Below are 501,202 nucleotides of genomic sequence, written 5' to 3' on the forward strand. Positions count from 1 at the left end.
CAGAGGTCAAGGGAAGCATGCTGACCCTTGAACATTCAAAGAGAATTAACTTCAAAACCCTCCTGAACCATAAGTTTGGTGAAAGTCCTGAATCCCTCCCATTCACCTGAATGTGGGGTAGAGTACCCGTTGATCTTATATTACCTTATTCCTAGCGAACTGTAACCCCACAAACCTACTTCCACCAACTTATGAATTAACTCACCATTTTGTACATGCGATACATGTACAAAAGGGTGAGTATCCCTGTAAGGACATGGGATAAAGACACGTTGCCTCGAATTCCCCCGCTTAAACAGCCATGACACCAACCATTTGGGAGCAAAGCGGAACTCATTGAAAGTACCAGTGTTGGGGCAGTTCTGCATTGCCGAGGACCCCAAGCCTCTGCTGAGACCTGTCGCTGTCCATCCTGGCTCCCCTTCCACTTTATTATGCAAAGCTTGAAACACGTCCAATAGAAGTGAGAGTGCTATAATGAACCTTCTGTCCCTGTCACTTAGTTTCAACAATCAACTCACACTCTCATCCACTCCCTTGTTGAGGCTGCTTCAAAGCAAACTCTGGCGATCCCTTCATACACAAGTGCTTTAGCCCACACCTCTAAAAGACTGCTTTTATACCATACCAATACCCTCCTAAGTATAATTAGCAATTCCTCAATATCAGCAAATACCAAGTCAGGGTTCATACCTTCCTGGTCCCTCTTCTCTCCCCCCTCCACCCCAGGTTCAATCACACTTGACAGAGATGACTTGCACCTGTTAATCCTCAGTAGACAGGTCCACTCACAGCAACACAGACCCATATATGGACTGCCTACCTGAACAGGGCCATCTGTCTTATTGGGGACAGTAGGCCCAATGCCCGTAGCTCACAGTATTTTCAGGAGCTCACAAAGATGTTGCAGCTTTAAATGAGAATGAAAAAAGAAACTTTTAGTTAAAAAAATATTTTAATATGCAATATTAATATGTCCATCTTTATAAGAACAGTCATAAAATGTAATTTTTCATATTAATATAAGGAAGAACCCAGAAAGGCAAAAGTGCCCAGGAACCAAGCAAGTCTTAAGATAGCCCGGCACCTGGCATCTCCTTTGATCTCAAAGCATCCAAAAAGCGTCTTCTAATCTAAGTGTCCAGAACTGAACACATGCTTCTCTAGTTTCCTCTTCTGGTCCTCTCCCACTGAAGGGATAAATTGTGGAAATCAAGATTACCCAAATGAGGACACACCAGGCTATTTATTTAGAGCTTGTATTATGAGTCAGACATTGCTGCTTGCATCTGGCAGAGACTCAAAGACAGAGTGTTAAAGCTTTACAGGGGACAAGGAGGAGGTTTGGGCATGCTCTGATTAAAGGCTGCTGGTGGGGGGAGCTCAGAGATGAGCTAACCAGAAATAGGGCATCCTGTGTGACTGGCCTGGGGAATATATTTGGCTCTCTCTGGTTGGCCCTGAAACTTGGAGGTGGGGGCAAAAATTGGCAGCAGTAAGGACCACTGACCAAATCCTGACCCTTCTGGGCTAATTGCTACAGGGGTTGTGGTTTAGGTCCCTAACCTGGTGATCCCTGCGAAGGCTGTAAGTCAGAGTCTACTGTCGTAACGGCCCGGCCATTGTCCATTTGTGTATTCAGACGCTTCTAGCTTATTTCATAACTTAGAAATCCAGGAGTTCTTAACTGCTTCCCTCTCTCCCACACCATATTCATATTCAACCCATCACCAAATGCCATAAAAATTCACCTCCTCAAATCTCTTGTCAGTTTGTCATTTCTTTCCATCTTTACTATTGTACCACCAAACTGTTTTCTTCTTTCGTCCAACCTACTAAATAGCCCCCTGGTCTACCTACTTCTACTGTCTCCCTTCTGATTTATTTGTCCAAGGACGTTTTTTCAAATGGCAACCCTGGTTACATTATCCCTGTGTGTACATTACTCCAACAACTCTCATGGGTTTTAGGATAAAAAGCATAGCCTTCAACATGGCCTCCAGGGCCCTGCATGGTCTGGCTTCCCTCCTTCTGCTCCTCTTGCAACGTGCAACCCCGTTTCTACCTCTGTTTGAATGAAACCGGCTTTCCTTCAGTCCTCACTGCATCTGTCTGCCTGCCACAGGGGATTTACTAGAAGGCTGCGGGCACCTGCTGAGTCAAAGGAGTAGGCGAAGGGTCACGGCAGCTCCAGGGACTCAGGGGGTAGGAGCAGAATAAGTCTCATCAGGGCACCGCTACTGGGAAACACCAGCCCTTGCACCACTCTGCATAAGCTTCAAAGCCCCAGGGGCGCCTGGGTGGCTCAGTTGGTTAAATGTCTGCCTTTGGCTCAGGTCATCATCTCAGGGTCCTGGAATTGAACCCTGCTTTGGGCTTCCTGCTCAGTGGGGAGTCTGCTCCTCCCTCTCCCTCTGCCCCTTACCCCCTGCTTGTGTGCTCTCTCTCTCAAATAAATAAAATACTAAAAAAAAGTACCAGTAAAGCTTTAAACAATGAAGACAAAGTAATTCTCCAAAAGCAAACTGGGAGTTCTTATCAGGAGGAGGAGAAATGGATGTAGGATGGCTCCCAAATCAACAAATGTCCACTAAACACATGTTCCCACTACCTGGACTGACTTCCCACCTCCTATGTGGTTAGTTAACCTTACTCAATTTTTAGATTCCAGCCCAATTATCCCTTCATTAAAAAAATATTCCTCTGCCCTCCCAAGGGAGTCAGAGTTCTCTATCCTGTTATTTCCAGGATTATAATCTCTCTGTCATGGCACTTTGCCACCTGTGTAGTTTTACATTAGTGAATGTGTGAATTACCTCCATCTCTCCCAATTGGCTCAACAGCCCATGAGAGCTGTTGGGGTTAGTGGGATGATCTCCAATGCCTGGTACAGTACCTGGCAAAGCAAAGCCACTCAACAAACATTCACTCGATGTATGAATCAAGCCATAAAGGTTTTTATTTTCCCATTGATATGAACTATCCCTTCCCCCTCTTAGAAGATAAAAGGAGCTAAATTTGTAAACAATTTTTTCCCAATTCATACTTTTTTACATGATTTTCTTTTTTTAAAAGATTTATTTATTTGAGAGAGAGTGTGAGAGAGAGGGAGTGCAAATGGGGGGAGGGGTAAGGGAGGGAAAGCAGCAGACTCCCCACTGAGTGCAGAGCAGGATGTGGGGCTCAATCTCACAACCCTGAGATCGTGACCTGAGCTGAAATCACAAGCTGGATGCTCAACTGACTGAGTCACTCAGGAACCCCCATAATTTTCTTATTTAATCTTTACAATAATGCAGCAGGAACCCATTTTACACATAAAGAAACAGGCACGGGGTGGGGGCAGAGGTTAGGAAATGTGTTCAAAATCACATACCTGCCATAAATGATCCATGGGGAGACTAAGCCAGGTCTGCCTGATTCCAAAATGCAAGTTCAAAATTACATGATATTGCCTCTCCATAACACTAGTTATCTCCTTAACACAGAGCATTGGAGACAGAACTCAGCCATCTGTAAAACTGGTTATCAGATAAGATCATTTTCATGTAAATCTAAATATGTCATAAAACTTAGTTTCATTTGTAAAATACTGATCCCTAAAGAGAATAAAACAATTAAATTTTAAAAACTCTGGGCAGATGTAACTTGACAGAGAATCCAATGCTTACCAAATACCTTGCTTTTTCTGTCATTCCTGATAAATGACGCAGCCTGAGTGAAGGAACAGAGATTGGGGCAGGGGTGATTATTTAAGGCAACCTGTTCCCTAAATTTCATCTACGGATCATGAAAAGCATTTCAAGTTATCCCAAAAGGCTTCACCGTTTCGGTCTTACTTCTTGGTTAAGGAGGGGAGGTTGGAAAAACAACACAAAGAATTATTCCCGTTCCCAGGATTTACTAGAGCAGAGACTGAGCAGAGACCAGCTGCTGGGGAATCTGGATCTCTCCAGGCAAAGGAAAACAAAGTCAGCAAACACAAGGAATTGTTTGCTCAGGTCAGCCAGAGCAATGAGATGGCCAAGATGCTTGTGAGGAGATAGAGCAAGGATAAGGCAGGCTCTCAGCTTCTCTTTTATTGTGTGCTCGAGTCTCCAAATCTGCTGAAGACATGACTGCAGGTAACACCAGGAATTGCTATTTGATGGTCACAGTGGTGTTCCCTGGAGATCTCGATGGTTTGGAGAGGATGCGGGAATACGAGGTGATGAGCTCAGAGTAGGGAACTAAGTCACCTCATATGTTTTCTAGACACATAACTAGAGTCTGACTGATGCGGCTTTCTGTATTTAATGCACAACTGGTTCTGCCAGCTCCTGGATCCTTGGAGAACACTGACTTTTCAAAGCAGCTGGCTTGACTTTAAAAACATCTGGATCGTAATATATAATATGCACAGGAGACCTGAAATGGGGGAAAAAGAATGTGACCTGAAAAAAAATGAACAGAAAATGGAACTATGGTATTATTCTGTTTTGATTTTTCATAAGTGCCCCATGAAACAGGTGTCAGGACCCCCATGATACAGATAAGGACATGAAGGCTCAGGGAAGTTATAATAATGACCTGTGGTCAAATCCCGATTCATCTATCTATCAGATTCCAAAGCCCTGGCTCTTTCCACAGAAAGTTAATTCTGGAAATTTTTCAATAATCTGACAATGTTAAAACAAGCCCAGCAGTCCTCTGGTGGCCTAAAAGAAATCAAATTTTTGAAGTTCCCACCCATAGCACCTTCCCACCAAATAATAGCTTTGCCACTGGGGTAGACCCTGACACCGTTATCTTATTCTTCCCTTTCCTTTGTCAATGAACAGAGAAAGAGCTTCATTTCATTGCTGTTGAACTTTATTTCTTTAAAAGGCAAAACACGTTATAAAAATATAAAAAGATTATATAAGAATGAACATAGTCCCAGTTCCCCAAGCTGAAGACTTCTAAGACTCTTTCAGCTTCTCCTAGGTCTTCCTGACGATGCTTAAAAGGGGGATCAGGCATCATCTCATAAAGGAAACAATATGACCTGAGATTCAGGCAAGTTAAGAAATCTTCTAAAAAGTAAACAGGAATTAGAGTCCCTTTCTTCTTTGTGGAACGTATTATTTATTTCAAGTAGGTCATAAACACACACGATGCAAAGATACGGAAAAGCACAAAAGCTCTGTTTAGTAAAAAAGTAAATCTTTCTCCCATCCCCATTCCCTCAGGCTCCCCAAGAGCAAGCGTTGTTACTAGACTCTTGCATACTTTTCTGAGATATTATAGGCACATGCAAGCAAACATATGGCACATACCTGTTTTCTTAGAACATTCTTAGCATTGTGTGCTCTGTTATGTACTTGTATCACCTAACAATATGTTAGATAAATAGTCCCATATCCATCCTTAAGAGTTGTTTCCTAGATTAAGTATCAGTACTCGTCCATTAACCCTTTAACTGCTGTCTTATATTTATGGTAAGACCATAGATTTGTCACAATTAATGTAACAGGTGATATGTTTTTGAACATTTCTTGTATTTCTATGATTATTTTCTTCGGTCTTATTAGGTTAATTTTTCCCCCTCCCTCACACCCCCAGCTTTCCTGTCCCATCTTAGTGATAAATTAACCTACCTTTTATTTGGATTGGCTAGTTCTTGAATTCTGGGAGATAGTTTGCAATGGATAGCAGCATAAGATACTGGCCAGTGGGCATCACGGTCAGGTCGATAATCTCGATGAAGAGGCCTGGCCTTAGCTAGAGCTATTATTCGAGGGGTAGGTTTGTATAGCAAGGCAGCACGGGGTATCTATAGTAGAAGAACAAGACATGAAAATAGATCCCAATTTTCCCATCTCTCTCTCTTTACAATGATTGCCCTAATTGAATCACCATCCAGGATTCTTTCCTGGATCACTGCAGCAGACTTCTCATTAGTCTCCTGTTTCCATTTTTGCTCTGTACGATCTAGCCTTCACATACCAATTACTGAGGGAGAGAATGAGCATTTTAATGAGAGCAGTCCATGAGCCAGACAGTGTTCTAAGTGGGGCACCTACATCATTCCAGCTAATCATCATAATAACCCTATGAGGTATGTACTTTCTGAAGCCCAAGTCAGATTATGTCACTCTCGGGGTCCAGAACCTTTCAACGGTTTCCCATTTTGCTGTGAATAATATTTAGACTCCATATTGAGTCTCCTAGAAGGCCCCACGTGACCTGACTGCTATCCCATTCCTCTGACCTCATCTCCCTCCCCTCCCCACCTTTATCACGATGAGCCTTGCCACACAAGGCCCCGCAGGCCCAGCCCTTTCCACCTTGGGACTTTTGCACCCGCTAGCTCTTCTGCTTGAAATCCTCTTCCCTCGACGGTGTCATGGCTGCCTCTTCCTCATTCAAGCCTCTAGACTCAAACATCACAGTCTCAAGGACATCCTCACTATCCAAAAGACATCAACCTTTCTGAAACCCTCTACAGAACACTTACTCAATCTTCTTTTTTTTTAAGATTCTATTTATTTATTTGATAGAGATCACAAGTAGGCAGAGAGTTAGGCAGAGAGAGAGGAGGAAGCAGGCTCCCCGCTGAGCAGAGAGCCCGATGCGGGGCTCCATCCCAGGACCCTGGGATCATGACCTGAGCCGAAGGCAGAGGCTTTAACCCACTGAGCCACCCAGGCGCCCCTCAATCTTCTTTATAGTACATACCAACACCCTACTTTGTGCACTCATCTCTTTGTTAGTATGTTTATTGTCTGCTTCTCCCCATTAGAATTTAAACTTCTTGAAAGAGGTACATGTTTGCCAAAAGCTAGAGTAAGTGCATAACTGGTGTGGAATATATGTTGATTGACTGACTGATCAACTCCTTCTGCTCTTACTTTGAAAATCACACCTGCCAGGTTGCCTTTCTTTCTTTTTTTTTTTTTTTAAAGATTTTATTTATTTATTTGACAGAGAGAAATCACAAGTAGATGGAGAGGCAGGTAGAGGGAGAGAGAGGGAAGCAGGCTCCCTGCTGAGCAGAGAGCCCAATGCGGAACTCGATCCCAGGACCCTGAGATCATGACCTGAGCCGAAGGCAGCGGCTTAACCCACTGAACCACCCAGGCACCCAGGTTGCCTTTCTGTTACGTTGCTTTATCGGTGAAACTGGAAGGATGACATGGAGCCCCTGGTCTCTCTCTCTTAAATGCTCACTTGAAAGAATCACGATGGATAAAAACACCCCCTCCGCGACCCTGAAAGTACTATTTTGCATGGGTACAGACTTGTTTTGGGTTCTAAGAGTATGATTATCCACAGTGGTATCACTTTTTTAAAAGATTTTTTGCATAAACTCCCAAACAAACCTAGCAATCAAAGAAAAACAACTGTAGCCCCATTTTGTACTCCAAAAAAACTGAAAATAAAGTGATTTGTCCAAGGGCCACAAGGCAGGTCATTTTAGCAAACGCAAATCCTGAGGGGTTTTGAATCCCAGGCTAGTTTTCTTTCCTAACAGAACTGCATATTATATCCTCAGTTCTCAGAGGGTAAAATTTATCCAACCTCCTTGGCAACATGGTCACTAGATATTTACTGAAAATTAAGTGGGGACTGGGCACCAAGTTGGCACTACAATGAATAGAGGGGAGTGTCAAGGAGAAAGAGGGAGGGAAGCCACTGAGTGTGCCAGGCTCTATGCTGAGCACCAACGCCTTCTCAATGATTTCAGATCGCAACAGTCCTCCCAGTGTTACCATTATAATCTGCTCACCTTGCTCCACCCAGCTTCAAGGTCATCCCCACTTCAAGATTTTGTCACGTGCTCTTCCCTTTACTAGAATATTGTTTTCTCAGACCTTCACCTAGCTGACTCCTTCTTGACACTCAGATCTCACACCAGCTAGTCCTTCCTTAGAGAGGCTTTCCCTGACTACCATATATAAAGTAGATTATTCCCCACCCTCACCCATAGTCAACCATTTCCTACTTTATTTTCATCGCACTTATAATACCTGACCCTATCTTATCTGTTTACATATTTTTTGCCTCCCTCCATCTGGTTCACTGGGAATGGTAGCTGGCATACAGTAGGCCCTCAAATATTTGAATGAATAAATAAGGTTCAGGAACACTGTCACAACATCACAGAGCTAGTGGTGAGGCTGGAATCTGAACTCAGCTCTTACAGATTCCAAAGCCCATGCTCTTTGCCCTCTATCCTCAGTCTCTCAACATACTTCCAGCTAGGTCTTCTTCATACCACAGACCACTCTTTCAAGACTATCTTTCCCAACGACTTTGGCCCATGTCCTATAGTAGCAAAATAGCACTGGAGAAACAACCAAAAAATGAACTGAAGGATGTCAAGGCAGTGGAGGCTTACAGGACGGATGGGCAGTTCACTTTGTTCTCTTTCAAAGCACAGACCCTCTATCTTGATCCTTGGATGGGCAAGGTCTATAGTTCTTGGAGTGGCAACAGCAGTCAGGGCAGGCACTGAAATCTCGGTTCCAATCTAGGGGAGAAAAATAAAATAGGGTCTGTAAGTATTAAATCATAAATACCATCTCCATCAAGGTTCCAAAGAATGGTCTGACCTCTGGACCAGACTTCTCAACAAATCCAGCAGAAAAGATGAGAGTCTTGCAGTAACCCATGGTCATGGCTAAGAGGATCAATTTCCATCTTTCTCAAACTAGGTTGTATGAATTTCAACCCAGCTTTTCAGGAACTTACTGTTAAACTAAAGATGGGGAGGAAATGGCAACATTACATATTGACTAAGAGATAAACAGTAATGCTGATTTGTGGAATGAAAACTCAGCCAAGAGGATAGGCTCAGGCCTGCTACATGAGAACACCATAAAAGGGAGAGCTCTGTTTTGTTCTTAACTATTTTTGGCCTTTGGAAACTGGGACTCACGTTATCACAAATCCCCATGTTAAAATGAACTCAAGTGGTTCTCTTCTAATTGGAACAGGTAAGAAAAAGAAACCAAAGCCAAGAGGAAGAAAGGTAGAATCACATTCTCCATAGACAATGCTGTGCTAGTCCCCCAAGTCATTTCTAACTATCTGAATTGTGGAAATGTACTCAACTTATACGGTCTTCTATTTCAATTATGAGTATTTCAAACTCAAAACTCACCACAAGACTTTAAGAGGGAATATAATCAATAACTGGAAATAAAACAGGATTTTAACTGTGGGCAGAAAAACAATATACAAGGTATGTTGCGAATCTCTTTTTGTGTTAAGACAATGATGATACTAATGCTGACAGTGTTTTACATGTACTAATTCATTTATTCTTCACCTAGGGTATCATTTTTCAATTAGCAATAATCGCGCCTCAGATAAACCTCATTGGCTACGATACTGCCACTGCGCAAAGCTAGGGTATCATTTTTATTTGTAGTTCACTCATGGAGAAACTAAGGTACTATATGAAGTTCAAAAATTTATTTAAGTTTTTATTGTGAATAAGTTGCACAGCTGGGATTCAAACCTAAGGTCTTATTTGTCTGCACAATTCTACGATAAGAAAGTCTTTCTTGGATTTTCCCACTCTTCCTTTGATATCTCTCAATACTTTATTTATTCTCTTTTATGAGTACCAAATAATCTTAATTATTTACCTATAGGTCTATGGTTTCTTCTAAATTGAAATTTACTTTAAGGAAAGGAACCATTTTGTCATTCTTATTGTATCCTGTATTATATAATTGATTAAGAACTATGTGTTTAATGAATTGAGTAAATGAGTGATTTATTTCCTTTCTTATTATAAGCCTTAATTGAAAACAGCGGTTGTCATATATTTCTTTGATTTTTCCAGAGCTTGTTGGAGACAAAGCTTTATTCACTGGAAATGATTAATTAGTACTTCTAGTTAGTATAGACACTAAGCCCAGACTGCTTCCGTGGTAAGTTCTATCAAATATTTAAAAGGAAGAAATAATATAAATTTATATTAACCTACAAAGAATAAGAAATACTATTAATCTATGGTGATAGAATTCTGGAAGTGGTTGGCTCTAGGAAGGGATAGAGTGGGATTGACCAGAAACGGAGGAAATTTGGGGGGATAATGTTTTGTATCTTGATTGAGGTTGTTATTGAATGGATATATACATTTGTTAAAAGCTCACTAAACTATACACTTAAGATCTATGCATTTTATATAAATTATAACTCCAGAATTTTAAAATATAAGCTGGGACAAATACATATCTATATGGTGAAGAATATCTCTAATATGTAAAGAACTGTTATGAATCAATAAAAAATATACAGACCACTAGAAAAATAAATACAGCCATGAATAGACAAAAGTTTACAAAAGGAAACTATACAGGTAAATAAATGTTGGGAACTATTGAATTTATTAGCAATCCGAGAAGTTGAAGAGTTTTATTAATGAGATAGCATCTTTAAAATTAATATTTTATAAAATAAATAATATCTAATGTTGCCAAGAATGTAGTGTGAAAGTCAGCCAAATAATCCAAGCGCATATGTAAATCAAAATCACTTTTGTTTGAACATATTTTGGGATAATATATGAATCACCTCAAAAATGTTCATACCCTTAGTCTGGTAACTTTACTTCTCAAATTTTTGTTCTCAGAAAATAACCAGATTGATGTCTTCGCCAAAATAGCTCAGTTGGGAGAGCGTTAGACTGAAGAAAATAACCAGATTGAGAATGATGGGGGAGGGGCACATTGGCAAAATGACCTTATAAATTAAGACAGTAAGTTAGACAAAGGCACGTGAGATATGCAGAGTACAGATGGTCAATACTCAAAGGTATCTGCTAAATATAAAATAAGAGTCTTCAAAGGCAAAATCTCTTGAGTCAAAGATTTTAAAAATCTACACAGGTCAATCAGTCTGAATAGGAGCTGCAGACATCTTTAAGTAGAGAGAGAATGATGGATAACAACTAAGTGAGCTATGAAACCAACCTTTTTTAAAAAAGTGTTGCAGTCTCTGTCCAAGTCACCATAAGAAGAGACAAAGTATGACATTCACAGAGGTTAAAAGACCTTCTACAGGGACACCTGGATGGCTCAGTCAGTTAAACATCTGCCTTCAGCTCAGATCATGATCCTGGGGTTCTGGGATGGAGCCCCAAGTCAAGCTCCCTGCTCAGCTGGAAGCCTGCTTCTCCCTCCCTCCTGCTCATTCTCTCTCTCTTGAACGGTTTCTCAAATAATTAAATCTTTAAAAAAAAAGACTTTCTACAGTTCATCCATCCAAAGTCTCTGGTGACAAGTAACCTAAGGTACTTATGAGAGTAACTTGGCTTCCTTCATGGGCATGTGTATATTAAAACTCTGGAAGATTCAGCATTAACTGTAAAAAAGTTAAGAGAATTTAAATAATAGGATTAATACTTGGTATTAAGAATTGCAGGCGCCGGGGTGGCTCAGGGGGTTAAGCCTCTGCCTTCAGCTCAGGTCATGGTCTCAGGGTCCTGGGATCAAGCCCTGCATTGGGCTCTCTGCTCAGCAGGCAGCCTGCTTCCCCCTCTCTCTCTGCCTGCTTCTCTGCCTACTTGTGATCTCTGTCTGTCAAATAAATAAATAAATAATCTTAAAAAAAAAAATAAGTTTGTGCAATGGATCACCTGGGTGGCTCAGTTGGTCAAGCATCTGACTCTTGATTTTGGCTCAGGTCATGGTCTTGTGAGATGGAGCTCTGTGTCGAGTTCTGTGTTTTGCAAGAAGTCTGCTTAAGATTCTCTCTCTCTCCCTCTTTTTGCCCCTTCCCCCTGCTCTGTCTCTCTCTCAAATAAATAAATAAATCTTAAAAAAAAAAAAAAAGAAGAAGTATGTGCAAGAACTGAGGAAATTTGGACATGGACCATGGAGTAGGTATAGTAGTTCTCAATGAAACTTCCTGATTTTGATAATAATTCTGTGGTTACATACGATGATGATCTTGTTCTTAGGAAATACACACTGAAATATTTAGGAAAATGGGTGTATGATGTCTGTACCTCTCAAAAATTAAAATACACCCACATACACACATACATACACACAACCCATATGGAGGAGATAAGATGATACAACAAATGGAACAAAATGTTAATTCTTGCAATTTTTCAGTAAGTTAGAAATTGTTATTAAAATCAAAAGTATGTTTATATTATTAAAATTAAAAGCATGTGCATGGGGGCACCTGGCTGCCTCAGTCAGTGGAGCACATGACTCTTGATCTTGGGGTCATGAGTCTGAGCCCCACATTACTAAAAATCAAAACAAAACAAAATAAAAGCATGTTGATGTTTAAGAGAATTTGGCTATTAGAGTGATCACCCTACAATGGCAACTTGAAACATATAATTGAGTATGTGACTTAGAATTATAACATTAAGTTGAAATCTTAAGTTTATGTCATTGTAGTAATATTGAGCCCTGGAAGTTACAGAAGAGAAAAGAACTGAGTGAAACAAGTATGAATTCCAGTAACAGTAATTTCTAATGCTGACCACCAACTCCAGGCCTGGGAGGAGGTATGACATTTTACCCCTTTATTGCTGAGCCATTTTCTACATGGAGAGAAATCAGAAATAAGGTCTAATTTTGCACTGTTGTTCTGCTTCTCTGATCAAATCCTAAGTGACACAGTAGCATAGAGGAGGTAGGTAGAAAGTTCATTTGATGAGAGGAGAAAATAGAAAGGGAGAAAAGTAAAATATACCTAGAAATAAGAGGAGAGCATGTTACAGTTATAAATGTGTTGTTACAAAATCAATTAGGAAGTGTTTCACATGGACCCACTTACCGTTTTTGGAGGAACATAGTTTGGATTTGTGGCTTTGGCTATAGAGAGTTGTAATATCCGGGCAGAAGGATAAGAGATTTGAAGAGAATCTCTTGTTAAGTAATCACTGTAGGGCCTATATGCAAATGGAACATGAAATATTAAAATCATTGGAGGAAAAATAACTGCATTTTTTCATTGCTGTACTCAACCTCTGATCAATTATGTATAATTTTTCCTATTTCAGAAAACTTTTTCCCCATAATCATTACCATAATCTGCCATATTGGTATTTTGTAAAAATTTTTTTTTACTATGATCCACAGTAAGACATTATATTGTGATACAGTACATGTAAATCTGTGTGTGTGTGTGTGTGTGTGTGCGCGCGTACCTGTATCTAAAACAAAATTATTATGAAACAATGCTTGCTCTGAGCAAGGTATTCAGATTTTTAAAATTTCATTTGATTTCATTAAAAAAAACTGGAATGAGTTTCATGATACCCTGATGGATTGAGACTTGCAGTTTAAAAACACTTCACTTCCTACCAAAACCTTGTATTAAACTCTGAGATAAAAATTCCAGCTACCACCAAGGACCCCTCTGTGACAGCCCGTCTCCTCTGCAGTGCAGCTTGAGATGGTACTGGTCATAACTCCCAGCAACTTGGCCAATTTTCATAGGCTGTTCCCCACATATTCCTTTCCTGGTACAAAAATCTATCAACCAACAAACCTACAAACCTAATTTGAAAAAAGTTTTTAATAAATAAATATATGTTGCACTCTAGGAGTAGTTTGTTAGTTTTTAAAACTGACACAAAATTAACATACCATAGAACTTACCTTTTTAAAGTGTACAACTCAGTGGTTTCTAGCATATTCACAGAGTTGTGTAAATACTATCACTATCTAAATTCAGAATGTTTTCATCCCCCCAAAGAGAAACCCCATACTGATTAACAGTTCCTCTCCATTATTTCATTCCCTAAACCTGTGTCCCCAGAGCCACCAATCTATTTTCTGTTTCTGTGGATCTGCCTATTCTGGAAATTTCAAATAAATGGAAACATACAAATATGTAGCCTTCTGTGTCTGGCTTCCTTCACTTAGCATGTTTTCAAGAGTCATATATAAGCACAGTATTCTTTTTATGGCGGAATAATAGTCCATCAAATGATTTATCACATTTTGTTTATTCATTCATCCATGGTGAACACTTGAGTTGTTTCCACTTTTTGGCAATTATGAAATGCTGCTATGAATATTCAGTACAAAATTTTGTGTGAGCATATACTTTTAATTCTCTTGGGTACATGCCTAGAAATAGAATGCTGATCATTCTATTTCTAGGCATGTAAGAATAGAGAGAATATTCTATTCTTACTCTATTCTTAACATTTTGAGGAGCTAGAAAGTGGTTTTCCAATTAAACTGCACATTTTGCATTCCAACCAGCAATATATGATGGTTTCAATTTCTCCACATCCACACCAATATGTAGTACTTTCTATTAATTATTATTATTATTATTGCCATTCTAAAAGGTTTGAAGTAGTAGCTTGTCACTTTAATATGTATTTTGAAAATGACTAATGATATTTGGCATCTTCATGTGTGGTTTCTGTTCATCGGTATGTCTTCTTTGGAGAAATATCTATTCAAATCATTTGTCCATTTTCTAAATTATATTGACTTTTTTGGTACAGTTTTAAAAATTACATATATATACATTCTGAATATTAATTCCTTACCAGATATATGATTCTCAAATATTTTCTCCCAATTTGTACGTTGTCTTTTTACTTTCTTGATAGTGTCCTTTGAGACACAAAAGTTTTTACTTTTGAGGGAATCCAATTTGTTATTTTTTGTCACTTATTTCTGTTGTCATATCTAAGAAACCATTGCCTAGGTCGCAGAGATTGAGGTCTATGTTTTTTTTCTAAGGGTTTTATAATTTTTTCTCTTATATTTATAGGTCTGTGATCCATTTTATTTTTTAAGATTTTTAATTTTTTAAATTTTATTATTATTATTTTTTAGGTAGGCTCCACGCTCGGCATGGACCTGAGATCAAGAGTCTGACACTTAACTGACTGAGCCACCCAGGCACCCCCAAGATTTTTTTATTTTTCAGTAATCTCTACACCCAGTGTGGGACTCAAACTCACATCCCTGAGATGAAGAGTCACATGCTCCTCTGACTGAGCCACCGAGGTGCCCTTGTTATCCACTTTAAATTAATTTTGGTTTGGGGGCGCCTGGGTGGCTCAGTGGGTGGCTCAGTGGGTTAAAGCCTCTGCCTTCGGCTCAGGTCATGATCTCAGGGTCCTGAGATCAAGCCCCGCATTGGGCTCTCTGCTCAGTGGGGAGCCTGCTTCTTCCTCTCTGCCTGCCTCTCTGCCTACTTGTGATCTCTGTCTGTCAAATAAATAAATAAATAAAATCTTTTTGAAAAAATCAATTTTGGTGTGAAGTAGGGGTTTTTTTTTTTTTTTTTTTTAAAGATTTTTTATTTATTATTTATTTGACACAGAGAGAGAAATCACAAGTAGGCGGAGAGTCAGGCAGAGAGAGAGAGAAGCAGGCTCCCGCTGAGCAAAGAGCCCGATGCGGGGCTCGATCCCAGGAAACTGAGATCATGACCTGAGCCGAAGGCAGTGGCTTAATCCACTGAGCCACCCAGGCGCCCTGAAGTAGGGGTTTAACTTCATTTGGATGTCCAGTTATCCCAGCACTAATTGTTTAAAAGACCATTCTTCCCCAATTAAATTGTCTTTTTTTGGCATTTTTGTCAAAAATAAATTGACCATAAATATAAGGGTTAACTTCTGGACTCTCAGTTCTATCCCATAGATTTACATGTCTACTGTTACGTCAGTAACAAGCTGTCTTGATAACTGTAACTCTTAAATAAGTTTTCAGGGGCACCGGGATGGCTCAGTTGATCAAGCGTCTGCCTTCAGCTTGGTCATGATCCCTGGGTCCTGGGATAGTGCCCCACACTGGGCTTCCCACTCAGGGGTTGGGGTGAAGGTGGCAGTTGACTTCTCCAGATAAACATTTCCATTACTGGAGAGCTGGTCAGAAAGATCTTCCCACACCTAGCTGACACCTGCTGCTCTGTAACTTCCTTGTTCTAGATCTAATTCTAGCATCAACATGAAGTAATTTTATTTTTCCTCCTTCCCTTGTTCAGACACTGACCCTTTCAATATCTGCACACAGCTACCACTGCTTTCCTTGGTCTGTTCTCTAAGCTAAACATGTCATTTCTCTTAACTATATTTCATGCAACATAGTTTCCAGAGGCCTCAGTATTTCACTCAGCTTCTGAATACTCTCAGATTTATTATCAGTTTCTTAAGGTAGTTTATCAGTTTCTTAAGGTAGAACATCCATAAGTGAACACACACACTTAATGCATCTTAACTAAAGTACTAGACAGTAGTGCTGTTCCATTAATTCAACTTAACATTTTTCTAACAACCATATCACAATCTTAGCTCCCATGTGGAAGTACTACCTAAGCTGTCTTTTAAAGACAAGGAGAAATTCAGCATTCAAAGCAAAAGGAAAAACATCTGAAAAGTCATAGAAACATAAGAGGAACATCAAGTTCTACAAATTGCAAAAATTTATGTTTCATTTGCCTGTTTCCTTTGAATTGGCTGACAATGCTAAGTTCAGAGTGAATTTGAGTTTCACCACAATCTGAGTCAAATGTGATTACTGGTGGGGCGCCTTGTGGCTCATTCAGTCAAGTGTCTTGACTTCTGATTTCAGCTCAGGTCTGAGGGTCGTGAGACCAAGCCCCAAGTCAGGCTCCATTCTGGGCAGGGAGTCTTCCTGAGGTTTTCTCCCTCCCTCTCTGCCTCTGTCCCAACCTGCTCATGCGTGCTGTCTCTCTCTCTCTCTCTAAACAAACAAAACCCGCAAATATAATTACTGGTGAGGATTCTCTGATTACTGACAAGTGCAGCGTACAGTTGAGTTTTTACCCTGATCCTCCGAACCACAAGTTGACTTCTAGTTTATGAAACTACATACGCTAAAATAAGAAAGATATTGTGAGGTTTAATGAAATTTAATTAGAATTTATGGAGATTATCAAGGTACTCTACCTATTTATTAGATATTCTTTCCTGAATCTGTTGGGCTGTGCCAGCTTCTGGATCCTTTTGGAGGGTTGGCTCAACAGGGCAGAAGAAGGGATCTCCCAAATTCCAGACTCTCTACCGCAGCTGTAGTAATATTGAGCCCTGGAAGTTACAGAAGAGAAAAGAACTGAGTGAAACAAGTATGAATTCCAGTAACAGTAATTTCTAATGCTGACCACCAACTCCAGGCCTAGGAGGAGGTATGACATTTTACCCCTTTATTGCTGAGCCATTTTCCACATGGAGAGAAATCAGAAATGGTTGCAGCCCTCAAGCTCCAGCTGGCTTCTAATATCCTATTCCAAAGTGGATTAATTTTCTTTAATAAACTGTGTTCTTTTAAATGACCAAAAAGGGGGTCTAGGTGGCTCAGTCAGTTAAGTGTCTGCCTTTGGCTGGAGTCATGATCCCAGGCTCCTCCGATCAAGTCCTACACTGGGCTACTGCTTAATGGGAGTCTGCCTCTCTTTCTGGGGCACCTGGGTGGCTCAGTGGGTTGGGCCTCTGCCTTTGGCTCAGGTCATGATCTCAGGGTGCTGGGATCGAGCCCCGCATCGGGCTTTCTGTTCAGCAGGGAGCCTGCTTCTCTCTCCCTCTCTCTCTCTCTCTCTCTGCCTGCCTCTCTGCCTACTTGTGATCTCTCTCTGTCAAATAAATAAATAAAATCTTTAAAAGTAAGTAAATAAATAAATAACCAAAACATAACTAATGGAAAGGGAAAATTTGCTCCTTTAAAACCAAATATCTTATTAGTCTCTCAGAGACAATCAATAGAGTTTGCACAGATCTTAAAAGGAAAATTAAAGGCTATATGAACAACTTTATGCCAACTCATTTTAAAGCTTAGGTGAGAGGCGCCTGGGTGGCTCAGTTAGTTGAGCCTCTGCCTTCTGCTCAGGTCATGGTCTCAGGGTCCTGGGATCAAACCCCGCATCGGGTTCTCTGCTCAGCGGGGAGCCTGCTCCTTCCTCTCTCTCTCTGCCTGCCTCTCTGCCTATGATCCAAAATCTTCAAAAAAGAAATTTAAAACATAGGTGAAATAGATAAAACTCTTTGAGAGACACATACTACCAATGCTCATTCAGAAAGATATAATCTGAAGGGCCCTTGTCTCGAGTTTCCTAAGCAATTCCATGGCCTTGCTGCCACAGCACCAGCTTTGTTTGACCAAGCAGCCTCCAGGCACCTTAAACTGACCTTAGCCCCCATCTCACAAGCACATGCCCTAGATATCAGTCCACCAAGTCATAAGTTAATGTACATTCCTGATATGACTTCACCAACAGCCCCGTGACCAAGTCTCCAACTCCCAATGCCTTTCTTTCTTTATGCATCCTTTAGATATGAGTCCCAAGAAGCTTACCAAAGCCCTGCTCTTTTGTTTGAATTGACCAGTCTGGCCTTGGCCTAGGAAGCCCAAAGCACTCCCGCTGCAGATCCTAACGAGGCAGGGGCCCCGGGTCCTGCATCTCTCTACAATCTGCTTTAACTTCACATGTGACTCCTCGAGGCATGCCACGTACTTCTAGGATCTGTGAGGAACAAACTTCTCTATTTTCTCTATTTCAATTTCTGTTATGGTTTGTTCTTGAACTGTGACCCCATATCTCACTTAAAAAGCGTTATTTTAACATATTCATAATAGCTATATATCTATTAAATAAATCAAATTTATAGTTAATGAACTAGAGGGTATTATGCTAAGTGAAATAAGTCAGTCAGAAAGACAAATATCATATCATTTCACCCATATGTGGAATTTAAGAAACAAAACAGATGAACATAGGGGAAGGGAAGGAAAAATAAAATAAGAGGAAAACAGAGAGGGAGGCAAACTGTAAGAGACTCTTAACTCTAGGAAACAAACTGAGGGTTGCTGGAGGGGACGGGGGGGAACAGTTAACTGGGGGATGGGCATTAAGGAGGGCACGTGATGTGATGAGCATTGGGTGTTATATGTAACTGATGAATCACTAAGTTCTACCTCTGAAACTAACAATACAGTATATGTTAATTAAATTGAAGTGAAAACTTTTTAAAAAATCTTTCCACCAAAAAACTCCAGACCTAGATGACTTCATTGTGGATTCTATGAAATACATAAACAACAAATGCAAATTTTATATACTTTCCAATTGATTCTATGAGAACAGAATTACCAAAAACAAGTAAAGACACTACAAGAAACAAAGACATTACCACAAAGACACTACAAGAAAAATCCAGACTAACAACCCTTGCAGGCACAGATACAAAAATTTTAATCTTATTGGAACACAGGCATGCTAGTTTTCATAACATCTGTGACTGCTTCCTGCTACAATAGTGGAGTTGGGGTAGTTGCAACGGAGACTTTGTGGTCAACTTTACTATCTACCCACTTCCTAAAAAAGTCTGCTGACTTTTGACTAAAGTTGTAATCAAAAAGAGGTGAGAAATGGCTGCCTTGATTATCTTAGAAAACAAACTTCAGATAAATAATGGTATCTACACCTTTTTCTATTACTTTTACCTCCCTCACTACTTGTGCTCATTCCCTCCCCCACCCCACAGTCTTTCTTCAAAGAACCAACCAGCAGAAAGCCTAGTTATTCAACAAACATGCACTAAAAGCCAATTGGCAATGGGTATCGATTATTACCTTTACATCTAATGATTAACTAATGGTAATCAAGCCCGTGGCGGTATACAAAATCCACCAGAAGCTGCCTGGATAAATAGTTCATGCACAACAATGTTGTAGATGGTACATATCCCAGCCTAATATTGCCAATTTATTAAAAAATTCAAGGGGCACCTGGGTGCCTGGCTTGAGGAGCCAACTCTCAATTTTGGCTCCAGTCATGATCTCGGGCCATGGGATCAAGCCCCATGTGGGGCTCCATGCTCAGCAGGAGTCTACCGGAGATTCTTTCTTTCCCTCTCTCTTTACACCCCCACCATTTGCTCTCACTCTCTCTTTCTAATAAATAAATAAAATCTCTTTAAAAAATATTTTCATGCAGGGGCACCTGGGTGGCTCAGTGGGTTAAGCTCTGCCTTTGGCTCAGGTCATGATCTCAGGGTCCTGGGATCGAGCCCCGCATCGTGCTATCTGCTCAGTGGGGAGCCTGCTTCCTCCTCCCTCTCTCTCTGCCTGCCTCTCTGCCTACTTGTGATCTCTCTCTGTCGAATAAATTTTAAAAATCTAAAAAAAATTTTTTATGCATTAATTTTTTATTCTTAAAGATTTTAAAAATTTATTTATGACAGAGAAAGAGAGCAAGAAAGGGAACACAAGCACCGGGGAGCTGGAGAGGGAAAAGCAGGCTCCCAGCTGAGCAGGGAGCCTGATATGGGGCTCGATCCCAGAACACTGGGATCATAACCTGAGCAGAAGGCAGACACTTAGCAACTGAGCCACCCAGGCGCCCCTACATAAATAAAATCTAAAAACAAAAACAAAAAACCCTCAAAATCTTGGTAAGCCAAAACATTATAAGATACAATACAAGTTAGCAATAGCTAAATATTAGTCTTGCTCTGGAGAAGGTTTACTGTAGCGTCAGATTAGGAAATGTATAGAATCTTTAATCCTCAATAATTTTTTACTACAGATTGGATTATTAACGGCTTTCAGATAAAGGGGCTAGGTTCTGTGTTCCTTTTCCCTAGGGACTCCTGATAAAGTAACCTGATAACACACAAACACTAACCTGTTAGGTACATATTGGTGGGAGACTTCTTTGGGATGGGCAAGCTCCTCCAGTCTCTTGGTCAGCTGAGTTTTCAAAGCAGTATGGGCGATAGGCCAAATAGGATCTTGATTCCCCCAAAACAGTTTTCTGTTTAAAAGCAGAAAAATCAAATGGTAAGGAATTCACTACTAATGAACATCTTATGATGTTCTCATCTTATGATGGCTTCCACACTGATTTTACTTCACTTCTAGAACTATCTCTATTACAGAATTTAACAATTCCCAGTCATTAGAAACAGGCCAACTACTTATACAGTTAAAATAAAAATAAAAGAAGATTGTTTTACCTACTGTCCTAAAACATGGTGACCAAAAACGAACCTATTTTCTGAAAGAGTTCTGTTTCTTCCATTATATAATTAACACTGTAATTTATAATCAGGTCAACATAAAAGAGGCATTCCATCTACCTAACACTGAGCTCCCATGTGGGTGAAGCCCTATAGCAGGGGGTCAGAAAATCAAACAGGATCAGGGTAACATTAGTAGCTCCCATTTGTGAAATACTGTGGGCCAGGCAGTGGGCTCCGTACTGACATCAGATCTTAGGCATGTTTCCTGAGGAGAGAAAAGGAGAATCAGTGAGGGATTCACCTGAAAAGGCTTCATGGAGGAAAGTGAAAGACACAGATTTCCAGAAATGAGGCATATTCCATGTTAGGGTAACTGAGAAATGGGAATCATCAAGTACGGGTCAAGGCATGTTTGGACAGAGGCATGTTGGGAAATAATTAAGTAACATTGTTACAATGGGTAGGGAAGGCAGAAGGTGTCAGAAGAAGGTACCTTGGTAACCTAACTGAATTAGGCATATAACTGAAATTGCCACTTAATTGAGCTTAACTATTTAAAAGGCCCTGTTTTTTCTAACTTTATCTATATTTTTGTATACAATGTTTATTTCTCTACTTTGCAAGCATCAGCCAGTCACCATTAGAAATATTAATGAATGGGGGCGCCTGGGTGGCTCAGTGGGTTAAGGCCTCTGCTTTTGGCTCCGGTCATGGCCCCAGGGTCCTGGGATCAAGCCCCACATTGGGCTCTCTGCTCAGCAGGGAGCCTGCTTCCTCCTCTCTCTCTGCCTGCCTCTCTGCCTGCTTGTGATCTCTATCTGTCAAATAAATAAATAAAATCTTTTAAAAATTTTTTAAAAATTTTAAAAAAGAAATATTAATGAATGAATTAATATTCCCATCCCCTACATTCTGCTGATTTCGTTTCCTATATATGGCTTAAATCTGTCCATTTCTCCTTATCCCTGTTGCTACTTTCCTTGTCCAGGTCTCATCATCCCCATCATTGCCAGAGTGATCTTTCTAAACCCCAATCCAATCAAGTCACCCCCTTGTTAAAGAGTCTTTAACAAGGACTCCCAACTCCTTACCATGGCTTACAAGGTCCTCCACAATTTTGACAAAGAGCACCTGCTGCTCCAGCCTGTAAGTTCACCCGAAGGGAAGGAGCATGACTTAATCTTTTGGCGATTTCCCCCGGGACAGTTTAGGGCTGTACATGACAGGTGTCCTGTCACAGTCTGATGAATGAAAGAATGGTGAAAACTGGGGACTCACCTGCTGGTTATGTAAAACAAAGGAGAGAGGAGACAATGACCACAGGGAGAAGAGGAGGCTACAGCAGAAGTCAGGGCCTCAGGTGGCAAGGGTCAGAGTGGGAGTGACTTTGGGGAAGATAGTAACTCTGTTTCCAAAAGAGAAGACTGGTAGAAAGAGGTAAGAGCACCATGGAATGGGAGAGGAAGATTTCAAAAGAAGACACATCAAATACATCAGAAAGCATCAAATATAACTTAGACATCAAGAATGGAAATGGGGGGGGGGAGACAATGGGATTTGGCTAGAAATAGAAAAAGTGAAAAGCTTCTTAAGGGTAAATACCAAACCTCTGGTGGAGAAAGGCTAAGGCAGTCAGGGATTAGGAAGCAGAGGTGACATATATACAGTTGACCCTTGAATAATGAGGGGTTAGGGGCACTCACCCCATGCAGTTGGAAATCTGCATAGAACTTCTGACTCCCCCTGAACTTAACTACTAATAACCTAATGTTGATCAGAAGCCTTACTCATAACATAAACAGTCAATGAACACGTATTTTGCTGTATTCTTACAATAAAATAACCTAGAGCAAAGAAAATGCTATTAAGAAAATCATAAGGAAGAGAAAATACTTTTAAGTACTGTACTGTATTTATAAAAAAAAAAAAAAAAAAAAAAACCTGGTATAAGTGGACCCATGCAGTTCAAACCTGTGTTGTTCAATGTTCAACCCTGTATATTGGTTTTGTATTCATTGTTTCAAATTCAAAGCAAAAGCTACTTTAGACACAGCAATTATGTCTGTATAAAATATATGGTCCTGATGATGACTTCTAGGGACTGAACCTTTATAAGATCATTATATGCTTGAAAATTTTGGCAATAGGGCACCTAGGTGGCTCAGTCGGTTAAGTATCTCATGATCATAGGATAGAGCCCTGTGCTGGGCTCCATAGTCAGTGAGAAGTCTACTTGAGATTCTCTCTCTCCCTCTCTCTCTACCCCTCCCTCTCATGCTCTCTTTCTCTCTAAAATAAATTAACAAATCTTAAAAAAAAAAAAAAAGTGTCACTAAGTACTGATGTTTCCAAAATAGTATCTCCAAGAATTTTCATGTATTCTCCTGAAGTGTTTAATTTGTATTTCCAAATGCTTACTAATGTCTCAAAAGCATCCCATATGACAAAATGTACCTTCCTTCCAAATCTGTCCCTCTCTCATATTTCCTTTTGCAGTTATAGTAACATTTCCACTATATTTCTAAAAACAGAAACCTACAAATCATATTTGACTCCCCCTCTCCCTCCAGTCTCTTCATGTGTCACTGAGTCCTATCCATCTCCATCTTGCCTCTAACTTTTCCTATAACCCTTAAAACCACTCTCTTAAAAAAAAAAAAAAAAAAAAAAAACCACTCTCTTAAGACAAAACTTCATTATTTCTCTCCTGCATTATTGTAATAGCCCCAAATCAATCTTCTTTTTTTTTTTTTTTTTTTTATTTTTTATAAACATATATTTTTTATATACATATATTTTTATCCCCAGGTCTGTGAATCACCAGGTTTACACACTTCACAGCACTCACCAAATCACATACCCTCCCCAATGTCCATAATCCCACCCCCTTCTCCCCAACCCCCTCCCCCCGGCAACCCTCAGTTTGTTTTGTGAGATTAAGAGTCACTTATGGTTTGTCTCCCTCCCAATCCCATCTTGTTTCATTTATTCTTCTACCCACTTAAGCCTCCATGTTGCATCACCACTTCCTCATATCAGGGAGATCATATGATAGTTGTCTTTCTCTGCTTGACTTATTTCGCTAAGCATGATACGCTCTAGTTCCATCCATGTTGTTGCAAATGGCAAGATTTCATTTCTTTTGATGGCTGCATAGTATTCCATTGTGTATATATACCACATCTTCTTGATCCATTCATCTGTTGATGGACATCTAGGTTCTTTCCATAGTTTGGCTATTGTGGACATTGCTGCTATAAACATTCGGGTGCATGTGTCCCTTTGGATCACTACATTTGTATCTTTAGGGTAAATACCCAATAGTGCAATTGCTGGGTCATAGGGCAGTTCTATTTTCAACATTTTGAGGAACCTCCATGCTGTTTTCCAGAGTGGCTGCACCAGCTTGCATTCCCACCAACAGTGTAGGAGGGTTCCCCTTTCTCCGCATCCTCGCCAGCATCTGTCATTTCCTGACTTGTTGATTTTAGCCATTCTGACTGGTGTGAGGTGATATCTCATTGTGGTTTTGATTTGTATTTCCCTGATGCCAAGTGATATGGAGCACTTTTTCATGTGTCTGTTGGCCATCTGGATGTCTTCTTTGCAGAAATGTCTGTTCATGTCTTCTGCCCATTTCTTGATTGGATTATTTGTTCTTTGGGTGTTGAGTTTGCTAAGTTCTTTATAGATTCTGGACACTAGTCCTTTATCTGATATGTCGTTTGCAAATATCTTCTCCCATTCTGTCAGTTGTCTTTTGATTTTGTTAACTGTTTCCTTTGCTGTGCAAAAGCTTTTGATCTTGATGAAATCCCAGTAGTTCATTTTTTCCCTTGCTTCCCTTGCCTTTTGCGTTGTTCCTAGGAAGATGTTGCTGCGGCAGAGGTCGAAGAGGTTGCTGCCCGTGTTCTCCTCAAGGATTTTGATGGATTCCTTTCGTACATTGAGGTCCTTCATCCATTTTGAGTCTATTTTTGTGTGTGGTGTAAGGAAATGGTCCAATTTCATTTTTCTGCATGTGGCTGTCCAATTTTCCCAGCACCATTTATTGAAAAGGCTGTCTTTTTTCCATTGGACATTCTTTCCTGCTTTGTCGAAGATTAGTTGACCATAGAGTTGAGGGTCTATTTCTGGGCTCTCTATTCTGTTCCATTGATCTATGTGTCTGTTTTTGTGCCAGTACCATGCTGTCTTGATGATGACAGCTTTGTAATAGAGCTTGAAGTCCGGAATTGTGATGCCACCAACGTTGGCTTTCTTTTTCAATATCCCTTTGGCTATTCAATCTTCTTGATTCTAATTCTCCACGTTATCAAAGGGACCACGCCTTTCTAAAACAGCCATTGTGATATAATATAGGTAAATGGGCTTTGTGTACAATGAACATAGATTGAAATCCCAGTTTTGGTACCTGCATTCTAGATTACTTAACTTTTTTGAGCTCAATTACCTAATAAAATCAAATTTTTTAATGGTTTCAAATAGGAGTAATTTGGAGAGGAGTGTTCTAAGATTACTGACAGTTCTAGCAATATTCATTAACACATCTCTTATCAATGTTTATGTGTATTGTAGCCATCCATGAAAAACAGACAATTTAAAGGATATTATATTCTTTGGCCAAAATTAACAAGACAGTAAACAACATGTGTTGGAGAGGATATGGAGAAAGGGAAACCCTCTTACCCTATTGGTGGGAATGCAAGTTGGTGCAGCCCCTTTGAAAAATAGTGTGCAGGTTCCTTAAGAAATTAAAAATAGAGCTTCCCTATGACCCTGCAATTGCACTACTGGGTATTTACCCCAAAGATACAGATGTAGTGAAAAGAAGAGCCATATGTACCCCAATGTTTATAGCAGCAATGGTCACAGTCGCCAAACTGTGGAAAGAACCAAGATGCCCTTCAATGGACAAATGGGTAAAGAATATGTGGTCCATATACACTATGGAGTATTACGCCTCCATCAGAAAGGATGAATACCCAGCTTTTGCATCAACATGGACAGGACTGGAAGAGATTATGCTAAGTGAAATAAGTCAAGCAGAGAGAGTCAATTATCATATGGTTTCGCTTATTTGCGGAGCATAAGGAATAACACAGAGGACATGGGGAGATGGAGAGAAGTGAGTTGGGGAAATTGGAGGGGGAGATGAACCATGAGAGACCGTGCACTCTGAGAAACAAACTGAGGGTTTTGGGGGGTGGCGATTGCATGAGCCTGGTGGTGGGTATTACAGAGGGCATGTATTGCACGGAGCACTGGGTGTGGTGCATAAACAATGAATTCTAGAACACTGAAAAGAAATTTTAAAAAATAAAAATTTGATAAAAAGAATATTATGTTCTTAATTTTAAAAACAAGCAATTTGAAAATTAAACTTTCAAGTTATAGTAAAGTTTCAGGATGTAACATTAATATTCAAATTCTATTGACTTCATATACACCAGCAATGAACAATGGGAATTTGAAACTAAAAGCAGAAGACTACTTACATTAGCACCAAAAAAATATAAATACATACATGTAAATCTAACAACATAAGTATAAGATCTCTATAAAGAAAACTACAAAACTCTGGTGAGAGAAATCAAAGTAGAACTAAATAAATGGAGAGAGAGTCCATGTTCATGGATACAAAGAGCCAATATTGTCAAAATGTGAGTTCTTTCCAACTTGACCTACAGATCCAGTGCAATCCCAATCATTGTGGGATAGTGAATATCCACAAGTCACATTGTGGATATTCTTTCACAAACTAGTTCTAAAATTTGTGTGGAGAAGCAAAGGATCCAGAATAGACAATGCAATATTGAAAAAGAAGAACAAAATCAGAGGACTGCCAGTACCTGACTTCAAAACTTACTATAACCCTACAGTAATCAGACAGCGGTATTGGTGAAAGAATAGACAAAGAGATCAAGGGAAAAATACAGATCTAGAATCTAGAAACATCTTTCACAAAAATTAACTTGAAATGTATCATAGCTCTTAGTGTACAACCCCAAACTATAAAACTTCTAGAAGGTAATGTAAGAGAAAATCTAGGTGACTTAACTTTAGCAACTCATTTTTAAATATGACCAAAGCATGATCCATGAAAGAGAAAAATGGATAAGTTGAACTTCATTCAAATTAAAAACTTCTGCTCTGCAAAAGACACTGCTAAGAGAATGAAAAGATGAGCCACAGACTAGGAGAAAATACTTGAAAGACACATATCTGACATCTGACAATCTTACAGTACCAATACCACAGATGGGGTAGTTTATAAACAGAAATCTATTTCTCACAATTCTGGGAGTTGGGAAATCCAAGATCAAAGCGTCAGCAGATTTGGTGCCTGTTCTCTGGTTCACAGTCAGGCATCTTATCGCTGTATTCCCACATTGCTGAAGGAGCAAGGGAGTTCTGAGGTCTCTTTCATAAGGACATTAATCCCATTCATGGGTGCTCCATCCTTATGATTTAAATCACCTCCCAAAGGCCTTACCTTCTAATACTATTATGTTGGGGATTAGGTTTTCAATTTATGAATTTTAGGGGAACATAAACATTCAGTCTATAGAATCTGATAAAAGATTGGTATTCAAAATAGACATAGAACACTTACATTTCAACATTAAGAAAAACACCCAATTAAAAAGTGCAAAAGAGCTGAACACATATGAAATATGCTCAGCATCAGGTCATCAAAGAATTACAAATTAAAATAATGAGAGAGATACAACTATACACCTTTAGACTGGCCAAAATACAAAACACCAAAGGCTGGTGGGGATGCAGAACAACAGGAAGTATTTTATTCATTGATGGTGGGATTGGTAGATACTTCAGAAGATGTTTACAATTTCCTACAAAGCTAAAACATTCTTACCATATGATCCAGAAATTGCATTCCTCGGTGTTTACCCAAATGAGTTGAAAACTTTTATATACATGAAAACCTGGGGATGCCTGGGTGGCTCAGTTGGTTAAGCAGCTGCCTTTAGCTCAGGTCATGATCCCAGCGTCCTGGGATCGAGTCCCACATCGGGCTCCTTGCCCAGCAGGGAGCCTGCTTCTCCCTCTGCCTCTGCCTGCCATTCTGTCTGCCTGTGCTCGCTCTCTCCCTCTCTCTCTCTGATAAATAAATAAAATCTTTAAAAAAAAAAAAAAGAAAAGAAAACCTGCACATCAATGTTGATAGCATCTTTATTCATAATTGCCAAAAACTGGAACCAACAATATTTCCTTCAAGAGATGAATGGATAACCAAACTGTGGTACAACGAGATAATGGAATATTCATCACTGCTAAAAAGAAATGAGCTACCAAGCAATGAAATGACACAGAGGAGCCTTAAATATATATTTAAGTTAAGCGAAAGAAGCCAATATGAAAAGGTTATATACTGTATCATTTTAACTATATGACAGCATCGAATAACTGTCAAAACTGTAGATAGAGTAAAAAAAGCAGTGGTTGCCAGGGTTTTGGAGAAGGGAGCACAGAGGGAAAGAGGCGAATAGGTAGAGCACACGTGATTTTTAGGGCAAGGAAAGTATTTTACATAATACTGTAATGGTGAATACATGGCATGCATTTGTCAAAATCCATAGAACTGTACAACACAAAAAGTGAACCCTAATGTAAACTACAGACTTTAGTGAGTAATGTGTCAATATTTCTTCACCAACTGTAATAAATGTACCACACTAACACAAGATGTTAATAATGGGAAAAACAAGAGGAGTGGTAGTAATACAGAAACTCTCTCTGTACTTCTGGCCAGTTTTTCTCTACACCTAAAACTGCTTTAAAAATAAAGTGTATTATTTTTAAAAAACAATAGGAGATCAGGGGGAAAAAAGGAAAAAATTAAAGCTTTCCTCAAGAGACAAGAAAAGTGGGGATCCTGTGATCAAGGCTCGGAGGTCACCAGGTCCTACTGGCCGGAGAGCCAGAGAAGAGGTTTGCTCTAGGCAGAGGCTTAGAGACGGTATGTTAGAAGCAGCAAAGTTGAATCCAAAGGATGGACTCAAGAATTTCAAAGTGGTTTTCAAACCCGTTTGCTTATTAGAATCATCTGGGGGTTTTTAACACTCCCAAAGCCAAGGCTGGACTCCAGACCAAGTAAATCAGATTTCTGGGGAATGGGCCCAGGTATCAGTGTTTTAATAGGTCCCCAGGTGATTCCACATGCAGACTAATTTGAGAACACCGACTTAGGGGTAGCCTTCCATGTGTTGACTTAACTGAAGGGACAATATTGGTTCAGTGGGTCCAGTTGACGACAGAGTAGATAAACCTGGGATGCAAGGTTAGTGGGCAAGTAAAAACAATACTTACCTATTTAATGTAGGGAACACAGTCCTCCCAAACAAGTCTATGGGATGTTGTCTTACCTATCTGGGGTTCCCCATTGTTTTTTGGGCCTAGAAAGATCTTGGATTCTCTTCCTAGAAAATAAACTAACAAATACCAACTGATTAATTCAGAGAGAATGCTTTAAATATGATTATATCAGACAACTCCCACTCAAACAAATCCCATCTTGTGGAGGGGGGGGGGGAGGAAACCCAGAGCCCTATTTGATGTGATCTGAAGAGTAATGAAAGTTCAAAGTATTCAAAAATATTGTGGACCCCAAATTCTCACTCCTGAAGTCATGATAAATATGCAATAAAACTAAGAGTTTATTGTCTCCAGAAGACCTCAGATAAAATGCACATTTCATGGGAAGAATTCTCAATTCCCAAACTAAGTTAATTTGTAAATGGCCTGACGGCACTGGATTCTGAGGAGATTGCATAGATAAGTTTCAGACAGAGTATTTGGCTTTGGGAAAGCTATGAAATAGGCAAAATATGCTTTGAGTACCACTCAACCCCCTTTTCTTCCCTACTCTGCTCCTTTGAACCTTCCCTGTTTGTTCCAGGGGGGAAAAAAAAGAAATACACACACACACACCTATATGTGTTCCTCCACATTTCCAAGCCTCCCTTCAGTTGCTTATTTTCTTTATTATCACATAATGTATTATTTGCTTCAGGGGTACAGCTCTGTGAATCATCAGTCTTACACAACTCACAGCACTCACCATAGCAAGTACCTTCCCCAACGTCCACAACAGTTGTTTAATTTTTTATTTTTATTATTTGTTTGTTTTAGAGAAGGGGGAGGGGCAGATGGAAAGGGAGAGAGAGAATCTAAGCAGACTCCATGCGCAGTGTGGAGCCCTCCATGGGGCTTGGGCTCACGACCCTGGGATCATGACCTGAGCTGAAATCAAGAGTCAGAAGCTTAACCAACTGAGCCACCTAGGCAGCCCTCCCTTGTTTAGAGCCATGTGCATAGTTACATCCAACTTCAGCAGAAGTGTGGAGTATCAATTCCAGGGCAAGCTAAGAGCTTAGGAGCTAGTGTGCCTCCCCTTCTCCCTCTTCCCCTGTTGCAGTGACTCTGGAAGCCATATATTCAAGATGGCATAGCTAATAGAAGAGCCCAGCCATCTGACACTGGACTGCGACATGAGGGAGAAATAAACTTTTACTGCATTAAGTCATTACTGCATTAAGAGCCTAGCATCTTGTTACCTCAGCATTGCTTGCTATTGTGTTTTGTAGAATTGCTGAATTCCCTGTTTGTATTCATGATCTAATAATTTTCCTTCCCTCTTCTTTCTGGCTTCATTACTATCCATGATTTTATCTCCTATATCACCTACTGATACATGAGATACCAGTTTTTCCCATCCAGGTTAGGATTGCATCCAGTCATTTCTGCATCTTAATGAAAGCATTTTTTTATTTCGGCCTGACAAGTTCTTAGGTCTTTTATCTCTGCACACAGGGTCCGGTGTCTTCTATACTTCTTGCAAACCCAGCTAGTATGCTTAAGCTGCTATCCTAAATTCTTGTGTAGGTATATTGCTTCTATCTGTTTGAGCAAATCTCTGGGGGAGAATTCCTCTGCCTTGTCATTTTGCCAAAATTTCTGTCTTTTGCATGTTGTGGAAGATGGCATCTGCCCATTCTCTCATCTGCAGGTAGGGGGAACTCATGGCTGCTCAGGAGGCCCTCACAGAAGAGTGAATAATCTCCCCTCCTGTGTCCCAGGTTTCCGTCAGGTCCTTGTCCTCAACCTGTCTGGTCCCGGGCTGCTGGCATATCCAGCGCCATAGTTCTGTGTTTTATCTCTGGCCTCTGGCAGGGATTCAAAACCCCCAATCTTAAAAGACCCAGAAAGTGCAGACCTGCTCCCCTCCCCCAGAGAATAACCGCGCCATACGGGCACCATTCAGTCCCAGAAAAGCAGTTGCAGGGCCACACAGGTGCGTGAAGCATATGGTGAATGAAACGCAGTGAAGAGTTGTGACCAGGTATCTGCCCTCTGTGCACACCTCTGTGCACGCCTGTTCCCGGACGTGGAACAGCCACTCAGTGGCGCCCAGCGGATATTTTGTCCTTGCAGAGGCAATATGCCCTCTTCCAAATGTACTGTGGGAAGGAGAACATTCTCTCCCAGTGTAACTCAGAGGATCCCCGCACCATGATGCCTTGTGCAAACCCTACGAGCTGCTCTCTCTTCCCCTCTCCGAGAAAAGGGCTCCCTTCCCTCCGCAGCCCTGTGGCTTTTCTCTCCTCCAGTTCATGGCTCCGAACCAAGCAACTGCCACATTCTCTCTCTCTAATTGTGCGGACTGTTTTCTTAATCCTTAGCTCCATTTCCTAGATGTTCAAAATGATATGTTGATCTGGCTGTGTTCAAGGGATGAGGCAAGTTCAGGGTGCCCCTCCTACTCCATCCTCTTACCTCTCCTCCCAAGATTTCATTCTTTTGATGGCTGAGCAATAGTCCATTATTCCACATCTTCTTTATCTACTCATCAGTCAATGGACATTTGGGTTCTCTCCATGACTTGGCTATTGTTAATAATGCTGCAGTAAACAACATCAGGCGACGTGTATCCCTTTGAATCAGCATTTTTGCATCCTTTGGGTAAATACCAAGTAGGGCAATTGCTGGACCATAGGGTAGCTCTATCTTTAACTTTTTGAGGAACTTCCAAACTGTTCTCCAGAGTGGCTGCACAAGTTTGTATTCCCATCAACAGTGTAGAAGGGATTCCCTTTTCCCTGCATCCTTGCCAACATCTGTTTTCTGTGTTGTTGATTTTAATCATTCTGACAGGTGTGAAGTGATATCTCATTGTAGTTTTTGTTTTTAAGATTTCATTTATTTATTTGACAAAGACAGTCAGAGAGGGAACACAAGCAGGGGATGGGGTTAGTGGGAGAGGGCAAAGGAGGCTCCCCATTGAGCAAGAAGCCCAATGCGGGGCTTGATCCCAAGACCCTGGGATCATGACCTGAGTGGAAGGCAGCTGTTTAATGACTGAGCCACCCAGGAGTCCCTCTCATTGTAGTTTTGATTTATATTTCCCCAATGATGAGTGATGTTAAGCATCCTTTCACGTATCTGTTAGCCATCTGGATGTTTTCATTGGCAAAATGTCGGTTTATGTTTTCTGTCCATTTTTTAACTAGGTTATTTGCTTTCAGAGTGTTGAATTTGATAAGTTCTTTTTTTTTTAAGATTTTTATTTATTTATTTGACAGAGAGAGATCACAAGTAGGCAGAGAGGCAGGCAGAGAGAGAGAGAGGAGGAAGCAGGCTCCCTGCTGAGCAGTGCCCTATGCGGGACTCAATCCCAAACCCTGAGATCATGACCTGAGCTGAAGGCAGTGGCTTAACCCACTGAGCCACCCAGGCGCCCTGATAAGTTCTTTATAAATTTTGGATACGAACCCTTCATCAGATATGTCATTTGCAAGTATATCCTCCCATTCCAAAGGTTGCCTTTTAGTTTTGTTGATTGTTTCCTTTGCTGCGCAGAAGCTTTTTCTCTTGACAAAGTCGCAATAGTTCATTTTGCTTTTGTTTTCCTTGACTCAGAAGACATATTTATTTAGTAAGAAATTGCTAAAGCCAGTGTCAAGGAGGTTACTGCTTGTGTTTTCCTCTAGGATTTTGATGGTTTTCTGTCCCACAGTTAAGCCTTTAATCCATTTTGAATTTATTTCTGTGTATGGTGTTAAGGAAGCGGTCCAGTTTCATTCTTCTGCATGTGGCTGTCCAATTTTCCCAAAACTCTTTAGTGAAGAGACTTTTTTCCACTGGACATTCTTTCCTGTTTTGTTGAAGCTTAGTTGACCATATAATTGTGGTTCTCTATTCTGTTCTCTATTCTGTTCCATTGATCTATGTGTCTGCTTTTGTGCCAGCACCATACTGTCTTGATCATTACAGCTTTGCGATAGAGCTTGAAGTCTGGAATTGTGATGCCTCCACCTTGGTTTTTCTTTATCAAGACTGCGTTGGTGATCTGGAGGCTTTTGTGGTTCCACACAAATTTTAGGATTGTTTGTTCTAGCTCTGTGAAAAATGCTGGTAGTATTTTGATAGGGATTGCATTAAATGTATAGATTGTTTTGGGTAGTATAAACATTTTAACAATATTTGTTCTTCCAATCCTTGAGTATGAATTTTTTTTTCATTTCTTTGAGTCATCTTCAATTTCTTTCATAAGTGTTTCATAGTTTTTGGAGTACAGATCTTTCACCTGTTTGGTTACGTTTATTCCTAGGTATCTTATGGTTTTTAATGCAGTTGTAAATGGGATTGATTCCCTGGTTTCTCTTTCTGTTGTTTCATTATTGGTATATAGAAATGCAACAGATTTCTGTACATTGATTTTATATCGTATGACTTTGCTGAATTCATGTATTAATTCTAGCAATTTTTTGGTGGAGTCTTTTGGGTTTTCTCCATAGAGTATCAAATCATCTGCAAATAGTCAAAGTTTTATTTCTTCCTTGAGAAGGATTTGGATGCCTTCTCTTTTTGTTGTCTGCTCGTTAAGGCTAGGACTTCCAGTACCATGTTAAATAGCAGTGGTGAGAATGGACATCCATCCCTGTCTTGCTCCTGACTATAGAGGAAAAGCTCTGTTTTTCCCCATTGAGGAGATATTAGCTGTGGGCTTTCTGTATATGGCCTTTATGATGTTGAGGTATGTTCCCTCTATCCCTACTCTATTGAGGGTTTTTTATCAAGAATGGGTGCTGCATTTCGTCAAATGCTTTTTCTGCATCTACTGAGAGGATTATATGCTTCTTATTCCTTCTTTTATTAATATGGTGTATCACATTGATTGATTTGTGAATACTGAACCCCATATGGTTTTATATATTCCTGCAGCCCAGAAATAAACCCCACTTGATCATGGTGAATGATTCTTTTACTGTACTGTTAGATTTCATTTGCTACTGAAGAAAGTAAGTCATCACATTTTTGTTGAGAATTTTTACATCTACATTCTTCAGGGATATTGGCCCTACTTCTTTTTCAGTGGGGTCTTTGTATTAAAATAAGCACTGGCCATGGTGTCCGGTAGGATTCAGGCCTGACACAGTGTGGGCAGATCCTTATGTGAAAGACATGGTCTCCCTAACTAAATGGTGACTAATGCCTCAAGAAGATCCTTTTAGGGGCACCTGGGTGGCTCAGCAGGTTAAAGCCTTTGCCTTTGGCTCAGGTCAGGATTCCAGGGTCCTGGGATCAAGCCCCACATCAGGTTCTCTGCTTACCAGGGAGTCTGCTTCCTCCTCTCTCTCTGCCTGCCTCTCTGTCTACTTGTGATCTCTGTCAAATAAATAAATAAAATCTTTAAAAAAGAAGCTCCTTTTAGAAGAGTGGGAGGAGGCAAGGCAGATTAAATCTTTAAATCAGATTATCTATTTCCATGTTCCTCTGTCTAATTCATTTGTGCTGCTTCAGCCTTTAAGTTATAAAACAACAGGAGGCCAGAATGGTCAGTCTCATCTATAAATGAAAATAACTATGTCCATCTCAAAGGGTTGCTTGCCTAGCAACTTCTAACCATGAAGTATTTAATAAATGTTAGTTACTTTTTCCTTTCCCTCCCACGACATCTAGTATGACATCTTGTCTAAAGTCAACGCTCAGCAAATGCTAATTGATTTAAATTAAATTGGTACTTAGTGGCTTAAAATACAAACTTAGGGGCACCTGGGTGGCTCAGTCAGACAGCAAGTCAGTATCTGACTCTTGGTTTCAGCTCAGGTCATGATCTCATGGGTCAAGAGACAGAGCCCTGCATCAGGTTCCATGCTTTGGGAAATCTGCTTCAAGATTCTCTCCCTTTGCACCTCCCCACACACGTGCAAGCATTCGCAAAGGCACGCGCTCTCTCTAAAATAAATAAATCTTTAAAAAATAAAGAAAATATAAACTTAGTTTAAGTGCTTATAAGGGAAAATCATGGAACCGTCACTAAACCTTTATCACTTGAATAGGTTTCTAGACAAAAGACAGGTTTAAAGTTAGTAAGAATGGTACCTCACCTCCATGCTCTTTTTTCCCTAATGTCCAATACTCTGGACTCCTCTAATTTTCCCCCTTTGCTATTGAAGTTAACCTATTTGCTTTTTGTCCCTCAGGACTCTGCTGCTTAATTCATGAGTTCCCAGTCCAAAGTTCTCAAATCCTTAAGGGACCTATGAGGATAATAATGGGGGTCCACAACCTTTAGAATAATTCAAAAGGTCAAGTGGCATCCTACACCACCCACAGTCAGGTTGTAGAGGCTACCCCAAATACCCAGTTTGTTTCTGAACTATATCATCTCCATGTTACTTCATGCTATTGGAGGGTCTGATTATATGTACATCCGCCCTTAATTTTTAAAAAAATAATAAATGTGGCTTGTTTTGTAAACAACAACAACAAAATCTTTCAAAACACGAGATTGTGGTTGTTAAGTAGAGAAAAACAAAATATTTTTTGGTGGTAAAACATTTGTGATCAGCTATGTAACTGATATAATGCAACCCCCAAGTCATTCCTGTTAATATCTAGAAACAAGGAAGATACTGTCAATTGGAGGGAAATAAAAATCTACATTCTTATTCAGCAGCAGAAGGGCTTCATCAAGTCAGCCGGGCATGAGCCAACTTTCCAGGGAGGAGGGCTAGGTGGAGGAAAAAGAAAGCCAGAGTTGCAAACGAAACATCTTATGTACCTTAATCTTAGAATACAAGTGAGCTTCTGGCTTCTGTCATCACTTCCAACCCAAGGTTTCTCTCACTACCTTTTTTCACTAGCTAAATAAAGTTTTTTTAAATGTATTGTTTTATAGATCAATGACAGTTGCCTCATTTATTCCTATTGACATGTTAACGGAGTTGTGACTTCAACTGGAAATAATCTCATTAACATTTGCTAATTCCTAGTGGAGGTCTGCCTATCACCTATCCTCTTCTTTCACTTCTTGTGGGTTTTGTCAGCACAAATCCACCCTGTCTCTTCATCTTAACACAGTTTCCCCCTTCTTTCATGCCATCACTACCTCACAATGTGTAGTCAGGGTTGTGGACGGAAACAAAAGAATGTGGTTGAAGGGTTTTCACTATTGAAAGTTGGGGGTTGGTTTTTTTTTTTTTTAATGAGGATTACATTGCTGTCCCATGTCTTCATTGGTTATTAGTCTCCTATAATTTTCCAATAGCTCAGAAAGTTTTTGAAATCCTTACCTTTAGTGCAGAACAATAATATACCTTTATGTAGCAGTAGTTATGGAAATGATTGCAGGTCAAAACTTTTGGGGTAATACAAACAAGTCTCTCAGTCAAATGCTCTTTTACATTTAACTATGTTGTTTATTTGGTTTTTTGTTTTGTTTTTGTTTTTTTTGTTTGTTTGTTTTAAGATTCTATTTATTTATGTGACAGACAGAGATCACAAGTAGGCAGAGAGGCAGGCAGAGAGAGAGGAGGAAGCAGGCTCCCCACTGAGCAGAGAGCCCGATGTGGGGCTCCATCCCAGGACCCTGAGATCATGACCTGAGCTGAAGGCAGAGGCTTTAACCCACTGAGCCACCCAGGTGCCCCTACATTTAACTATGTTTTTTATATTCAGAAAATATTTTCTTCCATAAAAATCAGGCACAGCATATTCCGTTAACAAGATTCTTTTTTTTTTTTTTTAACAAGATTCTTTTTAGACGACAGGAATAAATAATAAAGATAGCATAGTTTTCTCATAGAATCAAGCCAAATTAACCACCCAAATAAAACACTTTCTTCACAGTCTTTTTTTTAAGTATAATACTTATCAGGTATAAACTATTTCATTGTCTAGTTAGGAGAGTTTGCTCACCCAGAATACATTTATTTGCAGTAGTGTGGTATTTTAAGTGGGTACTTGGTAATATTTGGTAAATGTTAGTTCTACCTGCTCTTCTAATTCAGCTACCAAACAACCTTGAGAAAGTGACATAATTTATCTGAATTTCATTTTCCCTCAGTAAAATCTAGCTGGTTATATCTGCCCTATGAACTGAGGATTCTTGTGAGAAAAATGAAAATTTTTTAACTGCAAAGTATTACATAAAGATAAGGTGGTACTATTTACTTCCTGAAAGCGCTGAGGAGGAAAAACAAACTAGAAAGCATAGCAAATAAACCCCCAAAACTCTAGGGGTGTCTGGGTGGCTCAGTAAGCTGATCATCAGATTTTTGGTTTTGGCTCAGGTCATGAGATCAAGACTCAAATAGGGCACTGAGCTCAGCAGGGAGTCTGCTGCTCCCTCTACCATTACCCACCCTTGCCCAAGCTTCCACTCTCTCGCTCTCAAATAAATAAATCTTTAAAAGAAAGAGAGAGAGAGCTCTCCTTATCTCAAGGATGGGGGGGGGATCCAAAAACTCTAAATAATAATTGTAAATGTTAAATAACAACAACAAATATGAATGGTTTAATCCATTTTTTCAAAGAACAGATACAAATGAAATTATCATTATCATCTAGATGAGCCATTGATATTAATCTTTGGTATTTCTCTTTAATGATTCTACTCTGTTACTTCTTCTAACTCCATTCTTAGCCAAACAAAGAGTAAGCACCAGTTTTCAGGAGGCATCTGTTTTGTGTACTATACTTACATGCTTTCTTTTTTCTATAGTGAGCACTTTCTCAAAATTTCATTAGCTACTGTACTTGAAATAGAGACAAGGGGAGATGGAGATACAATGACATGGAGCTTCACACAATCTGTGACATGAGATTGTCAATGCAGCATCTCAAGTCCCTTAAAGGTTTAGACCCAGCATGTGACATACACCTAGGATTTAGCAAACCTGTAAAACACTGAGTGAATCTGAGGAGAGCTCTCCTGCATCTCAATCTTCTTTCCCCATCTCACGTCTTAATCAGTTTATCTCTCATTTCCTTTTTACACAGGAACTGTCATGAAAAAATGGCCTAATGACGAAGAAAAAGTACAGGAACCCCTCAGATAGGCTTTTCCTTCAGATGCCCCAGATGGAGTATGCCCCATCAGCTAGCTAGTTGGGGAGACTACTACTATCCCTACAGTCTTACCGTTTTCTTGCAATGCCACAGACACCAGGTTCTACAAAAAGAAAAGTAAAAGCAAACATTAGATTTGATAAGAACAGAGAGATGATAAAGACAGCATCACAAATCAATAAAAAAGAGACTGTGAAAAGTACCTAGGGGAATGGCTAAGTTAAATATGTCACACCATGTACCAAAATAAATCACAGGTTAATCAAGGAGTTAATTTTTTTTTAATTGAACTGGAGCTAAAATAAGAGAATATCTACTTAATCACTAGATTTTAATCCGAGTTAAAGGTGACAAGAGAATACAGGAATAATATAAATAAAAATATTTAAAACTTAAAACTTTTATGTGCCAAAAAGTAAAACCTGAAGAGGAAATGAAAATATCTGGCAGCACATATGACAAAGGCTTAAACTGAGATTATAAAAGTATAGAGGAATAAGAAAAACACCGAGGTATGTGTCAAAACTTGAATGGACAAAGGACAGAAATTAAATTCATATATGAAGACATAAACACGCATATAAAGACATACAAATAAAAGTTCACTCTTGCTTGTAATTAAAACAATGTAAGTAAAGAATGAGATTTTTTTAAACTATAAAATTAGCAAAAAAAAAAAAGTTTTGCAGAGGATAATGAAACTAGATGGGTAAGATGAGATGAGTACTCTTGTACTGCTGTGGAAACCTAAACTAGTATACTTTATGAAAAATGATTTGGAAGTATAAGTCAGCAAGGCTGACATCCTTAATGTAATTCTACTTGTAGAAATGTACTCTAAAGGGGCACCTGGGGGGCTCAGTCAGTTAAACGTCTGCCTTTGGCTCAGGTTATAATCCCAGGGTCCTGGGATCCAGCCCCACATCGGGTATCCTGCTCAGCAGGGAACATACTTCTCTCCCTCCCTCTGCCTCTCCCCCAGCTTGTACCTCTCTCTTTCTCTCAAACAAATAAAATAAAATCTTTAAAAAAATTATTCCAAGCAAAGCAAAAAATCGATGCACAAAAATGTTCATTGTGGTATCAGTGGAAAATTGGATACATCTTAAGTGTCTAAAACAGAATAAATGGTTAAGAAAATTAAAAATCATGGTTCAGGGGCACCTGGATGACTCAGTTGGTTGAATGTCTGACTTCAGCTCAGGTCATGATCTCAGGTCCCTAGATCCAGCCCTGCATTGGGCTTGCCACTCAGCAGGAAGTCTGCTTCTCCCTCTCCCTCTGCCCCTACCCTTGCTCATACTCTCTCTTTCTCTGTCAAATAAATAAATAAAAATCTTTAAAAGAAATCATGTTCCCTGGTTGGCTCAGTTGGTCAGGTGTCTGACTCTTGATCTTGGCTGGTCTTGATTTCAAGGTCATGAGTTCAGGCCCCACACTGGGGCTCAGCATCGAGCCCACTTAAAAAAAAAAAAATCAGGGGGGGAGGAGTCAAGATGGCGGAGAAGTAGCAAGCTGAGACTGCTTCAGCTAGCCGGAGATCAACTAGATAGCTTATCTAAAGATTGCAAACACCTGAAAATCCATCGGCAGATCGAAGAGAAGAAGAACAGCAATTCTGGAAACAGAAAAACAACCACTTTCTGAAAGGTAGGACCGGCAGAGAAGTGAATCCAAAGCGACGGGAAGATAGACCCCGGGGGGAGGGGCCGGCTCCCGGCAAGCGGCGGAGCAACCGCGCACAAAATCAGGACTTTTAAAAGTCTGTTCCGCGGAGGGACATCGCTCCAGAGGCTAAACCGGAGCGAAGCCCACGCGGGGTCAGCGTGGCCTCAGGTCCCGCAGGGTCACAGAAGGATCGGGGGTGTCTGAGTGTCGCAGAGCTTGCGGGTATTGGAACGGGAAAGCCGGCTACAGAGACAGAGCCGACAGTAAGCTCGCAGCTCCGTGTTACCTTGAACCGGTCGCAGGCTCGGTGAGCTCGGAGCGCGGCCGGAGGTCAGGCAGACGGGAGTAACTGGGCGCTGTTCTCTGAGGGCGCACTGAGGAGTGGGGCCCTGGGCTCTCGGCTCCTCCGGGCCGGAGACCAGGAGGCCGCCATTTGTATTCCCGTCCTCTGGAACTCTACGGAAAGCACTCAGGGAACAAAAGCTCCTGAAAGCAAACCCGAGCGGATTACTCACCCCGGCCCCGGGTAAGGGCGGTGTAATTCCGCCTGGGGCAAAGACACTTGAAAATCACTACAACAGGCCCCTCCCCCAGAAGATCAACAAGAAATCCAGCCGAGACCAAGCTCACCTACCAAGGAGTGCGGTTTCAATACCAAGGAGAGCAGCAGAATTCCAGAGGAGGAGAAAGCCAAGCACGGAACTCATGGCTTTTTTCCTGTGATTTTTTTTAGTCTTGCAGTTAATTTAATTTTTTCTTTTTCATTTTTTTTTTTTTTTTCTCGCCTTCGGGTAAAATTTTTTTTTTTTTTTTAACTGTTACCTTTTTCTTTTTTAACGATTTTTTACTAGTTTATCTAATATATATATATATTTTTTTACATTTTTCTTAGGTGTTTTCTTTTTTAAAAAAAAAAAAATTCTTTTCTTTTTTTTTTTTTTTTTTTTTTTTCTTTTTTCTTTTTTCTTTCTTCCTTTTTGAACCTCTTTTTATCCCCTTTCTCCCCACTCACGATTTTGGATCTCTTCTAATTTGGCTAAAGCATATTTTCCTGGGGTTGTTGCCACCCTTTTAGTATTTTACTTGCCCCTTCATTTACTCTTATCTGGACAAAATGACAAGACGTAAAAATTCACCACAAAAAAAAGAACAAGAGGCAGTACCGAAGGCTAGGGACCTAATCAATACAGACATCGGTAATATGTCAGATCTAGAGTTCAGAATGACAATTCTCAAGGTTCTAGCCGGGCTCGAAAAAGGCATGGAAGATATTAGAGAAACCCTCTCGAGAGATATAAAAGCCCTTTCTGGAGAAATAAAAGAACTAAAATCTAACCAAGTTGAAATCAAAAAAGCTATTAATGAGGTGCAATCAAAAATGGAGGCTCTCACTGCTAGGATAAATGAGGCAGAAGAAAGAATTAGTGATATAGAAGACCAAATGACAGAGAATAAAGAAGCTGATCAAAAGAGGGACAAACAGCTACTGGACCACGAGGGGAGAATTCGAGAAATAAGTGACACCATAAGACGAAACAACATTAGAATAATTGGGATTCCAGAAGAAGAAGAAAGTGAGAGGGGAGCAGAAGGTATACTGGAGAGAATTATTGGGGAGAATTTCCCCAATATGGCAAAGGGAACAAGAATCAAAATTCAGGAGGTTCAGAGAATGCCCCTCAAAATAAATAAGAATAGGCCCACACCCCGTCACCTAATAGTAAAATTTACAAGTCTCAATGACAAAGAGAAAATCCTGAAAGCAGCCCGGGAAAAGAAGTCTGTAACATACAATGGTAAAAATATTAGATTGGCAGCTGACTTATCCACAGAGACCTGGCAGGCCAGAAAGAGCTGGCATGATATTTTCAGAGCACTAAACGAGAAAAACATGCAGCCAAGAATACTATATCCAGCTAGGCTATCATTGAAAATAGAAGGAGAGATTAAAAGCTTCCAGGACAAACAACAACTGAAAGAATTTGCAAATACCAAACCAGCTCTACAGGAAATATTGAAAGGGGTCCTCTAAGCAAAGAGAGAGCCTACAAGTGGTAGATCAGAAAGGAACAGAGACCATATACAGTAACAGTCACCTTACAGGCAATACAATGGCACTAAATTCATATCTCTCAATAGTTACCCTGAATGTGAATGGGCTAAATGCCCCTGTCAAAAGACACAGGGTATCAGAATGGATAAAAAAACAAAACCCATCTATATGTTGCCTCCAAGAAACACATTTTAAGCCCGAAGATACCTCCAGATTTAAAGTGAGGGGGTGGAAAAGAATTTACCATGCTAATGGACATCAGAAGAAAGCAGGAGTGGCAATCCTTATATCAGATCAATTAGATTTTAAGCCAAAGACTGTAATAAGAGATGAGGAAGGACACTATATCATACTCAAAGGGTCTGTCCAACAAGAAGATTTAACAATTTTAAATATCTATGCCCCCAACGTGGGAGCAGCCAACTATATAAACCAATTAATAACAAAATCAAAGAAACACATAAACAACAATACAATAATAGTAGGGGACTTTAATATTCCCCTCACTGAAATGGACAGGTCATCCAAGCAAAAGATCAGCAAGGAAATAAAGGCCTTAAATGACACACTGGACCAGATGGACATCACAGATATATTCAGAATATTTCATCCCAAAGCAACAGAATACACATTCTTCTCTAGTGCACATGGTACATTCTCCAGAATAGATCACATCCTCGGTCCTAAATCAGGACTCAACCGGTATCAAAAGATTGGGATCATTCCCTGCATATTTTCAGACCACAATGCTCTAAAGCTAGAACTCAACCACAAAAGGAAGTTTGGAAAGAACCCAAATACATGGAGACTAAAGAGTATCCTTCTAAAGAATGAATGGGTCAACCGGGAAATTAAAGAAGAATTGAAAAAAATCATGGAAACAAATGATAATGAAAATACAACGGTTCAAAATCTGTGGGACACAACAAAGGCAGTCCTGAGAGGAAAATATATAGCGGTACAAGCCTTTCTCAAGAAACAAGAAAGGTCTCAGGTACACAACCTAACCCTACACCTAAAGGAGCTGGAGAAGGAACAAGAAAGAAACCCTAAGCCCAGCAGGAGAAGAGAAATCATAAAGATCAGAGCAGAAATCAATGAAATAGAAACCAAAAAAACAATAGAACAAATCAACGAAACTAGGAGCTGGTTCTTTGAAAGAATTAATAAAATTGATAAACCCCTGGCCCGACTTATCAAAAAGAAAAGAGAAAGGACCCAAATAAATAAAATCATGAATGAAAGAGGAGAGATCACAACTAACACCAAGGAAATACAAACTATTATAAGAACATACTATGAGCAACTCTACGGCAATAAATTTGACAATCTGGAAGAAATGGATGCATTCCTAGAAACATATAAACTACCACAACTGAACCATGAAGAAATAGAAAGCCTGAACAGACCCATAACCAGTAAGGAGATTGAAACAGTCATTAAAAATCTCCAAACAAACAAAAGCCCAGGGCCAGACGGCTTCCCGGGGGAATTCTACCAAACATTTAAAGAAGAACTAATTCCTATTCTCCTGAAACTGTTCCAAAAAATAGAAATGGAAGGAAAACTTCCAAACTCATTTTATGAGGCCAGCATCACCTTGATCCCAAAACCAGACAAGGATCCCACCAAAAAAGAGAGCTATAGACCGATATCCTTGATGAACACAGATGCGAAAATACTCAACAAAATACTAGCCAATCGGATTCAACAGTACATTAAAAAGATTATTCACCACGACCAAGTGGGATTTATTCCAGGGCTGCAAGGTTGGTTCAACATCCGCAAATCAGTCAATGTGATACAACACATCAATAAAAGTAAGAACAAGAACCATATGATACTCTCAATAGATGCTGAAAAAGCATTTGACAAAGTACAACATCCCTTCCTGATCAAAACTCTTCAAAGTGTAGGGATAGAGGGCACATACCTCAATATCATCAAAGCCATCTATGAAAAACCCACCGCAAATATCATTCTCAATGGAGAAAAACTGAAAGCTTTTCCGCTAAGGTCAGGAACACGGCAGGGATGTCCATTATCACCACTGCTATTCAACATCGTACTAGAGGTCCTAGCCTCAGCAATCAGACAACAAAAGGAAATTAAAGGCATCCAAATCGGCAAAGAAGAAGTCAAATTATCACTCTTCGCAGATGATATGATACTATATGTGGAAAACCCAAAAGACTCCACTCCAAAACTGCTAGAACTTATACAGGAATTCAGTAAAGTGTCAGGATATAAAATCAATGCACAGAAATCAGTTGCATTTCTCTACACCAACAGCAAGACAGAAGAAAGAGATATTAAGGAGTCAATCCCATTTACAATTGCATCCAAAACCATAAGATACCTAGGAATAAACCTAACCAAAGAGACACAGAATCTATACTCAGAAAACTATAAAGTACTCATGAAAGAAATTGAGGAAGACACAAAGAAATGGAAAAATGTTCCATGCTCCTGGATTGGAAGAATAAATATTGTGAAAATGTCTATGCTACCTAAAGCAATCTACACATTTAATGCAATTCCTATCAAAGTACCATCCATCTTTTTCAAAGAAATGGAACAAATAATTCTAAAATTTATATGGAACCAGAAAAGACCTCGAATAGCCAAAGGGATATTGAAAAAGAAAGCCAACGTTGGTGGCATCACAATTCCGGACTTCAAGCTCTATTACAAAGCTGTCATCATCAAGACAGCATGGTACTGGCACAAAAACAGACACATAGATCAATGGAACAGAATAGAGAGCCCAGAAATAGACCCTCAACTCTATGGTCAACTAATCTTCGACAAAGCAGGAAAGAATGTCCAATGGAAAAAAGACAGCCTTTTCAATAAATGGTGCTGGGAAAATTGGACAGCCACATGCAGAAAAATGAAATTGGACCATTTCCTTACACCACACACAAAAATAGACTCAAAATGGATGAAGGACCTCAATGTACGAAAGGAATCCATCAAAATCCTTGAGGAGAACACGGGCAGCAACCTCTTCGACCTCTGCCGCAGCAACATCTTCCTAGGAACAACGCAAAAGGCAAGGGAAGCAAGGGAAAAAATGAACTACTGGGATTTCATCAAGATCAAAAGCTTTTGCACAGCAAAGGAAACAGTTAACAAAATCAAAAGACAACTGACAGAATGGGAGAAGATATTTGCAAACGACATATCAGATAAAGGACTAGTGTCCAGAATCTATAAAGAACTTAGCAAACTCAACACCCAAAGAACAAATAATCCAATCAAGAAATGGGCAGAAGACATGAACAGACATTTCTGCAAAGAAGACATCCAGATGGCCAACAGACACATGAAAAAGTGCTCCATATCACTTGGCATCAGGGAAATACAAATCAAAACCACAATGAGATATCACCTCACACCAGTCAGAATGGCTAAAATCAACAAGTCAGGAAATGACAGATGCTGGCGAGGATGCGGAGAAAGGGGAACCCTCCTACACTGTTGGTGGGAATGCAAGCTGGTGCAGCCACTCTGGAAAACAGCATGGAGGTTCCTCAAAATGTTGAAAATAGAACTGCCCTATGACCCAGCAATTGCACTATTGGGTATTTACCCTAAAGATTCAAATGTAGTGATCCAAAGGGGCACATGCACCCGAATGTTTATAGCAGCAATGTCCACAATAGCCAAACTATGGAAAGAACCTAGATGTCCATCAACAGATGAATGGATCAAGAAGATGTGGTATATATACACAATGGAATACTATGCAGCCATCAAAAGAAATGAAATCTTGCCATTTGCAACAACATGGATGGAACTAGAGCGTATCATGCTTAGCGAAATAAGTCAAGCAGAGAAAGACAACTATCATATGATCTCCCTGATATGAGGAAGTGGTGATGCAACATGGAGGCTTAAGTGGGTAGAAGAATAAATGAAACAAGATGGGATTGGGAGGGAGACAAACCATAAGTGACTCTTAATCTCACAAAACAAACTGAGGGTTGCCGGGGGGAGGGGGTTGGGGAGAAGGGGGTGGGATTATGGACATTGGGGAGGGTATGTGATTTGGTGAGTGCTGTGAAGTGTGTAAACCTGGTGATTCACAGACCTGGGGATAAAAATATATGTATATAAAAAATATATGTTTATAAAAAATAAAAAATAAAAAATAAAAAAAAAAAAAAAAAAAAAAAAATCATGTTTAGTTTTTTGCTAAATGTGGGAGAACATAGATCATACGGGCCAAGTTATGTAAAGGCCTATTATAATAGGCCTCATAAGGACAGCTCGTTCCAGTTTTTTTTTGGGGGGGGAATTTTTAATCACATCTGAGAGTTCTGAAGTACCACTGCCTACCCTCTGAAGTATTTTAGGTAAAGGAAAGTGGGTGTGCTCTGGCATCAGACAGGCACAGCTCAAGCCCCAGTTCTGGTACTGAGCCATACAAACTTTGGCAAACTGCTTAACTTCCCTGAGACCCAGTTTCCCTTTGTAGATAGGAAGATAACGGGTATGTCTGTATAAAGATTAGTGACATATATGTGAAGTACCCTGCATATCGTAGATGAGTGGTGATCCGAATCATTAGTGACAACTTCAGAGTGTCAATGTGGGAGCACTGCAGGAAACACAGCAACCCAGTAGTGACTGGGTTTCTACTATGCGCAGCATGATGCCAGTGTTGAGAGAACAAAAGTGAGTAAGATAAGTTCACCTCTCAAGGAGTTTACAGCATAGTAGTAGATAGGTTACAAACTTTAAAAAGATGGAATTTTTGAATTGGGATGTTTTCTATTACTCTACTTTTTAAAAAAGATCTATCTATTTATTTTAGAGAGGGGAGCACAGACAAGTGGGCGGAGGGCCAAGGGAGAGGGAGACAGACAGAGAGAAGCAGACTCCCCACTGAGCATGGAGCATGATGCAGAGCCCTGTCTAAAGACCCTAAGACCAGCACCTGGACTGGAATCAAGAGTCAGATGCCCAACTGACTGAGCCACCCAGGCGCCCCATCTATTATTCTACCTTTTAAGGCTCAGCTGACTCAGACCTAAGGAAAAGGGGAGAATGGTCTACAAATACTCCCCTAGTGTCCAGTCATAATGTCACCCATCACAGATGCAACACTTGTTCCGTGGATTTTTAGTGTTTCACCAAGCTTGGTTCCCAGCTTCTATACACAGGTCAGAGAGTCACTATAACACTGAATCAATCCTAAAAACACTTCTACAAATACTGATAATATGAATGACTAACATTTCTCCCATAGGCAGAGATTGCACCTTTTTTTTTTTTTTTAATTTGACAGACAGATCACAAGTAGGCAGAGAGGCAGGCAGAGAGAGACAGGAGGAGGAGGCAGGCTCCCTGCTGAGCAGAGAGCCCAATGCGGGACTCGATCCCAGGACCCTGAGATCATGACCTGAGCCGAAGGCAGAGGCTTTAACTACTGAGCCACCGAGGCGCCCTACTTTTTTATTTTTTTTAAACAGAGGAAGAGAGGAGCAGAGCTTAGAGAGGGAGAGAGAGAATCTCAAGAGGCTCACACCCAGTGCAGAGCCTGATGAAGGGCTCAATCTCATGACCCTGAGATCATGACCTGAGCCAAAATCAAGAGTCGGACACTGAACAGACTGTGCCACCCAGGCACCGCTTGCACTCTTTATTTTAGAAATACTTTTGATGTTATTTTACCAATTGGTGGGACAGAATAGTTCTCAGGTGGCTAATGTCCCAAGCAAAACATTGTTACAACGGTTTCCAAATTTGTCTGCAGATTAGAACCACTCTGGGATTTTTTAAAAATTGTGGAGCCCAGGTCACACCCTAGGCCACAATCTTTGGAGATGGAACATAGGCACTGGTATTTTTCAAAGCAGACAATTTTAGGCTCTGCCACAATATTGTTTAATGGGTAAGACTACTGACTTTGGAATCAAACAGGCTGAAACCAAATCCTGCCTCTAATCAGACAGAGGAAAAGCATTTCAGACTGAGGAGATGGCAAGTGTAAAGGTCCTGAGGTGGAATCAAGCAAAAGACACAGGAAGATAGCTGGTCAGGGTGGCTGGAGGGAAGGGAGCAAGCGAGGGTGGCAGGATTTGTGGTTGGGCCAGAGCCCAGTGAGCCTTGCAGGAGTCAGGCTTTTATTTAAATGCTACCAGAAGGAAGTCCCTGAAGGATTTGGAGCAAAATGATGAATACCAGCCTCCTCTAAGAGATAATCAAAACATTATGGCTGCAGTATGCCCTTTAAATGTCGGTATTTTATTCTGTATCACACAAACTACACCACTCACGTTGCCACCTACAGCTAAAAAATGCCATGACCCAAGCCATTTGATGGAAAAGGCTGCCATCTGCTGGGAGAGAACCTCATGAAACCCGCTCTTCCCTGATGGCAATGATGAAGCACTGTCCGCTGTGAGTTCCATTGCAAGCAGAGTAAAGCATTTTGTGATACAGAAGGATGAAATGTCTAAGTATAACTGTTCTCCACTTGGTCCTCCACTCTGCCTCCTAAAGAGCCCATGTTTGAGATGTTCATCCTCGAGCCCTGGGTTGTACTGAATGGGGTACCACTGACCTACAAAGAAATGGCAGGAAGCCTCTCTCAGAAGAGGGGAGAGAGAGGCAAGCAGGAACTTGAGAGAAATAGAAGAGGTATTTTTGGAGATAAGCTGTCATGAGGATTGGGACTTGGGAAAAGTGGTGTCTCAACATTTTTAGTAGGTTTCACTTTATGATCGATGGTACAGTTACTTACCTGTAAGATACTTCAGTAAGATCTACTTTAGTTAGTTTTCAAGGCTTTATGAAGTAAAATCTGTGCTTGCTCTATGTGCACTATTGTTCTAGAGACTGGCCATGAAGCAGTCCACTTCCACACTGGGTATGACAACGTAAACAGACAGTGGGATATTCTTCGATATGATGTAATAAGCCATGTGATCCATCACTACTGTTTATTCTCCTAGGCACCGCTCCCTGGCACTGTGCTCTCCCTACTGTCTTAGCTCAAGGTCACAGGCAAGAGATAGGAGACTGAGGTTGAGAAGGCAGAGGCAGAAAAAGGCCAAGTTCTTCCATCTGGTGAAACGACAAGAGCAACAGAAACCAGGGACTTCTGCGCAAACTAGAGCTCAAACTATTACATTCTCCAGCTAACTATGAAGCTGGGCCTCTTCTCATATGTACACTTTTGTGACCTTTTTCTCATATTTCAAATCTATTTTTCATGTTCTTTTTTACCCGATTTCATCTACGTGAAGACAACACTGGCAACCTGGGTAGTCGCTAAGAAAGCTGGATGTATAAATCACGCCAAACAGCAGGATAAATTCTGAACAGATCAAAGATTTAAATGTTTTTAGGAAAAAAAGATTATAAAAGAAAACACATGGGAAATTCCTTCATAACCTAGAAGGGGAAGAAAGCCTTTCTAATTACGATTCCAAACAGAAGCCATAAAAGAAATGATTGACAAATTTTACCATAAAAACATTTTTGTAGAAGAATAAAATGAAATAAAAGCAAGTGAAAACAAGGAGACCAACAAACAAACAGAAAAACAAAAAACAAAAAACAAAAAACCCAGGTCATACATATCCTAGACAAACAGCTAATCTCCTTGTAAGGAAGAAAAATACCTAGCAAGTCAAAAGGGAATTAGGCAAAGGACATGAAAAAATATGTATCAAAAAGGATGCTTAATGTTATCCACATAGTAAGATAAATGTAAATTAAAACTTAATTGACACACTAGCTTTTTATCAATTAAATTTTTTAAAAGTCAGAAGTTCAACCACACACTACAACGGTGAGTCTATAAGAGAACAGACACTTTCATTGCCACTTTCATTGGACATACAAAATGCATCGACTCCCATGGAAGGCCATTTTGTTAAATCAAGTTCCTAGTGTGGGGCATCTGGGTGGCTCAGATGGTTAACGGTCTGCATTCAGCTCGGGTGATGATCCCAGGGCCCTGGGATTGAGCCCCACATTGGGCCTCCTGCTCAGCGGGGAGCCTGCCCCTCTGCCTCTGCCTCTCTCCCCTGTTCATGCTCTCTCTCTCTCTCAAATGAATAAATAAAATCTTTAAAAAAAAAAATTTCCAGGTGTGTTTACCCTCCAGTAACCCACTTCTGGAAATTTATTCTAAAGGCACACCTGTATGATGTGTACTAAATTACATCATGTACACGTTTATCTATTACAACATTGCTTGTAATAACAGCAACATCCTGGAACAAATGAGGTGTTAAACTCGTAGTGGCACAACTGTGCCATAAAATATGAAGCACTGGATTTTTTTTAAAAAATGAGGAAACTCCCTATGTAGTTATTTGGGAAGTTATACTGTCAAGTGAAGAAGAGGATAGCCTGTGCTACTCTTTGATAAGAAAGGAGGAACACACACATAAGCTTGTACAGTATTTTCTTGTATTTATATAAAGATGCATAGAAATGAATGAAAGTGGCTACTTGTAAAAGGGGACAGAAGGACAGAGTAGGAAAGCAGAATTTCCTTGTAGTCCTTTTTTTTTTTTAGATTTTATTTATTTATTTGACAGAAAGAGACACAGCAAGAGAGGGAACACAAGCAGGGGGAGTGGGTGAGGGAGAAGCAGGCTTCCCATCAAGCAGGGCTTGATCCCAGAACCCTGGGATCGTGATCTGAGCCAAAGGCAGCTGCTTCAGGGACTGAGTCACCCAGGCACCCCTCCTTGTAGTCTTTTAAGATTGTTTTGTTTTTTCCATCATGTAAATGTCTTACAAATTTCAAAAAAGTTTTAAATTAAAAGTTTACTCAATATGATTTCCCTCCATACTCCCACACTTGCCTGAGATTCTTTCTTTTAAATCACTTCCCTAATCCCTTATAAATCCAAATTAAAGGGAGCCTGGGTGGCTCAGTCAACTAAGTACATCTGACTCTTGATCAAAGTTCAGGTCTTCATCTAAGAGTTGTGAGTTCAAGCCCCACACTGGGCTCCAGACTGGGCATGGAGCCTAAATAAATAAATAAATAAATAAAACCCAAATGAAGTACCCTTAGTTCTGTATACTTTGAGAGTAAATATTTAATCTCTATTTCAGCCTATTTTAGGTAAGTACCTTAAATGAATACTTTGGTCCTATTTTTTTCCAAGTCTTTCTTCTCCATTAAAAGTAGAGGTTAGTATTGCCATTCAACTCAGGAAATTAAGTGATTGTGCTGTGGGATACTCCAATCTCCTTTACTTTGTATGCTATGTGGATGTGTCACTGTTACAGATGTGTTCAGCCTCCCCAACCACACTGACAGTCCTTCAAGGATGGGATCCTTGTCTTACTCATCTAAGGCTCAGTGTCTGCACCCTGATAATAGTAAGTACCCTATAAATTTCAAGAGGGACACTGAAGATTAGGTGATGATACACTAGTCAGGTGTTAGATGATGGGCCCTATTCTATAATACACATTTTAAAAATAAATTCACAACCAAACTGCCATGTGTCAGTCATCTTTACAGCCCCACAGGGCACAAAGAGTGCCTTAGCAGATGTGCAACAAATGTTTGTTGGAGGAAGGAATCTTATTGAGCAGAAGCAAGGTGACATGCTGACTAAACATTTCCTAATATTTACATGATTTTATATAAATATTGTATAAATATGCTGGATACTTATTAAGCTTTACTGAGGGAATTAATGTAAAGATAGGATTTTTAACCAACTGAGCCACACAGGCACCCAGTAAAGATGGGATTTTTAACAAGGAAATTCTAAAATCTAAAAAACAAATGGGTAAGATAGGAAATTTTAAAGTAGTATTTTCTAGGGGCACCTGGGTGGCTCAGTCGTGAAGCGTCTGCCTTCGGCCCAGGTCATGACCCCAGCGTCCTGGGATTGAGCCCCACATCCTGCTCCCTGCTCAGCAGGGAGCCTGCTTCTTCCTCTCCCACTCACCCTGCTTGTGTTCCCTCTCTCACTGTGTCTCTCTCTCTGTCAAATAAATAAATAAATAAAATCTTTAAAAAAAAAAAAAAAAACAGTATTTTCTAAAGCAGAGTCTGAAAACTTTTGAGAGTCTCATCATGAAGCTACTTCTGAGAGGGTTTCTACAGACATCATGAACAGGGAAGGCCCTCTAAGACTAGGCTTTCCCACCTTTTTAAAATGTGAACTGGCAGAGAAAGACCAGTAACATATGATTTCACTCATATTTGGAATTTGAGAAACAAAACAAATGAACATGGGGGGTGGGGAGAGAGAAGAAAACCATAAAACAGACTCTTAACTCTAGAGAACAAACTGCTGGTTACCAGAGGGGAGATGGGTCGGGGATGGGTGAAATAGGTGATGGGGATTAATGAGTGCACTTGTGAAGAGCTCCCAGTATTGTATGGAAGTGCTGAGTCACTAAATTCTACACCTGAAACTAATATTACACTGTTTGTTTTGTTAACTAACTGGAATTTATTTTTTTTAAAGATTTACAAAAAAACTTTTTTAAGATTTTATTTATTGAGGCACCTGGGTGGCTCAGTGGGTTAAATCCTCTGCCTTCAGCTCAGGTCATGATCCCAGGGTCCTGGGATTGAGCCCCACATCGGGCTCTCTGCTCAGCAGGGAGCCTGCTTCCCCCTCTCTCTGCCTGCTTCTCTGCCTACTTGTGATCTGTCAAATAAATAAAATCTTTTAAAAATATATTTATTTATTTGAGAGAGAGAGAGAGCATGAGAGGAGAGAGGTCAGTGGGAGAAGCAGACTCCCTGCTGAGCAGGGAGCCCAATGTAGGACTCAATCCCAGGACTCCAGGATCATGACCTGAGCCGAAGGCAGTCGCCCAACCAACTGAGTCACCCAACGTGGGGCTCAAATCCACAACCCAGAGATCAAGAGTCACACACTCCACCAACTGAGCCAGCCAGGCACCCCATAACTAACTGGAGTTTAAATAAAAACTTGGAAGACAGAGAGACAGATAAATAAATAAATAAATAATTTAAAAAGAAGAAAGAAAATAAAAATGTGGACTGGGACCTGAATAGGAAATAATCATGAGACAATTCTGGAAAAATAATAACCATCTAGGGAGAGGAAACCACAAATACAGATTCTGAAGCAGGGACAAATATGGAATTGGCCTTTTATAGAACAGAAAAGAAGCCAGTATGACTGGGGCAGAATAAGCAGGCAGGAATGGAAGGGAGTGAGGTCAGAGGGCCCACGGAATTCTAGATACTCCTGCAAAGGTCTGGTTTATCCTAAGAGCAATGGGAAGCCCACAGGCAGGATTATATAGTAAGGGTGGCATCCTTACTTTTTAAAATAGCATCCAGTTTGATCAAGCCTCCCAAAATCCACTATTGCTCCCTAACTCCCCTTCCTTCACCTTCAAATCAAATGCTTCCAATGCAAGTTGTTACTTTTTCTACTTCTTGAATTCATTCATTTCCATTGGTACACCCTCACCCCAATTATAGCCATTTCTCATCTGGATTTCTAGATGAGCTTCTCAAGTAGTCTCCCTGATTCTGTGCATTTCCCCTGAAATCTATTTGCCATTTTCTGGAAGCATTCAGTTGGAGGAGTGAGGGAGGAACAAGACTGGGAGAAAAATCAAGACTTCTATTTCAAAGTATATTATTTTTGTGATGCCTATGATATATCCATGGAGATGTCCAGTAGGCAGTTTGAATACATGAATGTGGGACTCAGGAAAGAGAGTAGAGCTGGAATGTGTAAATTTAGGAGGCAGCAGTATAGATATGCTATTTAAAGCCGTTAAGTGTACATATGACAGCCAGGGAGGGAAAAGTGGAAAAAAAAAAAAAAAAAGGAAAGGGGTCAGAATGGCGCTCCTTAGAGTTCAGGAAAATAGGGAGGGCTCAGCAAATGAGCCCAAAAAGCAAACAGTCACGTAGGTGATAAACTGAGGGACTGTTGTGTCACAGAGGTCAAGATTAAGAGGTATATGTGTCAAGAAGGGTGTGGTCAATTGTATTAAATGCTGCCCAGAGGTTAAATAAGATAAAAATACTAACACCACTACTAATAATGGCTAACATCTACTAAGCACCTACCAGTACCACAATCGGCCTCTAAATGCTTCACATGTATTAACTCAATTAATTTTCTTAACAACCCTAAGGATAGAGAAGGAACCATTGCACTTGATGACAAAGAGACTGAATGAAGAAATCGTTCATTTAACAATAATTGCTAAGTCCTAACTTGTTCCAGGCACTGCTTGAGGCATTGAGGATGAAACAGTGGAAAAGGTTTTTTGCCCTCTGTGAGCTAAACAGTAAACAAACAGACACATAATATTGTACAGTCAATAAGTACTTTAAAGAAAAGGAGCAGGCTAGAGAGTGTTCTTTTTGACAGAGTGATCTGGTATATCTTCGTAAGGAGACAAATACTTGAGGGATGGGTGTCCTGCCAGAAGAAAAGTCAAATGAAATGACTGTGAGGTGGGAGCAAGGAGGCCCACATGGTTGGAGAGTAGAGATGGTAGCACTTTTGAATGGGGAGGCAGGTGGGGGCCAGATCATGTGGGGCACTGCAGGGTTGCTGAGGACTTTAGCTTACCAACCATGTGAGATGAGAACCCACTCTCGACAGATGAGAGCAGGAGAGTTGCATATAATTAATTTATGTCCTAAGACCCGTGACCACCGTTTGAACAATAAACTGGAGTGGGGCAGGGGAATGGGGCAAGAGTAGAAGCAAGAGCAAGCTGAAAGCTACTGTAGTGGATCAAGCAAGAGATGATAGTGGCTTATAAAGATGATGAAGCTTTAGGGGCGCCTGGAGGGCCCAGTGGGTTAAGCCTCTGCCTTCGGCCCAGGTCATGATCTCAGGGTCCTGGGATTGAGCCCTGCATCGGGCTCTCTGCTCAGCAGCAAATCTGCTTCCCCTCTCTCTCTCTCTGCCTATTTGTGATCTCTCTGTCAAATAAATAAAATCTTTTAAAAAAAAGAAAGATGATGAGGTTTTAGATGTTGATAAGTGTTCAGTTACGATATAGCTCAAAATTAAGGACACATTCAATTTTACATGCCTACTAAGTACTCAAGTAGGGATATTGAATAGATAACTGGTTAGAAAACTCTGGAACTCAAGGGAAAATTTTGAGAAGTTACCAGCATACAATTAAAACCATGGAAGTGAGGACGTTGCCTAGGGAACAAGGAAAGTTCTAAAGAATCTAAGAAAACGAGCCATCTCTCACTTCAACCTAGAGGCTGGGAAGAGGAGTTCCTGACTCAAAGAAAACCGAATCAGATAAAATTGATGAGGTAGGAAGACAATGAAGGCAAGTAAAGAAGGACTTCCAAGAAAGAGGGAGTGAATGTGTCAAATGAGTAAGATGAGGATGAAGAATTAACCATTGATTTTGGCAAGGCAGAGGTCATTATGACCTCAACAAGAGCAACTTCAGTCAAGTTAGAGGAGATGAATGTTAAAGTGGTTCTCAAGAGAATGAGAAGTGAGGATAAGGAGATAATTACAACTGTTTTTGAGGGATTTCCTCTAAGGAGTAGCAGAAGAACAGGAGTGGTACATGAAGGGGCACACGGGATTAAGGGAGGGTGTTTGGTTTTAAGATGGGAATTACTGCTGCATGTTCATGTGCTGAATGACCCAGCAGAGAAAATAAAATGATGCTCATTTTAGGAGCAAAGAGCTTAAAGTTAGATAGGATGGGATCCAACACACAGGTTGAGAGAATGGCATAGCAATAAAGACAGTTCATCCACCATTAACAGGAGAAAAGGCAGACTATATAGGTACAGATGCTTGTAATTTGATAGATTCTATGTTGGAAAATGAGTTGACAGGAGAAACGTAGTATGTTTGCCAAGCAGCATTGAGAGCCCACTTGAATTTCAAAGTCATTAATTTAAAATCAGTCAGCAGGACGCCTGGGTGGCTCAGTTGTTAAAGGTCTGCCTTCCGGTCCTGATCCCCCACCCCCACTCCTGGGATTAACCCCCACACATTAAGCCCTGCATTGGGCTCCCTGCTCTGTGGGAAGTCCGCTTCCTCTCTCACTCCCCCTGCTTGTGTTCCCTCTCTCACTGTGTCTGTCAAATAAATGAATAAAACCTTTAAAACAATTTAAAAATAAAAAAATAAAATCAGCATAATTGTTTTTCTCTTGTCATTGCTTTTCAAGTGCAGGCAAGAACTGGATTAACTGGGCAAGAATGACAGAGGGAAAAGCAAGGGAGGTAAGAATATTTGCAAGGGAGTGATTCCATTAGTGGACCATGGACTATCAAGTGAGTAAAGGGAGACGGTAGACAAAAGGTGGTGATACATAATTGAAGTTTAATAGCATCAGTAGGTTAAAGGTCCTCCTGAACCTGCAGAATTGACAGAAGGGGTACAAGGAGGAGTGAGTGAGTTGGAAAGATAGGGCAGAGTTAGAGATTAGAGCCCTTGAAATAGAAATTTTGGAAATAGCATAGCAATTGACATTACAAAGGCTAGAGAAGTGGATGCCCAAGATGGGGTGAAGGACACCATCATTCAAAGTGAGGAGGTCAAAGAACTGAGAAGCCAAGTGAATCATCCATATGGATACTGAAATCTCCATGCATGGTAACAGGGTTGGTGGTGGAGAAAAAGGCAGTAAATCAGAGCATTTTCAGTGGAGTGGAGGGAAAAAAGAAAGCTAACTAGGCGGGTTGAGGAGAGAATAAGGAGTGGGAAAATGGGAGTGAGTATAGACAACTTTTTGGACAAGTTCTGTGATGAAAGAACAGAAAAATGATGGCTATGGTAGGAGGAGGAGGGGTCTGAAGAAGACATGGGATCAAGGGTTTTTTCAAGATGAAAGGTTCTTGAGAATATGTTTATAGAGTATAAGTAAGCATTCATGGGACTGATGCATTCGAAATGGAGAAATTAAATCTGTAGGAGAGAAGGGGGATGATGGCAAGAACATCATCATGCTTCAGGAGACAAAAAGCAAAATCCAAAGCAGAATGGAGAACTTTGCTTTTCACAGAAAAAGGCACAATTGTTCTTTGAAATATGTAAAAAGAATACATAGATGTAGATTTGGGTAAAGAATACATAGATGTAGATTTGGGTAAAGAAATAGATTAGTGGGTAAGAAAATAAGAGAGCTCGGGGTGCCTGGGTGGCTCAGTTGGTTAAGGGTCTATCTTCAGCTCAGGTCATGGTCCCAGGGTCCTGGGATCGAGCCCTGCATGTGTTTCCCCACTCAGTAGGGTGCCTGCTACTCCCTCTCCCTCTGCTGTTCCCCCTGCTTGTCCTCTCTCTCTGTCATATAAATAAATAATTTTTTTAAAAAAGAAAAGATGAGAGCTCATGACTGTTTCTATTTCCTCAATAAAATAGGAGACAGTCTTTAGCTGTTTTGGGGGGTTGAAAGTGTAACATTTGGAGGAGAGTAAAGAGGACAGTTATCTTCTCAGAGATTAGGAGAATTTACCAGATGAATAAAGTGGGCTAGCTAGGAAGTACCAAGCAACCACTAAGATGTGTGGTCAAGAAATCGAAGTAAAAGAAAAGGTATCATTGTGGGATTTTGTTGCGTAAGAGTCAGCTGCTCAGGTGTAGGCAGAAGGTGGATGGTTAGGTTTAACCAGGGTTGGGGTTTTGCTTGGAGAAATATGGTGGGTAGCCAGAGTCAACAGTCAAACCACAAAATGGAGGCTGATAAAGAGGAGCCAAGGAAAACATGAGATTAAAAGTGGTCAGCTGAGGTACTGGAAGCCCAATGTGGACAAAGAATTGTTTAGGGTGGGATCATCAATAAAAAGTCCTAAGTGAACCAATGTGGTTAGAGCAAGGGATATTTATACCCAAGACTCACTAGCCCCCTAAGGTATCTTGTGAACTTGTTGAGGACCATAAACATTTAGCAAGTACACTTTGAATTCCTGCTCAATGAGTATTTTGTTCCTACAACTTTAATAATGTAATATCCTCCCTTCAAGGATGCCTCCCTTTAACTGGGGAGAAAGAGCATCTTAAGTGCTGTAACAGAGATAATGTTCAAAGTGGCAACCCAGAGTAAATGCAATGACTAACTATACGGAAGAATCAAGAAGAGCTTCAAAAAGAAGTTACAGTGAATAATCAAGGACAGCTAAGAGGTCATCAGGGGGAGAGAGGAGAGAGTGAAGAAATTCAGTTTCTCTCATTTACCAAAGTCCTCAGTTACCCATCAGAGTCCCATAAGGTCCAAAGATAGATGACTGCAAAGCAGTAGGTAAATGACCCCAAAATCATCTTTCTTCAAAGTGAGCTCTTGCACGCAAGCATTCACATTCGGACTCCGGTTCCCGACAGGGCGGGGTGGCGGGGTGCCTCGGGAGGGGCCCCCACACCTACCGCTCAGGGAAGATGGCGGAACCTTCGGCGGGAACCTGGTCACCAGAGAAGGGGAGATCACCATGGCGGCAGCTCTGGGAAGCAACTGGACTTCGTAGGGCCTGTGGAGCTCTCGGGGAGCATGGGACTCCTGGGGTTTATGGGGCTCATGGAGCTTACGGGGCTTGCGGGGTGCTTGAGGCGCGTAGGCTCCGTGGAACTCATAGGGTTCGTGGGGCTCATAGGGCTCGTGGAGCTCATAGGGCGCGTGGGGTTCAGATGTCTCCTCGGGCTCATCAAACTCGTCCCATTGGTCTGGGAGGCTCTGCTTGCTGGCCTCTTCAGGCTCCTCAGGTTCCTCAGACTCCTCTGGCTCCTCAGGCCCCTCATGCTTGTGCGCCTCCAGGAGCCTCAGTACTAAGGGCTTCCGAAGGGCTTCGGAGGGAGCGGATATTTTTCTCGCGCCACGCCCATCCGGAAAGGCAGAGGAGTCTAAAAACTCCTCGTTCTCCATCAGGGCTTAGGAGCTCCAGCTGCGCACCGCGCTGATCGTGGAGGGGCGGCGCAGGCGCGCTCTGTGTCTTCCGCGGGCCGGGAGGAGCCCCGCCCCGCCCCACCCCCGCCCCACCCCAGCGACTCGGTAAGGGGCCCTCCTCGCACTTTCTCCGGTTGCCAAGGGGACGCGTCCCGCTCTAGGCGCGGGTCGGAGCAAAGGACCAGGCAGGCTCCTGACCCAGCTGTTCCCTGGGTTAAGGGCAAGGACTCTGGAGTGCTTCCCGTTACCCAGGCCTTGGGGACAACATAGCAGCTTCCGGTCTAGTTATGGCACCGCAGGTCCCTGTTGGGTTCAGAGGTTCTGTGGCACCGGTTCTCCAGAGGCCTTTGTTTCTTAACCGTGCTGACAGGAGTAATATTCTAAGGCCCTGGATCACTAAGATTGACTGCCATCAGTTTCTAATAAATGCACAACAGTCATAATGTGGGTGTGAGAGATGGGCGATACCAACATATCATCTGGTCCAAACTTAATATTCAGGAAAAATCTCAAATTCAGATTTTTTTTTTTTTTTAAGATTTTATCTGACAGAGATCACAAGGAGGCAGAGAGGCAGGCAGAGAGAGGAGGAGGCCGACTCCCCACTGATCAGAGAGCCGGATGTGGGGCTCAATCCCAGGACGCTGAGATCATGACCTGAGGTGAAGGCAGAGGCTTCGACCCACTGAGCCACCCAGGCGCCCCTCAATTCAGATTTTTTAAGTTTTCTTTTCTTCTCATGAAGTTCTACACACAGTCACAGAGAAATACGGGATTACAAGAATAAGACGTTCATCCACAACTTGTGTTTCGTTACTGGGAACCTGTCTACTAAAGTGCACTATAAATCATTGTTTTTCATAAACCCTGTAATTATCGTTGTATTTAAGTATAAGATTGTGGTATGTGCTATGGTGAGAATACATACATACGTACATACATACAGACAGATGTACAAGATTGTACAATTGTATTTAAATACAATATACCAGAATTTTTATAGCCCTGTACCTGGCAAATTGCCCCTCCTCTTTAAATCATTATTATACTAAGAGATTTTGAAAGGTAAGTCATCTGGCCCTCTCCCAATCTGGAGGAGTGCTTTCAGCTAATTTTCATGTCCATGATGATATACTAGAGGAGAAAAGAAGTGGTAGGGTTTCCCTGATGTGGGGTTTTTTATTTTGGTAGAAGACACTAGAAGTATTCAAGAATAAGTAATCTGTCCAAGTATATGATGAACCCAACTACACTTTTTGCACACTATGGGTATTCCTTGGACATACTCTGTCTCACAGATGCAAAAAGCTAGAAATATTTGGGTTGTGGATGTCATCTAAGGAGAATGAGAAGATAGTGACATATTTGAATCAGGAAATCTGCTCCCTCAGATGTGATATAGACATGTGCAATACTGTATGGAAATTCAAGAATTATATCCCAAATACTTGGAGAAATGAGAAATAAAGCTTTCAGCGTGTTTTAACTCAACATGTGAACAATGAGGTCAGAGTTCTCTAAACTCACCTTAAAGAGTCACTCCTAAGTCTGTACTAGTCCACCACTAAATGGAATGCCTTCAAGTATCATATCCTAGTGGTTATGTCTATTCAAAAATTGCAGAGAGGAGAGAGCACAAAGCCAACAGATTGCAAATGTTACATATGGCCAGTTCTTCAGGCCCTCTCAAGATGGATCTGTGACCTGATGCCACCATTATACATCAACAGATCCATGCTCACCAGGCACCTTTCTGACCGGACCCAGCTTCGCAGGGATTTCAATTACCGGGAGAGATTAGGATCACACAGAATTAATTCTGGTCCACATCACAGTTACCTATTTGCATTCTGATTTCATATACCAATCTCATGAAACTGACTTACATCTTTCCCAGGAGAAATTTAGGAAGCAATCTGGATTCTCTCTTTCCCTCACCCCTCTCCCTATCTCCGGTACACTGACAACTCAAGTTCATCCTTCAAATGTGTTTTTAATGCATTCTTTTCTTTCCATCTCCTTTCAGCAATGCCAGTCCAGACCACAATCAAGTCTCTGGATTCTGAAGTGCCCTCAAACTGGTGGAATGACAATCATGACCCTCCAAACTATTTAGAATAAATCTCAAGCTTTGCACCACAAGATGCCCAAGGATCTTGGTCCTTGCTTCTCTCTCCAGTCTACTGTGGGCTTGCCCCAGCCCTGCTGTCTACATTCCAGCCTCCTCAGTCTTCTCTAACATATCAAACTCTTTCCCATTTCAGCATCTTACTATACCTGTCCCCACTGCCTGGAGCCCACTCCTCCCTTTTTTCACATACTGGCTCTTTTCTATCCTTTAGGGCTTGGCTTAAATATCACCCACTCAAGTCTTTCCAACCCCCAGTAATTTTAAAAATGTTCCTGCCATTACTTTCTATCTCAGATCCTTGCCTCAACACAATTTATAATTACTTCGTCTGCTTTTTTGTTTTTGTGTGTGCCTCCATAGCTAGAATATAAGTTCCTTGATGACAGGGACAGTCTCTGTCCTGGTAGTTGGTGCATGCCCAGTGCTAAGTAGAGTGGACAGCTGTAAACAGCTCTCATTCTCTCTGTTGTTTTCCTGCCTAGAATCCCTTCCTCCTCCTTCTAAAAGTAGAACCCATTCTTTCTGTAGGGAACTCATTCCACACGGTTGAGGGGGTTAATCCTGTCCCCCACCCCCACCCCCCCCCCACCACCAGGTCTGGGTAATTTGGCAACAGGGATTGGTTCAGAAATCAATATGAGTTCAGCAGAACCAATCTCCCCACCATGAGATTTGCTGGATGGCTGTTTTATTTTTTTTTTTAATTTTTATTTATTTATTTTGGATGGCTGTTTTAAAAGAGAGGATCCATTTTACTCTGGGATCATGAGCTATATGGATGTTGTAGGCCTAGTGTTGAGAGCAGTTCCTTGCAGAGGGAATCTGAGAATGAAGCCAAAGAGAAGTTAGCAGGAGCAGGAGGTGGAGAGACAGCCTTATTATCTCCAAACTCCTGAATCTGCCCATCCCTTAGATTTCCCAGTATAATGAGTGCCCCCCAAAATGCCTTTTTTGGGCACACACAAATCTAAGTTGAATTTCCATCATTTTAACTGTAAGAGTTCTGGCATATAGTTGGTGGTCAATAAATGTTGACTAAATCAATAAGTGAAAAGACAGATTCATTCTTAGTGTGCTAACTACACTTAAAGTTTCTGAGCCTGGGAAGCTGGCAATGGTTATTATTTTAAGGTAATAAATGCCACTGATGAGGCCTATTGGAAAACCGGCAGCCAAGCAGCCTCTTTGACAACCTGTCTTGGCTGAGTGTCATTTCAATAGGAACGCCTTTGTCATATACTTCCCTTGCTAGCCAGAGAGCATCTCAGGCTGTTGTTGTTGTTGTTTTAAGATTTTATTTATTTATTTGACAGAGAGAGAAACAGCGAGAGCAAGAACACAAGAGGGGGGTGGGGTGGGAGAGGAGAAGCAGGCTTCCCGCTGAGCCAGGAGCCCAATGTGGGGCTTGATCCCAGGACCCTGGGATCATGACCTGAGCAGAAGGCAGATACTTAACGTCTGAGGCACCCAGGCGCCCCTCAAGTCCCTGCTTTAATCATCCTTAGCATCAAGCAGCCACCATCATGTTGCCATTCAATAGCTCTTCACTGAGGGAAAAAAGTCCGGCCACAACAGTTATTACCAAAATGCAGAAGCTATAATCGGAGTGTGACAAAAACAAGACTGAACAGAGTTCTCATTCCCTATCCAAAAAGCTTTTGGCATCACCTTTGAAATAAGTATCCAGGAACTTATATATACCCCCAACTACCTTGGAAAATCTAAAGAAGAGATAGAATCAGAGTTCGGGGCTGGAAGTAGTCTGCATTTGATTTAATCCTTTTCCGGAGTGAACACCAAGACACAATATAGTTAAAGGATTTGTCCAAAGGGCAGTATTTGGCAATCTTTAGGGCTGAGACTGAAATCCAGGGTTTCTGACAATCCTGAATCACTGGGCGATCCAGCTTCCATAGGACAGATAAAGGAAGGTCTGACTGACCTTAGAAACCCAAGTGGCTGTTGTGATGTAATACTATTCAACATTATTCTGCAACTCTGAAGGTGAGAAAATCAGTAACCTTAAAGTATCACTCTAACGTCTCATCTCTCAGAGGGCAATTAATATTTTACACATATATGCCTAAGTTCAAGTATGTTTTATTTCAATCCAATACTTGATAGTGGAGGTTATGTGCTAATATTCAAAGGGGTAATCATCTTCACTAAATTTGTTTTTTATTTTGCCACAAATCCCAAATTTTAAAAGGAAGCATTTGCAGAACAAATTCTTTTATCAGGGGCACCTGGGTACCTCAGTCAGTTAGGCATCTGAGGTCTGCTCAGGTCGTGATCCAGTAGTCCTGGGATCTATCCCAGTGTCGGGTTCCCTGCTCAGCAGGGAGTCTGCTTCTCTCTCTGCCCCTCCCCATCTCCATGCTCAATATCTTTCTCAAATAAATAAATATTTAAAAATAAAAAAGAAATAGGGGCACTGGATGGCTCAGTCAGTTAAGTGTCTGCCTTCGGCTCAGGTCACGATCCCAGAATCCTGGGATCAAGCCCCACATTGGGATCCCTGCTCAGCAGAGAGCCTGCTTCTGGCTCTCCCTCTGTCTGCCACTCCCCCTGCTTATGCTCTCTCTCTCTATGCCAAATACATAAATAAAATATTTTTAAAAAGAATTAAAAATAGAAGTTTTAATTTTACCTTCACTTATTTCTTTTCCAGTACTCTTCCTTTAATTAAGTAGATGTGAAATTCTGACCTCTATTGTTTTCCTTCTCTCTGAATAACTTCTTTTAAACATTTCTTGCAAGGCAGGTCTATTGGCAACAAATTCCCTTGATTTTTTTTTTTTCATTTGAGAAAGACTTCTTTAATTTTGAGGATAATTTCACAAAGTATAGAATTCTAGGTTGGTGGGCTTTCTCTCTCAACACATTAAATGTTTCACTCACTCTCTTCTTACTTGCATAGTTTCTGAGAAGAAGTACAATGTAATTCTTATCTTTATTTCTCTATAGATGGCTTTTTATCCTCTGACTTCTTTCATGATTATTTTTTCTTATCTTTAATTTTCTGCAGTTTAAAAATGATACGTCTATGTGTAATTTGGGGGCATTTATCCTGACTGGTGTTCTGGACCTTCTGGGATCTGTGGTTTGATGCATAACATTAATTTGGGGGAAATCTGCACACTCATTATTGCTTCAAATGTTTCTTCTATTTCTTTTTTTTCTTTTTGCTCCCTCTGGTATTCCCATTACATGCATTTTACATCTTTCGTAGTTGTCCTACATTTCCTGGTTATTCTGTTCTGAGTTGTTTTTTGTTTTTTTTCCCCCTGATGTTGCATATGGTTCTGTTGTCTCTTCTGTGTGGTTGTTTTTTGCTTTGTTTTGTTTTTTATTAAATAGGCTCCACCTCCAGCACAGAGCCCAATGCAAGGTTTGAGTTCATAACCCTGAGATCAAGACCCAAGCTGAGATCAAGAGTCAGACAGTCAACCAACCAACCCATTGGCTTTATGTGAGTTTTATAATTTTTCCTTGATAGCCAAGAATGATGTCCTAAGTAAAAGAAACTGCTATAAACAGACCTTCAGTAATGTGGTGGTGAGGTGTGGGAGGGAGAAGTGTTCTGCAGTCCTGTGATTGGTCTTAGTCTTTTAGTGAGCCTGTGCCTCTGGACTGTGAACTTCACATATCTGCCTTTGTCGTCTTCTTTGCTTATGTGGGACAAAATGCCTAGAATGGGCTGGAGTTGGGTATTTCTCTTCCTCAGGTTAGGGTTTGATAATACCTCAGGAAGTTAGGTTCTGGTTAACTAGTTTTCAGTGAAGACAGGCCTTGTTGATAAAGAAAGAGTGCTTTGGAATATTTTTCTTCCCTCTTCTGGAAGCACCAGGGGATTTTTCTCTGATATTTGCTGTGGGAACCTCATCAAGCTCCTGGAGCTGAGACTCACAAAATTATAGGGACCCCACTATGCCTGGATCCCCTGGAGTTTTTACTCATAGTCATCCATCTGAACCTCCAGCAATTCGTCAATCACAGTTCTGGTTTTCCCACCCTGGCACCAGCACCGGTTCCCACAGTTGGTTTCCACTCATGAAACTTTGCTTCAGTAAATTGTTACTCTCCGTATTCTCGTATTGGTTTCTTCAGTCTCAGGGGCAGGAGTTTGCCTTGTGTCCTCATCTCTCTTATGGATCTTAGAAGAGTTGTTGATTTTTAGTCTATTTAGCTTTTTACTTGTTAGAATGGAGGGGCAGCTTCCGAGCTTCTTACATACTGACTAGAAACTGAAGTCCTTTTGTTTGTTTTTTAAAGATATTTATTTATTTATTTGACAGAGACACAATGAGAGAGGGAACACAAGCAGGGCAAGTGGGAGAGGGAGAAGCAGGCTCCCCGCTGAGCAGAAAGCCTGATGTGGGACTCCACCCCAGGACACTGGGATCAAGACCGGAGCCAAAGACAGATGCTTAAACACCTGAGCCACCCAGGCGCTCTTTGTTTATTTTTTTAAATCAAAACAAGACACTAAATTTAAAAATTGGATTTATATCATGTTTGTAGATGAACAGAGTTATCATAAAATATTTCTAGTGAAGAAAGCTTATCTATGTATAAGAGCAAAATTCAAGTATTTAAAAATCAAATCCTCAGTGTTCCCTCCTATTCTACTTTATATCAGGCTCTTGAAAGAGAAGCCTTTTCTAAATCTTTCTAAATGCTATTAATTTCTATTTCTATGTATATCTGATAGTGCTTACTTTTCTCATTGCTTTATCCTGATATTTCTTTCCTTACAGTATTAAGTGAATCTACTTAAGGAAAGACACCTGGATTTTTACTTGAAAAGAGGTAGGTAGTTTATTAAAATATTTTACTATAAATCTCATGCCATCGAAAAACTACAAATGGTTTGAATGCTTACTAATGTTCACTTTAATTTTGTTGCTGAAAATCCAAATCCCCCCAAATATATTATTTTACTGATATTTTTAAAGTTTAAAATCTAAACACAGAGAGGCTCTTAATCAATTAACATTATCTTTGTATATATGTCATGCATTAAGAAAATAGGAAATGGCTTATTTTTTTATTTGACAGAGGAAACCTTCGGCTTCAAACCTGTCACTCAACAGTCCCCAGTGAGATTTAGATTGACAGCTGCACAGTGGGTCTGGGCGTGGTCACTGCATATCTGCAGCCAGGTGTGCAATCAAGTCTTTGGCATCTTGCATAACGGAGGGTATTTCTGAGCCGTTCTCAGTCACTTGGGTTCCAAACAAGAACATCTTCCTGTCATTTCCCACCTCAGACAATGCCAAAGCTTCATGGATATCTGTAATACGATAGGCTGCTTCAAGATCCTTCAACCCAGAATAGAAAAAGCATAGGAAAGAGCTGGTTATTTTGCAATCCTTTTGGATAGATACATTTATTATTCTCATTTATTGCTCTCAATGATCTCACCTTCATTTTAATGTAAAGGATATTGTTACCCCATTATTATGATCCCAGTGGTTGTCTGAATATAAATATTTTAATCAGAATTATACCAACAGTGGGGCATCTATCTGGCTTAGTTGGTAGAGCATGCAACTTCTGATCTTGGGGTTTTGAGTGTGAGCCCCCTATTGGGTATAGAGATTACTTACCAAAAAAATGAGAGAGAGAAAAATAAAGGGCAGCAGAATTGTATCAGCAGTTATGAGCTATCATCAAGAAAGAATTTCTGGAATGAAGTTAAACCATTCTAATACTTTAATCAATTTTCCAAACACTGTAGTCAATATGCTCCTATTTTTTTCCATTTCTTTTTTATTTATCCAAATCATTTTCAATAGGATCAATTTTTTTATTGAAGTATAGTTGACACACAGTTACATTAGTTTTCGGTGTACAACATAATAATTTGACAACCCCGTATGTTATTCTACGTTCACCGTAATTGTAGTTACCATCCCTCACCATACAATGCTATTATGATTCCACTGACTATATTCAGCATATGCCATTGTATATGCTGTACCTTTCATCTCAGTGACCTATTTATTCCATAACTGGAAGCCTGTACCTCCCATTCTCTTTCACTCCTTTTTTTTTTTTTTTTAAATTTTTATTTGTTTGACAGAGAGATCACAAGTAGGTAGAGAGACAGGCAGAGAGAGGGAGAACCAGGCTACCTGCTGAGCAGAGAGCTCAATGTGGGGCTCAATCCCAGGACCCCGAGATCATGACCTGAGCCAAGGGCAGAGGCCCAATCCACTGAGCCACCCAGGTGCTCCCCACTTTCACTCCTTTTTGCCCATCCCCCTACCGCTTTTCCCCCGGCACCCACCAATTTGTTCTCTGTACTTATTGGTCTATTTCTCCTTCTTGTTTTGTTTGTTCCTTTGTTGTCTAGATTCCACATATAAGTGAAAGCATATGGTATTTTTCTCATTTCACTTAGCATAATAATCTCTAGGTCCACCCCTATTCTCACAAATGGCAAGATCTCATTCTTTTTATGGTGAGTAATGCTCCAGTATGTGTATATATGCTACATCTTCTTTATCCATTTACCTGTTGATGGACACTTGAGTTACTTCCTTATCTTACCTACTGTAAATGATGCTCCAATAAACACAGAGATGCATATACCTTTTTGAAATGGTATTTAAGTTTTTTGGGGGGTAAATACTCAGTAGTGGAATTATTGGATCATAATGGTATTTCTGTTTTCAATTTTGTGAGGACCCATAATCCTGTTTTCCACAGTGCCTGTACCAATTTACTTTCTTGTCAACAATGGACAGAAGTCCTTTTTTCACATCCTTAACAACACTTGCTATTTCTTGTCTTTTTGATTCTAGCCATTCTGACAGGTATAAAGTGATATCTCATTGTGGTTTCAATTTACATTTTTCTGATGATTAATGGTGTTGGGCATCTTTCTCATGTGTCTGTTGAACATCTGTATATCTTCTTTGGAGAAATGTCTGTTCATTGTATCTCCTACATATTTTTTAATTGGGTTATTTGCTTTTTGAATATTGAGTTGGGTAAGTTCTCTACATATCTTGCATATTAAGTCCTTATCAGATACATCATTTGCAAATATTTATTCCCAGTTAGTATTTGCCTTCTTTATTATTTATTTTTTTTTAAATTTTATTTATTTATTTGACAGAGGGAGAGGGAGGGAGAGAGTGAGAGACAGTGCACATGAGCAGGGGCAGAGGGAGAGGGAGAAGCAGGCTCCCCACTGAGCAAGGAGCCTGATGTGGGACTCAATCCCAGGACCCCAGGATTATGACCTGAGCTGAAGGTAGCCACTTTTAACTGACTGAACCACCCAGGTGTCCCAGTATTTCCCTTTTTAAAAAGATTTTACTTGTTTATTTGAGAGAGAGATAGAGAGACCACGAGCAAGGGGAAGCAGCAGAGGAGAAGAAGTAGGCTCCCCACTGAGCAGGAAGCCAACGTGGGGCTCCATTCCAAAACTGGACCTAGGATCAAGGCCTGAGCCAAAGGCAGCCACTTAACTGCTTAACCCACTGAACCACCCAGGTGCCCCTTGCCTTTTTGTTTTGTTGATGGATTCCTTTGGTGTGCAGAAGCTTTTTATTTTAATGTAGTCCCAACAGTTTATTTTTGCTTTTATTTCCCTTGCCTCAGGAGACATATCTAGAAAAATGTTTCTGGTGGCATCTGGTTGCAGTTGATTACATTTCTAGATATTGGTCATCCCAATATATTGCCTGTCTGAGATCAGAATTTACTTATTCTTAGAGCCTGTAGTGACATTTGAACAGTGTTAAAATAGATCCAGTAAACCTGTGTGCAATGTCTCAAGGTAATAAATTAATGATGGAATTGGAGAGGAAGAAAATATGAGGAAAATGTTGGATTAAAAAGAGGGTTCCTTGTAGTCATAAAAGCACATTATGGATAGGGTGCCTGGGTAGGTCAGTCAGTAAGTAGAGCATGGAGCTCTTCATCACAGGGTCATAAGTTGGAGCCCCACATTGGATGTAAAGTTTACTTTAGAAGAAGAAGGAGAAGGAGGTGGAGGAGGAAGAGGAGAAGGAGAAGGAGAAGGAGGAGGAAGGGGTGCCTGTATGGCTCAGTCAGTTAAACATCAGCCTTTGGCTCAGGTCATGATCCTGGAGTCCCAGGGAGCCAGCCCCAAGCCTGGCTCCCTGCTCAGCAGGAGTCTGTTTCTCCCTCTGCCCCTCCCCCCAACTCACTGAATGCACTCTTTCTCTCTCTTTCACTCACTTACCATGCATTCTTTCCTGATCACAATGTTATGACACTAGTTATCAATCACAAGAAAAATCTGGAAAGAACACAAATAGATGGAGGCTGAATAACATGCTCCTAAACAATGAGTGGGTCAACCAAGAAATCAAAAATTACATGAAGAAAGACGAAAATGGAAATACAAGGTACAAAATCTTTGGGACATAGCAAAGGCAGTTCTAAGAGGGAAGTTTATAGCAAAACAAGCCTACCTCAAAAAGCAAGAAAAATCTCAGATAAACAACCTACCCATACACATTCAGGTGCTACAAAAAGAAGAACAAACAAAACCACAAACTAGCAGAAGGAAGGAAATAATAAAGATTGGCGCAGAAGTAAATGACATGGATACTAAAAAAATAAATAAATAAATTCCTAGAAACATATGACCTGACAAAACTGAATTAGGAGGAAATAAAATTTGAACAGACCAATTACCAGCAACAAAGTTGAATTAGTAATCAAAAAATTCCCAACAAACATAAGTCCACACCACATGGCTTTACAAATGAATTCTACCAAATATTTAAAGAAGAGTTAATACCTATTCTTCTCAAAATATTTCAAAAAAGAGGAAGGAAATCTTCCAGATTCATTCTATGAGACCAGCATTACACTGATACCATAACCAGAGAAAGACACCACAAAAAAAGAGCACTACAAGCCAATACTTCTGATGAACGTAGATGCAAAGATTCTCAACAAAATATTAGCAAACCAAATCCAACAATACATTAAAAAAACATTCATCACGATCAAGTGGGATTTATTCCAGGGATGCTAGAGTGGTTCAATAATTGCAAATCAAGCAACATGATACATCACATCGATAAAAGAAAGGATAAAAACCATATGATCATTTCAACAGTTGCAGAAAAATATTTGACAAGGTAATTAATCCTTTCATGATAAAAACCCTCCACAAAGTAGGTTTAGAGAGAACATACTTCAGCATAATAAAGGCCATATATAAAAAACCCACAGCTAACATCATACTTAATGGGGGAAAACTGAGAGTTCTTCCCTAAGGTAAGGAACAACACAAGGATGTCCACTCTCACCACTTTTATTCAACATAGTACTGGACGTCCTAGCCACAGCAATCAGCCAAGAAAAAGAAATAAAGGCATCCAAATGAGTAAGCAAGAAGTCAAACTTCCAGTATTTGCAGATGTCATGACACTATAGAAAACCCTGAAGACTCCACCAAAAAACTATTACAACTGATAAATGAATTCAGCAAAGTTGCAAGATACAAAATCAATGTACAGAAATCTTTGCATTTCTATACATTAATAATGAAGGAGCAGAAAGAGAAATTAAGGGGGAAAATATCTCATTTATAACTGCACCAAAAATAATAAAATACCCAAGAATAAACCTAACCAAGGAGCCAAAAGACCTGTATTCTGAAAAGTATAAAACTTTGTTGAAAGAAACTGAAGACAATACAAAGAAATGGAAAGACATCACATGCTCATGGATTAGAAGAACAAATATTGTTAAAATATCTATACAACCCAAAGCGGTATACAGATTTAATGCGATAGCTACCAAATACCAACAGCATTTTCCACAGAACTAGAACAATTATAGAATTTGTATTGAACTACAAGACCCCCCAAAAGCCAAAGCAATCTTGAAAAAGATAAAACTGGAGGTAGCACAATTCTAGACTTAAAGTTATACTACAAAGCTGTAGTAATCAAAACAGTATGGTACTGGCACAAAAACAGACACAGATCAACAGAACAGAGTACAAAGCCCAGAAATAAACTCAAGATTACATGATCAATTAATCTAGGATAAAGGAGGCAAGAATATGCAATGGGAAAAACAAATAGTGTTGGGAAAACTAGAGAGCAACATGCAAAAGAATGAAACTGGACCATTTTCTTATACAATACACAAAAGCCAACTAAAAATGGATTAAGGACCTAAATGTGAGACCTGAAACCATAAAAATCCTAGAAGATAGCACAGGCAGCACTTACTCTGAAACTGGCCATAGAAAGATCTTTCTAGATACATCTGCCAAGGTAAGGCAAACAAAAGCAAAAATAAATTATTGGAACTACACAAAAATAGAAAGCTCCTCCACAGCAAAAACAACACACAACAAAATTAAAAGATAACCTACTGAATGGAAGAAGATATTCACAAATGACATATCCCATAAAGAATTAGTATCCAAAATATATAAAGAACTTACACAACTTAAAACACAAAAAAACGAATAATCCAATTAAAAAATGGACAGAAGACATTAACGAATGTTTTCTAAAAAAGACATACAAATGGCCAAGAGACACATGAAAAGATGCTCTCAACACATTCACTCATCATCAGAGAAATGCAAATCAAAACCACAATGAGTTATCACCTCACACCTTTCAGAATGGCTAAAGTCAAAACCACAAGAAATAACAAGTATTGGCAAGAATGGGGAAAGAAAGAAGCCTCATGCACTGTTGGTGGGAATATAAACTGGTGCAGCCATTGTGGAAAATAGTATGGAGTTCCTCAAAAGAGTAAAAATAGGGACACCTGGGTGGCTCAGTGGGTTAAAACCTCTGCCTTTGGCTCGGGTCATGATCCCAGGGTCCTGGGATTGAGCTCCACATCGGACTCTTTGCTCAGCAGGGAGCCTGCTTCCTCCTTCTCTCTGCCTACTTGTGATCTTGTCAAATAAATAATTTAAAAACCTTTAAAAAAAAAAAAGGAGTAAAAATAGAACTATCCTGGGATGCCTGGCTGGCTCAGTCAGTAGAGCAAATGACCCTTGAGCTCAAAGTCATGAGTTTGAGCCCCACACTGGGTATAGAGTTTACTTTAAATAAGAAAATAGAACTACCCTATAATCCAGTAATCACACTACTGGAATACCCAAAGAATAAGGAAACACTAATTCAAAGGGATATACGCACCCCTATGTATACTGAAGCATAATTTACAACTGTCAAAGTATGGAAGCAATCCAAGTATCCATCAATAGATGGCTAAACAAGATGTAACACACACACACACACACACACACGCACACACACACAGAGGAATATTACTCAGCCATAAAAAAGAAGGAGATCTTGCCATTTGCAACAACATGGATGGATCTACAGAGTACAATGCTAAGTGAAATAAGCCAGTGAGAGAAAGAAAAATATATGAAATTTAAGATACAAGAGAAACAAAGGAAAGAAAAAGAGACACCCCAAAAAACATACTCTTAACTATAGAGAACAGTTTCCAGACAGGAGGTGAGTGGGGGGCTGGGTGAAATAGGTGAAGACAATTAAGATTATACCTACCTTGATGCACACTGAGTAATATTTGAAACTACTGAATTACCGCATCATACACCTGAAAGTAATATCTATTGCTCTATGTTCACTGGAATGAAAATACATTTTTTAAAATGTCATTTAAAAAAACAAATGGAAAGCTATGTATAAAGAAGATAACCATAAGCAAAGTAAAATAATAGTCAACAAGTTGCTGAGGAAGACACACAGAATGCCTACAAGTAATAAAGGATTATTTTTCTGAAAGATAGGAAAGATTTCTACAACTCAAATAAGAAAAGATAAACAACCTAATAGAAATTTGGGAAGAGATATTAAAAGAAAATTCACAGGGGTGCCTGGGTAGCTCAGTCAGTAGAGTGACCAACTCTTCACGTCCACTCAGGTCATGATCTTGGGGTCGTGGGATCAAGCCCCATGTTGGGTTCTGCACCGGGCATGGAGCTTGCTTGAGATTCTTTTTCTGCCTCTCCTTCTGCCCCTCCCCTCTCTCTCACTTGCTCTCTGTCTCTAAAAATAAATAAATAAAAGACAATCCACAGATGTGGAAATGAGTTTCAAAGAATGAAACGAATTTGAAACTAATAACCAATGTACAGCTGAAAAGATGTTGAAGCTGAACTAGTAATTAGGGAAATGCAAATTAGAATAATAGGATAAAATTTCAGCTCCATCAGACTGGCAAAAATGAAAAAGGTTGACAATACCAAGTACTGAAATGGATGTGGAGCTGCTAAAATCTGTCATATTCTGCTCTCTAGAGAGTAAATTGGTGCAATATCTTTGGAAAGCAGCTTGGTAAGATCTAGTAAAGCTGATTATGTACAAATCTGAAAACCCAGCAATTTCTCTTTTAGATGTATGCACTAGAGAAATGTTGATACATATCTACAAGGAGACACATACATGAAGATTCACTGTAACACTGTTTATAATAATAAACCATTAGAAATAACCCAAGCACCCAGAATGAAATGTGTAAAAATGTGGTATATTCATGCAATGGAATACTATAGAGCTCACTTGCATGTGCCATGGCCTTTGTAGTTTATGGTATGTAAGATGCTCCCGTTTAAAACAAAACAAAACAAAACAAAACAAAAGCTCCTCTTTTAAATAAAATCTGCAGGACTAGCTTCTGTGCTGGACTGGAACATAGATTCCTTTAGGTGGTCGTTTGTAATTACTTAGTTTACTGCCATTAAGACATTCACCCTCAGAAGTGGCGGGACAGTTAAGTTCCCTAATGACTGGCTATCTTAAAGCAATTGAAAGAGGGGCTTTACAAAAATAATGAATACTGTTATGCTGAAAATAAAACATAAAAAAAAGAAGAAAGAGGGGCTTTACTATTACAATGCTGTCGATGTTTAGTATTTTTAACTTTTTTTATTGTGGTAAAATACACATAACAAAATTTATTGTCTTAACCATGCATGAGAGCACATTCAGTACATTCACTGTGCAACGGTCCACCTCCAGAAGTCTCTTCATCTTGCAAAACTGCAACTCTGTACCCACAAAGCAGTAACTCCCATTTCTCCCTCCCCAAACCCAAGGCAACCATCGTTAATATAAACCCTGTACCCGTTAAACAATGACTCTTCCTTCTCCTCTCCTCCCATTCCCTTGTAACCTCTCATTTATTTTCTGTCTCTGAACTTGACTACTCCAGGTACCTCATGAAAGTGGGATCATATGATATTTGTTGTTTTCTTGCTGGGTTATTTCTCTTAGCATAAGGTCCTCAAGGTTTATCCATATCACAGCATGTGTCAGAATTTCCTTTTCTAAGGCTGAATTGTCTGTATGTATCGTGTTTTATTTATCCATTCACCCACGGAGGGACACTTGGGTTGCTTCTACCTTTTGACTATTGTGAATAATTCTGTTGTGAATATGGATGGATGAGTATCTGTTCATGTTCCTGCTTTCAATTCTTTTGAGTATACACCCAGACGTGGAATTGCTGGATATGCAAATTCTATTTTTAATGTATTTTTTTTAAGGAACTGCCATACTGTTTTCTAAAGTGGCTGCACCATTTTACATTCCCAACGACACTGTAAGGGTTCCAGTTTCTCCAGGGTTGTTTGTTTAATATTTTTTATGTGTGTGTAATAAATTCAGGTCAGGCTAATTGATCTAAAGCAAACTATTCCTTTATGTATTGTAGATGCTCAAATATTTTGTTGAAATCAATTCAACCACCAGTAAATGTTTACTGAATTAAATTCAACGCATATTTGTTGCATTTCTACTATGCTTGTCCAGCATAAGGGAATAATGGTTTTTATTTTCAAGGAGTTTATAATCCAATAGATCTTATAAGTGTAAACTAAACTGCATATATAGCATATTGTTAAATATCTAGCTATTAAAAGTAGACATTTCTATTTCTGTAAGTAATAATAAAACTATTAAGTGAAACTTAGAGCTGCCCAGATTTTTACCTGTTTGTTTGCAAACACAACCAGAGGAAGGATTGGGTTTGTTTCAATTAATTGATGAAGGTGTTTCTTGGCTTCAGGTAATCTGTTGTGATCAGCTGAATCCACCACAAAGATCAGCAGCAATCCTCTGGATAGGTACATTTCCCAATAGGAACGGAAAGGTTCACTGCCACCAACTACAGAGAACAGCAGAGAAAAAAATATGACAAAAACATAGCAGAAGCAGCTGCTGAGAAGGCAGGAAAGACCCTCTTAGATAATTTCCAAACACTGGACAGGTGTTCTGATAAAATGCCACTGTGTCAGAGTGTATCCAATTCTGAGAATGACCAGAGGCATGTTACTAGAGAAGTGGCTGGTGGAAATATTTACCCTCCATAAGTGGTTCAATCATTCTGGGACACAAAGACTCAGCATAAAGACTAGATACTACCATGAATACAGTGGATGCCCCCTGCCCTGTAACACAGAGCGGCCATGGGGGCCACCGCCTAACAGTTGAGCTCAGAAAATGGGAGTACGTCACTAAAATAATTCAGGGTGGTAGGTTAAAACACACCTTTCTCCAAAATAAGTTTCAAATAGACGAATTCCCTGGCCAGACTCACTTGCACAGTCTTTTTCCTTTATCAAAATCCCAGAACTAATTTCTCCTCTTAACACTGCACTAAGATTTAATAGGATCCTGTGGGCATTAAAGAAAGAAAATGCCTTTGGATTATTTCATTCCACTGATTCTTCCCAGAAGAAAGTTTCTGGCAATTATAATAATATATACACAATGGATTTAGTTTTTATTTTTCTCCTAGAGCAGAGGCTGGCAAACTATGGCCCGCAGTCTAAATCTGGCCCACGGCCTATTTTTGGTAGCACAGGAACAGAGAATGGATTTTACATCTTTAAATGCTGCGGGGGGAGAGAAAGAATAACATTTCATGACATGTAAAAGTATCATATTTGGATTTCAGTGTCTACAAATAAAAGTTTATCGGAACACAATCGTGGACTTGCCACGTATTGTCTGTATTGTCTGTGGCTGCTTCCACAGTACAACAGAGTTTAGTGGCTGCCTAGAGACCATGTGGCCCCCAAAGCCTAAATTATTTACTACCTAGCCCTTTACAGAAAAAGTTTGAAGACCCTTGTTTTAGAAACTTAACAAAAACATTTAAAATACTTCTGGGAAAGGGCCTTGATTTGTCTGTTCTTTGTTTGAATTAGCTAGGCTAATTCCCTAAATAAAGCATTTTGTGTTACTAACTTTTAAAAAGAATATTGTGTAATCTTCTAAGTAATTCATATGGTTTCAACATATTTAGTTTAAGCATGAATGAACATTTGGGTTGTTCCTCATTTTTGTGTGTCTGTGTGTGATACCATCACATTTCACCTATATTGGGATTTTCATCTTTTTGTTATTAACTTCTAACTTAATTGCAATGTATTCAAAGAACATGGTTTTTATGATGTCCCTTCTCTGAAAAATTTATTAACACCTGTTGTATGGTCTACCAGGTGGTCAATTTTGATAAATGTTACATGAATCTTTGAGAGGAATATGTATTTTAGCTTTGGGATGTAGCTAAAATTGTCTAATTGAACAATCTTATATTGTCCATTGGATGAAACTTGTTGGTTGTATTCACATTCTCTGGATCCTTGTTGATTTTTTTCCTCCTTGATTTTAATAATTTGACAATACGTTGAAAATCCCTCACTCCAATGGTAGATATGTCCATTTCTTCCCCTAATTAGATTCTCCCTTTCTTTTCATTCCTTTGTTCCTTCCTTCCTTTCTTTTCACTTTTTGTATTTTGAGACTATTTTCCTAGCTATCTATTTGGTTAAAATTATTATCTCTTCTATAGCTTCTGAACGAATTAAAACTTGTATTCCAGATAATGTTGTTAGCTGAAGGATTTGCCTACACGTTGACCAGTTTCTCTGCCCAAACTTTCTTTCTGTGACTGAAAGGAAAAATTAAAAGGTGATTACAGTAATTTAAGGGAGAGACGGTGTAGGTTCCAGCTGACATAAGTGCAGTAGGAAAAGATGTAACTGATGAACTGATGAATTTCAGCTTTGTTTAGAGGTAGAAAACTCATAGTGTTTTATTTGTGGACTAGAGTTGGGGGTACAAAAGGAGACATCAAGGGTGACTCCTATTGTTTCTGGCTGGTAACACGATAGCTAAGGAACCATTTACGGACCAGTAGATTATAGGGAAAGGAACAGTAATGGAGATAAAGCAAGCACTTTGTCTCGACCATTTTAGGCTGGATTGGATTTATGGTTGGGTTGGATAGATAAATCTGGGATAGATAAATCTGGGTGTCATTAACACAGAGATGGTATTTTTTAAGGCCAATAGGATGGATAAATCATCCAAGGAGAAAATGTAAAGAACTGAATATAATGCAACTTTGGGGAACAACACGATTTCGAGAGGGGGTGACCCCAGAATTACTTTAGCATAGAGACTTCTGGGCTGCCCTCTGGTTACAAAAAGAGATTTGGGGCTTTTTCAGAGAAGGAAGTATGTGTATTTGCTGTATTTACTTAGATTGAATGTTTCTTGGGGTAGTGAGGGAATTGAGAGCGTATTATCGGAGGGGGTGCTGTAGCCTTCCTTGCCACTCCCTCTCATACCAGCACTGAAAAAAGGAGGAAACAAGGAAAGGAAGTGATTTCCTCCACAATGAACTATTAAACTACATACGCATTCTAAAACCGTAGGCAAACCTGACCCAGTGTGACTTTTCATAAGGGTACAATGATGCTAACAATAGGTCTGGCTTAAGGTATAACAAGATAAGCCTATCCTGTTACTAATGAGAAAGCAGGCTTACTCTCCAGAAACTCCATCTGGCTATCCTCGGTGTTGATGCATACTGCATTGAAACCTTGGGTGGGTGCCACGCTGTGCTGGACTCTGTTTAAAGCTAGAGAGTGCAGAACGCTGGTCTTTCCTGCTCCATCCAGGCCCAACACAAGGATCTGCTTATTTTTCTCCTGTGAAAACAAAAGACCAATCAATAAACTCATGCAACCAGGGGCTTGTTTCCCTGGCTCCTGGCAGTGTGCCTGCCTGTGGTAGGACCCAATAATAATTGTGGAATTGTAAACCAGAACAAAAATTCATGAAACATTAATATGTCTAGGAGCACCTGGCTGGCTCTGTTGGTAGAGCATGGGACTCTTGGTCTTGGGGTCGTGATTTCAAGCCCCATGTTGGGTATAGAGTTTACTTAAAAAAAAAATTAACAGAACTAGGACAAACCGTACCAGTCTGTATTTTATAATCAGCCATTAGTTATGTGGTATTAATCACACCCCCCACCTAGAATGGTGGTGATCAATCTATTAAATATAGACTGCATAATATAACAGGATTTATAGGCGGTGCCATAGATCACAGGATGCGATCTTCACTTTGCTGCTTGAGTTCATGTCCACTGCGGATTGAAACAGAATTCAGTTTGTTGTTTGGGATCTTGGGATATCTGTGGTTCATGCACTCACTTACATGCCATTCAGCATGTAAGCACCCGAAGTCTCATAGTATTGATCTGTTTTCTTTTCCCAATTGGATCACTAACTAGATAAAAGACTAGGGGAAGTTTCCCCTCTTATACTTTTTAATAGAAGTATCATGATTAAATGAAAAGGCTAAGGTTATAGAAACTGTTAAACAGGTTCCAATCACAAATGAACATTTATTTTACAATCAGATGTTAAAACCTGTTGAACTTGACATAAACTTCAGAAAGAAGCAGACTTAGAAATTTTTATAACAAGTGATTGAGAGACAAGAAGGGCAGGTTGGTATGAAAAGTTCAGAGTGCTCAGAAAAGTGACTTTTAGGGTACAAAATTTAATGTGAACAGTAATAAATGACTAACAATACAAATTGCCCACAGGAACTCAATTCTATTTCCCAAACTGCCTACTGAAGAAGTTTCTCATGCACAAAAACACCAGTAATTGTCTTCAATTACATTGGTTTAGAAGTAACAATAATCTTTTGTATTTATACTTGAACACTAAATGTTGATGTTAGATTTAGACTGGTTTTCTAGTAAAAAGTGAATTTTTTTCACTATCCCACTTTTTCTTCTTTTGAAAATAAGATCTATGTGAAAGTGAGATGTTTGAAGATCTGGTCTAGTAGGGTCTTGTATAGACAGCATAATTTATTAAAACTGTCTTGTGAATAAAAGAATTAGAAAAAGTACATGTTTGTTTTGGAATTCTTTTTTTTTTTTAAGATTTTATCTATTTATTTGACAGATAAAAATCACAAGTAGACAGAGAGGCAGGCAGGGGTGGAGGGAAGCAGGCTCCCCGCCGAGCAGAGAGCCTGACGCGGGGCTCTATCCCAGGACCCTGAGCTGAAGGCAGAGGCTTAACCCCCTGAACCACTCAGGCGCCCTGTTTTTGGAATTCTTGATGGCTCTTAAAGCAAATGGTATTTCCATAGTTATTTTCTATCTTCATCTCCATTTCCCTCTCATCTGCATCTAAGCATGAGAGTATCATTCTGGAAGTGTGGTGGTGAGGAAGAAGGACTTCATGGATAGAGAATATCTCACAGGATGATTTAAACTGCATGCTCTGAAGCAGATTTGGGCCCAAGAAATTGCTGTAGGGTGTGAATTGTGTCCCCCTTACTGTCTCCACCAACTCAAGATGACCCCAACATACTTTATCAATTCCAACAAGCAATCCTCCCTCCATTTTTAACATCTCCAAAACGAGGGTTTTACAATTCATGGTGTGTCTTTTTTTTTTTTTGAGAGAGAGAAATAGAGATGGGGGGGGGGCTTGGGGGAAGGGGCAAAGGAAAAGGGAGAATCTTAAGACTCCTAGCTGAGCACAGAACCCCACGGCGGGCTTGATCTCAAGACACTGAGATCATGACCTGAGCTGACATCAAGAGTTGGATTCTTGGGATGCCTGGGTGGCTCAGTTGGTTAAGCAGCTGCCTTCGGCTCAGGTCATGATCCCAGCGTCCTGGGATCGGGTCCTGGGATCGAGTCCCACATCGGACTCCTTGCTCGGCAGGGAGCCTGCTTCTCCCTCTGTCTCTGCCTGCCGTTCTGTCTGCCTGTGCTCGCTCTCTCTTCCTCTCTCTTTCTCTGACAAATAAAAATAAAATCTTTAAAAAAAAAAAAAAAAAGAGTTGGATTCTTAATCAACTAAGCCACCCAAGTGTCTGGGTATGTCATATTTTGATTGGCAGCATTTTTTTTTTTTCTTTCTCAGTGGTGCCAAAATAATGGTATCTGAGATCCTAGGAAATATTGTGAGTAAAAATGGTTCCCTACTCTCCTTCCAACCACATGGCTGTCCTACTCTATCCTGTCTAGAAATTCTGCAGTCACTGCTCACATTTTACTTTATTTATTTATTTTTTTGGCAAAACACATGCTAAAATACATGCTTTCTCATGTTGATCATCTCTTAAGGAAAGCTAGGATTATTGTTAAACCAAAAGTTCTGACATAATTTGTGATTTTGAGCGCCACTGTTCCCTGTCAATAGTCATTATTTTAACCATATATGGGTCTATAACAGTTTGTGTTTTACCAGAGATCAAATCGCCGTTAATAATTCAAATTGTTTAGAACCAGAAAGCACCTGTGAGCTCAGGAACTCCAGGAGCAAGAAGCTTATTAAGCTGATCCAAACAGTGCCAGTTTTTTCTTTCTTTTTATCCTACACCCCCTCAATTTTTTCACTGTGGTAAAATACACATAAATTTAATATAAATAAAGTATAATATAAAACATACCGTCTTACCCATTATTAAGGATACGATTCGGTAGTATTAAAATACATTCAGAATGCTGAGACAGTCTCCCTCCCCTCAGAACCTCAGGCAACCACCAGTTCTACTCTACGACTTTGACTCCCCTAGGTACCTCATATAAGTAGTCATAGTATTTCTTTCTTTCTTTCTTTTTTTTTTTTTTTTTTTAAGATTTTATTTATTTGACAGAGATCACAAGCGGGCAGAGCGGCAGGCGGATGGGGAGGGGGCGGAGGGGGGAAGCAGGCTCCGCGCTAAGCCGGGAGCCCGATGTGGGGCTCGATCCCAGGAACCTGGCACCATGACCCGAGCCGAAGGCAGAGGCCTCAACCCACTGAGCCACCCAGGCGCCCCCATAGCACTTCTTTTTGCGATTGCAGTGCCTGGGTCCTGGGACCTTTCCGTTAAAACTTTGCGACCACCCCCGTGGGCGCTGGTGGTGCGAAAACAATGGAAGCAGTAACCACGGAGAAGGTCCAGCCCTCGGACGCACGTGCACGAATTCGCGAACCCCGCACCACGGAGAGCAGCCGGACCGAGTCCGAGTCCGAGGGCCGCGAGGGCTCGGGCCTGGTGTCGGTGCGGGAGGCGGCCGGAGATGCGGCGCGAGAAGGGCCGCTTCCGCCCGGGGCGGACCAACCGCGCCCTCCTCTTCCTCACCGCGGCACCACCCGCGGGGGGTGGGCGGGGGGACGCAGGGGCGGGGTTAGGGCTGAGGGTAAGGCAGGTGACCGGGAGAAGGGGCCAGCGACGGGCTTGGGAAGCTTGGCACACCCGCTTCCATCCACAGAGTAAAATGCCCTCAAACCCAGACCCGATTCCCTCCCGCGCGGGTCGGGGCCTCGGACGTAACAGAGCCGGCGGCGCTCGGGCCTGACCGTCCACGATGGCCTTGGAGAGCCGGGCGAGGCCCCGGTCCCTTACCGGCGGCTCCAGCGGGGGCTTTGTCAAGGCGCTGTTGTCCTTCTTCTCTTTCTCTTCTTTTCCCTTGAGCTGTTCCTTCTCTTTCTCGGTCTCGCGCTCTTTCCTCTTCTCCTCCTCCTTACAGTTACTCTTCTCCTCCTTTCCTTTCTCTTTCCCCTTAATTTTCTCCTTCTCCACCTCCGTCTTTTTCTCTTCTTTTCCTTTTTCCCGAATTTTCTCTTTCTCTGGCTCCTTCCCCTTCTTCATCACCTTCCCCTTATCATTCACCTTCGCCTTCTCTATCACCTTCGCCTTCTCTATCACCTTCCCCTTCTCTATCACCTTCCCCTTCTCCACCGCCTTCCCCTTCTCCATCACCTTCCCCTTCTCCATCACCTTTCCCTTCTCCATCCCCACCGCCCTAATTTCCTCTATCCGCGCGCCCGCGCGCTGGATCCTGTGTCCTGGGTCCTGGCAGGTGTGGCCCCCGTGGCGGACGCAAGGTGGAGACGTAGGTCCACGCGGCGTAGACAACACCCGCGGTCACCGCGCGGCGGAGGCCAGTACCCCGGCGCGCTGGCTGCCGCCGCGCATCTGACGCCCACTAGCGGGGGTCTGCGGCGCCGCGGATTCGCCGAACCCGGGGCGGGGGAGAGGATAGAGGGGGAGAGCCAGAGGGAGCGTTGAACATAGGGAGGTGGGGAGGCCCAGCTTCGAGAGTTGGGAGAGGCCCGTGGGACTTATCTTCAGGGTAGGAAAATCGCCCCAGGCGACCCAGGAGGTCGCACAATGCCCCCGATTCCCTAGTACTGAGCGCAGTGTCTCAGAAAGGCCTTCCAAGGGGCGCCTGGGTGGCTCAGTGGGTTAAGCCGCTGCCTTCGGCTCAGGTCATGATCTCAGAGTCCTGGGATCGAGTCCCACATCGGGCTCCCTGCTCAGCAGAGAGCCTGCTTCCCTCTCTCTCTCTTTGCCTGCCTCTCCATCTACTTGTGATTTCTCTCTGTCAAATAAATAAATAAAGTCTTTTAAAAAAAAAAAAAAAAAAAAAAGAAAGGCCTTCCAAGTCGGCCCAGTTCCTGGTGTGTCACCTCCCCCACATCATCCTAGGGCCGCCAGGCCCACGTGTCTCCCATCCGAAGAACGCTTTGGAAGCCAGCGCCCAAGAGCGTCCCGGAGGTTTCCCGGCCAGTTATCACAAGTCTGAAAGTGAAATCCGTTATCTTCCCGCCCTCCGACCCGTGTTAATTCCACAAGGAAGGTCTAGAGGCCGATATCCAGGATGCTTAAGAGAAACATGCACAGTTCCTTTATTTTAAATTCCGGCTACACGTCGCTTAAATAAAATTACCTGGAGATTAAATTAGTAAATCTGCCAGGAAATAGATACTAATAATGATGGGTAATAAAACTACAACTAAACAAAATGGTCATCCCCAGTGATCCTGTATGTGGCAAATTAGGTAACCACGGGACTTTTCAAAGGTGGTGTTAAGATTTCTTAAATTGTTTGAAGGGTGCCTGGGTGGTTCAGTGGGTTAAAGCCTCTGCCTTCAGCTCAGGTCATGATCCCAGGTCCCGAAATGGAGCCTTGCAATCGGGCTCTCTGCTCGACGGGGAGCCTGCTTCCCACGCTCTGTCTGCCTGCCTACTTGTGATCTCTGTCAAATAAATAAAACCTTAAAAAAAAAAGTATAAAAGTATACTTGAAAAGTATACAGATTTTTTTTGTTGTTGTTAAACTGCTCTCCATATACTTCACAATCTAAATTATCTTAACGCAATAAACTGGCTTTCTTTCATCAGGATCTACTGTTCAGATAGGCTTGTAAACAACAGTGAATGACAGGCTGTTTCCAGGTTTGAGTGAGTAATATGTTTTTAAGGTGAACAGTTTACAAGCAGCCTTGAAGATGCTGTGCTTAGTAACTTTAAAAATGTTTACTCCTCAGTTTGTTTATAAACACATATGAACATGAAGTTACATTGTAACACATATGAATCCAAAGTTGTCACTGAAGTTACAACTGGGTTCTCTCAGTTCCAGCAGATTAGTTTTGAAGCTTTTTGGGAAGGGCAAGAAAGAATTCTAGATAGTCAGCTCAAAATATTCTTAGATATACCAATCAGAAAGTCCTTTATAAAATGCCAAAACCCCAAACACCTTAATCTATACACACTGAGAGAATATTTTATTTTAAAATGTACCACAGTGAATCGATGTATCCATACTGGTTTTTATAAATGTACACACACACACACTTACACACAAAGTATATGTCCTTGATTAAAGACCTGTCCAAAAGAAATAATTACTAGAAAATTAACGTAGATGTTTATACTTCATTTGACAATTATGACTTATTTAAATTGAGGTTTCAGTTGCTTAGTAATGACTGGTAATAACAATGGCTAGTAATTCCAATGACTAACGAAATACAAATTTCACTGTTGGTGCCTTACTTGGGTCAAAATTTTTAACAATGGATAACTTTCACCAAAATTCTGGCTCAATTAACCTAAAAATGATTATCCTTCACCACAGAAATTTAATGGAATCCTAAATAACAGCTTACAAACAATTACTCCTGCGATGGGGTATATATTCAGAAGGAATAAGTCATCACTCTTACCAAAATATTCTTTAAGCTCAAAAAGTATTAGGTCATAATAAATCATTCATATATAAGAGGGTCTCTTGTTTAGATGTTACCTCAGATTCTGATTAGGCAGCACCACATTTCTTACTCTTGTAAAGGAGGAACGCCTTTTAAAAAACACCTCTGAAGAAGTTTCAATAGATATGTTCAGAGTCAAACACAGCAGCACTTTATTAACAAGGATGAAGTAATATCACAAGGAAATACTCAAAGTCTAAATTCAATGCTATCTTGGGCAGCACAAAATGAATACTAACAAGGGTGGCATCCCAGTGTGCCTGTCTCACAGCTGTTCAGTGGGAAAGTGGCCTATAAGCAAGGAAGACCAGAGCAACACCGACACCACACTGACTGTACAATACTTCATTACTTTGAGAAGGGTAATGAATACCTTACCCCAAATGACAAAGGCAAATCATTTTAGGATCTATTAACTGGGCCAAAAAGTTCTGTTAAGTTGCCTACTACGGAACTCTGGAAGATTTCCTCTCTACCTAGAAGTCACTGTTCATGCTCCTGACAGGACCATTAAATCTCTCTATCTGAGACACTCCAACCCATCTAACCTCAGAACGCTGGGTCTAGGGTTCAACTTCCTGCAACACTGATATATTTTCCTTGAGTTCTTTAATGGGGCTAATGTCAGCATAATATCATCATAATCTGGAAACAATATGGGGTGCAAAAGAGTCCTAATTTATATGTGTGTGTGTGTATATGTACATACACACACATTTCATTACTATGTATTTAGTATGTATATATAGTTTCCCATACTCCAGGATCACATGACAGAGAATTTACTGTCAAAACTGATCACGACATTTACTTCAGTTTTTCAGTGGTCATTCATGTAATGAAGTGAAAAACACCAGTGTATTAGTAAGGTCCCTTTTTATCACATGATATTTCTAAGCAGATATATGGAATGCTCAGAAGATTCCACTTTCAGTCTCCTAAGGCCTCCTAAGACATAATTTAAAGTGGGATTTGATAGGAAAAAGTATCTTCAGGCTCCAGTTGAAACAGAAATAGGTTCTGTTTAAATCCTAGGAAACTCTGGATAACATGCCTTGTTTGTGAACCTGAAAAAACACCAGATCACAGCGCACAAAGAGAAAGAATGCAACAGAGATCAAGGTAGGAAAATGCCCAATTATTCTGAGTCCTTATCATCTGTGCAAAGCTAGGTGGTACAAGTAGGCCACGTCTGCCTAGGCAGAGTTTGAGCAAGGTATTTTTCTGTGTGATACCCAAGAAAATCATTTCATGAAAATGTGGGGATGGGAGAGGGAGTAGCTCTGTGCTTCTTGCTGTGTTACCTTTATTATGTTCCTAGTGTCAGTGAGACTAAAAATAGCCTGCAAAGAATGTTCTCATCACCAGCCACCTTTTCCACCTTTCTTCTTTTTCTGTTGCTGTTTCTTTTTTGTTGCTGGAGCCCCTGCAGGTTTCTGGTGTCTTGGGGGTATGATATTACTTGTAGATGCTGATGCTGTTGCTGCGCTGCCAGGTCTTGGGGAGGTTGGTGGGCTGCTCACAGTTTTACTGGCGTCCCTGAAATCATCAGATCAGGAGAGTGCTGGTCATTCATATATTCAACGAAGGAAAGGACTACAAAAACATATGTATGGGATTTCACTTTCTACTTCTAACAACCTCCCACACATATTCTATTTATTTTAAAGAGGGCTCCCAACTTCCCATCCATTTTTCTTTGGAATACAATATTTACTGCTTTAGAGTTACAGTAATATAAGGTACATGCCAATTTTTAGAAAGCATAGGAAAAAGAAAAAAAATTTAAATGACTTATAAACTTACAATGTAAGAATAACTTGTTTAGTAACATTTTTAATATTTCTAGTCATCTTATTTATAGTATCTGTTGTTCTTTATACTCAATTAGTTGAAGGATTCAGTGAATTAAGCTTCCTTTTGAAGATACTGGAATCCTAACATTTACGATACAATTCTATAATCCTATATTCACTATATAATCAAACCAGAAACACCACCTTTTCTTTCCTTTACATACGCGTACTGGCAAAACACTTATTAAAGATAATTGATTGTATTCCTTATACTTAAAATATATCTTAAAAATTCTTACTAATGATACTGAGTCCATCTGAGAAAGAATCAACCTATGCTCTGAGTGACTTCAGCTGAGGAGCAATGACTTACAGTTCAGATGAAGCTCCTGCAGTTGCTCCCTGGGTCCCTTTTCCAATCTGATCCTTCTTTTTACCCTTCTTTCTTCCCCGGTAGTAAGAACGTTCTCGCATTGGTAGCCATCTTTCTGGGTCTGGGGTCACCTTTGGGTCATAATTCTTAGGCAATTTTCCTGTGTAATAAGTGATAAAGAAACAAGGTATGTCCACAATGTTTTCAAAATAGTTTGCTTAAAGAATGTGTCCAGGCCTGGGAATAAATAACATTAAAACTGAAATAAGTTCATCTGAGAAAGTTTTATTTGTATAATCTAGCCAGGGAAAAGACCTTATTAAGCATGACACAAAATTTTCCATCAAGGAAAAGACTTTACATATGTATCTATTAAAAAAATTTTTTTTAAGTTTCATTTATTTTTAAATAACTTCTATATCTAATGTGAGGCCCAAACTCACAACCCTAAGATCAAGAGTTCTGACTGAGCCAGACAAGTGCCCCTATATAAAAAATATTTAATTTCATTTGATAAGAGATACATTTTTAACGGAAATAACAAAAAAAATTGCATATTATATAAGATAGTAGTCTGACATTCTTAATACAGAAAGAGGTCTTAATAATTAATAATTAATATTAATAATTAATTAATAGAAAGAGGTCTTAATAATTATTAATAATTAATTAATAATTAATTTCTTTTGCAAAGAAAAACGGGCACTGCTGTAATTTGGGTAAGCCAGGAGAAACTGAAATCCGTAATCATGTGAAAAACTACTACCTCACGGGGCGCCTGGGTGGCTCAGTGGATTAAAAGCCTCTGCCTTCAGTTCAGGTCATTATCTCAGAGTCCTGGAATCGAGCCCCACATCGGGCTCTCTGCTCAGCAGGGAGCCTGCTTCCCCCTCTCTCTCTGCCTGCCTCTCTGCCTACTTGTAATCTCTGTCTGTCAAATAAATAAATAAAATCTTAAAAAAAAATACTACCTCACTAATTATAAATGAAAAAGGTAGCAAAATTCTATCAAACTAACAAATATTAAAAGCAGTAACAATACCCAGTGTTGATGAGACAGTAAAAAATACTCAACACTACGGCAAAAGCGTACAATGGTATAGCCTTTGTAGAGAGCAATTTAATTTGGCAGTACTAGTCAAAATTTATACTTCTAGAAATTTATCCTGCAGCTACCCATTAGACACAAAGTTATGTGCAAGAATATGGGGGCACCTTGGTGACTCAGTCAGTTGAGCATCCAACTCTTGATGTTGGCTCAGGTCATGATCTCAGGATCGTGGGACTGAACCTGTTGGGCTCCACGCAGAGTGGGGAGTCTCCTTTTCTCCTCCACCCCCGCTTGCACTCTCTCTAAAATAAATAAATCAATCTAAAAAAAGGAATATTCTCTATGGTATTCTTTAAAATAATAAACTAACTTGGGGCACCTGGGTGGCTCAGTTGTTAAGTATCTGCCTTTGGCTCAGGTCATTATCTCCAGGTCCTGGGATCGAGTTCCGTCTCTGGATCCTTGCTCAGCAGGGAGCCTGCTTCTCCCTCTCCCACTCCCCCTGCTTGTGTTCCCTCTCTCACTGTGTCTCTCTCTGTCAAATAAATAAATAAAATCTTAAAATAAATTAGTTAATTGTCTATCAATAGGAGAATTATTAAATAAACTGCAGTATGCCCATACTCAAAGCAGCTACAGCTATGGGGACACCTGGGTGGCTCAGATGGTTAAGCATCTGCCTTCGGCTCAGGTCACTATCCCAGGGTCCTAGGACTGAATCCCACATCAGGCTCCTGGCTCTGATGGGGTCTTGCTTCTCCCTTTGCCTGCTGCTCCCACTGCTTGCGCATGCTCTCTCTCACCTTCCCTGTCCCCAACAAATAAAAAAATCTTAAAAAAAAAAAAAATTAGAAGCTATAGCTATGGGTTAAAAAGTACATTTACATTTAATAATTTGGAGAAATGTCTGCACAATACACTCTAAAGTAGAAGATTAAAACAAATTATCCTGATGACATTGTTCATATCAATTTTGTAAAAACTTTTATTGACTGAGCATGTAAATGTATAATAATATATGTTTCTATACACAAAAAAGTTAAATTGTAATTATCTCTGGCAGTATGAATTTTGGGGGAATTTTTCATGCTTTACTGCCATTGTTTGTTTGTTTTTAAGATTTTATTTATTTATTTGACAGAGAAAGAGATCAGAAGTAGTCAAAGAGGCAGGCAGAGAGAGGGGGAAGCAGGCTCCCTGCTGAGCAAACAGCCCGATGTGGGGCTCAGTCCCAGGACCCTGAGATCATGACCCGGGCCAAAGGCAGAGGCTTAACCACTGAGTCACCCAGGTGCCCTGCTTTATTGCCATTGTATAATGATGGAAGTTTTATTTGTTTTTAGAATGAGCATATATCGCTTTTAAGTTTTAAAAAATACCCATCTGGAAACCACAAAAATAGAAAAAACGTAAAATTGCAGGCTATTACTACCTGTAGTTATCAGTTGTTCCCTTGCAATATTACTAATACATAAAACAAATACTTAGCATTCGACTCAATCTCGGGTTTGTTGAGTTTAAGCCCCATATTGGGCATGGAGCCTAATTAAAAATAAGCTAAAGAAAGAAGGAAAGACAGAATGAATCTGATTTAGAGCAGAGATTTCCCAGACTCAGGAACAGGTAGATGGCTCCAGGCATAACTTCTGACTAGTTGAAGCCAAACATGATAATTCTACCTACTCTTGCCAGGAATTAAAAACACGGCCTAAACCAATCAATGCATGCCATTCCCCTGGTTAATGGTTCTGGCTTGGACACTGACCTGTGTTGGCCCATGGCATTAATCAGAAAGACATGACAACTGCAGAAAGGCCCTCTCTGAACTGCTGGATGTAAGTGAAAAGCCCTGGGGGTGCCTGGGTGGTGCAGTCAGTTGAGCATCCAACTTTTGGTTTCGATCTTAGGGTCATGAGACTGAGCCTTGTGTTGCGCTCCACGCTCAGCATGGAGTCTGCCTGGGACTCTCTTTCCCTCGCCCTCTGCCCCTGCCCTCTCCCACCCCCGCATCACTCTCTAAAATAAAAAAAAAAAAAAAAAAAAAAGACAAGCCCCGACTGTTGCTAACAAATATATGACTCTAATGGGATTTGGTTTTGTATACAGACGAATAAAGAGATACAACTTCTAGATCAGTAAAGCTTTCCTATACACAGCAATTTTCATAAATATCCAGTCTGATGAGAGTTCAGTTTGTAGCTGAAAGCAGCCTAAAGAATAAAGGGCTTACTATGTACAAAGCATCATTCTGAGATCTTTACACATGTGGTATCTCATTTAATCCCATGAGGTATAAAATTGTCACATTCCATTTTATAGATGAAAAATTCGGGCAAGTACATTAAGTAATTCGTTTAGTCACAACAAAAGAGCAATGTTAACTACAGCAACAATCTGAATTCAGGCAATCAAACTCTCTAGAGCTGTAGTTTTTTTAAAAAATTAAATATTAGATATAGTCAAGATAAGCACCACTGTTCAAAGACAGTAGAGAGAACGGTATTTTTGTCCAAAGACTTTTATACTGGGCTAAACTCAAGCTTTTATCTTGTAAAAGCTAAAGATAAAAAAAGAAAAAATCCTTACCCTTCTTTTTTTTCTTCTTCTTTTTCAAATCTCCCTGTCTACAAAGAGAAGAAAAATCATTACCATCGTCATGATAAAATATTTACACAGCATTAAACATGTGCAGAAGAGTGAGCTGGGTACTTTATCCTTAGGCATTTAAGATTTGGCTCTGTCTCACCAAAGTTAATGTTAACTAGCTGGGATACTAACACTGGTTAAGTTTATTTTATTTATTTATTTATTTATAAAAAGATTTTATTTATTTGACAGAGACAGAGACAGTAAGAGAGGGAACACAAGCAGGGGGAGTAGGAGAGGCAAAAGCAGGCTTCCCACTGAGTAGGGAGCCCAATACCAGGCTCAATCCCAGGACCCTGAGATTATCACCTGAGTGGAAGGCAGATGCTTAACAACTAAGCCACTCAGACACCCCAATACTGGTTAAGTTTAATCAAGCTTCACACACTGTAGTTTTTGGGAAATGGTTTAGAGGAGTAGCAATGTTTTCAGAAAACAGGTATCATTTATACTGCCATACATTAAGTCTATATAAAAAAAGAAGAAATCTGCATAAGCATGAAAATCTATACTAATTTAAGTTACATGTTTGGCAAAACTAGAGAACAAATAACTAAACTCTTCGGCAAAAGAACATGTATGGTATCATACACGCAGAGACTATCCCTGGGAGGGTATGTAAGACAAGTAACATTGGTTGTGATCTTGGAGAGAGGAGAGCACACAGGGATGGGAAAAAGCTTTTACTTTCTGTTTTTATCTTCCAAATCTTAAACCTGGTGAGTTTGCTGAATCTTTAAAAATCTTTATTAGGGGAGCGCCTGGGTGGCTCAGTGGGTTAAAGCCTCTGCCTTCGGGTCAGGTCAGGATCCCAGAGTCTTTGGATCGAGCAGGAAGCCTGCTTCCCTCCCCTGACTCTCTCTCTGCCTACTTGTGATCTCTGTCTGTCAAATAAATAAAATCTTTAAAAAAAAAACCAAAAAACTTTATTAGGTACACTTAAAAAAGGGGGAGGCGCCTGGGTGGCTCAGTCATTAGGTGTCTGCCTTAGGCTCAGGTCATGATCTCATGGGATGGAGCCCATCAGACTCCCTGCTGGGCGGGAAGCCTGCTTCTCCCTCTCCCGCTCCCACTGCCTGTATTCCCTCTCTCGACGAGCTCTCTCTTTCTCTCTGTCAAATAATAAAATAAATAAAAATCTAAATTAAAAAAAAAAAAAAAAAGGGAAAGCGTGCTGAAAGGAGCATGAGAAATTTAAAAAAAAAAAAACAACCATTTCAGAAAAATTAAGTACTCTGACAGCTATAAGAGGAAGACATAAAAATATCTCTGTACATAATCATACGTGATATGCCTCTATGGTCTATGGGAACTATGAAACAGTGAACTAAAAAGATGAGACAGCAACGATTTCTGCCGAGAATTCATTCTAACAAGCCATTCAATTGTGGAAATTCTTTCAGGGTATCCTGAAGAATAAGAAATCGAACACACAGTGTCGCACTTTAAAAAGACCTTCATCTCTCACCCGGACTATGTAACAGCCTCCTAAACTGTCTCTCTACAAATCACTCTCCAGCCATACCTGCAATTTCCCAAAGGTTCTCTGCCATTTGTTACTTATTTGCCTTTGCTCACACTTGGCCTAATTCATCCTCCTCAAGAGTCAACACAATCATCTCTTCTATGAGATGATTTCCTAACCCCCAACCGTCCCCAGGAAGGACTATACCATCCCCTCCCCCCGCCCCAGGGTACTCCTCTATGCCCTGCACAATCACAGAACATAAACCTTTATTGCAATTACTGCAATATTTTCTTCTGCTAGACTCAGGTTCTTTTAAGGGCAAGGACCATAACTTATTTTTTGTCAACAACATAGTGTATCTTCAAAAGAAACTAAACCTCTGGGGTACCTGGCTGGCTCAATCAGTAGAGCACATAACACGATCTCAGGGTTGTGAGTTCAAGCCCCATGTGGGATATAGAGATTACTTAAAAATAAAATCCTAAAAAGAAAAACAAAACAAAACTAAACTCTTATATCGAAAAGTTAGCATAGAAGCCTTTAATAATACCTAATGAAAATAATGTGAAATAATGTGAAATTAAAAAGCCTTAATAATTATCTAAGGAAAAGGAGAGGATTAAAGGACTAGAAAAGAACTATATTCTAATTATTCAACTCTGAAAGAGGAAAAATAAATACTGAAATTAAATCGGGGCACCGGCTGGCTCAGTCAGTTAGGCAACCACCTGAGCACGGATGGATGGGGGGAGGGAGGGGGAGAGAGAGAGAAAGGATGAAAGAGAGAGAGAGAGATAGAAGGAGGGAAGAGGAGGAGGGAGAAAGAAAACGTTTAAATAGGCATTATTTGAAAATTCCCTTAAGATTTGGCTTGAATTTTTCATTTTGGGGTTCTTTATAAAGTTTGAGATGGGACTCATATGATGAAATGGAATTTGGGAAAAGGTAGTATTTCTGAGCCTCCAGTTCCTAATCTTAGTTTTAAAAATTATGAGTAGGATGCCTGGGTGGCTCAGTAGTTAAGCATCTGCCTTCGCCTTGGGTTGTGATCCCGAGGTCCTGGGACCAAGTCCGGCTCCTTACTCAGCAGGAAGCCTGCTTCTCCCTCTGCCTGCAGCCACCCCTGCTTGTGCCTGCTAGTCCTCTCTCTGATTATAAAAAAAATTTTTTTGTTCTATTATGAGGATGATAATGCTTTTTTACCAGAGTTCATAATGAAGTTACTCATATAGTGTTGCTGACATATTTTTTTTTTTTTTTTAAAGATTTTATTTATTTATTTGACAGAGAGAGATCACAAGCAGGCAGAGAGGCAGGCAGAGAGAGAGGAGGAAGCAGGCTCCCTGCTGAGCAGAGAGCCCGATGCGGGCCTCGATCCCAGGACCCTGAGATCATGACCTGAGCCGAAGGCAGCGGCTTAACCCACTGAGCCACCCAGGCGCCCACTGACATATTTTTAAGTTAGGAAAAAATTTACATTTCAAACGGCAGTCAGAAAAGGAGAAAACAGGGATGACTGAGTGGCTGTCATTAACCATCTGCCTTCAGCTCAGGTTAGGGTTAGATCTCAGTGTCCTGGGATCAAGCCCCACATCAGGCTCCCTGCTCAGCAGGGAGTCTGCTTCTCCCTCACACTCTGAGATCCCCCACCACCATTTGTGCTCTCTCTAGCTCCCTGTCTCTCAATAAATTTAAAAAAAAAAAAAAAAGTTTTTTTAAAACGGAGAAAACTGAAAAACCATGAAAGCCACAAATTTGGGGAAGGGTTAGATCTCTTCCATTCTCTATTCATTCCAAGTCTCTATTCATGGAATCTTAAACATTTCACTATAGGCCTCACTGTGTTTCTGAGATGGCCAGTGGAAGAATAAAAAGATTTGACTTCGTAAAAGTTAATGAAGCTAGCTAATCTTTCCTCCAAATCAGCAAAATAAACCTCATCTGAATTGAGTATAGAATGACTAAATGATGTGCTAAATATACATAAAAAATTTACAGGTAAATAAAGTAGGGGACAACCAGCTAATGGAATACTATGTATAAAAAAACGAAATATGTCTATATTAAGAATACAGAGAAGGGACACCTGTGTGGCTCAGTTAAATGTCTGACCTGGGCTCAGGTCATTATCTCAGGTCCAAGGACTGAGCCCCGCCTTGGGGCTCCCTGCTTCTCCCTCTGCTCCTCACCTCTGCTCATGCTCTCTTTTCTCTCAAGCAAATAAATAAAATCTTAAAAAAAGAAAAAAAGAACATGGAGGAATCTCCACAACTTAGTAAATGAAAGCAAGGTAGAGAACATTATCCCCTTCTGTAAAAAAATGATAAGTAAATCAAAAAACCCAAGGAAAATATTTCTAAATCACCTTTGTGTGTAAACACAAAGAAGATCCTGAAGGATATACACTCAATACAAAAGGTTCATTTGGGGGTGTGATGGGGGGAAGTGGTAAACAGAACGAGGACTAAGAATTGGGTATAGCAAAAAAGAGGGTACAAAGAAACAAGAGGGACTTAACCTTTATTCGGGAGGAATTTCAGAGAATGCATTTTTCATTCCTTATGTAATTTAAAGTCCACATTAGTGAAGGTTACAACGAAAATATTACCCTTGCTCCTTTGGTTGACTATCTCCAGCAACTTTTCCACCCTTTTTCCGAATGTAAGTAGCACCAGGAGAATTTTCAAGAGCCTCCACATCTACTTTTAGAGACATGCTATCTGATGAGGGCAGGTGTTTACTAAGGCTGGAATCGAACAGGAGTTCAGGAACACAATGTATACACATATATATGTCTGCCAAAAGAAAAGTCTTTTTTTAAAATATCCTTTCTCAAAAGTGAAAAAAAAAAAAAAGTTCTCAAATCTTCTATAGAATAACAAATTAGGGGCGCCTGGGCGGCTCAGTCCATTAAGAATCTGCCTTCGGTTCAGGTCATGGTCCCAAAGTTATGAACTGGAACCCTTAATTGGGCTCCCTGTTCAGCAGGGAGTCTGCTTCTCCCTGTCCCTCACCTCCGCTCATGCTGTCTCTCTCTCAAATAAAATTAAAAAAATAAATAACAAATCAGTTGATAAGTTCAATTATATATTACATACCCTGAAAAAATAAATCATAATCTAATCATCTATTCATTAACTCAGTGCTGTACTTCAAGATGGGGTTTAATCTCTATTCCAAAACAACTACCAAACATAGATTTGCTCGCCACAAAGGTCTGACTTGTGGCTACTTCCATGACTCCACCTTGGGTTTGGGAGCACACCCTGATGAGACTATGATCCAAACTCAGCCAATCAGGGCACTGAATCTCTTATCTTCAGTAACTGTTAGGCATGTGATTTAAGGCAGTTCAGTGAGAATGACATTTCAGAATCTTTCACAACTACCCAAATAAAATATGCTTTTTCTTTTTCTTTCTTTCTTTTTTTTTTTTGTGGCTGGACTTGAACCTGAAGAGATATAAACTGCATCTTGACTTCATTTTTGCTTCTGGATCAAACCGTACCCCAAGTTGGATCTATCACTGTATTTTTCAGTCATGTTGATCAATAAATTCTCATTTTTGCTCTTACTAGTTAGAAGAGTGCTCCGTTTGTTTGCTGAAATTTACAACAGAAAAAGCCATGGTCAAAATAGGTATTGGAAGGGATCTAGCATGCTACTTGGGAACTGTCTGGAATAATAAAAAGCTCAAAAGGATACGCTTTTGCCTTCTCAGGATCTACAAGTGAGTAAGCAGAAATAAGTTGCGCCAGGGTGTGAATATCTTTTGGATTTTGTCTAAAAAAAAAAGAAAGAAAGAAAGAAAGAAAGTTAGTGAACAGTTTATGAACCTGGAAAAAATAAACAAGCAAAATAACCTCCTTGTATCAAATAACAGCAAAAAAATTTGCATTTTTACATCTTCAGCTTTCAGAACTTACTTCCATAGCTGTTCTAGGTCACTAATTGCCTCTTTCTTCCGCCCATATTTGAGTTTGAAGTTTGCAGCTTCTCTTATCAAGGACAAATGAGCAGAAGATTTGGGCTAAAGGTTCAATAAAAAAGGGAAAAAATTTTAACTTAGACATCTACCAAGCACATGAAGTTACTATATTCATTAGACCCTTAAGATGGACCTATCTATTAAATTCCTCAAAGTTTGATTGAATGAACTAAACAACAACAACAACAACAAAATCACACAAACATACAGGGAGGGAGGTAGACAAATTATACAAGTGAACAGGGAGGGAGGTAGACAAATTATACAAGTGATGGCCAATTTTTCAGTGTATGAATTTGGATCACAGCCTATCTTGTTTTAGATTGTTCACAATTAGAAATATTTCCTTATAAGGGACGCCTGGGTGGCTCAGTTGGTTAGGCAGCTGCCTTCGGCTCGGGTCATGATCCCAGCGTCCTGGGATCGAGTCCCGCATCAGGCTCCTTGCTCAGCAGGGAGCCTGCCTCTCCCTCAGCCTCTGCCTGCCATTCTGTCTGCCTGTGCTTGCTCTCTCTCCCTCTCTCTCTGAAGAATAAATAAAATCTTAAAAAAAAAAAAAAAGAAATATTATAATCAAATCTTAAAGATATGTCACCACAGTTCTCAAGCATTAATGCAGTATTTCCCAGAACACTGCTATCCCTCTACTGTCAATAGCGCCAACAGTATAAATGCCACCTGTGTGCGTGTGTATTTATAAGCTGGATACTGCCTATGCAGAGACTCATGCTGGAAAAAAATGAAGATGTTCCTGTTCCATGTAAATATGAGATACAATTATTTTTTCTTTTTTAAAAAGATTTTATTTATTTATTTGACAGAGAGATAGAGCACAAGAAGGCAGAATGGCAGGCAGAAGGAGAGGGAGAAGCAGGCTCCCCGCTGAGCATGGAGCCAGATGCGGGGCTCAATCTCAGGGCCCTGGGATCAGGAGCTGAGCCAAAGGGAGACGCTTAATGATTGAGCCACCCAGGCGCCCCATGAGATAGAATAATCGCACATATTGATGTTCCACCACTTACTACCATCCACAAGCTCTCTAGCCACTAAAGATGAGCACTCCCATATGTGCTCATGTATTATCTTTTGAGATTATACACAAATACACATAATGAACCAGAAAGGACTTCAAAACCGTAACTGAGCTTTTTTTTTCATTTTGAAATAATTCTTATTTCTAGTAGCTTTGTTTGGATCTGGTATACTTAAAAAAATTAATTTGACAATCTAACAGTATAGTGACTTGGAATATTTCAATTCTCGTAACTTGAGCTCACTCCTACACCTTTTTAGTTTTAGACAGAAACATGGCCTCAAAACAATTTACTTACCTGATGATTTTGATACCACTGGATAGCTTGCGTGAAGACCTCAATGGCACTATCAATATCCTCCTCGTGGCTGTACATAGTCACTAATGCAGATACCTACCCAGACAAAAGTATAAATTAATGAATAAAATTTCCCTTTCTCTCCCAGAATAAGCTTTTTGAGAATGAAAAAATTAGGAAAAAATAGCAAATAAAAGTTGTTAGGCTCCCTGCCTATACCAAATTCATCATAAAAATTATTATATTTCTGGGCCATAATAACTAGAAATATCATATACAACCATGGTTCCTAAATACAAAGGTAGTTATCTATAAAATATAACTTTCCTCTTAAACCAGTGTCAGTTCACACTTCGTTACTAGTGCATAGCAAGGTAAGTGTAACAGTTGAGAATAAGTGCTTAGAAAATTAGTTTATATAATAAAACACTGCTGGGACATCCAATGTGTGATCAGTGAGCTACACACCAGTGTGGCTAAATTTCCATGGTAAGTTCTATCTGGCCTGAGCTACAAAAGGCCAGTGAAAAGCTTGCCGGTGTGTTGGAGGGACAGCAAGGAGACCCATGTGGCTAGAGCAGAGCGAGAGTAGGAGGAGCAGCATGAGATGAGGACAGAAAGGAAACAGAAACAAGAAGCTGGATTGTTGAGAAAATCATTAAAACTGATGAACCCCCAGCTAAATTGATCAGAAAACAAAAAAGAAGCCCTGAATAGCCAGTACCAGGAATGGGAGAGGGTCTTTAGATATTAAAGGGATAAACAGGAAATACCTGAACAACTTTTATGCCAGTAAGTTCCCCAATGATGAAATGGACAAATTTCTTGAAAGGTAATAGAAGGCCGGATATGAAATTTTAGGAATTTGTATTTGATTCTAATATAGAATAATTATAGTCCAGTCTTGAAAATGTTAATCTTCAAAGGAGAAAACATTATCATAATAGTATTATATATTTAGAGTGCCAACTGTAAACGAGCTGTATTAGAGGATACAGACATGAATAAAAGTGCCTAATCAATAAATGTACATACCACCACCAACAGCGTTAGTCTCTATTTTGAAACAGATGCTTTCACAGCTATATTGGTGATTTCAATCTGTGATGACTGAATCAACAGAACTAAAAACTACATTTATTAGCCACTATCACTAAATTTTTTAACTCAAAATATCACACTGAAGACATGATAAAATAATTTAGGCTAAGAAATTCCCTATACGGGTCTTAGGTTGTTTAAGGTTGGCTTTTAGTGATAATATAAGGCTTAAATAGTGCCTGGCATATTTGCCTGAATAATAAATCAATCCAAAGCAGAACACAAAATGACATTAAATGCAGACCAGATAAGTAACTTATTTTCACCACTACTCCTACGAATAAACTACTACTCCTATGAATAAACAGAAATTAAATACAAAGAAACACCAAACATACCAATAGACTATATAATCCCACTGCTTTTATGGTCTTATTTTAGTTATAAACTCACCATGCCTGGTTTATGCTTTAACTCTTCTATGCTTCTCAATATTAGACATGCTTTGGATATATTACCTTAAGAAATTAAAAACATCATCATCATTATCATACTGAAGTAAGCTTATTATTAAAAACAACAACAAATTTAAGTCCTATTTTGTAGAATCTCAAAAAAAAATTTTTTGCCCAATTTTTAAAACCACATAGTTCACAACTACTTCAGAAACAATTCAACCATGTTTCCATTAAAATATTTTAATCATGATGAAATAATTATTAATACCTTGGGAAATTTTCAGCTGTGCCATGGTCAGCTTAATTTCAGCTGCATTTTCTGGATGCTGATCTGAAAACTCCTAAAACATTTTTAGTTGGAGAAAAAAACAAACAAACCACAATTTACACAACTAACAACACACAGTTCAATTATCACTTCTACACAGAACTTAAAATCCAATGTTTTGTTTTTTTTAAAGATTTTGTTTATTTATTTGATACTGAGAGAGATCACAAGTAGGCAGAGGCAGGCAGAGAGAGAGAGGGGGAAGCAGGCTCCCCATTCAGGAGAGGGCCCGATGTGGGGCTCGATCCCAGGACCCTGAGACAGGACATGAGCCGAAGGCTGAGGCACAACCGACTGAGCCACCCACCTTTAAAATATTAAAGTCTGGTTTCAGGTCAAAATTTTAATTCTGGAAAAATTTAAAATTATGCTCTGAAAGTGTAATAATACCAAGTTCCAGGAAATCACAATTAGAGAAATAATAAGATTACTACATAGTTTTGTTTTGTTTAATAAAGTAAAATACTCAAATAGATGCTGCCTCCTTACTGAGGATACCAGCTAGGTAATTTTGCCCTTCAGGATGGTCCTAATTTTACCCTGTTCAACTTTCCAGGATATTGAACCCTCAGGAATTTCAAACATGTAATCTACTAGCTGATTTAGGATGATGAAAACCAAGTTAGTATCTCTGTATTGTTTGAGGTTTTGGACTGGGACTCATTGGAAAATACATTACTGGAAAAAAGAGGTTAAGCAAATTCTGGCATCATAAACCTAAAACAAACCTTTAACTCATGCTAAATTGATCTTCAAATGAAAACCATTCTTCAGGTTTATGGTAAACATCCACTAATACAAATGTTTTAAAAAATTTTTTTTAAAGTAGGCTCCCGACCCAATGTGGAGCCCAGCACAGGGCCCGAACTTACCCACCCTGAGATCAAGACCTGAGCTGAGATCAAAAGTCCAACACTCAACCAACTGAGGCACCCCGGTGCCCCAAAATGTATATTAATGTACGTAAAATGTACGTAAAACATAAAACATAAAATGTACATAAAACAAAGCTGTAGCTCAAGAATTCACTACAGTGACACTCTGGAATTTGTCTAGTGGTATGTTACCTATTAGTTTTCCCATTACATTTGCAAGTTTGCAGACTACTATAATGAAAATGAAAGAATGATGCAACTACATGACAACTTATTAAAAATTCAAATAATTCCTTTACCTGAAGCAGCTCTATCGCTTTTGCATGTTGCTTTTCACGGCAGAGCTGGGCAGCTTGGATTAATACAGGCAGGAGATGCTCAGGACTTTGGGACTGTAAACTGGCAGATATTTTGCGGCACTGTTCTGCCTAAAAAACAGCATTTCCCCCCCAAAAATAAGCTGGTTAATGAAAAGTGACCAAAGAGAAAAGGAGGGATGGGGATGGAAGGGAAAGGAGCTCAGCTGAAAGACAATAGTGAAGAACTCTCTGGATAAAGAAGTGGTTTATAGTGTCTATTCTCAATTTTTTCTTGTAAGAAGATTTCCATTTATTGAATTTAAGCTATGAGTTGCAAAAGGATTTAGGAAAGGACTAGTTCTTTGGGTGGCGGTGGTGGGCAAAAGGAGAAAGAGAGAATCTTAAACAGGTTCCACGCCCAGCTTAGATCCCAACACCCAACAAGGGCTTGGTCTCACAACCCTGAGATCATGACCTGAACCAAAATCAAGAGCTGGATGTGTAACCCACTGAGGCACCCACGCATCCGAGAAAGGACTAGTTCTAAATATTAATTTGGATGCTTAAGTTCCAGAGTTTTGTTTAAAAAAAAAAAAAAAAAACAAGTATCACCCTTTACTTAAAGCAACAAAATGTATAGGTATTTCTTGCCGAAGTATTCAAGAATAATCTGGCTCAGTTCTACATAATAAAAATGTTACTGCCTCTCACTCTCCCACTGAAAACCTCTGCTATGGAAGAATATGAAATCTTTAGAATTAATTCGGATTAGAATTAAAATTGATCTCCTCAGCATTTGCAACTTGAATAATTATGCACAAACTATAATGAAAGACAGATCTTAAACCTATAATCAAAGTTGACATCTCTGATGATTTCTACTTTAATTCAGAGAAATCAGAAATAAGATGAGAACAGTACCTCACTTACAAGTGTGGAAAGTGCTCTCTTCCTTTTAAAAGGTAGCTATAGACCTTTGCAAATAATTGGGAAAATCACTTGTTTAACAAAATCTATGAAATATAACATTCTGAAACATACACTGGTGTAAGACAAAAAATATACACAGATTGGACTGTTACATCCATTATGCCTCATATGCCATACTCCAAAAGGTTTAGCTAGAGCAATGAGAGATTTGTTACTTACCTGATTTGTGTACATAGCAAGTAAAGCTTTGTTAAATTCTATAGCTTGCAGCTGTTTCTTAGAAAGCTTAAACTCTACTCCTTCTGCATTGGTTAATTTCACCTTCTTCTTGGAGTCAAAGACATTTTGGTCCTGACAAAGAAAAGTTCATCTGCCATTAACAGCAATCTCAGACTTTAATCCTTTAACACTTCAAGATTTTACTCCTCTTCCATTTAGTTATTTTATACACAAGAGAGCTTGGAAGATAATACATCTACCTGGTTAGGTTGTTTAAACCCCTAAAAAATCTGTCTTGGGTTCTTGGTTTTCTTTTGATTTATCCTTCCACTATTAACTGCTTGTTTTGAGCTTCTTGAATTAAAGTGGACAGAACAAATCTGACACTGGAAATCAGGACTACAAAGGTACAAAGAAAGCTACAATCTACAAACTATGAATGAGGAAAGTAATTCTTTCCTCTTTGAAAGTCACTGTGTAAGCAAATCATTAAAATTCACAAATAGATTCACACCCCTTTTGAAACCATTTTTAGCAAAAAAAGCTAATGTAACATAGCTACTATTTTTCTTTTCCTTAAGGCCCTTCTCACCTAGGCAGTAGCTCAAAGAAGCTCAAATTCCCAAACTTCTATGTGCAGCACACACAGTGTTATCTGCCTTTAAAAAATCCTGTTAAGAATTACACAATGTCCGGGCGCCTGGATGGCTCAGTGGGTTAAAGCCTCTGCCTTTGGCTTAGGTCATGATCTCAGGGTTCTGGGATCAAGCCCTGCATCAGGCTCTCTGCTCTGCTCTCTGCTCTGTGGAGAGCCTGCTTCCCCCACACCTGCCTGCCTCTATGCCTACTTGTGATTTCTCTCTCTGTGTGTCAAATAAATAAATATCTTTTAAAAAATATATATTCACAAATAAGTGATAAACTGTTTTTTTCTTTTTTTTAATTTATTTTTTATTTTTTATAAACATATATTTTTATCCCCAGGGGTACAGGTCTGTGAATCACCAGGTTTACACACTTCACAGCGCTCACCAAAGCACACACCCTCCCCAATGTCCATAATCCCACCCCCTTCCCCCAAACCCCCTCCCCCCAGCAACCCTCAGTTTGTTTTGTGAGATTAAGAGTCACTTATGGTTTGTCTCCCTCCCAATTCCATCTTTAAACTATGTTTTTCAAACCAGGTCTTCTACTAGTTTGAAGACTAAAAGGAGACAAAGAAGAAATCTAAAATAAATACCACTTATTCTGAGTTTGAAGCTTCAAACCACTGTAAAATTATTTTAACGTACAGCAAAAAACTTTCATATATATCAATTTTTTTTTTTTAAAGATTTTATTTACTTGAGAGAGAGAGAGAAAGCACAAGCTGGGAAGAAGGACAGAGGGAGAGGGAGAAGCAGACTCCCTGCTGAGCAGGGAGCCCAACGCAGAACTAGATTCCACGACCCCAAGACCATGACCCAAGCCAAAGGCAGACAGTTAACCGACTGGGCCACCCCCCTGCCCCACACATAAATCAATTAAGAAACCAGATTTCTGGGCGCCTGGGTGGCTCAGTGGTTAAGCCACTGCCTTCGGCTCAGGTCATGATCTCAGGGTCCTGGGATCGAGTCCCGCATTGGGCTCTCTGCTCAGCAGGGAGCCTGCTTCCTCCTCTCTCTCTCTCTCTCTGCCTGCCTCTCTGCCTACTTGTGATTTCTCTCTGTCAAATAAATAAATAAAATCTTAAAAAAAAAAAAAGAAAAGAAAAAAGAAACCAGATTTCTAGTTGGTTCTCCTCTGTACTCTTTTAATACTTCAATTCATCATGCATACCACTGCCAGACTTCTCTTAAACTTTGTTATCATGGCACTTACTAAAAAATTTGATTTTCAAGGCCTTCTATACCATACGGTTCAATCTAAACTTTTAAAAATTTTGGGGGCACCTGGGTGGCTCAGTGGGTTAAAAGCCTCTGCCTTCAGCTTGGGTCATGATCCCAGGGTCCTGAGATCAAGCCCCACATCGGGCTCTCTGCTGAGATCAAGCCCCACATCGGGCTCTCTGCTGAGTAGGGAGCCTGCTTCCCCCCCTCTCTCTGCCTGCCTTTGCCTACTTGTGATCTCTGTCAAATAAATAAATAAAATCTTAAAAAAATTTTTTTTTAAATTTTAGCTAGCATGTATGTATCCTCTTAATTTCTGTTTTCTCACTTTCTTCCCCTAACTCATAAGTATTTCTCCGTATTCGTTTGCTTATGCTGTTGTTTAACCTTCAAACCATAACTCTCTTTATCAAGGGTCAGCTACAAATTTGCCAGCTCAGAGATCTTTTCTTTCGCCAATACTGTAGTTAAAAGTAAAAAATTTAAACATGCACAATTTTTTTTCAATATCAGAATGAGACTTTTAAATGATGTAATGATTGAGACTGACTTTCATTATTTCTTTTGCATTATCTATTGAATTCAGCACTATTTTGAATAAAAAGTCTGTTGACTCAAGAAAGTTAGGGTGGTATATCCTTCTCCCTCTGTGATCTCTCTTGCTCTCACTCTCTCTCAAATAAATACATTTCTTAAAATCTTAAAAAAAAAAAAAATAGAGATGGGTGCCTGGGTGGCTCAGTCTTTTTAAGCATCTGCCTTCAGCTCAGGTCACGATCTCAAGGTCCCAGGATCGAGCCTCCCATTGGGCTGCCTGTTCAGCATCAAGTCTGATTCTCCCTCTCTCTGTGATCTCTCTCTCACTCTCTCTCAAATAAAGTTTTAAAAAATATATTTTTAAAAAAGTTTGGTATATACTTAACAACAAGATTAAGATATCTAGTGTTTCACACACTCTCCTTCCCGTAATTATAACAGGTAAAATGAAATCATCCTCACAGCATTTCAAATAATTCACACACACAGGCAAGTATATAATGTTGCTAAGATTCAAATGCCAGAATCAATTTTTGAAAACCTAAACCATGCCAAAGGCCTGCAACACGTTCTCTCTACTAGTCTCTCTAATGCCATCATCTCAGCTCTGGAGCCCTCTGAATTTCTGCTATTGGAGGAGGGAAGTACCATGAAGGACTTTGTGGAGTCGAGACACTAGAATGTGAATCCAAGTTCTACCTCTAACAGGCTGTGACCTTATACAAATTACTTAACTCCTTTTAGCCTCAGATTATATTCCTACAAATTGGAGGCAAGTACTGCCACCTAAAAATATAAGAAGATAGCACTTGAAAAATCACAATTTATCAAAAGAAATCAAATGTTACTTTTCTTTTTTAAGATTTATTTATTTATTTGACACAGAGAGAGGTCACAAGTAGGCAGAGAGGCAGGCATCGAGGCAGGTAGAGAGAGATGGGGAAGCAGGCTCCCTGATGAGCAGAGACACTGATGCAGGGTTTGATCCCAGGACCCTGAGATCATGACCCAAGCCAAAGGCAGAGGCTTAACCCAGTGAGCCACCCAGGTGCCCCAAACGTTACGTATTTTCTACAACTTTAATTTCAACTCTGAAATGTTCTTCCATTAAAACAATGTTCTAGGGGTGCCTGGGTGGATCAGTGGGTTAAAGCCTCTGCCTTCGGCTCAGGTCATGATCCCAGGGTCCTGGGATCGAGCCCCGCATCGGGCTCTCTGCTCAGCGGGGAGCCTGCTTCCTCATCTCTCTCTGCCTGCCTCTCTGCCGACTTGTGTTCTCTGTCAAATAAATAAATAAAATCTTTTAAAAAAATGTTCTAAATGGTGGTTAATTTTACTAGTACAGTACTCTTTAGGATCATTTATATTCATAATTTTTTTTTATAATTTTTATTTTTTTATTTGACAGACAGAGATCACAAGTAGGCAGAGAGGCAGGCAGAGAGGAGGAAGCAGGCTCTCCGCCGAGCAGAGAGCCCGATGCGGGGCTCGATCCACGACCTGAGCTGAAGGCAGAGGCTTTAACCCACTGAGCCACCCAGGCGCCCCCATATTTGTAATATTTTATATGTGGCTTTGGGGTGGGTATGTCTCCCTTTCCCCAAGATAAAAACTACCAGAAAGAAAAAAATTGTATAACGAAAACTTGTCCTCAGACTCACTAGATGAAAATGACACATAAAATACACACATGCTTAGTTTAAAACTCCGAACAATTTATTTTTCAATATATAGATTCTCCACATTATTATAAACTGGGAAAAGGGTAAGACTGTCCAGAGATTGTAACTGCAAAAAAGTTTTATTAGCTGAATATAGCATGCAGAATCCTCATCATAAAAGTTAAGCTGTGATTGTGATTTTGCTACAACCAGACTGTGCTACAGAAAAAAGAAGTTAACCTAGGATGAAGCAGATAATATGTTTTCAATGTAAAATACAAGTTTAAGAAAGCCATGGATAAGCCATACCTTGTTAATAGTAATGATGTTGTTTGCAATCACAGCTAGCAATCCCACATCTGTTGGCCTGTGAACAATAAGCAACAGTCAAAAAGAAACAAACTTTTAAAAGAGGCTTCACCCCTATAAAAGGTACTTCATTTTAATAACTTACTTACTTTAGTTTTATTATCTGATTGTAAAGTTGCAACGCTTCCTCTGTACGACCCTGCAGCTGCAGAATATAGGCCATCTGCCCATGAATGATGGCCAGTTCTGCCTGTGGGTCTTCCTCAGTCCCATCCTAAGGAGAAAAAGAAATCCCCCCCACCCTGTAAATTCTCCAAATCCATCTCCATATTTACGAAGTATTCCAAACACTAAAAAGGTACACAATCTTAAAGAGAACTTATGATTTTCAGAAAACTTTCCTTAGAATCAGTTTGCTTAAATTTAGGAATTTGATAAAGGTGATTTCAAAGGCAAATTACTGTGTAAACAGGTGAGCACCAGAAAACAATAAAAGACTGGTGAAAAGGCTAACAACTGTTAAGGACCCTATAATGAAACTACTTCATGACTGTCTTTAAGACAACTGGAAATCATGACGGTTGGATTATTTGTGGTTCATTTAAGAAATATGCATGGGATCCCTATGAAAAGACCCACATGCAAAGATCTGAGCCTTACCTCTAAAACAAGAGAATGAATTTATATTAATATAAATTTAAAATAAAATGGATATGGCATATGAAAATTCTGGTATTGTAATTTCCCAGCCTAAGACTCCAATCAAATAATTGATCAAGAGGATTTTTTACTATGATTTATATTTAATAAATCACCACCTATTCTAACAAGTCAATAAATACTACAATAAAGCGCCCTACAAATTTATATTAGTCAGAAGTGTAAAATTTGGGTTTAATAACAGTGGAATACTTACAGAATCTTCTGATAATGAGCGGCGGCAAAGATCTATAGGAAAAAATGATTTTAAAATTAATATTGCAGGGTAACTCTCATTCCTTTCACCATTCTGAAGAGTAAGAATTAAATTCTTGGGCAGAAGATTTCAAGATAATTTTAATAACAAGCAAATTCGTAATTTATTATTAGCATCAACATAAATAATAATAAACATTACATAAATACTATCAGTCCTGGACTATTCTAGCTCTCTGGCATTTTTCTTTCATTTGTAATCTCTAGGTTAAAAAAAAAATTAAGGGCATTGAAAAAATATAAATGCAACAAATGTTCATCGCAAAAAAATCAATGACAAAAATGTAGTAAAGACAATAATCCCACTACCAAGAGACAACCACTATTAGCATTTTCATTACTATTTTTAAAATGAGGGCCCCTGGGTGGCTCAATGGGTTAAGCTGCTGCCTTCGGCTCAGGTCATGATCTCAGGGTCCTGGGATCGAGTCCCACATCGGGCTCTCTGCTCAGCAGGGAGCCTGCTTCCTCCTCTCTCTCTCTCTGCCAGCCTCTCTGCCTACTTGTGATCTCTCTCTGTCAAATAAATAAAATCTTTAAAAAAAAAAAATTTTTTTTTAAAAATATTTAAAATGCAAAGGCACAGCTGCTTTTAAAATGAAAGTGTGATATTCCATATACTATTTTGAAACCTCCCTTTCCCATTTATTATATTCTGGACATCTTTATAATAAAGATCTACATTATTACTATTTTTTTAAATCAAGGCTTTTTTAAAAAAAGAGATTTATTTATTTATTTATTTTAGAGAGGGGGGGAGAGGGAGGGATGGAGGGGAGAAGCAGACTCCCCGCTGGGCACGGAGCCTGATGTGGAGCTAGATCCCAGGACCCATGAGATCATGATCTGAGCCAAAAACCAGAGTAGGACCTTTAATGGACTAAGCCACCCAGGTACCCCTAGATTTACATTTTTATTTTAAATGACTGCACGATATGTTTATGTCAGATGTTTATGTTATGTTTATGTTAGATGTTTACCTCAAAAATAAGGTCTGGTATGGATGAAAATGGACAAGTACTCTGGCTTAGGGATTAGACACAAATAGGGAAGATATGCTAAACTGCCAAGAGAAAGGCTAGATGAACTTTGAGAAATTCCCACTGCATCATATAATTTCCAATTATATAGTTTCCAATTATAAATCTCACAAAAATCAAATTCAATTTTTGGAAATAATGTTTTAAGTTATACGCACATTACAATTACACATAATTTTAATAAACTTCCAACCTTCAGCTTTTTGCAGGATTTTCATTGCTTGGCTCAGCTGGCCTTGTCCTATCAGAGCACATGCAGCATTGTAGCATAGTTCGTGTGTGCCTTCTTGGAGGCCCAAGTTCTCCTGTCAAGGAGCAAAATACCAGTCAAACACTAGACAGGAATCTCATTTCATAGCTGTGTGGGTACACGGGGATACTCACTGGAACCACTTTTTCCCAATTGCTTTGAGCTGCAACTACTGCTGAAAGGTTTGTTTTTCTCTCTTCATCATAATCATCTTGGGAGTTTCGGACGAGATCTCTATACACCACTAAGCATTCATCATAGCGTTCTAATCGGTATAACTACGGGGACAAATACCAAGTAAAAGATCAGAGGGGAAGACAGATGTAGTATTATGCCTCAAACATCATATAAACCCTTTTTTGAATCACTAAGTAGGAAAGCTTATTCAGCATGATACAGGCAGTCAACAGTCTTTCCTTTACAATTTTTCAATTAGTTCTGGGTGCTATTAACTCTTCCAAAAACTTGGAATGAATGACTCTCTACTATACTGTAGATCTACAGCCATGACTCAAATAGAAGTCATTGTATTACCTCCTTCCTGACGTTAGGAAAGTGCCTAAGTAGGTTGTGAAACAAAACCTGTCCAAAGAAATCACCCTTATAATAAGTTAGAAATCTAACTTATAATGAAAATATTTTCCCACCCACAAAACAATTGTTAAGCCCCAGTGAACAGGAACAAAATTAGATGTTAACAAAAGGACTTAACATTTCTTAGGAGTTCAGTATATTTAATCTTCATTTCCTTTTCCCAGATGGGGAAAAGCTAGGATAGGGTTAATATCAAGTACATAAAATATTATTCTTGTTTATTTCATTCAAGTTGTTCTCAAAGGGCAATAACAACTGCCACTCTGGGTAAATTAAGTCAACTATAAATGACCAGGACTCATGCCCTTCATCAAACTCAGAATGTTGGCATTTACCCTAAATTTGCCCAGCTTACCTTAAAAGTTCTTTATAAACCTACAATCCATGAACTTGTCCAAATCTTTCTCCAACCTGTATGTATTATTTAACTCTTACTATCTCTTGGAGACAATACATATATTACATCATTTGCCCTGACATTTTAAAAATCTTTAAGAGGCTTTAGTTACTTCTAAAACATTCCTGTCCTCTCATCATTAATAGCTCTTTTTTTACATTAAGCTTAATGAAGTCTCTCAAGCCCTTTCAGAATAAGATAGTTTTGAGGAATTCATAAACTAGTTAAATTCACCCAAATTCTTATCTATCATGATTTACTTTATTTTAACCTTAAAACAAAATGTGTTTAAAGCTAGAAAGAAATACATTTTCAAAACTGTATTAGTATATCCCTGGACTTCATCTTCCCAACTAAAAAAGTCAAAGTTTCATAGGATAGTTTTTAATTCTAATTTTCTAATTACCCTGGAGAAATAATTCATTCACAATTATAGATGCAACTGTTTGTGTGAAGATCAAGAGGAGAGAATATGTTCAAACCTCAAGAATTGGTTTGGTGGCAAGTTTTGTGGAGCATCAGGATGGGCTGATGTTCCTCATCCCTGCTCCTCCCGACAGGTACAGTCATGCCCACTCAGGAAGATTCTCTACATGTACTTTAAAGCAGTAATTACCACTTGTCCATAAAGCTCCTTTAATTTGTCTGTCTGCTGATTGGCACTCTCTATTGTCTTCAAGGCATTCTCAATTCTGTTCAGCCTGTATTCACAATATGCCTTCTCAAAGGAAAGAGAGTTACTGAAAAAGAAAAACAAAACAAAACACAAAAAAGGATCTGATCATTAGTTAACACTGCAGAGCATCCACTATATGCCACACACTGCTGTAAGGACCTGATCTATAGTAAGTCATTTAATCTCCATTAACAATAGATGAGGAAGGGGCACCTGGGTGGCTCTGTCAGTTAAGTGTCTGCCTTCGGCTCAGATCATGATCCCAGGGTCCTGGGATTCAGTATCATATCAGACTCCCTGCCTAGCAGGGAGCCTACTTCTCCCTCTTTCTGCTGCTCCCCCTGCTTGTGCGCTCTCTTTCTCTCTCTGTCAAGTAAATAAAGAAAATCTCAAAAACAAACGAACAAACAAACAATAGATGAGGAAACCAACAAAGTTTAGTTACAGCCTGAAAATCAGTTCCCAAGTGGCAGAAAACATTATATCCATTTCCCTTGCCTCTCTGGCTTTCATGGACAATCTCAGAATTAACGGACCTTTGAAACAAACATTTAAGAATGAAATCATGGGGGCGCCTGGGTGGCTCAGTGGGTTAAGCCTCTGCCTTCGGCTCAGGTCATGATCCCAGGGGCCTGGGATCGAGTCCCGCATAGGGCTCTCTGCTCAGCAGGGAGCCTGCTTCTCCTAATCTCTTTCTCTGTCTGTCTCTCTGCCTATTTGTGTTCTCTCTCTCTGTCAAATAAATAAATAAAATCTTTAAAAAAAAAAAAAAAAAAGAATGAAATCATGAAATCAAGTAACTAAATACAACCTGAACACTATTTTATTTTTTCCAAGATTTTTTTTTCAGTAATCTTCACACCCAACATGGGACTAACTCACAACCCTGAGGTCAAGTGTCATGTGCTCCACCAACTGAGCCACCCAGGTGCCCCTGAACACTATTCTAAATGAGTTATTACAGAAGTATCTTAGCTCTACTTATCAAATAAGCTATATAAATGTGTTCAAAAGGCAAATAAATAGCAAATAAAAGGTAACTAGAATCTTAAAAGAACATAGTACTTGTAACCAAACAACTGATAAACACACAACAATAAAAACATTGCCTATCTACACTGACAACTCATCTACATTAATGTGACACTTGAAACTCATTTTGGAGTTTCATTTACTTATTTTTATTTTTTATTTTTAAAAATATTTTATTTATTTATTTGACAGAGGGAGACACAGCAAGAGAGGGAACACAAGTAGGGGGAGTGGGAAAGTGAGAAGCAGGCTTCCCGCCAAGAAGGGAGCCCAAGCAGGGAGCCTGATACGGGGCTCGATACCAGAACTCTGGAATCATGACCTGAGCTGAAGGCAGACGCTTAATGACTGAGCCACCCAGGCTCCCCTGTTTGCTTATTTTTAAAGATTTTATTCATTTATTTGACAGAGGGAGAGAGAGCACAAGTGCGGGGAGTAGCAGGGAGAGGGAGAAGCAGGCTCCTGGATGTGGTGTTCAATCCCAGGATCTGGGAACATGACCTGAGCTGAAGTCATTAAAAACTGAGGCACCCAGGCACCCCTATAAGTGACTTTTTTTTTTTTAAAGATTATTTATTTATTTATTTGACAGAGAGAGATCACAAGTAGGCATAGAGGCAGGCAGAGAGAGAGAGAGGAGGAAGCAGGCTCCCTGCTGAGCAGAGAGCCTGATGCGGGACTTGATCCCAGGACCCTGAGATCATGACCTGAGCCGAAGGCAGCGGCTTAACCCACTGAGCCACCCAGACGCCCCTATAAGTGACTTTTATTCACGGTTTCTCTATCTAGTGTTTGTTTCTGCAAGTAGAGGAAAATACATATATAAATTCTTATAACCTCCTTTTCTTATACAAAAAGTATACTATATAGTTGTTGCCATTTGAATATGGGTTTGAACTGCCTAAGTCCACTGATTTGTGGATTTTTTCGAATAAATATAGTATAGCACCTTAGATATATTTTCTCTTATGATTTTAATATCATTTTCTTTCCTCTAGCTTACTTTAACCTAAAAATATAGTATGTAATACATATAACATAAAAATACACGTTAATCAACTATTTATGTCATCTGTTAGGCCTCTAGTCAATAGTAGGCTATCAGTACAGTTTTTGGGGAGTCTAAAGTCATACAAAGATTTTCAACTGTGTAGAAGGTTGGTACCCCAATCCCTGAGATGCTCGTGTCAACTTTATAACCCAGTATTTCTTCACTAAAGAGTAAATATGTTGCCAAAAACTTTTTTTTAAGATTTTATTTATTTTTTTCTCCCAAAGATTTTATTTATTCACTTGACAGAGAGAGATCACAAGTAGGCAGAGAGGCATGCAGAGAGAGAGAGGGAGAAGCAGGCTCCACACTGAGGAGAGCCCAACCTGGGACTCGATCCCAGGACCCTGGGATCATGACCTGAGAGGAAGGCAGAGGCCCAACCCACTGAGCCACCCAGGTGCCCAAGATTTTATTTATTTATTTGACAGAAACAGATCACAAGTAGGCAGAGACTCAGGCAGAACAGGGGAAGGGAAGCAGGCACCCCAGCGAGCAGAGAGCCTGATGCGGGGCTCAATCTCAGGACCCTGGGATCATGACCTGAGCTGAAGGTAGAGGCTTTAAACCACTGAGCCACCCAGGCACCCCCCAAAACTTTATTTTATACATATTTCTTTTGGGGAATTAGACATAACTGTAAATAAAAATCAAATTACAGTAAAAATTTAGAATATAAATTCACATTTCATGAAATGAGAAATAAATAAAAAAGATTAACAACAGCAAATCTGAGATATTCTAAAGACTGTTAAAGAACCCTGACACATGGGGCGCCTGGGTGGCTCAGTGGGTTAAGCCGCTGCCTTTGGCTCAGGTCATGATCTCAGGGTCCTGGGATCGAGTCCCGCATCGGGTTCTCTGCTCAGCGGGGAGCCTGCTTCCCTCTCTCTCTGCCTGCCTCTATGCCTACTTGTGATCTCTCTCTGTCAAATAAATAAATAAAATCTTAAAAAAAAAAAAAAAAAAAAAAAGAACTCTGACACCAAACGATTTTGACCTAAAATCATAGTCACCTCAATAATTCTCAAAGGAGGTAAGCACAAAGGTCAGGCTATACCTGACTTATATACTGATAAATGTATGTGTGTATGTATATATACATATATATATTATATACATATATAAGTGTATATGTGTATATGTATATATATAAGTGTATATATATATACACTTATATACTGCCATACCATTCTAAAGGCCTCTACTTACACATCCTACCCTACATGTTCCACCCTGACTTTTTTTTTTTTTTTAAGATTTTATTTATTTATTTGTCAGAGAGAGAGAGGGAGAGAGAGTGAGTGAGCACGGGCAGACAGAGTGGCAGGCAGAGGCAGAGGGAGAAGCAGGCTCCCTGCCGAGCAAGGAGCCCTATGTGGGACTCGATCCCACGCCGCTGGGATCATGACCTGAGCTAAAGGCAGCTGCTTAACCAACTGAGCCATCCAGGCATCCCCCTTTCTGACTTTTTAATTAAACTTCTGAATTGTTCTCCTTATATCCTTCAAAAATTCATTACATTTCTGACCCATATCCTTCAGCAGTTTACTTGCTTCTTAGTGGTTCAAAGGGAAGACAGAGATAAAGAAAAAGGCTCCCTAAAGCAGAAAAGAAGATACTACTGCTCCTTCCAGATTCAGAAATACTTCTACCAAGCAAAAAAGGAATGAAAAATCACTGAATAGTGAGGAAAAAAGAAATAACATGGAAATGGTTATAGCTATGGTAACCATATTTCTAATAACTGCACAAACAACTAACTGAATCACTTACTTGGCTAACACTTTAGTGTGAGTATTGATGACATTCAAGGCTTCCTTGAAACTTCCATTTTGGATAAGGCATACCACTTTACAGTGTAGGGCAGTTACATCATCCTTGTTGATCTGCAGTACTAGAAAAAAATTTTAGGAAAACAATTTTAAAATCCATTTCCTTCTCACAGTTTTACTAAAATTTCCCACCCACTACCTCAAGAAGCTACATTTCTAATTGTATAGCAGCAACAACAATTAGTTGCAGCATTAAAGAAAATGACCCATCTTCATTTTTAACTTAGGAAGTGGCAAAAGGGCAGTTATAATTTAGTAAGATTTCCAATGAGATAGATTCCCAAGATGCATGTAGCAAAAAGAAAATTTTAAATAATGGCATAAAGAACTAAGAACCTATTTTTCTCCAGTTTTTTCACCTTAGGACACATGCTACATCCCATACATTTCACCAATTGAAAGAAGTAAGTTCACCAAGAAAGAAAAAAGTTCATGTAGAATTTGGAAGCAAAAATGACTCAGTTTTGAATACAAGCTTGTTATTAGTGTCTTTAGGTCATGGGCAAATCATTTCACTGCCAAATGTTAGTTTTCTGTTCTACAAAACGAGTATGAAAGTTTATTAACAAGATTAAATGAAAATACTTTAGTAAAAATTTTTAAGTTGTAAAGTATACAAATGCCACTTATTTTGCTGGCAGTACTTCCAAAAACCTTTCAAAATTTCCCTTTTCACATAAGACGACAGACCAAAAGAAGACAAGGAAAGACTCAGGTTGCAAAGTTTCAAAGCTAAACAGCTGTTTAGTGTCAAAATGACCCCAATCACCCTCCTTGCCCCTGGACAATGTTAGAAACCCAATTCTGTGTAAGAATCATAAAAATTTTCACCGATTAAGAGAATTATTGATCAACAAACTGAAAAAACAAAACAAAACCGTGATTAAATAATTTCTGCAAAATACTCACTACACTGCTACTCAATAGTACCGGTTGCAGGTTTAGCCAAAGGCTAAAGCTAATTCAAAACAAGTTTAGGAATCAAATTAACTCTAATCAGTTCCTTAATCAGTTTCCTTACTGTCTGAAATAATCGAAAGTGCACTGTGGCACAATCACTTTTTACATTAATAGGATACTGAAAATTATACAATCATGTATGCTACTGACATACTTTGTATGTTACTGCTTTAAAGAGCCAAACCCTGTCTTTGTAATCACTTTTTCAAATCTACCAAACACAGGCTGCATCTTCAGTAAAGAATTTACCATGGCAGAGAGCATTAAAAAGCATGGCCTTACTGCAATTACACAGTAAAGGATACATGAATATCATAAGTAAACCTCACACCAAAGGCAGCTGACTTAAGATTATTAGTTACAGGGCAAAAACAAACAATCAAAAAACAAAAACCCAAAACGGAAAAACAAACCAGAAAACAGGCCAAACTTTTCTTCCGACGTTACTTCGAATGTTAATGCTTTCACACACACATCCTCTGACCTAATGACACCGGGGAGAGTGGCAGGCCCTCTCCCCTCTCCCCTCAATCTGTACAGCTCCCACCTTGTCAGCTCCAGCTTCAAAACTACGTGTCCCTAGCAGATTCCTCCCTGCGATGCGGCCCTAGAGAACAAGCTCCCTTAGCAATACTGTCTTGATCGCTCTTCTAAAAGGATGGAGAAAAGGTGGTGATGTGACATATTTGCGAATTAAGGAGTAAAAACGGAGGAGTCGAGTAAGAAAACAGTTTCAAAAAAGGCGCATGGAGTTGCGGTCTCTTTAAATTTCACCCTCGCTACCCCGCGATGGGTGAAGAGGGAAGTACACGTGGCTCTAAGCAACCCTGGGTCCAGGGCTGATGAGGTGGAGCAGAGGGGCCGCAACCCGCGCCCGCCAGGTGTTCGGACCCCCGCGCCGCCGCCGGCGGGATCTCCGATCCCCGCGTCTGCTCCGAGGTGGTCGCGTCCGCCGGAAGGAGGCCGCAACCTCCCTGCGGCCTGGGCCCGCCCCAGCACTTACTCTTGTTGACGGTCTTAAGAGCGCGCGTGAAGTCACCGTTCTGGCCATAACGGTTTACTTCACCCCAGAGCGCAGACACCGAAACCCCCCCGCCGCTGCCGCTCGCCATCTTGGAGGAGACGCGGGGAGGGGCGGGGCGGGGCGACTTCTGCCCCGGAAGAGGATCTCGGAGGCGGCCAAGCGGAGGAGGAAGCCGGTGGTTGCTAAGCGTCTTGGATTCGGAAGCGTTGCTATCCCTGAGTCAGTGTTGGAAATCGGAATCTTAGCTGTCTTCGCTAGAAATTTGCGTGGTTAGAAAGAATTGAAACACCTTACCTGAAGCTGGTAGGAAGGAACGAGGTGTCGGACCCCGGGAGGGGTTGAGAGGGGGTTCACCAGACAGTTTTGGCTCAAAGCAGCCTGCGTTTCTGGGGCTACAGCAGCTGGCGAGGCAGCGTCCGGGTCCCACGAGGCGGACGCAGCCGAATGACGATCTAGGGAAGAGAATAAGCGGTCTATAGGGTGGTACAAGTACTAGCTAGAAACCTTAGGGAGTCCTTTGAAGGAGAGTGGGGAGAGAAACGGCTTCTCTTTGCTGCTGGAGAAATTCCTTCAAAGAGGAATTATATTTGAAAAGGATCGTTAAAAGGCGGTTTAGGAAAACCTAGGGTAGGGTCTGAATAAAATTCTAGCAGAGAAGCGAATATGAGGAAAGGCACAGAAGAAAAAAAAGAACGAACAAGTGCAAAGCACCTTTGACGAAACCCCCTTGGCTGCGCTGTGAGCTCCAGTTCAGGAACAGTCGGCAGTAAGGCCAAAGGATGATGTGTAAGGGATGAGAATGCCAGGGCTCAGTTTCTGGCTCTGCGACTCTTGTGAGCAAGTTACTTATCCAAGAGTCCCAGTTTTCCCGACTGTAGAATAGGGAAAATATTATTATTGTTCTGGGCATAACATATACCTCATGCATCCTAGCATGTGCTGGCACTCAAGACAAAGACATAGGAGTTTTAGGGTTTTTGTAAGCGCTTAAATATCAAGATATATTTGAGTGTCGGAACCGAGTTTGTTCCGTTTGAGTTTGTTCTGTTGAGTGCTCTTAAAAACGAGAGGGCATTTTTTTGAATGCCCCTGCGGACCCAAATACTGTCAAAATCCACTAACTCCTGCCACTTGCTCTCTCTTTCCCAGCATCCTATTCTTTTTATCCTTCAGTATTTCTGTACCTGCTTCCAGATTTTAAAAAGTACTTCTTTGATCTTGCAAACTAGGCAACATTCCCCGTCATTCTCTGATACAGCTCTGTACTTCTGAGCACTCATCGTTTGAAGCCTATCTCTTTATATGGATATCATTTTCATGAGGACAGGAACCACATTTACCTTTACCACAGTATCTTTGGGATCTAGTACACTGCCTGGCACATAGTTGGTACTCAACTTTTTTTTTTTTATACTTTATTTATTTATTTGTTAGAGAGAGCGCGCGAGCACAGGTAGACAGTGGTAGGCAGAGGCAGAGGGAGAAGCAGGCTCCCTGCAGGGCAAGGAGCCTGATGTGGGACTCCATCCCAGGACTCTGACATCATGACCTGAGCCGAAGGCAGCCGCTTAACCAGCTGAGCCACCCAGGCGTCTGGGTACTCAACTTTTTAACAGGAGTTTTTGCTTATTTCTTCCCTAATCTGAGTTCCTTCAGGGTAGAAAGTATGTCCAGCTCCTAGTTGTGTCCAGTGGTACCTGGTACGTTTCATGTCTAATCGATATAGTATAATGTAAAGCACTGCTGGTCTAATGAACTCTGTCTCAGGAGAAAATAATCTCTGTGAATTAGTAAAAATCATGGAAAGAGTTGTGAACTTTCATTGTGGAACTGTCAGAGATTTTAAGCTAATTATGCCCAGATTTCAGGAGGGCAAGGAAGTTCAGATGACATCTGATATACTCAAAATGTGTAATTTTTTCTGAGGAACAGTTCTATAGTTTTCACTGGATTCTTCAAAGGTGTTTTTATGCAACAGCCCTACTCCACCCGAGATTAAAAACCACAACCTTAGTGGTTATCCTGTTCTCAGAAGACTGACTTTATAAAAGAATTCAGTTTTAGTTTCTGCTTCAGGCTTGATCCCATACTGTATGTAGCTTCCAAAAATTCCTCAGAATTCTGGTATGGACTCCTATGGTTGTATTGCTTATGTCATTTTCATCAGGTTTTGTTGCAAACAGGATATAAGTATATGGATTTTATCTCTCTCTTTTTTTTTTAATCTGCCATTTTTGAGACGAGTCTTCCTGAGTGGTCTTTTAAAGAATTTATCTGGGGCACCTGGGTGGCTCAGTTGGTTAAGTGGCTGCCTTAGGCTCAGGTTATGATCCCAGGGTCCTGGGATTAAGTCCCACATCGGGCTCCCTGCTTAGTGAAAAGTCTGCTTCTCCCTCTCCCTCTTCCTGCTGCTCTGCCTACTTGTGCTTTATATCTCTGTCAAATAAATAAATAAAATCTTTAAAACAAATAGTTTATCTGATGCCATTCTTCTACCCTCAAGATATCTAAAAGCCTATCATGTAACATCCTTTGTGGCTTGGCCTCTACTTTTTTTTTTTAAGATTTTTATTTATTTATTTGACAGACAGATCACAAATAGGCAGAGAAACAGAGAGAGAGGAGGAAGTGGGCTCCCGGCTGAACAGAGAGCCCAACGCAGAGCTCGATCCCAGAACCCTGGGATCAATGACCTGAGCCGAAGGCTTTAACCCACTGAGCCAGCCTGGTGCCCCTGGCCTCTACTTTCTATCTCCCCAACCCACATAGGTCTTCTGTTACTCCCTAGTCCCCTTGCATGTAATACTCCTTTGACATTTAGTTATGTGTGGTTCCTTGTTGCTATACCTATGGGAATTTGCACATTTATTCACTCAACAAATACTTACTAAATACTTCATATGTGTTGGCATCTGGAATATATTGGTGGCTAGGGATACAATTAAAAAGATAAGACAACTCTGTATACAAAGAGTACATTCATTCACAATATATATTTGTTTTTTAAATTCCTCCCTTCTTTGTGTACTCAGAATCCCTGACCATTACTCCATATTAAGACAATGTAGTGTTTTGAAATTGTCTGCCCCTGAAAGACTCCAAAATTGAGGGCAGAAATTGGATCTCGTTCATTGCTGCATCCCCAGGATCTTGCACATAACTGGTACTCAAATCCTTACTTTTTTGCACCATAGATTTAGCTACTTTTGATTTCTGAGAAGCGTCCGTCTACAGTATCTTGTCATTTTATCCACTCTGTGAAGCAGGCAGAAAACATATTTAGTTGTACCTTACAAATGAAGCTCACAGTAATGTGCCCAGTGGAATCTTTTCATTTCCATTCTACTGCTGTTTTCACTGTACCACAATGCTAAGTGAACAACTCCATGCCAAGTATTTTGAGGTCATGGAGTTGGTGGAAAAAGCACCATTAAGTATTTTCACTCCTGGGGCACCTGGGTGGCTCAGTTGGTTAAGCAACTGCCTTCAGCTCAGGTCATGATCCCAGGGTCCTGGGATTAGGCCCGTGTCAGGCTCCTTACTCAGCAGGGGGCCTTCTTCTTCCTCTCCCTCTGCCTGCTATTCCACCTTTGTGCTCTCTGTCAAAAAAAAAAAAAAAAAAAAAAAATTCACTCTGACTTCCCAAGAACTGCTGGGCTGAAGATGTGTGGATAAGCCATATTATGCTGATTTTGTCCTTTTTTCCAGTTTAGAAATGAAATCAACTGAAGAGAATATTAAATTCAAGGTGATTTTCATGGCAAATCAGTTCCACTCATACCATCTTCTACAGTTTACCGAACGGGATATTACATAACATATTCATGTGTCAGGATATACTTTACATATGTTGACTCATTTAGTTCTCGTAACAGTATGAGGGAGGGAGTATTCTTAGTCTTATTTTACACTTGGAAGTAGAGGCATAAAAAAAAAAAAAGTAATTTACTGAAGGTCACATCATCCTCCACCTGGACTTGTAATAGATCCTTAACCAATCTCCTTGCTTGTCCACACAATAGCCAGGAACTTTAAAAACATGTTAAATAGGGGCACCTGGGTGGCTCAGTGGGTTAAGCCTCTGCCTTCGGCTCAGGTCCTGATCCCAGGGTCCTGGAATCGAGACCCGCATTCGGGCTCTCTGCTCAGCGGGGAGCCTGCTTCCTTCTCTCTCTGCCTACTTGTGATCTCTGTCAGATAAATAAATAAAATCTTAAAAAAAAATAAAAATAAAAAAATAAAAACATGTTAAATAGGTCATGTCATACCCCTACTCAAACTTTCCAGTGGTTTTTCTTTCTTTCACGCTTCAGTGTGGCCTGTAGGTCCTAAGTGATCTAGCCTTTGCTTACATCCTCTTCCATTCTTACCTTTGCTCACCAGAGCTCCAGCAATAGTGGCATGTTGTGAGAACCTCAAAAAGGCAGAGCTGTTTTCCTTCCCGCACCTAGTCTGCGAACTTTGCCACATTTTTGCATGGCTTGCTTTTACATCATTGCTCTATTCTTTGCAAAAACCTTCCTCATCCCCATAACTCTTAATGACAGAGAAAAAACTGAGGGTTGATGGAGGACCTGGGTTAGGGATGGGCTAAATGGGTGATGGGTATTACGGAGGACACTTGTTATCTTGTGCACTGGGTGTCGTATTTAAGTAATGAATGACTGAATTCTGCTCCCAAAACCAATAGCGCACTCCATGTGAACTAACTAGAATTTATTTATTTATTTATTTTTTAAGATTTTATTTATTTATTTGACAGACAGAGATCACAAGTAGACAGAGAGGCAGGCAGAGAGAGAGAGAAAGGGAAGCAGGCTCCCTGTGGAGCAGAGAGCCCGATGCGGGGCTCGATCCCAGGACGCTGAGATCATGACCTGAGCCGAAGGCAGCGGCTTAACCCACTGAGCCACCCAGGCGCCCCCTAACTAGAATTTATAAACTAAAACTAAAAATTAAGGAAAAGGAAAAAAAAAAAAGATTAAAAGTACAGATAAGTGATAGTCCAAAAATTATAAGGAAATCATGTTCGCTTGATGGGTTGCACCAATGGTTCTTTTTAATTTTTTTTTAAAGATTTTATTTATTTTATTTGACAGACACAAGTAGGCAGAGAGAGAGAAGAGAAGCAGGCTTCCCACTAAGCAGAAAGCCCGACACGGAACTCAATCCCAGGAGCCTGGGATCAAGACCTGAGCCGAAGGCAGAGGCTTTAACCCACTGAGCCACCCAGGTGCCCCTGCACCAATGATTCTTAAACTACAAACCATGGATAGGCTTCAAGGGAATGCAGAAACTAATGGAATCTGTTAGTAAATTTTGAGTGCAATTCTCTAGGGAGAGTGTCAAGGGCATTCATATCTCCAAAGCAGTCTGTGTTGCAAAAGAAATGTTAACAGTTTATGTTGTAGGTCCCTGGACAACTTCAAAATGTTGAAAATGCAGACCACCTAGATCGGTCCTATAATGTAGAATTTGACCCCCACTTGAGGCTTTTGTACAGAGGATGGGTAAACTGGATAAATTCAGAACTCTGTAGTAAGTGAGATGTGAGATGTCAGAGAGAAACATTAGGATGAAATAACACTTCTGGTTTGGGACAGAGTATATAGCCAGTTAACAGGCTGGATGGCAGATGAAGTAAGTTTGGAGCATTCAAACAGAGAGAGAAATGTACAGTTCAAAATACCAGTCTACAAACACAGACTCAGGAGTCAGTAATGCTAGTTTTAGCTGAAGGAGTTACTCCAACGATTACTTCCAAGTAATGTAGAGACTCAACAGAAGAAACATCAGTACTTAAAGGGAAAGGATAATATAAGAAAAATACCAGTATTAGGGCTGGAATATCTTGGTGTCTAGTCCAAGAAACAAATGGTTAGAACAAACATACCCAGCCCCATGAGATGAGGTAAAAAAAGTAATAAAAGAGGTAGTAGCTTGTTAACAGTTCAGAGGAAGGTGAAAAGGTGTGGACAGTGTAAGACAGTGGCAAGGATCTTGTCAAAATTTCATCAGCAGAGTTTTTTTTTCACACAACCACAGTGGTTTTTTTTTTTTTTTTTTTTTTAAAGATTTTATTTATTTGTCAGAGAAAAAGAGGCAGAGTGAGCACAAGCAGGGGGAGCAGCAGGCCGAGGGAGAAGCGGTTTCCCTGCTGAGCAAGGAGCCTGATACAGGACTCAATGCCAGGACGCTGGGATCACTGCCTGAGCTGAAGGCAGACACTTAACCAAATTAACCACCCAGGCATCCCTACAGCACAAATTCTTAACATTTTTAATCCCTTGGATAAAGACCATGATTGCCCCCTTTCCACAAAAGCAAACACATACATAAAATTCTACATGGTAGTTTAAGGGGTTCATAGACATTCAGATTAGAGTTTAGTGATCTATAAAAAAAGTCCTCAGTGATTTCCAAACATGATTTATAGATTGATGATGAACTATTAACACCTCTTGGTAACAATCGCTCTTTTAGAGGTGAATCTTACTGGGTACCCTGCCCACACTTACGCTGTTATAAGAAAGAAACTAGTATGGTTATCAACTAGGAGATTCCAATTTTGGAAAATTGTGGTAGGCTGAGGACTGTTAGTTTTGCTAAAACATGTATTATCAGAATTAAAAGAATTTTATGATCCACAGAGGTACCCATTATAGCTAAGTAAGATTTACCAATTCTTTCATCTGGAATGACAAAGATGACTGTACCTTTTTTTTTTCTCCGTGGGAAATTGCCCTGACATCCATCAGAGCAGCTCTCGGAAAAGGCTCCTATTTATGGTTTCCACAGTATCCCTTCATCTTATTTCATGTGTCTTCCCTACTCCCAATACCCATATCAACTCTAAACAAACAAATAAATGCAGAACAAAACAGCATCTTGGTCTATAGGTGGGGATAAATACACATCTATTTTGAGATACTGACTGCAAATAAAACACCACACCCTTAGGATTTTGTAAAGATCATAATGTAAAAGAGGACTATATTGCTCTTATCTAAGATACAAACATTTTAACTTTTTAGAACTTACGGGTTGAGATACAGATGGTCAAATAGTAGTTTAGAGCTCTATAATAGGACATTATTAGCAATTAAGAAATGTATTGGTTAACTACTTGTGACCATACAGTAGCTAAGAGATTTTAAAAGTGTCCTTATAGTAATTTCACTTCCTATAAAGAAATATTAATATGTCCATAGAGTCTACTGATCCATCAATCTAGAGAAGCACTTATTCACTAGTAAATTTTATTGTTTTGATTTAAAAACTTTCACCTTGATCTTTTTCTGAAACTAAACAAGAAATGTAAAGTTTTTCTTAAAAAAAAAAAAAAATAAAAAAAGAAGCAATGTTTTACAAATTGCCCTCTCGGATTTTCTTGTCAGCCTGCTTCAAGGAAATCCATGTGTTCAATATACTTGCTCGCAGCTTAGCCCATACCAAATGGTTGTTTAATCCAAATATCTGAGCAGCAAACTGAGCTGATCCTTCTGGAGAAAGTATGGTTGAACAGCCAAGACCTATTGGTTCAGAAAGGAAAAGACAGAATATTAACCTGTTAATTAATAATGAAAAGAGCACTTAGTAAACTTTTTTAAGTAAACTTAAAAAAAAAAAATCTCTACACCCAACATGGGGCCCTCAGATCAACGGTCCCATACTCTACCACCTGAGCCAGCCAGGGGCCCCAGTAAACCATTTTATGCTCAGAAAAGTCCTGTTGATCAAAAACAATAAAAAGCTACTGTATCATCCTTGTCTAAAGTAGGATCTGCAAAAGGAGTTCCATCTCTACTACTGGAGTGGTAAAGTGATTATTAAGAGCATTAAGTAATATTTCTCTACCAGGAACCCGTATCTTATATACAGCTATCACTATTTTTTTTTAAAAGTTTTTATTTATTTATTTGACAGAGAGCTCACGCGAGCAAGCACGCATAGCAGGGGGAGCAGCATGCAGAGGGAGAGAGAGGAGCAGATTTGCCAAGCAGGGAGCCCTATGTGGGGCCCGATGCCAGGACCCTGGGATCATAACCGGAGCCAAAGGCAGACGCTTAATGACTGAGCCACCCAGGCACCCCATCTATCACTTTTTTGCACTGAATTGATCTGCAAAGTCTACTCAGGCAGACTTTCTATTATAGCCTGGTAGTATTATACCTGTGTCACTTGAGTGAAGTACTCCTAGCTTACAGATCCAAAAGCTCCATTTCCCCAATGTTCTTGGAATTCACCAGGCTCTTTGATTCCCACTACCTCCAGTAAGAATCAAGTATATATCACAAGGCAAATTTACTACTTTATATTAATAAATTTATGTAGCTCCCTCACATACTGTGTGATATTGGTCAAGGTACTTAATGTTAACTTAGTGTCCTTATCTATTAAGATGGGAGTATTCAACAAGTTAATATAGATAAAGAACTTGGAGCAGTGCCTTATGCATAGTAAGTACTTGATGAATGAAACAGCTGATGTCAACTGTTAGCAGTAATATTCTAGGTACACGGTTCTATCTAGTAACTGAAATACCTGTGCCTACACTGCTCAGGATTCCCCTTCTAACATCAGGAAAGCTTAATTAGCAAAAAATTAGGTTATCTAGTGAGCATGCCATTAAAAAAAAGAGTTTTCAGGACTTTATAAAGGCCACTATAAAACTTTTCCTTAAAAGATTATCCCCAATTCTAGTGATTGGAATGTACAAATCTCCCAGGTTCCCTCTCTCTCCTTGGACAGTACTAGATAAAAACTGCCAAATTTTTCCTCATCACATTCTCCCTTTTCTAAACTCCACTGAGAATACCTATACTATTCCTGTGGCATAAATTTATACTTTCGTTTATAGCCATAATAAATTTTTAACTAGAGAAGTTGATATAATCAGATGTCCAGCTAAAGATCCAGTTAAAGATGGATTAATTACAAGGTATATCCCTGAAACTATATAAAGATAGCATTAAGTAGCTGAATGTTACGTTTGTTCAGGACGTATACTGAGTACAAATCAAATATGCTCAGCTGTAAAATATATTTTTATTAATGGTATCCTATTTTTTTCTATACTTGAGTTAAAGATATCTGCCAAAGCTTTAAAAAATAAAAATAAAAACAGGAGTAAAGGGAATAAAGAAAATAGACACAAACACGTAAGAACAAAGAGAGAACAGTGATTACTTTTTGTCAGCTGAAAAGGAAATGGAGTGGTAACTAAGTAGACCAAGAAAACTTTATCCTAAACTAGAAGCAGGAGAAGCAATGTGACCAATGTTAAAAAATCCATGTAAATGGACACCCTGGGTGGCTCAGTTAGTTAAGCAGCTGCCTTCGGCTCAGGTCATGATCCCAGTGACCTGGGATCTAGTCCCACATTGGGCTCCTAGCTTGGGAGGAAGCCTGCCTCTCCCTCTGCCTGCCGCTCTGTCTGCCTGTTGCTCTCTCTCTCTCTCTCCCTCTTTCTCTCTCTCTGACAAATAAATAAATAAAATCTTAAAAAAAAAATCCATGTAAAGGTTTGGGCAATCCGTGGCCCTTATACTTTTTTTTTTAAAGATTTTATTTATTTATTTGAACAGACAGAGATCACAAGTAGGCAGAGGCAGGTAGAGAGAGAGGAGGAAGCAGGCTCCCCGCTGAGCAGAGAGCCCGATGTGGGGCTCGATCCCAGGACCCTGAGATCATGACCTGAGCCAAAGGCAGAGGCTTTAACCCACTGAGCCACCCAGGCACCCCTCCCCTATACTTTTGAAGGGAGACATGGGGGTGAAAATGTAGCTAAAAAAGGAGGAACTGGTTTTAAAGTCAAGAAGCAGTTAGGCTATCAAATCTCCTGCTCCACTCTCTGTACCTGAGGAATTGCCCCTTCTGCACCATAGCAGAGTCATAAATTCTGATGAAGGGAAAAGCAGGTTTTAGTCCAGACTTCTCTGGACTGGAGGGTACAAGGCATAGCTGAGACAAGCAATGCCACAATGAAAACAGGAGGTGAAGTTTACACAAGTATTAAGATTACCAGATTCCAGAATGCTGGCAGTCAGGTTTATTTCTCAGTCAGGAGACTGAGACTAGAAAGATTCTCTGGATAATTCTAGTCACACATGAGAAAAGATCAAATGACATTCATGTAAGGGGTTATTCAAAGATCGACTCTACCAGATCACCCAACAGTGGAGCTTTTTTTATGGGGGGGGGGTAAAGATTCATTTTTTTTTAGAGAGAGAGGGGCATATTAGAGAGGAAGGGGTCAGAGAGAGAGAATCTCAAGCAGACTCCCTGCTGGGCACAGAACCTGACAAGGGACTCAAACCCACCATCCTGAGATCTTGACCCAGGCCAAAACCAAGAGTCTAATACTTAGGCAACTGAGTCACCCAGGCGCCATGGAGCCCCCTTTTGACAAGTCCCATCCCCTTGCACAGACCTTGCAACTGGTTTTTTATAGTGCCTCACTCTTAAGAACAGACAGCCAAGGATTACCAGACACCAGACAGGTGAGAAAAGGAGCTAATATGAAAGAAAAACTATAATAATTTCAGAGAGATAAAAGATATTATTGCGAAGATTAAACAAGAAAAGGATGGGGGGTGGTGGGAAGACCATAGAAGAAAAAAAAGAGCTCTTAAAAGTTCAATATGCCATAACTGGAATGAAAAACTCAATAGAAGGGTTGGAGAGGGCGCCTGGGTGGCTCAGTGGGTTAAGCCGCTGCCTTCGGCTCAGGTCATGATCTCAGAGTTCTGGGATCGAGTCCCGCATCGGGCTCTCTGCTCAGCAGAGAGCCTGCTTCCCTCTCTCTCTCTCTCTGGCTGCCTCTCCATCTACTTGTGATTTCTCTCTGTCAAATTAATAAATAAAATCTTTAAAAAAAAAAAAAGAAGGGTTGGAGAAATGTTCCAGAGTATAGCAATGAGAAAGAGAAAAGAGAAACACAAAGCTCCTATTTTTATTTTTTTAAAGATTTTATTTATTTATTTGACAGAGAGAGATCACAAGTAGGCAGAGAGAGAGGGAAGCAGGCACCCTGCCGAGCAGAGAGCCTGATGTGGGGCTCGATCCCAGGATCCTGAGATCATGATCTGAGCTGAAGGCAGAGGCTTAACCCACTGAGCCACCGAGGTGCCTCAAAGCTCCTATTTTTAATAGTAAATCCAAAAAATGAGAAAAGAAAGTGGAGGAGGAAGGAAAGTATTAAGTAACTGAAGAAAATTTCTCAGGACTAAAGAATCAGAGTTCCAGGTTTAACCAGCCCACCGAAAGCCCAAGGTGAAAATAATCATCAAGACACATTTCTGTGAAATTTAAGAAACACGGGTAGAGAAAGATCCTAGAAGTTTCCAGAAAAAAACAAAATTCACAAATGACCTAGGATCAGAATGGTAAAAAGGCACTGCAGTTTTCAGTAACTCTGGAAGTTGGAAGACAATAGAGTAATGCCTTCAAGATGCATTTCTGAAGGAAAGTAATTTTCAATCTAGAATTCCATTCCCAAATTATTGAGTGTGAGGCTATGATGGAAACGTTTTAGACGTATGAGGTCTCAAAAAGTTTACCATCTGTAGCCCTTCCTCAGGAAGTTCACTAAGAATGCTCTCCAACAAATTAAGGAGTAAACAAGGAAAGGTGAAGACATGGGACCTAGGAAACAGGAGATCTAAGACTAGAGAAGGGCAAAATGGATGTCCAGGATGATGGTTAGGAGAAATTCTGAGATAATGACAGTACAGCAGGCCTAGAGAGAAGCCAGTCCATACTTGAACAGACGGGAAGGCTCAAGTTCTTAACATTTTTGACACATCCCAAGAGCAGATTTACAATAAAATAAAAAAGCTTGGCATTTAAGAAGCAATCAAGTCTAACTGAAACAACATGGATTTTCAGGACTGGATGATCAGATAATTATCTTGGACTACGATGCGCCTACCACAATATTGTTATTCTATGAGATAATGCTCAATTGAGAAGATTTCTTTGTATGTTATTTATTCTGTCCCCTGATTTATAGAAATAAAATTTCATTTCCTTTACAGAAATAACATAATAACATTTATTTTAAAAAACTCAAAACCATGAATGATGTATTCTTAGGAGGGGAGCCCCAAATCTGGACTTGATTTATCTACAGATTTCACCAGCAGTTTATAAAAAATATAGAAGACCATGTTAAACATCATCCAGGAATGTAATTAGCCAAATCCAAAAAGGGGAAAATTCTACAGGACAAATGAAAGTGAAAAAAGGAGGATTAAAAGAGACTTAGGAGAGAGAGCGCAACTAAATGCAATGTAAGGACTGTGTTACATTTTGATTTGAACAAATCAACTGTAAAAACAAATGAGATGATCAGGAAAGCTTGAACACGGACTGAAAATTAGATGATTTAAAAAAAATTACCATTAATTTTTCTTAAGTGTGAGTATGTTATCCTGATTATGATTTCTTTTTACAGAGTTTATTTGAGAGACAATGAACGAGAGCATAAGTGAGAGAACACAAGTCGGAACAGCAGAGTGAGAGGGAGAAGCAGGCGGGGGGGGGGGGGGGGCGCGGGCGCGGCAATCCCAGGACCCAGGGATCATGACCTGAGCCATGAGCCAAAGGCAGCCGCTTAACCGACTGAGCCACCCAGGTGCCCCCATGATTATGATTTAAAAACTAGAGTTATGGCACTCCTGGGTGGTTCAGTCTGTTAAGTGTCTGCCTTGGGCTGAGATCATGATCCAGGGATCCTGGGATCAAGCCCCATATAGGGCTCCTTATTCAGCAGGGAGCCTGCTTCTCCCTCTGCCTGCTCTGCCTGCCGCTCTACCTCCTTGTGTGCTCTCTCTCGAAAAATAAATAAAATCTTTAAAAAATAATATAAAATAATAAAACCTAGAGTTCTTATTGCTTAGAGAAGCATATTTAAGTGTAAAATGCTGTGTGCTTGAAAATAATCCAGCAAAAAGGGCTACAGATATAATAAGATATTAAATGTTGAAGCTGAATAACAGGTACATAAGATTTCATGCTACTCTCTCTACTATTGTATGTTTGAAATTTTTCAGTAAACTTTTTTTTTTTGGAAGAGAGAAAGCCAGCCTGTGTGTGGGTGGGGGGTGCGGGAGGAGAAGCAAGGGAGAAAGAGAATCCCAAGCAGGCTCTACGTTCTTCACGGAGCCCAATATGGAGTCTGATCTCACAACCTTGAGATCATGACTTTAGCCGAAATCAAGAGTTGGATGTTAAACCAACTGAGCCACTCAGGTGCCCCTTTAATAAACAATTTTTAAAAATTCATGTATCCTGGGGCACCTGGGTGGCTCGCTGGTTAAGGGTCTGCGTTTGGCTCAGGTCACGATCTCAGGGTCCTGGGATTGAGCCCTGCATCGGGCTTCCTGCTCAGTAGGGAGTCTGCTTCTCCCTCTCCCTCTGACCCTCCCCGGCCCCAGCTTATATGCTCTCTCTCTCAAATAAATAAAAATCTTTAAAAAAATAGAATAAAATAAAATTCATGTATCTTACCACTGGGTAGTCGAAGAGAAGACCACACATCCTGAGCTCCCCAGTCTGGAGTGAGTGGAGGGCAGCTGATAACTGGGTATGCGGTATTACCGGACATCACTGGTCCTAAACCATTGCTTCTGCCTGCCACTGCCACAAATACAGTAGGAATGCCATCCCCTAGGGAAATAACACATTTATAATAGAATTGAAGGTAGATTTTAAGATAGGTTAAAACAAAATGCCTATGTGTCTTAACTCCTTCAGTTCCTTTATTAGTAGTCTCCAGAAAAAGCATAAATAAGACACAATTATTGCATATATATTCAATATATATTTCACTTCACCACTTATTGTATCTTAAGTAACAAAGTAGCAAAAATAAGTTTGGCCATGTTTGAGACCTATAGTATAAAGAGGACACAAGAGTATTAGTGAGGGAAAGGCTCAAAGGCCCTACTTAAAAGGATATGCTTAGGCTCACTGAAACAAAGAATGACACTACTTGAACCAGTGTCTGTCCTGGGGTCCTTCAACCCACAGGGTATAGGGAGACCTTGTTAATGGAGACTAGAGGTTCAGGGGCACATTATCAATGAAGAAAGGTCAATTCAATAATATAGTACCTAAATATTTAAGACCCTTCAATATGTTTTCTAACACATCTCTTAAACATTTCATTCTTTGGTAAATTTTTAAGTTATTCCTTTGTTTCTTACCATAGAGATTTCTAACCTGGAATCTAGTATTTTATGTATTTGCACTTTTCTGGATATTTTATGTATTTGCACTTTTCAGGCTTTCATAACTTTAACAAACAGGTCTAGGAACTTATCCCAGTTCCCTAGCCCCTCAACACCCCGCCTAAAGCCTTAATAATTATGCTCCTATTAACAATTACCTTTAGAAAGAAAACTCAGATAACATTTTCCCCAGTTGAGAAACATTTGGTTGTTCCCAGGACTCTGTTATTTTATTTTATTTTATTTTATTTATTTTTTTTTTTTAAAGATTTTATTTATTTATTTGTAAGAGAGAGAGAGAGTGAGAGCGAGCACAGGCAGACAGAGTGGAAGGCAGAGTCAGAGGGAGAAGCAGGCTCCCTGCGGAGCAAGTAGCCCGATGTGGGACTCGATCCCAGGACGCCGGGATCATGACCTGAGCCGAAGGCAGCTGCTTAACCAACTGAGCCACCCAGGTGTCCCCAGGACTCTGTTATTTTAGATCAATACTATCCCAGCAAGACATTTCTTTTAAATACCCAATTCTAAAATTATTCCTTAATTTCACATTCAACTACCCACCTCTTAGAAAAGGCTGACCACTAAAAATACTTGAAAGGATCTCTGCTTCAACCTCAGACCTCCCAAATTGATGTGGGGCCTATCTTCTGTTGGAGCATATTAGAAACAATACTCCAGGGGCTTCTTATTAGATAAAAACTCATTCTAGCCTTTATTTCCCTTCCCTGTTTCACTTTCTTTTGGTGGGTGGGGGCCTCTACTCTTTTGTTTATTCATTCTTAACATTTTTTTAAAAAACTTGAATGCCATCAACACACAACACTGCATTATTTTCATGTGTACCCATGCTGCATTTTCAATTCTTTTTCCCTGAGGCATTCTAAGTGCCTAGAGCATCTTACACTCTTTGGAAGCAAGTATAATAAACTTTGGAACTTTGGAACTGTGGCAAATTCTTTTTCAGCATTATTAGTCCAAACATAAAATTTTTTGGCAAATCCTGAAATACTCTAGTTATGTGATATTTACCTTCATATTCTGCTTTAATCCTCAGAGTTTCATCTGGCCCTTTATGGGCAGATGTTACCCGAAGTTCACATGGAATGCCAAAATTTCCACAAGCCTTCTTTATTTTTTCACAGTGACTGAGATCAGAAGTTGAGCCCATCAATACTACAACTCTGCACTGGCTTTCTGATTTCAGAAGCAACTAGAAAAGAAAAACATGGATATGCAAAAGAAAACAGGAAAAATCGTCAAATACAGAATTGAGTACCATAAGAATAATTAGTTTACAGAGCTATAATAGAGTGAAATTATAACTGGACAGAATATTTTCTTTCTTAAAGTCCAAAGTCAAGACAGAGACAAAAAGGACAAAATGATAATTCATTTTTCAAAATAACCTCTTTACGGAAAGGGAAGCAGTTTTCATAATTAAGACCTAAAGAGTAATAAGAATTTTAATCAGGTAAGTTATACTTATTATTATGATATAAAGGAAAGATAAATGCACAACCCTTCTAATTAATACTCATGAAGCTATAATATAAAATATTTCATCCTAAGATTTTAGTCCATTGTGTTTAATGGAGGTTTTAAGGCATAATCCGCCAAAATAAAGAGATCATATTATAAACCTTCTTTAAGTTAGTTGCTTAGAATTGAAAATACATGTTTCCAAGGAAATGAGGTCTTGAAAACTGGCTATGACCCTTGCATAACCATAAATCCCATTCAATTTTCATGGAATTATAGTAATAATACTATAAATCTAAAAGATTTGAGGGGGAGGGAGAACACGCAGGGGAGCAGGCGGAAGGGCAGAGGGAAAGGGAATCTCAAGCATAATCGCCGCTGAGTGCAGAGCCTGAACAGGGCTTGATCCCAGGACCATGACCTCATGACCTGAGCAAAAATCGAGTTGGATGCTTTACGTCATGACTGAGCCACCCGGGCACCCTGACAATACCATACCATAAATCTTAAAAGTGACATTTAAATGGCACATGGAGTTCTAATTCTGAACTCTACTTATGGAGCCCATGCTAGTACAACTCTGAGTAGCGGAGCAGCAGTGGAGAGGTGGGTAGGAAATGTAAGGGGCAGGGAGGAGACAGGACTCTAGGTCTCCCCATAGAATCTGGGAGTGTACTGGCCAGTTTAACAACAGGGGGTTTCAGTATGTCACTGAGGATAGTTCAGGTGGTACATTTCTTAAGGGTGTTCTTTTTTTTTAAACCACTGGGGAAAAGGACACCTGGGTCTCTTCACTGGTTGAGTGGATGACTCCATTTTAGCTCAAGTCATGATCTTACAGTCCCTATGTCAGGCCCTCTGCTCAGGGGGGCGTCTGCTTCATGATTATCTCTCTCCCTCTTGCTCTCCCTCCACGCACATGGACGCATGTGTGCACACACACACTCTCTGAAATAACTGGGGAAAAAAAAACTGCGCCTTCTCATTTTTATTTTTTTTTAAACATTTTATTTATTTATTTAGAGGGCACATGCAAGCAGGGGGAGGGAGAAAGAATCGGAAGCAGACCCTGCGCTGAACAGAGAGCCTGATGTAGGTTTTGACTCCATGACCCTGAGATCATGACTCGGGCTGAAATCAAGAGTCAGATGCTCAACTGACTGAGCCACCCAGATGCCCCTATTGTCCTTTTTAAAGCAGATTTTCTTGGAGAAAAACACAAAACAGCATGGGTTTACTACAAAAGTTTTACCTCCACTCTTTCTGCAACCCACTCAAAGTTTTTCTTCACCATCTGGAGCCCTTCGGGAGTTACTTCCTTTAGGTCACGATATGACTAGAAAATAAGATAGAAAGTTTAGAATACAGATATCCTACTAGTAATACTCTTGCTAAATGAACTTATTTGATTTCTGAGTTTTGGTTAGACTACAAAAAGCCTGCATAGCAAGGAATATGTCTGAAAATGGATCTGAACCTATAAATTCATTTCCTGAATTAGAGTACAGGAAGTTCTGACAGTGAAGTACACCTGCATTTTCATTTAAGGTTAAGTGTTTTCTACACTAGTAACTAGGACTAACTGCCCTGACAATTCTTGTGTATTTAGAGAGCAACTGTCCTAATTGTATTTTTCATAGGACAGAGCAGAAATGGAACCTGGTAATATCCAGAACACCTGGATCCAGATTGGCCCTTATTCTTGTAATTATGAAGACCCATCCTCTAGCACCTTAATTTTCAATTGTCCAAATAAGGATGACACTTGTTCTGTGTGACAGTCATAATAAATGAGTTATCTGTTCTGTAAATGCAAAGTATTATTCCTATTTTTTTTTCAGGATATAGGAAATGTAAGAGATATTTATCTTTAGAAGTAAATAGCAATCAACTTGGTTCTTATCGTATGGAATAACAGTTGCCTTTTCTTTTCCTCCCATCTTCCTAGTCACCCCTTCTTGCCTGATCAGGCAAAGGATAAAAAAAAATCCTGAAGGATTACCTGTTTATCTTTCTGTTGGCTTCGATCTCCTGATGGCCAGAGTCTCCAGGAATCATTATCAATAACATCAGCAAGAACAATCTCTTTGGTGGTTATATCAACACCAAATTCAATCTAGAAATAGTGTATCACCAAAGAAAAGTTTTCAAAACTCTACAACTGAAGACATTTTTCAGTTATAATATTTACTCTCAAATCTGTATTTTATTTGTACCTTCATATCAACCAATGTACAGTTCTGCGGCAACCAGGCTTTCTCCAATATTTCAAAAATAGCCTGTGTAGCATGATTCATGATATCCACTTCAGTCTGGCCTATAACAAGTCCAGCAAAGCAAAATTTTGCAGCAATTAGCTGTTCCTCAGACCACTGTGGATCATTGTTGGCATCATCCTGAAAATAAAGTATAGGAGTACAATTAATTTAAATATAAAAATTTTGAACTTCTTAAAATTTTTTTTAATTTTATTTATTTTATTTTTTTTTTTTAAGATTTTATTTATTTATTTATTTGACAGAGAGAAATCACAAGTAGATGGAGAGGCAGGCAGAGAGAGAGAGAGAGAGAGAGAGGGAAGCAGGCTCCCTGCCGAGCAGAGAGCCCGTTGCGGGACTTGATCCCAGGACCCTGAGATCATGACCCGAGCCGAAGGCAGCGGCTTAACCCACTGAGCCACCCAGGCGCCCCTGAACTTTTTTTAAAAAGATTTTTTTTATTTAACAGAGAGAGACACAGCAAAGAGAGCGAACACACGCAGAGGGAGTGGGAGAGGCAGAAGCAGGCTTTTCATGGAATAGGGAGCCCAATGCGGGGCTCGATCCCAGGACCCCGGGATCATGACCTGAGCCAAAGGCAGACACTTAACAACTGTGCCACCCAGGAGCCCCCCAAATTTTGTATTTTTGAGATAAAATGAAGTTCTTTTTTTCTTTGACCGTGAATTTCTCAGAAATATTTATTTTCTCTAAGGACTTAATTTCTGACATGCCCTTTAATTCACAATTAAATTCATAATTTAATTATTTTTAATTTGTCTAGTTTTTTTTTAAGTTTGTCTAGTTTTAATAGCTACTTTAAAATTTAAGATATTTGGTAACTTATTCCAGCTGATAAAGTATTTGAAAGAATTTGCTCTCTCTCTCTAAACTAATTTAAAGAGAAGTTTGTGATCTTTTTCTTTATCTGAGTCAACAAAGATAGTAAGAAGGCCAATGCACACTTTAGTCCACTAAATCTCTCCAGGATGCAGTTTTCATAATCTCCTGAACTTTCTTTTAAGATTTTATTTGATAGAGTGCGCACACAAGTAGGCAGAGTGGCAGACAGAGCGGCAGGCAGAGGGAGGGAAGCAGGCTCCCCGCTGAGCAGAGAGCCTGATGCACACAGCTCGATCCCAGGACCCTGAGATCACGACCTGAGCTGAAGGCAGAGGCTTAACCCACTGAGCCACCCAGGCGCCACCCCCCCTTTTTAAAAGATTTTAAATAATCTCCACACCCAATGTGGGGTATAGAGGGTAAGATCACAATCCTGAGATCAGGAGTTGCACACTCTGCTGACTGAGCCAGCCAGTCACTGCTCTTCACCTCATTTTTAATAAAAGTTTATGTAAGACTATAAGTTTTGAGGATATTATTTAATAATTTAAGAGACTTTATATAAAGATATTAGTGAAAAAAATAATTCCATTTTATTCTAAGTAGTGTTACAATTTCACATGAAATTTTTCTTTTATGAATTCTGGATTTGTATTATAAGAATAAAATAAACATTTTAAGGTACACAGTTCACTGATTATACTTGATCTGGGCCAGAAGAGGGAGAGGCAATTTTAGTTCCCTTTTTAAAAATGCTACACAAGGAACTTCTGGGTGGCTCAGTTGATTGAGCATCTGACTTTAGCTCAGTCATGGTCCCAGGCTGCTGGCACTGAGCCCTGCATAGGGCTCCCTGCTCAGCAGGAGTCTGCTTCTCCCTCTCCCTCTGCCTGCCACTCCTCCTGTTTGTGCACTCTGTCAAATAAATAAAGTCTTAAAAGAAAAAAGTGCTACACAAGGTGCACCTCAGTGGCTTGGTCATTTGAACATTCAGACTTGACTCCAGCTCAGGTCCTGAACTCAGGGTCGTGTGATAGAGCCCCATGTCAGGCTCTCTGCTCAGTATGGAGTCTGCTTAGGATTCTTTCTCCCTTACTCTCCCTCCTTCTTTGTTCCTCTCACCGTGTGCTTACTCACCATCTCCCTCTTTCTCTCTCAATAAATAAATAAAATCTTAAAAAAAAAAAAAAAAAGAAACAATAAAAATACTATATAGACATTACTCCTGACATTGGAACTATTCTTAACAGCATGAACAAAGAGGGAAAGAAAAAGGCAGTTTTATTTTTTGTTGTTGTTGTTTTTAAAGAGTTTGGTTATTGATTTGTCCAACAGAGAGAGACAGCACAAGTGGGCGCAGCAGGTAGAAGGCAAATCAGGTTCCCCGCCGACCAAGGAGTACTGGATGTGGGATGCGGGACTTGATCCCAGGACTAGGGATCATGACCTGAGCTGAAGGCACACACTTAACCGACTGAGCCACCCAAGCCATCCCGAAAAGCAGTTTCAATAAAGAAAACCAATACAAATTTATAATCACTGATTCCTACAACTTCATTACGTTTTTGCTTGTAAGAGATATGGGTAATAGTTTTTCTGTATCTGAATATAAAAAGATCCCTTGTATTTGCCTTTATTTCAAACTCTTTAAAAATTTAAAAAGTTTCTGAATTGTTACTTTTCTTCCTAATAACTAATATTTTAAAAAAATTATTTATTTCATTTAAATAATTTAAGATAATTTAAAAGATTTTATTTAGTTTTAACAACATTTAAATCTTTTGGCTTTGAAATTATGTTTGTTGCTATATTATAGTAAGACACACAAGCACAGAATAATTACCTTGAAAAACAGCTCCACTTTAGGTGGGTAGAACTTATATCCCTCCTTGACACCAGGATTTCTTTTGAGAAAAGAACCAGTTGCTATTCTTCTACAGACCCATTCAATTGGAATCATTTCACACTTAGGTGCAATGAAAGCTGTCTCCCCACATTTTCTGGTGAAAGCAGTTTTGATACCTACATATTGACAAAAAGTTTTTAAAAAAGCATTAAAGTTGTATTAAAAAAGGTAGATCTGAGGCATAATAAAACAGCTGTTTACAAAAAACAAAATGAAACAAAACCCTATCTAGCCAAATGGGTTATCCCTAAATGGTACTATCAAAAATAAATTAACTTTTATTAAAAGTAGTAGAAAAAAATTATTAGTATGGCTTTCTTACTGCTCTTCAAAATATTAAAGAATATTTCATTTTAATGTTGCATGGGAAAGTATATAGTGGATCAGAAGGTCTGGGTCCCAGTGTCTTTACCATTCATTCATTCATACATTCAAAAATGCTTTTGAGAAATTTCTCTGCCACCCAACTTTGTATAAAGCATGTAACTCACCTAAGTGATACTAAATTACCTTTAAATCAGATTTGGTTATACGATTCTCATAATTGACAGTCCAGTATTAAATGGGCCTTATTTATAAAAAATATATATATTTATATATATTTATATATAATATAATATATATTACATATATATTATATATATATTACATATATATTATATTATATATAAATATTTAAATATATATTATATTATATTATATACTTTTAATATATTATATATTATACATATATATTATATATGTATAAATATATGTATAAATAAATATATATATTTTAAATATATACGTTAAATATATATATATATTTTAAATATATATATAAATATACAATTAAATTATATATTTAAATATTTTATATATATGGCCTTATTTATAAAATATCAATCTACTTGGGGCACCTGGGTGGCTCAGTGAGTTAAAGCCTCTGCCTTTGGCTCAGGTCATGATCCCAGGACCCTGGGATCGAGCCCTGCATTGGGCTCTCTGCTTGGCGGGGAGCCTGCTTCCTCCTCTCTTTCTGCCTGCCTCTCTGCCTACTTGTGATTTCTCTTTGATCTTCACAAATAAATAAATAAAATCTTAAAAAAAAAATCAATCTATTTAATCACAATCTATTTAATCAGTCTATTTAATCACAATCAGGTACAGCCCTGCATTTTGGATCACACTTTTTCTTAATATTTGAAGAAAATAATCCCTGGAAAAAAGTACTCAACAGCTAGCAACGAGAACATAGTGGCCAATTTAGATAAAAAGCTAGCTTGTGATGGGAGCTATTTTACTTGGGGATGTTGGAAAATAACCTCTAAGGATAGCTATATCATGAACCACACAATCCAGCAATCCTACTCCTGGGTATTCCAGGTCCTAACACTGCAGCTTAAGATGAGCATTATTAATGTCAACCCATAACGGTTTCCAAGAGATGCTACAGGATTACTCTGTGCTGCCATATAACAACATACATATGTATTTCCCTACATGAAGGGAATCTACATTTATGTAAGACCTGCACTATTGGGGCACCTGGGTGGCTCAGTGGGTTAAGCCACTGCCTTTGGCTCAGGTCATGATCTCAGGATCCTGGGATCCTGCTCAGCAGGGAGCCTGTTTCCTCCTCTCTCTCTCTCTCTGCCTGCCTCTCTGCCTACTTGTGATCTCTCTCTATCAAATAAATAAATAAAATCTTAAAAAAAAAAAAAAAACCTGCACTATTCTAAGTGTTTTATGTTATCGCATTTAACCATAAAATTTTTCAGATAGCTATCACTACATTTTACAGTGATAGAAACAGGGGCTCAAAGTAGTTAAGTAATCTGACATGTTGCCAATCAGTAATGGTGCCTGGACCAGTTTCAAAACCTGCATTTTCTCTGTACTCTCTCTGGGTTTCATCAGTAAGATTCAATTGAAACAGGGAATTGTAATATGCTGCATGAACAGGAACTCTGGAAAAGAGTAAGAATGTAAGTAAATGGTCATTTTAACTCTTAAAGAACGACTGAGCTCATGTTAATGGATAGGCAAATGATTTATATCAGTCCTCAACTATAGGTGTTAACTACATGCCTGACTTTAAGAGTCCTTCCTTTTAAGATCTGTGAATCTTTAGATATACATGCTCATTTCTCTAGCTTGAAAGACTACTATCCAAATCTACTGTTCAAATAGAAAGAATAGTTACTTTTACTCAGAGGAAAACTCCTCCTCACATCTGAGAGAACCAAAAGCACAGAAGCAATCTACAGTAATGATTTAGTACAGGAAAAAAAAATTGCTACCCCCCCACCAAAAGATTCAGTTTAGATGATACAATGATTGTTTCTAATATACATGCTAATCATCTTAACAAATTTCATGACTGGGTGGGAGGCATGAGCAAAAGAACTCTCCCCCATGTCTCACTGTTTGCAGAATGTAAGACTCTAAGAAAGGGGCGCCTGGGTGGCTCAATCGTTAAGCATCTGCCTTCAGCTCAGGTCATGATCCCAGGGTCCTGGGATCAAGCCCCACATCGGGCACCCTGCTCTGTGGGAAGCCTGCTTCTCTCTCTCCCACTCCCCGGCTTGTGTTCCCTCTCTCGCTGTGTCTCTCTGTGTCAAATAAATAAAATCTTAAAAAAAAAATTATTAAGAAAATGTCACTTCATACTCTGAATTACAATGGCAGTGTCTGACAGGAAATCAGCCCACATATCCTTAGGGCCACCCACCCATGTATTAAGCTTGCCTGGCTACTCAATCTGTGGTTTAACAACTGCAGGACTTACACCCATTATCACTACTAACACCTAAACATAATTATGGTAGGTTTCTGTGGGGGAACTGAGACTTTATAAGGTTAAGTATTGAGACTAAATCCAATCACAAGTAGGCGGAGAGGCAGGCGGGGGTGGGAGGAAGCAGGCTCCCTGCTGACAATGCGGGGGCTTGATCCCAGAACCCTGAGATCATGACCTGAGCTGAAGGCACAGGCTTTAACCCAATGAGCCACCCAGGCGCCCCAAAACCTGAAGAACATCTTTCAACATTTCTGTGAACCAAGAAGTTTTAGTTATGTTAACGGTGCCAATACAGTAGTTTAAAGATAATTGTTGGTAGGGCGCCTGGGTGGCTCAGTGGGTTAAGCCTCTGCCTTCGGCTCAGGTCATGATCTCAGGGTCCTGGGATCGAGTCCCGAATCGGGCTCTCTGCTTAGCAGGGAGCCTGCTTCCTCCTCTCTCTCTGCCTGCCTCTCTGCCTACTATGATCTCTGTCAAATAAATAAATAAAATCTTAAAAAAATAATGATTATAAAGATAATTGTTGGGAGTACTTCATTTAGGATTACAAACTTTCCCAACTTTCTCAGACACAGGATTTTCAGAGTCAAAACTGGGAAAGTCCTGGACAGAGACAATTTGGGTCACCTTAATTCACTTTCTGTTAAGGCCACAAAGTGCAGTGAATACTCCCTTACTGAATAAGCAAATACAAACTTGGGCCTGTACTTATATTCTGTTATTTAGAAATATATATATACCTATATATATATATCTATATATATATCTCTCTCCATAACTATGTATAACCACCATGGAAACACAGGAGCTAATTTATTTTTATTAACAATTATAGTATTAAGCAACTTTTTAAAATTTTAACATGTATAGGGAGAATGAGATAGCTTGGCAAGTTAAAAATGGACCACTTATCCGTACTGCAAAAGGAACCTAAAATTAGTTTGATGCTCTCTGTAGCAATCAACTCAAGACACTGAGAAAACACCTATCAAGGAAGCCTTTAAATAAAAATCCTAAAATCATATTATTTAGGAACTTTGGGAGGTCCTTTAAATTTATACAACATACACACTTTCCATGTATAGAGGGATTTATGATGTAGATGACAAATTAGGCTGGCAAACATTTTTCTCCCCACACTACATTAAAAATGTTCCACAGAAAACAAGGAAAGAAGAAAACTATTCAAGAACCCATTCTGTATGGAAAGAACAGATTTAATCTGAACTACCTTGTTATTTTGCGGAAGGCAGGTACCTCTATGCTTTCTGGAAATAAAGGTATTAAATTCCCCTTTGGATTTAGAAGATTAATTTAAGAGATTATGGACATACATTGAAGATCTTGCACGTTTGGCTCCATGCCACCACAATAAAGCAAATCAAATGAATTTTTTGGTTTCCCAGTGCATATACAAGTTATATTTATACAATACTGTGGCCTATTAAGTGTTTGATAGCATGTTATCTAAAAAACGTATATGTTAGTTAAAAAATACTTCATTGCTAAAAAACGCTATCATCTGAGCTTTTTTAGCAAGTTGTGATCACTGATCACAGTTCACCATAACAAAATACTGAGAAAGTTGGAAATATTGAGAGATTTGCCAAAATGTAGCAGCAACATGAAGAGAACAAATGCTGTTGGAAAAATGGCGCCAACAGACTTGCTCAATGCAGGGGCAGGGTTGCCACAAACCTTCCATTTGTAAAAACAAACAAATAAACAAACCCCAACAATATCCAGGAAACAAAATAAAGCAAAGTGCAATACAACAGGGTTCGCCTGTTAACAGTTACTGGAAGCTCTAAGAATTGAAAGGGATAGTAAAAGACAAAATTATTAAATTATAAAAATTAGAACTGGGAAAGTAAAAAACAAAGCTTTTTTTTATTACATAGATAAGGAATCAGAGGCTTCAAAGGTTGAGCAGTCCAAAGCAATGAGGCCTCTTACACTGGAAGAAAAGAGCTCAAATCTTTTATTAGCGAGATTTCATATACTACAGACAAATCAGCATTGACTGAACCCCTGAAGAAAAGCCCGTTATCTTAATTCCCCTTTCTTTACTCCAAGTGCCCTCCACAGAATGTTTTGATCTAGTCTTTTTGAATAGATGTCTCTATAGGAAATGGTTTTCTTTCAGTTTTAGAGTAGGAGGTAACCCTGGAGATCTTTCATTGAGTTCAAATCCCTCGCTTGGGGCAGAATGAGAAGGTGTGGTAGCAATCTTCAAATACTTTTCAGGGCTTTCAAGTGGAAAAGGGATTTGAAATTCTGTCTTATCTCCAAGGATAAGAGCAAAGAATAACTGTATAGAATTGCAAGTACCAAATTTCAACTCCTCAATTGGAGTTGCCTAATACCAGAACAGGCCTCCTTCATAGATCAGTCTCTCCCAGGATGTCTTCCTAGGAGAGAAAAGTTAAAGAGACGATATGCATGCCAGACAAAGACTGTAGCAAACTGTTAAGATTCCTTAACTAAAGGATACTGCTTACTAATTCCAAATTACATATTGTAGTGAAATTTAAGACTTCCTGGTTTGATTCAAGTAACTTTTTGAGACATTGCCAAACAACATGTTCTTAATCCAAATAATGTCATCTCCCCATGAAAGAGATCGGGGGTGTGTGTGTGGGGGGGCAACATTCAAAAGGGAGGAGATTCTGCGGGGAGCCACTTACTTGTTTTCCTGTAACAACTGAAAAATATAACTGGTAGTCAACATGTTGTTAACCCAAATAATACCATTTCCCCATGAAAGGACCAACATGTGCGTGTGAGAGAGAATGTGAAAGCAGAGGCTATCAGGAGAGCCACTTACCTGCTTCCTTTAACAACTGAAAAATACAACTGGTAGTTTTATTTGAGATTGCAGCTTTTCCTTCCAGATGATTCTTTCTGGCTGCATTTCCTGCTGTTATCTGGTCCTTGGACTGCAGGAGGACTTTTCCTGGACTATCTGGCAATTCATAAACTTCTTTTGTTTTACCCTCATAGAGTTTCTTACCAATATTCAGTACTGTGGAGATAAAATGGAGACATCAGATTCAGAAAAAAATTTCCTAATTGAAGACTAAGTTATCTAGAATGATCAGAGAACACAGAATGGTTAAGGAATAATTTTAACAAAAAATTCATTCATCTGCATAGAACCTTATACCCTACAAAGTATTTTCATAGGTATCATCTTTGATTCACGTAACTGTGTGACAAGCCATAGTTATGCATGTAACTGAATTATGTGGGGCTTCGGGCTGAAAATCTAAACAGAACTTTTACTCCCCCCAAAACTTAAAGCCTACCATTGATCAGAAGCCCTGCTGATAACATTAAATGGCTGATTAACACATATTTTCTAAGTTCTATGTATTTTATGCTATATTCTTACAATAAAGTAAACTAGAGAAAAGAAAAAAATCTTAAAGAAAATGTATTTGCAGTACTGTGTGGTAGTAATCGGAGGAAAAAAGTCCATAGGTAAGTGGACCCGTGCAGTTCAAATCTGTGTTGTTCAAGGGTCAGCTGTATACAGATTAGAAAACTAAGTATCAAAATGCTAGAGGTCATGCCGTTAGGAAATGGCAGAGCCAGACGAAATCCTATGTCTTCTGATAACACATTCTTTGCTCTTCCCACTATCAACCCTGCCTCTCTCATAGCAGAACTGAAGTAGAACTACTTTACATTAACATAACAGTATTTTCACATATGTATTTACAATACAATTAACTAGCTTGCAGTGGGAAAAAAATTGCTTATTTTCTGAGCCTTCCTCTTGGCATGACAGGCAAAATCGTTAAGTTGAGCCAAAAGGGTTTCTTGATTTTTAGTTAAAGTGCAAGGGGAGGCACTCCCATCCACTGAAGTTAGCCCATTTCTAAGCACCTCTATTAATCTTTCTTCCTTACTCCCAGTGTTAATACTTTCTCCACACCAACAAATGTGGGAAATGGTGAGGAAGTAAGGACAAGGGAATCCAATTTATTGCAGGTCACAGACCTAAAAAAGTAGAGTTTGGTCATTAGAAAGAATGATTTAGATGAAGGTCAAAGATAAATGTTAAGTCCTTAAACTTAACATTTCCAAGGGGAGAAATCACTCCTCATGCTCCTAGAACAGACTCAATCTCAGCATTGGCATTTTTTAGTGCCCATGTACCAGGTACACTAGGGCTATACCAATACACAAGACAGAGTTCCTACTCTCAAGCAACCAAGTCTAAAGGAAGCTGAAATTAAACAGGACATCATATTAATTATGATGTGAGAAATACACAGTTTGTGGGATCACAGGCTCACAGCAGGCCCACCTAACCTAGTCTAGACACTAGAGCAGGAAGTCTGGAACAAAGTAAGGTTGAGTTTGAGATCTAAGGCAAGGATAAACATTTAGTCAGAAAAGGGAAAGGGGTTAGTAGTGGTGCTGAAAAAAAGACCATGGGGTAACCATTCATGGCAGGACGTCAGTAGGGTTGGAGCTGTGTGTGTGTGTGTCTGCACACGCACGCTCATAGTGAGGGAGAGCAGCAGCTACAGAGTAGGAAAGAATGGCAGAACTCAGCAGTGGTCAGATCACCAGTTAGTGGAGGTGACCATTAAACAAACCAGTTATAATTCAGTTTAATAGTTACTGCTGCAGGGTACCTAGAGGATGAATTCCCATCCTATTGTAATGTCCTGATTCACTGACAAGGTTTAAAAGGCTCCTCAATTTAGGGCCTCAGCTTAGTGCACCAACTTCAGATTTCTCTATTCCAGAACTCTAATTTCTATAACTGAATTTCTAGATCCCACTCCCAGACTTTTGACATGCTCTCCCTAGACCCAAACAGTGTTTCCTTTCCTTGCATTTCACTATTCATCCCTCAGGCCTCATACATCATGTTGACTGTGTTTCGATTTTATCCTAACAACCACCATGTGGCTTTTAAGCACTTTAGCAAAATGACAGATTTCTATATTAGATTAAGTCGATGATTTTTTCCCCTAAATTCAATTTTTCTGTGTGGAAGACAATGTACTGACCAGCCAGCACAACCAATTTGGTTCACCATAAATTTAGAAACTGGGTGTGTGGGGGGGCAAAAGTTTTATCAGCATAAACGTCACATACAAGAGATCTTTTCTGAGGACCTAATCACTCGTAGATAAAAAGATTATGTAAACAGGATAACTGTAAAGTGAATCAGGGCAAGTTTTGGCCTGGTGCTTTTGGAGCTCTTCTGAATCATCGTGGCATCAACAGACTAAAAAACACACACACAAAATCGGGACCACAAAAAGTAAATTTTTCAGTAGATTCAAATATTAACTTTGGAAAGAGCAGGCTATTGACTTCACAGGAAAAGCAAGATTTTGAATAATCACTACATACGTTCCTGTGGTTGTTTTGCAGCGACTATTGATTACCAGTATGATTTCCAGGCACCTCTCCAACCCCCGTCCATTTCTTTGTAATCCCTCTCTTCCCCTACTTTGTTCTTTTCCCCAACCCGGAGCCAGTTCCGAGTATTTCAGAAAGTTCGGCGAGGTCGGGGAGCGCTGGGTTTCCTACGCCTCGGTTGGCGGGGCCCGGGCCACGTGTTCGCCCGCCCAGCGGCCTAGAGGGGCGGCTGCGCGACCAGGCACAGCTCAGGAGGACAGGAGGGCCGCTGGGCACTCAGGTGGCGGCGAGTGCGCCAACTCCAGCCCGGGGTGGGGGAAGGGGGACGGGAAGCCCGCGGAGGGCAGGGAGTCCCCGGCAGATGCCTGTTACTCACCCTCAGCTGTCGCCATTATTCTGCGTGGGCTGGGGGCAGCGGCCGCGCCGGGAAGAGAGGAAAGACTCTGGAAAAGAGGAGTGGTCACAGAGGCTCACGGGGCGGGGAAGGGAAGGCGGCCCACAGACACACCCCCGGCCAGGCCTAGTACTGCCGGGCGCCCACACGCGCTCTCCGCTCGCAACACAGCCTGCAGCCACCGAACCCCCGAGGTCTCTGCCACGCAAGAGCAACTTCGACTCCCGGCGCTGGCTACACCCCCCGAGACTTCCCGCCGCGCAGGCGCAGAGACACAGGCCGTCCCCCCCCCTCACCCCAGTGCGCGGGCGCTGTTCCAAAAGAGGCGAAAAGTGGCGCGCGTTGGAGGCCCCTCCCGATTCTACAGAGGCTCGCTGACCGGCTCCCTTCTCCGCGGCGAGAGCCGATCATAGGTTGGAGCGTACCAAGTAGTGACGGCCGGGGGAAAGCATGTGAGGAGGGCCATACAAAGTTTACATCCTCTGGGACAGAAGTGACGTTAACCCTACTACTCTCATCACCCCAGTCTTGGGTGTTAGAAAATAACGGAGAATTCCACGTGCAGAGAAAGTACGTCCCCGCAGGGAGCCGGAGGAGGACTAGCTCCACCCCCAGCAGTCTTGGCTCCTCCTCTCCGCCGCGGAGCCTCTCCCTCCCTCCTCACTCATTGGTGCAGCCTGAGGGGGCGGGGCAGGGTGTGCTGGAGGGGAGCGCTAATCACGCTTACTTTGGGAAAGCGCGCGCCGCCGCAGTAGCGAGGGTCGAGCGGCTGGGGAGGAAGCGAGCCTCTGAGGCGTCCGGGCCGAGCGGGCAGCTGGTTGGTGCTCAGGCCCCTGCTGCGGCGGCAGGTCCCTCCACGTGCTTTCGGCGGCGACATGGAGCTGGAGGAGTTGGGAATCCGAGAGGAATGTGGCGTATTCGGGTGCATCGCCTCAGGAGAGTGGCCCACGCAGCTAGATGTGCCGCATGTGATCACTCTGGGACTCGTGGGGCTGCAACACCGGTGAGCAACCGGCTGAGGGGTGGGGGTGGCGGCGCGTCTGCTTCTCCTTCAGCCCAAGCCGTTTCCACGGGTTAGCGACCTCGTGTGCGCCTGAGGGCCTGGAGACCGACCTCTGTTGCCTGGATTGATATCTGCCTGTGGCATCAGCTAGGTTGCCAAGGCGTGCGCGGGCACCACCTTGCATCCCTGGACTCGCTGCTCCCCCCCAAACCCTTAATGCTCTTTAGGGCTTCCCCCCCTTCCCCGGTGTGTGCACCCCTCATGAGTCCGGCCAGTTTGTAAGTGTCCGGTTCTCTAGGGTTGGCGGAATCGGGACTTCCCCCACTACTTGCCGGTTTTAATCTTGCAGAGCCTGGAGCTGCTTTTGTGAAGGTCTGTGAGGGGTGGCTGCTGGTTGAGGTCCTGCAACACGTTGAGGTGTTCTCGCGGAACCTTCGACACTTTTGTTTGCAAGGGCAAACAAAACAAGCCTTCGACAGCTTTTGTTTGCAAGGGCAGAGCTTTTGAACAACTTGTGGATGTGAACGTAGTCATAGCTGTGAGAATTTAGGGATTCTAAGGTTCAGACCCTGGGAAACAGAGCTACCTGCTATTCAGAACGAAGTACCGGTTGCAGATCTCCTATGAACAAACTAAGGGAAAATAAGCCAGTCACAGGAAATAGTGCATCCGCAAAAGAGTCACGGGTTTCAGATAATGAAGGAGAAGTTTGTAGTAAGAGGATGCCAAAGAAACAACTCCCTTCTTTAAAAGAGGGGAAGGAGAGCAGTTCCTGTATGACTAGATACATACTGGTTTTTGAAAAACTGGTAGATCCCTTTGAGTTAAAAAATAACTTAAGTGATCCTTCCGTTTCTTACTACCTGGCATTTGATCTAAACGTAGGTTTGACATTCTCGCCGAAAGTTACAAAGTTTTCTTAAGGTAATACTGCAGCAATAACTCTTAAGGAATTTGGCAGTAACATTTATCAGCAGTATGGAAGCCACAAGTATAAATGCATTCCAAATGATTTGCTTTCCCTAAACAAACTTGGATTGCAAGTAGTCTTTCTGATCTTTGTAGAGTTGCAGATACTTTAGTTTATCTTACGTACTCCCTTTGCTAAGAGCTGTTAGTAATTTAGAGTCAGGGTTGAATCAAAAATATTTTTAACTTGAATGACTCTGATCCTGGATAATTGTGGGTTGACCCTAGTATAGATCTTGTTTTAAAGTACTGTACATTTTTTGAGAAGATTAGATAAATAATCCAAGGATAAACTAAAATCTGCTTATGTGGTAGTTCAGCACAACATTAGTTTAAAACATTCTTAGGATAAGTTATTTTAGATATTCTGTGAAGGGAAGAGGATCTTCAGTCTCTCCTTTAAATATGTGCCAGAAGAAAAAGGGTTTGTTTTATTTGTTTGTTTGCTTAATGAATACAACTTGGTTTCTGGCTACATGCACTTTTCTGTAGTTGCTTTCATATGAAAGAATAGGGATTAGACAGTACAAGATAAAAGCAATAAAAATGTAATTATATGATAATAGCACAGTAATAAATGGATTCTCTGAGGCTGCTCATCTAACCAAATAAGTCTTTGTTAAACTCGTTTTGAAAATTGACCTTGTGATGTTTTCAGTAGCAGCAGCGAGGAACGTAGTAATTTCTGGGGAACAAATGTATTAATGGAAAACTATTTAAAATTCTCCTTGTGTAGACATTGAATCATTAAGGTACACTGAGAAGACTGGTTCTCTCCCATAAATTCATCCAGTTAAAAATTTTGAATTAGCAAAAGTCCTCACCCTTTAGAGAAAGTGATCTGATTGGAAGAATGATGAAATTCCCTAATGTCTTGAAGATAAAAATCTTCTGCTACTCTGAATTAATCTGTAGGATTAAATTAGTCTGTAGAATTAGTCTGTAGAAATTAAAAACTAATGTTTTTCTATGACATTGAATCAAGGAATGTTAAAACTGGACACCTAGATAGGTTGTCATAACTTAATATACAGTAGAATTAGTTAAATACACTGTTCACTGGTAAGTGGTGGTCTGTTGCAGTCTCTACCTCCTCACTTCCTTACACTCAATACTTAGTTGTTTTAAAACAACAGTAACAGGATTCTGTTGGATTTTTTTTTCCTTTTTGTAAAGGAATTTATCTCTTACACATTATCTTCCTAAATCACGGAATCCAGAAGGTGAGATTGCTATCACTTTTGCATTGTATTTGGTTCTGTTTTTGTCTTAAGTATAATCTGATCTAAAAAAATTTAGTCTCAGGGATTACAGAGTACCTGAAAGTTATATTATGCGTTTCATGTAAATGCAACTAGAACACCAATTACTAGATAGTCATGCACTGGATACTTAATTCAGATGGGTTCATTCAGAAGCACTTCTTTCTAGTAGTTCTGGCAATTTGGAGATTTATTCCATAGCTCTATTTTCTTTTGGGGAATTTTCGTTTAACATTTTCAGTGAGCTCTTTAGATACAAACTGTGTGTGTATGTGTGTTCACGACAGGTACATATAATTACCACATGCCTTTTCAGTCCTAAAAACTTTGGTTCAGTGGTTCGCAGAATTCTGAACAAACCACACCTTTTTAGATCAGAAATCTTCACGTTTCTACCACAGGCATGTCTTTTGAAGACTAGAATGATGTGGACATACTTTGAGGATTCCATAAAAGGAATTATTAAAATTTCATAGATTTATCCCATCAATCAGCTGATGAAAATGCCCACCCTCAAAGTGAATTGTCGTTTTCCTGGGTTAGGAATTGAATCTTAACTACTGATAAACATATTTGTACTTCTAAAAATTTAAGATTTACCTGATGAAATTGGATCGCGTATGGGGTTTCCTGTCTGTAGAAACATTCTGTAGAATCTTTCCGTTCTGTTACACATTGAGGAAACCCATTTGCAGTGATCTCAGGAGCGGTTTTCTTAAGAGATACAGACACTGGTCCTGTAAATAGAGTATATGATATTATCAGTAGAAAGGTACTTGGGAGAAAGAAATGCACTCAGACAACTTATATAGAATTAGTTTCCAGTTGTCTTCATTTAGTTTGTTGGAGTATACAGGAATAGCTTGTCAGAGAACTTGCATTGAGTTGCAAAATTTAAGGCTGGGGATAACTTTATTTTGATTTTCTTTTTTTTTTAAGATTTATTTATTTATTTATTTGACAGACAGAGATCACAAGTAGGCAGAGAGAGAGGAGGAGGCAGGCTCCCCAAGAAGTGGAGAGCCTGATGCGGGGCTCGATCCCAGGACTCTGGGATCATGACCTGAGCTGAAGGCAGAGGGTTTAACCCACTGAGCCACCCAGGCGCCCCTTGATTTTCATCTCTTAGTAAAAATGACCAAAATGTCCCATTTCTATAGTGTTTTACATACCCTTGGCTAGGGAAGTGACTTATGTTAAAACTGTCCTTGCTGATTGTTCCAGTCTTTGGCTTTGAAAGACTTTCTAATTCAATTACTTTTGTAATTTAATGATCTCACTTTTAAATCATTAGTATTTTAAATTCTTCCAGTTATAACTATTATTTCCAACTTTGCTTTTTACATCAGTTTGAAGCAGGACTGACCCATCCGCAAAAGAGTTTCAAAGTACTACTGCTTTGTCATTCTGGTCAATATTGGAAATAGTTCTTTAACATAAGACTTGAAATCTACTTTCAGGTTTCCAACATCAGTTTGATCTTGGGCAAGTCTCCTAACTTCTGAGTCTCTTTTCTCATCTGTTGGGCTAGACTTATGTATTAAAAGTTTAATGGGCAAAATCCAGGGGGTTGGGAATGGTACTTTTGTGTGGTTAGCCCCTAGCAATTTTCCTTTTCACTAGCATATACACTGTAGGGCATTAAGAGATGGCAAAGGTCAGGGCAACTCATCTGACATGCACTTTAGTTCCAAAAATGGAGAATAAAATTTTCAGCTCACTTGAGATACAATAAGGGTCGTTGGGGATAGGGATGTTCCTATTGTTATCTAATACTTCATTCAAAAAATATTTGTTTAGGGGGCACCTGGGTGGCTCAGTGAATTAAAGTCTCTGCCTTCAGCTCCCGTCATGATCCCAGGGTCCTGGGATCTAGTCCCCAATCAAATCCGGGCTCTCTGCTCAGCAGGGAGCCTCCTTCCCTCCCCCACCCCCACCGCCTCTGCCTGCCTCTCTGTCTACTTGTGATCTCTGTCAAATAAATAAATAAAATCTTTAAAAAAATATTTGTTTAGCTTCTATTGTATATACATAAGGCACTGTGGTCAGTACTAGGGATACTCTTTTACACAGAGCAGATACCTGGACCTCACAGAGAGGCAGTGTTAGCCAGCAGGCTCAAGAGCACAGACTTCTCTATGCCTCCATTTCCTTCTCTGTAAATTGGGTGTAATGATAGCACCTATATCATAGAGTTGTGCTAGGAAGTAAACGAATTAGTATATGTAAAGTACTTAGAACTGTACCAGGATAGATGCTGATCCCATGACCCTCCACCCCACTCTTGGGTATATACTCTGCTGCAGTGCATACATATATTTAGTAGCAGACATGCCCAAGAATTTTTATAGTATTATTTGTAATAACCTCCATTTGGAAATAATGGAAATGTCCCAACAGTGGAATGGATAAGGAAGGCAGTGGTGTGTATGTGTGTGTGTGTGTGTGTGCACGCGCACATGTGTATTTTTTATATAATAAAATATTCTACACATTGAAAAAGAGCAAGTGCCTACTACAGGTAAAATCATGGTTGAATCTCACAGTGTTGAGTGAAAGAAGCTTGACATTAAAAAACACATACTAAAAAAGTAAGAGCATCTTGTATGATTCCAAATTTATGGTGATAGAAGTCAGAATAGTCATAAGCTTTATAGAAAGATGATTATGACTGGGAGGCCTGCAGGGTGCTGGTGTAATTTTTGTTTTGTTTTTTTAAAGATTTTATTTATTTATTTGACAGAGAGAGAGATCACAACTAGGCAGAGAGACAGGCAGAGAAGGGGGGCGAAGCAGGCTCTCCACTGAGCAAAGAGCCCGATATCATGAGACCCTGAGATCATGACCTGAGCCGAAGGCAGAGGCTTAACCCACTGAGCCACCCAGGTGCCCTGGTGTAATGTTTTATGTTTTGATTTGAGTGGTAGTCTCACAGGTATGTCCACTTGGTAAAAATTAAGCTCTTCAACTATTTGTGTATACTCAAAATAATTTGATAGATTTTAAATCATAAGATGCTTAAATTTAATTATCCTAAAGAGAGATGTAGTGATTTGCTCTGCGTTAAGTTATTGGGATCAGAGAGAGACTGGAACTCAGGTTTTCTGAGTTTCAGTTCACTGCTTTTTCTTCTGTATTTTTATTCTTCTGTTTGCTCCACTATTTTGTATTACCTTTTCTGATACCTATAATGAGTCATTTTGGAACTACAGCTCACATAATTAGGTTGACTTATTTGTAGGATTGCTAAAATGTTATACTCATTACTAACTACCTTTAGAGAAAACTAAAACTGAGAACTTAGTACTTTGTGGGGTTTTTTCCTTTTCCATCCCAGTCTTCTGATAGCAGCCACTGTAAATTGTAATTTAAAGACTCATGATGAATGGGCAGTTGTGCAGAAATTTCTGACTCTGGGAAAGTTTCCATTTATTCTGTTACTTTTAATGAGCTATGACAGAAATCATTGCTCAGCATTTTTCCTCTCACACAGCTTATAAACAATATATTTAGTCTAATTTGTCAAGGACAGGAATAAACATCTCTTATCAGGAAAAAAGCAACAAGTTTTTTTCAGTGCCAAAACTTGGCATTTCTCAGCTCTTACCATCTTCGTGTGCTTTTCTTTTGACGCTCAAAGTTCTTGGGTTTTTGGTATGACCTTCAAATAATTCTTAAAACAAAACAACACAGGAAAACAATCATTGTATAATTGACACCATTTAAAATCTATTCATCTTCAAGCATTCAAGTAAACTAAAGTAAAAACATTAAAGTGCTTGGGGAAATAAAGAGGAATGAGTTTAAAAATTAAGAATGCTTTGGTACAAGGTTTGGAAAGATTGAAATTCTTAAGTTAGGTATGTGCTTCAAAATAATTTTGGGGGTCATTTGAACATTTAGTAGTGTAAGGATTTTATTTTTGAGAAATCTCTTGCACATTACAATGCAAAGAAAAAAGTTAATAGAATTTTTATTTTAAAAACTCAATTTCAAGGTTACCATGTTTCCATTTGGCAGTTCTGAGAGTTGGTCCTTTTAGAATGCAGTCAACTTCTTCATAAAATCTCATTTTTCTTTGAGGGTTGCTATTTTTCTTTTGTAAAACTCTGTATTCATATTTTAAATTTTTGTATTTGGTACGACATTGTTTCCAGTCTCTGTCTATTCCAAACTGCATTAGTCTTCTGGCAATTTCCTCAAATATTTCTTTGTTTCTTGTGGCCCTTTCAAGCATTTGTTTAATTTTTTCATCAGACCATATATGTATAAGCGCCTGACCTCATTGTCACACCAGTGTTTTCCAGCCTCTGTGTCGCTCACTGTTACAATCTGTAAATGATTTTTAGCATCTTCTAAAGGTATATGATTACCTATAAATCAATGTGATTTACAATTATACAAACTTACAGATAAATCTTGTATTTGAATATCATTTACTTAAAACAACTTGGGTTGACATAAAGCACTGATAATAATTTCAATATGAGGGTCAAAATTTCTACATATGTTCATATTCAAATAAAATATTTAAAAAATTAAAGCAGACTTATCTCCAGTATTGGTGAGATAATTTAGCTGCTTTTCATCAATAGGTAATCTTCACTGGATATTTGTAAATGTGGAGAGTCTTGGTATAACTACTTAAACTGGTATATATTAGCCTAAATTATTTTTTTCTTTTTTAAGTAGGCTCCATGCCCAGTGTAGAGCCCTATGTAGGGTTTGAACTCAGCACCCTGAGATCAAGATTCCAATCAGTGCTCAACTGACTGAGCCACCCAGTTGCCCCTAAAAAATTTTTTAAAACAATTAGACCCTGTACCTGACACAGTGATACTTTGTGGTGCTTTGGGGCCGCCCACGTCTTCTGAGACTGTACTTATGGTATCTTCCTCTGTCAGAAAACAAAGAGAATAGCAGTTTAAATTTGCTGTTTACAGAACTCAAATTTACTTTTGCAAGTGAAGGTTATACTGAAAAACTAGTAATACTGGATTCCAGCATCAGAACTAGCCTAGGGGCACCTGAGTGGCACAGTTAGTTAAGCATTTGACTCTTGGTTTCAGCTCAGATCTTGACCTCAGGATGGTAAGATCAAATCCCACATGGGGCTCTGTGCTCAGTATGGAGTAGGCTTGAGACTTTCCTTCCCTTTCCCTCTGCCCTTCCTCCCCCTCTTTCAAGTAAATAAAAAATCTTTAGGGAAAAAAAGAACCAAACTATAACCTCATAGCCAAGAACATTTGTCATCTCTAACCAAATTTTAAAATGCCTTTGTAGGATTCACCACCTTCAAAATCTTGGAAATAGTCTGTCTTACAAGACCCAAAGCACATTCTCTATTTGGGAATATGAATATGATAGCACTTTTATTTATTTTTTTAAAATTTTATTTATTTAACAGAGAGAGAGAGAGAGAGATCACAAGTAGTCAGGCATGCAGAGAGAGAGGGGGAAGCAGGCTCCCCGCAGAGCAGAGAGCCCGATTTGGGGCTCAATCCCAGGACCCAGACCATGACCTGAGCTGAAAGCAGAGGCTTGACCCACTGAGCCATCCCGGTGCCCCTGATAGCACTTTAGACTCAATTTTGTAATGTCTTCATTGTTACATTTTAACACTTGACAAAGAGCTCTTACATCTCTTTTTCATTGGATCCTCATTGTAACTGAGAATGATCCTTATTGCAATACACATAAATAGGTAAAAGACCTTAAGATTAAGTGGTCTTGGGGGTGCTTGAATGGCTTAGTCCTTAAGTGTCTGTGTTTGCCTCGGGTTGTGATCCCAGGGTCCTGGGCATCAAGCCCCACACTGGGCTCCCTGCTGGGCGGAAAGCCTGGTTCCTCCTCTCCCACTCCCCTGCTTGTATTCCCTCTCTTGCTGTCTCTGTCTCTGTGTCAAATAAATAAATAAAACCTTTTAAAAAAAAAAGATTAAGTGGTCTTAGCAGTTCTCATGTTGTGTTGTTAATAGCAGAAAATTAAGAAACTAATAGTGCTTAGTGTGGTAAATATAACATACATTTATCGTAGTGTAGTATTGTGTGTATAGGAAGTTTACAAGTGAGCTGTTTGTAGTTTGGGGAAAGCTCTTCCTCAATCATATGTTGGATTGCCGTGTTGAAGTATCACAATGCTATGATAATATTCCTTTACTCCTACTGTACTTTGCTGTATACACTGGGACTTTTTTTTTTGTTTTTTTAAGATTTATTTATATATTTGAGAGAGAGGTGGAGGGGCAGAGGGAGAGGGAGAAACTCAAGCAGACTCCACACTGAGCATGGAGCTCTGTGTGGGGCATGATCTCACGACCCTGAGATCAGACCCAAGCTGAAACTAACAATCAGATACAACCGACTGTGCCATGGAGTGCCCTGGGACATTATTTTCTTAAAAAACAGTTTGTGTTACTTTTGTCTGTGAAGTTACAGTTGAAATTTTTATTGAGATAAACATGCAGTTTTTAGAAATACCAGAGATCCATTTCATACTTGGTCCAGTTTTCTCCAATGATAACATTTTATTAAAGTAATATACTGTTAAATCAAGGATATTAACATTGTTACAGTTCACTACTCTGATTCAGAGTTCCTGTTCTACTTGTGCTCACTGTGTGTATGTGTGCATATTATGTTCTATAATAATTTTATCACCTTGTAGACTCATGTCTCCACCATCAAAGTCAGGATACTCGACAGTTCCAACACCATAAGAATCCCTCTTATTGCCCTTTTATAACTAAAGTTACCTCCTTCCATGCCCAAGCCCTTTCCCCACCCTCACCCCAGGGGAGAGCACAAGTTGAAGGTAAACTTTGGCAAACCTTATTTCAGCAGAATTGGAATTTATGACATTTTCTAAGTGACTAAAACCATCACTTCTGGGCTCAAGCACATGCCCTACTTCTGGGAAATAGAAACATTTAGAGATTAGGTGTTTGGTGGAAATTTTGAGTAGTTAGTGCTAGAAAATAAGATATGTTGGAGGGTGGCGGTGTGGAAGTCCCTAAATTTAGCATATTTTAAGGAAAGAGAAGCATTTCGTTTCTGTTACATTTCTATCCCAACTGGTATACTGCAGTTCATTTCTGACACTCAGTACCTGGAGTCTAGCATTAGACTCCGAAGCTTTAAGGGATCAGTCTTCCATAACACTGCCCTTACTGCTCTCTGCTCAGTAGGGAGCCTGCTTCCTCCTCTCTCTCTGCCTGCCTCTCTGCCTGCTTATGATCTCTGTCTGTCAAATAAATAAATAAAATCTTTAAAAAAAAAAAAAAAAAAACACTGCCCTTACTTCAGAGGTTAGCCACCCTTCCAGCTGACTGACTGCAATTTAAGGGGATGCTATAACCCCCTCAGGTTTGATCATTTTGATCATCTAGAACAACTCATCGAATTTAGGAAAGCCCTATACTTTAAAAAATAGGGGCACCTGGGTGTCTCATTGGGTTAAGCCTCTGCCTTTGGCTCACGTCATGATCCTCAGGGTCCTGGGATCAAGTCCAGTATTGGGCTCTCTGCTCAGTGGGAGCCTGCTTCCTCTCTCTCTCTGCCTGCCTCTCTGCCTACTTGTGATCTTTCTCTGTCAAATAAATTTTTAAAAATCTTAAAAAAAAAATAGGACTCAGAAACAACCAAGTGAGGATTTACAGTGGGTAAGGTCTGAGGGGGTCCTAGACACAGAACCTCCGCGACACCTCCCTATGGCATCAGGGCCTGTCATTCCTCCAGCACATCACTGTGTTCATTAACTAGGAAGCACTTCTGAGCTAAAGTTTTTTATTGACATGATTGATTATGGCACAATTAAATCACTGGCCATACGACTGAATTCAGTCTCCACACTTACTTTCCTGCTAGAGGTCAGGCTGGCCTAAAATTCCAGGCCTCTTAATCACAAGTTTTGTCTTATTGGTGACCAGTCCTATCTTGAAGCTATCTAGAAACTCACTTTGGAAATTCCAAAGGTTTTTGAACCTTTATTCTTTATTTTTTTTTATTTTAAATTTTTTTTGATTTTTTTTTAAGATTTTATTTATTTATTTGACAGAGAGAGATCACAAGTAGGCAGAGAGGCAGGCAGAGAGAGAGGAAGGGAAGCAGGCCCCCTGCTGAGCAGAGAGCCCGATTCGGGACTCGATCACAGGACCCTAAGATCATGACCTGAGCCAAAGGCAGCGGCTTAACCCACTGAGCCACCCAGGCGCCCCTTGAGATTTTATTTTTAAGCAATCTCTGTACCCAATGTGAGGCTCAAACTTAGAACCCTGAGATCAAGAGCCACATGCTCTACTGACTTAAGTCAGCCAGGCGGGTCTGTATTCTTTATTATGTCACAGCTCCTTAAAGAGTTTGTGAAAATATAAAAAGGAATAATTAGAAAATTCATACCTTTAAAGTTGCCTGTATTTAAATTTATCACCTTACCTAAGTCTCAACTTTTTTTGTACATTTAAAATTTTGGGGTTTTCCGAAATTTTAACAATCAAGTCTTTATTTGGATCTTCTATTGGATTAAAAATTTAAAGTTTCTCAGGGCACCTGGGTGGCTAAGTCATTAGCGTTTGCCTTCAGCTCAAGTCATGATCCAGGGTCCTGGGATTGAGCCCTGCGTCAGGCTCTCTGCTCATCAGCGAGCTTGCTTCTCCTTCTCCCACTCCCCCTGCTTGTGTTCCCTCTCTTGCTGTATCTCTCTCTCTCTGTCAAATAAATAAATAAATAATTTAAAGGGTCTTAATATTATGGTTCATGTGATAAAAATGCATGCATTATAGTTTATAATTTACCGCTAAGATTATCCAAATTGTATTGAAAATGTACATAAGTGTTTTAAATATTTCATTTTAAAGAAATTTATTTCCAATTTTTGTTCTATTATAAATAGTAAATGAACTGGAGAAAACAAAAAAACTTGGCATAGCCTCTGACGTCATCTAACAATATTATCTAACAATAGATAATTTAGTGCCCTCTGCTGGCCATCACATTGTTAATTTTTGTGAAATTGTGGGGATAGTGAGCCGTTTAATTTTGTAAATACATTTTACCACAGCCAAAAAAGAAAATAGATAATTTTAAGATCATTCTTTAAAGAACAGTGTAGTCTTTCACTTGTGATTTTTTAGGCTGATAAGAGTAACCTCCAATAGGATGTGTATATGTCGGTCTGCACCACTCACCCAAAATTGATCTACTTTTGACTGCCTATACTTGAAAGTGGTGACTTACGAGAATACAAAGATATTGAAGAATTCCACCTCATATATAAATAGCAACTGATACTGGAGATGAATTAAGTCAGTTTTAGGTTTACTCAGAAGAGACAAGTAACTGATAAGACTGTCAAACACAGATTTCCTCGGTAGACAGTCCTTTTTCTGCTAACTTTCTGATTCCTTTTATCATCTCTTGCCTATGCCTCAGGCGGGGAGAAAATAAATTTATTTTAGATCCAAAGAAGTAGGTATTCAATTTTCATGGGCCATTTCTTTTTACTTATTGTAATAGGTAGGCATAGCCCAGGAGTTCTGTGATTCTTCCCAGTGATTAACTTCTTTCATATTGCATTACTCATGCATTTTTTAAAGTGATCATTGGAATTGGATAATTTTTCTACCCTAAATGGAATCAAATTGGATTTTATGTTTTACTTTCTTCAGCCCTCTGCTGGCCTTACTCTCTAAATATGACAACCTAGTTATGGTTTTCAACCCAGGCTGTGCTTGACGATCTTCTATAAAAATATAGATGTGTGAACACATCCTATAACACCCTAGGCCAGAATCTCCGTGAGTTCTAAATTGGGAACTAATTAGTTGTCTAGAATCCAGGAGTTCCACAGCTCTAGTTAGATATTTATTTGAAGTAAGAATCTTATAGCATATATTTAAGGTGGTTAACATTAAGTGTCAATGTTAACAATATGGGGCAATAGCAATTCAATTATGAAGTCAAAATGAAGTAACTTCTACTTATTTTTACATGAATGTTCATCACTTTATTGTGTTGTTGCTTTTATGTATATATGTGTGTATTTTTTAAGTAGGCTCCATGCATGGAGCCCAGTGCGGGGCTTGAACTCATCACCCTGAGATCAAGACCTAAGCTGAGATCAAGAATTGGGGGCGCCTGGGTGGCTCAGTGGGTTAAGCCTCTGCCTTCAGCTCAGGTCATGATCTCAGGGTCCTGGGATCGAGCCCCTCATCAGGCTCTCTGCTCGGCAGGGACCCTGCTTCCCCTGCTCTCTCTGCCTGCCTCTCTGCCATCTCTGTCTGTAAAATAAACAAATAAAATCTTAAAAAAAATAAATAAAAAAGAATTAAAAAAAAAAAAGAATTGGACCTACTGAGCTTACCCTGCTGCCCCATGTTTTGTTTTGAGTTTTTTTTTTTTTTTTAAGATTTTATTTATTTATTTGACAGAGAGAGACACAGCGAGAGATGGAACACAAGCAGGGGAGCACCTGAGGGAGAGGGAGAAGTGGGCTTCCCACCAAACAGGGAGCCCAATGTGGGGCTTGATCCCAGTCATGACCTGAGCGGAAGGCAGACGCTTTACGACTGAGCTACCCAGGCACCCCTTTTAAGCATATTCCAAATTAACATATGAACATACCAGAAAATTTTAAAAAATACTTTCAGTTTATATTTGACTTAATGTTTTCCTTTCACATATAAAAAAATTATCTTGAGATTTGTACTTAAGTGAGTCCAGGGGACTAACAAGCTAAAATCTTCTGAATGCTAAAGTTCTTAATTTTTTCCGTGGAAATCTTTGTCTTATTAAACACAGTCTCATTTGAGCTTTTTTACTTTTAGTGACAAGGGTCATTGCTGTGATGCCCTGAGAACCTTAGGAGCCCAGAGTTTTGCTCACCTTTGTTATCATACCCCTAGTCAGCTGTATGTTCCTATCTAATTAGTCTCCTTAATTTCTCCCTTTTTTCACCTTCACCATTCTTCACCATTAAAAGCCCACTGAGCTTTTAATCTATCGTATCTGATAAGTCAGAGAAAGAAGTTTGCCAAGAGTGTGGGGAATTTGATTACCTGGTTTGTTAATCAGTATGATTTTGTCCAAGCCTATATGAAGCTTTGAACTAAAAGACTATGTATGAGGTGTGTGATGGCTAGTTAAGCTTTTGCTTGGGGCATGATGATTCCCCCCATTACTCATTTTGGTTTGTGTAAAAGACAAACCATCATATAGAAAGCACTTACTTTCCTTCACCGCTTTAGTACCCTGTACCGTAGGACAGTGTTTCTCGAACTTGAGCATGCCTGAGCTCCCAGATGATGGTGAGGCTGCTACACTTTGAAAATCAGTTATAGGGAACATTACTAACAGTTTTCACCTTCCATTTCTGTATTTTGTAAATATGAGTATTACTCTTCATATAATGTTAATAAGCTTGTATGTATGTTCTTATGATATCTTAGTTATTATAGAATCTCATTATATATTACACATCAAATGTAATTAAACCATAAAACCCTTCATTAGGTCCCCACCCTCATGATCTCTAAACCTAATTACCTCCCGAAGTCCCCAGGCCCCATCTCCAAATGCTCTTACATATGTTGGTATGACTTTAGGGGTGACATAGTTCAGTCGATAGCAACATCATATCATAACATGTTATATATTTTTTCACACACAAAAACAAAAAATACTGTTTTACCTGTAGCAGGACTTTGTTTTACATCTCCCTCTCTTAGGTCTTCTGACATATGACCAAAAAAGTCATCTTCAGCCGCATCTCCAGCAATGACTGTGGGAATATAGTGGGATATATGGTGGTTTGGTTTTATTTTCTTTCAGGAAGTGTTTTTAAACTCTAATATGTTATTTTTACTTTTAAAGTGAACCTGATGGGGGTGTCTGTGTGGCTCAGGCAGTGAAAAGTCTGCTTTCAGCTCAGGTCATGATCCCAGAGTCCTGGGATCAAGTCCACCTCAGGCTCCCTGCTCAGTAGGGAGTCTGCTTGCTTCTCTGTTGCTTCTGCCCCTCCCCCACTAGTGTTTTCTCTCTCTCAAATAAATAAAATCTTTTTAAAAAACCTGATGCTAGATACTGTGCTTGTTTGCTTTTCTCTAGTTTACATTCCCCACCCATAAGTATCTTTAGTCTTAGGTCCCTATAGATACCTGGTATTCTAAGTCTTTAATGAGGTTTTCTGACATGACTGATGGAATCACCATCAGCTGTATCTCTGGCATTTACTCTCTGAACATAACCATGCTGCTGCTGTTGGGCGACTTTATCACTAGTCATTTTAATTTTAACAGGACAGATGTGTGGTTCTCTAACAGACCAGTTTCTTCTCCACCAGCGAAAGATTTCAGGTCTTCTCGCCACCATTTCTCAATCCTAACTCTGTCATTGCCTCTCTTTCCGCTAGATACGCATTCATACTCTGAGAATTAGGACTGCATTGTTTAAGGCAGATATTAAATGATCTAAGAAACTATATGGTTAGTAGAGGTCTTTAAGAACATCTTGTCAACTCAAGAGGAGACACGTGGTTCAAGATTCCACAAAGACTGAGCTAGAACCTCAATTTCCTGACTCTTGGTCTAGAATTCATCTAGTTTATTTCATGCTGTTATATCTCTGTGTGTATTCTTTCTCAGTCCTTTGGGTTAAACTCATTTTAAAGAACTTTATGATGTGTCCCAGGAAAACTTATACTTCAAAGACATTCTCATGGATTTTGTGGTTTTCTAAGTTCTTTAATGTTCTTTTTCTGCGAACTCAATTTTACAGCAGTTACTATGAAAAACCTGCTTTTTTAAAAAAATATATTTCATTTATTTATTTGACAGAAGTCACAAGCAGGCAGAGAGAGGGGGGAAGCAGGCTCCCTGCTGAGCAGAGAGCTGTGATATAGGGCTCAATCCAGGGACCCTGGGATCATGACCTGAGCCGAAGGCAGAGGCTTAAACCCATTGAGCCACCCAGGCACCGCGGAAAAATTTGCTTTAACTTCTGCCATTTAGAATGGCAGTTTTACCTTAGTAAAATTGGTCTACTTTTTTTTTTAAGGTCTTATTTATTTATTTGACAAAGAAAGATCGCAAGTAAGCAGAGAGACTGGCAGAGAGAGAGGGGGAAGCAGGCACCCTGCTGAGTAGAGAGCCCCGATGTAGGACTTGATCCCAGGACCCTGAGATCATGACCTGAGACGAAGGCAGAGGCTTAGCCCACTGAGCCACCCAGGCACCCCAAAATTGGCCTGTTTTTAAACTTGTGGAAATCAATTTTATTTCATCGATAACTTCATACTACTTTCTGTGTTTTGGAGGAGATTGCATATACATTAAATCTGTTTCATTAAGTGTGTAAGCCTGATGATTCACAGACCTGTACCCCTGGGGCTAATAATACATTATATGTTAATAAAATAAAAAATAAAATGACAAAAATATGTTTCATGATAAATTCAACCTTTAGCTTGTGAAACCTGTTTAACTTAGATTATATTCACGATATTATGCTACTGAAATTTTCATATAATGTGACCTGATGTTTAGATTACTTTTCTTTGCCTTCCTACCTGTCCGATTCTCTTCTGTTTTTACATTGGCACATCCGTTGGCTTGTTTTTCATCTTGGAATTCCTGTTGTTGTGATTTCTCTGTTTTATTGTGTCCCAAAATAGCATCCAACTCCGTAAAAAATTTCATACTCTTAGTTATGCCTTGGTCTTGAGCCATTCTTACAATCTTATATTCATGTTTTAAGTTTTTATACTTTGTTCTGCACTGTTTCCAGTCTCTTTCTATTCCAAATTTCTGAAGCTTGGCAGCAATTTGTTCAAATATCCTTTTATTTCTCACTGTTCCTTCTAGTTGTTGTTGTATACTTATATCAGACCAGATGCCAATTAGAGCCCTGACTTCTGGTACAGTCCAGTGTTTTCCTCCTTCATTTGCTATAGTTGGAATAAAAGGTGAATTAATACAGGGTTCCATAAATGATGTAGAGTTTCCTGTATCAGATGGGGAGGGAAAGAGATATGTACATAGGTTACATACATAATGATAAGTAATCAGACGTAACCTTAGTAAACAAAGAAATTTTCTCCTTAGGCAATCATAGCTTAGCTTTTTTCTGAAACGAATGGGGGAGATGAAATACAGAACCTGAATCTATTTCTTACCATGACAGTGACTGACTTTTAAAAAGTTGTGTTTTTAATTGGTCACATTTTTTTTTAAGATTTATTTATTTATTTGACAGACAGAGATCACAAGTAGGCAGAGAGGCAGGCAGAGAGGGGTGGGGGGAAGCAGGCAGAGAGCTCGATGTGGGGCTTGATCCTAGGACCCCAGGATCACGACCCGAGCTGAAGGCAGAGGTTGTAACACTGAGCCACCCAGGTGCCCCTAATTGGTCACATTTTGATCATCTTTTTTCCCCCTGTCATTTCTTATTCTTCTATCCTGCTCCTTTGGTATGTGGTGTGTATAGCACTATATACGGAATGTTGAATATATAATTTTGTATTATTTACTTGCAGAAAGCAATACATTTAGAAAATGGCTCATTGAGGGCAGCTCTTACTTGTTTTTTGTTCTGTGATAGGATAGGTGGAAGCAATTAATCTCCTCCTTTAATCCAGTGATTAAAGGAGGATGGCTACACCCATTGGCTACTATCAGTATCTCCTGGGGAGCCTTTGTAAATGATTACTTTGCTGTTACTCCTACCCCTAATCCCCATATTGTGATTCTAGTGCGCAGTCAGGACTAAGAACCAAGACCATGCACGAATAAAGGGTTGGAAAGAATCACATTATAACAACTGGTGCTTCTTAACTCCTTATGAAAATAAAAGATGTCCCATTGGCCAAAGACCAAATGTCATTTTATGTAAAGTATTAGATTTTTTTTTTTTAAGATTTTATATTTATTTGACAGACAGAGATCACTAGTAGACAGAGAGGCAGGCAGAGAGAGAGAGGAGGAAGCAGGCTCCCCGCTGAGCAGAGAGCCGGATGCAGGGCTCGATCCTAGCCGAAGGCAGAGGCTTTAACCCACTGAGCCACTCAGGCGCCCCAGTATTAGATTTTTTTAATGCAAGATAGTGTGTCAGAAATTCCATAATGCCTTCGGTAGAATGTCCCCACTTAGAAATCCTAGCATGGTACCTTCTGGTTATATCTCTTGCACAGTTTTGCAACTCATTTTATGGTAATGACATTACTTGAGGTTATACTGGTTATTTAAACAACCACATCTGTGTTTGTCTCAGATTTATGTTTATGTTTAATAAAAAAGGTAGTTCAAACCTCACTATCTATAATGTAAGTCATTAAAAAACACTTTTTAGCATTTTCCTGAAGTATATAGGGAACTGTTTCTATTTTGTGGTGTGTTTAATGTTTTTGTTTTGAAATGCTTTCCAGTATTTTTCCTTGCTTGAATTAACAACCTTCAGTAAGAATTTAGAAGCAGAATGGGGATTTATGTTGACTTGAATTGGGTGAATAAAACTGTCCTTGACCTCATTGATTTGATACTATTTACTTTAAAATGTAGAGTTCTGTTTGTCTTGGACCTCAGAAGTGCAAAAGTGACATGTTCATTAAATATTAAGCACCTACGATGTATAATTTTCAACATTATATTCTTTATTATGCTTAAAGAATAAAGGTTGTGAATTTGAAGGCTAACATTACTAGGCAATTTACATTTTGTTAAAGAAATAATTTATTTTATAAATGTGACTATGGAATTTTAAAAAATCACTTATTTTAGAAATGATTTTTTTTTAAGTATACATAGGGGGAAACACAAGATAATCCTATAAATGTTTCTATCAGGAAAAGTCATGAAGTTTCTCAGAAACCAATCAATTTGGAATTTGATCAGTTTCATTGTATTTTTAACCCACGATACTATACCTAGTTCCATTGGTCTGATATGAGAAACCAAAAGTAAAGGATTTCCTGAGAGGTCTTCTTTATCTTCTAATGTAACTGACATGTTGCCTGGAAAGAGAATAGAATTCCTGTTAGAGTAAGTTCTAAGGAAGGTAAAAATTGAATTAATAATTGCTGGGAATGCTAGTAGCTTGAGCTGAATTTGACCATATTCATGAAGGATTGAAGATTTGTAATGGACACTTTTTTTTTTTTTTTAAGATTTTTTATTTATTTATTTGACAGATCACAAGTAGGCAGAGAGGCGGGCAGAGAGAACGGAAGGGAAGCAGGCTCCCTGCCAAGCAGAGAGCCTGATGCGGGGCTCGATCCCATTACCTTGGGATCATGACCTGAGCCGAAGGCAGAGGCTTTAACCCACTGAGCCACCCAGGCGCCCCATGTAATAGACAGTGGTATAATATGGTTTAAATACTTACCTATATAAAGAAAAATTTAATTTCTTCTGTCCACTGACATGGTTTATTTTGAACTTCCACTAGATTTGTTTGCTAATTTTATGTTTCTAGAGATGATTATGGTTTGTTTTCAAATTAAATTACATTTTTTAAAGTGAGATGTTTTCTTGGGGTGCCTGGATGGCCCAGTCAGTTAAGTATCTGACTTGATTTCGGCTCAAGTTACAATGTCAGGGTGGTGAGATCCTCAAGTCCTGGGTCAGGCACTGCACTGAGCAGTGCAGTGGAGCCTCAGCCGGCTTATAATTCTCTCTCTCTCTTCTCTCTCTACTACCCCCCTCCTTATGCTTGTGCTTTTTCAGGGGGAAAAAAATGAAGTGTTTTCTTTATTTTTGTAATTTAGGTACTTTAACATAATAGACACTTGATAAATGATAGTAGCAATATAAAACAGAGGTCCTATAATGAGATAATCAGAAAACCTTGTTTAATTGGCATATTTGGTCAAATAGCTAAAATTTATTGGTAAATACTAACTTTTCAGAAATTAATCTATGTTTAAGTAGACCAAAGAATATGTCACTTAAAAGAGCCATGCCAACCTTGAAAAATGAAAATGATCCCCTCTTGATCTCCTGGTTTTATGGCTTGGATGTTTTCATAAAATCAGGCAGAGACCACTTTTTAAAGTAATCAAATGAGGAAGGTGAGGGAAAACTAAAATACGTCATTCAAAGGAACCCAACATAGAATTTTGGATTCAGTTGGCACATAAGATAAATCATAATTACAGTGAGGCTGAAGGTTGATCAAGAGGTAGTTAAGTACATTTTGATTGCCCTTTGTAACTTTCTGAATCAAAGATTTATTATTCATCATTTCCTTATTTCTTTTCAGTTTTGTTTTACCAGTAACAAATAGCATTCTAAAGTGTGTAAACCTGGCGATTCACAGACCTGTACCCCTGGGGATAAAAATATATGTTTATAAAAAATTAAAAATAAAAAAAAATAGCATTCTATTTTACTTCATTATTAGGAGAACAAATATTAGGCATGATTTTAATCGCATGAACATTTAAAATCAGTTCATTATTTAGATATATTCCGTTAAAGAATAAAAAAAGGAATGTTTGTCGTCTTGAAGATAATATTCGGGATTCCTATTTTAAAATAGAATAACAAATGAAAAATAAGGGAAGCACTTTTGTTTTCAAATGGTATACAGCTGGTGATACGAAAACTAAAAATCTGTAGTTACATAAGAATTCTCTCTAAGAGAAGTGTGGAAGATGATGTACCTAGTTAATGTAACGTGTGAGGTTTGTTGAGAACAGTAAGGGAAGATAAGGGTTTGATACTCTGATTTAGGGCCTAGTTTTATGTTTGTTGAAAACAGCCTAGAGCTAAACATTGAGTCCAGAGTGCAAAAGAAAAGCTTTCTTCCCAACTTCTTCAGGAGTATTTTTTTCTTAGGTTGATCATTCTTAGCATCAGTCCCAAAATTGTATGCAAGGGTCCCATGCTCTGGAGGTGTTTTTTTGTTTTTTTTTTTTTTGCTCTGGAGGTTTTAAATTGAAACCCTTAAGTCATTACTCCTGATGCATTTGTATCAAGTAAGAGGAGGGAAATAGAATGGAAATTTGGTCACTGAAGGAATGTGATCCAGGAGCAACAGTAGGTCAAAGGTATTCTGAGCTTGAGGATGATTAGAATTTCCAGAACACGAAGCCTTTTAAGAGTTTGTATTTGAGTCCTTTGCCAAGGCTCAGTCAGGCTACCTGCTGGCTAACAAAGGGAACCAGATCCTCTGTCCTTTACCGCTCACATGAGGTTGATCCCAACAGTGGAAAAGGCACATTCATTTTCTTTCCTTCTTAAGTTTTCCATATACCAATAAAAATTCTCCTGGTTCCACCATAGAAAAACCGGAAGACATTATAAATGAATCAGACCTGGAGAAAGGGCTTTCTAAGCCTTAAAAAAGACTGTTTGCATTAGCAATTTTAATTAAAAACTTTTGGAAAAATCCAGCCAAATCTGTAAGGCCAAAGAGATCATGCAATTTCTAAGACCTCAGTTGACATGAACAGTTAATTTGTAAAAATAAACATATAGAAAACTGTTACATATCACTAGCAATTAAACAAATGCAAAATAAGTTATTTATTGCATATACCATCATAGATAGTTATTTGTTATTAAATTAGCATACTTCATTATTTGTTAAATTAGCAAAGTCTCTATGCCACTTCCACCAGATTCTGTGATCTGATATGATCATAGAATGGGTTCTCTATAAAAAGGGACAGTCTTAAAAAAAAAAAAAAAAAGGGACAGTCTAATTGTCACTAAAGTACAATTCTTTTAGAAAGCAGTTCTTTTGAAACACTATTTCAAAGTAATGATACCCTTCCTGACCAACAATTGAACTTCTAATAGTCTCTCCTAAAGTAATAATGTTAATTATGGACAAAAGGTATTAATTATAAAGGGGGCAAATATAAACTCTGCTTTATGCACTCAGATATTATGGAACCATTAAGTAACATTTAATCCTGAATTATAATTAGTTCTGGGTATAATTTAAAGATTATTATTAAAGTAAACAAACTGCTAATGTAATTTTATAATTTAAAAAGTTTAAAGAACAAACCTTGGCATCATTGTGGATATGTGGGAAGGGACTGCAAAGTAGGGAGACCAGTTAAGAGGTTAACTTAATACACCATGTGATAGATGAAGTTCTGCATGGTGGCAAAGAGAATGGAACAGAAAAAATAATGAAACATGTCAGTAGATTTTTTTTTAAGGACTTAGTGATTGACCAAAGGTCAAGGGCACCTCAAATGTTTCTATTTAAGTGATTGGACATACAGTAATATTAAGGTGGAAGCAATTTATAGGGGCACCAGTTCTAAATGAGGGAAAAGAGTGTAGTTTTAGGATTTGGGTTTTGAGATACCTTAAACATAACAAGGTTAAGTTGTTAATTATTGGCCCTCTGCTTGTAAGTGAAAGTGGAGATTTTGGAGCTGTAGGGGCACCTAAATGGGTTAGAAGGAGATCCTGTTCAGTGGAGATTAAACACACACACACACACACACACACACACACACGAGTAAGAGAGAGGGTGGGCAAGGAGACTCAGTGACATAAGAGAGGGGCAAAAAATTGCAGTTATTAGAACCCACATCTTTATTACACCAAGACCGAACTCTGGTTAAATTCAAAGCTTTTCAGAATCTGAGTGGTTTACTTATCATTAATCAATATTTATATAGCATTTAAATTTATATAGCATTTAAATGATGAAGAGTGCAGGATGATTAATTGAATAAAATAATGTTATTGCTGTTTAACTTGACGATGACTGTAAAGCTTTCTCAGAATATGGTATAGTACCAGAAACGTAAAGGAGTATGTTAAGTGGAGTGAATTTTTTTACCAAATGATTATTGAGCTTTAAACACAAAGTTCAGATTAACCTAATTAACCAAATTAACCTAACTTCAGCTTCTGTCATTTTACCCTACCCCCCTTTCTCACCTGGTATTTTTTTCTACTACTTAAACCATTTTCTTTTGGGTGTTGCATTTATTCACCTGTGCCCTGTTTTCTGAGGTGTTACACATCATTGAATGTGTGTGCACGTAGCTCAGTGCTTTGCAGACAGTAGGTATTCGAAATTTTGAATTGAACAACTCTGCTCTTAAAAATAGCATCTGTAAGACTTTGGCTATGGGAGGTATCTCATTACTGCCACTGATTTCCCCACTTTCCCTAGTCCTACATTCAGCTTCCACAGACCGAGCAAATTCTACGTAATTACGATGGGGCTTAACAACACAGCAGGTCAAGAACCTTGTTTTAATATCTAAATCATTTAATATCGTAAATCATTTATCAAATCTGTTTTTGTTTCACTGATGGTTTAAATGGAACTGTTCTTCCAAACGAATAATGAAATTGTTTATTAGTTCCTAGTATTTTAGTGCTTTTATTGATAAATTTAGGAAGTGGGAATATAAATATAGAGCAGAAAGTTCTATCTTGTTTGGAGCTGTGGAGAAACAACAGCGGAGCATATATTAGATTTTTTTTTTCCTTTTGCCACTCTTAAAAAATTAAAACCTGAAATACTCTCAAAACCTAATCTATTTTCAAAAAAACATACCAGGTATTGCTTAAGGAGAGTTGGCATTAGTGGTTAGTGTTGTTAATTATTTTAAGCATTTAATGTTGTTTCAGTGTTTTTTTTTTTAAGTATTTCACAGATTTAAAAAGTGGAGGTATTTAATCTTTAAAATTTTTACCTTGTGCAAAATAGCATAACAGGTCAGTTGTTTTTCTCAACTGATATTCTAGGCTATGTTTATCATATGGACTCGGAAGTCCCTACTCTTATAGTTTGTTAGGTAAAAACAAAAGAATGCTACTTTTTCTTTTTACCTTCAGTGGTCCCTGGAGCTGCACTTTGGCTCAGCGTTGCCAGGCACCTGTCATTTGCATCTTCCTCTCTTAATTGTGTGGCAGGTTCATACTGCAGGATCGCATCCAGATCATGGAAGAACTTCATAGTTTTAGAGCTGTCTCCAGAGTTATGGGCATATTTAACTGTTCTGTATTCATATTTGAGATTTTTGTACTTTGCCCGGCACTGTTTCCAATCTCTGTATACTCCTAGTGCTTGCAGCCTTTTAGCAATGTAAATAAATATTCCTTTATTTCTCAGGGTTCCATAAAGTTGTTTTCGTATATTTTTTTCTGCCCAGACACTTAGCAAAGCTTTAACCTCTTCTTCAGTCCAGTGCTTTCCTGCTCCACTCTCCATGTTGAAAGTGACCTGGAAATGATTCACTATTTCTAGCCAAGGTTTTGTTTCCTAGGAAACCAGACGGCCGGTTGTCAATAAGCTCCAAAGAGCTGAAAAGATCTAGTTTAACTGGTTCAAGCTGCCTGAGGGGAGTAACTTGAGAAACTGCCAAATAAGCAGGCTATGTGATTAAAGAAGCCTGGACCTAAATGATTCCTAACGTTTTTTCCATTTCAGCCTTAAGGGGAAATTACCCTTGAGATGAAAGGGAAGGAAAACCATTTTCTAAATTTCTTTTCTTACATAATGTACTCTGGCTTACTAAAGGATTGTTGATTTTTTTAAAAAATTATAAAAAAGTGGTTGGCAGAGGTTCATTCTGCCCTAAGATTTATGGCTAACATTAATTTTTCCCCCTCTGGTACGAATCATTTAGTCTTCTAGCACAGGTTAATATTAAAGACCACATCATTTCACTAAAGAAATCCTGTGTCACAAATGGACCAGTCTTACAGGGTGTATAGTATTATGCATGTCTATTTGATGTATTGATAATTTAGTAAAATTTCAATTTTAATTATTTTAGATTTTTACTTTGTAGGCATACTTAATGTTGTAGTTTTTCTTGTTATTAAAATGCCAAAATAACTATAGCATGTAGTTTAGAAAAAGATCTATTTTACCAAATAAGTCAATGTATTAATTAATGTGTACATTCATATATTAAAGATTTACTTTTTATTTCCACCCTGATGTATATTCTTTGGGACAAAAATTTGTTAATAAACATCTGATATTTTTATCATTTGTTCAGAACTATTAAAAATTGTGTAGCATTTAGAACCTTTATTTTATCATTTGATACTCCACAGTAGTACAGATCCTCTTAAGTCTTATATGTTATATGCTACCTCTGGCCTAGCCTTTGGCTTTCTTCTCTAATCTATATCATCACCTAAAAATACGAACACAGGAAATGAAATGCAAAGTACCCAATCAGCTTAGGATTTTTAGAAGCAATATTTGCCTTTTTTGTGGTAACTAAAGTGATAGATACTTGTTGGGAAAAAAGTGGAAAGCGCAGCAAAGCAAAGCAAAAACCTCAAAAATAAATGAATTTTGTTCATGATTGTATTACCCACCACTAGGCATTTTACCTGCTAGTTTATTTGGAGATTTCCATTTACATCTACGTACTCAACTTTATTTAGAGGTCACGTAGTACAGAGATTAGAAGCACAAGTTCTGTAGTCAGACTGTATTCTCATCCTGGCTGTGCCACCACTCTCTGTGTGACATTGGGCAAGTTACTTCACTTCTGTTTCTTTAGTGTCCTTATCTGTAAAATGGGAATTATAGTCATAGTATCTATTTCAAAGGAGTGTTGTGAGAGCCTAGTCAATCAGATCATTCATGTAAATGCTTAGGACAGTGCCTGGCATGTTAGAACTCAGACAATATCACTTGCGGCTGGCTGGTCACATCATCACGAGTGGAAGTAGCACTAGCATGCAATGTGTCGTCAGTTCCTGGATGCTCTTGAGAAAAGTATGCTTCATAGAGAAGCTTACCAATGAGGTAAATTTATATTTAACAGTTGATGCCTTTTTATATTCACAGGGGTCAGGAGAGTGCTGGTATTGTGACCAGCGATGGGAATTCAGTACCAACATTCAAAACACACAAGGTATATTTGAACATAATGAAATGTTGATGATAAAAATAACAATAGCCAGGTGATACCTAGTATATTGGTGGGGGAAGGAAATTTGAACAGATGATTTGCATATAGAAGTCATACTCTGGATCAGCCCTTTCCATTTGTCAAATGAGAGTGCATTTCTTTCCGCGTTTCTTTTCCTACATGGTTTGCTAGACTAACTCATTGAAGCAGGTCATTTACTTAAACGTGCTTTGAATTTTTAAAATGCAATTGATTTAGTGTATTGTATTTAACAAATTTTATTGTTTAGTACATTTGTTCTTCAATGTTTTAATGAAAAGTATCTCATAAAACACAAACTTCAACATCGTGACTATATTAAATGCCATTGAATTGTTTACCCTTAAAATGGTTAGTTTTATGTTATGTGAATTTCACCTCAAATTTTTTTCTAAAGAGATGTCTTATTGTTCTTACAATTAGATTAGTCCTTATTTAAAATGAGAATTTGTAGCATAGAGGTATTAAGTGAAGTGAATTGTCTAATTTGGGATTGCCTGAGCAGAAACTTATAAGTCTTTATTGACTAGGGCCACAAGTCTACATTTTTTTTGGCTAAGATGAGCTTTTACTTTGACTTTGCAAGGGAATGGGTCTTGTAAATCATGTCTTTACTGAAGACAATTTGAAGAAATTATATATTTCAAACCTTGGAATTGGACACACAAGATACGCCACTACAGGAAACTGTGAATTAGAAAATTGTCAGCCCTTTGTTGTTGAAACACTTCATGGGAAAATAGCTGTGGCACATAATGGCGAATTGGTAAATGCTGCTCAATTAAGAAAAAAGGTAAGTTTTTTTTTAATGCTTTTTTTCATGATTGGGATAAATGCATGAAATGAAAGTATTGGGGAACCTTGGTGCAGGATATTTTCTAATTGTTGCCACCTGTTACCTAACTGCAAAGGACAACTGTATTTGAATTACCTGGGCTACTTGTTATAATTGCAGATTCTAAGATATCTCCCCAGACTCCGGGGTGGGAGGGTGGTCAGTTTACATTTTAATATGCTTCTAAGGTGATTCTGATGTGCTGCTTTAGAACAGAGATTTGGAAAAGTTAATATATGGTTGTTGTTAGAAACAGAAATTAGGATTTATGGACTCCTGTCCCTTTTAGCTTTGTCTTTATGTCCAAAGCATAAGAAGAAAATGGAATATAAACTTGAAGATAACAAATACAAGAAAAAGTGATTTAGAAACACTTATAGGAAACCGGTTGGGGAAAGGGCAAAGAGTTTCCTTATGTTCTGTTTTTGTTCATAGCATGTTATTTGGAGCATTCTGTGTTAATTTGTGCTTATACCTTTATTCGTCAATTCATTTTACTTTTTTAAAAATTAGTTAGTATGGGGCGCCTGGGTGGCTCAGTTGGTTGAGCGTCTGCCTTCAGGTCAGATCATGATCCTGGGGTCCTGGGATCGAGTCCTGCTTGGTCTCCTTGCTTTTTTTTTTTTTTTTTTTTTTTTTTTTTATTTATTTATGATTTTATTGATTTATTTGACAGAGAGAGAGAGATCACAAGTAGACAGAGACGCAGAGAGAGGGATGCAGACCCCCTGCTGAGCAGAGAGCCTGATGTGGGACTCGATCCCAGGACCCTGGGATCATGACCTGAGCCGAAGGCAGGGGCTTTAACCCACTGAGCCACCCAGGCGCCCTGGTCTCCTTGCTTTAGTGGAGAGCCTGCTTCTCCCTTGGGTGCTCCCTGTGCTTCTGCTTTCTCTCACTCTCTCCAGCATTCTTGTCAAATAAATAGAATCTTTACAGTAATAATAATAAAAAATAAAGTTATTTGGTATATTTATATTCCTGATAGCTTAATTATCCATTTTTGCCATTCATTTATGGATACCAAGTTTTTTTATTAATAATACCAAGATTATTATCCTAATAATCTTGATCTGGTCACATTGCAAATAAAACCTCAGGTGGCATTTATTAACAGGATGGTTCTACACACGCAGTTGTCTCCTTAGCATTCGAGAACCAGGCATTTTTACATGGGTTAAGTAGTGAGAGAAGTCAAACGATGGTGAATTTTGGTGGGTGGAAAATACCTAGACCCATGCTTCCATACCAATCATTGTCCTTTTATTTTTAATTCTAGCTTTAGTTATTTCCCAGAGCTTTCTTCTGCCCTCTTCTTAGGCTCTAGTATTATAGTGATAATAAAATGTTTTTCTGCCCCCAAATGAAAAATCTTTTTAATTCATACCAAAAAAAAAAACCCAATATTGAAGTAAAACTTACTTAAAAAAAAAAAAAGCCCATCGCTTAGAGATAACCACCAAAAGTTCGATACTGAACAGTATCTAGCTCATTCTTTGTAGACATAACCCCTTACCCACATGCTGGATTTCACTTCTACACATTTAGCTGACTACTGAAAATGTTGTAGAGTATGAGTTTAAACTCAGCCTGTACATGTCAATGGTGACGTTCTAGTCCTGGTCAGTCTTGCTCAGAACCTCGCAATCATCATGAAAGCACTCAACCAACTTTTATTACATCTTCTACACTTAATTGTTCAGTATGGTTAATTCCTTTCTTCTCGTCTGTCAGTGATAATCCGTGAGGAGTGGGTAGCCACTGGCACTGCAACCAGCAAACCTGGCTTGAGAGGCCCCACTGTAGTATGCCACTCTTAAGGGAATGTGGCGTATTGGCCAGGATTGTCAAGGGCTGAAAATGTTAGAATCACAATTCCAAATCCTTGTGCCTTCTCTGCTCTCCCCCACCTTTATGGCGGGTCTACGTTCCTTCAAACTCAGTTTTCAAAAGCTATTCTTTATGCCTCCTAGCACACTTTTTTTTTTCTTGCTTAAAAACCTTCAGAGACTTCCTGGGGCACCTGGGTGTATCAGTCGTTAAGCGTCTGCCTTCGGCTCAGGTCATGATCCCAGAGTCCTGGGATCCGGCTCCCTGCTCAATGAAAAGCCCGCTTCTCCCTCTCCTGTTCCCCCTGCTTGTGTTCCCTCCTTGCCTGTCTCTCTCTCTCTGTCAGTCAATCAATTAATCAATACATAGATACATACATACATAAATAAAGCTTCAGAGACTTCCCATTGCCTCCAGCAGTGCTTCCGCATTACTGTATACATGTCATTAGTAGAATGCAGGATTTTCATAACTGAAATTTCACATGATGCCTGATCTCTTGTGTAATTGTGGACTATTGGTTGAAGAAGGGTCGGGTGGAGCTCTCCCTCTAATGATTACACTTTTCTCCATTCTAAATAGCTTCTGCGGCATGGTATTGGTTTGTCAACAAGTTCTGATAGCGAAATGATTACCCAGTTACTGGCGTATACACCTCCTCAGGAACAAGATGGCACCCCAGATTGGGTAGCAAGGTAAAACTAGACTAAGCTCATAGCTCTGGTAATGAGAGCTCTGTCTTACATGTGTTTATAACTGGAATTATTCATTCAATTATTTAATTCCAGGATTAAAAACCTAATGAAGGAAGCACCCACAGCATACTCCCTGCTTATAATGCACAGAGATGTTATTTATGCAGTAAGAGATCCTTACGGAAATCGTCCTCTATGCATTGGACGTCTTATGCCTGTATCTGATATAAATGATAAAGGTAATGCATTTCAGAAGAAATAAAATTTCATAGTGCTTTCCCAGGTCGTCGTCCTACTGTTGGCACACCCTCAAATCTTTAGGCATTGGAAGTCTAAGAGTGAGAAGGAACCAAGTGAAAAGATAGGTTTTAAAATACATTTCCTTGAGGATTTCTGAGGATGAGCCATTTTTAAAGAATTTAATAGACATTTCCTGTTTTGTCTTGTCTGAATTGCCTTGGCTCAGCTTTTTCATTGATTGTGCTATGATTTCAGTGATTTTCTTTTTGACTTGTTAGATGTCTATTTGAGACATTGAAATCGGTTTTTGAAAAAATTTTGGTATCATTAGTTTTATCCTTGGCTCAAGTTGAATGACGATCAATTTTTTTTCTTTTCAAATTTTTATTTAAGTTCTAATTAGATTCGTGTACTCCTAAAGTTGTAGAAATGGACTAAAAAGTTGTGGAAATGGATAGTTTTTAAATTTATCTATTTGGTGTTTAACTGTTCACTTGAAGTAGGTAGCCTCTTGTAAAATTTCTTAAATCTATTAACTAAATTGCCTTGTGATTTACAGAGAAAAAATCTTCAGAAACAGAAGGATGGGTGGTATCTTCAGAATCTTGTAGCTTTTTATCAATTGGTGCAAGGTAAGTTTTGTTTCACTCAGCATATTCACTTTTTCCATATCAATAAAAAATTTTTAAATGAAAGTTTTCTCTCTGATGTCTGTAAGAAGACATATCTATAAATGCAGTTTCTTTTGTACATTGTATTTAGCAGTTACGCTGACTTTAGTGTTCCTCTAATACCTTCTAATTCTGAAATTGCCATCTTGTATTCACAATACCATAAGACCTGTTTTTAGAAAGGAAGACTCAAGAATCTCCTCAAGGAATAGTTACAATCAAAAAATTTAAGCCAGAATAAAATGTTCTCTTTAGCCTCTGTTCTTCCAAAACTCAGTAAAACTTAGGGCTTTTATTTTTCAAAATTCAAAATTAGACTTCAGAGGTAAAAGATAAACATATTAGATTTACTGCTGGAGGAATATTACTTTTTAATTTTTAAACCATCTCTTAAATGGAACCACTTTTCCTTTATAAGGGCAGGGACTTGGTGTATACTTTACAATAGATTTTATTATCAGTCCTAAGGTCTGGTTTATTTAAAGTCTTCTTTCTTTAACATTGTTTCCCAAGATATTACCGTGAAGTCTTGCCTGGAGAAATCGTGGAAATAACCAAACGTAGTGTCCAAACTCTTGCTGTTATACCAAGGTCTGAAGGAAACCCAGTGGCCTTTTGTATCTTTGAATATGTTTATTTTGCAAGACCAGATAGTATATTTGAAGGTAAATAAAATATCTTTAACTTTTTATATAAGTGTCACATTGACCTCATCAAAATTTGGCAGTTCTTGGTTCGAAGGCTTACCTGGCTCTTCAGAGTCACACTGCTCTCTGTTGTGGATATGGGACTGAACCTACAAGTCATATGATGGCTATTTTTCTCTTTCATTTGACTCTTGGTTTTGTTTTTCTTTTTAGAAGGAAGGATTATGATGTTCAGTGTGTATTAAGGCTAGGTTTTTTTGAATAGTGAATTCCCCAGTTTAACTATTTCCACTTTAGTTGTTTTATATGTTTTACTTTACTTCTTATACTCCATGTACAACATTCTAACAAGCTAATTTTCTTAGAAAAATAATACCATGTTAAGAAAAAAATAATCCGTTTCCTTTCCCGAACATTCCAGACCAGATGGTTTACACAGTAAGATATCGTTGTGGTCAGCAGCTGGCAATTGAAGCACCTGTGGATGCAGATTTGGTTAGCACTGTTCCGGAATCTGCTACCCCTGCTGCTCTTGGTTATGCAGCAAAGGTATGTTCTTTGGACATGTAGTGAAATGCTTTTGTAGTTCTGAAATTGGAAATCCTTGTTTATAAAGAGAAACCAATATAGTGTAAAGAAAAAGAAAATGTTGGGGCCTTTATAGAGTTACTTTCCAGCCTTTTCATTCAATGGCCCTGTTTTAGTGGAGTCTGCCCAAAGATTTGCAGAATGATCCCCTTCATTTAAAAAGATAACATCCTGGGGCGCCTGGGTGGCTCAGTGGGTTAAAGCCTCTGCCTTTGGCTAAGGTCATGGTCCCAGGGTCCTGGGATCGAGCCCCACATCGGGCCCTCTGCTCAGCAGGGAGCCTGCTTCCTCCTCTCTCTCTGCCTGCTTCTCTGTGATCTCCGTCTGTCAAATAAATAAATAAAATCTTAAAAAAAAAAAGATATCATCCTGAATATATATAGAATTTAGTGGTAATATTTACTTATTATTAAGACCCATTTCTTGAAGTAGCCTGGTATATTTGTTTCCTGTTTAGTATGGGTGATAATAAAGCCATTTATGTTCATTTTGCTTAAGGTTTTTAAAATTTAATGATTTTAAGTAGGCTCCATGCCAAGTGCGGAGCCCCATGCAGGGCTTAAAGTCATGACCCTGACTGAGATCAAGACCCGAGCTGAAATCAAGGGCTGATCTCTTAACTGACTGAGCCACCCAGGCACTCCTTTTTTCTAAAACTTTTTTTTTTTTTTTCTAAAACTTTTTAAAATTTTATTTTATGTAATGTTTTTAGTACTATGCTTAATTTCATTTTTCATAACTAGGTTGATTATGTAACTATAGCGATCCTGGGGTGTCCTGCTCAACATTCACTACACTGAAAAGTTTAGGTTATTTGTTTTTAAAAGAAATAATATGCATACATTTTAGATTGGTATTACCTTGAAAGAAGGATAAATCCCCATCTGCCTCCTCAGAAAGCATATCCTTTATATACTGGTTTTAATTCATTTCTTGCTGATAATTTTTAATTGCTATGAATTTTTTTGACAGTGATTTATCCTTTGTCATGTCTTCACATACTTAGTGTTCCCTTCCAAAACAGAGAAATATTTGTTTAAAAGCATTGAAACTCTTGGCAAATGAATTGGTTTTCCCACGAATTGGTGGAAAATATAATGAGTATATTACTTTGAATGATTCTTCTTTTTGCCTTTTTTCTGTGTAGTTTAAATAGTGAAGGAAAATTGTAATCTGTTGATGGAGAGTTTAGAATACCAATTTAAAATGTTTGTGTACATGGGGCACCTGGGTGGCTCAGTGGGTTAAAGCCTCTACGTTCAGCTCAGGTCATGGTCCCAGGGTCCTGGGATCGAGCCCCAGATCAGGCTCTCTGCTCAGCAGGGAGCCTGCTTCCCTCTCTCTATGCCTGCTTGTGATCTCTGTCTGTCAAATAAATAAAAAATTTTAAAAAAATGTTTGTATACATATCATAATGGAAGCATGACCTAGAGAAAATAGGAACCTACAGTTCTCTATTGGGTCTCATGTCCTTTTATTTCTTATCAGTGTGGGCTTCCATACGTGGAAGTGCTGTGTAAAAACCGGTATGTAGGAAGAACCTTCATTCAACCAAACATGAGGTTAAGACAACTTGGTGTTGCAAAAAAATTTGGAGTATTGTCGGACAACTTTAAAGGCAAAAGAATTGTTCTTATAGATGATTCAATTGTAAGAGGCAATACCATCTCACCCATAATCAAATTGCTCAAAGAATCTGGCGCAAAAGAGGTAAGTGATATTAAAATTATCCTAAAGTGTCGATAATTAACCATAGGATACTGGCATAAAAATTGCAGTGTAGTACAGTGAATGAAAATGGATAGTTCAATAAAATTAATTGTCATCTTGCAAATAAGTTGTTTTAGTAATAACTATGTGCAACTTGGAAAACATATATGTAGTTTCAAAACTAAAGCCACAAAATAGAATGCTTTTTAAATTTTTAGAGTATTTGTCTTTTTGAAGATGCAGAACAAATCCTGTTGTAATAAATTTGCCACATTGGGTTATATTTTTAAATCTCAGAGCTTATTCTAACTCACTGTCTCAGTAATTCTAATTACAGAAGTGATTTTTAAAAATAAACTACAATTACAGAAATGTCCTTTATAACTAATAGTTGAATGGATTCAAAACTAAAGTCTGTTTTAGGAGGAAGTGGCATGGAAAGCAATGGCAGTCTTTCTACAAAGCTTTTAAAGATAATTGTGATTATGAGGGACGCCTGGGAGGCGCAGTCAGTTGGGAATCCGACTCTTGGTTTCTACTAGGGTTACCATCCGGGGATCGTGAGATCAAGCCCAGCATGAGGCTCTGCGCTCAGTGTAGAGTCCCTTCTCCTTTTGCCCTTCCCGCTCATGCACGCTTTCTCTCTAAAAAGTAAATAAGTTTGATTGGTGTTTTTTTTAAAAGGTAATTGTGGTTGTGAGTTTCTACCTTTTTTATGACTGTTATTATGATTAACTCTTCAGAATTTTTTTCTTTTTTTTTTAAGAATGCAAGAGAGAGCTTGAGAGCATGTGAGGGAGGTAAGGGGCAGAGCGGGAGAGAGAATCTCAAGCAGGCTCCAATCGAAGCTCTGTCTCATGATGCTGAGATCATGACCTGAGCCAAATCAAGAGTCAAATTGCTTACTGACTGGGCCACCCAGGCGCCCCTTGCATGATTATTCTTAAAACGAATGTTAAAATAATGTGTGAAAATGATTTCTTTCCAAGGTACACATTAGAGTAGCTTCACCACCAATTAGATATCCATGCTTTATGGGAATAAACATACCAACAAAAGAAGAGCTTATTGCCAATAAACCTGAATTTGAACATCTTGCAAAATATCTGGGTAGGTAGTAAAATTTCTCTAAGCTTTTTTTCACAGAGAAAATCCAAAGCTTATCAGTTTTTACCCTTGTAGGAAAAAGCAGTGTCCAGTATTTGTTAAAAATACATGTTGTATGACATGTTGAGCAGATATTGAACACTCTTCCGAATAATGAGAGTACCTGGTATGTATAGACCCCATGGTAAGTCTATACTGGAGACCTAGGCCAAGGTGAGATCCAGTGAAAAGGAAGAAAAGCTTTCCAGGTAGAGGGAACAGCAGGCATTTTAGTTAAAGCTTTCCAGAGATCAGATCCCAAGAAAAACAAAAACAATTTTACCACAGATTCTAATGGAATAATTTGGATGTGGGTACAAATCAGAAAGTGAAAAGGTACTATAGGGTTATGTTTGATAATGAAGTCAGCAGACTTGGAGATCTAGGTTATCCTGGAGAAGACATTTGCTTTTCAAATTAGGTGAGATTAACTATTTAAATGTTACACGGATGTTTAGCCGGTGTACCTTGGTACCTCCACACTGCTTGATTACGGCTGGTGTTTCTTTTAACATGGCTGTGCCTTACCAGTTAAAATATTTTGAATATCACGCAGTTGATACCTTATTGTGAACATTTACCCTTTGCCGGGAACATATCTATATTATTATAATAATATCGTGGCTACTCTACAGTTAGGCAATGTTTCCCTAATCTTATAGATTAAAAAATAGACTTAGGAAAAGTAAGTGACCTTGAGCTTAAAATTGAACCCAGATTTTCCTGACTTCAGAGTCCATTTTGTAATCAAGAAAATTACTCCTGAAGCTTTCTGAATGCATTCTAGATTTGAAGCTTCTACTGTTATTTTAAATTATATTCTTCCTTGAATTCCAATTTCATGTTTTAAAAAATAATGAAGGCCCAGAGTTTTATTACTTACTCCTTCCCTCCTCCTCCTCCTTTTAAAGAAGCTAAAGGAGGAATTTTTATCCTGGCTTGAGTTTTTCTGTTTATAACTGTTGTCTTTTGAGGCAGATCATCTTTTCCAAAGGAAGTGTAATGACCTTTTCCTTTTTCTCTCTTTCCCCTATAGGAGCAAACAGTGTTGTATATCTGTCAGTGGGAGGACTGGTTTCATCTGTACAAGAAGGGGTAAAGTTTAAAAAACAGAAAGTGGAAAAGCAGGATATTATGATTCAAGAGAATGGGAATGGTCTGGAATGCTTTGAAAAGAATGGTCATTGTACAGCTTGTCTCACTGGAAAATACCCTGTGGAATTGGAATGGTAGCTGGTAGGGACAGATATGATTTTCTAAGATACAAAGTTGGTCAAGAAGTTTTAGTGGTGGTTAACACCCTATCCATTTACTGTTACTCCCTTGAAATGATGTAAAATGCCACATGCTTATGTTTACCTTTATAAGTTTTGAGATTTCTGAGAAAAGTACCAAAGTGCTTTCTTTCACAATCCTAGATAAATATTTTGGTGTTATCTAGGAATTTGGATGATCCTTTCAGTTTTTATTTCGTAGTTTAGTACTTTGAGGCTACCACTTCTGAGATCATATACATTTAATTTTGCATCAGCAACAATAATGCAAAGAATAGGTAAATTTCTGTTTTAGTGAGTATTGCCAGGCACTATACCTTCCCACAGATTCTTAGAGAATTTTGTGGACTGTTTCTTGAAAGTTATTGAAATTCAGTTGTGGAATATTTTCATAATTGAACCTTGCTAATTGTGTAAAATACTACAACATTGGTGTTTCTTTTGTTTTTTGTTATTTCTTTGAAACGCACAAACATTGGCTAGCCTTTTTTACCTGGTCAGAGAAGGCGGAGGTAAGTGGCATTTGGTAGGTCCATGCTTTAAAGAGTTAGAAGGAGTTTAGACTAAGGTGGTATGATGCAAACAGGACATGAGTTAAATAGAACATTTCATGCAAACCTTGAATCCTTTATATCCCCAAAGTGGCAGGTTCCTGGAGTTCTCAGTGTGGTTCTGACCTTGGCTTCCCTGTCTTACAAATATATGCCTTTTTGTGCCTCGCTTTTCCCGCCTGTGCAACGGGGTACTTATATTGCAAGATTAAAAATTATAGAAATATGAAAAAGTGTCATACTTTTGGAGGTTAGAATCATTTCACGCCTCAATTTTAAGATAGTGCATGATTATTAGGTTTTGAAATGTTGGCTGTTATTCTGAAATTGAGATTTCGTTCTGATAAAGGGAGACATACAGTTTAGCAGTGCTTTGCCATCTGTCTTTGAGATGTCTTAAAAATGATTCTAAAAACAGGTCGATGGAAGGAGTTTTCCTACATTTGACTATAAAGTATGATTCATACTACTTAGTGCCCTTATAGTATAAGCAAGCCCAGCAAGTAACCTAGTACATTTGAAGTAAAAAATAAATTTTTAGATTCTAACAACCTTTTTATCCTTATTAATTATATTCTTTTAATAAAGTGCTTGATCATTTGCAAACATATACACATATATCACACATATATGTATAAATATATATACATAGTTGAAATGATCAAGTAGAACCATGGTAGGGGCCAATTTTGTTTAAGAATCGAGATGACAACTATTTTGGAATTAGCATGCTCATCTAATTCTGAGCATCACCTTATCACTTTTTTCTACTTTTATTTTATTGGGATTTAAGAAACACAGTTTTTTAAAAGTGTTTTCTTATAACATCTGAGATTGAAAATTTTAAGTTGTCCTGCCCCCAACTCCTGTTTATGTGAGATTTTTTAAAACATAAAGGTGTTTGTTTCTGTGTTATTAAGTTACCTTAATTTGATGTATATAGTGTCCAAATCCATTTAGAAATTTAATATTTATTAATAACTGAAATCTTCTGTCTTCATTTGGTATATAGTCTCATATGTTATATTATGTGTGGCAGGCCAAGATAAAATCTTGACAGTTCTTTAAGCCCATATGCAGCGGGCGGTAGCGGGTCACATAACCCTGTGGCAGTGACATAAGCAAATTGGCATTTGAATAAAGCCCTGGGACCATTTGAGTGTATAGCCTCTTGTCTTAAATGTATTCTTCACATCAGCATGGAGGAGACAAGACCTGTGGGTCAATTTTGAATTGGCCTCACTTACATTTGATTTTTAAAAACAAGAGACTCAGGGAAAGTACTAAACCAAAATCTCTGATTTGACTTTTGTGTTTTCCATAGTTTTTTGTCTCCCATTGTTTTTATTTTGTTTTACTGAGATGCTTTTATAAAGGAATATGGTACTGTGAGAGTTTGGTAATTCTACAAATTTCTTAATGTTTCTCCATCATGACCTTTTATTTCCCAAGTTTCAGAAGTCAGTTAAATTACAGTTTTTTACATATACTCTCAAATGTTGTTTAACTGCTTTAAATTAAAATAAGCAGAGTATTGAAAATCACAAAACAGATAAAAAATGTGTTTTCACAGGATCTTTATTGTGAATTAAACTAAGCCTACTTTTTTGTGACTTCATTGTGATGCGTTGGTGATAAATACATGTAATAAGTAATAAGTGTGTTTAAATATGCGTGTGTGCTTTTTTTTTAATAGTGACCTTTATTTACTGCATTATAATGAATAGCACAGTAGTAGTGACATCCACGCTTCATTCTTGACACCAGCTAGTCAGATCTTATTTCTCTGATCCAGACATTTCAATAAATAGGCCATTGCTTATGAACAGGAAAAAACTCCTGGCTGAGTAGAAAGGACACATAAGGTTATTTCAAATGTAATGCTAATAAGTAAGCACTATAATATTAGCAAGCTCTGCAGAAGGACTAGTGGGAATGGGGAGTGTAACAGAAGAGGTATCACAGATTTCCAAAATGTGTGCGTGCATATGTTTGTGTGTTGGGGGAATTTTTTTTTAAATCAAAGTAGGTAAATCAATAAACTGTGGTACATCCAGGCAATAGAATATTATTCAGTCCTAAAAAGAAAAGAGCTAGCAGACCACAGAAAGACACGGAGGGAACTTAAATGCATATTACCAAGGGAAAGAAGCCAGTCTGTGAAAGCTGTATACTGTGCGACTCCCAACTATATGCCATTTTGGAAAAGGCAAAACTGTGGAGACATGAGGGGTTGGTGGGGAGGAACATATGATAGGAAGGGCACAGAGAATTTTTAGGACCATGAAACTGCTCTCTGTGATACTGTGATGGTGGATACATGCCATTATATATTTGTTCCAGCCCATGGTGTGCAAAACCAAGAGTAAACCCTAATGTAAACTATAGACTTTGGATGATAATGACATGTCCATGTAGGCTTATCAGTTGAAAGATCATGGGGGGGGGGTTGTGCATGTTTGGGGTTGGGAGGGTTTGTGAGAACTTCGATTTTGCTGTGAACTAAAAGTACTCTAGAAAATAGTCTTGCTCTCTCTCTCTCTTTTTTTTTTTTTTTTTAGATTTTATTTATTTGACAGAGACACAGTGAGAGAGGGAACATAAGCAGGAGGAGGAGAAGCAGGCTTCTCACCAAACAGTGAGCCTGATGTGGGACTTGATCCCAGGATGCTGGGATCACGACCCAAGCCGAAGGCAGACACTTAATGACTGAGGCACCCAGGCACCCCAATATAGTCTATTTTTATTTTTTTTTTATTTATTTTTTTTTTTAAGATTTTATTTATTCATTCGACAGAGAGAGATCACAAGTAGGCAGAGAGGCAGGCAGAGAGAGAGAGAGGAGGAAGCAGGCTCTCCACTGAGCAGAGAGCCTGATGTGGGACTCGATCCCAGAACCCTGAGATCACGACCTGAGCCGAAGGCAGAGGCTTAACCCACTGAGCCACCCAGGTGCCCCTAGTCTATTTTTAAAATAAACATACCAGGGCACCTGGGTGGCTCAGTGGGTTGAAGCCTCTGCCTTCAGCTCGGGTCATGATCTCAGGGTCCTGGGACTGAGCCCCGAGTCAGGCTCTCTGCTCAGTGGAGAGCCTGCTTCCTCCTCCTCTCTCTCTGCCTGCCTCTCTGCCTACTTGTGATCTCTGTCAAATAAAACAAATAAAATCTTTAAATATATATATATATAATAAACATACCAAGACCCACCTTTAAACAAAAAGTAATATATGCATATATGCTGTTGCCTCTGAAAATCTTGCCCCAGGGCGTCACTTCTCATGCCTTCTTTCTTTGGATTTCAAATAGAGCCTTGTCAACTCCTTGCGCAGGGGCCATGCTAATCTTCTCTGTATCGTTCCAATTTTAGTATATGTGCTGCCGAAGCGAGCACGAGCCTTGTCAACTCCTAAGGAAAATTGCTTTCTTGTTTATAAGTCAAAATGAAAATCCAAGCCTCTCAGGAAAAACTGCATGCCCCTTAGACATTTTAGACTAAGCTATAGTACGCAATGTAAACTCATTTTTGAGTGTGCATAAATTTTTTCTGTAGCTGAGAAGTTGTTAAACGATGGCAGGAACCAATACTTTTTTTTTTTAAAGATTTTATTTATTTATTTGACAGACACAGAGATCACAAGTAGGCAGAGAGGCAGGCAGAGAGAGAGGGAGAAGCAGGCTCCCCTGCTGAGCAGAGATCCTGATGTGGGGCTCGATCCCAGGACCCTGAGATCATGACCTGAGCTGAAGGCAGAGGCTTAACCCACTGAGCCACCCGGGTGCCCCAGAACCAATGCTTTTAACTGTTTTGGAAGTTCTTAGGATCTACCATAATAACTGAACTCCTTGCCCTGTGACAAAATGGAAAATGATTGCACAAAAGGGGCCCACGGCCATTGAATTTGCTTTACTGAAAATTAATTTGTTTGACATACTGATTGAGGAGATAATTTTGTGTTAACTTGGCTAGGCTGTGGTGCCCAGTTTGTTCAAACACCAATCTAGATTGGTGGTTATTTTTTAGATTTGATTAGCATTTAAATCAGTAGACTTAAAAAAAAAAAAAAAAAAAAGATTGATTTTAGAAAGAGCCTGAGTAGAGGGAGGGGCAGAAGGAGAGAGACTCTCAAGTGAACTCCCTGCTGAGCACAGAGCCCCACTCAATGCAGGACTCAATGCATGTCAGTGCTCAATTCCATGACCCGAACCTAAATAAGAGTTGGACACCTAACAGACTAAGCCACCAAGGTGCCCCAGCAGTAGACTGAAGAAAGCAGATTACTGTCCAGAATGTGAATGGGCCTCATCCAGTCAGTTGTAGGTCTTTAAGAATAAAGATGGAGGTTTCTTGAAGGTAGAATTTTCAAAATTGCAACACAGAAACCCTGCCAGAGTTTCCAGCCTACTAGCCTGCTCTTTTTTTTTTTTAAGATTTTATTTTATATTTTTGAAGACTTTATTTATTTACTTGAGAGAGAGAGAGAGCATGAGAGAAGAGAGGGTCCAGAGGGAGAAGCAGACTCCCCGCTGAGCAGGGAGCCCGATGTGGAACTCGATTCTGGGACTCCAGGATCATGACCTGAGCTGAAAGCAGTTGCTCAACCAACTGAGCCACCCAGGCGCCCCCTATGAGCCAGTTTCTTAAAAATACATGTATCTCTGTCTCTCTCTTTCAAACATATATATATATATATATTTTTTATATATATATATATTTTTTTAAAGATGTTATTTATTTGACAGAGTGAGAGATCGCAGAGAGGCAGGTAGAGAGAGGGGGAAGCAGGCTCCCTGCTGAGCAGAGAGCCTGGATGTGGGGCTCAATCCCAGGACCCTGAGACCATGACCTGAGCTGAAGGTAGGGGCTTAACCCACTGAGCCACCCAGGCACCCCTTTTATATATTTTATGTAGTATTTGTATGTATATAAGGTTATTGGGTCCCCTGCAGAACTTTAATAAAATAGACTCCCTCTTGCGAACAATGGGACCTCCCTCATCACTTCGTTCTTTCCTAGCCATCTGACAAAGCAAGCCTGAATGAACCCAACCACTAATTTTCTCCATCTTCAACTGAGCAGCTGAGCACTGTTAAGAGTAAATCAAATAACACCATTATACCAGCTGTGATGCTACAAAGCGCACAACAGGGAGCTAGCCTTGTCTTCAGGGTAGTATGATACTGTGATTTATAATAAATATATATTTGGTCTTTATCCTATTTCTAGCACAGTTATCCTAAAGTCCTTGAGATTTCCTAAGTAGTAGGAGAAATAAAGGTGTGGTTTAAAAAAAAAATTTCCAGTATAGTCAACATACAGTGCTAAATTAGTTCCAGGTGTGCAATACAGTGATTCAACAGGTCCATATATTACTCAGTGTTCATCATGGGAAGTGTACTCTTAACCCCCCATCACCTCTTTCACCCATCCCCCACCCACCCACCTCCTCTATGGTAACCACTTGTTAATTCTCTGTGGTTGAGGGTTTTTTGGTTTGCCTTTAATAAAGATGTCACTATTCATAACAAACTCTTTTCAACCACACCTGAATTTATGTTAATGAGGTGACTTTCTAAAAACACCTACGAATAAGGACTACTTGCCTTGGGAACTAGCCATGTGAACATCAGGTTGAACATCCAGCCCCATCTCCTTGACTTTGACGGAGGGGAGTGGAGCTACAGATTGAATCAACTGGTAACGTCCAATGATCTAATTAATCACGTCCTCAGGGCGTCTGGGTGGCTTCATTGTTGATTGTTGGGCATCTGCCTTCCGCTCAGGTCTTGATCCCCGGGTCCTGGGATCAAGCCCCCGCATCATGCTCCCGGTTCTGTAGGAAATCCCTCTCCCACTCTCCCAATTTCTGTAGGAAATTCTCCCTCTCCCACTCCCCCTTCCTCTCTTGCTATGCCTCTGTCAAATAAATTTTTAAAATCTTTAAAAAATTAATCATGCCTGGGGCACCTGGCCTCTGCCTCTGAAGCCTCTGCCTTCAGCTCAGGTCATGATCTCAGGGTCCTGGAATCGAGCCCCGCATGGTGCTCTCTGCTCAGCAGGGAGCCTGCTTCCCCCCCACCTCTCTGCCTGCCTCTCTGCCTACTTATGATCTCTGTCAAATAAATAAAATCTTTTTAAAAAATTAATCATGCCCTCACAATTAAGCATATAAAAACCCAGAAGGACACAGGGTATGGAGAACTTCCGGTATGGTGACACGGAGACTCGGGTGACTGGTATGCTTGGAGAGCATGTAGCTCCATGCTCCCTTTCCACATACCTTGTCCTCTGCGTTTCTTCCAACTGGCTCTTCCTGAGTTAATTGTGGGTTGGATGGAAAACCCACACATTGGAGGTAAGGTCAAGGATAATCAAAATTGTTTATGAAATTTTTATTCTTAAAAGAAATGACATTGGCAACTGAGATGAATGGAAAATTAGGTTAAAAGAAGTGAAGTTAGAATGCATCGATAGGGGCGCCTGGGTGGCTCAGTGGGTTAAGCCGCTGCCTTCGGCTCAGGTCATGATCTCAGGGTCCCGAGTCCCACATCGGGCTCTCTGCTCAGCAGGGGGCCTGCTTCCCTTCCTCTCTCTGTGATCTCTTCCCTTCCTCTCTCCTACTGTGATCTCTCTCTGTCAAATAAATAAATCTTTTTAAAAAAAATGCATTGATAAATGGACAAAGGATCAGCAAGGTTCTGGGATAGGCATTTGATATTTCCCAGGAATTGATGTAGTGGAGGGAGAAGAATAAAAAGATAGTTGGGGAAACAGGTGCATACGAAATGAAACTGTTTTCAAGGTACTTAACTATTGAGTATAAGAAGTCAAAGAAATAATGCAGCTGTTGCCAGGTTCTGTAAGAAGTGTAAGTCACCGTTTGGGAAGGGTCTAGGCTTGTACCCTACTGAAAAGCTATTACTGTCACTGTTTCATGGCAGTAGACCTGAGATTTCTGGGTCAAAGACAAATGCATTGCGCATGGCAAAAAGTGGCCAGAGCTTCATTTGTCGGTTCCCCGTTTCCCAAGTCCCACTGGGGAGATGGAGTTAGGCAGAGATGGATGTCTGCACTTGCAGTGAGTTGTGTGACAGGAAAGGAATATTAAGTTTGGGGGGATTTGCTTTTATAGTAAATGGAAGCAAACCTGCTCCTTGGGAAAAACATTACCTCAGGTCTGGAGATCCATCACCCCAAACAGCCAGCCCTGACAAATGACCTGAATAAAGAGCAATCAATACCTTGTGTTTCTGGCATATCCAGCAAGAATTTGCAAGGACACCCAGGACCATGGCAGGAGTGTCCCTCCCAGCAGTTTGCTGGGTTCATGGGATGGTGAGGGGAGGATAGATACATTCTAATAAAGCGTTGAAGAAAGGCACCAAGGAGGTGGTTTTATTTTTTATGATTTTATTTATTTGTTAGCACACGAGAGATCTCAGGCAGAGGGAAGCAGGCTCTCTGCTGAGCAGGGAGCCTGATGTGGGACTCAATCCCAGGACCCTGGGATCATGAGCTGAGCCACAGGCAGACGCCTAACCGACTGAACCACCCAGACGTCCCAAGGAGGTGATGTTTAAGCTGTGTTTTCATAAAAGGGGTAAATATTCATCAAGCAAACTTGGGGAGAAGAAAGGGTATTTCAGCCTGAAACCCCGCCAGAACACAGGTGTGGATATTTGGCTCAGAAGATTTACTAGGGTCTTAATCATAGCTGAACTTCCAGGACCATGTATGAGGAATATGGAGGGTAGGAGAGCAGTGGTTAAGTGTTACAGGTAGGGCTAGATAATGAACCATCTTGTTTATCTTGGTAAGGTGTCTGAATGTCTTCCTGCAGCCAATGAGAGACCACTAAAGAAGGTCTTAAGCAGGAGAATGCTATGATTTTTTTTGAAAAAAGACTATATTTATTTCACAGAGAGATCACAAGTAGAAGAGAGTCAGGCAGGGGGAGGGGGAAGCAGGCTTCCTTCTGAGCAGAGAGCCCCATGCAGGGCTCAATCCCAGGACCCTGAGGTCTTGACCTGAGCTGAAGGCAGAGACTTAACCCACTGAGCCACCCAGGCACCGCAGGAGAATGCTATGATTAATCTGATATATATTTTAGAATTATCATTCTAGATTACCAGGTAAAAATGGTGTTTTGAACTTAGTCTTCTGCATTTGCTTTCTCTTAAGACCCCCTGAAAGTGACCGTAAAGGGACTTAAGAGTCCTAAACTCTCAAGGATAGACGAAAAGATTCTGGAGTCCAAAGCAAAGGGCTCAGCTGATTTGGAAAAGCTAAATTCTAAACCAGCAGCGGGAAAGCCAATAAACAATCCTATTTACATCACAGAACCTCTTAAAAACCTGAGAAGTTGGCTTCTGGAAAGGGGTGACGAGGGTAACAGCATTGAAGTTCATTTAGGAATGAGTTACATCTTTGTGCCCCTACCTATCACCGCTGTATGCCTAATTCTGAAGGCCCTTGTGTTCAGGAGAAAGTAAAACAATGTCTTTGGGGTTTTTTGTTGTTGTACTCTCTAATTAAAACGTTAAAAAAAAAAAAAAGATCTGAGAGCGGGCATGAGCTGGAGGGACAGAGAGAGCAAGAATTCTTGAGATTTCTGAGCACGGAACCCTATGGGGGCTCAATCTGATGACCCTGAGATCATGACCTGAGCTAAAACCAGAAGTTGGACCTTAGCCATCTGCGCCACACAGGCACCTTTTTAATAAAAAAAAATTTTTTTTTAAAGATTGTATTTATTTGGGGCGCCTGGGTGGCTCAGTGGGTTAAGCCACTGCCTTCGGCTCAGGTCATGATCTCAGGGTCCTGGGATCGAGTCCCGCATCGGGCTCTCTGCTCAGCAGGGAGCCTGCTTCCCCCTCTCTCTCTCTCTGCCTGCCTCTCTGCCTACTTTTGATCTTTCTCTGTCAAATAAATAAATAAAATCTTAAAAAAAAAAAAAAAGATTGTATTTATTTGAGAGAGTGGGCATGACCGGTGGGAGAGGGACAAGGGAGAAGCAGACTCCCCACTAAGCAGGGAGCCCTCAGGACCCTGAGATCAAGACTTGAGCTGAAGGTGGACTCTTAATTGACTGAGCCACCCAGGTGTCCCTTAGTTTTAAGTGGGCTCCTCACCCAGCATGGAGCCCAATGCAGGGCTTGAACTTACAACCCTGAGATTAAGACCTGAGCTGAGGTTGAGTTGGACATTCAAACGACTGAGCCACCCCGGTGCCCCTAAAACAATGTCTTCATATTGGAGGACGTAAAAAACCTGAAATAGAATTAAGTGATAAATTTTATACTCAATTCTGAGACACACACCTCCAAACATACACCAAGCCCTTTTCTCTCAACTTGATTTTCAACAAACTTGTCCTACAGACTGTTTACAATCAAGTTAAATGTCCCACTTTTATTTTTTTACAATATTTTATTTATTTATCTGTCAGAGAGAGAGAGAGTACACACAAGCAGGCAGAGTGACAGGCAGAGACAGCAAGAGAAGCAGGCTCCCTCCCGAGCAAGGAGTCTGATGCGGGACTCAATCCCAGGACCCTGGGATTATTGAGCTGAAGGCAGCAGCTTAACCAACTGAGCCACCCAGGCGTCCCAAATGTCCCACTTTTAAATATGTGCAGGTAATTCATGACTACCAGATACCCCAGGAAGCCTCTCATGTGAAAGATAGTGTCCAAAACCAACAGAAGAAAAAAAAAAGTAGATTGTACAAGGGGAATAAACAACTTAAAAAAAAAAACTATCATTACTATCCAAGTTGAAATTTTATAATAAAACCAACATCCTTCTAGCAGCAATTTAGATTTAGAGCCAAGCGAGGCTAGATAGGCTTTAGGGAAAAGCTGACCAAGAAGACCTGAACTAAGATAGCAGTAGCGGAAATGATGTGAGCATTTTGAAAACGCAGATTGTAGGCCCCTCAGTAGAAAACTTATTGAGAACCTATGGGGATGGAGGTCCATGAAACTAGAATCTTTGTTTAACATCCCACAGGTGATTCTGATGTAGTCAGCTGACTTTGAGGAGTGGAGACAGGCTCTGATTGGATATAGGAGGATAAAGAAAAAGGCGACGGTGGTATCTAGGTTTCTTTGCTGGCTGGATGATGGTGTTATTCTCAAATACAGAAACGTATGGGGACAACACCGCCCCACCCCCCATAGTTTGAGTAGGCTGTGGTACATCCGTGTGAAAGCATTGTGCAAGGATGGATCTATCTCTTGCTTGGCTTACTGATAGTTTCTTGCCCCTGACCCTAAGGACAAGAGGATGTCCCATGACTTTTCATATATAGTCAATACTGGGCGGTCTTCTCAGTCCTTATGCAAAAATTTTTAAAAACCTGATCACTTCATCTCTGCTGTTGCAGAGTAGCTTAAAAATAACACTTATTGTTTCCTTTGACACCTGTAATAGTTTACATGTCTCCAACTGTAATAACTTGGTAACCAATTATTATTCAGGCATATAGCTTAGGTAACTCCCCCGCCCCCGACCTATTTTATTGCGACTACTGTACGCTGAAAATTTCTTAGTCATCGTTTAAATCTGTCTCTTGCAATTAAAATGTCAGCGTAATTATAACAGGGACCTCCTTTGCAGGGTTCATCACGGCACTGAGTCTTCCAAACTCTACTTCTACTCTCAGGAAATGTCAGATGGATTAAGTCCATTTACTGTTGCATTTCACCGCTATATCCCCTTCCTTCCCATCAAGCCTAGACATTCTCTTTCTCTCCACTGTGGGGACAAGGAGAGAGCGGTTTCAAATTAAAGTATCTCAGCCGAGTTTAAGTATGAAAGGGCATGATTCTAAACTGGTCAGCTCCAAAGTCTTGGCAAACCCTGTCCAAAATCTAGCGTGACAACAACAGGTGTCAGAGTTGAGCGCGGTAGGCAGAAGCAGCGCCAGATCTCCTCCCAGGTTGCCGCAAGATCATCCGGAGGGGGCAGGGCAGCGAGACACTGTCAGCCCTCGGTCGCTTCAGCTGACGTCAATGCAGCGACGCACAAGATCACGCGAGAGCCGGTGCCTCTCAGATCCCGGCGGTCCGTGCGGTGGATAATAAGCTTTACGGCTTGTGGGTAATGGCTGCTTTCACGTGTGTTGGGGGAGATGCTGGGTTCGGTCTTTTGGAAGGTCCGGATGGGCTAAAGCCTCTGCCGCAGTCCTCAGGCCTTCTGAGTGAGTCTCGCAGGAGGCTGCATCCGGCGGGGGCCTGTGTGAGGGAACTGAAGTAGGGGGAGGCTTCAGGCTGGGTGTGCAGCTTCGTTCCGCCTCAGGGCCACCGCCTGGTCCGGGATGTGACAGTGGCGGCTGGCAGGTTGGTGGCGTGCAGAGGCTGAACTCATCTGTGTGATCTCTCCGGGGTTACCCAGCCTCAGACCCTTTGCCGCTTCGTTCTGAAAGAAAGAAATCTGCTCTACTGTTTGCTCGTATGGTTTGGAAGAGCGAACGAAAGTGTTTTGGGAGCTACTGAGTGCATTGTTACTAAATGTCGTTGCATAATGTAAATTAAGAAGCCAATGGATGCAGCACAGTAACGTTTCTAGATTATTTACCTGTCTTTTTAAAATAACTGATAGGAGCACCTGGGTGGCTCAGTGGGTTAAGTTTTTGGCTCGGGTCATGATCTCAGGGGCCTGGGATCGAGCCCCGCATGGGGCTCTCTGCTCAGCGGGGAGCCTGCTTCCCCCTCTCTCTGCCTGCCTCTCTGCCTACTTGTGATCTGTGTCTGTCAAATAAATAAAATTAAAAATCTTCAAAAAAAATAAAGTAACTGATAAGGTAGGAAGAGAACCCTTGAAGCACGAGAATTTGTCGACCCTCCTAAGACCTTTGGTAACTTAATAGCGTCTACTGTTGTAAAGGAAGTAGCGAATATGCATTACATATAAAATCTGTTTACCAGATTTGCTCCCCTCCATGAGGGGAGGTCTCAGAAATGTTTGGGAGTCGAATAAGTATATATTTTTTTATTGGAGAGAATGTATTTGATTGAAAAAAAAAACCTCACACTATAGATCTTGCCTTAAGTTTCTGTAGCAACCACCAGGGAACTGGCAGTTAAAAGTATAAAAACATCTGAATTATATAGATATGTGTGGTGAGTGTTGCAATTTGCTATGAAAATATTTTTTAAAAGTTGAAGCTTTATAATCTTTCCCCTTTGATGTTAAGTATTTTGGAGAATAATAATCAGAATGTCCTCATGTGAAAAATACTTAACTGCTGTAATTGTTTTTGCATTAAAAATGCATTTTGCGGGGGGAGACATACAGTATAACATTTTATACATACAGTATAGCATTTTTATGAAAATGCCTTATAATGTGAGCAATTTGTTACTGATAGCAGGAGAGAGTGATGGCAGATCTGCACTGACTGTACCTCCTGTAATAAATGTATTTGGCATAATTAATGCATGCTATGAACAGTCTTTATCCAATTTGTGTGTATGAGGAAAAATTCAATCTTTTTATCTTGTACATTACAGCAGAAAATATAGAAATGCTTATTAAAAACTACACTACAGTTAGATTTTTACATTTTGTATTTAGATATCCTAGCATTTTAAAAACTTATGGGTCTTAATGGTGGTTGGTTCATTTTGCACTTGTTCGAAACGTTCTGTTTTCTAATTCATATAAAATTTTTTTAAAGATTTTATTTATTTGACAGAGCACAAGGTGGGGGAAGCAGAGGGAGAGAGAGAAGCAGGCTCCCTGCTGAGCAGGGGGCCCCATGCGGGACTCAACTCAACTCCATGCTGGGATCATGACCGAAGCCGAAGGCAGACGCTCAACGGTCTGAGCCACCCAGTCTCCCCTAATTCATATAAATAAAATTATATAGATAAAAGTTTATTTTATTTTGAATCAATGAAATCAGTTCAAATATGTATACGCAAGTAAGAAAAAAACTAGGCTACTTCATAAATCTTGCTTTTGAAATATGGAAAGGAGTTCATAGAAGAGAAGAAAATCACTTTTATCTCAAGGAAATACCAGTTGTTTCTTAACTAATGATACCTAAAATTTTTTTTGGTGAAATACTGTTTAAAATCTTTATATTTTTATTGAAGTCCAGAGAATATTGATAGAATGCTTTGAGTTGTAATGCTGTAATTTAAATGGATTTATTGGGAATTTAAATGTAGAGAATAAAGAGGTTATTCAGCATTTATAAAAGGGACTATTTGTGATCTCTGAAATATTATAATAAATAATATAGTTTATGGATAGTGGACTAAAATTGGGTGTATGTAGGTAGTTCTTTTCTTTTTTTCTGTCAAGGGTTTATTGTGCTGTCACTTAAGTTCAGTTCCTAAAAGCACAGTTACTCCCATTAGTCTTTTCAAAGACAGTGTGCAGGATTTTAACCACTTTGCCTTAATCTGGGATGATAACCAAAAAAAGAAAAAAAATAAGCATGTAGTGCTTTAATTTGAGTTTTATTGGTTAATTTTTTTGTTTTTTCCTATTGTGGGCAGTCGAGAGAGACTACATTTTTACCTGTTTTTTTTCTCCCCTGTGTATACCACACCTCTCCCAAATTTTCTTCCAGCACTGACCCAGTGTTAGGTCAGTGATATCAAATTAATTTTCAACCATCTTGTCTCACCACAGATCATTCCTGGGCTCTGAGATTAATTATGTTTTTGATATATTCATTTTTGTGAGGAATGATTTATATAGAAGTTTCCCTCTCCCTTTCTCATCCTACCAGGTTCCCTAAAATTCTCTGTTCCCATAATATTTCTGTATGTAGGTGGAGTTCTCTGCTACCCATGATGCTTAGAGAAATTCAGTGAAATGACTCTTCAAGAACTGGTGCATCAGGCTGCCTCCATTTATTCAGATAAAATAGCTGTATGTTTTGATGAGTGTAACAGCCAGCCTCCAGTTTATTATACCTATGAAACTGTGGTTACTGTTGCTTCAGAATTATCAAATCTCCTGCAATTACACTGTGACTTTCAAGGAATTCGGGAAGTTGGTCTCTACTGCCATCCTGGGATAAACTTACCCTCTTGGATTTTAGGGTAATTGTTTTAATATTAAAATTTTAGTTTTCTAACCGAATTTATAATTCTTTGATACACAGAATATGTTGTAACTTAATATTCTGTTTACTATTTTATTTTTATGTATTGCTTGTTCGATTGTAAGCTGATGGAATTCATATTTACCCCCAAATTATTGTTTTTTAAAGATTTTGTTTATTTATTTGACAGAGCACCTATGCACAAGCAAGGGAGACAGGGAGGAGTTCTCAGAACCCTGGGATCATGACATGAGCTGAAGGCAGATGCTTAACCGAATGAGCCACCAAGGCACCCATACCCCAAGATTACTTTTAATCATTAAAGTTAATATGAGTTTATTTAGGAGAGACCAGAAGGTTTCGCTAATAGAATACTTATATATCTCCAAAATATAAGGGCTTCTTTTGTCTGCCAAAAGAAAACAGTCATAAAGAAAACAGTCATAAATTCTGTTGTATCAAAGGAAACAAGTGTTTCAGAAATAATGTAACCAGTTCCCCCCCCCCCCCCCCCCGAGACAAAGTTTTAGGTACTCGGGTATTTAGTAAGTGAATGAATGAGTAAATGAGAGTTTTGGATGATGGTTCATAAAAACTGAGCTAGGAACTGAGGAAGACACTGATTTAAATGATCATTTGTGAAATGTTCATTGAGTTGTTCTAGAATATTATTCTTACATAGTGATTTCTGTACTAGGTTCTGCAGTAAATAAGAGCTGCTAAAAAAATTAGAAAAGTTGATCATCCCATGGGGTGTGTGTTAGTAGATTAATTGTATAAATGTAAAGCAAAAAATTAATTTTTAAAAAAATTTTTAAAAAATTTACTTTCATCCAGTCATTGACAAATTTTATTGATAATTTTCTACAAAAATCTATTGTCCCCAAAATAATACCTCTAAGTATATGTACCTACATATACTTTTTAAAAGTTTTATCTTGAAGTAATCTCTACATCAAAGTGAAGCTCAAACCCACAACCCCAAGATCAAGAATCTTCTGCTCTATTGACTGAGCCAGCCAGGTCGCTCTACCTCAAAGTAATTTTATTTAAACAACTAACTGATTTTGGATCTTATTGCCACTTAAAAATCAATTTTAAAGTTGTTCCTCCACCGCCCAGGGTTTCCTGGTTTTAGTGAAATGTCATTTGTAGTATAGATGGTATTAATCTGCATACTAGTAAGTTACATGTGGATATTTACCTTACGTTATTATAGATAAGAAAGAAGACTCTGCTATTATTTGGTATTTTAGTAGTGATGTTAACCAAGTATATCGTACTTAATAAATTATCTTTAAAAAATCTTGGATTGGGGCACCTGGGTGGCTCAGTGGGTTAAGCCTCTGCCTTCAGCTCAGGTCATGATCCCAGGGTCCTGGGATTGAGCCCCGCATCAGGCTCTCTGCTCAGCAGGGAGCCTGCTTCCCCCTCCCTGCCTGCTTTTCTGCATACTTGTGATCTCTGCCTGTCAAATAAATAAAAAATAAAATCTTTAAAATAATAATAATAAAAAAATCTTGGATTTCTGTATATTAAGTGATAAAAATTTAATAGTGGATATTCTCTCTTAAAGACAAAATAAAAATAACTGTAACCAAATATGTGTCAAGAAAAATATTGGGCATTTCTGATATAGTCAATAGTAAAGTACATAGAGAAATTGAAATACGTAAAGATGACTTTCAGCAGATCTTCTGTGCTGACTCTGAACTATCTCTTTAGAATTCTCCAAGTTCCTGCTGCTTATGCTCCAGTTGATCCAGATTCACCACCAGCATTATCAACTCATTTTATGAAAAAATGTAATCTAAGTTATATTCTTGTTGAAAAACAGCAAATTAATGTAAGTGTGTGTATTTAAATTGGTGTTTTTAAAAAAATGTGTTTATCTTTCAGTTGAAGACCTGATGTGTCTGTCTGAAAATCTTTCCATATCCAGCTTTTCTAACTACAGTTTTTCAATCTCAGCACTGTTGACATTTTGGGTTGGGTAATTGTGAGGAGTGTTCTGTATATTACAGGTTGTTTTAGTAACATTCCTAGTTTCCACCCCCTGGATGCCAGTAGTACTGCTCCCCTTTGCCCCCATGAGTTGTGACAACCAAAATTGTCTTTAGAAATTATCAGATGTCTCCTGGAGGCACATTTTATCCCCTACTTCCTGTTGAGAAACATTGCTCTATAGCATGAACATATGTTCTAGATGTGTACTAAGGTACTGCATTGATTCAAATTTCCTTTCCCTTTCCAAAGCTGTTTCTATACTAGGAAAATTTTATAATACTTGCCACAGATATAAAAGATAAATGTTTCAATTTACAGTAGTCAGCAACATTAAAGAATTATAACCAGACTTAAATTTTGAAAAAGAGATTAGCTCTTAAACCAGACTTCTCTGGAAAACTAAATTAATTTTTTAATTTTTTAAATGACTGCCAACCAGATACCTAGCCTAGGAACACTGCTATGGGAAATATTTGGTGTTAGGTGTTCATCAAGATGCATCTCATGTTTCATTATTTATTTTTAAAATATTCTTTTTACCAAGAGAAATAGAACATTATAGAACATAATGTAGCTTGTTTTTACCCTTTTTCTATCTGAACCAGTTTATATTTGAGGGAACTGAAGTGCATTCCACTTGTGTACATCTCCATCTATATATAAAACAGAAATTATCAAGAGCTTGAGATGTAGAAGACTTCCTAGAGAATCATGGGTATTAAAGTCTCTAGAAAGAGACAACTGAGGTATAATGGGCTACATATAATGGGTTAATAAATATTCTCTAAATCTATTCATGTCTAGACAAGAAATTGGTTATTTTTTTTGATGTAAGCAAAACTAAAATGGGGACGTGACGTTCGTTTTTCTTAACCTTGTTGAAAGTTTTTAAAAATAGGTGGTTGGTGTGAGAATTGTCAGTATCAGGTATTCTTTCTAACTGCTTATAAGGAGTTGGGCACATAGAAAATCCCCTAGAGGGGTGCATGGGTGGCTCAGTGGGTTAAGCCTCTGCCTTTGGCTCAGGTCATGATCTCAGGGTCCTGTGATTGAGCCCCGCATCGGGCTCTGCTCAGCAGGGAGTTTGCTTCCCTCTCTCTCTCTGCCAGCCTCTCTGCCTATTTGTGATCTCTGTCAAATAAATAAATAAAATCTTAAAAAAAAAAAAAGATAAGAAAATCCCCTAGAAAGTACCTTGCTTAATGTTCCATGATTTTTTTTTTTTTTAAGAATTTACTTATTTGACAGACAGAGATCACAAGGAGGCAGAGAGGCCGGGGGGGGGGGGCAGGCTCCCTGCTGAGCAGAGAGCCCGACTTGGGGCTCCATCCCAGGGCTCTGAAATCATGACCTAAGCTGAAGGCAGAGGCTTTAACCCACTGAGCCAGGCAGGCGCGCCCCTGTTCCATGACTTTACTGTGAGATTTCCTCCTTAACACATGAGCCGTCAAGAAGTATTTATTGAGGGGCACCTGGTGGCTCAGTGGGTTAAGCCGCTGCCTTCGGCTCAGGTCATGATCTCAGGGTCCTGGGGTCGAGTCCCGCATCGGGCTCTCTGCTCAGCAGGGAGCCTGCTTCCCCTCTCTCTCTCTGTCTGTCTCTCCATCTACTTGTGATTTCTCTCTATCAAATAAATAAAATCTTTAAAAAAAAAAAAAAAAGAAGTATTTATTGAGCATGAACAATATGCTCAGCATCCACTAGAGCAGTGGTTCTCAGCTGGAGATTTGTCCCTCGCAGCAGACATTTGTTGAGTTGTTTTGTTTTGTGTTTTTGTTTTTTTATAATGCTGGCAGTAGGGACACCTGGGTGGCTCAGGTGGTTTGGTGTCTGCCTTTGGCTTGGGTCATGATCTCAGGGTCCTGGGATTGAGCCCCAAGTGGGGCTCCCTGCTCAGTGGGGAGCCTGCTTCTCCCTCTCCTTCTGCCATTCTCCCTGCTTGTGTTCTATTGAGCCATTTCAAATAAATAAAATCTTAAAAAGAAAAATGCTGGCAGTAGGGGTGCCACTGGTATCTGGTGGTTAGAGGCCAAAAGTACTGCTAAAAATCCTACAAAGCACAATATGTGTTGTCCCTTACAAGGATTTGTCTGGTCCAGAATGTCCAGATTGTGCAATTTATCTGGTCCAAAATGTCAAAATGTTGAGATTGAGAAACCGTACAACAAGTTGTTTGGGATGTTATTAGTGTGTGAAAGAAGCCCGAGACCTGATTCTTGCCTTCTAGCTGCTTATAATACACAGTTGACACTAGGACAGCATAAGTTTGAACTCTGCGGGTTCACTTACACTTTTTTAGTAAACACAGTATAGTACAGTATCATACACATATTTTCTTATGTTTTTCTTTTTTAGCATTGATAGGTTTTAATATAGTCATATTTAAATTCCACATTTGCCCCCAAAATATCCTTTTAGCTTTTTGTGGGGAGAGATTCAAAATCTGGTCAAAGATCATAGAATGCATCCACTTCTCATACTTGCTTAATAGCCTTTCTAGAACAGCTCCCCTGCCCTTTAAAATTTTTTTTTTCATGACCTACACATCTTTTAGAAATCAGTTATTGAGGTTTAATATACATATGAAAATCACCAATTTTATGTGTTTATTTTAATGAGTTTTGACAGATGTTTTGTCAAACAGGAAAGCAGGTCACACCACACCTGATCCTTAATATACTTAACAAACGAACAAAACACTATAGGCTCCTGCATTGTGAACTTTTTTTCTCATTTCTTATTTTTCTCTCATTTATCTCTTTTATAGTAGTTCCTTTGATGTGAGAAGTTTCATTAAGCTGCTTTTTGTCAACCTAAAAAGGTGTACTCAAAGGAACCTCACTTTTAGCATGCAAAAATTAAATTTAGCATCTTTTTATCCCAATTCAATAAATCTGTATTAATCTCTCTCCATCTCCCAAATACCTGAGCCAGAAACTCTGCAATCTTCTTATGCTTACTCCTTATCCGGAAAGTTATGCAATCCTTATTGACTCTAGCTCATAGGCTCTCATCTCTCTCTCTCTCTCTCCACTCTTGTTGCAATGGACTAGTTCAGGCCTGTATGTCGTATGTCAGTTGTTGCGAAAGGTTCATTAGAAGACTCTCACTTACTGAAAGTCTTATTAGTCTGTCCTTGATGGAGTAAAGTCTAGCCTATGCAGTTGCCACCTTCAGTTGGATCTCATTGCTTATAGATTATAGTGTAAAACCTTTAGTATGGAGTATACAGAGTTATTAAGGATAGCATCTCTTCTACTCACTTTCTCCCTCTCCCCCAATTCTTCAGCTCACTGGAGTGGTTAACATTCTCCATAACACTAGCTTTCTTGGATCATGTACTCTGCATTAGCTATTCTTGGACCAAAGCTACATATAACCCAGACATTACATATGATGTAGCAATTTCAGACCTTCCAGAGTTAAATTCAGTCTCCTCTGTTCCCATTAACATTTCAAGTATATTCATTTTCACAGTTGCCCTACCGTTGTATGTGTTTTATGTCTTTTTATTTTTTAAATTTTATTTATTTTTATTTTTTAAGATATTTATTTGACAGAGATCACAAGTAGGCAGAGAGGCAGGCAGAGAGAGAGGAGGAAGCAGGCTCCCCACCAAGCAGACAGCCCGATGCGGGACCTGATCCCAGGACGCTGGGACCATGACCCAAGCCGAAGGCAGAGGCTCAACCTACTGAGCCACCCAGGCGCTAATACGTCTTTTTATTTTGAAGGTGACATTGAAAGTAAGGAAAGCACTGTATTCTTACAGGTTTCTAATATTTTTTAATCCCTAGTTATATAGAAGTACTCAAAACCATGTTGAAGGGGGGCGCCTGGGTGGCTCAGTGGGTTAAAGCCTCTGCCTTCGGCTCAGGTCATGATCCCAGGGTCCTGGGATCGAGCCCCAAATTGGGCTCTCTGCTCAGTGGGGAGCCTGCTTTCTCCTCTCTCTCTTTGCCTGCCTCTCTGCCTACTTGTGATCTCTGTCTGTCAAATAAATAAATAAAATCTTTAAAAAAAAAAACATGTTGAAGGAAAGGAGTAAATTAATACTTTGTATTACTTCTATGTAAAAAAGAATGTTTTTTAACATATTAATATTATGAACTTTGTTTCCCGTGTAACAGAAATTCAAATCTTCCTACGAAACATTATTGAATTATGATACACTTAAAGAACATAATGACCTAGTACTCTTCAGGCTTCACTGGAAAAATGTTGAAGTGAGCTTGATGCTAAAGGACAGAAAACAGCAATATGAAAAAGAAAAAGTGACAAACAGCACAAATTCTGAGAACAGCAATGAAGAAAAGTCAGAAGAGCACATGGATGTGAGGTTAAAGCATTGCTTGGCCTATGTTCTCCATACATCTGGCACTACAGGGATACCTAAGATTGTCAGAGTCCCTCATGGATGTATAGTGCCAAACATCCAACATTTTCGGTGAGTTCTGTCCTTCAAATCCTTCTTCAAAACTTGTGTTTTAAAAGAGAAAAAACATTTTTTTAAAGATTTCTTATTTATTTATTTTACAGAGAGTTCACAAGTAGAGAGGCAGGCAGAGAGAGGTGGGGAGGCAGGCTCTCTGCTGAGCAGAGAGCCCAATTTGGAGCTCGATCCCAGGACCCTGGGATCATGACCTGAGCTGAAGGCAGAGGCTTTAACCCAGGCACCCCAGAAAAAAATTTTTTTAAAGATTTTTATGTATTTCCTTGACAGAGAATGGGAGAGCACAAGCAGAGGCAGTAGGACAGGGAGAAACAGGCTTCCGCCTAAGCAGAGAGCCTGATGTGGGGTTCTCATTCCCAGGACTGTTGGATCATGACCCAAGCTGAAGGCAGACACTTAACCAACTGAGCCACCCAGGCATCCCAAAAACATTTTTTTAAGTAAACTCTCCCCCCGATGTGGGACTTGAACTCATCACCCCAAGATCAAGAGTTGCATGTTCTACCAACTGAGCCAAAGGAAAAATTTAATTTTTATTTATTTATTTTTAAAGAATCCAAGAGAGAGCAAGCAAGCACAAGCAGCAGGGAGGAGTAGAGGGAGAGGGAGAAGCAGATTCCCTGGTGAGCAGGGAGCCCAACACTGGGCTAGATCCCAGGACTCTGGGATCATGACCTGAGCTGAAGGCTGACGTTTAAGTGACTTGAGCCACCCAGACGCCCCCTCAAGGGAGAAATTTTAATCTCTGTTCATTATAACTATTTTTTATTTCTTATTTATTTATTTTTAAAGGTTTTATTTATTTATTTGCAGAGAGGGATCACAAGTAGGCAGAGAGGCAGGCAGAGGGGAGAGGGAAGCTGAGCAGAGAGCCCAATCGGGGCTCAATCCCAGGACCCTGGATCATGACCTGAGCTGAAGGCAGAGGCTTCACCCACCAAGCCACCCAGGCGCCCCTATAACTATTTTTTAAAAAATAGATTCATTTATTTGAGAGAGCACGCACGTGAATGGGTAGGAGGAGCAGAGAGAGAGGGAGAGAGACTCTCAAGCTGACTCCCGCTGAGTGCGGGGAGTGATATGGGGCTCAGTCTAATGACCTGAGATCATGATCTGAGCCAAAATTGAGAGTCACACCCTTTAACCGACTGAGCCACCCACATGTTCCTGTTTTTTAGAATTCCTGTTCCTAAATTGATAGTCTTAAGTAATTGGGTCTCTTGCTTTGGCTATATCTGAGCTTTAGTTCTTTGCAGGTTAGGACTTCACCTTTCTGATCCAGACCTGGAGCCAAACAGGGAGCAAACAAATGATGGTTGAAGCTTTGCTTCTAAGTTATCAGTAAGAAGGAAGTGTATTCCTGGCAGAAGTGTGGGAGAAAGGAGGAGTGTGGCTTGGTAGCGTGTGCCAGGGCAGAGCTGAGGAAGGAGTGGGAGGGCAGGAGCCTTGTGACCTGAGGGGCAGGAGCCCGTTATGCTTTGTTGAAGAATCTTGCACTTAAATCCAGTAGACGTGAAAAGATTTGGATTTCATTAAGCTCATTCTTACAGCATTGAAGAATTTGGTTTGCTCATCAGGAAATGAAAACTCTCTATGAAGTCAATTCTCAGTTTAAGAAGAAAGAAGGAAATAGAGGAAGGGAACTAAGGGAGAGTAGTCTTAGGAAATCAAAAGAGGAAATAAACAAATAGTGATACAGAAACTTTGTGACTACAAATATTTGTGATATACAAATATATATTTTTATGTCATTTTAAGTTTTATATAATTAAAAACTTCCTAACAACTGCATTTTAAAAATACAAAGAAATAAGAGGGGTGCTCGGGTGGCTCAGTTAAGCATCCGACTTTTTTTTTTCCTTTTTAAAGATTTTATTTATTCATTTGAGAGAGAATGAGAGCAAGAGAGAGAACATAAAAGGGCAAAGGGTCAGAGGGAGAACCGGACTCCCCGCTGACTAGGCAGCCCGACGCAGGACTCTATTCCAGGACTCCAGGATCATCACCTGAGCTGAAGGCAGTTGCTTAACCAACTTAGCCACCCAAGAGCCCTAACCATCTGACTCTTGATTTTAGCTCAGGTCATGATCTCAGGGTTGTAAGATTGAGCCCCATGTCAGGCTCTGTGCTGGCTGTAAATCCAGCTTTGCTTAAGATTCCTTGTCTCCCTCTGCTTCTCTCTCTTCCCCCTAAAAAATGGTAGAAAGAAATAAGAAAATTCAACAATATCTTATTTAATTCAGAATATCTAAAATACCAATATGTAATCGGTATGAAAATTAGTTGTTTTACACTCTTTATGCTTATCCTAAATCTAGCCAGTATTTTACACTTACACAGCTCAATATGGATTAGCCGCATTTTCAGTGCTCAGTAGGTATACCCTTCTTATGCCTACCATATTGGACAGTGCAGATCTAGAAGAAGGGAGTGGTGAAATGAGGCAGAGAGGAGTCTTGTAATTGATAATGTGGTCTTTAGTGACTTGATTTCCAAGTGCCCAAGACTGAAGACAGACTATTAGGCTGGGGATAAGGGAATGAGAAATAGCAAAATGGAGATAATCAAGTATTCATTTCTTGGAGCTAGTTTGAATGGGAAAGAAAGAATTCTGGGAGGGTATAGGTTTATCTTTGAGATGAGAGACTGGGACACTTGGGTGGTTCAGTCAGTTGAGTGTTTCACTCTTGATTTCCCCTCAGGTCGTGATCTGAGAGTCATGAGGTTGAGCCCCATATTGGGCTCTCCACTCAGTATGGAGTCCGCTTGAGATTTTTTTTCCTTCTCCCTCTGTCCCTTCCCTCACATACGCGTGCACACACTCTCTCTCTCTCTCAAATAAATAAAACCTTTTAAAAAGTTGGGGTGCACCTGGGTGGCTCAGTTGGTTAAGTGGCTGCCTTCGGTCAGGTTATGGTCCCAGGGTTCTGGGATAGAGCCCTGCATCAGGCTCCCTGCTCACTGGGGAGCCTGCTTCTCCCTCTCCTTTGCTTGTTATTCTGCCTTACTTGTGTTTGCGCTCGCTCGCTCGCTCTCTCTCCCTCTCTGTCAAATAAATAAATAAATAAGGTGGGAAACATTAATAGGCTGGTGCTTGAGAATCGGTAGGGAGAATTGTTTTTGAAAAATCAAGAAAATAGTATTGTACAGGAGTAAGCTACTTTGGGATGGAAGGGCGAGGAATGTTAGAGGAAACTGATGGATAGTAACGTCCTAGGCAAAGTCACATGTTGAAGAGTATGAGAGGTGAGGCGGAGTGGAGGCGCAGGCTGCTTGAGGGGAGTGTAGGCTTGTCACTAACTATCTAATACTCTGTAATATCCTAACTACATGTATTCTGCTCTTTGTTCAGCTCCTGAGAGAAAAAGCCGAAAGTGGGAAAAGTGAGTCAGTGGTCTCTGTTAGGCATCATTAAGTACGAAGGATAGAGTAAGTCAAGTTTCTACCGGAAAAGCAGAACCAGGAGATTGTATCAAGGACTTACTATAAGGAATTGGCTTATGTTTGTGGGAGCTAATCAAGACTGAAGTCCGTAGTGTAAATAGAAAGGAATGATCAGGGGGCAGCTGGGTGGCTCAGTGGGTTAAGCCTCTGCCTTTGGCTCAGGTCATGAGCCCAGAGTCCTGGGATTGAGCCCCGCATCAGGCTCTCTGCTTACCAGGGAGCCTGCTTCCTCCTCTCTCTTTCTCTGTCTACTCGTGACCTCTGTCAAATAAATAAATAAAATCCTTTAAAAAAATTTTTAAAATGTTTAAAAAAAAGAAAGGAATGATCAGGTGCGAACTGTAACCCCATAGGCATGTGCTTGTTCATAGGCAAGTCAGGAAGGATCTAGAGGAAAGGGAGAATAATTGTAGATCTAGATGCTGTGTCTTTTTTTCAGAGAGGGCCTAACACTCTTTTTTTTTTTTTTTTTTTAAGATTTTATGTATTTATTTGACAGACATCACAAGTAGGCAGAGAGGTAGGCAGAGAGAGGAGGAAGCAGGCTCCCTGCCAAGTAGAGAGCCCGATGTGGGGCTCGATCCCAGGACCTGAGATCATGACCTGAGCTGACGGCAGAGGCTTAACCCACTGAGCCACCCAGGTGCCCTAGGCCTAATACTCTTTAAAAGGACTTCCAGTTGAGTAAATTGAGTTAACCCAGGATAATCTCCCTTTTGATTAGAGAAGCTAAGTAGGGACTTTGTCTACAAAATCCCTTCACTGCAGGACCCAGTTTAGGGTTTGATGGAGTAACAGAGTGGTGTGTGTTCTGCTGAATGGCAGCTGCCTCCCTTCTGTCCTCCACCTCGTGAGAGAGCTCCCTTGTTTTTCACCCTCACAAAACATACTAGAAAGGAAATTCTGGGGAATGTGGTTTAATCCAGCCACACTTAACACATCAGAAACCCATCACAGATGATAAAATGCCATGTGAAGAAGTGGATACTGCTTTAAATGGCTTTTAATCCTCACATTCGTAAAGACGAGTTCTGGAATTAATAGCACCATTTTGGTTAATTTAAGAGTAAAAGAGTAAAAATCTGGCCAACATCCAGAAACTTCATGGTCATAGTTTCTTAGGATATATGATTACCAAATGTTAGACATTTTGCATAACTGCATTCTGTTTTGCCTTAGGGTACTTTTTGAGGTCACACAGGAAGATGTTTTGTTTCTTGCTTCACCTCTGACCTTTGATCCTTCTGTTGTGGAAATATTTGTGGCTCTATCAAGTGGTGCCTGTCTGCTTATTGTACCAACTTCTGTCAAAGTGCTTCCGTCAAAGTTAGCTGCTGCTCTCTTTTCCCATCACAGAGTAACTATTTTACAGGTAGGTTTCGGGGGGCAAATGAAATGCTTTGGCTTTTATTTAGCATTTTTAAAGTCTTAGAGAATATTTTATATTCCTGTAGTTTTTTACAGTAGGTTAACGATAATCTGTTAGATTATTATGGGTTGTCTCTGATGATATGACGTAATTTGCTTGAGAATGAAAACAATCAGTTAATTCTATTTAGAAAATTATTTTACTATCCATCTGCTACAATAATAGCTAGAGGAAGTTGACCTCCACTCAAATCTTTCACGGTACACTGCTTCTCCTATCTTAAACTTTAGCTTTTAGTGAAAAACACAAAGTTAAAGTATAATTAGTTAGGAATTTAGATTTTCTCACTTTTTATATCAGTATATTTTACAGTAACTAATGGAAATAAATTTTAAAATGTTTATCTGAAAGTATGTGACTGGTATACAAGCCTTAAGATATTACATTGCAAGTGGTTAAAGATAAGATATTACATTGCAAGTGATTAAAGATACCAAAGAGAATGAAAAAAATTATATGCAAATCATGATAAACTAAAAATAGCAGATTTATACCTAGTGTAAGAGACTCGAGGATGTTAAATTTCTGCCATAAAGGCAAAATTTGATACTGCTTTGTTTTCAGGCAGTTTTTCATCCTTAAAAAAAAAAAAAATTATATATATATATATATATGTGTGTGTGTGTGATATATATAAAATATAGTAATATAAAGATATATAAAATATAGTAATGTATAGTATATATATAAAATATAGTAATGTAATACATATAAAATATAGTATATAGCAAATATATATAAAATATAGTAATGGGTATATTAATGCATATAAATTCTCATCTATGATGATCATTCCATCAGGCTTGACAAGACTTTAATATAATTTATTTTCCTACAAACTTCAAGGAGTATAGTTTTCAGGATACATTTGCAAAGTATCTAAGTAGATTTGAGAGATAGTTACTAAAGGAAAGGGGGAATTTCCTTCCGTGTCAAGTCAATGAGTTCTGTCTCCTTAAATCCGATTCCCTTGCTTAATGTTTTAGCACAGTCTCAAATAAATTTACTTTAGCTGTGGGTTTTAACCTTTTTGGGGTCCTAAATCTTTGAGAAATGAATCTACATTTACTAATGATCTCAGACCACAGCAAGTTGTACATACAGTTTCATGGTGATTTTATTTAATTCACAATACTTAACTCTGGAGTATTATCAGCAGATCAAATTTGAGTTATTTTTGTTTTTAAAGATTTATTTATTTGAGAGAGAGCGAGCACAGGCAGGAGAGGGAGAGGGAATCGCAAGCAGACGCCCCACTGAGCTCGGAGCCCAACCTGGGGCTCCAGCACATGACTGTGAGATCATGACATGAGCCAAAACTGAGTTGGACACTTGACGGTGCCACCAGACACCCCCAAATTTTGAGTTTGAGGAAGGAAGAGAAGTGCACAAGCTGATAGACTATCGTTTCCTGTATGTAAGGCATGCCCTGTCTTGTTAGAAGTTTGGGGAGGAAGAGCTGTAAAGTATCCTTCCAACTGCAAAGGGACTTTGAGATGAAAAAACGAAGCCGGCAACTCCTTACGGCTTAAACAGTTTCACGTGCGGTCATGTACTGACAGGGAGGATTGGGGGCACGACGATGTGGAGGGGCACGGCTATTATCTGCAAAGACCGGACCTTAGTGTACAGGTTTTACAAGACCAAAGGGACGTGTTGGGGAAGGCACTGCAGTAAGGCTGAAGGACTCTCTCCTCCGCAGGGAGCCTGCTTCTCTCCCCCTCACCCACTCCCACTTGCCTCTCTGCCTACTTGTGATCTCTCTCTCTCTGTCAAAAAAACAGATACAAATCTTGGGGCGCCTGGGTGGCTCAGTGGTTAAGCCGCTGCCTTCGGCTCAGGTCATGATCTCAGGGTCCTGGGATCGAGTCCCGCATCGGGCTCTCTGCTCGGCAGGGAGCCTGCTTCCTCCTCTCTCTCTCTGCCTGCCTCTCTACCTACTTGTGATTTCTCTCTGTCAAATAAATAAATAAAATCTTTAAAAAAAAAAAAAAAAAAAACAGATACAAATCTTAAAATAAATAAATAAACAAATGTGAAACCATTTAGTTAGAGTGAAATCTCAGGTTGCTAGCTACCAAAATGTCAGCATAGTAGTGTTTTTCAGTTTTATGTGAATTTTTCCTTAGAAATTTTGAAAGGAACCTTAACATTCTGTTTTGTCTATTATTTAGTAAGTCTTATTTTTCTGTGCCTAAGATGATCTGGTAACAAAGTATATTGACTAGTATTCTGCCACTAAATTTTATCATTTCAGTTTATGAGTATCTGAAAGTTGTTACTATTGCTTTATCTTGCTGAATATTCATAGCTGTGCCTTTTTTAGTAGTGTTCAAAGTTGAAATTATCTTCAGCACCAGAAATTAGGCTACAACATCTCTCTCTCTTTTTTTTTAAGAGTTTATTTATGAGAGAGGATGAGAGATCATGTGTACATAGGGGGAGGGACAAGCAGACTCTGTGCTAAGCAGCGAGCTCAAAGCAGAACTCTCAGATCACAGCCTGAGCTGAAACCAAGAGTCATGCCCAACCAACTGAGCCCCCAGGCATGTCCAGAACATTTCATTTTGACAAGAGATTTTCCTTATGATAAAACTTGGTGGAACAGATTACTTGATTTAGGATGCCTTCTAAGTAGGGTGGCCATTATAATTTATTACCAAAATACCCAGAATCTTGAGAGTGAATCAAGGTGCTAAATTCCTAGACAGGAATCTGGAACATAAATTTGTCCTGGGATATAGGGACATCCTGTTACTTAAATATTTTGATAAATATTTAAAATATTAAATAGGGGCACCTGTGTGGCTCAGTGGGTTAAAGCCTCTGCTTTTGGCTCAGGTTATAATCTCAGGGTCCTGGGATGGAGCCCCACATTGGGCTCCTTGCTCAGCAGGGAGCCTGCTTCCTCCTCTCTCTCTGCCTGCCTCTCGGCCTACTTGTGATCTCTGTCTGTCAAATAAATAAATAAAATATAAATAAATAAGTAAATAAATAAATAAATAAATAAAATATTAAATAAAATAAATTTTAAATAAAATATTTAAAATGTTAAATATTTTGATAAACCAAGACTTTAAATCATCTCTTTGAATTAAAATTTAAGTTGTCCATTGGGGCTGCTTCTAGCTTTTATTGAAAGAAACCATTTAAAAATCTTGATTCACATGGAAATTTTCTATGGTCAAGTAAAGAGATTGGCAGATCCTCTCCCTAATAGAAAGTAATTATAAAGCTGGAGAAAATTGACAAAGGCAACTACTCAACACTTCAGAAATCAACCAAAATTCTACAACTATCTAAAAGTGTTTTTAAAAACTGTTATTTTTTGCATAAAAATGGAACTCGTGGCATTCTAGACTAAGCTGCTCTCCCTGCCTCCTCCAGCACAGTCAGTACAGACTTTCCCATCAGGGCCTCCTGCTCAAAAGGGCATTTATTCAGTTTGGAATGGTAGGTTATGTCCATGCCCCCAAAGCACTCTTTGTGGAAATGATATTGATATAGGCCGGCATGGAAGGCTAAAAACTCCACTGGTTTGAGGTTGTGGTCATAGGGAGGGAAAGCACATTCTGGCTAAGGCTGCATTTGTGCATCAGACCAGAGGTTCCAAGTACATTCCTGGCTGGCCTTGAGGGTATGTGCATGTATTTTAGAGATACAAAAAGACCCATGGAAAATAGAAGCTGAATTAGGCTTGAAAATGGCCTAAACTTTGAGTTCACACAAATCCATCTCTCTGGCCAGTCTGGTCCAATCGCTGCTCCACTACTGAGCTATGCAGACACAGCGTGACTCGTAGGAAGTAAGAGCTAAAAATGAAAAAAAGAATATATGTTTAAGGGTCACCTGGGTGGCCTCAGGTGGTTAAGCATCTGCTTTTGGCTCAGGTTATAATCTCAGGGTCCTGGGATGGAGCCCCACATTGGGCTCCTTGCTCAGCAGGGAGTCTGCTCCCCACCCTCCCCACCCTGCTCGTGTTCTCGCTCTCTCAAATGAATTTAGAAAAAAAATACATATTTAAAAGGACAATTGAGTGATGACAGTGGCCACCCATCACCAAGAAGACAGATTTTACAGATTTAAACAAGGCTTGGGGCGCCTGGGTGGCTCAGTGGGTTAAGCCTCTGCCTTCGGCCCAGGTCATGGTCTCAGGGTCCTGGGATGGAGCCCCGCATCGGGCTCCCTGCTCAGCAGGGAGCCTGCTTCCCTTCCTCTCTCTCTCTGCCTGCCTCTCTGCCTACTTGTGATCTCTGTCTGTCAAATAAATGTATAAAATCTTTTAAAAAAATAAAAAATAAAAAATAAACAAGGCTAGTTAGTAACAAGCAAAAAAGCAACAAAAACATAATGATAAAATGGTCAGTATATTGAGAAGTATGTTGTATCAAGAAGATGTAACGATAATAAATGTATATCCACCGAGAAATGAGGTTCCAAATACATGAAGCAAAATGGACAGGGTTGAAATGAGAAGTAGGCAACCCAATAGTTTGAAATTTTAATACCCCACTTTTAACAATTGAATGAAAAACTAGACAGAAATCAGAACATATAATATAGAAGACTTGAACAACATTATCAACCGAATTCCATTTACACAACACGACATCCAATAAATGCAGAATATTCATTCTTTGCGAGCACATTGAACATTTTCTAGGATAGATTCTATTCTCAAACCACAAAACGAATTTTGGTAAATTTAAAATAGAACCAAGTGGTATTCATTCCAGGAATGCATATTTGGTTTAAGTCCAAAAATCACTGATAATTATGCTTTTTGTTCATTATCTATGTGGTATATATTAACAGATGCAGAAGTATTTTGCAAAGTCCAACACTTGTGATAGAGAAAAAATCCTTAAATAGGAATAAGACTTTCCCCAATATGATGAAAGGCATCTGCAGAAAACCACAGCTAACATCCTATTTGGTGAAAGACCACATGCTTTCCCCCTAACATTGGGAACAAGCCAAGGTTGTTTCCTTTTGTCCTCTCTCTCCATCATTACTCTGGTGGTTCCAGGCGGTGTGATAAGGGAAAAACAAAAAGCAAAAAGCCAACACATTACTGATAGAAATTAAAGAGCTCAATAAATGAAGAGACATTAAATGTTTATGGATTGAAACCTCAATATTGTCAAGATCTATACATTAAACATGGTTCCTGTCAAAATCCTAGTGGACTTTTTGGGGTAGAAATTGATAAACTGATCCAGAATTTTCTATGGAAATGCAAACACTAGTCCTAATCTGTTCAGTGGACTACTCAGCAGTAAAAAGTCTCAGAGTCTGAGTGTTTGTGCCTCCCCCAAACATTTGTTAAAATACTGATGAACAATGTATTATACTATGAGGAGGTGTGGCCCTTGGGGGTTCTTTGGTCACGAGGGTGGAACCCTCATGAAAAGAATTAGTACTTTTGGAAAAGAAACCCTACAGAGCTCCCTAGCCCCTTCCACCATGTGAGCCTACAACAACTTGACAGTCTGTAACCTTGAAAGAGGGCTTTTACCAGAACCCAACCATGCTGGCACCCTGATCTTGGACTTAAAGCCTCAGAACTGAGAATTAAGTTTCTGTTGTTTGTCACCTATTTAGTCTGTGGTAATTTTGTTGTATCAGCCTGAACTGAGACAAAAAGGGAGTTCATAAATACATAGGTGCATCACAGAATTTTTTTTTAAATTTTATTTATTTATTTGACAGACAGAAATCACAAGTAGGCAGAGAGGCAGGCAGAGAGAGAAGGGGAAACAGGCTCCCCGCTGAGCAGGGAGCCTGATGTGGGGCTCGATCCCTGGACCCTGAGAGCATGACCTGAGCTGAAGGCAAGAGGCTTTAACCCACTGAGCCACCCAGGCGCCCCATCACAGAGTATATATATGGAGTGAAAGAAGTCCGATCCAAACAGAATACATGATGTTTGATTCCATTTTCATAAAATTCTAGAAAATGCCAGCTGATCATTAGAAGATAGATCAGTGGTTGTCTGGAAAAGGGGTCCAGTCAAAGGGGAGAATTTCAACGGTAAAGTAGGTAATTTTAGGGCTGAAGAATATATTAATTATTTGGATTATGGTGGTAGTTCACTGATGTATCTCTGTATCTGTATCTCAGTTTATAATGGATGCTTTAAATATGCTTATTCTATGTCAGTTACACCTTACTAATGCTGTTTTTAAAGATCTTCATATTGTTTAGGAACATTTTTTTTTAATCCTTTATGTACTTTTTTTCTACATAGAGATAATGGAAAGGAAATATGAACTGATTTTATTTTTTAAAAAAGTCCTTTTTATGTTTAAGACATCTTGTCTAAACTATCCAATGAAGCATAACTAATATTTTTCTTAAGTTTTTTGCTAAAGCAAAACTGATACCCCATTAAGAAGGGAATGCTGCTTCAGTAGATTTCCAAAATGATTTATACACACGGCCTTAATTTCCATGTGGGTGCCTGGTGTTAAGCTTTGAACTAATTATTACGGTATTTACTTTTTTAAAGAAGTAAAGGGAAATAAATTACCTCTAATGTATTCACAGGCAACACCAACTTTGCTTAGAAGATTTGGATCTCAGCTTATCAAGTCAACTGTTTTATCAGCCAGTACTTCTCTTCGAGTATTAGCCCTTGGCGGTGAAGCGTTTCCATTATTGACTGTTCTCAAAAGCTGGAGAGGAGTAGACAATAAAACACAAATATTTAATATTTATGGTATCACAGAGGTATCAAGTTGGGCAACTTTTTACAGGATCCCAGAGAAGTTCCTTAATTCTACTTTAAAGTAAGGGTTTCAATTACTAAATAGATTAGAGAGAAACTGCATTTTTCCAATATCTTAACATTATTATTTTTAATGTTTTTGATAGGCACTGCAGTAATAATTTTGGAAGCATTATTTTATCTAGAATTTTTATTTTAAAAATATTTTTTAGAGAGAGTGAGGATGGAGGATGGGAAGGGAGAGAATTTTTTTTTTTAAGATTTTATTTATTTGGGAGAGCGAGCAAGAGGGAGCGAGCGTAAGGGGTGGGGGCAGAGGCAGAGCAAGAGGGATAAACAGGCTCCCACGGAGCAGGGAGCCCAATGCGGGGCTTAGTCCTAGGACCGTGGGATTATGACCTGAGCTGAAGGCAGATGCTTAAACCACTGAACCACCCAGGTTCCCTGGGAGAGAGAGAATCTTAAGCAGGCTCCATGCCCAGCACAGAGCCCAATCTCACAACCCTAGATCATGACCTGAGCCATAATAAGAGTCAGTTGCTTACCAACTGAGCACCCTGGGTACCTGTTTTATCTAGAATTTTAAGATGGGAATCCAGAGCCTTTCTTATAACTGGTGCTGCAGATCTGTTATAACTTTTTTGTGACTAAACAAATAAATAACCTATAATAACCTTTCCACCTAACCTTTTGCTCTTGGCCATCTTTGAATTATAGCATAACCAAAACTTTTTCTCTTTATTTGGCATGATGTGATTTAAATACATTGGAAAATTTTCTATTCAAATGAGAAATTTAAATGTGATTTGGGTTATTGTGTTTTCGTAGATGTGAATTGCCGGTACCACTGGGATTTCCACTGCTTGGAACAGTAGTTGAAGTCAGAGATACTAATGGTTTCACAATTCAAGAGGGCCATGGCCAAGTATTTTTAGGTGATTTTTACGTTTGTTGATTGGGAATATCTTCTTTTTTTTTTTTCCAAGAAAAATATCTGATATGTTAATTTTATTCTATTCTTTTCAGTGATGATAATTTTTAATTTCATTCTCACAGTCATGAAACAGTTAATGTGTTACCATAGTTATTTCAGGTAACAATATTTGATACCCTTAGAGAAGATGTAAAAGTAATTGAGAAATTGCAAGTTGGACCTTTATATTTATAGCCAAAATTCTCTATAATTGTTTTTTTTAAGGTTTTTATGTATTTATTTGACAGAGAGAGAGAGACACAGTGAGAGAAGGAACAGAAGCAGGGAGAGTGGGAGAGGGAGAAGCAGGCTTCCCACTGAGCAGGGCTTGATCCCAGGACCCAAGGATCATGACCTGAGCCAAAGGCGCCTAACGACTGAGCCACCCAGATATCCCTAAATCAGTATTCCAAGAATTTTTTTTTTTTTTAAGATTATTTATTTGAGAGAAAGAGAGTGAGAGAGAGCATGAGAGGGGAGAGGGCCAGAAGGAGAGGCAGACTCCCTGCCGCTCGAGCGGGGAGCCCAGTGCGGGACTCAATCCCGGAACTCCAGGATCATGACTGCCAAAAGCAGTTGCTTAACCAACGGAGCCACCCAGGCACCCCTCTAAGAATGTTTTTTAATCACTTATATTTTTTAGAAATAAATCTTGTTTTATTCCTTTATTTTACTGAGGTTATTGTATTTACTTTTACCAGGTGACATTTAAAAGTGTGCTGCCCCTTTTTCATACAGATATTCAAAATGTGAAACTTAGTAACTGAACTTTTGAAGATGTTCTTGATTTGATGGTTTCTTTATATATTTTCCATGGGTTTATTATTATTATTTATTATTATTATTATTGGTGTTTATATCTTGTGAAGGTGGCAGAAAGAGAGTATGTTTTCTTGATGATGAAACGACAGTACCTCTTGGCACAATGCGAGCCACAGGAGATTTGGTGATGGTGAAAGATGGAGAGATGTTTTTCTTGGGACGAAAGGACAGTCAGATCAAACGACATGGCAAACGTCTTAACATTGAACTTGTGCAACAGGTAGAATCCTTTAAATATTAAGTCTCTACTAACAGATGTAGGTTTTAGAGGTAGCCACCACCAGTTTTCTGTGCCAGCATTCTCTGTTCATGTTATTTAAACCTAAGATTTTGGTATTAGTAATGAGTTACAGTAATAGGTGTGGATTATTCAGTGTGCCCTTATTCTCAGCATGAAGAGAGAGTTGTTTTTTGTTTTAAAGATTTTATTTATTTATTTGACAGAGATCACAAGTAGGCAGAGAAGCAGGCAGAGAGGGAGGGGGAAGCAGGCTCCCTGCTGAGCCCAATGCGGGGCTCCATCCCAGGACCCTGGGATCATGACCTGAGCCAAAGGCAGAGGCTTTAACCCAACTGAGCCACTCAGGCGCCCCAGAAGAGTTATATTTTAAATAAGTGACAGAATGGATTTTGATGACTGTGAAAATAATGGTTTACTTTGCTGTGAGAGTGATTATTTTAAAAACATGAAGAACCTAGTGTGCTGGTAATAGCAGTAGTAGCAGTCAGTTTTTTTTTTCATTAAGTCTCTAGCTATTTTACAATTTTATTTGACTGTTGATTTCAGACATGAGAAGTTTGAGCATTTAGGAAGTTTGCTTTTAAATGTCTTCTGACAGATTGGGGTAATCTCTCTCATAGGTTGCTGAAGGACTTCAGCAAGTGGAGTCTTGTGCAGTTACCTGGTATAATCAGGAAAAATTAATTCTGTTCGTGGTGTCCAAAAATGATTTCGTAAAGGAATACATCTTTAAAGAACTGCAGAAACATCTTCCAAATCATGCAATCCCGGATGAACTCTTGTTGATTGAATCTCTACCATTTACATCTCATGGTAAAATCATTGGAAGCAGATTTGTTTTGGTGCTAAATAAATACTAATTCATAACTACTTTAAAGGCCTTTAAAATCCTTATTATTCTAAGTAATATTAGCATATATTGTGGTAGACCTCTGTTAAGGACTTTGTAGAAATAACTCATCTTATCTCTAGAAAATCCTGTGAGTGGATAGTGTCATTCCCATTTACAGATATGGAAAATAAGGCTTAAAGAGGTTAAGTAATTTTCACAAAATTACAGTGCTGGTTAATGGTAGAGTTGAAATTCTATCTAAGACTTTTTGATTTCAAACATTTGTTTTTAATGATCATATTCTCTTCCCAGTTTCATCTTTACTTAATATTTACATCAAAATACAGTAGTTGTTCAGTTAGTAGGATCATTTTTTAACTCATATTAGCTCTTCCTTTCTTACCACCCGTTACATTTTTGGTAGTGTGGAGCTACTTTCTTTAGAATTGATTATCTTTTACAAACTGTTGCATAAAATTTCAAAGTTTTTCATTGAAAAATGTGTGGATTCTTAAGACTAATGAAGATAGGGTCTGAACTGAAATTTTTAAACGATTTCTCTTTTTAGGTAAAATTGATGTTTTGGAGTTAAACAAGATATATTTAAACTATTTAAACTTGAAATCTGAGTGCAAACTCAATGGAAAAGAGGAACTCTGGGAAAAATTACAGTATTTTTGGAAGGTACAACTTTTAAGATACAAGTTTGTTATTTTATAAAGAGGTCATGCTTTATCTTTTGGACTATTAACATCCTAATACAGCTGATAAACTTTTCTGAGAATGTTATTAATGCCCAAATGTTAAATAATATAACATTGTTTATTCAATTTGTATTAAAATAGGGATTAGTTTCTCTAAAATTAAGCTCCTCATGAAGAAATTTATTTTTTTAAAGATTTATTTATTTATTTGACAGAGATCACAAGTAGGCAGAGAGGCAGGCAGAGAGGGGTGGGGGGAAGCAGGCTCCCTGCTAAGCAGAGAGCCTGGCACAGGGCTCGATCCCAGGAAACTGGAATCATGACCTGAGCTGCAGGAAGAGGCTTTAACCCACTGAGCCAACCAGGCATCCCCCCCCCCCCCCCCAATAAAGAAATTATTTAGAAGTGAGGTAGGCAGGGACACCTGGGTGGCTTAGTTGGTTAAGCATCTGCCTTCGGCTCAGATCATGTCCTGGGATTGAGTCCCACAACAGGCTTTCTGCTTAGCGGGAAGCTTGCTTCTCCCTCTGCCTGCTTTCTCTCTCTCCGACAAATAAGTAAAAATCTTTAAAACAACAAGACAAAAAAAGAAGGAAGGTAGACATAAAAAGCACGGGTAGACAAGACCCATCTTGATATAACTTTTCTCTGGTGGGGCAGTGGATTGCAGTGCTTGTCAGAATTGAGAAAAATGGCCAAATCTTGCTATACTGCAGTCTGGTATAAGAGCTTAATGTCATTATTCCCGAGGAACTTGCAGTAACAACATGTATGGTTTCTGCTTAATGGAATTTGAATATACAGACCTCCCTCAACTTAGGATGAGGTTACATCTGGATAAACCCATTTTAAGTTGAAAATTTCATAGTCAAAATGCATTTAATACACCTACCGAACATCATAGCTTAGTCTAGCCTGCCTTAAATGTGCTCAGAACACTTATATTAGCTTACAGTTGGGCAAAAACATCTGACACAAAGCCTATTTTATAATAAATTGTTGGATATGTCAGGTAATTTATTGAGTACTGTACTGTAAGTGAAAAACAGAAGGGTTGTGTGGGTACAGATGGTCACAAGTGTATCAGTTGTTTACTCTTGTGGAGTAAACCTGGGAGCTGTGGCTTTGCTGTCCCCCCCCCCCCCCCCCGCCCCAGCATCATGAGCTAATGAGTGTTGCTGGACTGGGAAGAGATCAGAATTTGAAGTACAGTTTCTTTTGGATGCATATTGTTTTCACACCATTGTGAAGTTAAAAAAATCTTAAGGGGTACCTGGGTGGCTTAGTCAGTTAAGCATCTGACTCTTGATTTAGGCTCAGGTCTTGATCTCAGGGTCATCAGTTCAAGCCCTGCATTGAGGTCCACACTGGATGTGGAGCCTACTTAAACAAAAAAGCAAAACAACAGCTTAAGTCAAATCATTGCTAAGCTGGGGACTATTTGTATATATATATAGAAATATGTATAGTAAACATTTTAAAAAGTTTATTTTGAAATATGTGTATATTAAACCATAGGTCAGTACAGTTTTTCTTAGATAAAATGTGGAACTTTCTTGAAGGGTTCTGAAAAGAGGATGTAATTGTATACTCTTGCCTGAAAATAAAGGATATCTTGATAAAAAGTCTCACTTCATTCTTAGATTCTTGAAACACAGTTTTGATTTAGTGAAGCGAATGAATATAAATATTGTTCCCATGTTATAGAAATATCAGATTTTAATATTTTGTGGAGTTTATAATTAGTAAATATTATTTTTATAATTCCACTTGCTATTTTATGAGTAGGAAAAGTGCTCTAAAGGAAAATGTAACTTGTAGATTTAGAGTGAGTTTGTGACAAAATTGGTAGACTAGTGATCGTCTTCTTTACTACTTTAAAATCTAATTATTAAAAATACTATTTTGTGTGTCTTTTGTTCACATCATTAATGTTAAGTCCTATGCACTATATAGTGTCTATAAATTCGTTGAATTGTTTTGGTTTTAGGCCTTTACTTCACTGTATTTCTCCCTTTTCTCATCTGTAGTCGATTCTGAATCTCTCAGAAGATCCTTTGAAGGTTCCCGATGAGTCACTCTTCTTAAACAGTGGTGGAGATTCCTTAAAGTCCGTACGGTTCCTCAATGAGATTGAGAAACTAGTTGGCACATCAGTGCCTGGGCTTCTGGAGATTATTCTAAGCAGTTCCATTTTAGAGATTTACAATCACGTCCTTCAGACAGTGTTTCCAGATGAAGATCTGGAATTCAGCAAGAATCATGCCACGAAAAGAAAATTCAGCGACAGTAACCAAGAAGAAACCAGTGGAAAATCTTTACATCAGAAATCTGTCATGACATTAAGTTGTGACAATGAACTAACTGCTTTTACTGCAGTGAGCAGAGGGAGTCAGATTTTGTCACTGAATACGAAGTCTTTCACTAGGTTAGGGCTTTGCTCTTCAGCCCATTCTTCTGATTTAATTTCACCGACTAATACTCAAAATGTAAAAAGCTTAAATCCTCCCGCTCTTCTTGGGAAGTCACAAGATGCATCCTGTGTTGCAGAAGTTTCTGAAGCAGGAACATGTGTGGCAGCGGCCAAGAAAATGGAGCTGCGCGTGAGATGGAGGTCAGACACCGGCAAATGTGTGGATGCTTCCCCGCTGGTCGTAATCCCTGCTGTCGAGAAGCCCTCCCCAACCGTGTACGTGGGCTCGCATTCTCACAGAATGACGGCCCTTGACCTTCACTCTGGCAAGGTGAAGTGGGAGCAGATTTTGGGAGACCGAATTGAATCCTCAGCGTGTGTATCTAGGTGTGGAAACTTCATTGTAGTGGGTAAGTTTCTGAATCGGAGGTTTATAGAACTGTATTTAATTACCATATGATAATGCTGGTATGAGCTAGGTAAATTTAAAAACTTATGTATGGTGGGTTTGTGGTGGTTAAAGAATAATCGTCACCCACGTGCTAATTCACAGTGCGGGCCTTGGGTCTTAGTCCCCGGATTTGAACCTAGCCCTAAAACTCCTCTCAGCTCTGTGAACTCTGACGAGTTGCTGAACCTCTTGGAACCAAACATGTTCTCCCGAGCATATGGGTATAATAAATAAAGCATGTTGCATCGTAAATTGTCCCAAAACTTAATGGTTTAGAGTAACAAACACCTCCCAGTTTCTGAGGTCAGAAAGGAGCCGCTTAGGGAGCCTGGGTAGCTCCGTGAGTTAAGCCTCTGCCTTCGGCTCAGGTCATAATCTCAGGGTCCTGGGATCAAGTCCCACATTGGGCTCTCTGCTCGGCAGGGCGCCTGCTTCCCTTCCTCTCTCTCTCTCTGCCTGCCTCTCTGCCTACTTGTGATCTCTCTGTCAAATAAATAAATAAAATCTTAAAAAAAAAAAAAAAAAAGAGCCGCTTAGCTGGAAGTCCTGGTTCAGGATTTCCCTTGTAGCTGCGGTCAAATGAAAGCTTGACTTGGGCTGGAAAATCTGCTTCTGGGACAGCTGACTCACGCTGCTGCCAGCAGAAGGCTTCAGTTGAGCTGATGCTTGACAAGAACTTTCTAGTTTCTTGTCACATGGGCCCCTCTAGGCCACCTGAGCACCCTCGAAGCCTGGCAGCTCACTTCCGTCAGAGTGAGTGCTCCCAGAGGTGCGGGCAGGACGGAGGGGAGGGAAGGGGAGGACTTTATGACTTAGTCTCTGAAGTTGCATACCCTCACTTTTTTTCTGTTTGTTAGAAGCACATCGTTAAGCCTGGCCTGTACTCAAGGGGAGGGGAATTTAGGCTCCAGCTCTTGAAGGAAGAGTATCAGAGAATTTGTGGACAGATTTTAAAACCACTACAATCATCATAGAGCTTTTTTTTTTTTTTTTTACGTTTCTTATTTTAATTCCAGTGTGGGTAACAGGGTTACATTAGTTTCAGGTGTGCAATGGAGCGACTCAACAATGCTGTGCATTGTCAGTGCGCGTCATGACAAGTACCCTCTTTAATCCCCACCACCTGTTTCACCTCCCCCCACTCCCATCCCCGCCCCCCCATAACCATCTGTTTGTTCTCTAGAGCTAAGGGTCTGATTCTTGGTTTGTCTCCCTACTCCCCTTGCTCATGTTTCTTAAATTCCACATACAACATAGAGCTTTTGAGAAGATGAAGTGAGATAATTGCTTATGAATCTTTCGGTGCCTTGTTAGGTAGAGACCCGTGAAGTGTGGGCTCCCAGCTGTGGTTCAGCTTCATTAAGGTTATAGGTGGCTTGTACTTGACTAAGAATACGGGGTCCCGGTGGAATGCCTCCCCGTGCGTCTGCCATTCTCTTGACTCCCCGCACTACATTAAGCTTTCCTTTATCTGCTTGTTGAGTCTTGTGGGAAGTGCTTTGGAGTATGTCTCCCTGCTCGTGGTATCCTAGCTGGGATGTTTGATCCTTCCCTCTCGTCCACGTACATTTTGAAACCTCTGCTCCAGGAAACTTGGGGCGGTACCTGTGCGTGAGCACGTGTCATTCCCGTCCTGAAAGCTCAGGGAGGTGACTGTTGGCAGCCCAAGGGTCAAGGCTTGTGGCACATGGTGGTCAGTTAGGACTTCAGACTTTTTTTTTTTTTTTTAGAGTTTGTTTATTTGAGAGGGAGAGAGAGCACGAGCAGGGGGCGGGGCAGAGGGAGATGCAGACTCTGTGCTGAGCAGGGAGCCCAGTGTAGGGCTCGATCCCAGGACCCTGAGCTGAAGTTAGACGCTTAACTGACTGAGCCACCCAGGTGCTCCAACATTTTTAAATTAAGAAAGAATTTACATGCAGTAAAACTTACCCTCGTTATAGCTCTGTTTTGACAGATGTGTAGTGTCATGTAAGCGCTCGCACAATCACAAGTCCATTACTTGGAAGATTCTCTGTCACTTTGTAGTGGTCCCTCCTCCTACTCAACGCTGGGCAGCCACTGATCTGTTTTCTGTCCCTTTAGTTTTGCTTTTTTTGGTTTTTGCTTTGGAGTCTGGCTTCTTTTCCTTACATGTGCTTGGGATTCGTCCATATTGTTGCATATATCAGCAGACTTGTTCTTTTTTTGAGAGAGAGAGAGAGAGCCTGTGTGAGCGGGGGTGGGGATGGGGTAAAGAGGCAGACGCAGGGCTCAGCCTCCCAGCCCTGAGATCATGGCCGGGGCGGAAATCAAGAGTGGGAGCTTCACTGAGCACCCGGCGCCCCAAGAGGTTTATTTTACTGCTGTGCGTATTCTGTTGTGTGAATGTACCGTAGTTTGTCCATTGATGTGGGTTATTTCCAGTTTTTTTCCCCACAGTTTTTGATAATTATGAGTAAGACTGCTGTAAGCATTTGTGAACGGGATCTTGTGTGAATGTAAGTTTTTATTTCACTTGGGTCAATACCTAGGAGGTGAAGATTATACAGTAAGTGTAGCTTTTTGTTTTTTTTTAAAGATTTTATTTATTTATTTGACAGAGATTACAAGTAGGCAGAGAGGCAGGCAGAAAGAGAGGGGGAAACAGACTCCCCACTGAGCAGAGAGCCTGATGTGGGGCTCAATCCCAGGACCCTGAGATCACGACCTGAGCCAAAGGCAGAGGATTTAACTCACTGAGCCACCCAGGCGTCCCCTAGTTTTAACTTTGTAAAAAATGGCCAAAATATTTTCCAAGTTGACTGAACCACTTTGCATTCCTACCATTGATATAAGAGAGATTGTTGTTCCCCGTTGCTAACACCTGGTATGGTGAATTTGAACATTTTTTTATTTTAGCCACTCAAATTGTTATGTTGTGGTCTTTCATTGTGGTTTTAATTTGCATTTCTTTAATGACTAATGATGTTGTGTTTCTTTTTATAAACTTAATTGCCATCTGTGACCTGTCTCTTCAGATCTTTTGCCCAGGTTTTTTTTGCTAATTTTCATACTGGGTTCTGAGAATATTATGTATTCTGGATACAAGTCCCTTATCAGATTCATGTTTTACATATTTTCTCCTAGTCTGTGGCTTGTTTTCCCTTTTACTCGTTCACATTATGTCTTTTGAAGAGAAGTTCTTAATTTTAATGACGTCCAGTTGATCATTTATTTTCTGTTATGGGTCATGCTTTTTGATGTCCTAGCCAAAAAATTTTTGCCTAACCCAAGGTCACAAAGATTTCCTTCTGGAAATGAACTGAACTGAAAGAAATGTTTCATTACCCAGCTGAGTCGTGGGGTACTGCACTGTGTAGGGCGCTTCCCTTCGTGCGAACATCACTGAGCAGGCCACTGCCTTGCTACTAAGTAGTAGCTGCGGGAAAGAAGACGGCACCATCGCTTTTCGGAAACTGGGCCTCAAGTGAGCCCCTAGGGAGTAAGTGATGCGCATAGGCAGAGCCGAGTAGAAAATGGCGGGCCGTTGTCCAAAGGCAACTTCCCCTGAGTTAGATGCACTGTGGGGAACTTGAACGATCTTCTCCTTGTAGGTTTTGAGCACTCCCACGTCCCCCTGGGTTACTCTGGCTGCACCAGGTCAGGACTCCTGCCCTGTCTCCTCATTCGCGCAGTGGGTTGAGAGAAGCAGTTTGCTGGAGTGACGCGCCCGGGCCTGGAGCTCGACTTGTTGGCTTCAAGTCCTGGCTCTGCCACATGTCAGCTCATAGTTTTACCCTAGTAACGTGAGCTCTTGGTGCTTCCTTTTGTCATCTGTAAAATGCGGATATCATAGCACTTGCCTCATTGGGAGGATTCCATGGATTAATAGATGTAAAGTTCCGAGAACACTCGGAACTCAGTAAATGCTGGCTGTTGTGAATGTTCGCATTTCTTAAATAATATGCGCCGGTACCTACCCAGGTTATCCTGATGATCACACTAACCCTGGAGCGGAGGTGTCCATGTACCGCAGAAAATAACTGAGGCTCAGCAGTGCTGGGTCATTTGGCCAGGGATGGCCTTGAAGAGATTTGATCCCGGGTCTGTTGAAGCCTCTCTGCTCTGCAGTGGAGAGTTTCTCAGTTGCGTTCTCTGCAGTGAAGCACTTCAGGGCACTTAAAACATAATAAGGTGTGTCTCCTAAGTCAATATTTTTTATAAGTGGTTACTGCTTTACATTGCTGAAATTTCAGTCTGAGCCGAACACAGATGGACGAAGAGCATCGAATATAAATCGTCAGGATCGAGGCTGGAGAATTATTTTCCAGGGACGTATTTAAATCTCATCTTTCCTATTTTGTCTCCCGACAGGCTGTTATAATGGGTTAGTTTATGTTCTGAAAAGTAATAGTGGAGAAACACACTGGACGTTTCCTACGGAGGATGCTGTCAAGAGCTCGGCAGCCGTGGATCCAACCACAGGGCTCCTCTACATCGGCTCTCACGACCAGCGCGCATATGCTCTGGATATTTATGTGAGAATTCACCCCATCGGTTTCCTCTAAGCTTAGAAGAATGTGAAACTGTCAGGTGCTCTTGACTAAGGGAGCAGGTATTAACTCTTCCCTAAATTTAGCACTTTGGGAAGAATGAGTTAATTAATTAACAGTCTTCATATCTGAAGACATTTTTAACTTCCTTACCAGATTTTCACAAATGAATTTGCTACTCAGAGTTTTTAAATATAAAGAAATTAGAATTACTATCTTGACAATAAAAGGATCACAAAGGAAAATATCAGTAAGACCTGATAAGTTGGGGAAACAATGTGAAGCAAGTGCTATGGTTAAAAATCATTGATAAGAGGGACGCTTGGGTGGCTCAGTGGGTTAAGCCTCTGCCTTCGGCTCAGGTCATGATCCCAGGGTCCTGGGATCGAGCCCCACATCGGGCTCTCTGCTCAGCAGGGAGCCTGCTTCCCCGCCTCTCTCTCTGCCTGCTGCTCTGCATACTTGTGATCTCTGTCAGTCAAATAAATAAATCTTTAAAAAAAAAATCATTGATAAGAATAAACGGAAATAAAGAACAAAGGCAATTTATAAAGACCCATATAGAAAAATGAAGGCTCTAAACATAAAAGACCCCAAAGAAGAAATGCCTTGTAAGTATATTTAAGTGTTTCATACCTTTAATAATCAAAAGAATGAAAATTTTAAACTACATGATGAAGAAACAATATTAGATCAGAACGGTATGGTAAATGCTGGTGGGAGTTGGGGGAGGTCGTAACTAGTGAAGCCTCTGAGGAAAACAGTTTGGCCACAGGTAACTTTCATATCCTTTGATGCAGTAAAATTCTTCTATCCTGGCAAACCAGTCAGAAACATGGACATACGTGTACACCAAGATGTGTATTTCTAAGTTGTTCATAGTACCAGGAAATCAATTCCAGACAACGTTCAGTGATAAGATAAATTATTTTATGTTCAGATGGGATGTTATGCATTAAAGTAGCGTCTAAATAGTTTTACCAAGTAAGTGAACTAAATGACATACGAGGTAGGGGCGCCTACATGGCTGTCAGTTAAGCGCCTGCCTTCAGCTCAGGTCCAGGTCCCGGGATGGAGCAGCACATTGGGCTCCCTGCTCAGTGGGGGGCCTGCTCCTCCTCTCTGCTTGTTCTCTCTCTTCTCTCAAATAAATAAGATCTTTTAAAAACAAAGTAGATATATATTCAGTATATACTCAGGATGATCTCTGTATTAAACCGTACATGTCCCAAAAATATCAAAAGGAAAAAATGCTAAACTATTAACATAGTTATCTCTGGGTGGTCCTTGTCTTTATGCTGACTGGAGTCTATACGAGGAGCCTGTATTCCTTTTATACTAAGAATAAAAAGTTACTTAACTAAATAGACATAATAGTGTGAGGATTAGGGCATGTAGATTTGTTAACCACCAACACAAGCCAATTAATTTGCTTTCTTATTTGCAGGAAAAGAAGTGTGTTTGGAAGTTACACTGTGGAGGAACTGTCTTGTCTTCCCCTTGTTTGAGCCTGCTTCCACACCACTTATACGTGGCTACACTGGGAGGACTTTTACTGGCTATAAATCCTGTAGGCATAAAATATGTATTGACGTTATTACCTATTTTTAAGTGCTTTATTTTTGCAATTCGAAGTAGTTTTTAATTAGATATAGTCGAGTTCTTACTGAACCAGAGCTCATTAAATATAACATGAAGTCTAGAAGGATGAGAAAATAGAAGTTCTATGTGTCTTTTATCTCTTTTTTAAATTGACAGAAGTTTCCCGGTCATACTAGAACTTAGAATGGTTTGAGGATAGATCTTATGTACTAATTATTTCCTGGTTTTATTTTAAGTTGTTATCACAGCTCTCATAAAGAGCACTAATTTCATAGCTGTGTGTACGTGTACTAGCTTCATTTAGGTTGTCAGCATGCCATTATAGCTTACTCTGGTGTTTATAGCTTTGCCTCTGGGAGATTTATGAGTTTGTTTTGTAAAGGGTAATTGATTAGTAGATTAGTAGGATGACTTAAACACTGTCAATCACTTTTTGCCCATGACAGGCCACTGGGAAGAGAGTTTGGCAATATTCCTGTGGAAAACCACTCTTTTCTTCTCCACGGTGTGGCCTGCAGTATGTTTGTATTGGCTGCGTGGATGGGAGTTTACTCTGCTTTACTCACTGTGGAGAACAGGTGAAAAATTTCTGGTCTTATTTTATGTATCTTTTTCCAAGTCATCGTAGTTAAATTTTATAAACATCGTTCAACTCCCTGTGTTGAAAACAAGTTTGATTTTAATTGTCAGGCCATGGGTTTCCTGATTTTGGAATGAGGGGATGGTAGATTGTCTTACTTTTTGAAGGAGGGGATAGCATATTGAAGATTCTACTCAAGCACGGTTCTGCTGCTGTGCCATGCCCGCCTCTAATTTTAAAAACTTTACCAGCTTTTAGCCAATTTTATTATAACTTCTGTTGAGGTTTTGATATTTAAAGAAGCCCCTGCCTTTTCTGTGAATACCGAAATAGGTTGCATAACCCAGATTGCACCGAGTGGACGTCCCGTCTTCAACATCATGACTGGCAGGGAGGCTGCTTCTGGGCGACATGAGCTCTTTTGTTGGGAGCATCATCTCCGCTTCTTTATCCACAGGTCACTGTCACTGAGGGCATAACTGGTGCTGGATGTGTGCTCTGGAGGCTTGGTGGTGGCCTCGAGCGCACAAGTTCCAGCCTGAGTTAGCCTGGTCCTGGCCAGCATGGATTCTGCTGCTTTTCCTTCTACTCTCAGCTCTCATAGCCTGGCAGTTCCTCTTGCCGTGTGACAGTTACTTTGTGATGAAATCTTTTATTATGTTCACTTAGTATTTTAATTTACAAAGTCATTTGAATATGCTATTATTCCGTTTTTTTTTTTTTTTTTTTTTTGGATGACCCGTAGAAAGACGAGAGTGATTTTGTCTAAGTGAGGGACAGAATTAGGATTACAAATCCGATTGCGCGAAGAGGCCCACTGCGTTCATTTCGTTCTTACTGTGCCGCTGTTACTGTGCATTTGCAAACACGACCTTAGACTTAGGCCTAAGAGGTTACTGCCTGTGTTCTCCTCTAGGATTTTGATGGATTCCTGGCTCACACTGAGGTCTTTCATCCATTTTGAGTTTATCTTTATGTATGGTTTAAGAGAATGGTCAAGTTTCATTCTTCTGTACATAACTGTCCAATTTTCCCAGCACAATTTATTGAAGAGACTGTCTTTTTTCCACTCTGTATTTTTTCCTGCTTTGTCGAAGATTAGTCGGCTGTAGAGTTGAGGGTCCATATCTGGGCTCTCTACACTGTTCCACTGGTCTGTGTGTCTGCTTTTGTGTCAGGACCATGCTGTCTTGGTGATCAAAGCTTTGTAGTAAAGCTTGAAATCAGGCAACGTGATGACCCTAGTTTTGTTTTCCTTTTTCAACATTTCCTTAGTGATTCGGGGTCTTTTACTTAATCTGTGGTTTGTTTGTTTTTTTAATCACTTTTGGTGAACCTGATTCTTAGTCCATTCCACATCCTTTGAAGCATTTTTACTCAGAGGGCTCGTACTGACTTCGTTAAGAGGAACTGTGAAGTGCAGCTCCACTTGGCCCTGAAAATTTAAACTGCCGTAAGAAGCGCGGCGGCACGCTCTGCGCGGTTAACGTAGCATCCGTAAACACGGTGCGTTAACAGCCACTACAGATAGAGAAATATTTTTATCTCCCTTGATTTTTTTCCCCTTAAACTGTGTCTGATGAATTTCTCCAGTTTACAAAAATAAAAGACTTTATTATTTTCTAAGAAAAAAAATAAAAAATCAAGCTTCACTCTATAGGAGAATTGAAATTAGATGAATGAATGATTTTTGCCTTCATCACCCTTCAGGTCTGGCAGTTCTCCACCGGGGAGCCCATCTTTTCGTCCCCATGTACCTCAGCATCAGAGCAAGAAATATTTTTTGGTTCCCACGATTGCTTTATCTACTGTTGTAATATGAAAGGTCATCTCCAGTGGAAATTTGAAACAACTTCACGGGTGTATGCAACACCGTTTGCTTTCCATCGCCAAGAAGGCAGCAGTGAAATGTTGCTGGCAGCAGCATCTACTGATGGGAAGCTGTGGATCTTGGACTCTAAGAGTGGACAACTGCAAAGCGTGTATGAACTTCCGGGGGAAGTTTTCTCTTCTCCTGTGGTCTGGGAATCGATGCTTATTATTGGATGTAGAAATAATTATGTTTATTGTCTGGATTTGTTGGGTGGCTATCAAATATAATCAGACTCCGTTCTTACTGGATTATCTGAGCTGTCTGAAAATATTATAAAGCATTTGGATAGTCTTATTTTTTACTAAAGATTATATTTTGCCTAAGAAACTTGCCGATTATACTTTATTGGAGAAGGATTATACTTTACTTCAGTAGGAACAAGTGCTTTTAAAAGGAATTATAGGACAGAACCATCTATTTATTACTTTCTTTTAATTAGGCTACAGATATTCAACTTTGGGTTTTTTTCTTTTTTTTTAAATAGAAGACTTCTGTGAAAAACAAGATCAGAATATACCCAGTGGGTTAAAAACTTAGTCCACGATGTGATGTTCCACTTAACCTATTTACAGTGAGATTCGTAACAAAGGTTTTCAAAGGTGAAGCTTTTTGTCAAATTAGGTTCCTTATTTATTAGTATTTTTAAATGAACAGAATACCAGTATTATATCTATATATCTGTATCTTCCTATAGTAGAGTTTTAAGTTGATTTACCCTCTTTTTTCCAATTTTTGACACACAAACCTTAATATTTTTGTACCTCTGTTTATCAGTTTATTGATTTTGTGGCCGTAGGTCTTTTTGTTGTTGTTCACTGGCTTGGCGAAAGGGCACACAACAAACACTAGGAAGGGAAATACCCTATATCCTTTCAATTATCCTGATTTCTCATAATTTGTATGGTTTGGGGCTGGAGCTGCTTCTCCAGTCCCATAGCACTTCGCTCACAGCCACATTTGCTGGCATGAAGATGCCCCCGTGGACCATCCCTCCTCCTCCTCTTGCACCTGGGCTGAGTCCATGTTCTGCTTTAGCCAGCAGAATGCACTGTGGAGGTGACGTTATTGTCACTTTTGAGCCTCAGCTTTAAGAAGGCCTGGCAGCTTCTGCTTTCACGGAACTCATGAGCTGCCACATAGAAAGTCTGGTGGCCAAATGGAGAGGCTGCGTGGGGAGGGAGAGGCCCTAACACCATGCTCTACAACCCGAGAAAGCCAGATCACGGGGACAGGGGACGTCCCAGGCACCGGGCTCCGGCATTCCAGCCAGCCCCAGCTGGTCAGGCTATCCTGGTGCCAGACGTTTAATTCCTCACCCACAGGATCCCGAGAAATAATAAAATGGCAGTTTTAAGCCACTAAGTTTTAGGGTAGTATGTTAGGGTAGTAAGTTTTGGGTGGTAGTAGCGAAGATCACTAGAACAAAACGTATGTGCTATTCTTTTTCACATCACTTAAATTACTCAAAAGGTGGACAGATGTCTCAATTTTCTTTGGAATTTCATGATCTAGTTCAGGTAATAAATCAGTTTTTTTTTTTTTTTTTTTGCTACGATACTGAGAATTTCGCCCCTCGTGGTAGAAGTCCCTGCTATTTAGGGCCTATCGCCTCCCAGACACTTGCTCCCAAGCACTTAACGTAACAGAAATGGGGGCGCTTGGGTGGCTCAGTGGGTTGAAGCCTCTGCCTTCGGCTCAGGTCATGATCCCAGGGTCCTGGGATCGAGCCCCGCATCGGGCTCTCTGCTCAGCGGGGAGCCTGCTTCCTCCTCTCTCTGCCTCTCTGCCTACTTGTAATCTCTGTCTGTCAAATAAATAAAATTTAAACAAAACAAAACAAAACGTAACAGAAATGTTTCCTATTGTTTAGCTTCCCTTCATCTCCATAGTCAACTGTGGTATCAGTTTCATTTGTCCATTTGTTCTTCAGTAAAGGCCCAAATATCAAACATGCCAGAATTCTTAGCTGCAAGCTACAGAAGTCAACTTGGGCTATTTTAAGCAGAAAATAACCTGGTTTTTTGTTGTTGTTGTTGTTGTTTTTTAAGATTTTAATTTAATTTATTTGAGAGGAGAGAGAGAGAGATCACAAGTAGGCAGAGAGGCAGGCGGGGCGGCGGGGAGGGAAGCAGGCTCCCCGCTGAGCAGAGAGCCCGATGTGGGGCTCGATCCCAGGACCCTGAGATCATGACCTAAGCCGAAGGCAGAGGCTTAACCCACTGAGCCACCCAGGCGCCCCACTTTTTTTTTTTTTTAATAGTTTATTTATTTGAGAGTGTGTGCACGAGAGGGAAAAGCAGACTCCCCACTGAGCAGGAAGACTGGTGCAGGGCTCGATCCTAGGACCCTGGGATCATGACCTGAGCCGAAGGCAGAGGCTTAAATGACTGAGCCACTCAGGCGCCCCTAAGCAGAAAAGAATTATTAAAAAGAATATTGGATAGCTTAGAGAGTTGGGACAAGGACTAGAAGTCTATAGCCAGGAACAGTGAATTCCTGAAATCACCATGACTTTGGCCTGGGGAAGACACAAGCTGCTGTCCTTGAAGCTCAGATGCTCAACCCACTGACGCAGACGCCGTCCCGCCGCGGCCGGCCTGCCGCCCACATGCACAGTCCAGTTACCAGGGCTGAAAGGGTGCTTTGCTAAGCCATGTGGCAAAGCCTGAGGCAAAAAGAAAAATCAGAATACTGACCCCAGTCTTCATTTAATATAGCAATAAAACCCCCTGTCTTTATTGAAAATTTTGATATTTGTTCACAATGGAATTTGTACTAATTTTTAAGTATTCTCTAAGCCCAACATGGGGCTTGAACTCCCAAGACTGAGTCCCATGCTCTACCAACTGAGCTAGCAAGTGCGCCAAGTACTAATTCTTATTTAAAAACAAATATTGTAATAGAGTAGGGTTTATCTTAATCAGCTTTGTGGCCCCCAAGGTGGAAAGCTCGCTCACCTCCCTCAACCATGCCCCGGTGTGTAGGCCTGTGAGTCAGCAGGTCTGGCCTGGGCCGGAAGCCGCCTTTCCACCAGCTTCCAGCTTCCGCCACCGCAGCAGTTCTGCAGCCCACACACGGAGAAGGAGGCTGCGGGGTAGTATTTTCTCTGACATGCAGAGCATTCAATTCCAATTTAGGACTGAAAGAAACATTTTATTTGCCCCTATTCATTACTTTTCTCTGGGTCACCTAGTAAAAAATACAAGGTAGCACATAAAATGCCTTGACATGTTTCTTTCTCAACAAAAGTTACATAAACGTGAGCTTACTTGTAGATGGTCCCTGAAATGAGCAAAAACTTCACCTTGGAAAGGAAATTCCATCAGTGCTGAAGATCTTGTAGGTGTTTTTTATTGAAAGATCATTTTCCTTCAATAATAGACATTTTACATTAAAACTTTATACAACCAAAAATCTCAAAATAATATTCAAATCACACTAAGATATTTTTCATTGTTGTCTCTAATTTTATTATTGGTAAAAATATCGCAAGACACGTGTAACTAATGTTTCTGCTTTAAAATAAGCAAACTAAATGTGACAAGAAGAGACAATGAATACATACTATAATTTGCTGATAACTGGCTAAAATGATAATTTAATAGTAATGTGTAAGAAACAATTGCACTTGAAAAATTAAAAAAGTAAACAAAAAACTCTATAGTTATTTATATATATATATATGTTTATGAGCAGAGGTTAATCTGTTACCTTTGCCAAGAGAAGTACGTTTAAGTTAAAAAAAAACATATTTAACATAGCAATCATTCATTTAAAAAAAAAAAAGTTTTTTCTTTTTACAGAATTTCCCCCATAGTTCGTTGATCAGAAAAGACTGCAACACAACTAAAGCAAAATAACACTTCATTGGTATTTAGTGCAAATTTGGAGCCATTTTACATGAAATATTAAACATGGACCCTTTAGAAGTTGCTGGAAGTAAGTGCTGTGACTACCGTCCTCAGTGTACCCTTTTACTTTTGAAGACTTGAAGAGAAACTGTGTAACTGAGGTATTTTCTCCTACTTTGTGTGTGCTCGGTGCCATGTGCGCCAGCAGCGGTGGCTCACCTAGGACCCTTCGCCAGTGACCTGCTTCCCCGTCCTCCGCCCTCACTGCGGTGTCCCCCGGAGGTGGCAGGATGAGAGGAAAAGTTCAGAAGGATTCTCGCTGCCCTGCAGACCAGGGCTCTAGTGGAAAGACTCCCATTAGAAAGTGTGTTCTGTCTGTAGTGACACCACTGAGAACGAACAAATGCCGCCACGTCTGATTTAGAAATGAACATCGGTGTGGAAAACATGCAGCGGGCTATTAATTGCTTCCCAGAGAAATAAAAGAAAATTAGTTACACTGATTCTTAACAGATGGAAGGTCTGGTCTATAGAACATTAAAGCCAACTTGCAAGGGTACAACTGTCCGCTTGACCACACCTGCCCGCTGCTAACCATGGGGCTGAGCCATCGTTTCCAGAAAGAAAATGCCTTCTACATGGGGAGTGACAGCAACGATACGTTGCCAGTCAAATGAGCTCTGCGTAGAGGCAAATAACGATGGATGATGGTAAGATGTGTTTTTGCAAGAGAGGAAAAAGGAATGCAGCTCCCCATGCACTGGGCGAGAGAGGTGTACTTCTACTGTGGGGCTCGGTTCCGGCCGAGGAGAATGTGCCACCCCCATGCGCTGTAACGTCCGTGTTGGCAACGTGTGGCTTTGCTGGTGGGTCTGTGCCTCATGCTTTTGAACTGCCACGTCCCTTCTCTGGACCACGTGTACGGATAGCAGCAAGGCCACTGAAGACTCGGAGATGGTTTTTAAAGGTACCAAGGTGAATGCTCAAAATTATAAATGCCGTTGAACAGCTGACTGAATATGAATCACTCAACTATGGTGAAGAAACTTCCACAGAAGTCCTCAGTACAAAGGCTCCAAGTCTTGGCTTCCTGTTAAATTCTCCCTAAAGACCTAAGGGATATTCAGAGACATTCAACGTCAGTAGCTTCTCCTATCTTAGAGTAGAAGTCTGGCTTGGGGGATTGTTTTTTTATTTTTCCTCTCACTTATTTGGGTAAAATGAGCCTCCCCTTCAGAGTTTTAAAAGCTCGATTACCTTGGAAGCAGTGTATCCCCCGGTACTCCTTTGGGATGTGTCAGAATTCGTCTGCTAGACCTTCCCGGCCTGGACTCCCAGGCTCTAACTCGGAAGGCAGGAGACGGAGCTGGACGCCTTAACCACCGCACTGGGGGAGATTCTCGGAGCTGGGAAGGCAATCTGTCGCTTCCTTTCTTCATGATCCTAAATAAAAATGTTCCCTCGGAGCCACATGGGCCAAATGTTTAACACGTCTTTACGGAGAGCACTGGTATGACAGGACCTATGGGACATCAGTGCGGCGGAAGGGTGAGGAGATGCGCTGTGTCAGGTGCAGATGAGGGGACGTCAGAAAAGCAGACACGGGCAGAGACGGCAGCCAGGCTGTTAGGATTCCCAGTTACTCAGTGCACTCGGGAGAACCGGCGTCTTGTTTCTGTCTGTATGGCCCTTTCTCTCACCATGATTGTAGAAAAGGAAAGAAACCACCAAACATATGGTAGGGTAAATGTTCCAGATTAAATAAGTTGGAGAACCGAAAAATCATTTAAAAGATTGGCAAAAGTCCTGTTCTAAATGGTGTGTGCATGTGTATGTGTAGAAGGGGCCTAGTAGGCTCTTGTGAAAAATTCTTAGTTTGGAGATTCTGCTTCACGTGGTCCCTCGGATGGAAGTTTCTCTTGAGAACAAGGAGGAGCCCCAGGCACCAGGACCTAGGATTGTGCAAATACACTTGACAAGGAATGCCGCCGATTCAGTTTCTGCACATGATTTTAGAGCCTATTACACATGCTGCTTTTCCCTAGTGTGGTGTCTTCACCTCATATAAAAAATAAATAACAAGGGCAAGAGAGGAGCCAAGAGCTGGCAGAAGTGGATGAAAGTCGCCCTACTTAATGATCTGTGGACAGTCGCTCCAGGCCTTGGCTTTCCTTTTGGCCAAAGCCAGCCAGGCTGGTTCTGTTGACACCGGGGCAGCATCCGGGGTTGAGAACCTCTTGGTGACTTCTTTCACCAGCGGCGCGGGGGGCGCTGAATCTGAGATCTCCACTGGGTTGCGTTTTGAAGGGAAAGGAGAAGCGTAAGTCAGAGCCTCGTTCTGAGGAGTTAGAAGTACAAGATTCAGAAAGGAAACCCCGTGAGACGCTGGGCATCTTTAGTGAGAAGGATTAGGGAAAGCAAGCGATGTGATCACAACTACTGCTTACAGAACTAGAGTGCAGCTGCATTTAATCTCAGAGTTTCTGGAAGCCTAATTTTTATGCACAGAAGCTATGCCTCCATGATAGAAAATAAAAGGTAAATGCTATGATTCTAGTTATCCAGCTGGACAGTTCCATGAAGACAGACATCCAACCAGTAGCCTGAATTTATCTAACTGGTGAGGTCAAAAGCTACCTTCTCCCCCGAGCAGGCCTGGGCTGCCCCCCCGTCCCCCGCCCCCGCCTGCCCACCCGAGGCCCCTACTCCTGCCAGCTCTGACCGCTTCCAGGCTTGTCTCCCAGTTCTTTCTTCACCTGACCTTAAAGGCTTCTTAAGGTGAGGGATCCGGGCTTATCTCGGAGTCCTATTTAGTGCCCGTGGCAATGGCCTACCCACGGAAAGAAGTCGGGAAATACTGATACAAAAGACAAATAGGTCGGAACAAATGTTTGCTTCATTGAGCGGAGCCACTCTGAACTGCATTAAGTCTCTGGCACTTCCACAGAAGTCACACAGAGAAAGGTGTGATCCCTGACTTTGGAATTTTATTTTGAAAGAGTGATCCCTGTGATAACCCATATGGTTAGAACCCTCAGGTCCTGGGTGTAAGATCAAATGAAATTACGTCCGTGAAGTTTCTGAGAAATTACACAGTGCTCCAAAGTGCTCTTCTAATATAGTTGTTTTTTTCTCCTCACCAGAACAGTATATAGAGCTTCAAGGGCAGGACCTCTGTATATCTCCAAACCTGAGCTAGCAGGTGACAGAGGCATAAAACAGTCCGGGTCTCTGGGTGCTTGCCCAGAAGGGAAAACGGGTGCTCTGCTAACCGCCGGGAGAAAGCTGGCGCCAACTCCTCTCCATCCTTCAAGTGATTTGTAACAAGGAAATAGTTTGAAATGTTACAGGATCGCTTTAACAGAATAAAGAATTTTTTTAAAAAATGTCTTTATGTGTCCTGAATATATTAACAGCAGTGTTTCATAAACAACTCAGCTGGAAAACCTTGCCCTCTAAAGTCATGCTGGCCAGAAACTTGCTTTTTGAAATCCCCTCAGTGAGTGGAGACCATCCAGCTTTTGCCTGGAAACAAGACCCGGGTCTACTTTTCAGCCCAGGTTGGAAATCAGCCCCTTTATAGACAACTCTTGCTCTGTCCTGAACCTGTCAAAACCCCACTCCACTGAATCGTACCTAAACTTCACCCTTTCCCCCAAATCCTGTTATAACGTTGCCTCTTCCTTCCTTGAACCGATCTTAGGGTCTCCAGTCTCCCCGGCAGGAGCAGGTTAGTGCAGCTCACGCCCCGGGGACTAGAGGCCGCGGGGGCGCGGCGAGGGCCCGGTCACATTCAGGAACTCGGGGGACCAGCGGATACCACACTGGGAACCGGAAACTGGGTGCAGCTGGAGGGTTTACCCCGTGAAAACTGTCAAATGCTACAAATCCGAGACCTCCCCACTGCCCCAAGGGTGAGGGAACCGTGCACCAGCAGACGCCCGTGGTGGAGGCTCCGGTGGGATTTAGCAGACGCTCCTCCGAGAGGCCGGGGTGGGTGGGGGAGGCAGCCTGCGCCCGGCGGGGCCTCGCGGGCTGCGCTCACGCTCGCTCTCACCGACACAGGGCAGCTCTGAGACAAGCCTGTCACCACACGACACAGGCAGGGACCTGCTCTCCCTACCTGTCACAGATGTAGGAAGCGTGTTGGCCTTTTTCAGCTGCTCCCTGCGCTCAAGCCTGGACGCGGCCGTCTCGGGCTGCTTCTCCTCGGGCGGGGCGCGGGCCTTGTGCGGGGACCCGGCCCTGCCGCCACTGCCGCCTCCGGGCTGCAGGCCACCGCCGACCTGGGGGAGAGTCGGGCACGTGGGTTGTCAACCTGGGGACACGGGAAGTCTGACCGTGCAAGGCCATGGGGCCCTCTGGCCGCTGGCCCGCAACCTCTGCCCGTCGCGGGGCCGCTGCACCGCCCCTGGGAGCAGCGCAGGGCCGAGTCGCCAACCAACCGCGGAGCAGCGCGGCTCCAACGGAAGCCACTTTGCAGAGGCCCAGCGAGCAGCCCGGCAATTCAGGGCCGCAGACAAGACTCCGATCTTCCTCCCAAGTCCCTGCTCAAGCGCGATCCCGCTCCTAGTTCTCGTGGGACCGCGGGCCTGGGTCCCTGCTCGTCCCGGGTCCTCCCGAGTCCAGGTAAGGGAAGAACACGAGGAAACCACAGCAAACCCGGAGCGCACGGCCCCGGTTGAGCGGGGCTCGGCTTCTGCTCTGGCCCAGGCGCTCTCCGCCGCTCAGCCGGGTTGCTTCTGCTCTGGCTTTTGGCTTTCCCGTAGGCCCGGCAACCTGAAAGAGAGCCGAACTCCGGCAGGGCAAAGTGAAAGCTGCGGACGGACACTCACATTCTCTCTGGAGAGCTTTTCTGCCTGCTTGGCCTCCCTGGCCTGCTGCTTCTCCTCCCGCGTCGCCTGCTGCTCCCGAAAGCCCTTCTGCTTCTGCAGCGCCAGCGTTATCCACAGCGGCTGCGCGGTGTCCGCCTTCTCCGCGACTTTGGAGCCGTCCAAAGAGTGCCTGCTCTGAAGAACCGGCTTTTCTGCGGAAAAAAGAGACTGAGATATTGTGATTTATCTTTTAAAGATTTATTCATTTGCGAGAGAGAGAGAGCGAGAGAGCACGAGCAAGGCGAGGGACAGAAGCTGACTCCCTGCTGAGCAAGGAGCCCGATGTGGGGCTTGACTCCAGGACCCTGGGATCATGACCTGAGCTGAAGGCAGAGGCTTCACTGACCCAGCCGCCCAGGTGCCCCAATATTGTGATTTAGAATATGTACTTGGGGGCACCTGGCTGGCTCAGTTGGTACAGCATGTGGCTCTTGATCTCTGAATCATGAGTTCGAGCCCCACACTGGGTGCAGAGATTAAACTTTAAAAACATTTTCTTAAAAAATGTATATTTGGCCTTTGTGCCCATTTCTAGAGCTCAGAGCTCTTAAAACCCTTGAAATTTCCTAAGCAATGAGAGCATAAGTTGTCTCTAACTCTATTAAAGAGATGACTCTGGGACCCAACACTAAGGATGGGGCTGGTTGCCAGAAGAGCCAACCACGTGACTGGAGAGGCTGGATCCTTTCTTCCCACCCCCCACCCCCCCAACCTGGGGAGTGGAGAGGGACTAGAGACAGTTCAGTGGCCAATGGCTGAGGACTTAATCAGTCACGCCCATGTAATGAAGCCTCCATAAAATTCCAAAAGGAGGGGTTTCAGGGAGTTTCTGCTTGGTGAACACGAAGAGATCTGAAAGGAGCGGTGTGCTCTCGGAGCAGAGACGCTCCATACCGTTCCCCATAGCTTGCCCTTCTGTATCATTTCCATCTGGCTGTTCCTGAATTATAGCCTTTTGTAATAAAATGGTCATCTAGAAAGTAAAATGTTTCTCTGAGTTTGTGAGCTACTTGAGAAAATTAACTGAACCCAAGGAGGGGGTCATGAGAATCTCTGATTTCAAAGTGGACCGGAAGCACAGGTGATGACCTGGCCTTGGAAATGGCATCTAGAGTGGGGACAGGCCTGTGGGACTAAACCCTTAACCAGTGGGGCCTGATGCTATCTCTAGGTAGACAGTGTCGGACCTGAGCTGAAACGTGTCCGAGGATCATCTGGTGGTTTGGAGACCTGCCCTCCCAGCACACCGAGCCTCCAGCCCGGCCCTGCCACCCACAGAACTGTGATCAGAACAGGGAAAGGCGGAAAGCAGGTTCGCGGTGAGACTGCTCACTCGGGATCCCGCACCCTCTACAGCTCATGACATGAAATACTCAATGGCCTTTCCTGAAATGAACTCTGTACGGATGCCTCAGAGACTTCTCTGCATGGGGAGGTAACACCTTTGATCGACAGAAACACAAAAGCATTTTCCTTCCCTCAAAATGGAAGTAAAAATAAGATCTCCAGTGTCAGAAAATCTCAGGCCTACACGGGACCCAGGCTGTTATTTGATTTATTGTTCTTATTTATTGCTTTTCAACCCCTCTCCAAACATTCTAGGTGAAACCCCAAAGGATGGGAGAGATACAAGGAGGCTGTTCTACCTGATGCGGCTGCTGGAGGAAACTGATTTTGGTCCAGTGCTTTCCGCTGACAGACGGGAATATAAGCGTCCACAGCAAGCCAGGGTCATGCTCGAGGTCACTCCGCCCAGGCTGGAGTTTGAACTTAGGACTTCTGATTTCCAGTCTGTGCTTTTCTTGTGGCTGAGGGCCTCCCCCGTGTGACCCGGGCACACGCGCTCCGCAGGAGACGGGCAGCAGAGGTTGAGTAATTAGGCTTTTAAACTGAGCAGCCCTGGGTCTGACCGTAGGTCAAACTAAAGTTACTTGAACCTCCCTAAGGTCTTCTAATCCCTAAGCAGCCATGCTAATGGTGCACACCTCCTCAGGCTGGCCAGAAGATGAAGAGATCATGGGTGTCCGAACATTCAGAACAGGGCTTGGCATAGAGTAACCGCTTCACAGGTGACCTGTTCGGTTTTTGAGAAACATCCCCTTCTTTTCCCTCAAGTAAAAATTATGCCTTTTTAGAGATAATCATTCTGTCACTGAATCCTTTACTATCTCAAAGGGAAAGGGCCCACCATAGTCCTGCTCTTCTGAAATCTACTACAAGTTCACAGTTTGATGATCTAGAACCTTACCAAACAGGGCTCTCAGGCAACTCGACTTTATATAGAGAAGAACCAAAGAAAATCAAATTAGGAATTCAAGCAAAAAAAGGGGCAGATTATGCTTTTCTACACCTTTTAGATCTATAACACTATACAAAGAGAATTCCTATTACAGTGAATCTTGGTGGTTACACTATCCCTAATCATCAAATAAAGATTCAGGTATGATCTAACATAGTGAAGAAAACTGGCATACTTTGGAAGTATTTAAAAAACAAAAATCCCTGAAAGGTATTTTTTATTAATCTTTAGTTAACCAAAAAAATTAAATACAGTTGACCTTTGAACAACAGGGGTTTGACCTGTTCAAGTCTACTTCTATGTGGATTTTTAAAATAAATACAGCACAGTACTGTAAATGTATTATCTTTCTTATGTTTTTTAACATTTTCTTTTCTCCAGCTTACTTTATTATATAAATACAGTAATGTACAAAATACGAGTTAATCAACTGATTACATTATTAGTAAAGCTTCCAGTCAGCTGTAGGCTATTAATAGTTAAGTTTTGGGGGAGTCAACTGTTATACACGATTTCAACTGTGCAGGAAGTTGGCGCCCACTAACCCCCATGATGTTCAAGGGTCAAGTGCATTCACTACTTTAAGCATTATGCTTAACTGAGAAGCTCTAGATACATGGGGACTAATTTAATAAATTTTGGGTTTTTTACTCAAGGGCCGTGTAACACCTGTTTGTAAAATGTCTGAAAACCAAACTGCCAAGATCCAAATGGTTTCTATTTAAAGCAATTATGTAAAGGGATTTCTACACTAAACATTCCATCTGAAGGTCATTAAAACCACTGGCCAGTTTCCTGACAACAGTTTGACAGGTGTTTTATCACAGGGGTCAAAATACCTTTAAAGTATAATTGCCTATTTTTTTATTTGAAAAGGTAAATCACTAGCCAAATTTGTATTTCCTTAGAACTGTGGCTTGAATAGCACGTTCTGGAGTTATGACTGGACTTTAAAAAGGCACTAATACAGTATGAGAAAGGGCCTAACAGGTCTGGATTAGAGCCGGGGATCAATAAACAGAAAACATCTGAGGAAGGTAAAATGGGGCTTCTGTCTGAATTTCAGCCAAGGCTGCCCAAAGGCCTTCAACAAACAATGGCACCAACTCTCATACCCTGAAATAAAGTTCTAGATCACCGACTTCGGACTGGTCCAGATAGCTACCACAGGGTCATGGAAAAATCAGAGTTGGGGGAAGAAGCAGCCCGAGTAAAACATTTGTTTAAACCTATTCTTTCTCATTCTGAACTCAGTGGATGAGGGGGGACACAGGCCATTCAGATGCCCTCCTTCGGGTTCTGGGGACACGAGCAAGTCCATCCCGGCCTTACAGGGTTTGAACCACAGCTCCTGAAGGCAGTAAATTCTTAGAGAAAGGGCCACTTGCTATGGGTTCCACACACCATAAGGAGGTGGAAATTTCAGAAGGAGATGACCTCTAGAGGACAAACGGGGGGGATCACCTTTGTTATTTTCATTCCCACCAGGGCGGATTCAGAGTCCAAGCCCTCCCAGTGGCTCAGCCTATGGACTGGTTCTCACTGGCCTCAGCCTTGGGGATGGAAGTCTCTTTTACACCAGTGGCCTACTAAATAAAGGGTGTGTGTGCTCTAGGGAATGTGTCAGGCCATTCACTGGGGCTAAGTTAGGAAGAAAAGGTCAGAATTTCTGAGTATGTTTATATTAAAAAGAAAAATGAAATTAAGCTTTTCTAATATTTGGACTGGCACAGACATCCTCACTCAGACCATATTCCAGAAGGCCACCTAGAACAAACAGTGTATTGACAGCCCCCCCCCCCACCCCCCACCGCCAAAGGTGGAAGCACCAAGTGCAGGGAGCGGGGAGAACTAGTAAAGCTGTCCCTTGTCGGCTCTCCTCACTCCTTTGCTTTTAGCACACTGTGAGGTTACTATTAATACAAACACAAGAACCTAGCAGAGCTGACAAGCTCTTTGCCCGCTGCTTTATGACAAAGCCAGAGCTGTCAAGCAGCTGGCCAAAGAAAATAAAAGGAAGCACCATGATTTGCAACAGATTTATGTCCCCCTTGTTTCAGTGAACTTCACCCTAAATGCATGCGGAGCTCCAGGGGTTTCAGCTAATGACAGCCCTATAGGCACACAATTAACAAAGGAAACTGGAGATCCAGGCTTTAACATTTTTATTCTGATGAGGGTGTTCAGGCCAACACACCGTCAGCATGGCCTAGCCTGGCCTAGCGTGGTGTGGGAAAACCCCAGTGGTCTTTGGACAGTACCCCCCAGGGCATGAGGCCCTTGCTTCTTTTCTAGCAAATAAAGAAAAATTCAGTTAGCAGAGCCTGACAGCCCAGAATCTGGATCCTGGGAAAGAAAACAGGGGCAGTAAGGGTTTTTGGTAGAAAATTACAGTAAAGGGACTTCTCTATGAGAAAGAAGCACAACTGTTATTTCTCTGGGGAGAAGCTAGGAGAGTGATAGAGCCCCCCAGACTGTGAGAGGGAGATCATCAGAGCTAATGACACAAAAGCTAATGTCAAAACTGAAAATGGGGCTTCAGTTAAGATGGCAACAAAGAAGGATCCTGAACTCCTCTCCTGGCATGGACACACCCAATACACAGCTACATATGCAACAGTTTCCTTTAAAAGAAATCCAAAACCTCCTACACCTTGGGTGAACGAGAAAAACCCCCTGTGGAAGGAGGCTGGAGAAGCTGGAACACAGCCTCACCATGAACCCACAACTGGGAGAGAACCCACAACTCCTAGTTTCTCCTTGGGGAGCAAAGGGTTTGGACTCCACATCTGGTACCCCAACTTTTCAGACTTCTAAGAGCCAGGGCCCCCAAAACACCTAGCTCTGAAGGCCAAGGTGGGGACTGCCAGTACGAGTCCCGCGAGACTATGGGGAACTAAGGGACAGCTCTTACCCGCTTGTGGGACTACCATGGTGACCCCCCCAGGGCCCAGCACAGAGGGAAAAACAGAAACACAAAAGAAAAAACTGAGACTGGGCTTCTCATCAGCAAGACAAACAAATGAGGGAGAAATGGTCTGGAGACTGCAGGATCTACCTGCTGTCCAAGGCTTGGTTAAAAAGGACAATGAGGGGCGCCTGGGTGGCTCAGTGGGTTAAGCCGCTGCCTTCGGCTTGGGTCATGATCTCAGGGTCCTGGGATCCAGTCCCGCATCCGGCTCTCTGCTCAGCAGGGAGCCTGCTTCCTTCTCTCTCTCTCTCTGCCTGCCTCTCAGTGTACTTGTGATTTCTCTCTGTCAAATAAATAAATGAAATCTTAAAAAAGAAAAAAAAAGGACAATGAGACCTTCCTTCCGTAAGGCAAGTCACCACACCAGTACTGCTGGGCAAACAGCTCTTTTCTCGGCAAAAATCACTCTCCACCTAAACAGTCCAACAAAAGAGAAGGCCTACGGGTTTCCTAATAAACCTCGGGGGAGAATTTCTCTGAGAAACAGAACTTCTGGACTATCTTTCTGAACGTTACCTCCAACCGTACAAAACAAAAAAGAAAGTATCCTATGACGTTCCCAGGGGCCCAAGACCCCTTGAGCGGCCCCCGCCGCTCTGGAGAAACCGGAGGGACAGCAGCTGCTCTGCAGGTTCTAGCAGGAGGCCCCCAGAGCCAGGCTGCCGGGCCGAGGGGGTCCCCAAACTGCCGGGGAGCGGCCTGTGCACCCAGAAGCGCCTCGGGCGACGCTGCGGCCGCTGCCCAGAGGACACAGCCTCCTCCGGGGAACCTGTGGGGACCAGCCCCGCACCGGGCCCCGCGGAGGATGAAGGACACAAGCTAATCAGGCCGGCATCTCGTGTGCACGGCCGACCCCCAGCGTGTCGGTCCGGGCGGCAGCAGGGGCCGGCCGGACGGTCACGTCGCCGGCCCTGCGCAGCGGAGGAAGCGACGCGCCGGGTCGGGACCGTCGAGCGGCCGCCCCGGCTCCCGCTGGGCCCCACGCGCGGCGATGGAGCGAGGCCGAGATGCCCCCGACCGCCACCTACCTCTCCTCCCGGGCTCGGGCGTCGGGCAGGGCTTCTCGGGCCGGGCGGCCGGCGGAGCCGGGGAAGCGGGTTTGCGCTCGGGCTCCACCGCCTCCTCCTCGTCCCTCGGCGGCGCCTTCCTCGGCTCCGGGGGCGGCGGCGGCGACGGCGGCCGGGGCTCCCTGCTCTGCTGGGGCTCCCTGGCGGGCTCGCCGGGCTCCGGGTCCGGCCTCCCCGCCCGGCGGGCCAGCAGCTCCACCAGGTAGGGCCTGCTCAGCTTGGAGAGCGGCGACGGGGGCGGCGTCTGACCCGCAGGCTTGGGGGCCAGCGCGGGCTTCGGCGCCAGCGGCGATCTGTGGGCCCCGCGGTCGTGCTCCGCGGCCGGTGGGGGCCCCGGGGCGGCGGCGGGAGAAGGGGGGGCCCTTTCGGCCGAGTCCTTCCAGGCGGACAGGCCGGGCTTCCTCTCGGGGGGCAGAGACGGGCCCGGCTTGGCGGCCACGGCTTCAGGCTCCTTCTCTCCCCTGGTGCCCCCGGGGGCCGGGGCGCCGCCGTCCGCGCTGTCCCCCGTGCTGCTGTGCCTCTTCTTCTTCTTCTGTTCCGTCTGCTGGTCGCAGTGGAAGCGCAAGGAGTAGTTGGTCCTTCTCAGTTTTATGCCAAACGGTGAGGCTTTTTCCTCCTGGCTGGGCATCGAGGGGTCTGGCTTCCCTCTCCCGCTGCTGGTCTCAGCGTCCGAAGTGGCCCCGGGCTCCGCATGGGCCACTGCCTTCTGCGGCGGGTAAGCAGGGCTGGGGACAAGGAAAGACGGGAGGTCTTTGGCAAATTTGCACCCCTCCGTGGTGTCTGCTGGCTCTGGTTTCTCTGCACCCTTGGGGAGCTCGTTAGTATCCAGGGGCTGGGGCACCCCGGGTCCCAGTGAGGGTCTTTTTCTTGTGCTCTCTGCTTCTGTGTTCTGTTTGGAGGTCTCGGTGCCACAGTCAGAGAATTTCTGCCAAGCGGGCATAATGGAGAACTTGGCATTTACTGGGGGGGTCCTCCGGAGGTTCCCGCGGGAATCACTGCGGGCCCGGGGAGGGTGCTCGTCACTGGGCCGAGGCTGCTCGCCCTCCGCGTTCTTCAGGATCCTGGACCGAATGGACGCCCATTCGGCGAGGGCGGCCGCACTGCTCGGAGACTCCTGGGCGGCCCTGACCTTCCCGCTGCCTGCCCGGGGGTCGACAGGCGCTCGGGGCGGGTTCTCCAGGGCAGGGACGTCAACGTGCTTCTTTTCTTCCGACAAGCCCAGGAGGGACTTGCATGCCGTGTCCTTGATCTGGCTCAGGTTGACGGCGGGGCCGCAGAGCTGCGCTCCCGTGACCAGAATGGCTGTGTGGGGGACACTCAGGGAGGAGGGCAGGGCGTGGGAGGCCGCGCCGGCTCGCGGGGTCTTTGGCGCGTGGGGAGCAGAGGCAAGTCCCGCACCTCTCGCGGGTGTCACCGGGCTCAGATTGACTTTGGGGAAGAGAATCTGTTTCCCTCCCGATGACACCTGGAAAGTGTAGGGCCTTGGCATGCTCTGCCTCTCGTCCACTTCCTGCCACCGGAGTTCCTCCCCCTTTCTGTCTTTTTCCGGGGCAGTGGCTTCCTTCTTCTCCCCGGGAGTCACTTCCACTTGCGCCTCTTGTTTCTGGGGAGGCTGCGCGCTAGTTTCTGGTCTCTCTTCCCGATGCGCACGACGGTCAGGCTCCGGACCGTCGCCGTGCTGTCCGGGCTGCTCTCCGGCTGGCATGGCCTCCTGACTCCGCTTCTCACAAATCTTAGATTCCTCTGAGCTTTCGCTTTGCTTCTCGGGCTGCAGGTGCTCTCGTTTCCGGGGTTTCTCTGCAAAGTCCATCTTTGGACTCCTCAAGCCCCTTTTGTCGTCCAGCTGCTGCCACTTCTCCTCGTGCCCTCTCGCGGCTTCCCGACGCTCCCCTTCCGGCCTCCTCAGGGCCTCCACTTGCTCCCGCTTTCCCAGCTCTGCCCTCCTCCTGGCAGCTGCCTCTGCCTCCAGCCACGGCTTCTCCACCCGTTCTCGCTGCTCCTCCTCCTCCTCCCGCCGCCGCAGCTCCTCTTCCAGCTGCCGCTGCTCTTCCTCCCGCTGCCGCTGCTCCTCCTCCCGCCGCCGCTGCTCCTCCTCCCGACGCTGCTGCTCCTCTTCCAAACGCCGCTGCTCCTCTTCCAAACGCAGCTGCTCCTCCCGCCGCCGCTGCTGCTCCTCTTCCAGCTGCCGCTGCTCCTCCCGCCGCCGCTCCTCCTCCTGCCGCCGCTGCTCCTCCCTTGCCCGCTGCTCCTTCTCCCACCGCCGCTGCTCCTCTTCCCGAAGCCGCTGCTCCTCCCTTTCCCGCTGCTCCTCCTCCCGCCGTCGCTGCTTCTCAGCTTCAAGCCTCTGCTGCTCCTCCAGCTCCTCCTGCCTCCTGAGCTCCCTCAGCTGCCTCTCCTCCTGCAGCTGCCGCTGCGTCTCAGCCTCTGCGCCGCTCCACACCGCCTGCTCTTCCTGCTGAGCGGGGCGCTGGAGGCGCAGCTGCTCTGGGGCCTGGAGGTGCCTTCCGTCCACCAGCTCCCTCCGCCCTTGGCCACCTTGCTCCTCCAGTCTCTGCCTCTCCTCTTGGCGCTGCCTCTCTTCGGCCTCCAGCTGTAGTTCTGTCCTCTCTCCCTCCTCGTCTTCTCCTTTCTCCTCCAAGAGTTCCTGCCTTCTGTTCTCCTCCCAAAGCCTCCTCTCCAGGGCCTGGAGCCTCTGCTCTTCCAGACGTTTCCTCTCTGCTGCCTCGGCCTTCTGCCGTTTGCACTTGGCCTCAAGTTCTAGCCAGTATTCCTCTTGGCATCTCTTCTCTTCTTCAGAGTCCAGCAGCTCTGGCTCTTCTTCATGCCAGACTGGCTTGTCTTCTCCCGAGTGTCCGTTCTGGTCCGGCGAGAGCTGATACAGAAGGCCACCATGTTCATGTGGTCCATCCTAACATTGGTAAGGAAAGAAAGAATTAGCCTTTTCCTTTCCAACAGGCAACCATTACCCACCCTATTCACATTGCCCGTGGCCCTCTTAATCTCAGAAGAAGGGGCAGTTGTTCCTAAGTATGGAGCTCAGTAAACCCAGGCCAGAACACTGGGAATAAGTTGTGCGGGTGGAGGAAAACACATCCCTTCGTGTTGACTTCTGGCCCCTTTGTTGGTCATTCTCAAGTTCCTTTTGCTGAATACAAATGAATCACAGGAGAACCAAAAGTCCAGCATGAGAAAGATGAGAAAAAATGAGCTTTGCACGTCGTGTGCCCTGAAACCTGTGACCTCAAAGGCCCCCCTAGTCAAACCAAAGACCCTCTGGCTGAGCTGTGGCAGGAAAGCTGGGTCACACGGCAGGGGCAAAGCCAACACAGAGGGCCTGGGGGCCCTCAAAGGACAGCCTCTCTTTCTGGGGCCCACCAGCCCCCAGGCAGGCATGTTAGAAAGGGCGATGGAAAGTAAACGGGCCTGCTTTGCCCTGGTTCACTGCAACTCACCAGGTCCCTGATGAGACAGACCTAGTTCCTTCTACTGGCCCCTCATGGCACCGCCCTACTGGGCAGAATCAGCGCCAGCAAGCACGGGCAGCTGCCTGGTCAGCCGGGATGGGCCCCTCATACCCTGGCAAGTCGCCGGTGCTTCTTGGACACCCTCTGGTTTTTCGGCTTTACGGACAGTTTGTGCTTGGCGGCACTGTTGTCCAGGCGAGCGATGGCTAGGGGGATGGCATCCAGGTTGACACTTTCGATGGTTCCAGCAGAAGACAAGTGCCTTTTTGGCCGAGATGGTTTAACGGGAGCCACCTGTATGGAGAGGAAACCACATGGTCCCCATCAGAGCCACAGCCCTTGCTGGAGCCCGCAACTGGCCCAGCCCGGCCCCCGGGGATGGCTTCGAGCAGGTGGCACTCACTGGGACTGTGAGGGGAGCACGATTTGTTCTGCCAGTGTTATTTGCATCAACTCATAAAGGTCATTTAACCTTTCACAGACTAATTTTCCTACTTTGAATAATATGGGGAGGGGGAAGGCTAGAGTAGATGGGAGGTAACATAGCCAGGGGGCCCAATCCTGCGCATAGCTTAATTTAGCACTTAAAGTTTTGCGGGCACACAGCCATGCCCACTGCCCATTGTCTTCAGCTGCGTTTGGGCTGCAAAGGAAGAGCACAACAAGGGGGAGTGTCCTGGTTGGACCCTATGGCCACGGAGCCTGAAATAAGTCATAGTTTGCTGAGCCCTGAACCAGCTCAACTCTGCTAATGACTCTCTCATTTAAGACATGACCTCAGACACCTGCAAACATCCCTCAGCTTCTACCTTAGTCCCTCTGAGGCAGGGAATGTGTCTTTTTCCTCTTTTCAGTCCCCTTTATGACCACGTGGCAAATCTCATTTGGCAAGTGCTCAGTAAATATTTTTAGGAGGAATAAAGGAAATGCAACAAACTAGACCGTCCGTGCTTAGGGTATGAAATTGGTACCCACAAAAATGTTCTAGCACAATCACTCCAAGGCCACAGAGCACTGAGTTGAGTGCACCAAGCCCATGAGAGGGCGAGGCCCTGGTGCAAAAAGGAAGGGCAGAAATGTACCACCCAGGGGTGAGAGCAGCCCCTCAGGGTGACCAGCAGCACCGGAATGCAGATGGGCGCACTCAGAAACCACCACCCGGACAAACTACGCATCTAGGCAGGTCAGAGAGAACCAGCTCGGCCTGCACCCTGAGGCCACACTGAAAGAGGAGAAGCCACACCTGTTACTCCTGAGAACGCACCGGCCAGACAGGCGCGCGGCAAGGGGAGGGCTCCCAGCTGCACGGCGCCAGCGCGCAGCAGAGGGCGCTCTCGGCCCTCCCTGCGGAGCCGGCCGCTCCCAGGCACGGGCGGGGCAGGAGCGGAGGCCAGGGCCAGTGGGCCGCATTCGTGCTGGCAATGCAGAGCCCCTGGGGCTTAGCGCACAGCTTCGCTTTTTGCGATTACCTTCCATATTTGTGTGCTAAAGATAAAGGACCAAGCCCGCTCCAATAGCAAAATGGATGCTCAGTAAATAATAACTTATGATAAGAAACAGAAGTAAGGAAAAATAATTCCAGCCTTTGGGCTTCTAGCTATTATTTCTTTATGGTTATCTTTAGAATACGTATCAAATTCTGAACTCTTGTCGAAGAGATGAATCAAACATTATTTCCATCCCCTAAGAGATGGATGAATAAAAAGCATTCCAGCCAAATGGGCCAGACTGAAGGCACAGAGAAGTACCAGCAGCTGAGATTTAAATGCAAGGTTGCATTTCTAGATCGTCCGAGATGGGCTGCTTCATTGTCTGGGCGGTGGCAGTCTGCGGCCATCCCCCTTCAGAAGACTCGGACACACTCTGCTCACTGTACCGGCCCCGGGAGGAGGCCTGGAGCCTCTGCAGACGACTGCTCTGGCTAGTGGACTGGCCTCTAAGGGTCCCCGAGACTCCTGCGGGCAGTCCCAGGTTTCAACTGAACACAGAAAAGTTAAAAAACAAAAATACATACAAGTAGAGAAATGCTGAGGTGTTTTGTTTTGTTTTTGCATCTCTAAATAGAAACTCTTCCTTACAGACCTGTGTACCTTCAGGTGTTCTGGAATGCCTTTTCCAATGGCTTCTCAGGGTCTTGAAGGACCTGGCACATTTAGGAAGCCGTGGAAATGGACGCTCTAACATCTACCACTGGGGTAACGTTCTGAAGGAACTGAAGGTAATGGGTGTAGGCGGCATTTATGAATGGAAAAATGATACGGTGGATTGGAAAAAAAGGGTCCAAAAGGGAAGTTGAAGTAAAGAAACTAAAAACTGAAGTTCAAATCACACTACCTTGTCTTCCATCTCACTTCTGGCTCCAGGCAGATTCAGAGGACTCTGAGAACTTGGAGGGTCACTGGGCTGGAACAGTAAAGAGAGCGCTCAAGTCAGACGCCGCAACAGGAAGTTCTGGGCAGATAACCAAACTCGGCTGCGTGGGGAGAAGGCTGTAGCTGCCCGCAGAGAGCCGGTGGAAGTCACACTGGGGACTTTGCTAATGCTCAGATAAGGACTCCAGGTACGGAGCGTACACTTGCTTCTTTTCCTGAGTCCAGCACATCTCTAACTGGGCAGTCTCCAACCTCAGTCTCTGCTGTGGCTGAGACCAGGCGCCCCCCTCCAGCCACCCGACCTGGGAAGCAGGGCTGTGTCACACACCCGGCCTCCGACCTCAGAGCTTCTGGCTGTGCTCGCTGCCTTGGCCCCCTTCACCCGCTGGCCGTCGCCCCTCTACGCCAGACCTCTCCTCGGTGAGAAGGAAAGGCCCTACCAATGCTGCGTGAAAAGGGCTGGGCTGAGGAGATGGATGAGGCAAAAACCCTTAGGACGGAAGGAGAAGAAAAAGGCTGAAGAGCCCCAGCCCAGTTGCTCCCCTGCCCTGGAACGCCCGCACCACATGACCTGCACCTTTCTGATGGCCCCGCTGTACCTTCTGCCTTACATGGCCCATAGTTAAAAACAGGCGTTATCGGTTATTGTCCGCTCCGGAGCAATGATGTCAGCACCACACTTAGAAGCATCTTTAGGAAATACAGATCGGGTGCCTGGGTGGCTCTGTCGGTTGGACGTCCGACTCTCGGTTTCAGCTCAGGTCATGATCTCACAGTCCTGGGATCGAGCCCTGCCTCAGACTCTGCTGAGCAAACCGTGGAGCCTGTTTAGGATTCTCTCCTTCTCCTCCCTCTGCCTCTCCCCCACTGTTCATGCTCTCTTGCTCTCCCTCAAATAAAAATAAAATTTAAAGAAAAAAAGAAGGAAACACAAATCAGACATTACTCCCAGAATGAGAAGCCCCCTTTTCCTGTGGTTTGTACAATCTGGCCTCTATACCTTGCTCTATCCTCTCTTTGCCCCCTCCAAGGTCTGGCGGGCCACAAAGACCTGCTTTCTTTTGGGACACCCCCAGCCCCATCTCTGGGCCTCTCTGCTTGTTCTTCCCTCTGCGGAGAGCATGGCCCCAGCCCCAGGTCTAGTCTGGTTGCTTTGACCTCCTTGCCTAGAGAGCAGCTCCTCACCCACCTTGTTACGTACTTTTCCATCACTCTGTTTTACCTTCTGTGCAGTACTTTTTCTTGATCCAGAGTTATTACATTTATACACGTACCTGTTGACTTGCCATGTGACTCTCCTGTCATCAGAATGTAAGCTACATGGAGGCAGCCCCTGCAGAAGGACTGAGCCCTGTCCTTCCTCGGGCCACAGTCCCCGGCACTTAGATCCTCAGTAACAGTGAGGACATTTGCTTCAGTCCTTGGAAAACTCGGGGCATGAAGGCTGATAGCCATCGCTGCCGCCTAGCGCTGGACAGGTTGGACGTGGTGGGGGCGCTGCGCCCGCCTACTTACCCACGGCAGCCCCCGCTACCCACCTGTCTGGGAAACAGGAGGCAGGAGGGCCAGAGGCAGAAGTGGGCAACAGCGGGGGAATGGCCTGTTCTTTCCTTCCTCACTTTGCCCTACAAATCACTTCTCTTTCTTCCCGCCCTGATGATGTATTAGCTGATAACAGGCATGACTTTGGGGGGACGTCCATTTTAATAAACAGCCACGTAATTTCAGGCGCCTTGGTAGGCACAGAAAGTGCTTTCTGTTGAGACTGAATGACTCGGTGGCTCAGCTCGAGGGCTCCCTGCTCCAGCTGCTGGGCGCCTGCCCTCCTCCCCCAGTGGAGGCCCGAGGATGTCCTTCCCGCTGCTGGAAGGACTCTGATTCTGGGTCATGGTGTTTCTTTCCAAGTGTCAAAAGACCGGATTCAGATTGGACAATGCTAGACCAATATGACTTTCTTCCCTTGTTAAGTAGACTAGACTTCAAGATAGCGTGTTTGATACGTTCTGCCTCGTGAAGGACCTACTTCTTTCTTTTCTCATCTCCCTTTAAATTAGTCCAATCTGACGAGTAATCACTCGGTGCTACTACGTAAGCACTAGCTGAGTCCTGGGGCGACAGAGATATGGAGACTCCAGTCTGTCCTCGAGGAACTCCACATTTAGAGACGGAGAGAGCACAATTACATGGACACGGATGAGTATGGGCGTGTGAGAAGCATGAAGGATGCCCAGCAAAGACACAGGGGAGACAGCCCCGAGCAGGGGGAAGGCTGGCCAAGGCTTCCTGGAAAAGGTGGGCCCCGCGGAGTCTTGAAGAGTAAGTGGAAGATGCTTTGAGGAGCAACCGTGAAGGGCACGTCTCCCTTTCGCCACTCCCAGCTGCCCCCCGAAGTGTGCCTCGCTGCAGACCAGGGGGTGCCCTCCAGCCCCGGGCCACTCAGCAGAAAAGCTTCTGTACACATTCCCTGCTCCGCAGAGCTCAGAGTCTCTGGATGCCCTGGCCACTGCCCAGCGTCCTCCCCTAGCTTATCAGCAACCAGGTCACTCCCTGGAGGAGCCTTACTTTGTTCTCGGTGTCTGAGAGGGGGACGTCCTCGTGAGTCACAATCTCCATGGGACTGGTCAGGAGCAGATCCTCTTCTAAGCCGGCCTCACCACTGTCTGCCTTCTTCATGGGAATGGCACTGGGTGGTGGCCGCCCAAACTTGATGTTTTTGCTCAACTGTCGCTGGAGAAAAACCAAAGAAAGACATTCTGAAGCAGGGAAGTGGGTCACGAGGAGTGCGGGCAGATGCCCCCGCATAGCTAGGGGGCCCTGGGGCGCGTTCTGCGCACGTTTCTAGACTAAATACCATGCCAGTGAGCCACGATGCAGTTCTGGGATAAGTGGATTCGTTTTCCAGTGTCTGTTCCTTTCCCACCTTCAAGCCATGAGCTTTTTCATCCAGCCACCTCTTTCCCAGAGATGCCAACATTATCCAGGGGGCGGAGAGACCGTATTTTGAAACCCAAAGTGGGAATACATGTTATAAAAAATTTTTTTCGTTAGCCCTATAAATGTATTTATTAAAAAGTCTCATAAAAATGATAAGAAGAGTTACATGAAATGCAGGAACCACTGGGGAAAATCTAGACCCTCGTGGTTGCTGTAACCGGGGAGCCCTCCAGCTTCTCTTGGACACATTCTCCCTGAATATGTTTTAACCACCTTCCTCACCAGCCCTCACTCGAACACCATGTTCTGCTCACATGGGCACCGAGGTGAAGGGGGCCCCAATGCTGGCAAGTCCTTCCATAATCAATGCAGACATCACGGAAGACACAGAACGATCCTGTCCTGCCGCGAGGACTTCTCTTTGCCTGGCTGCAGTTTGACAGCGTGAACTGCGGGGCAGAAGGAGCCCAGTGGGGAAGGGACAGAGAAGGAGGCAGAAGGAAAGGGCCGAAGAGGGATGCACGATCCGTGGCAGGTAGGAGGGTGTGGGGGGGAAACGGGAGAGAAATTAGGAAGAGCAATGGTGTTCAGAATTAGAGAAAAGCCAGATCAGAAAAATAAATATATTCTCTGAAGAAAAAAATTATAAATATAATGATAAAGGGCAAAATATTTAATGCGCTGTGGCAGAGAAAATGAGCAACATTCAGGAAGAAAGAAGGGTACGCCGTGGCCACCTAAAGGACTACTGACTTCAATATGCTGTGCAAACCCGTGCCTTCGTCTACAGCAGGTTCGCAAGCTCAGCGCTCCGGACGCGTCCCACCACATCGCTCTCTGCTGTGGGGAGCTGCCCTGGGCGCTCTAACAGCTCAGCAGCCGCACCGGGCCCCTGGGCACCAGATGCCAGCAGCAATTCGTTCCCTGTCCAGACAGTCCGCTGGGGGAGTAAGAGTGCTGTGCCTGAGAGCTACTGCTCTAGACTTAGGGACTCCGGCTTCGTAGTCCTTTTGTGCCTCAAAAAAAAAAAAAAAAAGAAAGAAAAGAAAAGGAAAAAAGAAGAGAAAAAGAATGGGAATGCATTATCTGATATTTACCTTTAATCTGGCTAATACTTAATCCCACAGAGCCACAGGGGGCTTTAGCAATCACACAGTCCAACCCCCTCATTTTATAAAAAATGTCAGAGGTCCAGTGGGGAGAGGGGACTGGCCCAAGCTTATGGAAAGAATGGCCGCGAAGGGATTTGAATCCAGGTCTCCTAAAACCATAGTCAGTGTTATTTGCTCTGCATTCCACAGGTTCTCACGAATTTGACATTGCGCCACTTTCTTCCTCTAGGGGCAGACATAGAGAGATGATGCTGCCTTCGTAACTCTGTGCCCAATTTCCTTGGCAGAGGACTCCCTTCGGGGAGATGCCCCTTCTGAACTCACGGGTATTCCGTCCACCCACTCGTGCCCAGCTCCCCCTCGGCCTTGCATGGTAGACAGTGAGACTGCAGAGACACGGAAGAGATGAGCCCAAGACTCCCCTCCCCGCACCCAGGGCACCCCAGCATGCCAAGTCAGGAGCACAGAAAGACAGAGGACTTGTATTTGATCTGCTGCTATTTCAGCCTGAGCCTGCCTCCCCTGGGAAGGAGCACACATCAAAAGCCCCGAGATCAGCCAGTGAAGTACAGCTTGAGCAGCCTGAAAGGGATTTGGGGAGGGGAAGGCTGAGACAGGGCGCCTTCTCAGAACCATTTAGCGGGAAGCGGCAGTTAGTATCTACCCTAAGCAGATCAAGAAGCAGGCACGGTTAGAGCAGCCGATGGAGTTAGACAAGAGGACATGGTGTAACAAAGTCACGGGCCCGTCCAACTCTGCTGACCTGGGGGAGAGGGGGTCGAACGGTTCCTGTGTCCTAGTGAAAGCCCTAGCAGGAATTCCCTCGGGGACTCCCAGCCCGGCCTTCGGTTTACCAGTTATCCCTGCTCTGGATAGGCATGTTGGCCGAGCCTTGGAAAGTGTGCTAAACCCTCAGACTTAGACATCCTGCTGTCAGGTCTGCCATGTCTCCATGTTCCGGAACGACTAAGATGAGGGGATTTCCTCTAGTTACAGTAGAAAGAATAGTTCTTTAACAAGCTTCCCAGGAGAACTTGGCCTAACAGTCAGTGCCATTCCGTGAGGGGGTTTTGCCACCATCACAAAAAGAGAATGAAAATGCTGAAATTCTTCTTCGTGAGGCACCTTATAAAATACTTATGTCGGTCCACCCTGATGCGTAAGAGACAAACAAGCGTATGACACGATGTAGTCGCAGTCTAGATGGAAACAAGCTCCAAAGATGGGAAGGCTGTCGTGGCGAGCAATGGCAGAGCTGCGCGAGGACGGAAAGAGAAGTCGATGGGATAAGAACAGGAGGAATGAGGCACACGGGACGAAGCTGGAAGTGGAGACGGTGGTTCTAAGAACTGAAATGGAGCATGAAGTCAAAGAGGTGAGCCGAGAGGAGGGTGCAGGGGTGTGGGGTGTGGGCCCGGCGGCAAGTACCTAGCTGGGGGTGGGGAGACGGGGGTGGGGGGGGGGGAGGAAGAGGTAGAGGGCGGGAATGAGACCGTGACTCGCAGGGATGACTGATGTCACAGAGACGTGCACCCTGGCCAAAGAAACACAATGCTGTTGCCTTTGAGAATAACAACGTGCATTTCTGTGAAGCCTCTGATTTAAAATCCCTCTAAGAAAAATAAATTCAGGCTGGTGGTTTCGAGCTTAGGGGGATGAGGAGGGGAGGCCCCCGGTCATCAAAGAAATGCTGGCTGCTTTCAGGGATCGGGCTGCCGCCTCTCTGTCCAGACAAAGGACTGTCTTCCTAGACACACACCAGCAGCTGGCAGGGAGGAGACCTCAGAACCAGGCCAGGGTGGGACTGAGGGTTCAGGGCCATCGTGACCGACCCTTAGGTCTGCAAGGCGAGGCTCCTGCACCTGCACGTTTTCCCTCCCCCGGGCTTCCTGCTCCAAATGCTTCCTGCAGGCGCCTCAAAGCAAATAGTGCTGTCGAGACGCTGTGACTTACTGACAATTAGAATGTGGCTGCTGAAACCTATTTGGCAATCTCGGGTGTCATGTGACTTGAATGTAGGGCTCAGTGGGGCTTTTCTGTGACTTCATTTCTGTCCACTACTCAGGCATTGTCACGAGAAGAGCTTTGATAGAAGCAGCCCCTGACAACCAGACTGTCGGGGTGGAGCCTGCCCTGGTAAACTACTACCACTCCTCCACCTTCTCTACTACCCAGGGGCCCTTCACATACACTGCGAGGACAGCCGGAGAGGGGGGCAGGGCACTGCGCCTACACCGACGGGCCATGCCTCCTGCGGCTGTGAATGGGGTTACTGTGAGGACTGGAATGCGAGCTAAAAGGGACTATATTTTATTCATTCAAACTGGGCCATTTTGTTGTAACATGGAATGCCAGAGAGCGATGTTATAGGAATGCACATGCATATTTATGAGGCTTTCTCCTATGGTGTGGGAATTCCAAGCACATGGTATTCGGCAGCTCTCGCACAGCCAGGATTTAGATTCCCCCAGACTGCTCGCGGCCATCCTTTACACTGTGTCTGCGAGAACAAAGCAGCAGAAGAATAAAGTTTCTGTCTTCTTGAGTGAACTACAGATGCACCCGTAGTGAAAATGAATTCTTAAAGAAGGGCAAAAGAAAAAGCATATAGATTTACAGATATCTGCTCTACGCAGAAGTGGCTAAGAGTGGGTATCTATTCTTTGTGTCCTTGACAGCTGCATGAAGTGTCAAAAACCTCCAACATATGACACTTGGGCATTTTTAAGTGAAATCCAGCTCCGCGGGAGCCAGTAGCTACTGAAGACGGAGGCTCCTCCTCCTGGGCTAAGTAGTCCGTGGTCTAATAGAGCTAGCATCTTCTGACAAAGGTGTGGTATAATTCTAGAAATCACCTGCAGGCTTAGACTCCAATGTTCCTGAGTTTTATCGTCACTTGTTACCCACTCCATAGCCTGGGTCTGATCCGATCTAAGCAGGTACCTCCCTGGTCTGTGATCTGGGCCGCTATAAGGAACATCAAGGTCACTGCAGTCCAAATGCAACCAAGTGTGAAGCTTCCCCCAACGCTCCGTGCTACAGCAGGTGAGCAGTGGTTCTGTACAGATGGCAGACTTTGAGAACTAGAGGGCCCAGATCATCCATCATATTTACCCCCTTATTTTTCAGATGGGGACAGCAAGGGTCAGAGTCAATGACTTCCCTGGAAACTGCACAGCCAGGTGGTGGGGGAGGCCTGGGACAGAATTTTTATTTCACCCACTGGCCGTGGAACAGCTGACTGTTATGTGTAGGATCTTCAAAAAGGCCATCACTATTGGTCTGACCCCTATAACTGTCCTATGTATTAGAATTTGTTCTCCCTACAAACATGTAGTATTTTTATACTCAGGGAAAAAAAGAGTCATTTTTCTTGTAAAGTTTCAATCATTTGTGACGGAAAGTTTGGCAGATGACAGATTCACTTGATTCAGAGAATGCAGGCTTACTGACGACACTGCATTCAGTCACTCTGCCCTCAGAGCGGTTACAGACCACCCCGGCGCCCCGGCCAGCCAGCCGAGCTGGGATGACCACGTGTGGACACTAGAGGGCGACCTTTCCCAACACAGTCAGTACGTGCCCCTTTCTGGGGGGTTCCAAGGACAGGGACATTTCTCAGGCCAGAGAAAAATGGCTCCCCTCCCCCACCCCCAATGGTATCACGATAGAAATCTCATTTCAAAAGAATGTCTTAATAGTGACTAATCAGCCTGCCAGGACATCTACTGTCAAATAGGTATCCGTTACTTTTCTGTTTTTAATAAACATACGTACATACACAAACACGATTTCGGACATAAAAAACATACATGCCTCTGACATAACTAACACCCTCATTCCATGCTGGAGTCTACGAGGGGGCGGTCTTTTATGCTGCTTACTGAGCATCAATATCAGCATAACGTTGTCATGGAAAAATGCAAAGCATTCATGCAAGTATTAATAAAGTTAACTACTGTTTCTATGACTTACCAGGAACATACTGCTTAGTCGACTGAAAAATAAAGCACAGTCTTTTGGGGGTGATACAGTCATAGCTTAATGTCACTCCAAAAAATCACATTTTCTCTGATAATGGTCCCCATTTCCCTCCTCAAAAAGCAAAGTCTCTTTATTTAAAAAAAAAAAAAAAAAAGTAGACTAGAGAGCAGTCAAGAAGCTTGTGAAGCTATACCACAGCAGAGGCAAAGTCAGGCCGACCTTGGGTGAGTAGGTATTGCCCGAAGGAGAGCACTTTCCTCACATTTTCCTTTCCGTTGTTAATAGAACTGCTGCTTCAGGGAAGTTGGTTGTTTTACATTTTATTTATTTATTTTAATTAAAAAAAATTTTTTTTTGGTTGCTTTACATTTTAACTATAAGATCTGATTCTTTAAATTTGTGCCCCACAGTGTGAACTGCAACAGTTACTCACATATTCTTACTGAGTTTCAACAGTGCAGAGTTATATGTTTTTTCCAAGTCCAAATCCACTTCCTGGTGGGGCAGTGGCATGCGGTGTGACGTTAGCACAGACATCATTTAAGACAACACACTATTATCTAATTTTTAAAGAACTCCTCGAAAGCCCTTATGAAATACAGCTGTTTCATGGACTTAACTCTGGAAGTCATTCCTCTTGGAAAGGGCATATTATGAGCCCGGGGTTCAGAACTTCTTAAGAGTAATAGCCCAGGAGTCAAAATACTGCACGAAGGAAAGGTGACGTGGGGAGGGGGTCCAGCGTTTTCTTGGGCAGTCACCACCCTTCCTCTTCTCCAGCCTAGGAGAAGTGACAGCTTGCTTCGGAGTCTGTACACATGTAGCAGCACAGCCAGCAAGAACTGAGAGCAGAACCTGGTCAGGACATGCTAGAACCTGATGGAAGGGCCTGCGTCAGCACTGAGGGCAGGACGGTGGCCCTGGGCCGTGGCTGGCAGCCGGTATAAAGACCCAGGCCAGCTCGGGTGTGGTTCTGGGTGTTAGCTATTTCCCCTTCTGCCATATGCTCTATCAGCTGAGAGTGTGCAGACATGTAACCACAGACCCCAAAATGCATAGCTAATGTTCAGTAGAAACAAGAACATTTCAAGCAAATAGAAAATTTCCTTTGAGTTATTGGCAGCTACTCAAGCCGGCTGTTCCCCCCGCCCTTCATTCATTTATACATTCATTATTGTAGACTTACAGACAGATGGGAATCAGCAAACCAGAGTCCCCCGTTCATAATTTGGATCGCCTCCAAGCCTTCCCATCTCAGAGAAGTGCTTGCTTGGGCACTTCTGTCGGGTGAGTGAATCCTACCAGGCTATCGAGCAAACCTATGTGATCAGATCCCAGGTGTCTCTGCTCCTCTTGCTTTCCCTGGATTTCCCATGATCTCAATCACATTTAGTGAATAATTATTTTGTTAAATTTTCATTATGAGGGAGTTACCACCTGCGTCAGTTTTATAGAGGAAAACTGCCCGACTCTGCAGCATGAGCAGGAGGGAGGTTGAAGAGGTTCCTGGCTTTCCTCCAAGACAGGGTGGCTCAGGGGAAGCCAGATTTACAAATACAGCAAATAATAAAGAGTCTCCCCCATCACTGTCCAAGTAGGGGACGTGCTGTGCATGCCCTCAGCTACAGTCGACCCTGTGCTCAGGGATTATGGGCGACATTCAATGGTTACTTTTCCAACCCTCCCACCCCCACCGCCCAGCCAAGCCCTGAAGCTTCTCTTGGGTACCTGTCCTCATGACATGCAGTTAAAAATGAGGGAACAGCTCAACAGAACAGGAGTGGGGTTGTTAGGTAAGTGGGTACAGTGGTGACGGTGCGCCTCTCACAGGGCACAGAAGGCTTCCAGAGAACAGAGTCAGGGTTGAGAGAGCAGAAATTCTCACCAGGAGCTCCCCTGGCTCTCCTGCTGCCTTACTCAAGGCCACTCTCAGGATCTTCCCGCTTCCCCCCGTCGCCGGACCCCCTCCTATGGATCTGACTTTGCAATCTCAAGCTGTCTTACCTGAAGAGTTTTGACTTTGCCCAGGATGTTGTCCTGTGACATTGCTTGAACTGTCTGCTCACTCTCTGCTCCCCCATCAGGGATAAAAATACTGTCATGGGAAAATGCCCGGGTTCCCATAGAATAGTTGAAGGACCTGGAATGCAAATCATGTGCTTCATTTATTAGGATGATAATATTTCTTTTGGCAATTCAGTTTCCTGTTCCTCCTGATTTAGGGGACTCCCCCCACAGCCCCTGTCTCCCTCAGAAAGCACTTCCAGCGTTGTGTCCTTTTCTGCGAGGGGTCAGCCAAGTTGCTGGTAGGAGAAAGGGTCTCTCAGAAATACGGGAGCTTGTCCCCAACACAGGGTTTTGGAGCCGCTCCAGGACAGAACTCAAAGACAGCTCTTGACTTGTAGAGGCTCCGGAACCCGAGGCCTGGCAGGAACTGGAACTGGAGGAGCCCATGTCCTGACAAGCCTTTCGAGCAGCGGCTGTCCGTTTTCCCCCAGGAAACCTGTCAGCCAGCACTGTTGAAATCACATGCAGATCTACAGGTTAGACGCAAGAGATTTTCTCCTTTAGATGACAATCAGATTGTTAAATCCACGCATCTAAGACAGAGACTTGACGAGGCCGAGAATTGTGGAGAGGACCTACAGGTATCGTCTCTGGGGCTGGACTCTTTAAGAGAAACACGTGTGGGGGCAATCCGGGGGGGCTTTATGCACAGCAAGCGGCTCAGAAGCCGTAGGTACCCAAAAGCACCCCCCCACCCCCCCACCCTCCGGTCTCTTGGACAGAACTGCACTCTGGGAAGGCTGCTCCCAGGGGTGGGCGGAACCACACGCTCTCTGGAAGGCAGGGCAGGTGCATTTCCATGATGCTGGGTGAGCATGCAGACTCCAGGGGTTCTGAGAAGGGGCTTCCCCTGCTTCCCTCCCTAGAAGCGGGTCCCACCTGGAGCTTTTATCAGTGACCCAGTGTCAGTCCTGGGGGAGGGGCGCCTGCAGCTGGGGCTTCTAAACTGAATTACAGACACGCAGCAGGTGGGGTCCTGACCAGATCTAGATGGGGTTGGGAAGGCTGAGTACCAAATCCTGCCCTAGAATCGGCCAAATCTGAGCCAGCAAGGTGACAAAGCATATGAGGTTGAGAAACCAAAGGCTTGGATGCGAGCCTCCGAGCTGTGCCACCTTTGTCAATGACAGAGCCGCCACCAATCCCACCCTGATGAAAAGTTGTGCTGGAGGGTTACGGTTGTCATCTCAACCCGAACCCCTTGTTACAGATGAAACTCGGGGGGTAAATACCCATATCTAAAGTCACCTGAATAGAAGCAGTAGAGTGAGAAAATGAACTCAGAGCTGCGGACTACAATCCCTCTCCCAGTCAGCTCAAGTGTTCTAAAGCAGCAGAATAGGTTGGTCTTCCCTCGAGTGAGGGAAGGGGAACGCCAGTGGGAGAGGAAGTGCCACGTGGGCTGGACCTGGATTAGAGAGACTGAACCGCTGGAACACCAGACCCTCTAGAGCAGCGACCCACTTTAGGAAACAGGAGGCACCGTTTAGGGTATGAATATGAAAAGAATCAAAGATCTCATTATCCCACTGTCTTCAGAGACTCTGGCCAGCCGCATCGCCCTGTGCTCTGCTAAATCCCATTCCAGTTTCTTGGGCAACCTTAACTGGATCGTGAACTTGATCTCCCCGATCCCATTCTTCTTCCAGGCAGGCTAAGAATCCACACTCCCCTATCCTGCTCTTTCTGTGTTGCCCCAAATGTTCCTTGCTGCCAACTGAATGTCCAGCCATTCCCCACTTCCAGAGGATCATACTGAAAAACGAAAAATGAACGGTGACGAGAGCGGTAGCGATAATTACAGCAGTAGTGGCAGTCACAGGGGCAATATCAATGCGGGCTAGATTGCATCAGACACGTGCTGTGTCCCTGTCGTCCGTGCTAACCTCTTCAGGATCATATCTGAATCCTTCTGATATATACTATTTAAACTGTATGTGGTAGGCACTAGTATGAAGCCTACTTACAGAAGAGGAGACGAAGGCTTGAAGACAGTGGGTGACTCGCAATGAATGAAGTGATGTGGATCGGTTTCCGGCCTCGTTTCCACTGGTCTACTTGTCTATTTTTACAGCAATAATCCCACACTGCCTTTTTTTACTACAGCCTTTTTTTTTTTTTTAAGATTTTATTTATTTATTTGACAGAGAGACACAGCGAGAGAGGGAACACAAGTAGCGAGAGTAGGAGAGGGAGAAGCAGGCTTCCCACGAACATGGAACCCGATGCCGGCCTCGATCCCAGGACCCTGAGATCATGACCTGAGCCGAAGGCAGAGGCTTAACCCGCTGAGCCACCCAGGTGCCCCAAGAATTGCCTTTGTGATGGCATTAGACCTACGGATAAATTTTGGGATAACTAACGTCATTACAATTCTTGATTTAGTCCGTGAGCATCAGATATTCTCATCCGTTTAGCTCCCACTTACTTTCTCCCAATGATGTTTTGTAGTGTTGTGCGTAGAGGCTTTGTACATATTTTGATAGACTTATTCCTACTTATTTGAGGTTTCTGAACTCATTGCAAATGGTATAGCCCAAAATTTTTATTTCCTAGTTATTTATAGGTGGAATATTAAATTATAATTGATCTTTGCATATTGTTTTTAAAACTAGGCTTAGCTAAATTTATTAACTATAATAATATGACTTGATTCTTTTGGACTCTCTATGTATACAGACAGGTTGCCTGTGACCAAAGGCAGTTTTGTTTATTTTAAATCCATCCTTCCTTCCTTTCTTTCCTCCCTTTCTCTCTTTTCTTTGTCATCCTGCATTATCTAGGAACTTCACAAAGTTGAACAAAGTCATGATGGTAGATTTGTCATGTTCTGGAACTAAGCAAAAATGCATTCAATATTTTACCATTAAGTTATGCTGTAACTTATAGATTATGTGTAGGTTATATCACTGCTTCTTCAAAAAGACAGGCATCTTTTATTTATAGCTGATATTAAGATTTTTCTCTTTGCCTTGGTTTACAGCAGTTTTACTTTCTCATGGTCATTGTGAATTTCCTCTATTTTATCTGTTTATAATACATACATAATACTTCCTAAAACTGTTACTTGTGGCTTTCATCAATTCTGGAAAATCCTCATCCTTCAAATATTGCTTCTACCCCCTTTTTCTTTTATTCCCCCTCTGATTCTCCAATGTTTGAATGCCTTATGCTGTTTCCCGTACCTGTCAATTATTTTCACTCAATATGATTTAGTATGGATTTTTTCTTTTTTAAAAAGATTTTAAGTATTTATTTATTTGTCAGAGAGCAAGCAAGCGAGCAAGAGTGCACAACAGGAGGAATGGCAAGCAAAGGGAGAAGCAGGCTCCCCACTGAGCAAGGAGCCAGAGGTGGGACTGGACCCTGTGATCAGGACCTGAGCCGAAGGCAGATGCTTACTGACTGAGCCATCCAGGTGTCCCTTAGTATAGATTTTTCTACTGACCTAGATTTCAGCTCATTAATTCTCTCTTTAGTTATATCTAGTCTACTGTTAAAACTATCTATTGAGGGGTGCCTGGGTGGCTCAGTCAGTTAAGTGTCTGCCTTTGGCTCAGGTCATGATCCCGGGGTTTGAGTCCCAATTGGGCTCTCTGCTCAGCAGGAAGCCTGCTTATCCCTGTCCCCCTGCTTGTAGTCCCTCTCTTGCCATCTGTCAAATAAATAAAATTAAAAAACTAAAACAAAAATAAACAGCTATCCATTGAGCACTTAATTTCAGTACTGTTTTTCATATCTAGAATTTCCATTTGATTCTTTTTAATAGATTCCAGCTCTCTGGTGAAATTCTCTATCTTGTCAACTATTTTATTGAATGTATTAATCACAACTTTGAAATACTAAAACTCCAATATCTTTATATCATCTTTGGGTCTACTTCTATTATTCTGTTTTTCTCATAGTTTGTTTCTCAACTGCCTGGTAATTTTTTGATTGAAGTCTAAGTATCAAGAATGAAACACGGAAGAGGCTGAGTTGTCTCCTTCCAGTGAGGACTCACCCAATCCTTTAGCCATCAGTGGCAGAGAGGATCACCTCAATTCAATTAGGGACTGAACTGACCATGGCTGGCTAGCAATCTTGGTAATAAGGCTCAGACTACCTCTGCTTTGTCCTCATACCTAGGCTAAGGCCCCCTGTTGTCTCAATTGTCTCAACTGACAGCCTGGGTTGCTTCCTAAGGTCTCCCTCCTTGGTAGGCCCCAGATCCCAATTTTCATCTTTCTAACATCACACACTGTCAAAAACTATGTTGCCTTTTAGCCTCTATCCTGGTGCAGCTTTATCAAGAAATTTATCGAAAGGAAAACTGATGGGGCCCCTGGGTGGCTCAGTGGGTTAAGCCTCTGCCTTCGGCTTGAGTTGTGATCCCTGAGTCCTGAGATCAGCAAGCCCCACATGGAGCTCTTGGCTCGGTGGGGAGCCTGCTTCTCTCTCTCTCTCTGCCTGCCTCTCTGCCAACTTATGATCTCTGTCTGTCAAATGAATAAATAAAATCTTAAAAAAAAAAAAAAAAAAAAAGGAAACTGTCACCTAGATTAGATTCATTCTTCTGAGTTTCTCTTCTCTTGGGGATTTCAGTCCTTCAAGTCCTGACTATCTCGGCAGCCACAAACTCCAGTTTTTGTATTCCAGGCTCCAGGAGATTGCCTCCAGTTCTTCTGCCTTCTCCTCCTCTTGGCAGCCACTCTCAGGCTTTTTGGTCTCTTGCTCTCCACCAGGAATCACTTAATGCTTGTGTTCTCTCCAGTATCTCATTGTTCAAGTCTTGTTCAAGTCTGGTGCAGGAGCAGCGATCAGATGCCTTCAAACAGATGTCTTAAAATATTCTCTCTGCATTTCTACTTGTTTGTGGTGGGAGTGCTGATTTGCTTCAAGCTACTTCATCACAGCCGGAAGTAGAAGTGATCAAATAACTTTTTGATACTTACGAGGTTTCTACAGCTGTCAGAACCTACTTATTTATATGGCTATTACTCTTAAGAGGATTACTTTTCAAACCAAAAACATTTCTATCTTTTTCTTCTTAGATCTAGTTTTTGTCCTATTTTAAAGCTCTAAGAAGGAACTCTCTTCTAAATATTTCAGTTTACATCATGTAAGTTAACACTAAATCCTTGGCAATTTGAATAATCTTGAATATTTGGTGATCATGGCTACCAGCTCCGGTTCCAAACAACTCTACAACGTAGATTATTTCCTTTTCTCTGAAGGAGAAGCTGCGACAAAGAGTAGGTGAAAACACTGCCCAGAGTTCCGGAATTTGAGACAGGGCTGGAATTCAACTGAATAGGCAGCGTGTGGAGATCTCAGCTTGAAACTCGGTTTTTAGGAACAAAGAGTTTGGTGGAATCATTGTCCTTAACAGCTGGGAACTAGGAATTACATGATTGGGAGGTGGAGGGGCAACCCAACACAAACTGTACCTTAGCAGAGTTCATCTGGACTTCTTTATTCTTGACATTTAAAGATTTTTCACAATTGATTGCGAATCAGGCCAATCCTCCCCCTTCCTTTTATTATGTGTGAACTTAGAGGCAAGGCCTCTGAGCCTCAAAGAGGCAACTTTCCCTCAGGCTTTATGTTCTCAAAAGGAAAAAAAAAGTGCCACTTAGCTGTGTGGGAACCTTCTCTTCCCATGCCAAGAACACAGAGCAGCCTCTTGATCATGAGAAGAGATGTATAAGGACCTCTAAAATCCCCCGGATCTTGAACTTCTAAATGAAGGATTTTTAATACATTTAACAGTCCTTTAAATTTAAACAAGATCATCTAAAGTCAAATGCAAAGCACCTGTAATAAAAACAAACTCCAGAAGGAAAGAAAAAGAGACCCACTTGGGAAATCTGTAACAACACTGGTCTCTGAGGAGAAGTCTTCATTAGTTCAGGGAAGAATCACAACCATGCCTTGCAGAGGTCAGAAAAATGGTCCCTTTGGCCATGGAGGTCCAGGCAGCAGAAGCTCCTGGGGCCCTAGGGGCAGAAAGCATGGCTGAGATGTCATAACTCTCATTTCCCTAACTCTGTCCTGGCTTTGTTGCTGATGTTACTGGTGATTGGTAGAGAGGCTCAGATTTCAGACATCTAATCAGAGGCCTCCAATCCTCTGATTTGGTCTGTCCCTTTCACTCTTTGTTGACTCCTACTGTTATGTTTTCAAAGGCAAGGGTGGTGATTATGAGCTTGAGGCTCCTCCTCTGGTTTCAGCATCGCCTTTTACAAAGGTCTGTGTGTGGCTCCAGTACTCTCCTCCCCTCTCCCCACGCGACACACACTCTCCCCACAGTGGACCCTGCTACTTGGCTGTCCCACTATCTGCAAACTCAACATCAATGAAATCAAGATCATCAGTGTCTCCCACAAAACTCCCATTTTTTCCTGTTTCTTTGTTACTATCACCCCTCAGGCTCTGTGCAGTTATCATTTTATGTGAGGTCTGGTCCAGGTCAAGAAGAAGCCGTAGTACATTAGACCTTAATGAGTAACATCATCTGTCCTTTCCCATTCAGAGATCCTTCGAAAACAGTGCAGAAATCAATGGGTAGGACGAAAAATCCCGAGCTCCCAGACCGACTTCAGCCTGCACTCCATGTGGCCAGCCAAGGCTCCTCCACCCCTGCTGCTTGGAGGCTGGGGCTGCTGCTCTGCGTGGCTCCAGTGGGCCTGTCTCTGCAGGGAACCAGCAGCTGGAGCGGGAGCCGCTAATCCAAGGCCCTGTCCGCAATAACAGATGGCAGGCCTTGCCCAGCCCATGGCCACTGCTCACAGGGCCCTCTGTGGCTACGGAGTCCACGACTGGACTCCTTTTGGACAACAGAAGCTGAGGTCCCAGGAGGTGAGCTTGACCAAGCCAGAACTGAAAACAAGACCTTGGGCTCCTGAGTCACAGCAGACGGAGCTTTCTAGTTTGACTCCATGTTAGTCATTAGAAATCTGTTAGTTTGGATGTCTTTGGGAACAAAGATGCTATGTAAATAACAGCTGCTTGACAATAAAGTAAGATTCCCAGTTCACCCAGGACTGCAAAGCTTATAGAAAAGAAGGTGAACCAATATTATTGCTTAAATACCAAATCTGTGAACCAAATGAGGTTCCAGCACCCGTGAATTTTTTTTTTTTTTAAGAGTTTTTATTTAGGGTGCCTGGGTGGCTCAGTGTCTGTCTTCGGCTCAGGTCCTGATCCCAGGGTCTTGGGATCAAGCCCCACATCAGGCTCCCTGCTCGGCGGGAAGCCTGCTTCTCCATCTCCCACTCCTCTTGCTTGTGTTCCCTCTCTCCCTGTCTCTCTCTCTGTCAAATGAATAAATACAATCTTAAAAAAAAAAAAAGATTTTTTATGTATTCATGTGACACAGAGAGGATAAACAGGAGGAGCGGAAGGCAGATAGGGAGGGAGAAGCCAGCTCTCTGTTGAGGAGGGAGCCTAATACGGGCCTTGATTGCAGGACCCCAGAATCACAACCTGAGCAAAAAGCAGATGCTTAACTGACAGTCACCCAGGCAGCCATCTGCGAATTTTTGCGTATTTGTGTAATATTGACTGAGACTATTTTGTTATAATATATACTTAAAATGTTGTTTTAGCCATTTGTAAATGTACAGTTCGGTGGCATTAAGTGCATTCACAATTATCACTGCATCTGTCTCTAGAACTTTTCATCATCCCAAACTGAAACTATCCCCATTCAACAATAACTATCCACCTCCTCTTCCCCTAGCCCCTGGTAACCACCATCTTTCTTTCTTTCTTTCATTTTTAAAAAAGATTTATTTATTTATTTGAGAGAGAGAGAGAGAGACACGGGGGTGGGGACAGAGAGAGAGAGAGAATCCAAGCAGACTCCACGTCCAGCATGCAGCCCAATGTGGGGCTGGATCTCATGACCCCGAGATCATGACCTGAGTTGAAATCAAGAGCCGGACATGTAACCAACTGAGCCACCCTGGTGCCCTATCATTCTCCTTTCTATGTCTATGAATTTGACTATTCCAGGCACCTCATGCGAGTGGTTTATTGCACTCATCTGGTTTATTTCACTTAGATTAGGGTTCTCAAGTTTCACCCATTAGCGCGTGTCAGGATTTCATCTTTTAAGGATGAATAATGTTCTCCAAGATGTATACTGTCCCGTTTTGTCTGTCCATTCAGCTGTGGCTGAACATTTGTTCCTACCTTTTGGCCAGGGTGAATAAATGTGCTTGGATACTGGTATTAATCAAGATTTTTCAAAATGTATAAATACAGCGTCATGACTTCTAACTATGTGTAGACATGGCTGAGGGTAAGTAGGTGTGCCTGATATTTTCATTTCACACCAAAGATTTGACATCACTTTCGTATCCTCTACCCAAATTAAACAGTCACTCTCTGGAAAGATGAGTGGAGACTTCACAGGACAAAAGATGGGGGAAAAAAAGAGGAGAAGGCGAAGAGGGAGAAAGAAGAGAGAATTTCTTGACATTTGCCTAAAATCATGGGAAATCTGGAGGTGCAATGCTTCAAATGCTGATCGTGCTGAGTCACAGAGCAGCAGCCCCTAGGGTTCCATCCTGACCCCAGACAGCCCAGGAGGCTTAAACACCATAAACGGGACTACTAGCTAGAGACCAGAGGCTTCTAATAGGTTGAATCTATTCTAACAGAATTGACTATTGATTATTAGCACTTAAACAGACTTGGAGTGGCTTAGGGGGTCCTGTCTTACCTACACCTTCTTACATTTAAGCCCTCTGATCGAAGTCATTATGGGTTTGGAAAGAGAGGAAGAAAGACTCATTGCTGTTCCTCCCCAACCCCACCTCCTTCCCTTTTATTTACCCAGAGTCGGCTGGACGGCCTTTATAATTCTACCCAGAAACTCTAAGAGGCTATTTCAGGATAAGTACTATAGTACTCTTGGGTGCGCTTTGGCAGCACACAGACCAATACCGGGCTGTTCTGAAGGGCCCATTTCCGAGCTTCAAGTTGTCAAAGATTCCAGAAAACTCGGCTGAGGCCTGAGTGGGTGGTCCCGCTGTGCGGTAACACACAGAACTGGATGATTATGCTAGCAACCACGCCAAAAACAGTATCAAGTTCACACATTTAACCTTTGCTCAGGAGACGCTTTTATTTTTATGATTTTAAATTCTAAAATGACTTCAGAATTCTACAGTTGCTACAAGCATGATCTGAAGAGCTTTTGCTTTCCTGGGCCACTGGAGGAAAGCTGCTGGCATGGTGCTCCCCCACCCCGACTCCAAGGTGGACAGCGGCCACTCGAGGATCCGTCTTAGCACATAGACAAGAACGTGTGTGGGAGAGCTCCAAGGCAGGTGAAGATCCCTGAGGCAGCTGAAGAGCCAATGAACGTGTGACTGACTGTCACCGTGACCTGGTTTTACCTCCAGCCTATGGGAATATGATTGGCATCTCCAAAGGATCTCCAACTGAAGTTCTCTCCAATCCCACTTCTTTTTTTTAAGATTTTATATATTTATTTGTCAGAGTGAGCAGAAGCACGGAGAGCTGCAGGCTGAACAGGCAGAGCAGGCCGAGGGAGAAGCAGGCTCCCTACTGAACAAGGAGCCGAATGTGGGACTCGATCCCAGGACACTGGGATCATGACATGAGCTGAAGGCAGAGGCTTAACCAACTGAGCCACCCAGGCGTCCCTCCAATCCTACTTTCTCTCAAACTCCACATCAGCCGTACAGCCATTAATTTGCCAGCATAGAAACTTCCAACAGTTCCCTTTTGTTAAAATCTTCCCAGATGAAGCTGCAATGGTTGGTGGCACTTAAAGTCTGCATGGCAGGGCCCCCAACAACTCTGGCTGCGTGTGCCTGCTGCTTAAACCTTGTTCTCCCACTAACCTGCTGTGTGGCTTTGGGCAAGTCACTACATCTCTATGAGTCTCAGTTTCCCCATCTGTAAGTGGGGAGGCTATTAGGGCCTACCTCATGAAACTTCTGTTGGGATTTATCGAGTTAGGATATGTAAAGCACTGAGAATAGTGCAAGCACTCATGTAAGCGTTACCCTACTTCAGGCAGCCTGAAACACACAACTCCACTCCCCAAATACCCTCTCTGGGCTCTTCCTCTCCACGAATTGCCCAGTGCCAACCTCTCAGTTCAGGCCCTACTCATCCTTCCAAGTCCCGCTCAAATATCGCCCCCACCGGCCCCTCCTGCTTCCTGGAAGAAAGGAGTCTTGTCTTCCTCTGAAAGGCCGATGCATGTGTCTCCTGCTGTTTTATGGTATGGCTGCTATAATCATGCCTTAAGTAAGACAGAAAACAAAAGGGCTGTGCATGTTGTAAAGCGCCGCACAGACACTAATTCCAACAATAATGACGTCCTCTTATCTCCACCACAGTCCGGGAGCTGCATGAGCGCAGGAATCACATATCTCCCATAGTGCCTCACACAATAAGATTGTGAGTGAACTTTTTCAGTGCAGGAGTAAATGATTAATACTGTAGAAGAGTCAGTGTCTCAGATGGGTAGGTCACTGAGGGAATGGGAAGCTTGAGACAAACACCCTGAGGGGAGGAAGAGGAGTATTTTCAGACCATGGGTATTTTTCAGGTACAGTGGTCGAATTCATTGTGGTGGGCCTATGCCAGCACGTGGGCAAGTGAGAAGGACAGTCAGCATCTTAAAAAGCTTCTTCTGGGCCTCCGTTTCGATTCAGATCAGGGAAGTGTTCCAGGCTCTGCTTCTTTCTTTCCGGGTCAAACCCTCTCTCTCCCACCTAGCTTTCCTGCTCTGTCAGTTTCATGCTCTGTCAGTTACAGTTCTTACTTGCAAGCAAAAGAAGCTAACTTGGTCCCACTGGACCAAAAGAAAATTTACTGACAGTCTGGTGGGGGCCTGAAGAACCAAGAAAGCTAGAGTCAAAGTTTGAAAAAGATAGGAGTAGAACTGCAGAGGTGCGGGCTGTGGGGGCCTCAGCAGCCACCGCACCACAGGAAAAGCCTCGTTACAGGCACAGCCGCAGCTGTGTTCCTCACATCCTTGAGCACCGACCACATCAAAGTCCAGGAGAGAAAGACCAGCTAGCCAGGCGGGTCCCATGTCATGCCACACTGCACCGGAGGCGGGGGGCGGGGGAGTGGAAGATCTGGCCCTTTGGCTTGTCAAGGGAAGCAAGCACCATGTCTTATGAGAGGTACACACAGAGAGGCAAACTTGATTACCTGGAAAAAAAAAAAAAAAAAAACTGGGGAAAAGAACTGTTGGAAAAGGAAATTGGATGCTGACTGCTAATTACCAAAAACTGCCACCACGCCATGCTTCTGGGGCTGTGTCTTGATTCTCCTTTCCAATTTTGCCCACCCAGATGGACAACGTCCCTGAAAAGCACTCTGGTGTTTTGATTCTGCTTCTCTCGCAAGAGACTTTCTTGGTGGCGTGTGCCGCTGCCTGCGGTTCTCCACGCTACTGGGATGCCCAAGCCCAGGTCCTCCAGACTTTCAGGCACGGCAGATAATGTATTTCTTTATTGTTGAAGATACTCGTTGTGTTTTCTGCTACCAATGAAATCATCCTAGCGGATACAGCCTTCCAGCCACTACTCTACACACAAGGCACACTCTGAGATGCCACTGCCATCATCCAACCTCGGAACGTGAGCCCAGAGGGAAACTCTCCCCACCCAAAAAAGGAGAAGGCTTTCTGCAGCTGCATGGTTCACACATGTCTTAGGCAGCCCCTCTACTCCTTATCCTTTGTCTTTTTTGGATAAGCATCATGTAATTTGGGACCACAGATATTGAGTAATTACCATAGCAATGATTAGGGATTCACTTCAGGAATAAAGAAATATAATTATAGTCCCCAGGCAGTTTGTTTCCATGACAACAGGGGCAATTGCAATTGATCAGCAGTTTTCTAGTTCTAAACAGATCCGTGAGTCTCATTCAAATGAAATGCTAAAGAGCAATTAAGTGCCGGAGGCAGACATCTCTGGAAGGGACTGGAGTCGATCCTGCTCTGCCACATCCTGTGAAAATCTACAGCGCTCCACAGCTCTAGAGCACCAATCCCCTACTAAGCACAAGAAAAATGGGACAGGGCGAAAGAATTCCAGGAAGAGGAGGGAATTTTGGAATCTTGAAACAAACCGTCTTGGAACTGGAAGTCAAAGGATCATTTTCTCCAGCACGTGAACTCTGTCCTGGGTCTCCCTCGCAGAGGACAGCTGTCTAACCTGCCATCAAGTTCTGTAAGGACTCCACGGGCGGTCTGTTCCATGCCTCAGTGGCTCCACCTGAAGAAAGACCTTTTCAGAAACCATTTTGGAATCAATTTAGTCTTGCTCTGGGCTCTGGAAATAGAAAACTAGTAGCTACCCCCCCCCCCTTATCTCGGTAATAATATTACCCCAGCATTTGTAAAGTGCTATTTAATGGCAGATAGTGGAATGTCATGTGTGGTTTTTGTGGTCCTCGTGATAAGCCGGGAAGAGAACATATCTATTTCACAGCTGAAGGAGCCGGCTTGGTCAAGATCACACAGCGCAGGAATGAAAGCAACGCGTGTGCAAGAGACCATGACTCCTGCCCTGCTGCTCTCCCACACGCTGTGTCACCATGACTAGAGATCCTTCACCCTCCATCCCCTCTAGACTTGCTCAGCCCAGCTCCATTCGTTCTCCAGTTTAGCCCCTAGATGTCATTCACTGAGTGGTCTTGTCCCTCTTTTCTAGTCCCTGTTCAAGCAGCACATCACAGGTTCCTAAGTAGAATAGAGTATAACTGCTCAAGTCACTAAGTCTTTTATTTATTTTTTATTAACATATAATGTATTATTTGTTTCAGGGGTACAGGTCTGTGAATCCTCAGTCTTACATAGTTCACAGCGCTCACCATAGCACACACCCTCCCTGATGTCCATCACCCAGCCACCCTCTCCCTCCCACCTCCCTCCCCTCCAGCAACCCTCAGTTTGTTTCCTGAGATTAAAAGTCTCTTTTGGTTTGTCTCCCAGTCTGGTTTCATCTTGTTTCATCCCCTCCCTTCCCCTATGATCTTCTATCTTGCTTCTCAAATTCCTCATATCAGTGAGATCATACAATACTTGTCTTTCTCTGATTGACTTATTTCGCTTAGCATAATACTCTCTAGTTAGATCCATGTCATTGCAAATGGCAAGATTTTGTTTTTTGATGGGTACATAATATTCCATTGTGTATACAGACCACATCTTCTTTATCCATTCATCTGTTGATGAACATCTAGGTTCTTTCCATAGTTTGGCTATTGTGGACATTGCTGCTATAAACATTGGAGTGCACATGCCCCTTCAGATCACTACATTTGTATCTTTAGGGTAAATACCCCGTAGTGCAATTGCTGGGTCATAGGGTAGCTCTATTTTCAACTTTCTGAGGACCCTCCACACTGTTCTTCAGAGTGGCTGTACCAGCTTGCATTCTCACCAAGAGTGTAGGGGGGTTCCCCTTTCTCTGCCTCCTCACCAACACCTGTCACTTCTTGACTTGTTAATGTCAGCCATTCTGTCTCTGTGTGAGGTGGTATCTCACGGAGGTTTGGTTTATATTTCCCTTCTGCCAAGTGACGTTGAGCAGTTTTTCATGTGTCTGTTGGCCATCTGGATGTCTTCTTTGCAGAAATGTCTGTTCATGTCTTCTGCCCGTTTCTTGATTAGATTATTTGTTCTTTGGGTGTTGAGTTTGATAAGTTCTTTATAGATTTTGGATATTAGCCCTTTGTCTGATATGTCATTTGCAAGTATCTTCTCCATTCTGTCCATTGTCTTTTGGTTTTGTTGGTTGTTTCCTTTGCAAAAGCTTTTTATCTTGATGAAGTTTCCATAGTTCTTTTTTGCCCTTGCTTCCTTGCCTTTGGCGATATTTCTAGGAAGTAGGTGCTGTGGCTGAGGTCAAAGAGGTTGCTGCCTCACTAAATCTTTTCTGACTTCACCTTCTGAAAAGCAGCAAGGCTGAATGATCTAAGGTACCACACGGGGACCGGCAATCTGAGCTCCATGGCAATCTCACCGACGACATGCTGTCTTATTACATTGTGTAATTCTCCTTTCCCGGTGAGCCAGGGGACAGTGAAACTCTACCATGGTGGGAAACTGAAGGATGAGGTAGATGAGCACTGAACATACAGTGGAAAGAGTCAGCATGGGAAAAAAGAGCAGTATTGTACATTCGGTACATGAATAATGTGAATGCCTGCTATGTGCCAGGCACAGCTGCAGAGGCCGGAAATACAGTGAACAGCCATGTAGGCCTGCTCTTATGGAAAGGTGAACCACGAGAACAATGGCAAGGAGGCCTGATCCAGGCTGAGGGGGCCAGAGTAAGCTACTCACTGAGTAAGGCACATTTGGGCAGAAAAATAAGGATAGAGGTAATGAGCTGGGAGCAAGTGGAGATGGGGGATGGGTTCTTCCAGACAAAGGGCAGCCACATGCACAATCAGCTGACTTGGATTCTAGTCACACTTCTAAGACTAACAGCACCCCACTGTGATCTCTTCAATAGTCTGTGTCCCCATTTGTAAAGTGAAGGTATTGATCAGGACTAAAAATTACCTTAGACTTTTACTTTTTTTTCCCCCCAAGATTATTTATTTATTTATTTGACAGAGAGAGAGGAAGGGAAGCAGGCTCCCTGCCTAGCAGAGAGCCCGATGTGGGGCTTGATCCCAGGATCATGACCTGAGCCGAAGGCAGAGGCTTTAAACCACTGAGCCACCCAGGTGCCCCTTACCTTAGACTTTTAACATTGGGGTGTGTGTGTGTATGTGTGTGACTACTGAATAAGGGTATCAGTAGAGAGTAAGATTTATATTTCTGTGTGTGCGCGCGCTTGCGCAGAGGGGCTGCATGGGGGTCAATCACAGGCAATTTTTCTTTTTACAGTACAGATGTCTTTTTTTTAAGCATCTATCCTGCCATGAATTCAAAGAAGTGGATTTCAACAACTCAGGTTTCTTTCCATTTGTTCTAGTGATTTTCTGGATGGAGCAGGCTGGCACTTGAACCCAAATTCTTTTCCTGATCATTTTCCCTCACACGTTTCAGGAAGCTATCTTGGCTGTTAGAGGGCTTAACATGCGCAATATATATACATGAATTCTCTTGGCAAGAATCTTGTCCAACAGGACCTACAGCGTTCTGGGCAATGTTGTAGACTAACACTTTTGTCAGGATAACAGGTGTGCGGAAGTCCTTTTTGACAGATCCCATTGATGTCTCTAATATCACCTGCCTATAGATTCACAGGTGTGGGGCCAAAGGAACAAGTCTATGTTTCCTAAAAGGCACAGACAACCATTTCTGATAGGCAGTCTCAAGCATGACCCCAGCTCCTCCCCCTGTCCTCTGTCCCTTCAAGACAACTGCTTCCCTCAGTGGCGGGCCCTCAAGCAAACAGGCACCGCTGTTCCTCCCAACCAGCCTGCCCTACTGGACAACGATGTCCTGACACAAAATTATCATTTTCTGCTCTGTTCCACATTTCTACCTCCTATTTTGGGAATTTAGGAGAAGAGAATAAGCCCTGAATCTCCCCTGCCAATATGAACTTATCACCTCAGCCAGATAGGATCTCATCAATGCCACATTCATTATTTAAGACAAAGTCTTTTTTGAGATATAATTCACATGTCATAAAAATTCGACCTTTTAAAGGATACATTTCAATGATTTTTAGTCTATTCAAAGAACTGGGCAATTATCACCACCACCTAAGTTTAGTTTTTATCATCCCCAAAAGAATCTCCATACCCATTAAGAGTCACCCCCCAAACCACCCCATGCCTGGCAATCACTAATGTTTCTGTCTCCATGAATTTGCCTATTTGAGTCACTCATATAAATGGACTCATACATTAGGTGGTGTTTTCTAACTTCCTTCTTTCACTTAGCATGTTTTCAAAGTTTATCCTTGTCATACCATATCAGTATTTCATTCTTTTTTATTTCCGCATAATATTCCATTGTATAGATATACAACTCATTGTATTTATCCATTCATCTTTTTTTTTTTTTTTTTAAGTTGTCATGGATGCCATCATGGGGCTGAAACTCAAGACCCCAAGATCAAAAGTCACATGCTCTACCCACTGAGCCAGCCAGGCACCTCAATCCATTCATCTTTTGATGGACTTTTGGATTGTTTCAACTCTTTGGCTATTATGAATAATGCTGCTATTAACATTCATGTACAAGTTTTTGTATAGACATGCATTTTCATTTCTCTTGGGTGTATTTCTAGGATTGGAATTGCTGCATCATATGGTAATTCTATGTTTAACTTTCTGAGGAACTGTCAAACAATGGCTGTACCATTTTACATTACCATCAACAATGTATAAGGGTTCCAATTTCTCTACATTTTCAACAACACATGTTACTACCTGTCTTTTTTTATTATAGCCTTCCTAATGGCCATGAAGTGATATCTCATTGTAGATTTGATTTGCATCTTCCAGATAACTAATGATGTTGAACACGTATATTTTCATATGTTAATGGACCTTTTAATATCTTCTTTGGAGACGTGTATTCAAATAGTTTATTCAGGGGTGCCTGGATGGCTCAGTGGGTTAAAGCCTCTGCCTTTGGCTCAGGTCATGATGTCAGGGTCCTGGGATCCAACCCCGCATCAGGCTCTCTGCTCAGCAGGGAGCCTGCTTCCCCCTGCCTCTCTGCCTACTTGTGATTTCTGTCTGTCAAATAAATAAATAAAATCTTTAAAAAAAAAAAGAAAAAGAAACCACTACTTTAAAAAAATAGTTTATTCATTTAAAATTGTTTTGGTCATCTTATTACTGAGTTACAAGAGTTCTTTACCTATTCTGAATATGTCTTTTATCAGATGTATGATTTGCAGGGCACCTCGGTGGCTCAGTTGGTTAAGCGTCTGCCTTTGGCTCAAGTCATGATCCCAAGGTCCTGGGATAGAGCCCCACATCAGGCTCCCTGCTCAGCAGGGGGCCTGCTTCTCCCTCTTCCCTTGCCTGCTGATCCTCCTGCTTACGTTCTCTCTCTCCAATAAATAAATAAAATATTTTTTAAAAAAAGATGTATGATTTGCAAGTGGTTCCTTCCATTCTGCAGATGGTCTTTTCATTTTCTTAAAGGCATTATTTGCAGCAGTGAAGTTAGTTTTTTTTTTTTTTTTTAAGATTTTATTTATTTATTTGACAGAGAGAGATCACAGTAGACAGAGAGGCAGGCAGAGAGAGAGAGAGGGAACGATGCGGCACTCGATCCCAGGACCCCAAGATCACGACCCGAGCCGAAGGCAGCAGCTTAACCCACTGAGCCACCCAGGTGCCCCTGAAGTTAGTTTTAATGAAGTCCAATTTACCAATTTTTTTCTTTTGTCACCTGTGGTTTTAGAACCTAAGCAATCACTATCTAATCATGAAGATTGACTCCTTTGTTTTTGTTTAAGAATTTTATAGTTTTAGCTTTTACATTTAGGTCTGTAATCGGTTTTGGATTCACTTTTGTGAATGGTTTAAGAAAGGAGTCCAACTTCATTCTGTGACATGTGGCTATTCAACTGTCCTAGCACCATTTGTTAAAAGGACTATTCTTTACCCATTGAATCGCTTGGCACATGTGGTGACAACCCGTTGACCACAAATGTGAGAGTTTACATTTGTACTCTCATTTAAATTCCATTGATCTACATATCCTTATGCCAGTCCCACACTATATAGGCTACTATAGCTTTGTAGTAAGTTTTAAACTTGGGAAGTGTGAGCCCTCCAAGATTGTTTTGGTTATTTTGGGTCCCTTGCATTCCTATATGAATTTTAGAACTGCTAGCCAGTTTTTGTAAAAAAGTCAGTTGCGACTGTGATAGGAATTGCACTGAATCTGTACCTCACTGGGGGGTACTGCCATCTCAACAATATTAAGTTTTCCAGTCCATGAATGGGAATGTCTTTCCATCTATTTAGATCTTTTTAAATTCTCTCAATGATATTTTGTTATTTTCAGTGTAAAAATCTTGTGTTTCTTTTATTTTTTTAAGTTTATTTATTTTCTTTTTAGTGCTCTGTACACCCAACATGGGGTTCAAGCTAACACCCCTGAAATCAAGACTTGCCAGCTCTTCTGACTGAGCCAGCGGGCACCCCTTGTGTTTCTTTTATTTAATTTATTACTAAGTATTTTATTCCTTTTGATGCTATTGTAAATGAAACTGTTTTCCTAAGTTCATTTTCAGATTGTTCATTGCTAGTGTACTGAAATACAAGTAATACACAAAAAAAATACAATCTTATATTCTGCAACCTTGTTCAACCTTGTTTTTTAGTCTAGTAGTTTTCTTGTGGATTCTTTAGGATTTTCTAGGTATAAGACCACAGTATCTGCAAATAGTTTTACTTTTTCTTTTCTTTTTTTTCTTTTTAAGATTTTCTCTTTATTTTGAGAGAAAGAGTGTATGTGAACATGGGAAGGGGCCAAGGAAGAGAGAAAATCTCAAGCAGACTCTACAATGAGCACAGAGCCTAATGAGGGTCTTGATCCCATGACACTGAGATCATGACCTGAGCTGAAATTATGAGCTGAATGCTTAACCAACTGAGCAACCAAGGTGTCCCTTGGTCCCTGTCTTTTATTTTCTTTTATTGCCTAATTATCCTAGCTATAATCTACAGTACAATACTGAATGGACATCCTTTTCTTGTTCCTGATCCTTCTTTTACCATTGGGTATGATACCTGCTGTGAACTTTTTGTAGCTGTCCTTTTTTAAGTTAAAGAGGCTCCATGTTAGTTAGTCCATGTTTTGAGAGTTTTGATCATTTGTCAAATGCTTTTTCTGCATCTATTGAGATGATCACGTGGTCTATGCCCTTTATTTTATTAATATGGTCTACTGATTTTGTATGTTAAACTAACCTTGCTCTCTGGGGGTAAATCCTGCTTGATCATGGTATAGAATGCTTTTTATGTGCTACTGGGTTCAGTTTGGTAGGATTTTGTTGAGGTTTTCATGTCTATATTCATAAGGGATATTGGTCTGTAGTTTTCTTTTTCATGTCCTAATACCACATCCAGGTAAAAGGATCATGAAAGGAAAGTCCCCTCCTTTTCTATTTGCCACATTCATCCTTACATGTAAAGTCTGCTCATGCCCATCAGCCATTCCAAGTCCTGTCCATCACTTGGAGCCAATCCGAGGCTTCTTCATTCCCAAACCCTTTCTTGACTGCTGCAGTCCCAGAGTGAACTCAGCCTCCCCGATGCCCCTTCAGTTCTGAATGTACTTACAGGTGGCATTTACTATAAGGAGCTAGAGCTGAAATGACGTAGTAAATGCTGGGTGTAGGAAAGAAACTAGAAGCAGGACAGGTGGAGTCCTAGTGATTAGCAGAGCCTCGGGAAGGCAGCTAAGGCAGGAAGACACCTGAGTCTTGTGACCCAGGACCAGAAGAACAACTAGGGCCATGTGACTAGCTTTCCAATAAGGCCACAGCCTCTTGAAAGGCAGAATAGTGGATGGTTAAGAATGAACTCTTTACTGCTTAAATACTTGATTCAGCAGCTTACCAGCAAGTCATTCTCTAGACTTGGCTTTCTTACCTTTGAAATGGCAATAGTGGCATGAACAAGACAAGAATAGCCACTCTTATCACTTTTATTCAGCATGGTACTGTAATTAGACAGGAAAATTAGACAGGTAATTAGACAGGAAAAAGAAACAGAAGGCATTCAAATTGGAAAGGAAGAAGTAAAACTCTATTTGCGGACATAATTTTATATATGGAAAACCCTAAATAAGCCACCAAAAAACCTGTTAGAACTAATAAATGAATTCAGTAAAGTTTCAGGATACTAATCAATATATAAAAATCTGTTGCACAGGGGTGCCTAGGTGGCTCAGTGGGTTAAGCCTCTTCATGATCTCAGGGTCCTGGGATCGAGCCCCACATAGGGCTCTCTGCTTGGCAGGGAGCCTGTTTCCCCCCTCTCTCTACCTGCCTCTCTGCCTACTTGTGATCTTTCTCTCTCTGTCAAATAAGTAAATAAAATCTTTTTTAAAAAATCTGTTGCATTTTTATACACTAACAATGAACTACTGGAAAGAGAATTAAGAGAACAATCCTATTTACAATTGCATTAAAAAAAAGACACCCAGGAATACATTTTTTTAAAAGATTTATTTATCCATTTGAGATAGAGCACACAGAGGGAGAGGAAGAGGGAAAAGCGGGCTCCCCATTGAGCAGGGAGCCTGATATAGGGTTTGAACCCAGGACCCTGAGATCATGACCTGAGCAGAAGGCAGATGCCCAATGACTGAGCCACCCATGCATGCACCTTTCCCCCAGGAATAAATTTAACCAAGGAGGTAAAAGATCTGTACACTGAAAATAATAAGACATCGAAAAAAGAAATTGAAGAGGACACAAACATAATGATATTCTGTGCTCATGGATTGGAAGAATTGTTAAAATGTCCATACTACCCAAACCTACAGATTCAATGCAATCCCTATCAAAATTCCAATGGCATTTTTCAAAGAAATAGAACAAACATTCCTAAACGTTATATGGAACCACAAAATATCCCAAATAGCCCAAACAATCTTGAGAAACAAGAACAAAGTTGAAAGTATCACAACCCCTGATTTCAAATTACATTATAAAACCTCAGGAATCAAAACAGTATGGTATCAGCATAAAAACAGACATATGGATCAATGGTATAGCCCAGAAAGCCCAGAAATAAATACCTACATAAATGGTCGATTAATTTACAACAAAGGAGGCAAGAATATACAATGGGAGAAGGATGGTCTCTTCAATAAATGGTGTAGGAAAAACTGGACAGCCACATCCAAAAGAATGAAATTAGACTACTCTCTTATACCATGTACAAAATAACTCAGAATGGATTAAAGACTTTAATGTAAGACCTGAAACCATAAAACTAGAAGAAAACACAGGCACTAAGCTCACTGACAGCAGTATTGGTGGTGATTTTTTAGTTCTGACTCCAAAGGTAAGCACAACAAAAGCAAAAATCAAGACGTGGGACTATATCAAACTAAAAAGCTCCTGCACAGCAAAGGTAACCATCAACAATATGAAAGAGCAGCCTACTAGCTGAGAGAACATATTTATAAATCATATATCCGAAAAGGGGTTAATATCCAAAATATATAAAGAACTCATATAACTCAATAACAAAAAAACAATCTGATTAAAAAATGGGCAGAGGATCTGAACATGTTTCTGAAGAAGACATACAGGTGGGCATCAGGCACAGATAAAGATGCTCACCAACACTAATCAGGGAAATGCAAATCAATACTACAATGAAGTATGAATGTTAGAATGGCCATCACCAAAAAGATAAGAAATAACAAGTGTTGGCAACGATGTGGAAAAAAGGGTAAAGCCTCATGCACTGTTGGTCAAAATACAAATTGGTGTAGCGACCACAGAAAACAGTATGGAGGTTCCTCAAAAATTTAAAAATAGAACTAACATGTGGTCCAACAATTCCTCTACTGCTATTTATTTATTTTTTTAATTTCTAAAAAGGATTTTTTTTTATTTATTTGAGAGACAGAGAGAAAGGGAGAGTGAGCATGAGTGGGGGGCAGAGGCAGAGGGAGAGGGAGAAGCAGACTCCCTACTGAGCAGAGAGCCCAATGTGGGGCTCCATTCCAGGACCCTGGGATCAAGACCTGACCCAAAGGCAGATAGATGCTTAACCAACTGAACCACCCAGGCACCCCCGCAACGGGTATTTATCTGAAGAAAACAAAAACACTAATTTGAAAAGATATATGCAACCTTGTTCACTGCAGTATTATCTATATGAGCCAAGATATAGAAACGACCTAAATGTTCATCAATGAATGAATGAAGGTGATGTTACACACACACATACACACACACACACACACGAACACTATTCAGCCATAAGAATGAAATCTTGCCATTTGTGATAATGGACAGAACTTGAGGGTACTGCACTAAGTCAGAGAAAGACAAATACCATACGATCTCACTTATATGTGGCACCTAAAAACTGAAAGAAACAAACATGAAGAACAAAACTAACAAATACAGAAACACACTGATGGTTGCCAGAGGGGAGGGAATGAAGGATGGGTGAACTGGGTGAAGGGATACAAATTTCCAGCTATAAAATAGTCATGGGGATGTAACATACACCATGGAGACTATAATTAATAATACTATTATTTGTATTGTACTGGATATATCGTTCTATGTATTGCACATATTATTTGTATTATATATTTGAAAGATGCTAAGAGGATAAATCTTAAAATTTCTCATCATAAGAGAAAAATTTTTTTGTTAATTTTGTATGGTGACAGATGGTAACAAGACCTATTGTGGTGGTCATCTTACAGTAGATATAAATACTGAATCATTATGTTGTACACCTGAAACTAATATGGCATATGTCCATTATACATCAATTTTCTTAATCTCAATTTTTGAGAGAAATGGGGATGATAATGTCAATCGCAGAGCATGTGAACATTATGAGTCATCTATGCAAAACATGTTGCATTAAGTTCAATAAGTGGGAGCTTTAATATATGCCATTGGATATTCCCTGTGAAAAAAAGGTGTGTGGTTAAAGTAGTCTTGAAAATGTTCCGTACTACATCCCCCTTCTCAAGAGATTCCCAGGACACATCAGCATCGTAAAAGGACTGAAAAGTCTGATGTAAAAGACCCTATTTGTTTTGACTAAGAATTTCCCAAACCTATTTGCCAAGCTGACCCTTTCCCTCTTTTTAAATTAAGCACATTTTGGGAAACATAATTTTCATTGTATTTAATAAATAAAGGAAGTCACATTAAATTGTTAAAAACTGAACATGTTTTACTATTTTGCTTTCCCCTCAGGCAGGTATAATTTAAAAGCAGCAGCCTAGGAGAAATCAAATCTAACCCAGAGAAAGAACAGTATATGCTTTAAGAGCCTGAAGAAAATGAGAAATTTCAGGCAGAAGGAGCAGATCAATAATGAGCTATTTTTGGCCATGGAGACATTTCCAGAATTACAGATTCTTGGAGTTTGACAGCATGTTAAAGTTCAGCTCCTTTGAATTCTCACCCAGTGCAGAATTTCCCCTTCATCAGTCCAAACCCCTGCTGGCACATACCCAGCCTCCCCAGTTTTAGACAGCTCCAGAATTTAGGAAATTCTCCCTCATCCTGGACTGAAATTTGCCTCCTTGGAACCTCTACCCAAGACTATGCTAGCAGAATTTCAAGGTTTGTGTGGTTTTTTTTTTTTTTAAAGATTTTATTTATTTATTTGACAGACAGAGATCACAAGCAGGCAGAGAGGCAGGCAGAGAGAGAGGAGGAAGCAGGCTCCCTGCTGAGCAGAGAGCCGGATGTGGGGCTTGATCCCAGGACTCTGAGATCATGACCTGAGCCGAAGGCAGCGGCTTAACCCACTGAGCCACCCAGGCGCCCCTCAAGGTTTGTGTTTTAGTGAGAGCTGTCCATTTTGGAGAAAGCAAACAAAATGCACAGAAACTTTGTGAATCATTACACAATCTAAAATAACATGATTATTAATTAAGCAGTAAACTGAAATTAAAAATTGTTGGAAACATGTTAATTATACTTCAGTTAAAAAAAAGAAGTGTTGGAAACAATATCTTTCATTTTCTCCATCTGTGAAGGGGACAAATAATCAGAAATTCAGCTATAGAGTAAGCAAGGTAAGCATTTGCAGGTGGAGTTATTTTGCAATTGTCAATTTCTGAGAAGAAAAGGGGAATGTATATTTTAAATGACTCCTGTTTTCATGTCTTTTTTTAAAAAAGATTATATTTATTTATTTGACAGAGAGAAATCACAAGTAGGCAGAGAGACAGGCAGAGAGAGAGAGAGAGAGAGAGAGAGAGAAGCAGGCTCCCTGCTGAGCAGAGAGCCCAATACGGGACTCGATCCCAGGACCCTGAGATCATGACCTGAGCCGAAGGCAGTGGCTTAACCCACTGAGCCACCCAGGCGCCTCTCATTTCTTTTTAATTTAAAAAATATTTAAAGAGACATTTTAAAAAACTCTTCACCCAAAGTTTATCCTTCCAGCTTCCTTTATTATAAAAAACAACTGTTAAATAGTTAAAATATAATGTATGTCTCATAAACAAGTTTATCAGCAAAAGCCAGTAATAAGAACAGGGGACTTTACCTCTGTTTGAACCAATATGGAATTCCAAGGCTTTGTCCAACTTAAAACCTGAGGAAAACTTCAAGGGGGTAGATGGAATAGAACTTAAATGGGAGGAGAACCCCCCCCCCCCCCCCAGGATCCAGGCTCTTCTAAAAGTCCCAAATCATTCAGTAAGAAATCAGGGACTTGGCAAAACCATAAAAAGGGCAGGCTGTGTTTTCATAGAACAGTCCTTCTAAAGGAGAACTTTCTAGACTCAACCTCACTTTGCATTAAACTACTAGTTGGTTACACTTTAGCACTTACACCTCATTCTGACACTGTAAGGCAAAAAAGGTTCACACTCCTGTTTTACAGCTGAAGGAATGGAAGTAAAACCAAAACATTCATACTGAACAACACTCAAGCATAGATCAGCACATACTGCCTTTGTGACGAATGATGAGTTCAGTGCTAGCTGTGTTCTCCTTTCAGTGAAATAATTTCCTTCAGTTAAATGTGATAGTGTTTCTACTAAAGAGAATAGAAAACAAATACAGGCCTGTCGAGGAAGAGTCAGTATTAGTTGGGACCTAAAAATGCTGTCACTGAGCATTGCCCTGCTTGGCTAGGACTTTTCTAAGCTGTGCTCAACTGTAGTGTCTATTAGAATTTACTCACTGACATACAACCCGGAGGATGTTTTTGTTCTGGTCTGTCTTTGAGTCACAGCAGAAATATCACAGCCCACATCATCCATTCCTTCCACGTGTATTAGGGCAATTGGTGTGGTGCCCAGCACTCACGGGAAACATATTTCGAGCACCTAATGCGAGGTTGCATAAAACCTGGTCCCTGACTTCATGGAACGGGCAGTCAAATGAGAGAGACGGACAGGCAAATCAATAATTTCCATAGAAAGTGACAAGTCCTCTGCTGGAGCCAGGCATGGGATGCTCGGGGACTGCCAGCAAGGGTAAACGAAGCAGCCGAGGCAGTGGGAAAAGGCTTCTCAGCAGAGCTGACATCGAAGCTGCCCGGAGCAGAGTTTAACCGTCTCTTACTCCGACTTCAATTCCCAGCACCCAGGTGAGAAAGGACCTGCTGACCCTGCTTTTCTAAGTTCCTGACGCTGTCATGGCCAGATTTCTGTGCCTGGGCCCTACGGAGGGAAGAGAGGGGGGTTAAGGGGAAGATGAAGAAGGGAGGGAGGGGGAGAGGGAAAGAGAAACGGGAGGGGTGAGGAAGAAGGTGGGGGACAGATGGAGAAACAGAGAAATCAAAGAGCAGGGGCGCCTGGGTGGCTCCGTTCACGAAGCATCCAGCTCTTGGTTTCTGCTGGGGGGGGGGGGTGATCCTGGGGTCGCTGGTGGGACGGAGCCCCCAGCGGGTGTCACACCCCGCTGGACACTGCTTGCCATTCTGTCTCTCTCTCTCCCGCTGCCCCTCCCCCTGCTTACGCCCTCCCGCTCATGCTCTCTCTCTCTCAAATAAATCATTCTTTAAAGAAAAGAAATAGAAAACAAAGAGCAGAAGTTAAAACTTCATGGCAGGTTCCAGAAGTTGCTCGAGACTGCCAGAGGTAGGGAGGGCGACCGCCCCGCGCCCGAGCAGTCAGTGCCCCGCGCGCGCGCACAGTCGAATCCCTGACCACCCTCCCGCCGCGCCGAGCGCCAGCCGCGGGGCCGCAGACTCCTTCTACCCACCGGAGCTTCTGAGCCAAAAGCTCCCCCAGCCAGCGGGGTGCTGCCTCTCCCACCACTGAGGGCAGCAAAATGAAGGCGCAGATCCCTGTGCTCCCCCGGAAAAGGGGGCCAGACTCGCGGCCGTTCGCCCACGGGGCCCCCTCCACAGAGAAGGCACCAAGAGCCCCAAGTCTCCCGCCTTCCCAGAGACGCGGCACACCTGGGATTCGTCCCGACCTGGGACTCTGCCAAGGCCCTGGGGCGGGGAAAGCGTCCACGGTTACCTTAGGTTGTCTTCTAGGGTCTCCTCATCTGAAGAGAAGGTCCCATTGCTGACTCTCCGGGGACAGCGACTCTTATCCCCTGCCGACGCCTCCTGGGGCGACGAAGGGTCTTTCTTTTTCCTCCGGCCGAACCACCTCTTCAAAGGCTGGAATCTGCCTCCTTTCTTCCTGTCTGCGGATGACAAGACAAACACACGCTGCCGTTTGCCAGCAAACTACCGCGGAGCCGCCTCCGGCCACGGGAGCTGGGGCAAAGGGCGGCCGGCGGAGGGAAGGAGCGACCAAGCCCGGTGCCAGCAACGTCAGGACCAGCCCCTGGCTGGGCACGGTCAGGCACAGACACGCCAACCGCCCCGTAAGTCTCCTGCCACCGCGCTCCCCAGAAGCACTTGCGGGGGGGACACGGTGGGGTCCCGAGGTTCACGGTGGCCGCACAGCAGCCCCCGCACGTGCCGCGCAAGGGTGGCCTCTGCGTTAGCAAAGCGGATGACCAGCGCCCTTCTCCACAGAAGCGGAGAAAAAAACGTAAGTCAGACACTTTAAAAAAATTTATCTGCCTTTATATATGTCACTTTCTATTTGTGTGTGTGTGTGTGTGTGTGTGTGTGTGTGTGTGTCTTCTCCTGAGGATCACCCTGTTTTAGCTTTTGCAAGATACAGAAGGTAACTGCTGACTCTTGGCATAAGCTTTGCCCTCAATTCCCTCCATCCCTATATATTTCCAGTTTCTTTCTCCTGCCTCCTTTCAAAATCTACTACAAAGAGCCCCCAGAGGGCTGCTATGAACGTCTTTCCATATATCTCTTCACTCGTCGGGACCCGGGCTCAGGGCCAGCGTCTCTGACGGACATCCTCGGTGACACTGTTCGCTGCCCCTTCCTCAGTCACAAACGCATCCATGTCACTCTGCTCCTACCTCAGGGAAGAAAGCGGGTATCATCCTGCACCGGAAGAAGCATCTTTTCAGATCCTTCCTTTTCTTTAGGAAGTCATTTACCCAGTGGTCAATCTTTCTTTCTTAATTAATTATAGATTTATTTACTCACTTATTTATTGGAGAGAGAGATAGCAAGAGAGCGCATGAATGAGGAAGCAGCCTTCCCATGAACAGAGAGCCCGATGTAGGGCTCGATCCCAGGACCCTGGGATCATGACCTGAGCCCAAGGCAGATGTTGAACCTGAGCCACTGGGGCCCCAGCCCCACCTCCACCTCCACTTTTTAAAAATCACTTAACACTTACTATGCACCACTGCTTTAAAAACTTTCCAATTATGAATCCGGTTCACAATGACCCTATGAGGTCGACATTGTTAACATTCCCATATTACAGATGAGGAGCCTGAGGCACAGAGAGAGGGACTGTCTTCTCTATGTTATGGGAAATGTATCTTTGAAGCTGGGGACAGGAGCTCTGAGGGAAAAGAAGAGAAGAAAGCTTGCGAAGTGTATGGAAAAGTACCTGCACAAAACACACACGTATGGGTCCCCAGCTGAGTATCAGAACTCCTGGACCTCTGCCGGCCAGAGTCTACAGAAAATTCTGGGTATAAAAATACAGTTAAAAATGTGCAAGGTAACCATCTCATTCTTTCTTGTGATCTTCAGTTCTGGTCTTTCTGAGTCAGAGTCTGAAGTGCGGAAGAAGTAGTTTAAACTACTTGGCCCTGGGCTGTGATGTAAGACACAAAGAAAGCAGACAGAACAGCGACCAGTCACAAAAAGACAACAGCCTGCTGTGGGATCCTCACTCTAGATGTAAACAGGCCTTCCAACTTCAGTGATCCCTAAAACAACAATGGGCTCTATCACACTTCAGAGGCAGGGGCACTTGGTCTATCAGATGCCTCCCATCCATAAGGCTTTGTGCTAAGGCATGCAGTCCTCAAACCAGACTTAAATTCTTTTCATTGCGTTTATTTTTTAACAGACAGTACCATGCTGTCTTGAGGATCACAGCTTTGTAATATAGCCTGAACTCAGGCATTGTGATGCCCCCAGCTTGGTTTTCTTTTACAACATTCCTCTGGTGATTCGGAGTCATTTCTGGTTCCATCCAAATTTGATTATTTGTTCCAGCTCTGTGAAAAACTTCGGTGGTATTTTGGTAGGGATTGCACTGAATGTATAGAGTGTTCTGGGTAGCACAGATATTTTCACAATATTTATTCTTCCAATCCACGAGCATGGGATTTTTTCCATCCTTGTGATGTCTTTCTCCATTTCTTTCATAAGTGTTCTGAAGTTTCTGGGTATAGGTCCTTCACCTCTTTGGTTGGGCTTATTCCTGGGTATCTTACAATTTTTGGTGCAGTTGTAAATGGGATTGTTTCCTTAATTTCTTTCTTTAGTCACATTGCTAGTGTATAGAAATGCAACTGATTTCTGTACATTGATTTTATATCCTGCCATGTTAGCCAAACTGCAGAAGGAACCGAAATGTCCTTCAGCAGATGGATAAAGAAGATTCGGTTGCTCTATACAATGGAATATTACTCAGCCATCAGAAAGGGTGAATACCTACCATTTACATCGATGTGGACGGAACTGGAGGGGATTATGCTACTGAAAAAGGTCAATCAGAGAAAGACAATTATCATATGGTTTCACTCATATGAGGAAATAAGAAATAGTGCAGAGGATCATAGGGGAAGGGAGAGAAAACTGAATGGGAAGAAATCAGAGAGGGAGACAAACCATGAGAGACCCTTGACCCTGGGAAACAAGCTCAGGATTGCTGGAGGGGTCGTAGGTGGGCGGTGGGGCAGCTGTGTGATGGGCATTAAGGAGGGCACATGATGTGATGAGACTAGCTGTTACATGCAACTGACGAATTACTGAGCACTACATCTGAAACTAATGATGTACTTACTATATGTTCGCAAATTGAATTTAAATAAAAAAATAAAAGACAGGAAATGTGTGCAATACAGCTGAAATCATAATACTTACAAAAGGTGAAAACAAACGAAACAGATTGGAGGGTTTGATTTCAGAATGCTTATATGTTTTCAGTAGTTATAAGCCAGAGATTTCCATGACACCTATTTCTGGTTCCCATCAATGGATAACTTTAAAAAATTATAATCTGTAGTCTTTGAAGACCATCAAAGAACATCAGGGCATTGTTAAAAGAGCTGATCTCATAAAAAGGAATCAATTAAAATTTTTTAATTAAAAAAAATTTCTAAGATACTACAGGTATCATTATATAACTGGTCTTTGGCACTAATGAAATAAATGAATATTTTCTCTATGACTGTCCAAAACTCAAAATATGTAACTGATACCTGGTTTCTAGATTTGGCAGCATTATTATAAATGGTAAAACAGTAATTTGTTTTACATTTCACTTATTTAGGAGGTGAAACTCTTCCTTTTTCCATTTATATTGATTGCTTTTTTCCCACTGCAGAAATATCTAATCCCTAATTCTCTAATCAGAGATATTCTAAAAGGCCATAGCAAAATTCTAAATGTATCAGTTATGACATCATTATCCTTGGTCTGGGTCCACACATCTAGCTTTTAAGCTAAGCAGAGAATTTTAGATTACATCAGAATTTATGGATAGGGAAAAAAAATAATCACTTGCTCTGAAGTCAAGGGGATTTGGTGGTATTCAGTTGAGCTGGAACCAAGGGAGTTAACTGTAATTAAAGATAATTATGGGGTGCTTGGGTGGCTCAGGCGGTTAAGCATCTGCCTTTTTTAAAAAAAATTTTAAAAATAAAGATAAATTACAGTTTTTTACACTAGTGATAAGTTACATGTGTATTTCTGTATGGTCAGGGGGCTGATATGGTTATTTGTATTGCTTCAGTGTCCAGAATGGTGGCAGCCACCATATAACATCGGTCTGCACTGGTCATATTGTTGGGGAAGACAGAAAGTGAACAGAACTTGGAAGGAGCTGAATATGACGTTAAGGAAGAGATAAAGATAGCCTTGGGAGGACCCCAGGATATGCAAGACTTAGCTGAGAGAACTTGACAGGTTTTACATAAGCCCACAATGGCCTCCCTCGGGATCCATCCGTAGAGCTGGCCCCATTCCAGTGCTGCTAGTGAACCAGGCACTCTGGCACTTTGTCCCACACACTTGGTGTGGAGGCAATCACTTGGCACGAGTACACATACATTATCTGGGAAGACGTATCAAAGTCCAAATGTCAATGCACTTTTCAAGAATTACTTGGAAAAGGCCATTTCAGCAATGCCTTATTTATTATGGGAAAGGTAGAAGAACAGTAAAACCTACCTCAACTATCCTCCAAAAAAACCAAACCATCTTGCCACAAGAAAAAGAGATTCTAGGCCTAAGAACACCAGTTTCTCTTTGGATGAGAAGTCAGAATGCAGAAGCTTACAGGTACACTCTAAAGTCTTAGTATTTGGTCATATCAGAGTTATAAAAAATAAATTTCCCCTCCTCATTTCCAAAATACATTTCCTGTCAGAAATATCTTTACATCTGAAATAAAATTTTAAAAAAGTTTGTTTTTATTATTTTATTATTGATTGGGACAATTAATTAATTTTCCAGGATTAATTTTATGAAAAGGCTCAGTAATTACATTTAGGCCCACCTTACATTCTGAGAGCAAACCATAAGGAAACAACGTTAATAGGAAATGAAATTTTATAAATCAGAGAGGGAGTCAGATTTACTTGGTTCCACAGTTTTACTCTCAAAGTTTGGTATAACATCTCTCACATCAAAAAAGCAAGTAGCTAAATTTTGTGAAACATTTCCAATTCTATGGCACAACTATCATATGAAAACCTGAGCATGGGTCTACAAACATCCATTAGATACACTATTTTTTTTTAAAGATTTTATTTATTTATTTGACAGGCAGAGATCACAAGTAGGCAGAGAGGCAGGCAGAGAGAGAGGAAGAAGCAGGCTCCCTGCTGAGCAGAGAGCCCGATGTGGGGCTCCATCCCAGGACCCTGGGATCATGACCTGAGCCGAAGGCAGCGGCTTTAACCCACTGAGCCACCCAGGCGCCCCCTAGATAAACTATTTTATGATCAGTTTTTGACTGGGGCGGGGGGCGTGCTGTGTCTCCACAGAATCAACTGGATTGAGTGCACAGTCATCACTGGCAGCCATCTTCTTCATAGGTGACACCAACCCTTACGGTGAATATTTTTGTGTGGGTGGGGCCTAAAAGATCAAAGCAGTTTGAACAACATGGTAAAGCAGAACACTTCTGCAACACCAATGTGAACTATTCTAAAATATAACTGCCATATATTAGAAGTATATATAGTTTAGCAAAGTCTTCTCCAACATTAGTATATTTCAGATGGCATTTTAGAGTTTTATAACACAAATCTACTTTTATTGGGTGGTTGGGACATTGAGGGTAAAGGCAAGAGAGAAGGAAGAAAGCTTATTCCTACTAAATTTGTTTTTACTGGCTGCAGCTCTAGTTAGGGGTTAAGTGTGTGGGCCCCAGAGGTAGATTACTTTGTCCGAATCTGGATCCCATCTCTTACTAGCCATGAGACATCTGCCTACCAGCCTTTCTGGAAATTTACCATCTTAAGTTTTAAGACTGAATTTATAGCAGAACAGGCAGTGGGGGCTATATCTTCTTAATATTTCAGCAATTTTCTGTTGCAGTTTTTCACATGAAAGAATCCATATACACACACAGACTGCTTCAGAGGTCACAGTGATTTTCATTCTTTAAGTACTGAATTGAATTAATTTATTTTCATCATCTAATAATCACTTCAAGGATTTTTTTTTTTCATTTAAAAGAGTGCACATTATCCATTATTTCATGGATATAATTACATGCCATTTGACGGCTGCATCATCATAATTGCTAGTTTATAGAGAAGATCCCAAAAATTAGAAATCACTGCTTAAGTCAAGCAAATCTGATTCATTTTCCATTTGTCATAAGGATGCAATTCTTACATTTTCATTTCATTTCTAAACCTAACATAATAAATGTGTACAATTTATCTGCATTGGATTCATATGGTATGTTTCCAAATGAGAAACAGAATTTCCCTATTATAGTTCATTTTAAGCATCACAAATGTCTTGGGTCTGGGGTTTCTCAGAACGTGCTCTATGGTTGGTACCAGGTTCTTATTCAAAAAGGCAAGTATGTTTGAGATTCCAAGTAAAATAAATTTCAGTATGTTTCTTTACTATGAGACCTTTCAGAGTCTCAATATGCTGGTATCATCGCTTTCCAAAAGAGCGGAGAATATGCGGTGCTTCCCAGGATTGACTTTCTGGTATCTGTCATGACTAGTGTTCCTCTGAACAGACCCTGGGAAACTCTGGTCTTCATTACTTCTTTCAAAAATCTTTTTTAAATTTAATTTAATTTTAAAGTCACCCCCAACATGGGGGTGTCACCCCCCAACATGGCACTTGAACTTCCAACCTGAGATCAAGAGTTGCCTGCTCTACTGTCTGAGCCAGCCAGGCAACCCCTCTTTCAGAAATCTTTTATTTTCTTTAGGTAACATATATTTCGTATACACACCTCCCCTACAATCCAGAGCACAGTGCTCAGTAAACTCGAGTGAGTTGACTGAAGCATTTTGGTTAAATAAACCTAATGTTTACATCAAGCTCGGATTTCAAGCATGTATGTGAATAGCATTTACTAGGACACGGTATACAGCAACTGTCTGAATCATGTAATTAAATTTCAAGGTAATTTCACAACATTTTTCCTAGGTCTGGAACATCAGAATACTTTTTTCTTTTGTTTTAAAGATTTTATTTATTTATTTATTTGACAGAGATCACAAGTAGGCAGAGAGGCAGGCAGAGAGAGAGGGGGAAGCAGGCTCCCCGCTGAGCAGAAAGCCTGATGCGGAGCTCGATCCCAGGACCCTGAGACCATGACCCAAGCTGAAGGCAGAGGCTTTAACTCAGTGAGCTACCCAGGCACCCCCAGAATACTTTTGAGAAGAAACTGTTTGGTTAAAAATGATTACTAGAGGGGCACCTGGGCAGTTCACTCAGTTAAGCATTTGACTCTTGATTTTGGCCAGGGTCATGATCTTAGGGTTCTAAGATTGTGCCTTGCATTGGGCTCCCGTGCAGGGCGTGGATATTGCTTAAGATTCTCTGTCTCTTCCTCTCTTAGGGGAAAAATAAAGATTACTAGAAGTACGGTGATCCACAGGCACTCGGTGGCTATCATATTTTTACTGCATCCAGTAATCCCAATACATTTTACCGAAGGAGTTGGCAACGCGTCAGGAAGGTCGCACGTCCGGTGCCATGTCATGGAAAGACTAAAGACTGAGATTCCGCTTCCAGAGAGGCGGGAAGGGGTATTACAGTGGCTGTTAAGTTACGTGAGGGAGGAAGGAAGTGTCTCCTTTTCTGGGGAAGCACAGACGGAGGTAGCTATTTGCCTTGTGTTGATTCAGAAAATGAAGAGACAGGATCAATAATACTCTTTTAGAAGAGGGCAGAGGTTTCTGGAACAGACGGTGAGAGGCCCAGGGCTGCTGGTGACTGGCATTCACAAGTCAGAGGCAGGGAGTGTGGTGACCAGCCCAAACCAGGGAACACCAGGGCCTGCACACACTCATGTGGACGGGCTAGGGCATATGTTTGATACCTCTGAGGCAGGCCTGAAGTTTGGATTTGCTGTTTCCTCAGACAGAAATATCATCTTCTTCCTTCTCAACCTGATGAACTTCTATTCATTCTTCAAGACCTGTGCCCTTGAAGATTTTCCCAAGTCACCAAGCCCAACAATAACTGACCACACCTGCCTCTGGCTTGCGTGTGCTTTGCTCACACTTCTGTGCCACACATCTGTTATGAACTGACCTGCTGAACTGTGTCCACTCAAAATTCATATGTTAAAGTCCTAACATCAGGTACCTCAGAATACGACTGTATTTGGAGACAGAGTCTTTAAAGAGGTAATTAAGGTACAATGAGGTCATTACATGGGCTGTGTTCCAATATGACAGGTGTCCTTATAAAAAGAGATTAGATTATAAAAACAGGACCATGGGAGGATACAAGGAGAAGATGGCTATTTACAAGCCAAGGAAAGAAACCTCAACACCAAAAAAACCCTGATCTTAGACTGCTAGCCCCCAGAATCATGAGCCAATAAAGTGTGGAGTTGAAGTCCCCCATTCTGTAGTGCTTTGTTATGCAGTCTTCGCACATTACAGTGTGATAGTAAAGTGGTCACTTTGGATCTTCTGTGTCTCTGTGGTTTCACACCTTTACTCATGTACTCCTACCTGGAATACCTTTCTGCCTTTACCCAGAGAACTCCTAACTGTTCCCCCCAAATACATTCCAGGTGTCAAGATCCCTGGAAAGATGTCCTTTAACACTCTGGCCTGAGAGAATGACTCCATCCTCTGTTCATCTGAGCAGACGTCTACTCCAATACCACAGAGCAGGCTACAGCTCCCAGACTGCAAGGTCCCTGGGTACAGGGGCTGCGCCTTCTTCCTCCTACCTCTACGGCACCCGCCATGATGCCTGCACTCAGTAATACGCATCCACTGGTCCCTATCCCTTCAGGGCATGTGTGTCTTAGAAATCAGAACTTTTCAGATTATGTACATAAAGGTGTATTTAAACCCCAGTGAGGTCTGTGACAGCATTTTATCATCAAATGCAGGATTTCTGAAAAAACATCTATATTCACCTTAAGTTTTGCTAATAAATAAACCTGTACCAAACTTCTAAAGAATTTTTGAGATTTTGAAAATACAGATAAAGGATGGTGATGTCTTTATGGAGTACAGTTGCTCCTGTAATCACACTTGTTTTGACAATGCAAGCGTGTCCCAGAGTGATGGATCTACGCTATCTCATCCATAAGAAACATGTGGTGAATGCAGAATAGTGCACCCAGTTGAAGGGAGGTTATGTAGCAAAATGCACACAGACACAAGTACCTCAAATATCTACCAGTCACCCCAGACCACCACCGCATATGTTCGAAGACACACTCGCTCATTAACACAGGTGGTACCGCAGCCTTCTGTCCAATTTCGGATAACCTGCCTTCCCCTATCTCCCGAGAGCTCACAAGTCACAGCCCTTCCAATGGATGGGTCCGCAAGCAAACTTCGGGTCTTTTTTGAGGCTCTGTCCTATTTACTGTAGTAGTATGTATTTCATTACCACTTAATATGTGGAAACCTGCTACTATTTTTTATTAAGGTCCTATTCTTTTAAAATATGTCATTGATCATGTTCTCATGTGTTAATACACCATTTTCCCCATTAGACTTGGTTTTCATCTTATGATTTTACACAACATGTTGATTTGGGGCAGTGTATAGGTGATATTATAGTCCTGAATGTAAATACCTATACAAAACCTACTGAATTATGTCTGTACTTAACCCAGGTCTAGGCAGGGAGCTATGAATTAAAATCACAATGACCTGGCAGGTTTCTTGAGCCTGCTATTTCTCAAAACCACATCAGTTTTTCAATTTTCTGTTTTTCCCACTGATCTGTCTCAAAACCTCCTTTGACAGGTCTTACAACAATTCACAAGCAACACCAAATAATATTTAGAAATAGTAACAGAGACAGACATAATTGCTAATGTGAAGCCTCAGTGTCTGGCCACATTTCTCCCACATGCTAGAAGATGTGTGGGTGCTGCTTCTTTTGACTGCCAGATTATGCCACTTGAGTTTCAGAGAGTGCTGTGAGTAAAAAAATCAGGCTGACTTTGAGTGGGAAATATTGGCAGGGAGAGCAGCCTGCTACCTTACCCTGCATATTTAGTGCAGTAGGACAAAAGCTTTAGAGACATCAGAGGCTATATTGATCAGGATTTTTTTTTTTTAAGATTTTATTTATTTATTTGACAGAGATCACAAGTAGGCAGAGAGGCAGGCAGAGAGAGAGAGGAGGAAGCAGGCTCCCTGCTGAGGAGTCCCATTGATCAGGATTTAATTAGAGAAACAGAATCAGTAGGAGATAGAGGCAGAAGTGTGTGTGTGTGTGTGTGTGTGTGTGTGTGTGTATGTGTATGTATGTAAGATGTAGTAAAGGATTTACTGCAAGGAATTGGCTTACACCAGGCAGTGGCTGGCTAAGTAAGTCTGAAATGCACAGGGCAAGTCCTCAGGAAGGGCAGGCGAGAATTCATGAGCACAGATTGAAGATGCTGTTCACAGATGGAATTTCTTCTCTCAGGGAAGCCTTAGTCCTATTTTTAAGGGGCCTGTCTTTCTGTCTATCTGTCTGTTGAGAGGGAGAGAAAGAATCCCAAGCAGACTCCACGCCCAGTGCAGAGCCCAATGCAGGGTTCAATTTCATGACCTGAGAATACAACCTGAGCTGAAATCAAGAGTCAGACACGTAACTGACTGAGCCACCCAGGCACCCCAAGTCCTTTTAATTTATTGATTCAGGCCCACTCAGATTATCTTGAATAATCTCCCCTACTTAAAGTCAATGAATTATGGACTTTCATTACATCTACAAAGTACCTTCACAGCAACAGTTCAATTAAGCAGTATTTTTGTTTGATTAAATACCTACGGATTATGGCCTAGCCAAGCCAATCCCACATCAAAATGATCATCACGCCCCGAGCCACAGGGTGGCTCAGCTGGTTAAGTGTCTGATTCTTGATTCCAGCTCAGGTCACGATCTCAGAGTCGTGAGATGGACCCTGCATCGGGCTCGGCACTCTGAGGGAGTCTGCTTGAGATTTCTCTTCCTCTCCCTCTGCCACTCCCCATGCTCATGGATGTACTTTCTAAACAAATAAATAAAATCTTAAAAAAAATTATCATCACACCCCACCCTATGTCAACCTGGCACCCATATACATCTCCTTTAACCATATTTAATCTCCAAATAAAGTCAGTAACGAAGTCATCCTTCCACTACCATGATACAGATAGCTCACATACATTTGAAAACACACAAACCTGCTCCCCAGAAGAGGATGTGAAGTTCTTGAGTAATGGTCACACTTCTCCTATAACTTACATACTGAGGTCTAATGCTATTATTAATACATCTTACGTTAAAGGGTAAGGAGAGGGAAAAAAAATATTTGGTTGGTATATATACAACCATATTCATAACAAAATAAGGAAGAAATACCCATAACTATGAGTCCTTGTTTTAGCAACTGGCCACGTGGTCATAGCTTTCGTTACATGTAGATGTATATTTACATGAACACATTTATGTAATCTTCCTATGTAATCTTTGTAGCCATCTCATGTCACTACCTATTCCACATCCTTTTGTCCTTGGCAAGGAACTCAGCTGGCTACGGTTCTTTGCCTGGGAAGGTGACACAAACCTACATTCCTTCAAACATGGGCCATTAGCTGTCCTGAACTGGACTGCTGAAGTTTTCAATTACTCCACAGGACCCAGAGGTACTAGAAGATGCCATGAAAGACCTCCTATATTCCAGACATACTCTTCCTTACCTCTATTGTACAGTAGCAGCACAATTTTCCCTTGGTAGTCAGGATCAATCACTCACCCCCTTCTTCATCGAGTCACAGAGAGGCATGAGGGAGTCCCAGAGGCTGGGTAACAGTCTCAGTTACTGGTTCAATGGAATCACTGTTGTGTTCTCCTGTGGAAGCACTCCTCCTCCCACTGCAACTAAGAACGCTAGACAAGCAGAACCTAAGGTCAAGGGGATGGCAAGTGAGAATTTTCCGAGTGGGTTACTAGGAGTAATAGTGGAACATTTCTATTTCTAGCCCTTTATTCCTAGACCCATGGAGCCAAGCTGTGAGAGAAACAGTCTCGGCCCGAGTGTTGCCCCTAGCTGTCACCACAGCTGAGACTTCTAAAGCCCATCCCACCGTTCCATCAAGCCAGCCGCTTCAGAATGATGGGAACATGGGGAGACCAGTGAATTCCACGAACATAGGCCTATCAAGTTCCTTGCTCAGAAGGGATGTCTGGGTCAAGTACCATTATTACAGGTAAGTCCACAGATAACAGTTTTGGCAGAAGCACTGTGTGCAAAAACGGAAAATCCAAAGTGCTCCTCCTTCCATGATAGAAGTGGCCCAATGTAATGAATCTGTAGGTAGGTAACTGTTTATCCCAGGGCATGGTGCCGTACTGGGGACTCAGTGCAGGTCTCTGTTGGTCTTGACCGGTGGAAGTCAGTGTTGCTGAGCTCACGTATAACTTCCATCCCTGCCACTACTGCATTTACAGGCTCAGTGACAAGCGGATGGGGAAAGGGGCTGACAGGTACCCACAAAATGTGTCGTCCTATGCACCTGGTTATCAAAATCCTCCTGAGGTCATACTTTAGTTAGCGTTTACATGGGACATGACTATCCTGCAATCTTTTGCCCATTCAGAGAGGTCTACCCACCTCTTTGTCACCGATTTTCCAGTCATAATCCTTCCAAGTCTCTGACCATCTAAACCACTGGCTACTTATTACCTATGGACTGTAATAGACTTGTACCTCTGGCCATTCTTCCTTATAAGCAAAACAAACAATCAGAAGTACTGACTGAAGTTCTGTCCACTGGGAGGAGTCCCCTTCACCACTGTCCTTTGGGGCTATCTCGGAATGGGGCTGCAGTAGGACAGCTTTTGAGTGGAGCCTTAGTATTATGCAAAATATCCATAATCCAGAACTAAGTTTTCTCTTCCTCAGTTAGCTAGTCGTAGGGATCGCCCCATGAGGCCATAGGAAAGGGATGAGAGAGAAGGCAGTTTAGCAGGAATGGGGACCATGGGTCATCAGGCCACTTCTTCCTATAACTTTGTGCTTTATGGGCCTGCTTGAACCTGATCTTGCATATTCTACTTCCTTTTGATAATGGAATACTGTGCACACCCAGCCTTATGGCTTGGTGGGTCAGACAACACCCAGGTCATGAGGGGCAGCTCAGGTCACATGGTAATTTGGTGGTGCATGATGAAGTGTTCAGCGGCTATTAAGCCAAAAGCTGCCTACCCTTAGCAAGCCAAAAGCCGTTTCTCAAAAGACACGGAGTCATCTGCAGAGGATAGTAGGGTTTTATCCCCAGATCCCGAGTGCTTGCTGTGATTCCTAGAGAGCCTGCCAAAGGCTCTACACAGTCTCCCTCTCAGTCAATGACACTCAGGCACTGCCGGACCTACTGGACCTGCTGCACCAAATGGTGGAGCAGCTGGCATGGCAGCCCAGGCCCATTACAGAACCTTCTCTTGTTCTGGGCATTACTCAGAGTTAGCAGAGTTTTGGTCACTCAGTAAATGGCCACACACAGAAGAGAAACATGCTGCCTCCCAAAACCAGAGACCTCCTAGGTGTTGTGCCTCTTTCTGGTGGCAGAACGGGCCAGATGCAATGACTCACCTTTGACCTTAGGAGAGATATCACGACATGCTCCAGACCACTAGACCTCAAGAAACTTTGCTTATGTGAAAGGCCCCTGAACTTCAGTGCAATTTATTCCCCATTCTCCGGCATGAAAGGGGCTTACTTTCATGCCTAGAGTAACCAAACTATTCTAGTACTCCAGTAGCTCCCTCCTGCTCACCAGATCCCAGCACCATGCTTACATGTCTTCAGCCTCTCTGACATTCTTACGTGTCAGTGATTTCTGTGAAAAACAAGCTGATTTTTAAAAGATGCAGTATCTTGGTTTGGTACTTTTGTACTAGTAACGATGTCAAAGTCTGTGTGTCTTTACATCAATACCTTCATTAAATTGAGAGCTGGGTGGCACTCATAAACCAGAAATAAGCCCTAAAGAATGTAATGTTTGTTGAGGACTGTTGAGTAGAGGACATTTAGGAACTTGGGTGGTTGTGACTGGCTTAACTGTGAATGAGTTCAGTGGTTAGATAGCTGGAAATCGTGACAAAAACTATAGTAATTACTGGGAGGGAGACAAACCATAAGTGACTCTTAATCTCACAAAACAAACTGAGGGTTGCTGGGGGGAGGGGGTTTGGGAGAAGGGGGTGGTATTATGGACATTGGGGAGGGTATGTGTTTTGGTGAGTGCTGTGAAGTGTGTAAACCTGGTGATTCACAGACCTGTACCCCTGGGGATAAAAATATATGTTTATAAAAAATGAAAAATTATATTAAAGATTCAAAAAAAAAAAAAACTATAGTAATTACTGATACAACCCAGACTCAATAAAGGTTAATGAAATAGTTATTTAGTTACAGATGACAGAATGATTTGATTCACTAATATATTTTTTTTAAACCTAGGGGCAGGTATAATCTCAGTTCCTGCTAGATAGTGTTTGGGGTTGAATTCTCAAACTATGCCTGAATATGTAAAAGTTCTTAGAAATAAAGGACAGAAGTCACTAGTTCTACTATGTGAGCAGCAGTTCTTAATAACTTAGCCAAAATTCCTGCTGTGGCACCAGTGGAAAGTGGACCAAGGTCAAAGTGACGCTAACCTGTCGTAGACCCACCAGGCAAAGTGCTTATTGCTTGCGTGGATGAACTATGAAAAACAGACCTCAGGGACAGCAGAATGAAACCATGAGTGTTCAGATGGTCTAAGAAACAAATAAGAACCCACCTGGTCCTCTGTGCCTATCTGTAGATAGAGCTGCCTTGTTATCATTTCTGAAAACAGAAAAAAAAAGTTGTTTTAAAAGAAAAAAAAAAAAATCTAATCATCTCAGTGTTCCAGTCTGTGTCAGCAGTCCTGTCGGGCTGTTCTTCCTTGGTCTGAAACCCATTCTCTTGTGCTAATATTAAGTTTATTTTGCTCCTTATTGTTCTCATTGGCAGCACTAGGCAGGGACAACACAGTTCTTTGAGAATCACTGTCCTCCCCCCAGATTTCTCATTCTTAGACTAACTCTTGGACAACAACCCAGACAGGTAACAGACTCACTCTGGCATTGCCCTATTCTAGGGAGGGGGAAAAAACAACAACAACAACAACACAACAAAAAAAAAACCCACTACCAGTTTTGTAGAACCTTCCCATTAATTCATACGCCAGACATTGGTGAAATAAATGGTGATCCAATTTGGAGATGGCAAGGGTCCATGATTTAAATTTTCACTCTTGGATGTGATATCTCTGACTAGTAACCACTGGGTCTGTGTGATGTGGGAGTGGGGGAGAAAACCAAAGCTGTCCTTTGTCCTTTCCTGGTTGGGAATCACTTTTGTGAGGTAATCTACATTCTGTAGTGACGGTGTCCTAGAAATGCTAATGTTTGCCATACAACTCACTGTCCGAAGGGAGACGCTTCAGGGAGTCACAGGAGCTCCACAACTAACATCAGGAAACCTGCAAAGGTCGCTCCCAAACCACAAAGATTGTGGCCTGAATTTTGTTATCTAACTGCGGCCCCTCTGGGCAAATATTGCTGCTTGTCTGCCCATTTTAGCATCACCGAGTCCGACTAGTGGCTAACACTATGACATTTTTGTTCACTGTTTCTTACCAGAGGACAAACGGTCTTCACTTCAAGAGGTTGTGTGAATATGGTGAAGTGAGCCTCAGAGTCTTGAAGATGTGGGCTTATTTAGTCACCTCTGCTATATACTAGCTTCCTGAAACCACAGCTTCCACATCTATGAAATGAGGTGACTAAACCATATGCTATCTAAGGTCCCCTCCCCTACCCACAACCATTCTAAAATTCCACGAACTCTTTCCTTAAAAAGTAAGGCAAGCTCATAAAATTTGTAACTCTTTTCATAAGCTACCTATTAATTATGTTTTTTCTAATTCCGTTTTGTCCCTAAACGATGCTAGTTTTGTTAACACCATGTCTATTTAGCAAAATGAAGGACGTCTTGGGCTTAGGAGAGGCAATGACATAGTTTACAAGTTGGTAAAAGAGGACCAAATCATTCCTTCTGTTTGTGTCAGGATCCAGGTCCTTATTGCTAGGAATGACAATGGTGATGGAGAAGAAACCAAGAACTTGAATTCCCAACCTCCATCACGCCATTGCCATCCTGAGGTCTGACTCAGTCAAGTTTTCTAAGAAAAGTGACCCATGTGTGAGCCTCAGATCAGAACAGAATGCCTTTCTGATTTTCTTGGTATCTTATATATTCAGGAATGTATGCCCTCCCTGGACTCTCACCTCACCTAATATACCCTACAACTTTATATGCTGTCTATTAAACTCCGCCCATCTATGGCAAAGCCATACTATCGTGTCCAGCACAAGTCAGTGCTGTCTCTGAGAGGGCCCTGTTTCCACTGTGTTCAGTGCAGAGCCCAGACCATGACTGATGAACAATTACCATAGACCTCCTATGTACAGAGCACTGAACCAGCCCTGGCACAGCACAGGAACTCTTGGGTTCCTGACACCTGCTAGTACTCAAAATTTAGGAGAGTAAGTTGCTTTTCAAAATTCACAAAGTTTTCAAGATTCTGGCTCCTATGAGAAAAAGCTGGAATCTGACTAGGAGAAAAACCATGGAGCAGCTAATGAGGCTCTCTCTACCCGAAGGTCCAAAGGGTCTAGTCGTAGTGTCGGGGTCGAGAAGGTGGTATGTGTTTTCCCTTGAGGCATGGGAAGCCCAATGAGGTTTGGACTAAGGGGAATCCTCAGGCTAGTGTCTTTCAAATAATGGGTGACAGCCTATTCAGCAGACCCTCCAGTCAATGCAGTGGGCCATGACAAGGGTTCTTTAAGACTAAGCAGAAAAGAAGAGAATAATGTGGAATACAAAATGGGAGTGAGCTTGAGTTTACTAGTTTGTTTCTAGTTTACATGTGTGTGTGTTTATGTGTTTTTAGACACAAATTTATAAACACATATGTTCTGATATAAAATAGTTCTTTGTCCAGGTCAAGTAAAAAATATCTCAGAAATGCTCATCAAGAGAAACTGCCACACTTCCCAGTGAGTTAGACGTTCAGATGCAAGAGTCAGCAATGGTTCATTAACACAAGCCACTGCATACATGGCAGTCACTCTGGCTAAAGGAAGCCGGGAAACCTGTACTGTCACAAGCAAGCAGAGAGCGGCCGGAGCCATCAGTCACTCAGTGTCACCACAGCCAGAGCTGCTGTGCCCTGCTGTCACAATCTCTCCTTGGGCTTGGATCAGTCTGTTTCTCAAGCACTAAAACTATCTCAGAGTTGAACAAAACCTCCCACTTTTTTTTTTTTTTAAAGATTTTATTTATTTATTTGACAGACAGAGATCACAAGTAGACAGAGAGGCAGGCAGAGAGACAGAGGAGGAAGCAAGCTCCCTGCCAAGCAGAGAGCCCAATTCGGGGCTTGATCCCAGGACCCTGGGATCATGACCTGAGCCGAAGGCAGAGGCTTTAACCCACTGAGCCACCCAGGTGCCCCCAAAGCTCCCACTTCTTAATTAAAGAAGGAAGCTTTATTAAACCTGAGATTCTATGCCTGCTGAGCTTGGCATGGGGTATAACTTAAAAATTCATAATGGGGGGCATACCTTTAAAAAAGTACTCTGCTTTACCTTTGACAGACTATTCCTGCAATATAAAACTTCAGGCAGGAAATAGATCTGTGCACTAGATTCATTTCTGCTAAATCATGTTACTTAATGCTTTTCAAGCGCCTTTCATACAACAATTTCAAGGAGTTGGGAATGATGGTGAAGTCGCTACCTGCTTTCCATATTATATTGGAGAAGCTAAGCTAGTTGAACAAGGTCAGATGCCAAGAGTAAAGAAAACAGGTCTCCGTATGTTGAGCCTGATCTCCAGCCATGTAGCTAGACAGGCACTCAGGTCAGAAGGCAGACTGTTGGAGAATATTCTATGCTTCTCCATCAGGTTTTCACGGATTTCTTTCCTAAACCAGTATCCAAAGTCCTGACAAAGCACCAGGGTATTAGGCAGAAGACTGAAGATCATTCTGGAACCACAAATTGGAAGTACTGTATTATGCTCCCTTATACAATGTGTGGGAAATTTTAGAGCTTGTTACTAACCTCCAGAACCTCACGAGATGTTCAAAGGGATTCACACACCCCAGTTAATGGCAGCAGTGTTTATAATAGCCAAATTACGGAGGCAGCCTAAGTGTCCCTTCATTGACAAATGGATAAAGAGTGTGATATGTGCACACACACGCGCACACACACACACACACACACACACACACAGGAATATTATTCAGCCATAAAGAAGAATGTAATCTTGCCATTAGCAACAACGTGGATGGAGCTAGAGTATTATGCTACTATGCTAAGCACAGTCAGAGAAAGACACACCATGTGGTTTCCCTCCGATGTGGAATTTGAGAAACAAAACAAATGAGCAAAGGGGGATAAAAAAGAGAGAGACAGGCAAACCAAGAAACAGACTCTTAACTCCAGAGAACAAACTGGAGGCTGCCAGGGGGAAGCTGGCTGAGGGATGGCTGAAGGAGGTGAGCAGGATTAAGGAGGGCACTTGTGCTGAGCACCAGGTGGTGGATGACGTGTTCAATCACGGTGCTGAACACCTGAGACTCACGTCACACTGTGGTAACTACCTGGGATTAAAATAAAAACTTAAAAAAAAGAACTGCACAGGATGAGGACGTGAACAGATTCAAGAAATACTTAGACACATTCATTCCCTATGGTTACTAAAAACAATGAAAAATATTTCAAATATATTTATAATTAAATGAAGTTGATGGCAGAAGGGGCACATGCTATTTTTCTCCATAAATAAGAATTTTAGCAAATGTTATTAAACTTTGACTACACGCTGGGTTTGAAGTTTTACATGTAAAATTTCCCAACCACTCGGTAAGTTATTATTTTCCACATTTGTAGGTGAGGAAGCCAAGGCTCAAAGAATTATCCAGCCACTGTTAATATGGCTAATATATGGCTATGCTGAGTCAAACCAAGTCTGTCTAATTCCAACCACCATGCTCTTAATTGTTCTGCTGCATTCCAAAAGTGTGTACTGCAAACACTACGTGACTGAAACCTCACTCTACGTGAGGCATGTGACCTCTGAAGAGTTTGAGCCTCAGTTCTTACTTACTTACTTACTAGTTATGAGACTTTGGACAAGTTCCATAATGTCTTAAGTTTCTGTTCTCTTGTCTATAAAATAGAGATAATAATAATAATACGTAATATCAGTAAGCTTACTGATTATATACTGCATATGAAACATTTTGCAGAATATCTGGCACCTAGTAAGGATTCAAAACCATTAGCTAGTACAGTGCTGTTAGTATTAAGAAATTCATTGAATGGGCGCCTGGGTGGCTCAGTGGGTTAAGCCGCTGCCTTTGGCTCAGGTCATGATCTCAGGGTCCTGGGATCGAGTCCCGCATGGGGTTCTCTGCTCAGCAGGGAGCCTGCTTCCTCCTCTCTCTCTCTGCCTACTTGTAATCTCTCTCTGTCAAATAAATAAATAAAATCTTTAAAAAAAAAAAAAAAGAAATTCATTGAATTAATGAATGGGTATGTATTGACCTTTACGTGGCATTTCTTAGATATTATGAAAAAGAGGGGCACCTGGGTGGCTTTGTCAGTTAAGCATCTGCCTTTCACTTAGGTCCTGATTCCAGGGTCCTGGAATCGAGCCCTGCATGGGGCTCCCTACTCAGCGGGGTGTCCGCTTCTTCCTCTCCATCTGCTTGCTTCTCCCTCTACTTGTGTGTGCGCTCTCTCTCTCTGACAAATACATAAAATCTTAAAAAAAAAAAAAAAAAAGAAAATTAAAGAATAAAAGGTGAAGAAGAGAGGGGAGAGAAGAATGGGAAATAAGGAAGCAAAATGGGAGAAAGGAGAATGAAGAAGGAAAAAATGTAAGGAAGTATATAATGAGAAAGAAAGTTTAAGAGCTTTAGATATTTTTCAGAGTAATTCAGGTTCACTCAGAAGATGTAAATAAAATTTCTTTATTCTGTTTTACCACAATCCCAGAACAAGTTAGTCCCTCTGGCACACAGTAGTATTCTAGAGAGCAGGAAAATAATGTTAACCCTCTTTCGAGTTGCCTACAGTTCTAGACAAACACATAAATAAGTACTATTTGTGATATACCAGATACATAGTCAGTAATACACACCTACACAATTTAAAATTAGGGGCGCCTGGGTGGCTCAGTGGGTTTAAGCCTCTGCCTTCAGCTCGGGTCATGATCTCAGGGTCCTGGGATCAAGCCCTGCATTGCGCTCTCTTCTCAACAGGGAGCCTGCTTCCCCCTCTCTCTCTGTCTGCCTGCCTCTCTGCCTACTTGTGATCTCTGGTTGTCAAATAAATAAAATCTTAAAAAAAAAAAAATTAGAGTTCAAAGAACCATGAGGTGAGTCTCCTTTTTACTGGGTGGGCTAGAAACCAACCTATATCCTGATAATATCACTGGACTCTGTAAATATGCTGCAAGGCTCTGGGGTCAAGAAGAGACAGACACGTTTTAGGAGGAATCTTCCTTCCTCTGACATGATCCAAGAGGACCTGTGGAGGGAGAGCAGGCCCTGAAAGACAACTGTGGAGGTAGGGGCCTGGTGTTTTAGTGAAATTCAATGCCTCTCAGTAATGCATTGAGTCCTGCTTACATCTCAATTTGTTTAAATCCATGCTTACAGTATCTTGGCAAGCAGATGGTAAGCTCCAGGAGGGCAGTGTCTTCTGCTTCCTTGCAACCCTTAAGTGACTTTCCTAATTGTGATGGGAGCAAAGTGACCTAATAAATACTTCTGACTGAGCTGTAGTTTCCGCTCAAAGCGAGCACATTAATTGCCAGAAGCTTAAAACACAGAATCTTTCATGTGTGAGCAAAACCACGTCCCTCAAATGTGTATTTTTCCTAGTTAAATGACAGCTCTGACTCAGAAGAAATATCTTCTAGGGCGCCTGGTGACTCAGTGGGTTAAAGCCTCTGCCTTCAGCTCAGGTCATGATCCCAGGGTCCTGGGATCAAGCCCCGCATCGGGCTCTCTGCTCAGTGGGAAGCCTGCTCCCACACCCCGTCTCTGCCTGCCTCTGTCTACTTGCGATCTCTCCCTCTGTCAAATAAATAAATAAGATCTTAAAAAAAAAAAAAAAAAGAAATATTTTCTAATAACTTGAATGGCGGAAGTTCTGAAAACAAATTGCTCAGTGCCCACCTCCCTGGTGTCCCCACATTTTCGGTGGGAAGCAAGTCACGCTCCTGGTCTGCACCAGAGCCTGCTCAAGGACAATGCGCTGAGTATTCTCCAACGGGCCCCCACAGCCCCGCCACTTGAAAGATTAATTCCCCATTTTGGTGCTGCTATGATGGTTTATTCATTTACTTATTTACTGGGGGGAAGGGTATACCATTTTGAATTATTCTCTGCCTTGCAGAATTCACTCTTTCATACAGTTTCTCTTGATAAAACACCGTGGAGTGCTGCAAGTTTGAAGCATCCCATGCAAAATTCTCTCCCGAGTATCACAATACAACTTTCCAGTGAGGGTTCCCTCCCAGTTACTAACTGAAGGCTTCCAGCTATGGGGAAAGAGGAAAGGACCTGAGGCCCCTCACATAACTGTGAAAATGGGCTTTTCTTCAGATTCCCAAGTCACTGTCAGTGGCCACTCAATAATGGCCCGATCACACAGCTGGAAAAGTGGCCGCTCTGTTATTAATCGCTCACAACACAGAAATAAGTCAGCTGAGAAAAGGCTATCAGGGGAAGAAGAGTGCTTCAGTGACTAAGACGGATCTAGCAAGAGAGAATTAGGAGCTTCAAAAGACACTGACTCTATCTGGGCCCCAGCTCTTATGAGGAAGGAGGAGAAGACATAGTTCACAAAGGGGCTCATGCCACAGTGGTTTTTAGCCTCACTTTCCCCACAACCTTCACGACAGATGATGGCTGCAGAGCACAAAGCTTAGCTTATGGGTAACTCCTCTGCCCCAGCTCTAACGCACCCTTTCGTCTCCCATTCAACAGAGCCTGGTAAAATGTAGGTGAGTGGGAATCATCTACAGAGTGCTGATCTGAATGCACTCTTAACATTTCGGAGAACTTAGGTACCTCACTAATAACAGTAATTGGGATATACACCGTTGTATAAAGTTGCTGCCACAGAGGTAAAAAGCTGGAGGTTACACTTCAACGACATTAAAGTTAACGTTGGCAGCCTTTTGCTCCTATTCCCCAATTCAAGACAAGTCCAGAGCCTTTCCTTCACATTCCACACACTTACCTTCTGGGCTGATTACTGAAGTCCAAAGTTTCCCGATCAAACCTATGAGATTCTTCTACCTGGTAAGTTATCCCAGTCAGAGATCCTGCAGTCTGTGGGACACATGGCCCAGTAGGACATTCCCTAAGTCACGAGAGAAACTTCTACAGCAGGACTCAGGTTAGGTATGGGTACTGTTGAGTTGGTATTTGACATGATTCTGCTTCCAGTAAGGAGAAAACGGCCAATGGAGCATTCCCCTCATGATGCTGCCCGTGAAGTTGCTCTGAGAAACCTGGGTGAAACAGTGGAGTGCCCGCCATGCTACTGCACACGCTTTCCCTCCTGACCCTGACGTCATCTCTAGGTCAGCTCATTTCCTCTAGTCACCTCCACGTGTGGCCCCAGGGGAAGGTATGCAGTCTTCTCATTAGAAGATATCAGTGAAAAAATAAGGGATATGAGAGGGATTAGCTGCTTTAGTTCTATTCAGCCTTTTCTAGGTTCAGAGGAGAGGAAAATGGCATCTCAAGGAAGTTCCATTTCCACTATATCTGAAAAAAAAATAAAGATTCGCCAAGGAGTGCACTGCAGATGTGAGACCCGGCTGGGTGCTCTGGCCAGCAGGATGGGACCGCAAGCACAGGTCTTGGCGAGTGCCTCCTGCCCATCCTCCTCTCCATCTATCTACCTAGGGCACACGCAGACACCACTCCTGGAACGAGAGACTGAGGAACCACATGAGAAACATAACACGGCCTGTATCTTGCCTGAATCTTATTTGCTTACTTATTTATTTATTTAAAAATAGATTTCATTTATTTATTTGACAGATAGAGATCACAAGTAGGCAGAGAGAGAGAGAGAGAGAGGAAGAAGCAGGCTCCCTGCTAAGCAGAGAGCCCAATATGGGGCTTGATCCTAGAAACCTGGGATCAGGACCCGAGCCGAACGCAGAGACTTTAACCCACTGAGCCAAACTCAGGCACCCGGCCTGAATCTTATTTAAAAGAAGAAAGAAAGAAATGAATTAGTTGAATACCAGGAAAATATATTTGCCTGTACACAATGATCAGAAGCGCAAATGATCTGCTACCTTAAGTAATCACGGGAAATTTGACTTTTACTTGACTTCTGTGAAGGGCAGAAGGAGAGTGAGCGCTGGAGAGAGATGATAGGTAGCAAGGTACCATTAGCTATTCTGCTGTTGTGTCTGACTTCAGGAAACACTCCGTCCCAGCCAAAGCAATGACTCAGCCTCCGCGACCAGTGTCACAATAGGAACTTGATTTGCTGCAGCAAACGCTGCAACACTCCTTAGAAAAGCTCTGCTCTAGCATTTCTGAAAGATTAATTAAATTAAGTGCAGAAAATGGAAAATTACTGTCACCATTTTACATTAAAAAGAGATGACTGAAACACAACGTGAATGTACTAAACACTTCAGTTCAGAAAACCGGCAAACATTTCTGCATTTGTTTGTTTCTGGTTGTTGATGATTTCATTTCGTTTTTTGACGAGTAACCAAATACTGCATTCTAGCAAACAGACCTCAGATTTAGGGAGGAGTCTGGGACTATTCCACACAGACATTCTAAAGAGATGGTGAAACTGGCCAGCAACTACACACCAGTGACAGCTGGCAGAGCGTTCTTTAGTACAAACTTACACTCTCCTTTACTCAACAATTATCGCTGCCCTGCCATGATAAATAAAGACTTCATAGAAAGTACTAAGATACCTGTAATATAAAAGAGGAAGTGGTATGTTCCATGGGAAAGGGATGGATATTTTAAGAAGAGAATCCTCATTTCTCAATGAGGAAGTCTTGCTGGGAGAAGGGAAAGACGGCCTGGGCGTGAAGGATGAATACAGCAGTGAGCACAAAGAAACAACGGTGAGAAAATGCAGGGAGTCGGGGAGCAATAAGCAGCTCAGACTGCCAGGAGTGAGGAGACTTGGAAGTGCTCCCAGATGTGGAGATCAGATCTGTGGAAGGTCACGACACACACTAAGCACGTCGATATGTGGGAAATGCGTTCAGCCTTCATGAGCTGAGGAGGAGTTAAATTAAAAACTTCCACAATGAGAGCAGACCGGACAGCTGTAGGGCTGGAAAAGGGTCTTGGAGGCCCTTCTTCTGTGGTGGGTTTAACCCTTTAGCTGCTGGACTGTCGAGTAGTAATAGGACTGAATGGGATAGAACAGTCAAGGTGTGGGCAAGAGTGGCATCTGGGGTTTTAGGAGGAGTGACCATTCACCAACGAGTATACAGTATTTCAAATTTTAGCAACCAATATAGCCACACCAATGTATATTAGCTGAATTTCAGCTCTAAACTAATTAAAAAAAAAAGTAAAAGCTAATTAAAAGCTTTCATTTTTCATATCTGTAGAGTAGACCTCTACTTGGATGCCCCAAAGCTACCTCAAACTCAGTATGCCTAAAATGAAAACCATCATATTCTCTCCTAATCATGTAACATCTTATGATTACCTCAGGAAATGCCACCCTAAGCTGATGGTACTCAGGTACTCAAGTCAGAAGTCTGGCAATCACTCTTAGGCCTATAATATCATGGTCAGCAAAGGAAGCCCCTCCTAACTTTGGGAAGACACGACTGGGTGAATTTTGATAGGAACCAGGGCAATCTCTCTCTTTCACACTCTATGTTTTTGCATTCAGAACCTTCTAAAGTTTCCAGAACATATCAAATATAAGGTGATCCTGAATCTCAGGCACTTTCCCAATTTCCTAGTAAGACTGCCTTCTTGTCCCCAGCCAGAAAGTCTTGTAAGACTTCCTGGCCAATTTACATGTATAATATTTTAGGCATACAGTTGAAATATACAGTTGAAATATAGTCAAATGTGTTCTTAAAATATATCAATTGAATTATACATTTACTTAACTATATTAATCTGAAAATACTGTATTACTCAACTTGGACATTTTATAAATCAGTGATATACAAATCTGTTTTCGATAATTTCTTTGAAAGTCCCCTTCACTATTTCATCTTACCAGTCTTTCTGAAATAGTTTAGTAAAATGATGGACTTAATAATCTTCATTTTTCTTATTTTTTCCTCACCATTGCCCATTTTGTTTTGTTTTTTTTAATTTTACTTTCCAGGAAAACTCTGTAATTTCACCTTCCAACAGTTTTATTGAACTCTCTGCTTCTTAAATGATTAATTTCCGAGAGTTCATTCTTATTCTCTGAATGAATAGCATCCTACTCTTTTTTCATGTAGACAGTTTCTTTCTCTTATCTCCCTGAGGATTTAACTATGTTTTCTTTGAAGTTTTCTTCAGCTCCCTGCATTATTTCTGATTCCCTTGAGTTCCCTTTTCCTGTTTCTTCATTCTGGTTTCAGCCTTTAATGCTGGTCATTTTAATCAAATGTTGAGTAATTCTTAGCTGTCCATTCATATTTAATAATGAAGCACTAAGAAGTTGTTTTGAAGCTGGTGCATGATATGAACTGCTTGGCTTCACTGTATTTGGGCAAAAAGGTTGGTCTTTTTTGTTGTTTTTAACACACATAATGTATTAGTTAGGTTATGAGCTAAGTTGCTACAACAAAGAGGTCCCCAAATACAGTGGCTCAAACAAGTCAGAAGTTCATGTCTTTCTCTCTCGTTTTTAAGATTTTATTTATTTATTTGACAGACAGAGATCACAAGTCAGCAGAGAGGCAGGGGGGTGGGGGGGAAGCAGGCTCCCTGATGAGCAGAGATGAGGGAAAGGGGAGGACAAGCAACTTTCTTTTAAGAGAGCTAAAGAAGCTGCTCACACGGCTGATAAGAATTTAGTTAGTGATTGGAACACCTGGGTGGCTCAGTCAGTTAAGCACCTGCCTTCAGCTCAGGTTATGATCCCACATCAGGCTCCCTGCTCAACGGGGAGCCTGCTTCTCCCTCTGCCCCTCCCCCTGCTTGTGTGCTCTCTGTCTCAGTCTCTCTCTCTCTCCAACAAATAAATAAAATCCTCACTTGATCTTAGCCAAAAGGCCGAGAAGCGATCAAATAAACAAAATCTTAAAAAGAAAAAAAATTAAACATGAAAAAATAATTTAGTTTGTGGTCATACCTCCCCACGAGGGAGCCAGGAAATATAGTCTCTAAGCAGCCATGTTCCTTGCCAAAACTTGGGAGGGGTCTGTTAGTAAAAGGGGACTCTCAAATGTCAGTATCTCCGGATTTTTCTCCAGGATGGTCCATTTTCTCTAGGAGTGAATCCATCAACCCCTTACTTAGCATATGCAGGCTACTGGTAATCACTGTCAAGTACACAAATCAGGGCTTCTCACTCCTACCTCCTCTGTGCCTAGTATCTCAGAGTCTGGTGGTCCTCTGGTCCACCCTGGGGGTAGCCTGTATGGAATGGGGTGGGGAACACCTGCTCCTTGGACAGACTTTCTCCCAAAAGCCCTCCTCTTGGTCTCCTACCAGGCCCCTGTATCCTGTGGTCCCTGATGCCTTTATTTCTGAGCTTTTCAGGGTTTCTTTGAATGCCTGCATGGTGAAAACTTAAATTTGAACTTGCTGTTTTCTTGCCATTCTTCTGCCACTTTTCGGTCTTCATAAATTCTAGTTTAGGGTTAACTTTATCTCCTAGCATCATCAAAGATTAAGTCTGAATTTCGGTTTCTTGTTCTCTTTATTATTTAGGGGATTTGAAAAAGGAGAACTGAAGTGAAAATAGCTTTCCTATCTTTAAAGTGGAAATATCTTTTTCATCTGTACATGATATTATCATTGGAAATTTTATCTCAAGCCACAAATGTCCATTTGCTTAAAATAAAAAGTTTTATTTTTCCACCCATCCTGTGGATGTATATTCATGATCTCCACAAAGTAACCACTAATTGCATTTCGTTTTAAAGTGATCTTTAAAAGGCTTATTTGCAATGATACCTAAGACTTGGAATTGTGAAGTCATTTCCCACTGCCCCCCATACTTATATTAAATCTATATTGAATTTCTCTGCTTCTTTTGTCAAATGACTTTGATAAGTATACAAGCCAGCAGTGACGGAGGTAATTCCAGGGTATTGTGTCTTTCTTAAACAACTGTTTGTGGTTCAAAATAATATTAAGTGAGAAGGGTGCTTTATAATATAAAAGGGTTTTAAAGAGCCGGATATAAGGCAACTCACTCTATTCTGAAAGATAATTTTGGGGAACAGTACTTAATATAAAAAACTTTGTAATCTGGCATGGAAGAATTAGACTGTTTTTTTTTTGTTTTTTTTTTAAGATTTCTTATTTGTTTACTTGAGAGCAAGTGAGGGAAGGGAGACAGAGGGAAAGGGTGCAGGGAGCCCAGATATGGGCTCAGTCCTAAGACCCCGAGATTATGACCTGAGCCAAAGGCAGTTGCTTAACCAACAGCCACCCAGGCGCCCCAAAACTGTCTTTTCTTAGCCCATTTGTTCTCATGTTGCACCATGTACACAATAGGCCCTCGTCGGCCTCTTTCTCTAGCTAACTCCCACTGACCCTTCAAGACTCACTTCTGTTGTCTGCTCCTACAAGAAGCTTTCCTTGACTGGCTCCCAGGCTCTCCCCAAAGGCTAATCAGGTGCTGTACCTGTGTGTTTCCACAGTCTCCACTGTTCCCCCTAAACAGCATTTATTATATTATAATCATGGGTTTATTTGTCAGTCTCTCCCACTAAACTGTGAGCTCCTGGAGGACAAAGTTCATGGCTTTTTTATCTTCGCATTCCTAGCATCTATAAACCATGCCCAGAACAGAGCAGTTGCTAGTTACATATTCACTTATTGAATGAATGGGAGAAATGCTAATTTCCAATTGGAAATAAAAGTTCCTCAGTGAAATCAAGGACAGAGGAATCCAGAGAGATCATTTACCTTGGTTACTTTTATTCACTCTTTCCCTTAGTGACTCAAATATTAACCGAGGGAAGCACAGAAAATGTTTTCTATATGCCTCAATTAAATGAAACTTCAGAAATAAAAATTTACCTTGGAGAATTAAGCACTGGATTGCTGGTTAGATAAAAAGATGCATAAATTTGTGCTTTGAGTATTTGTTTTAGTCAAGGCTCTTCAGTTCTACGGACGGAAATAGTCCCCGGTTAAAAATGGGGGTAAAGGGACGAAAAAACCCACAAAACCCCTATGATGAGAGGTCACATTGGAGAGAAGAGCCATAGAGGGTAGGAAAACTTTGTGAGCACTTCAGGCTACAACCCGCCCTTTTCCATGTTAACCAGATCCACCACAGAAAACAGCAACTACCCCAACACTTTGACTTGTAGGCTGAACAGCTGACTGAAGATCTGAGCTCTTTTACCACTTTCATCCACTGTGGCTGCCATGATGCAGGCCCATCCATCATGCTGACGTGTGGCAGGATGTCTCCCTGTCTCCCAAGCCAGGCCAGAGGCACAGATGGACTTCATCACAGCTGCACTAATGGAAGTCTTCAGGGGCAAAATATGACTAAGTTTCCAAGATGTAGAGGAATGGGCTGATGGAGCAGAAGACACAGTGTAAGAGTCTTCTTTTAATTTTTATTTTTTTTTAAGATTTTATTTATTTATTTGACTGAGAGAGAGAGAGCACAAGTAGTCCGAGGGGGGGGGGGAGCAGGCTACCCGCTGAGCAGAGAGTCCGATGCAGGGCTCGATCCCAGGACCCTGAGATCATGACCCGAGCCAAAGGCAGAGGCTTTAACCCATTGAGCCACCCACACATCCCCAAGAGTCTTCTTTTAATTATTTATTTATTTACTTTTAAAGAGTTTATTTATTTATTTGACAGAGATCACAAGTAGACAGAGAGGCAAGCAGAGGCGGGGGTGGGGGGAGCAGGCTCCCCGCTGAACAGAGAGCCCGATGTGGGGCTTGATCCTAGGAACCTGGGATCATGACCTGAGCCGAAGGCAGAGGCTTTAACCCACTGAGCCACCCAGGCACCCCAAGAGTCTTCTTTTTAAAGACCAGGCACACAGCTGGCTAAAAGGAAGAGAACTCCGTGACTGAACCCGCCACCTACACCCTGCTTAAATTAGGGATGGTCTCCAACCATATGTCAATTTAATTATGAGACCAAGCTAGCAAAGGAAAGAGGCAAACAGAGCAAAACATAAAATACACATACTGAACAAAACTGTAGTGATGGTTTTTGTGAAGTTGATTTATTCCTACAGGGAATCTCTCTTTGGGGTGCTCTACTTCCCCAGCCCAGTCTGTGTTAGGCCCTCCCGTCCTCAGCCACCAAGCACTATGGTAGGTCTTTGGCGTATCTCAACCAGGGTATTTACTTCCACAGCCTTGTCAATCTTCTCTGCTTCTTCAGGTTGGGAATGATGACATTCATATACCTTTTGGTATGAAAAAGGGTCAACACATTTAACAAATGAATATAATGCTGTATAGCTCCATATTCTTAGAACTTAGTATGTGCCTGGGTCATGTTACATGGATGAATAATAAAAAATCAATGAAATTAAAATATCTAGGATTTAATTGCTTTAGAAAAGTTCTATAGTAAGAGTTGAAGGGGAGCAAAAGATGCCACTTTGGCATATTGATTATTTTGAGTTAAAGTTACTTAAGAAACAGCCAGTGTAAGAATGATATACCAACCATCTCTTGTCTTCCTGAAAGCAGGAACTAAATCTCCATGTGAAATGTACACTCCCTGTAATGGGTGGGCAGAAGGCATCCTTACCACCGGAGACAGTGTATTCAAGGCTAAGAAGACTATATAAACTTTGTTACTTCCTCACTAATTTATTACCCCTAAGTCCAAACTTCTTTTCTTTTTATTTCTTCACAATATATTGTTTCCTTGTCTAAAAGGTATAAAAGTAGGGCACCTGGGTGGCTCAGTGGGTTAAAGCCTCTGCCTTTGGCTCAGGTCAACTCAAGTCATGATCCCCGAGTCCTGGGATCGAGCCCCACATTGGGCTTTCTGCTCAGCAGGGAGCTTGTTTCCCTTCCTCTCTCTCTGCCTGCCTCTCTGCCTACTTGTGATCTCTGTCTGTCAAATAAATATATACAATCTTTTAAAAAAATGAAAGGTATAAAAGCTGCATGCTTTGGTCACTTCTTTGAATCTCCTACAATTTGTATAGGCTCTCAGAGGTACAAAATTAAATTTGTTTTTCTCTTGTTAATTTGCTCATGTCAAATTATAAGACCAGCTAAAGAGCATAGAAGGGAAGAAGGAAAAACTTCTCCTCCCCTACAAAGTTGTAGATTTAAAAATTTCTCACAACTTTCATCTGATTTATTTCACACATAAACAGTAGCACAGCTGATGTCCATCTGCCCTTTAAAAAGTGTTTGTATTCTAGAAGTCTGTAAGTTTTGAGGTAATTATAACATAAAACCTTTTATTTGGGTCTGGTGTTCTTAACACATTAGCAGTGTGGGGCAGGGAGTGGGGGTGAGGTCCAAGATATCCTGAAGCTGAATGTTAACTGACTCCGATGGTGACTGACTTTTTCTGCAATGGTTTATTTAAACTGACAACATCCATCCTATTGCTAAATTTCTTTATTTTTTAGCTGCTCAGATGACCTGAATTTGTTCCAGAATCAGTTTTGGTTAAATGCACTTAGATGGCATTTGGGCCATTGCTCATTTTGGCTAAACTTGGTGGAAAGGGATGTGTTGATGGCTTTCTCTATCATCCTTTGATGAAAACAGGTAGTAGATACTGACTTTTTACATTAAAGGTCAATTTCCAGGGGCGCGTGGGGGGCTCAGTGGGTTAAGCCTCTGCCTTCGGCTTAGGTCATGATTCTGGGGTCCTGGGATCAAGCCCCGCATCGGGTTGGCAGGGAGCCTGCTTCACCCTCCCCCTCTGCCTGTCTCTCTGCCTACTTTTGATCTGTCTGTCAAATAAATAAATTTTAAAAAATCTTTAAAATAAATAAATGGATAAATAAAGGTCAATTTCCACATCTGTAAATGGAGCATGATGATACCTACCTCACCAGGCCGTTGAGAGGAATAAATGGGATAATGTCAGTTCACCACATTGCCTGATCACAGTAGGTTTTCCATAGATATTTATGGATCTGAATCAATTTAATTAAATAAGGGTGCTAGTCCAAAGATGAATGGAAATCAACTTCTCTGACAAAGAATTTCTTTCTCAGGGGACTACAGCAGATTAAAAAAAGGAAGTTTTGATACACCCATGGGGAATGTAAGTCTGAAAAACAGAGGACTTAGGAATCATCCCCGTTTCCCTCTAAACTGCCCCAACACCACTCAATTCTATTCCACTGAGGAACCCCTAGGTCTTCATCATGTGGTTTCTCCCCTGCTTCAGGAAGTGAAGCCAAAGAGGAGTCAGAAAATATGTTAGAAGGTGTCTTTTCCTTCCTTGCCTACTGGAGCATGAGCTCAGAAAACCACATTTCACTCTGGATAGCTACGTGACGATACTGGAGTCACTTTGACATGGTAGGGATGAAATGAGAAGACGACACTTAGACAAGGGCTGAACACGCCATCAACCTGTGAAACATAACCAAGGACAGTACTGAAATGTGCAATGGAAGTCCAACAAATATATGTCAAATTTCTGCCTATCCACATCAGCACACCTGATCAAGACAGTCTCATTTTTGGCTGGATGACTGTAGTCCATTTACACATTTACCTTCCTCCAGTCCTCTTCCTGCAGAGTAGCTAAGAGATCTTTTGATAAGATAACTCAGATAAGGCCCAGAATCTTTATTATTGGCTTACTTGCTCTGGCCTGGCTGCCTCTCCAAGCTCATCTTTGCTCACTCTCCTGGGGTCACATTCCTTCCCTTTTGGTTCCTCAAACACACATTTCCTCCCTTCTTTGGGTCTTCGCTTCCTCAATGAAAATCCTACCCCTAATCTTCATCTAGATATCTCCTACTCACCTTTCAGGTTTCAGCTGAAATTGCACTTCCTGAAGGGTATTTAAACAGATCCCCTACTTTGTGCTCTCATGCATCCTACACTTATTTACGACACTCATGGCAACTTGCAGTTTTATATTTATTTGACTGTTTTTTAAAGTCCGTCACTACCAGGACAGAAAAGGCTCCATGAAGGCAGAGAACCTATTTTGTGCACCATTGTATATACAGGTTCCAATACAGCGTATGACTCATTGCTGAGCAAGTGGAAGCAAAAAGGTATTTGTTAATCATATACAATTTTGGGGGGGGGGGATATACTCTGGAGTACTCCCTAAAAACTTCTCTAAGGGATATTATATGATTAGGCTTCTCTTTATAGAGACAGGCTTCCTTATTATAAGACTTGTATTAGAATGTTATTTCAATCCACTACAGTTCCCAATGACAAATTTTTATTTTTAAAGATTTTATTTATTTAGTTGAGAGAGAGACAGTGAGAGAGAGCATGAGCGAGGAGAAGGTCAGAGAGCAAAGCAAACTCCCCATGGAGCTGGGAGCCTGATGCAGGACTCGATCCCAGGACTCCGGGATCATGACCTGAGCCGAAGGCAGTCGTCCAACCAACTGAGCCACCCAGGCGTCCCAACAAATTATTTTTAGTCACTGCCACATCTATCTAAAGTGTTTAGTATCTATTCAAAGAGCTGAATTATCTGACATAAGTTTTGTTTGAGTTTACAGAACTTTGAACTTGGGATTCTTTGTGACTCAGTTTCCCTATCAGTAAAAGGAGGGGTATGAACTAATTCCTCTCAAATACTCTAATTTCAGATACTAAACTATATTATTATTTCTGCAAAAGATGTGAACCCAGAGCACACGCGCAACACAAACACACACACACACACACACACAAACGGCCAACAAACTTCAGTAGTAACCAGAAAAATAAATTAGAAACATGAGACACTATCGTTGCAGATCAGCAAAGATGGAAAAAACATATATAACCTTGTTTAGTAGTTGCAAGAAAAAAATATTTTTTCACTGTACATTATTTGGAGTAGCTACTTAGCAATATATATCTAAAGTCTTAAAAAGTATGATCCAGATTATATTTTTCAAAGACAGCCACACCAATATAATCCATAATCCCATCCGCTCTTCCTTGTGATGTTGCTACTCCTCCATTTAGGAGTCTATGTGCCGTCGGCAGGTCTGTACAGATGTGATGGTTCATGGCTTCCAAGGCTAAGCCAGAAAAGGTGACACTGCTTCCACTGGGTGCTCTACTGAGACACCCTAAACTGTGTGAAAGAAGTCTAGCTACCCCAAAATCAACATGCCAGAGAGCTGGAGAATGGCATCTGGGGAGTCCAAGCTATGCCAGCTCTCAGCTAGTAGACTCTTTGAGCCCTAGTACCACCCTAGAATGAGTAAAAGAGATTCCAGCCTCCCATCATCAAGCCAACCCAGCCCATCTCAAATGGAACAGAAATCAGCTATCCTAAGTGAGACAAGCTTAGTCTGAAGACTCATGGGTGAAATACATGTTGTTAGAAATATTAAGTTTTAATCATGATGTTAAACTTCCACTGATGGGCAGGTAGGACATAAGGGTGAATTCTGAATTGTTGAAGAAAAATGAGAAGGAGGAGGAGAAGGGAGAGGGAGAAGGGGACGGGAAGTCCAAAGCAGCCAAAGCACCTGCCTTTGGCTTAGGTCATGATCCAGGGGTCCTGGGATTGAGTCCCATGTCAGGCTCCCTGTTCCCTGCTTCTCCCTCTGTCTCTACCTCTCCTACCCCCACTCCTGCTCTCTCTTGCTTAAATTCTCTAAGTAAATAAAATCTTTTAAAAAAAAAAAGTAGTACTAAATTTTGGGGTAGTTGGTTATGTGGCAATAGATAACTATAACCTTATATATACTGTTGGGTTAAAAGATATCTATATCTATACATATATGTATACATATATGATAGGACATACAAATATGTAGAGATAGGTATAGATGTTTATAGACATAGATTTTTTTTTTTTAAGATTTTATTTATTTATTTGACAGAGAGAAATCACAAGTAGATGGAGAGGCAGGCAGAGAGAGAGAGAGAGAGAGGGAAGCAGGCTCCCTGCTGAGCAGAGAGCCCGACGCGGGACTTGATCTCAGGACTCCGAGATCATGACCTGAGCCGAAGGCAGCGGCTTAACCCACTGAACCACCCAGGCGCCCCCATAGATGTCTTTTAACCTAGCAGTTTCAGTTCTAGAAATCAGTGCTAAGAAAATATTTAGAAAATATACAAAAATAGCTACAGAGCATTATTAATAAAACCAAACATTTTGAAACCATCTAAAATGTTCAGCAACTGGCAACTGATTAAATATTTTATATTCATACAATCAATCACTAGGCAGCCATACAAAAAAGGTGATGCATTTATGACAAGTAAATGAATCATTAAGTCATGAATCAAAAATTATAATTAATCTAATTCTTTGCACTTAAGGTCCATTTTTCTTATCATCTTTTATAGAAACTTATGTGCAAATAAATGGACCTTAGGTGTAAAAACGAGATTAGTATTCATATTCATTAGTTCATGAAGAGTCACCATTGGTTCATACCCAACTCTCCTTATATTATTTATTTACATAAAGATATTAAAGCACATTGGTTGTTTTTAAACAAAAATTATACTCTACAAATTACTCTGCAATTTGTTTTTCATCTCATAGTTGTCACAGATTTATTATGTTATAGCATATCATATGTCTCCCGGTCTCAGATTTGGATTTAACTCATTCTTTCTAATAGCTTACCATAATTTATTCAAACTTTTCTCCTATTGATGGATATTCAGGTTGTTCTAGATTTTTCTTTTCTTTTTTTTTTTTTAAGATTTTATTTATTTATTTGACAGAGAGAAATCACAAGTAGATGGAGAGGCAGGCAGAGAGAGAGAGAGAGGGAAGCAGGCTCCCCGCTGAGCAGAGCCCGATGCGGGACTCGATCCCAGGACCCTAAGATCATGACCCGAGCCGAAGGCAGCGGCTTAACCCACCGAGCCACCCAGGCGCCCCTAGATTTTTCTTTTATACCATTACAAACAATGCTATAATTAAATGTTTCAGTTCATATCTCTTTAGGCACTGATGGTCTTATTTCTGTTACATAAATTCTAAAGAGTGAGTTTGCTGGTTCAGTAAATTTTAATATACATTGTTAGATTATTTTCCAAAAGGAATATAGCAGTTCATATTCTCACCAGCAGCTTCCCTGCAGCCTTACCAGCAACACATTCTTTCTCCCTCTCTCTCTCCTTCCCTCTCAAGGGTGGAAAACTTTCTCTATGTTATATACTTCTCATGTATTTAGGATATAAACCACTTGTCACATGCTACAAGTATTTTTCCATTTCCCAATAAACTTTTCTTGTGGCATATTTTACAGCACAAAAGTCTTAAACTTTTTATGTCAGATCTATCAATCTTTTCCTTTATGGCTGCTGAGACCTTTGTCTTAAAAGCTCCATACACTGTCAATGATTAGCCTTTGTGGGTAAGGGCGGGGTTGAAGAGACTCACCTGGACAGGACTGTCCTTTCTGCACTGAGCACTTGAAGCACAAACATAAACCACTATTCTGCTGCCACTGTCCAGAAAGACTGTGTATCTGTGCGACTGTAAGCTCTAGACAAGTGGTCTGTCTGACACCTTTGTTCAAAAAAAGCAACTGCATTCCTCAAGCCAGCTTTACTGATGGAGATGTGAGCCAGCATATCATCAATCTGTAGCCCTATAAAACAGGCTAATCTATTTCTTGTTCCTTCAAGGAAATAAAAGTAACCTTCAAAATAATCTTTCTATAGCTATCTCACAAAATGCAACTTTCTAAGTTCTATAATATTTCATTGTTACTAAGCAGAAACATGGTTTATGCAAACCTAGGCGGCTCCTGCTTTAGATATCTCATCTGTCTTTGATGAACGCTTTGACTTGACTAATATCCCAAGATTTATTGCTTTATGGCATCTGGTCATCTATGAATTAATAAGAGCTTTTACATTTTCTTCCTCTATTCACACTGTATTTTTTTCCAGGACAGAATCTTGCATGTTTTTCTATCAAGTGAAAGTAGGGTGAGGTATTTTAATTATTTTAAGACCTACAGTATGCAGACACCTTAAAAAGTCAATTTTATCATAAGTCCACAAATGTCAATGAATTGTTGAAGACATGCCTGTAAAAAGAATAGGACTCTACCCTGTGAATAAGATCAGAGGGCAGAGCAGAGGGCATTACATGCTTCCTTCCCTATGTAGTGCTTCGGAGGAAATCAGAGGGCTCCCTTCACTTCAACACTACCTCTATGACAATTTCTACATCTGTATTCTCAGTCATTATCTTCCACCTAATTCTAGTTGTCTACCGATCTTTTTTTACTTCAGTCATATATATTTATGATACATATACTATATATGACATGTCCAATTATGCCATGAAAGCAAATCAATCAACATCCCTACCATTTCCCAATTTCTGCTGATGGCACCATTAGGACTTTAAATCTTATAGTCACCTTTAGCCCAACCTTGTCTTCACCCTATCAAATCCCTTGATTTTTAACAATTTAGTCATTCAGAAAACATTTATTGCACATCTACTATGTATTTTTCATTATGGTAAAATACATGTAACATAAAAATTTACCATTTGAACCATACCTACGTGTAGAGTCTGGTGGCATTAAGCACATTCACACTGTTGTACGACCATTACCACCAATCATCTCCAGAACCTTTTCATCATCTCAAACTGAAATTCTGTACCCATTAAACAGTAATTTCCCATTCCCACCTCCCCTGCAGATCCTGGCATCACCAGTCTATTTTCTATGAATCTGACTACTCAAGATATAATAAATACCACTACTTACTAATTTTTTTGTGTATCCTTAAGTGTTTCTCTATGAGATATGGTGCTTAGTCAATAAATGTTCTTTAGCAAATTAATCACTGAAACATCAATTTTACAGCTGCTTGAATGTAAAGTATGAAAAACTAAATTTCTGGATCAAAGAAAGACTTTGATACTTTTTTACATGCTGGGAAATTTTACTTCAGAAAGATGGCAACTGTTAAAGAGAGATTGTATTTATCTATATGATATCATTATTTATGCATACAAACCAGCTGCTGATTTGTAGGTGAAAATGTTCAGCCTTGTTCCAATTTGCTAATATTTATCTATAAGTGAGTTTGAAAAATATGAGTTTGATTACTATGCTTATTAGCCATTTCATTCCTTCTTCTAGCTCTTTTTATACCAGATTTCCTTAGCACATAATTAGTAATCCATGATACATTTTTATTTGTACTGAACAACTTGGTACTTTATCATCTTAATGTATGATGTGGTTATATATATTGCTGTTTGTGCTATTGTGTAGCTATTTGTGTAGCTTCTGTGGAGGCTTGGCTGGGCCTCTGATGAGATCCTGCTATTGGTTTTATAATCGCTACATATTATTATTATTTACTAATTTTTCCCCAGATATATATGGAAGATATTTTTTTTTCCATTCTCTCCCTTATTCTCCTGTATATTTTTAAGTTGAATTTAAGTTAATTGATATGGGGACTATACTGATTATATATTACCAGTGTAAATGCAGATAATATAATCCAGTAATATATAATTATTAGATGATCTGATTCAAGAAATAAAAGATGATCAAAGGGTAAGGTAGATTGCTGCTCTGATAGGATTCCAACTGTAGTTCTTACACCATTATCTTTAATGTGGTTTAGAGGATATCTCTTTTTTATTTTTTTAAAGATTTTATTTATTTATTTGACAGAGATCACAAGTAGGCAGAGAGGCAGGCAGAGAGAGGGGGAAGCAGGATCCCCACTGAGCAGAGAGCTGGATGTGGGGCTCGATCCCAGGACCCTGAGATCATGATCTGAGCCGAAAGTAGAGGCTTTAACCCACTGAGCCACCCAGGTGCCCCTAGAGGATATTTCTTTAGCTGTACTTATCCCCTGCATAAAATACGTACAAACTCAGAAGGAAGGTATCAGCTTAGCAGAACATAAATAAAACAGCAGAATGTCTACCAGAAGCCCAGGACAGTGACCCTATTCATGGATCTTCCTCTTAAGGACTATTCATTCTATGCATTCAACAAGTACTTGAGTACCCACTAGGTGCTAAGGATATAAGAAAGACAGTGTTCCAGAAATTGGGCCCAAGATGGCAGTATAGGAACATCCTTAACTCCTCTCTTCCCATGGACACACTGAATCTCTGCCTACATATACGGCAATGCCTCATGAAGAAGAACTTTAGGGTTGATTAACCAGTCTCTGCACAACATAGAGGGACCACAAAGAAAGGGCAAAAGAGACAGAGACATGGTAATGGCAGGAATACCACCCCCCACTCTACAACCCACAATAGGGAAAGATATTGCTGAGGGGCCAAGCACAGATTCACCTCACCTGGGACACAGAAAACAAAGCAGAACAATCTCCAAAACCAACAGTGGTTTAAAGGGAAGCTGTAAGTAAAGGAAAATCTAGCTACAAACCTAGAGCATCTACCAAACAGTGGGAAAACTGTGAGAACTCTCACTTTCTCCAGGATCAAAGGAACACCATGTTGATGTACCCACTCGTCCCTTAAAACACAGAGGGGAGCAGAATCAGGCTCTCTAGTCAGCCTGATAGGGCTACCACAATGAGCCCTGGGCCCCTAAGCCCACACCAGTTCCAGCTGTCCCCACCAGGCAGCCCTTTGCCTGTACCTACCCTAGCTGTCCTCTGGGGGCACCTACCCTAGCTGTCTCTCCCTGCACAGATTGCTTCAGCTCATACTGACTCCAGCTCCAGCTCTAGCTGTCTTATTAGGGTGGCCAAGATATGGGGTATGCCAAGATCTCTCAGCCTTGCCTACTCCCACTCTAACTGGCCAACCAAAGTTGCCAGGCACATGCAATTGACACAGAACACATTTCCATACAAGGCTACTGATTTGAGACTGGGAGCAGTAGCTGTTTCACCTAATTCATAGGAAAAAAAACAGAATGTAAAAAATGAAGAGACAGAGGAGTATGTTCCAATGAAAAAAAAAGATAAATTTCGGGGGGGTGCCTAAACAAAACAGAGATAAGCAATCTACCTGATAAAGAGTTCAAAGTCATGGTTAAAAAAGATGCTTATGAAACTTGAGAGAGGAGTAGATGAATTCAGTGAGAACTTTAAAAAAGAGACAGAAAATATTAAAAAGAACCAGTCGGGACACCTGGCTGGCTCAGTCAGAAGAGTATGTGACTCTTGATCCTGGGGTCATGAGTTTGAGCCCCATATTAAATGCAGAGATTAGTTAAATAAAAACTTAAAGAAAAAAAAAGAACTAATCAGAACTCAACAATACAAAAGTTGAAATGAAAAATACACTAGAGTAAATCAATAGCAGATCAGAAGATGCAGAAGAATTAGCAAGCTAGAAGAAAGGGTAGTGGGAAGTACCCAAGCTGAAGAGTAACAAACAAAATTTAATGAGAATGGGTTAATAAATCTCTGGGACAATATCAAATGTATGAACATTCACATTATCAGGGTCCCAGAAGGAGAAGAGAGAAAAAAAGATGCAGAAAACTTACTTGAAGAAATAATAGCTGAAAAATTCCTTCACCTGGGGAAAGAAGCATACATCTGAGTCCAAGCACAGAGAGCACCGAACAAGATGAACCCGAGGAGGTCCACACCAAGACACATAATAATTAAAATATCAAAAATTAAAGATGAAGAAAGAATCTTAAAAGCTGATTTTTTCAGAAGAAACATTCCAGGCTAGAACAGAGTGGCACTATATAGTCAAAATGTTGAAAGGGGAAAAAAAGTATCTACAACCAAAAATACTTCACAAGGTTATCAATAAGCATTGAAGGAAAGGGATGTCTGAGGGGGTGTCAGTTAAGTGTCTGGCTCTTATCTCAGCTCTGCCCTTGATCTCAGGGTTGTGAGTTCAAGCCCTACATTGCACTCCACACTGGGTGCCTACATTAAAAAAAGAAGAAGAAGAAGAAGAAGGAGGAGGAGAGAAGAAGAAGAAGAAGAAGAAGGAGAAAAATTGAAGGAGAAATAGAGTTTCCAGGAGGAAAAAAAGAAAAAGAAAAGCTAAAGGAGTTAATTACCAGTAAACCAGCCTTACAAAAAAATGTTAAAAGGGTTTTTTTTTTTTTTTAAGATTTTATTTATTTATTTGACAAACAGAGAACACAAGTAGGCAGAGAGGCAGGCAGAGAGAGAGAGAGGGGAGGAAGCAGGCTCCCTGCTGAGCAGAGAGCACAATGGGGACTCCATCTCAGGACTCAGGATCATGACCTGAGCCCAAGGCAGGGGCTTTAACCTAATGAGCCACCCAGGCACCTGAAAAGGGCTTCTTTAAGCAAAAAAGTAAAGGCTATAGCTAGAAGTAAGAAAATTATGAATTTATGAAAATTATGAAAGAAAAATTTCACTGCTAAAAGCAAACATACATAGTAAAGGTAGTAGATCAATCATTTATAAAGCTAGTATGAAGGTTAGAAATAGATATAGTAACATCAATTATATCTATAAAAATTAGTTAAGAGATACGCAAAATTTAAAAATATAAAATATTATGTCATACACATAAAACATTACGGGGGGGAGTAAGAATGTGGTGTTTTTAGAATGTGTTCAAATTTCAGTGACCATCAACTTTATACAGACTGCTATCCACAGAGGATGCTAATATATGAACCCCATGGTAACCACAAGCCAAAAACCTGTAATAGGATACAAAAAATGTAAAGAGAAAGGAATTCAGAATAACACTAGAAGTCATCAAAGCACAGGGGGGAGAATAAAGGAACAAAGAATAACTATTAAAAAAAAAAAACAGAAAATAATTAACAAATGGCAATCAGTCAATACTTTAAATGTAATGAACTAAATGACCCAATCAAAAGACACAGAGTGACTGAATGGATAAAAAAGCAAGACTTATCTATATACCGCCTACAAGAGATTCACATCAGACCTAAGACACACAGACATTGAAAAGGAAGGGAGGTAAAAAGATTGTAAATGCAAGTGGAAGCTAAATTTAAAAAGCTAAGGCAGCAATACTTGTTTATCAGACAAAATAGGTAATGAAAAGAAAGACTGTAGCAAGAGACAAAGAACAGCTTTATGGAATGATAAAGAGATCAGTCCAACAAGAGGATTGTAAGAATTTTATGTATCTAAGCACCCAACATGTGAGCACCTAAATATATGAAGCAGTATTAGCAGACATAAAGAAAGACATTGACAGTAACACAATACCAGTAAGGGGACTTTATCACCCCACTTTATCAATGGATCGATTAACCAGACAGAAAATCAACAAAGAAACTGGCTTTGAACAACACATTAGACCAGATGGATTTAACAATGGATATACAGAACATTCTATCCAAAAACAGAATAAAGATTCAAGTACACATGGAATATTCCTCAAGATCACAAGTTATGCCATAAAGCAAGTCTCAATAAATTTAAGAAGATTAAAATCACATCAAGCATCTTTTCCAAAGTTATGAAACTAGAATGATTAAAAAAAAAAAAAACCTGGAAAAATGTAAACATGTGGAGGCTAAATAACATTCTAGTAAACAACCAGGGGTCAATGAAGACATCAAAGAGGACATAAAAAAATACAAGGAGACAAATGAACGTGAAAACATAGCAGCAGTTCAAAATCTTTGGGATGCAGCGAAAGCTGTTCTAAGAGTGAAGTTTATAGTGTTACAGGTCTACCTCAAGAAACAAACAAAAATCTCAAACAATCCAACCTCATGCCTAAAGGAACTAGAAAAAGGCAAACAAAACCCAAAGAGAGTAAAAAGAAAGGAATCATACAGATCACAGAGGAAATAAATGAAATAGAGACTGGAAAAAAACAAACGAACAATAGAATGGATCGATGAAATCAGGAGCTGGTTCCCTGAAAAGATCAACAAAATTTATAAACCTTTAGCCCGACTCTTCACAAAAAAAAAAAAAAAAAAAGAAGAAGAAGAAGAGAGAGGATGCAAATAAATAAAATCACAAATGAAAGAGAAGTTACAACTGACACCACAGAAACAGAAAAAAGTAAAGAGACTACAATAAAAAAATTACATGCCACCGAAACAAATTTAGAAGAAATGGACAAACTCTCAGAAACATAGAGTTTTCCAAAACTGTATCAGAAGAATTACAAAATATAGTAGAGACCAATTACTAGTAATGAAATTCTATCAGTAATCAAAAAACTCCCACCAAAAAAAGTCCAGGACTAGAGGATTTCACAAGTGAATTATATGAAACATTTGAAGAACACTTAATACCCATTCTTCTCAAACTATTTGAAAAAATTGTACAAAAAGAAATAACTTCCACATTCATTCTTTTTTTAAGTGCTAATGTGCAATTTTATTTATTTTATTATTATTTTAATTAATTTATTTATTTTCAGAAAAACAGTATTCATTATTTTTTCACCACACCCAGGGCTCCATGCTCAAACTCAACACACACGAAACAGGCAAACATATTAAAAATGGGAAGAAGATATGAACAGACACTTCTCCAATCAAGATATACAAATGGCTATCAGACACATGAAAAAATGTTCATCATCACTAGCCCTCAGGGAGATTCAAATTAAAACCACATTGAGATATCACCTTACACCAGTTAGAATGGCCAAAATTAACAAAATAGGAAACAACATGTGTTGGAAGGGATGTGGAGAAAGGGGAACCCTCTTACACTGTTGGTGGGAATGCAAGTTGGTGCAGCCTCTTTGGAGAACAGTGTGGAGATTCCTCAAGAAATTAAAAATAGAACTTCCCTATGACCCTGCCATTGCACTCCTGGGTATTTACCCCAAAGATACAGATGTCGTGAAAAGAAGGGCCATCTGTACCCCAATGTTTATAGCAGCAATGGCCACGGTCGCCAAACTATGGAAAGAACCAAGATGCCCTTCAACGGACGAATGGATAAGGAAGATGTGGTCCACATTCATTCTTTGAGGCCTACTCTACCTGACACCAAAACCAAGGGACTACTAAAAAAAAAATCATCGCCTAATTTCCCTGGATAAACATAGATGCTTATGTTCAAGCTATTACCAATACATTACAATGACCATTCATGACAATAAGGTGGTATTTATTCCAAGAATGCAAGGATGACTTACTATCCATAAATCAATCAATGTGATACACCACATTAACAAAATAAAGGATAAAAATTGTATAATTATCTCAATAGATACAGAATAAGCATGCGACAAACTTCAATATCTATTCATAATAAAAAGTCTCAACAAAGTGGGCTTAGAGAGAACATACCTCAACATAAGAAAGGCCTTACATGAAAAATATACAGGTATTCCATGGTAAAAAGCTAAAAGCATTCCCTCCAAGATCAGGAAAAAGACAAAGATATCCATTACTGCCACTATTATTCAACAAGGTACTAGAAATCTTAGCAACAGCAATTAGACAAAAAAAAAAAAAAAAAAAAAAGCATCCAAATGAGAGAAGAAACAAAACTGTCACTATTCACAAAAGACATGATACTATATATAGTACAGATATTCATATATATGATAATGACTCCATCAAAAAACTTAAAATTAATAAATTCAGTAAACATGGCATAAAATCAATATATAGAAATCTATTTCATGCCTATGCAAGAAAATATAATAGAATAAAAAACAGCAGAAAGGGAAGTTAAGAAAACAATCTCATTGGCGCCTGGATGGCTCAGTCGTTAAGTATCTGCCTTGGGCTCACGTCATGATCCCAGGGTCCTGGGACTGAGTACAGCATCGGGCTCCCTGCTCGGCAGGAATCCTGCTTGTTCCTCTCCCACTCCCCCTGCTTGTGTTCCTCTCTTGTTGTGTCTCTCTTTGCCAAATAAATAAATAAAATCCTTTCTGAAAAAAAAAAATCTCATTTATAATTGCATCAAAAAGAATAAAATGCCTAGGGGGCGCCTGGGTGGCTCAGTGGGTTAAAGCCTCTGCCTTCGGCTCTGGTCATGATCTCAGTGTCCTGGGATCGAGCCCCAGTGTCCGGCTCTCTGCTCAGCAGGGAGACTGCTTCCTCCTCTCTCTTTGCTTGCCTCTCTGCCTACTTGTGATCTCTGTCAAATAAATAAATTAATAAATCATTTTTTTTTAAAGATTTTATTTATTTATTTGACAGAGAGAGATCACAAGTAGGCAGAGAGGCAAGCAGAGAGAGAGGAGGAAGCAGGCACCCTGCTGAGCAGAGAGCCCGATGTGGGACTTGATCCCAGGACCCTGAGATCATGACCTGAGCCGAAGGCAGCGGCTTAACCCACTGAGCCACCCAGGCGCCCCATAAATCTTAAAAAAAAAAGAATAAAATGCCTAGTAATACATTTAACCAAGGAAGTGAAAAACCTGACTATACGACACTGATAAAAGAAATTAAAGACAACAAAAATAAATGGAAAGATATACCATGTTCTGAACTGTAAGGATTAATACTGTTAAAATGTCCATATTACCCAAAGCAATCTATAAATTCAGAATAGTCATTATTAAAATTCCAGTGGTATTTTTTATAGAACTAGAACAAATAAGCACAGATTTGTATGGAACCACAAAAGACCCCAAATAGCCAAAGCAATCTTGAGAAAGAAGAACAAACCAGAAGGTATCACAATCCCAGATTTCAAAATATACTACAAAGTTATAGTAATGAAAGCAGTTACTGGCATAACAACAGACACATCAGTGCAGTGAAACAGAAAGCTCAGAAATAAACCCACATTTATACGGTCGATCACTCTATCACAAAGAAGGCAAAAATATACAATGGAGAAAAGACTGTCTCTTCAATAAATGATGTTGGGAAAACTGGAAAGCTACATAGAAAAAATGAAACTTGGGGCGCCTGGGTGGCTCAGTGGGTTAAGCTGCTGCCTTCAGCTCAGGTCATGATCTCGGGGTCCCGGGATAGAGCCCCACATCGGGCTCTCTGCTCAGCAGGGAGCCTGCTTCCTCCTCTCTCTCTCTGCCTCTCTGCCTACTTGTGATCTCTGTCTGTCAAATAAATAAATAAAACCTTAAAAAAAAAAAAATGAAACTGGACCACTCTTACACATTTCACAAAAATAAACCCAAAGTTGATGAAAGAACTAAATGTAAAGCCTGAAACCATAAAATTCCTAAAGGAAAACATAAGTAATAATTTCTTAGAGATCAGCTTTAGCATTATTTGTCTGTGTATGTCTCCTTTGGCGAGGGAAACAAAAATAAAAATAAAACTATTGGGACTACATCAAACTGAAAACTTTCGCACAGCAAAGGAAACCATCAACAAAACGAAAAGGCAACCTACTGAATAGGAGAAGATATATGCAAATGACATATCTGATAAGGGGTTAATATCCAAAATATATAAAGAACTTACACAACTTGACACCAAAACCCACAAATAATCCAATTTAAAATGTGGGCAGATACCCCGACTAGACATACTCCAAAGAGGACATATATATAGAGGACCAAGAAACACAGCAGAAGATACTCAATGTCACGCACCGTCAAGGAAATGCAAATCAAAACCACAATGAGATGTCACTGCCCACTAGTCAGAATGACCAGTATCCAAAAGACAAGAAATAACAGATGTTGGCAAGAATATAGAGGAAAAAAGGAACCCTTGTGCACTGTAAGTGGAGATGTAAATTGTTGCAGCCACTATGGAAAAACAGCATGGAAGTTCCTCAGAACATTAGAAATAAAAATACCATAAATCTAATAATTCCACGGCTAGGTACTTACCTAAAGAAAACAAAGCCAGTAATTCAGAAAGATATATGCACCAAATGCTTACTGAAGCTTTATTTACAATAGTCAAGATATAGAAGCATCAAGAGATGAGTGTCCATCAACATATGAATTAATAAAGAAGATGTGATATATATAAAACAATAATATGCAGCAATAAAAAATAATGAAACCTGGCCATTTGCAACAACATGGATGGACCTAAAGAAAATTATGATAAGTGAATAAGTTATGGGGCGCCTGGGTGGCTCAGTGGGTTAAGCCGCTGCCTTCGGCTCAGGTCATGATCTCAGAGTCCTGGGATCGAGTCCTGCATCGGGCTCTCTGCTCAGCAGAGAGCCTGCTTTCCTCTCTCTCTCTGCCTGCCTCTCCATCTACTTGTGATTTCTCTCTGTCAAATAAATAAATAAAATCTTTAAAAAAAAAAAAGAAAATTATGATAAGTGAATAAGTTAAAAAGAGAAAGACAAATGTATATAATTTCACTTACATGTGGAATCTAAAAAATAAAACAAAACAGAAACAGACTGATAAATACAGAGAACGAACTGGTAGCTGCCAAAGGGGATGGGGGTGGTGGAAAGGATGAAATAGATGAAGGGGATTATATTATATTTTTATATAAAGGAATTAGAGGTACAAAATAAATAATTCACAGGGATGAAAAGTAGAGCATAAGGAATTCAGGAAATAATATTGTTTGGTGACAATAACTTCATATGGTGACAGACAATATACTTATCATGGTAAGCACTGTATAATGTATATAATTGTCAAATCACTCTGTTGTACATCTAAAACTAATATAAAATTGCATGTCAACTATACTTCAATTAAAAATAAAATTAAGGGGTGCTTGGGTGGCTCAGTCCGTTAGACATCCAACTCTTCATTTCAGCTCCAGTCATGATCTTGGGGTTGTGAGACTGAGCCCCGCATGGAGCCTGCTTAAGTTTCTCCCTCTCCCTCTGCCACTGCCCCTCACTGTGCTATAACTAACTAACTAACTAAATAATTTAAAAAAATATTCCCTCCCAGGAAACTTTTGGTCCAGAGAAATAGAAAGTTATAATATAGTGCATTAAGTGCTACCACGGGGAGGTACAGAGTGACACTGGGGTATACCCATGGGCTAGCTTTATAAGTGAGTTCATACGAGATTCAATTCCACTTTTATGAGTAATATATGATCAAATCCTTAAAGTGTTCAGCAGTACTCTACCATTACACTAAATCACATATAATTTAGAAAACTATAGAAGTTTTTTTTTTTTTTTCCTTTTAGATTTTATTTATTTATTTGAGAGGGAGAGAGAAATCTGGAGCAGACTCTGCAGTGATTGCAGAGCTGGACACAGGGCTCGATCCCATGACCCTGAGTTGAAACCAAGTCAGATGCTTGACTGCCTAAGCCAGGTGCCCCCACAGGAGTTCTTTCAAAATTTAAAAATATAATATATATACAGAAAGTGAACGTATCTTAAATGTACAGCTTGATGAGTTTTTACAAGCTGACACAACTGTACAACCAGCACCTAGATCAAGAAATCAAACAGGACCATCATCTAGAAGTCTTTCTCGTGCTCCCTCATCCTGATTTACAACAGCACAGACTGGTTTTCCCTATACTTCTTTTTTTTTTTTTTTTTTTTTAAAGATTTTTATTTATTTTATTTATTTGACAGAGAGAAATCACAAGTAGATGGAGAGGCAGGCAGAGAGAGAGAGAGGGAAGCAGGCTCTCCGCCGAGCAGAGAGCCCGACGCGGGACTCAATCCCAGGACTCCGAGACCACGACCCGAGCCGAAGGCAGCGGCTCAACCCACTGAGCCACCCAGGCGCCCCCTATACTTCTTTTTTAAAGTACGCTCCCCACCCAGAGTGGAGCCCGATGCTGGGCTTAAACTCACGACTCTGAGATCAGGACTGAGCTGACATCAAGAGTTGGATGCTTAAGTGACTGAGTCACCCAGGCGCCCTAGTTTTTCCCGTACTCTTTAATAGAATCATGGAGCATGTACTGTTCTGTGTCTGGCTTTGTGTTTGGTTGTGGATTGTTAATTATTAGTGCTGTTTTGTATTGTTTGTGTGAATCCACATATTTATTTCAACATACAGGCATCTTGGTGGTTTCTGGTTTGAGGCCTCTATTTATATTACTCCTATAACACTTCTGGTCATGTGTTTCAGTGAATATATGCATGCATTTCTGTTAGATACTCAGGTTGGAGTGGAGCTGCTGGATCCTAGAGTGTGTGTATATTCAGTTTTAGAAGTCAAACAACAGGAGTTTTAATATCATACAAGAAAAGCAGAATTAGCACTTGAGAAAACATCTACTACACTCTAAGATTAAATAAAAAGCCAGGATATAAAACTATATATATTCAAATCTATGTGGGTCTTTTGGTTGTTGTTGTTTTTTTAATCTTAATTTTTTAAAAGTAAACTCTATTCCCAATGTGGAGCTCGAACTCATGACCCTGAGATCAAGAGTCAAACGCCTAACTGACTGGGACAGCCAGGAGCTCCCAAACTATGAACTATCACAGCACACGGGAAAATAACCCTGGAAGGAAAATGAATCAGCAATGTAAGACTGACTATCTTTAAGTGGATGATCTGTTAGCAATTTCTTTTCAACCTTTCTATATTTCCAGGACTATCGAGCATATTAAATCCTATATATATTTTGATGTAAATCCACAGAACACCAAAGTGAAGATAGTTACGATGTTTAGAAGCTATGACATTCTCCAATCCGCAAGGAATTTTGTGAAGGTTTGTTGAATGACTCATATAGAATTCTATGTCACACACTTTGCCCATGTTTATGTATGTTCTTTCTTTAAATTTAAATTCAATTAGCCAACACAGAGTACATCATTAGTTTCAATGTAGTGTTCAATGATTCATCAGTTGCGTATCACTCCCAGTGCTCATCATGTCATGTGCCCTCCTTATATTTTGTGGCAAAGTCTTAGACTCACAGAAAATCAGAATTGGGAAAAATGGTAGGGCTCATCTGGTCCTCTAGCTTTCAAATATTTTTAGCTCTGGAAGCCTTTACTTGAAATTTTATATGAAAACCTAATACATACAAGTGAGAGACCAGGAACATTTTGAAGAGGCTTTGGGAGTCAGAGTCCTGCCGGTTTAGCCCTCTAAGGGAAACAGGTCCAAAATGTCAAGAATCCTTTTTTTTTTTAATAGATTTTATTCATTTATTTGAGACAGAGAGAGAGATCACAAGTAGGCAGAGCGGCAGGCATCGAGAGAGGGGGAAGTACGCTCCCTCCTGAACAGAAAGCCCGATGCAGGGCTCTATCCCAGGACCCTAAGATCATAACCTGAGCTGAAGGCAGAGGCTTAACCCACTGAATCACCTGAGCACCTCAAACGTCAAGAATCTTTAAGAGATACTCTTTGAAAACCATTGATCAAATTTAATCCACTCTGGGGTGGTGGGGAAGCTGAAGCAAGGCCATAAAGCAAGTTTGCTATAGAACCAGATTTTCTGACTTGGAATCTAATGTTTTCCAACACATCACTGCTTTTCAATGGGACCTGATGCTCTCCAATCACAGGAATAATGCCTATGCCCTATGTCTCCCACCCAGGCTAGCACAGACAGCAGTGCCAAGAACATCTTTCTTTCTTTCTTTCTTTCTTTTTTTTTTTTTTTTTTTTAAAAGACTGTCTTTTTTTTTTTTTTTTTTTTTAAAGATTTTATTTATTTACTTGAGAGAGAGACAGTGAGAGAGAGTATTAACGAGGAGAAGGTCAGAGAGAGAAGCAGACTCCCCATGGAGCTGGGAGCCCGATGCGGGACTCGATCCCGGGACTCCAGGATCATGACCTGAGCTGAAGGCAGTCGTCCAACCAACTCAGCCAACTGAGCCTGGCTACTCAATTAGAAAAGGCCAGATTACCACCCAGGGTTAATTATATACAGAAAAAGCTATGCTTGCTTTTTATAAAAGGAGGTAAGGATCACCTCAGTCTCTGTACCTAACCTCCCCAGTGGCACCAAGGACATGTGCCAGTACCAGTAAGGGGTAGATTAAGAATGTCAACAATAAAGCAGCTGGGTATGTAATGGACTTAAAACCAAAAGCAGGAAAAAGACCTACCTGGAAGAAATTTCTTCCTGCCCAGAGCAATTAATGTGGTGAACAGATGGGAAGGGAGCGGACTAGTTCAGGCTTTAAAGGGAAGATAAGAGATATGAAGAAACAATAAGCAGTAAACCCCCAGTGCAGGGGCAAACACAAGGGCATGTTTTTCTTTTTCCAAAAGATATTTTTAGTGCTGGTAGCAACTGCTCAGAGTGCTACCCTGTAGTTGTTTTTCCATCATTACAAAGGAACTGAGTACTAGAGAGACAGAATAAAAAATTCAGAATGAAGTCACAGAGAAGAGGCATCAATGGAAGCAAGAGGGATGAAAACGAGCTCCCAGTTCTGGTACACGTCTTACCCCGAGCCCAGTTCATACAAAGGCGAGCTTCTCTTTATCCATACGGTGGCGTGCAATACTTCTAGAATTGGCGGTTATGATGAGGATCATGTGGTGGCATTCGTATCAGCAAGGAAGGATCAGGGTGTATGTTCAATGATGTTTTGATGTGGGTTTTTGATTGTGCTGGAGTTACTGCTCCGTTGGTAATCCACACAGAGCACAGCCCAGGCCCTCCTCTGTTGATTCACCTGCTACCGAACGGGCTTGTCCCTTTTGTAGTGTCTCCCGTGATAATTCATCTTGCTCACACCTGCAAGCGTATTCTTCCCTTGTCACCACTGTCATAATGTCATTGTAATTTCTGATATTTGCAGAAAACTTTATGACTTTTAAAGCATTTTTCACATCTGTTTTCTCACTATACCCTCATGACGTCTCTGTGATGTGTAACTGCTGTTGGACAGATAAAGAAACTTATGCTCCATCCACATTATCAACAGCCAAACTATGGGAACAGCCCAGATGTTCATTGACTGATGAATGGATGAAGATGTGGTATAGATAGAGAATGGAATATTACTCAGCCACCAAAAAGAATGAAATCTTGGGGCACCTGGGTGGCTCAGTGGGTTAAAGCATCTGCCTTTGGGTCAGGTCATGGTCCCAGGGTCCTGGGATTGAGCCCCGCATTGGGCTCTCTGCTCAGCAGGGAGCCTGCTCACCACCACCACCCCGTCTGCCTCCCTGCCTACTTGTGATCTCTGCCTGTCAAATAAATAAATAAAATCTTAAAAAAAAAAAGAATGAAATCTTGCCATTTATAACAACATGGATGGAGCTACAGTGTTTTATGCTAAGTGAAATAAGTCAAAGAAAGACAAATAAATACTGTATGATCTCACTCATATGCAGAATTTAAGAAACAAAACAGATGAACATACAGCAAGGGGGAAAGAAAAAAATGAGAGAGGGAAACAAACCATAAAAGACTAGTTTTTTTTTTTTTTTTTTTAAATGTGGTAGGCTCCGTGCTAAGCATGGAGCCCAGTGCAAGGCCTGAATTCATGAACCTCAGATCAAGACCTCAGCTGAGATCAAGAGTTAGCCACTTAACCAACTGAGTCACCCAGGCACCACCCCACCCCACACCATAAAAGACTCTTAACATACAGAACAAACTGAGGGGGATGGAGGGACGTGAGTGGAGGACAGGTTATATGGATGATGGGTATTAACGACGGCACTTGTGGGGCACCTGGGTGGCTCAGTCAGTTGAGGGTCCGACTCTTGATTTCGGCTCAGATATGATCTCAGGGTCCTGAGATAAAGCCCCTCATTGAGTCCTGCACTCACTGCAGAGTCTGCATGATATTCTCTTCCTCTCTCCTAACTCTTTTGAGCACTCTCTCTTGCATGAGCTCTCTCTCTCAAATAAATAATTCTTAAAAAAATAAATTAAATGATGAGCACTGGGTATTGTATATCAGTGATGAATCACTGAATTCTACTCCAAAACCAGTATTGCACTGTATGTTCACTAAAATTTAAATTAAAAAAAAAAAAAAAAAAGAAAGAAACTAATGCTCTAAGACTGTGAGTGATCACTTCAGGGTCTCATGGTTAATAAGTGGCCAGGTGGAAACAAGAATCTTGATCTTCAAGTTTTTAGTCCATCATTCTTCTATTACAACTTACTTTCTACTAAAACACATATAACACCATTAGATGTTACCTAACGTCCTTTTGAAGAACTTCACCATAGCCTCCGCGTGGCTTTCCAATTCTTCCATACCTGGTGACTTCTCCTGTTCAACCTTCTCTCACACTTCTGTCCGATATGCACTGGCTGCTTGCTCAAAACAATACCCTCACCTGCAACGTCCTCCTTTTTTTCATTTCACCAAACACCATACAACCTTCGAGGCTCGGCACAAGTGTCCGACAGATCAAATCTTCCACCAAAAGCAATTCACATTTTGACATTTCATTATATTCAATATAATTTGTAGTAAACCATAACTGTTAAATTATTTGTTACACCACAACAGTTATATTATACTTGTTCAATATTTTGTTTGTGTTAAACACCAAATCCTTCACCGTAAAAGGTGGTAAAACAGGGGTGCCTGGGTGGCTCAGTGGGTTAAAGCCTCTGCCATCAGCTCAGGTCATGATCCCAGGGTCCTGGGATTGAGCCCCGCATTGGGCTCTCTGCTGGGCTGGGAGCCTGCTCCCCACCCCTTCTCTGCCTGCCTCTCTGCCTGTTTGTGATCTGTCAAATAAATAAATAAAATCTTAAAAAAAAATAAGGTGGTAAAATATACTTCTTTCATGAACAGGTACTAGTGTCCAGCACAGAGGAGACACTCAATAACAAAAGTAGATGCTTTTTGTTTTTGACTCAAAACAGTACCTAGTATTCTATGAGGATATGGTCATCAAAACGACTGGGGTGAGGAAGATAGGGCAGAATTTCAGTCTTGAAGGAACTAGGGTACCAGGAAGGCTCCAAGGTAGGGAGCTACCTCCCGAAACTAGGTACACAATGAAAGCAGAACAAGCAACAATTTGACTTGATGCTGCTTATATACATGTCTTGCTTAAGAAAGAAGACTAGCGGGGCACCTAGGTGGCTCAGTTGGTTAAGTGTCTGCCTTCAGCCTGGGTCATGATCCTAAGGTCCTGGGATCCAGCCCCACACTGGCTTCCTGCTCAGCAGGGGGTCTGCTTCTCCCTCTCCCTCCACCCCTCCACCCCACTTGTACACTTGTGCTCTCTCACTTTCCCTCTCAAATACACAAATAAAGCCTTAAAAAAAGAAAGAAAAAGAAGACTAGCTTCAATAGTGGACTAAAAGAAAGAAAAAGAAGACTAGCTTCAATAGTGGACTCTAGGTATACATTAAGTAGCTCCTAAGAGACAGAGAGAAGGAAAGGGAGAAAGAAAAAGAGAAAATAAGTGTGTAAGTTGTCTCCTAAAAAACAGTTACCTTCTGTAGGACAGCTGGTATATATTATATCTAACGTACCTGTTGCTGATCATGGGAAGCAGCACTCATTTAAAAATGCACGTAATTCCCTAAGACAATGCCTATCCCACACTTGTTTTTGTAAATAAAGTTTGATTGGAATGCAGCCATTAAAATCCTTTTTTTAAAGACCTTCCTATGCTTACTTTTGTACTACAAGGATAGAGTCAAGTAGTTGCTGTAAAGCCTTTATAAAATATGTACTATCTTGCCTTTTAAAAAAGTTTGCTCACCTCTGCTATAAAATCTGGTTCTGCTTTTTATAGAGATCACAAAGCAATCTCTGGTAAGGGAGATTCAGAAGCTGTCTACAGATTTGGAAAGGCCAGAAGGTGTCCACTAATTCCATTGCTTTGGTCCGTCAACCCATCATTAGACCATTCTGTGTTAGTGTATCTACCCGTGAAGCTGAGATTATTTACCTACTCTTGTCTCCTGAGGCTGAAATGTTCTAGCACCTGTGTACCGTGTCCAGCTATGATTATTTCCTAATGCTCATGGGTCAGAAAAAGAGTGAATTGTCGGTGTATAACAGTCAAAGTAGTTACAGCAACAGCTTGTTTATCTGAGCATAGGAAGGAGTAGATTTTCTGAGTTAGCGAAAGTATATCCTTCACATTATGTTTATTGCTTTTAGTGGAATCCTTTCTTGAATGCATCTCATAAATTTTTTTGTAGCAACAGAGTATAATAAACACACTTAAACACTTTTTTGCTGACTCAGAATCACCATAATCAAATTTGTTACATTATAGCCCTCTGGGGCCACTACAGAATGGAGGTTAACTGAGCGAACACGAAAGAGCTAAGAAAACAGATTTGGTAGTTCTTGTATCTGCTTTTCTCCTTCCCTCATTCTCAGCAGCCATCCTGCAGTGGAATGTAAGGACTGGAAGGTGATCTAAATCATCTAACAATCTCATGCTGAAATTCCTAGTTAAAAATAAAAAAGTATCAATCTAATGGGATGGTCTGTCTTAATGCTCTTAGGCTGTTATGACAAAATACCACAGACTGGGTGGCTTATAAACAACAAAAATTTATTTCTCACAGTTCTGGAGGATGAAAGTCAGTGATCAGGCGCCAGTAAGTGCCAGCAAGGGCCTCCTCTGGACTGCAGACTTCTTGTTCTGTCCTCACATGGTGGAGGGGGCCAGGGAGCTCTCTGGAGTCTCTTTCTAAAAGCACTAACCCCATTCAGGGAAGTTCTGCCATCATGACCTTGTCACATCCCAAAGGCCCTACCTCCTAACACCATCACCTTAGGCATTAGGATTTCGACATACAAATTCTGGGGAAACACAAACACTGAAACCACAGCAGTTGGTCTAGTTTAGTTCACCAAATCATCAAATACACAGACATATGTGTCAAATACATAGACACATAGACACAGACACACAGACACACACACACAGACACACACACACACACACACACATTTGGAAAGAGAGAGCGCACGGAAGGAGAGAATCTCTCAAGCAGACTCCCCCTAAGCAAGGAGGAGCCCAACGCAGGGCTTGATCCACACAACCCATGAGATTCTGACCTGAGCCGAAACCAAGAGTTGGACACTTAACCAACTGAGCCACCCAGGTGCCCCAAATCATCAGATATGGGTCAATTTACTGTCTTAAATTCAAAGCTGATTAAGACACAGTTTCTGTTCTTATGAAACATAAGATTTCAGCTTTGGTAGAAAGCCCAATGTTCTCCTCTAAGATTGTGTGTGAATAAGAAAGCTGCACCTAGAATGCAAGCTGGTGCAACCACTCTGGAAAACAGCATGAAGGTTCCTCAAAAAGTTGAAAATAGAGCTACCCTATAACCCAGCAATAGCACTACTGGGTATTTACACTAAAGATAAAAAGGTAGTGATCCAAAGGGGCACATGCACCTGAATGTTTACAGCAGCAATGTCCACAATAGCCAAACTATGGAAATAACCTGGATGTCCATCAGCAGATGAATGGATAAAGAAGATGTGGTATATATACACAATGGAATACTATGCAGCCATCAAAAGAAATGAAATCTTGCCATTTGCAATGACGTGGATGTAACTAGAGGGTACTATGCTGAGTGAAATACATTAATCAGAAAAAGACAATTATCATATGATCTCACTGATATGAGGAAGTTGAGAGGCAGGGTGGGGGGCCATGGGAGTTAGGGAAGGAAAAAATGAAACAAGATGGGATTGGGAGGGAGACAAACTATACGAGACTCTTAATCTCACAAAACAAACTGAGGGTTGCTGGGGATTGGGGGAGCAGGGAGAGGGTGGCTGGGTTATGAACATTGGGGAGGGTATGTGCTATGGTGAGTACTGTGAAATGTGTAAGGCTGATGATTCACAGACCTGTACCCCTGGGGCTAATAATACATTATATGTTAATAGAAATAATTTTTAAAAGAAACCTCAAAATTGAAAGAAAAAAAAAGCCCACTAACAAATTCACATGTATCTATTTTGCTCATTCAGTGTTATCTATTTTGTTTTCAGGGCTCCAATCACACATTCATTTTTCTGATGACAATAAACAATACCTAAATGGATAAGAAAAAAGTTCTTAGCAATCAAAACACATTTGCTTTCCACAGTCATAATCTGGTCTTACAACAATATCTCTTAAGGTGAGGTTGCCAAGCATAAATTCTATCTAAAAACGGAGACTTCTTTGTATTAAAAAGTAATATGTCAAAGAATCATTTTACAGTAACTAATGTTCTGCCCTCAAATTACACTTTAAAGGTCCAAGGGGACATTAGGTATATTTCAATGTTTCTCCCCTTGCAGTGACCTAAACCTCCTGTCTCCATTTAACAGTGATGAACTAAAGGAAAGTCCTAAATATTTCTACCTGATCATGGGTAAATCTAGCGGTAAGATTTTTCCTTTATAAGGAGACTTTAACCACCTCAAGACTTAAAATCAAACATAATACAAAATATAAAGGGTACCTGAGGTAAGAGAAAGACAGAAGAGAGAGAAGAGAGAAAAGGGAAGAAAGAAGGAGAGCGCTGAAGAAGGCAGAGAGAAATGGAAGCAAGAGAAAAGAAGATCAAGAAGAAAATGACAAAGACTAATAATACCCAATCAAGATGTCGCTATTCAAAAAAATCTCATCATTGAGAGAGGATCACAAATGAAGAGCTATTACCTTCCAAGAATAAGAATGGGAAGAGCCTAAGGTGAAGACTAAGGGACACGGCTTAAGGTCTGTGTCCTTTGACACCTAACCCTTTCTAGATCTGATACCAACTGATGACACCTGGCTCCCAGCTCCGGGACAAAGGAAGCGTGTACGTCACCTACTGTTCGGGTAGTGATGGAAAAGCTCGGTTTACGACAAAAGCAAATGTGGTAAAATAATACTAGCAACTGAGGAAAAAAACTAGGTTTGAACCAGGATTAAGTAAGTGGAAGGTTTAGTCAACACAATAGAAAGGAATGATGAATAAAAGACTGGGGTAAAATAGGTTAAACCATCACTATTTACAGATGACATGAGGAAAAACCCAAGAAAGTCACCTAAAAACTACAAAATAGAACAGAATTCAGTAAGCCTGATGGAGTATGAATCAACAGCTTCATAAATAATAAATAAAAGATATAATGGATGAAAAGACCTCAATTATAATAACAGCCAAGACAACAAAATCCCAAGGAATAAACTTACTAAGAATATGAAGGAATATGGGAAGAAAACTTCAAGCCACTTTTAAAGGACAGGCAAGTGACCAAATGGAAAGGCACACCATGCTATTGACAGAAAAATGTGACATTATGAAGATATCATTCTCTTGAACTTTACCTAGAAGTCAAATGCAATTTCAGTAGAAAAGAACAGTGGGAAAAGCTCCGAGATAGGACAGTAATAAGGCAAAACCAGTCCTACCAGATACTAAGATTTTTATAGCCTCTCAATAATTAAAACAGTATGAAACTACTGCATGAATACACAGATCCATAGGAGACTAGAAAAGCCCAGAAAATAGATCCAAATACATTTTGAAATTTAATATACAACAAAAATGGCATCTTAAATCAGTGGGGAAAGACCATTCAATACATGTTGTTTGCAGAGCTGGAGAGCCAACTGGAAAAAAGATAAATTTGGAACCAATATCCACACCATACACCAAGATAAACTCCAAGCTGAGCAAAGATTAAAATGCTGAAAATTTAACCATAAACGTACCAGCAGCCACACACAAAAAATTAGAACCTGACATTATCTGCCCCCTGGTGGAAGGACACCTATGAAATAGACTTCAAGTAAAAAAAAAAAATCCAACTTAAGTCTGATCATGCCTTGATCCAATTACCAGTTTACAGAAACAGAAGAACAAAGAAACTACACTGCAGAGATGCCGTCAGTGAAACCCATGTTATGGGAGACTCGACACTCGGGACACTCAGGGTACAATTCTCCAGTGGAAAATGCAAGAACAGTATGACAGTCATACGCATTTGTCATAAGGAAGGAAGAATACAGATTCATATTTTTTTATGTATACATCAAAAATCTCTAAAGAGACTCACATAAAACTAAACACAGTGGTATCCTGAGGAGGGAAAAGTGGGCATTAGGGATGGGATGGAAAGAAGAGTTTGCTTTATAGCTTCTAAACTTGAATTTTTGACCTTTGGAAATTCATTATTTATTTAAGAATTAAAGAAAGAAAGCAAAATTAAAGTACCAATGAACTTCTTTTAAAAGGACAGTAGCTCTTAACCTTGAAATGACCATGATAAAAGCTCCTGAGTAGAAGCTCCGGAGTAGAAGCTCCTGAAGAAGTTAACAGCAGGATGAGATACTGAGCACCTAGATTCAGGTAATGTGTCTTGCTTTTCTCACTGGAGTATTACAGTAGTTTCCAAATGCATTTTTCTGACTACAGTCTTGCACATTCCAATCCATACTCCACGGGGCTGTTGCGATATCTTCATAATGTTGCAGGATCTTCCTAAAATGCAGATCTAATCATGTTTAAAGACTTTTGGAGGTTTCCTTAAAAATTAAAAATAGAACTACCAAAAAATCAAACAAGCAACAACGGAAAAAAAGTAGAACCACCATATGATTCAGCAATTCATGGGTATTTATCTGAAGATAATGAAAACACTAATTCAAAAAGCTATCTGCACCTCCAAGTTGACTGCAGCATTATTCTAACAGCCAAGACATGAAAACAACCGAGGTGTCCACTGACTGATGAATAGATAAAGAAAACACAGTATATATGTTTACAATGGAATGTTATTCAGCCATTAAAAAGAATGAATTCTTGCCATCGGGGAATGAAATGGATGGACCTTGAGGGCATTTTGTTAAGTGAAATAAAAATAAAAATAAACTGAGGTCTTACGGAGAACAGATGGATGGTTGCCAGAGGTGGGGGTGGGGTGGGAAGGAAGATACGAATGAAGGTGATTAAAAGGTAACTTCCGGTTATAAAATAAATAAGCTATGGGGACATAACGTACAGCACAGTGACTCTAGTTAATAATACTGTGTTGTATATTTGAAAGTTGCTAAGAGGGATCTTCAAAGGTGTACTGTTTTTTTTTTTAAGATGTTATTTGTTTATCTGACAGAGATCACAAGTAGGCAGAGAGGCAGAGAGAGAGAGGAGGAGGAAGCGGGCTGTCCGCTGAGCAGAGAATCCGATGTGGGGCTCGATTCCAGGACCCTGAGATCACGACCTGAGCTGAAGGCAGAGGCTTTAGCTCACTGAGCCACCCAGGTGCCCCAAAGATTTTATCATAAGAAAATAACTAGAACTATATATGGTAACAAATGTTAACTAGACTTTCTGTAATAATCATTTTCCAATATATACAAATATGGGATCATGTTGTACACCTGAAACTAATACAATTGTGTCAATTATACCTCAATTAAACAAAAAACTTTCAGTGTCTCTGAAACCTACAGGATCCTGTTCAACTCCCTAGCATGGCACATTCAACACCTTTCACAGTTTAGCTTTACCTTCTCCCTTTTCCCAGGGTTTGCCTTATCACTTCTTGCTACAAATCCTAAACCCCAAACACACTGGATCACCTGCTGGATTCTGATACATTAAGCACTTTATTCTCTGTCCCTCGTAATCTCCCTGCTTCGAACTTGTGTCTTCTCTTCTCTAGCTAAGACCCACCAAAAATGTTCCAACTTTATGAGATCCGCCCTCACTTCCCCCAAGCAGAACTTACTGGGGCAAGCCTCCCCTAGTAGAACTAATTCGCACCTTCCATCAGGCTCAGAGTCCTCTGTTCAAATGTATAATATAGTGCTTGTCACAGCATGCCATAACTATTATTTGTTCTAGTCAGTATTTAATAAATGAATTATCATACCTTACAGCCAACCCAACTCCTTCTCCAAAGATCCTAAATTCAAAGAATGGGATTCCAAAAAGAGAATCAAAAGCCAGGGTTGTAAACAAAAATTACTGGTTCACTGAAATGAATTTATTGGCTTGTCTTCATTCCAGATGGCCCTTGAAATCAACATCCTGAATTACTCACACAGCACATCGAGAGCAGCAGCGAGGCTTGTGCCCTTCTTCCAACAGGCTCCAGCAGGCTATCAGACTCCTTTGGAACAGTGATAGGAACAACTTCCCCCCAGGCATATACCAACTAAAACCCCACTGTCTAATTTCTTAGGCAGGTGAGCGAAGCTGAAGAGCTTGTTCATGGAGAGCCAAGAATTGGTCATTAAGAGCAGAGACCAGAAATCACACATATTCCTAATTAGATCCTAGTGCTAATCTCCTAGAAAGCAAAGGAAGCCGTCAATCTCACTACTTTTTTTTCTTGCACATACAGGATATTTGAGTTGGTGAGCAAGTGTGGGAGTGTGCACTCAGAAATCCTCCGGAGCCCTGACAAAGCCACGGGGCATGGCTGCTGACCAAAGTGCTGGCGTGGAGGAGGGCCTGGGGACCAGCGGCTGCCTGCCCCACCTGTAGTTAGGTTGCCAAGAGTTTTGGCTTCCTTTTTTTTCTTTTACTTAAATGTAATCTTTAGCATCTTCCTCATACACATCTATCTTGCCAGAGAACACCCAAGGCTACCAGAACGTGGGAGAGAGGAATGAAGCAGAGTCTCTCTCACAGCCCTCAAAAGGATTCAACCCTGCCAACACCTTGATTTGGAGCTCTAGGCTCCAGAACTGTGAGAAAATGAGTTTCTGGTTTTCGTTTCATTTTGTTTTGTTTTTGTTTTCACGTTCTATAGTGTAAGCCGCCCAGGACACGGTCCTCTCCTATGGTAGCCCTCACAAACTAGCACAACAGTTGGAGACCAATGGGATTCTCATAACCCCCAGCCAATACCGGCAGGAATCAAGCTCAGGTGAACAGAGGGACTGCCTCCTAATGTTAGTAGGTGGTACAGAGCTTAGCTCACCACAGAAAACAAATCCAAGCATCTTACTACTTCAGAATAATTTACGTCTCTATGCAAAGGTCAATTTTAAATGATGCTTCTCTCTAAATACCACACTCACTTTTTGTCAAACCCAGGGTACAGAGAGTGGCCGCACGCATACACACATGCATGCGTGCATACACACACACACACGCACACACATGCACACACAGAGTAAATCCCTATATTGGCCTTTGAATAGATCGGAAGTTCCCACAGTTGTTGGGACTCTGATTGCAACAATTCCTGTCAGTTTAGCACATGAGATTGGAACAGCTGCATCTTCAATACACATCATTGTCTTTAAAAGATGTTCAGAGTGAATTGCAATTAAATTACAGAGCTGTCAAAAAGGATTATAATAATAGCATTTATTCACCACATTTACAAGGCCAGACGTATACAAAAGGAAATAAAAGCTGAAGGAAAAAAAAAGCCCTCTCCACATTACTTACCTCAGCAGGAAATTTGGTCAAGGGAAGAAGAAAAGATGAATTAGTTATCAGGCAACAAGCATAGCAACAACAATGCTCTGTGTTTCCGAGGGTCCTCCATTCCAGAAGTCAGAGGCACTTTAAGTCGCTTTAAGGCACTATCATCTGGTAGAACTCATCTCTCTTTTACAGTTGGAAAAAGGAGGGCCAGCAAGGTTGCCATGACTCACCCACAGTTACAGACAAGCAAGGGAGGGGCTAGGATCTGAACCAAGAGCAAGGGTGACTCCCGCCAGTGGCCTGAACAAGGAAAGCAAAATCAGGACAGCCAGATCTGGCCCCTTGTTTTGCTCTCATCCAGAAGAGGATGTTAATTTATCCAGCAATTGTTTGTAATGCAGTTCTTGGAGAAGCCTGAATACTGTTCTTCGCTTCTGCCAAGATGACACAAGTAAAAGAGTGGGAGAAAATCCTCCACTGCCATTTATGCTAGTCAGTTCTGTTACTGATCAATAATGCATTCAGAACCACCGGAAGAATGGTACAGTTCACTTAGTCACCTTCAACTCGGTGTCCGAAAGATAAATTGAGGATAGTAAAGCTTATGCAGTGAGAAAACTCCTTGAATAAAAACAAAAAACAAAAAGCCAACAAAAAAACAACCCAGCTAACTAGATCACCATCCAATCCTGCAATCAACAAATATCGACCATGTTCCCTCTTTAAAAAAAAAAAAAAAAAAGATTTTATTTATTTATTTGACAGACAGAGATCACAAGTAGGCAGAGAGAGGGGGGAGGAAGCAGGCTCCCTGCCGAGCAGAGAGCCCTATGCAGGGCTCGATCCCAGGACCCTGAGATCATGACCAGAGCCGAAGGCAGAGGCTTAACCCACTGAGCCACCCAGGCGCCCCTGTGTTCCCTCTTTGTGTATGATGTGCTAGAAACTGTCAGGGACACAGAGGGGTGTCACGTTTAGACTTGTTTCTCAAGAGCTTATAATCTAGTGAAAGAGAAAAGATACACAGAAAGATAAAGCGAAACAAGGCAGCATATATACTGCATTCTAAACTACTAACTCGGCCATATAAACAAGTTCAGAACAAGAAGAAAACTAATTGATTCTTACCAGTCTCTCTTTCACCCTTTCTTCCCTGCATATGATCACATGATGGCGGCTTTCTTGGCGCCCTCAGGTTTACCTGAGTATTCTAAAAATCTACTTCAATTGGTCCTTCAATTAAACCTTCCTTTCCACTAGTAAGTGGTATTTCCATTATACATAAAGTCCCAGCCCAACCCCCATTTTAGACCCTACTTGGTGGCAGTGGAATGAATCACTGGGGAAAAGTAAGACATCTGTAACTGTGCTACACAGGATAAAATCTAAGACTTAATAGGAGCTGTTCTCTGAATTCAGTCTGAGGATAAATAACACGTGACATTGTTCTTCTATCCTGTGCCAAGGGCAGGTATCACTTATTGATCATGTAATTATTTTTCTTCTCAGTGCAAATTCTTAACACAGTACCACTGAAAGCCACTGGTAAATGGTTAAAATTGACTTGGATAATAGAAGCCACTGGCAATTTAAGTCAGATGTTTGTGTCTAACCTCTTTTAAAAAAAATTTTTTTTAAAGATTTTATTTATTTATTTGACAGAGAGATAGAGAGCACAAACAGGCAGAGCAGCAGGCAGAGGGAGAGGGAGAGGAAGAAGCAGGCTGCCCGCTGAGCAGGCAGCCCGATGTGGGTCTCGATCCCAGGATTCTGGCATCATGACCTGAGCTGAAGGCAGCACTTAACTCACTGAGCCAGCCAGGCGCCCCCGTGTCTAACTTCTTAATAAGCGAAATATGTCATATAACATTTACTGGGCTGGGTTGAGAATGTGATGAGCAGAGCATGATTCAAAGACAAGTGTGACAGGGACGGACAGCTATGCCCCAGTATCCCTTCTCCATTTCCTCAATGAAATGTTAAACTCCAGTTTTAGCCGGCTACCTGGCTCTCTGCTATAAAGTCTGTAGCTAGGGATGCCTGGGTGGCTCAGTTGGTTGGACGACTGCCTTCGGCTCAGGTCATGATCCTGGAGTCCCGAGATCAAGTCCCGCATCCAGCTCCCAGCTCCACGGGGAGTCTGCTTCTCTCTCTGACCTTCTTCTCACTCATGCTCTCTCTCATTGTCTCTCTCAAATAAATAAATAAAATCTTAAAAAAAAAATCCTGTAGCTAAGTTCTAGATATAATCAACTTCCAGGAAGTGTGTTTAAATGGGTGGAAAACACACACTAGGGCTGGCCAAGGAACAAAGAGAAGGAACTTAGGTCCCAAATGTCCTCATGGAGAAAGCCACTATACTGTCCTGAACTTATGCTGTTACAAGACAAATAAATTTCCATTGGATATAAGTTAATGTTATTTTCAGTACTGCTCTTTATGGCCAAGTTTATATCCTGACCGGTTTAAAAAAAATTATTCATACTATTATTTACACTATTATTATTAATTCACACTAACCTAGAGAACCAATTCTTTCATTAGGAACAAAACAATATGGAAGAGTAAAAGGAAGTTTTTCTTTCAAATAAAAATCAAGGAAAATATTCTTCCAATCTGCTTTAAATATTTTCAGGGATGAATATCTCATATGCTTATAAAATCTGCATTTATGTAGGAAAAAGCTGAGCAAGAACAGATCTCATATGCCTTTGCATATACATCTGATCAGAGGGAATATCTCAGATGGAAGTTCCTGGATACAATACTGAGCCACAGGAGTACTGGAATGTTTCAAAATGACAGACCCTGACTTTTTGCCATCAGAGAGGGCAAACAAATCTGAAACAAATCTGAGGATCTACGCTAGAAAATAAAGTATGTTTTTCTATAATAAACACTGGACTTTTAACTTCCAGCCCTTTTCCCAACATGCTCACATCTATGCGCGCGCGCACACACACACACACACACACACTTGCACAGTCAAACACACCCATGCTTATACTCACAAACAGACATGCAGACAAACAAAACATTTACACGGGTTAACACGGGTTACAGAAGAGTTTAGAACAGTACATGGGGGGCTTGGTCATCGGTCCTGGATGATTTTGGCTCTTAGAAAGTACCTCCCCCCAGTCTCTGCCCCACGTCAAACCACTCTGTGGTGCTACCGTAGTCTGGACAGCAAGCGAGACAGGTGTGTGGAGGCTCAGCCCAGCGCTTCTGCGCCCCGGCTAGAACTTCACAGTGGGAACAAATGCAGGGTTTCCAAACCTTCCAAACCAAGCCAATATGAACGGATTCCATCTCCCATAACTCTTGGAGTGTGCATTATTTACTTTTGGTGGGTGTAGGAAAGGAAGGGAATCTAATGTCCTTTTAATTTTTAATGTCAGCACCCTACTTAAAAAAAAATTTTTTTAAAACTCTGAAGACCTGATTACCTCAGTCCTCACCTTTCCCTGGCTTACTCTCAGGCAAAGCTAGCCAATAATCACAAAAAACCAAAGGATTATGATGATTCACTTTTCTCTTTTTATAGTTCATTGAAATTTTTCCTTTTTTAAACATGTATTATCTCACTTAGAAGTGAGACCTAAAAAAAATCACCAAATTAGAACAGAATGAGAGAAGAGTTGAGTGGATCTGTCTGCCTACTACTAAAGCAGCTCATTCAGGGAAGCTGGGGAGAAGGATTGCCAGATCCCAATAACAGACCATTTTAATCATAAGAAGAGGAATTTTAAATATGTATGAGCAAAAACAACCCAAAAAAGTGCAAAGAGCTACAGCCTCGAGTATAAACCAGAGAAGCTGCAGTACTCAAGGAACCCAAATGAAGGGATCTGGATAATCGTATTAAGAAAAAAGGACAAGGGCGCAGGGGTGGAGCAGTCCATTAAGTATCCAGCTCTTGGTTTTATCTCAGGTTGTGATCTCAGGGTCGTGGGATCAAGCCCCGCTCAGGCTCCATGCTCAGCGCAAAGTCTGCTTGAGACGCTCTGTCCCTCTCCTCCTCCACCCTACACACACTCTCTCTCTCTCTCTCTCTCTCTCTCTCTCATATAAATACATCTTTAAAAAAAAAAATAAATAAGAAAGGACATTCTAGCTTACTGATCTTGCCGCTCCGTGTCAAGGAAGGCGCCAGGTTGTTCCGTAGGCCTGGTAAAAGTGTAGGGTTATGGGGCACCTGGGTGGCTCGGTGGGTTAAGCCTCTGCCTTCGGCTCAGGTCATGATATCAGGGTCCTGGATCGAGCCCCGCATCGGGCTTTCTGCTCAGCGGGGAGCCTGCTTCCCCCTCTTCTCTCTGCCTGCCTCTCTGCTTACTTGTGATCTTTCTGTCAAATAAATAAAATCTTAAAAAAAAAAAAAAAAAAAAGTGTAGGGTTATGCAGGCGTTTCCCTCCATAAGGACACCCAGCCAAGTGTGCTGGAGGTGAACGAAGGCACTTGTCATGTCCCAGTCAGGGGCTCCAGCACAGGATGGTGTCTGCCTGAAGGAGGGGCAATTTTTTGGACTATGTACAAGGTTTTGAATCATGGGCCCATGGGGCCGCATCTGCCTGGAGAGGACACTGTAAGATAGCAGATTATGCCAACTCCAGAATATGCCATGTTAGCACAAGGATTATTTTGAGCGGAAGGCCACTGAGAAGGAGATACAAGAAAAGCTCTCGGCCCTTCCCTTCTTTGCCTAGAAGCAAGACAAACATTTACAAAGGCATCCTCCCTCCCTTTCTACCAGGAAGGACAAAAGTAAGGGACTGGAGACAACTTAAACCATTATCAGCCTAGATATGGCACCAAAAGAATCTATGTAACAAACATTACTAACTAGCTTTTATCTTTCATTAGTTTCTCTCTATATTTGCCTTCCCGCAATTTGCCACCCCTAGAATTCAAAGTCCTTTTCCTTTGTCTTGTCGTGTCTCTAAATATTTATTGTCCTGTTCCTAGATGGTATAGAAAATCAAATTCTAACCATCCCTAAAGTTATCGCCTCTGAGTACTCCCATTCTAAATGTGATACCCACATTAAATAACTATTTTTTCAGGGGCACCTGGGTGGCTCAGTCAGTTAAGCATCCGACCCTTGGTTTTGGCTCAGGTCATCATCTCGGGGCTTGTGAGATCGAGCCCCCCGACGGGCTTGTGTTCATGTGGGGTTTGCTTGTCCCCTTCCCTCCCGTCTGCTCTTTCCCTGCCTTGCATGATTGCTCTCCCTCTCATTCAAATACATAAATAAAATCTTAAAAAAATAAACCGTTTTCCCCCATTAATCTGGTTTTTTTCTTTTTTTTTTTTTTGGGGGGGGGGTCAGTCTAATTTAGAGAGTCCCAGGTAGAGAACCAAGGAGGATAGTGAGAAAAACCATTTTTTTCCCCTTACAACACCTGTCCCTCATTCTCAAAGAGTATTCTGTTTCAAGAATTAGAAGATCTATAGCCCCGTACGGAGTTAAGTACTAGGTGATCTGAAAAACTGTGAGGAGGAGGATTGGAGGGACTAAGCATGCACACTCTCTCAGTATCAGGGTACCCCTGGGTTAGGAGGTGAGGCTAAGGTGAGCAGAGCCAGTGTAACCCGGAGAGTCCCAAAGAGCCCCGTGCTTGCTCTAGTGTTTTGCTTGTACTGTTTTAAACTTCTTGGTTTTTGAACAAGGTGCCTCACATTTTCATTTTGCACTGGACCCCACGGATTAGGTGGCTATTCCTTAAGGTAAAGGTGGCACAGTAAAGGGCTGAGGATTTAGAAACCGCTCAATGCTGCAGCCTCTGGGAGCACAGTTCAATATGCAACTCTTGACTTGAGGGAGAAGGGACAACGGAACCTCAAGAAGCTACTGACTAGGCCCGCCTATAATCCGTGGGCTGGTAACAACAGAGCACCCAGGGCCTGCTACCAGGAGTGAGCAGCTTAGGGGGGTTAATTTTGTAACCTAGCTGTTCCTCCTGCAAGTATGAGGATTCGGGGCCCTCAGGGGATTACTCCCAGGTACCAAATAAAACAGTACTCCAGCTCAGTGATGGTCCCCTCCATCTTATGTGGGGATGATTGACTGCTAGCTCAGGACAGCAGGAGGGAGAAACAAAGAGAAATTTCTTCACTGAATAGTTTGATCACAGACACTTCTTTTAAGAATGACAAAATTTGGGACGCCTGGGTGGCTCAGTTGGTTGAGCAGCTGCCTTCAGCTCAGGTGATGATCCTGGCGTCCTGGGATCAAGTCCCGCATCGGGCTCCTTGCTCTGAGGGGAGCCTGCTTCTCCCTCTGACTCTGCCTGCCACTCTGTCTGCCTGTGCTTGCTCTCTCTCTGACAAATAAATAAATAAAATCTTAAAAAAAAAAAAAAAAAAAGAATGACAAAATCTGATTGTCGGACTCACCTGCCCTCCTCTCCTTCTCTATTACCCTTCAGCAGTTTTATCCTTCTCTTTTAACTTTTTAAACTATTTTTTAAAAAGATTTTATTTATTTATTTATTTGAGAGAGAGACAGTGAGAGAGAACATGAGAGGGGAGAAGGTCAGAGGGAGAAGCAGACTCCCCACGGAGCTGGGAGCCTGATGCAGGACTTGAGCCCGGGACTCTGGGATCATGACCTGAGCTGAAGGCAGTTGCTTAACCAACTGAGCCACCCAGGCGCCCAACTTTTTAAACTTTTATTACAATGTGCAATACTACCAAGGCTAATTTTTTTTTTAAAAGATTTTATTTATTTGACAGAGATCACAAGTAGGCAGAGAGGCAGGCAGAGAGAGAGAGAGAGATGCAGGCTCCCCACTGAGCAGAGAGCCCAATGTGGGGCTCGATCCCAGGACCCTGAGATCATGACCTGAGCTGAAGGCAGAGGCTTAACCCACTGAGCCACTCACACATCCCAAGGCTAATTTTTTGATAGGAAATATTCAGGAAACTTCATTAAGATCATAAGTATCCCCCCACTATCAGCAATGAGACAAGTGATTAGAGTGAAAATAAATTCTTTTGAAATTTCAAAATGATAGCACAAGTGAGGTTTTAAGACTTAGCCTACTTTATCTCCAAGTGATAGAATTATAAAGAATTTTAAAAAAGATTTTATTTATTTATTTGAAGCTTAAAAAGGGGGATACACCTGGGTGGTGCAGTTGGTTAAGGGTCTGACTCTTGATTTCGGCTCAGGTCATGATCTCAGGGTTGTGGGATCCAGTCCCCTGGTTGGGCTCTGAGCTCAGCGGGGAGTCTACTTGAGATTCTCTCTCTCCCTCTGCACTCCCTCTGCTTGCAGGGAGAGACAGAGCACGCACACGGGCCCACAAGTGCAAGCAGAAGGAGGGACAGCGGGAGAAGGAGGAGCAGGCTACTCACTGAGCAGGGAGATAGACGCAGGGCTCCATCCCAGGACCCCAGGATCATGACCTGAGCTGAAGGCAGATGTTTAACTGACTGAGCCATCCACGTGCCCAAAATAGAAAGGATTTTTTTTTATCTTCTTTAGATTCTTATTTATCTTCAAAATGTCTCATAATATTTTATGATTAGAAGAAACAAAAATTCAAAAGGTTTAACCTGAGTAAAAACTATTTTCACATATTTTAGAAAGATCTTTTTCCATATAAACTACTGATACACTATGGGTTTTTTTTTAAGATTTTACTTTTTAAGTATTCTCTACATCCAACACGGGGCTTGAACTCATGACCCTGAGATCAGGAGTGACATGTTCTACTGACTGAGCCAGCCAGGGGTCCCTAAACTGCTGGTATACTAATTAAAAATCAAATTTACCTATTCACTAAAGCTGGATCCTTAAGAACTTCTACTTGGCACTACTTCGATAGCTTAGCTCAAATTGCTCCATTTTCTCATCTTTGAAAGCCTGGGAAAGTCACATAATTTTTCAAATGTGGGGATTGAAAAACACAGAAAAAAGAAAAGTAAAAATCATTCATGATCCAGTTGGTAGGAAAAAATAAAATAAAAGCAAAATATCCCTCAACCCCAGTTTTCTTATATATGAACAAACTTATCTACAATACACTTTTTAAAATAAAAGAGAGATATACAATTTTTATCTTTTCACATGAAAGCATATCATGCACATCTACATTGGGCATCACATACACACACAAATACACATGAACCCTGCTCTTCTTAATGGCTATCTGAACCATGATTTATTTCGCCAATTCTCCTATTGCTGAGCAATAGATTTTTCCTTACCATTGCAAATATGGCTTCAATGAATATGTCTATATATGCGTTTTTATATACAGTGCTATTACTTCTGAAAAATTCTTTTTTTAAGTAGGCTCCATGCCCAGTGTGGAGTCCACTGTGGGTCTGGAACCCATGACCCTGAGATCAAGACTTGAGCTGAGATCACGTTGGACCCTTAACCAACTAAGCCACCCAGGCGCCCCTACTTCTGCACAATTCTTAAGAGTGTTATTCTTCAGTTAAAGAGAATTGACATTTTAAATTTTAAATAAATGCCATCAAATTAGCCTCTTACAAGGTTGACCAATTATACTCTCATAACATAGGAGTACCCCATTTCTCGCATCCTTTATTGCATATAACATTATCAGTGTTTTCCAAATGCTCTTAATCTGATTCCAAAAGAAGTTTTTTCATTCACATCCCAGAACATCTTTTCTTACAATTTTTGGTCGCTTGTGAAACTTCTGTAAATGTGCTCATATCCATGCCTACGTTTTCACTGTCTCTCTTACTGTTTGCTTTTATACACTTCATGGCTCAGCACCCCCCACTGATGTCAGCTGAGTCCCTTCTTCATGAAGCCCGGGGCTGAGGCTGCCCTTACACTGAAGGGACAGAAGCATCTAAGAACACAACGGCCTCATTAGTTAATTTAATCTTTCATTGCTCTCACATCCTAGAAAGAAAGAATAAAATATGCCATATTGCATGGAGCAGTGGGTGTGGTGCATAAACAATAAATCTTGGAACACTGGGGGGAAAAAAAAAGATGTCACCTGTTACAAATGACCCAAAGTATAAAGCTTTAACAGGGCTTTGCAATGTTCAAATACCAAGAGACAGCTTAGTGAAAAGCAACACACCACAGCATACACAACCATGAAGTTATTTTCTTCATTTGAAAAATTTCATGTGTACACAGAGCAGTAAGAATCACGGCACTCCGCATCACACTGTGAGCAGCCTTAAAGAGACAGAGCCATCCACTCCCACCAGAAAACTTGTAAATAACTGCACAGAACACTCCTATCATCCTTTGTAAAAATACCTGGATGTGTTATTAAAAAAAAAAAAACAAACAGAATAAAATTTATCAAAAAATGACAAATATTTGCTTAGAATGGTGAGTTTGGGAGATTATTTTTTTCTCTTCTTTAAATTCTCTAAGTGGTATTTTAATTTCATCATTTAGAAGTAAGTTTTAACTCTGAAATTAGAGTGGTCATGGTTGCACAACTCCATGAATATACTAAAAGCACAGAACTGTAAACCTTAAAAAGGTAAATTCAAGGGGCGCCTGGGTGGCTCAGTGGGTTAAGCCGCTGCCTTCGGCTCAGGTCATGATCTCAGGGTCCTGGGATCGAGTCCCACATCGGGCTCTCTGCTCAGCAGGGAGCCTGCTTCCTCCTCTCTCTCTGCCTGCCTCTCTGCCTGCTTGTGATCTCTCTCTGTCAAATAAATAAATAAAATCTTTAAAAAAAAAAAAAAAAAGGTAAATTCATGACATGTGTATTATTTCTCAATAAAGTTGTGATCTTTATAAAAGTAAAATTCTAAAGTTAAAAATACTGCATTGCAGGAGCAGGCAATATATGGGAACTCTGCTTTCTGTTCAATTTTGCTAATAAAACTAAAACTGCTCTAAGAAAATAAAGTATATTTTAAGAAAATACTACGATGCGGTTTTTAATTTCCCACTATTTTATGTTAAGAATTCTGGAAGGCAGTAGAATACATAAAAGTTATAGCACAGACAAACCTCTTTGCAACCCCTTGTTCTTGGCCACAATATCTGATAAGCAGTCAGTGAAATTTGTGTCAGCATATTCAAAAAATTCTGTGTGACTTTGATCCTAAGGCAACTTCTTGAGCCTGTGTAGTAGAGTGATCTATGCTTCCACTACACTTAGTAGAATTAACAATATTAAGATTGAGAGGGACAGTATCTTAGATATTCATTCTTTCTCTTTCTACTCTGGCTCAGGTTCTGGAGTCCCGGCTGAAAATTGCATTGCGTTGAACTATTTCATATAAAAAAATTAAGTTCTAGGTTAATTAAAAAGTCACTAAGAATAAATTGATTCCATTTATCACCAGTGTACTCTAATGGACACTGGGGACTAGCTATTCTTTAGAACTTTCTATTTGAAGGCTAAGCTAAAAAAGGGAGAACTTACAAATATTGCATCTAAAGTGCTAAACAAGAAGGCTTAATAATTAGTAAGATATAAGTGAACTGTTCTACTATAAAAAAAGGATAAAAATAGACTTCTGAATGTTTCTTTAATTTTTCAGTTCTTCAAGAAGATACATAAAAATAAAATCCATTTTTATTCCCAAATGATGAATGGAAACAAAAGAATATTTCTATGTTATGGCAGTCTGGTATATGGGATCGTACAAGTTTAAGTTAACTCCAAGTGTTATAAAATCTGTTGTTGAAAGCTCAGGTAGGAAAATGCCTCATCCTGAAAAGAAACTTGAGAAATCCTCAGAAGAAATCCTTAAATACTGGTTAGATTTCAAACTAAGGGCATAAGGAAATATTAGGTTCTTTTTAGCTAAGCCTATTTCTCACACCTAAATTAAGGTACTGCTAAAAACATGAAACAAGACTGAAACAGTATTTCCCGCAGAATTTCACATTTCTTCTTTTAGTTTGCTACCTTGATACAAGGCTTTTGGGGGGCTATATCTCGTTCAACTGACTGTGTTTTCAGATCATCTTCCCATGACCATGTAACTTAGAAGGGACATCTGTGACTGGAAATCAACTTTCGTTAAGGATTTCTTTTGCCCACTATACGTCAAGCTGTGGGGACTGACCTTCCCAAACTGCCACTCTGTTCTGAAAGAGGTGAGAAGGAGCCCTGAAAAAATGCAAACAAATAATAACCCAGAAGCTGAAAAAATACGAAGGAATCCACCTGAAGAATGAAAAAGGCTGGAGACTTTTGACCGAACTTAGGTGATCTATGGCTGCTTAGGTTTTATTAAATTTGAATCACTACCCATCAAAACAAAAACGAGTCACCTAAGGTTAATACTTTGGTCTCATTTTAAAGTATATTATTTTCTCTATGCCTTTTATTTTCCCTTCAACTTCAAGGGTACCAATCCTCTATTCAGTCTTGTTTTATCGTCTTTTTTTTTTTTAAGTCAGCAGGGGGAAGGGACACATTTTCTTGTTCTATTTTATGGGCACTAAAAGGACATGGCCATGGCTCTAAGAAAAGTGTTACTTGTGAAGTCATATAGAGCACAATGCCTGGCACAATTAGATAATAAACTCGCATTAAGTAGAGAGTGAGAATTCTGCTTAGTGAGGTTCTGTGATCTACTTCATCACAGGTGCAAAGCAGTTCAGTGCATACTGTTTTTTCCTATTTCCATATTAACGACTACCTCCTACCCCATCTAAGGGACATTTAGACAAATATCTTGCTGTATTACAGGAGAGTAGGAATGAGACAGATCATTATGTGTCTGTTTCTTCCCTGATTAAATGCCAGAGTCAACTTCTAATGTCAAAGACCTACAATAACACAAATACGCTCTGGGGAAGGTGCCTTGTCCTACCTTCTGTTCGAGGCTCATGGTCAAATGGACTACATAATTTCTCATGATTTAAAGAAATAACAGCTTATAATGAAGCCTGGTTTATTTGGAGTTTGGATAAGAAATACTTGAGAAATCAACTTTATAATCACAGAATTGCGAAGATGAGCCACACGGCAAAATAAAGCTATGGTTTCTAATGAGGTAAGATAATGCTGTCAAGGGAGCCGCATAATCAAGGAAAAAAGAAAAACATTCTCCCCTGCCCCCCCCCCCAAAAAAACTTACCCTAAACAATAAGGAACTAGGAAGGCCTAATAGATTTCTTTGTGTCCTCCCTTAGGGATACAGTAAAAGCTTTATAACGTGAGTCCCAGAATATTACTCTGGGGCCACACTCTCACACACTGGCAAGCCATACTGGCCAGAGGGCCTGTGTTGTTGAGTGGGGGCAAAAAGAGAAAAAGAGAAGTTCAGCGCAGGCATAATGTAGAATGTCTTCCAAAGCTCTCAGTTCCCCTAATTTTGATTTCTACTTTCCCAAAGAGGAAAGTTTATAAAATCCAAATAAGCTATTTTAAACCTATTTTTCTTAAAGGAGAGAAACTGCTCCAGATAAAACAAAACAAAAAGACATAATACCTAGGAAATCCATCAGCAAGAATGAATTCGTATACACAGATCCTTTATATCTCTGCCAAGAAAGGTGGGGTAAATCCAATCACTGTTGGTTTCCATGTACATCATTGGAAGGAATTTTGGGAGAAAAAAATGAAATGAGAATTTAAAGTCAAAATATTCTGATCACTAGTAGTAAAAACAGATGTATTTTAGGGCTCCTTCAATGCAATATATTATGACAATTCCTATTTATATGGTATTATTGAAGGATGAGGTTAACTAAATGTTATTCCTTTCAATATCACCAAAAATAAAAGCATTTTGAACAGAAATTTTTCTATAATACATTGTATGTACATGAATAGAATATAAACTGTTCCTGGGGTCTCAGGGCCATTGCTATTAGTTTCAAGGCAATAAAGTGATGTCTTAAAGGACGCATTCAAGATGGTCTGTTCCTATCAGTGCCCTGGTGCCTTAAAACATTTCTGTGCCCATTTTATTTTTTTTTTTTTTATTTTTTTTTTTTTAAAGATTTATTTATTTGACAGAGAGAAATCACAAGTAGACAGAGAGGCAGCCAGAGAGAGAGAGAGAGGGAAGCAGGCTCCCCGCTGAGCAGAGAGCCCGATGCGGGACTCGATCCCAGGATCCTGAGATCATGACCTGAGCCGAAGGCAGCGGCTTAATCCACTGAGCCACCCAGGCGCCCCTCTGTGCCCATTTTAAAGTAAGTTTTCGTGTGTTTAACTGTCACTTCTTACTAGTTGGTGAGTCTGATTCTCATAATTCCTTCTCCTTTTAAATCTGTGCTTCGTGTGCCTGTGAAAGAGTAGATTAAATGACCTAGCAGGACAGAATTCTATGTAGAGAGAGAATCACTAGGTGTCAGGCGGAAGTCTAAGAAGCTCCCCCCGGAGTTTGGAGGATGAATGGCATCTGTTTTAGCTGCCTTTGCTTTGCTGTGTTCCAGGAAGTTGAGGTTACTGTACAAGTAATTTATGGTTAAATCCGAGTAGTTCTGTACACTAGAAGCAGTAAGGAGAAGATGGCTTTTGTCTCTTTAATTTGCCGCTCAGAGTAGCCACTCAGTACCGTACCTGAAGCAACAGCACCCAGAGTCTCATTATGGACATTCTGTGTGAGTTTAATTTCCTCCATGGCCATGAGTTTGTTAAACGTTACTGAAATTAAAAGTACAGCATACAATCTGTAAGAGCAAACTTACGAAATTGTAAAAAGCAAACAAAACCACATTCATATCATCAATTCTGTCCTATACCTTCCACTTCAACGAAAGAAAACACATTACCCTTCATCATACGGATGCGTATAATTTGTAATAAAATGGAAGAGATGGGGGGAAACAAACTGATACCTGTAATAAAACACTAAAATTATTATTGCATTTCACAGTCTATAAAAACGGCACATTCACAGAATTACAGTCTCCATTAAACTGCTGACCCCTGCGAAGGGGGAGAAATTTACTGCACTCCTCACACCTGAAAGGGAAAGGTAGGATTAGTTCATGGAGGCTTTCCCATTCAGTATTAATGGAGTCAGTGTTTACACTAGAGGAAACTACAGAACTCCCAAACTATGAAGAAAACTCTACCTTGTCAAATACACACCTTCCCACATCTTATCTCTTCTGTATCAAAATGCTCTCTGATATCCAAAAATTTGTATTGTTATTATAGCGTAATTTCTTATAATGTTTTAAAGCTAAAAGAATAGTAGGCTTATAAAATACAACAATAATCATGATAATGTTTTCTTTTGTTCCCATACTATTTTCCAAGTAGTTCAACAAATTTTGCAAATATTCGTTCTCACAGAGGTTGTTTATTAGGAAAAAAATGATCTTGGATTGACAAACTAAGGCAAAAATGATTTTTGAAACATTTAAATTTATATGAAGGTTGAATGTTACTCTCCTGCTTTGCCAGGTATAACAAGTTTCCATTCTAAGTTCTATTTCTTTACAAAAACCAAATTCTATCTGCTTTTCTAGCTATGCCCATAGCACCCATCTTCCTACCTGGTGAAAGTAATCACCTAAACTATCCTAATACCATAATGTCTTTTTTTCTTTTTTAACTTTCTTCTACTTTTTCAAATACTAACCACATTTTTTATTAAGTATTACTTTCTCTGCATTCCTATAAATTTTAAACTTATATAAATTTAAAATTTTAAACTTAGATAAATTTAGAATTAAAAAAATAATTTTTTTAAATTTTTAAACTTCTGATCTCTATAATTTATACAGCTTTTATCATCTATTTCTTTCTTTCTTTCTTGATCTTATTTATTTGAGAGAGAGAGAAAGTAGAGGGAGCAAGAGAGAGCATGAGCAGGCTTGAGAGACAGAGGGAGAAAGAAAAGTAGACTCCCCACTCAGCAGGGAGCCTGATGTGGGGTTTAATCCCAGGTCCCTGGGATCATGACCTGAGCAGAAAGCAAGTAGTTGACTGATTGAACCACCCCAAGATGGCCACTTTCTAATCCCCAGAACCTGTAAACATGTTACCTTACATAGCAAAGGGGCTTTGCAGACATGATTAAGCCAAGGATGTTGAGATGAGAAGATTATCCTGGATTTCTGAGGTAGGCCCAATGCAATCACAATGACCCTTACAAGAGAGGCAAGAGTGTCAGGAGTCATAGGAAGAGGGATGGTGACAGAAGCAGGGGTCAGAGAAAGACTGGAAGATGCTAGTAAACGGGAGACTATGGCACCTCGAATATGCCATTTTCGCATATTGATTATTTTGAATTAAAGTTACTTGGGGGTAATCAGTGCAAGAAGGACACTCTTAACTCTCCTGTGTGTCCCCCCTGAAAGCAGGAAATAAATCTCTCATGTGAAGGGTACCCTCCAAATGCCAGGAAGGTAGAAGATTCAAAACTTATTACCTCAAGACTTCCACAGGTTAGCCAGGGAGGCAAGTCAGGGCCAAGAAGCTGTATAAACAACCTTGGTTACTTTTTCCCTAATTTGGTACCCCAAACCCAGACCTTTTTGTTCTGTCAATTCTTCACAAATTTATTGTCTGTCTAAGAGGTGCAGAAGCTTCCTGCTCTGGTTACTTCTCTGAGTCTCGTGTTTTCAGGGGGCTCCAGGATGTATGAAACCAAATTTGTTTTCTTTCCTGTTTATCCATCTTATGTCCATTTCATTATTAAACCAGGCAAAGAACCTAGAAGGAAACATTTTTCCACCCCCTACACTACATTGCTGGCCTTGAGGATGGGAGGAAGAAATCAGAGGTCAAGGACGTAGGCAGTCTCTAGAAGCCACTGAAAAGGCAAGACAAGGGATTCTCCGCCTTGAGCATCCAAAAGGAACATTGCCCCACTAGCTCATTTTAGACTTCTGACCTCCAGAACTTGCATTGCTTTCAGCCAGTAACTTCAAGGGAATTTGTTAGAACAGCAAGAGGAAACTAATATACATCTTCAGAAAATTATCAAGGTTTTTCTGGTCAGATAATTTTGGGAAACATCATTCACTCTATCTCCCTCTCAGTGCCTACAATTTAGGAAGTCCTACAGTAAATAATCCTGTTTAACTTTGTTTAACTAAAATTTTCCATAAGTTCTGACCTTAGACATTTGTACGGGCTATTGAACTGGAACTTACTTTGGGAAACAATGGTTTAAGGATGTATGCTATGGACGATGGCATCCAGAAAGATGCCCACATTCACTAATGTAGACTGAAATTCCATCCACTGATGCCATTTCAGTGAATTATTATTGAGTGTCCATTATAGCTCTTCATGTAACAGGTACTGGAAGAGGGAAGAAGGGACGAGATATAAAGACAAAAGAAAATATTACTGATTCCAAGGAAATTATCATTTCATATGGGATATAACATATTTACCCAAAAGTATAAACCGGGTAGAAAATGTTATGTTCTGTGTGCATATACAGGGGCAGAATGAGCTGTTATGGAAGTCTGGAGGCAAGAAAATGAGTAATTTATGGGAAGCAAGGAGTGTCAGAGAACGAATTATGGACGAGCTGGCATCTGATTTTGTCTTTGAAGGCCAGGAAGGCTGAGCGGAAGAGAGAGAAGAGAAGGAGCGCGTTTCGGAGTCGTGGCACCAGGTGATCACTGGCACTGTCTATCCGGGAACTAAGCAGTTCCCTACTGGGAAAGGTAAGACAAACCTTGGTAAGCCATATCTTTGTCTGCGCAATCATCAGAAGTATAAATTGGTGTACCAGTTCCAGAAAATTCTGAAGTCCTTATAAAAACACCAAAATTTATGGCAAATAAACGAACATCAAATGACATGTTTTTAAAATACACAAGTATTGGGGCACCTGGGTTTCAGCTCTTTGGGTAGAAGATCTCAGCTCTGGTCTTAATCTTGGGGTCATGGGTTTGGACCCCATGTTGGGCTCCTTGCTAGACGTGGAACCTCCTAAGAAAAATAAATAAAGTAAAATACAGTAGGGGCGCCTAGGCGGCTCAGTCAGTCATGTCTTTGGCTCTGGTCATGATCTCCAGGTCCTGGGATCAAGTTCGGTGTTGGGCTCCCCATTCGGCAGGGAGTCTGCTTTTCCTTCTCCCTCTGCTCATGCCCTATCTCTGTCTCTCTCTCAATAAATAAATGAAATCTTATAAGACATAAGATATAGAATCTTATCTATAAATAAGACATAGAAGTATATATAACCAAATACTTAATATAAAACTTTATCTTATGTGCTCCTTTTGGGGTATCTTTCTGCATGGAGTGGACTTTCTGAGGTTCCTTAAAATACATACTCAGTAAACTTTAGACTAAAGATGTTTTTTTGCTTTTCCTGGCTAATCTTCTACTGGTAAGGGTGGCTTTCTTGATTGTTCCTTGGACCCCTAAACTTCAGTTCAGAATTGGAGTCACCTACTCCAAAAAGTTTCAATACCAACTCAGCATGAAGACTACACGTTAATAGTAAATGCTAAAGGAAGACCATCCCTGTGCTACTTTAGCTTCCTGTTTGGTGTCAGTTTTAGTCTCCTTGGGAGCAAAAACTAGCTCACTGTTCGTTCTTTGTAAGCCGAGACTCCAGAGCAGGGGAGGCATTCAACACACATTTGTTGAAATGGTGAAAGGATTATCAGAGTGAAATCTTGGCTCCACTCAAACCGATTTAGAAAAAGAACTTTTTTAAACGTTTATTTCAACACGAAGAAGAAAGATTAAAACACATGGCAGTTTAGAGATAAGGAATTCAACAGAATTTTTTGGTGGGGAGTGGCCTTTAGCTCCTAGAAGAAACAGGCTTATCACTTTCTAGAAGAGATGCCTATACTGTCCATGGGCTTGATCCAGAGATAGTGGCCAACCACGGAGTTATTTTCTGAAGTTTCATTAGAGAAAAAAAGGGCAGGATTTAGAGGATCACAGCCTCCTCCCAAGAAACATATTCACATAGGTGTGACCTCTGGAGATTGTGTGCCCCCACCCCGAGCCCCATTTGTCTGGCAAACACCTTCTCATCTTTCAAGAGGGCTCAGATGACACCCCTGGGGAGGCCCTGCGGCTGCCTTTGGCAGTTGTTCACCCTGCCCTTTGTGTTGCCCAGCACTCTGTGCACAACTCTCTCAAATATCACTAATCACATTTTATACGGTTATCTGCTTACATATCTGAATTCAATTCCATAAAGTTCTGCTAGGGCAATGTTGGATTCAGAGGCTCCAGGGCAAGGACTCTGGCCTTTAGAAGCTACCTTCTCCTCCGGAGGACAGACAAGTATACAACTACTTCTAATGCTCGGCGACCGCAGGAGGACATGCGTGGAGGGGAGTTCATACCCTGGGCCCTCCGCACAGTGCCTGGCACAGGACGAGCTCCACACATGTCAGTGGAGGGAGGGAGACAGAAAGAGATGAAAGAAGAGGGAGGAAGAGCGATCAACAGAAGTGCCCCAGCCCATCCCTGTTGCTGCTCTGTGATGTCAACTCATTGGTTACTCTCCAGCTGGTATTCTCAGGTCCCTGGAAGATATTTCGGAGCAGACAGTCGATGCCTCAGCCACACCTGGCGCAGAACACACTCACGATAACCACCATCTGAGGGCAGCGAGCCGTAATTTGTCCTCCATTTAACGGTCCTGCCACTCCCAGGGAATCTGCCCGAGAGAGACTTCCAGAGGTTGCATTTGCTGAAAGCACTAGCTCTATGCCAATTTAATTCTCGAGTTCTGCATCACTAGACCAGCAGGATATTTTGCTCCTGCAAAAAGATTTAACTAGAATTTGGGTCCCCTCAGAACCTTGTTTGCCATCCAGCTGCCCCTTTCTCTGCCAGCTTCATCTCTGCAACCTACCTTGGGTTACTGTGGCAGAGAGAGAGAGAGAGGAATCTCATGTCAGGCCCCTGCTGCCTGCATCCCGAGGCCCTCCCTGAGCAGCCTCTGTTCCAGGGGGGAGAGAAGGGAGGCGGCAGGATGGTCAGCCTCCTCTACAGATGACAGTGTAAAGTATTTCTCAAATTTTCATCTTCAACAGCTGGTATCATTCAACTCCCCGGGGGGAGACTACGCTTTGTTGCTTAGCTAGCAATATAATCTCTAGCTATCCCGATGCCAAAGTATCAGTTACAGGTTCATCTGGATGATGGGATAAATTGGGGTTCAGACCACTAGACGACACAAACTGGAGGTGGGGGGAAGGATGCCAGAGGGGACTGACCGCCATCCTGAAGTAAAGCTGAATTCTTCATATCCTTCCAAATTAAGTAACATTAACTTAAATCTAAACTGCGAGTTATCTCTGAAGAGAAACCCACCCGCAGCAGAAGTGAAGCAGGTATTCCTGAAGAGCGTTTTTTTTTTCCTTCGAGGGCCTAATCAGAGAGACATTAATACTCCAGCAGCACCCCAGCTCTCCCACTGTTATGACAAGAGGAGACTGATATAAAAATGACTTGTGTTTAAAAATAAATGTTTTACCAGACACAAAAAGTCACATCCTGTATGATTCCCTTTATATTAAATAGCTAGAATAGATAAATCCCTAGAGACAGAGAGCAGATGGGTGGTTGTCAGTGGTTGAGGGGAAGGAGAAATGGGGAATAATTGCTTAACATGTATGGGGTTTTTTAATTTGGGGGGCAGTGAAAATGTTCTGGGATAGTTGCTCAACACTGTGAATGTACTAATGGCCACTAAATCATTCACTTTAAAATGGCTAATTTGGGGGTGCCTGGGTGGCTCAGTGGGTTAAAGCCTCTGCTCTGGGCTCAGGTCACGATCAGGGTCCTGGAATCGAGCCCTACATCGGGCTCTCTGCTCAGCAGGGAGCCTGGTTCCTCCTCTCACTCTACCTGCCTCTCTGCCTGCCAACTTGTGATCGCTCACTGTCAAATAAATAAATAAGATCTTTAAAAAATATAAAAAATAAAATGGCTAATTTGGGCTAATTGGCTAATTGCACCTGATTGACGCAGGCAGTTAAGTGTCCTACCCTTGGTTGCGCCTCAGATCATGATCTCAGGGTTGTGGGATCAAGCCCCCTGAGCAGCCCCACGTCAGGCTCTGCACTGAGGAGGCAGAGTCGGCCTCAGATTCTCTCTCCCTTGCCCCTCCTGCCCATAAGCACACATGCTCTCTCTCCCAAATAATAAATAAATAAATCTTTAAAATGGCTATTATTATGCTATGTGAATTTCATCCGAATTTAAAAAAAAATAAATGTTTTATAATTAAATGTTTTCTAACTGAAGGCCTCAGTGTTTCTCATTTCTCAACCATTTACCACTACTGGGAAATAAGGAGGATTTTATTCCCATTCTGCAGTGATAAGAGGGATTAAGTAGGCCACTAAGTTCTAATACTTGTCACCTTTAGGCCTTTCTTGTGAAAAGCCTCGTATTTTCCCAGAATGTCTGCAGCAGGGAAGTAATTCAAACCAGTGACCCCTGACTCGCTCGGCCCTTGACAATTAGCAGCAGCCACCGCAGCAAGAGCAGCAACTGTTTCTCTGCCTTACCGGGTGCCAGCCAGGTCCTCAAAAGTCGGTGGGGCGCACCTGTGTTCACTGACCTCTGAGCCCGCCCCCCATGCCAGACCCAGGGGACCTTGCTGCATTCTGGGCAGTGGCCAGCTGTGGTGGGGACGGCAGACAAAGACTGTGGATCATTTTCATTCAGAAGGAAAATATGAAGACCTAGCTCTTGCCACACTCTCTCAGGATCAAAGAAAATCGATTTTAACAGAGTAGAAGCATCTTTGGAAGAGAGGCAGTTTTCCCTTTTGTGATTCTAAGAAGAATATATGCTTCAACACAAAGATCCAAGCCAGTCAGCTGTTAAGTGAAAAGTGAAGCCCAAGAACTTGGGAGGAATAAATACATACTGAGAAAAGAGGTAAAAAGAAGGGGCCTTGAAAAGAAACTACAAGACTGTCACCACAAATCATGGACAGCAAGTCTCTAAAAGCAGAAAGGGGCCTGCCCTCTCTCACCCCACACCATGCAGTCAGGGCCATGGACAAGGAAGCCTCGCAAGCCCTCAGCCAAGTAACTTTCTGAACCACTGAGTATGTCTCACATTCTACTTCTTGACATAGCTCTAATTTTTCTGTTTTGACCTTCTGATCTTTTTTCCAACCACCCTTTGTCTCACCACCCAGACTTAACACTTAGCTTGAGGATTTGTTTTACCTTGAGCAGGATCTAGAGATTCCTCTGGGAACACTGCCTTTGGTGGTTTTGTGCACATTTAACCTGACCCAGGGATGTCACCCTCATGACGTCATGGAAAAGTGTTCAGTCCTGTTTTGGTGTACCCTTCCTTTTCTCAGGTGCATCCTTCAAGACTAAGACTAAAAATAAAGCTCTAATGCTGGCTCACAAATGGCCAGACAAATTCAGTATTAAAAAAGAATTTTTTTAATATAATGAGAAAGGGAAATATATTAAATGCTCTAAAAATCCCCTAATTCTACTGTAATATGCCAACTGACTCAATCATATATTTTTCTATGTTGTATAAGAAAAACCCATGTATTGTCACAAAATGTTCTACACACCACAGAAATTACGGTATTAATTTTCTGGGAAAATTCTGAAAACAGAGAAATAGCATCTGTTTCCTGTGTCTTGTAATGCTATGGAATGAAATGCAAAATGGGAAGTGGGTTACGGAGGAGGCATCTACCTTTCCTTTGATAGGAATGCTGAGATAGAGCATCAATTTTGAGCTATCTTGAGGTTAAGCAGTACGGACAGGGACTGCAACGCTGCAGTGTGCAGTTCCTGTCCTCAGCCAGAACCGTCCCTGTCACCTCCAACTTCACATCCCTGCCACAGGTGCGCACTGACCTGCTCTTCTGCTTACTGACGGACTCTGGGCAAGTCACTTATGCTTTCTGAACCTGCTTCTCCGCTAGTATGATGGGAAGAATAACACCTACTGTTAATTATTATTACGGGCTATTAATTTTTATTATGAGTTAAAATGTGCCCCCCAAAAGGTATACTTAAGGGCTAACCCTCAGTACCTCAGAATGTGAGCTTATCTGGAAAGAAGGTGAGATCATACTGGAGTAGGATCCTGAATCCAGTATGCCTGTCATCCTTCTAAGAAAAGGAAAGACAGCCCTGGGAAGACACCAACACACAGGGAGAATGACATCGGAAGACAGAGGCAGAGACTGATGTGATGTGGCACCAGACCCAGGAAAGCCAAGGATCGCTGGCCCCCACCACACCTATGAAGGGGCAAGGAAGGATTCTCCCCTTTATGTCTCAGAGGGAGCACTGCCCTCTCTCCTTTTTTTTTTTTTTTTTTTTAAATTACACTCAGTTAGCCAGCGTAGAATACATCATTAGTTTTTAATGTAGTGTTAAACGATTCATTAGCTGCATAGAATACCCAGTGTCTCTCTTGATTTCAGACTCCTAGGCTCCAGATCTGTGAGACAATACATTTCTGCTCTTTCAAGCCACCTACTTTGTGGTACTATGTTACAGTTGCCCTAAGAACTAACACAGTGAGAGAGCCATAACTTATTTGGTGTGTGTGTACGTGTATGTATTTTAAATGCAGAAGAAACACACACAGAAAAAAACCAAGTAGGCAGGAAGAAAACAAGGTAACTTTTCTTAGGCATTTGAAGTAAGGAAGTGACATTTTCTCTGGAGCTGACGCTGCATCTCTAAACTCAGCTTCCCACTACCATCCTGTCCAGTCTCGGCGCCAGCACATCGGCCTCCTGGCTATGACCGAAATAGCCCACCTTGTTCACTCCTTAGGGCTTTTGCTTCACCTGCTTCCTTTGCCTAGAACATGTCCACGGGGAACTGTGACTTCCTATCTTTCCTCAATGAAGCTGACCCTGGATGTTCCATTTAACACTGCAGTGTGTACTCCTGCGTCACCCGGCACCTCCAAGTCCCCTTAGGTTTTCTTTCTCTTGTTTCCATATTCTTACTGGCTTCTAATAGCCTAGTACTTTATTTATTTCTCTATTACATGCATTATTTATTATCTGTTTCCCACGATGCTAGAACATAAGCTCCACGAGGGCCTAGATCTTCATGTTTTGCTCACTGATGTGAACAAACACCTAAAACAGTACCTGGTTCATAATGGGTACTTGACAAAGATTCTTTAAAACCCATTATTTATTTTTAATTAACCACTTTATGAAGCTGTACGTGCGTACTATAAAACATTAGAAAAATTAAAAACTTCAAGTTCCCACCATCCAATAATATCTTGCAAGTTATGATAAATCAGAATGGTTTTCATCTTCTTTTAGGTGACTGCCTAAGGAATTCTGTCTTTTAAGGCAAAATGGAATGAATAACATCCATCTTACATGACTTGGTGCATGGATTACATGAAATAGTGTATCTAAACACTTAATATAGTACTCATACAGGTATTTTCTTTCCTTTGATCTTGTCTTTAACTTTCATCCTTTGCCCCATCTTCTAAAAAGTAGCAGGTACTTGTAGACAAAAGAACAGTACAATGTTGTTCTTATGGGGGAGGGGGTGGGGGGTCTCCTACACCTGACACTCAATATGGAGTCCCCAAATTCACAGTACCAAGTTCTATGGCCCAAATGCACCATGAGACACAAGGTCACTAACTATTCCACAGAATTTTATAACAGCAACAAAAGAATAAACAGTGATAATTACATTTTATATTATATCCTCCCATTTGCAAAAGCTTTTCATATTAATTTTTTTTATACAGATGAAAGAAAGGGGCTCAGAGAATTTAAGTGATGTGGCCAAGTTTATACAGCTGCTAAGAGCTGAGAATTAAATCTAGAATTAGAAGATCCTCAGCAACAAGGATCTTTTAACTTGACAGTGAAATGCATACTATCCATTTCTAGCATGCCATTCACAATAAATAAAATGTTCTTTAGTACTTTATAAGCTACTTCCTTCCCCATCCTCTAAACAAATGACTTACCTATCTTAACAGCCACACGTCCTTTCCTTGCTGGGTAACTCTTCACCAAAATTTTCTTCTTGTAAGAAGGAGATCAGTGGTTAAGTGTGCCAGGAAATGGAGTACATTGCTGAGAAAAACCTGGGAGTCACTGCTCTTGTGAACTGTTGAGAAAAAAACAAAACGTCAAGAGCTTTATATCTTCAGTTCTCTTGGGAAGCCTCAAAATGAATCTCTTTTTCATTCCAGCAGAACTCGGTACAAAGGAGTGTTTTTATTTTTTTTCCTGAGGTTTTAAATTAGGTTTCATAAAATTAAAGTTCCTTAGCCTAAATTTATTCTATTGCCTTAAAAGCATTTATTATAAATTGTTTCTACATTTGAAGGGACTGAAAGCATCCTCTCCATGAATACCAAGGTGCCCAATCCTTCTTACATACAGAATTATCATATTTATCTTTTTAAATTTTATTTTTTTCAGTGTTCCAAAATTCATTGTTTATGCACCACATCCAGTGCTCCATGGTAGTTTACCCAAAATTCAAGGAGCTAGAAGATACTAATTCAACCTAGCAGAGAATTAAAAGCCGTAATCATTAGATTGTTCCCTCCCCCAGAAGTAGCAAAGGCACCTTTTTATTCAAATACCAATCACAGAGTTAATTTAATGGGCTCCCTGTGGGTAGGGCATGCACAATCTCTTAAAAAACATACCGGAATGAAAACCGTCACCCGGTAACCATAGATTTTAACTGAAATGGATGTGGGAAATGTCTAGGAGACACTCCCCCCGCCCCCCCCCCCAAATTCAGATATGCGTTTTGCATAGCTAGGAAAAGAAGACAAAGTTCTGAGGCAATGACTCAGAAAGAAATCTCTTCAAATCTCAGGATGACAACGGCTGTCTGGGCCGGAGGAGGAGGTCTCTGTATGGGCTTAGAGAAGGATTCCCAGCTCTGGCTATAAGGAGCTAGCTTGTATCAGACCAACTTCCCATCAAACACAACTAGAAAACCTGGATATGTATTTAATAACCTGTTTAAAGGCATTAGAGCGCTACCAAGGTAGCCAGGACACGAGACGCCAAGATCTTAGAAGAAAAACAAAACTGACACAAATCATTATATTGCTTTTCCTTTCAAGCCACCTACTGATCTTGGGGCGCCTGGGTGGCTCAGTTGGTTAAGTATCCCTAACTCTTGATTTTGGCTCAGGCCATGATCTCAGGGTTGAGAGATCAAGCTGCACTGGGCTCCATGCACAGCGTGGAGCCTAAGAGTCTCTTCCTTCCTCTGCCCTTTCCTTCTCCTCTCTCACTCAAAAAAAAATAAAAAAGACATCTATTGATGTTTAAGAGGCACAGGGCAAAACTGAGAAGCCAAAGCAGAAAGCAGAAGCTTAGAGGCACATGAAGTGAGGAGACCAAAAAATACCAGAGCTGATTATCAAATCAGTTTGGTACCTCACTGGATTAAGAAGGTCTGACCTACTATAACTGTCTATCAGAAGCATAAGCAAGCTCCATGGAGGAAGATTCATCTACAGTATCTGTGATTCTTTGTACGTAATGTCTTGCATTCAATCAACAATACCAGGCATGCCAGGGCATCTATTTAAGAAACAGACAATGAAAACAGGACCCAGAGGTGACGAGTCATAGAATATGGTCTTTAAAATAATTGCAATGTGTATGTTTGAAATTATAAAGATTATAAAATATTTTAACGCAGATCTCTCAGTAAGTCACAGAACAAGCAAAAAAAAAAAAAAAAAGAAGAAGAAGAAGAAGACAAAGAAAAAGGATACATAAGATTTGAGTAACACAATTAACAACCTCAGTCTTAGTAGCCTATGTGGAAAAGGTTGTAACCAACTACTGTGACTACATATTCTTTTAAGATATACATGAAACATTTACAGAAATTAACCACATGTGGGTCATAAAGTAAGTTTCAAGAAATCTCAACAAATAGAAACCATAGAGTACTTTTTTGAACTTACTATTCTGAAATAATGTAGATTAGCAAGAAATAGCAAAAAGTAACTTTTTTAAAGCAAAATTTAATTTATATACAGTAAAATAAGCTACTTTTAAGTGTACAATTTGATACATTTTGATAAAGGAATCCAATTGTGTAACCACCAACAAAATAAAAATATAGAGCATCTCCATCACTACAGGAAGTTTCCCCATGCCCATTTTTGTGAAGTGCCACAACCCAAAGGCAATCACTGTTCTCATTTCTACATTTCTATTACCACAGATTAGTTCTGAACTTCATACAAATGGGCTTATATAGAATGTAATCTTTTGTATGAAAACACCAAAACTTATAATATATTCTCCTGATGAATGGACATTTGGTTTCTATTTGAGAGCTATTATGAATAACACTGCTATAAACATTCTTGTACAAACCTTTCTATGAACATCTATTTCTATGAACATATTTCTATGAACAATGTATTTCCATTTCTCTTGGATAAGCACCTAGGAGTGGAACTGCTAGGTTAGAGAGTTGATGAATGTTTAACTTTATAAGAAACTGCCAAACATTTTTCCAAAATAGCTGTATCATTCTATACTCCCATCAGTAACACATAGAAGCTCCAGTTTACACAGCCTCATCGACATTTGGTGTTGGCAGACTTTCAATTTGAGCCATTCTAGTGTGAGGTTTTGATTTGCAACTCCCTGGTGATTAATAGTTGTAACTTTTTAAACATCTTCTTTTATGCAGGATCTGTTGTAGGACTTTGGTCTATTTTTTAAATTATAGTTCTTACATTATTGATTTATAGGAGTTCTTTTTATATTCTGATACCAGTCCTTTGTCAGATACACATATTACATATATTTTCTCCCAGTCTGTGGGTTTCCTTTACAATTTCTGTCTTTTTGATGAATAGAAATTTGTAATGTTGATGAACTCCAATTTATCATTTTTTCTTTATGTTTAGTGCTTTCAGTGTCCTTCAACAATCTTTGCTTAAAGTCTACTTAAAAGCCTAAAAAACATTCTCCAGGAGTTCTGCAGTTTTAGCTTTATGATCTACCTCAAACTGATTGTTATTTGTGGCATAAGACAAAGGCAAGAGGTTTATTTTCCTCGCACTTTACTCTAGTAATATTTGTTGAAATGACCTTCCCTCCCTAATTGAATTGTCATAGACCCTCATCAATTAATTGACATACAGTGCAGTATTTTCTCAGTTAAGCTAGAAATCAATATATAAGTGATAACCAGAGTCCTCAAGTTTCTGACAATTAAGCAGCACACATCTAAACAACCAATGGGTCAGAGAAGAAATCACAGTGTTAATTAGAAAAAATTTTTGACCTAAGTAATACTGAAATGATAAATAAAAAATGGTGAAATGTAGCTATAGTTATATTTTAAAAGTTTAAAAAGCAATTGTTTATATATCTATCTCAAGGAATTCAAGAAAGATCATAGAGGGGCGCCTGGGTGGCTCAGTGGGTTAAAACCTCTGCCTTCGGCCAGGGTCATCATCCCACCTTCTTGGGATGGAAACCCACATCGGGCTCTCTGCTCCGCAGGGAGCCTGCTTCCTCCTCTCCCTCTGCCTGCCTCTCTGCCTACTTGTGATTTCTGTCTGTCAAATAAATAAATAAAATCTTAAAAAAAAAAAAAAAGAACATAGATAAATCCAAAGAAAGAGAGAGGAAGTAAATAATAAAAAATAAGAGCAGAAATCAATGAACTTTAGAATAAAAAAAAGTCATCAAAGGCAAAAAGTTGGTTCTTTGAAAAAGATTAGTAATACTAATAAATCCTTCAGCAAGCTCAAGGGCCAAAGCTGCTCCTTCTCAACTCTATTACCTAAGAGTGTTCTTCCCACAACGTTATTTCAGACAGACTAAGTCTCCTCAGTTCCTCTCTTGTTGTTCCCAAAGATAAGCACAGGGTCTATTTTGCTCATGAGAGTTTTGCTTTTATATTTTACAGAGAAGGGACTACAAAATAACAGAAATAAACAGGGGGACACTGCAAAGTTCCCAGAATCTCAAATATGAGCTCTTTGCCAGCATCACTATGACGTCAAAACAATATTGACCCGATATCTAACAAGACAGCTGTCCCCAACATCTGAAACTATCAATAAAACTATTTAAAATACTGATTTACATCCACTATTATCAGGAGTGAACTACATTCTTAGTGCATAGTCTGCCTTAAAATGGCAATTAACAACACAACAAGGCCAGTGTGATTAGCAAGACATTTTTTTAAAAAAGATTTTGGTTTTTTATATATTTGACAGACAGAGATCACAAATAGGTGGAGAGGCAGGCAGAGAGAGAGAGGAAGGGAAGCAGGCTCCCCGCTGAGCAGAGAGCCTGAAGTGGGGCTTGATCCCAGGACCCTGAGATTACGACCTGAGTTGAAGGCAGAGGCCTTAACCTACTGAGCCACCCAGGTGCCCCTAGCAAGACATTTTAAAATTAAGTCTCCAGCCCTATGACCCAACAATTGCATTACTGCGTAATTATCCAAAAGATAACAAAAATACTGATTCAAAGAGGCACATGCACCCCGGTGTTTAAAGAGGCATTATTAACAATAGACAAATTATGGAAAAAGCCCAAATGTCCATCGACTGATGAATGCACAAAGAGATGGTGTGTGTATACACACACACACGCACACACACGAATATTATTCAACCACCAAAAAGAATGAAATCTTGCCATTTGCAATGACATGATTGGAGCTAGAGATAGTATGCTAAGGGAAATGACTCATCAGAGAAAGACACATATTATTTGATTTCACTCATAAGTGCAATTTAAGAAACAAAATAGATGAACAAAAATGAAGGGGAAAAAAAGAGGGAAGCAAACAATAAGAGACTCTTAACTATAGAGAAAAAGATGAGGGTTGTTGGAGGGAGATGGGCAGGGGGCGGGCTAAATGCCTGATGGGGATTAAGGAGGGTACTTGTTGTGACAGCCCTGGGTGATGTACGTAAGTGATAAATCACTAAACTCTATACCTGCAGTCAGTATTACTTTACACATTATCCAACTCAAATTTAAATAAAAACTTGAAATAAGAAAAATAAAAAAATAAATTATATTATTTTTAATCTCCAGAATGTGAATATAAATCTCTACATGTTTTTCACTGATGTTGACCCTGTTCACTGATGTTGACCCTGATGATGTTGATACTCAATACATAGTAATAAGTATTTTCTTTTTCTTTTTTTTTTTAAGATCTTATTTATTTGGCAGAGAGAGACACAGCAAGAGAGGGAACACAAGCAGGGGGAGTAGGAGAGGAAGAAGCAGGCTTCCTGCTGTGCAGGGAGCCCGATGTGGGGCTTGATCCCAGGATCCTGGGATCATGACCTGAGCCTAAGACAGGCACTTAATGATTGAGCCACCCAGGCAACCCCATAATAAGTAGTTTCAAAAAAATATAAAAGCCACACACCATTTGTAAAATACTCTGCCACTGTGAAAAATGATTTAAATAATATACCAACATCAGCCACTTGCATTAGTAATTTATAGGTAATTACATCATGTACAGATGAAATATGTCAACAGTTAACAGTCAACAGTTAAAGAAAATGTTGGTAGAAATCTGAGGAAATAAATATTTAAAAATTACTCACCATGCAAAAATTTCATACTATCAATGAAAGTACACATGTTTCTGTCTAACGAACTACTTTTTTAGTGAGCCGCTAAAGAAAGGAGTACCACGGAAGAAATATATGTTCCAATAATAAATGACTTGCTTAATGAAAACAATGTTTTATGGAGCACATATACACACTGAGTGAAAAAAAGGAGTCCTAGAAAAGTTAATACCACACATGAAACTCACTCACAGGCAAGCTATTACTGAAAAGAAGTTGAATCTAGAAGAGCACCCAGAATGTCACCAATATCGTTAATTTCGTAGAGTCATTATAAAACCTTGTAATAACATGAGGAGTGATCATGACAATTTTTTACAATGGAGGAACAGTGGTTGCTTGGTTATTGTCATACCACTGCACCAAGAAGAGTTGTCAAATTTTAAGTTGCCTCACATTTTTTCTTTTACAAATAGACAAGTGTTCTCAAATACCATGACAGTTTCAGGGATGCCAACTATCAGCTATAAACTTCAGGAGAGAGATATTTGATGTAAAAACAAAAGCAGGGGCGCCTGGGTGGCTCAGTGGGTTAAAGCCTCTGCCTTCAGCTCAGGTCATGATCTCAGGATCCTGGGATTGAGCCCCACATCAGGCTCTCTGCTCAGCAGGGAGCCTGCTTCCTCCTCTCTCTCTCTCTGCCTGCCTCTCTGCCTACTTGTGATCTCTGTCTGTCAAATGAATAAATAAAATCTTAAAAAAAATAAAAATAATAAAAAATAAAAATAAAAACGTAAGCATGTTTAATATTTTTTTCAAAAATAATTTAATAACAGTTCTGCTCACTGCCAGTTGTTATTTACTTTTCTGATCAAGTTGATGCTTTAAAAATAAGTGATAATTACTTGTCAAGGAAATTCATTCTATGGCAACAATATTTTGAAAATGGGTGCTCGGAGAGGTTTTTATCAGGTGATTTTGTTGTTGAAAATGATGAAAGTATCACCTAGAGGAGTCATCCTTGAATTCTCTCTTTTTCACATTTCCCTCAACTAATGTTAGCAAATCTTCCAAATACATCAAGAACACAATCACTTCTCCCTGTCTACAGTGCTACCATGCTAGTCCCAACCAAAATCATCTCATCCCAGATTAACACTACAGCTTCCCAGGTGAGTCCTGGCAAAGACTCTTTGCCCAACTCCTGCCCCACACCATTGCCGTCAGCAGCCAGTCACCTTATTAACAACTAAGTCAAATCACACCACTCATTTGCCCCAAGCCATCTAATGATTTCCTGTATGTCTCAGCATAAAGCCAAATTCCTTACAGTGGCCTATGAGTCATTACGTGATTTCCTCACTACCTCACTGACATCACTTCCTACTACCCTTGTCTTAACTTATTCCACTCAAACCCCAATGGGGCCCCAAAGGCCAGGCACGTTGTCTCAGGGCTTTCCATTGGCTATTCCCTTTGCCGGAAATATGTCCCCAGATATCTTCCCTCACTGCCTTCAAGTCTTAAAGAACACTTTTCCACAGGGTCTGCCCCGGCCTCCCTACCTAAAATAGTAACGACTCCCACCACTCCCCATCCCCCTTCCTTGCTTTGTTTTTCTCTTTAATGCTTCTCACCATCTAACATATTTTAACTCTACTTGTTTATCAGCTTACTGCCTATCTCCCTCTCCCACTGAATGAGAGCAGGAATTTTTGGTCTGTTGTGTGGTTACTGTTCTAGTCTAGTATGATGCCTAGCATTAATACTTGAATATGTGAATGCTGAAAGAACAAGTAGTCAGGGAAAACCCGCATATCCGCACACTTTAAAAAGCTTGGAAACAGGGGCGCCTGGGTGGCTCAGTTGGTTGAGCAACTGCCTTCGGCTCAGGTCATGGTCCTGGAGTCCCGGGATCGAGTCCCGCATCGGGCTCCCAGCTCCATGGGGAGTCTGCTTCTCCCTCTGACCTTCTCGCCTCTCATGTTCTCTCTCACTGTCTCTCTTCCAAATAAATAAATAAAATCTTTAAAAAAAAAAAAAAGTGTTTTAAAAAAAGCTCGGAAACAGAATTTTTCTAAATCTTCCAAATGAATTTTAATGAGTTTTGAATTCTTTGCTAGAAATATAAAAATGCAATACCTTAATAATAATCAGCAAAAATAACTGACTAACATGGGAAAATAAAACTTATCACTGAATTGAAACAAAAATTTTGGCATAGCTGATAGATACGACTGAAAAACATGTATTATGATTTACCAGGTGGAAGCAACAATGTCTTTCTTCTACTTGGTTCAACGTCTCTTTATGAATTATCTTAAATATGAAATTATCTTAAAATATGAAAATAAAATGAACTTATAACCATACCATCAATGTCTGTATCACACAGTGTTAAACCAAGAGAAAACAAAGAAAAAATAATGACATATTCAATGAGTATGTTTTCATGGAACAAAGGGAATTTTTTGTACTACTAATCAATAAAGTAAAATTTTAAACATGTTATCCTTATCTCACCCTTTAAAAATGTCAGTTTTGTAAATGTTTAATGGTACTCAAAATATTCTTATGTTCAACATTTATAAATAAGCGAACAACCATGGAGGGGAGCGGCGAAGTCTTCATTTACAGCGTGGAACCCACTATGCTAAAGACTTGGGAAGAGGAAGAGGCACATCTTGTCCCAGTTGACAGAAACATAAAAAACACCCAGTAATTACCACAGTGTGGTAAGTACTATGATGCCACCCTCTGCAGCTCTGTCTCTCATGACTCCTTAAATGACTCAAACTTTACAAAGTTTATGCTCCAGCAACAGCTAACTTCTGGTAATTTCTCATGCACAATTCTGATTCTGGACACCTTCATTTCAATCTAGGGTTGCCAGGTAAAATACAGGATGCCATTTTCTGGGTAGCTAGGAACAAAAATAATTATCAACATGGATTTCCCTAAGAAAATAGTAAAGGCAGAAAGCAACAAAAGAGCAAGAAAGAGAAAAAAAGACACTCCTCAAAAAAATTTTCTTTCTCTCAACCCTTTATCCTCCTTTTAGTGGCAAGTGAGAGCTAAGTTTAAAGTTTTGAGATTTCTAGAGGACCTCCCACAGCCTACCAACAACTGAAATGAGCTTATCCTTTCTCCTATAGAAGTTCCCTTCTTTTGCAGGGCTCTAGGATCTGGGCATCGACCAGAGATGCCAATACCTGTGCTGCTTAGATTCAGGAGCCCAGCTCAAATCTCACGATATTTATAAGTCTCATTAGTCAACTGGGATGGTGTTTGATATTCACCATTAACCCAAACTATTAGTGAAAATACCTCATTCTAAAGGAAGCATTCGCTTTATGAACAGTCAGTTCTTGTTATGTACAGTGGGCATGCTCTGTTAGATTGCCATGGATACTGAATCAGCGACCGTGGAACCACTGCTCCTAGAAGTATAGGATTAGGTTCCTGGGAACCTCTGGCCACATTTTGATCAAGCAATCAATATATCCACATAACGTCATTTCATGTGGGCTCCTATTGAAAGACATCTTTTAAAATACATATTGTTTATCTGTTAAGACTGGACTCCTGGCCAACAGCTCTATAACTCGTGCCTGAATGAACCTTATCTAACACACATATTTCTCTGTAAAGTCCACCACAGCCTCCTTGCACTTAGAGAACACTAAACAGCAGGCCAGCACTAGGCTGGGGAGGTGGGGGCGTATTTTAAAAAAGAGCACAATCACCACCAACAAAAAAACCTCCACAAAAATGCAAAACTACATGGTACTGAATTGACCATGAAAAGGATACTTATTTATAGTATGAGAGCTAAAACAGGAAGGCAGAACATTGCCTTGTTCGACCTCAGAGGGGAACATGCACACCAGGTAACTAAAATTTTTCGCTGATCTGTGCATGTCCGCAAATGACCACTAAAATGCCCCAAATATTGATTTTAGGGTTACAAATAAGTTTCAGTTAGCAGGCAAATTGGCAAACACAGAATCCATGAATAATGAGTATTGACTGCATTGTATGTATGGTACCAGGTCCAAAATCTGGTTTCTCTCTCTTAAATATCTTCCCACTTAGACAAAAGAAGCCAGTGGAACTCCAGTAAATCTGTGACTCCCAGCTCAAGTACGCTAGCTCCGTGGAAGCCCACTTACTGTTCAGGTAGCAAGCTACAACGTGCCCTATGTTGAACACTCAGGTTTGGAACCCTAGTCCCACCCCTATTCATTTCCTTTCTCGTTTCTTCAGAGGGAACTTCGCGGAAGACTTCAACTGCTAATAGTTTGTGAACCAAGAATAATTATATCTGGGTCTCTTTTTCAGATATGACAACAAAATCCGCACTAATGAGGCAATATAGGCCTGGTATCACACCCTGGGGACTGATGGGGAAGAGGGAGAGGGAAGAAGAATAGGACCCTTCAGTGGGCTCAGAGTAGGTGTATCCAGGTAAATTCCTCAGAACAAGTTGATGAATCGACTTTTTCCTTTTGTCATAGCCATAAATAGGATGTTCCACAGCCCCTGCTGTCTGTGGAGGTCCCCCCTAAAAAACAAGTGCTGAGAGTCAGATGCTTGTAGTTCCAGCTGTCAGTCCAGCAGTGAGGAGTCCAGCAGGGGGGCAGGACAATATCTCCAGGATTCATTTACTTCCGCAAGGCATGATGGCTATGACTGCCACTTGAGAACAGATGGTAACAGAGAAACTACAGCTGAATTACTCAGAAAGTTTCTGCCTAGGAGCAGTAGCTATGCTGCTGGTTTGGGCCAGGTGGAATTGGGTTTCTCCTTGGGAAGCGTCCACTCTGCGCACAGGCACAACCCAGTCACTCTGAGCGGCGTGTTCTCCATCCTTTCTCAACAACAATTGGCAAGAGAAGCTATGACTCCAGTTTGGGTGGCTCAGAGTGGACAGCAGGACCCATCCTGGGATATGGTTCTCCTTTTCCTTCTACAAGGCCTCCAACCTGACAGCACAGTGTGGCAGGAATGTCTGGACTTCGGGTCAAGAACCCCAAATTCCAGTTTGGACTGGATATGAAATTATATGGTAAGGCTGGGGGGGAAGTAATATAAATTAGCTCCTTCCCTTGCTTCTCCTCATGCATGCACAAGCAAGAGGAGAACAGAAACTCTGCTCCTTCACCTCCTGCCTTCGTCTGCCTCTAATGTTCCAACAGAACTTCCGGGAATGTGCAGGTGCAAAAGACCTGCCCAACACTGTGTGGCTGGAGCTACAGGAGAGGGAAATCGAAAGCCATGAGCACATGGCCACATCTGCATAGATGTTTTATCTGCAGAGTCAGGCTGAAGGGTTCAAATCTAGCCCCTCCCACATCTTACCATTTTCTACTATTCCTCTGCGCAGGAAAGACCTCTTAGCCAAACTGCAAGTTTTGATAATCTGAAAGGTTGCCGCTGGTATAAATTTTCATTTCTCATCTTCCTGTCACTATTAAATTTCAGAGGCAAGTGGTCTATGCCTTTTATCTCCATCATCTCAGCACTTTTCTCTCCTTGGCCCCTGAATCATCCCTAATCTGGCCAAAGTAATTGCACTTCTGAAAACCAACAATGACCTGTGACTCCCAAATAAAAGCCTTTGCTTAATATATTTCTTGACACTCAACACTCTCTCAGCTGCAGCCCCATATTGTGTGATGTTAACTGGACACCACCATTTAAAACTTTCTGCTTCTCTGGTTTCCTTTATAACTGTATGTTCCTCATTGCTTCTAACTCTACATATTTTTCTCCTTCTCTTTGATAAATGTTCAAAGCAAAGCAAATATCTATTTCTTACCAGCTGTAATGACAGCACGCTTTTCTAAGACTAACACCAGGCATTTCCTTACTCATTCTCTGTTATTCTCTAGGCCTGGTTAGTTTTTTAAAAAATCTTGTTTCTTTCCTTGAATGTCTCTTTAATCTGCTCTCTCTGTCCCCATCCTAATTCAGGCTCTCATCTAGTCATGCCTGACTTGCTACAACATCGTGCTATTTAGTTAGTCAGCCTCTGCTATGTGCTAAACAGTACTGCCAGATTACTCTGGGAAACTCTTCTCGCATTAAGTTATTCTCTTCCTACAAAACATGCATTAACTCCCTGTTATTCACAAAATAAATTTCTAAACTGAATCTGTCATTCAAGACTTCCCCACTAAACCTGGCCCTACTTAACCCATCTAACCCCTTCCTATTACCTACACCGACCACCGGCTATCACAAATTGGCTACTCTGGGCAAATCAGCGTCCTTGTATCCCACAAGTATCCATGATAACTCTCAAATCTAAGCTTCCTTACTTTCAATGACCAGCATAGAAAAAAAAATGTGATCTTTCCTGAGCCTTCCAGTTAACATTCCCACTAACACTGTGATTCACGATCACCACTCCCAACAGAGCAACAGCATATCCATAAGCCCCACAGAGAGCTTCACTCTTCATGGCTAATTGGATTGCACCAGGAACCACCATTCCACTCAAACCAGAAACCATATGAGAGACGGAGAGTCACAAGCCGAGAAATGAAGGGTCCTCTATGTTTGTAAAGATGGTATCATGGGGGCACCTGGGTGGCTCAGTGGGTTAAGCTGCTGCCTTCGGCTCAGGTCATGATCTCAGGGTCCTGGGATCGAGTCCTGCATCGGCCTCTCTGCTCAGCAGGGAGCCTGCTTCTCTCTCTCTCTTTCTCTCTCTCTCTCTCTCTGCCTGCCTCTCTACTTGTGATCTCTGTCTGTCAAATAAATAAAATCTTTAAAAAAAAAAAAAAAAAGACTGTATCATGTTATTCCATTATGGAGGGGGGAGGAGGAAGAACAGGGGAAAGGGAGGGTTTTTTGTTCTGCTGCTCAGTGAAAGTACAAACAGAACCTGATTATGAGACTGGACACATTCAGTTCTTGGCAGTAAAGTAGCTCACCAGATGTATATTTCTGTTGGTTGTCCTAATTACAGATGAGTAAAATAATCTATTGCTTTCTTTTCAACTCCCCAAAGGTAAATGTTTATAAGCACATCTTAGGAAATAAACTGCAACCTCCAAATAGCTATTAATTTCCTATATTTTTAGAAAATCTAGGGTTCAGGCATGAAAAGATGAGCCTGGTAGGGGGTCATGAACCTGTACATCTGTTCGCCAACTCTGGAAGTTACAGCTTTGAGACAGATGGCCGAGGCGTCTTTCCTTTCGAGAGTACAGGCTTATCCGGTTTCACTGCCCTTTGCTTTACTGAGCTGCACAGAGATGGCAGTTTTTACCAACTGAAGGTTTGTGGCAACCCTGTGTCGAGCAAGACGATCGGTGCCACTTATCCAACATTTCGTGTCAGTCACATTTTGGTCATTCTCGCAATTCAGACTTCTTCATTATCATTATATTTGTTATGGTGATCTGTGATCTTAATACTGTAAATTGTTTTAGGGAGTCATGAACTGTGCCCATAGAAGATGGTGAACATAATAGATAAATGTTGTGTGTGTTCTGACTGCTCCAACTGGTTGTTCCCCCAACTCATTCCTTCTCCGGGGACCTCCCTACTCCGAGACACAATATTGAAATGAGGCCATTTAATAAGCCTACACTGGCCTCTAAGTGTTCAAGTTAAAGGAAGAGTCACAAGTCTCAATTTAAAGCAAACGCCACAAATGATTAAGGTTAGGAGGAGGGCATGTCAAAAGTCAACAGGCTGAAACATAAGGCCTCTGGCACTAAAAAGTTGGCCAAGATGTGAATGCAAAGGAAAGTTCTTGAAGGAAATTAAAAGTGCTACTCCACTGAACATGCAAATGGTAAGAAAGCAAGACAGCCTTCTTGCTGACATGGAGAAAGTTTTAGTGGTCAGGACAGAAGATCAAACCAGCCACAACATTCCCTTAAACCAAAGCCTAATCCAGACCAAGGCCCTGACTCCTGTAGTCTGTGAAGGCCAAGAGAGGTGAGGAAGGGGCAGGGCAGAAGAAAAAGTGTGAAGCCATCAGAGGCTGGTGCATGAGGTCTGAGGAAAGAAGCCATCTCCAGAACACAAGATGCAGGGTGAGGCAGCACGTGCTGATGGAGAAGCTGCAGCAAGTTCCCCAGAACATCCAGCCAAGAGAGAATTCATAGAGGTGGTCACACCAAACAGCAGATTTTCATGGAGACAAAACAGCCTTCTGTTGGAAGGAGATGCCAATTAGGACTCTCCTAGCTGGAGAGGAGAAGTCAGTGTCTGGCTTCAAAGCTACAAAGGACAGGCTGACTCTTGTGAGAGGCTAATGCAGCTGGTGACTTCAGGTTGAAGCCAATGCACATTTACCATTCCGAAAACCCTAAGGCCCTTAAGAATTATGCTAAATCTACTGTCTGTGCTCTAGAAATCATACAACAATGCCTAGATAACAGCACATCTGTTTACAACATGGTTTACTATTTTAACCCCACTGTTAAGACTACTACTCGGGGTGGGGGGGCGGGGAGAAGACTTTTAATATGACTGCCCATTGACAATGTACCCAGTACTCTGATGGAGATGGACAATGAAATTAATACTGTTTTTGTACCTGCTAACACAATATCCACCCGTCCATTCTGCAGTCATTTCTATTTTCAAGTCTTATCATTTAAGAAATACGCTTCATTTAAAAGAAGACAGATACATTTCATAAAGCTACAGTGGTCATAGACAGTGATTCCTCTATGCATCTGGGCAAGTAAATGAAAAACCTTCTGGAAAGGATTCACCATTCTGAATGCTATTAAAAAATTCTGTGATTGGGGCACCTGGGTGGCTCAGTAGGTTAAGCCTCTCTGTCTTTGGCTCAGGTCATGATCTCAGGGTCCTGGATTGAGCCCCACATCGGCTCTCTGCTCAGCAGGGAGCATGCTTCCCCCTGTCTCTCTGCCTGCCTCTCTGGCTACTTGTGATCTTTCTCTGTGTTAAATAAATAAATAAAATGTTAAAAAAAAAAAAAAGAAGAAGAAGAAGAAAAACATCTGTGATTCACAGGTCAAAATATCAACATGAACAGAAGTTTGGAAGAAGTTGATTCCAACTCTCACAGAGGAATTTGAGGGATTCAAGACTTCTGTGGAGGAAGTAACTGCAGATGCAGCGGAAATTAGAATTAGAAGTGGAGCCTGAAGATGTAAGTGAATTCTAGTCATCTCATGATCAAAAATCTTTTTTAAACTACGTGATTTGTTGGACATCTTGGTGGCTCAGTTGGTTAAGCATCTGTCTTTGGCTCAGGTCATGATCCCAGGGTCTGGGACTGAGTCCCACATTGGGCTCCCTGATTGGGAGTCTTCCCCGTTCCTATTTCTCCCTCTATCCCTCCCTCCAACCTTTGCGAGCTCTCTCTCTCTCTCAAATAAAATCTTTTAAAAAAGGATGTGATTTGTCTTATGTGCTGGTTTAGAAGATCAATTGTTGAAATACTGATGGTCTTTTCCTAGAAACTGGTTGACAAATGATCATTAGGTTTTCAGGCTAGCTCTCACATCTAATTATCCACATTTGTGAAGGATCCAAAGTTTTTCTGTGTTCCCAAATCCCCTTGATCTAACAGAATGCTGGGAAGGGATGGTTCCAGTTTCTTCTGTGTCTTTCCAGGGATTCTTTGTATATACAACCATGTATGTACGTGTTCTCACCCTTACTCCTCTCCTTTTTCTTAACATAAAAATTGGATGTACAACACACTGTCCCTCACATTTGTTTTCCCTTAACAAGGCATGTTAGTGATCACTGCATATCAGTGCAGTACATCAGACATGTTTTTTTTAATAGCTATGTGGAGATAACATGCGTTACTTTTATTTAAAAATTAAAATAGTTTATAAATTTATTCATAATTGAATAGTCTAAGGTAAATTTTAAATTTCCTTTTTTCATTATAAAAGCAGTTAGTAACAGCAATCACCACAAAAGGCAAATCAAGAAGTGAAAAAAATTATCCACAGTGTCACTAAAACTATGTTGGGATAGTTCTTTCAAGAGAGTATTCTTAAAAAGTCTGGTGCATGGAGTGTTTACACCACAATCACCAAACATGCTGTCAAATAGGCAGAGTCTAGGGCACCATCACACACTTACTAAATCAGAAATTCTCAGTTGGTCAAGTGTCTGCGTTCCGCTCAGGTCATGATCTCTAGGTCTTGGGACTGAGTTGGGCTCCCTGCTCAGTGGGGAATCTGTTTCTCTCTCTGCCCATCACCCCCCTTGCTCATGGTCTCTCTCTTTCTCAAATAAATAAAAAAATCTTAAAAAAAAAAAAAAAAGAAATTCCAAATATGCAGTCTTAGCCTTACAAGAGTTATAGTTGAAGTTGGATAACCATTACTTGAAGGCCCTTTTCTCTGCCTTAAAAAAAGTTTTACAAAGAAGACAAACAAATAAAAAACCAAATTCTTCGGAACAGAGAACAAATGGCCATCCCAAGAAAGGAGGTGGGTGGGGGGATAGGTGAAGAAGATTACGAGTACATATATCATGAATCAGCACTGATAACGTACAGCATTGCTGAATTAGTGTACTGTACACCTGAAACTAACATAACACTGAATGTTAACTATACTGGAATTAAATTCTTTTAAAATTTAAAAATTAAGAAAATTTGTAATTATATTTTACATGCATTATTGTATTCTCATTTTTTTTTAAGGGTTTTTGAGAGAGAGGGAGAGAAAGTGTGACAGAGTGCACACACATGGGGGAAGGGGCAGAGGGCGATACAGAAAATCTTTTAGCAGACTCTGTGCAGAGTGCAGATCCCCACATGGAACTCAGTCTCATGACCCTGAGATCATGATCTGAGCTGAAACCAAGAGTCAGACATCTAACCAACTGAGCCACCCAGGCACCCCCCTCCACTTTTTCAATCTGTAAAGCTAACGTTTTATAATAAGCATCTTTCCATGTTACTAAATTGTCTTCACTACCGTCATTTTAATGGCCTGCATAAACACTCCCCTGAATGAGCACTTCTTAATTTACTTATCTTTTCCTCTTTTGTTAGACATTTAGGATCATTCAAATTTCACCTTCACAATTCTTCTGTCCTCGGAAACAAGTAAGGAGTTAAGAGCTATGGCTGATACTTAGAGATAAATTTCACTAAGTGCCCATCTAATACAACTTTACTTTCATTTAAGCCATGTTTATCAAAGCCAACCATGTCCAAGTCTTACTAGGGACAACTAAGATGAGGAATTCAAGACTCTAGACCTGTTGAGTTTAAAATCTAGTATAGACAGTTTACAATCTAGAAATAATCCGCCAAAGTTCTATTTAATTTGATGGTCTTCGTAGGAGGTTGAGTTTTAACACCTCGAAAACCGCTACTCTTATTATTTCTATCTTATAGATGAAGAAACTGAAATCTAGAGGAATCAAGAAGCTTGCCCAGCATCACAAAGTGGAAGAATAGAGATTTGTACCTGAACAATGTGATTCTAAGGCAGGGTGATTCTAAGGCAGAGATCAGCAAAGTTTTCCTGCAAAGGGCCAGACGGTAGATATTTTAGGCTATGGGATCAAATGGTCACTGATGCAAGGACTTGACTCTGCTATTGCAAAGTTAAAGTATCCGACAATAGTCTAATGAATGGGCATGGCCATCCTCCAATAAAATATACCTGCAAAAAGACGCCCTTGCTCTAAGGCATATATATATATATTATATATATATATATATATAATATATATATATATATATTCTTTACTTTGTGCTATTAAGCTGTTTCATCCGGCCAGTCTGATATATTGAGACTTCTAGGTAGATATAAGGTTGCAAAAGGAATAAAAGGAGCCTGCCCTCAAGAAGTTTGAGGATGAGAAAAAGACAATGTGACTTTGAGTAAGGCATTTAACCTCTGTTAATGACTCAATTTTTTTTTAAAAGATTTTATTTGACAGACAGAGATCACAAGTAGGCAGAGAGGCAGGCAGAGAGAGAAAGGAGGAAGCAGGCTCCCTGCTGAGCAGAGAGCCTGATGTGGGGCTCGATCCCAGGACCCTGGAATCATGACCTGAGCCGAAGGTAGAGGCTTTAACCCACTGAGCCACCCAGGCACCCCAATGACTCAATTTTAAAGCTACAAATATTGTTAAATAATATTTTTCCTTATACAATATGGATGTTGTGAAAAATAATGAGACAGCTTATATATTATCATTTACTCAGCTGGATGTAATTTCTTTTCTTTTTTTTTTTTTAAAGATTTTATTTATTTATTTGACAGAGAGATCACAAGTGGATCAGAGAGGCAGGCAGAGAGAGAAGGGGAAGCAGGCTCTCTGCTGAGTAGAAAGCCCAATTAGGGGCTGGATCCCAAGACCCTGAGATCATGACCTGAGCCAAAGGCAGACGCTTAACCCACTGAGCCACCCAGGCACCTCTGAATGTCATTTCTTTTTAATGTTAAATTGGTGCTTGGTCTTTATTGGTCCCAAAGGAGATGAGTAAATAAATCAATCTTTTCTTTGCTCACATAGGAAAACCTTTATGTTAATAACTAGAAATTTTTATCGATTTGATTGCCACATACTTTTATTTTTATGAAGCACTATTAAAATTTAGGTGGCTCAGTCGGTTGGGGGTCTGCCTTCAGCTCAGGTCATGGTCTTGCGGGTCCTGGGATCGAGCCCCTCGTCAGGCTCCCTTCTCAGTGGGGAGTCTGCTTCTCCCTCTCCCTCTGCCCTTCCTGCCCCGACTTGTGCTCTCTCTCTCAAATAAATAAATAAAAATAAAATAAAGTTTATATTACATTGTATTTTCCCTCGGGACCAAAGAACTTTTACATTTTCATTTTTTTAACATGATGGGAAATAAAAAAATCCATATAATTCAGAAACATTGTACTATGTCCTCAGCAAGTTACACGTCCAGTATCTTCCTGTTATTTAGATTTTCTGAGTTATAAAAGTTCTTTGAGTGTATCTCATGAGCAGTTTGACACTCATGGAGGTTCTGAGAAAAAACAGGCAGGAAGAGGCAGACATTTACTTTTAGGGAGTAAAGAAGATACTTTTTAAATTGCTCAAACAACTGCACACTCAAAAATAAAAAGGAATGAACTCCTGCTAGATGGAACAACAGAGACAAATCTCAAAAGCATTATGCTGAGGGAAGGAAGTACAAAAGGCTAGGACTGTGTGCTTCCATTTCTATGACGTTTGGGAAAGGGCAAAACTACGGGGCCGTACCTTTGATCGGAGGTTGCCAGGGGTTGGGACCAGGAGGAAGGGATGTGAGGGAACTCTTTGAGCCCTCACACGGAATGATGGAAATGTCCTATACTTCGACTGTGGTATGGTTAACATGACTATACACAGGCCCAAACTGTACCCAAAAGGGTAAGGTTTACTGTATGTAAATTAGACCTCAATAAGCTTATCCAAAACTGCTAATGGCAGTTTCTAGTCATTCTTCACAGACTCCTGAGAGGCTCTTGTTTCACTGTGTGAAGGAAGTTTCGGTAAATTAGATCACTCTGTGCTACGATCTGTCTCACTCATATCTTTGCCTCAAACTGCGTGGGAAAATAGAAATTGCTGACCGCTGACATTTTAACTTAGGTTATGTATTACTGCATTCAGAACTGTTTCTAGAGCCAGTATTTCAAGAACATTCACTGGGAGTCTACCAACTGCTGGGCAGTGACAGAGCAGCAAACATGACCCAGATCCCTGCTCTCTTGGAGCTCACATTCCAAAGGATGGCCAATAGCTCACATTTATTGAGTGCTTACAATATGCCAGATGCTACGTGGACCGACATTTATTTCATTCAGCTACTAAGTGGGCAAACACTATTATTATCATTCTCATTTTCGGGTGAGGAAACTTGAAACCCTGAGAGTTAAGCATACATAGGTCCAAGGACACAGGGCTAGTAAGCAGCAGGAGCTCAGGCCAACTGCTCCCTAGTCCACACTCTTAGCCACTCTCTCTGTGCACTGAAGGGTACCGGTCAGCACAAAGGCTATACTTACATAGTCCCAGAATATCATTACTAGAGGCTTAGGAAACGCCTTTAACATGAAAGAAATCTATCCTATTTACACAGAAACAATGTTACCTCAGCGATATAGGGTTAAGCAACATTAAGAGATCATTTTTCTCAGAAGGAAATGTGAATTAAAATACATAAATGTCTTATACCTTATAGTCAAAGAAATAAAGGAAAATGAGATTTAACATTTTGCTTATGAAATTAGTGAGCAAAGAATTCAGACTGCAAAGATTAATGTGTTATAAATGGAAATGGAAATTACTATAGTTTGAAAGGCAGTTTACATTCTGAGTCATAAAATACTTCTTTTAACTTACTTCTTTTGACCTAGTTTTTCCATTTATAGGACTTTATCTTGGAGCACCTGGGTGGCTCAGTTGGTTAGGCACTGCCCTTAGCTCAGGCCATGGTCAGGGCTCTGGGATTGAGCCCCAGGCTGTCAAGCTCCCTGCTCAGCAGGGAGTCTTCTTTTCTCCCCCTTCATCCCCCAAACACACGCGCTCTCTCTCTCTCACATAAATATATAAAATCTTTTTTTTTAAGGTAGTCTAATTTTCTTTTTTATTTAAGTTTTTATTTATTTATTTGACGGAGAGAGAGCATGTGCACAAGTAGGCAGAGCGGCAGGCAGAGGGAGAAAGAGAAGCAGGCTCCCGAAGAGCAGAGAGCCAATGCGGGGCTGGATCCCAGGACCCTGGGATCATGACCTGAGCTGAAGGCAGATGCTTAGCCGACTGAGCCACCCAGGTGACCCAATAAATAAAATCTTATATATATGTCTTTATCTTTAGGAAATAATCTAACAGATGGAAAAGAGTTATGCATGTAAAAATCTTTGTTGTAGCAAGTGATACAGATTTATAAAAATATTTATTATATAATTTAGTATATAAACAATTTAAAAATCCAAGCTTAAAAATTAAAATTAAAATAAAACCTACACAGCTCTGATTGAAATCTGTCCTTTTCAGCAAAGTAGGCATTTGTAGTCTCACCTGCTCTGGTTTGGCTGTAGGTAACATCAGGTAAAAGAATGATAAGCAGAAGTGTGCCAAACCAAAAAATAGGCATCAAGATTTTAAAAAGGAAGAGAGTTCGTTTGCCAGAAGTACGAAGAGTCTGGTGGACATGTGTGACAGTATCAGGCCCCAAATTACATCAATCTGTGGGACTTTGTTTTTTCTCATCTCCAAATGCCAGAAGAGAATAGAGTTTTTTTCTTTCCACAGTTCCTCCTAATTTTACACATTGCCAAAAACACGTAAATTTATGCAAAAGCAAAGTGCTATTTTAGTCCTTCCTGATGGAATCACTTTTATTATCTTCCTATAAAAACAAACATCTCATGCTGAGCTACCCCTACAAATCCAAAGGCTGAGAACTAATTATTACAATTACCAGGGATAATGAACATTTTTCAGCTAATTATTTTCCTTAGAGACACTAATGGTTTTGGGGTTTTTTTTTTAAACTATAGATCTTACCTAGGATGAAGAGTACCTCTGTGGTTTTCTTACCCTATCCAGACTCAATAAAGCTTTTGTCTGGGGTCCTGTGTGTCTCCCTCCTACTGTAGGGCACATCTTCAGGATAAAAGGTAATGAGGATATATTTACCCATATTCTGGTCTACCTTACAAACTGCAGGAGGGTCAAGTGCAGGAGCTCCCGGGGCAGAGAGTACTGAGAGTGAAAGCAGGACAGGTAGGCAAAGGTGAACATGCTGAAACCATCCTGCATGTATCATTTTATTTTCACAAATCAATTTATGCCTGCTTGGGAAAGGCAGGCATAACTGTCCTCATTTTACTGGTGAAGAAATTGAGGTTTCTGAGGTTTAAGCAGCTTGCCCAAAGTCACTTAGCTGCCAAGGGGCAAAAGGAGTATTCAAACCTGGATTCAGTGCAGTCACTTCAACCGGGTGTCCTTAATTACCTGTCATGCAGCACCTGTCTTCTGCTGAAGAAGGATATGTCATGTGCACAATCTGCTCATATTAACATGAACTTTATAAGTAGCTTGCTTTAAAAATTAGGTAGCAAAATAGTATGAAATCTGACCCTATTTGAAATCTGGGATGGTTAAAATATCAAAATACGGGAGTGACTTTGCTGTGAATTCTCTGGTATGGCTGCTTTTGCTAGGTTTTTTATAATAAACAGGCATCAATTTTTAGAGAAACCCTAATTCCAATTAAAGTTATTTTTAAGATTTTAATATTTTTTTTTTAAATCAAGGATAAGAGGCCAGATACCATGTACCCAGCAGGCTGGAGAAGAGGCTACTGGGACTAGTTAGTCCTGGTGATGACGGATGGCATTTGCACAGTGTGACCATGGCTAGAAAGATTTTACCTGGCTTTCCTAAACGGACCCTCCCTCAAGAAATAGGAGAAAACTGTGATACAGAAGTAAGTGCCAGGACATTTTTTTTTTTTTGCCTCTGTGGATACTAATGATATCTTTTTTTTCCTTTTCATGATAACTTTAAACCAGGGCCTTTTTTTTTTTTTTTTTTTAAGATTTATTTATTTATTTTAGAGAGAGGGAGAATCTCAAGAAGACTTCCCACTGAGTGAGGAGCCGGATGGGCTCCAGTTCACACCCCACGATCACAACTGGAGCTGAAACAGAGTCAGATGCCCACCCAACTGGACTACCCAGGCGCCTCCCCCACCCCCCACCCCCGCCCATGCCAGGACTTTAAGAGTGATCACCGTCTCCAGGGACGTGAGTTACTGCAACCCTATGAATGGTAACTGCTCTGCCATCACATGCAGCATGTATCTACTTCTGCATAAGTAGGTGGGAAACATTCCACCGAGAAAGTGACTTTGGAGTGGATATGAAGAAAGAGATTTTTTGCCAGCTGAAGAAGCAAGAGCAGAGCAAAGGGACTTAAAGCTTCTGAGGAGTGAGAGTGCAAGCCTGTGTTTCTCTGGAGTTCAAATAACAATGCCGAAAAAGTGGTTGTGTGCTAGGATCTGTCCTGGATAAGTTCTCCAGCTTCCATCAATATGCAAAATTAGAATTCAGACAGAATCTTTCAAGAGTTGATTGATTGTGGTGTCAGCTCAGTGACATCACCCTGATGGATGTTTGCTGTCACTCTCCATGTTGACATATCACACAGGTGATAGCCAGCCATAAAGATAAGGTATTATTTTCCCCTAAAACAAATACCAGGTAGACAAGTTGTGGGTCTTAAGCAGGGATTTATCATCTTCTACAAAATACTAATAGAATAGTTGCCAACTGAGCTGAAATGATTACAGCTCCCCAAAATGTCCTTTCCTGAGAGGAACAGGCAGAATACGAACAAGGTCTACCTTTACCCAAGAAGGCAAAAGCTGGATGACCTTTGTTCTTGCCTCAAAGGAGTTATAAAAGACATCAATTTATTCATAGGATTTTCTGTAAGGACCAAGAGACTTTCAGGCAAAAGCGTTATTTTCACAAATTGAAAGAACACAAAAACAGGCCACTCATTTTCAGAAGGCTATACTTGCATATTCCAAATATTTTAAAGAACATATTTATCCCACAGGAACAACAGGGAAACAGCATTTGGTATTTCTAATTCATCTGTGGAAAAGAGAGTATTTGGATGTGCTCAGCTGGGTAAGGTTCTGCCTTCAGCTCAGGTCATAATCACAGGGTCCTGGGATCGAGCCCCACTTTGGGCTTCCTGCTCAGTGGAGAGCCTGCTTCTCCCTCTGCCTGTTGCTCCCTCTACTTGTGCTCTCTCTCTCTGACAAATAAATAAATAAATAAAATCTTTTAAAAAAGAGAGTATCTGTAGTAAATGTCAATAACCACCTTTAGAGGCCTTTCTGGTTGTTGTTTTAGGACTGTAGGAATGCATGTATGCATGTGTATTTGTTTTACAATTGGCCTCATCCCCCTGAGATTCGGGGTGGCTTTTGATAAGTATGTGTTATAACCAAATAACTGTAAAATATTAACAGAAATTTTAAAGTCCAGACAGGGAAAACATAAGTGAGAGTAGAAATTCAAGACACAATGAAATGAAAGACATAAATATGCATGCCATAATTAAACTTCAAGTTAGACTTTGGGGCCGTAAAAAGTCAAAATAAAGAGAGAGGCACAATTAGTCCCGTCATTCTCATTAGTAGAAAGGAAAAGGCGAAGAACTCCTCAGGAAAGCAAAGTTTTCTCGGTCTTGAATTTTAAAAGGAAATTCTCAGATGAAGCATTCTTTGGAGGGCACTGAATCGAGACAGCAGACACTGCCCTCAAAACTTCTTGTTAAATGCAATAAGTGATTTCTTTTTTCCTCCTGATCATCCTTTGATTAAAAAAAAAATACACACACAAACACAAGAACAACAACAACAGGAGAGACATTAAAACCCAGCTTCATGAAGGACATCTTTAAGCAACTGAGGTGATTTTATTCAGCAATTTTATTTCAGACTGACTGACAGGACTCAGGAATTCAAAAACGAGTAGACGGGGCACATTCCTTTCAGGCAGTCTTTCAGAGAAGATACTCATTCATTCAGTCATTTATTTCTTAAGCTTCTCCTAGATACTAAGAATCAAGTTGTGTGATAAGGATTTGAAAGTATGATAAGACATATTCCCAACTCTTAAAGAACTCATGATTTTAGTAAAGTCTGATTTTCAAAGAATTTTTTTTTAAAGATTTTATTTATTTATTTGACAGAGAGAGATCACATGTAGGCAGAGAGGCAGGCAGAGAGAGAGAGAGGAGGAAGCAGGCCCCCTGCAGCACAGAGAGCCCGATGCGGGGCTCGATCCCAGGACCCTGAGATCATGACCTGAGCCGAAGGCAGAGGCTTTAACCCACTGAGCCATCCAGGTACCCCTCAAAGATTTTTTTTTTTTGAATCAGGGACCTTTTCTCCACAATTTTTTTACAGTAACTCTTCATGGCAACTTAGAAGGGATGAGACAACAGTATTTTCAGTGCTTCACTAAAAGCACTGATTACCTGATTTCACAGCTTGTCTTTTGTTTCCTGCATGGCCTAAATTTAAAGCCCAGCTCTGCCACTTACTAACGATGTGAACTTGAACCTCAGTTTCCTCATCTGTAAAAGAGAAGTAATTAATAATACTTATCTGATAGGATAATTGTAGGGATGCAATTGAGTTAATAGATGTAAAGCACCTAAAACAGTACTTGGCAAATAGTATTCAGCCAATTTTTGCCAGTGTAAAACATAGTACTAATGTTCCCAAATACTCAGTCCCCTTCCTGGTTCCTCAGGTAGCCCCATGATACCCTCTGGTATCTTCACTGGTTACAAGGCATTTGCAGGATCTTGTAGGAGGATTATTTATCGCCAATCCACTGGACATTAGCACCTAAGTAGACATGATTAGATATGATACATACACTGTCTGAGTGGAAGTTTTAATAGCCAATGCATGCTTCTCGGGGCTCTCTCTTTTCCCTCCACTATGAGTACACTATGTCCAAAATAGGGACTGTTCCTTTGACCTGGATTATGGGACAAAACGACCCAAGGAGGGGTACCTGGGTGGCTCAGTTGGCTGAGCACCTGACTCATGGTTTCTGATCAGGTTGTGATCACGGGTATGGGGATCAAGCCCCACATTGGACTCTAGGCTCTGCATGGAGTCTACTTGGGATTCTCTCTCTCCCTCTGTCCCTCCCCCCACTCATGCATGCACTCTCTCTAAAATAAATAAACAAATAAATAAATCTTAAAAAGAAAAAAAAAAAAGGGGCACAGGGAGCAGTAACAGATCTAATGCCAATTGTAATGTAATGTAGACAAGAACCAAACCTCTGTTCTTGCAAGCCACTGAAATTTCAGGGCGATCTGTTACCACAGACTAGCTGACTAAACAGCTATTATTATTTCAATTTTAACAAAAATAGTTTTGAAAAACTTTTAAAAATCAATAGATAGATCCGTATCTCACATCATCACAGCAGATTCACCAAACATCTGAATATGTCTAACTGGCTCAGTCAGTTAAGCTTCCAACTCTTGATTAAGTCATGGCTTACGTCATGGTCTCAGCATTGTGAGATCAGGCCCAGTGGCTCTACACTCAGTGTGGAGTCTGCTTGAGATTCTCTCTCCCTCTCCCACTGCCCTCCCCCCTTCCATGTGTGCTCACAAGTACCCTCTCTAAAAAAAAAGAAAGAGTAACTTACTTCCTATTCTTTATTACTGCTTCTTTTTTCCCCTTTATCTAGGAACTAAATCCCCTGATAAACCTTAGAGATAATGATGAACATCTCCCTGAGCCCGTTTTTCTACTCTACATGTATATCCTCTGCAGGAGCCAGTGGTTTACAAAATGGAAGTCAGGAGACTGGCTTTCCATGATCTTCCCTAGAAGAATGATGGCCTTGTATGACAAACTAATTTTCATTTTAAAGAAAATTCATTAATGCAGATTTCATAGAAGTTTATTAATAGATTCTCATTGATTCTGTTTTCCTGTCTCAGTCTTTTGTAGTTTTTAGAAAAAGGAGCTTCTAAAAATCATTTTATTCTCTTCCATCAACAACAGCATTTAATCTTCTCTGCACCTCAGAAAGGATGAGTTTCCTCTTCTAAGCAAATGCACTGTGCTCATTTTTGGCAAAACGAGTACTGAACAAGTACTTACTGAATAAGTACTGAAGAGAGAAGTTCCTCTCTTCTAATATTAGTATTTTGGACATGAGCTGCTATTCTTATGGGCTTGGAATCTAATGGGGAAAATAAGACAATAAGTAAATAACCAAATGCCTTCAAATCACATTAAGTACTACAAAGAAAATAGAGCATTTTAATGGAGAATGAGGTATGAAGTGAGATGAACTTAACTGGTAAGAGGCAGTTACCCTTTCCTACCTGAGTAGGATAAGGAAAGCACAGCTGGGTAAAAGGCAAGAGGACACTGTTCAGGTGAGGCCCTGATGTAGAAAAGAGCTCAGGAACTGAAAGAAAGGAATGTTTTCCTTGCTCTCCCCCTTCAGGAAAACAATGAGGAACATGAAATGGAGTTGATGAGCAAGGCCAAAGTTAGATCATGGAGGGGAGCTTCACTGGTTTGGATTTTATTCTGCGAAGAATGGAAAAAGACGTTGAGGGTTTTACGTAAGCAAGGGTTGTGATCTGTTTGCATCAATATAAGATGTGTGGAAATGAACTACAGAGAAGCAGGAGTGAAAGTGGAAACACCAATGAAGAGGAAGAAGAGAGCAAGCCAAGAGGAACTAGAGAAAAGTGGAAAGACATGCAACATATTTTGGAGGTGAAATGTATAAACTCTGCTCACAGACTAAAATTGGGTTGTGGTAGCAAAGAGAGCAAAGGCTAAAGGCTGATGGTATGTTTCTAGCCTGAGGAAGGAGGAATTTGGCACTACACCTGAATGATATGAAGATGACGAAGGGAAGAATCCATGTAATGCCTGAAGTCGGGAATTCTATTTTGAACAGGTACAATTTAAGATGCCTGTGAGATATCCAACTGAAATGTCAGGAAAGAGAGTTGGAGAGCTACAGATGAAATTCAGAGGAGAGATCTGAGCAAGCAATAAACTTGGAAATGATCACACATCGGTGAGAGGGCATTCCCACTGGAGGACAGCTCAGCATGGGGAGTTGATGTCAGAAAGCTGGAAAATATTGATGTGTCAAAAACACAGAAGTCCCTTTGAAGTGGCTCTCAACTGGCCAGAAATACTTACTTATTACAAAAAGAAAAAAAGTAATTATACAGTGGAGAAGCCCAGTAGTCACCACCTTAAACAAATTTTCTAAACTAACAGCATCAGTAACAGGATCAATCAAAATCATCTGTCACTGAATAGAATGCAATGAGAACACAGAAAATCACTGTGATGCTCGCAGAAAGATACTCAACAACCATTATTGAGAGATACCCAGCAAAATAAGTATCTTGAAAATGTTAGATCTATAAAAGTGTTAGAGTCATGAGAATCAAGGAAAGACTGAGGAATGGTTCCAGGTTAGACAGCAAAGGACACAGCAACCAAACACTACATGCGATCTGACCTGGAATTCATTATCATAAAGGACATGATTCAGACAACCAGCAAAACGTGTATAGGATCTGTAGATTAGATGGTAACAATATAATCATGTAAACTTCCTGATTTTGTTATCTTACAGATACCAAGGAGAATGTCCTCATTTGTAGAAAACACAAACTGAAGTATTCTGGAATGTTAGGGTACCATGTTAGTAACTTATTTACAAACAGTTCAAGAAAGGAAAGGTTATCGGTACTGCTCCTGCAATTTTTTTTGTAAGTTCGAGGTCTTTTTTTTTTTTTTTAAAGATTTTATTTATTTATCAGAGAGAGAGGGGGAGAGAGCGAGCACAGGCAGACAGAATGGCAGGCAGAGGCAGAGAGAGAAGCAGGCTCCCCGCCGAGCAAGGAGCCCGATGTGGGACTCGATCCCAGGACCCTGGGATCATGACCTGAGCCACCCAGGTGTCCCCGAGGTCTTTTTTTTAAAAGCAACAAACTGCAATAATATACCTACATATCAGATTGTAAACATTAAAAGACTGACTAATACTAATTATTTGTGAAGACATGAAGTATCAAAAACCACCATAGAGCACTGGAGAGGGTTAAGACTGGAACAATCATTTTAGGAAAAATCATATCCCCTATGACTCAGAGACAGCATTCTTACAGAATCTCCTAGATGTGAGTACCAAGATGTTTCATGTGGTGCTGTTTATGAGAATCAAAAACTGGAAATAGCTTACATATTCACCATAATAGAAGAAACCAGTAAATTGTTTATGGTATTTATATAGTGAAATATCACACTACAAAAATGAATTAGAGTAACACTCATCAACAAAGATGGACTCATACATAACATGAATGAAAGAAGCAAATACAGCCACTTAACAAAGTTCAAAATAACTAAACTACGTTGTTTAGATAGTAAAAACTGAAGAAATGTAAGAAAACAACTGTCACAAAATTCAAGGCAGGGAAGATGAGAGGGAATGGGTTATGAGGGTGAAAGACGCATAGAGAGTAGGGGTGGTTTCTGGATGTTGGCAGTGTTCCATTCTTTGCCATCAGATTGGTACTCATTGTATCGTTTTTTGGCAAAATGTACATAATGATTTGTGTACTTTCTGAAAATATATAACATTTCCTAATTTTAAAGTTATTAAAAACAACTATCTACATTTACTGAAAGATTACGGTTTGCCAGGTACTATATTGAACACAAATACATGTTATCCCATTTAAACTTTCCCAGCCTATGCAGCAGATACCATTACTGTATTCTCCATTTTTCATATGTAAAATACATGCTGAAGCTTCATAAATTATTTCACTTCCACACTAACAAATGGGGATATGACTACATTGGGGCTTACCTGAAACTTACAAATATAGCCATACAGCTGGGCGTTCAAGAATTGCTTTAATTTTTCTCTATTTTTCAATACATGTCATTAGAATTTGGACTTTTGGGGGCTCCTGGGTGGCTCAGTAGGTTAAGCCTCTGCTTTTGGCTCAGGTCATGATCTCAGGGTCCTGGGATTGAGCCCCACATTGGCCTCTCTACTCAGTGGGAAGCCTGCTCTCTCTGCTTGCCTCTCTGCCTACCTCTCTGCTGACTTGTGATCTCTCTCTCTCTCTCTCTGTGTCAAATAAATAAAATCTTTTAAAAAAAGAAGAATTGGGGCTTCTTATGATATTTCTCTATGAATTTCCTTATTATTTAGTGTGGTGCTTTAAAATTAAGGCTTAATAAGTATTGCTGACTAGCTCAACAATCTGTTATTTCCAATGGAACCATAAACTGTTATGTAATCTCCTGAGATATGTTTTAGTCTATCAATAAGAGCCAAGAGCTTAAGTTTTCGATTATAAGGCAAAAGACCTTAAAGACATTTGAACTAGGAAACATTTACAATGAAACCAAAGCCAAGAGGTATGCATGACTTTGACAACAAGAATGAGTATAAACATGTTACAGGAGACCAATGGAATTGAGACAGTGTCCCATGTCCAGCTGATATGAAAAAGCTATTAAAGAGTTACAATAAAGGGGCGCCTGGGTGGCTCAGTGGGTTAAGCCGCTGCCTTCAGCTCAGGTCATGATCTCAGGATCCTGGGATTGAGTCCCGTGTCGGGCTCTCTGCTCAGCAGGGAGCCTGCTTCCCTCTCTCTCTCTCTCTGCCTGCCTCTCTGCCTACTTGTGATCTCTGTGTGTCAAATAAATAAATAAAATCTTAAAAAAAAAAAAAGAGTTACAATAAAAAATGGAGGCTCAAATAAATAAATAAGTAAATAAATAAAATACAGGTCTTACTGCTAGGATAAATGAGGTGGAAGAGAAAATTAGTGATATAGAAGACCAAATGATAGAGAATAAAGAAGTTGAGAAAAAGAGAGGTTAACAACTATTGGATCATGAGGGGAGAAGTCAAGAAATAAGTGATACCATAAGATGAAACAATATTAGAATAATTGGGATCCCAGAAGAAGAAAGAGAGAGAGGGGCAGAAGGTATACTGGAGTAACTTATAGCATAGAGTTTCCCTAATTTGGGGAAAGAAACAAGCATGAAAATCCAGAAGGCACAAAGAACCCCCCTCAAGATCAACAAAAATAGGTTAACACCCTGTCATCTAATAGTAAAACTCACAAGTCTCAGTGACAAAGAGCAAATCTTGAAAGCAGCATGGGACAAGAAGTCTATAAAATGCAATGGTAAGAATATTAGATTGGCAGCAGACCTATCCACAGAGACCTGGCAGGCCAGAAAGGATGAGCATGATATATTCAGACCACTAACCAACAAAAATATGCACCCAAGAATACTATACCCAGCTAGGCTGTCATTGAAAATAGGAAGAGAAATAAAAAGCTTCCAGGACAAACAAAAACTAAAAGAATTTGCAAACACCAAAACAGCCCTGCAGGAAATATTGAAAGGTGTCCTCTAAGCAAAGACAGAGCCTAGAAGTAATAGACCAGAAAGGAACAGAGACAATATACAGTAATAGTCACCATACAGGTAATATAATAGCACTAAATTCATATCTTTCAACAGTTACCCTAAATGTAAATGGGCTAAATGCCCAATCAAAAGACACAGGGTATCAGAATTGATTAAAAAAAAAAAAAAAACAAGATCCATCAATATGCTGTCTACAAGAAACTCACTTTAGACCCAAAGACACCTCCAGATTTAAAGTGAGGGGGTGGAAAACAATTTACCATGCTAATGGACATCAAAAGAAAGCTAGGGTGGCAATCCTTATATCAGACAAATTAGATTTTAAGCCAAAGACTATAATAAGAGATGAGGAAGGACACTATATCACACTTAAAGTGTCTGTGCAACAAGAAGAACTAACAATTTTAAATATATATGCCCCTAACATGGGAGCAGCCAATTATATAACCCAATGAATAAAATCAAAGAAACACATTGAAAATAATACAATAATAGTAGGGGATTTTAACACCCTCCTCACTAAAATGGACAGATCATCTAAGCAGAAGTTCAATAAGGAAATAAAGGCTTTATTTTTTTTTAAAGATTTTTTATTTTATTTATTTGACAGAGACACATCACAAGTAGGCAGAGAGGCAGGCAGAGAGAGAGAGGAGGAAGCAGGCTCCCTGCTGAGCAGAGAGCCCAATGCGGGACTCGGTCCCAGGACCCTGAGATCATTACTTGAGCCGAAGGCAGCGGCTTAACCCACTAAGCCACCCAGGCGCCCAGGAAATAAAGGCTTTAAATGACACACTGGACCAGATGGACATCACAGATATATTCAGAACATTCTGTCCCAAAACAACAGAATACACATTCTTCTCTATTGCACATGGAATATTCTCCAGAGCTGATCACATACTGGATTACAAATCAGGTGTCAACTGGTATCAAAACACTGGGATCATTCCCTGCCTATTTTCAGCTCACAATGCTTTGAAACTAGAGCTCAACCACAAGAGGAAAGTTGGAAAGAACTCAAATACATGGAGGCTAAAGAGCATCTTACTAAAGAATGAATGGGTCAATCAGGAAATTAAAGAGGAATTTTTAAAAATTCATGGAAACAAATGGAAAAAACAACAAACAAGCACACAACTGTTCAAAATCTCTGGGATGCAGCAAAGCCAGTCCTGAGAGGAAAGTATATAGCTATACAGGACTTTCTCAAGAAACAAGAAAGGTCTCAAGCACAGAACCTAACTCTACACCTAAAGGAGCTGGAGAAAGAACAGCAAATAAAGCCTAAACCCAACAGGAGAATAGGAGAACAGGAGAATAAAGATGAGAGCAGAAATCAATAAAATACAAACCAAAAGAACAGTAAGATAGAGCAACAAAACTAGGAGCTAGTTCTTTGAAAGAATTAATAGATTGATAAAACCCTGGCCAGACTTAACAAAAAGAAAAGAGAAAGGATCCAAATAAATAAAATCATGAATGAAAGAGGAGAGATCACAACCAACACCAAAGAAATACAAACAATTATAAGGATATATTATGAGCAACAATACGCCAGCAAATTTGACAATCTGGAAGCAACAGATGTATTCCTAGAGACACAGAAACTACCAAAAATGAACCAGAAGAAATAGAAAACCTGAATAGACTCAAAACCAGTAAGGAAATTGAAGCAGTAATCAAAAATCTCCCAACAAACAAGAGCCCTGCATCAAACGGCTTCCCAGGGGAATTCTACAAAACATTTAAAGAAGAATTAATACCTATTCTCTTGAAACTGTTCCAAAAAAATAGAAATGGAAGGAAAACTTCCAACCTCATTTTATGAAGCCAGCATTACCTTGATCCCCAAACCAGACAAAGACTCCATCAAAAAGGAAAATAACAAACCAATATCCCTGATGAACATGGATGCAAAAATTCTCACCAAAATACTAGCTAATAGGACCCAGCAGTACATTATAAGGATTATTCACCATGACCAAGTGGGATTTATTCCAGGGCTGCAATGATGCAAAAATCAATCTTGTCATATACTAGAGTAATCAAAAAGAAAGAACAAGAACCATATGATACTCTTGGGGCACCTGAGTGGCTCAGTTGTTAAGTGTGTGCCTTTGGCTCAGGTCATGATCCCGGAGTCCTGGGACTAGGTTCCGCTTCGGGCTCTCTGCTCAGCAGGAGGCCTGCTTCTTTCTTGCCCACTCCCTCTGCTTGTGTTCCCTTTCTCACTATATCTCTCTCTGTCAAATAAACAAATAAAAATGTTTAAAAAAAAAAAAAGAGAGAGAGAACTGTATGTTATTCTCAATACGTGCAGAAAAAGCATTTGACAAAGTACAGCATCCTTTCTTGATCAAAACACTTCAGTGTAGGGATAGAGGGTGTATACCTTGATATCATAAAAGCCATCTATAAAAAAACCCACAGCAAATAGCATTCTCAACGGGGAAAAATGAAGATGTCCACTATCACTACTGCTATTTAATATAGGTACTAGAAGTCCTAGCTTCAGCAATCAGACAACAAAAATAAATAAAAAGCATCTGAATTGGCAAAGAAGAAGTGAAACTCTCAGTCTTTGCAGATGATACGATACTTTATGTGGAAAACCCAAAAGGCTCCACTCCAAAACTTCTAGAACTCATATAGAAATTCAGTAGAGTGGCAGGATATAAAACCAATGCACAGAAATTAGCTCCATTTCTATATACTGACAACAAGACAGAAGAAAGAAAAATTAAGGAGTTGATCCCATTTATAATTGTACCCCAAACCATAAGGTCCCTAGGAATATATCTAACCAAAGAGGCAAAGAATCTGTACTCAGAAAACTATAGAGTGCTCATAAAAGAATTTGAGGAAGACACAAAGAGATGGAAAAACATTCCATGCTCCTGGATTAGAAGAACAAATATTGTGAAAATGTTTATTCTACCTAGAGCAATCTACACATTTAATGCAATCCCTATCAAAATAGTATCAACTTTTTTCAAAGAAATGGAACAAAAAAATCCTAAAATTCATATAGAACCAGAAAAGACCCCAAATAGCCAGAGGAATGTTGAAAAAGAAATCCACAATTGGAGGCATCACAATTTCAAACTTCAAGTTCTATTACAAAGCTGTCATCATCAAGACAGTATGGTACTGGCATAAAAACAGACACATAGATTAACGGAACACATGAGAGAGCTGAAAAATGGACCCTCAACTCTATGGTCAACTAATCTTCAACAAAGCAGGAAAGAATGTCCAATGGAAAAAAGACAGTCTCTTCAACAAATGGTGTTGGGAAAGTTGGACAGCCACATCCAGAAGAATGGAACTTGCATACAGAAGAATGAAACATATCACACATAAAAATAGACTCAAAATGGATAAAAAAAAACCTCAATGTGAGACAGGAATCCATCAAAATCCTTGAAAAGAACACATGCAGCAACCTTTTCAACCTCAGCCACAGCAACTTCTTCATAGAAACATCACCAAAGGCAACAGAAGCAAGGACAAAAATGAACTATTAGGACTTCATCTGCATAAAAAGCTTTCACACAGCAAAGGAAACAGTCAACAAAACCAAAAGACAACTGACAGAATGGAAAAAGACATATCAAATAAAGGACTAGTATCCAAAATCTATAAACAACTTATCAAATGCAACACCCAAGGAACAAATAATCCAATCAAGAAAAGGGCAGAAGACATGAACAGACATTTCTGCAAAGAAGACATCCCAATGGCCAACAGAAACATGAAAAAGTGCTTAATGTCACTTGGCAATGGGGAAATACAAATCAAAACCACAGTGAGATACCACTCCACACCAGTCAGAATGGCTAAAATTAATCAGTGAGGAAACAACAGGTGTTGGCTACGATACAAAGAAAGGGGAACCCTCCTACATTGTTGATGAGAATGCAAGCTGGTGCAGCCACTTTGGAGAACAGTGTGGAGGTTCCTCAAAAAGTTGAAAATAGAGCTACCCTACGATCCAGCAATTGCATTACAGGGTATTTAACCTAAAGCTACAAATGTGGTGATCCGAAAGGGCACGTGAACCCAAATGTTTACAGCAGCAATGTCCACAATAGCCAAACTATGGAAAAAGCCTAGATGTCCATCAACAGATGAACGAATAAAGAAGCTGTGGTATATTTAAATACAATGGAATATTATGCACCCATCCAAAAACCCCAAAATCTTGCCATTTGCAATGACATGGTATTATGCTAAGTGAAATAAGCCAATCAGAAAAAGACAAGTATCGTATGAGCTCACTGATACGAGGAATTTGAGAAACAAGATAGAGGATCATAGTGGAAGGGAGGGAAAAAAATGAAACAAGATGAAACCAGAGAGGGTGACAAATCATAAGACTCTTAATCTCAGAAAACAAAGTGAGGGTTGCTGGAAGGGAGGTGTGGGGGGGGGTGTGGGATGGCTGGGTGATGGACAGTGGGGAGGGTATGGTGAGTACTGGGAATTGTCTAAGACTGATGAATCACAGAGCTGTACCCCTGAAACAAATGATACATTATGTTAATTAAAAAATTCATAATGCACATTAATTAATTAAAGACTGAAAAGTCCTGGGGCACCTGGGTGGCTCAGTTGATTGAGCAGCCCACTGTTGATTTTGGCTCAGGACATGGTCTCAGGGTCCTAAAGCCTATAAACTGTTTTAAGGAGTATCATCCAGTCTCAAACTTATTTAGGCATGAACACTTTTACTTATGAGCATTCTTTGTAATAGTGTTCCATGGAATACCACTTGGGAAATGCTGACACAGGTATATCTCTGGTGTGTATAACCAAAAATAAATGAGAAAATCTGAATGAAACATCTGGAATGAGAAATGAGATATAACAGATGGATGAGGTTAAAATGGTAAGAGGATTGTATATAAGCTTTGTATTTAAATTTTTGAAAATACACAAAATGGATGATTTTTAAGAAAAATATGCATTAACAAAATTTATTCAGAAAGAAGTAGAAAAAGGAATAATTTTTTTTAAAGATTTTATTTATTTGACAGAGAGAGCGAGAGAAGGGACACAAGTAAGGGAGTGGGAGAGAGAGAAGCAGGCTTCCTGCCAAGCAGGGAGTCCCATGTGGGGCTTGATCCCAGGACCCTGGGATCATGACCTGAGCCAAAGGCAGATGCTTAACCAAATGAGCCACACAGTTACCCCCAAAAAGGAATAATCTAATAATCATGAAAGAAATTTAAAAATGTATGATTCAACACTCCATTTAATAGGCTGTAGCCCAAGTACAGTCAAAATCTATTAGATCTTCTTAGAACAGAAAAGCTTTCTATTCTCTGGCATCCAGTTACTCTGGTTCTCACCACTATTATCCCTTTCTAGGATTACCACAAGGACCTTCCAACTAGTGTGGCTCCATTCTTTCTTCCCTCCCTTGCCAACAAGTGAGGATCATCTAATAAAGGAATTTGATCATGTCACTTCTCTGACGAAAATCCTTTAATGGGTCCCTGTTAATCTCAGGAGGAAAGTCCATACCTCTGGTCATGTTCTACAAGGCTCTGAGAGTTCTGGTCTCTGGGAAGCACTCTAGTCTCATCTCTCAACTCTCACTTCTCCCACTCTTGCTCTAGTCCTACTGAACATTTTTCCTTTTCTCAGAAGCTCTATGTTCTCCCTCACTTTCAAATCTTCCCACAGGCTCTTCCATCTCTCAGGACATTCTCCATTCCACCGCCCACTCCCTCTTTTGAGTGGACATTCTTACTTAAGTGTCAGGTTAAGCACTACTTCTTCTGGAAAGCATTTTCTGATTTCCCCAAACCTGAGACAGAGGATCTTCCTATTTTTTTCTCCACAGGCCATGTACTTTCCTTATTGTAGCACTTAATAACACTGACTTTTAATTTCCTGGTCCCTTAACTCCATCCCTCAACAGACTACAAGCTCCGAGATGGCAGAGATTTTATCTTCTTGTTCACCATTTAATCCCCAGTGCCTAATAACATTCCAGGCACATAACAGAAGTTCAATATAAGTTTATTAAAAGAATAAATGAAGTTTAACATTGACACCAAAGATACAAAAGATAGCACCTACAATAAAACTGTAGGTTAATCTCATCTATGAGTATAGATGTAAAATCTGAATTAGAATGTTAGTGAATCAAATCCAGCAGTCTAATAAAAGATTAATACATCATGATCAAGGTAGGTTTACTCTAAAACTATAAGGATGACTCAGCATTAGGAAACCTGAAAAGAAAAATTATATAATCGTTTTGATAGATGATAAAGAATATTTGATCCACTTCAAAATTCATCATGATGAACTCAGTATATTTAAAATAGAAAGATATTTAACTTTATATAAAGAATTTATTATAAAAGAATAGAAAATTCAACCTTAATGGTGAATCAACAGAAACAAAAACAAATGAGACAGGAGGCCCGTGAAAATGATTATTACTGTTTTGTATATTTTAGCTGAAAGGCAGTAAGACAAAAAGAAAGCCACAGTAAAAACATTGGAAAAAGAAACAAAAATTATAACCATTTCAGCTTATGGTTATCTGCCTTGATACTACTTAGGACTAAACTAAACTAAAGTTTCCAGTTACATAAGCTAGTTAGAAAGTATAATAGAAGAAAAAAGTGCCTTAATGAAAAAATATATATATATATATAAAGTTCCTGAAAATGATCTTAACAAATAAAATATAGAACTTAATGAAAACTTCCCCAAAGTAACATCTAACTCAAGTCCAACCAAGTCAATGAAATTTCTGTCTGGAATTGGATTTTAAAATCTGATATTCTTCTTTTTTTTTTATTTGACAGAGAGAGATCACAGTAGACAGAGAGGCAGGCAGAGAGAGAGAGAGGGAAGCAGGCTCCCTGCTCAGCAGGGAGCCCGATTCGGGACTCGATCCCAGGACCCTGAGATCATGACCCGAGCTGAAGGCAGCGGCTTAACCCACTGAGCCACCCAGGCGCCCCTGATATTCTTCTTTTTTTAAAGGCTTTTATTTATTTATTTGAAAGAGAGAGAGAGAGATAGTACGCACACGAGTCAGCATGAATGCAGGGGGAGGGGAGCAGAGGGAGAGGGAGAAAAAGATTTTCTACTGAGCAGGTGGGGGGCTCAATCCCAAGACCCTGAGATCATGACCACAGCTGAAGGCAGATGCTTAACTGATTGAGAAACCCCGGTGCCCCCTGATATTCTTCTAATCAAATAAGCAATTGATAATATGTAAAAAAAGAAATTGTGAAAATCAATGAAAATTGGCTTGCCTTAGCAGATGGTAGATGGAATATAACACTGAAATTTCAGTAATGTGTTACCATAAAAGGAATATCCAGAAATAATCATGGGGACAGACTAGAAAATACATGAAAAGACCGGAATTTACTAGAATTTAGTATAGGTAACATTTGGATTTTGAAGCTAACATGGAAAGAATGTATGGTTGAATAAATTTCTTTCTGACAGCAAAGTAATCATTTGAGGAAAACTAAGATAGATGAAAACTTTATGAGTTCTTATACACAAGTAGATTAAAAGAACAAATATTCTTTAAAATAATAAATATTTTAAGGGCACCTGGGCAGCTCAATGGGTAAAGCCTCTGCCTTCGGCTCGGGTCATGATTCCAGGACTCTCTGCTCAGTAGGAAGTCGGCTTCCCTTCTTCTCTCTCTCTGCCTGCCTCTCTGCCTACTTGTAATCTCTGTCAAATAAATAAAATTTTAAAAATAATAATAATAAATATTTTAGACACTCATCAGAATACTAAAAGAAAATGTTATAGTGCTGAAAGAAGCAGGCTTTTACAAGCATGAAAACAAAGCCAAATCATGAGAGAAAAGATTAGTAGAGAGTATTACAGAAAAATTCCAATTCCAATTAACATAAAATACCTAGCATAAAAGTTTTTTTTTAAATGTAAATTGGGAAAATATTTGATAATCCCCAGATTTCTGACGGATATAGGGAAATGGGTCTTTTTCTTACAAGATCAATAGTACAAAATGGTGTTTTCAGAAGGGCATTCTGGAAATATTTTCACAAAAAAATAAATATGAAGAAATAGAATCAACCATAAATGCTATAATTAGAGAAGTGATTAAATTATGGCATAACCATGTAATAAAATACTATCTAGCCTTTAAATATCATAATATAGATCTATATTTTTGATATGGAAGAACACTAATGATATTTCAAAAAGAAAAAAGGTTTAAGAAATATTCTGTGTAGGGGCGCCTGGGTGGCTCAGTGGGTTAAGCTGCTGTCTTTGGCTCAGGTCATGATCTCAGGGTCCTGGGATCGAGTCCCGCATCGGGCTCTCTGCTCAGCAGGGAGCCTGCTTCCCTCTCTCTCTCTCTCTCTCTCTGCCTGCCTCTCCATCTACTTGTGATCTCTCTCTGTCAAATAAATAAATAAAATCTTAAAAAAAAAATAATCTGTGTAGCATAATCCCTTTGCTATAAAAGTTTTACATAGACAAAAGAATATTAACAATGGCTATTTCTGGGTATAAGAAACTGGGTGATTTTTATTTTATTCTTTAAAATTTTTCCTAGACTCTGATTTTTTTCAGTGAATATCTATTACTTAAGTAGTAAGTAAAGCAAATTTGTTCAAAATAAGAGAAACTTATTATATAAAAATAAGCTTTTTTTTAAGACTTTATTTATTTACTTGACAAAGAAAGAGAGAGCTAGGCAGAGGGAGATGGAAAAGCAGGCTCCCCGCTGAGCAGGGAACCTGAAGCAGGACTTGATCCCAGGACCCTTGCATCATGACCTGAGCCAAAGGCAGATGTTTAACCAACTGAGCCACCCAGGTGCCCCTTTTTAAAATTTTTTAAAGATTTTATTTATTTATTTGACAGAAAGAGAGAGAGAGCACAACTAGGGGCAGTGGCATTCAGAGGGACAGGGAGAAGCAGACTCCTCGCAGAGCAGGAAGCCCCATGAGGAGCTCGATCCCAGGATCCCAGGATCATGACCCAAGCCCAAGGCAGACGCTTAACTGATTGAACCAGCTAGGCATCCTGGAGTAACTTCTTGAAAGATTTAGTGACAGGCAAGTCACTGCTGGACGGCAGGTAACTATAAGGGAATTATTTCCAGTATGTTTTAAATCCCTCTGTAGTATTATTTAGTATTAATGTAGTAGTATTTCAAGACCTTCCTTTCCATCAACCAGCCCAGATTTATCTTCCAGTCTCTCATTACTCCCAATGTAAACTTCCTATCAAGCCAGTCTTTTGTTTCTTTGGCGGAAAACAAAAAAACCTAGTGTTTATCTCTGGTATGTAAGTTTTAAACAATTTTAATTTGTCACTCAATGTCTGGGTTTCATAAAATTCCACTTGATAGCAGCTACCAGAAGCAATGGCAGAAAACTGAAGGAAAGTTAAACCTCATCCCTTCTCTGATTGTCCCAAACCACAATGAATTCTTTCTCTGACTTCTAGAACAATTATTCTGTGCCACCATAACTTTTTATATACCAGTGAACAGTACTTTTCTCTCATTCATTCATTCATGCTTGATTGTATGATTTTTTTATTTTCCAGATGAATTCAGCAGCCGAGGAACAGGCCTGAAGAAAGCAATAGCTAAAATTTGTCCAGGGTTTAGTTTTTAACTGGGTGTGCATTATGGAAGAGCAAGGATACTGCCAAGACAGTGGCTGTTAGAAGGGACTATGAGCTCTTAGTGTGGATGGGATAAAAATGAAGATGAGAGAGAGCTGACAGATAGGGAGGAAAGGGGATGTTTCAGAGCTCTAACCCTTTGAAATGCTAACTAGGCTGTTTAGGATTGTTTTTCATTTATCTTTCATTATCTGGGACTATAAATACACATTTTCAGAAAATAGGAATGTTTGTGTGCCCAGCAGTTATATAATACAGGAACATTTATGTCTAATAAAATACTATTAGGAATAAGAAATACAGAAATTCAATAGAAGAGAGAAGTTCCATCAATCATACTTACTAAGAAAGGATTTCTCTCTTTTTTAGTGATGTATATATGCATGCTTTAGAGACAGGTTCTCAAAAAATACAAATAGCAAAGGGAAACTACAGTAGATGGTGCATGGGACACCAAAAAGAGCACGAGAATAATGAAGCAGCATGTATTAGCCAACACAGATTCCCAAATTCGCACAGAATCCTTTGCAGTCTCAGCAATAATCCTGAGCAAAGGCCAAAGAACAAGGTAAATTTGATGCATAGTGAAAGTGCCTGAGAGATTTCTAGCCCTTCTAGATTTCAGTTAAAATGAACTTTGGAGAGTATCTGTAGACAGAAGGGATAAAGGGCAAGAGGGTTGAGGCATAAAATGCTAAAAGGAGGTAAAACATACATTTCCCCCAAAAAGAGAAGAAAACTAATTCTGTTTTTTGGTAATGATACTTTTATAAATATACATAGTGAGGCAAAACAAAACAAGTGTATAGTAATCCAAAAAAAAATTATTTAAAGCATGCAAAATCTATAATATGTAAAACAGACTTAAAAACTCGAATACCAAATATTATTTATGTTATGAATTTTATTTCAAATTCATTATATAGGTGGGCAAATATTGAAAGGGAACAAGAAAATAAAATAATAAAAAAGAAAGGAAAAAGTTAAAATTGTAGGGATGGTTATGAACTTTTCTCCTTTTAATATATAAATTAATTATATTTGTGCAAAAAAAAAACCACACAAAAGACCTCAGTTTTTTCCTCTTCCATTGAATTTTCACATTCACTGTATTCCCAGGGATGTAAGCCATGTTCAGATACATTTCAATCATCTTGGTAGGCTGAAGCACTTTTCCTCCTCATATAGACAATGCCATGTGCAGACGTTCCTTATGAGGGAGGTTGGAGATGTGGGGCTGTGATATATGAGGAAAGCTGAGCGAACGAGGCCTCAGCCTTCCTTTCAGAACCTCATCTTTTTTAATCTATTAAAAAACAAAGGAAGCGCTGTAAGCTTTCTAGTTACAAGATTTTTTTTTTTTAGGGCGCCTGGGTGGCTCAGTGGGTTAAAGCCTCTGCCTTCGGCTCAGGTCATAATCTCAGGGTCCTGGGATCGAGCCCCGCATTGGGCTCTCTGCTTAGCAGGGAGTCTGCTTCCTCCTTTCTCTCTGCCTGCCTCTCTGCCTACTTGTGATCTCTCTCTCTGTCATATAAATATGACAGAAAGGCAGGCAGAGAGAAAGGAGGAAGCTGACTCCCTGCTGAGCAGAGAGCACCATGTGGGGCTCGATCCCAGGATCCTGGAATCATGACCTCAACCGAAGGCAGAGGTTTTAACCCACTGAGTCACCCAGGCACCCCTAGTTACAAGATCTAAAGAGGATCACTTTTCTCCTCTACATCCTTGCCTCTAGGGATGTGGTGAAATGAGCAAGACTCTTTCCCAGGTGGTCATGAAAAAGAGACTGAAGGACGGAGGCAGAAAGACAGAGAGGACTCTTATTTTCAGACTCGAAAAGAAGAAAGGTAAAGCAAGGTTTTTTTTTTTCTTGCTCCTAAGAAAGATTCAGTGGCATGATGGTAATATTATGACAAATGAAAATGATTAAATATTGGAGCAATTTCACAAGTCTAGTACCATGAGGAAAAGAGATTTTATCATGTAAAGATACTTGTAATTGAGTACATGGGAGCACCTTTTGGTGAAAACAAACTTGAGAATGGCTTTTCCAGCTTCATTTGGACCAAATGATTTATAGATTTCATAACAACTTCACTAACACTTTTCTTCATGCCATTAGCAGGCCTTTCCTTAGAAGAACTATTATATACATTGGCCTAATTCTGAAACCTACTGAAGTTATACTTATTACGGGAGGCTTAAATAATCAGAGCTTTTTGAAAGCTGCTGAAAAAATAAGAAGCCATCTTCAGGAAAGGATGGAAAACTGGGATCATCAAATGTATTTTCTTTGTTGATTAAAAGAGGGACAAGTTATTTTCAGTTTTCTAGGTTAAAACATTTGAAATTGTAATATTAAGCAGGGTCAAACCTTTTCAAATATCATGTTTCAGAGGATCCTGATCGACAGATGAAAAACTGTCCTTTTACTCACAGAGAGTATGAGTGCAGTCACTGGTCTGGGTTAATAGAAACATTCTGAATTTAAAATCAGAAAACTGAAGTGTCAATGATTTAATATCATTCCTTCATCATGCTATCTATCTCCTAAGTCAATGATTTAAACCTCAAGATCATAATCTCAGAGAAAGTCACCAAGTCCAATATAGGACAATTGGGGATCACTGTCACCTAAACCTAGACTAGAATGTCTAATCCTTTGAGAGATATATTCAAAGGAAAGGCTTCATCAGCTAAAGTAGGCTTGATGCAAAAGTATTCCCTTAATGTTCAGTGGAGAAAGCAGCCTATTCAATTGGTTACCCTCACCATTAAATCAAAAAGAAGAATACCTGAAAATACAAACTCTTTAAATAGAGCTATTTCCATTTTTTCATTCTCTAAAATGTTGCCTGAATTGTGGCCATGTGGGATCAGATTTTCCTTCTTAGCTGAAGATAATTAAAAAAGCATTGGACAAAATATATGAAGCAATGCTTTTCATACATTAGATAACAGTCAGTGCAGGACAGGGGTCCCTAACAGAAGGGAAATAAGAGGTGAGCCCAGTTTACTGACTGCAGAGAATTTATAGCCAACAGTGCAGATAGAAGGAAGCCAGGAGCAGCCCAGTGATCTGAGCTGATGAGAGTTGAAAGTTAGGGAAACCAATGGAACTGGAATTCAAGGACAGGATAGTAATAAGAAAAGGGCTACACAGAGAGGGAGGTGTGGAGATCTGCAGAGAATTATCATTCAGTCTTTAGCTGAGTACTGATTGGCACATGCATGTGAAAAAACTACCTAAAGCATGGATTAGAGGGCACAAGAAGTGGCGTTCTTACATGACCATGATTAGTTCATGTTCCCATCATCCAGAATGGAAAGACTTTCTAACAGGGCAAAGAGGACAACTCTCACAAGGGTATTGCCTGAGGAGTGGGGGCAATGGAATACTGAGTTAAAGGCTGTAAATCAGATTGCTTAACAAGATCAAGAGAAAAGCTTAAACACATCAACTTTCCCATAAGCCAACTTGTTCTCCAGGTACTACATCTTAGTACAAAATCAAAAACTGTTTCAAGGAATTAAAAAAAGAAAAATCCAGCATCATATAACATAAAACTCACAATGTCCAGCATCCAATAAAAATTTCTAGATATATAAATAAGCAAAAACCATGACCAATAATGAGAAGAAAAAGCAACCAATAGAAATAGACCCACAAATTATGGATAAAAGACAGTAGACAGAAGTGTTAAAACAGCTAACAACCTGAGACTCTGTTAATTTGAACCTGAGCAGATACAAAATATGCTCCATATGTTCCAAAAGGTCAAGGAAAGCATGAGCATAATAAGGAAAGAAAGAGAAGATACAAAGAAGACCAAATCAACCTTATAAAGATAAAAAACACTCTTGGTGGGATTAACAGCAGATGAGAGAGTATAGAAGAAAAAATGAATAAAGTGAAGGCACTTTATTGAAGTCTCCAAAACCAAAGACTACAAAATTACTGAAATGAAGGAAATGAACTGACTAAGCTGTGGGACAATATCAAGTAGCCTAACATAAGTATAACTGGAGTTTCAGAAGGAGAATATAAAGGTGAGAAGAGAGAAAAATTATTTGAAGAAATAATGGCAAAAAAAAAAAAAAAAAGAGAGAGAGAGAGAAATAATGGCTGAAATTTTCCCCAATTTTGCTAAACAAATCATCAGACATAAGAAATACAAAGAAAACCATACCTTGGTATAACAAAATCAAATTATTGAAAAACAAGTGGAAAAGAAGAAAATCTTTAAAGAGACAGAGAAAAAAGATACAATATATGCAGAACAATAAAGATAAGAATGACAGATTTCAGTTGAGGCCAGAAAACAGCAGTATATTTATAAAACCTGAAAGGGAAAAAAAAACCCACTAACTTAGAATTTGCTTTCAAAACCAAAGGTGAGATGAAATTCATCACCAGCAATAAAACACTACAAGAAATTCTGAAAGAAGTTCTTTAGGTAGAAGAAAAGTGATGCTAGTGAGAAATATGGACCTATACAAAAGAATGAAGATGACCAAAAATGGCAAACATGGGACTAAATATGAAATACTTGTTAAAATTTAAAATGTCTTTAAAAGATAGTTATTTAAACAAACAGTCATAGTAAATTATAGGGCTTATGACCTAAAATCATGTAGAAGTAAAATATAGAAAAACAATATATAAAGGTTAATAAGGAAACATGGAAATATACTAATGTAAGATTCATATAGCAAAAGTAAAGTGGTATAAGGTTATTTGGATATGAGGTATGACAAGTTAAAGATGTACACCGTAAATTCTAGACAACCACAAAGAAAATAATGTGCCAATACTGGAAATAACTGGAACCATAAAAAATACTCAGTTCTGCCCACACACCCAAAAAAACAATTCTGCCCCCAAAAGTCAGGAAAAAAAGAAAAAGAGGACAAGGAACAAATGTGATAAATAAAAAGCAAATAGATGGTAGCTTTAAACCTAACCATATCAATAATCAAATGAACTCCAAATAAAAAAGAAGAGGTTGTTGGGTTATACAAAAAATAATAAAAACTCATTTGAAATACAAAGACAAATACAGACTGAAAGTAAAAAAAAATGGGGAAAGATGTACCACAATCACACATTTTTAAAAGCTGGAATAGTTATGCTAGTATTAGACAAAATAGAATTCAGAGCAATAATTATTAGCAAAGATAAAGAGGATCATTTCATAATGATAATTATGTACCTAATAACAGAGCTTCAAAATACAAGAGGAAAAACTAATAAAAGTGAAAGGAGAAACAGACAAATTTATAATTAGAATCAGAGACTTCAATACGTCTTCTAATAATTAATAGAACAAGTAGACAGAAAATCAATAAGACAACAGAAAACACACAACACTATCAACAAATTAACGGTGTTTATTGGGCCTTGTTGGGTCTATTGACTAAAAGATTGAAAAATGTATTACTCTCAAGTGTCCACAAAGACCAGGTCAAATATATTTAAAAGCACTGAAATCATACAAAGCATGTTTTCTAACCACAGTAAAATTAATTAGGTATTAATAGGAAAAAGATATTTGGAATATCCAAATAACTGAAAACTTTTTTAAAAATACATTTTAAATAACCTCTGAGACAAAGAACAAATCAGCCACAAAGTCAGAAAATGTTTTGAACTGAATAAAAATGAAAACATGATATATCAACATTTGAGAGACGCTAAAGCAGTGTATAGAGGGAAATTTCAAGTGTATTCATCTGACAAATCTCATCAAATTTCACCAATTTTATTTCAATAAAAATGTTTAGAGGCACCTTGAGCATTCAACTGTTCACTGTCCCTTCAACTTGTAATTTTCTATTTCCTCATTCCCAACCCACTCAGTAATACCTTTTTAAAGGATGATAGGAGCCCTGGCTTCATGGTGTTGACATCTATCCATGAAATACTATATTATTTTATTTTGAGAGAGAGAGAGCAAGTAAGCAGCGGGGAGAGAGGACAGGAGGGGCAGAAGGAGAAAGAGAATCTCAAGCAGGCTCCATGCCCAGTGTAAAGCCCAAGGTGGGGCTCGATCTCACAACCTGAGGTGAAACCAAGAGTTGGACACTTAACCCACTGAGCCACTGGGGCATACCCATGAAATACTATTTAAAATAAGATACCTCTTTTCCTCTACCAAAAAATATAGGTAGAGGTGAAAGGGTCAGGAAATAAAGCAGATACTTGGTCAACACTAACCGGGGGGTTAGGGGGTGGAGGGAGCACTGAAGATGGACATTTGGCATTTCCTTGTTGCCTTTTATGCTACCTGGGTATCCTCTTATGAGGAAATGCTTTGCAACTCCCGAAGTCAATCTGTCTGTCTTTGCCAAATGATGCACTGTTCCAAGAAACTGCCTGAGTTGACCCATGGCTTTAAGCAAAAAAAAACATGTAATTCAGCCTGTTTTCTACTGACGTACTTACATGCTATTCAGAAAAGAAAAACCAGTGTGATTCTATTCTTTCCATCTGAATCACAGATACAGCTCAGGTTCTACCCTCACCAGGCAATCGGCCTTCCCTGACCACTCTAGGACCTGCTGACATCCTTCCTCTTCCCATGATCTTTGATCTCTGAAGAAGTTTCAGTTTGTATCATGCAATTTATCATTACAATTGCCCGTTTTCTTTACTTATACTTCCTCCCCCTGAAAGATAAACAATATGACTGGGGAGAAGTTCAGTGCTCTGGCTTGAGCCAGCTTCTGACTAGCTTCTCTGGACGGAGCTGCTTGCCCACCAGCAGAGCACATCTTCCTCTTGAAGGCGGCATGCAGTTTTCCAGCTGTTATGCCTCCAACAAAGTAGACATTTGCAACCAAGGAGAAGGGAGAAAGGCTGTAGTGCCCATTTTGGCCCTGGGTCCTAGCCACACTCCTCAATCCAGCTTGATGAGCAATATAGTTGATAATATATTTTAATCTCCATCATCAGTAGGATTAGATGATGGGCATGACTACTAGCACCAACATCCAAAATGCCTTACCTTCCTTTTTGTGACTGTCAAAATATCTACCTTTCCAGGGTGCCTTCCTATTCACGGAGCCTTCCATAATTCTCTGGGCCCCAATTTATCATTTTCTAGCATTTGCCCCAAAGTACTATTACTCCTACAATATTTATTCTGCTTGTCATTCTAGAATGTTGTATATATCTCTTTTGACACTTAAATTACAAGCTCTTAAAAGAAGGGGCTATGTCAAATATTTCTTTTGTATCAATTCAGTTTAATTTTTATGTGCCTTTAACCTGGATCACCTTTGAAATTATTTACTGCTTGTTTTTAGGCAGATTGTAAATTCCAAGAGATAGGGAGTCGGCTCTTAGTAACACTGTATCTCTTCCACTGGCAGGGAACTTGACACAAAATAAATTCTCCACGATTATTTGTTGAATTGAATTACATTTTCTCTTACAAATTTATATCTACACCTAATCAATATCTGTTTGCTGACTAACTGACTGACAGGAAGAGAGTGAGATGTGGAAGATGAATTTAAAATTAGAGTATCATCTTATTTAGTTTCAAAATAACTAAAATCAAAACATCAACAAATATGTACAACAATTGTTTTTGAAGATAACAGAAAAATAATGAAAATTTTTCCTTTATCCACACTTTGTCCTTTGAAGTTTTCACACCTACAAATTACTAATCTTTTTCGTATACTCAATACATAGGGTAAAAATCTAATTTGCATCATCACTGATTGCTCTTGTTTCTAAATGATCACTTTCTAATGTAAAATAGGCTTTCACATTGGAGATATAAGGAAGTCTTGGAAATAGAATCCAGTCAAGCTAACAGAGTTCTGAAACAGTGACTCAGCAAGAGTGCAAGCTACAAGGGCAATCAGACCTCCAGTAGCTTTCTGCTGTGTTTGCTATTGCAAAATGGGTCAGACATTCGAGCTCTCTGCTATCCAGAGCCAATGCCAACTGGTGCATCTCGGTCTTGTAGCGGTCCCTTGACTTTCCTTCAGTAGCTCAGTAGCACTACAGCATACATTTCTTTTAAATGCTCACATTTAGACTTATTAGCTAATTGATTAGAAAGGGAAGGAAGAAAAATAAAGTACAGTGAGTGTCTAATAAATATGTATTTAGTAAGTGACTAATGATTGTCCAGTCTTAGACCAGGTTCTTTGGGTAAAAAATTTCTGTTCTCTAGAAGCCCGATAGTAGGAGTGATTAATACTGAAATAATACAGTCTGTAGTAAGTATGACTGAGTGATAGAGAAGCCATTAGAGAACAAGAGAAAGTGGAACGTGAGGAAGTGTGAGAGTCTGTGGTATAGCCAGTCAGAACAGAGAAAGGTAAGAGGGGTGTTTCATGGATGAGCTGAGTCTTGAAGAAAAGAAAATAGGGCTTAAAGTGGTAGATAAAGGGGGCTGCTCAGGAAAGAGGGCAAATCCCAAAAGTTACAATCTACTTGAACTACTTTCAAACGTCCATGTTGAATCTGATCTCCCTCAGAATAGGACAACCCATCAACAGATCAGGGTTGCAAAATCAAACCTGTTAAGACTCTCCTGAGTGGCTTTTGAATATGTCCCAGTTCTTTAAAAGAGCCCCTAAAATTGCTGTCATCGCTAAAGGCCAGGAAAAGGGCATCCCACAGTTGTTACACATCTAAACAGAACATTTATTACAACCACTTTATTGAAGCTTCTGGAAGGTGTTAATTACCACAAACTGCATACCCTTGGGTGACTGGTCTGTCTAGAAAGTCCATAGTTAAGCTAGTTCCTTAGCGCAGTAGTTCCACATTTGTGGGAAACAGAGTTATTCCAAGGATTCCAGTAAGTTCGTATAAGCACCAAACTTTGTCTGAACTCCATACTGCATTTCACGTAAAGATACTGCCATGTTCCAAATATATATGATTACTACTATTTCTAATTTTTAAATTATATTTTAAACTGTAACTAAATTCATAGACACATTCTTCATTACTATCATCTAGAACTCCTCAAGGAGCTTAAAGACGGTTACCCAACAAATGGTAAGTCCTAAGGAAAACAGCACAGAAAAGAGGTTCATCACATGGGAGGGCCAGGGGAGGGGGATGCACAAAGATGCCAGAAAAGACTTTCCAGGGAAAGGCTTGAATTAGTGGTTGTTTTTTTTTTTAAGATTTTATTTATTTACTTGACAGAGATCACAAGTAGACGGAGAGGCAGGCTGAGAGAGAGAGAGAGAGAGAGAGAGAGAAGCAGGCTCCCTGCTAAGCAGAAAGCCCGATGCAGGACTCGATCCCAGGACCCTGAGATCGTGACCTGAGCCGAAGGCAGCGACTTAACCCACTGAGCCACCCAGGCGCCTTAGTATTTTTTAAAAAGATTTTATTTATTTATTTTAGAGAGAGAGAGCAGGAGAAGGAGCAAAAAGAGAGAGAGAAGGAGATAATCTCCAGCAGACTGTACGCCAAGCGCAGAGCCCAAAACGGGGCTTTATCCTATGACCCTGAGACCATGATCTGAGCGGAAACCGAGTCAGACACTTAACTGACTTAACCGACCAAGGCGCCCCTTGAATTAGTGTTTCTTAAAGATGAAAGGTGCCTCAAAAGTTGGAACACGGTCTTCAAGAGTTTTCGTATTTTTATTTTAGTAACATTCCTTAGAAATTATATAAACACATTCCGGATCACCTGGATGCCCACTTTATAACTGAGTGTGGTAAACAAGAATGAGTGTGGGATTTGCAACTGCAAAGTGGCCAAATGCCTGACCACCTGAGCTGAATGATACGCTAAGCCACTGAAGGGTTTAAATAAAAGCAACGCAATCTGATTTATACTTTTAAGATCTCATACTTGTGACTGTGTGGGGAATGGATTATGCAGAGAGGCAAAAGTAAGAAACAGCAGTGGGGGGTTTCAGAGTAGTCCTGACCTCTAAGAATGACTATTTAGACAAGAGATACTAAAGATCAGACTGAAGGAAGTGGATGGATTTTTTAGGACTTGATTGGGGTTTTGTTTCTTTAAAAAGAAAACACAGGTCTCAGGTCAGGCCTAAAGGCTGAATAAGAGTTGGCCAGTGGAGGGGTAGAGGAAGAAACACACAGGGACAGCAGTTCCCAGAGGCGAGGGAAAGCATCACGGTTCATTCAAAGAACTAAAAGAAAATCAATTGTTTGGGATGTTGACAGCAGTGGAGAAATACAGTAAGAGACAAGGCTGGAGGCAAGAATGGGGTCAAATGTGGCCATTTACAGAGTCTAAACTCCATCCTAAATGCAGTAAGAAAATGGAATGGTTTTAAGCAGAGAAGTGACATAATCTTTTCAAGCTGTGGACTCTGAGGTGTTCGAGGCATCCCCTGGATTTAGGAACATTAGGAGACAGGGCCCTGGCAAAAGCAGCTTCAGGGGGTAAAAATGAAAGTGGAGTTGGCAGAAAGCCAGTTTTGTCTCAGGCACAGGAAGAGAAAACAACTATGCAATTATTGTCCATTATGCACTAACCAGCTAGCAGGTGAGAAATCAAACAGAATGAAGTCTTTTTTTTTTTTTTTAAATTCTGAGCTCCCTGGAAGTCTTTAATTCTGAAAGATTATAAGATACACAAAAGTAGACAAATAGTCAAAAAGAGGTGGGGAAGGGACGATCCATTGGATTTTGATTTTTTTTTTTTTAAGGTTTTACTTATTTATTTGACAAAGAAAGCTACAGCAAGAGAGGGAACAAAGCAGGGGGAATGGGTGAGGGAGAAGCAGGCTCTGGTTGAGCAGGGAGCCCAATGCGAGGGCTCAATCCCAGGACCCTGGGATCATGATCTGAGCCGAAGGCAACTGCTTAACAACTGAGCCACCCAGGTGCCGCTGGATTTTGATTTTAAAGATTTACAGTAATTTTAAGGTGGTTTAAAACAAAATTAGGTTAAGAATTTACCTATATTCTTTTACATTAAAACATTTATATTCTTTTAAATCTTGCTCCAAATAATATTCCTATATGTTTTATATTAAATATTATTTTTAGTTACAAGGATTTATGTCTTCTTTATTTGAATATATGATTGCAGTTTTATAGGAAAATGTAACTTGTTTAGTTACATATTACTTATGTACATTATGTTCTCTTAGAATCACTTATCGGCAAGACTATCCTTACTTTAACCAAAGTCCTAGTCATCCCTCAAGTACATAGTTCACAGAGAAGTTCCTTTCGGGACATCTTCCATCAAATAAGGTTAGCTTTGTTTTTGTCCTTCTGTAGAACTGGATGCCTAACTTTATCACTTTACTGATTTTGTGCCTTATTCATCTTTGTATCCCCGGTGCACAGCACAGTGCCTGATGCATATTAAGTTGAATAAATGCTTCTCGAACTAATGAATCACTGAGATGCCTTCCAGTTTGAACCATGCAGCCATTCCTAGGCACCAACATCCCCTGGTGGCAGTAGCCCCGAGGTGCAGCACACCAGGTAGGAAGGAGTTAGTGCAGTTTGTCTTACAAGCCTAAAAAACTGTAAAGTAGCAGTAAATCCTCAAAGACTCCAGCCCCCGCCCATCTTCCCTCCACCTCTTCCTCCACCTCAACATCTAAATCCATACAACAAAAAGCCAGCTCAGACACAGTTCTAATGCTTAACCTCTGTTTCCTCAGAATCGAGCCAATAACACTTGTGATGAACATAACAAGAAGTTTTATAAACAGAATAATTAGTATTGTTAATTTTCAACAGATTCCTAAAATAACTATTTTTGACATATTTTCTTGGCTATTGAATAAATACCAGTTAAAATATTTTACCTCACAAATATTTTTTCTTGTTGACTCAAACAATGACAGTCACTACAGCCAAATCTATTATTTATTTTAATGTGTATTTAACTCCTCTCCAGTGATCAGAGTAGAGCCTTTCATTTTTTTAAAAAAATGTAGAAGAGAACATTTTATGTGGAGGTACAGAAACTTAAGGAATATTTTTATACCTTATTTGAACTATTATTTATTCATCTATTTCATAATAATAAACACTGAAACACGTTCCTAATTGCCTTTTTAGTTTGGGCGCATCTCGGAACAACAGAAAATGACCAGATCACCCTTAAGAAGCATATACTGATGGCATGAAGGATCTGCCCAGCAAACAAATTAATTAAGCACCAGACTAAAGAATTCCAGAATCAGCAGTGACTAAGGATTCCTTTACACACAGAGAGAAACAGGAACCCTGTTTCATCCTGATAAAAGCTCTGCAATCATGTTCTCAGTGGTCTGTAGGTCATGCTTTACAGACTACTTTATACTCCACGAAAAACAATAAATTTAAAGTCATCTAGCAAGTTTGGATTAAAATTATTCCCTCATTTGCCTACAGTTTAAGCAGTCTGTATTTTTCCTGCATTGTTTAACTTCCAGCCCCTCTGTGCCATACCACACCACCCCTATACACTCACAAGGAAAAATTGATAAGATGGGACACAGTGACAACTCCCATTTTATTTTGCTCAAATTCTAGTGCCTGCCCGTGTCTCAATCAATCTCTTCAACTACAAGAAAATACTGGAGAAAAGACAGTAACATTTCCCTCTTCCATCCATTGTGATACCAAGGACAGTATAATAGAAGTGTCCCATTGCGCAAACAAAGCCTACAGACAGCTTCAATATGTGCTGCCTTGGAGCTTGCTTTGGCTCTCTGGAGCAAAGCCGAGATTTAATGAGGCTTACCAGATTGAAGGTCACAATGGTATACCGAATAAGAGGGTTTTTACAGAGAACTCTACACTAATAAAACTAAAGAGCTACATATGGCTAATGAACAACAGAGACATACTAATAAAAGACAATCCATGACGAATAACCAGTATTTAATAAAGCCAGCCACATACACCCAGATACCTATCTTAACAGACTGTAAGGTAACATATGCTCTACAACAGGGAAAGCTCTGGTTCATAGGTAGAAAAATACCACAGTTCATTCACTTCCCAAAATTCCATGTGTAGCCTCTGCCTCCAAAAGTATCAGTCACTTTTCATATTAAATATCGGGGGTGGAAGAAGCAAAACAAGGGAATTTGAGAAAAAAGATTTCAATAACAGAATTCTTTTCTTCTTAAACTGGAAAATTCAGGGGCCCTGCTTCTAATTAACGTTTATTCTTAAAATAAAAATTTATTCCTCCTCTTTTCACTCCATAAGACCATTCTTTTTATTTGAAGGTCCTTTTCTCACTACATTCCAGAACTTACACTGAGATTAAAAATGGGAGGTAGTTATTTTTCGTGAGAATAAAAAACAAACAAAAAACCCTAGGCTCTTGGGGCACCTGGGTGGCTCAGTGGGTTAAGGCCTCTGCCTTTAGCTCAGGTCATGGTCCCAGGGTCCTGGGATCAAGCCCCACATTGGGCTCTCTGCTTGGTGGGGAGCCTGCTTAAAAAAAGAACAAACCCTCGGCTCTTGTCTTGTTTCTGCTAGTGGGTAACCTTAAGGAAGTCACCTAAACCTTCATTGATCCAAGCTCCCTTACGCAGAGTTGGAACACAACTGGGATCTTTAGTGGGGTTTCATTGTGACAACTGAACTTTAGAAGTACAAGAACCCCATAAAATTCTATGTAAAAATATCCTGTGGAAGAGTATTTTTTTTAGGGTGAGAATTCAGATTTTTCACACTTGGTAAAGAAGCATTGGCTAAGATAATTTCTAAGTACAAAGTTGTAGAGTCTATAATTCTATGATTCCACCATAACAACAGAGTAAGTAAAATTTTAAGTCAACTGGAGTAGAGAACAGCTACAAATTTTCATCCTCAGAGGATGGAAAAACCAGAAATACTGTTCACTCTACTGTGAACAATTTTAAGGGACCTGGGGAGCCTAAGGGATTCCCTTAGGAGGGTTTAAAGGCCAGATATCCTCCCCCACCCTCAGCTGAAGACTCAGGGCCATGTCCAAAAGGGCATGGAAGAAAGTATTTGCATACACCTAGTCCCAAATCTTGATTGTTAAAATACCACTCCCCACAACCGCAATGGGAATTAAATAAATGGCTGAGTTTTAGTCTGGGCAGGGATAGGGATAGTAAAGTGACCCTGGGACATCTTGTTGGGCTAGTAAACAAGGAATTACCAAAGACTAAAGCATCATGTTAAACGTCAACAGAAACAGGTTTGAAAGGTCTCCACTGATCGAATTTGTGCAACATGAACCTCAAAAAGAAATATGAGAGTAATATATCATAAATTCTAAAAATGTAAAGTCCATGAGAACAAAACAATAAGAGAAAAAGAGGTATATAATGAGAGAGCAAATAAAAGACAAGGGAGAAAAACGAGAAGCTTTTCTTTGCAGAAGAATGCCAACTAATAATGTAGAAGATGCAATAAAATTAGAAAAATCACCATTTTGCTACCCCCATATAACAGGTGATTTAGGATCATCAATGGATGTAAAAACAAACAAACAAACAAACAAACATACAAACAAAAACCACTGGGAGTAAGATATTCACATGGTCTCAAAGTTATCACCCGACATAATCCTTACTACTGCAGCTTTCATTTCCTGAACCACATTTTAAGAATGAACATAGCACTGGATATTCTAATTAAATGATATCATGGTGGGGCACCTGGGTTGCTCAGTGGGTTAAAGCCTCTGCCTTTGGCTCAGGTCACGATCCCAGGATCCTGGGATCGAGCCCCACATTGGGTTCTTTATGCAGCTGGGAACCTGCTCTCCCCCATCCCCTTCCTGCCTCTCTGCTTACTTGTGATCTCTGTCTGTCAAATAAATAAATAAAATCTTTAAAAAATAAAAAATAAATGACATCATGGTTAATGGGAATTAACTTTTTCAAACATATGTGAACTTAAAAGTTTTCAAAGAAGTAGAACATATCACTTAATATACATTCAGCATCATTTGATAATTATTTGAGGATTCAGAAGGTACTCCTCTGATTTATATGACTATTTATTATCAGATGAACATAAAAGATGAAAAGATCACCACACAAAAGTAGGTCCCCACACAGCACACTAGCACTGTCAAGCTGGCTCTTGTCCCTTTCTGCTCCCCCGTGGCCAGTGGTTCCACTTAGGGATATCTCAGTCCACAATTGTTCTACTGTCCCTTCCTAGGCTTTAGAGAAATGAAAAGCAACTCTTCCCCATCCGAAGGTAGGGTGAGATGATGCAGAAAATTCTACAGAACAAATGTTTCCTCAACAAATGGTAAGAGGAAAGGGGGAAGAAAAGGAATGTTCACAGATTAAGAGACTTAAGAAACATATCAACTAAATGCAATGTAATAACCTTAGTCAGATTGAGATTCAAACAAACCAACCATAAATATATATTTATTAAATAGGAAAATTGAAACACTCAATAGATATTAGAGGTTATTTTTAATTTTGAGGTGTGACATGATTGAGATTATATTTTTTAAAGAGTCCTTTTTAGTAAGATACACACTGAAGAATTTATGAATAAAATAGCATGAAGTCTGGAGTTTGCTTTCAAGTATTACAACTGTGTGGTGGGGCAAGGGGATACAGAGCGAACAAGACTGGTTATGTGTTGATAAACTGTCCAGCCTGGGTGATGAATTCGCAAGTGTTTATTATACTACCCTCTCTACTGCTGTGTATGTTTGGAAATTTCTATAATTAAAGAATTTTTTTTTAAGATTTTATTTATTCATCTAACAGACAGAGATCACAAGTAGGTAGAGAGGCAGGCAGAGAGAGAGAGGAAGAGAAGCAGGCTCCCCGCTGAGCAGAGAGCCCGATGTGGGGCTCAATCCCAGGACTCTGGGATCATGACCTGTGCTGAAGGCAGAGGCTTTAACCCAGTGAGCCACCCAGGCGCCCCAAGAATTTCTTTTCTTCTTTTTTTTTTTTTTTTTTTTAATGTAAGGAGGCCCTATTAGTAATGGGTATGGAAAAATTGTGGTCAGTTAAGGTGTATGGTTGCCCAGCTTCTAGATCTATGAATAACTGATTTTGTTTTAGTAACCATTTACTGAATACCTGCTAGTTTCTGGTGTCTCTAGAATTTGTTGATACCCAAGGGTACTTTTAAGTATCACCAAGAATGTAGTGATTAACGGTGTGGTCTCTGGAATCAGATCACCCACACTGGAGTCCCTAGCTCTGCCACCTATTGGCTGTGCGATACAGAGAAAAACTGCCTGACCTCTCAGTTTCCTCACCTATAAAATGGGAATATAATAAGAGCACCTGCCTCAGAGTACCTGTGAAGGACTTAGAGCAGTGCCTCACGCCTGGCCATGGATATTAAGGAGGGCATGTACTGCATGGAGCACCGGGTATTATATGCAAATGATGAATCATGGAACGCTACAGCAAAAATGTATGATGTACTGTATGGCGAGTGACATAACATATTTTTAAAATTTTTTTAATAAAAAAAAAAGAACAGTGCCTCACATATAGTAAGCATTCAACAAATGTCAGCCATTAATATCAGTATTCATCAGTCTCTCATATTAAAAGGAAATTTGACTCCCATTCCACTGTCACTGAAAATCTCATGTGAACACTGTCTTACTTACAGCTATTAAATACTTTAATACCATCCCAGATTTCCTAAATTTTAATGGTTGTGGCATTTGTTTGTGACAAATCTATGCTTATAACAGTTTGAGGAGACATTACGTTCCTTCAGGATGAATTGACAAAAAAAGATACCAAGATGCCAAACAGCAAGATGTCACCCCAGCTGTCCTTTAGTGAACCAGTTTATCTGGCAGTGTATTTTGTCCTCTGGCAGTACATCCCTGATACTCATCTGTGAATATAAGGTCACATCATCATAAGCAGGGCTGGAAAATACCAACGAAGTTGATTCACCAGTAACTGTTGAGGTTTTGAAATATAATAAAGCTAGGACATAGCAAAGAGGGCCAACCTCCTGCCTCTTTCTCTGACAGCGAAGATCTGGTGAGAGCGCCGATGCTGCGGGGGCTGGGAGCGAAAGCTGGACGGGAAGGCGGTACAAGACGCCGGAGGTGCTGGGACACGACCCGATCCTAGACAGGGATCGGGTCTATTCACTGCTGAATTTTAATAATATACATATAAGCTTCAAATTAGTCCATTTTAAAATCTGTGTCTCTACTAACCACTTACCCCACGTGGAATGAGTTTGGGGAACACCCGCCTATATCCGTGTGGAAGCAGATTCAGCCACACAGATTCATTTCTCAGAGGAAGTTTGTAATGGTTCAAAACTGCTCGTGCCTTCACAGTTGGTGGAGCCCACCATTCGACACATTCCTGCCCTCGGCAGACGGTACAAGGCATGTTTTCAGGGTAGGTTAGCATCAGTAGGAAATCAAAACAATAACTCAAGACTGGTCAGTAGATCTCAAGAGCGGGGCCATGGGAGTAGTCTGCTCCAGGTACAGAAAATAAGGGGATGTGATATCTGAAGAGAACACAGAAACATGGATGGACCGACTAAAACTCAGTCCGCTATTTATTATCATCACGCACTGGCAATTCAAAACAACGTCACTGATCGAATATTCCCCTCCACAAAAATCTTTTGTTCGTCTAAATTCCAAACAATTACTGTGGCCACTGCTGAATTTTAATAATATACATATAAGCTTCAAATTAGTCCATTTTAAAATCTGTGTCTCTACTAACCACTTACCCCACATGGAATGAGTTTGGAGAACACCCGCCTATATCCGTGTGGAAGCAGATTCAGCCACACAGATTCATTTCTCAGAGGAAGTTTGTAATGGTTCAAAACTGCTCGTGCCTTCACAGTTGGTGGAGCCCACCATTCTATACATTCCTGCCCTTAAGAGCACATTCAAATAAACAATGATAGTCTGATGATCATAAAGTGAAAAAGCCGAATTTTAGTTGTTTCCTTTCTGTCACATATGTGACCATTTGAAGTTTGTTGTTTGTTTTTTGTTTTTAAAGATTTTATTTATTTATTTGACACAGAGAGAGATCACAAGCATGCAGGGAGGAAGGCAGAAAGAGGAGAAAGCAGGCTCTAAGCAGAGCAGAGAACCCGATGTGGGGCTCGATCCCAGGACGCTGGGATCATGACCTGAGCCGAAGGCAGAGGCTTTAACCCACTGAGCCACCCAGGCGCCCCACATTTGAAGTTTTTAACTTGCATATGGAGAACTACCAGGTGAGATATTTTTGTTTGGTAAATGCAGATTTTATCTTACACAGAGAATATTTTAATGGATATGAATAGTATCTTTTAAATCAGAACTTATTACTGTTTATAACTTTTTTCAAAACTAGATATATATCAGTAAACTAAATATATGTTAATAAATATATATCAATCTAGTAATTGTTCAGTGAAAGAATGACTTACTGATATTATAATTACTATGTAGAATATAATGATTGTTCCTGATATTAAATACTTATTAACAAAAAATAATTATGTCACATAGAGGAGGGAGTGTTAAAAGTGATGAATCCCAGGTTAAATGCACCAGATGCACCACTGTCTTTGATAGTCTTCTGTTCTGTGATTAACTCCATTTAGCAGTTAGCATTAGCACTTAGCATTAAAAAAATCCAAGACCCTGAGAATAAGTATCAGAGCCAGTAGTGCTAACTGGTGCTGGGTTCTAGCTATCAAATGCAGAAACAATCAAATCTCTATTATTTTGTTATATGCATATGTTTTAGAAATCAAACATGTTTTAGAAAGGGCAGGACGGGCACCTGGGTGGCTCAGTGGGTTAAGCCTCTGACTTCGGCTCAGGTTCTGGGATGGAGCCCCGAATCAGGCTTTCTGTTCGGCAGGGGGCCTGCTCCCCCCTCCCGCCCCGTCTGCTGCTCTGCCTACTTGTGATCTCTCTCTCTCTCTCTGTCAAATAAATAAATAAAATCTTAAAAAAAAAAAAAAAGGACAAGACAACACTAATCGAACAGATAATGGTCATTCACAAAAGAAATAGGAAAAGAGACCAACCTGTGAATTTCTGGCATTAATGTTACTGAACCATGGCTCATTTATAACCATTCCCCTAGTTACAATGACATATTATCTATCTTGTTTTTTACATCAGATTTTAGAATCTTTCAGAGTGAAATCCTAAACAGAGCTTTCTCATCAGATTCTAAAGGATACTTGGTTAGTAGGTAACACAGCTGCTCAAGATTTTTAAGCAGAGAAATTATATTGAGATTTAACAACTCATATTGTGTGAATTCATGTGAAAAAGGCTAAGATTTTCTAAAACTATCTGATCGACTGTTTACTAAGACAGAATAATTAGACAACTCCTTAGAAAATAAATTATGTTGTCCTAGCCTATTTGTGGTTAACTTTCAATTTTAATATTATGTGACCATTCCTTGAATGGCAAACAGTGGTAAATGTTTGCTGTGTGTCTAGCAGCATGCTTGGTGGTGGTGGCTGGGCCTCACAGACCAAACCAAAGGAGCAAAGTCTCTGCTAGTCAATGAATTGATAAATATAAACAAATACACGTGAAAATGTGACCAGTGAGATCACAGAGAAACATACAAAGTGCTACAGAAACAAAAAGCAATAGCTTGAAATAAGCTCTGAACCTCAGCAACCCTGGATGCTTGAACTTCAAAGAAGGGCCTCCATGGTGAGCCATTAATGAATTCTGGAACAGGGTGAGCAGACACAGATGAGCAGCTCCTAAGTTTGTCTTTAGACACCTTGTGCATGGAATGTCTACAGGACAACGGTATGCATACATCCGACAGAGGTGGAAAAGCAGTTTGGAGTCATAAGAAAGGTGGGGCTCACTGATACAGTTTTAGGCGTCACCATCTGAGAGGTGGGGATTAGAATCAGGGGACTGCATGAGATCGGCTTAGGGAAAGGATGTCATGTGGAAGAAAAAGACCGACAGTGGAATTGGAATATATATAGTTTCACATCACTGCTTAAAATTTTACCATGTGATTAAAATGCATAAGCTTTCCTAAAGTATAGATCCCCATCTTTCACTTCTTTTATCCAGAAAAGTTGTTAAGAACACGGTGTCAGAAGATAGAGGAGGGTCAGTAAAGTATCTTGCGTACTGAGAAAGCATTTTGGGACAGAAAACCGAGGCGAGCCATTCCATACTGTTTACAGTTCCATTCAGGGTAACTGACCGCCAGAGGACACAAGGTGCTGGATGATCCGGGCACTATGCGGCCATTCTCTGCCCCAGGCTCTGCCCGGGCCGCTCCTTAACCCAAAGCTATAATGGAGCGAGGGGCATGGTGGTGAGGGTATTTCTCTAAAGGTGTACCAGCCATCTCTACTATTTAGCTAAAGTGGGGTCTTCTGTGCACAATCAAAACAAGCCTTTCCGCATTCCGGTCAGGGCATTCGTTAACTTCCACTGGACCTGCAACATGAAGCCCCAAGGCGGCTCAGGTGAAGGCACAAACAAAATGGAGGGCCAAAGAGTCAGTGTTGTCAGCTCTTCTCTACACATGGGCTCTGAGAGAGAGTCCTAACTCTGCCACTCAGGAGCTGGAGGGTCATGTCATGGGCCGGTTACACAACCTGCAGGCCTCAGTTTCCTTATCTGTACAATGAGGATATCATCGTGACCACCACACCATGTACAGTTTTTGTGAGAATTAGATGAGACGAAGCATGTGAGGTGCCTCCTACAGTGAATGGCACAGAGAACGCTCTCAATAAATGTTAGCTACCGTAATGGTGACAGTGACGAATCTTTTTTTTTTTTTTTTTTTTTTTTTTTTTTTTTTTTTTAAAGATTTTATTTATTTGTGAGAGAGAGAGAGTGAGAGCGAGCACAGGCAGACAGAGTGGAAGGCAGAGTCAGAGGGAGAAGCAGGCTCCCCGCGGAGCAAGGAGCCCGATGTGGGACTCGATCCCAGGACGCTGGGATCATGACCTGAGCCGAAGGCAGCTGCCCAACCAACTGAGCCACCCAGGCGTCCCGACAGTGACGAATCTTAACACACTTCTGGCCATATGGCAGGAACTTAATAAATCCTGGCTATGTTCCCCATGTTTTGAAAATCTATTTTCATCTCTCAATGAATGGCCCATATAGAGAGTATTTTGTGGAGCTGAATAAAAAATAATTCAATGTACAATACAGATTGACCTCATTCTCTGATTATGGACATACGACTGTCACTATACAAAAGAACTTGATTGAGAAATGACTGCACTCTTGTATTACTTCCCTGTTGATATTAAGAAACCTGCTGCTTCTGATCTTTTTCTACTTTAAAAAGTCTAAGTATCTGTGAATAAAAACAAAAATAAACCCCAAATTTCCTAATCACCCCTGAAATGGATGAAAATGCTTAGTCAGAATGAACTAATGAGTTCTCAAAACTTCCATAATTATAGCTCCATTATCCACTTTTTAAAATTGTATCACAGTTAGCAACATGTGAGTCTATTTCTTCCCACAGATTTATAGGCACACTGAAGTCAAAAAATGTATTCATCACTGTATCCTCAGGATCCAAACTAGTGCAGGCATGTGACAGATACTCAGTAAGCATTCTGGATAAAGGAAGGAAAGAAGGGATGAACAAAGGAATAAAGTAAAGAATGAGCAAATGAAAGAACTCAGGAACATGCACGACAGGAAAAGGGATAGCCTGGATTGTACAAAATAAAGAGGGTGGGCTGGACGATCTCTGCAGTTCCTTATGATTCAGCTGAAGACTAGTCTATGGTTGATGTATCTTATCATAATGCCTGTCATTAATGATGACAGTCTGTCAGCTGGATAGAAATAAATGATACAGTTTCAATATTCATAAAGTATTGCTATTTTTATGGAAAAGCGATTTTAAAAATTAAAAATCCACTCCATTGGAAAGAGCCAAAGACGTACTGTGGCACTTAAAAAAAATTTTTTTTAACTCTGTACTCACCAGGCAAATAAACCAGTCCCACTTGGTATAGGGGTAGAGATGACAGACAACCGAAGGAAGAAAGAGGCTCAAAGTGCCATTCTGCAACACTGTCTGTGACTGGAAATCATAAGCATTAAACTGGTGTGCAAATGCAGAGATGGCATATGTCACAGACCATATGACTCTGGGTGCAATCAAACATAATAATTTAATACTTTGTGGAACTCTTAGGGGTAAAGACATCATTCTAGGTTAAAGAGGTTTCTAAATAACTGATCTCTTTGCCCATTTTTTAAAAAAGATTTTTTTTTTTTTAATTTATTTGAGAGAGAGAGCACACTTGTGCATGGGCAAGAGCAAATCGGAGAGGGGCAGAAGGTGAGGATCTTCAAGCAGACTCCCTGCTGAGAGTGGAGCCCACCACGGGGCTCGATCCCACAGCCCATGACATCATGACCTGAACTGAAACCAAGAGTTGGACGCTTTACCGACTGAGTCACTCTGGCACACTAGATACTTTGCCTATAGTAAAAATAACATCTTTTAAAATGTTACACTCTGGGGATGGACATCTCTCTGAGAGGTATCATTACAAAAAAGAAGCCATATTATTTAAGATGCTCTGGGCTACAGGTAAAAGAAGACTCAACTAACAGAGGATTAAACAAACAATAAACACATTTCATTTCCTACATAACAAAAAGTCTTTGGTTTTCAGAATTGGTTTAGAGTTCAGCAATGTCATGGAGAACTCAGACTCTTTCTGTGCTTCCTTGCCCCCATCCCCAGCATACTGGGGAAGAAGCCTTGTCACAAAATGGCTGCCACAGCTCCAAGCATCTCATCCTTCCTCACAAACGCATTTCCCAAACAGGAAGGAAGGTGTAGTGGTAAACAGGATCTTCTAGTCTTAAGGCTCACTGCCTTATCATAGAGGAAAATCGTTCCGAGAAGCTCCTATGCTGACTTGACCTTACATCTTTTTTTTCCCCTAGTGAAGCAATTTTTAAAGGTACTTTTTATTCAATATATTTAAACAACAAAAACCCAGTTCAGCCATTTCTCCTACCCCTTGCCTCTGACAACCACCACTCTGTTCTCTTTATCTATGAGCTTGCCTTTTTTTTTTTTTTTTTTAAGATTCCACATATAAAGGAGAACATATAGTATTATGGTACTTGTCTTGCCCCGTCTAACTTATTGCACTTAGTGTAATACTCTTGAGGCCCACCCATGTTGTTGTAAATGGCAAGATTTTATTTTCTTTTACAATTCATTAATATTCCATAGTGGATGTAAACCACAATTTCTTTATCTGCTTATCCATCAATGGACATTTACCTTATTTCTTTACCCTGGTTATATAAATGGTGTTGCGATGAACATGGGGTGCATATTTCTTTTCACATTAGTGTTTCTGTTTGCCACATATTTTTAAATTGCATACATTTATTAATAGTAAGAAGTTTAAAAAGATAGCAGGCAGAGGTTTGACAGACTTGATGAGAACTAAAACTGTGAATATTCAGTGCTTTTAAGAAATCTACTATTGGGCGCCTGGGTGGCTCAGTGGGTTAAAGCCTCTGCCTTCGGCTCAGGTCATGATCCCAGGGTCCTGGAATCGAGTCCCGCATCGGGCTCTCTGCTCAGCAGGGAGCCTGCTTCTCCATCTCTCTCTGCCTGCCTCTCTGCCTATTTGTAATCTCTGTCAAATAAATAAATAAAATCTTAAAAAAAAAAAAAGAAAGAAAGAAATCTACTATTAAGCACAGATCCTTTTCTAATCCTATACGATCACCACAGTGCCGTACAAAGTAGGATGAGAAGGATATGGGATTGAATTACAGCTCCGTTATTTATTTCTTGTAAAATGAAGACAAGAATGTCTACCCCATAGAAATGAAGACAATAATATGTATGTTGATTGTGTAAAGGGTCTAATTTGCCATGTCTAGACTCAAGATAAAATTTAAATTTTTTTCTTATAGAAGTTCCTTTTCCCCTATACTATTATGAAACCAGAATATAACTGCTATGTTTCTGAGTCGAAGAACAGGAGTCCTATGACTCAAGGAAATAGAAAAGATCTATATATGCACATGAGAAATAAAATTTATTACTTCTCCCTGATTGGACTGGTATAACTTCTTATCATCTTCTGCACCACACAGCGAAGATGACTAAGCTTGCTGATCGAAGCAATTATTCAAGAGCAGAGGCAGAAGAAAACAAGGAGCAGCAAACACCTAACACTGACTGGCAAGGAGACAGATGAGCTGATCTTTTTGATTCTGAAAATGGGTCACTGTATCCTCGGCAGTAACCTCAGAATTCTAATGACTGTGGAACCCAGAGAATGCTGACCAGAGGAACAGAACAGTGGGATGAAAACAATGAACTCTGCTAGCTCTGATGACATTATTACCAAATCATTTTCAAGGTGTGAAATCAGCTTGTATCTAGCAAGAATGGAGAGGCCCGGAATCGCATTCTCCTGGCCTCTTACCTTTTCATCCTTCTTAACATTACTAGCTGGAGGTAATAAAAACAGCAATGGCCTGAGAAGACACTGATCCAGGCTGGGTTCCTGGCTTAGGCTTCATTTCTTTGTGTTTGAACATCTATTTCTTCAGTAGAAATCAGGTGAGGCAGGGCCCCCTATCTCTGAAGCATCTTCCAACACTTAAGACGCTCTGATTCTAGGAGCACTTTGATTTTTTGAACAAGTTTTACTTTATTTTATTAGCAATACCAATCTTCTATTTCCATAATAGCAAAGTTATTCCTGGAAAAATAAAGGAGCACATATATGATCATATTTTTCCAGTAAGATAAGAACAGCCAAGTATTACCTGAGACCTGGAAGTAAGGATGACTTGTCCAAAAGTCACCCTGATATTCAGGGATTTAGAAAAGGCAGTTATTTTTGAAAAAAGCAAAATTAGGGCAGCTGTGTGGCTCAGTTGGTTAGTTGGCAGTTGGCGACTGCCTTCAGCTCAGGTCATGATCCTGGAGTCCCAGGATCAAGTCCAGCATCGGGCTCTCTGCTCAATGTGGTGTCTGATTCTCCCTCTGACCCATCCCCACTCTTGTGCTCTCTCTCTCTCTCTAATAAATAAACTTAAAAAAAAAAAAAAAAAAAAAAGAAAAGAAAAAAGGCAAAATTAATAGTTCCAGAGTGAAATAAACATATTCTTAAAATTTTCATAACTCTAAAATATTTGGTTGTGTGGAAGTACAGGTTCAAAAATGAGCACGATCAGCTCTGACGAAGGTAGGACCACAGCCCAGTGCATTACAGGGGCAGATAAAAAAGACTCAAGTCTCAGTTCAAAGGCCACTCCCTTCATTCAAAGATCTTTCTGAAACTCTACTCACATCCCTTACCCCTGTTCGAATTATTATAAACTGAATTCCACTGGCCTTCCACAGCACTTTTTTTTTTAAAGATATTTATTTATTTATTTATTTGAGAGAGAGAGAGACAGTGAGAGAGAGCACGAGCGAGGAGACGGTCAGAGGGAGAAGCAGACTCCCCATGGATCTGGGAGCCTGATGCGGGCCTCGATCCCAGGACTCCGGGATCATGACCTGAGCCGAAGGCAGTCGTCCAACCAACTGAGCCACCCAGGCATCCCTCCACAGCACTTTATTGGTACCTTTCATAGCACAGACAACTTTCTTCCTGTCTTATGAGTATTTATGCACACATTTTCTCACATACTCCCCAGCTGCTTATAATAATAATAAATAAATACTATGATATTTATTTATCACAGTATTCTCCAGAACAACAGATTTCCAGGTTTTTTTTATTGGAATGTACAGGTAAGAAATACCTTACATAGTGACCTGGTGTTTCACAAAACACTTGCCGTAACCGAGTAAGACACACCCTGATATTTTCTATTCTTTTCTACTTTACTGTTTCATTCTTTTTTAATTCTGGTAGCCACTGACTAGACTGATGTTTACAAAACTCTACTGAGTCTCGCCCTACAGTTTAACAGTGCTCCAGAAGAGTTATTTAGAAAGAAGCAAACATTAAGGGAAGACTTAGTTTCTGGAATTCATTTCTGAAAATGATCCACAATCTACTTATTCTTCGCCTTCCTACAGTTGTTGAGAAGTTAAATACTTATCTTACCAGGCTCCCTTGCAGCTTTTTCTGGCAAATGAAATGTAAGTAAAAGTCACTCGGAAGTCTTGTATGAAAGGGTTTTAAAGGAGCCAGAGTCTCCTGGCATGTCCCAACAGCCCTCTACCACTCTTCCCTTTCTTCTTGCCTGAAACGTGGGGCCAATGCCAGGAGCCGCACCATGCACCTACTGAAAGCCCGGTACAAGACCTACAAGGACGAATGGAAGAACAGAAGGCGCCTCAGTCTATGGTGACATCACTGAGCCAGCAGGTCAGCCGTGGGATGCCTACCCCAGACTTTCTACTGTGTGAGACAAATAAAGTCCTTACTGCTTAAGCTGCTATTAGGTTTCTGGTTATTTATAGTTAAACATATTCCAAATTGATCCTACACTCAATAACCATTTTTGTACTCAATGACCCTCCATGGGAGATAAATTTTTAAAAAGGGAAGAGTGTCTTTTCTGAAATTTATTATGGAAGGTCTCTAATGCTTTTATTTATACAAGAACAGCTTTGGAGATCTCCAGTAGGCAAATGCCTCCAGTGATCAGTTCTCAGAAAAAAAAAAAAAAAAAAAAGCTTTGTTTTGTAAACATTTTAGTCATGTATTAATTTAATTTTATCCCCAGGCACAAAGCTAGTCACTGAGAATCCAACTCCAATCTCCAAGAGGCGTATAGTTTGGTGTGAGAAGCAAACATACCCCTGAGATAAATGCTGTGACAGGATGCTGTCAGGGTACTGGGGCAGAACAGAAATGAGGCAGAAAAGATTCATATGCTTTTCAAAGTGTCAAAGGCAGTGAAATAGAGAAAATTTTATTTAACAATCTTAGCAACTTCATTTCTCCTTTAAAGGAGGCCAAAAAAGGGGATTGTTTTTTAAATGGGATAACATGGAGAAACATGTTCTCATGGCTTCTAATAAAACTCTCCTATGATCATGAGAAATGTCCCATGGAAATATCCCAAGAAATAGAACTTCATTTTTTTTTTTCAGTTAAACCTCCAAATAGCTTCTTACAAACTACAAAAAAACCTTAATGCCTGTCATGTCATATCACGTTTATTTTGCATTTGTCGGTTAAACTGGTGCAATTGTAGGTGTTAATTCACTTAGCACTTCGAAAAGATCAGCTACCAAAGATAACTGATATTTTTACTCATCAACACACACTAGAATAGACATAGATTAGAACAAGACAGTAAATTTTGTCAAATAAAAACAGACCAAAATTTTAAATAACAAATAGTAGAAAATAGTAGAAACAAGAATTTGTTTTATTGCTTCCCTGCTTTTCGGGTAAGACTGAGTTTAGAAACAAGAATCTTTATTAATCCAGAGAGACTAAGTTAATCGACTCAAGCTATTAGAACAAAGTCCCATTAGGATCCCACTGACCTCCACACGGTAGTTTCACATGACAACTAGACTGAACAGATACACATGCCAACTATTTGAGGGTTTTTTGTGGTTTTTTTTGGGGGGGGGTCTTAGATACAACACCTTTACTTACAGTGACCATATTTCAAACCAAAAATTAATGGAGCCTAACGGTTGAAATTGAAACTTATCTAAAAAACCAATAACCCAATATAAATAATCACCACACCTGATCCCCAGCAAGCCAGGAGAAATGGGGGTGAGGGAGAGTAAAGGACTCTGTTAAACACAGAATTTAAGCAACATGGTCTAGGTACTTTGGCTCAGGAGTATCTTTTTTCTCAAAAAAACAAAAGGTTTTTGAGAAGGTTTAGATAACCAGGACAAGTGGCAAATTGTCATGTACACGAAGTCAGTGCTTCCTCTAACAATAACTCCTTCAGTTACTTTTATCTCTTTCTCTCCTCTTAAAGTTACCGTCCAGGGGCCATAAAAACTATGTTCTCTTCAGGTAAATTAAATATTTTAAACTTTTCAAATCACTTACATTTTTGGAGTTTGTTTTTACTTTTATTTTTACTTACTTTGCTTTTTTATATTTATGTTTCCTTTAGTAGCGAAGTTACGTATAAAAGTAGTTTTAAAAACCGAAGCGTTCTACATGGCTCATTATGCCAAACAGCAGTGTCTTCCCCATCCCATTTTCCCCACTTCCCGGAGGCAAACACATTAAAACCTTTTAATTGTTTATTTTGCCACTGACTCCATATCTCCAAAAACAATGTTATATTGCTGTTTTTGATTTTTTTAGTTATAATTGTCTACTATCTTTTAAACTTCCACTCCCCATTCTCCCACTAGAGTTATTATCATTTTGTACGGCTCTATATTCAATGTCTACATTATTACTACATAAATATTTCCAGCTGACCACATGCTACACTAATGATTATATTTTCCCGAAGAACTCCTGTTCCTATCTTAAACCCAAAATCAGTGACAGTCTTGTTTTTAATATTTTAAATGTAACTAACTACAATTATTATGAAAATTCTCCACAAATTGTTTACATCTTCTCTTAATAAGTTAAATATAAAATTCTTTCAATTTCATCTTCTTGGCAACATGGTCCCTGAAGACTTTGGACCTATTCAAATTTGGACTATTTTGTTCTCAAGGCTAACCACTAAGTTGTCATCTTTGAGATTTTCTTTCACCAATACCCTGTGTTCCCTTTGCTTCACTTCTGTGTTAAAGCCTCTATTTCCTGCTTTTCAGGTTTCTCTCCCTCTTTCTCTCTGACATCTTTACTTTGATGAAGATATTCTTCTAGTAATCTGCTAGAAGAAAAAAATTTGAGACCTCAAATGTATGAAAATGTACTTATTTAGCCCTCATATACTGAAGGTGGTTTTTTTGTTTGTTTGTTTTGGTATTGGATTTCACTTTATTTTTTTCCTTTTCCTGTTTTGACAGAGAAAACAGTATCACCAAAAGGAAGCAGCCAGAAAGGAGCAGGTGAGCTGGGCTGCAGGGATGGGAGGGGGCGGGCGGGGGCAGGGGTGCAGTTGATGTTCAGGAGTTCTGCTTCTGCTACCCAGATTGTGAGTTTCAGGGAGGACAGGCACAGGGGTTGTGGCTAGAAATACTTCCCTCAGAATTCTAAAGGCATCACTTCATTTTCTTCCTCTATTCTTTGTACTGCTTTACTGTGCCCATGTGTTTCACCAGTGCTGCTGAGACCCTTGATGCCAGTTTGATTCTTAACAGTATGTAACCTATTCTCTTCATTTTCTTGGAAATTTTTTCAGATACTCTCTTTCTCCCATGTATTTTGCAATGTCACACCTAAGCTTCAGTGTGAATTCACTTCCATCTGCTGTGCTGAGTTCTCAATGGGCTTGATTTTCAATATGGAAACTGACATCCTCCAGTTCTGTGAAATTTCCTTGAATTATATCTTTGATGACTTTCTCCCTTCCATTTCTCCTTCTCGGTGGGTTTCCTGTGATTGGGATATTCTACTACTGATCCTCTAATTTTCTTTTATTTTCTCTCCTTTTTCTCTCCTTTCTGAGAGTTTTCCTCAACTTATCTTCCAAAACTTATTACATTTTAAAAATTTACTTGTTATTGGGGCACCTGGGTGGCTCAGTGGGGTAAAGCCTCTGCTTTCGGCTCAGGTCATCATCCCAGGGTCCTGGGATCAAGCCCTGCATCGGGCTCTCTGCTCAGCAGGGAGCCTGCTTCCTCCTCTCTCTCTCTCTGCCTGCCTCTCTGCCTACTTGTGATCTCTGTCTGTCAAATAAATAAATAAAATCTTTTAAAAAAATTTACTTGGTATTTAAATTTCCTTTTTATTTAACACTGAAATAACTTCAAATTTACATATAAGTTGCAAACTTTTTTTTAAAGATTTTATCTAATTATTTGAGAGAGAGGACATGAGCGGTGGGGAAGGGTAGAGGGAGAGGGAGAAGGAGACTCCTCATTGAGCAAGAAGCCCAAGGCAGGTCTTAATCCCAGGACCCTGGGATCAAGATCTGAGCTGAAGGCAGATGCTTAACTGACTGAGCCACTCAGTTTCCCCTAAAGTGGCAAACATCTTAAAGTTCAAATATGTCTTTCACTCACCATTTCCTAATGTTAACAACCTATGTAACTACAGTACAATGATTAAAACCAGAAAATTAGGGGCGCCTGGGTGGCTCAGTAGGTTAAAGCCTCTGCCTTTGGCTCAGGTCATGATCCCAGGACCCTGCTATGGAGCCGCGCATCGGGCTCTCTGCTTGGGGGAGCCTGCTTCCCTTCCTCTCTCTCTGCCTGCCTCTCTGCCTACTTGTGATCTCTCTACCTGTCAAATAAATAAATAAAACCAGAAAATTAGTATTGGTATAACAATATTAACTAAATTTACATATTTTATTCAAAATGCACTAGTTGTTTCCCTAATGAACCTGTTTCTGTTTCAGGATCCAATTCAGGGTCTCACACTGCATTTAGTTGTTATGGCTACTTGATCTCTTCTAACCTGTGACAGGTCCTCCTCAGTCTTTCTTTATCCTTCCTGACCTTGACACTTTGGATGAATACTGGTGAGTTATTTGTATTTATGTATTCTCTCAATTTGAATCTGATGTTTTCTCAAGACTGGATTGAGGTTATACATTTTAGGCAAAAATACCAGAGAAGTAATGTGTTCTTCACATGCATCGTATTGGGGGTACTGGTATATTGTATTATTGGCAGTGTTAATCTTGATCACTTGGTTAGGTGGTGTCTGCCATATTTCTCAAGTATAAATATATTTTTCCTTTTGTAATTGAAAAATGGAAGCAGGCAGGCAACTAAGCTAACTAGCCCATTTTGGGCAAAAGTAACTGATCTGGATTACAGTTACCTATTTTTTAATGTACTCCAGCTAAAACAAACAGAAAAGAGCTCTTTTCCCTCTGAAAACTTCAAAAATAGTGCCTTTCCAGAGAAACAGGACCCTCAGGATCTTTAGATCTAAGATAGTCTGGGGAATCTACAGACACAGTGTTCATAGGCCCTTTTATTAAATAAGACTAAAAATTTGGCAAGCAACTCGACTGCATATTGTTTGCATCCTAACTTGGACTAAAATGTAGGTACCTTCCTGAGGAGGAAAGTATTTATTTATACAAATATGTGAGACCCAAGGCCTAAAATAGCTTGTTTGTTGGAGTCAACACATTCTCTTCTTGCCTCCCAGCAGCAAATTCCTACCTCAGCTAGCAAAACCAATTGTGTTCACCCTCCCTAAGGCAGAAGGTGAACAATAATCTAAAGAGGAAACTCTAACTTAGAAACTTGCTAGAGAGAGAGAAAGACACCTCATTTCTACAAGAGGTGATATCCCTGAACAGACCAAAGGGACTGACCAGGCTGATGGGCCCTGCCAGGTCCAAAAGCGAAGGAAATGACAAGATGGAAAAGAAGGAAAGAAAGGATGAAAAGGGTGTCAGGTAGAAATAAGAAAAGAGAAGAAAAGTAATCATAGTAGTTAAAATTTACTGAGTACATATGTGCCAGACACTGTTCTAAATGCATTATAAACACAACAGCCCTTGAAGGAATTAATGTTCTTAAAACATTATGTACACTGCTTCCATTAGAAGTTCATGTGCAAGGCTGGCAAGTGTCACCAATTATCTCTGGTGCCACCGAAGGCAGATTCTGGGCTGCATGGCCTTAGGATGAATGCAGGGAGCTTGGCCTTGAATAGGCCTTGTGCTTTGCTAGTAAATATAATTTAGTGCTTTTCCACCAGGACAACCATCACAGCTCAATAGTGCACATTAAATATTCTCATGTTTTTGTACAACCCAAGTGAGAGCCGATTATTAAAGACCAAGTTATTACAGAGGAACCAAGAAAAAAGGAGGAAAAAAGAATAAAGATTTCCCTCACCGTGTTCAGATAAGCCAGCCTGCTATTTGCTTTAGGGAACTATATGACCTGCTCTGACTATAAAACAGCTTTCTTATGGCTGATGAGAAAATTTCCACACAGCTAATACTGAAAAGGTATGCAGATTGGAATAAATCAATCTTGCCAGCTTTGGAAATTTCCAAATATACTATTCAGACTGACAGTGTCAGAAGGTCAAGAAACGTACAAATCCCCTTCAGTAAGGACGAGTGCTTTTGAACACTGGCCGTCTCCAGAGTTTAGTCTTATAATTCTTTATAGAGTAGGATTCACTCATGGGACATGAACTTCATATCTCCGCTATCATATCTCCTGTGCTCTGTCAGCTATTTCTGGTTTATAATTCTAAGAACCCCTAGGGCCTTTCCCAACTCCAGCAGAAGTCTAAAGGACAGGGAGGATTTAGCTTGAGGAAGTGTGGCCTGAGAACAAATGGGTTTCTATGAAGAGCTTTAAAAAGACAAGAAGCCCAAACTTGAAGGGATAGTTCTGTTGTTGCATCAAGGGATATCAGAAGGGACACTGCCCCAGGAAAACACCCTATACATCATTCTACCTGGGCCTGAAAGTCCTTCAATAGGAGACCAAGCTCTAACATAGTAACTTCAATACCTACCCAACAAGTTTTCAGAAAATAGGTTTTAATAAGGACAAAAGCTTGGGGTTGGAAGAATCCTCAAGGTAGAGATCACAGAAAGGATTACTAAGGGTTTTAGCCCAAAGCTCTGGACGAAGCAATTAGATTTTCCAGCGATGGGATTGCAGAGTATCAAGAATGGAAAGATGGGAGTAAAATTAGCTATAATAAATATTTTTAAAAATCATAGATATTCCACATTTAGAATCATATTCTACCTAATCTCTAGACTCAATAAATTTTGACAAAAAACAAAGGTATTACAGGTTGAAAAGGATGCTGTCTCTTCACTGAAAAAGACAACCTAAGTTTGCGATATTGAAAGGCATCAGATAACAGTATTAACAATAAATAATTAATAGCCAACACCTTTAACATAGAACTTATTATGTAGGAAGCAATCTCCAAACTTATAAACTCACATTTATTTCATCTTACCCACACACAGTCATATGAAATAGGCCCTTTTAAATGCAGCTAAGTCCTACCATTTTATTAAAAATGGGAACAGATTTATTTGCACTTTGCTCCTACCATATTAAACATATTAAGCTCAGAGTTTCAGTTATTTTTAACTTTGTCAGAAATAAAAATAACCGGCTGCTCAGAGCTATCTTAAAGAGTCATTTGAGGGACACCTGGGTGGCTCAGTTGGTTGGACGACTTCCTTCGGCTCGGGTCATGATCCCGGAGTGCCGGGATCGAGTCCCGCATCGGGCTCCCAGCTCCATGGGGAGTCTGCTTTGCTCTCTGACCTTCTCCTCACTCATGCTCTCTCTCACTGTCTCTCTCTCAAATAAATAAATAAAATCTTAAAAAAAAAAAAAAAGAGTCATTTGAAAGATCAATAACATACTCCAGGCAAATATCTTCTATTTTATATAAAAGACGTTACACTTTTTTGGGCACAGATAGTTCTGTTTATTAGCTTCAGTGTTCCTATTTGGCATACTTGCAACATCATAGTTGTTCTTTGCTTTTAGCAAGAGCACAGAGTTTATGCCACTGAGAACCCTGAGTTCCCAGGGCTGGGAAGGAAGTGAAGACTTCTAAAGAAAGTGCTTAGCTCCCTGGCTAAGAAAGAGATACCAGAACTAAACAGAAAATGGGACAGTTTGTTATCATCCATCCTGAAAACATGTGCTTGCTACCTATTGCTAAGTGAACAATCGAGAAATAACTTACTTTTTTTGATAATGAATTAAGAGTAACATTGAAGTGGGGTGCCTGGGTGGCTCAGTCAATTAAGCATCCAACTCTTGATTTTAGCTCAGGTCATGATCATGGGGTTGTGAGACAGAACCCCATGTTGGGCTCCATGCTCAGTGGGGAATTTGCTTAGGATTCTCTCTCTCCCCCCTCCTCCCCTTCCCCCTGCTAGTGCTCTCTTTCTCTCTCTAAAAAAATAAATAAATCTTTAAAAAAAAGAAAAAAGAACAACTTTGTAGAATTATGGCAATGTAATGTTTTGAGAACTATGGACATACTCATGAAAAGATAAAGATATCTCCTCTTTTCTTCTACCTGAGGCAAAGTCGAGATGTACAAAAGACATAGAATAAAAAAAAATCTAATAATAAAAGCAAGATTTCTACCTGGACACAGACTCTTACAAGACTATGCTAGGAGTTCTATCATTCTTTAAGGATTCTTTAAGGATTAAGGTAACAAAATATGACCCATCTTTGTCTTATGCAGGTAAAAGTAATAATTTGAGGAAGGCAGCAAAACTGCTTTTCATTCTTACAGAGTACCCTTGTTTTGAGTTCTTCAAACCAGAATCATAGAAGGAAAGGTCTAGAGAAGATCTGTTAGAAGGTTTCCCCTCGAAGTTAGTAAGTGGCCCATCAAACCACTGCCCAGACTCTCTTAGATCTGGAGTTCACCCAGCCAGGTAGCTGCATCACGAATGCTCTGAAAGTTCAAATGACCCATTGTGCAGGCTCCCTGATCAGGCATTTACTGATCTAGCATTTCTTCTTCTAACGTCTAATCCTCTTTTTCCTTTTTCTCTCCTCTACCTCTCCTCTGCCATATCCTTTGAGTCGTGAATATAAATCTTAATACAGGGGGGCCTGGGTGGCTCAAGTGGGTTAAGCACCAGCCTTCAGATCAGGTCAGGATCTGATCTGGGGTCATGGGTCATGGGATGGAGTCCTGCATCAGGCTCCCTGCTCAATAGGGACTCTGCTATTTCCTCTGCCCCTCCCCCCATCCTATGCATGTACAAGCACGTGTGAGTGCTCTCTCTCTCTCTCTCAAAAATAAATAAATAAAAATCTTAAAATAAATAAATAACAGTACACTTATACGTAAACCTGCAACTGCGACGAGTGCTATGGAAGGTATGAGGCCTCGTGAGCGCAGAGTAGGGACAGGAGGAGTGCTCAGGAAGGCTGCCGCAAGAAAGAGACAAGAGCCCAGCCCTAAGAATGAGGGAGGGAGGGCGGGAGAGAGGGCGGGGGACCTGCAGGCAGAGAGAGAAATGCACACCCTCCTAATAAGGAAGGGAGACGGCCAGTGTGAAGCCAAAAGAAAGCCAGCGTGGCTGGAGGGCAGACAAGGAGGGATCTAGCTAAACGTGAAGAGGGAGGAGTGCACCAACCCAGCAGAAAGGGCTAAGCAGTCTTGACTTTCCAAGGAGCAGTGAGAAACCCAGAAGGGCTTTTAAACCAGGAGATGATGGCTTGGGTGTTCAGAAAGTTCAGATAAAACAATGTCACATATGTCATTCACACACTCACTAATGAAAGTCCTCTGATCAACCAGTTTAGCCCCAGATCCTGTTATTAACAATACCAAAAAGTTAATTCACCCAAACACATGATTTGACTATTTGGTAAAATAAAACAGAGGACTGGGAGGCATAGCCCCTGAGTTTTTGTCTGTTTGGAGACCTTAAATTAGTCACTACATTTCTCTAGCCCCCCTGATTCCTTATTTGTAAAATGGGGAGATGGACACTAGGACCACTCAGTTCATTCTATCCCTAGAACTGTGATTAGAAAAAAGAAAAAAAAAATACACTTTAAAAAACCCAAATGGCCAATAAACATGAAAGAGATGCTGATATTCATTCATAATGAAAGAAATTAAAATGCAATAGACTGGCACAGAATCATGGCTGGCAAGGCTGTGGAACGACAGGAACCCATACTACTAAGCAGGAATGGAAACTGGTGCAACCACTTTGCAGAATGATTTGGCAGTATCTGGAAAGACTGAAAATGTACACAACCTATGACTTCACAATTCCACCCACAGAAGCATACTGTAAATAAACTTTCACACATACGCACAGGAAATATATTTAAGAACATTCATAGCAGCATCATTTTTTAAAGACTTTTTTAAAAAGATTTTATTTATTTATTTGACACAGAGAGAGAGATCACAAGTAGACAGAGATTTAGGCAGAGAGAAAGGGGGAAGCAGGCTCCCCGCTGAGCAGAGAGCCTGATGCGGGACTCGATCCCAGGACCCTGAGATCATGATCTGAGTCGAAGGCAGCGGCTTAACCCACTGAGCCACCCAGGCGCCCAGCAGCAGCATTTTTTAACAAACTATAAGAACAGCCTAAATATCAGAAAGAATACAGAAATATCGTATATTCATACAATGGAAAACTACATAGCAGTGGAAATGAGTGAAATGGGGGAATATATACAACAAGGTTGACTCTCGTAAACAAGACTGAACAGAATAGAAACAAACTGAGAAGTATACATTTGACATACCTTGTATATGTCTAATTTTTGCACAATGATACTATATACTGTTTAGTAATACCCTCATTTTTAATAAGAGCACAGAGATATATATAGGAAAACTAAATGACAAATTCAAGACAGTAGTCACCTCTAGGGGATAACGAGGGAAATATGACCAGGGAAGGGGCTTTGACTCAATGTGTAATATCATAATAGCTTAAAATGAGTGCTAGAAGCACAGGTAATTATTATACTATTCTTTATACCTTTTTGAATATTTTGGAAAATATTCTTAACAACAACAACAAAGCATAGAAGGAATAGAAGAAAAACAGATTGCTTCTCAAATCAATTTTGCCAACAAAACAGCAGAACCTGATGACGTATAGGTAGGTTTAGCCTTGAGGAGAAAAGGGGTCGGGCCTTGAACCAGAAAGTAAGAGACCTGGGTCCCTGGCGTGGATGTGTCAATAAGGAACCACAAGCTTCTGGATGAATCTTCTGGTGCTCCAGGTGTTAGTTTCCTCCTCTGTAACTAAGGAGGTAACAAGAGATGATGCCAAAGGTCCTTTCTCCCCATGGTGCTCCCCACTTACCATCTCAGAGGGGGGATCCGGCACTGGGCAAGAGAAGGTCCCCCCCCAGATCCTTTGTAATCCAAATTAAGGTTTGAAATGTTGCACTTATTTATTTACTTATAAAATCTTATGTTTTTATTCTTTTGCTCACACCTGATACGTGTATTAGTTTGCCAGGGCTGCTATAACAAAGTACCAGCAGACTGGGTGGCTAAAACAACAGAACTTTATATTCTCTCACAGTTGTGGAAGCTAGAAGTCCAAGATCAAGGTATCAGGGCTGGTTTCTTCTGAAACCCTCTCTCCACAGCTCACCTTTCTCCTGTGTCCTCACGTTGTTTTTCACCTGTGTATGTCTATGCCCAGATTTCCTCTTCTTACAAGGATACCAGTCACGATGGATTAGGGGCCACCAAAAATCCTCATTTTAATTTAATTATCTCTGTAAAGATCTTATCTCCAAACAGTCGCATGCTGAGATACTAGGATAGGGTTTCAACATATGAACATTGCTGGGGACACAGCTGAACCCATAACAACAGGAAAGCCTTAAATCTTTAGTGACAGGTTTGTGAGAAGAGATAGCAAAATTACTAACTTAAACTAATTTACATTTGCTAACCACTCTAATTCTATAACTGTCTGCTTCTAGTTACTAAAATGTCACACTTTTTCAAATGGACAATTTGCATCTAGGGCTACTTAAAAATTGGGTAAATCAATTATTACATTTATCAAGGTATGCTATTCAAGCAAGGTTAATTCTTTCTGACGTTAATAATGAGTAATTATGTCTTCTAACAATAAATCATTGTCTAGAAATAATCTGATTGGAAAAACACCACACAACTGGTTTCCACGGACTGACATCTGGTACCAGAAATGACATACGTGTGATTTCCACAGTATATGCTTCAATAGGCTCTGCTCATCAACAGACATCACCATTCCATAGTCTATAGCAACACACACGGCATTGTATGATGCACAGTTGGCCAGTCTGTCCCACTTCCAACATGCTGCTCACTTAATTTAGCCCAGTGAGCGACAAATTGAACTCTGTTGGCTTGGCCTGCCAAAGTCCCAATGTCTGCTAACCCACACAGAGCCTCCTTTCTTAAGCCTGTAAGTCACAGGAAAGAGAGCCAGGTCTCATTAGGGCAAAACCATCAAAGGACACTGAGGATCATGGAAACCAGCCATTTCGGAACAGTGAATATGCCAAAACCTAAAATGCCCAATGCGGGCAGCAGAAGGACACTGTTCTGAAGCCACAGACACGTCTTATTTTTAACTTGGGTAAAATGTGGTTTCGACCAAAGTCATACCAAAGGCAGGTGAATACAGCACCAAAATATGTTCCAAAGAACAGGTATTTATAAAGTCCAAATACATTAAAAAAAAAATAAAGGAGCGGGATGAAACAGAGAATATCAAACACTAATGTCAAACCCTAGCCCTAAAAAATGGTACCTGAACAAGGTATACATTAGCAGATGGAAAAAAGTCCAGACTACCCAAAGTCTTCCGTGTGCTCTAAAGGTACTACAAAACTCTTGAAGGATGAAGATGCAAGTTCTCAAAACAGACTCTGATAATTCAGACAGAGAGGTCCGCAATTACCTATACCTTCAAGTGAAAGTAAACAGCCACCTGCTCCTCAATCAAGGCTCACCAAAGTCAACACGAGTGCTGTTTTCAGAGGCGCCTGACAGCTCAGTTAGTTAAGCAACTGACTCTTGGTTCCAGCTCAGGGTGGTGATCTCAGGGTCCTGGGATGCACGCTGCATCAGGTCCATGCTTAGCACAGAGTCAACTGCTTGTCTCTCTCCCTCTGCTCTTCCTTTCATGCTTTCTCTCACATAAATAAAATCCTTTTTAAAAATGCTGTTTTTGGTGTAATTAACAGAATAGAAATTCACCAGAGAGTTCATATTGTTTACCTTGGTAAAGAATAGGTATTGGTGATGGGATCAAGAGTCAATATAGAGGTCTCCTGGGAAACTAGCTCTTGACTTCTGGGAATTATCCTGTTGACACCTTAAGTTCTTGTTATTATTAAGTGGAAGAAGTTTTAATTATATCAGTTATTAAAAATAAAGCAATAGTGCTCTAAATCTGTGACAATTAAAATTATTCTTAAAGAGTAGGCCAGAATAAGCCTCAGTAATTAATACTATTTTTTGAAGTTGATCGCACTTTATAGAATTAAGACCATAATAATAGTTACTTCCATTTTGGTAAAAATAGTGTAAGTATGTGCATATATAGTTAACATTAAACTTATGTCATCATATATAAAAATTAAAAACTTCAAATTTTTTTCAAAATTTCATTTATGAAGAAAATATGAAAAATCAACATAGATTTTACAACCTTTCCACAGCAGAATCTATTGTGCTGTTCAACCAAGAAAACATTATGTCTTTTTTGGTTCTCATATTTTTTCACATAGGTGCCAGCTAGTTCCACTTCAATTCCAAAGTAACTTTACTAGGCACTCTATGTGTGCAGCAGTAAAATATTGGCAAGTCAATGTGCAAAGACAGCTTAAAGTACCAGAACTTCAAACTGGAAATTTACTAGACTTGCCAAAGAGCATTTAAAAAATATTTTGGGTGCCTAGGTACCTCAGTCATTAAGCATCCAACTTTCAGTTTTGGTTCAGGTCACGATCTCAAGGTCATAAGATCAAGCCCTGCATCAGGCTCCGTGTTCAGCACACAATCTGCTTGAAATTCTCTGCCTCTGCTCCTTCCCCCACTCAAGTGTGAATATGTCACTCATGAGCTCAAGGACCAGCAAAGTCCAGCAAAGCATTCATGGTCTGAAAACTAAACAACCGTACAATTTTATTTTAGGGTTCCTTTAGAGAAATATAAGTGTTGATGTATAAAATATTAACAAGAGGAAGAATTAACAAGAGGTCAAAGATCATTCCTTAAAATAACTGCCAACTAAAAATCAGATCAAAAATGAAAATGCCACTTCTCTAAAATTATCAACAACAGCAACCCTTCAATCCAATCCTCTGTCACTTCCTTCCTTTTCTCCCTTCAAATATCTCTTAACAATTCCTTGACCCCCTGTACCACTGATCTCATACGATTTTTACCATCATTCACTATTCTCTTATCCTCTAATTTCTTCTTAGCCATCTTAGATCCATGGCCCCAAAGTAATCATCACTTCCTTGAATGTACTTTCACCTCCCTAACACCTCTTCTCATTTCAACCCATTCACTTGTCAAAATACTTAAACTAGCTAAACCCAGTCCTTACCTCTCCCGCAACCATACCAGTGTGTCTGAACATGGCCAGAGAAACACATTCAACTAGATGTGTCATATTTTCAATTCATGACCACAAAACTCAAGCAACAGAGTCCCTGGCGGAGTCAGACAATCCTAATATACTACCATACTACCCATTCTTCCACTCTCCTAGACATCTATTCCACACCTTACTCTCTTTCCTCAAACCTCCAACAGGGCCTCCCCTGAACCCTCTGTCTCAGCCTTGGGACAGAGGCAGTCAGGCGAGAACTTGCACAAGCTCTCACCACTGTTCACCCTCACTTCTCTAGCTGGGCCCACGTACGGTATTCTCTCTTCCCTCCTACCACGGCGAATGACGTCTCCATTTTCCTGAGGCCAACCACCCCACTTCGTACATGAGACTTCATCCACTCTTGGCCACTCGAGAAGAAGGCTCCAGCAATTCTCCCCCCTCCCCTGTTCCTAAATCATTAATTGATGTAATCCCACTCAACCATTCCGGAAGCAGATGTTGGAAGATAGAAGCATGCTATATTTCCCATCTTTAAAAAAGAAAAGAAAAACTCTCTTGTTTCCATTTATAGCTTCTGTCCCATTTCTCTGCTCTACATTACAGCAAAACTCAAAAAAGCTGTCTCTATATGCTGTCTCTGACTCAAATCCTTCTAGTGGCCCGTAAACCCATTCCACTAAGTCAGCTTCTACCACCATTCCACTGAACTGTTCTTGTCTGTGTCACCGATGACATTCATAAGGCTACATCCAATGGTCAACTTTCAGTCCTCTTCATCCTTTTCCTGTCAGCAGCATCACACACAATGCACTGCTCCTTCCTTTCTTGAAACACTTCTCCTGGCTCCAGAACTTCATCATCACTACCTCACTGGAGACTTTCTCAGGCTCTGCTAAGTCCTTCTCATATCCCAGGCCTCTAAACATTGAAGTAGTCCAGGGCTCAGTCCTCGAGTCTCTCCCTCTCATAATTTATACTCATCCCCCAGTAACTTCATCCAGTCTCACAGCTTGAAATATCAGCTATATGTTGAGACATCCGGAATGTGTACTTCCAACTTGGCTCTCTCCCCTGAACCCCAGCCTCATCTATTCCTCTGTATCCTCTACCAACTCTACTTGTATATCTAATAGACATCTCAAACATAATGTCCAAAGATGAAACTCTGACCTTCCCCTCCAAACCTGGCCCCTTCCAAAATCTTTCCCATCTCAATAAATAGCAACCCCAACGTTCCAACAGCTCAGACAGAAAACTTTAGCATCATCCTTCACTCTTCTCTTTCTCTTACCTTCCTCATCTAATCCACCATCAAATTTTGCTGGTTCTACCTTTGAAAAATATGAAATAGGGGCGCCTGGGTGGCTCAGTGGGTTAAGCCGCTGCCTTCGGCTCAAGTCATGATCTCAGGGTCCTGGGATCGAGTCCCACATCGGGCTCTCTGCTCAGCAGGGAGCCTGCTTCCTCCTCTCTCTCTCTGCCTACTTGTGATCTCTCTCTCTGTTGAATAAATAAATAAAATCTTTAAAAAAAATATGAAATATATAAAAACTCTGGCTACTTCTCACTACTCCATAATACCATTATAATTTCAACTGTCTAAGCAAAAGTCTCCTACCTGGTCTCTGCCCCCTCACTATTATTCTCCATACAGACATCAAAGTGACCACTGTAAGTTAGATTACTTTTATTTTATGCATTTTAACCTCTTGTTTAAAATATTCTCAACACACATATAGCTTTATGCCATTTCTTTAAAAAGAAACAGAAAGTACCAATCACAAAGGAAGAAATTGTTAAGCTTCCTTACTTCTTCCTGGCTGAAGGCAATATAAACAAAGCTAAAAGACAAAGAACTGGTAGAAGATCCACAGTATATAGACTTCCTTGAAATTGGAAAGAAAAAAACAAAACCCAAACACAACCTGAAAGGGAACAATACTCATGATAAGGCAATTCACAGAGGGGGGATATTCAACAGGTCAATAATGCGAAGAAATATAATTTCTTAAGTGTCCACCTTCAGCTCAGGTCATGATCCCAGGGTCCTGGCACTGAGCCCCACATCGGGCTTCCTGTTCTACGGAAGCCTGCTTCTCCCTCTCCCTGCCACTCCCCCTTCTTGTACTCTCTCTATTCCTCTCTCTCTCTCTTTGTGTCAAATAGATAAATAAAATCTCTAAAAAAAAAAAAAGAAGAAGAAGAAAGAAAGAAATATTTTATACTCATGAAATGGGCAAGAATCAAGCTGTCAATAATGAGTGGTGGTAAGGATATAGATAAATTGTACCTCTTCCTTTACTGGTGAATATATAAATTGGCAAACAAAATACATTACATTTCTTTGCTTTTATTACAAGAACTGTAAATTTTAAGATTTCAGATTATTCTGTTAATTGTATATGGAATTCTGGAATACATATAAATGAATATATATACATAGATCATTATATAAATTTCTTCTGTATTTTTCTATGCCTACAATTCCAACCAAAAGGTGCAGTAGCCAGTAGAGTGGAGTTGCAAACATTATTATGACTCATTAGGGAAGATGGTGTAAGCAACTTGAGACACAAGGATTCAAAAGAAGCAAGTAATTAGTGGAAGAAAACATGTATCTATTAACCAACAGGGTTTTCAATGCATTTAGAATAATTATCTTCCAAATACAATTTTCAAATCCCTCAGATATCTAATAAGATAGCAACCCACAGGGCACCTGGGTGGCTCAGTCGGTAAAGCAGCTGACTTGACTGCAGCTCAAGTCATGATCTCAGGGTTGTGAAATGAAGCCCTGTGTGGGGCTCCGTATCCAGTAGGGAGTCTGCTTGAGATTCTCTCTCTCCCTCTGCCCCTCCCCTATGCAGTGCTTGCGCGCTCTCTCAAATAAACAGATCTTAAAAAAAAAAAAAAAAGAGGGCGCCTGGGTGGCTCAGTGGGTTAAGCCGCTGCCTTCGGCTCAGGTCATGATCTCAGGGTCCTGGGATCGAGTCCCGCATCGGGCTCTCTGCTCCGCAGGGAGCCTGCTTCCCTCTCTCTCTCTCTGTCTGCCTCTCCATCTACTTGTGATTTCTCTGTCAAATAAATAAATAAAATCTTTTAAAAAAAAAAATTAAAAAAAAAAAAAAAGATAGCAAACCATTTTTCTAACATTTAGGCTCAATAAATAATAACTGAACTAAAATTAAATTAATTTTAATTTCATTAAACTGAAATTTAATAAATTTATTTAACTAAATTTATTTTAGTTATAGTTTATTTAGTTAACTAAATTGACTAATTTAGTTTAGTTTATTTAGTTAACTAAATTTATTTAATAAATAATAACTGAACTAAAACCTTTCCACGCTATGCAACTGACTTCTGATCTTAACAAGGAGCCAAATTCCGGCTTCCAAATGATGTAATTGTAAAGTTTCCTTATTGGAACCAAGTCATCTTCATTGCCAGTGTCCCAGACCTGAAGCCCAGGGCCTGCCAGCCACAGTGCATACATTAGACAGACTAAGAGACCACCTAGGAAGTAAAAGCCACTGTGTTTCTGCCAAAAGAAAAGGCATCAGCATTTTCTTCCAACCAATCACTATTGTACATGGCCTTGGGCCAGAAGGGCTTCTAGTTACCTAATCTCTTGAAGCATAAACAAGGTCTTCAGAACTCTGGTATTGCCATTTTTGTAGAACAAGAATATCAGAAACATTCGGAAGACAAGGCATCACTTTGGCATGGAATCTGACACCAGAATTCCTACTCAGGGGCTTCCAGTGGAAGAACTCACCTACCTAGTGGAGAAAAATGACAGCCATCTAAAGGAAGGATAGTTAGCAGGGAGGCAGGAAACATGAGGCCCGGTTCTACGTGCTGACAGAAATCTACAAGGCCAAACTGGCTATAATATAATCTATTTGTAAGACAAGAATAATTATAAGACAAAAACACAAATTAATATAGTGTCATAAACTTGCACAGCAATTTCTCAACACAGTCACTCCTTAGCTCCAAACACATTCAAGCACCCACAGGCAGGCATGACTAACTTATAACACCAGAGGGGGAAGGAACTAACATTTCTAAATTAGAGGCCAGCATGATTTCCCAGTGTCTGGCATACAGAAGGCACTCTACCAAATCTGATTTAATCCTCAAAACAACTCTACAAGACAGTACAATTCCACTGAATAGATGAAAACCGACTAAAGAAAATCAAGTAAACTATCCACAGTTAAAATAAACAAATACAGAAACTACTACAAAGCCCTAGAAAGTACTCAGACCCCCATCAGTCTAAGTCCAAAGCACTGGCTAATTCATCTATACCAGTGCTGTCCCAGAGAAAAACAATACAAGTTACAGATGTAATTCTGAATTTTCTAGCAGTCACATCAAAAAATAAAAGTAAATGAAATTTAATTATGTATTTTATATAAGAATTATGTCAAAATATTATTAATTCATTGTGTAATCAACATTAGTCAATATTAATATTAAAAGGATACACTTTTTCATTGTAAGTCTTCAGAATCCAGTGTCATTTTACCCTTACTGAACATTTTGAATTGGACGAGTCACGTTCGGTGCTCAACGGCCACCTGTAGCTATTAGCCAGTCCAGGCCTATTTCAAAGAGATTGTTCTTCAGGACCCCAAATTAACCAAAACTCTCCATGTCACAGTTGGTGGTATGGAGAGGCACATTTCTAGAAGCACCCTATTTCCTCCTTTCCCTGAGTCAGGCGCTTCTCACTCAAAATTTTCCCTCTGAAGTGACATCTTCCCTGATCCCAGGCACTCTCCACTGCCCCCTCCCCAGTCACCCACTTCCACAGCATTCTCTTCTCTTTGTCTTTTTAAAGATTTGTTTATTATAGAGAGAGAGCACAAGTGGGAGGGGCAGAGGGAGAAGGAAAATCTAAAGCAGATTCTCTAAGTCTGGGCTGAGAGCAGAGCCTGACTCAAGGCTTGATCTCATGACCCTGAGATCATGACCTGACTTGAAACCAAGAATCAGACACTTGGCCAGCTGCACTGTCCAGAAGCCCTTGTTTTATTTTTCTTCAAGGCACATATATTGTTTTTTCTGTTCACTTATTTGCTCAGTTTACTGCCCACCTCCTGAAACTAAAATTTAAGCTCCATGACAGCAAAGCCTCTTCTTTTCTTTTTTTTTTTTTTTAAGATTTTTATTTATTTATTTGGCAGACAGAGATCCCAAGTAGGCAGAGAGGCAGGCAGATAGAGAGGAGAAAGCAGGCTCCCCGCTGAGCAGAGAGCCCGATGTGGGGCTCGATCCCAGGACCCTGGGATCATGACCTGAGCCGAAAACAGAGGCTTTAACCAACACTGAGCCACCCAAGCGCCCAGCAAAGCCTCTTCATCACTGTCTCCAGAGTGTGGAACAGTATCTGACACATAAAAGGTATTCAAAAATATTCATTGCGTTAACTAACTGCAATAGCCAAAGGGCACAAATTCTCCCCACTAACTAGGAAATGCATTTGCCACAGACATAATGTCATATAGAAGTTAGTTCCACAGACTAGCCCGTGTCTGCATATGATACATGAGGATATGACGACATCAGTAAGAGGTTTAGCAGAGAGCAAATGCTCCTCAGAGGCCCAGTGTATTATAAATATTTTCACTTCCCAGTGCCTAGTATAACCCCTAGAACATAGTAGGTCTTCAATATGAATGAATCCATCCATTTTAAGGAGAAACAAAAACCAATTCTAGTTACACAAGGGGTTAAACAATCATTTGACGGCAACCCAGGAATTTAACCAAAAATAAAACACAGTGTAAACATATGTTGCAAGTGGCTTTCCCTGATTCCTTAATTTGGTTTAGGTTCCCATGCCATACACGTCTGTATCAGACAAAAACTTCTCTGGTGTCATATAACAAAAATTCAACCCAAACTATCTTAAGCAAAAAAAGGGAAATTCATTGTAGAAATTCTAGGTACCCAGGTTGGATCTCACAAAGAACTCTAATCAGAAACCCAAATGCTGCCAGAACTTTCTGTCTGTCTCTGGTTTCCACACCTCTGAGTTTCAGATACATTTCCTCCCATTCTCTTACTGGGGCTTCTTCCCCTCCGCCAAGCCTTAGGGGAACTCCCATGCTTTCCCATTACTGTTTAGACATCCAGAAATTCCTTGGCTTTCCTGCCTCTGTTATATTTAAAAAACTCCTAGAGAAGTTATTGGCCTGGCTTAACAGGTGCTCACCTTTGAACCAATCAACCGTGGCCCCATCATTGGGTCAGCCTTAACAATAAGTAGGTGGACGAATGGGTATTAAGTGGAGATCCTAGAGAAGGGGTGCCAGATAGATGACCCCACAATAGTCCATTACTGCTTTCCGGAACCCTGCATCTCCCTTGTCACTAGAGGCATCACATGTGACTACAAGCACCCACTTAAGCATCCAGACTAAGCCATAAACTCAAGGAAGTGGCATATGTGTTTCTACTCGAACCCCTCACCACAGTAGTTTTTGGCATATTGATGCTTCTCAATATATTTGTTAAATAAATGGAATTATGCTCTTTTTTAAAAAAAGATTTTATTTATTAGGGCACCTGGGTGGCTCAGTGGGTTAAAGCCTCTGCCTTCCGCTCAGGTCATGATCCCAGGGTCCTGGGATCGAGCCCCACATCGGGCTCTCTGCTCAGCGGGGAGCCTGCTTCCTCCTCTCTCTCTGCCTGCCTCTCTGCCTACTTGGGATCTCTGTCTGTCAAATAAATAAAATCTTAAAAAATAAAACAAAACATTTTATTTATTTACTTGAGAGAGAGAGTGTGAGCACAAGCAGGGGGAGGGGCAGAGGGAGAAGCAGACTTCCCCATTGACCAGGAAGACCAAGGCGGCTCAATCCGTAGGATCACGACCTGAGCCAAAAGCAGACACTTCACCAGTGGAGCCACCCAGGCGCCCCAAATGAAACGACTTTTAAACAAAATTTTTAGGTGAAGACATACAGTTAATGTAAAACTTCTCATTAAGAACTTTTTATACAAATGAGGAGTAACTTGAAACTCCATCAGCCCATGAAATAAAAGCTCTTCCTTTACAGGTAGGCACTTGGAGCAATTCTGCTGGGAATCCAGAAGAGCAGACCAGAAAATCCTGCAATACCCTCACCAAAATGACTTTGTCTGAACGAGTCTTGTACACACACCAGCTAGGTTCCCTACAGGAAATGATGCCCATACGTGGCAACTTAACAGCAGACATCCTATCAAGAAAGGTGATAGGACTCAGAAAAAAAAAAAAAAAATCTGCAAAGTGAACCCTCCGGTAACAAAAGCAGCAACAGAGCTGAGCGGGAGAGGGAAGCATCATGTTTACTGCGCACAAAAGGCAGGATAAGACACTCCGTGGCTGGAGCAACACAAGCTCCGCACGCTTACAGAATGACCCAATTTATCTGGCACAGCACGTCCACCTTCCAGTGGAAGCAGGAGCTTTCCAAGGCGTGTACATTTGTACTCCCAAACCTGTACCGCGCATTCTAAAAGCTGCACTCTCCTGGCGATCCTAAACATGAATTCATTTGCTCCTCAAAACGAAAGGAAAAGAATAAATGAAACAAGATGGGATTGGGAGGGAGACAAACCATAAGTGACTCTTAATCTTACGAAACAAACTGAGGGTTGCCGGGGGGAGGGGGTTTGGGAGAAGGGGATGGGATTATGGACATTGGGGAGGGTATGTGATTTGGTGAGTGCTGTCAAGTGTGTAAACCTGGTGATTCACAGACCTGTACCCCTGGGGATAAAAATATATGTTTATAAAAAATAAAAAATTTAAAAAAAAAAAAAAAAAAAAAAAAACGAAAGGAAAATATACAACGCCATAAAAAAAAACAAAAGTAACTTGGCCAAAATCTGTTCTCTGAGGAGTACCCATATTTGTAAACTCAAGTGGAAAGCTAAGTAAGCAGCCGTATTTGTACCCATTTGTGCAGTCCTTACTGAGCATTTCCACACTTAGGATTGTTCGATTATTATCCTGCCCAGGTTAAAGAGGAGGCCAGGCTCCGAGGAGATAACCTGGCATCAATCAGTTTGGCTAGAAATGGCTGGCCAATACTGTATAACCTAGGTCTTTGATACTAAATCTGTTGCTCTTTCCATTGTCCCAAAAATCACAAGATAATGTCAGTAAAAGTATTTCTTAAATTTACAATCAGTGCAAGGTACTGTTTCATTCTGAACGAGTAACTCGTCTGTGTAAATAGTGACAGAACCCCCACGCTCCTGCTATGTTAGCTACGGGATGTGGAGCAAGATATTTACTTAGCTTCTTTTGCTCTTTACTTTCCTCCCCCATAGAACAGGTACAATAATGTCAACTGCACAGGGTTGTCGTAAGGGTTAAATCAGAGGAAGGCTTTGGGACTCAAAGAGGGACAAACAGGATTTCTTTGTCTTGGAGGAGCGCCAGTCCACGGAGACCTAGATATCAACAAGTAACTTCAATACACGTGGGCACGAATCTCAGCCGAGTGCCGAAGCACATACAGAACGAGCCTGGACGAGGGCGCCTTGGTGGCTCAGTCAGTAAAGCAGCTGCCTTCAGCTCAGGTCATGATCCCAGGATCCTGGGATTGAGTCCCACATCAGGCTCCCTGCTCAGCGGAGAGCCTGCTTCTCCCTCTCCCTCTGCCTGCCCCTCTGCCTGCTTGTGCTCTCTCTCTCTCAAATAAATAAATAAAATCTTAAAAGAAAAAAAAAATGAGCCAGGGCAAAAGGAGCAGCCCAAGAAAAAAATACGGAAACATGAAAGTGCATGCACTGCTCCAGGGCTCCAGGAATGTGGCATCCCTAGAAGAGAAAGTAGACAAAGACACAGGAAACGGGTCTGGAGAGGCAGAAGAGCCAGGTCATAAAGTCCTGTAGGCACGCTAAGGAGTCCGGGTTTCATTCTGTTAGCCTCTGAAGAGTGTGAAGGAGTGTGACATGGCAACAGATTTGAATATCAGATATGGCAACCCAGGGAAGGATGGATTTAAGAAAAATAAAACTGGGGAAAAAACCTGAAAGGGGTGATGAGAGCCTGCATTAGTAACAGGGTAGCAGAGAGGAGGGATGCAGAGGAGAAGCAGTTAAGAGATAAAATCAGCAGAATTCGCCAAATGATTAGGTGGGGAAGGAAGAAAACAACAGAGATACAAGAAGGGGTGCCTGGGTGACTCACCCAGGTGACTTAGTCACCAAGAGGTGGCCAACTCTTGATTTTGGCTCAAGTCATGATCTCAGGGTCCTGGGATCAAGCCCACATAAGGCTCCATACCCAGCAGGGAGTCTGCTGGGGATTTTCTCCCTCCCCCCACCCCTTCCCCTGTGCATATACACATGCTCTCACGTTCTCTAACAAATATATAAATCTTTAATAAATAAATAAATACATAAATATTTTAGAAAGCTCTTTTAAAAAAAGAAACATGTAGGTCAAGGAAGATGTTCACACTTCTGGCTTAGTGACTTGCATAACTAAGACGGGGAACAAAAGAGAAGCTTCAGGTTTTAAGAGAAGGGACTGGGGGAAATCTGATGTGAACTGAATTCTGTGATGTCTGTCAAGCATCTGGATATAGGAGGGTGAAATTAGGGGGAAAGGCACGTCCGACAGCTGCAAGCATGGAGGTGACAGTAAACACCTCAAATATAAATGAAACCGTCTCAAGGGAGCACATAGAAGAAGGCTTTAGAAAGAAGCCAGGGCAACATGTAAAGCGCAACATTACAGGGGGGACTGAGGGGTGGGGGGTGAAACAGGGGTGCTGCTGTAAGAGAAGGAGCAGCAAGAAGCACAAAAATGAGCCAAGAAACCTGGTAATAAAGCATTTCAACGTGTGCCAGTGGCCAACAGTGTCCCTGCAACAAAGATGTTCAGTTAGGAAAGGGCTGAAAAAGCGTCCTTTCCATGTATCAGTGCCAAAATCACCAGTGAGCCTTCCAAAGGAAAAAAGAGACAGAGAGAGCATTTTTGTGGAGTGGAGGGAGCCATTACCAAATTACTGCGGTGGAGAAGGAAACAGAAGAGGAAAAAGTAGAGCTTGGCGTAGGCTTTCTCATCCCATGTGCCTGCCTGAGGATAGAAGGAAATGTTCAAAGTGGTTCTGGAATCAAAGCGCCGAAGTCAGTAACTGGACCACAGGCAAGTCACTGAGTACACCTGCCAAAGGCACCAGCGGAGGGACTCACCGTGCCACGCTGGGAAAGGGAGGTAGGACAGCTCCTGACTTCAGGGGAAATCACGTGGGAGAGGCAGAGAAGAGGAGAGACAGAGGCGGAGGCACAGGACATGGGGGTGTTGGCAGGGGAGAAGGTAGAGGGCAAGCAGAGAGTCTGGGGTGTGGAGTCCATAGTGCCCTCTTTGGGGTCTTGTCTTTCAGGAAACGAAAATGTTATCACATTCCAAAATGGGCTAAGGGGACTCTAAACAGAGCTTTGGACGGTTGGCTAAATGTGAGTAACAACATTCAACATTATCAGAAAGGAAGAACTGGAGTATTTCTTAACATTCACTCTCTGCCTCCCTTGGCCATTCCCAGGTCGCTCCCAGAATTCACAGTTGCTGGGGTCTACCTGTTTCATACTCATTTCTTTGCTCAGGCCTCCAGGAGCAATACAATGGCTACTTCCCTTTCTGTAAGCGCAAAGGTCACACCTCCATATGCAAAAAAAGCCATTCCTCTAACCTGTTTCCTTCTCCCAAAAATCTGTATCCAATAAGAACTTTGGGGAAGGGGCGCCTGGGGGGCTCAGTCAGTTAAGCATCTGCCTTCAGCTCAGGTCACGATCCCAGGGTCCTGGGATGGAGTCCTGCATGGGGCTCTCTTCTCAGAGCTAAGCTTGCTTCTGCCTCTGCCTGCCACTCCCCCTACTTGTCCTCTCTCTCTCTGTCTCTCTGAAAAATATAAAAAATCTTTAATAAGAAAGAAATTTGGGGAATCCTACAGAATGGTAAGTAATAATATGTTTGGAATCCTGAAGAAGAATAGGAGATAAGAATGGAATCAAATTTAAAACCAAGGAAATAATCAGAGAAATTACATCATGAAAATGCATATTTAAAACAAAACCAGCAAACAAAAACCCTCGCCCCAGAATCTACTCTTTAGCCAGCTGTTGCTCACAGTCCTACGTCTAAAAACAGCCAGCTCAAATTCTTCTTTTTTACTTTTCTCCCACTCCCCTTCTATTACATAGATCAGGCGTCAAGCAAATTAAGGCAAGGGAACCAAATCCAGCCCACAACCTGCTTTCATATGGCTTAGGAGCTAAGAATGGCTTTTATGTTTTTGTAAGGGTTATAACAAACAAGTAAAACCAAAGTAGAGTATCAACAGAGACCTGGGAAGCCTAAAACATTTACTTTCTGGTCTATTATAGAGAAGGGCTGTCAACCCCTGTTAGACATGAAGACTCTGGTGCCAGTAAGGCAGAGACTTTCCTGAGGGCACACAGCTGATTAGCAGGAGAGCTTACACAACAATCGTTTCCTTGGCTCTGGGTCCAGGGAGCTCCCCAACCATCACGCTTGGAGCTGATGTGACCGTCAACCAAACACAGACTGGCAGTAATTCCCACTTGAAGGTAAAAAAGGGAGTTGTTAAGGTATTCATGAGAGAGCCACATAAATAAACTTTAAAATAACAATACTACTACTATTTTAAGAACTCCTGGTTGAGTAATATCAAACAGAAGGCAAATATTTAGTGATGGGCAACACATCTTTCAGATTCTCCCTCTCTACTCTCACCTTTTCCTCTTTTTTTTTTTTTTAAAGATATTACTTATTTATTTATTAGAGAGAGAGAGAGAAAGCAAGAAAGCACAAGCAGGGGAAAGTGCAGAGGCAGAGGAAGAGGAAGAAGCAGGCTCTCTGCTAAGCAGAGAGCCCAATGCAGGGCTTGATCCCAGGACCGAGATCATGACCTGAGCGGAAGGCAGACGCCCAACCGACTGAGCCACCCAGGCATCTTCTCTTAAGGTGCCTCCTAAAATCTATTCTACTCTCTGTCACCTGGGTAAGAGTGTTTGCAGACAAGGTATGTCAGGAAGCATGCCCTGTTCTTGGCCAAGAAAGCGCTAGCACTCCACTCTACCCACCCACATTCTCGCATAAACCCAAACTGCACAGCTATGTGGCAACCCACTAGCACCAGCTGCTGTTTGTGTTAAACAGTAATTAAGTCAAAATGTCTATCTTTCAATACTTAAAATAGTTGCCTCATATGTAATCCATTCACCTAACCTTTCAAGTTATGTATAATAATCAAAACTCACCTTGAAACTGCCAAGGCAAACTCTAACAGTAATACTTCCTGCATAAAACGTTCCATACCAACAAACTAGACTCTGGTCTGTTTTAGCTTTCTGTCTGAATGACCGTTCACACAGAACTCCTCTGTGGCAGACATTTAATTTCATTCACGAGCAACAGGTAGTGACAATTTCTCTGTCTTTATAAATCATAACACGTCCCAGTCATCTCATCAGACATTTCTCAGTGCCCATGGCTTCATTCTGTCCTGAAGCCAGCAGAGCTGACCCTGACGCTAATAATATTAACATCGTCATAAATATCCTAAAAGGCAAGAAGCCAGGAAAAGAGGATAAATGAAAGTTTCACAGTATTATTTTAGAACGTTAAAATAGATTTTAGAAATCTAGTCCACAGTTTTTTCACAAAAATACTAGGACATATTCATGAATAACAGAACCATGTGTAATGTTTTAATTAAGGTTCTTTACATGTCCTTTTGAGGAAATATAAGAAATTGTAAAAAGAGGAGAAAAAAGAGAACGAGGGAGGGACAGAGAAAAGGAGGAAAGGGGAGAGATAAAAAGAAAAATCCTGGGGCACCTGGTTGGCTCAGTCTGTGGAGCAGGAGACTGATGATCTCGGGGCTGTAAGTTGGAGACCCACACTGGGTGTAGAGATTACTTTAAAAAACTAGGGGTGCCTGGGTGGCTCAGTGGGTTAAAGCCTCTGCCTTTGGCTCAGGTCATGATCCCAGGGTCCTGGGATCGAGCCCCACATCGGGCTCTCTGCTCAGCAGGGAGCCTGCTTCCTCCTCTCTCTCTGCCTGCTTCTCTGCCTGCTTGTGATCTCTGTCAAATAAATAAATAAAATCTTAAAAAAAAAAAACTAATAAAATCTTTTTTAAAAAAATTAAAAAAGGAAATAAAGAAAAATCCCCCACCATACATAGTTCCTGACTGTTCAGCCCAATTTAGTTCCATAGAGTAAAATCTCCTGGTTATTTTCATTATTTGTGATAGTTTTGCTGGCCTTTTGGAGGGAAGGAGAGGGAAAGGCCTGGTGATACACCCTCATCTTAGAGTACACGTAAAATTTTGTCTTGGCCTTCTAAAAATACACTTATCTAAAATCTTGTTCCTCATATCTCCCACTGAACTGATTCATTTGTAGGTTCGTGTGGAATTCTAGCAAAAACATTTTTAACCAATAACCAATTTTTAAGAAAATAAACACTGGGTCTAGAATGAATACAGATCATATTTCCAATAATCAAAAAGAAACTCCAAGTGTTTTCCTATTCTAAATGGAGACTATTTATTACACCAAGAAATTTAGGTGGGCTTAGGGTATGGTATGGTGTAGAATATATGCTCATATTCACTGAGTACTTGTCTATGTGTTTCTTCTCATAGCTCAACTTTACCCATTAACTGAAAGTTAATTTGTCACTTTTTCCATTAAGGAGAAAGAATCCCTTTGGGTGTCTCTTTTCTTTACAAAAGTGAATAACCGTGCTTTGCTACTGATCATTATTCAACCTGTCACTTGGCTAAAACCAAATTGTAAAAACCATTCTCATCCTGGACAAATTTCAGGGTACAAGATCCTCTCTAAGTAACAAATAAACACAAAGGAACGAAGGCCATTTTTCTACTTTTGAAAATGTTTTCGTCTCATTTGCTTTTAGTCAGTATCTTGGTATCACTTCTATAGTAAATTACAATAAAGGAAAAATGTTCCAACCTCCTTTCCACAGCCTCCTTAATCTCTCTTCAGCTCTAAGTGTGGAACACAGGAGAATGCAGAATCAATGTAGATATGCGTGTCCTTTGTGTCTTTAACTCTGAGTGTCTCTCTTGTTTTGTCTGTAATTTTTCTTTCTGTACATCTCCATCTCTGTGTCTTTCTCTGACCTGCTTATTCCTCTTGCTTCTATCTTCTGCTCTCTCTTTATTTTCCCACATTTCCTGGTCTACTTCTCCAGACAACTCAAAATGTAGGAAAAAAAACAAAACTACATATTTATAACGGTTTTTAATTTATCAAGGAGAATATGATGTCCTCTGTTCTTAGAAGCACAGAGTAAAAACTTTGTTTTCACCCAATCTAAAATGCCTACTTCATGTCTATTCCTTTTTCCATAACCGAAATTCCTGGCTCCTTCCCTCTAAATCCAAGCCTTTCTTTAAGGTTTACCACCATTTACCCAGTTGCTTACCCAGAAACCTAGAAGTCGTCCCTAATTTCTATTTCCCCAGTCCCATTTCAAAGCCGTCATCAGGTCCTGTAGACTCTATAGCAAAACACGCCCCAAGTTTATCCACTTCACTTCACCGCCCTTACCATCCTCCTCGTAAAAGACAGTGACGTTTCTTGCTTAGACTTCTACAGTCTCCCCTCATTGGTAGCCCTGTTTCTCCTCTCGCCTTCCTTAAATCCATTCTTTACACAGCTCCAGAATGAAATTTTTAAAACTTAACCAGCTCATGACCCTCCTTTACTCAAAGCTTCCCACGGCTTACCATTTCAGTAAGCATTTAATCCAAACTCATCAAAAAAAAAAAAAAAAAAAAACACCCTACATTGATCTGGTTCCTACCAACCTCTCTGATCGCATCTTTTTGTCCCTCCAACAGACCAAACTCTTTCTGGACAAAGGGTCTGGACAGCGGCTGCCCCACTGCCTGTAATGTCCAGATCACAGGATGGCTGGTTCCTTCTTGTCATTCAGGTCTCAGCTTAAATGTCACCCCTTTAAAGCAGCCTATATGGGCCAACAATCTAAAGTATCCTCTCAAGGGACTCTATCATAACACCCTGTCGTAAAGTTCTGCAGAGCCTTTTTCATTTTTTTTTTTAAGATTTTATTTATTTATTTGAGAGAGAGAGAAACAGAGATAGTAAGAGCACTAGCAGGAAGGAGAGGGAGAAGCAGACTCCCCACTGAGCAGGGAGACTGAAGGGGGCTGGATCACAGGACCCCAGGATCATGACCCCAGAGGAAGGCAGACGCTTAACCAACTGAGCCACTCAAGCATGCTCTGCACGGCAATTTTCAGACATTTCTTGTTAAATTCATTTTTTTCTCTTTGTGTCTGTTCTCCCACCAGAATGTAAATGCTTCCAGAGCAGAGAATCGCTGAATCCTGTCCACTGCTCTAGTCCCAACATACAGAAAGTTTCAAAGAAATAACTTAGTAAGCTCTCAATAAACATGTGATGAATGGAAAGATGAACAAAAAAAAAATCCCACATTCCTCCCAAAGCTCTCCCTTACCATCTAGCCAACAATATTTTTCCTTTATGACTTAATAGAATTAATTTGACTCTTACTGTCTTGTTAAATCTGTTATACTGATGCTTTAAATTAACATATTATTTAACTTTTCATGAGGTCATTATTATACCACAAACATTAAATATACACCTACTAGAGCTGAATGAAAAAAGGCAGGGGAAAAAATGCATTTATCAGAATACCAGTTAGGCCTTTTACCTGAGCATTCTATTTCAATAAGATCTTTGTATTTCTAGCTGTCACGAGGAACAGGTACCTGAATCATTAAAAATAAAACTATATGTGATACACACTCCATAGTTCATCCAGGTGAGTCTTAGGTAAAGTAATGCAAAGCACAAAATGTTGCTGTTATTAAAGAAGTTAAACAGAAAATATCGTGCAGGGGTTTAATTTGATCTAAGGAAATTAGGTAACTGGGATAAGAGAGAAAACGCCATAAAGATCTAATGTAGCGTGAGAAATGATGGATTTTAGAATTTCTTTTCTTTTATTAAGAAAAGAACATCTCTAAATATATCATTATCTTTGTTTAAAAAGGTGTGGTGTGCTGGCTGCTGGTCATTAAAGGATGGGTGCTTTATTTCTTATTTTTTAGAGAGAGGGAGGTGCGCAGATGAAGAAGAGAGAGACTCTTAAGCAGGCTCCATGCCCAGTGCAGAGCCTAATGCAGGGCTTGATCTCACAACCCTGAGATTATCACCTGCGCCAAAACAAGAGTCAGATGCCTTACCAACTGAGGCACCTAGGTGCCCCATGGATGGGTGCTTTTAAAAGTAATAAATGTTGGGGTGTCTGGATGGTTCAGTTTATTGGGCATCCAACTGTTGATCTCAACTCAGGTCTTGATCTCAGGCTCTTGAGTTCAAGCCCCATGTCGGACTCCACTCTGGGCATGGAACCTACTTAAAAATGAAAAAAGTAATAAATATTTTAAGTCTTATCACTTTGACTTTGCTACTGAAACTATTTGCTGATAAGAGAAGGCCTTGTATTTTGTTAACTATAGCATTCAGAAAACTGACCTTGTTAATGAGTTGGCAAACTACCACCATTTACCACAGCATGTACCATACTCAAGTTCAAAGGAGGCTCTCTGAGAGTGGAAGCTACTCTTCCGTTTAGAATCAGAGAGTATCTGACAGACAAGAATCTCTAGTTGCCCACACAGTAACATGTGTGCATTGTAATAGCACTGTAGAAAAACTAAAAATTATGTGGGACTTCTCAGGTAGAGGTGACATCTGATCCTTGGACTTATGCCACAGCAGGCTCTTAATACAAAAGAAAACCTGCTGCAGTTTAATATCGGACCCAATGTACTTGATTGCCTACAAATAATTTAAGATGATTTAGAATTTTTAAGCCATCTCTGAAAAAAACTGTATTTTATGGGCCAGATGAATGATCATATGTCCAGGAAACGTTACCATTTTGAGGTAATTCTTTCCTGTTTTTTACTGCCATTTCTTTTAATGTAGTTCTGAAAGGTATTTTAATATATTAAATACTTACCTAACAACACCAATTACAACCATTAGAAACTAGTGTTTCGGGGCACCTGGGTGGCTCAGTGGGTTAAAGCCTCTGCCTTCGGCTCGGGTCATGATCTCAGGGTCTTGGGATCGGGCCCCACATCGGGCTCTTTGCTCAGCGAGGAGCCTGTTCCCCCCCCCCCCGCCCTCTACCTGCCTCTCTGCCTACTTGTGAGCTGTCAAATAAATAAAAATAAAATCTTAAAATAGAAAAAAAGTGTTTCTCTTTTTTTTTTTTAGATTTTATTTATTTATTTGACAGACAGAGATCACAACCCACTGCGCCACCCAGGCGCCTGAAAATAGTGTTTCAAGGTTGCAATTGTCCTTATCCTGCCTCTCCTGTCCTACCTATGACACTCTCCTAGCACTCATGTTCTGATCATTCAAATTATTAAACTATTCAAGTGGTAAACCTACACCTGCCTTCAGATGCTGGGAAAAAGAAAACTCATCTATTGCATAGTTGAAGTTGAAGTTTTTACATTTTTAAAAAAGAGAAGATTAAAAGAAAAAATTATTAAAGGGACGTTAGAGGGACACCTGGCTGGCTCAGTCCATAGAGCATGTGACTCTTGAGTTTGAGCCCCATGTTGGGTGCAGAGCTTACTTAAAAAAAAAAAATGCAGGGTGCCTAGGTGGCTCAGTTGGTTGAGCAACTGCCTTCGGCTCAGGTCACGGTCCTGGAGTCCCGGGATCGAGTCCCGCATCGGGCTCCCAGCTCCATGGGGAGTCTGCTTCTCCCTCTGACCTTCTCGCCTCTCATGTTCTCTCTCACTGTCTCTCTCTCAAATAAATAAATAAATAAATCTTTAAAAAAAAAAAAAAAAAAAGAAGAAGACATTAGAGATTAGTTTGGTTTTGACCCAGATGAAATAAACCATTATTAGGCAGAAGGAACAGAGAAAAATAATCTCTGAAGGGAAAAAAAAGTGTGATTCAAAAATGAATTAAAAATATTTTTTAGGGACACCTGGGTGGCTCAGCTGGTTAAGTGGCTGCCTTCGGCTCAGGTCATGATCCCAGAGTCTTGGAATCGAGTCCCGCATCGGGCTCCTTGCTCAGCCAGAAGCCTGCTTCTCCCTCTGCCTCTGCCTACCACTCTGTCTGCTTGTGCTCACTCTCGCTCCTCTCTCTCTTTGACAAATAAATAAATAAAATCTTTAAAATATATATATATATATATATATATTTTTTTAAATCCTCCTTCCACAAATAAAACAAAAAAAACAGGTGTGCGCACACACATATATATACCCTTCAAGTCTGCTGTAATCGCCAATAAACTGAAGAGCGGTCTCCCCATCCTCACTCTGAAGTTGCTTTGGGAAAACATCCAGAGCCTGGTGTTAGATCCGGCACGGTGCCTGTGAACGGCTTCCCCGGCCCTGGCAAGACTTGCTGGACTGCACATAAAAGAACATTCTACCTCCAGCCAAGTGTCTGCAGAGTTGTTTCCTGTACAGCCCGACTTCACCTGCTCAGTGCTTCTCACTCCACTCTCTGGACCTGCCGTGCCTCTGAAAGTTCCCTCTGTGGATTGTTCTCTTGTAACTAAAATTACCTGCTCTCTACCAGATCCCTCCCAGCCAGACCTCTCTGTCTCACTTTCTAGGTTGAACGCACTCTACTAATTGCATCCAGGGTAAACACTCTGCCCAACAAGGCTACAGACACCTCTTCCTCACAAACTTCTATAAATGGTAACCCTGTCCCCTCCCCCCACCAGGCCTATCCTGGCCTCCCAGATGAGACCCAGTCAATGGAAACTCAAGGGAAAAGGAAACTTGGGGTCTGTTTATCAAAAAAGGAAACAAATGGCATCCTGTTCTGCACCCTCTCCTAAAAACCTAATAACAATGTAGTCAGTTGGGTATTACTAGTTTTTTAATCTGGATATTAAAAATTAAGTACAAATACAAGTATAGGAAATAAACTAATTCACTCTAATACTCTGCTACAATAATCGTAGGCTTCTATTTCATTTTATTTTGTTATAAAAACAACAGAGCAACAACATTAAAGTTAATTCTAAAAAAGAAAGAGAGAAACCTCATAATTCCACAACCATAAAACACCAACTGCTGATCTGGAGATACTCCTTCTTCAACTCTTTACCATACACAAATTCATTTTTAGACCAGATCTTCCCAGAGCTTCATGGCTTTGTATATTTCTTTCCGTCTTTTCATCTGACAAATTCCTACTCTCCTTTCAAAACCCAGCAAATGATAACTTCCCAAAATATCCCCAGGGAGAGTAGCATTCTGTCCCCATCTCTGCTACAGCACTACCCCCCCCCGGGGTAAATCTCCTCTGTTGTCGTAACTAGTCTTCAATAACTTGTATGCTCCATGGGAGTGGAGGCCGTTCCTGTTCACTCTTGGATCCCAGGACCTAACACCATCGAAGTCTAAGTGAAAAAAAGAAATGCAACAATTAAGATCCAGGTATACAATACAGTAATATGGGTTCTGTGTCCAATACCCATCTCTAGCAAGTCCTAGAAGGAGGAAGGAATCTGTTTGCATCATAATCTCTAGTAAGAGGTTACTGAAAAACTATAAAACGACTTCCAAAAGGCTTTCTCACCACGGTATGAAACAAGCCACGGGGTACTTAACTCCCATTACACACACACACACATACACACACACCACTGTGAGAGTGTGAAAGAGGCCTCTAGCATAGTGCAGAGGGCAGAACCCACTGGCATTCTTCTGTATTCAGAGAGAAAACCACACCCGTTGTGACAAATAACTCAGATGAATTATTAGGGCAGCAGCATGAGCTGCTGAGAAACAGCAACTGAGAAAAAACTAAATTTAGATGCCAAACCAAGTTCAAGTTATTAGCTCTATGATCTGATTTATCAATCAACAAAATATCATGGCATTCTGCTGGATGCTGGAAATACAGTAATGAAAGACAGGGTCCCCACTCACAGGACTGCCAGTCTGACTGAGGAAAGAGATAATAATCAGGCAATCAGAGCACAGTATGGTTGGCACCATGGGAGGAAATACTTAGTGCTAAGAACGCACATTGGAAGGTCAAGGAAAGACTCCTGGAGGAAGCTAGGTCCCGAAAGATGTTAACAGAGAAAAGGGGTGGGTGAAAGGAAATATCTTTCTAGGCAGAGGGAATGGCAGGATAAAGGCCCAGAGGCATCTATATTATAGGAATCTTAATACCTAATCACTGTATAGAGCAATTTTGAAGATTAAATTGGATACTGATGTGGAAGGATAAATGACTTTGTGAATGGTACTTATTAGTAAGAATATAAAACTGAACGGTGAGTAAGAAAGCCTTATTAGCTCATGTGAAGCATACAACTTACTGAAGACTAGTGCCTTTGCACAGTCTTCCCTTTTGTTTTGGTTCTCATTTCTTCTTCTAATAAAGACACTAGTCTCTTGAATCAGGAACCCCTCTAAGAACCTCATTTTTGCTTTAATTACCCCTATAAGTCTCTATCTCCAAAGGCAGTAACGTTCTGAGGTTTTAGAGGTTAGGACTTCCACATATGAATTTGAGGAGGAAGCACTGCCCCACCAGCCAATGAGACTTTTTAGACATTTTCTCCTAATGATACTTCCCTCATAGAATTTAAATACCTGTATATATACTGTGCCCCTTTAGAGGGCCACAAACCATTGTTATACCTAAGATTTTAGTCCCCAGCCCCAAAGAAAACAATTTTTTGTCCCCCTGGAAGCAACATCACCCATGTTTTATTTTTTTGTTAACACTTTTCTGAATTTCATTTTTTTTTTTACAAGGATTAGGTTATACTCGTTTAATCAGGAAAATAAGCAAAGTATTCTTTTAGATTTTATTTAAATTCAAGTTAGTTAACCTATAGTATTATTAGTTTCGGGGTTAGAACTTAGTGATTCATCGGTTGCATATAACACCCAGGGCTCATTACATCAAGCTTCCTCCTTAATGCCCTTCACCCAATTACCCATCCCCCCACCCCCATCCCTCCAAAAACCCTAGTTTGTTCCCTATAGTTAGGAGTCTCTTATGATTTACCTCTTTCTCTGGTTTTATCTTATTTTTCTTTCCCTTCCCCTATGTTTATCTGTTTTGTTTCTTAAATTCCACACATGAGTGAAATCATACGGCATTTGACTTTCTCTGACTGACTTACTTCACTTAGCATGAAACTCTCTAGCTTCATCCACACCCACATCCTTGCAAATGGCAAGATTTCATTCTTTCTAATGCTAAGTAATATTCCACTGTACATAGAAACCACATCTTCTTTATCCATTCATCTGTCAATGGACATCTGGGCTCTTTCCATAGTTTGGTCATTGTGGAGATTGTCACCATAAACACTGGGGTGCAGGTGACCCCTCAAATCACTATGCTTGTATCCTTTTGATAAATACTTAGTAGTGCAATTGCTGGGTCATAGGGTAGTCCTATTTTTAACTTTTGAGGAAACTCCATACTGTTTTATTATTATTATTATTATTATTATTAATCATCTATTTGTTCTTCCTTCTCCCATGGGCCAGTGATCTTCTTGAAGATCTTGGTAATCTGATGCTGGCACAATAAATGCTGGCAGAATGGAACTAAACTCTAGAAAAATATTAAAGTATGGAAAACTGCTTAATAGTTGTTCCTAAGGGCTGCACTGAGAGGTCACACTGTGCACTCTCCTGTCCCCACCATACACCTCTCAAAAGAGCCTCATTTTGGTGAAATCAAGATAAATGAACAATGTCATTCGCTGGGAAAGAAGTCCCCAAAAGGCAGACCAAGAGAAGTGTGCGGGAGAAGGGTGAGCAATCCCAACACACGGGCTAATTGAGTATATACAAGTCTTAGGGTTTATCTCTTCAAAAGTACTAGATAGTTGGGGCACCTGGCTGGCTCAGTAGGTAGGCTCTTTGTCTCGGGGTTGTGAGCTCAAGAACCATGTTGGGTGCAGAGATTATTAAAATAAAATCTTAAAAAAAAAAAAAAGAGTACTAGATGGTTAAAACATCACTTCCACTGCCCAGCCCCCAGCGGTAGAACCCTCAAAAGGATTTACTATGGCCTAAAGTTTGACTGCTTGCCAAAGAGTTACTTTAACGGCTAAAATCAAAACTGTAAGACGGAGAGTTGGCTCGTTTTTGTATACATTTTGATTTGGGGTTATAACAGTCACATCACAGCCACATGAAGATTCAGAAATTCAGCAAGGTGGCCTCAGGGGGAAAAGGGGGTCAGAAATAAAGAAGGAGGGGGGAGAGAGGGAAGTACAGAGAGGCAGAAGGCAAAGAGCAAGTAGAAGAGATGGGAGAAGAAAATAACTGAAATGAGTCATGTCATCAGGTCAGCTAGCCATCTAGTCCATGAGTGTGTGTGTACAGTGAGGGCTTGCAAAAGGAGATGGGCATCTGCCTTGGACCCAATTTCAATGCGTACTGAAAATCCAGTGCTTAAAGGTAAGCATTTTTCATTCTTTTTTTTTTTTTTAAGATGTATTTATTTATTTGAGAGAGAGATCCTGAGTGAGCGGTGGAGAGTGGCAAAGGTAGGGAGAGACATAGAATCTCCAGCAGGCTCCTGCTGAGCTAGGAGCCCAAGGGCTTGATCTAGCAATCCTGAGAAAATGATCTGAAATCATGAGCTTAAATGATTGAGCCACGCAGGTGTCCCTGAAGGTAAGCGTTTTTCAAATAGCAGAGCCCCTAAATGGAAGCCAATTCCTTCAGCTGGTGCTCAACAAAGGAAACAGGTAAACAACTGCCTGCTTTGGACCAATGAAAAACAGCGCTTGATCTCCAACATTGCACCTTCCTAAGTATTTGCAGGTAATAGCACCTGTGTTTGTTTAGCGCCTTTCCCACAAACTTTACTACCTAATCCAATAAAAGACAACACCACCATATGCAATATAAATGCCCGCTTTTGTAATGTGAGTATTAGAGAGAAGTAAAGCCACATTAATCAAGACAGGGCCGTACTGACATAAGAATAAACATATAGAACAATGGCATGAGATTGACAGTCCCGAAATAAACCCTCCCATTTACGGTCAATTGATTTTCAACCAGGGTGTCAAGACAATTCACTGAGGGAAAGAATAGTCTTTTCAACAAATAGTGCCAGACAACTGCACATCCACATGCAAAAGAATGAAGTCGAGGTCCTTCATTATATCACACGTAAAAGTTAATGGGAGTGGACCGAAGACCTAAAGGTAAAAGCTAAAATTATATAGTTCTTAGAAGAAAACCAAGAAACAAATCTTTCTGATCACAGTCAGGCAATGCTTTCATAACTGTGACATCAAAAACACAAATGACAAAATAAAAAGTAGATAAATTGAAATATACCACAATTTAAAACTTTTGTGCTTCAAAGGACAAGATCAGGAAAATGAGAAGACAACCTACAGCATGGAAGGAAATATTTGCAAATCATGCCAAAGGACTTATTTCTAGAATAAAGAACTCTTAAAAAATAATTTTTGAAAAACTAAACATAAAATTGCTAAACAATCTCAAGAGACATTTCTCCAAAGAAGATATACAAGTTACCCAGAGATGCTCAGCATCATTAACCATCAGGGAAACACAAATGAAAAGCACTGAGACACCACTTCATAGCCACTAAGATAGTCATAATTAAAAAGACCAATACTAATTAGCATTAAAAAGGATGTAGGGAAATCAGAACCTTCATACACCACCAGGAAGAATGTAAAATGGTACAGCCACTATGGAAGGAAGTCAGGTAGTTCTTCAAGACATTAAACACAGTTAATCATATGGTCCAGGAACTGACTCTCGGAATAGCCCCAAGAGACAGAAAATATGCGCAACACAAACACTTGTACGCAACTGTTCACTGCATCATTATCTGTAATATCTAGAAAGTGGAAACAACCCAAATACCCATCAACTGGTAAATGGATAAATACAATGTGGTAACCCCCCCCATGATGGAATAGTATTCAGCAATAAAACAGAATGGAGCACGGATTGTTGCTACAATATGGATAAACCTTGAAAATATCAGGCTAAGTGAAAGAAACCAGTAGTCACAAAAGACCACACACTGTATGATTCCACTTGTATAAAATGTCCAGAATAGGCAAATCCAGAGAGACAGACAGTAAACTGGTGGCTGCCAGGGGCTGCAGGGACAGAGTAACGAGGAGTGACTGGCAACGGTTTTTTTTTGGTGATGAGGATATTCTGGAATTAGTGGTAATAGCTGCACAAGTCTGGACACACACTGAAAACCACTGAATTGTGCTCTTTAAAAGGGTGTCGGGGCGCCTGGGTGGCTCAGTCAGTTAAGTGTCTGACTCTTGGTTTTGATTCAGGTCATGATCTCAGGGTCATGAGACTGAGCCCCTTGTTAGGCCCCAAGCTGGACGTGGAGCCCGCTTAAGATTCTCCCTCCCTCTGCCCTTCTACCATCCTCATGCACTCTCTCTCTCTCTCTACCCTCTCCCCCAAAATTAAAAAAAAATAACATGGTGAATGTTATGGTATGTGAATTAAATCTTTAAAAGCTGGTGTGTTTTTTTTTTTTTTAAGGGATAAAAGTAGAAATTACATGATGGAACATAAGCTAGTTTTCTTTTCTGCTCTTGCCTGTTCCCAGACATGAAGCAACACTGACATTAAAGCAAAAAGACTTCATTTCCATAAACCATCTTTCATTACTGTCAACAGCTTCAAACAAATTACCTTCAGGTTAAAAACTATGAGGGAATACAACTGTGCTACACTATCAAATATAATGTATCCACTCATTTATTCAGTTCAGATGAACACCTTTAAGGTACACAAGACGGAAAGCCTTAAATAAAAATAATTTATGAGAGTGAAAGTACAAACAGAAGCATAATTTAGGGCGCCTGGGTGGCTCAGTAGGTTAAAGCCCCTGCCTTCAGCTCAGGTTATGATCTCAGGACCCTGGAATCGAGCCACACATAGGGCTCTCTGCTCAGCGGGGAGCCTGCTTTCCCCCACCCCCTGCCTGCCTCTTGGCCTACCTGTGATCTCTGACTGTCAAATAAATAAATAAAATCTTTAAAAAAAAAAAAAAAGGGAAGCATAATTTATATTTCTTATACTACATTCCTACGTTAGAGTTCATACTTTCTTTTTTTTTTTTTTACGATTTTATTAATTTATTTTAGAGAGAGAGAACAAAAAGGGGAAGGAGCAGAGGCAGGGGGAGAAGTAGACTCCCTGCTGAGCAGGGACCCCCCCCCCCAATATGGGACTTGATCCCAGGACTCCACGATCATGACCCAGGCTGAAGGCACCCAGGAACCCCCAGAGTACATACTTAATCTGGATCTAATATATCTTAATTCTGAAACTTCTTTTTTTTTAAGATTTTATTGATTTATTTGACAGAGAGAGTCACAGCAAGAGAGGGAACACAAGCAGGGGGAGTGGAAGAGGGAAAGCAGGCTTCCCACTGAGTAGGCAGCCTGATGTGGGGCTCGATCTCAGTTCCCTGGGATCATGACCTGAGCCGAAGGCAGACGCTTGAAGACTGAGCCACCCAGGCACACCCTAATTCTAAAACTTTTTTAAGAATTAAAGAAATATATAAATGCAACCTGTACTAAGAGTAATTGTTACAGTCTCAACATATTAAGGTAGAGGAGAAAACAACTTAGATCATCTATTGAAAAGGTAAATATAGTTTTAGACAGAGAAGCAAAGGTAAATACAAGAAGAGTGATCGGTCATTATTGTTACCAAGAAGCTCTGGTATTAGTCTGCTCATGAAGCAAGAAAGGGTCCATCTGAAAAGACACTGGTTACTGTGGGCACACAGCATGGATATCAGTATCTTTCTGCAAGGTATCAAGTTTTTCTTTTTCTGGGTTACCCTAAGTTTATCCTAGCACAAAAATTTTAGGAGAATACGGGTCTTACCAAAAGAAGTAACCTATTTGATTCTTAGAAGATGTCTGTTCAAACAGGATTATTATACTAGCAATTTGAATTCAGATAATATTATGAAAGGACCCAACTTTTAAAGCCTTACAAGGTCTTTTTACAAGGTAATAACTGTCACACAGGCTGTGCCAGACATAGCACACCGCTTCTGTTAGCAGGGCATCCGCAGAGCAGCTGCCAAGCAAAAAAGACAGCTCTCTTCTCCTCAAGTACCCAAAGGTACAAATACAAACGTGTACACACACATACACACTCTCTCTCTCTCTCTCTCTCTCTCTGTCTCTCTCTCTGGGCTGCTTCCCTCGGGATCTACCCAGCAAGCTCTGCTCTGCAACACAGGCTGGAAATGTCTGCAGGAGAGGTATGAGGACTAACGCTAAGAAGCACCAGACAGTGCCCCGGAAGTCCCGCGAAAGAACCAAGAACAGAAAGAACTGGGGAGAGGAAGATAGTAGGTTGGCTAGGCAGGGCTAGAAAGAATTCACAGGTGTTGTTGTTAGAGCTGTGAATGTGGGCAAGGAACTGGGGAGGGAGCAAAGAAGTGGAAGTGACTGCAGGCGAAGCGGAAAGGACTGAAGGCATGAAATCAAGAGGGAAGGACATGTGCACAGAGGGGACAGAAGTGCCTGGATGCACAGAGTCAGGGGGAGGAGAGAGAGGTGGCTGCCGAGCTGGAAGGGAAATGGATTTTACCCAGAAAGCAGAGGGCCTTGGAGGCCAAGCCAAGAACTCTTTGCTAATTTTTGCTTCCTGTGTAGATTAAGGGAGTCACTGTCAGTTCCTGAACACCTGAATCTCAATGTCCTTATCTGCAAAATGAAAGTTTAGGATTAAAAAATAGCTATTAACTAATAATAGTTTCATAAGTTGCTTACCCCAAGCTGTATGCTGAGCTCATACACACATGCTCATGTTAATTAAGCCCCTTTGAGTCTCAACCTGCTATGACTACTTGAAAGAGTCTACGATTCTAAGCAATCCTAATTCGTCCTTTGATCCGGTCCATTCTTTTGGAGTAGGAGTAGAGAAGGACCAGAGACACAGCTGCCCTGCTGCTCCAGCGGTGTTCTGGCAGCTCCCTACTCAAGCTCCTTCTTGAGCAGGATAAAGGGTCCTCCCTCTCCTTTCTTCCTCCCATAATATAAAATTTCCCTGGTGGAAGATATCTGAGGGTAGTATAGCACAAAAGCTTAAGAGCACCTTAAAAGTAGGAGGTCTCTAGTGCAATACATTTTCCCCCTTGGTACTAATAAAGGAGGAAAGAGTCAGAGCTTCCCCCCACACTTCTGCCTGAATGACCTCACCAGCTAGCCTTCCTAAACGATCTTCCCCTTCCCAACCTCTAAACATAAATGTGCCCTGGGGCTCAGTCCATGGACCTACTCTCTCAAAACACTTTCTTCCTGGGGGTCTCATCTATTCTCATTTATATAGATATAAATTTTTAAAGATTTTATTAAGTCATCTACCAAATGTCAACACAGCAGCCACTGAAAACAATGTCTGTTAAAAGAACTGAGATCTTAAGGGAGCTGAGATACCGGAGAAGGGGCTGAAAGGCAAGAAGACTGTGGTCAGAGAGGGGAGCTCCAGTCCGTATATTTAGAGCAAGAAGTCCATAGCAAGCTGGTAGGTAGAGAGAGGTGTCCTACGAGCTCATAGCTCAATCCTGAATCCTGACTGCCTAAATACATTGTTTCTACCCTCTACATAGTGCAGAGATATTTCCAGATGTTCATGAACTAAGACCTGCTAAAGTCAGGGTCTGGAAGTTTCAATCTAGTAGGAATGGGAAAGTCCTTATTTATTTCTTCTCTTGTTGCAAGTATGGTGGGTGGTATGGAATTTATATTAAACTATTCTTAGCTCTAAGACAGATGCTAACACATTTGTTGTGGCTGAAGGAAGGAGTCCAAAAAACACTGCAAGACTCAATAACCTGAGGCTAGGTACAGAAATGGCTCACTGTCATATAATGAGACATTACTCAGCGCAATAAAACTCTGAAATATCCTCTGAAGAAATGCTTGTTTCCTTATTACCTTGAAGATACTGGCTCTCTAACCAATCAAATACAAATACTAAATTTTGAGAAAATATTTATAAATATAAATAAGATTGCATAAAACAAAGTCAGGGGTGCCTGGGTGGCTCTGTCAGTTAAGAAACAGATTCTTGGTTTCCACTCATGTCGCTATCGCAGGGTCTTGAGACAGAGCCCCACGTCCGGCTCTGTGCTTAGCGCAGAGTCTTTTCTCTCCCTCTCCCTGTGCCCCTCCCCTGCTTTTCTGTTCGCTCAAATGCTCTTTCTTTCTAAAATAAATACATAATTTTTTTTAAAAGATTTTATTTATTTATTTGACAGAGAGAGACACGGTGAGAGAGGGAACACAGGCAGCAGAATGGGACAGGAAGAAGCAGGCTTCCTGTGAGCAGGGAGCCCAATGCAGGACTCAATCCCAGGACTCTGGTATCATGATCTGAGCTGAGAACAGACGATTAACGACTGAGCCAGTCAAACGCCTGTAAATACCTAAATCTTAAAAAAAATTTTAGTCATATGTATATGTATACATACATATTTATACATATAAATTTTGATATAAAATTATCCCAGCAAAGCAGCTTTATGATGTCATTATTTCACTAACTAAAAATGAAGATGTGACTGCATCTGAGAACAATTCTTGTTCTCTTATAAAAAATCAAAACTGCCCCCAAAAGTATCTGTGCTTGTTGAATCTATTTTTGTAATAGTGGCATCATGAAATTTATGCATTCTTAAGAACTGAGATGGAACCCTGGGCGTGGAAAGAAGATGTGATGAATAGTTCCTGCTTTGATGTCAACCTGTTTGCCAATGCTAACTGTACAGGAGACCGCACCTGGAGTTGATCAGGTGCAAAAAAGTGGGCTCTTGTATGCACCCATCTTATCAATTAAAAAAAGAACCACAGGGTGCCTGGGTGGCTCAGTGGGTTGGAGCCTCTGCCTTCGGCTCGGGTCATGATCTCAGGGGTCCTGGGATCGAGTCCCACATCAGGCTCTCTGCTCAGCGGGGAACCTGCTTCCTCCTCTCTCTGCCTGCCTCTCTGCCTACTTGTGATCTGTCTCTGTCAAAGAAATAAATAAAAATTAAAAATATATAAATAAATAAATAAATAAAAAGAACCACAGAGGCTAGGTTTCCACCTTTCATCTTTGCACCTCTACAGAAAAACATCAGGAACCAAGGCTAATTCTAAACTTCCTCACTGTCTTTGAGAATTTGTTCTATTTTGTGTTGATTTTACTTACTAAAATTAAGAGATGAGGTATCATGTGCTGAAAACTCACATTATCCCCCATGCTACTTCTCCATCTATCACACTGTAAAGACAATTTCCTGAAAATATGTGCTGCATGTTTTTTGCTCACTTACTCAGTTTCACATAATCACTGTAGTCTTTGCCAGACCCTAAGAGCCAGTACTCTAAGTACATTGGTGTTTTCTTCCCATTATCCTAACTGTGGTTGGGTAGAGTAGTAATGGCAATTTTCTTTATTATAACAATGAAAACTATAAGCACACTCCTGCAACTTCAATTTATAAACAGTGACAATTCAAGTCAAAAGGGCAAGTTTCTTCAGAAAGTTGGATACAGCAGTTGCAAAAAGAAGACTTAGAGAAAAACATCTTGTAGATGGAACTATAGTACATAACCCTGTCCCCAAAAGAAATAACCAGAAGGAAAGCTTATCTGGCTACTGATTGAACTAGTGGGTAGTATTTCTATCACCAACATGAGTTATGAGCATACCAAACAAGTGTACAATTAGCAAAATGTACAACTAACACAGAAGAAGATATCATGGGGAAAAGGGAGAATCCCACAGGTAAAATATTTGTGCTGAATCAAAGTAGACAGAGATATGGAAGAAAATGAGAAGTATTGGGGTTATTAGCAAAGTTTTGGGAAGCAACATGGAGAAAAAAAATACTTGAATTACCTAACTCAACTCCTGTGCATGTCAGATGGCGGGACTGTAAGCAGCCCTACATTTCTCAGGACTCACTCCTAGCTTTGCCCACTGGCTTCCCAGAAGAAGCAATTGTAAACTCTAAGGAAACACAGATCCAAACTGTGACTCAAAGACTTTGGTCATCTTGCCTTCTGGGAGCCTTCATTGAAAGTGGCAATATTACCATCTACTTCTATAGCTAGGTTTGTGCTGGCTGTTCGTTTTTGTTTTTTTTTTTTTTTAATCCCTTTTCCCCTTAATGTGTAACTGTTATAGTTAAGAAAACATGTGAACACTATCAAGAAAGTGAAAAGAAACTCACAGAATATGAAAAAACATGTGCAAATCCTGGACCTGATATGTGATTAATATCTAGAATATATAAAGAATTCCTACAACTCAACACCAAAAAAAAAAGGGAAACCACCCAATTCAAAATTGGGCAAAGGGGAGAGGATTCCGGGAGTTAAGCAGAATAGGAAGGACCAGGAATCTGTCTACCCCTCCAGAAAACAGCTCACTGGCAGAGCCTGTCTGATGCAATTATTTTGCAACTCTGGAGTCTGTTGAAGACTTGCGGCTCCCGGGGGTAAATGTGAACTACAAAATATAGTTAATTTTGGTCAATTTTAGATCTTAGCACAGTAGGACCTACCTATCCTCCACCCCCAGCCAGTGAGTTACAGGCAACTGTGCCTGCATGTGTTCCTAGAGCAGCCTGCACAACTGGGAGCTAGGGTGGGCAAAAAAGCCTCTTTCCAATAAATATTGAGATCTGTGCTCTGATTAATGATTGCTGCTTCTGACCACAGAAATGCAGACAAAGAGGCTGGCAGCCACTGTTGTGGCACCTCCCCCTAGTACAGCAAGCCTCTCACAGGCACTTCGAGGGGATTTAAAGGGCCAGTGTCTCCACCCCTCCCCAACTTCACTTTTCACTTGTCCCCTTCTCAAGAGCTAGACACTAAAGACTAAGACATTTAAAAACAACTGTGAGTTACTCCACACAATCCCTGGGCAGTAGCTCTTTCAGACCACAGGTCTGTCCCCATGCTTTAACAAAATCACCACTTTGAGGCGCCTGGGTGGCTCAGCCATTAAGCGGCTGCCTTTGGCACAGGTCCTGATCCCAGGGTCCAGGGATTGAGCCCAGGCATCCCATCAGGCTCCCCGCTCAGCGGGAAGCCGGCTTTTCCCTCTCCCACTCCTCCTGCTTGTGTTCCCTCTCTCGCTGTATCTCTCACTGTTAAATAAATAAAATCTAAATAAAATAAAATAACCATTTTGCAAGAAAAACAAAACAAAACAACACATACACGGGAAAACTAGAAATGATCACATATGCCCAGGGAAAGACACAGAAAAGACCTTCAAGCTAATCCTCAGCACAGACACGGCCTACAACAATTTAAAAAATAATAATAATAATAATAATAACAAAAAAGAGTAAACACACTAGGTAAAGGAGATACTCTGATTTCCAGAATTGCCACATTATTAGATTAAAATGTCCAGTGTTCAAACAAACAAACAAAAATCACAAGTTATACAAAGGAACAGAAAAGCATGACATGTTCAAGGAAAAAACCAAATCAACAGACTGTCCCTGAAAAAAGACCTAATGGCAGACATATTAGACAAAGACAGTAAAGCAAGTGTCTTAGAGATGCTATAAGAACTACAGGTAGATGTGGAAAGAGTCAAGAAAATGATGTGTTAAGAAAATGGAAATATTGGGGTACCTGGGTGGCTTAGTGGGATGGGCCTCTGCCTTCTGCTTAGGTCATGATCCCAGAATCCTGGGATCCAGCCCCACATCGGGCTCTCTGCTCAGCAGGGAGCCTGCTTCCCTCTCTCTATCTGCCTGCCTCTCTACCTACTTGTGATCTCTGTCTGTCAAAAAAATAAAATAAAATCTTTTAAAAAAAAAAAAGAAAATGGAAATATTAAAGAAAGAAAATCTAAAAAGCAAAACAAATTCTAAGCTAAAAAGTACAATAACAGAATTGAAAAGTCACTAAGGTGTATTCAAAGACAGTTGTGAGGAAGTAGAAGAAAGAATCAGTGGATTTGAAGATAGGACAACAGAAATTATTATTGCTGAGAAACAGAAAAAAAGAGAGCTGAAAGGAAAGCAAACAAAGCTTAAGGGATGTGTGTGTATGTGACCATGGAAGAGAAGAACATATGCATCACGTGAGCCCCAGAAGTAGGAGACAGAAATAAGCAGGAAGGGGCACCTGGGTGGCTCAGTCATTGGGCATTTGTCTATGGCTCAGGTCATGATACCAGGGTCCTGGGAGGAATCCCCACATCAGGCTGCCTCCTCAATGGGAAGCCTACTTCTCCCTCTCCCACTCTCACTGCTTGTGTTCCCTCTCTCTCTGTGTCTCTCTCTGCCAAATAAATAAAATCTTAAGGGGGAAAGAAAAAAGAAATGAACAGAAAGAATATTTGAATAATGGCTAAAACTTCCCAAATTCGATAAAAGATGAATATAAACACTTAAGAATTTCAATGAATTCCAAGTACTTTGAACACTCAAAGAGACCCACACCAAGACACATTATAATGAGACTTTCAAAAGATAAAGAGAAAATCTATAAAACAGCAAGAGAAGGGAATCACCACATACAAGGGAACCTCAATAAGAAAACCAGATATCTCAACAGAAACTTTGGAGGCAAGAAGACAGTGGACTAATATATTCAAAGCACTAAAAGAAAAAAACTGTCAACTAAGAATCCTATATCTGGCAAATCTGTCCTTCAAAGGTGAGGGAGAAATTAAGACATTTCCAGATAAGAAAAAGTTGAGTGAGTTTGTGACTAGACACGGTCTGCAAGAAATGCTCAAGGGAATCCTACAGGTGAAATGAAAAGACATTACACATAACACAAAGCTGTATGGAAAAATAAAGATCGTGATAAAAATTAATATATGGGCAATTACAAAAGCTAGTATATAAATTGTAACAATGATTTGTACCTGTGTTCTTTGTTTTCCACATGATTTAAGCAACTAATACGTTTAAAGAATAAATATAATATTAACGTGAGAGCTGCTATTACTGTAACTTTGGTATGACTCCCAATCTTGTTTTCTACATAGCTTAGGAGACTAATGCATTTAAAAGGATTATTAGTTCGCACTGCATGGTATCTGCCCTCAGCAGCTCATTCCTGCTGGGTGTTCAAAGGACAGTGCAATAGAAACTCAGTATCTGGCATCGTTGGTTTTCTTGGCTTCGTGCATGTTAAACCTGGTATTTTTATTGAAACAGTATTCTTAACGGTTTTTCATACTACTCAGCTTGAGATAATTTTCAAGAGGAAGTAATGCTTCTCCTTTTCTAGGGTGTTTGAAATTGAGAACCAGACAGATCCACACTCAGACCCTAAACAGGGCCCCGAAGTAAAGACATTGGATCCCAAAGATTACAGGTGGGGAGTTCTTAAAGTATGTCCGTATTCAAATGGAGATGCAAGAAACCCAGCTGAAAGAACTCTAGAGTGACAGTGACAACTATGGATTGATCAAGTTCTTTTTAAAAGGGCTGTTTTGAAGATTATGATTCTAACTTTGGAGGAACTATGGTGATGAGCAGTGACTGGCAGTGGAAGTAATCACATGTAAAAACTCCTTAAATAAAAATTTATTGGCTTAAAAAAAAAAAAGAGGATTATTAGTTTATGATTTGGAGCACACAATGTATAAAGATGTAATTTTGTGAAAACAACTAAAAGGGGTGGAAACAGAGCTGTAAAAAAACGTTTGGGGATGTTATTAAAGTTAAGATATAAAATCATGTTAGTGTATTATAACTTTAGAATATTAAATGTAATCCTAATAGTAATCACAAAGAAAGTAGCTATAGAGAAATGAGAAAGGAATTTAAACATTTTACAACCAAAAAATCAACTAAACACAAAAGAAGACAGCAATATAGGAAATGAGGGACAAAAAAGCTATCGGACATATAGAAATCAAATAGCAAAATGATCGAAGTCCCTCCTTATCAGTAATTACTTTAAACATAATTGGATTAAACTCCCTAATAAAAGACAGAGATTGGCACAGTGGGTAAAAACACATGACCCAACTATAAGCTGTCTGCAAAAGACTCACTTGAGCTCCAAAGACGCAAAGGTTAAAAGTGAAGAATGGAAGAAATATTCCATACAAAAAGTAACAAAAAGAGAGCAATGGTGGCTATACCAGTATTAAACACAAGAGACTTTAAAAAAATTTTTTAAAGATTCTTTTTTTTTTTTTCTTTTTTAATTTGAGAGAGAGTGAAAGCATGAGAAGGGGGAGGTTCAGAGGGAGTAGACTCCCCACTGGGCAGGGAGCCCGATGCAGACCCAGGACTCCATGATCTTGATCTGAACAGAAAGCAGTCACTTAACCAACCAACTGAGCCACCCAGGTGCCCCAGACTTTTAATTTAAAAATATTACAAGAGACAAAGGAGGACATTAAACATTAATAAAATGTTCAATACAGCAAGAAAATATAACAATTATAAACACATATCTAATGACAGACCATCAAAATACGTAAAGCAAAAACTTCACATGGGACATTTTCCAGGACACACCATATGCTGGGTGACAAATTTAGTCTCAATAGATTAAAAAAGACAGATATCAGGGCTGCCTGATGGCTCAGTCAGTTAAGCATCTGCCTTCAGCTCAGATCATGATTGACATGATTCTGGGATCAAGTCCCACACCAGGCTCCCTGCTCTGGAGCCACTTCATTCTCTCAATCTCTCTCTCTCTCTCTCTAATAAATAAATAAATAAAATCTTTAGGGGAAAAAAAAAAGATGTCATACAAAGTACCTCCTCTGACCACAATGAGATGAAGTTAGAAATCAAGAACAAAAGTTAAACTGGAAAATTCACAAATTTGTGGAAATTAAACACTATACTTTTTAAACAACTGATGGATCAAAAAAGAAATCACAAGAAAAATTAGAAAATACTTAAAAGATAAATGAAAATATTTCTCAAAACTTATGGGGTATAGCAAAAGGTGCTAAGAGAAGTCTGTAGTTACAAACACTCACATTAAAAGACAAGAAAGAGCTCAAATCAACAATTTAACTTTACAGCTTAAGGAACTAGGAAAAAGAACAAACTAAACCCATAAGGTAGAATTAATTTCTACCATAAGGTAGAAATTAAAACTCAGAGCAAAGGTAAATGCAATGGAGAACAGAAAATTTGAAAAAAAAAAAAAAAAAAAAACAAAAAAACAATGAAGTCAAAATTTGGTTCTTTGAAAAGATGAATAAAGTTTGACAAACTTTTAGCTAAATAAACTAAGAAGAAAAGAAAAGTCTCAAAACTATTAAAATCAGAAATGCAAGTGGAGACATTAGTACTGCTTCCACAGAAATGAAAAGGATTAAGCAAGCACTATGAACTGTATGCCAGAAAATTCAATAACCTACATAAAATGGGCAAATTCCTTAAAACACAAAACCTACCAAGATTAAATCATGAGTAAAGAGAAAATCTGAAGAGACCTACAACAAGTAAGGAAATAGAATCAGTAATCAAAAATCTCCCAACAAAGAAGAGTCCTGGACCCGAGAGCTTCACTGGTGAATTCTACCAAACATGTAAAGAATACCAATCCTGGGGCGCCTGGGTGGCTCAGTTGTTAAGCATCTGCCTTCGGCTCGGGTCATGATCACAGGGTCCTGGGATCAAGCCCAACATCGGGCTCCCAGCTCCACAGGAAGCCTGCTTCTCCCTCTCCCAATCCCCCTGCTTGTGTTCTGTCTCTCGCTATGTCTCTGTCAAATAAATAAATAAACTCTAAAAAAAAAGAATACCAATCCTTCTCAAACTTTTCAAAACAACTGAAGAGGAAGAAACACTTCATAACGCATTCTATGAGGCAGCATAACCCTGATACCAAAGCCAGACAAAGACATTAAAAGAAAACTACAGTCTAACCCTTAGAATCACTGACGCAAAAATCTTCACCAAAATACTAGCAAACAGAATTCACCAGCATATTAAAGGGATTATGCACCTGACTAGGTAAAATTTATCCCTGAATTGATAGGGTGATCCAACATACAAAAAATTATCAATGTAATATGTCCTATCAATAAAATGAAGAGAATATACCACATAATTATCTCAATTGATACAGGAAAAAAAATCTTAACAAAAGACCACTAATAGTGCTTGACAACTCCTCAGCTGGCTTCCTCCATGAAGGTGAGGGAAAGGAGGAGAGAATTCCTGTTTCGATTTTAGAACTCCGAATTTAGAGTGATTAGCCTTTACTCAGAAAAATAAAGTGGTGTTTTTATTTCATTTTAAAAAAGGGGGGGGGGGGGCCCTGGGTGGCTCAGTGGGTTAAGCTGCTGCCTTAGGCTCAGGTCATGATCCCAGGGTCCTGGGATGGAGCCCCGCATCTGGCTCTCTGCTCAGCTGGGAGCCTGCTTCCTCCTCTCTCTCTCTGCCTGCCTCTCTGCCTACTTATGATCTTTCTCTGTCAAATAAATAAATAAAATCTTTAAAAAAAAAAAAAAACTCACAGCAAACATCATACTCAATTGCAAAAGACTGAAAGCCCTTCCTCTAAAACCAGGAACAAGGCAAGATGTTTGCTTTCATACGTTTATTCAATAAAGTACTGGGAATTCTAGCCAGAGCAATTAGGCAAGAAAAAAAAATTTTAAATGACCAAATTGGAAAGGAAGAAGTACAATTATCTCTGTTTACAGATGATATATATGGATCTTGTATGTTGAAAACCCCTAAGACTCCCTGCACACACACAAGAAAAGGTGTTCAAATACAGCAAAGTAGCAGAATACAAAGTCAACACACAAAAATCAGTTGTATTTCTACACATAAACAATAAACCATGTAAAAAGGAAATGATAAAAACAAATCCATTTACAATCACATCAAGAATTATAAAATACTTAGGAGGTGACTGGGTGGCTCAGTCGGTTAAGCATCTGCCTTTTGCTCAGGTCATGATCCCAGGGTCCTGGGATGGAGCCCCGCATCAGGTTCCCTGCTCAGTGGGGAGTATGGGAAGTCTACTTCTCCCTTTCCCCTTGCCCCTACGCCTGCTCATGCTCATGCTCTCTCTCTCTCTAAAAAAAAAAAAAAAAAAAAAAAGAATATTTAGGAAATAACTTAACCAAAGAGATGAAAGACTTGTACAATTAAAACCACAGAAGATTAAAACTACAGAGATGGTGCCTGGCTGACTCAGTCAGTAGACCACGTGACTCTTGATCTCGGAGTCATCTCTTCGAGCCCACGCTGAGCACAGACATTACTTAAAATAAACAAATAAAAATAAAACTACAAAGTATTACTTAAAGAAATTAAATAAGATATAAATAAATGGAAGTACATCACATATTCATGGGATGGAAGACTTGATATTATTAAAATACCAATACTCTCCAAAGTAATTTACAGATTCAGTGCACTCCCCATTAAAATCCCAATGGCGTTTTTAGGCAGAAATTTAAAAACTCATCCTAAAATTCTCATGGATTTTCTGGGGGCCAGAATAATCAAAACCATCTTGAAAAAGAAGAACAAAACTGGAGGACTCACACTTCCTAATTTCTAAACTTACTATAGAGCTACAGTAAGCAAAACAGTATAGTATTGGCATAAAGACAGACCTAGAAACTAATACAATAGAATAGAAAGCCCAGAAATAAACCCTGCATATATGGTCAAATGATTTTGGCAAGGGTGCTAAGACCATTCAATGGGGGAAAAACAGTCTTTTCAACAAATGGTGCTGGGAAAACTTAATATTCACATGCAAAAGAAAGAAACTGGGGGCGCCTGAGTGGCTCAGTGGGTTAAAGCCTCTGCCTTAGGTTCAGGTCATGATCTCAGGGTCCTGGGATCAAGCCCCACATCAGGCTCTCTGCTCAGCAGGGAGCCTGCATCCCCCCCCCCCACACTCTCCATCTGCCTCTCTGCCTGCTTGTAATCTCTCTGTCAAGTAAATAAATAAAATCTTTAAAAAAAAAAAAAAAGGAAAGAAATTGGATCCTTAGTTAACACCATATACAAAAATTAACTCAAAATGGGTCAAGGACCAAAAGTTTTAGGATGTAAGACATAAAACAATAAAAGTCTTAAAAGAAAACACTGGACAAAAGCTTCACAACACTAAATTTGGCAACAATTTCAACACCAAAGGCACAGGTAACAAAAGAGAAAATAGACAAATTGGATTTCACAAAAATCCTCAAATTTTATACATCAAAAGACAATATTCATAGAATAAAAAAACAACCACAGAATGGAAGAAAATATTGTCAAAGCATATATGGGATAATGGAACAATACCTAGAATATACAGAGAAATTCTAAAACTCAACCACAAAAAAGCAAACAACCTAAATAAAAAACAGACAAAGGACTCAGACATTTCTCCAAAAAAGATAGAGGAATAGCCCATGAGCACATTAAAAGATGCTCAACATCACTAATCATTAGAAAAAAGGAAATCAAAACCACAATTAGATATCACCTCACACCTGTTAGGATGATTATTATCAAAAAACAAGCAAGCAAACATCAACAATAAAACCAATCCCCAAAAGAAAAGTGTTGGCAAAGATGTGCAGAAATTGGAAACCTATGCACTGTTGGTAGAATGTAAAATGGTATAGCCACTGTAGAAAACAGTATGGTGGCCCCTCGAAAAATTAAGAATGGAATTACCGTATGACCCAACAATTCCACTTCTAGGTCTACACCCAAAAGAACTACAAACAGGATCTTGAAGAGCTATTTATTTGTACACCCATGTATACAGCAGCATTATTTACAATAGCTAAAATATGGAGGCAACCCAAGCATTGATTGACAGATGAATGGAGAAACAAAAGGTGATATATACATTCAATGTAATCGTTATTCCCCTGCTTTTCAAAAGTTTATGACGTGCCACTTCCCTTTAACAAAAGACTCATATTAGAACCTGTTTTTGCTAACTGAAAGAAAGCTGAAAAGGATTTTTGATTTTACCAAAAAAAGACAAAAAGTAAAAGCAGGACTCAGCGTTTGTTATGTAGAGACCCACGACAGAGGCAGCGCAGGGCCCAAGCTGCGAGTGTCACTGCCCAGCTCCTTCCCCAGGCACCACGCCCAGCATCTTGGCATCACACAACCAGAGCTCTGAACTGTGCCTGTGAGCATCGGAGCTTTATCGCGATTTACTGTGTGCTTCACTAGCAACAGGTGTTACAGGCATCCGTAAAACCCAAGAGGTTATTTTGGAGGTCTGAGAATGCTCAAAATATGTTTCATGGAAATTAATCGTAACTGCCTCTTCATTTTATGCCATTTCAGCTTACAGAGGGCTTCATGAAAGCACTCTACTTTCGGACAGCAGGAGAAACCCTTATTACCTATTATAACAAGTAACACCGAGTGAGGATGTAAGAAAGCAGAACCCTTGTGCCATTGCTGGTGGGATTTTAAAATGGTATGGTCATTATAGAGAACTGTATGGCACCTCCTCAAAAAGTTAAACCATAGGATTCAAGCAATTGTACTCCTAGGTATATGCCCAGAAAAATAGAAAACCACAACAATGTCCATAGCAGTATTATTCATAATTCAAATGTCTATCAACAGATGAATGAATTTTTTTTAAAGATTTTATTTCTTTATTTGACAGAGAGAAATCACAAGTAGATGGAGAGGCAGGCAGAGAGAGAGAGAGAGAGGGAAGCAGGCTCCCCACCGAGCAGAGAGCCCGATGCAGGACTCAATCCCAGGACCCTGAGATCATGACCCGAGCCGAAGGCAGCGGCCCAACCCACTGAGCCACCCAGGCGCCCCCAGATGAATTAATTTTTTAAGGTGTGCTATATATATACAATGTCATTTTATTCAGCCATAAAAAGGAATAAATGTCTGATATATGCTATAACATGGGTGAAACTTTAAAATATTACACCAAGTACAGTAAATCAGCCACAAAAGGACAAATACTGTGTCTCCATGAATAATAAAATTTATTCATGGAGGCACAAATACTCTGTGCCTCCATGAATAAAATGCTCCATAGCATTTTGCCTATGTAGGATAGGCAAAATCATGAGACAGAAAGTAGAATCCAGGTTACCAGAGGATGGGGGGAAGGGTAGGAATGAGAAGTCACTGTTTGATAGGCACAGAGTTTCTGTTTGGGATAATGAAAACGTTCTGAAAGCGAACAGTGGAGATGGCTGTACGACATTTTAAGTGAACTTAATACCAACGAACTATATACTTAAACTGGTTAGAATGGAGGGACACCTCAATGGCTCAGTCAGTTAAGCATGTGACTCTTGATTTCAGCTCAGGCCAGTCATGATCTTGGGGCTGTGAGACTGGTCACCTGGTGTCAGATCTGCACTCAGCAGCGCATCTGCTTCTCTCCCTCTCCCTCTGCACCTCCCCCTGCTCTCAGAGCACACACTATTTCTCTTTCTCTAAAATGAATAAATAAATCTTTTTTTAAAAAGGTTAAAATGGTAAATTTTAAATTTTATGTTATATATATTTCGCTATAATAAATATGTTTTTAAACATTTGAGGAGAAAAAAACAAAAATATTGGAAATTCAAATATGATAATCACACACTAACGTGACCTGTTAGCACTACGTCCCAACAGAACTCCCTTTCCTCTCTTCCTTAGGGTTTTCCTTCCCTCTTAGCTCTATACCAAAGAGCTAAACATTCTGAGGAAGAGAGATGCATGAGGGAATTCTAATGAGAATTTCATTTTAATCAAAAGATAAATCGTATTACAGCAGGGACTGGCAGAATGAGGTAATCTAGAGCAGGGATGATAAACAACCAGCAGGCAGAACCGAAGACCCAGAAGGTACTTCTATCTTCAGTAAAAGGGAAAACGAAGAAATAACAAAAATACATGTGCAAGCCCCAAGTTATAAATCATTCAGTTCTATAACAACTGCTTGTAACTATCTTAAAGGATAAGATGAGTTAAATAATTCAGGCAGGGCCAGTTTCACTGGCTGTGAAGTACCGGGCAAAGACACAAAGCAACATAGCCTGCATTCCAGGCCAGCAGAGGCCGGGGGTCACACCTTACACCGTCTCTAAATGTACAGCCTCCCACCCTGGCTTCCCAACACTGCAGACCTCATTTGTGGGAAATCAATTTAAAACTCTTCACGGTCCTCAATAAACAGTAAGTCCAGATTACCCAACCTAATACCTCATGTAAAGAACAAGCCAGTTTCATGCATACTCCTCTGCTGATTCCTGCACAACTATCTCATATCTCCAAGAAAAAGTTTATGGGCCAAAGAAAAATGTTGGCATTCTTCAGCCTTTCACTTGATTTGACAAGGATCATCCCCACATCAAACTTGGAAGACGTCAAGATGGACCTAACTTACTAATGATTCTTTAAAAAAAAATCATAATGCCACTGTTATGATTATAACTGGCAGAAATGGTCTCCTAAGATGCATTCCAGCTCTAATTAAAACAGGGCTGTCCCAGAGCTCCCACTTAATTTTAATTTATATTAAAATAACTCAGAAGAGCTATTCAATATACTGAGCAGCCTCCTTAAATCTAGTTGGTTAAATGTTAGCATCTTCCCTTTCCATGAGCCGCAAGGTTTGAGATGGATAATGAGCAGAGGGAGCGAGGAGGCATCCAAATTACCAACACAAGTGGCATTTTTTCAGACTCCGAAGAAACTGTTTTCTAAAATGAGATTATGCTGTACTTAGTCAAGCTATTTAAAAGATGGGAGTGCTAAAAAGATCCTGCCCATCAATAACCATATTGGTGGAACTAATCGAAACTGTAAGAACAGCATCTATCTGGAAGCTGATTTTAATCAATGCTGAAGAGATTGAACTCCCGCAGCTTTTCACTTAATTATACCTATGACTTGAAAGCCAGAAGAGATTCCAAATATTCCCAGGGCTCTTCAACTTCAAAGTACTCTGGGCTACGCCATCCAGAAACAGCGCCACGTTTCACTCCACTCAGCTTCACTTTAAAGCACTTGGGACATTATATTATATACTTACATGTTTACTATTTATTGTCCCTCTCCCACCAGAAAATCGCCACCATTGCAAAGGGCCCTGTGTGTCTGCTCTTGTATCCCAGCACCAACAACAACTCTTGACATGGACCAAGCCCTTGGTAGCTACTGTATCTGTTTACTGACTGACTGGGTAATTCTTGCCCAGTACCCTTTGATTTTATACATGAGACTATCTGAGGCCCAGAGGAGTGAAGTGACTTGTGCAAGGTCACCAGGCTAATTAGAAGGAAAGCTGCCCTTAGAAGCAGGCCTCTTAAATCCCAGTCATCCTGCCAAAGTCAATGCAATTATGCCACTCGCTGCTTTGGATTACTCTCCACTGCCTTAAAAAAAGCAAACAAAACAAAACAAAACAAAACAAAAAAAAAACTCAGCACTCCTTACCTTTTTCATAGCTCTCCAAATTTTGCCTGGCCCACTTTTCTAGTCCTGCCTCTGCCACTGCCTTCCACACCAGATGTTCTTACCACCTCGATATGCATGGCTTTCCAGCTTACTTTCCACGCCCCCTCTCCATCTGTCAAAATTCTCCCCATCCTTTAAGACCCAGCTCAAATATCACTTCCTCCATAAGCGACCTCCTTAACTTTCTTTATTTGATCCTTCTTCACCAGAATAATCACTTCTTCTGAGTTCGCATAGCATTTTGATCTATCCTAGCACAGTCGGCCTTGTGTTTCTGCCTCACTAGACTGTGAGTTCTTCATTTTTATATTCGCTAGCAACTCCACACTGCCTGATATAAATAGCTGGATCAGGGGGAAAAGGAGGAACTAAGGGGAGGTGTACTCGATATGATTCCCCATACAACAACAGCCTCCCAAGCATCCCAACTGGCTGCCCCAATGACAAAGGAAACAAACTTAGCTGTTGCTAAAAATGAGAGGTGACATTAAACATGACAGCACATGAAATCAGCTAGTGAAATGCAGAACATAAATTGTAATGCATTTGTTCTGCAACAATGTAAAAATGCTACATTCTTAAGTTGGACTCTAAGACAAGATTATTAGTATTTTTGCATTCAAGTGAATCTGCATTCCTCCAACCTTTGTTCTTCTTGTGCTTTACCCATGGTACCAGCACATGGTGTATACTCAATACATGTCTGCTGCCATAAGATAAAGTGGGTTTCCGATGACTCAGGCTGGATGGAACTGGATGGTCACCATACTTGAGAAAATTAATAAAAGGATACCCCATTTAAAATGAAGTCTTGAGACCAGTAGGGGGAGCTCACACACTCAACACTCCTGGTCAATTTCCAACCCAAGGCAAAGGGCACCTTGCTGGTGGTACTACTTTTATAATCCCAGCAGCCCAGCCAAAGAAAGGCACTCACAGTTCTGGCAATTAGAAGCCCCTCCCAACTCGCCCTCGCCTCTATAACTACAAAGAGCAGTCCTCCCCTTTGTTCTCCAGTCTTGTCTATGGTTCTGCCATAGATTCCATGTCCCAGATTGCAATTCTCTGCTATTCCAAAATAAAAATCTTCGGCTGATAAAACAACTGGCAGTTTTATTTTTAAGTTAACATACTTTTCATTAAGCTTCATACCACAAGGCGCTGTTACTTATTTTCGCCAACTCAAGGGTAACCTTTAAGAGATTGCTATCTTGTTCTGTTTCTCTATACCCATGATCAACCAGGTTTTTACAACAGACAAAAAGCACAAAAAAATGGTAATCAGGAAATATTATTATAAGCCAATCTTCTAGAAGTAATCATGTATCTTTTTTCAATCTTCACACCACCCCTACTTAGAAAGACAAATTCCTGGGGCATCTGGGTGGCTTAGTCCGATAAGTGGCTGCCTTCGGCTCAGGTCATGATCCCAGCATCCTGGGATCGAGCACCATGTCAGGCTTTCTGCTCACAGGGAGCCTGCTTCTCCCTCTCTCTCTCCCCCTATTTGTGTTCTCTCCCAAATAAATACATAAAATCTTTTTTAAAAATTTTAAAAAGGGGGCCCCTGGGTGGATCAGTGGGTTAAGTCTCTGCCTTGGGCTCAGGTCATGATTTCAGGGTCCTGGGATCCAGCCCAGCATGGGCTCTCTGCTCAATAGGGAGCCTGCTTCCCCCTCTCTCTCCTTGCCTCTCTGCCTCCCTGTGATCTCTGTGTGTCAAATAAATAAAATCTTTAAAAAAAATTTTTTTAAAAAGGTAAATTCCTGGGGCGCCTGGGTGGCTCAGTGGGTTAGAGCCTCTGCCTTCGGCTCGGGTCATGATCCCGAAGTCCTGGGATCGAGCCCCACATCGGGCTCTCTGCTCGGCGGAGAGCCTGCTTCCTCCTCTCTCTCTGCCTGCCTCTCTGCCTACTTGTGATCTCTGTCTGTCAAATAAATAAAAAAAAAAAAAAAAAAAGGTAAATTCCTGCACATTTCTAGCTAGTATGGATGAGGAGATTAATTGAAGTGTCAGAGGCTGCCTGACAAAGTCATTGTTAACTAGTTGTCATTAGGTCACTGATAACAAACTGATAGTGTCTTAGAACTGTGTGGGCCAAAAAGAAAGACTAGATCTGAAGGTGCATAAAGTGAACATCTTTAAGATGTCCATTTGAGCTGCGCGTGCTTACTGAGAAAGCAAAAATCTCAACCAGAAATAATAAAGACAAAAGATCTGGTCCTGAGGTCTTCTCCCTTTATATTGTTGCCAATTCAAGACCGTAATGTTCACTAAACTGGCAGAAAACCCACATTCGGGGATCATGGCTTTGCCCCAGCCAGCTCTGGCTAGTTCTTCCTCAACTGGCACATGAGGAGCTTTCATCGTTAAGAGGATAACAGCTCATAGCTCTTTCTTCAGAACATAGGCTAAGTACGTAACGTCTCTTCACTTCAGCTCTTTTCCTTCCAAAAGGGATACAGCCTGAAAATCTTGCTGCTTTGTGTGTTCCAAGATGCATTCAAAACTATCTGACATCTTTGTAATAAGAAATACGTATTAAAGTACCTCTTTAATGAGCACCGTCTTATTTATCCAAGTTACAGCTGTTAATGTCTGATAGCTAAATGTGTTCTTCTCAGAAGCAAATAAAGCTGTAAGACCTCCGACCTATATAGGAAGCTAAAACATAGTCCACACATCAACATTACAAACAAACTCTTCTTCCTACATATGAGCACACATGCTCGCGCGCACACACACACACACACACACACACACACAAATTGGCATAACACCTAATATACAATAACTCAAGCACAGCTCTTGCAACTTAATGATAATTGCCATGCACTAAATGGTCCTCTAATGGTTCAGAGTTCCATCTTCCAGAGCACCTAACCTATTAGCAAGAAGAGATTACAGACAACAGAAAGAACTCAGCTCAGTTACTTAACCCTGAACCTTAGCCTTCTCATCTGTAAAATGAAGGGCTGGTTTAGAACAGTGCTGCCTGGTAGAATGCAAATCACAAACGTGAGCTACAAGCGCGGTTTTTTCACAAACGTGAGCTACAAGCGCGGTTTTAAATTTTCTAGTAGGCACATTTAAAAAAGTAAAAAGAAACCAGTAAAATTAATTTTAGTAATGTTTTATTCAAACTAACATAGCTAAAACGTTATTTCAATGTATAGTCTCTTTTGAAATTATTAATAAGGTATTTTACATTCTTTTTCCATACCAAGTATTTGAAACCTACACCACACCCATTTGGACAAGCCACATTTCAAATATTCAACAGCCACACAGACCCTATGTGACAGCACAAATCTAGATGATCTTTGGTATTTCTCTCATTACTGGAAATAATTTCAATGAATGGAAGAAGAGGTGCGTACATCATGGAAGACTCAGAAAAACAGTAAGTGTTCCCTGTGAATTCAGTGAAGCTGGATCTGGAAACAACAAAGTAGGTGGTTTGATCTACTACTTCATACCTACCCTGTTCTCGCTACCATAGTCACCAACCTACAAACCTAAAGGGCGATTGAGAACATTCAAGATAGTGTACAACTGCTTAATGAATGAAATGCCTAGAAAATCCTGACTAGGAAAAAACAACAGTTAAAATGGGACTTCAACAGAAAAGACAAAGAAAAATAATTGATGACCATGTTATCTTCTACATATTAAGGTAATGCTATGAAACGCAATTTGCACATGCTTTGGGGATTGCTTCTCTAATTACTCAGCATCCACTGTTCTAGAAAGAGTCATGCTGCTCCTCTCACACTGTCTTATTTACTAGTCCCTTTGTGATCAATGATCTGCCTCCGCCAGATGGCTAGTCTGGGTTAAGAGTACAATATGAGATCAGAGAACAAAGCAAAGCTAACTGGCCTTCCCAAGAATTGAACCTGTGACCCTGACCTCATTAACTCTAGAAAACAGTTAACCCATCACAAACATGCCTGGGCAGCTGCATCACTAAGTGCCAAGAAAGTCCACTGTGTCTGTCACAACAACGCTCTGATAGAGAAAAAGTCACTCTAAATTTATTAACAACTTTTCGAAGTGAAGAAAACCCTGCATGCATCATTTAAAGCAGACTGGAATTCGCCACAAGCTTCCTAAGAACATCAGCTGGGGCCCCCACCTAAGAGCACAAAGGGCTTTGTCAAGGGGGTTCAGCGTACTGATATTTCTTTTTCCAAAAACAGTGATCACAGGACCATGGTCTTTCCTTTCTATGTCTCCTCTGTGAGGAGACCATGGGTTAACAATTATAAACAAGAATTTCCACAGATTAGGGGCGCCTGGATGGCTCAGTCGTTAAGCATCTGCCTTCAGCTCAGGTCATGATCCCAGGGTCCTAGAATGGAACCCCACATTGGGCTCCCTGCTCAGCAGGAAGCCTACTTCTCTCTCTCCCACTCCCCCCTGCTTGTGCTCCCTCTCCCACTGTGTCTCTCTCTGCCAAATAAATAAAATCTTTAAAAAAAAAAAAAAAGTTCACAGATTATATATTGAATCGAGCTTATCTCGGATTTAAATAATAACCAAATTTCTCTATTGCATCCTCTCCCTACCTGTTCCCCTTTTTCCCTCTTAGTGCCAGCCAGTTCCTCACCGGGGAACCAGTGGGCATCTGGGTGGATTGTTCTTACCCTCCCTGGTAAAAGCCCAACACCTTTTTAGTAAATTGTCCCTTCCTTTCTCGTTACTTGGAATAATTCCTCTGAGCAGCTGCTACCTGTTTTACATCTTAACAACCTGTCTCTAATGAGCTGAGTACTTACTTCTGATTTAAATATCTCCCAAAGTGTTTCAGGGATGCAGTTTCTGAATCTTTTCCTCAAACACTTAATATTTACTATAGTACAAGTTTTAGAAGCAAGTTTATTGAAATTTCCCCTTTTGAAAAATTCTGCAAACATCTGAAAGAGCTAGTCAAGATTTTAAAATCTGATGGAAAATATTCCTGCTTTTCCTTTTCACATTTCAAATAGAATCACCCTTTCACATGCAAACTTATTATAATATAAAAGCTATTACACATGATTGGGCTGTTGGGCTTCTTAAATGTTTCCGGTAAACATGTTAAGTATAAGACATTCAACATCTTTTAAAGGTTTTTACTCTGTATTTTTATTTCCACTGTTACTTAAGCATTTTTTTTTATTTCATGGACTAAGTTAAACATCTTGCGCTTCTCATGTATCTGTGGAAATCACACATATGTAAATCTAATACATGCATGTGGTTCTGTCTTAAAGCCACTAGCATAAACATCTAAATTGATTGTGCTCTTATTGCTAAGAATTTTCACATTGAGAGTAACAGTACTATCATTTTATTGTACATCTAAAATTAATAACATTGTATGTCAATTATACTTCAATAAAGAAAAGAATAATAGTACAAAATGTAATGGTAACCAAGGTTAATATCAAATTACAACAATGATTCAGCAGCTGGAACGTTTCTTGATGCTCATGGAAACTATACCAATTCACTCAGGGTCAAGTGTTAGACAAAAGCAATAAGCTAATAAATTAGCGTAAGATATAAGCTTACTAAATTTGTACAGATCTCTTAAGTGGCAAAACAATTTTTTGAGGGCTAAAGGACGAAAGGCTAAGGACGAAATCTGATAGCCAACAATAAATAAAACAGTATATTCACTTTTATCTAATCTTAATAGAAAACAAAGACTGACGAACAGAAACACATGGATTTTCAAACCACATAAATAAACCATGAAACTGCTGTTCTTTGTCTAATATATCATCATGATCTACACAAACTCTAATTCTAAAATTACCAAATTTGAAAAGACTCACCTTAATTCAACAAATAAACTGTTTAAACATACAGTTAAAAGTTTAAAGCTCCCTGCAGAGACACCATAATGCAAAAACAGGAGGAATATTTCTATATCTTTAAGCACCTAGTAATCCTCTCATTTGTAAGAGATACTCATACAAGTTGACGGCAATAGGCAAACTAGACACTTCAAGAGTCTGAATCTGTAAGATGTAAATGTGAAAAAAACAGTGAAATCTGCTTTTCCACTCTCATTTAGAAATCACCCCGCCTTTGGCTCAGGTCCTGGGATGGAGCCCCGCATCAGGCCCTCTTGCTTGGCAGGGAGCCTGCTTCCCCATCTCTCTCTGCCTGCTTCTCTGCCTGCTTGTGATCTTTCTCTGTCAAATAAATATATACAGTCTTAAAAAAAAAAAAATCACCTATTTGTAAATTCCAAGTACTATTTATAGAACATATTCCCTTAAAACATGCTTTCTTTCTGACAATAGTTTTAAAAGAGGAAATTCCCAAAAATCAAAAAATTAAAGTTGAAATACTGCTAAAAATTGTAAGAAACACTTGCAAAGAACTGAAATATTAAAAAAAATAAATTATTGGGCAGTTAGTTGTGCTTCCTTACAAATACTTTATAAAATAAATACTGCCCAGTGAGTTTGAGACAAATCAATATACTATAAAATACTCTTCGTGGCTCTTAAGTCTTCATTTTGTGCCTTAACAAAAGCTGGCATTCATTCCTAATGAAGTCTTTTTATAGTTACACAGCTATTTCATGTCTCTTTTGAAGACATATTAAACCTTTGGATGCTCAATAAAACTGACCAATTAATTGACTCTATCATAAAAACCTGAGAAGCTATTCCAAAATATTTACATCAAAGAACAGCCAAAGTCAAAATTAATTACCAGTGTACCCAATATCCTTTCTTACTTTACTAAGTTGAAAATGTGCTTCAAGTGGATCCTTTCAAAGGAAACTACAAAAGATGTACCACAAGGGGTAAATTCTTGATATTGCCATTCAAATTTACATAAAAAGAATGACAGATCTACAGCAACCACTGGGACAGAATACTGGGACAGGGTGAGACTACAGAGAACTCAGTGTAAATTCCTGCTTCATCTCTACTAACTTTATGACCCTGGGCAAGTTAATAAAACCTGAGTCTTAATCTCAATTATCAAATGGAAACACAGGGCCAAATTACAGGCTGTTGGGAGCCCTAAATTTGATAACATATATAAATAGACTGCTTAGTACAGTACCGAGATCATGATAAATGCTCAATAAATGACTGTAATTACTACAAAATATTTAAGAATCTATTTTCAGTGTAATTTAATATTCATTCCAAATGATGTAAATTATTAAAAGGAAAAATATAAAGATTCATTAAAGACTTTTCTTTCATTTAACCTGATCATCCCTTACATTAGTGCTTTTCAAACTTAAGGTCCTGCTCATTAATGGAATTTGAAATCATTTAGTGGTTCTTAACCAGCATTTTTAAATAAGGTAGAATAAAAATATAAGCATGCATTGCACGTAGGAAGTTGAAGCCCTGATCCATGAATTTCCTTTAAACCTATTTGTAATGTGTCTGTATAGTGGATGGCAATATAAAATTCACCTCTTACTGTGCCAAAAAAAAAAAAAGAAAAAGAAAAAAGAAAGAAAAATTAAAAGCCACTGTTTTAAGGGTGCCTGGTAGCTTAATCAGTTTAACATCAGACTCAGTTTCAGCTGAGGTCACAATCCCAGGGTCATGAGACCGAACTGGACCCAGGGTTCCAGTCTGGCACAGAATCTGCTTGAGAGTCTTTCCCCCTCCTTCGCCTTCCCTCTCTGCTCCTCCCCCACCCCTCGCACACTCTCTCTCTAAAATAATTAATAAAATCTTCTTTTAAACAAATAAATAAAAGCCACTGCTTTACATTACAATAATGAGAATAAAAATAATTAGTCGCCACTGAATGCTTAGTTTGTGCCACATACACACTGTGCTATGCACACACATGATTTCATTTGCTCATTTTCCCCCCAAACCCTATAATAAAGTACTACTACTTCCACCATTTTACAGATGAGGAAACTGAGACTCGGAGATATTTAGTCACTTG

General features: G+C 40.6%; 7 protein-coding genes, 1 long non-coding RNA gene and 3 other non-coding genes across 32 annotated transcripts; 4 read left to right on the forward strand and 7 right to left on the reverse strand.

Moving 5' to 3' along the window:
* Positions 1-655: 655 nt before the first annotated feature.
* Positions 656-59,007, reverse strand: SPMAP2L (sperm microtubule associated protein 2 like). 2 transcript variants are annotated; one of them, XM_059160603.1, is made up of 9 exons: positions 58,409-59,007; positions 38,405-38,435; positions 29,344-29,409; positions 20,617-20,745; positions 16,886-17,023; positions 12,778-12,892; positions 8,363-8,494; positions 5,619-5,794; positions 656-4,433 (listed from the first exon to the last, which is right to left on the reverse strand). In XM_059160603.1, exons 1-9 carry the CDS (start codon positions 58,899-58,901, stop codon positions 4,346-4,348), a joined length of 1,368 nt encoding a protein of 455 aa, XP_059016586.1. In that variant the 5' UTR covers positions 58,902-59,007; the 3' UTR covers positions 656-4,345. The 2 variants fall into 2 exon arrangements, with proteins under 2 accessions (XP_059016586.1, XP_059016576.1); XM_059160593.1 differs by having other exon boundaries at positions 658-4,407.
* On the reverse strand, positions 9,240-9,375 carry LOC131822805 (U4 spliceosomal RNA). Its single transcript, XR_009350320.1, has one exon. It is a non-coding gene; the product is annotated as a U4 spliceosomal RNA (small nuclear RNA).
* Positions 59,008-65,336: 6,329 nt separating the features above from the next.
* Positions 65,337-82,570, reverse strand: ARL9 (ADP ribosylation factor like GTPase 9). 2 transcript variants are annotated; one of them, XM_059160691.1, is made up of 4 exons: positions 81,789-82,406; positions 77,902-78,064; positions 75,053-75,228; positions 65,337-66,377 (listed from the first exon to the last, which is right to left on the reverse strand). In XM_059160691.1, the coding sequence occupies exons 1-4, from the start codon at positions 82,176-82,178 to the stop codon at positions 66,198-66,200; spliced, it is 909 nt and encodes a 302-aa protein (XP_059016674.1). In that variant the 5' UTR covers positions 82,179-82,406; the 3' UTR covers positions 65,337-66,197. The 2 variants fall into 2 exon arrangements, with proteins under 2 accessions (XP_059016674.1, XP_059016682.1); XM_059160699.1 differs by lacking the exon at positions 65,337-66,377 and adding an exon at positions 66,384-73,109 and having other exon boundaries at positions 81,789-82,570.
* Positions 82,571-83,933: 1,363 nt separating this feature from the next.
* On the reverse strand, positions 83,934-115,584 carry SRP72 (signal recognition particle 72). The gene is made up of 19 exons (XM_059160672.1): positions 115,434-115,584; positions 113,412-113,532; positions 109,493-109,616; positions 108,020-108,163; positions 107,829-107,940; positions 106,537-106,568; positions 105,770-105,894; positions 105,621-105,678; positions 101,246-101,377; positions 100,097-100,225; positions 98,863-98,935; positions 98,590-98,654; positions 97,096-97,191; positions 95,703-95,806; positions 95,482-95,559; positions 94,385-94,522; positions 90,249-90,286; positions 86,612-86,771; positions 83,934-85,981 (listed from the first exon to the last, which is right to left on the reverse strand). Exons 1-19 carry the CDS (start codon positions 115,540-115,542, stop codon positions 85,804-85,806), a joined length of 2,016 nt encoding a protein of 671 aa, XP_059016655.1. The 5' UTR covers positions 115,543-115,584; the 3' UTR covers positions 83,934-85,803.
* Positions 115,585-121,502: 5,918 nt separating this feature from the next.
* PAICS (phosphoribosylaminoimidazole carboxylase and phosphoribosylaminoimidazolesuccinocarboxamide synthase) lies at positions 121,503-169,169 on the reverse strand. Of its 6 annotated transcripts, XM_059160616.1 has the most exons (16): positions 168,773-169,169; positions 163,885-163,971; positions 161,533-161,967; positions 159,658-159,747; positions 152,798-152,869; positions 151,580-151,645; positions 148,573-148,709; positions 144,721-144,787; positions 141,784-141,981; positions 136,112-136,290; positions 133,384-133,563; positions 133,170-133,283; positions 132,420-132,503; positions 130,718-130,898; positions 128,967-129,125; positions 121,503-122,986 (listed from the first exon to the last, which is right to left on the reverse strand). In XM_059160616.1, exons 1-16 carry the CDS (start codon positions 169,152-169,154, stop codon positions 122,820-122,822), a joined length of 2,598 nt encoding a protein of 865 aa, XP_059016599.1. In that variant the 5' UTR covers positions 169,155-169,169; the 3' UTR covers positions 121,503-122,819. The 6 variants fall into 6 exon arrangements, with proteins under 6 accessions (XP_059016599.1, XP_059016626.1, XP_059016609.1 ...); XM_059160643.1 differs by lacking the exon at positions 161,533-161,967; XM_059160626.1 differs by lacking the exon at positions 152,798-152,869.
* Positions 130,895-132,978, forward strand: LOC131823858 (uncharacterized). Its single transcript, XR_009350682.1, has 2 exons — positions 130,895-131,159; positions 132,808-132,978. It is a non-coding gene; the product is annotated as an uncharacterized LOC131823858 (long non-coding RNA).
* Positions 145,456-182,715, forward strand: PPAT (phosphoribosyl pyrophosphate amidotransferase). Its single transcript, XM_059160682.1, has 11 exons — positions 145,456-145,741; positions 170,757-170,823; positions 171,446-171,652; positions 174,107-174,219; positions 174,313-174,458; positions 175,019-175,091; positions 175,644-175,795; positions 176,199-176,326; positions 177,854-178,075; positions 179,065-179,185; positions 180,258-182,715. Exons 1-11 carry the CDS (start codon positions 145,614-145,616, stop codon positions 180,452-180,454), a joined length of 1,554 nt encoding a protein of 517 aa, XP_059016665.1. The 5' UTR covers positions 145,456-145,613; the 3' UTR covers positions 180,455-182,715.
* Positions 182,716-184,328: 1,613 nt separating this feature from the next.
* On the reverse strand, positions 184,329-184,437 carry LOC131822894 (U6 spliceosomal RNA). Its single transcript, XR_009350376.1, has one exon. It is a non-coding gene; the product is annotated as a U6 spliceosomal RNA (small nuclear RNA).
* A 7,618-nt stretch (positions 184,438-192,055) lies between these two features.
* Positions 192,056-235,414, forward strand: AASDH (aminoadipate-semialdehyde dehydrogenase). Of its 12 annotated transcripts, XR_009350691.1 has the most exons (17): positions 192,111-192,246; positions 194,833-195,106; positions 196,834-196,954; positions 201,246-201,562; positions 206,192-206,384; positions 212,991-213,232; positions 214,000-214,106; positions 215,014-215,186; positions 215,828-216,020; positions 216,608-216,723; positions 218,774-219,566; positions 223,940-224,103; positions 225,566-225,688; positions 226,167-226,298; positions 228,011-228,282; positions 228,658-228,772; positions 231,977-235,414. XR_009350691.1 is itself a non-coding variant. In XM_059160791.1 (16 exons), the coding sequence occupies exons 2-16, from the start codon at positions 194,877-194,879 to the stop codon at positions 228,668-228,670; spliced, it is 3,189 nt and encodes a 1,062-aa protein (XP_059016774.1). In that variant the 5' UTR covers positions 192,111-192,246; positions 194,833-194,876; the 3' UTR covers positions 228,671-235,414. The 12 variants fall into 12 exon arrangements, 11 of the variants coding, with proteins under 11 accessions (XP_059016763.1, XP_059016801.1, XP_059016808.1 ...); XM_059160791.1 differs by having other exon boundaries at positions 228,658-235,414; XM_059160780.1 differs by lacking the exons at positions 228,658-228,772; positions 231,977-235,414 and having other exon boundaries at positions 192,056-192,146; positions 228,011-228,500.
* Positions 231,509-370,500, reverse strand: CRACD (capping protein inhibiting regulator of actin dynamics). 4 transcript variants are annotated; one of them, XM_059160739.1, is made up of 10 exons: positions 370,370-370,500; positions 285,294-285,465; positions 259,106-259,241; positions 251,634-251,798; positions 249,034-249,102; positions 246,811-246,993; positions 243,197-246,143; positions 236,860-237,050; positions 236,148-236,310; positions 231,509-234,313 (listed from the first exon to the last, which is right to left on the reverse strand). In XM_059160739.1, exons 3-10 carry the CDS (start codon positions 259,223-259,225, stop codon positions 234,153-234,155), a joined length of 3,999 nt encoding a protein of 1,332 aa, XP_059016722.1. In that variant the 5' UTR covers positions 259,226-259,241; positions 285,294-285,465; positions 370,370-370,500; the 3' UTR covers positions 231,509-234,152. The 4 variants fall into 4 exon arrangements, with proteins under 4 accessions (XP_059016722.1, XP_059016704.1, XP_059016729.1 ...); XM_059160721.1 differs by lacking the exon at positions 370,370-370,500 and adding an exon at positions 285,718-285,820 and having other exon boundaries at positions 285,294-285,657; XM_059160746.1 differs by lacking the exons at positions 259,106-259,241; positions 370,370-370,500 and adding an exon at positions 285,718-285,820 and having other exon boundaries at positions 285,294-285,657.
* A 113,406-nt stretch (positions 370,501-483,906) lies between these two features.
* On the forward strand, positions 483,907-484,044 carry LOC131823018 (small nucleolar RNA SNORA8). Its single transcript, XR_009350467.1, has one exon. It is a non-coding gene; the product is annotated as a small nucleolar RNA SNORA8 (small nucleolar RNA).
* Positions 484,045-501,202: the final 17,158 nt, after the last annotated feature.

Source organism: Mustela lutreola, chromosome 1, assembly GCF_030435805.1.
Source record: "Mustela lutreola isolate mMusLut2 chromosome 1, mMusLut2.pri, whole genome shotgun sequence".
Lineage (NCBI taxonomy): Eukaryota > Metazoa > Chordata > Mammalia > Carnivora > Mustelidae > Mustela > Mustela lutreola.

Coding starts and splice junctions, on each gene's coding strand:
- PPAT (XM_059160682.1), top strand. CDS start 145,614: ATGGAGCTGGAGGAGTTGGGAATCCGAGAGGAATGTGGCGTATTCGGG. Junction 170,824..171,445: donor CAACATTCAAAACACACAAG/GTATATTTGAAC, acceptor TGACTTTGCAAG/GGAATGGGTCTTGTAAATCA. Junction 175,796..176,198: donor ACCAGATAGTATATTTGAAG/GTAAATAAAATA, acceptor CGAACATTCCAG/ACCAGATGGTTTACACAGTA.
- AASDH (XM_059160780.1), top strand. CDS start 194,877: ATGACTCTTCAAGAACTGGTGCATCAGGCTGCCTCCATTTATTCAGAT. Junction 206,385..212,990: donor ACAGAGTAACTATTTTACAG/GTAGGTTTCGGG, acceptor ATGTATTCACAG/GCAACACCAACTTTGCTTAG. Junction 224,104..225,565: donor CATATGCTCTGGATATTTAT/GTGAGAATTCAC, acceptor TCTTATTTGCAG/GAAAAGAAGTGTGTTTGGAA.
- ARL9 (XM_059160691.1), bottom strand. CDS start 82,178: ATGGAGAAGGGAAAGGTGATGGAGAAGGGGAAGGTGATGGAGAAGGGG. Junction 75,229..77,901: donor CCAGATGGAGTTTCTGGAGA/GTAAGCCTGCTT, acceptor TGTTCTCTGTAG/TTGGTGGCAGTGAACCTTTC. Junction 66,378..75,052: donor TTGTGTTTGCAAACAAACAG/GTAAAAATCTGG, acceptor TCTGGGTTGAAG/GATCTTGAAGCAGCCTATCG.
- SRP72 (XM_059160672.1), bottom strand. CDS start 115,542: ATGGCGAGCGGCAGCGGCGGGGGGGTTTCGGTGTCTGCGCTCTGGGGT. Junction 109,617..113,411: donor CACACTAAAGTGTTAGCCAA/GTAAGTGATTCA, acceptor TTTCTTTTTCAG/TAACTCTCTTTCCTTTGAGA. Junction 90,287..94,384: donor AGTCAACCAAAGGAGCAAGG/GTAATATTTTCG, acceptor TTCTCTTTGTAG/ACAGGGAGATTTGAAAAAGA.
- PAICS (XM_059160616.1), bottom strand. CDS start 169,154: ATGGAGAGTGGAGCAGGAAAGCACTGGACTGAAGAAGAGGTTAAAGCT. Junction 141,982..144,720: donor AATAATGGCGACAGCTGAGG/GTGAGTAACAGG, acceptor TTATCTCCACAG/TACTGAATATTGGTAAGAAA. Junction 130,899..132,419: donor GGGTTGCAGAAAGAGTGGAG/GTAAAACTTTTG, acceptor TTTCTTTTCTAG/TTGCTTCTGAAATCAGAAAG.
- SPMAP2L (XM_059160593.1), bottom strand. CDS start 58,901: ATGGAGAACGAGGAGTTTTTAGACTCCTCTGCCTTTCCGGATGGGCGT. Junction 20,746..29,343: donor CAATGGGGAACCCCAGATAG/GTAAGACAACAT, acceptor GCTTTTAAACAG/AAAACTGTTTTGGGGGAATC. Junction 12,893..16,885: donor AAAGAATATCTAATAAATAG/GTAGAGTACCTT, acceptor ATTTGCATATAG/GCCCTACAGTGATTACTTAA.
- CRACD (XM_059160739.1), bottom strand. CDS start 259,225: ATGGGAACCCGGGCATTTTCCCATGACAGTATTTTTATCCCTGATGGG. Junction 251,799..259,105: donor GCAAAGTCAAAACTCTTCAG/GTAAGACAGCTT, acceptor GTTTTTCTCCAG/CGACAGTTGAGCAAAAACAT. Junction 249,103..251,633: donor TCTCAGACACCGAGAACAAA/GTAAGGCTCCTC, acceptor TTACTGTTCCAG/CCCAGTGACCCTCCAAGTTC.